The sequence below is a fragment of the Arvicanthis niloticus genome, chromosome 20 (genome assembly GCF_011762505.2).
Source record: "Arvicanthis niloticus isolate mArvNil1 chromosome 20, mArvNil1.pat.X, whole genome shotgun sequence".
In the NCBI taxonomy this organism is placed as follows: domain Eukaryota; kingdom Metazoa; phylum Chordata; class Mammalia; order Rodentia; family Muridae; genus Arvicanthis; species Arvicanthis niloticus.
The window spans coordinates 42,041,395-42,589,917 of NC_047677.1; the positions used below are offsets into that span (position 1 = coordinate 42,041,395).

At 49.9% G+C, this 548,523-nt stretch overlaps 21 protein-coding genes, 3 long non-coding RNA genes, 2 other non-coding genes and 2 pseudogenes across 66 annotated transcripts; 13 read left to right on the forward strand and 15 right to left on the reverse strand.

Annotated features, from left to right (window-relative positions):
- Positions 1–42,488: 42,488 nt before the first annotated feature.
- Slx9 (SLX9 ribosome biogenesis factor) lies at positions 42,489–69,519 on the reverse strand. Of its 2 annotated transcripts, none has more exons than XM_076917094.1 (6): positions 69,154–69,519; positions 67,673–67,781; positions 56,811–56,879; positions 50,868–51,018; positions 44,324–44,389; positions 42,489–42,782 (listed from the first exon to the last, which is right to left on the reverse strand). In XM_076917094.1, the coding sequence occupies exons 1-6, from the start codon at positions 69,289–69,291 to the stop codon at positions 42,659–42,661; spliced, it is 657 nt and encodes a 218-aa protein (XP_076773209.1). In that variant the 5' UTR covers positions 69,292–69,519; the 3' UTR covers positions 42,489–42,658. The 2 variants fall into 2 exon arrangements, with proteins under 2 accessions (XP_076773209.1, XP_034380860.1); XM_034524969.2 differs by having other exon boundaries at positions 44,324–44,392; positions 69,154–69,481.
- Positions 69,520–73,238: 3,719 nt separating this feature from the next.
- Itgb2 (integrin subunit beta 2) lies at positions 73,239–122,872 on the forward strand. Of its 3 annotated transcripts, none has more exons than XM_076917147.1 (16): positions 73,239–73,377; positions 98,296–98,356; positions 98,706–98,797; positions 101,768–101,948; positions 104,278–104,448; positions 105,503–105,744; positions 107,015–107,170; positions 108,011–108,106; positions 112,776–112,865; positions 114,611–114,751; positions 115,216–115,403; positions 116,474–116,718; positions 117,182–117,401; positions 118,020–118,225; positions 121,868–122,034; positions 122,375–122,575. In XM_076917147.1, exons 2-16 carry the CDS (start codon positions 98,299–98,301, stop codon positions 122,435–122,437), a joined length of 2,316 nt encoding a protein of 771 aa, XP_076773262.1. In that variant the 5' UTR covers positions 73,239–73,377; positions 98,296–98,298; the 3' UTR covers positions 122,438–122,575. The 3 variants fall into 3 exon arrangements, with proteins under 3 accessions (XP_076773262.1, XP_034380292.1, XP_076773263.1); XM_034524401.2 differs by lacking the exon at positions 73,239–73,377 and adding an exon at positions 87,949–88,050 and having other exon boundaries at positions 122,375–122,872; XM_076917148.1 differs by lacking the exon at positions 73,239–73,377 and adding an exon at positions 96,588–96,674.
- A 12,583-nt stretch (positions 122,873–135,455) lies between these two features.
- Positions 135,456–152,218, forward strand: Pttg1ip (PTTG1 interacting protein). The gene is made up of 6 exons (XM_034524467.2): positions 135,456–136,016; positions 140,738–140,790; positions 143,186–143,294; positions 146,550–146,721; positions 147,542–147,588; positions 150,543–152,218. The coding sequence occupies exons 1-6, from the start codon at positions 135,911–135,913 to the stop codon at positions 150,578–150,580; spliced, it is 525 nt and encodes a 174-aa protein (XP_034380358.1). The 5' UTR covers positions 135,456–135,910; the 3' UTR covers positions 150,581–152,218.
- A 10,161-nt stretch (positions 152,219–162,379) lies between these two features.
- Positions 162,380–173,407, forward strand: Sumo3 (small ubiquitin like modifier 3). Of its 2 annotated transcripts, none has more exons than XM_034524704.2 (4): positions 162,380–162,668; positions 166,376–166,504; positions 170,550–170,621; positions 172,123–173,407. In XM_034524704.2, exons 1-4 carry the CDS (start codon positions 162,648–162,650, stop codon positions 172,231–172,233), a joined length of 333 nt encoding a protein of 110 aa, XP_034380595.1. In that variant the 5' UTR covers positions 162,380–162,647; the 3' UTR covers positions 172,234–173,407. The 2 variants fall into 2 exon arrangements, with proteins under 2 accessions (XP_034380595.1, XP_076772629.1); XM_076916514.1 differs by lacking the exon at positions 162,380–162,668 and adding an exon at positions 163,069–163,306 and having other exon boundaries at positions 172,123–172,383.
- Positions 173,408–178,247: 4,840 nt separating this feature from the next.
- Ube2g2 (ubiquitin conjugating enzyme E2 G2) lies at positions 178,248–200,612 on the forward strand. 3 transcript variants are annotated; one of them, XM_034524702.2, is made up of 6 exons: positions 178,258–178,400; positions 186,306–186,341; positions 186,430–186,475; positions 196,394–196,512; positions 198,052–198,192; positions 199,086–200,612. In XM_034524702.2, exons 1-6 carry the CDS (start codon positions 178,358–178,360, stop codon positions 199,196–199,198), a joined length of 498 nt encoding a protein of 165 aa, XP_034380593.1. In that variant the 5' UTR covers positions 178,258–178,357; the 3' UTR covers positions 199,199–200,612. The 3 variants fall into 3 exon arrangements, with proteins under 3 accessions (XP_076772628.1, XP_034380593.1, XP_076772627.1); XM_076916512.1 differs by lacking the exon at positions 178,258–178,400 and adding an exon at positions 178,508–178,799; XM_076916513.1 differs by lacking the exons at positions 198,052–198,192; positions 199,086–200,612 and adding an exon at positions 197,078–197,369 and having other exon boundaries at positions 178,248–178,400.
- Positions 200,613–230,252: 29,640 nt separating this feature from the next.
- Positions 230,253–230,599, reverse strand: LOC117724252 (alpha-ketoglutarate dehydrogenase component 4 pseudogene; annotated as a pseudogene).
- A 4,413-nt stretch (positions 230,600–235,012) lies between these two features.
- On the forward strand, positions 235,013–385,003 carry Tspear (thrombospondin type laminin G domain and EAR repeats). Its single transcript, XM_034523791.2, has 12 exons — positions 235,013–235,097; positions 327,825–328,045; positions 367,781–368,019; positions 369,226–369,316; positions 370,849–371,005; positions 372,052–372,183; positions 372,812–373,038; positions 374,468–374,654; positions 376,238–376,467; positions 381,370–381,557; positions 382,717–382,818; positions 384,574–385,003. The coding sequence occupies exons 1-12, from the start codon at positions 235,013–235,015 to the stop codon at positions 384,725–384,727; spliced, it is 2,013 nt and encodes a 670-aa protein (XP_034379682.1). The 3' UTR covers positions 384,728–385,003.
- Positions 238,317–239,081, reverse strand: LOC117724654 (uncharacterized). Its single transcript, XM_034524581.1, has one exon. It carries the CDS (start codon positions 239,079–239,081, stop codon positions 238,317–238,319), a length of 765 nt encoding a protein of 254 aa, XP_034380472.1.
- LOC117724176 (uncharacterized) lies at positions 244,860–245,579 on the reverse strand. 2 transcript variants are annotated; one of them, XM_034523829.1, is made up of 2 exons: positions 245,489–245,579; positions 244,860–245,401 (listed from the first exon to the last, which is right to left on the reverse strand). In XM_034523829.1, the coding sequence occupies exons 1-2, from the start codon at positions 245,577–245,579 to the stop codon at positions 244,860–244,862; spliced, it is 633 nt and encodes a 210-aa protein (XP_034379720.1). The 2 variants fall into 2 exon arrangements, with proteins under 2 accessions (XP_034379720.1, XP_034379719.1); XM_034523828.1 differs by having other exon boundaries at positions 244,860–245,386; positions 245,459–245,579.
- On the forward strand, positions 258,676–259,008 carry LOC117724179 (uncharacterized). Of its 2 annotated transcripts, XM_034523835.1 has the most exons (2): positions 258,676–258,775; positions 258,818–259,008. In XM_034523835.1, the coding sequence occupies exons 1-2, from the start codon at positions 258,676–258,678 to the stop codon at positions 259,006–259,008; spliced, it is 291 nt and encodes a 96-aa protein (XP_034379726.1). The 2 variants fall into 2 exon arrangements, with proteins under 2 accessions (XP_034379726.1, XP_034379725.1); XM_034523834.1 differs by having other exon boundaries at positions 258,676–259,008.
- On the reverse strand, positions 267,415–269,163 carry LOC117724656 (very-long-chain enoyl-CoA reductase pseudogene; annotated as a pseudogene).
- LOC117724166 (uncharacterized) lies at positions 288,299–298,951 on the reverse strand. Of its 17 annotated transcripts, XM_076917154.1 has the most exons (3): positions 298,558–298,951; positions 293,765–293,821; positions 288,299–288,675 (listed from the first exon to the last, which is right to left on the reverse strand). In XM_076917154.1, the coding sequence occupies exons 1-3, from the start codon at positions 298,949–298,951 to the stop codon at positions 288,299–288,301; spliced, it is 828 nt and encodes a 275-aa protein (XP_076773269.1). The 17 variants fall into 17 exon arrangements, with proteins under 17 accessions (XP_076773269.1, XP_034379712.1, XP_034379713.1 ...); XM_034523821.1 differs by lacking the exons at positions 293,765–293,821; positions 298,558–298,951 and adding an exon at positions 288,932–289,060 and having other exon boundaries at positions 288,299–288,871; XM_034523822.1 differs by lacking the exons at positions 293,765–293,821; positions 298,558–298,951 and adding an exon at positions 288,925–289,060 and having other exon boundaries at positions 288,299–288,855.
- On the reverse strand, positions 304,479–305,339 carry LOC117724170 (uncharacterized). The gene is made up of 2 exons (XM_034523819.1): positions 304,989–305,339; positions 304,479–304,841 (listed from the first exon to the last, which is right to left on the reverse strand). The coding sequence occupies exons 1-2, from the start codon at positions 305,337–305,339 to the stop codon at positions 304,479–304,481; spliced, it is 714 nt and encodes a 237-aa protein (XP_034379710.1).
- On the reverse strand, positions 311,716–312,778 carry LOC117724657 (uncharacterized). 2 transcript variants are annotated; one of them, XM_076916475.1, is made up of 2 exons: positions 312,658–312,778; positions 311,716–312,570 (listed from the first exon to the last, which is right to left on the reverse strand). In XM_076916475.1, the coding sequence occupies exons 1-2, from the start codon at positions 312,776–312,778 to the stop codon at positions 312,062–312,064; spliced, it is 630 nt and encodes a 209-aa protein (XP_076772590.1). In that variant the 3' UTR covers positions 311,716–312,061. The 2 variants fall into 2 exon arrangements, with proteins under 2 accessions (XP_076772590.1, XP_076772589.1); XM_076916474.1 differs by having other exon boundaries at positions 311,716–312,778.
- LOC117724164 (uncharacterized) lies at positions 316,603–317,490 on the forward strand. Of its 3 annotated transcripts, none has more exons than XM_034523794.1 (2): positions 316,603–317,004; positions 317,095–317,490. In XM_034523794.1, the coding sequence occupies exons 1-2, from the start codon at positions 316,603–316,605 to the stop codon at positions 317,488–317,490; spliced, it is 798 nt and encodes a 265-aa protein (XP_034379685.1). The 3 variants fall into 3 exon arrangements, with proteins under 3 accessions (XP_034379685.1, XP_034379688.1, XP_034379687.1); XM_034523797.1 differs by having other exon boundaries at positions 316,603–316,920; positions 317,125–317,490; XM_034523796.1 differs by having other exon boundaries at positions 316,603–316,899.
- On the reverse strand, positions 323,300–325,513 carry LOC117724177 (uncharacterized). The gene is made up of 2 exons (XM_034523832.2): positions 325,423–325,513; positions 323,300–325,350 (listed from the first exon to the last, which is right to left on the reverse strand). Exons 1-2 carry the CDS (start codon positions 325,511–325,513, stop codon positions 324,821–324,823), a joined length of 621 nt encoding a protein of 206 aa, XP_034379723.1. The 3' UTR covers positions 323,300–324,820.
- On the forward strand, positions 333,877–334,659 carry LOC117724168 (uncharacterized). 4 transcript variants are annotated; one of them, XM_034523816.1, is made up of 3 exons: positions 333,877–333,982; positions 334,040–334,383; positions 334,462–334,659. In XM_034523816.1, the coding sequence occupies exons 1-3, from the start codon at positions 333,877–333,879 to the stop codon at positions 334,657–334,659; spliced, it is 648 nt and encodes a 215-aa protein (XP_034379707.1). The 4 variants fall into 4 exon arrangements, with proteins under 4 accessions (XP_034379707.1, XP_034379705.1, XP_034379706.1 ...); XM_034523814.1 differs by having other exon boundaries at positions 333,877–334,385; positions 334,467–334,659; XM_034523815.1 differs by having other exon boundaries at positions 333,877–334,385; positions 334,488–334,659.
- On the forward strand, positions 356,436–357,161 carry LOC117724174 (uncharacterized). 2 transcript variants are annotated; one of them, XM_034523827.1, is made up of 2 exons: positions 356,436–356,556; positions 356,644–357,161. In XM_034523827.1, the coding sequence occupies exons 1-2, from the start codon at positions 356,436–356,438 to the stop codon at positions 357,159–357,161; spliced, it is 639 nt and encodes a 212-aa protein (XP_034379718.1). The 2 variants fall into 2 exon arrangements, with proteins under 2 accessions (XP_034379718.1, XP_034379717.1); XM_034523826.1 differs by having other exon boundaries at positions 356,436–356,526; positions 356,584–357,161.
- Positions 364,556–365,308, forward strand: LOC117724173 (uncharacterized). 3 transcript variants are annotated; one of them, XM_034523823.1, is made up of 2 exons: positions 364,556–364,684; positions 364,772–365,308. In XM_034523823.1, the coding sequence occupies exons 1-2, from the start codon at positions 364,556–364,558 to the stop codon at positions 365,306–365,308; spliced, it is 666 nt and encodes a 221-aa protein (XP_034379714.1). The 3 variants fall into 3 exon arrangements, with proteins under 3 accessions (XP_034379714.1, XP_034379715.1, XP_034379716.1); XM_034523824.1 differs by having other exon boundaries at positions 364,556–364,671; positions 364,777–365,308; XM_034523825.1 differs by having other exon boundaries at positions 364,556–364,646; positions 364,776–365,308.
- A 5,484-nt stretch (positions 385,004–390,487) lies between the features above and the next one.
- On the reverse strand, positions 390,488–400,661 carry LOC117724107 (uncharacterized). Its single transcript, XR_004608786.2, has 5 exons — positions 395,583–400,661; positions 395,362–395,450; positions 395,056–395,250; positions 394,711–394,893; positions 390,488–391,421 (listed from the first exon to the last, which is right to left on the reverse strand). It is a non-coding gene; the product is annotated as an uncharacterized LOC117724107 (long non-coding RNA).
- A 21,823-nt stretch (positions 400,662–422,484) lies between these two features.
- LOC143435159 (uncharacterized) lies at positions 422,485–425,614 on the forward strand. The gene is made up of 4 exons (XR_013105209.1): positions 422,485–423,233; positions 423,415–423,750; positions 424,446–424,580; positions 425,315–425,614. It is a non-coding gene; the product is annotated as an uncharacterized LOC143435159 (long non-coding RNA).
- A 3,086-nt stretch (positions 425,615–428,700) lies between these two features.
- Lrrc3 (leucine rich repeat containing 3) lies at positions 428,701–431,292 on the reverse strand. 4 transcript variants are annotated; one of them, XM_076917190.1, is made up of 3 exons: positions 430,869–431,026; positions 430,462–430,588; positions 428,701–430,351 (listed from the first exon to the last, which is right to left on the reverse strand). In XM_076917190.1, the coding sequence occupies exons 1-3, from the start codon at positions 430,973–430,975 to the stop codon at positions 429,683–429,685; spliced, it is 903 nt and encodes a 300-aa protein (XP_076773305.1). In that variant the 5' UTR covers positions 430,976–431,026; the 3' UTR covers positions 428,701–429,682. The 4 variants fall into 4 exon arrangements, with proteins under 4 accessions (XP_076773305.1, XP_076773306.1, XP_034380497.1 ...); XM_076917191.1 differs by having other exon boundaries at positions 430,468–430,588; positions 430,869–431,025; XM_034524606.2 differs by lacking the exon at positions 430,869–431,026 and adding an exon at positions 431,248–431,292 and having other exon boundaries at positions 428,701–430,588.
- A 7,338-nt stretch (positions 431,293–438,630) lies between these two features.
- Positions 438,631–492,998, reverse strand: Trpm2 (transient receptor potential cation channel subfamily M member 2). 4 transcript variants are annotated; one of them, XM_076917057.1, is made up of 34 exons: positions 492,790–492,867; positions 492,214–492,296; positions 489,348–489,593; positions 488,397–488,485; positions 481,751–481,919; positions 478,460–478,640; positions 476,963–477,129; positions 475,807–475,987; positions 473,829–473,890; positions 472,899–473,099; positions 471,166–471,268; positions 468,249–468,370; positions 467,642–467,995; positions 466,117–466,254; positions 465,468–465,597; positions 465,115–465,260; positions 464,201–464,313; positions 462,932–463,145; positions 461,001–461,119; positions 460,293–460,425; positions 459,673–459,844; positions 456,238–456,421; positions 454,030–454,211; positions 453,662–453,794; positions 450,623–450,710; positions 449,889–449,976; positions 449,128–449,285; positions 447,969–448,045; positions 447,587–447,688; positions 444,372–444,458; positions 443,440–443,545; positions 442,172–442,273; positions 440,892–441,008; positions 438,631–439,603 (listed from the first exon to the last, which is right to left on the reverse strand). In XM_076917057.1, exons 3-34 carry the CDS (start codon positions 489,507–489,509, stop codon positions 439,457–439,459), a joined length of 4,527 nt encoding a protein of 1,508 aa, XP_076773172.1. In that variant the 5' UTR covers positions 489,510–489,593; positions 492,214–492,296; positions 492,790–492,867; the 3' UTR covers positions 438,631–439,456. The 4 variants fall into 4 exon arrangements, with proteins under 4 accessions (XP_076773172.1, XP_076773171.1, XP_076773173.1 ...); XM_076917056.1 differs by having other exon boundaries at positions 438,647–439,603; positions 492,863–492,998; XM_076917058.1 differs by lacking the exons at positions 453,662–453,794; positions 454,030–454,211; positions 456,238–456,421; ... (19 more) ...; positions 492,214–492,296; positions 492,790–492,867 and adding an exon at positions 453,193–453,646 and having other exon boundaries at positions 438,647–439,603.
- Positions 442,230–442,305, reverse strand: LOC117725009 (Z6 small nucleolar RNA). Its single transcript, XR_004608876.1, has one exon. It is a non-coding gene; the product is annotated as a Z6 small nucleolar RNA (small nucleolar RNA).
- On the reverse strand, positions 443,392–443,486 carry LOC117725008 (Z6 small nucleolar RNA). The gene has a single exon (XR_004608875.1). It is a non-coding gene; the product is annotated as a Z6 small nucleolar RNA (small nucleolar RNA).
- On the forward strand, positions 492,872–495,545 carry LOC143435290 (uncharacterized). The gene is made up of 2 exons (XR_013105441.1): positions 492,872–493,012; positions 493,650–495,545. It is a non-coding gene; the product is annotated as an uncharacterized LOC143435290 (long non-coding RNA).
- Positions 495,546–502,238: 6,693 nt separating this feature from the next.
- Positions 502,239–510,594, forward strand: Cfap410 (cilia and flagella associated protein 410). 2 transcript variants are annotated; one of them, XM_076916625.1, is made up of 7 exons: positions 502,239–502,400; positions 503,452–503,470; positions 504,131–504,177; positions 505,293–505,522; positions 506,568–506,736; positions 507,179–507,254; positions 510,505–510,594. In XM_076916625.1, exons 1-7 carry the CDS (start codon positions 502,324–502,326, stop codon positions 510,577–510,579), a joined length of 693 nt encoding a protein of 230 aa, XP_076772740.1. In that variant the 5' UTR covers positions 502,239–502,323; the 3' UTR covers positions 510,580–510,594. The 2 variants fall into 2 exon arrangements, with proteins under 2 accessions (XP_076772740.1, XP_034380716.1); XM_034524825.2 differs by lacking the exon at positions 510,505–510,594 and adding an exon at positions 508,144–509,212.
- Positions 510,595–511,482: 888 nt separating this feature from the next.
- Positions 511,483–534,671, reverse strand: Pfkl (phosphofructokinase, liver type). Its single transcript, XM_034524195.2, has 22 exons — positions 534,469–534,671; positions 529,871–529,944; positions 525,678–525,755; positions 524,992–525,181; positions 523,966–524,131; positions 523,440–523,484; positions 523,137–523,245; positions 520,942–521,037; positions 519,789–519,881; positions 518,812–518,937; positions 517,824–517,888; positions 517,050–517,113; positions 516,139–516,285; positions 515,753–515,823; positions 515,064–515,151; positions 514,432–514,584; positions 513,879–514,043; positions 513,631–513,692; positions 513,310–513,421; positions 512,453–512,552; positions 512,264–512,369; positions 511,483–511,953 (listed from the first exon to the last, which is right to left on the reverse strand). The coding sequence occupies exons 1-22, from the start codon at positions 534,551–534,553 to the stop codon at positions 511,806–511,808; spliced, it is 2,343 nt and encodes a 780-aa protein (XP_034380086.1). The 5' UTR covers positions 534,554–534,671; the 3' UTR covers positions 511,483–511,805.
- Between the last annotated feature and the right edge of the window lie 13,852 nt (positions 534,672–548,523).

The following is a 548,523-nucleotide window of genomic DNA, read 5'->3' on the forward strand; positions in this document are numbered from 1 at the left end:
TCCTGTCCCACGGGTTACTCACTACCCACAGGTCCCTCACCCCAGTGGCCCAGTATAGTCCACCAGCCTGCCGTAACTCACCTAGGTTCTGTGTGCCCTGTAAGTTTTGGCTGAGACTGAAGAAAATGTGACCCCCACTACAGTATCACACGGCATTTTAATTACACGATAAGTCTTCTAAACTCTGTCTCAGCACCCATCCCTTCCTCGTCGGGTCCTAGGGATTCTAAGATGCTTGGATCAAGCCATGTGCAGCCCTTCATTTAGACCGTTTCCTTCACTCTGTCATATGCACCTACATCTCCTCTGTGTCTTCTCACGGTGCTGTGGGATGAAGGTATCCCTCCAAACACAGATGTTCAAATCCGTATCCCAGGGTGCTGATGTTGGAAGGTTAGGTGGTGAGCATAGGGAACTGATGTGTCAAAAGGGTGGAGTCCAGGGGATGGAGGCAGGGATGATGTAAAGAGCCAAGCTGTGGGGTCCTATTGGGAAGAGCCTCCCACCTGATACAGAACCCTCAGGTGCTTTCCTTGGTCTTCAGCTACAGCCTCCAGTACAATAAAAAATAAAATGCTGTTGTTAACAAATTCCTCCACGTGTGCTGTTATATTGTGGAATTCAAAGACTGTTGATTTTTTTTTTCAAAAAAAAAAAAATTCTCATTGGAGAATGTAGGCAGGAGTCCAGTAGTGCATGGGGGCGGGGGTGGGGGAAGATGCTGGACATTGAGTGACATTGAGGCACAAACCTACATATAGTGCTGATTAACATGCCTTTGTATGGAGATACAAAGTGCCATAGATCTCGGTCACTTCCAGCTTTTTAGGTAATTATGGATGTTATAAACATGGTGGGGGGGGGGGAGGGAGGCTTGCGTGGACACAAATTTTTAGTCATTACCAAGGACCGTGAGTGCTGGGTTGTATGGTAAGCACATGTTTGGTTTCGGCAAAAGACAAAACAAGCAAACAAAACAACAACAAAAACGCCTACCGAGCTGCCTTCATTGGCGGGACCACTTTCATTCCCACCAGTCATAAAGAAGGGCATCCGCTCCACCATGTCTTGCCAGTGCCTAGCATTGGTTTGGACCATCCCGGCAGGAATACAGTGTTTGGCTTTAATTGCATTTTTTCGGAAGGTACACAGTGTTCAGCATCCCCTCCATGAACCACTGGATGCCAGTCTACATTCTCCGATGACATTTTTTTTTTTTAAACCAGACCATTTTCTGTTTTCTTTTTTGAGTTCTAAGAGTAGAGTCCTCTCCATATTTTGGATAATAATCTTTGATCAGATATTTTCCTTTGGAAACACCTTCTCTCAGTCTTGGCTCACCGTCCTCTCATTCTCCTGGCAAGCCCCACCCCCTGCCTATTTGTTTGTTTGTGTGTGTGTGTGTGTGTGTGTGTGTGTGTGTTTCATTGAAGAATAGCTCACCCAATGTCCTTACTGAGTGAGTAGCGCATTGGGAGGTGACCTCTGTGCTCCCTGTATCATCATCTGTATCATCATCGGTCTTTCTAACAGCCTTCACTGAGTGCAGAGCCATCCAGGCTTCTGCCTGTGTGATTTAGGAGTTTTATAGTTTTGCATTTAGCGTCTAAGTCCGTGATCCACTAGGAGACAGCGCGGGAAAGGGTTGGGAAAGGGTTTATCCTGTGTTTTTCCACACACTCCTCTCCTGTCCGGTTCTTCTGGTACCATTTGCTGAAGGGTGTTCTTCCCCGTGTGTGGCCGTCTCTCCTTCCTCCTCTTGTCAGCCCGCTCGCTCGCTTGCTCGCTCTCTCTGTGGAGATCTATTTCTGGGCTTGCTATTCTGTCCCAGAGTTCTATGTTTCTGTTCTCCCGACAACACCACACTGTCCTGATGAGTGTAGCTTCACAGGAAGCCATGAAGGTGGGAAGTACCCGTCCTCCGACTTTGTTCTCACAAGCTGCCATGAACAGACCTAGCCCTGTAAGTCACAAACTTGTCTCGGTGTAGAACAGCTCATCTTTCTGAAAGGACCTCTTGTGCTACTCCCAGGTAACCTCCAGTCTCAGAAAGAAGCCACTGTCTTGAGTTTTCGCCCATGCGCTGAGGTGTTCTGGCTGACTCCTTTTCTGGTACAGCCTGCACTCTATGACTGCCCACAGCGATATCCCCCTGAGTCACTGTTAAGTGGAACCCCAGCCTTCACAACACACATCCTTTCCTCACATGGTCGCAGTTGTTAGAGTCCACGGACAATGTAGGACCTTTGCCGGCAAACAAGCCATGTGACCATCCCTCCTATGCTAGCCGCATACATGAATCATGCCTGCATGTGTGGAAAGTGACACAATGCACTGCCAGAGCTTTCATTTTCAAGCTGCATAGAGTGGTACACGCCTTTAGTCCCAGGACACACTTGGAAGACAAAGGCAAGCAAAGCTCCACGAGTTCAAGGCCAGCCTGGTCTACATAGCAAGTTTCAGGCCAGATAGGGTTACATAGTGAGACCCTCTCTCAAAAAAATAGTATAATATAACACAAAACAAAAAGACTATTTTCAGATATTCCTGTCCCATAAAGTGAAATAGGAACTCATCTTTTTTGTGGCGTCTACTCTGTAGCCCATGGACTCTCCCTCCGTGCTAGAGACCCTCTCTCCTTCTGGAGGCTTTCCACAGATTCCCACCATGCAGGTTGACTATGGACAAGTCCCACTGACTGTGTCGGAAAGCAGCTACATTCCTCTCTGTTCTGGAAGGTCAGGGAGGTCACGGGAGGACAGGGGCTTCCTCTTTCTCAGCCTCTTCAGCATGCCAGCCTGCTGCCTCCAGGGCCCCAGTCTTGGTGGATTATCCCCCAGTCCCCAGGGAGCAGGGTTTGCCTGGCTGCTGAAACTTCACACCATTACTGAGGTCTGGAGCTTAGACTGTGCTTCGTGTTTATTCTTGGGGTTTTCTGAACTTAAATCCACCCAGACTGGGAACTTGCAGCTACCATTTCCCCGCCCCCTGCTCCCTAGTCTAGCTAAGTGTATGCTAGATTCTGTAATGTTTCTACAGCCCAGAGAAGCGTTGCACATTCTAGATCTTTCTCCATCCTGATCAGTGACACACAGAAGATTGGCAATAGCCGAGTAGCAGCGTCCAGATTCGGCTGCTCTCGCTGTGTGACTCAGGACCAATCCAGAGCTACCTTCTCCTCCCAAGTCCAGACAACCCATCCCAACCCAACCCAAGTGCAGACAACAGCCCTTGTCCGTGCCAGGAGGGCCTGGTGAGGATGGGGAACTACCAAGACCTAGATAAGAGACTGGGCGGGGCTGGAGAGATGGCTCATTTGGTTAAGAGCACTGGCTGCTCTTCCAGAGGTCCTGAGTTCAATTCCCAGCGACCACATGGTGGCCTCACAAGAGACTGGGCAAAGCCTGACTTTCCAACATACACTCACAGTGTCACAAGAAGGCTCTGGAGCTTGAAGGGGCGGGGCCTCTGGTGGTGACCTGCCGTCCACCTCTGATGGGGAATCTGCCTCACTAGGACAGAATGAAGCAGTCCTGTGGTTTTCCACTCTCCTGGCTTTCCCACTGCCGCTTGCCCCAGAGCCTTTGCCCCGTGGTTGACATTCCAGGTTTCTGCCTGGATACGGCATCTTTGTTAAGTCTTAGACTACAGCAAATCTAGTCACAGGCTTCATTGCCTTTGCTTCATCATTGTCCCTCTGCCTTGTGTAGACTTTGGGTTGTGGGGGAGACAGGGCCCCCAGAATCCGGGGGAAAGCCTCCATTGCAGGCCTAGTCAGTTCATCTCTTGGGCAGCAGTCCCTGTAAAGCCAGCCCCTGAGTTCTAAAGGTAGCATTGCTGTCCCCAACAGATGAATGTGACCATTAACTTCTTGAAACAGAGCAGCCAGCATGTGACCCCTCGAGATAGTATATATTAATATTCTCTTGTGAAAGGAAGGAGGGGAGCTCACCACTGGGACTCATATTCCTCAGCAGATCTTCACAGGGCCCTTCCTCTCCCCAGATCACAGTCACCCCTATAAGAGTAGACAACAGGATGGGGTAAGGCCATAGCCCTTGTGTAGCTAGCTACCGACTCCTCTGCTCCTGTAAATAACCCCAATACATTCTCTGGCTTGCCCCGCTGGACTCAGATGGAATCCTGTGGTTGGTGCATCAGTGCGGCCTCTCTATCTGGGTGAGCAGACAGATCTTTCCAACTTCCCTGGAGAGTCATGCCTCCAGCAAGAATTTCCCACATGTCACTCAGCAGTGCAAGTCCCACCCACAGAACAGCCCGCCCTCTGTCACATATACCACCCCATGCGCTAGCAGCACCCCACACCAGACGCCCACCTCAGCTGCTGTGGCATCCTGCACTATGTCTGGATGACGTGGTCCTGTGAGGACTCTTGGGACTGTGGGAACCAGGCTACAGCAGGCGAGTCCACAATCCCTGGAAGCCCGGCACTCGGGCTGTTCTCAGCTTTCTTTGAGTGTGTATTTGGGGCAGGCGTGTGAGCTAACAGCAGATCCTCACCCTGAAGCTGCAGCATTGCCAAAAGGAAGGTGGCCTCGTCACAGGGTAGGTCATGGCACGGAGCTCACAACATTTCTGAGATTCCAAACTGACTGTGGCCAGAGATTGCCCCATCTCCTGTGATTTTGTTATTTTTTTTTTCCCCTTTCTTCCAAAAAGGGACCAGAAGAGCAGAAGAAAAAAAAAAAAAAAACCCTAAAACAACTTTCAACTTTTATGTCTGAGCTGGTTTTGATTTGTCTGTGGGCAGAGTGGCGAAGCCCGGGGGAAACTGTTAAGGTGGCAAGTGCAGAATTTGTCGCCTCGCGTACATTTGAGCACTGGGGTAGCTCTGTTAAACTGTGAAACGTGAATCCCTCTCCAAGCTGGAAATAAACATCTGCAGGGCCAAAACCCAGTCCCCACGCCACCCCCAAACAGCCACACCCACATCTCAAAACAGAGGCCTTGTGATGCCTGGGCCAAGAGAGGACACACACAAGTGCACATCAGGACACTTTGCAGAAGCCCTGATTGGCCGGTAGGCTGGCTACACCTAGGCTTCCCTAGAACCCTAACAACTGTGCCCTTGAGGCTCAGGTGACCACCCCCTCCCCCACCGAAGCCCATGCCCACCTGCCCCAAGCTGCCAATCAATGGTGTCTTCCTCTGCACCATCCGCTACTTCCCTTCAGTGTATAGCTGCAGGGTTGCTTTCTCCCATTTTATATCAACCACGACTTCTATGGGACAGTGCCTCTGGCTGCTGCTGCAGACACCTCAGGTTAGGGTCCACAGGCTACCAAGACTAGCCAGGGACCATACTGGAACTGTCCCTGCCCAGTGACTCAGCCAGCTGGGGCAACAAGAAGATAGAAATCTCTCAGGCCTAAAGAACTTCTTTTTCTCACCATCAAAGTTGGCCTGTGCTCTGGGGTATCCTGGTGTCGAGTGGGCTGGCCTGAGCCGGCATCTTCCTGGGTCTGGGTAGTTTGCTTTCCTATCTCCAGGCCCTTTCCTACCCATCTCTCCCACCCTACACTGCTGACTGAGCCCAAGGCCCTACCACCGAGTTACTTCCTCAGGCCTCTCCTGTTTCCATTTTCATTCTGAGGCAGTCTCCCTGGCTTGACCAGAGCCATCAATCTGTATCAGGTGTGAGGAGTCTCTTAAGACCCACAATATTCTGTGTGTCCTGTGTACCTCTCCTGGGCTTTCTACACTGCAGGAAAGTGTCTGGCCCGCCCAATGGATCCTGCTGGTTTATGACACATTCTAGAACCTCTTTTAAGCCCCCATCAGTTGCTGCATGAACTTATTTCCCAGTGGGCTTTCCCCTTGTCCCCTTGTCCCCTTGTCCCCTTGCTCTAGAACAGAAGCCTTTGTTTGGCATCAGTTCAGTGCCTCAGTTTCCAGACAGTGAGGCCTGAGCATCTGCTTCCCCTTTGCTGTAGCTTTTGATCCTCGGCAAGGTGAGGGTAAGGGGGCCATCCTAGCCAGCCAAGTACGTAGAAACTCCAGACCTCAGTCTTGGGGTCCCATGAGGATGGCTTCACCCTCCATCTCCTACCCTCCCTGAGCCCCCTGGACCAGTGCTCTGGTCCTTGAATTCAGACGGCTCTGCTTTTCCCCCTCCTGCTCCCTGAAGTCCCTGTGTGAGAGGAGTTCTCCCTTCTCTCTCCTGTCCTCTCTTCCCCTCTCCTGCTGTCTGATCAGCCATCCTCCCAAAGCCCCTGAGCTGTGGGATTACTCCTGTACTTTAAGGATCAGCTAGTTACATTCTTTTCCTCCTCAAGCAGAACAGACCACAGGCTGGCTTGCTTCAGGTCTAGGCTGTGGGCAGTACTGGAGACCCAAGAATGGTGCCAAGTTCTGGGGCCAGGAGACGAAGTGCAACCTCCGTCTTGCGTAGGCTTCTGGCGTTTGAAGCCCGAGTGAGCTCAAGACCTGGACACTTTACGCAGTCGCTCCTGATGAGGTTGGGTCCTCAGGTTGAGGCAGACCAGACACACTGGCTGACCGCCACCCCCACCCCCTGAGACCCACGCATGCTGAATGTCGGGAGCAGAGGCCACTTCACACTCGGTGTGATCTTGCAGCATCTGCACCTACCCCATGCCTCTCCTGGAGGTTTTGTTTAGCTCACAGGACAAAAGCGTTATCTAACATCCGGTTTCTCCAATCGCTGCAAAAAATGGACGTGCAACCAAATGAGGAGGAGAAGCCAGGCCCAGGCTCCTTCTGTGGTGCAGACTGCGGCCTTCCTTCCCTTGACCAGAGACTTATCTAGGGCAGGGTTCTCCTCCTTCTGGGTATGTAGAACCTCCTGAGAAAGGGAATGCATTCTTCACTGACGGCAGCGCCTAATACTGCTTAGATGGTCCACCTCTTTTAATTATTTACTTGTTGAGACTAGAACAGAATTACATCATTCCCCGTTGATATATATTTCTCACAACCCACTTTAATAAGGGATCAACCTCCCCTCTAGCCCCGCCGGTCACCAGAGGTAGTGGAAAAGAAGGGTTATTACGATACAAGGAAGTGAACCTGCTTAGAAATAGTTCTTTGGGGGCAATTCCGGTCTTTACTGTCCTCAGTCCAGTCTACCAGCAAACACCAAAGACAAACCAGAAGCTGCAGTCCGGTCTACTAGCAAACACCGAAGACGAACCAGCAAGGGCAGTGCAATCCAGAAGAAACCACAAAGCTCGCCAAGCTGACCAAGTCTGCAGAAGCAGCAAGAAGCCACAGGAAGCTCACCAGAAGGTCTTTGGTGAGTTTCTTTCTATAATGTTCCCACAAGCAAAGCCCAGCAATGCAATGCAAGGCGAATCAACACATGCATGTCAAAGACTATGGAGGTGGAGCAAGGCAGACCAATGCCTGAGCTCCCACTGGCTGTGGGGTCATATTTATATCCCTTCTAAACATCATGTGTCCTTTCACGTGTTTGCTATAGCAAAACATCCTCTCACCTGTGTCTGCTTCAGCAAAACATCCTTTCACCTGTGTGCCCAGGCAAACCATCATTATAACCCAAGTCTCCAAAGAAACCAGTAATTTCCATTTTATTTCCTCTCTTTAAATCCTCTCATGTACCCTCCTTGCTCTCTTTTAAATTCATGTCCTCTTTCTGCATTGTTATTGCATGCATGTATATGTATGCACATACTTATATTTCTTTCCTTCTTTTTACAGATTTATTTATGTATTTGAGCACACCATTTGCATGTGTGCCTGCATGACAGATGAGCACATCAGACAGAAGAGGGCATCGGATCCTATTACAGATGGTTGTGAGCCACCATGTGGTTGCTGGGAATTGAACCCAGGTCCTCTGGAAGAGCAGCCAGTGCTCTTAACCGCTGAGTCATCTCTCCAGCCCCACATATATATTTCTAAACACATCCTGCTCAGTTTGAATAATGTTACTCACATGCATGTTTTCAGGGGCTACGAAGCATTAGATATCTAATTAGAGTGGTCTTCTCTGGGAAAGACTGTTTCTCCCGCTTTCAGCTTCCCTTGGTTAACTGTGTTCGTGTGCGTGTGCGTGAGCATGTGTATGCATGCGTGTGTGTGTGTGTGTGTGTGTGTGTGTGTATCTGGTTATGGACACATGGTCTTTCCGTTGTCAAATTTGGTGCACACATGTGATGCTGTTGTCCTAGCTCGGCTTACTCTTAGGCAGTTTTGTTGGTGAGATTTTATGGGATGGCTGTAGATTCCCAGATCACTCAGATTCTCAGAGCAAACTCCCTGATACTCTGGCTCTTAAATCTTCCTGCCCCGCCCCCCTCTTCTACAATGTTCCCTGAGCCCGAGGTGCGGAAGTCTTTTTATAGATGTGTCTATCTGTTGGGGATGTCCTGCCTCTTAACACGATGACAATGGAAACAGCAAACGTTCAGGTCATAAGAGTGGGGCCTACAGTAATTGATTTGGGGGCCTTCTATTATATCAAATGCAGAAAACAATGAGATTTGTTGTGACATCTCTGTCACGCATATCACCCGCCCATCAATATTCACCCCTGTCTTGCCTGGCTTCTCCCAGCAGCCCCTTCTTCTTGAATAGCCCTAGTCCACTTCCATGGGTTTTTTTTTTTTTTTCCAGTCTAGGTTCCACTTGTGACAGAAGAGATGACATGTTTGCCTTCCCAGGTCTGGATCATTTCACTTCACAGGACGACCTCCAGTTTTGTCTGTTTTCCTGCAAGTGCTATGACTTCATTCTTCATGGCTAATACTCCACTCTGTGTGCATACATTTTTCCTGGCCATTCTTCTCTGGTGGGTGTTCACCTTGGTTCCACAGCTTGGATATTGGGATTGGTGCTATGATAAACATCTTGGCTGAATGCTGACTTTGATTTTCTGAGGAAGGGCCCCAGGAGTGGTATGGTGCATGGTGGTTCTGTTTTCAGGGATTTTTGTAGTGGCTGAAGCAGTGTGCAGAGCTCGCTCTGTCTCTGTCTTTGTCTCTGTCTCTGTCTTTGTCTCTGTCTCTCTGTGTGTGTGTGTCTATCTCTGTCTGTCTCTCTCAATCTCTCTCTCTCTGTGTCTCTGTCTCTATCTCCATGTGTCTCTATCTCTCTCTAGTCTCTCTCAATCTGTCTCTGTGTGTCTGTCTCTGCCTCTCTCTCTCTCTCTCTCTCTCTCTCTCCCTCCCTCCCTCCCTCCCTCCCTCTAATCATTGTTGTCCTTAGCCTTTCTGAACAGCAGCCATTCCCACAGGCGAGATCTACTTGCTGAGTGGTTTTGATTTGCATTTCCCTGGTGGCCAAGGATAAAAGCTTTCAGTGTATTTATTAGTTATTTACTTTTTTTTTTTAAGGCATGGTCAGTTCAATTCATTTGCCCATTTATTGATTATATTATTTGATCACTTGGCATTTAATATATATATTTTTAGCTTCTTACTTACTTTTGGTTCAGCTCTTACAAACCTGCTTCTGTGGTGGGTGTCAGGTCAAGAAATGCTGAGCTTCTAGAACTGAAGGACTGAGAGGAACTGTCAAGCAACGCGGGAGACAGATGTACGACAGATGGGCAGTGTAAGGTCGGGAGCTGGGGCACCACAAATAAAATATGCCAGAGTCAAGGGCTGAGGGTCCCCTGAGGGGAGACCCATGAGATGACTGGAGTTTCAATGTCATTGGGGGAGCCCTCAGATAGGCCAGCTGTCCTGCAAACCTTCAGAAGTCCTTTCTGTCACACGGTTACAGATTCCTCAAACATCTGAAGATGTCCCTGGCTGCCTCGCTCCATGCTGTCCTCCTTACCTTCCAGGGCACAATCAGAAGTTACCAGACTGTAGGCATGCAGCCGCAGCTCCCCAGGGTGCAGAGATAGGACCTTCTCATGGACAAGTCACAGAAGCAGCCTGGAGCATTGCTTGTTGGGACTCAGCCGGATCCATATCTCCTGGCTAGAGATATGGGGTTCCCACACTGCTTCTTGTCAGGGACAGATCGGGATTGCTTGCATTTCCCAGTGGGGGAGGGGGGCACTGCCACTCTTGCCTCTAGTCATGAATGCTCCAGGGCTGGCATGGGGTCAAGGGACACAAGTCTATCTTAAAGTTGGCCCCTCTTAAAAACCCAAATGCTATCAAACGTCACATTCCTGAAGCTAAAAATAAGCATAAAACCCGACATTTCCTAAGATGTGAAGGTCCCAGCCAAGAACTCTGTGGCTGCAACTCCCTCTGCAGAAGGGGCTGTCAGATGGCCATGCAGGAAGGGGCAGTGGCTGCAAGGCTCTTGTAGACTGCCTTGTCTCTGTCTTAGCATCTCCATGGACCAGTGATGTCCCCAGATACAGGTAGCACTGGCTTGGGCTTGTACCAAGACATCCAATGTCCCCCATCCCTTGACCTGTCCAGTCTCTCTGGGTGAGAGGACTTGCAAACCTCTCATGGCCTGAAAACAGAACAGGAGCTTCCGTTCCTCTGGCAAAGCTGAACAACCCAGACACTGAGAAACCTACAGCCTCCTTGCTGTTCTCAGGAGGTGGCTCAGCCTGCAGTGATGTGCCCTGGCCTTCATGGGGTCCATGTGTGGGAACGGAAAGGGGAGCTTAGGCATGCCCTCTTGGGTTGGAGGTCAATAACAGAAGCCTACACCTTCATCCTGGGGTGGGGTGTTTTTCCCTGAGCACAGCTGGTTAGAGCCTGAGGTTGGGAGAATTGAGCTTTTAGCCCCAACAGCCCTCAGGCTCCAAGACGCTGGGACTATTGGCTTACCCTGCCCATATCTGACACCTGGGGACCATCAGTGCTTCTCCAGCTGCTCCCTCTGCCTATGGGGTCCCAGATGGACAATTGGAGGAAGAGGGGTGCCTCATAGGGTTACTCTAAAGCTGAGGAACAGCTTTACAGACAAGCACTTCTGTGACCTTGCCCGTTGCCTTCCCGTCTCCCATCAGAAGCAGGACCCTCACAAGGGGAACGAACACAGAATGAATGTCCCAGATATCTGTTCCTGGGACACCCAGGGAGAGACCAGCCTTGTCAACACAAGGCAGGCGACATGGTCTTCAGACCCTCTCTGTCCTGAGGACAGACAGGGGCCTATGTTGGGAAGGACTGGCTTGCAGGCAGAGGGACAATGGGCAGGTACTCAGAAAGGTGGTATCCTGCTGCCCACGTGGGACAGTCAGTCAAGGCTCCTGGGCTGTCCCTCTGTGGCCCAAGTGACCCCATTTCCAAGTCCCCCCTCTGTCCCTTTGGGCAGGCATCTTCTCAGCACAGCAGGGAAAGGACAGCGCTGTCTGATGCTCCTGCAGAGCTACCGCCACAGAGGAGAGTGCGTCCTTGGAGCGGCTGCCTGCTATAAATATACTTCTGAGTCAGAAAATCAAAGGCCTCCAGCCAGGCAGCCAGTCTGCCCAGCAGCTCCATAGAGTGGGGTCCAAGCCCTCCCCAGCCAGCCCAGAGCGGCCTACTTTCCAAGCTAGAGACATTTAACAAAGGCAGGTTTGATGGTCTAGATGGAGACCAGCACCCCAAAAGTTGCTGTCGCCTCAGTGGAGGACTTTTGGTGTGGACACCCCCCTCTCTTCCATTGACTGCGAAGGGCTGGTTCCAGGAACCCTACGACTAGAAACAATCTCTCTCTATTCTTCCAGTTTTAACAGAGGTCCTGATGTCTGCCCTCTAACTTCTGGGGTGACCATTCAATATACTTTCAGGGTTTTAGGAGACAGGAGAACAATATCTCCTAGACTTGTGGCAAATTTTCTTGAGGTCTGGGGACAACCGGTAGAGAACATGTACCAAGGCCTCATGGGAGGCTGATTCTTGTCCACTTTGCTGACCCTGCCTGATGTCCCTGTGGGGTTGGCTGGTGCCTGCTGAGGCTGTCCCTTTGGTCTCTGGTGACAGCCACTGTCCTAGCCCAAGTCTTTTTCTTTACAGTAGCTTCCTCCCCATGGGTCAGGGGAGCCGGCTTCAGGGAGTAGATCACATGGGTATCAGAATAGGATTACAGTGGATTTGACCCTACTCAGTATCTTAGTTAGGGTTTCCATTTCTGAGAAGAGACATCATGACCAAGGCAACGCTCATAAAGGACATTTAACTGTGGCTGGCTTACAGTTTCAGAGGTTCAGTCTATTATCATCACGGCAGGAAGCAAGGCAGCATCCAGTCAGACATGATGCTAGAAAAGGAGCCAAGATTTCTACATCTTGATCTGAAGGCAGCCAGGAGAAGACCCAGCATCCTCAGGCAGCTAGGAGGAAGGTCTCAAAGCCTACCCCTACAGTGACACACTTCCTCTAACAGAGCCACACTTCTTAATAGTGCCACTCTGAGCAAAGCATATTCAAACCACCACGTTGGTAACTCACATTCAGCTCATAGGTCGGCTCTGAGAACATAACCTTGGAAGGTCAAAGAAAGGAACACAGGGGTGGAAGAGAGCCCTGTGATATGGGACATGCTTTGTAACTGGGAAGTCATCCTGAGTACTGTGAGCTACGAGACCCTGACATTTGTGCCCTGCCTATGACATCACCTGTTTGGGTGGCTTCGTGTTCAGCGATGCTGTTTCCAATGGAGCCCTTAGGGTCTAACACTGCCTGATTTGGAGAGAAGACAAGACCATGGAGCAGCCTGGCCAAGTTGGCAGTGCCAAGGGAGGCTGATGGGGCCAGGGGACAAGTGGCCAGACAGTGAGCTGAGCTTGCCAGCATGCTTCTGTGAAATCAAGGTCCTGTTATGGTAAGCTGATGCAGGGCTACGTGGGCACACAGGGGCAATGATTTGCTCAGGTCTGAGAAATGCAGGGTTCACCCTTGTGACACTGCTGCTGCAGGGTGTCAGCATGAGCCATTACAGTGCGGACATTACTGAAGACTCCTTTGTCCTTTGTCGTCAGCACCCCTTGTCCTATTAGTTTCAGCTCTTGAGCTCTCAAGTGCCTCATTTAGCCCCACACAGAGCTTCCTGGAGGGGAGGAGCCAGGGCAGGCTCTCAGGAGAGGAGCAGGGGCTGAAGATGCACTCTGATGAGAACCAGACAGACCCCCCCCCCCGCCAGGCCTCCAAGGGTCACCGTAGCACTCGTCCCTGTCTTGCCAACCTGCCTTCCCCCATCACCTCCTAAGCCCCCTAGGCAGGGCATGTCCTGATGTCCCCAAGAGATGGGCTCACATCCCAACCCTGGAACTTACTGTCACTTCATGAGGAAATAAGTTTTCAGGATTCTTGGGGTCAGGATACCCTAATCCAGCTACTGGTCCTAAGGAACTAAGGGATAAAAGGCCAGGCCAGGCCAGGCAGGAGTTGGGATTGCTACTGCTGAGGGCAGCTGACTGTAGGGCCTTAAGAACATATCAGTCACTCATACACACGTCCGTCTATCCCAGGTGTGTCCATTCTGAGCTTGGAGCGCTCAGTGTCAATAGAGAGATGGGCCCTACTGTGGGACACCCACAGAGAGGAGGTGCTCCTCAGTGTACCCACAGAGAGGAGGTGCTTCTTGGTGTATAAGCAGGCCAGGGTCAGGATTCAGAGATGGGGATGGAGCTACAAGCACTCAGCAACTTTGCCTGGCACAGATGAGGGTGTGTGTGTGTGTGTGTGTCAGGATTTCTTTTTCTTTCTTTTTAAAAAAGATTTTATTTATTTTATGTATATGATGGGTATGCTGTAACTGTCTTCAGACATACCAGAAGAGGGCATCGGATCCCATTACAGATGGTTGTGAGTCACCATGTGGTTGCTGGGAATTGAACTCAGGACCTCGGGAAGAGCAGTCAGTGCTCTTAACTGCTGAGCCATCTCTCCAACCCCTGGATTCTTTTTTCTTATGGAGTGGGCACGTGCGCGCACACACACACACACACACACACACCACATATGCACCCATGCACACACATGCATGCATGAATACACACACACATTCAGGCAGGCACATGTGCACACATGTGCACATGCATAGGCACACGCAGGCATGCCTATACACACACATGCACATGTAGGCACACATGCACATGCACGCATGTACTCTCACACACATGAACCCATGCACACATACATGCACATACACACATGCACATGCATGTGCACACATGCACATACACACATGCACACACGTGTGCTCATGTGGAGGCCAGAGGCCGGCATCTGACATCTGTCTCTCTCCACTGCTCTCCACCTGATTTTTTGAACAGGACCTGTCACTGAACCCATAACTCACTGATTGGTTAGATTTTCAGGCTAGCACGCTTACGGACCCTCCTGTCTCCACTTCCCCCAGAGCTGGGATTATAGACACATATCACTGTGCCTGGCTTTTTCCATGGGTGGCTGGGGATCTGAACTCAGGTCCTCATGCTGGAGCAGCAAGCACTTTACTGAGCTGTCTCTCAGCTCTACCAGATGCATTTCTTAATGGAAAAGTCATACCTGTTTCTAGAACAGGACCTCTCCTCTAACAGGGCCCTCGTCTCTATGTCCTGGGGGAACCATCTTTGAGACAGTAACCAGGGGAGCTTGGACCATCTACTTTGTGGTCCACCAGTCCTATGGTCCTGAGATAACCTACCCAGGAATCTTGTAGCCCCTCTGAATTCTGGGGTTCACATCAGCAGTGAGTGAATCTCCTACCCAGCTGTGTTTTGGGGGGGGCAGCACTCAGTGGGGGGATGCCACCAGCTCCTTGTCTAACCCAACTGTGGCTCACACTCCACCTGTCCAAGAGTCTGTGTATCTGGCTTCAGAGGAGCTCAGGGCTTTGGGTCTTCTCAAAATTACTTTCCCCAATTACTTGTCCCTCTGAACGTGGGTAAAGAGAGTACTGGTGCCTGTGGTCCCTTCTAGGATGCTGCTGTCTTGTCAGGGGAAAGGTAAGTATTCTCAACCCCTGGTTTCTGTATCATAACTGAAGAGTTTCCAGAGTGTTGATGTCCACTTTCCCAACCTGAAGAAGACATCATCCAAGCCGTCCCCAAGTCTCAGTGAGCTCAAAGATTTGCCTGTCGGGCCTCTTCTTGGCAGCTCTGGCCAGCTGGATAGTGGATTTCTCTATGGAAAGAAAGCCTTTGTTAATCTATTACTCAGCTCTATGCAGCACCAAGCCCGGGTTCTCCCTGCCCAGCACCACAGCTGGCTCCTCTCAGGACAAAGCCACCCTCGTGGGCTTATCTCCCCCTAAAGGTCATCCATGCTCTGGAAGGTTCTACCTGCTAGATAAAATGGTCATCCAGTCACGTGGGTGCTGGCATATTTGTATGCCCAGGCTTTGAGCTATAGGGTCAGGCTTCCCGGTGTCCTGAAGCTAAAAATAACTACATTGAACTATAGTTATTTTTAGGGATCAATGCATGGATGCAGCTCATCCAGCCATAGCTGCATGAGTCCCTCAACACTACCCCAGTGCCTGGAAGCCAGGGAGACAGAATCCAGTGCTGGCCTCCCACCTCCCTCCAAAGAGGCTGACACATGAGGCCAGAGAGTAGCAAAGAGTGGCCTGGCTCCTGGTGAGGAGAGAGGCCCTCAGATCACTTGAGTACAGGAGCCTGGGATGTCCCTATGTCTGAGGGACTAAGAGCCCCAGAACCTCCCATTCACCATTTCCGGTCTAGTCTCGTAGCCAACCAGAAGCAGGATGACACCCTGGTCTGACTGACCACTCTGGAAATAATGCTTTCTCTCTTCAGTTGGCTGGAATAAAGGGGTGATGGCTGGCAGGTAAGATGCCCCCTGGGACTATGAATTAGCATCCTATGAGGCTGACTGCAAACCAGGAGCACCAAGCACAGAGCCCCCATGTCCAGCCTAGGAGCACCTTGCTTAGAGAAATTAGCATTCTATCCATTTAAGCCATTTTTATTCTTTCACACACACACACACACACACACACACACACACACACACACACACACACACACAGATTTACTTCAAAACGCTCCTAGGACTTATATGGGGTTGACTAGAAAGGTGCGGAGCACCTAGCCTCAGGCATGGAAACAGGAGGCTTCCACAGGCTTGCCACACGATGTGCCGCCACAGAGAGGCAGCCAAGCGTGGTCTGTCTACTGTCATTTGCCCACATGCTAGGAATCGCTGTTCTTGGAGTCTGATTTTGTCTCAGCTGTCATCTGTTTCACAGCATGGCTCTCCTCATCCCAGCCTCTATGTGACCTCTTGGGCTGTCCTCACTGTCCATGAGGGCACCATGTTGCTACCACGACTCTTGCAGTTTTATCAGCGGTACCCCTAATGGTATATCTAACTCTGCCATCTCACTGTGTCTCCTTGGTAACCAGGGATGCTAAGCCATTTCCAGTGCCTATTGTTCATTTGACTCTTCCCAAGTTTTGAGTCCCGTCTCTTCTACTTCTTGGTACTATTGTTGTTTTGGTGGCTGTCCCCTAGGGTGGGCCCACAGACAGCAGCTCAGGGAAAAGGCAGCGCCACTCACCTGGGTGACACTGGCCAAAACCCTAAGAGGGTTCAGACAGCTTGCTTATGTGCTCAACTGCCACTCAATCTGTGAAAGGGACAATGGGGGCTCTGATGGACCAGGTGACACCTGCACCCTCCATGGGCATACAATGGGGGACAGTCCCAACATTAGGCAGAGAAAAGATATAAGACCACCATAATACTCACAATACATGCGTATACACACACACACACACACACACACACACACACACACACCACACTCACTCACTCACTACACACAAGCCACATAATACGGTTGTTTTCCATATCATTTCAGAATATAGAAGCCCCAACTTAACAAAAGAGCTGTGTTAAACAGACATGCCTATATGTATTAGAGAAAGCACTCAGGGCCCTTGAAGGACATACATGGCCTGTCAAGAGAGGACATACAGAGCCCAAAATAACCTCCCAGCAGGGCCACAGTGAAGAGGTGGATGGGTAGAATAGACCCTAGCAGGAAGGTATACAGGGAGTGTTGGGATATTGGTGAGCTTTTCTGTCTTTAACCAATCTTTATCTACTCACATTTCTGGAAAGGACACACTAAGTCCCTGATGGAGAAGAACCACACGTTGTTGATGAACAGATCAGAAGCGACCCAGACTCCTTGTCAGGACGAGATCTCTCCCCTGCCCTCAGTATCAGTTTGGGATCCACCCACTGCCCACATGGCCTTCACGCGGAAGCCCCAAATTTGTACCTTAACCTCTTATAGGGCATCACACACAGCCCAGAGCATCCCCTCATCACTAAAGGACCATGTCCCTTCAGCCCTGATTGTCCCTTTTCAAGCCTCTGGAGCTCCTTCCTCTCTGTCTCTCCACCACCCTCTTGGTTTCTTTTCCTCTTGCTGTGACAAAATACCCCAAGGAAAGCAACTTAGGAAGAAAAAGTTATTTCGGCTGACAAGTCCAGGTTATAATCCGCCACAGCGGGGATGTCATGGAAACTGGAACTGCCATGTTGAAAGCTAGACATGCTTTCTCCACTGATACAGTCCAGGAAGCCCACCCAGGAAATGGCCCCATCCATGATTAAGATGGGTCTTCCAACATCAATTAATGCGATCAAGATAACCACCCTCTAGGAATACCTAAAGGCCCATCGCCCAAGGAATTCTGGATTCCTGCAAGTTGGTGATGAAAGCTAGCCATCATAATCCATCATTATCCGCCTGACGTGTCAACCTGAAACCCAAACACATCACTCTGAGGCTGTAACTTTCTACTTGTTCTCACAAGCTCATGACCATGTCAGGATGCATTCAACAGTCTCTGTTGTTCATTGTCTCGAACAATCCCCACCCTTGAAAGAGCCAAAGTCTCCTGTGAGGTCCTATAAAACAAAATCAAGTCACCCATTCCCAACGTGAGGCGCCAAGTGAACAATACCATTCCCAGAGGGAAGAACGAAGACATAGAACAATTAGACCCTTTTATCCCATCATTGGAGAGAAGAAACAGGTAGACCTCTGTGTTCAAGTTTAGCCTGTTCTACATAGCAGCTTCAAGGCTAGCCAGGACTACCAAGTAAGAGACCCTGGAGGAATGAGGGAGGAAGAGAAGAAGGGAAGGAGGGAACAGATAGACCAAAACAAGACCAAACTACAGCAGGACAAGCATCAAATACTATAGCTCTGTGTCTGGCATCTGGGTGTTGTAATCATCTGGGCTCCTGGGGTATAAAAGGCTTAGACAGCTCCATCCTTTATCCCACTCAGCACACACTGGTTCTCCTGGACCAGCTCTATCCGGTTCCTGTAGTTCTGCTCAGTGCCTGTCCCATGGTCCTGGCATTTCCAATAGCCTAGGACCTCCACTGCAACCTAGGCCTTACCTTTACAGCTTCAGACAACAGCCTCTCCAGGCCTCTCTGCAAGGACTCCAACCCTATGGTGCCAGACCAGCATAGGAGATGTCTCTCTTTAATGGTGCCTGTCTCTTAACAGTCAGAACTGCTTCCTCAGCACTGGCTTGAACACTCTGCTATCCTGAAATTTCCTCCACTACACAAATCGGTCCACTGTCTTTAAATTCACCTTCACTCGGGTTCTCAAGACACAGGTGTTATGTTCCTCATAACACCGATATTGTAGTGGTTTGACTAGGTATGGCCCTATAGTATAGATTCATGTGTTTGAATGCCTGGCTGTAGGGAATAGCACTTGTTGGAGTGGGTGTGGCCTTGGTGGAATAGGTGTGGCCTTGTTGAAGGAAGTTTATCACTGTGGGGTAGATGATGGCTGTAGCAGTGTATCAGCTATCCACGGTGCTGCTCTATCTGTAACAGCCAGAGTCCAAGGATATAAACTGCTCTGTAGCAGACAAGATTAAGACAATAGAAAGAGTGATTAATGGGAATACACCCACGCCAGCCACACCTTGATGTTCCATAACCCAGGGGAGGGTGCTGGTGCCAGTGTTGGGAGCACTTGGCCTAGCACCCAGGAGGAAGGGGCCCTCAAACATTGTGCCCACAGGTTCTTGCAGAAGCCTGGCTCGGCACATCTCAGGGATACCCTTGAGCCAAGTGCCCCGGCATCCTGCCAGGGCAACACAGACTCTGGCTGGCTCCCAACAGCTCCCGAGCTCTCTGAGGCCCCATCTACCCCAGCTGCCATCGATTCTGGACAGTGTTTATGGTGTAGTGAGATGGATTCACCCTCTGGGGCGGCCTGCAGGGATTTAATGAGCAGACATCAGACTCAAGGAAGATGTGGGGAGTACTAGGGACAAGACGAACACAAGCCCTTCCTCTGGTGACATGGCTGGTTCAACCGCTATAATGGGGACCTCCAGCCTTGGCCAGCTGTGTCCCCTCAGCACACACGCTAGATGTCCTAACAAGCTTGGAGCCAAAGTCTAAAGTTTTCATACAGAGCAGTAGCTGGCCTGACCCTCAGCTCGGTATCTGCTGTTACTACTTAAAGTCTGGGTATCTGGTGGTAGAGACATCCTGTGGACCACCCACCTTCTCTGACCCTCACTATCAGGATATGGGGTTAATACACTGTCCAGTGAGGTCTATTCAGAACCTTGATGGGACCTGGGACAACACTGTTGGAATCCGGGAGAACCAGAATCCTAGTCCTAAGCTAGCCAAGAGCCAGCTTTTTCCTGGTAAGTGGGCCAAAAATGTGGCTATCAGATGGGATGGTCTTAGAGCCATCCTGTCAGTTCCCATCCCTTGGCTCCTGCTGTCAACTTATTCCCACCTACACAGGGGGCTGCACGGGGCTGCCCCACCCAGGTGGGGCTCAGATAAGTCACCAATGTCCAGGCTTCTCTGCCACCTTGCTCTCCAGCGGCTGACTGAATCTATACTTCCACAGGAGCCTCTCTCCACAGTGAGACTGCTCCTGGCCTGTCAGTCATCACCTCTTTACGTGAAACACCCAGGGCCATCCAGGAAATGAAGTGGACATCACGAGATTGGACATGGCAGTGGGGTCCCAGGTTTTCACCTTGGCCTCGGCTCCCACAGTGCTCTGGCAGTAGTCCAGCCAGATTGTCGGAGACAGTGGGATGGAGCCACCTTAAAGGATGGCACCTCTATCCTGGCCACTCATAGACCAGTCCTGCTGTGTCCAGAGGAGGTTCTGGGAGCTGTGTCAGTGTCACCGAAAAACCTGGGTCAGGAAAACTGTGTGACACTAGGTTTCAGTTCACACGAAAGCCGAAGCTGAGCAGTTCATGTCTGTCTGTGGACTGACGCCTCATTCAACATTATCATGTCGATAGAACTGTTTGTTTAGCCTGGGAAGCCTGACTTCTTCCACTCAGAAAGCCTGCCATCCCAGCTCATGAGGCTGAGGTAAAAGGATCGTGAGGTAAGAGTACAAGGCCAGCCTGGGCTACATACCAAGACAAAAGGAACAGAGGCTATGTAAGGAGACCTTGTATGTAGGCAGGAAGCACCTCCCACTCCTGGGAGGACTGCTCGGCTGTGCAGGGTACAGCCGACTTTGAAGCCTAGCAGTGAGATCATTCTGCTCCGTGCCAGTCCACACATGTCCCCAGCCAACCCTCTTGGCATTCAGGTGGGAGGTGATGTCTCCTTTAGCAAACAGTCATCGGTGATGCGACCACAGGCCTTTCTGGACCTGACTGATGGGTTTGGGCCTGGCTGTTGACTAATGTGAACTACCAGCTCTGGGTAGGTTTCTATACTGTCTTGAGAGCTTGCTTTTCTCTCTCTCTCTCTCTCTCTCTCTCTCTCTCTCTCTCTCTTTCTGTCTCTCTCTCATTCACTCTCTCTCTCTGTGTCTCTCTGTCTGTCTCTGTCTCTTTCTCTGTCTCTCTCTCACTTCCTCTCTCTCTCTGTCTCTCTCTCTCTCTCTCTCTCTCTCTCTCTGTCTCTCTGTCTCTGTCTCTCTCTCACTCTCTCTGTCTCTCTGTCTCTGTCTCTGTCATCTCTGTCTCTCTCTTTCTCTGTCTTTCTCTGTGTCTCTGTCTGCCTCTCTCTCTCTCTCTCTCTCTCTCTCTCTCTCTCTCTTCAGAATTAACAATCAGGGTAAGAAATCTGGCCAAGATATGGGCCAAGCGTTCTTATGTATAAACATGAACTCGGTTCCCACCAAGTCTCCACCAGGAGAGTATGAGGTAACCACAGAATAAACTGGTCTGAGTAATGCTGGGCCTCACAGGCCTGGGGGACAGCAGGGGAAAGGGCTGTGATTGCCGAGGGACACACTGACGTCCCACAGCATGGAGACGCCCCCACCCAGAGACTCCCTGCTGCTGGACCAGATTCTGTTTTCATAGGTATTGGTGCTCATCTGTCTACATCCAGGGCCTGGCTGGGCTTGCCTCTCCTCAGCAGATTCAGGGTAGACATAGGTCCCCAGGTACTTGCATGGAGCATGGGAGGTAGCTAACCCATCTCAGCTGTGCAGCCCACAGAACTGAGCCCCTAGGATACTGCATAGACAACAGTCATGCGCCGTAACCCTGGGATATTCTCTGGAAGAGAGGAACTTCCATGCCTGGCTCAGGCGTGGCCTGTGTGCAACCCCTCTGTGGGACATGTGGCTGACAGAATTGGAGTTTGCCATACACAGGGTAAATGAAGAATACATGGAAGAAGGCAGCAGCAAGGAAAGTCTTGCTGGAACATTTCATGGGCATCTAAGCCACCCTGACTTGCTCTTTCTGAATGATCCCACCTTGTAAGTTTGTGAGCATTGAACACCAATGTTCCTGCCTGTGGCTGGAGACTCACGGGTTAGTAGCATCCTCCTGCCTGGGCCTGGATCCTGTCTGCCCATCCTGGTCTGCCCAGTGGTACCTGAATCAGAAACTGAGCCAAGTACCTTATCTGACTTCCAGGAGCTGGGGTGAAGTGCTTCTAGGTACAGCCTGTCTGCCTATGTGTAGCTCCAGACAGGGCGCGCTCCTGGGCCCTGCTGAATCTCACAACAGCCCCCAACACACCACACCTGCCTGAACAGAGAGCTTCACCAGGATCTCTTTCCCACGGTGGTGCTCGCTGCCAACCCCCACTCAAGAGCACTCGAAGCTCACACTATGACCCCTTCCACCCGCCCTGTGGAACGGAAGCTCAGTGACCTCCGAGCAGGTGCATCCTCTGGGTACCTATGACCCTCATGGCCCCCAGGCCAACCCAGGCTCCTAGACCTTATTGGAAGAAGCTATATATATTCAGGGATGCAAGAGGCACCAGGGCCGCTCCCAGCCTCCTCCAAGGTGTGTTTAAAAATGGAACTGAAGCAGCACCTCACCCTCTGAGCACCAACAAAAGCTGACAATGCAGACTAAAAATAACGGGTGTTTTTTTCCTGGAGGCGACAGAGTCAGGCTTGCGCTGACACCCCTCACCCCTCCTGTACCGCAAGGGGGTAGGGGTGCAGACCTCATGGGCTTGTAGAGGCTGTGCAAAACCCTTTCTAGTGGCCAGAGGCTGCAGGTACTACACATCTGCACTCCTACTGTGTGTCACCGCTGCAATGGGCTAAGTGCGGGCAGCAAGGGGCCCCTTGTAGGGGTTCTTGTCTGCCTCAACCCAGAGCCACTGTGCAATCTTCTCCATGTATTCCTGGCTATCCTTGTCCTCTGATCCCAGTGAAGAGGACAGGGTGGCAGAAGGAGACATCATTCCTAAGTGTCCCTCCAAACACGCTGGACCTCAGAGGCGCTCTCTTTCTCCCAGTCCCATGGTCATATTAGGGTCTCCACATAGTCATGGCTTCTTGAGGCCTCTGGGGTGTGTAATCTGGCAAAAAAACCCAGGAGGACCAGAGCAGGGGTTGTGGGTTAAAGCTCAGGCCAGCCGGACAGTGGTAGTGCGCACACCTTTAATCCCAGCACTTGGGAGGCAGAGGCAGGTGGATTTCTGAGTTCGAGGCCAGCCTGGTCTACAGAATGAGTTCCAGGACATCCAGGGCTACACAGAGAAGCCCTGTCTCGAAAAACAAAACAAAACAAAACAAAACCAAAAACAGCTCAGGTCAGCTGAGGTCTGAGCCAGCACGGCTCCCATCTTTCGCCATGACAGCTGTCCAGCCAGGATGCTCCTTAGGGACATGCAGCTGAGGGGGGGGGGGGCACCATGGATAGGCATCCTCCCTTTTGACAGAACCTCCCCCAGGATCCTTACTCAGCCTCAAAAGGGGGACTTGCATCCACATGGCAGAGTTTGGACCCTTCACTATGAACTCTCCATGGGGATACCCTTCCACAGAGCAGGCAGGACTAGAACTTCAATTTCTGCTTGCCATCATTCCTTGCCTGCCAGGGGCTGCAAGCCTCAGCCGATATATAGATCAGGGACCAGAAGCAGCTTGTTGGGTCAGCTGGTCATGGGCATAGCAGAGGGAAAAAAAAAAAAAAAAAACAAACAAACTCAGAAGCACTGTGCATGGTGGGTTCCTCAAGTCTCTCTAGCCATATTGAAGTTCACAAGACAGTCAACCTTTCTGAAGGAAATCCTGAGACCCTTTCTGTGTGTCTGAGCTATTACCCTTCTCTGGGGTCTGCTAGCATGCTCCCAGTAAGGTGGGCCAGGAAGAAGGCCACAGAACATCTCTAGGGAAGGACCCCAGCCCCATGAGGGCCTAGCTTGGAGGAACAATGGAGACAGGTTTCCCTTGACTGCCTGTTTCTGGGGCGAGACCTGTGGTCCTAAAGCATTGCCCAGACCTCTCCTGGAACTTACCAGTCTCATGGTATTCCTCAAGACATTGGTAAATGCCCAGGCTGAAGCAGTAATTAAGGGTTAACCATTCCTGAGGCCATAACAGACTCCTGTTTGTCCTTTTCTCTGGGCCTTGGAAAATAGCCTGGCTTCTAGACCCTATTCTATGTGACCATAGCAAGGCCTGAGGCCCCTGTGTGCAGACAGCAGTGTGCTGGATGATGTTCCTGGGGTCTCTGCATGCAGAGCTGGATGCCCAACCAGGCTCCTTACCCAGCCAGGTCCCAGGTATGATCCCAGCGACATCTTGTTCTTCTCTTCTGTGAGATGGGCTGCTCACACTGAGTGTTTTCCAGAAAATGCATCGAGATTTAGCTTCTAGAATTGTGCTTGCCCCTCCCCTCCCCCATCCTCCAGTTCGGGTTCTGCTGGGCCAACCCCAGCCCCAGAGAGACTTACCCCTGAACAGATAGCAGGACTTTATCAGTCCCACACCCAGTCTAGAATCTGAGTAATTCTCTCATGGGGCAGATCACAGCAGAGCTTCAGCCCGCCTTAACCAGTTGCAGAACCTTAGGCTTCCCCTAAGCAAATAAACATGTGGCCCAGGAGGCCACGTTTAAGAAGACAGGCAAGCCAGGCATGATGGCACACACCTGTAATCCCAGCCCTTGGGAGGCTGAGGCAGGAGGATGAGCTGGAGCATCTATTGTGAGAACCTCGTCTCAAAGAACAAACCCATTTTATACACAGTCAGAGGCAAATCACACACTCACCCGCTTACCAGACATGCCCACAGTGTCTCTCATATGTGCACCCAAGGGCAGGCCCCCATCTCACACCATAGCACATGTATAGAAACACTGAACAGAAATGTCATTCTTGCTTGTAAGCCCACACAACCTTCTTGTTCCTGACGCTCTCATGCGTGACAACAGTCTACAAACATCTTTTCTCCTGCTGAGCTCTCCTCATTCCAAACGGTCCACGGCCACCAAAGAGCTGTGGCTGGTGACAAACAGGCAGGGTGGGTAGGAGGCAGGGTTATTATATACAAATGAATAAGGAGGTAGGTTTAACTGGTCTCAGTTGGAGCAGGCTCTACCGGGAGAGCAATCTCCAGGCTGTAAACATCTGTGGGGAGAAAGCTACAGAGGACATTTTCTGCACATGGACCAGAGGAAGGTTTCACCATGCCTCTGAGTGTCTCTCACTGAAGGCTTTGCCACTCCTCTGGGTATGTGGCATAAGGGGTCTGGGTGGTTTAAATGACGGTGGTCCACATAGGCTCATATTTGTGAATGGTTGGCTCCCAGTTAGTGGACTCTTTAGGATGATTTAGGTGTGGCCTTGTTGGAGGAGGTGTGTCCCTGTGGAGATGGACCTCAAGATTTCAAAAGCCCACACAAGGCTCAATGTCTGTCTCTGTGTCTCCCTCTCTCCCCCTCCCCCTTCCCCCTCCCCCTCCCCCCCCCTCTCTCTCTCTCACTGTGTATGTGTGTGTTTGTGTGTATCTGTATGTCTCTTTTTCTCTATCTCTGTGTATCTGTGTATCTGTCTGTCTGTCTGTCTGTCTGTCTCTGCCTCTCTCTGCCTTTTGTTTGTGGATCAGATGCAAGCTCTCAGCTACTGCCCCAGCATCATGCCTGCCTCCAGCCATGCTCCCTGCCGTGATGGTCATAAACCCAATGTTCTGAAACTGTAAGCCAACCCCCAGCTACATGCTTTTCATTATAAGTTGCCTTGGCCATGGTGTCTCTTCTCAGCAATAGAGTGGTAACTAAGACAGGGCCCCTGACATGGCCTCACTCATGTCAAAACCATACAGTCTTTCGGGACTCCACCCATTCCCTACGGCCTGGAACCAGCTAGAACCGTGGCACTTTAAATAAACTGCCCCCAAAGAGAATCCATCCAAACAGTGAGTTCTAAGGCCAGTGTGTTCAGCTCAGGTGTCTTGCCAAGCTGAGAACCCAATGGATTGGCAGGCTGCATGCAGGATGGCTCCCTCCCAAGGCTGGCAGGAGGCCTCACCCCATCACCTGCCCCCAGGGCTACCCTAGACTCCAGCCTGGAGTTTCACAACCTTGAAAGTGGCAGTTGCTTGTGCTTGTCACACACATTTGGCAAATGAAGGCCACTTAAGTGTTAACATGAGGGCAGGCGCCAATGGCATGAGGAGCCATCTCGGAGGACAGCTGCATCCAGCTTGGCCACCCCTGGGGTCCTAAGGTCTTGTTCCTGTAAACTAAAGAATGAAGCCTCGGCCTCTTTTCTCAGCCACTCAGAGTCCATGACCCCTCAGCAATGAGGCTGAAGAAGCACCTGTGTCCTCTTCCTGGGTCATTCCTTTGACCGTTAGGAAGGAGGGATGGAGAAGGCCTGTATCCCCTCGACAGAGCTACTCACCAAGGAGGAAGCCTTGGTAGCCTCAAGAGCCTTGGTAGCCTCCAGTAGGTGTGGGGTGCACAATGTCCTACAGAGCCAGAGGGAAGCACGGTGGTCAGCTGCATGCCAGCTAAGCACATGTGACCCCATGGCTCTGGGCAGGTAGGAAGAGTGACATTTTTTGGGGCCTCAGTTTCCCCATTTTTCAAAGCAGACAATACTGGCAACTGGCAGCAGTGCTTGGGGAAGAGGAAGACTATGAGGCCAGCCTGGCCACCTACAAGGGTACTGGCCTGTGCCTGTGGTGACTTCTCAGCACCGGCATTGTATCTGTGAACTATACAACCCACTGAGGACTTCCTCCCTTTGAGCTGGAGGCACTGCGCTGGCTCGGGACGCGGAGGCGCACCACCATCGGGAGCCAAGATGACGTGCGCATTTTTCTAGGTGTGTATAGTGGAAACAAAACCAAAATATTAGCACAAGGCTAAGTTTGTTTTACAGCAGCGATGATCTATAGCGGTGCTTGTTTGAATTTGTCTAAACAGCCTTTCCCGAGCTCACAGACACTGCCAGCTTCCTGCCCACTGTCCCCTGGGGCTCCAAGGATAACCTCTTCAGCTGACACCCAGAAGACAGACACCTCTCAACAAAAGATCACCCTAATAGTGTCCAGGACCCCCAAGCCCTGCTACCTCCTTGCATGGCTGGTTATGAAAAAAATCCAGGCTGGGTCTCTGGGTGTCCAGGAGTCCAAGGGTGCTCTGGCCTCTGAATTCTTGACGGCTATGGTCCCCTCTCTGGCTAGAGCAAGAGAGTACATCCCCAGTCTCCCTGAACACTGATAGCAGTGACTTTTATCCACAAGTCCCATGGCACCAACTCAGCCCCTCAGACACTTGAGTTGTGGGCTACAAGCTTCTTCCTAAACCCACAGGAAACCACCCAGCCAGGAGAAACCACTCTGCATACGGCAACAACAACATTCTACAGTGCCATCACCCTCCCAGGAGCTCAGCCTAGAAAGAGATGGGAAACAGGCAGCCATATGTGTGTGGGAGCTAAGTCACAGGGCCAGTGACTGACAGGTGCTGACAGAGACCCAGATCCACAAACAACTTTAAGCCTGTTTCCCAAGCTATCGTCATCCCCAGTCCCGCCTTGAGAGAAGCACCCGTCGCCACAGTAGAAACAGCAAAGTGTCAGATGGCTCAGGAAGAGCTCCAGGAGGAGGATGGGAGGGCCAGTGGGGTCTTCGGGGGTGTGCAGTGCTCAATGGACAGCTAAGGCTACTTAGTATGTTATACTCGGTGAACGCTACTACCCTGTCCTCAGTTATGATGACAGCTCAAACCCGTTACACTCAGACTTGGTGGGGCTGTCATAAGGCTCCCTGTGTCACATGCTCTGCTGACAGCTGCCTCCAGCAACCATCTTAGCATTTATTGTCTGCCTAAGGTTTGTTCCTCAGGAGCTCTCTGTCTTATTTTATGAGACAGTGTCTTTTCCTGATACCTGAGGCTCACCAATTAAGCCAGGCCATGTGGCCAGTGATCTGCTTGCCTCTGCTTCCCCAGCATGGAGATTACAAATGTACACCCAATTCTTAACTTTAAAAAAAAAAACAAAAAAACATTTATTTTTAATTAATTAATTTAATGTGAGTACACTGTCGCTATTTTCAGACACACCAGAAGAGGGCATCGGATCCCATTGCAGATGGTTGTGAGCCACCGTGTGAACTTTTGGTGATCTTAACCGCTGAGCCATCTCTCCAGCCCCAATTTTTTTTTTAATGTATTCTTGTCTCATATGTTACATCCTGATCACAGCTTCCCCTTTCTCCTCTCCTCCTAGTCCCTCCCCCACCCTCATCCACTCCTCCTCTACTTTCCTTCAGAAAAGGGCAAGCATATCAAGTTGTAATACGATTAGTCACCTCCCCTCTCATTAAGGGGAGACAAGGAAACTCATTAAGAGGTAAAGGGTCCCAAAACCAGGCAAAAGAGTCAGAGACAGCCCCTGCTCCCACTGTTAGGAGTCCCACAAGAAGGCCGACCATAACACATACACAGAGAGCCTAGGTCAGACCCACACAGGCTCTCTGGTTGTCTGTTTAGTCTCTGTGAGCCTCTATGAGCCCAGGCTAGTTGATTCTGTGGAGTGTGTGTGTGTTGTCCTTGACCCCTCTGGCTCCTACGATCTTTCCTCCCCTGCACACCTGGTTCTTTAAGTGGGTTCTGGGGATCAAACTCAGGTCCTTGTGCATGTGTGATAAGCGCTTCGGTGACTGAGGACTGTCCAGTCCAGAGTCCTCGTTTCCTTGAATGTGGCTACTGCAGACACCACAGCAGTAAGTTAGCACAGCTGCCGTCTTAGTTAGGGTTTCTACTGCTGTGACCAAAGGCAACTTGGGGAGGAAAGGGTTTATTTTAGCTTACAGTTCCACATCATGGTCCATCACTGAGGGAAGTCAGGGCAGGAACCTGGAGACAGGAGCTGATGCAGAGGTCATGGAGGGGTGCTGCTTACTGGCTTGCTCCTCGTGGCTTGCTCAGCCTGCTTTCTTATAGAACCCAGGACCACCAGCCTCAGGGTGGCAATGAAACTTTAATTTTTTTAAAAAAAAAACCTATTCTGAATGATAGTTCTCAAAAGCTTTAACCTCCCCTTTATTCCACCACCCACCAGAGGTAGTGGAAAAGAAAGGATACGGGGGAAGTGGACCTGTTTAGAAATGGTTCCTTGGAGTAACTCCTGTCTGTGTTGTCTGGAAACCGGCAGTTTGGTTCACAAGTTAGCAGCGGCAGCTCAATCCACTCGCAAACACTTCACGGATACACTAGCAGTCTAGTTCCGTAGAGTCCTGATAGCAAACAGGAATCAGCAGCAGTGGCACTACCTGGCAGAGACAGCCAGGCCTCGGCCTCTGCACAAGTCAGCAGGAGGGACCAACAGGAACACCAGAAGTTCTTGTCTGTGCCTCTCTCAGGAAGCGAAGATCATGGAAGACTCGAGACCCACAAGCATTACACAGTTAGCTCCATAAGCCTAGCACAGCCGCAGTCACTGATGGTTGAGTCCTGTTTACACTCCAAACATCACGTATCCTCCACGTGCCTTACCTCAGCACAGGTTTGTCTCAGCTGACATCACTCCGAAGATCAGCCCAAGTCCGCAGAAACGGCACTCCACCAGAAGTTCTTTGGTGCGTTTCTCTCTATGGAGTCCTGACAGACACAGCTCAACTACGCGGTTGACTAATAATACATGCATGTTGTTAGCGAACACTCACGTGTCCTTCCGCGTGCTTGCTCTAGCGGAACACCCTTTCTCCCGTGTCTGCTTCAGTGAGACAGTCCTTCACGAGTCTGCCTGAGTCTTTCACCTGTGTCCACTTCAGCTAAACACTCCTTCAGGTGTTTGCCCCGGCAAAGAACCCTCCAACACAACCGACCCTCCAAAGAACCCTTATGTCTCTACGACATGGCACTGTCTCCAGTGTGCCGTGCCCCTCCCCTTCATCAATCATTAATCCAGAGGCTGTACCTCAGGCTTGCCCACAAGCCAGTCTTATAGAGAGACATTTTCTCAATTGAGGTTTCCCCATCTCAGATGACTCTAGTGTGTATCAAGGTGACAGAAAACTAGCCAGCACATTTGCGTGGACGTCTCTTGTGTGTGCTGACTGGTCCTTTAAGTGCCCAGACGTGGCATAGCTGGACCTTATCGCTCTACTTTTATTTAGGGCTTTTTTTTTTGGTTTTCTTTGTTGGTTTGAGGAATTTGCAGCTAACTTCCATCGGGGCTAGATATCTTTGCCGGCATGTGTATTTGCTTGTAGTATGGACACTTGAACCCAGGGCCTCAGGCATGCTGGGTTGGTACTATGCCACTGGCCTATATCCCAGCCAGCATCTTCTGGCTCCTAGATGCCGTGATAGACAGAATGCTATGATAAACAGAAGGAGCCCTGCTCACTAAGGATGACAACATGCTTTGTGTATTTATCCATCACTGGCACCATTTTTTTCTGATTATTCTTGTTGATTATTCCCCAGTCGCTGGTTACAAGACTCGTCGATACTTTCAGTTTATATGCTCTGGGTCTGAATCCTCTGAGGGATGGATACATTTCCTCCCCTGGGCCCTGCTCTTCACTCTGGTGACCGCTCCCTCTGCAGTGCGTGCTTCTGAGTTTCATGTGCTCCCACCTCTGGGTTCTCACTGTCACTCCTGGGCTAGCACAACCCTCCTCTGAGCTGTTTCCTGCATTGCTGCCCTGAAGGCTTTTCTCTGCATTTCCACTGTTTGGGACCTTACCGTTTGAGGTCACTTTGGTACAGGGCATTGAAGTGAGGATCTAGTTTCTGTCTTCTGTCTGTGGACATCAGCTTTCCTGACACTCTTTGCTGAAGAGGCCGTCTTGTCTCCAGTAAGTTTTTGGAATTTTCACAGGAGAGTTAGGTGGTTGTAGCTACCCGGGTTCAGTCAATTGGTTTACGTGTCTGTATCTGAATCATACCATGTTGTTCATGTGTTATGACTCTGCAGTATGTATTACCCATTTGGAGTTGTTTTTATTTATTTAATGTGCATCGGGGTTTTGCCTGCATGTATATCTATGTGAAGGTGTACATGGACCTGGAGGACAGTTGGGACTTGCCATGGCCATGTGGGTGCTGGGAATTGAACCCAGGTCCTCTGGAAAAGCAGCCAGTGCTCTTACCCACTGAGCCATCTCTCCAGCCCCCGATACTGCTCTTTTTGCTCAGGATTCCTTTGGCTGTCTGGGGCCCTTTGGTATGAATGTCATTTTGAAAGGACTGCATTGGATCTATTGATTGATTTGAGTCATACAGCAATATTTACAATAAGAATTCTGCCAATCCATAAGCATGGGAGATCTTTTCATCGTCAAGTGGTTTTTATCAGTTTTAAAGTGTCTCGTGTTTAATATTTAATTAATATTTTAATTATTAATGGCTTTCACTCCTTTGTTTTTATGGATGGGTTTTGGTTTTTTTTTTTTTAAATATTAAGAAAATCAATTGTTAGCCTGGCGGTGGTGGCGCACACCTTTAATCCCAGCACTTGGGAGGCAGAGGCAGGCGGATTTCTGAGTTCGAGGCCAGCCTTGTCTACAGAGTGAGTTCCAGGACAGCCAGGGCTACACAGAGAAACCCTGTCTCGAAAAACCAGAAAAAGAAAAAAAAAAAAAGAAAGAAAGAAAATCAATCATCTGTATGTATGTGTCAGGAGGACTGTGTATGTATGGGTGTAGACGTTCATGAAACCAGTAGAAGGCATCAGGTCCCTTAGAGCTGGCGTTCCAGGCAGCTGTGAGCTGCCCAGTGTGGGTGCTGGGAACTGAGTCAGGTCCTCTGCAAGAGCAGACTGTGCTTTTAACCACCGAGCCACCTCAGTGCATACACTATACAGAGACTGTATTGTTTTCCTCGTGGTGAAGAGGGCTATCATGGGGCTATTTCTAGACCTACTTTCTTCCTGGTTTTTACCACGAAAGGATGTCAGCCAACTTTCTGTTGTCTCCGAGAAACAAAAGATATCCACGGGCTGAGAGTCAAAGAATAGAAAACAATCTGCCAAGTGACCAGAAACTGAAGACAAGCTGGCTTAGCTGATAAAGTAGATTTCAGGCCAAAATTAGTAAGAAGAGATAAAGAAGGCCACTGTGTTTTAATAAAGAAAACAACCCGTTGAATACATAACAATTGTGAACACATACACACCAAAAGCTGGGGTTCCCTATACCAGAAACCAAACACTAATAAACTCAAAAGGTAAAAGTGGTCCAAAGACAACACCCCGCTGTCATCTCTAGATACGGTATCCAAACTAAAAACCAACGAAGGACCCTCGGAGTTAAACTATATCATAGATGTAATGGGCTTTGCAGAGGTCTACAGAAGGTCATACCCAATAGAAACAGTGCACACTCTTTTTTTTTTTTTTTTTTTTTTTTTTTTTTTTTTTTTTTTTTTTTTTTTCGAGACAGGGTTTCTCTGTGTAGCCCTGGCTGTCCTGGAACTCACTCTGTAGACCAGGCTCACCTTGAACTCAGAAATCCGCCTGCCTCTGCCTCCCAGGTGCCGGGATTAAAGGCGTGCGCCACCACCACCCAGCTAACGGTACACACTCTTGTACTGCACTCAGCAGCCCATAAGATCATCTCTAAAGTAGACCAGGTTCCAGGCCACAGATTGATCCTTACCAAATACAAAAGAATTTAAACTATTGCTCACAGTACAATGAAATAGAAATCAACAAAGCAAGAAATGCAACAAGGAGGCACAGATACATGGAGACTGAACAATACAGCCTTGAGCAACTAATGAGTCACTGAAGAAAACCGGGCTTGGGGAGGGCAGGAGTTAAAAGTCCCTAGAGTCAAATGAAAACAAAAGCAAATTGATCATAACTTCTGGAGGGCAGTGAGGCGTTTGTAGCTGTGAGTAACTTTTTTTTTTTTTTAAATCAGAATGATCTCAAATAAGTAACCCAATGGTGCATTTCAAGGTTCCAGAAAAACAAGAACAGTCCCAACTCAAAAGCTGTTGACAAGAAAAAACAATAAAGACCTATGCAGAAACAAATGAACTGGGGCTGGAGAGATGGCTCAGAGGCTAAGAGCACCGGCTGTTCTTCCAGAGGTCCAGAGTTCAACTCCCAGCAACCCCATGGCGGCTCACAACCATCTGTAATGGAGTCTGATGCCCTCTTGTGGTGTGTCTGAAGACAGCTACAGTGCACTCATATACATAAAATAAATAAAATCTTAAAAAAAAAAAATAACTGATCTCCAACTATACGACAACCCCATAGTAATACACAAAGCCTGGCACTGGTCTCTGTTTCTATTCTTGTTGTGGTAAAAACACCCCAACAAAGCCAAACGTAATGGAGAATGGGCTTACTTTAGCTCACCCTTACAGACTGTGGTCCATCACGGTGGTGTTGTCTAGGCTGCAGACACTTAAAATAGCGGGTTTCACAATCAAGAAGCAGAATGTGGTGAGCACAGGCTGCTGTTCAGCTAGGCAGGAAAAAATGGGTATGAGGACGAGAACAGGAACAAAATATTCAGCTAAAAAATTGAGTATTAGGTAGGTGTAAAAAAAATAACAACATATAAAATATTTTTTGAACGTATAATAAAGTGAAAAGACTAAGAGACAGGTCATCGGGCTTGTATGAAATCCGGATCAGGATGGCGGTTGGGTATGGTGGCCCAGCATGAGCCATGTAAAGGTCTGGCAGGTACTGTTCTATTAGGTTAGTATGGCATGAATAAGAAGCTGGACTCTCAGAACCCAGGGGGTCTGGCATAGATGAAGTAGGTAGCTCACAGTGGGACTGGTTGTGATCCGGATGTGACCAGTTAGGACAGGGTTTGACCTTTCTGGGGTGAGAAGACAGTCATCATGGCCTCATGGCACCTGGCTAAAGCAGAATTCAACCTCAGGGAACCTCCAGCCTGGGGTTAGACAGAGCCTGGAATACGGGATGCCTTCCCTGCCAGCAAACCATGAGTTCATACATATTGCCTCTCCTCAAGCCCTGACCGGACACAAACCCCAGAGGAGCCTCTGCACCCTGGAAACATCCTGCAGGAACAAAAGGCTGCAGGTCAGGTCACACAGGAGTGGAGAGGATCCCGGGGACACTAGCAAAAGATGTGTGTGGAAGGAAATTCCCTGTGCTCGGCTGGAGACACTGGGAACTCAAGGCCCTGCAGCATAAGAAAAATTAATAACCTACTCACCCTGCCAACAGGAAAAATAATAATAGAACACACAGTTTTCTCAACAGGCCCCAGAGCAGAATTCAATGAAAGCCCACATCTCTGCATGATTAAAAAAAAAATGCTCTTCAATTAGGAATAACAGGTTTTGTCGCTCTTCGGATAGAGGACGCGTTTAAAAGCAAACACCTACAAGGTACCTGGGAGTCTGTGAGGGTTTGCCCTAAAAACACACACACTCATTTAAATGCACATGGTGGACACACCACATGACTCTGTCCTGAGGATGTTGTAGTGTGGGCACACACACACACACAGACACACACACACAGACACACACACACAGATACACACACACACAGACACACACACGCACACACACAGACACACACAGACACACACACAAACACACACGCACACACACAGACACACACAGACACACACACATGCACACACACGCACACACACAGACACACACACGCACACACACACAGACACACACGCACACACACACACATATAAACACACACACAGACACACACGCACACACACACACATATAAACACACACACAGACACACACACACACGCACACACGCACACACACAGACACACACATATAAACACACACACAGACACACATGCACACACACACACGCACACACACATGCACACATGCACACACACAGACACACACGCACACTCACACAGACACATACACACACGCACACAGACACACACGCACACAGACACACACGCACACACAGACACACACACACAGACACACACACGCACACACACATGCACACACACACACACATGCACATACACACGCACACACATACACGCACACACGCACACATGTCATTTCCTAAAGCACAGGTTACCTCAATTCAGCAATCCTAGCCAGCTATGCCCAGGCCACCCCTCTCCCCCTCAGGCTAGCCCTGGGTTCCAGGTTCAACTCTAGGTCAGAACCCCAAGATGGGAAAGAAGCAGGACCTGCAAGACAAGGGCCAGGGTAAGTCTTCCTCTTTTCCACTTCCGGTGTACGGGAGCCTTGGGGCTGCCTGACAGTCTTTGAGCACCTGGGAACAGAGACAGCATGAGAAAGGGGTTCCCTGCCCCTTTCCCTAGGGGTCTAGAAATCAGGCCTGGGTCAGCTCTGGCCCCCCATGATGGGCCACTTGTTCCTCCAGACTGGCAGACATTTCTCGGGGGGTTGATTTGGAACATCCACTAAGATGCTCATTCCAGGGACAAGTGCCCCACAGCACCAGGCCTCAAAGGCTTGGCAGGGTTAGAGTCCCTGTTCACCCTCTAGTTGTGTTTCCTGGGAGCTGGAATGTCTGCCTTGTGGCCCATGGCCTCGCCAAGAGTAACACTAGCCATCCTCAGCGAGCCTCTCTGGTCGCTAGAGTAACTTGCTTTTAGACTTCTACCCTTTAGTCTGGGCCATGAGGGGTGCACAGCTCCACAGACAGAATGGCATTCTCCCCATAGCTTCTAAGACAACCTAGTGATAGCCACTGTTCCTGTAGGACACTTCCTGCCCACTTACCCAGCCAGTCTGTGAGTGGCAGCAGATGTGAAACGACTTTTGGCTGGGGCTGGCTCCCTCCCTAGGGCTAGTCAGACCAGAGACTGGGGCTTGCAATCAGTGTAGTTCAGGGTATGGACAGCTCCTGAGGTGGCCTCATACTTAGATGGGCTGTGGCCACCAAGTGAGACTTGGGGCTCTAGTCCCCACAAGTTACCCTTCCTTGGACCTCCTGATCACCAGGAGGGTTGGGAAATACAGGATGTAGGCCTGGCTAGTCAAGGCCAGGGCCCCTGGGCCCCTAACTTCATGCCCTATCTAGAATCCTCTCAACTTTCCATTGCCTCCCAGCTGTGGTTTCTTCTTCTGCCTGACTCTACCACACCTGAGGCATCTTTCCATCCCACCACCACATTTCCCATGACGTCAGCAAGCACAGGGGTGAGGTCGGGTGTCCCTAAAGGCTGTTTAAAACCCCACAAGTCAGGAAATTAGGTTCCTGTGTGTCTTAGTCAGGGTTTGTATTCCTGCACAAAACATCACGACCAAGAAGCAAGCTGGGGAGGAAAGGGTTAATTCAGCGTACACTTCCATGTTGTCAAAGGAAGTCAGGACAGGAACTCACACAGGGCAGGAACCTGGAGACAGGAGCTGATGCAGAGGTCATGGCGGGATGTTACTTGCTTCCTCTGGCTTGCTCAGCTTGCTTTCTTATAGAACCCAGGACTACCAGCCCAGGGATGGCACCACCCACAATGGGCCCTCCCATTCTTGATCACTAATTGAGAAAATGCCTTACAGCTGGACCTCATGGAGGCATTTCCTCAAGGGAGGCTCCTTTCTCTGAAACAACTCCAGCTTGTGTCAAGTTGACACACAAAACCAGCCAGTATACTGTGATAGGAATGGACCTGGCCAGTTCCTTATTTATCTTCTGGGCTTTGGGGTGGTGACAGTTGGTGGCCTTGGCTCAAGCAAATAGTTCCTTCCTGGCATCTAAGATGGGACTCACCTGCAGGATGACTGGAGTCCTTTCAGAGTCCTGAGTCCACAGTCTCCTGGTTGTTTGTGCATAAGGACAAATCATATGGGAGGCTGGGTAGCTTCTCCCCAGAGTTGAGGGCAGGGTGGTCTCTGTGGACCGGACTTCCTTCCCCTATGCTCTCCCAGTTACCCAACCTCTGTCAGTCTGGGAAGCACATGTAACCCAGCCTTGGCTATCGAGGTGCAGGTCAACATTGCTGGTGGATCTGTGAAAGCCATTACAAGGGAACATCGTAACCTCCCGGTCTCTTACCGTTTCCCCTCTGCCCAGTTCATTCCTGCCTAGACTACGCGGATGTGATAGTTGGGGCTTTAGTGTGGGAAGAACGGGATGGCTATCCAGGCTGTGGGCAACTGTGGGCAACTCTGCAGATTTCTCATCAACAGGCCACGCTGTCAGATTTATGTGTGGTACGTAAGCAGCTTGTAGATGACCAATGGGATCTCTTGCTTCCTTGGAATTCCTGGATGGACTACACATCAGCCTGTTTGCACTGTAAACACCATGGGACAGTGCCCTGTCACTAGGAAGCAGAAGGGTACAGGGCCCAGGTTCTGGTCAACCACCTGCTCTCCTGACTGGGGTCTCAAGTGCAGCTAGCTGCTCCCCTCCCCCTCTGTAACTCACAGACTGCCCTGTGCTTTCTGCGTTGGAACTGAGCTTCGTTCACACCCAACTTTCCAGGTTCCAGAAAACCTGGGAAGTGCTGGCTGTCCACAGATGAAGCAGGGCAGCTAGTGGGATGATTTGGATAGAGTCAGAGAGGTTAGTTAGCGGGGAAGAGCAGGCCCTGAGGACAGACAAAAGGACAGGCAGAAGAGCTGGTGACCGAACTATAGGCCATGTGCAGAGACACACAGAAGGGAAGATGGAAGCTGCTCCTTTTTTTTTTTTTTTTTTTTTGGTTTTTCGAGACAGGGTTTCTCTGTGTAGTCCTGGCTGTCCTGGAACTCACTCTGTAGACCAGGCTAGCCTCCAACTCAGAAATCCGCCTGCCTCTGCCTCCCAAGTGCTGGGACTAAAGGCGTGCGCCACCACCGCCCGGCTGAAGCTGCTCCTTCTTACAGGTCCAGCCTGTGCCCGTTCCCGAGAACACAGGGCAGAAGCTGAGATGGGGAACCAGGCACTAAGAGAAGTACTGAGAACTGCCGGGAGTAGGAGGGGCTTTGTTAGCCAGAAGAGTCACCCAGGAACCTGAGATTTCGTTTCAATTAGTGCCCCCTTCAACTTACCCTGCTATCACATAGCACACAGCCACTCCATGGGGAAAGGGCAGGGTCCTCAAGGTCCCGACATGCAACTCCTTCTATCGGAGACTTGTGTAGTGAGGGAACCCGCTTACTCAACCTGAGGCCTCGAGGCTGAGTACCGCTTCAAACAATGAAGGGAGAACTTGGAGGGCCTGGGCACTATTACTCGTCCAGTCCTTCCTCGGGTACTGCAACTGGAGACAGGATCCACACCACCTCCAGGCAGTAGCCTGGCTACAGATTCAGAATAGAGAAGAACAGAGGCCCGATGCTCCCGGCTCACTAACCAACTTCCAAAGCACGCTCCTCCATCACTGTCCGAAGAGGAGAATGACTAGGAAGCTCGTCCCCAGTAGACGAGAGCAAGGCCGCCAGGACTGCCTCAGACACCGACACACGGTTTCCGCAGCCTGGATGCTTGCCCATGTGTATCCTGTCTATGGAGTCTGTGGGACTAGCAAGAAACTCCAGAAGAGTATTCAGTGCCCTTGACTTCCCAGCCATCTCTCCAGCCCCCTGTTGTAGCAGCCTCAATCTTGAGGCAGACTGAATCCTCACCACAATGATCCCGTAACTGTTCTAGCCTATATTATCTTAACAGATTTGGAAGAAAAAAAAAACATACTTGAACTGGGGCTCTGTTTAAGTAAGGTAGGTGTCGGGGCTGGAGGGATGGCTCGGTGATGAAGAGCACTGGCTATTTTTGCAGACGTCCTGGGTTCAACTCCCAGCACCCATATAGTGGCTCACAACATCAATAACCCTAGCTCCAGGGATTCTGACACATTCTTCTGAACTCCACAGGCACCACGCATCCACGTGATGCAGATAGGCACGCAGGCAAACACCCATCCACATAAAGTAAAAATAAATGCTTTTTTAAATAAATAAAGTAGGTGGTCTCGGGGCCAGGACTCAGCCCAGGCACCCACAAATGACTTCAAAGAGAATTCGGAGGCCTGCCTGCTATCGCCACAGCCAGCTGGCTGGGTAACATCCCGGAAGCACCGCTGACAGTGTTCTCTGGAAACGGGCCACGGGGGTGGCTGAGAACCAGAGCAGGGGCCCTCCCTGCCCATAGCTGCCAGGCCATGTTCAGGAGCTACATGTGGACGAGGCCTGGGCAATAGCCAGCACCTCCCAGTGTCTCATAATGATGATATTGCTGTTCGAGGAACATTCCAGAAGAAACGCGCCTGGTGTTTATTTAACACTTGGCTTCTAAGCAGCACAGAAGCCTGTGAGATGCCGGCCTGGGCTGCCCCCACAGCCTGGGAGCGGTGCGTGCGCCTGCGTCCCACACAACCCGGCTCCCTCCGTCCAGGTTGGGCATCCCGGAATCTCTTTCGCTTAGCATAACCAAATGTCTTGGGCGGTAGCGCTTGGGCTGATGGCCCTTTTGGGTACAATTGTCTGCTGAGGGCAGCCTGTGGTGGGTGGAGTCTGCAACCTGAGGAATGCCGCTGCAGCACGCTGCCCATAGCCTGTTCCTCTCCTTCCCAGCTCACGGGTAGCTCCTCTTGCTGGAAAACCCCAAGTCCCCTCCAAAGGTAGTCTAGGGTGCCCATGGCCCAGGCAGCAGGGAAAGGGGTGGGGGGTGTCTCTGAGCGGAGGGGGGCTGTGAGCAGTCCGAAAGGTGATCCATTTATTCCATCTATCATTCATTTATTCCATCATTCATTCATCCGATGACAGGGCACTGTCTGTGGCTTTCAGATGGTGGGAGAATGAATGGCTAGTATAGAACTAAGGGCACACTGCACAGTTGTGTATCCGGCACGCAGCTGCGCCGTCAGACTGTTGTGTCCCTCCCCCAGGTCCCTGGCTCTCCAGCATCACTGTCATCTCACCCAAGACCTCTCCATCTCGACCCAGTAGGGTTCTACAGACTACCCATCTCAGAGAGAGATGGGTAGTTAAAACCCCAGTTAAAAACTGTTAAAAACCCAGGTGCCAAGATGCCAAGACCAATTTCCCATTCTGAGAAACCCCACACTCTCAGAAGAATTGAGAGTCTGGGCAAACTAGGAATAGAGTCACTGCAGACTAGAGTCAGATGGGACACTCATGCAATCCTAACAGTTGCTAGGCCGAGACAGGTTTGCCACAAGTCTGAGGCCAACCTGGGCTACACAGTAAGAGCCCATCTCAACCAGAAATGTGCTCAGTACAGAGGGCCCTACGTCTAGCGTGACTGTTCTGAGCGTGTGCACTCCCGTTTTCCCCTCCGCTCCACACCCCCAAATCCTGAGACCAGAGCAGAGAGCCATGTGGGGGCAGGGCTGTGAGCATTTGGTCTCCAGACCGCTTCACTACGCCACCCAGTTGGGACTAGGCTCCCGTCACCCCACTGTTTGGTCACTCCAACGTGGTTTTAAACTCTCAGAGCAGCACCAAGTCCTGTGACACTCCTATTCCTCCAAGTGTCCAGGCCTGTCAGAGCACAGGAAACCCGGGCGGGGTGCTTCATGCATTCTGGTTTATGGTATTTTCATCTGACTCAAAGGCCAGCTATAATTTATCCCAGCAAGCAAGGGTAAGCTGTGTGGTCTGTGCAGGCTCGGGGTGTGTGTGTGTGTCATGCTTTAGCAGGCTGGCAGCTAGGAACCAGAGTGCAGATGTAAAGGGAGGCTTAGGTCACATGACTGTCAGCTGAGGTCCCTCAATGTCCCAATTCCCAGAACTCAGGATAGCCTCCCTCCTAACTACCCCAGTAAGAATGGGGCTGGCAGGCCCAGTCCTGCTTAGAACAGAAGAAACTCTCCAGGCTCAGGGTCTGGGTTCATCAGGAGCACTGCTTAGCTGGGAGTCCCATGCTCTGGGACCACTGACTGCCCTTCCTGTCCTGAGCATGTTTTGCTGACGAAACACCTGGGGAAAGGTTTGTGCCTGCTGGCTTGGCCCCATGGTGATGACATCACACCACGGGGTAATACTGTTTATGCAACTGAGAATCCTATACAAGGACGTGCCCCCAAAGACCTAACCTTGCTCCCAACAGAGTTACAGTCTTCGGGGACAGGTAAGCTCCAGCTACAGTAGGGTCCCCAGAGCTGCCCTTCCCCCTCCTCAGCACTCACTCACCATCAGGGAAGAGGCAAGGCTGTCTCCTTCAAGCTTCCTTGGTGACAGCCCAGTGCAGAGCAGGGTATGTCCTGAGCAGGGTGTGGCCAGAGAAGCCAGGCTCCACCTCCTGGAGGGAGGAACCAGGTACTACTATGCCTCGTGGTCATTTCATTTGCTATCTAAATCATTTTCATTTTCTTCAAATCATGAAAGCCAGGGGACTGTACGTTTTCACAGAAATGGATTACCATGTGATTCGTGTTTATTCTATGTAGATCAGGAAATACACAAATCCAGCAAACTCCCATCAACCAAGCAGAGGACCGCTTTCTTGGGATCTGTCTCCTGTGTCCGTCCACACGAGAACACATGCTTTGTCTGAGGTGAAAAGGGATGACCAGTCTCCAGAGCCCTGCCTGCCCAGTGTCCAGCCTCTGGCCAGCTGAGTGCTGCTCTGCCAAGCCTTAGACACAGAACTCACCTCAGACCACTTTTTGCAGTGATTCTGAGGTAATCCCAGTGATGTCTGCTTGGCTCCTCTCCTGCTCACTCCACATTAGTGTCCTTGGCCGAGTATGGGGCCCTGACCTGCTGTAACTGACCTGAACATGAGGCTGGCCTGTGGAATGCTCTCCCGAGTAGGACCCTGGTGGGTGGCCCTACGTTCCCCAGCAAGGGCATAATGACTAAGTACTTACCATGGCCAGGCCGGAGTCACTTGATGCCACATCACAGACATCTTAACACACACAACACAGGAAGATGGAAAGGTCCCAAGCTGTGCCAGGCACACTGGACAGTGCTTGAACCACAGGTGAGTTTAGGCACGCACGGCTTCTCTTCATGAGAACCTATTTCCCCCAGCAAGGCAGCGCAGTGTCTCAGCAGATGGCTGGAATGCCTCTGATGAAGGGAACTTGAGTCTGTGTCCAGATAATTCACTTTTTTTAAAAAAATTATTTATTTATTTATTTATTTATTTATTTATTTATTTATTTAATTTGAGACAAGGTTTCTCTTGGCTCAAGTAAGAAGTAGCCCTGGCTGTCCTGGAACTCACTGCAGACCAGGCTGACCTTGAACTCAAGGATCTGCCTGCTTCTGCATCACCAAGTTGAGGCCTATTTGGTCTTACCTACTTCCATTCACCAAGTGCCCTAGGTCCATTCCAGGCCTGTTCTGCCTGCTCCCCACTCACAGGGCTGGGGAGCACCAAGGGGGGAGGGGGGCTAGCAGCACCATAAGCATGCCCAGGTGTAGGATGGAACGTGGGTCCGTGTGAGCCAGGGGACATGTGGGTGCTGCCCTGAGAACCCACTGGTGCCTGACACAGGTCTATCTTGTCCCAGACAAGAGACCCCGGCCGGGCTGTTCTGCCTCCAGGCAGGACCATCTGTTTCTCTGGTCAGAGCAGGAAAAGGCAGTGAGACACTTGGGCTGAGAGAGGTCAGAGCCACAAGAAGCTGTGGCTGAAGGCAAACGGTGTGAGAAGCAAGGTGGCTGGCGGAGCACCCTGCCGGGACCAGGATCCCACACAGCAGGGAAGGAGCACCCTGCCGGGACCAGGATCCCACACAGCAGGGAAGGAGCACCGAGGCCTCAGGGATCCAGCGCCTTGACAGGGCTCTAGTTTCACACTGGTACGGCTCTTGCAGACCCCCACAGGAGCAACCACGCCAACTGTGACCTCTCGCTGGGGACCCTGGGCTTGTTCTGTAGAGACCTCAGACTTGTCCCCGGGTCAGCTTAGCCTTGGAAACACAGGAGTGGCTAGCTGTAAGAGGGAAGTGAAGCCACAGATGGGCTCTGGGCCATGGAAGGCACAGTCCATAGTCATTTTATTTGTCTCCACCGGCAGCTCTTGCTTGCCTCCCCTAGGTCTCATGGCTGACGAGGCGGCCATGCAGGTGCGGGACAGGATTCAAGAGCTGCTGGCACAGGCACCCACATGTGAGCCCTCTGGACCTCACAGCACACACTGTCAGGGTTGGTCAGAGATGTTCGCCACCCTCCAGCTGCATCTGGTGTGCCAGCTGCTGCCCGATGGCCAGCAGGGGACTGGCTCTGTAGGCTGGGCTGGCCAGCAGCTTCTGAAACCGGGTCCTTTCTTCCTCACTGCAAGAAAGGAAGGCAGAGGTCAGCATGGGGAGAACAAGAACCCCCAGGACCCCACACAACAACCCCAGACGCCTAAAACTGGAGCAGCAGAGGCCCAGAGCGACCATGAAGTACAGTACGGGGCACACAGGCACCGGTGAGGTCGCCCTACCAATAGGTTTGCTAGGGGCTGCTGCCAAGGCAGAAGCTGACGATCAGGGAGCAGAGGCAGCTGCTTTATGTAAGAGGTGCCTTCTTCTCAAATGAGCCCAAAATAGATGTGCCCTGGAGAGCTGTGAGCAATGGGGCAGCTACGGACACAGGCAGCTCTGGGGCCTCTCAGACACCAAAGAGCCTTGGATGTCAGGTCCTCTCATCCCGTTCTCTAACCCACTTGGTGACCTTCAGTAGAGCCTGAAGACACAGATGCAGGCTGCCTCAGGTTCAGTCAGCAGAAGGCTAATGTCTCATAGGCACATATGTCTGAATTCTTGGTCTCAGTTAGTGGAACTGTTTGGGAAGGATTAGGGGGTGTGGCCTTGTTGGAGGAGGTGTGTCCCTGAGGGTGGGCTTGAGGTTTCAAAACCCCACTCCTGGCCTATTCTCTCTTTTACTCTATACTTGCTGCCTGGCTCAGTCAGAGAGAGTTCAAGACTAGACTTAGTAAGAACCTATCTTAAAACAAAACCAAACCAAGAGCCAGGTGGTGGTGCACACCTTTAATCCCTGCACTCAGGAGGCAGAGGCAAGTGGATCTCTGTGAGATTGAGGCCAGCCTTGTCTGACAGCCAGGGCTACACTAAGAAATCCTGTCTCAGAAAACAAAAACAAAACAAAAACCTAAAACCAAACAAACACAGGAGACAGGCTATATCTCAGCAGTAGAACTCAGAATGTATGGGGGTCTGGGTACAATTCCCAGTAGTGGGAAGAGAGTTGAGGCTGTAAAGTTCTATACTGATTTCCAAAACCAAAAGTAATCATCAAAAAGACCTTACTGAATCTATACATTGAGGGGGCAAGAAGAGCTTCAGGAAAAACTGACACAGAACACTCACCACTAAAAATGAACAGAGGTTGTATACAGACAGAATGACCACCCTGTGTGGGTGACCCACGTGATATCCAGGCTGCCTCAGGCTCCCCCGAAGGCAGCCACCACTGGAGTCAAGTTGACAGAAGCTCAAGAGCAGAGGCAAGAATCTCATGCCCAAGCTCACATCTGAGAAGAGTGCCAGGCAGCCAAGAGGGCAATACTGCTGATGGACGTGGGGCAGGCTGTGTGTGTATCATGGTCATCACACACCCCAGCCACCACTCAGGAGGCTGGAGAAAGGAAGTTCCTACACTGAATGCTATCCTCTCCCTGGAGGAACTTCAGATAGGCGCCCAAGGCTTAAGTACAGGACAGGTAAGTTTTTGGTCCCCAAAACTGTCTCCCACGTATAGTCAGAAGCCAAGCCAGGACAGAGAAGAGGGCAGGAGGGGGCTGGAGATGAGGATGGAGGTGTGGATCAGGAAATCAGAGAAAAGGCCCTGTGGGGCAGGGCTGTACTCACAGAAGCTGCTGTCTCTGGGCTGCGCTCATTCGGCTAAGCTCCACTGGCCTGGGCTTGCTGGTCACCCTGCTGTGATACAGACAGTCCAAGTCAGTCTGACACATTTCACCAGAAAATGTATCTCCATGGCCCCCAGTGTCTACAGCACCAGCAGTTCAGGAGTCCACACTGTACATTAGCTGTGGAGACTGGATCTTGATGAGCTGTCACCTGGCTTCCATATCTAGAGTTAACAACCATAGGGTCCAGGGTCTTATCTCACTCCCTAAGGTTCCTGTGTGATAAAGAAAGGTCTACCACCCCAGAAAAACACATCACTTTGGTACCCTGAGTCTACCACCTGCCCAACCTGAGTGGAGAACAAGCCATGTAGGTGGCAGCCTACCCTGGGCCCTCAACTCCACTGCCAGGGCAGAGCCTACCTCTAAAAACCACATAGCACTTCCTGACAAGGCACGGGCAACTGACATCTGTCCTCTCACTTTTGATGAGAGAAGAGGGAGCTATGCTACTAGGTAAGTATGGTACCTGCCATTCCAGCGCAACCTCAGAGCCAAGCACCGACCCATGCTGCCTACAGATGCCAAAGTGCACTGAAGGACCTGCTAGGGCAAGGGGATGGTGCCTGCCAACCACGAGATGGGTGTATCATGCCGAGACTCTCAGGGCCTTCTAAGCCACCGCACTAGGTATGAGTTTGAGAGCCTGGGGCTCAGAGCCAGGGAGCACATCTCCTAAGGCCAATTCTGGTGGCCGCAGGTCATGCCAGGGGCAGTCCTACAACATCCCCAGGAGCCTGGTCCAATTATCTGAAAGGGAGAGACAGTTCCACCCAGCAGGAAGGGACCTGGGCAGTGGGGAAAAAACCAGAGCCCACTACCTGATGAGGTGATTTCAGAGATGTCATGCTGAAAGAGAAGCCCAGAATGGGAGACAGCCAGAGGAAGGGCCAAAAGCACCACTGTGTCCTGGGGCAACACCTAATTTAGACTCCTGATCTACTCATGTTCCTTTTCAAATATGAACAAGCAATGCTTTTGTGTCTTCTCTGTAATTTCTCACACCTTGGCCTCTGGTTCCCATCCTCCCCAAGGGGAAGGACTGTCAGGTTGCATACAACCCTTTCCCTGCCCCAGTCTGTTAGGATGGTAACCTTGTGCCTGTTTGCTCAGCCCTTCCAGAGGTCCCAGAATCTGCCACGGCACAAGAAGCAGCTCCTACACAGTTGCAGCCAGTGCCTCCAGCCAGCTCCTCCTGCAGAGGACCACTCCTCAGGTGACCTAGCTACTGAGCTCTCTCAGTCTCACTGGCTGTATGATGGGGAAAGTCTCCCTAAATGCGGTCCAGATCTGCTCTGAGTATGGTGGCTGCAGCCCAGGTCTTACAGGGCTCTGTGCATGGGCACAGAGAGCTCCCGAACTCAGACACTGGAAGCAAGAACACAGTGTAACCCTGTGAAGTTCTTCCACAAGCAGACGGCAGACTTCCTAGAGCACAGCCTCACGTGGTGTTTCATAACTGAAAAATTTAAAAATGGTAGATTTCCAAACGTACAGCAGCCAAAAATAAATTCTGAACCAAACGCAAAAGGAATCTAGGATGTGTTCAGCAGAGCTCGCCTGAGCTGCACCATGTACTTCCACTGCAGCCTCGGTCGGAATGTGCACAGCGTGCCATACCGGAGCCCAACACTGCCTAAGCCGGCTCAGCGGGGAGACGGCACAGGGAGGATCGGCAGCCTCCCCACTGCAGCCTCGGTCCTCAATGTGCACAGTGTGCAATACCGGAGCCCAGCACTGCCTACCTCGCTCAGCGGGGAGACGGCACAGGGAAAGCTTCTGGCTCTCAGAGAAGCACATGCTGTCACTGTGGAGACAAGCGCTTGTGAGGAGTTCTTATCGTTCTTACACCAGGATCAGGGTATCTTTGCACTGTGGTTTTAGAATCCTTGATTTAAAAATTGCTGTTTGAGTTGTTGACTTCAGTTTGTAAAAATGAATGAATGAAAGAAGGAGGGAGGGAGGGAGGGAGGGAGGGAGGGAGAAGAAAGGAAGCAAGCTGTGCTTGGAATTAGGTCCGGCTGTTTCAGAAACAGCCGGATCACACCTCTTACCCTCTATACTGTTTACCATGTGGAGCGCCATTCTCAGCCTTACGATTATAATAGAAAAATGCAGATTAACTGAAAAACAGTAAAGATGCTCTATGTCCTTAGTAACACACAGCCGGGGTTTATTATTTTCTAAGACTTGTTTTTTATTTTTACTTATGTGCACATGTGTGTCCGTGACTGAATGCCATGGTGCAGGTGCCCGTACAGGACAGCAGAGGGCAATGGATCCCCTGGAGCTGGAGTTACAAGGGGTTCTCAGTCACTGTGCTGGAAACTGGACCAGAGACCTCTGCAAAAACAGCAAGCCCTCTTAATCACTGCTCCATCTCTTCAGCCCAAGATTGAATTCTTCTATGTTAAACAAGCATATCATTTCATCAGTATGCAAATATGCTTTCATCTTTGATAAAGATAAAATTCTATGTATCCCACAGGATAGCTTTTTTTAAATTTATCTATGATTTTTTTTTTTCTGTCAATGTTTGATTTGCTCAGTTACCTTATGAACCTATGCACTTGGGGCCATATAAGACCTCCTTAGCAGCCAGACCTCTGTGAGTTTGAGACCAGCCTGGTCCACATAGTGAGTTCCATGCTAACCAGAACCATATAGTGAGACCCTGTCTTGAAAAACCAAAACCAAAAAAACAAACAACAACAACAACAACAAACCAAAACCACCTTCTCAGGTGCAAAGGGGCCATGAGTGGAAAAGCATAACCCTGCCCTGCCCTGGAGAATTTTTTTAATTTTGTTTTGTTTGTTTTAAAGAAATCTATTTTTATTTATTTACTCATTTTATGTATATGACTACACTGTAGCTGTCTTCAGACACACCAAAAGAGAGCATCAGATCCCATTACAGATGGTTGTGAGCCACCATGAGGTTGCTGGGAATTGAACTCAGGACCTCTGGAAGAGCAGTCAGTGCTCTTAACCGCTGAGCCATCTCTCCAGCCCTTGGTTTTGATTTGTAAGACAGGAGTTCTCTTTGTAGCCCTGGATGTCCTAAAACTTGCTCTGTAGACCATGTTGGCTTCGAACTCAGTTCTGCCTGTCTCTGCATCCCCGAGTGCTGGAATTAAAGGTGTGTGTCACTACTCCTGTCTTGTTCTAGAGAATTTTATCTCTCATAATTAAGTTAGATGGTGACAGACAACATGGTCTACTTCAGTCTACCTCAGGAATTCTGTAGACCACCCCCTAGTGAGAGGGCAGCCACTCCTGTGGGTACTGTGAATACCCTCAGGCCATTCTGTCATTCATCAATGCTAGGCCACACCATGGACTTGCAACAGATTAGCTAATGAGAGAGAGTCACAGGACTGTCCCACATCATGTCCCTCTAAGCCTAGGACATGAGCAGGGATGGGCAGAAACTAGCTGGACCCTAGTGCAGCCATTTAGATATAGTGCCTTCCTTCCCACTGTGAAAAGCAATGGCCCAGACAAGGCCAGTTTAACACAGTAAAGAAATACTTGGGGCCTGAACTCCAAGGGCCAATAGGGCATTAGGTGGCCAAGAGGCTGGCAAGGCGAAGGTGTGGAGAGAAGCAGCCAAACGCAGTCTCTGGCATGGTAAACATCCCCACTGCAGTCCTCAGTGCTGGGTGAGCCTCTCTCATCCTAACTCCAGCCTCTGAGACTCCCCATGCTCTGCCGTGTTCTCTTTCCTTTCCCATACAAACCATGACCATGATGTGACAGCTCTCTCTGAGACCACTGAAGCCTAGGATCACCAAAGTAGAGTGAGCTATCTCTGGTGTACGCACACAGCTGCCAGAGTGAGGACGGTTTTTAACTCCAAGTTCGCATGCTTGGGTTGGCACTTGGACTGGAGCATCTGCTCCAAGTAAGACTCTGGAGTCATCAGCACTCCAGCCTCAGATCTGCTGTCTGGCATTCTCTAAGGCAAGGAGCCAGGCTCCTTGGAGAAACGCCTGGTACCAGGACCAGGCAGAAAATGCCCAAGGTGAGCTCTCAGCATCTGCTGACATCAGAAAGTGAGGAAGTGTGGGGCTCGGACACACCCACCCCACAGATAGGCAGATCAGAGCCATCTGGAAGCTACTAAAAGAAATGACAGTGGCCACTGCTGGAACAATTTCAGCAACTTAATAAAGTAGCACTGGATGATAGCCCAATACATAAAGTAGACGCTCACGGGCTTACGGGAACCTACACCAAGGATGGTTTGTCACTAGACCACATGGCAAAGGTGTGTTTCCCAGGATTCTCACTGTGAGGGGCTGTGTCCCCGTCTACTCTGTGCCTCTGGGAAGGAAGTGGCCACTGCAGGCCCAGGATAGGGAGCTATGCTGCCTTTCCTCAAAGACAGGGTCTGTAGAGTCCTGGTTTCTGCTAAACAAGAGTTTTGACTCTTCCCCAGTTACTGACCCAGCCTATTTCAAAACAAAACAAAAACAACCCCACCCCACTTCCCCCCAAGAATGGCTGTCTCAGTCTGAAAAGCTCAAAGCCAGAAGGAGCCTAAGGAGATGGGAAAGTCACAAGTTTCTTCCTGTGAATTCATGATTTCATTTATGGTGTGTGCTTATATAGGTGTGCGTGCGTGCGTGCGTGCGTGCGTGCGTGCGTGCGTGCGTGCGTGCATGCATGCATGCATGCCTGCAGGCAACCTCAGGTGTCTTCCTCAATCCCTCTACATTGTTTTACTTGGAGCTCATCAATTTGGCTAGGCTGGCTGGCCAATGAGCACCAGAAATTTTGCGGCCTTCATCCACAAGGCACTGGGGTTACAGAGACCACACCCAGGTTTTTACAAGGGTGCTGAAGATCCAAACTCAGGTGAGGTGATCTGCACAGTGGGAACCTCATAGCCTGACATGTCTCCTCAGTCCCCTGACCACTGCTTTAGATGTGTGACTACATATGCTTCAATCCTGGCTCACAGCAACATACTATGACACTAATTTAGATGTTAACTATCTTTGACATCTGTCTGTAAATCTAAACTGCTATTGGTATTTCCTTCTTAATTTGAGACAGGGTCTCGCACTGTATTCCAGGCCTCACATCTGTAGCAACCTTCCTGCCTCAACCACTCAAGGGCTGAGATTACAGGCACTCGGCACCATGCTGAACTTCTGAGAGGCAAAGCACCAGGTCCGTGTGAGAAAGCAGTCAGGGCTGGGGCAAGATTGGAGCCTTCTCTTGGCACAGCTGAAACAATCCTGGGGAGGCTCCTGGCCCCAGCACACTCCTCTCTCGGCTGGGAGAGCTTGTGTAGTTCTCCCAGGTCTGGGAGCCCCAAGCACATTTCTCAGAAGAGAAGCTGTAAAGAGGAAGGGACCCTTGACCAGGGTCACATATTTTGCTTAAGAACAGGAATGGAATCTGCATGGCTTGCTCTGCTCGGCTGGTGAGTCTTGACCTGTGTTGGGGCAACGTCTGGCAGGCGCGGAATGGGTGCCCCATCTTGGGAACTCAGCCCTTGGCCATCTGGTTCTACAGCAAGGCAACCACCTGCCCCCTGACAAGGGCACGGAACCTCTGCTTTATCGTCAGATAAAAACTCACTGGAAGGGTTTTTTTTGTTTGTTTGTTTTGTTTTGTTTTAAGGCAAAATAAGAAGCAACAAGCCTCGTGTGGTGGCTCACACCTGCAGTCCCAACACTTGGGAGAAGCTGAGGCAGGAGGACTATATTAAGTTCAAGTTTAGTCTGAGGTACACAATGAATTACAGGCCAGTATGGATAGGGAGACCTTGTTAACCCTGACCACCACCACCCTCCAACAAACAAAAACAAAACCCCAGGAAACAGAAATGACAAATGCTGAAAGCCGAGTTGAGAGCAGAGTCCTGAAGCCCCTCCCTCCACCTGCCCCACAGTGCACCTCCGCACTGTTAAGCCCCAGGCCTGCACCCACTCCTCAACCTTTCACTGAACAAGAACAGGAAAGTTTAGGGCTGTGTAGGCTCCGGCCCCTCCCTGAGGTCTCCATGCAGTGTGCCCACATACAGAGGCTCACCCTCGGTGGGGATAGGGAGGGAGGAACACAGGCAGGTATCAGGTGAAGGTTCCCTGAGAAAGGGATGTCAGAGCTGTCTGCAAGGGGAACAGGAATGTCAGGTGGATACACAGCAAAGGCCACTAGGCCTTGTGCCGACTGCGTGCCTAGTATGGAAACTGAGGTAGCCAGAGGGAGGACAACATGAGGGAGCACACATGGTGGTCTGGCCAGACTTCTACAGGGGCAGGCACAGGTGCTCCTTCTACTGCACTGCATTCAGGGGCTCCAGGCGGGGGGGTGGGGGGTGGGGGGTCCTGGAGCCTCGTGTGGCTGAGAACTGACTCACCTTTCAGAGATGGGAGACTTCAGAGACCATTATCAATCCCCCCTCCCTGAATCCAGGGCTATGGAGACCCAGACCAGCTCTGTAAGAGATGGCAGGTGCCAGACACTCACCGTCTGGCTTGCTGCTGCTGGCGGCTGGCCTCCAGTTCCTGCAGCTCAGGTAGGGCGTCCCTCAGGGGGTGCAGGTCGCCGACCACCACCATGGCCTTGCGCTTTCGCTCCTCCCTGAGCTTCTGCTCTGCCAGCTTTATGGCTTCAATTTCTAAGGGAAGACAGGCGAACGTGGCAATTAAACCCCATTCCCCGCCACCCTCCAGAGGCCACCAATGCCAAGGCACCCACCAAGCTGTGTGTACCCTGAGGCCTGCTTGTTCCCACAGAACACAAGTGTTCTTTGTTACCCCGCTGTCACCTGCTCTGCGCCCCTAAAGAATTGGGGGGCGGGCCAGCTCTGAGTTATTTTTCTCTCCTTAATCACAGAGGCACACTTTAATTACAGGGCTGAGTATGAGCTTGGAGCTTCAGAACAGAGGCCTGCCTCCTCTATAAAGGGTGCAGTGCAGGGCCTGGGCACATAGACCCAGGGGGCTGGCATAGGGGCAGCGGGTGGACACAGGCCCTGGGCTTCACTGGTAACTTACTGAGAAGCCAGTGTCCTTTATCCTGGGCAATCTAGAACTGTGTGGCACCTCCCTGAGACTGAGAAAGGGGGACTGGTCTCATAGAGTGGAACTGTCAGCCAGGGAGCAGTAGGGAGTGGTAGGGAGCAGGGTGGGTGGCCAGGTCACATGCACAGCACTAATGGAAGAGAAAGTTCACTGTGGGGCAGTCTTGGGATTTAATGTTCTTCAAAAGATAGATTCAATTCCAAATTGCTCATGTTATGAGTACTTAAACTTGTTATTTGCCTGCGTGTAGCTGTGGGGTATATGCAGTTCTGGGATTAAACCCACTCTCTCTGGGTACCCAGACACATGAGGACCTCTATTCAGATCCTTCAAACATGGGGTGACCCTCGCGGGGGGGGGGGGGGAGGCAACCGGCAGCTTCCTGTCAGCAAGACACAGCCAACTCTGCCCCCTCTACAACTGGGAAGACGCCTCCCAGGGCAGGTCAGAAAGGCCACCCTAACCACCCCAGGCAGGGCCAATACGTCAGGGTCCATCACTTCACGCTGAGGCAGAGACAGCCCCCCAAGGCCTCTGCCCAGACTGTGGATTTATAAGGTGACAGTTTGGCGGGTTTTTTTAGTCTAGGTGGAACAGAGCAAACAATTCACTTAGCACTTCATCAAAACCAGCTGCTCTTCCCAAAGCGGGGCAGAGGGGAGAGGGGTGAACTTCCCTGGCAGATAGAAGGGCTAAGGGGCTACTCTCTCAGGCATACAGGCTGACAGACCCAGAGGAAGGAGAGCAAGGCTGAGGGAGCACATGGAAGCAAATCCAAATCAAAGATGCCCAAACAGGGCGGGCAATCCAGGGCGTGCAAGGATAGTTTGGTGTCTAGAGGTTGTTGTAACCCACCATCATTGGTGGCACTGCTGGCTAAAAGGGGAAAGACTTGGTCATCAGATGTACCAGAAGGGATGTGGTAAAACTCACTATCTACCCACGATAAAGTTACAGTGAAGCCGTAAACAGATCCAAGATAATAAATACCTCATTTCTACTGAGCTCAACAAGCTAGCCCAACCACACCCTGGCACTCCCATCTGGCAGCTCACTGCTGCCAGGGAGGCAAAGACAGTGGCAGAGGACAGCAGGGAGTGGACAGGGTCAGAAGATGTGCCCAGCCCCAATCCCTAACCCACAATGCAACACGACTTTTAACCAAGTTGGGAAATCTAAATCCTTCCTTAAGCAAACAAACTAGACAAAAACAAAACCCTCAGATATCAGGGACAGGCGTGTAAGAAACAAGGTCAGCCAGACAGTCTAGGGTACTGAAGACCCTGCCTCAAAACCATAAAAACCTCAATGTGAACGAAACACTATTTACACAGAATGAGCAAGAGAGCAGGTCTGACACTCAAACATCAAAGCCTGGGGCAGAGTCCTGGACAGAGACAAGAAGTGACCGCTCTTGTGGGAGGCTGCCCCTCGCTCCCTGCACCCGAGGATGAACTACTTGAGTTAGACACTCTAAATAAGTAGAGAACCACAAAAAGCCAAAACACAGTAAAGCCACACTGCACCACTGGAATCCAAGAAGAAAACCACAGCAGTGAAATGCAACTTCTGAGCTGCCTCCATCAGCCAGGCAGATCCAGGGTCAGAACAGCACTTTACGGGGGCTGAGCTACAGGCGCCGTACAGTGTCGTCCCGGAGAGCACCCGATCCTCGCACACTTGGGGCCCCCATGCTCAGAACACACTGCTCCAGGGAGGAGGAGCACTTCATGAGGAATCTGATCCTGGGGAGGCAAAACGGAGCAAGATGGAGAGGGGGCAGGGAAAGGCAAAGCTTGGACAGCTCCTCACAGTGATAGCAGGGAGAGTGTGGCTAACAATGGGCCGGTTCCACAACCTTGGAAGAGACAGACTGCTGACGGTCCTAGAGGATCCAGCATGGCTACCAGACCTGAGACATGTCCTGGGCCAGATCACAAGACAAAGGCTGTTACTAAAAAATAAGAAAATCATAATCACTTGTACTTTTTAAAAACTTTCAGAAGCAAATTGTCCAACACGCACGCACGCACACACACACACACACACACATACACACACACACACACACACGGGTGGGGGGCATCCCGGGGAGGTGCTCACCTACAACACTGATAACACTAATTAAGAAAACCTGACCAATGAGGCCTATCATGTCCCTCAGTGTTGGCAGCCCACCCTCCTGAAGCTGGTCTACAGACCTGGTGCCGCCCCAATCACAATCCCTCTGCTTCTGTTGTCGCTTTTAAGTAGAATAAAACAGTGAAATCGGATGAAGTGCTGAGACCCAAGAATGCCCAGAACAAGCTAGGATGAAGGAGCAGAGGAGGTCTTGTGTGCCTGTCCCACTTGCTGACACTGGAGTCATGGGCCACAGCACAGCACAAGCATGGATGGAGGGAAGCCATGTGACTTTCAAAAGGACAATCCAAAGAGAAAACAATCTGCATCAGACTGTGGCAGGACCACCCACCAACTTGCAGCCGACAGGCGCCAGCACAGGATGGACCACAGCCTAAGGACAAGCCAGGCTGTGACACTTTCAGAAGGAAACAGGAAAAACATCTTCATGACTTGGGATTCGGGGTGCTTTTTTATGGCTGGCTGTCTGTCTGTGACAGTCTATCCTATAGCTCTGGCTGTCTTGGAACTCACTATGTAGACCAGGCTGTCTCAGACTCACAGAGATCAACTATGTAGACCAGGTTGTCTCAGACTCACAGGGATCAACTTAAGCCACATCTTAAACAAGACACAAAGTAACCATATGAAAAAAATATGAATTAGATTTTTAATAATTAAACTCCTGTAGTTTAAAAAAAAAAGCTAAGAAAACAAATGGGCAATCTACAAGGAACACAGCACTCACAGCTGGCCAGGGCCGCAGGTCCCCAGTACACACAGAGAGTCCCCAAGCTCAGTAAAAAAAAACCCACAAAGCACCTCGAAGAATGACCCTCACTGAAGATGAGGTGCGCACACATGGCAGCGCTCTTTCACAGAACACAGACCAGCAGCCCGTGAGACAGCAGCCCAGGTCACCAGACACATGACTGAGGACCCACCATCACTCGTACACACCCGTACAGCTCTCATGATGCTGGAGGGGGGCACATGAAGCATGGCTTCAGAAGAATGTCTGGCAGTGCTTACAAAACTAAACATACACCTGCCCTATGACCCAGCATTCCATTCCTAAGTATTTACGTAAGAGGAATAAAAACATGTCCGCAGAGGCGCTAGAGCGAATGCTCGCCAGCCTTACTGACCACAGACAAGATGGAAGGGCAGACACATATCAACGGGAGACAGGGTAGCAAGGACGATCATGAACAGCGAGCGTGGCGCCTCTCAGCCGTGGGACTGGCCGCTGCTGTGTGCAGTGCAGCCTGGCAGGGAGGCACTCTCAGGACACAAAGAACTAATGCAACCACAGACCCCCTGGACACGGCACCTCACACTGGGCAAGCAGGCAGGTGGCACGTGCAGCTGTCAGAAGTCACTGCTGACGCCAGGTAAACATCCTCTTCACAAGAGAACAGAAAGGGGATCACAGACAGGCTCAGGGCTAGCCAGCCTACTTGCCAGCAGATAGACGAACACCCGCCCGCAACTTGTTTCGAAATGCACTAAGAAAGCGCTGATGGGTGGGCAGGAAGGAACCAAGCAATGGCTGTGACAGAGAAGTAACCTGTTTGCTGAAGACAACATGGACACAGTCTAGCCACTTAACCAAATCTAAAGGAAAGCCCAGCCAGGGGGTCAGTGGAAGCTAAGAATGCAGAGGAGGAGCAGGCAGGACTAGCAGTTAGTATCCAGGGTTTGTGCACTAGATCGATGAAGCTTCTTAACAAATCTAGTCAGAAATGGTAGAACACACATAAAAATGACGACACACTCAGCAGACAGCAGTCCTTCCCCAGGACTGGGGCTCAGTTCTCGGTACCCACATGGTAGCTCATAACTGGTTATAACTCCAGTTCCAGGAGATCTGACGCCTTCCTCTGACCTCTGCAGGTATGTGGGCCAAACCCTCATACACACAGAAAGAGCATGAATGAGAGAGCAGGGCTGGAGACAGAGCTTAGTGGTAGAGCGCTCGTCTAGCATTCCAGAGACCCTAGGTTCAATCCCAGGGGAGAGTGGAGGACAGAGGCAGGGAAGAGGCAACACACAGCCTTTCACTAATAAAGGCTGAGAGCTGATGAAATTAGAAGAAACCAGGAGGCATAAAAATCAACTAACATCAACCACTAGAAACAAAAACTTCCACACCAAAGAAGCATGGCCATGCCCGGAGTCTCAGCATCTCCTGCCCTATCGAGAGCACAATTTCTTCTGCTGGGAATTGTGAGAAAGTGACCAGAGCAGCCAATTTCTTTTTTAAAAACTAAAATAATAAATAAATAAATAAATAATCCAAAAAGTAACAAAATATAAAATTAGCAATCATTGAGGAAATTGACCAATTTTTATAAATACTGCTTCCAAAATATCCCTTTATTTAATGTTTTCAAGAAAAAATTTTCAAGAAAACTACCTTATTTTCAAGAAAAAAAAATAAGGTAAGCCATATTTAAACATGTAGGAACATAAAGATGAAAGTGAATGAAGATGAACTGACTCCCAGAGTCGGCAGAACACACTAAAAAGAAAGATAACAGCTAAGAGAAAAATTACAAAGCAATCTTCATAATTTTCAAGTAAACACAGAAAATGCTTGGGGAACATCGCACATAATCAGCTTTGTGGAGATGGCTGCCTACTACAGCAAGGGAGCGAGGGGAGAGCTGCCCCATCTGCTCCAGATGCTCCGCTGGAGACTGAGGCCAAACGCAGACATCAGACAGGCCAGCGAGCTGCCCTGCTCCTGCGATCCTCCAGCGGCAGGACAGAGGCCCAAAGATCAGGAGATCAGGGTCAGGCTTGGCTGCCCACAGAGTTAGGCTGGCCTGCACCATATGAACTCCATCATAAAATGACAGTCACAGACCTGGAAAGAACAGCAGACAGGCCTCATCTATGCACCAGGGCTCTACCCCACAGATGGGCATGTTATCTCTGCAGTTAGTTTTCATCATGAAACTCAGACAGACCACTGTTACCCAAGGACAGAGAACAACTTTTAGGGTGGTTTTGTGCAGAGGAGAAAGCAAGGAGGTTGCAAGAGGTGTGCACACAGGTCTACACCCACTCTAGGGACACGCCCCTCATGCTGCCCTGGTGACATATTGCTTCCCAGTGAGCACCTCCGGGATCCCATCAAGGTCTGAGAGAACAAGGACATGAGCAGCCTCCATGGGATGGAAGCCCATCCATGTGGCACAGGCATCTGGATGAGAAGGGGGCAGATGTACTGAGTCACAAGATAAGGATGTGAACTTACTCTGTAGCCATCGCTCACGGCGAAGCTTCAGTTTCTCCTTCTTAGGCAAAATGGCCTTTGGCTCTGCACCTGAGGAGAGAGAGCACAGGAGTGAGTGATGAGGCAGGTCAATGTCTGTTCAGCCGGGGGTGGGGGTGGAGGGTGGGGGTGTGTATGGTCTCCCCATCCCTGCTAAGGCCAATGGCAAGGCAGCCTGTGAGTATCCAGGTGACGAACAGCCTCAGGCTGCAGGCAGCAGTGGGTCCCTACACTGGTACAACACTGTCAGGTTCTCCAAGCTCAGCTGGCACCAGTGCATTTACGGATAGGAGGATGCCGCAAGTGCATCCTGGACAAGTCCTGGACATGACATAAATTCACCTTGCTGGCCAGCATTAGGACCAAAGCATGAAGACAAAGTGCCCGTGATGCCGCCTGTCCTCAAGATCCCATCCCTGGAACGCAAGCCTACAGCCTCTCCTCTCTAGCTCTCCAGCCTATCTTCGGGTGGCAGCCTTCCCTGCCTGGTTTTGTCCCCTCTTCCTTGTGCTCCTGGCCTCAAACAACCCGCTGTGGTGTACTGATTGGCATATCCCCACTGTAATGGCTGAACTGTGTTCCAGATTCAGTGCCGCAGCGCTAACTCTTGGTTCTTTAGAATGGATTGGCAGGCAGCCAGGCACGGAAGCTCAGGCCTTTTATAATCTTAGCACTCAGAAGGCTGAGGGAGGAGAACTGCCATAAGTTTGAGGCCAGCTTGAGCTACACAGTGAGTTTCAAAAGGAAAAGTAGTATGACTATCACTGGAGACAGGATGCAATGCTTAGTTCTGGTTGTTGACTTGACCTAATGGGTATGCTGATCACTCTCTTAAGTGGGTTGAGACTTACCCTGAATATGGACGGCACCACTGCAGGGGCTAAGCTCTGGGCTGGAGGGATGCAGAGGGCAAGCTCAGCACTAGGGTGCTGCATTACTCCATCCCTCTCTGCACTTGACTGTGGATGTAACGTGACCAGCTGCTGCGTGTTCTTGTTGCCTTGATGTCCCTGAACTGATGGGGCTGTAACCTGGAATTGTGAGACAAATGAACCCGTCCTCCCTCACGCTGCTTTGGCCAGGTTATTTATCACAGACACAGGTCTTGGGGCTGGAGAGGTGGCTCAGTGGTTAAGAGCACTTGATCTCGCACAGACCCCGGCTCAGTTCTCAGCTACTGCATGGCAGTTCACACCCATTGTGACTTCAGTTTTAGGGGGTCTAGTACCTTCCTCTGACGTCCATGGGCACTGCAGACACAGGGTGCACTTACAGATGTGAAGGTAAAACACTAATATAAATAAAATGAAAACGAACAAACCAAAATTTTGAAGGCACAAGTCCACACACAAAGCTGGTCTGAATACAGTGAGGTCCTTACAGAGGAAATGACACCATCAAGTGGCCCTGATCTGACTTTTCCTTAGATCAGAACCATGAGGCAAGTGCACTCAAAGAGAAGACCATAGAGAGAGAGGACACCACGTGACAGCCAAGGAAGACCAGGAGACTCACGCCCTCCCTAGCACAGCTGTGACACGGTTCTCCAAAACCACAGCAACAATCTGCGCTGAAGCCACTGGGTCTGTACTGCTATCTGAGTCAAGTCCATCCTCTTAGACACAATGAAGAGCAACCAGCCAGTCTCTGCTGGTCACCACTGCAGGCAGAGGGCCTCTTGGAGGCTGAGTACACACTTGTCTGGGGACATTTAAGAATACACGTGGAGCCGGGAGGTGGTGGCACATGCCTTTAATCCCAGCACTTGGGAGGCAGAGTGAGTTCCAAGACAGCCAGGGCTACACAGAGAAACCCTGTCTCAAAAAACCAAAAAAAAAAAAAAAAAACCAAAAAAAAAAAAAAAGAATACACGTGGAGATATATCTGCACCAGGGACCAGATGACATGGCCCCACTTTTCAAAGGCGAAAACCAAGGTTCACCAATGCATGCTCTGTGGTAACATCAGATGGACCTGTCCCAATTAACCAGAATTGACTGATTGTGGGACATAGACAACCGAGCTGTGTGAGCAGAAAGGACGGACAACACTGACCGGCTGGCTCTGAGGGGCCTGGACAATGCTAGCTGGGCTTCCTCCTTTTAAGGAGGGTCTCAGTCCAGTCTTAGGACAGCTGGAGCCTGCAAGGGACACTGCCCAGCCAGAGTAGCAGCCCTGCCCATGGTGAATAAGAAGGACTAAGTGTGGAACTGAGAACTACGAGGTAGAAAGAGGAACTCCTTACTGGTTACTGGGCCTTGGGCAACTGGGTGGCACAGAGTCGTGATGTGATGAAGGGTGGGGATCGGGTCACTGGACTCTCTCTGCTGGTAGGCTGCCCCAGAACAACACTAGGATGATCCATGCCCTTGGTCTTAATGGCCTTTCCCAGGGCTGACACGGTTTAGCCACAGAGAAGAGAAAACACGGTTTTATCCCCCAGGATGGTAGGAAACACGGTCTCCTGCCATCTCTGACACATAGACCTTCCTGGACTGTACAGTGGAGAACCTGTGTGTTTAAGGATAAACAAGGCAGAAGCAAGTCCTATCAGGAGAAGCTGGAGATCCTGGTAAGCTACTTCAGCCTTTGTTGAAGAAACAGGCACAAAGCCTCAGCAGTTTGGTGACTCAGTTCTTCCCCACAGTTAGGGTCATTTTCCCTAGAACAAAGGCTGGGGCTACACACCTTGGCTGGGGTGAGAGGGCCCAGGGCTGAGGAGATGCCCTCCGGCTGGTCTGACAGATGGAACATCCAATGCCCTCCACTGCACCATACCTAGGCAGGTGTCACATGACTAGAAGCAATGTCAAACCACAAGTGAGCTGACAACAGGCCTACATGTGGGCTGTCAGGCTGGGGTTGGACTTGGGGGGGTCTTCTGAGGTGCATGGAAACTTGTAAGAAAAATGGGCCTGGCACAGCCAAGACAGCACCAAGTTGGGGGGGGGGGGGGCGGGAGTTCACACAGAAGTGCACAATGGTAAGACTTCCCAGGGGACAGGAAGTCATTCTCTCTGGATGATCCTTTCAACTTTTTCTAATTCTGCAATTACTCCAAAGTAAAAATAACGCCAAGGTCAGTGGAGACTGGCCCTAGCAATAACACGCCAAGCACCACACAGAACGAGGGATGCTGGAGCAGGCTACTGAGAACGCTAGCTAGAATGTGACCTTTTTTCGCCCTCCGTCGCTCCAGAGAAACAGAACCGAACAGGCTGTTCTTGCAGATGCAAAGGGTTTGGAATGCTGAGGTCATGCAGAAGCTGAAGGCCTGACACAGCCCTAGGATCCTGCTGCACTCGGCTCGTTTCACTGGACTCTGCATAGGCTGACGGTTGCTCCCTGTGGGCAGAAAGACAGGCCCAGAAACAGGCAGCAACCGGACAAACATGGGTAGCTTCCTCGATGTGGACAGGGATGTCCGTGACGTCAGTAGGTCTGTGCTGGCTACAGTAAGCACACAGAAAGCTATGGCTGCTGCCCAAACAGGGGGCTTCACGGGAGCCACTGTGACCGAACAGCAGCTCAGCCCTAGCTGTGCTGGGACAACAGAGCTTTGAGGCGTTGCTGTTTCCAAGCCTCTCCTTGACTACCAATTGTCACAGTATCAGCTGCAGACCTCATCCTATGAGGGAAGGAAGGAGACAGCCCAGCGAGCATTTCTGAGGCATGACAGTAGCAACTGCTGTACTGGGGCAGGACATCTCAACCCCAGCTTCCTTACAGAGAACTGGAACTTGGAACAGGTGCCAGGATTACTGGGCCCGGGGCAGGCCAAGCCCAACTGCATAACCACTGACCCCCATCTACAGCTTAAAGAGGAGCAAAACGTTTAAAATAAAACCTGCAACAAAGTGAGACCTAAACCAACCGCCACTGACCAGGCTGAAAGCAAGACTACTGCACAGATAGGAAGGGCAAGAACAGCATAACCTCAGCCCTGCACCAAGATTTCCCAGCACAAGGGGGGCGGGGGGGGGGGCAGATGTCACCACCAGGTCCTCCCAGGGTGCTCAGTAGCCGCAGCACCAAGGGAGAGGGGCAAGCATTCTGTGTTGGTCAGGTCAGCTTTTCAGTACTGTGACAGAGGCCGAGGCAAGAAGACTGCGTGAGTTCCAGGTCAGCGTGCACCAGTGTGAAAACGTGTTTCGGGAAAGAGGCAGTGGAAAAGCTCGGGCAGTACCAGTGCCAGCAGTTCAAGCCTCCAGTGTTTGAACCCTGCACCAGCAGACGGCAACAGTCCACTCTCTCACGTGCTGTGTGACCTCGGAATACATGAGGAGGCTCATGTGCTTGCACGTGTGCACATACACACACTGCACACGCAGACTAGTGATGAGATGTGAAGTTAAACTGTAAAAAGGAGGAAGGGCTAGGTAGGGCGGCTATCTGCGAGGGATTGTCTAAATGAGGTGGGAGGAACTACTCTAAATACAGGCAGTGCCTTCCACGGGCCCTGGAGCCCTGGACTGCAGAAACGGAGAGACTGAGTTGAACACAGCAGCCATTGCTGCTTCCCGACTGGGGACAGAGACAGAGGTTCAGGAAGGCACCTGGGTACCAGTCGGCCAGCAAAATGCTGCCAAGTCCCTGGGGTTGCCAACGCCCTAAAACGATGGCATCCCCCTGTGGAGTTTGGGAAATACACAGGGCAAGGGTATCCAAAGGGAGGCAGTGGGGTCAAAGGTCAAGGTCACAGGAAAGAAGCTGCTAATCACACGGTGGTGTCTGCACACAGTACACACAAGCAGCCTTTCCTCTTCTTGTCCCCCCACCCCCCAACTGTACCTCAGAACCTCCAGCTGCCTGGCCCCAGCCCAGTTCTGACGGATGACGTGGTGAGGAGCGCAGCACCTCAGTGGGTACTGCCAGTCAAGCTCCACACAGCAGAAATATGCTGAGGACCCAAAATCGCCCACCCACTTGGTCCACAAGACCTGCTTAGAGACAGCAACCCACATGCTCAGATGACATCCACTCCTGCCTGTCCTCCTCAGGCCAGAAAGTGTCCAAACACCCCAAACAGGGAACAGATGCCCCTAGAGAGCTAAACAGCCTTCAGTGTCCTGGTGGTAGGCATGGGATTCCCCTGTCTTGGGAGGGTTTTGAAGCAGCTGGGGACAACCTGTAAGGACAGAAGAGCTCCTGAGTCTTCTGGTCCCAAACAAGAGCCACTGGGCCAGTCCACTAGACACCGGGAAGAAATGACGCCTCCTTAAAGTTACCTGTCATCAGGTGAGATACCCTGGGACAAAGCACAGTGACGATTCTCTGAGTATCCACAGGAAAACAAATGGGTGTGTGGCTCTGAACAGATCAGAGAGCATGCAGTAGGCCCCATGTGACACAGTAGGACCCATGTGAACACAGGTAGATGGTAAACGTGACATCACATACAGGACCCACACTGGACCAGGCGCAGCAGATCACCAAGGCAGGGTCAGGTGTCCCTGCAGATGCTTATCCCTTACTTTTTATACAACTCCAAGTCGAGGCCAGGTCCTAAAGTAGCCTCTGCTACAGAGCTGACTCCATATTATAGAGCCAAGGCCAGGCGTCTAACAAGACAGGGAGAAGGAGCCATATCCAACTATCCTCAAGACTGAGCACGCCAGGACCCCAAGAGCCCTATACAGCAGGTCCTGTTTCCTGCGGTCTAGGGATACAAGTCCCACACAGTCCTGGGCCCGGCCACATGCACAGATGGACAATCCGTACCGGGTAGAGGTGGGTACTCAACATGGTCCCCCTGTCGTGCTGTTTGGAACATGCTCCTGTCAATCACAGATGTGGCCTTACTTCATTACCAGATTAGGCCAGCCTCTATGCTCAAGTTCAGGAAGAGAATCTGATAGGTCCTGGCACCTTATAAACTAAGGCTGCAGGAAGGGAGTGGCAATGCGTACAGAACCTGGCCGAGCTGGCTCCCTGCTGGCACATACAAACACTTCTGCATCACACCCCACAACTAGGTAACCGGGGACCCAAGGAATGTCGTTGGAAGGGACACACAGAAACAGTTGCTGGACCGTGTCTGTCAACCATGATTTGGTGTCTCAACAAGATTTGTACACCAGTATGTCAGCCTAGCACCCCATGGTGAGTGAGCACCTCTTCCCGCTGCACTCTGACAAGCCAGCAGCCAGCACACACACAGCACTGCAGCCAAGGTCAACTCGTGCTGTGACTTGCTCCCAGAGCTTGTTCCTGTAACTCCCCGGTATGTGTGCAGGCTGAGCCTCGAGTCGAATGGAGACAGTGCCGGGCATGCCGTATGGGCTGCCATAGCCCTGACTTCACAGCAGTCTTTATAGCAAACTCCTAAAGAAACTCACCCTCCTAGGGTTCTAGCACAGGAGGAAGTGGCTTGCAGCAGGTCCCTGCCCCAGGACCCAAGAAGGAAGTGAGGCTCTGCTGCCCTCTGCTGATCAGAGTATGAGCTCACAGAGGCCTGCCGCTCCTAGGAGGGGGCCTGCAATCGCACATTCACACTCTGCTAAGCACAGGGAAGGTCAGGGTCTAAAAGATACAACCAACCAGGCCCAGGAGCCTATCATGATGCTTGAGGAGACCACGTGAGTGCATTCTAGGTTTCCTGGGGCCACATCACCCAGCCTAGGGCTCCTAATGACCTCTTCCCCCACGACTCCCAGTGGCCTTTGCACCATGACCAAGAGTGATCGCCAAGAGCGTGACCAAGTGACTGACGGAGCTGTATACAGTTCTCACAGCCTTCGTTCTAGGAGACCCTACCCAGCCCTGGCTCTTCTCTGCAGGACTTGCCTGATCCTGCCCACATCCAGATGTAATCTGGAAGTGGACTGGTTTGTTTTCTGCAGTCTTCTAGTGTGAGGGAACAGAGAACTGGAAATAAAATTTAAATGTGTGCTTATATACTTTCTCCTCTGAACAGCACACTGTCAAGTTGTAGCTTCATGCCCAAGGTCAATAAAGGTAGGGGCGCCAGACAGCACACTGTGACCATCTGCTAGGCAGCGCTATGCCCAGGCTCACTGCAGCGGCTCAAGCTGACTACACGCCAGGTCACACACCATGTGCAGGATGGGGTGGGACAAAGACTGCTCCATAGTGTCTGCAACTCCTTCAACACCCGCCCAAAGAGCAGGCAGGGGGGCCACAACAATCCACCTCACAGGATTCCACAGGGAAACCCTTTATCCCATAGACAAAGCTGAGTTTCCTGGCTGGGGGTAGGGATCTCTAGATCAGCCTCACCTTTTCCCAGGGCAAGAGGTGAAGACACATAAGTCAGGAGCCCCACAGCTCAGCTGCAGAGCCCAGCACCTCCCAAGCGGAAATCTTGCCTGGCACAGGAAGACAAGCTCAGGGGAGCAGGAAGGGGGCTGGCTCCCAAGGCACCAACAGAAAGATGAGAGCTGCCACCAGCAAAGCCCTCGCAGGGACACAGGCCATACCACCTCCTGGGGCTACAAGCCTGTACATGGTAGGACAGCCTGCTGCACACATGGCGGTCATGCCGATCTCTAGCCTCCTTGGAGCCATTCCACTTACAGCCACCTCAGTTCCTGGGCCAGAAGTGCGGAGTTCCTGGCAAGGAAGAGACAAGGGGCAAGGGGCCTTGGTGATCTGCTGCGCCTGGTCCAGTGTGGGTCCTGTATGTGATGTCACGTTTACCCTAACAGTGACATGCACAGTAAAGCACCCACAGGCTGAGCCTGTGCCTCTGAAACCAACAGGTCACTGAACAGACTATGCGGGCTGCATATGAAGTCCTTAGTAAATGTGTATTGTTGACACGGGCATGGCCATATCAAGGACCCCAAGGCCTCAGCAAAGTCTCCTCTGGTCCAAGTACAGTGTTTACCACTGATCAGTGAGTACAAAAACCACCAACTACATCTCTGGCCTCGCAGATGACTGCAAGGTGAGACTGCGGCCCTACAGAGAGCCCTTGGGCTAGCTATTTGGTGCCTGACACAGCTAGACTCATCGGAAGAGGGAGCCTCAAATAAGAAAGTGCCTCTATAAGATAAGGCTGTAGTCAACCCTGTATGGTGCTTTCTTAATTGGTGATCCGTGGGGGAGTGCCCAGGCCACTGTGGGTGGAGCCATCCCTGGGCTCGTGGTCCTAGGATCTATAAGAAAGGCTGAGCAAGCCATGGGGTGAGATAAACCAGTAAGCAGCACCCCTCCGTGGCTGCTACATCAGCTCCTGCTTCTGGGTTCTTGCCCTGTTTGAGTTCCTGCCTGGCTTCTCTCAATGGACTGCAATATGTAACCCTTTCCTCCCCACGACAGCTTGGTCATGATGCTTTGTCACATCAATGGAAACCCTAAGACACCCCTGAGTTCCCAGATTGCCTGAGTGTCCTCTATCAAAGCAAGCACAGCCCAGCAGAGGCCACCCAAGCCCAGCATTCCTGTACGTGTGTCTGTCCTGTCTTCATTCCTGCACTGCCCCAGTCAGGGCTGCACACCAAGTCATGCCCAATGCAGCAAGAGTTCAGCTCCTTTCGTGAACATTGTGACACAAGTCAGGTGTCCTTCCACCTGCCTGGCTCAGAGACTAAGCTGGCCAGGGACCGAAGTGGCCAGTACCAAGAGTACAAAAGGTACCAGGCAACCAGAAGAATCACGTGGAGAGGGGTCTGAGATGCAGACCTGGGGCCCTGGGAGATGTGGGCTTTGGACGACTCAGCCAGGTCAGAATATGATCAAGGACTGGGGTTTTCCAACCTCAAGTCCCTCCCTACACATGGGGCTGTCTCCAAAGGGTCTTGCAGGCAATGTTATGTCCAACAAGCTGCTGGTCTTTTGTGTTGCTGGGCAGAGGAAGAGTCGGGTCTACCCTACTTCCTCAGGTCATTCTGTGAGTTCTAACAGTCACCTGTGTCCAGCCTAAAGATAACTGAGGACAGATCTGTGGGACTCAAGGTTAATTAACAACTGGAGACACAGGCAGTCAGAGGGGCCCCCAAGGAGGTGAGGGCTGATGTCCGATCTGGACACAGACAGACAGACAGACAGATGCATGCACACATGTATGTGGTCAACCAGTTGTCCTGTTAAAGACTAAGTCGTAAAGGTGGACTGATGTTTTATTTTTAACTAGTTCTTTAACAGATATAAAAGGAGGCTGACCAGCAGATGTGGTTTTTTTTTTTTAAAGGAGGGTTCTCCAGCAGACTATATGTGTGTGTGTGTGTGTGTGTGTGTGTATATGTATATACATACATACACACACACACACACACACACACACACACTCACACACACACACGCATACATACATATACACATACATGAACTGAGGCATCACGGGCATGGAGAACCAGGTCTACTGTGTCCAGAGCTATACATAGGTCAAGCTAAGGGGCCCTCCCACATCCCCCAAACCCATTTCTGCCTCACACAAAAACTTCAGTTCCTATGACCCTCTCAAAGAGGCAGGCTATGGGAAATGCAGACAACTAAGGAGGCCAAAGGCCACTCTACAAAGGCTGTGAGAAATCAGATGTGATTTGTCGCTTATTTAAGGTTTTATGCACATATATGGATATACAAATTTTTTAAACATCATTTTCTAAAGGATTCAATCAGGTATAATCTTCAAGCTCTCTCTAGTTAACTGTTTCATTAACCCTTTAGAGGAAGCACTGCTATCAAGTGGGGGCAGGTCAGAGGGTGACAGGTGGCTCCAGGAACCATGCAAACAACAGGGCTTGACAGAGATTCTAACAGGAAAAGGACAAGACAGAGTTGAGGGAGGTATTGTCACAGTAAGACCAAGTTCTTCAGGTCCAGTTGGCAGTAAGAGGGCCCACAGCTCAGCTGAAACCTACGAACATCTTGCTGGCCCTAAGAAGGATATGTTAACTCTTCTGGAGTTGTCTAGCCTGGTCTTCTTGCTGAGCCAGCCTCAGGAATAAGGAGCAAGGAAACTCAGTGTTTGCTGAGTGCCTGGACCTTTCTGGATATGGTAACCTCTATGAGGTGGGTCTGTCACCATTTTATATACACGAGGACTGACCAGTTATATATACACCAGTTAAGAATGTCAGTGGTGGGCTGGGGAGATGGCTCAGCGGTTAAGAGCAGAGGTCCTGAGTGGCTCACAACCATCTGTAATGGGATCTGATGCCCTCTTCTGGTGTGTCTGAAGACAGTGTACTCACATACATAAAATAAATAAATAAATTTTTAAAAAAGCCAACGGTAGAGCTGGGTGTGGTGGCACATGCCTTTAATCCCAGCACTCCAGGCAGAAGCAGGGAGGAGCTCTGTGAGTTCAAGGCCAGCCTGGTCTAATCTACAGAGTGAGTTCCAAGACAGCTATAAAGAGACTCAATCTCAAAAAAAAGGAAGAACGGGAGGGAGGATCGAGCCATTGGTAGCCAGGCATGATAGTGCAAGCCTTTAATGCCAGCACTTGGGAGGCAGAGGCAGGCTAGCCTGGTCTACAGAGTACAGATGCTCAGGGATGCACACTGAAGAAGTTCTGAATGGAATGCCAGGCAGTCTGGTGGCGTCCACGTGTGAGTACCAGAGGCAGGCAGGCACTGGCACGTGGGACTCCTCGGCACCAATCTCTCTACTTCGGTATATTTTACTTTCTTTTTTTTTCTGTAAAAGTAACACCTCTTTTTGTTTTGCTTTGAGATGGGGTCTTTCCACATAGCCTTGTCTATCCTGGAACTAGGTGTGTACTCCAGGCTGGCCTTGAATGTAGGAATTAGCCTGCCTCAGCCTCCCAAGTGCTGGGATTTAAGGTATGCAACAGTGTCTTTTTTTTTTAAGCACAGGCTAGCCCACAGGAAACAGTCAGGCTGCCCCCTCGAGTCTCCAAAGCAGGAACTCACCTCTCTTTAGGGACACCACACTCTTCTGGTCCAGCTCCAGCCTCTGCACCAACGCACTAGGGTCTATCTGTGTTCTGGCAAAGATGTCATTGTGAACGAATGCCCAGTCCTGCAGTCCCAAGAAGAGAAGAGAGAGGACAACATCAAGTTGACCTTTGGTTTCAGAGTCACACAGCAAGAAGATGTCAAGGTTAGCCGGGCGGTGGTGGCGCACGCCTTTAATCCCAGCACTTGGGAGGCAGAGGCAGGCGGATTTCTGAGTTCGAGGCCAGCCTGGTCTACAGAGTTATCAGGACAGCCAGGACTACACAGAGAAACCCTGTCTCGAAAAACCAAAAAAAAAAAAAAAAAAAAAGAAAGAAAGAAAGAAGATGTCAAGGCAAAAACCCTCTACTTCTCAGGCAGGGAGGCCCTGGGAGAGTAGCTATGTCCCAGATCAGGCCTGTTCCTTCCTTCCTGCTCCCATCAGACTTGGCACAATCAGAGCAGCTTGGTCTCCCAGAAGTAGGGTAGAGCCCCATTAGCACAGGGAGCAAGCATGGCCTCCTTGCAAACATACACGGATCCAGGAGCAGCTATGAAGTAAGGCATGACTGCTGCTTACAACTGGATGCAAGAGCCCTCCTACGAGTGAGCAGAGAGAACCCTCTAAGTACCAGTTTCTGGGCATCTCTGAGGAACAATAACAGGAATACTAGCCACATAGCCTTCCAGTGGGGCAAAGACACAGCTCCAGTGGGGCTTACCAACAATCGCTGTCAACGCAAGGGTTAACCTTGAGCCAGATTAGCAAATTAAAAGAAAAATGAGGGAAATAAGACACCTGCAGCCTCACAGCAACGGGAGGGCGTGGGAGGAGACGGAAGGGACTCTCAGTTTAAGCCACTGATGACAAAGAAAAGCTGGGCACAGTGGGCTACAGCCTGGGCTGAGTGACAAGCTGGCTGGGCTACGGTGAAACCTTGTCTCCAAAGAATAAGAAAATAATGAGATGAGATAAAATAAAAATAAATAAGATTCCCAAACCCAAAGCATCAAGCAAGCACACAGGCACACGCCTTGAACCCCAGCATTTGGGAGGTGGAGGGAGGCCGATCTCTCATGAGTTCAAGGCTAGCCTGGTCTACAGAGTGAGTTCTAGAACAGTCAGGGCTACATAGAGAAAACCTGTCTCAAAAACACACCAGAGAGACAGACAGACAGACATGAGACCCCAGCCATGCAAATGTCCTGCTCTGCGGAGACCCCAGCCATGCAAGTGTCCTGCTCTGCGGAGACCCCAGACATGCAAGTGTCCTGCTCTGCGGAGACCCCAGACATGCAAGTGTCCTGCTCTGCGGAGACCCCAGACATGCAGGGCTCCTGCTCTGCTGACACTCCAGCTCTGAGGACAACCCAGTCCTGCGGGGCTCCTGCTCTATGGAGATCCCGCTCAGTGGAGACCTGGCTTCGCTTGACCCGACCCGCGGCCCACACCTCACCTTCGCCCCCGCTCCGCCGGCGGAGACTTGTGGGAGAGCGGGTTCCAAGGCACGGGGCACAGGGCCGGGTGCAGCCTCCCCGTCGGGCCTCACGGCCGCCCGGTGAACACGAGCCCGCAGCGCCCTCACTTTCCCCATCTTCGCCGGAGGTATCCGCCTGCTAGCAACGCCGCCCCACTAGAGGAAGCACCTCCCGGAAGTGCTCCCTGCAAGCCGGAAATAGAGCCGCGGCTGCGTGGATCCGATCCCGGAAATGTCTCCTGTAGCGCATGCGCGGTTGTGGTGCTTCCGCCGAGCGCTACCGCTAACTTGTTAGACTTGCGCCGATGTGGCTGCTGGAGGACCTTTGCTCTTGCAAAGAGCCTGGGAACTAAAAAGATAGGAGCCTCGGGTGCGTGCTACTCCATGTTTCTATGGAGCGAGTCTGGGGTAGAGTAGGGAGACAGGTTCACGCCGGTTTTACTCATGGGGATCTCTATGTGTGCATCATGGCGTTTCGCCCTCAAAACAGGCCCTGGAGTTGGACTTTGTAATTCCACTTTAATGGGAACCAGGAGGACTGAGCGGCCTCCGTCTCCCTTGCACAATCGGCTCCGTGCTCCAGCAGTCCCTGTGCACCCAGTGTGGTTTTGCTTAGGGAAAGCAGGGCAAGGACGAAGGGTGATTCCAACTGTTCACCCAAATGACACCTGTAAAAATAAAATACAAAGTGGGCTATGGTTGGGGCCACAAAAGAAAGCTGGGTCCAAACACTGACACTGATGTCCTGGATGCCAGGACATCTCTGCTCAGGATTCATAGTGAGATGGGATTTGGAGAAAGTGAGCCCAAAGCAAAGCAGGGTGCCCCACAGTGTCTGACGTAGAGCATGCCAGGGAGTGTTGCCAGTAAGCATCGGTCCTCTGTGGTTTCTCTTCAGTGGCTGGCTCCGGATTCCTGCTACTGAAAGAGTTAAAAATCTTTTAAACTTTTCATAGATGGAGTCAAGAGTGCAGATCAGCTTGTTCTGCGTTCTGGGTCCTAGGAAACTAGCTATCCACAAGACAAAACAGATTTAAATAGAGTTCAGAGCTGGGAGTTCAAGAAAGCGTGACCAAGCGCTATGGGTACCAGGAACTAAAAACTAACCATAAAATAGGTTGAATAGCGTTTGAACTGGGAGTTCAAGTTAGCATGCCCGTGCACCCTGGAGACCAGGAACAGATAGGGTCTCTGCCCATACACCCTGGAGACCAGGAACTTGGCTGACCACAAGATAGGTGACATATAGGCTCTTGGAGAATAGCCTGTTCCTTGTACCCTGTCACAAACTGAATAATGGACTGGGACTTTCCACAGGTGCTCTCCAATAGCCCTCCCTTACTCCCCCTGGGTTGTGGTCCCCCCCCCTCCTGAGTTGTGGTTTTGGGCTTTAAATTCTCTCTGTCTCCAAAGCCCCGGGGTCAGACCCCATTGTCCCTCCGTGGGCTACAGGTCTTGACCTCAGTATACTGATTAAAATATGCCTCTTGCTGATTACATCAAGTTTGGTGTCTTACAGTTATTGGGGTGGCCGCGAATTCCCAAGGCTTGGATGAGGTCCTCCATTCGTGGGGGCCTTAGACTACTACCCCGATGATGAACACCTTCCTCCCCACGTTGGCTTTGATAAATGTTTTATCACAGCAACAAAAAGTGAACTAGAGCAGTGAGTGGGTGGCTGGAGGCCAGCAGGATGCCTCATAGCTCCGTTTCTGCTTGGGTACTGGGATCAGAGTGCTACTTGGGGGTAAACAAATGTCTAGGAAGAGGCAAGTGGCCTCTCTGTGGCCTTCCTAATACCCTTTGAGTTCCCCTCCCTCCCCAAACCTGTGCAGAGGAATGTTAATCTAGCAACATGGCTGCTCTGGCAAGGGATCACATCCAAAGAACTTCTAGGTCTGTGTGATCTGGCTGGAATGCAGTTATGCCAATAATTGGAAGAGACACAGACAAGCAGATCTCTGAGTTCAAGGCCAGCCTGGTATAGGCAAGTTTCAGGTAAAGAAAAGCTCAAGTCCAGGCTTGATACACTCTTTTAATCCTAGCACTTAGGGGACAGAGGCATACGGATCTATAAGTTCTGTTCAGTCAGTTGAGTTCCGTTCTGTTCGGTTCCTGCGGCAGACGCAGTTGAGGCCAGAGAGTGAGAAGGAGCCAGGTTAACAGTTAGTTTGAGGCTAAGCAGACCAATTTACTGTGAAGCTGAGACAAACTAGATTGAATCAGTCGACTTGGAGCCAGAACAGCTGAATTGAATCAATCAGAGTTCAGAAAGAGCTAGAAAAAGAGAGCTTATTCGGCAGTGACCCTCCGAGACAATAAAGACATCAGGCGAATAAAAGTTACTTTCACAAGCCCGGTTGGAAATGACCTGGGAATAATGTCCATTGGACTCTTCACAACCTGGCTCATCTCCCCAGAGGACCTGGCAGCCAGAGCCACCCTGAAAGCTAGCTTTTACCTGCGGCAGATCCTCCCACTCACTAAGTATTTTCTCCTTCTCAGCCCTCAGCCGTGTTCTGGTCCTGTGCTCTGGACTTTCCACTGGGCCCCAGGTTCTTCCATGGAGAATGAGTTGCTTAAGGCCAGCTCCAGCTACAAGCTGGAGGGCATACCAGTTGCCACCTTTGTCCCAAGGGACTCACAAGTCGACCAGGAGGTGCTAGTTAATTCTTTAGAATTCGCTACTACTTTTCCTGCCGCCTGGGGGCGCTCGTGTCCCGTGCTTCCTAACTCCCGGCAAACTGGTTTCCAATTAGGATTGCACTGTTGTCTTTGGCTAGTCCAGCCCCTCGGGCTCTAGACTAAGACCCTGCTCCAGATCCACCAGAATGTGGGCGTGAACCACCACCCACAGACTCATCCACTGATACAGCTACTGGGGGGCGGGGGCGGACACTGTATCATCGAGCCCCGCCCGGGACACACAACTGCCAAACCCCGCAGGGTCCAGATCACCTCTCAGTTCATCCCCAGACCCACTGACTGATCCAAGACAGTTCTGCCTGGCTTTTCTTGGGGAGGAGGGTCCCCTTGAGCCTCCCAGGGAGGTGTAAGGCCCACTAGAAAAAGAACTCACGATCCGTAGAGAACTGCAAACGCACCCCAAATCACTCACGAGAAACACAACTTGATGCAAATTGCAAGAGGTTTACTGGCTAGCCAGGGCTGTCTTCCCTTCAAGCCCGAGCAGGGGCCGAGAGATTCTGCAGCCCCGAACAAAAGAAGTTTACAACTTTTAAGGGGGAATCTACAAACCAGGTGGGGGTGGAGTTAGGGAAGGGGGAAGGCTGAGAGTGGAGTTAGGGAAGGGAGAAGGAGGGGGAACAGGTCACTAGGTCATCGATACATTTGATCTCAAATTCTTAAGATGGATGGTGTGTCACTTTATAATTGGCTATTACGAACTAGTTTCACACTATATATCATGAGCTCCAGTTCAAGGGGGTCAGGCTTATCTCAAACTTTTAGCATCCTGGCACCAACTGTCTCAGGGCTGTTAGTTCAAAGCGCGGCCAGGCTAATCTTGGGCCCATAGCATCCTGACACCATGAATCTTAAGGTTTGTTTAGTTAGGGCCATCTGTTCAAATGGTCAGCTAATTTCCTGGGACTGAGGCAACCCAGTGTTTGACTTACAGGTTTTTATGTCTTTGCTTTTAAGAGTAGGGTTCAGGGGAATCAACTTATGATTTTTCTATCTTTCAGAGGTGGCCAGGTTTGCTGGGTAAAAGCATAGGTCCTCCTTTCCTCGGGTGGTTTAGCCAAGGCCTGAACTTTTTCAAGCCCATTTCCCTGGTTTCTACAGTGGGGGTGGGGCGTAGAATGGGCTGCCTGAGGACTGAGAACAAAATGAGAGTCAGGAAGTGACCGCTAGCAGCTTGCAGCTGGCGATCACAGATTCCCAGAAAAGAGGCCCATGGCCCAATAGGGTGTCGAAGTGTGAAGGGCAGGAGCCCAAGCACAGGGCTAGCACAGACACACGCAGCACCTCGGAGGCCCAGGACCTTGTGCTGACTGAACCTGCAGTACAGAGTGCTAATTTGACTCTGGTCAAGGCAGTGGGGCAGGGAATTGACCTCCTCTTCTTCACAGCCTTCGGTAGAGGGAGGGCTTGCTAAGCACCAAGGCCCAGGTCCTGCCACCCACCTCGGTCAACCTGCAAAGGGCACAGAGCCACTTCCCAGCAGTTCCCTGAAGGCTGGTGAGTAGAGCTGGGGAAGGGCAGGCTTGGGTGTCTTTGTGCTGTTACCTCCCAGACCTACTGGTGTGTATATTTTAGAGGCCAAATCTTTTAAATTCAGACTCCATTTTAGAGAACCTAAGTTTGAACTCAGGTAAACTAACAGGCTGGTACCTAGCATTAGTTTCCAAGTTGCCCCCCAACAAAACCTGAGCCTAGCTCCAGTCTTTAGGCTAATTCCCAACAAGACCGAGTTTCCAGGTTACATCCTCAATAAGACCAGTGTCTCCAGGTTATTCCCCCAACAAACCTGCACCTCCAGGTTACAAGCCCACCCTCTGCCTAACGACCACCAATGCAGAGGGAACAGAAGTTAAGTTTATGATATGATTCCCAGCACCAGCCAGTTATGTTAAAGGCCACAGCAGCTCTCCAATTAGATGCTTGCACATTTAACCTTCCCCTGCCCCCACTTGCTGCTTACTCTAAAGCCTTGCCCCGATAGATATTCAGGGTTTCTCCAACTACCAAAACGGTCCTATGAGATGGTGGTGCATTGGAGGGGCCCAAACTAGCTCTAATAGAATAAAGACCCTGCTCTGAGTTGCATCAGATTGGCTCCTGTTTGGGTTTTTTTTTTTTTTTGGGGGGGGGGGTGGGGATCACTAACACTTCCCTGGCACTGCGTTGATACCACTGATCCTGTGGGCCTAGGTTAATTAGGAAGGAGCCTGGTGCCTGTGGACAGAGAGATGACCTCTGCCCCCGTGACCTTTGACTTCTTTCTAGCTTTGTTGATGCCTGGGGCCAAAGCTGGATTTGAGTATCTTAGTGACACTTGTGGTCAGGTTATCTCCATAGCTGAGATTTTCCTGCAGCCTGGGTGTCTCCCCTCACCCTCAGCTCCTGAGACTGAGGCAGCCCCACACTCCTACACTCCAGGGGAGGAAGGGCCAGCAACCCGTCCAGGGTATTGTGTCCCTGCCTGTTCTGTGGGAAACCATACAGTGACACCCAGGGTGGTTCAGAGGAAGTGAACAAGAGGAAGACCCATGTCACAGTTCAATAAAGTGCCAAGAACTGGTGGGACTGGAGATATGAGAGGCCCCAGTAGACAGCCCAGATCGTGGCCCTGATGCCCTTGTCCTCAGGGGTCAATTACAAAACTGGTCACTCTTTTCCCATTGAATTGGCCTGCTGAGTAGGTAGGGCTGGTTTCCAGGGCCTGAGTGCTTCCGTGATGTTGATTTATAGTAACCTCCTGACTTATTATAAAATGAGTACATAGTTATCATTTAATAATTCAAAACACAGAAGAGTCAGCTAAGACATTAACATCTCTTGGATCCTATTGCCCAGAGCTACCTGGCTGGTTCCTCCCAGGTCTGAGTTCCCATCCAGAGTCCACTGACACCCACTTCTTGACCAGCAGTCAACACTACCACTGTCTTTACATTCAGTTTCTGAGCCCTAAGCTGGCCTAGCTAGAGAGACCGTTACCACCAGTTTGTTTATTTGTTATTTTGGTTTTTGAATCAGAGTCTCTCTATGTAGCCCTGGAACTCACTATATGGACCAGGCTGGCCTTGAACTCAGATTCTCCTGTCGCTACCTCCTGAGTGCTGGTATTAAAGGAAGGCATGGTCCCACACCCACCTAACCTATTGTTCTTTAAACTGTATTTGGGGGTTGGGAACTGTCAGCCAGTCTCAGAGCTGACCTCCTTGCCTAACATGAAAGCAGAGGTGGTATCTGGGTTGGTATCTCAGTGAAGAAAGGTGTGGGTGGGCAGGGGATGGGTTCAGAGACAAAACCGTGTGTTCAAAGACATGATGAGTGACTAGATTTGACAGAAGCCCAGAGTGGGGTGTGGTACAGTATGAGCTATGTTCTGTAGGCCTTTCTGGTGTCCAGGCCAGGGATGGTGTGAGAAATAGTCTCTCTATGATGTTCATTGCTCAGACTCTCAAGCTATCCCTTCTTTAATGGCAGGAAGGGGAGCTGCTTCCCTGATCTAGGCCTCCCTGTCTTCCCCCGTGTCACCCGCCCACATCACCCCCACCATGCCCTCTCACCCTCTTTCCTCGGGGAAGGCCAAGATCTGACCACCCCACATCCCTGGTGGTGAGAGGAGAGTAACTCGATTTCTTCCGTTACAGTTAAAGAGGCTCACACAGATTCAGAAATATCAGGAAGAAGTGTCTGTGTAGGCTCAGGTGAAACTTAGCGAACTACCCAGGGTGTGGGAGGTTAGGGACCGGAAGAGAGCCTACTATACCAACATAACTCCTTCCTGCATTCTAGAACATATCCCTAAGCTCACGTGTAAGAACAGCTCTCACCCCTCACCAAAGAATCTTCTTTATATATATATATATATATATATATATGCATGTGTGTATACATATGTGTGTGCATGTATGTATACATGTGTTTATATATATATATTTAATATGTGTGTGCATATGTGTATACATATATGTTTATGTGTGTGCATGTGTGTATACATATATGTTTATATGTGTGTATATATACATATATGTGTGTGTTTGTATATGTGTGCATGTGTGCATGTGTGTATACATATATATGTTTATATATGAGCATGTATATGTATATATGTGTTTATATATGTGTGTGCATGTATACATATATGCTTATATGTGTGTGTATATATACATATATATGTGTTTACATGTGTGCATGTATACATACATGTTTTTATGTGTGTATGTATACATATATGTGTGTTTATATATGTGTATATACATATATATGTGTTTTTATATATGTGTGCATGTGTGTATATGTATATATGTGTTTTATATATGTGTGTGCATGTGTGTGTATACATATATATGTTTACATATAAATGTATGTGTATACATATATGAATTTATGTGTGTGTATGTATATATGTGTTTATGTGTGTGCATGCATATATATGTGTGTTTATATATATGTATGTGTATACATATATATGTATCTGCATTTATATATGTGTATATATGTATAGATATGTGTGTATATGTGTATATATATCTGTGTATTTATATGTGTATACATGTATTATATATGTATCTGTATATATAAAAACAATAATAAGAGGCTATCAATTTCAGAGGAAAGATGGGGGATGGCATGGCCAGAATTGGAGGAAGAAAACAATGTAGCTATATTTTAATTTAAAATATATATCATAAAAATTATGATTTTTTTTAAGTTCAAATGAAGTCTTTTCACTACAGAAACAGAAATCAAAGGTAATTTCATTGGACACCACTCTCATGATCACTTGGGTTTAATCTCATCCGTACCTCTCTCCCATACACACATACAGTGTATGAGGGATGAAACCCAGGGCCTCGCACATCCCTAAACATACACTCTACCCTTGAGCTGCACCCCAGTGCCCCATTTCTGATTACTTCACATGTACTGGATGCCTGCTATGAGCCAGGCCTTTTGCAGGCCCCTGTCACATGTCCCAGTCAGGGAAACTGAGGCTTAGAGGAAGACACGGGGCATCTTAAGGATCTGAGTACTGCTTGTCATCTGTGCTGTGCCCTGTTGCTACCTCAGCCAGCACGACTCCCAGACAGACAGAGGAGAGCAGAGAAAACACCCAGAGTTCAGAACTCAGGGCTTGCGTTGGATGCTGCCCAGACCTTTGGCTGACGCTCTCCTCAGGATGTCAAGTCTCTGTTCTGACCCGAGTGGAAACCACACACTGAGCAGGAAGCAGCGGTTTGGTAAGAACTGGAAAGAGAAGTGACACAGGCTAAGGGCAAGCAGAGGTCTAACCCAGGTGGGGCCTGAGTTGAGGCTAGGAGCCTCCCTTAGGACCCAAGAACCTCCAACTGTCCCACAGGTCAGCATGGCTCTTGCGGTGGAGGGGTTTGGACTAGTGGGAAGGTTTTGGGGCCTTCATGTTTTGGTAATGAAAATGTTACTTCCTCCCCTTTCCCTCTTCCCACATAGTCCTGTACTAGCTTGATTTTTAATCAATTTTTTTTTTTACTTATTTATTTATCTATTTTTTTGGCAGGGGTTCTCTTTGTAGCCCTGGATAGTCTGGTATTTGCTTTGTAGACCAGGCTTGCCCCAACTCATGTATATCTGCCTGCCTCTGCATCCTGAGTGATGAGATTAAAAGGCAGGCAGTGCTGTGCCACCCACTGCCACCACCACCTCACCACCACCGCCACCAGGCTTTAATCAATTCTTAACCCTTTGTTGTTCTGACCACCCAAATGTTGTTTGGTGCTGAGCTAAATGGTAATTATGTTTTTGTGTACAACTTTCTGATTTTCCTCCAGAGTTGGTAGTTGCTTAATTTTTTTTTTCTCTCAACCTCTTCTGACTTAGAGCCATGTTTTCCCAACCTTCCGGGTAAGTGTATAAAATAATTCTTAGAATAAGGTTCACATAATCCAGTCTGTCAATAAGTCCCTCTGAGGAGAGCTGGGAATTTGGGGTTATGAACCCCTATGAGGGTTTATTCCTATGAGGACCAAAGTCCTGCAGCCCTTAACTACGGTTGTTAGGGTTGTTAGCAAACAGGTGGGGCTGGAGAGATGGCTCAGCCGCTCACAACCAAAAATATAAGAGCAAACAGGTGATCCCACAGGCCTCCGCCCAGGGACCTAGCAGCCACTGTCAGGACCTGCCACTGCCAGATGCACTGAGTGTGTGCTTCAGATAAAAGGCACCCCAGACACCCCAGATTCCCAGATCCCTCTCTCTGCCCTCGTGTGTGTGTGTGTGTGTGTGTGTGTGTGTGTCTGTCTGTCTGTCTGGTTGTGTGTATGTGTGTGTGTCCGAGTCCATCCTCTCTGCCTTCTCTCATATATCTCTCTTTCTCTGTCTGCCTGTCTGCATGTCTGCCTCTATCCATGTCTGCCTTTACCCCTGTGTCCCCTCTACTCTCTCCCCACCCACAATAAACCTCTTATACTAGATCTGTTGCACGAACCAACCAAAGGTACCCCACCCTTCGTTCGCATTCTTATCCTATTGACCGTGACATCTTTTGGTGACTCAAGGAAGCAAGAATTTGGCTTCTTCGGCTCCTTCCCACAGAGGAAAGAGACTTATCTTTGGGGAAGTGGTTGGGTGAGGAGCCATTGAGGTCAGGACTGGGAGGGCTGGGAACAGCCCAGCTTCTTTCCCTCCTTCCTGCTCTCACACCTGGCTGCCCTGCACCGCACCGGGAGGACTGGGATCCCCTTGCGCCTGTTTGTGTGGTCCAAAAGTACCAAGTAAGAGCCCGGCAACCCTGCACATTGCCCACAGTCTTCCGGTGCCGCATCTCCCACGGCAGCTCTTGGCCTGCCCCTCCTCTCACCTCCTCCGGTGCCAGAAACGCCTCCCGCCCCTGGCTCACCGCAGAGGGGGCCAACGCTAAATCTAAGCTGCAAAAGGAAGTCTCTCAGGGGAAGGAGTCGAAAAGGGAATAGGCAAAGATGGGGGCAGGGCACCAAAAGACCGGAGTTGGGCCAGGGGGGAAATTTGAACCGGTCGGATGGGAGGGGCAGGGAGGCCCAGGGTTGCAGACAGTCTGTGAGCAGTTTCAAGCGTATTAAAAAGGACAAAGTGCATCCTGCCTCAGTTCTTCCTCCTGACTCTCTCTACTGGCATCGAGCCCCAGCTGGGGCAGGCTGACCCTTGCTGGTGCTGACCTCTCCGATTGACCCTCTGACATCACGTCAGTATCAAGCGCAGCACCACTTCCCAGAATCCTAATTATCCCCAATAGCTGCTAGTTTCTTAGTGGTAAAGGTGGGGAGCATATGATAGTGCTTGGATGGGAAGAGAAAAGAATGACACGTGTTCAAGACACACACACACACACACACACACACACACACACACACACACACTGATGAGTCTCCCCAACCTCTTCTTTCTGTCTTTTTTAAAAGACAGATTCAATCTGACATAGCCAAGGATGGTCTTGAACTTCTGACCCTCCTGCCTTTTAAGTCCTGGGAGGCAAGCACCCTACCCAAGGACCTATGGCCCAGCACTCTTTTTCCTGTCTTGCTTCCGCTAACTTTGGCCCTCCAGGCCTGGATGATGCTCTGGGTTCCCATTCACTCTGAATCATGACTGGCTGCTGACCTGCTGGCCTCATAACACAACTCAGTATTCTGTAGGGCCAATTGCTTGGCCTCTGTACCAGGGAGAGCCTTCACCTATCCCTCAGGGTCTTAGGCTTCTACAGGCATGAGTGAAAGAGATGCAGATGACCCAGCTGGGTCTACAAAAGGGGAAGCCAGCTCCCAGAATCCAACTCCAGGTCTGCCCACTCCTCCAGCCTCAGGGCCTGGCTCCTGCTGTAGTTCAGGCTACCGGGGTAGCTCAGGAATAGAAAAGGCACAGTGCTATATCCCAGCACTTCTGGAGGAAGGAAGCACATTCTTGCTCTCTGGTACCACACGGCCCTCCCAACTTGGACCAAGTACAACCAAAAGCCCAGTGGCTTGCCCATTCTCAGCTGGCCATCTCTGGCCTCTGCTTGCTCACTGTGACGTAGCTCAACTCTTAGCTTCCTGCTCTTCCCATATCTCTTTCCTCTAGGTAGGGGCACGTCGGGCATTTTAGATGAATTGCTTTTCTGTGCTTGCCAGCATGTCACATAGAAAAGTGTAAATGGGCTTTGATTTCCAGCTTTGGGAGCAGGCTGCATTCCAGATATAAAGATGGGTGTTGTAGGGGGTCTCCAGAAGTCAGGTGACACGGGGTCTCCAGCACCTGCCGTAGTGTATCCCTGCACTGAAGCTCTGTGGGAAGACAGAGGGAAGACAGTGGGGGAAGGAAGATAGAGGTGAAAGTGTGCATTGACACACACACACACCACACACACACATACATACCACACAACACACACAACACACACATACACACCACACACACAACACATACACACCACACACACATATATATACCACACACATACATACCACACACACACTACATACACACACACCACATACACACACACACCACACACATATACACACCTCGCACACACACCTCACACATATGCAACCACACATACACCACACACATATATACACACCTCCTCACACACACACCACACACATATACATAATACACATATACATACCACACACAACACACACATATACGCACATACCTCACATACATAAACACACACATACCATACACATATACACTACACGCATACACATATCACACACACCACACACATAAACACAGACACCACATACACATCACACACACACCACACACACCACACACACCACACACACCACACACACCACACACAGTTACAGAATTTTAGCAGAACTGTTGCATCTGGCAGGAATCTGGAGTGATGGCACCTAATCTTGAAGTAGTCTTCTGTCAGTGATTGCCATCTGAGATCTTTATGGCCTTATTCCTTGAAGGTTTCTCAGAGCCTTTGCATATCTTAGTCCAGAGACGAGCCTGTCAAACCAGGAAGCCTTCCACTGGTGAAGATTGCTTAGGTTGATGGGTCTGGGTCAGGTGGAAACTGACATGCTAAGGATACATTTTTGTGAAACCATAAAAAGAGTTTCAAGGGGGCTGTCTGGGTTCAGTCCCTCAGAGGCTGTTCCCCCTGCTGCTAAGAAGCCTGAATTCACCCTGTAGTGGCTGTCCTTCTCCTCCTTCCATTGATTGTTCAAAGTAACCCACCAACACTCACAACGCACGTGTGTGCACATACACCACACATACATACACACCACACACACATTACATGCACACCATACACACACATTCATGTACACACATACACACCACACACATACATACACACTACACACATTACATACACACATACATACACACATACCCATACATACACACCACGCACACCACACATGCATACACACACCACACATGCATACACACACCACACACACACACACACCAACACAACTGACCATCGAGGCAGGGGTGTCTCCCCTGCTATGTCATTATAGCTGTGCTCCATGCATATCCTGTTCCCTGTGCTCCTGCAATCCATGCTAGGTTCTCGAAGTCAAGGTGAGCCTTATCCCCCATCCATCTGCTGCAGGTGCCCCAGCTTTGCCTCAGTGACCCCCGCCCCCACCCAGACCTGCCACGACAAGCTTCCCTTTCCTTTAAAGCCCCATTAGCTGTCAGAAACTTGGATTGTTCCAACTCCTTCCAATTCTCCACAGATACCAACCATCCCTGCCCTCAGCTCTGTGGGTTCAGCATCTGGGTCTCGTCTTCCCTGGTGAGCCCTTCCTGCCCTTCCTTTTCTTCTTCATCTACTGGGTTTAGGACTAGCTTCACTTTGGAAGTAGAGTCCGGCCATGTTTTGAAACCTCACCTGTCCATATAATGCTTGGAATTGGTGCCATGAGCCATTGGCGCTTTGTGAGACCTGAGATGGTTAGGCTGAGTTCTGTGGCTCAGAATTCTGTTTTCTGCTGTTTCCCATCTCCGCCCCCCCTTCCTCCTTTCTGCTGTGAATATTTATACTGCTCCATTATGATTCAAGCATTGTCTCTTGACAATTTTTTGTGTAGCTGCGATAGTTTTAGAATCACCTTGGAGATAGACTTGTGGATGTCAGTTTTGTTGCCATGACAAAACTCCTTGACCAAGGCAATCTGTAGAAGGAAAAGGTTATTTGGGCTTACGGTCTGTACTGGCTGGGTCAGTCAGTGTGTCAACTTGACACAAGCTAGAATCATCAGAGAGGAAGGCGCCTCAGTTGAGGAAATACCTCCCTGAGATCCAGCTGTAAGGCATTTTATTTTCTCAATTAGTGATCAATGGGAGGGCCCAGACCATTGTGGGTGGGGCCACTCCTGGGCCAGTGGTCCTGGGTTCTATAAGAAAGCAGACTGAGCAAGCCAGTCAGCAGCATCCCTCCATGTCCTCTGCATCAGCCTTTGCCTCCAGGTTGCAGCCCTGTGTGAGTTCCTGACCTGACTCCCTCCAATGATGAACTATGATCTGGAAGTATGTGTAGGCCACAGACCCGACTCAGCTGGTCAACCCCTCCCGAGTGGAATATGCTAATGAGGTACTGCAATCCTGACCAATCGCCCCCTCCCGAGCGGGGTATGCTAATGAAGCACTGCAATTCTGACCAATAGCGCACCTCCACGCGCTTCCCCCCCTCCCCCGCCCAGGGCTGAGGGTATATAAGCAGCTCACCCTGGGCACTCGAGGTTCCCTGCAAAATGAAGAAGCACTTCTACAATAAAGGCTGTTGAGAGGGATCCGGTTGTTTGCGCCTTCCTTGCTGGTCGAGTGGGGCGCAACAAGTATGAACCAAATAAACCCTTTCCTCCCAACTTGCTTTTTGTTCATGGTGTTTCATCACAGCAATAGTAACCCTAACTAAGACATTGTTCTGGAGAGAGAATTCATGATCCTGGGAGACATGGGAATATGGGCCTGGAATGAGAAGCCGAGAGGTCACATCTCTGATGGGTTATTTATCCATCGTGGGAAAACGAGACAATTCAAGTCAGATTAGATTATATTAAATGCAGGTTTATTATTCAGAAGTTGCTCTCCAGCGAGTTCATTGGCCCCAAGGACCTAGGCCAGGGAAGTCACCATGGGAAGAGAAAAGGTGGGGGTGGAGGTGGGGGTGGGGGTGGGGGTGGGAAGACAAAGAAAAAAAGGAATATGTGTGCAGAGAAAGAGAGAGAAGAGAGACAAAGAAGAGAGAGAAAGAGGGGAGACAGAGAGGGAGAGAGAGGGGACAAAAAAATGTCTAGATTATATAGGGAGGAACCTCAGGGGAAGGCCAGCCCAGTTCCTGGGCTGGAAAGTTCAGTATTGGGGGCAGGGTATGCCAGGTAAGAACTGAGGGATCCTGGAGGCCAGGTCTGATTTGATATGTAAAAGATACACCTCAGTCCCTTGTCCAGGGGGTCTGAACCCGAGCAGTGACAACTGCAAACCCAGAGCAGAGAGAGTGAACTGAAAAGGGAGCAAGGCTATAAACCCTCAAACTCCACCTCCAGTGATGCACTTAAAGCTTCCATCACCTTCCAGAACAGTGCCACTTAGAAGGACCAACTGTTCTCGTACAAGAGCCTGTGGGTGATGGGGCGGGGCCAGGAAGCACAGAAGGAAGGAAAGTTCATTCAAATCACCATAGCGTGTCTGTGGGAAATGAAAAGCCTGAAACTCTTTGTCTCTAAATCGTGTAAAGTTTTTCTACAAAATCATTTCGCTAATTTGCAAATTTTATCACTGTGCGCATGCGTGAGTGCATGAGAGTGTGCTTGCATTCGTGTGTGTATGTGTGTGTTTGATTTATTTCACTTAACAGAATGATCTCTACCCCCATCAATGTTCCTGTAAACAGCAGGATCCTATTCTTTTTTGTGGCCAAGTAATATTCCATCATGCATAAGTACCATATTTTTTTTTTACCTATTTATCCATCAATTGATTCCAAATTCCATAATGGCTTTGGCTCTTGTGATCAGATGTCTCTTCAGCGCACTAATCTCCCATTGTCGTGATAGATACCCAGTGATTAGTTCTATTTATAGGTTTCTGAGGAAGTCCTATTGCTTCTCCATAGTGGACATGCTAACTGGCATCCTTACGAGAAGTTCATGGTACTAGCATCAGATATCACCACCGCCTGCCCGGGGACCCAGTGACAGCAGGATGCGTCATCGCTAGCTGCCACTGTCATCAATAGTGTTGCACATTTCCCCTGCTCATGTGCCAGTTCCCTCTTCTCCTCACTCCCTTCCTCCCACCATCCTGGTCCAGACTCAGCCTCTGAACACCACTCCTCAATAAGCCTCCCACATGAGGTCTGTCATGTGGTGTGACTCTACAGCGTCCATGTTTAGCTCCCAACACACAAGCATCCCCCTGCTCCACACCCCCACACCCTCACTGTGGCTGCCTTTTCTTGTCCTGTAATGGCCATTCCATTCCTCCGAGGTGGCTTCGATTTGCATTCCTGTGGTTTTGATTTGCGTTTCCCCTAAGAACTAGGGATGTTTAATATATATATATTTGTTGGCTACTCCTACATCTCTTTCCAAGAAACGCAGGACCAGATCATTTCCAAAGAGTTAAAATGGGTTTATTTCTCCTTTTTGTCATGAAACTTGCCTGAGAAGAATCTCACCATTGCGCTTTTTTAAAAAGTTCGTTTTTCTAAATCTTGTGTATGCATATGCTTGAGGAGGCCAGAAAAGGGCTTTAGATTCCCTGAAGCTGGAGTTAGATGGTTGGGAGCTGCCTGATGTGGGTATTGAGAACCAAACTGCAGTCCTCTGCAAGAGCAGACATTGGTGGTGGTGGTGGTGGTGGTGCTGCTGCTGCTGCTGCTGCTGCTGCTGCTGCTGCTGCTGCTGCTGCTTCTTCTTCTTCTTCTTCTTCTTCTTCTTCTTCTTCTTCTTCTTCTTCTTCTTCTTCTTCTTCTTCCTCCTCCTCCTCCTCCTCCTCCTCTTCCTCCTCCTCCTCCTCCTCCTCCTCCTCTTCCTCCTCCTCCTCCTCCTCCTCCTCCTCCTCCTCTTCTGGTTTTTTTTGTTGTTGTTGTTAGTTTTTTGAAACAGGGTTTCCCTGTGTAGACTCACAGAGATCCACCTGCCCCTGCCTCCTAAGTGCTGGGATTAAAGATGTGCACCACCATGGCCTGCCAGACAGTGTGCCCCTCACCACTGAGCCCTCTCCCCAAGCACTCTCAGTCTTGAGATGCACCCTGTGGCCGGCATTCTCATCCAGTCCTTCATCCAGGTGTGGGATACTTCTCACTCTGTCCCGTTGGTCTCCAGCTTGGCAGGCCTCTTGGCTTCTCCTTTCATGGTCTGCTTAGTAGTTAGTTTCGATTTCCTTGAGATTTCTGTATCTTGGACTACATTGAGACTTGCTTTGTGCCCCCAGTGAGTGATCCCGACGTGTTTTTGACATCATGGTGTGCAAAGTTAGACTATTCCTTCAAACATATCACAGCAGGGCGTCCATTCTATTCGGTCTGTCTGCTTCTGCGTCACACTTGTGGTTAACTTTGATTGGATTAAGAAATGACCCTTAGAGAATTAGTGAGACACCCTTTCAGGGATTTCTATAAAGGTGTTTCTAGAGAGGATTAACAGAAAACCCGTGTTGAAGGTGGGCAGAACCATCCCATGGGCTGAGGTGGTGGGGTGGGGGATCCAACACCTTCTTCTGACCTCTAGGTTCACCCACACAGACATACACACAAACATATTTTTAAAAAAAGTTGGGCATGGTGGTACACACCTTTAATCCCAGCACTCAGGAGGCAGAGGGCAGAAAGATCTCTGTGAGTTTAAAGCTAGCCTGGTCTACATAGAGAGTTCCAGGACAGCCAGGGCTTCATAGAGAGGTCCTGTCTCAAAACAACAATGATAAATTTTAATTAATTAGTTAGTTAGTTCATTTTAAAATAAAATAAATTTTAAAATAAAATTAAATAAACCTTTTTTTTTTTTTTTAAAGAAAGGAAAACTTGAACCCCTACTAAGTCCCTTCACTGATCTGTCAAAACAAGAGCAAGCAGCTCTACCCTGATTCCCCAACCACGCACCACAGACTTCCCCACCAGGATGGCCCGTATCCCCTGTGAGGAATCCTCTCTCCCTTAAAGTTCTTGTCAGGTTTGGTTTCTGTGATAAGAACTCCCGCTGATACCACAGTACACGTGTCTGCGGGTCTGTGGCTCCATCGGTTTGCTCCCGTGTCAGCTTTCCTTTTGTGTATATTGAAAAGCGGTCACGATTGTGGTGTCTGTGTGTGTGCCATGGCGTATGCCCGTGTTTGTCTGTCTGTGAGGGAGCCAGCTTGCACATGTTTGCTCCCATGGAAGCCAGAGGTCTGCATCACGTGTCTTCCTCAATTGCCCTCCACCTCATTTTTTGAGACAGGATCTCTTTGCTGAGTTCGGAGCTCACCGATGAGCTAGGCTGACTGACCAGTGAGCCTCAAACACCCTATTGTCCATATCTCCAGCTCTTGAGTACCAGGCACACACAGCCACGCCTGGCTTTACAGATGCCCTCTGGGGCTCTGAGCTCAGGTCTTTGGGTTTGAGCAGCTAGCTAGCACTCTACCCTTTGAGCCTCTGAATTCTGCCTTTCTGATCTTTCTGGGTGGTGTTTGTTAGTATTTTCCACAGGTATGTGTAGGTCTTTTGTCCTTGACTTTTCGTCTTCCATCCTTTTTGAGCTAGGATCTTGCAGTTCTGCCGGGCTGGTCTTGCATTCATAGTGGTCCCCCTGCCTCAGCCTCCTAAATTCTGGTATTACACGTGTGAACTATGACACCTGCTTTCTAATGCTGTTCTTTCAACAGTTTATCCGATGGCATCTTTTGTACATTATTTTTTTCTACGGTGAGAAGGTATAGAAAATATACATAAAGGTTCAGGGCTATTAACTTCCTGTAACCCTCTCAACCATTATCACCAGGATGTCCTGTGAGGCTGAAAATGTCCCCACTCAACAACTTGATTCTCGTGTAAATATGTCTATAAAAATTCTACCAAGCCAGGCAGTGGTGGCACACGCCTTTAATCCCAGCACTTGGGAGGCAGAGGCAGGTGGATTTCTGAGTTCGAGGCCAGCCTGGTCTACAGAGTGAGTTCCAGGACAGCCAGGGCTACACAGAGAAACCCTGTCTTGAAAAACAAAACAAAACAAACCAAACAAACAAACAATCTACCAAAAATACCACACAAAGAAAGAGTAGCACACGAACATCCATTTCTCCAGCCCCCCCCCCCCCCCCACTAACCCTCCTCACTGTGGTCCAACTCAGGGCCCGCCCCTGTATCCAGATCCACCTCCAACCCCCATCCTGATTACAAGGAAGAAAATCTGCAACCTTGTCTCATACCATTTGCCAACATTTCAGCATGTAATGTAACTCTAAAGATGAAGGTAGTGCATGTGACCATGAAACATTGTTGCAGAAAGAATTAACCGTTTCTCAACATGGCTGACATCTCAAATCTTATGCTAAAGGTCTGAGCTCCGAATCTCCAATCTCACTCTGCCCCCTCTCGTCTTGCAACTCATCAGGTCGGGTTTTGTCCACCATGGACTTTGTGATTAAGTTCCTACAGTGTCACTTAATGCATCCCACCGTGCCCCTCTTTGCCCCCCCCCTTTTTTTTTTTTTTTTTTTTTTTTTTTTTGCCCAGGAACCTTCCCCAGCGTCTTTCCTTCCGATCACCTGCTTCCTCCAGTGGGCTACCGCCTCAGCCCATTCACTTGTGGCTGGGTCCCTCTCTTAGACTGAGAACCCACACAGTCAGCCTCCACCTGCTGGTCCATGAATCCCTACCTCTTCTCGGCATGCCCCTAAATGCCATCAATGGCTGCTGCTTCCAACAGCAGCCCCTCCACTCTTGCCACAAAAGCTTGCCATCGCTTCCGGGACCCACCCTCTCTCAGGGTCTCCTCTCTAACATCCCACATGTAAAGGGGCTGAGGTGAGACCCACATGTGGGCCAATGAGCTGTGTGTTACTCAACTTCCTTCTGAGCGCTGACTTAGAACAGGAAGTATCAGGCGGTTGCCTCAGTGGCTGTGTTCTTCAGACCCGGCCACAGAGCCAGCTGGCGAGAAGCAGGCAAAGGCGTCTCCAGTCAGCCAGAGTCACGGAGTGGAGGCTTCCAGGGGACAGAGAGGGGTAAGCGCAGGGCTCCTGTGTTCAGGTAGCTCTTACATGCAACACCTCAGAGGCGGGCTTTTCCCATGGAATTTCTCTTTATGACCCCAGCCCTAAGGACACTGGTGGCCTTTCCATGTCCCTCACCTGGCCTCACCTTTTTTTTTTTTTGTTTGTTTGTTTGTTTGTTTTTTTCGAGACAGGGTTTCTCTGTATAGCCTTGGCTGTCCTGGAACTCACTCTGTAGACCAGGCTGGCCTCGAATTTAGAAATCCTCCTGCCTCTGCCTCCCAAGTGCTGGGATTAAAGGCGTGTGCCACCACTGCCCGGCGTCTTGAGACCTTTTACATGTGGTTTCTGGTTACTCGGAGCCTCCTGACTGATGTCCATTGATGAGAGGCATGGTACCACAGTTGGGCAGAGTCGCAGGAGTTCTGGGAATTTCTGTAACTGGATGTGGGTCAGCAGGCAGAGAACTGTGTTGATTCATTCTCTCTCTCTCTCTCTCTCTCTCTCTCTCTCTCTCTTTCTCTCTCTCTCTCTCTCTGATAGTTTGTGGATGCCTGTGACTGAGGAAGGTCAGCTATGACGGGGGGGGGGTGGCTGAGACAAGCTGTGGGAGGGAAGGGGTCACATACTGTCACCCACCTATTATGAATGGAAGTAGATACTTATGGTCATGGAGGTGGGTGTCAGATTGGAGGTAATGATCAAGAAAAGGAGCTGCTGAGTTGGCCATTGTCCCCATCTACTTTATAATGGGGGACAGGAGGACTTCTCAGCCTGCCCTGCAAGTCTCTGGGACCTAGGCTACAAAATGCCCAGCCCAGCCCAGCCCAGCCCACAACATAACAAACAATAAGGAAGTCCTCTACCCAAGAATCCCACATACAGTAGTGGCCAGGCCTGGGGCCAGTGACCACAGGGCCACATCCCAGATAGGGGGAGGATGGATGCTTGTGGGGCCTGGCCCTTTGAGACCAGCCTACAGGGGTTATGTAGCTGCTGAGGGGCAGGCTGGCTGGCTCTGTGAGGTGGAGTCCATGAGGGCAGGTCTCAGGTAACAGACACTCTTTCCACATCCAGTCGTGAGGGAGCAGATAGGCGATTGTTGCTGTCTGCCGTATTGCCAAAACAGGAGTAAAATGAGCAAGTCCTGAGGGTTAGTTGGGGCTGGAGAGGCCCAAGTTTCCTATCTCCACCTTTCTCCAATAGTTCTGTTTTTTTTCTCTGTTGACAAATGTGGACACAATCTTGCCAAAGGCATGCATTCCGCTGGCGCGAGTTGTGTTCACTGCGATTGTGGGGGTGGAGAAACCATACAATCATTCTTTGCAGGAAGTTCTGCCCATGGGGCTATCTTTGATACACAGCTTGGGAGGAAGCATTCTGCTCTCTGTGGAGAAAGGGGGTGAGCCGGGGAGGCTGCCGAGCTCCGGGGAAATGAGAGGGTGGGCTGTCTGGCTTTGCAGACTCCAAATGTCTGCAGTCAACAATGACTCAAAACTCACTCCTGTGAGGACAGAGTGGTGGAGACAACCGAGGTTCCCGCTAGCTCCACTTCTGTAACTCAGGTACTTGTGACTCTCTACAGGCAGCAGGGCTTGGGGGGGGGGGTGTTGAACGTGTGTAGAGCTACACAGAGCCCCAGTGGGGTGGCTCTGTGGGGAAGAGCAGTTCTGAGTCAGCCCCTCTGTTCACATCTCTTCCCTTTTGGGCATGAGTCCTAGCCCTGCCTAAAGCTGTATCAGCTGAGGGCCCCAAATGCTTCCAAGTGTATTCTGTCACCCAGAGGTTGCATACAGTTCAAGCCTTGGGAAGAAAAAAAAACCAGTTCAGGGCATCCTCTACCTGACTGTTGGACAACCTTGGGGGATGTTCGAGAGATACCCCCAGGCAGCCAAGCCAGTACTGGCTGTGTCCAGTCTCCATTCTTTTCTGCATAAATGGAACCTCAAAGGGAAGTGTTAGTTTCCTCTCAGACCCCACATGTCTGAGTGAATCCCAGGCCCTGTGGAGGGGGTCTGTGTGACACTTCTATATTGGGAGATTGTAGCCCAGCAGAGACAGGTGGCCCAGGTACACCAAATGGCTAGAGCCCTTTGGCTGCCAAGTCCTGCTGTTTCCCTAAAGCAGATAGCTCTGCTACCTGAAGTCTAGGCAGGCCATCTGATCACACTGTGAACCCCAAGATTGCATTATTTACCAAAGGATGAAAAGGGGTTCTACTTGTGGTGTGGCCCCCTTAGCACGCACTGTTAATCCCTCTGGCTGGAATATAGACGTGCCCTTAGTCCACATTTTTAATCCCAAACAGTGAAGATAAAGTTAGCTTGTAGAAGGAAGCACCCATGTGTGAAAATGGTGTCTAATTGAATGACAGACAAAGTGACGAATCAGAGAAAGATTTGACAGAATAGGATCTGCCCAACTCGCACAAGAAGAGAGGGGAAAGAGAAGCTACTTTGGGGGGGGGGGAGAAGGAAGAGGAGGAAGACAAGGAGGAGGAGGAGGAAGAGGAGGAGGAGGAGGAGGAGGAAGAGGAGGAAGAATAAGAGGGGGACAAGGAGGAGGAAGAGGAGGACAAGGAGGAGGAGGAAGAGGAGGACAAGGAGGAGGAGGAAGAGGAGGAGGAAGAGGAGGACAAGGAGGAGGAAAAGGAAGAAGAATAAGAGGAAGAGGAGGAGGAAGAGGAGGAGGCAGTTTTTACCAGGAGAGTTGTACAAAGACAGGCTGCAGAGGGAGAACAAGCTAGGCACAAGTGAAGAAAGAATGAGCCAGAGAATGAGAAGGAGCCAGAAGATCAGACCAGATTGCTAGAGTTAGTTTGAGGCCAAACAGAGCAATTCAGAAGAAACGGGGAGCAGTCTGATTGAATCAGTCAGCCTGGAGAGGAGTTTGAGCCACAACAGCTGAGTTGAATCACCCAGCTAGAATTCAGAAAGAACTAGGAAGGGGTTGAACTTACTCAGCGGCAAGTCTCAAAGGCTGAAAACATCCTAGGCCTTGATAGATTATATGAAGGTTGGAAGCATCCAGGACTAGGCCTGGGTTAGCCGACTGAAGCAGTAAGCCTCTGAGATGACAATTACATCAGGCAAATAAAAGTTACATTTATACCAGGCTTTGCCTCTGCATATGGTTCCTGCACATGGTTGGTCTGATAGGATTTGCTTAAAACTTTAAGAGGGGTCTTATAGTCCTTTATTTAGGACCTTCTCCTATAGCAGAGCAAGCCTGTGGCACAGCCAGAGTCCTTATCATAAATCTGGGGTCAGGTCACCCCGTCATCACCCAGAAAGTGGCTCCTTGGTGAAGAGCTGGATGGTTTGTAGAGGTCCTGGACCATGCAGGACGTGTGCCCTGACAGCCTTCTCCCTCCTTGGAAAACACAGCATCTGGGCTATTCACCCCCCTGGCATCAAGGCAGCCAACATTGGAGTGAGAACCTGAAGGGCTGCCTTCTGCTGGGTCTCTCCTGAATCCCCGTGAACACTGATATCCCCATGCAGCCAGTCCTGAGATGGTCTGTGTGGGGTCTTAGAACATTGGGACCCACCGCGCCTTGGTGCTGATAGAGCAGAGACTGGCACTTTGGCTGCCTCAGAAACGAGCTAAGCAGGAAGCCATACCTCAGCCTCACAATGCTATTTTGCAGCATCATCCCAGCAGCTCCCTGAAAGCTGGGCCTTCGTTTAGGGTCTAAAGGATTCACGGTTCTCCACAGAAATGAACCAACATGAGGCAGGTCCTTCATCTGATAGGACAAGGCCCAGTGCACTATGGGAGGAAAAACCACTGTGTTGAGTCTACTGACACAGAGGTTAATCTTGGAAAACACCTGCCCAGCAGGTGATGCCCAGCCCCATGTTAGAACCAGTGTTGGGGCCCAGTAGATCAACCACGTAGACACACGAGGGCTACCTGTGCAGGATCCTCTGCCTCCATTGAGAAGAGAGCAAACAGAGTGGCCTGTCTGTGGCCTCCGTGCAGCTGGGCCTAGGTCTAGAAGTGTCAGCTCTAGGGCAGAGCCGATGTGCACATTATTTGCAGCTGTGCCTAGCCGTGTGGCCTAGGTGACAGGCTGGGCCTCTTGGGGTAAACCCACAGACTGAGGCCAGGCATCGGTTAATAGAGACACAGGCTAGCCCATCTGCCATTAGGAATACAGTGAGTGATGTGATCTCCATTACTGTTTCTGGAGGACAACTGTCCACTTCCGGAAGTTGGCCCTGACCCTAGTGGGCCTTCCATAACAGGGTCCCTATCAGTGATTCATTGCAACAGGTTATGGCCTGTCTGCAAGAGATATGGCTATGGGAATGCCAGGCCTCTGTGATGCTCAGATCTGGCCAGTGAGAGATGTAGGGACTTCAAGGCCCCAATGCTGCTGCTTTTGGAAGCTTCTGTGGACAGAAGCCTCTTATCTAAGCAGTCAGCAGGGATCTCCCTGAGCTCCAGGATCTAAGGATGCTCATGGCCAGCCCCAGGGGAAGCCATCAACTGTGCCCTGTGGTGCTGTTTGAAACGACAGGAGCTTTGGAACATTCAGAAATTCGGTGGAGATGATGGGGCGGGGGATGGGGAGGTAGCAAGACACAGGAAAATGAAGTCTGTGAATCTCCGAGAGTAGCCTGGATACCCCAGTCCATGTCCCAGAAGAGACCAGCAAGTGCTTACAGCTAGCAAGCAAAGGACGGATGAGCAGGTTCTCGTAGCACTGTGAGGTCACCATCATTCTTCCCTAGGTCGCGATGGAACTCTCCTCAGGATTGTTGGCAGTGGGGACAGAAACATCAATATCTTTGGGGACCTTGAGAAGCAATTTCCCATAGTGTGTCCACCAGAGCTTTTGAGACTGCTCTGTGAACAATTACGATACAAAGTTGGAAAATACAGACTATGGAGGAGCCTGAGGACACAGGGATGATGCTACCCAGAAGACCTGGTGCATTTTGATCCATAGCTTTTCCTTTTCCCCTTTTGCTTATTTTTCACAATGAGAATGAGTTGCTCCAGCAGCTGTCCATACCGTGCCTCTGCTGCCCCAGATCCCGCAGGGTGGGCATCGTGAATGTCAAAATGGCTACGCCACCTTCGTTTGAAAGCTACTCCAGCTATCCCCCTGTTCTGATGGATATCCCTCGTCCCTGGACCTCTGTGTTCTGCCTGTTGAATGGCCATGCTTCTCTGAGTTCACAGTCCACACTTCTCTGGGAGGCTCACCGTTTGCCGCTAGCTTCTCAGATTCTTTTAGAGAGGAAACTTACTGTTTGCTTTTTATACTCTCTTCCTTCCTTTCTGTTTTTCATTTTGTTTTTAAAACGACATGTGTTCTGGGGTTGAAATCTGGGTCCTTACACAAGTGTTTTACCAACATTCACTCTCCCAACCATTCTACCCATTCTTAGGTGACCACAGCAGCAGCAGTCCTGGAGTCCTGGCTGGGTCACATTAGAGCACCTTAGACAGCAGGATGCCTCCCGTGTACTGACATGTCTGTAAGGATGCTTTGAGTCCCTAAGACTTGAGACTTTTATTGCATTGTTTTCCTATTCATTTTAACACACATATGTGTATGTATGTATGTATGTATGTATGTATGTATGTATTATTTAAGAAAGGGTCTCACTTTCTAGTTATGACTATCCTGGAACTCACTATGTAGACCAGGCTGGCCTTGAACTCACAGAGATCCACTTGCTTCTGCCTCCCAAACACTGGCATTAAAATGCTTGTCCTGCGATGTCCACCTTATTGCAGTGTTTTTAAATTGCTTTAGGAAGTAGTCTCATTTAACTCCATTTGGCTAGTAGCAGCAGCCCCCAGTATCTCAGGACTCCACCAATCGTAAGCACCACTGTGACCATGTCTCTCCATCACTTGTGAAATTTCCATTGCAGGATCTGGGGGTTTCTGAGTGCCTAGATCAATATCCTCCCTAATCAGTGTTCCCTCTGACCCCTTTGGCTTTTTGTTCCAAGTCTGCCTGGAGCTCCTGGAACCCAGCTACTCCTTCTGTTCGTATAAGCCCTTAGTCTTAATTAGCTTTGTCAATTTTACACAGCGTTAAGTCAACTGAGGAACTTTCTGGATCAGACTGTCCTGTGGGTATGTCTGTAGGGAAATGTCTTGATGATTAATGGCTGTAGGCGGGCCCAGCCCACCGAGTGGAGCGCCAGTCTCTGGGCAGATGGTCACTGGCTATGTAGAAAGTCAGCTGAGTGTAAGCCTGTGGGAGGGTGAGCCATTAAGTGGGGCTCCTCCATCCTTTTAACTTCAAGTTCCTGCTTGACATCCTGCCCCGACTTCCCTCAGTGATGGCTGTGAGCTAGAAGCTGAAATAACCTTTCTTCCCCTAACTTGCTTTGTGGTCAAAGTATTTTATCACAGCAAAAAAAAAAGGGAACTGGAACAAACCTTGTCCCTGCGTCTGCCCAGAGCTCTGAATCCTAGACCTAGTGTTCTGAAGCCAGCTGCTCCTCTGTTCCTGGTCCCTTGTCCTCTGCCCGGAGCTACTTGACCTCCAAATAGGTCCAACACCCTAGAACCCATCTGCCTGCCTCCCCACCCCCGTTCTTTTGTGAATGTATAAAAGGCAGAAGTGACTCCATCTTGACACTGGGCTTTGGTGAAAAAGTTCAAGGCTAGACTGTGATCTCCTGCGATTACCACAGACCTTTATTTTTGTTTTCCTGAGACAAGGGCGGTCCTAGGACTCCATCTGGTCTCCCCCAAACTACCCTGGGGCTCGTCAATCTTCACCAATGCCATCTCGTGTTGTTCTTAGTCAGACGCCTTGTGTGCTCTGACTGGGGACAGGAAGCCACCCACCACCAGCCTTTTGTTACACTCACTCCGCCTCTGCTGACTTTCTTACATCACCACCTGCTTTGTGTGTGTGTGTGTGTGTGTGTGTGTGTGTGTGTGTGTGTGAGAGAGAGAGAGAGAGAGAGAGAGAGAGAGAGAGAGAGAGAGAGAGAGAAGGTTTCATGTACCTCCAGCTGGCTTTGAACTCCTGGTCCCAGTGCTAGGATCACGGTCACCACACCCTGCCCAAATCACCTTTTGACTCTTGTTTCCTCTTCTGCCACGAGCATTTCCTCCTTCCTGGGGACATGTTAGGATGAAGATACTTTCCCATCACAGGACCCAGATGCTTTATCCATCATGAAGTCCAGTCTTTATTCCCTCCTTTGTGGGATGCCATAGTCCCCAAGGGAATCCTCAGAGAAGGACAACTCAGGCCTCACAAGGGTAGGGGCCTGCGGATCTTCCCCACTTCCTGGGTTGCGAGAGCACTCGCCAAGCAGATGGTGGAGATCAAGGGTGGCCCTGGTGCACGGCCTCTGTATAAAGTCGCACCTCATGACTTGGTGAGGGTACTTGCCTGAAGATCCCAAAAGCCCCAGTGAAGTCCAGGAGATTGAGGGGACATGGCAGAGCTGCTGGGTAGCCAGGAGGACATCTTCCACCTCTGGGCATTTTTTTTTTTTTTTTTTTTTTTTTTTTTTTGAGACAGGGTTTCTCTGTGTAGCCCTGGCTGTCCTGGAACTCACTCTGTAGACCAGGCTGGCCTCGAACTCAGAAATCCGCCTGCCTCTGCCTCCCAAGTGCTGGGATTAAAAATGCTACCTCCGGGCATTTTTACTTACCTTTTGACCCCAACCAAGGAGCTGGGAGCTACTGTGACCAGACAGCCATTTTGCTGGTTGTCAGGTTAAGTGGAGAGAGCAGCCCTAAAAGTGTCACACACTGAAATTCAAACCTGTCCTTTGGAGCGCAGCCCTGGGCCAGCAGATTGTTCTTCAGTGATAGATCCTAAGGCAGGAGAGGTCGGGAGATAAGAAGATAAAGAAGGTAGAAAATCTGAGGTCAAGAGGTCACGCACAAGCTGATGATTGATGCCAAGCAAGTTCATTAAGAAATACAGCCAGCTGGGCGATGGTGGGCGGTGCCGGGCGGTGGTGGGCGGTGCCGGGCGGTGGTGGGCGGTGCCGGGCGGTGGTGGGCGGTGCTGGGCGATGGTGGCACACACCTTTGATCCCAGCACTCGGGAGGCAGAGGCAGGCGGATCTCTGAGTTCGAGGCCAGCCTGGTCTAAAAAAAAAAAGAAGAAGAAGAACATCTTATATACAGTTTTTAAGGGACAGTGTCTGAAAAGAAAAACGAAACAAAAATGAAAACCTACTGTATAATGGGACTGAGCCGTGAGAGGCTGACCAAGCGATGTTGTACCAGGGGACGATGGGACATCAGAAAGTGAGCACACAGCGGGATTGGCTACTGATACCCATAGCACCTTAGGGTGACAGAATTTGAATTCTTAGGATGAAGCCTGACCTCCCCAAGCCCCCAGACCATTGCCAGCCTTGATGATCATATTCCAGGTTTTAGACAGGAGACTGTGGTTTTCTCTTCCCCATACATCAGGGTTTTAGGGAAAGCCATGGATGGTCTATTTATCTATTTTATCTATTTTTATTTTATGTGCATTGGTGTTCTGCCTGCATGTATGTCTGTGTGAGGGTGTCAGATCCCCTGGAACTGGAGTTACAGACCTGACAACCTTGCCCCCCATCTCCACTCAGCATACTTGGTAGCTCAGCCTTGCCCTGCAGAGGAGCTGGTCATGGTGTGGGGAAGTAAGTTGATTTCGTTTCTGTCAACACGGCCCCTGGTGCTGGCATCTCTTCTGGCTTGCCTGCCACAGTTTCTCATGTCTTAGGAAGTCAGACCCAGGGGCCACCCCACCCAGAACATTCTAGGCCTCTGTGGGTTGAGTCCTGGCCACTCTGGCTATTCTGAGGAAGGAGGGTGGCATCAAGGCTCCGGGAGAATCCGTACTTGCCAATGCCCAGCTGTGAGGAAGGAGGTCACAACCCAGGCCTCTCAGCACGCTCAGCCCAAGCTAGCCCCCACCCCCCAACTTCCATTATTTCAAGGCTATGGATTGTAAGCAAGCAAGATGGGTCCCTTGGTTATGGAGACATGGCAGCAGGTGGCCAGCAGTAGGGTAATCCAGGCTTAGAGTGAGCTCTGTGAAGCCTATTGTTCCCTGGCTGGGACAGGAACTGTAGCTGTAGCTCCTCCAGGGTAAGAATAAAGTCAGTGCTTCAAAGAGTGCCTGAGACAACCAGAGACAGGCAGTCTCTGTGAGCCAGCTCAGTCCTGCCCCACAAGAACTCCAAGTTCATGCCTCTGCCTGGGCCCAGTTCTGCTGTCTGGGTCAACCAGGTCATGGTCCAAGCTCACTATGGACTTTGAATGTACAGGTGCCATAGCCCTGGACAATGTGGGCCGATGCACTTATGGGATGGAGATGGGCCTGCCTGTGTGGCATGCATATCTGTCTGTCTGCCCGTCTGTCCATCTGTCTGTCTGTCTGTCTGTCTATTTCTATATCTCAATCTAGCTAGCTAGCTCTATCTCTATACCTATAATATCTATATATCTCTATCTCCGTATCTATCATTTATCTATCTATTGTAGGAGGAGCTAAGGTGGGAGGAGTAAGGAGAGGAAGAGGAAAAGGAAGAGGAGGAGCTAGAGAGGGCAGAGATGTAGGAGGATGAAGAGCCACGCAGGTGGGGAGAGCTGTCCTGGGTAACAACTTATATCTAGGTTAGCTAATTGGGAAACACCTCTAATTGTATGGGCATATTGTTATTGAGCATTACCAAACATATAAGGCCTTTGATTAATCTTTAAGCATTAGAGTCTCATTTTCTACCAGGCCCGCGTGGTTGGCGGGATGGTCTGGGCACAGACCAGCTTTGTGAGGATAGAGTGGAAGACTGGCAGAGCCATCTCCCACGCTGGCGTCTCATGGGTGGCAGGGCGCTACCTGATATGCCTGAACAGATGGCATAAACTGAGCAGTGGTGATAAGCCACCGCTGCTCTAGGCCGCAGGCCTGGGCTAGTCAGGAACATGGCGGCTGATTAAGAAAAGCCAGATTGAATGAAGCTTTTTAAATATCTCTTGCAACTATCTATCTATCTATCTATCTATCTATCTATCTATCTATCTATCTATATTCCTCAGCCCCCCACCCCTGTATGTATGTATGTGTGCTGGCGGCCTGCTTTTCCAGGTACTTGACCACCTGAGCCAGTCAGTATTCAGGCCCCCACATCCCTCTCTGAGGTAGCTGGGTGACATCTGTGCTGGCCCTGCTTGATTCTCATACCCTGTGGCAGTAGGACAGCAAGGAGGAACTCCTCAGGTGATTAGCCTAGAGTCATCTGGCTCTTCTCTCCACAGGACATGCTGGGCCCACACACACTGCTGCTTGCCCTCCCTGGACTGCTCTTCCTAGGATCTGGTGAGTTCTGCGGAGCTGTCGCTACACATGACATTCCTTGCCAGCAAGCAGGCCCACCTCACATCTCTTTGGGCATAAGTTCCCAGATGGTTGGGGAAGGACCAGCCTCTGGGAGTAAAGTCTCAGGCATGGATGGTTTTGGTTGCCATGGGGCAGGAGGCGGGGTCTGACTTTCTCTAGAGCTTTGCTTTGAGTCCCATTGGCATGACTCAGAGCCCTTCCCCGACTCCGGTAAGGCTGTAGGCACTAGGCTGTACCCTCCCCAGAGTCTCGTCCTTTGTACTCTATTAACTCTTGAGGAGAATCATGGTAGATGCAGGGCCTTCATTCAGCCTGTCTGTCTCCCCAGCCGTCATGTCCCAGGAGTGCACCAAGTACAAAGTCAGCAGCTGCCGGGAATGTATTCAGTCGGGGCCTGACTGCTCGTGGTGCCAGAAGCTGGTAAGAGCTGTGTGGGTCACCTGATAGACGCTAAACTGCCTTTCCCACCTGCTTGGGTAGGAACCTTTGCTTCTCTGAGGCCAGGGGTACCAGAAGATTCTCCTTAGTACCCAGCAGAAATGCCTCAGGAGAGAAGCTTCCAGATGGGATATCAATATACCATGGTAACCCAAGTTGACCCCAGGTACATAGGAAGGGACAGTTCGGTGTCACAATATGAGTCGAGAGCAGAGGGAGACGAAGGCCCACAGTCCGGCATGGTGGAGACTTTTCATCTTTGAATCACAGTCTCTTGGTCCACCTGCCCTCCTCCCCTGGGACTAAATCTTTATCACACCAGGGTCCTCAGGCTGCTGACCACACAGGGAAACACACACATTACTCTTTCTCCTCAGTTACCTAATTCTTCCCGGTGGAAGCCCCAGACAGGCAGCCTCTGTGTTTCTTTCTCCATAGATCTTTGAGAATAAGGTATTAGCTTACAAAAACCAGGAAGTGCGTTTTGATAAAAATTGTACTGTCACCAGGCGGTGGTGGAGCACGCCTTTAATCCCAGCACTTGGGAGGCAGAGGCAGGCGGATTTCTGAGTTCGAGGCCAGCCTGGTCTACAGAGTGAGTTCCAGGACAGCCAGGGCTACACAGAGAAACCTTGTCTCAAAAAAAATAAAAAAGTACTGTCTTAGTTACTTTTCTGTTGCTATCGTAAAAATACCCTGCCAAGAGCAACTTAAGGAAGATAGGGTTCACTGTGGCTCATGGTCAGAGATTACAGTCTCTGTCATGGTGGGGAGTCCAGGGCGGCAGGGGTGTGTGGCAGCTAGCCACTTCTCATCCACAATCAGGAAGCAAAGTGCTGAATGTTCACGTTCGACTGCCTTTCTCAATGCTGTTCACTGGAGAACCCAAACCCACCCACGTGGGGGAGGTCTTCCCACTTCAATGAGTCTAATCAATGATATTCCTCACTAGTGGGCCCAGAGGCTGGGTGATTTCTGATCATGTCAGGTTGATAGTCAACCCTGGCCACCATCATTGTGTGTGTGTGTGTGTGTGTGTGTGTGTTCACATGGGCTGAGTTTGATTCTGTTATCAAGCTTGGAAGATTGAACAGGCTCAACCCAATGTGACAGATTTTCACATTTTTCCTTGCTGGTGTAGTCTCAGGTCACACAAGATGCCTCTTTACTCTCCTTAGTTCCAGAACATTCCCAGCTTTCTTCCTCTTCTCATCCTTGTCATTTTAGGGTGAGAGGAGCCACCAGTGTAGAACATCCCTCGGTGCCTCCAGCCCAATGTGTCCTCTGGTTCAACTCCAGTGTACACCAGGGACACCAGGCAGTGATGACATCTGCTGTGCACATGTGGTCCCTATGTCCCTGTGCTAGTGGTGTTTCCTGAGGTGCCATCTTCCAGGTTTCTCCTCACTTTCTGTGTCCCCTCATAGTGAGTGACAGGACCACCTGTGAGGTGCTATCAGGCTGGATACCTCCAGTAAACTACATCTGTGACCTTGCAGTCTGTCTACTGGAGACGCAGGCAGGCTCCATTTCTAATGTGGTTATTAAATAGTTCTCTCTCTCTCTCTCTCTCTCTCTCTCTCATTCTCCCTCTCCCTCTTGCTCTTACTCTCTCACCAGACCCTACTTCCATTGGTAAATCTGCAGGTCTTAATTCTGGTCAATAGTTTATGACTATTAATTTTCCCAATCTGATGTTCAACCTGTCCATATCTGGCCACCGGACCCCTCTAAGCTGCCCTGAGTACCACTTATATGAGCTTTCTTGTCATTTTGTTTTGTTCTGAGAATTTTCTTACTCTGGACTGACCAGCTGTGCTAACAGTACTCTGGCCTCCCTTCCCCTGACCCAAGAGTTAGAGTTAAAAAACACTCCTAAACCTTCATGATAAGTGGGCTCCCAGCATTCTCTGCGACTCTCCTCATCTTCTCCATCCCACAAGGCTTTTGGCTTTTGTCTCCAGCAAACACCACCCCCACCATAGGCAAAGCTCCAGAGCAGAGAGGCCTGATGTTGTAACCTCTATCCTGTGACTGAGGGCTGTGGTCCAAGCCTTGGACAAGCCACTCTCGAATGGGCTGGCGTTTCTCTCTTCCTCTTGAGACCTTTTGCTCATCGGAAATGAACAGCCAGACCACTAGTCCTATGTGGATTACCAGTTAACTTCTCTTCCCTCTATTCTTGCTTCTTGCTGATTGCTTGTGTTTCTTGAGAACTTAACATGGGGCTCTGAAAAGCCAATGCAGAGCGGAGGCACTCGGGAGGTAGTGTCTACTGCATTTCTGGGTTGCTCTTCTTCTGGGTTTACTTTCTGTGAGCAAACAGGCAGTCCCTGGTGCTTTCCAGTACCTTGAGGTTGAGCCAGACCTTCTTTGGATGCAACAGACCCCAGTTCAGGACCAAGAACAACCAAATACTTCCATGTCAGATCCATGGGGTCTTTGAAGGGACATGGTTACCAAGATGGAGGTGCTCTGGCCTCTCCAGTCTCCTCACCAACTTGTTTCCCTATGAACTGGGAAAGACTTGACCCCAAGCTCTGCCCAGCTGAGGCAAGGGCTGTCACATAAGCCTAAGGAGATTGATCACCTTTGGGAGACGGCATCTCCCTGAGACAAAGGTCCTGTTGAGAAAGGGCTAGAAAGTTCTGGCTGATGTTCAAGCTCAAGCATGATGACCAGCATTTTGGCTGGAGGTAGAGGACCCCCACATCTTTGCTGATGGAGTCAGTACTCAAATGATAGAGAAGGGTTTATATAGTCTATGCTTCTGGAAACCCAGAGCTCTCAGGGAGACCTAGGCTCTCTGGGAGTCCTGTCTTCCCTAGATGACTACCGCGTCCCACAGGGACATCTAACTGAAGTTCCGAGGGCAGGTAAGAAGGAAACAGGGCCGGGTCCCACTCTTCTTTAGCTCTGTGCCGTCTGCCTGACCTCAGACCCCTCCTCTAGAACTTCACTGGACCAGGAGAGCCGGACTCCTTGCGCTGTGACACACGGGCACAGCTGCTGCTGAAGGGTTGTCCAGCCGATGATATAATGGATCCCAGGAGCATTGCTGATCCCCTGTTGGACCAACGGGGGCAACGCCAGCAGCTATCTCCACAGAAAGTGAATCTTTATTTGAGACCAGGTAGGTATGGGACCCGGTTGGGTTGGACCAGGTCTACAATGCATCTGTGAGCTCAGCCTGTGCTACCATCAGGGCTAACAGATGGTGCGTGTCTCTGGGTTGGGCAGTGAAGCAGTCTGGGTGATGAAACCTCTCACCACCAAAATCTGAGCGCCCGAACCAATGAAAGGGCTTGGCGGGTAAAAGGGCTTGCCATCAAGCCTGGAGGCCTGAGTTCAATTCCCCAAGGACCCAAAAGATAAAAAAGAAGAAAAAAACAACTCTTTTTTTTTTTGTTTGTTTGTTTTGTTTTTTGTTTTTTTTGAGACAGGGTTTCTCTGTGTAGCCCTGGCTGTCCTGGAACTCACTCTGTAGACCAGGCTGGCCTCAAACTCAGAAATCCACCTGCCTCTGACTCCCAAGTGCTGGGATTAAAGGCGTGCACCACCACCGCCCGGCTCATGTACACATTGTAATGTGTACAAGCCACTCCTTCCTCATAAAGAAACAAATAACTGTAATTTTAAAAAAGCTACTTCAGAGTCTGAGCTTTTGCCCTTGATAGATTCCTTCAGTCCCACTGTCTGCACTGGGTGTTCAGTCTCTCTCTCTCTCTCTCTCTCTCTCTCTCTCTCTCTCTCTCTCTCTCTCTGTCTCTCTCTCTCTCTCTTTCTCTCTCTCTTTCTCTCTCTCTCTGTCTCTCTCTCTCTGTCTCTCTCCTGGGTTTTCAACACAAAATTTCTTCATTCTAATCTTGGCTATATTGAAACTCACCCTGTAGACTCGTCTGGCCTCCAACTCAGAGCTCCTCCTGCCTCTGCCTCCTGAGTGCTGGGATTAAAGACATGCACCACCACTGCCCTGACTAGACTTTCTCTTAGCGGCGTATTCTGTGCCTTTTTTTAAAGATGGGGGGGGGGGCAGGAACCAAGCCATTTAGAAGTCACAGTTCAGGGCTGGAGAGATGGCTCAGTGATTAAGAGCACTGGCTACTCTGGAAAAAGGACCTTGGTTCAATTCCAGCAACCATATGGTGGCTCACAACCGTCTATAGCTCCAGTTCCAGAGGATCTGACACCCTCACACAGACATACATGCAGGCAGAACACCAATGCACATAAAATAAAAATAGATAAATCTTTAGAAGTGACCATTCATTCTGACTCTTACAAGGCTCAGGCACTCGTGGCAAAGTCAAAGTCCTGTAGCCAAGGAACCGTATTAGCTGTTTAAATCAGGCTTGCCCCCGGCATGCTCTACTGGGCAGATGCAGTGGAGTGAGCCTGGGTGAGACAACAAGGGGGACCAGCAGATAACCCTGCGAGCAGCTGAGCGTGAAGGACAGAGGTGGTTCTCGAGGGAGTCAGGCATAGAATGAGAGAGAGCAGAAGATCCTGAAGAACCGTCCCGGTGTCCTCTCTGTTGCTGTGATAAAACACCCTGAGTCAAAGCAACTGAGTGGAAAGAAAGGTTTATTTTAGCTCACAAAGCAGCTGTGCATCACATCCACAGCCCAGAGCAAAAAACAGTGACGCTTCACTTCTGTTCACTTCCTTTTAACCAGACCAGGGCCCCGGACCTGGGAGTTTTACCACCAGCTTTCAGGCTGGGTCTTCTCACATAAATTAAGCAGTCCAGCAAAATCCCCCTCAGATCGATACGCCCCTTGACCACCCTCATCTGCACAGCCCTTCAGTGAGACTCTTGCCAAGTGATGCTAGTCTGTGCCCAAACTACCCAGCACAAGGATCTAAGGGGGAGGGTTGTTAGAAACAGAGAAGGGTAGAAGGAAGTACAGCAAGAAAGGAGGCGGGGGTGGGTCTGTCTGGGAGGTTGTCCTGGTGACAGCAGAGGACAGTGCTTGTTCCTTTGATGGCCTGGGAGCTGACACAAGCCCCTCTGTTCCGGAACTTCTGCCCCTGACCTCTGATTAAGGGCCTGCCCCTGCTGGCCCCTGGAGGGCTGTTCGGACAAGCTGGTTCACCTGAGCTAAGAAGCCCAGGCTGAGAGAGGTACAGCATCTCCCGGCAGGAAGAGAAGGGTGGCTCGCTGAGCCTTCTTTGTAAATATTTTAAGCCCTCGATTGGCCTGACTTCTAGCACCACAGTGGGATGGTTAGCCTTCCAACTCGTGAATCTGCATGGCACAGAAATCCTCCACCACCCAGGCATTCTTGTACCTAGGGTGAGCCCACTTATCAGAGTTCAAATCTGCCTGTCCTGTGTTCTGGTCACAGCCCCTTCCAGATCATAGGAGATGGGGGAAGGGGGGCTATAGGAATTTGGGGGCTGGGTGAGGTCTGGGACTGCAGCCAGGCTCAGAGTGTTTCTTGCTTTCCTCTCTGACACAGGGCAGGCTGCCGCCTTCAATGTGACTTTCCGGCGGGCCAAGGGCTACCCCATTGATCTGTACTACCTCATGGACCTCTCCTACTCCATGCTCGATGACCTCAACAATGTCAAGAAGCTGGGTGGTGACTTGCTGCAGGCCCTCAATGAGATCACCGAGTCCGGCCGCATCGGTGAGACCTGCAGTGCGCACACGCCTTTCAACCCTGGGAAGTCCCTGCCACCACACACCTCCATGCACTGAGTCTGCAGAGGCGGAAGCTGGGGAGGCTGCATATGCCGTGTTCATGGGGCCAGAGTTAATCCTGAATCTCTACCAGGGACCCTACCTGGTCACAGGCTGCTAAGATCTGTGGGCTCCTCCGACCCCTTTCTCTCTAGTTTATATTTTGATGTTTAAAAGGCAAACGTCCTACAACGCTAATTACTAAAAAGTATATCTAGCTCACAGTAACCACAGCATTAACAGAATAGTGGGAGTAAACTAGAAGGCAAGGGTCACAGGGCAGGGGTCATAAGGCAAGAGTCATAGGGCGAGGGTCACAGGGCAAGGGTCACAGGGCAGGGGTCACAGGGCGAGGGTTACAACACTGACCAACATCACCATGTTCACCAAGCATATGGGACAAGGGAACAGGGTACCCTACTCACTCCAGAACATTCCTCTGCCTCATCTTCTGCATTTAAGGATGTCCACATGAACACTTGAACACAGAATACAAGCTCATATATTCTTGTGTGTGCATACACCCGTGTGTACACTCATGCTCACACATGTCCAGGATCCCATACACAAACACATTTGCATGCCTGTGCACATGCCTAGTCATATGTGTGTCAATATGCCTGCATACACAAGCCCACAGGTACTCGTGTGCACACACTCATGGTCACACATGTACATGACCACATACATATGCATGTTCTGTCACACACACTCACGTTTGTACATGGCCTCACATACTCTCAGCTGCACATGGCTACACACATGCTTGCACCACACGCTCAGATATCATAGTCACACAACCATCATCTTGCTTTCTCCCTTGTTTGGGAAACTGAGGCTTGGTCCTTAGTCCACTGGAAGGCGCATTGTCTTGCCTAGAGCCCTACCTGCTGCCTCGTCCCTGTGCCTCCAGCCTCATGTTGTGTCTCCCTGGTCCTGCTTAGAGTCCTGGCTTCTGCTTCTGTCCCCTGTCCCCCTGCCTCATGCCATGTACCCCTCAGGCTTTGGGTCCTTCGTGGACAAGACGGTGCTGCCTTTTGTCAACACCCATCCTGAGAAGCTGAGGAACCCATGTCCCAACAAGGAGAAAGCCTGCCAGCCCCCGTTTGCCTTTCGGCATGTGCTCAAGCTAACCGACAACTCCAACCAGTTTCAGACAGAGGTCGGCAAGCAATTGATTTCCGGAAACTTGGACGCCCCTGAGGGCGGGCTGGATGCCATAATGCAAGTTGCTGCGTGTCCGGTGAGGCCATTGTCCCTGTTCAGATTTCCCAACTTCCTCAAACTCAGGGCCTTTGTCAATACTGTGGGGCCTTTTGCTCTGGTCAGTAAGCCTGTTCAGGCACTTGCCCCCTCTGGTCCCATTTTGTCACCCTGGGTCTCAGAAGGGCAGCCTCTATGGCCCACATCACTCCCAGCCAAAGTGAAGGAGGAGCAAGGACATAGTTCTGAAAACACCCACCCATTTCCATGCCAACTGACAACCCTCATAGCTCTCCTGTGAGCCAGGCTGCCCAGCAGTGAGCAGATCTTCCAGTTCTTAAAGCCCTTTCCCTCTCAGATCAAGAGTGTGAGGACTGTCATTAGCTCCCGTGTCACCTTATCCACATCCCTGCCTGTCAGTCCTAGACTGTGTTTATCTAGTGGTCATTGCAGCAGGCCAGTCCCACCCCAGCCTGGCTCTCACTCAGCTCTCTTGCTTTGCTGGGTTTGTGCAGTGGGTATACACATTCTGCATGTGTGTTGGACTATAGTAGGATACATGGGTGTTGCAAGTGTTTCAATTGTTCTGGGCACTCAGCTCCCCTGTAGACATCCCTTGGTCCCCCTTTTTTTTTTTGTAGCTGGGAGGTGTTTGCATTTTAACAGACAAAGCCATGCTCTTTTTCTTTCATGACTGTGTTGCTGGAATTTAGTTCCAGGTCTGAAGAGAGCTTCAAAGATATCCTCTTTAGACTCAGATAGACTGCCGGGCATGCTGGGAGCTGATGGCTTAGGCACTTCCTTGGCACTGGGTTGGGGCTCTCTCTATCTTCCTCTGTCTGTCTGTCTGTCTGTCTGCCTATCTGTCTGATCTATGTGTGTGTGTGTGTGTGTGTGTGTCTTTTTGTCTCCCTGTCTCTGTCTATCTGTGTCTCTCTCTGTATCTCTATCTGTTCTTACGTCTCATCTCTGTTTCTATGACTGTGTCTCTATCACTCTCTGTGTCTCTGTCTCTCTCTGTGTGTGTCTCTGTCTGTTTGTCTATTTCTCTATCTCTCTGTGTGTCTCTCTCTGTCTCTCTATCTCACTGTGTGTCTCTCTGTGTATTTCTGTCTCTCTGTCGTCTATATCTCTCTGTCTCTCTGTCTGTCTCTGTCTCTCTGTCTCTCTGTCTCTCTGTCTCTGTCTCTGTCTCTCTCTCTCTCTCTCTCTCTCTCTCTCTCTCTCTCTCTCTCTCCCTCTCACCTCTCCTCCCCTGAGGGCCCCACAGAGAAACCAAGGTAGATAACCCCTGGCTGCCTTCTTTCCAGAAGGAAATTGGCTGGCGCAATGTCACGAGGCTGCTGGTGTTTGCCACAGACGATGGCTTCCACTTTGCCGGTGATGGGAAACTGGGCGCCATCCTGACCCCCAACGATGGCCGCTGTCACCTGGAGGACAACATGTACAAGAGGAGCAATGAGTTTGTGAGTGTTCCGCCTGCCTTGGCACGCCCCAGTACCAAGGCTGGTCACATAAAGGCCACTGGAGTGACGAGGGGACGGGCTGAGAGCAGGGTCCCAAGCCCAGGTCACCCAAACAGAGCCCAGACTCCTCCTAACACAAATAACAAATCACAGAAGCAGTCCCGGAGACCCTGGTGATAACATGAGACTCCTGGTACCCACATCAGCCCGCAAGGCAGTCCTGGCCCTGGTCCTCACGGCTGAGGGCCTCACACAGCCTTCTCCATCCACCACAGGGTTCTATGCATGCCTGTTCTGCTTGCAATGACCTCCTTAGAGCCCTAGGTCATCCCTGAACACTCATTGCCTTCCCAACAGTACTATAAAGGATTTTTTTTTTTTTTTTTGAGCCCGCACACTGCAGGGACTACCTAGAACCCACTGATTTGCAGCTGGTGATAGATAGAATCTCCTGACCCTGCACAGGAGCAGGAGTATCTTATGCCCATTTGCCCCCCTAAAGTTGACTACCACATCCTTCCACTATACATCATGGAGATGAGGGCAGAGTCTAAAATCTAGTCCTAGTGGAAATGCCAAGTACTTCCTAGATGCCCATACGCTAGTTCCTCCAGATTCTGCTGTGCTCCGGCTGGCTTAGCACCTAGAGTGGTGACTCACGGTAGCTTTTTACCTGGCATTAACCATCACAATTATCAGTATTTTCTTTCTGACACATGCTTGTAGATCTACACTGAGTGAGGCCCGGCCTGAGCCAGGGCTGATGCTCTGTCAGCCTGCATGTTTGCTTCCCTAAAGTGTCCAGGAAGGTTTGTCTGACAAACTGTCCCCTCTCTCCAGGACTACCCATCAGTGGGCCAGCTGGCACACAAACTTTCCGAGAGCAACATCCAGCCCATCTTTGCAGTGACAAAGAAGATGGTGAAAACCTATGAGGTAAGCAGAGCCTCCTTGTGCAATGTGGCGACAGGCCATCTCAGCTGGGAGTGACAAGCCGGGCGGGCCCTGCCTGATACTGCCTCAGTTCTGCTTTTCATGCTGGCCTGTGGGTGGGGGGCCTGCCCAGTGGCCACAGTTCTCTGTGTGTGAGCATCCTGGTGAGAGAAGTTGAGGCTGCTGTTAGGTACTGCCTCTCTCTTTCTTTTTCTGTCTCTCTTTCTCTCTCCCTGCTTCCCTTCCTTCCTCCCTACCTCCTTCCTTCCCTCCCTCAAAAAGAAGCTCCTTCAAGTAACCAGCATTCAGATGGAGCCAAACTCATACGTTGCTACCACCTCAGGAGACCTCAGCTCTACCCACAGGGGGACACCTCCTTCCTATATGTGTTGGTTCGGGACAAGTCTCCCCAAAGCACCTCAATAAACAGAAGCCAAAACCAAAGCAAGCAGGACCTTGGATTTACCATTGGCTTTGAAACAGTCGTTCATCCTCCTGGAGAGGAAGCAGCCAGCCTTGTTCTTTGTAAATCAGTCAAGCCTGGTGATTTACAAAGACCCCAAAGTTCTGCATCGAGAGAGCTCACCCCTATGGTGGCCCCTAGAGGAAGGTGAAGTCCCACTTTTGTAGTCAGGAGACTCTTAGACCCTTCAGTTTGTATACAGCAGGAATCCCATTTCCATCTGATCATCTCTTATGATGACAGTAATTGGGTCATCACTGAGCAAGAAGCAGCTACAAAGTTAGAAAGATGGGTGAGGTGGCTCCCTACGGCCCCTCAAAATGCTACTCGAGGCTCATCCTGTGTTTCTGCTGATGATGCTATGTCATGTATCTATCTTGCCTGGAAAAGTCAGCCAGGGAGCTGAGGCCAAATCCTCGGAGGACAAGTTCACACAGGCAAGAGTCTCAGGGGTGGCCAGTCTCCCAAGCCTTCTCCCTGGCTTAGGGACTTGTTGGACAGGCCGGAAGAGTTAAGCAAAGCCACCAGACTGTCAGTCAATTTGCCACAGTGTAGGGGTAAAGTCAGCAGAGACTAGAAGGGCAAACAGCAAAGTCTAGGAGAGAGCTAGGGTTTCAGCTTCTGTGGCTCCTCCCCTTTCAGGGCTAATCTCATGGCTGACCAGAATCTCCAGCCCCATCTAAGAATAAGTGGATCCTTCATGGCCTGAGGGACACCCACACACATCTCCTAGGAGCTACTGCCCAGGGCCACCTCCTTTGGAATGTGTAGGCCGTAGGCAGCCCAACCTGCGGACTGATCTTTACTGGACAGTGGGGCATGAGGGATTCTTTTCCTAGAAGAATCTCTGCTCCCAGGGACTGCTCAGCATAGGACCCAGAGCCAGAATGAGATGCGTATATCTGTTAATGTGACCCGAAGCATGGAACACGCTGGCTGTAAAGTCTGATGGCTCATTCCTCAGGGTTAGAGAACCACAGATCTCAGCCATCCCAGACATATCTCAAAAGGGCGGCCATCTTCCTCTTCTAGGAGAGGTAACAATGCACACCTGGAAAGGCCATTGTGGGGACTCTCAGCTCATTTACCCAGTGACCTCAGACAGCACCCACCCTCAGCAGTCCCTGCTGTCACTGTGTCCTCATAGACAGCAGCATGTACGAAACCAAACCGACCTTCCTTGTATGACGGCTCTGTGCAACCATGCTACTTCCAAATGGACAGGGTACAGTGCTTGGATGTGAGCGAGAGTGTGGTGATTGGGGGAGGGGCGGGGAGTGCACAATACCTGAAAAGATGACTTTTGTAGGCTGTGCATTGCTCAATGAGAAGAGGGGAGGAATAGGGTCGCAGGTCCGAGGCAAACCATGATTACTGAGGTAACCACCATTGTTGCGGCCCAAGCTACCCTACGTTGGGGGCCAAAATGTTGTGGACCACTCTGTCAATGTTGGGACCTGCACTGCCAAAAGCCTTGGGGACTAACTTGTCAGAGCCCACACTGTACCAGGCTGCTCCGGTTCGCGGGTCGGGGTTCAGCAAGACAGAGAGTGAGGACGGACATGAGGAATGGAGACCAGACAGAGTGTGATTCAATCCCGTTTATTCTTCAGTCTCTCTTCCTAGTCTAAGTCCCAAGTCTTGAGTTCCTAGTCCCTAGTGCCTCCAAGTTCCAAGTTACTTCTTCCAAGTACTAAGTGCCTAATGTCTAATTCTAAGTTCTTCCTCCAAGTGCCAAGTGCCTAATACCTAATAATCATTTCTTCTGAGTTCTCTAGTCCAAGTGTCTTCTTCCTCAATGCCTAATTCCTACTCCAAGTTGTACTCAACTCTCCTGTCTGCCTCTCGCCTTTTATATGTCTCACTTCTAAGCCACGCCCTTAAATCATGCCCTTAGGCCTTGTCTCTAAATCTGATCTCTAAGTCATGCCCTTAAGTCTCGGCTCTAAATCACACCTTTAATCTCACACACCCAAGGAAAGATCCTGGGTATCTAAAGCAAGATGTTATCAGAGTGTGCTCAGCTGTTGTGGGCTATTGTAATCAAGTCTCTTATCCGGGTATATGGCTCAAGATGGCTGCAAGGATGATAGCCGCCTTCGGTCGGCTCCCCACACACCATGCTAACACTTCTACTGTCAGGCTCCAGAAAGTACACAATACATTAAAGAGACATTAGGGAGAAAGAGGGACAGGCTTGCGGATCCTCTGAGTGGGTGATGGGAGCAGCCATAGAAGGCAGTGACTTAGCTCAGCACAGGACAGCCAGGGTGACCAGTGGAAGCAAGGGACCACTCCATAGTCAGAACATTTACACACACACCACCCAATGCACCACCTTGTCTGCAACTGGGCTACGGATTGTCCTCTCCTCACAGAAGTTGTAGCAGGTCCCAACTCTTGGCTGATGGCGGCATGAGCTGTATCTCAGAAGACAGCAGGGCAGTGAGGGAGAAATCTGCAGACAGGAGACATGAGTCCCATACCCACCACTCGCTGCGCTTTGACAGTTGAATCAGGCAGGGCTCTCTAGAGGACCTGAATGGACAGAACTGCATATATATTGTACAAGGTTGCCACAAGAATGCCTGGCAACCTATAACAGCTGGAGTGCCCCACAGTAGTGGCTGGCTGCTTTCTCAAAAGGCTGAGAGCTCAGTGGTTGTCCAGTCAATAAAACTGGACTTATCCAGAGGCATGTCTTAGTTGGCTCCAGATTTAATCAAGTTGACAATCAAGACTGACCACAGCAGGGATCACAGGCCTTCCTGATCCTCTGTTCCTTGGGAGATGCCCAAGAACACAGGGAGCAAGTGGAGACTGTAGACACCAGATCCTCCTCGGCATGCACAAACTGGGCATAGAAGAGCCCGGCTCTCCTAGTCAGGACTGGTCCTGTGCCAGGGTGAGTGAAGTGGATAGTAGAACCCAGGGTTGGTTGCTAGCTAAGCTTTGATGGACTCACAAAGGGGACAGACTTTATCCCAGAGACTCAAGGGAGGATGCTGAACCCGAGTGGCCTGGTCACCAGTTATGTGGAGGGGTGTGGGATGATCATTCCCTGCTCATGAAATGCGGCGTGCCTGTGCATAACACCATGAAAGGTGTGAAGAAATGACAGACAGCAGGATGTCTGTCACTCAAGGGCTCTGTCTGGCCCATCTTCCCCGAGGAGCTGCCCTGTCCTGCGATAGCTGCTTGTCACAGGCTTATGTAACAGTTCTATTAAGTTAGAAATCTGAAAGCTATTGATATATGGTCAAGGCTTAGCCACTTCCTGTGAGTCTACTTACATTTTACTGTTATCTGTGTTTCACGCTGATGGGGTGGGCACACCATCATGTGTTCCCAAACTCAGAGATGCCATCGGATTGAAAATGTCCGCTGTGGTCGATCACACCCACAAGTGCGACTTCCATTCAGGACTTTGGAGCTGGGCTTCCTTCTGAGACAGGGTTTCTTCTGTGTAACTTGTGTAGTTCCTGTCCTGGATCTCTCTCTCTCTCTCTCTCTCTCTCTCTCTCTCTCTCTCTCTCTCTCTCTCTGTCTCTCTCTCTGTCTCTCTCTCTGTCTGTCTCTCTCTCTCTCTCTCTCTCTCTCTCTCTCTCTCTCTCTCTCTGTGTCTCTCTCTCTCTCTGTAGAACAGGCTATCCTGAAATTAACTCTCTCTTCCTCTCTTCCTCCCTCTCCTCCCTCCCTCTCGACCAGGTTGGCCTCAAACTCACAGATATCCACCTGCCTCTGCCTTCCGAGTGCTGGGATTAAAGGCATCTACCCCCATCGTCCAGCCCTCTCCCTTTCTTAATCAGAACAGGGGATAGCATCTATGCTAGGCAAGTATTCTGCCTCTGGCCCCAACCCTTAGCCCTCTACTCAGATTTTCTTCTGAGACAGTCTAGCTGAGTAACTCAAGCAGGCCTTGAACTCGTGAAGAGAGGCCTGGGACACTAGACCCAGCTTTTCAAGGCCTGATGCTTTCTAGGCTCAGCACCTAAGAGACTGATGGTCTTTAGCTAGGGTAAGAGGCTGTGACACGAGGCCTGGCTGCTTGGGTTTTGCTCCAAGAATCTGTTATGGGGATTCAGCAGTATATCACCAACTTGTTGAACGTCATATGAGCTAGCTCATGAGAAAGGGAGGCCCTGAACGTCCATCGCAAGCCTCGTGGCTGTGGAGGGGCCTGCACTAACTTGATCTTCTCATCAACAGAAACTCACAGAGATTATCCCCAAGTCAGCAGTGGGCGAACTGTCTGATGACTCCAGCAACGTAGTGCAGCTTATCAAGAATGCCTACTATGTGAGTCTCCAGCAAAGCTGGGGGGGCAGGGGGTAAGGGGGGCTGGCAATGATTCCCATGGGTCAGGGCATGAGTGGGGGTGGGGTACATTGTCTTTGAGGGGCTCCTGCTGAGATTCTCATAGCTTCTGGACAGGCAGGGCAGGAAGAAAGAAAAGCGGGTAAGGAGAGATACATACCGACCACTTCCCACAGCTTGTGTCCTTTCATGGATCTGGCTGGTCTGTCCCAGACCTTACCTGGTATTTCTTGAAACACCAATGGCAGGCTCTTCTTCCTGGCTTTTCCCTGCAGCTGCCATGGAATAGCAGGGAGTGGTTGGCTAGAGAAGGCAGAATGGTACCTCTCAGGGTGGGGTGACCCCAGAAATCATGACAGTGGCCTTGGACCTTGTGAAGACTCCCTTGTGCCTCTTGTATGCCAACCCCTAACGTTATTCTGAGTGAACCCTCCTTGACTCCTCTTCTGTCCTCCTTCTCAGGGACGGGCAATCTGTCCAAATGCATGCAGATTTGCTTGCTTCAGAGGCCCAGTATCCTGGTGAATACTAGCGTGCAACAAACACGGCTCAGGGCTTAGACAACATCCAGTCCCAAGCAATAACAGAAGTCTACTCTCAGTGACAGGTGTCCTCAAAGTTCTGGTCTGCATCCTTGTGCTGAACGTCTCGAAGGTCAGCAGCACACACAGTCTGGGATGTCTCTCAATATGACTGATTAGAATACAAGCCCAGGGCCAGGGTGGGGTATCCTGTTTTCTTCTCTGGCCCTGTGAGCCCCGGGTACCCCCAAGCAGGCTCCTCTCCTGTACCTGGCTGTTACTGGTAATATTTAAATCAGCGGCACCGATCTGGCTTGTAGTTAGAGAGCCACCATGTTCCAGACCAGGCTAGGCCTGAGGCCACGAGCCGCAGCAGTGTATTCTCGCTGCTGCTCAGCTCAGGCAGCCAGAGACACCAGCATGGGAGATGGCTCTGCCTATCTACCACGCTGTCTCCACAAGATTGGGCTGAGCCCAGACCATCCCGCCATCCACGCAGTACCCAGTAGAAATGAGACTGTAATGCTTAAAGATTATCCAAAGTTTTTATATGTTTGGTAATGTTCAAATTAACAAGATGCCCACACAATTGGAAGTGTTAATCAATTAACTAACCTAGATATAGGTTGTTACCCAGGACTGCTCTTGATACATGCGTGGTTCTCCATGGCTCCTACATCTCTGCCCCCAGCTCCTCCTCTTCCTTCTCATCTTCCTCTCCTCACTCCACCTACCTCTCATACAGCCCAATCACTGAGCTTTATACAAATGTAGTGGGATGGTATCTAGCTATACCTGGCCACTGCCCAAGCATGCCTAGCTCTATCTTCACAGGGATGACTTAAGTGACGCCATCTTTGCCTACTTGCTGGATGCCACCTGTACTCTTTCTCCTTCCAGCTGTACCTCAGCTCTCACATCACTTCAACAGTCTGTTGTTCCTCCTCTGCTAACCCTGGGGTTCAACAGTGAAGGGATAATCCTCACAGGGTCCATGGCCCATGTCTATGCTGGTCACCTGCTAGTATCCTGTCTCAGAGAGACCCCATGACATCAGCCAGGTGTCTCATACTGATGCAACCACTGAGCTCCCATTAGGTATCTGTGTCATCTGCTGGTGTGCAGGAGGGACTTGAGGAGTGAGATGGCCATAGGCAGGGACAGTCACACCTGTCACTCCTGAGCATAGCTGCTCTCTTCCCATAGAAACTCTCCTCTAGAGTCTTCCTGGACCACACCACCCTCCCAGACAACCTGAAAGTCACCTACGACTCCTTCTGCAGTAACGGAGCATCGAGTATAGACAAACCCCGAGGGGATTGTGACGGCGTGCAGATCAACAACCCGGTGAGCCTGGCCTGCCTATGGACCTGCGGTTCCTATACCAGGGTGTCAAAGGATCTTGTGGAGATCTTGGTGACCCGCTCCCAAAGACAGCTAGGAAGAAAAGGAGAATTACAGAAATAAGAAAGAGAGGAAAACATTAGTGACCAGGGCCCAGCCTCTTCTTCCTTTAAACAGCTGTGAGGAGGCCAGATGGAACATTAGGGGAGGGTACCAGACATGGTCTCAACCACAGCTTCACGCCTATCAACACAATGAATACCTGCACATTTCTATCTACAAAGGTCCTGGGTGGAAAGATGGGCATGGGGATAACAGCACCCTCTAGGGGCAACTTCTGGACATGCACCGCCGGACAAGTATTGGTTGGGGTACCTGAGAGGCTGGGCAAGGGATAAAAAACAAAAAGCAAGGCTATTACCCTGGTCACCCACAGTCCCGAACTGAACACCACCATTCTCCTACAGGTCACCTTCCAGGTGAAGGTCACGGCTTCGGAGTGTGTCCAGGAGCAGTCCTTTGTCATCCGGGCACTGGGTTTCACCGACACAGTGACCGTGAAGGTCCTTCCCTTGTGTGAGTGCCAGTGCCAGGACCAGAGTCGGTACCAGAGTCTCTGTGGAGGCAAGGGAGTCATGGAGTGTGGTATCTGCAGGTGAGGAGGGTTCGCATGGCCTGTGGGACACCAGTCTGTGGAAAAGGCATCTGTAGATGAGGCTAGCCCATAGCATGGCATGAAGTAGGCATGAACAACCCATGGCACTTAGGCAAGTGTCTTCAAGTGAAGTACGTATGGCCAGCTCACCCAGGAAATAGATGCCTCTGCAGGGACTCTCATATCCTAGCTCTCTCTGACCTCAGAGACTCTGAGCAGTCAGAGGTCCTTTGGGACAAGTGATCACTCCTGGCAGCCTGGGCCCTTAAGCCATCCTGCGGACATGTATACACAGGCCTCATTTCAGGATGCTCCTACCTCGAGGAGGAGGAAGGATGCAGTTTGCCCAGCAGAGAGTCTGTACTTGCTAGTCTGGGTACCAGCCATCTCCTTCCAACTGCTGTCCCAGTTTCTGATCTTTGAGATGCTCTATCCCACCCTTCAGACCTGCACTGGCTATATACCTCCTCCCAGAAACTCTAACAGTGGTGGTTTCTGCGGCTGCCCACCCCACCTCCTGCCCCTGGCTGGTAGCACCTTGCCCTGGTCCTAAGTGTACAGCCCTAGGAAGCCTCTCTACAAGGTTGAGCTAACTTGCCTGGAGGATTGGGCCATTGGTCAGTGAATTCTGCTGCTTCCTCTTGCAGGAGGACAGTGCAGGATATGTCGGGGTTGGCCACTGCCATTCTTCTCTTACTAAGCTCTGTATGGTACCCATATATTCTTCTGTCTACCTAGTTCAGTGATAAGGCAGTGATCTCAGATCCCCCACCAGACCCCCTTCCAAGTCTAGGTCATGGGGGACAGATACCGGCTTCTTGGGACAATCTATTAACGCAAGTCTCAGGCAGCTTGCAGGTCAGCCTGCCAGAGGTGACATACTCATAGGACAGTCACCGTATGACCCTGGAGACATCTTGCCTAGTACATGGCACATGCTCAAGAGACCTTTGAAGAGCGGGCGTGCTATGCCATACTTTACAGGTGTTTGGGTGACTGCAGGGACTGGAAGGACAGATGTCCCCATCCCAAGGGCACACCTAAGTGCAACCCCTCCCTTATCACACCAGGTGTGAGTCTGGCTACATCGGGAAAAACTGTGAGTGCCAGACGCAGGGCCGGAGCAGCCAGGAGCTGGAGGGAAACTGTCGGAAGGACAATAGTTCCATCGTGTGCTCCGGGTTGGGGGACTGCATCTGCGGGCAGTGCGTGTGCCACACCAGTGACATCCCCAACAAATTGATCTATGGGCAATACTGTGAGTGTGACAATGTCAACTGTGAGAGATATGATGGCCAAGTCTGCGGTGGCTCAAGTAAGTGTTGGGGGCTTTCTTATCTATTTGTACCAGGAAATATTAAGTGGGACACTGGGGACAAACAGGCTAGCAAGCCTTCCTTGCATGACCTGTGTCTGTGTCTGTGTCTGTGTCTGTGTCTGTGTGTCTGTATCTGTCAGCATTGTCCTGAGAAGGCGGTGGTGGGTAATAGTTATGTCCTGATCTAAGAGCTTTTTAGATATGACCTGTAGTTCCCATCTGACTGGATGGTGCTGGCGATACAGGGCAGGAAAGTATCCCTGGTCTCTGTGGTTTTGCCAGGCTCTCCTTCCATGGTGCTCTGGGGTCATGTGAGGAGAAAGAGGTAGAAGCAGGAAGTGGAGGAGGCTTAAATACAGTCCTCCTTGATCAGGCTGGGAAGCACAGTGGAGGGAGGATGAGTCCCTGTTCCTAGTAACCTGCAGGGAAGTGAGCCATGGTAACCTTGGTTGTTTTCCAGGAAGGGGCACCTGCTCCTGTGGCCAATGCAATTGCCAGAAGGAATACGAGGGCTCAGCCTGTCAGTGCCAGAGGTCCACCATAGGCTGTCTGAATGCACAGCTGGTAGAATGTAGCGGCCGTGGCCGGTGCCAGTGCAACAGGTGCATATGTGATATAGGCTACCAGCCACCGCTGTGTGAGAAATGTCCCAGCTGCTCCGTGAACTGCAGCAATTACATGTGAGTATTCCACTGTCCACATTGACCTCACTGCTGGACAACCTGGGAGCCCCCAGGGGACACCACTTCTCCATAGTTCTTAGCGGGATTTAACAGGTCCAGTGTCCCTGTCACCACCTACCTTCCTGCATGCCTGCAGGACTCCTGGCTTCACAGGGGGCTGCTAGACCTACGCCCCTTCAGCCTTTGAATGAAGTTTCCATTAACACCGGCTCTGCCTTCCACACCCTCTTAGGAACACAATTTGTGTCTCTCGTCACTCACTTGATTACCCTGAGACCTGAAAGCTCCCACACCCTCCCCCTGGGACCGCCTGGTTTGCAAATGACCACCCTCTTCTTCATTCCGCATTTTTCCTGAATCACCCATGTCACCCTGCATAGCCCTGCAACCCGGTCCATCCATGCACCCTCAAATACCACTGTACCCACATACACTGGGACATCCTGGCACACACAAACTTTGCCACACTAGCGCGCCCTTCCACAACCACGCATCTCCACATACTTGTGCACCCTCACATAGCTAATGCACCCTTGAACACCGATCGACATGTCAGTTCACACCTCACACCCTTAACTGTTCTCTCAACACCCACTCCACCCATCTCTTCTGCAGCTTTTGTGCCGAGTGCCTGAAATTTAATAAGGGCCCCTTTGAGAAGAACTGTAGTGTTCAGTGTGCCAGTTTGACGCTGCAGACTACCCCTTTGAAGAAGAAAAGTGTCTGCAAGGAGAGGGACTCAGAGGGCTGCTGGATAAAGTATACTTTGCAGGAGAAGGACGGAAGGGGCATTTACAACATCCATGTGGAGGACGATCAAGGTGAGACTGAGTGGTACCTGGGGATGTGATCTCATGATCCAGCCTCAGTGGAGCATAGGAACAAAAACTCTGGCCACGAGGCCTTTGCACACAGTGAGGGAGCTGCAGAGGAAAATATCTCTCTTCTGCAGGGCAAGGCAGGCTGAGCAGCAGGAGGGGGAGCCATCCAGGGCACCTGGGCAGGGCAGCTGCCAGCTGTTCGCTTACCCTGCCCCACGGCCCTCTCACTCCTGCTCCTCACCTGGCTCTGTAAGAAGAGAGGAACAGCAGATGAGGTCTCCTGGTGGTAGCTCCAATACACATCGGATATTATCTTAGTTTGGGTTTTATTGCTGTGAAGAGACACCATGACCAAGGCGACCAAGGCAAACATTTAATTGGGGCTGGCTTACAGGTTCAGAAGTTTAGTCCATTATCATCAAGGCAGGAAGCGTGGCCGTGGGCAGGCAGACATGGCGCTGGATGAGCCAAGAGTTCTACGTCTACACACAGCAGAAGGGGACTGGTTCCACAGTGGGCGGAGCTCAAGTATAGGAGACCACACCCACTCCAGCAAGGCCACACCTCCTATTAGTGCCATCCCCCACCCCCGTGGGCCAAGCATTGAAACACATAGGTCTATGGGACTCAAGCCACCACAAGTAGGATGCCATTGCAGTGGCACACTGTCTAGCCAGAACATCTCCCTGAGGGATGGTGTCTGTTGCTTCTTCAGAATGGCCCATGGAAGGCTTCAGAGACAGAATTCCCTAAATATTGTTTGCTGGCCCTCCACCTGGTCATTACCAGACCCAGTAAGACCAATGAACTTAGAGATCATGACCTGGTCTCTAGTGTCACACCCTAAAGGAAGAAGGGTTCTTGGGGTCAGTTCTCCTAGACAGGAAGATGAAGCTATGGGACAAGGGGAAGCAGAGGATGTATGGTTGGTGCAGTCAACACCTCATGATGCCCCACAAGTCCTGGAAGAGCCCAGGCCTTCTGGGAAATCATTCGAAATTTACAGAAAGCGGCCATACTTCTGCTGTATTTATTTAAAGTCTTTATTTTTCCTGTAATTTCTAGTTCTTTGCTGTGATTAGTGTGTGCATACATGTGTGCCCATCAGAGCTCACCTTTCTAAACATGGGATCAAATTCAGGTCACCCTGTGTGACCACACCTTTACTGGCTGATCCATTTCACTGGCTCCCACGTGGTTTTTTTTTTTTTTTTTTTTTTTTTTTTTTTTTTATAAAATTTGTTTATATATTTATTTATTTATTTATTTATTTATTTATTTGGTTTTTTGAGACAGGGTTTTTCTGTGTAGTCCTGGCTGTCCTGGAACTCACTCTGTAGACCAGGCTGGCCTCGAACTCAGAAATCCGCCTGCCTCTGCCCCCCAAGTTCTGGGATCAAAGGCGTGCGCCACCACCGCCCGGCTTGTTTATTTTATATATATAAGTACACTGTTGTTGTCTTCAGACACACACCAGAAGAGGGCATCAGATCCCACTACAGATGGTTGTGAGCCACCATGTGGTTGCTGGGAATTGAACTCAGGACCTCAGGAAGAACAGTCAGTGCTCTTAACCACTAAGCCATCTTGCCAGCCCCAAAGTTATGTTTTTAAAAATCCCTTTAGCAGCTCCTTTGCCAGGGTATCAGGTGGGTCTTGCCCTGCTGGAGGGTAGCGTGGATGCGATCCCATCGGGAACCAAGTAGGCACAGTCCTGTCAGGGAACGAAGCGCATGGTTTTGTGAGGGGCCAGGTAAACACAGTCCCTTTAGGAAGCAGTGAAGGTGATCTTGTCAGGAGCTGGTAAACTTAGCTCTCTTATAAACAGGGCAGATATAGTCTTGTTATTGTATAACTAATATCCCATCATTAACCAAGTGGACGAATTATGTCTGCAAGCAGTAGATGCAGGTAAAACTGCTGTTTAACAGAAAAGAGACCAGAGATCCCAGGGTCTAAACCACTAGCCTGGGAGCACATAAGGAGGGACCCATGGCCCCAGCCTTATACGTAGGGGAGGATAACATTATCAGGCATAAGTGGGTGAGGAAGTCCTTGGTCCAGTGAAGGATGGAAGTCCCAGTGTGGGGGAGATCGTGGGTGGGGAGGTGGGAGTGGAAGCGTGGGGGCATATTCTCATAAAAGCAGGAAGAGGAGGGATGGGATAGGGGGTTCCTGGCTGGCGGGGAGGGGGAAATGGGGAAAGGGGATAGCATCTGAAATGTAAATAAAATATGCAATAACAAAAATTAAAATAGATTAAAAAAAAAAAAGAAGAGATGAGCGGGCAGGGTTGGCTGGCAGGTGGTATATAGCCTTCCTTTGAATGGAACAGAGAGAAGTGCACTGAGATAAACAGGTGACAGGTCCTGGGGTCCCCAACAGATGAAGTAAGAAGTCAGATGCTAGGCCGGGCGGTGGTGGTGCATGCCTTTAATCCCAGAACTTGGGAGGCAGAGGCAGGAGGATTTCTGAGTTCAAGGCCAGCCTGGTCTACAGAGTGAGTTCCAGGACAACCAGGGCTACACAGAGAAACCCTGTCTCGAAAAAAAAAAAAAAAAAAAAAAAAAAAAAAAAAAAAAAGTCAGATGCTGAACATCTTGGAAGTATGTTGAGTGGCAATGACCAAAGAGGGTGGGGTACAATGTCTTTGGGCAAAAGATAGAACAGAATGCCTTATAGACTTAGGCAAGCAGCCTTGGGATGTTAGCTATCCACCGCATTCAGACTCAGAGAGCTGAGGGGAACTGTTTACAGAGGCCACTCAGGTGACCACCGGAAGCTCAGGTCAACAGCATACCAGGCTCCCACAGGACCAAGTCCTGCAGCGCCCTGAGCCTGTCTTCAAGTCAGGAGCCCCTAAAAGGCAGATAGGATGCAGACTCTGCCCTTGGCATTAAGGACCGCTGGCTGGCTCCAGCCTGCCAGCGCAAGGGTTCCTCCTCACCAATGTGAGGAACATGTTGGAGAATACATCTGGTTTTGTGCCACCTTGGCCAAATTATTTAACCTCTGTGAAGGCAACGGCCTTCCCTGAAAAGACCACGATGATATAAGAGATTCTATGACAATGTTGTTGGGGACCCACCCTGCAGGGAGAAGTCCACACTGATGGTTAGTAACCCTGTCCCACAGTCAGGGTCTGCTGCATAGCCTACTGCATTCCAGGACCCACACCCTGGAGAGGCCAGCTCAGCCCTGGACTTTGGGACAATGTTCTGCTTATCACATGGCTATCTCAGTTACCTGACCACAGGCCTCTGGTTCCTGGCATCAGTTATCATAGAATCCCTTTGCCTGGCTGTGCTAGCTCAGCCATTACTGCCAGTTCTCAAACTGCACAATGAGTCAGGAGTGCCTCAAGCACAGCCCTCCTTTGGGAACACCAGTAGGTGGTGACCAGGGACGCTGTCATTTCAACCAAGCTTTCCTCAGGTGGACCACTGACATGATCAAACAGCCTTTATGTTTCATATGGAAGCACAGGGCCTGATCTTATTTCTGGTAGTGGTGTGGCTAGATTCTCTCATCTCTCCTTGTGAGATGTGACAAAGGGTGATCCCCTTGTGGCAGAAATAGCATTCAGGTACACTGGCTGAATAGGGAAGGGCTGACACTTTTGGTTCTATGCTTCTCCCTTAGAGTGTGTGAAAGGCCCCAACGTGGCTGCCATCGCAGGGGGCACTGTGGTAAGCGTGGTACTGATTGGTGTCCTCTTCCTGGTCACCTGGAAGGCCCTGACCCACCTGACTGACCTCAGGGAGTATAGACGCTTTGAGAAAGAGAAACTCAAGTCCCAGTGGAACAATGTGAGTGGCTGGGACCCCCGTGGTGCGTGGGTGCTTCCCTTTCTCCTTGACCTCTCATGGGCAGCTATGGGTACACTCTGTATCCTAGTGGTGCTTGGGAGACCCACATAGAGTGCCTTCCCCAACTCTGGCACATGCCTCACCTCACCCGGGCTTAGGCTCCAGTCTCCCTGAGTGTACTGTGGTGTGCAGGCTTAGCCCCAAGGCTCAGGCTCTGGGAAGGTTTTCTGTCTTGTGACTCCTCAGAGTGACTTCTACTGATCTGGTGGCTTCTTAGAGTCCTGACCCTCCCCCAACCCCCCACCCCGCACTGACAAGAGCATGTTTGGTTCTTCTTTAGGATAACCCCCTCTTCAAGAGTGCTACGACAACGGTCATGAACCCCAAGTTTGCCGAAAGCTAGAGCACGAAGTATCAAAATCAAACAGATGAGACTCCCCCCCCCCCCAGGACCATGTCTCCTCCGCTCTACAAACACAGCGTAGCTTACAACTCACCCCAGTGCTGCCAATGATCCGAAAGTCTACTCTGTTTCTTTCTGCTGTTATATCAAGTCTTGCCAGGGTTTCCACGGACTCATATTCGACCTGCACCATCTCTCCAAGGAGCCTTAAGAATTGTCCCAAGAGGCTCCACCCACGTTTTCTTGCATAAACGAAGACAGCAGTCTCAGTGAAGGTGGTCCCAACTTATTTATATTTAAACTTGTCAGGGTATAAAACTACTATTATATTGTTAACATCCCATCTGTTGTATTATATATGAATATAAAACTATATTTCACATATTATATCATAATCATGTATGTAAAAATAATAAAGCTTCCATCCATACTGTTCATGGAAGGCAGGCTTTGCGAGGTCCTCTAGGACAAGGCAGCTGAGGTCGTGTGCTTTGTCCCACCTGCTGATTGTCCATCCACATTCTGAGGGGTCAGGTGGGATCTGGGCCGTGGAATGGGAGATTTAATTCTCTTCTTCCCTGCCCGTGGGCCTGTATGCATGGAGCCCTGTGAGACCCAGTGCTAAATCCAGTGTGGCTGCCCAGCAAGGGTATCAGATGACAGAAATGACACCCTCCTCTCTCCTGCTCCCAATATCAGTCAGGTTCAGCTAGAAAGATGAGGTAGTAACGCAAAAGAGAAGTTGGGTAGGAAGTTCCTTTCTCATAGGTTGTGTTTGGGGGGGGGGGGTAACCTAGAAATCACTGCTGATTCAAGTTCTAAACGAGTGAATGAACCCCAAGTTGTGTTCAGTAATTATGGTGTTCCTGGGTCTCTGAGAATTATAACCCAACATACCAGGTAGGGTTTTTGTTTTTGTTTTTGTTTTTGTTTTTCTGGCAATGTTGGTTTTGCCTCATGGTCTTGAATGATTCAGTTGCTTGGCCCCACCTGCTTAGCAGAGCATCCTGTCCGTGGGAGCATGCTCTCCAAACTGTTTACCTCTTGACTGTCAGGAAGCAGAGACAGACAGGATTCGACCATCGAGAAGCTAGCCCAAGGACCGACCGATCCTCAAGGACCTATTTCTTCCAGTTAAGATCTACCTCCTAAAGTTCAACTTCCCGAAATAGTACCACTAGCTAAGCACCAAGGCTCCAGTCTAGGAGCTTCTGTAGAGGGACACCCTACAGCTACCATAGCACCCAGCCATGTAAACGGCTACCCAGCTCATATGCCCAAACCTGAGAGTAGGAAAGAACTAGGTGTAGCCAGAGAACCCCCAAGGGTTCTCACCTTTAGACAGTGGCACGCCCACTCTTGTTCAAATCTGTGTATATACACATGAGCGAAGTGTGTTGGACTGAGTGCTAGGTGTGTGTCCGAGCACGTTCCTTGTGTAAAACGTATTTTCAAATGATACTTTGCCCTTTTTCTGACGACTATAAATGTTCAAAGTCCAGAGAAAACTGTTGATGAAAAACATTCCATTCGGTCAAAAAGCAAATGATGCATTTCAGGTAAAGTTGAATCTCCTCTGACCTCAAGGAGATCCCCAGGACTCAGCCCACTGGGGAAGCCTGCGAGGTAGTTCATTTAGAGCCAGGACCAAGGCACAGCTGCAGGGCCCCTTGTCTGGCGCCACCTGCTGGCGGATCGTGCTGTTGTCTACTGTCTGGTGGAAGCGATTCCTGCCATGGCCAAAGGAAGGTCCTTGAAAGTCCCACGGGGAGCTGCGCCGACAGCAGCCTGGAGGCTTTGGGACATTTCCTGAACAATACTCACTCCTACTGGGGGAGCTCTACCTCAGCCAAGGCAACGGTCCTCCTCTGATGGGCTTAACAACTCTCTTGCCATCATTGTGAATGTGGCTGGCTGGGTGGCTGGCCCGTCTTGGCTCTACCTGGAGGTCCTCCCCGCGCTGGCTACCCTTGAGTACTTATCACCTCTTGCCTGAGAACTCACCCTGTGGTGCTGTGCGAATGTTGATGTCTCTCTCCACGCCATGTGGTGGAACTCATTCCAAAGTGCAATGGTGGTAGGGAGTGGGGCCTTCGGGAAGTAGAAGGATCAAAATCTTATTGGTAGAACTAGACACCAGGAAGCTTGTGAGAGCTGTCTTGCAATAGTCCACAGCAGTTACCAGATCTGCTAGTGCCTTGATGCTAGACCTGTGGGTAATGGGTTTGTGCCACACATAAATGGTCCAGCCTCAGGTATTTTGTCGGAGCAGAAGGAACAATAAATTGAGACAAGCTTCACTTCCAAATAAGTGTACTTGAAATTGTCACCAAAGATTAATTTTTTTTATCCTTGCTAACGGAGCCATGTTGTTCTACATTCAGGAAAAGAATCTGACTTTGTCTTATTAATCTGAAACATTAAAAGAAAATTAGGCAGGAGCTGGAGAGATGGTTCAGTGGTTAAGAGTGCTTGACGCGCCAGGCAGTGGTGGTGCGCGCCTTTAATCCCAGCACTTGGGAGGCAGAGGCAGGCGGATTTCTGAGTTCGAGGCCAGCCTGGTCTACAGAGTGAGTTCCAGGACAGCCAGGGCTACACAGAGAAACCTTGTCTCAAAGGAGTGCTTGACGCTCTTATGCTCTTGCAGAAGACCCGGGCTTGCTTCTTGGCATCTACATGGTACAGTGGCAGTAGGTCGAGCCACGGGAAGGAAGTCGTAAGCAAGGGCACAATGAAACCACTGAACTGGACCACTCCATGGGAAGAAATAAAGGTTTATTGGGGATCAAATTTTTGCAAAGGGTGCCTGGGGCAGGGGTGACAGAGAGAATCGAAATGGCAGAAAAGCAAGCATATTTCACATGTTAACAGGGTGGGGGAATCTATGAGCTGATACAGGCTGTAGGACTGACCAGGAATTTGATAACCTTGCCCAAGGGTTGGATTAAGGGAGGTTCCTGGTAAACAGAAACCCACATTTAGGCTTCTGTTTACCCAGCCAAAGTCCTTCTGTTTAGGAGATTGTCATCAGCACTGCCTTTTGTGTTGTGTTTTATAAAAAGATAAGGAGAAGTAGGGGAGTGTTAGATAGAGGAGTTATGGTAAGGTGAGGGGGAGGAGAGAGAGAGAGAGAGAGAGAGAGAGAGAGAGAGAGAGAAAGAGAGAGAGAAGTAGAGGCTGGCCTTGAGCATGTGGAGAGAGGGAGGGGGGAAGGGGAGTGAGAAGAGGGTAAGAAAGCAGGAGATGAAGAGAGCAAGGGGGGGGGGCAAGCAGCCCCCTTTTATAGTGAGTCAGGCATACCTGGCTATTGCCAGGTAACTGTGGGGCAGAGCCTAGGGGGCCACTTTGGATTTAACAGAAGTGAAACTCTAAGCCTGGGTCCATATCCAGCACTGAGTCTTTACTATGTCAACTTGAACAAATGGCATCTTCCATCTTGTTGAAAGTATAGGTACAGAGATGTTTCAGTGGCTGAGAGCACCCATTACCCTACCAGAGGACCAGCACATTAGGAGGCTTCCAACTCCAGCTGAAGTGGGGGAGAGGGGGGTGGGGGGTTCTGTCTCCCTCTTCTGACTCCTAGCGTGACCTCCACACTCTTTGCATACACTCACAAAGCACACACACCTATAAATAATAAAATAAAAATAAATAGTTCAAAATACACATAGGTGCAGGACTCCTCGAATACCTGGCTTCCGGGGAAGGAACGGAAGGACTGGGGTGGGAAACTAGCTTTCTAAGTTCCTGGGCATAAACCAGGTCCCAAACCAGTGAAGCAAACCCTCGAAGCAAGGCCATCCCGAATTCTGGAGAAACAGGTTCTTCATCCTTGCTTAATCCAGCCATAGAAAATTGGGCTTTGTCCCCAGGCACAGCCCCTCCTTTGCCCCAGAGCTCTGCTGACCTCCCATAGACCCTAGCCCCACTCCTTGCTAGCTCCCCTCCAGGTGTTCAAAGTCCCTACCCGACAAGCAAGCTGATTTGTCCTGTCCATGTAGAGAAGCACCTGGTGACAATTTGTGCTCGTCTCAATTTCCACTTTTCATGCTTCGGTGGGAATGGAATTCTGTGGCTAATTAAGGAATGTCCTCACACTGATGAGAGACCAGTCACACAGATACTACCAAATAAAATGGAAAATCCCCAGCAGATGACTCAGGTATCAGAAACTCTGACATGTGGGCCTAGAATTCCCCACCTGCTGGGCTGTGGCACCCATACCATGTGGCTGGGCCAGGCTGTGAGAGGCTTTTCTGAGGCACTCGGGTGCAACCACCACACTACCCGGGCTGACATCATTCCGTGTCTGGCCTCAAACTCAAAGATCCACCTGCCTCTGCCTTCCGAGGACTGGGATTAAAGGTGTGTGCCATCACCAGTGTCTGCTGAGTTCTTTAACCATCCATCTCCGTGGGAAAGCAAGCACCCTCTGACTTCCAGGACCACTGTTTCTCTTGTCATCCTTATTGCTTGTGCTTTCTGGATCACAGGCTGTGTTGGGAGTCATTCCTGGGGTGGAAGCTGTTGAAGAGGTACCTGTGAATGTCAGCTGTGTGGTCACATCGGGTGTCCTTCTCCCTCTTCACTGCCATGCACCTAAAGCAGAGATGTGGGCCTCTCTCTCTCTCTCTCTCTCTCTCTCTCTCTCTCTCTCTCTCTCTTTCCCTTTCTCTCTCTGTCTCTCTCTCTCTCCCTCTCTCTCTCTCTCTCTCTTTCTCTGTCTCTCTCTTTCTCTGTCTCTTTCTCTGTCTCTCTTTCTCTCTCTCCCTCTCTCTCTGTCTCTCTTTCTCTCTGTCTCTCTCTCTGCGTCTCTGTGTCTCTCTCTCTCCCTCTCTCTCTTTCTCTCTCTCTTTCTCTCTCTCTTTCTCTCTCTCTCTCTCTCTCTCTCTCTCTCTCTCTCTCTCTCTCTCTCTCTCTCTCTATGTTAGCTGGATGTGGTTGTGCACATTTTTGATGCCAGCAGTCAGGAGGCAGAGGCAGGCAGATCTCTGAGTTTGAGGCTAGCCTGATCTTCAGAGTGAGTTTTAGAATAGCCAGGGCTATACAGAGCAGCCCTGTCTTTAAAAAACCACACACACTGTTCTAGTAAAAATTAATGAGGGGTTTCTACCCCACCTTCAATCATTCAGTTCCCAAATAAAAGACACAAAACATTTATATTTATAATAAGCCTTAACAGCACAAGAGCTGAGCAGGTATCTACCCTCTATGCTATCTGTCTACTGCCCTGTCAATAACCCCGAGATATGATGAGATACCGTGTTCTGCCTGGGCTACTCTTACTCCAGCTGGCCAGCCCTCATGGCCATATTCTCACGATTCACCTACCCCATGACATCTTGACCTCTCTTCACCTCTCTGTTCTCCTCCCCGTGGTCTCTGCCTCAGACCTCACCCAGCAACGGAAGCCCCACCTACCTCTCTTCTGCCCAGCTGAAGGCTGTCAGCATCTTTACTTAACCAATCATTTTAAATTAAGGAGCAAGGTTACATAGCATCACTTGGGTACATGAGGAACTCCTCATCCCTGAGGCAACTGGGGTCAGAATTTAGCACTACAATACATAGTAACAGACCAAACCTCAACACACACACACACACACACACACACACACACACGTATGGAAGTTTTGCCTGCATGTGTGTGCATCATGAATCTGCCTGTGGAAGCCAGAGAAGGGCATTAGATCCCCTGGAACTAGAGTTACAGAAGGCTGTGAGCTGCCATGTAGGTGTTGGCAGCCAAACCTTCGTCCCCTGGAAGAACAAACATCACTCTTAACTATAAGAGATGGCAAAGAGAACTACTGAACTAGATAGCTCTGTGGACAGAGAGGAAGCTTTCCTTCCTTTGTGGGAGTCAAACTGCCATCTTGGGGACATGGGCAGAGAAAAGCAAGATGGTGGAAAAGCAAGCAAATTTTATAAGACAGCAGGGGGAGGGTCTGAGCTGATGTGGCTCTCCAGACGGATCAGGAACTAGGTCCTCTGGCTAGAGGGTAGCTGACCTTTGCAGGAAGTTTCTGGAGCATTGAGGGTGGTTTCTGGTCAACAGAAACTGCCTTGAGAGATCTGTTTTTCTAGTAAACAGAAACCTTTAAGCTTGTTCACTTGATAACAATCTTCTTGTTTACCTAGCCAGAGTCCTGCAGTTTAGGACAATGTCACCTGCACTGCCATTTGGGGACAGGGAACCATCTTTCCGGCTTCTGCCTTGGTGAATTGACCCGAGACTCAGCTGTATCTTGTAAGGCTGCTACCAGTAGCATTTCTTGCATATGGAGTAATATAAGTGTCCTCCAACCCCCATTACCCTCATTAAATTAGTACGGTGGGACCAGTGGGATGGCCCAGTGGGTAAAGGCCCTTGCCATAAAGTTTGATGATTTGGGTTGGACCTCACAATGAAAGGAGAAAAACCAACTTCTGAAAGCTGTCCTCAGACCTCTGCATGTGTGTGCATGCACACAGATGGTTTACATTAAAACAAAATACTGTGTGATCTGATGCTCGGACAAGAGCATGCTTCTCTAGTCTCACGACTACTGTTTTGTTGTTTTGTTTTCTTCTGCAAGTGGGTTTCCAGGGCTCTGTTTGTACAATAGAAGATTCCATGAGGGCTGCTTGCCCAGGACGGGAGCATGGCAGGCATTTATTCCCCATTCAGCAGCTGCACACAGAGGGGAACTTTATGCTGCACCAGAAGGAAGTAAGACCTGCCTGTTAAAAAACATCCCCAGGCACACCGACACACCAATGACTTTTTTGTCCTTGTGCAAGGGTGTCAAGCTTAGACTTCCTGTGAAAGCAGTACCAGGCACTGAGTTAACCCAGGTTTGGGACACTGGCCCCGGGCTCTAATCTATGTCCCAGCACCTTATCTTGTGCTGGTGTTTGCTGTGACCACTGACGCTCACTGGGGCTCTGAAACTATGGAAGAGGTCTTGGCATTGGGAATGGGAGAAACTTGGACTGAGAATGGGAGGGGCTTGGGCTGGGAATGGGAGGGGCTTGGGCTTCAACTCATGGCTTCATGTTGACTCGAAATGCAATAAATGAGACAGTTTATTCCTGAGCCCAAGAGGAATGACCATAGCTTAGGAACATGGACTTGGTTTGTCCTGAGTAACATGCTCCAAACGTGCAGTTTAATAAAGTTCTCATAGTTGCAGAGCAAAACAAAGTTATAAACCAAGGAACTTCTCAAATATATTAAACATCGTCTAGGTACATTACAACCAAGCAGGCAAATCTGTGCTCTAGATCTCAGATATTATCTGATGGCATTCTTAGATTTGAGTTTGGCAGAAGATACTGGTCTGCTAAGAATGACTCCCAGAGGGGCTGGAGAAGATGGCTCACTGGTTAAGAGCACTGACTCCTCTTCTAGAGGTCCTGAGTTCAATTCCCAGCAACCAGATGGTGGCTCACAACCATTTGTAATGGAATATGATCCCCTCTTCTGATAGGTCTGAAGACTGTGACAATGTACTCATAAATAAAATAAATCTTCGCGGGCGGTAGTGGTGCACGCCTTTAATCCCAGCACTTGGGAGGCAGAGGCAGGCGGATTTCTGAGTTCGAGGCCAGCCTGGTCTACAGAGTGAGTTCCAGGACAGCCAGAGCTATACAGAGAAACCCTGTCTCGAAAAACCAAAATAAATAAATAAATAAATAAAATAAATAAAAATAAAATAAATCTTAAAAAAAAAACTTTAAAAAAACAACAAAAATAATGTCTTCCAGAGGTTGTACCTGAGAGTAAGAAAGGTATTAGGTCAGAGGCGGGTAACTGTCGGCTATTAGGAAAACTAAAGGTGATGAAGGTGATTCAGCTCTGGATCTGAAACATTCAGTTCTCCAAGATTATGAGTTCTTATCAACCATGTGGCCTTGTAGAATCTTCAGCGTAGATATGTTTCTTTTCTAGGAACATTTTTTAGTTCATACCAGTCCCTTGTGAGCCCTTCTGGACTTATGACCATGAACAATCCCTAACCCTTGAGTCTGATTTTTCCATTACTGCTCTGATAGAGCTGTTATTGGACCCAGGGGTTCGGTAGGTTCTGGCTCCAATGAAGAATTCACTAACAGATGCAGATGGACCACAGAAAGTCAGATTTATTTAAAGTGACATAGATGAATAGTTAGTATACTTCAAAGATGGCAGGAACTGGCTAACTTAAGAAATGGTAGCAGTAAGGGAGGTTGGGTTTGTTATTTTGTATGTTAGTGTATATTCATAAGGTGGATGAGGCTTTTTTTCTCTGTCAAATGCAGGCAGACCAACTCTTCCTTTTAGAGTATTTTCCCCATGACCCTTGTGTAAAAAAACCCACAAAATGGGGAAAGGTAGTCAAAAGTACAATGCCAGTGCCATTGTAACCAAACCAGGGTCTCCTGAGGATTGACTCATTTCCACAGGATACCTGACTAGGACAACCCCACTAGGGCCTGAGTTTCTGATGTAGTAGAAAGAACAGCACTTAACTGTAATGGGGTGTTTAAAGACAGCTGCGCTTCCTTGGTGTATGAATTAGCTTCTCTGTTGTTATGATAAAGCCAACTGACCAAACCAACCGGGCAAGGAAAGAGCTTACTTGCCTTACACTTTGTTGGGGGCCGACTTTTAGCAGAAAGCGGCTATCAGCTTTGCAGCCATCTTGAGCCATATACCCTGACATGAGACTTGGATTACAATAGCCTACAACAGCCAAGCACACTCTGATAATCTTGGTTTAGATACCTTGGGTGCGTGAGATTAAAGGTGTGTGAGATTAAAGGTGTGTAATTTAAGAGTGTGACTTAGAAGTGTAGAGATCAGATTTAGAGACAAGACCTAAGGGCATGATTAAAGGCGTGACCAAAAGGCATGGCTTAGAAGTGAGACATATAAAGGCGAGAGGCAGACAGAGATCAGAGAATCAGAATCAGACAGAGGAGACAGAGAAGGAGACACTTAGAGGAAGAGAGACTGAAGAATAAACAGGATTGAAACACACTCTGTCTGGTCTCCATTCTTCGAGTCCGCTCTCACCCTCTCTCTTGCTGAACCCCGACCCGTGAACCGGGATACAGTGGCCGCCAAATGCGGGGCAGCCTGGGCCTCAACATTTTGCTCAGGCCCCAACGTTTTTGGCGCCCGAACAGGGACACGAGCTCGGGCCTCGACATTTTTTGGCCGCCTGAACGTGGGACTAGTGCGGTTCTCAACAACACTTCCACACCACAACCCATCATTGAGGGAAGCAGGAACTGAGGCAGAATCTCAGAGGAACACTTCTGTGCTTGCTCCCCATCCTGGCTCAGCTTGTGTTCCTCTATAACCCAGCTCTACCTGCCCAGGGATGACGCTCTCCCATGAATCATTAATCAGTAAAATGCTCCACAAACAGGTGTAACATGAAATAGTTCATGTGCCTAGTCCTTTAAAGGACCCCCTTGCTCTTCAGTGATAGTTGTCTCTTGGACTTCTGGGAGCAAATGAAGATATACAAGCCAGCGGAGGCTGAGAGTTAGCTGGGAGAGTGTATGGAATTGGTGAAAGGAGGGAGGAAGAGGAAGGGGAGGGAGAGGAGGAGGGGAGGAGGAGGAAGAAGAGGAGGGAGAGGGGGGGATGAGGAGGATTGGGGAGTAGGCAGAAGTAGGTTCCAGGAGATGGAAGAGTAGGGTCAGAGAAGAGAGTTGATTCAGGAAGAAAGGAGATTGAGAAGTGCTAAAGGAGAGAAGCGATTTTGAAGAGAGAAAATAAGACACAGTTGAAAGTGAAGTGGGCTCGCAGCCGACTGAGAAGTGACCGTTGAGCCAGGAGAAGCTGAGGTAAGCCACAGAAGATAAAAGAAGAAACAAACAAAGTAGAGATAAGAATATAAAGAAAAAAAATTAACAACAAAAAGAAACATTAACAAAAGCTACAGTCAGGCTCACCGACCCTTCTGATGGTGGAAATTCTTTATTTGACTTTCTTCCTAGATGACTCTAGTTCTTGGTGGAGGGGGGGGGCTCCCAGGGGTTTGGAGACCTGGGGGCAGCAGCTGGTGCTCCAAGGTTCCAAGGTGAGATGGTCACTCACCAAGTCCAAAGTTGATCATATCAGGCGGAGAAAAAGATGTGGGAGAAGGAGTGGTCCCCCATGTAGCTGGGGACTCAACTCTCCCGAGCTCCAGCACCAGATGATCAGTTATTCTCCGCTGACAAAGTGAGCCAATTCAAGCCAAATTAAAGTATATTAAGGCAGGTTTATCAGAAACTGGGTTCCCTGGTCGCAAGGAACTAGGTCAGAGAAGTCACTATGGGGAGGAAGACAGAGGGAGAGGAAGAGAAAGGAAAGCATGCATGTGGAGAGAGAGAGAGAGAGAGAGAGAGAGAGAGAGAGAGAGAGAGAGAGAGAGAGAATATATGTCTGGATTATATAGGGTAGAGCTTCTGGGGGAGGGGAAGCCTAGCCCTTGGGCTGGAAAGTTTAGGCCAGAGGGCAGGGTATGCCAGCCACGCCCTGTAACAGGTAGGGACTGAGGGATGCTGAGAGAACCTGGAGGCCAGGTCCACTTTGGTATGTTAAATTCACACCTTAGCCTCGTGTCCCAGGTCTGAAACCCAACACTTACCAGTACGCTTAGTTGTCTCATGTCCAACCCCTTGCCTAAACAATCTCAATGCAGGTAAATGCCACTGCTTTGAAAATGGAGCATACAGTGACATACATTCCTGTTATGGGTGGTGGTTTGAATAGGCTTGGCCCAGAGAATGACAGTATCAGGAGTGTCACAGCCTTGTTGGAGGAAGTGTATCACTGTGGGGGTGGGCTTTGAGACCCTCCTCCTAGCTGCCTGGAAAGCAGTAGTCTGCTCTTGGCTTCCTTTGGATAAAGATGTAGAACTCTCAGCTCCTCCTGCACCATGCCTGCCTGGATGCTGCCATGCTCCTGCCTTGATGATAAAGGACTAAACCTCTGAACCCGTAAGCCAGCCCCGATTAAATGCTGTCCTTTATAAGACTTGCCTTGGTCATGGTGTCTCTTTACAGCAATGGAAACCCTAAGACAATATGTAATATTGTAATATGGCCAAATTGCCTACTTCCTTTTTGAGATTCTTTTCTGTCCATGGGAACTTCAGACTGTGGCCATAAGGTATGCCATACAGGGCTGCAGAGATGGCTCAGTGGATAAGAGCGTTTCTCTAATTACTTCATTTGACGAGACCAGTGCTGGCAAAAGAAAGATCACAAGTATAAAGAGATTCATGATTCCCAAGTCCATCTTTGGGTTAGCTTTGGTTTACTGGAGAGGGAATTTGAGCAGAGCAAGGGAATGCATAATTAAACAGTCATGGCTACATGACTGGTCTGGTCTGGTCATTAAGAAAATGCCCTACAGTCCTGTCTCCTAAAGACCACTCTTAGGGAGGCATTTTCACAGTAGGAAAAAAGGGTGAAGAAAACCCATCAATCCCTGAATGTGGAACCATAATGGCCCAGGGCTTCAGAGGAAGGGTCACGAGAGCTTCAACCTCAGGTACCTCAAACATAAGGATGGCAGGAGTTGGCTACCTCCCCACTCTCAACCTGGCGCCATAAAGCCAGCTCCCTGACCATCAACCCTAGTGAGAATTTGTTACCCTTACAGATATCAGGCTTCGCACCTTGTTTGACCTTATAAGGTTCCCCTCACGCCCACAGCCTTTGAATATGCAGATGAAGCATCTTCCAACACCCCTGCCTTGGCCAATGGTACACAGCCACAAACCCTTGCCTTAGAGACCCTGGCCACTCCCCCCGGGGGGCGTGTTCTTTGTCCCACTCATCTCTCATCCAGATCCTGCACTGCACTTATCCAGGCCCTACTAAGCTTCCAGTGCTACAAAGACCCTGAGTCCTCCCAAGCTCAGGAATTGAAATCCCACCAATCCTCATCCTGGAAAGCTCCATTTGGAAGCCACGCCCCCCAAGAAATCCTATATAAGCCCTTCCTTTGGCTTAGTTCTCTGCCGCTTCTCACGGTAACAAAGGCAACAGCCCTCCTGTGTCTGTGTGTGGTTTTTCCTCCCGATACATCTCTTGTGTGGTTTGTTGTGTCATGTGACTTTGTGGTATTCTTGGCTCCCAATTGCTGGGAAGCCTCTCGGAGCAGGGCTGTGTAACGTAACATTTTCCATGGAACAGAACTTGGCTGGAGAAAACCTGCCGGGCTGGAGTAAAGCTGTAACACTTTCACTGGGGAAAAACCTCCCTCTGCCAGAGCAGAATTGTTACACTTTCTCTGGGGAAGCCTTCCTCTGAGGAACAGACCTGTAACCCTTTCCATGGGAATCCCCTCCTGGAGAACTGTTGTACTTGCTTTGGGGAGACATTCCCCTGCCACACCAGCAGCCGAGCTAGAACAGTTCAAGCCTTTCCCTTTCAGAGCCTAAACACGTACAGTCATGACTAGCTTGTATCAAGTTGATATAAAGCTACTGGGCTCAAGCTTGTATCCTATTTTGCAGGAGTAATCCTGCTGGAGTCTGGGTCTTTAATGCATCAACAAACTTGGGAGCCACTGTCTCGCATTGATCTTTTTGGTGTCTGGCTACTTAGGTTCCTGGTTCATGTACAACCAGGCAGGAAAGGTACCCTCTTACTCAAAGTTCCTGTGCCTCCAAGTTTGCGTTCTCCAGTCATTATCGATCAGGATTTGTTTTTTGTTGTTGCTGTTGTTGTTGTTGTTGTTTTGTTGTTTTTGTTTTTCGAGACAGGGTTTCTCTGTGTAGCCCTGGCTGTCCTGAAACTCACTCTGTAGAACAGGCTGGCCTCGAACTCAGAAATCCACCTGCTTCTGCCTCCCAAGTGCTGGGATTAAAGGCGTGCTGTTTTGTTTTTTTTGAGCCAGGGTCTCATTGGTTAATGAAGACCTTGAACTTCTGATCTTCCAGTGCTCCACTCCCAAGTGCTGGGATGACAGGTGTGTGCCATCACGACTCATTTGTGAGGTTCTGGGGCTGGAACTCGGGGGGGGGGGGGGGGGGGGGGGAGTTGTGTATGCATCGGTTGCTAGGCGAGCAATTCTACCATCTAAGCTACAGCCTCCGCACTCCTTCAGAGATTTAAACGCCTTTCAGTAACAAGTTCAAGACAGTTTGGATGCTGTAATCCGCCTCAGAGTCCAGCAGCTCCATTCCAGAGCAAGCGCCTACCTGGCAAAGCTTCGCTGTCTAGTGCCCAGCCTAGTAGTCTACTACGCACGCGCATGCGCCCTGCCCTTATGCTCCCGTTATAGCTCCCTCCCCGCAGTTCCAACAACGCGCAGGCGTACTAAACCTCCCCGGCGCCGGGAGGCGGGCATAGGACGGGGGCGGAGCCTGCGGCTGCGCACTCGCAAGCTCCGCCCCTCCGGTTCGCTTACGGAGGCGGAGCGCTTACAGTGGAAACAACCTAGGTCGGCGTCGAAGTTGAGTCGCCTGAGACGAGGTCCCCGCCGCCGACCCACCCACCATGGCGCCTGCTATCCTCGGGCTGACGCCGCGCTGGGTGATGCTCCTCGGTGCCGTGCTGCTGTTGCTTCTGCCTCGAACCTCCGCGCAGGAGCCTCCGGGAATGAGTAAGGCCTGGGGGCCTAGGGGCCGGAGGAGGAGGGTGGCTGGGTCGGATCCAGGGCGGAGCCCAGCCCGCGGGCTTGGTGTCTCCTGCGCTCACGCCCTCCCTTGGAGCTGGGCACGGCAGCCACTCCTGAGAGTCAACGTCGTGCCCTGAGGCATGAAAGACAAGCCCAGTCGGAACCGATGCCTAGGCACCAGTTTAGCAGCTGGCTGCTTCGGGTTCCACTCGGGGAGCATCTGCATTCCTGCCTGTGTCAGGTGCTGGGGCCCGCCACCTTGAGGATCGGGGTCTTACTTATAAAGTGCCTGACACTAGCCCAGCACTGTTTCTGTTTGGGGGCAATCAGGGAGCTGGCAAGTTGTGTCCGGGTCTGAGGCTGAAGAGGGTCGGCTTGGTCAGCTTTCTGACCTTTGAACGCTAGGGTTGACGGGGCTCTGTTAGAGGGAGAGTATTTTTCTCAACCATGTTAGCTCAGGTTCATCCGAGGTGTCTTTACACTCTAGCCTGTCACGGAGTGTTTTCTCTTTGTGACCTTTTGCGAGTTGTCGCAGCTCTGTGTTTAAATTTCTTATCTGCTCCCAGGTGTGCCTAGGGTGTGCGATGCCTCACTCCTGCTACCTTGGTGAGAATGACTAAAAGGAGCCGACCCTGGCCGCTCAAGGGACTTGAGGCTAGATTCTCCTGTGAGGACTTTATGGCAGGCAGAATGCTGGGGAGCCTGTGGAGACCCAGGACCCTTTCCCAGTGCCTCAGGGGTGTCTGCTGTGTTACTAGGATGCTGGGGGGGGGGGGGGGCGCACCAGTCTCTACCTCTTGCCATAGAACGCGTGTCAGGTGTAAGGATTCTACTCCTTGACATTCTATAGGGAGATGACTAAAGTTTAAAACAACTTGTGTTTACAAAGAATCTTCATAAATTTCCATTACAGTATTCCCAAACTCACCTTTTTGTTATGTGAGGCAGGGTTTAGGCTGGCCTTGAATTTACAGGTGTGTCTTGTCTGCCTCCCGCCTCTCAAGTGCTGAGAATAAAGGTGTGTACCCATCCAGCCTGGCAAAACTCAACCTTTTAAATATTTTTTTTATAGGTGCTTGACCGAACCTATAATAGATTATAGATCTGTAGAGTGAAATTCATGACATTGAGGACACTTTGACAGGGCTTTTGGACTCTTAACTAAAGGTGTGTGGAGTCACTGTCTCTGAGCTTCATCTTGGGAAAAACAGTCCTTAAAAGTGTAGTTGTGTTCCTCCATGGGAATACTAAGGCACAGTGGTGGCTCCTGCAGGTCACTGGGTGGTGCCTCAGTTTGTAGAGGAATCTACAGTTGCCCTCCCTCTGTCCCCTAGAAACCTGCCTTAGTGAACTGTATTATTCAATATTGCATGCATGCCTTTTGGGGTGCCCTGCTCTTCCTTTTCTCAAACCGGGAGGTGTCAGTTTGTCAAGCAAGTATACCCCCCTGACAGGACAGTAGAGATTGTCTCTGAGTTCTGAGTTCTGTCATCAGAGCGGGCCCTCTTCAGCCCTTCCAAGTTTATTTTGCTCAGGGGCACAGAAGATGGCAGCGGGTTTCATAGGTTCACGAAGAGTAACACGGTCACTTCCTTAGTTTTCGAACTTACCCCCTTCCCACATGTAGGTGTGTCTTTCTGTCCTGAGTACCTGGGTTGACTCACCTGAAACATCAGGGACCCACTCAGAAATGAGTCAGTATTTATTGCCTCTCCCTTTAATTATTAAAGGAGTCTGAAAGTTCTTTAAAAATGAGTAAATAGCATCTAAACTTTAAGCCACAGCGCCTCCGAGTCAGGACTTTCATGATCAGCGCCGAGGAACTGCAAGGACATTGTTCCTATTTCCAGTGTGTGCTTGGCTGTGTCCCGTGATGGGGTAAGAGATGCTGTGTGTGGCCTCCCAGAAATGTGAGCCGTGGAACAGCAAGTCGTCAGTGTTTCCTTCCTTGCCTCATGAGTCTGGGAGTTACTTCAGCCGGGATGCCGGCCACTGATGCTCTCTGGTACACAAGATCCCCCCTGTAGCTGGTCTGTGGGGGAGGAGGAGTAGGAGGGCTGGCTCCTGGGGATTCAGACTGCCTAGTAATGGGCAGGCCCATCGTGGCCAGAACTCAGGAGCTCAGGATGTGTTTCTTGGAACTTAGTTCGTTTCAGTTCTCAAAGGCGCAGTTAACCAAAACATCCTGTAACAGATCCGGACCTCGTCATTCCTGGGGCCCCCAGTGTGGGCTGATAGTAAGCAAAGCCGTACTTTCTCATGGATGACTTTGGAAAAGCCGGAGAGTGGGTGTGTTCAGCACACCCTCAGCTGTCAGCATAATGAGAAAGATCTCAGCCAGCTAATGCCGCAGTTATCCTGAATGATCACATCCTGCTCGGCTCCCTCTCTGTGCTTGCTAGAGAGCTTACCATAAAGCGGCCTTTCCTAGCTTACCATAAAAGCTGCTCAGTTAATTTTTTGTTGTTGTTGTTTTGTTGTTTTGTTTTTCCGAGACAGGGTTTCTCTGTGTAGCCCTGGTTGTCCTGGAACTCACTCTGTAGACCAGGCTGGCCTCAAACTCAGAAATCCGCCTGCCTCTGCCTCCCAAGTGCTGGGATTAAAGGCGTGCGCCACCACTGCCCGGCTTAAAATTTTTTTTTATTGCAAATGGACAAATTATAATCTCACAGCTTGTTACTAATTTGATCAAACCATGGGAGTGAGTCTTTGAGGTGGTCTGTGCCCCTTAATTCTTCAGAGGTCACTCCTTCTAAGAGTAAGGATAGTCTCTGCCCAGCTTAAACATAGTTGCCAGAGCTGGGTGTCAGAGTGGAACCGGAATGCTTGTCTTACTGCAGAGCCCACACTCCTTCCTCTACCAAGTTCCTCAGTGAGCTCTTTCTGTTCTCTGCCTCTGAAGCCTAGGGCCATTTTAAGTCACTTCAACTTTTACGTGATTTCCAATCTCCCCTTTTCCTCTGAGCTCCTGGGTCCATCTGTGTTCTCTGGAGATCCCCAGTTGGGTGTTGCCCTTTCTGGATTTTTTTTTTTTTTTTTTTTAAATCCTCTTAAAAGACATAGGCTCACTGTTTAGCTCTGGTTGCCTTGGAACTCACTATGTAAATTAGGCAGGCCTCAAACTCCCAGAGATCCACCTGCCTCGGCCTCCTGAGTGCTGGGACTAAAGGCATGTGCCACTACACGTCTAGATGTTGTAGATAGACAGAGCTGGGAGGGGTCAAGTGTGTAGTGGCACCTGCCTGTCCCTTTTGGTGATAGAACTGTGCTGTTAGCCAGGCGCAGCCTTTCCTGAGTGCCCCTCCAGATCAGTGGCAGAGCACCAGAACCCGAGTATTGTCTTGCTTTGCTTCTGTCTTTTTGAGGCAGGATCTCTGTGTAGCCCAGACTAACCTGGAATTCTGATCCCTAGGCCTCAACCTTCAAGTGCTGGGCTTGCAGGTGTGCTCCACACCAGTTTTTTTCTCTTGAGAGAAGTCTTTCCTCCTGTGAAGTCAGAAAGCTTAATATACCCCTGGCTAAGTTTCTCCGTGCAACCCAGCTACTCTAGATGCAGAGACAGCAGCCCAGTGAGCCGGAGCATCTTCCCCCAGCATGCTTGCTCTCCCCCTAGGCGATGAGTGTACATTGTGTAGAACCTCGTGGACTTTGATAGGTGGCTTCTTTCAGCCCAGTTGGTCAATTTCACTTATCTGACTTCTCTTTGTGGCTTGGAAGTTGCTCCACTGTGTAGATAATCCAGTCTAGCTGTCCCTCCTTCTAGACGTGAACATCTGGGCTGGTTCCAGTTGGGTCATTGTGGATAGAGATACGGTGAGCATGCTTGCCCAGGGCTTTCTGTGGATATGTCTTCTGATGTCTTGAATAAGATATGTCTAGTGGGCTTGCTAGCCACAGGAGTGGCCGTTTCTCAAAATGGCTGAGCCAACTCTGAGTGTGCTTTCTTGTTGCTATGTGTCCCTGGTCATCTCTCAGGTTTAGCCTTTCTCATGCATGCATCTCTGTGAAGGCTTAATTTGCGTTTCCCTGGCAACCAATGACTTGAGTGCAGTGCTCCTTTCAAAGTGTGCTTGTTCTAAGGGATGGTGGAAGGAGCAGTGGCCCCAGTTGGACAGCATGAGAAATCCTTGATGTATATGCTACTTATATACATTTGGTTTGCTTGCATTCCAAGGCTGATAGCTATATAGACTTTGACCCTTTCCTGAAAATAATGCTTTGGGTTGCTGGCCGTGTCCCAAGGTGCTCTGCATGACTGGAGCAGGCTGGTACCACCTGGCTTCTTGGGTTTGGGAGCATAGTGCTGGCTGGGGAAGCTTGCCCCAGGATCTTGAGATCTAGAGGTAAGTTTGTGAGCTTGGCTTTGCCTCTAGGCTGTGGCTGTGGCCTCCTGCTCACAGGAGCATGCCAGTAGCAGCGGGTGTCAGCAGGTTAGTGGCTGCACAGTTTCAGGGCTCACCTATAAAGGAGCGCTGTAAAACACGGCTGTCCTGTGTTTAGAATCTTCCTTCCCAGGAGATTCCTTGCAGGAGTGGCTCTTCCTTCCGGTGACTTGCTTGCAGCAGGAATAAGTTGGGTGCCTTGAAGCAGGCCAGTACCACCAGAATCTTGATGTTCTGGGCAGAGGTTCACAGGACCCGTTTATTTTTTTGTTTGTTTTGTTTTTTATTCTTTCCCTTCAGTGATACCTTTGTCTCTCCCGGCAGGTTGCTCTGCGTACACAAACAGATCCTGTGAGGAGTGCCTCAGAAATGTCTCTGTAAGTTCCGCAGCTGGGGCCCTTGCCCTCAAGTCCAAGGAGGTGTGTGTGTGTGTGTGTGTGTGTGTGTGTGTGTGTGTGTGTAAGAGAGAGAGAGAGAGTGAGTGTGTGTAAAGCGAGCTGTCATCGGAGAATTACTGGAAGCTTTTCATGGTCGTGGTTAAATATCATCCCAGCTTCTCTCGGACACCTGAAGCCTTCCCACGAAAGGCTCAGGCTCCGTCCAGCACAGCCAGTATCCATGACCTGGTTAGGCAGTGTGGGGATACACCCTTCCTGGAGCTGCCTGTGATGAGGCGTGTGTTGGCCTTGGCTGACTAGGACTGCTTGCCTGGGTCACCTTGGGATGAAGTGGCCCTAGGACCCTTCTGAGGGGTCACCTTGGGTTTCAGTGAAACAGACATTCGTCTGCCCTTCTGGGAGAAATGGGCCAGCAGTGGGAAATAGCTCTCCACAGTGGAGATCTTCAGATGTCCTGAGAGGACTCTTAGTTTCTGCAGGGTGGGAGCCTGCTCTTTGGCCAGCTTGGGTGGCTCGTCTGTGCTGTTCCTTGAGGCTGAGTTGTTGACCTTGTTTAGCTCAGTCCTGTGCAGCTTCCATTGGGAACTCTGAGGGAGGAACAGAAGCAGAGCAGCAGGTGATCAGAGAACAGTCTTCAGAGGCTGCTCCCAGAGACTGCAGGGAGGCTTTGTAGCATCCCACCCTGTGGGTAGGTTAAGGACCACACAGGTCAGGGCAGTGTTTCCTCTTGGCTTCTACAACAGGACATTAGGAACATCTTAGAAAGCAGCAGAAGATTTTTAAAGGAGCAGTGCAGATCTGAATCGTGTCTTCTTACTTTGTGAGACTCCAGTGGACAGCAGGATCTGCTGCCTGAAAGTCACCAGCGGCTCCTGCCTCAGTATTGACACTGCTAGTGCTGAGTCTGCTACCCCATGGGTGGGTTTTCTTGACTCTCGAGGTTCTAGTTCCCCCACCCCCACCCCATGGAGGCCATTTTAGTAGTTAAAAAATAAATAGCTCACTGCTGTACTAGCCTTGTGACCTCATTAGCCTGGGTTGTGCCTGTTGAGGACGGAGTCCACAGAGGGACCTGCCCAGGTCACAGTGGCTTAGTCTAGTTGGGTAGAGTCTGAGGCCTGACCCTGCTCTGAACCCAGACAGCAAGGCTTCAGAAAGGCAAGGTGGAGAAGGCTAGCCCAGGCTAGGTGACAAGGTGCTGGGAAGAGGTGGGCGCCTGTAGGTCTTCTGAGGACCAGCAGGATAGACAAGGCTGTGCCAATTCCTTGATGCTGCTGAGTTCAGGGGCCTCTTCAGTTAAGGACAGAACAACGCCCATTGAGAGTGCTGTGTTCTCTTTGGAGCTCCTAGTCACATGAAAATGGAAGATTAGCTTGAGCCTTGTTTAGTAGCCAAAAATAATGCAGGAGGGAAGATGTTCCTAGCAGCAGGATCTGTCCGGAGGATCTGGTGGGACTCACTGCTGTTTGCCATGCACACTGTCAGGAGCCACTGTTGAATGCACAGTGGACACTAACCTTGGTCATACTTTAATGGTCTTGTGATAAATGCTATTCCAAACTGAGACCCACACCTAGTTTTTAATTGTTGAAGATGTGGTGACTTGCTTCCTCAGCAGATGTGTGTGCTCTTGAGAGCAGAATTTTTTTGCCCTGTGATGTGTGTAGTCTTCCCAAGGACACCTACCTAGATCAGCTGTGCTGTGTGCTGATCACCTTTAGCCCAGTTCAGCACTGTGGTATGGTGGACCCTGCTCTGAGTTCTGACATGTGTTGGTACAACAGCACTGTTCGCTGATCGTTTCCCATCTCAACTCTTGAGGGTTCAGGTCCCTTGAAGGTTCTGTCCTATTCTGATCCTTCAGTGATCCCTGTATCACCCTTCAAAACCGGACACTTTAGTGCAGCATAAGATGGGGCACCTCTGTACCCCATTGTCTGTTCAGCAAACACCGCAGGATGCTCCTGTCCTGTGTCTCTGGGTGCTAGGTGAAGGCCCCAGTTCTCTGACTTCCTGCACAGTGGGGAAGTGCTCTGTAGGGTGTGAGGAGGCAGGGTTGTTGGTCAAGGAATAAGGGCAGGCGAAGCTTCCTTGAGGAGATGAAGGAATCATTGTCAGGCTTGAGGAAGAGGGCTCTAGAGAAAGAAGGCCGCAAAGGCCCTGGGAACACAACAGCTTTCAGGACCGTATGGCTCTGTAAGGTGGACAGGGCTGCCAGCCACTGTGTTGGCCATTGACCGAAGGGCAACAAGGAAGAGCAGGGGTACGTGGGAGATGGATGTCCGAGATTCATCCATCCTGGAGAGATGGCGGCATGGGTAGCATTGGAGGCAGGGATTCTGTGGAAGGGTCTCCTGATGCAGGTCTCTTTCAGTGTCTGTGGTGCAACGAGAACAAGGCCTGCATGGACTACCCAGTGAGGAAAATCTTGCCCCCTGCTTCTCTTTGTAAATTGAGTTCCGCTCGCTGGGGCGTATGCTGGGGTAAGTTGTTTTCATTTACTTCTTGCAAAATCAGTGGGGTTTGACGATTCTGGAGCTTCTGCGCGATCAGCATGTGCTATTAGGAAGTTACTCGGAATGCTGCTGTACTGCGACTCTCGGAAGAAGGAAGCAGGGAGCCTCTGGTGGTCTGCTCCTTGGCAAGCAGCCAGGGTCCTGGAGGGCTTCTATAGCATCAGTGGCCATGGCACTGCATAACCCACAGGGGTGGGAAAGAGCATGTGGAAAGCCTGTTCGGATGTCCCATGTGTGTGATGTGCTACCCAGGAGCCTTTGTGGATTCCCACTGGCCAGTGGTCCCCAGCTGAGGACCCAGTTAGCCCAGATGCCTGCCTGTGTGTTTGTCTGTGGTGGTCATTTTCCTCCATGAAGGAAGTTAGCGCTGTGGGTCCAGCTTTCCCTTTAAGTGCATTTGTGCTGTGTGTTGCTGCCTGGAAACTCCTTTTCCTGGAGTGAGCTGTTTACCTTTGGTGGTTAGGTTTGGGGTCGCACAGGCCTCCTCCATGCCTGTGGAGGAGCTGGTGTTTCTTGACGCACTGGGATGAGGTTTTGTTGATGGTTCTTTGTGTTTGCATCATGGAACATCTCTGCCCCTTAAATCTTGCTTAGCTGTCTTTTTACAAAAGACATCAGGGTCAGAGTTCTATTGGCCTTTAGGTAAAACAGCTTGGCTGTTGTAAAAGCCCAGGGAATCCAGAAAGCAAGGAGGGCGGATACTGGGTGGCTGTGGTGTGTTTCTGGTGTCCAAGCACCACTGTGTCTGTTCTGTCCTGGTACAGAGAAGCATCTGAGGTCTTGGCCATGGGGTAGGGGGGAGCAGGGGGTTCTCATCCTTGGAGCACTGCTTGCCACTCAGATATCTCCCATCGTTGATGTGTGAATTCCAGATTACCTTATTGTCTGGGTTATCACACTCAGGAGCAAGGAAGACAATTCTAGAGCTGCTGGAAGTGTCCCCCACTCCCGGGTCCTGAGGCCTTCACTGAAGGACGGTCTGCTTTGTGCTGCTTTCTCCCCCTCCCCACTAAGGCTGCTTCTCCTGAGCTGTCCTGCACTGTGCACAGCGGTGTCCCCTCACCTATCTGCAAGCAATAGCAGAGAGAAGGGTGAGCGGGCGCTGGCTGCTCTTGATAATTGTCTGGTGCCATGCAGTTGCCACCCAGGTTACGGGATGTCGAAACAATGTAGTTTCTACTCACTGCCAGCAGAGTAGGCTAGTGCCTGTGGGAGGCAGCCTTGTACTGGCGGAGAGCAGGTCTGCGGCTGGTCCCCGGGAGCACATCATGTGACTGCTGAGGGTCCGAGGATTGACACCCACTGCACGTGAGTGCAGGCAGCTCGCCGGGCCTTGTGGTAGAGGCTGTTGGGCAGGGTCCATACTCCTCTGTGTAGGAGGTCACTTGAGGTCAGGCCACTAAGCCTTCTGATTTCACCGTAAGTCCGAGTGGCTTGTCATACTGATGGTCAGCCTGCACCGTGACAGTCAGTTCTTATGAAAAACCTGTGGAGTCATTTTTTTCCTCCTCTGGGAAAACTGTTATAATTTTTCCCCAGGGTTTTAATTGTAATGACTTGAAGTGTTATTGTTAGTTCATTTGGAGGAAAATGACGACTTTCTCCGTTGACCTTTTGTGCTGAGCAAGGTGTCACTCCCTCCTGTGAGGCCGTGTTTGCACGTGGGGAGAAGCCCATCCATGGTTAACGGAGGAGCCCCCACACTCCTTTCCCATCATGACGAGATTGCTGTTTTTATCTGGAACTGACTTTAGCTTCTGTCAGAGAAGCTGTGGGAGTAGACTAGTTTTAGTTAGATCCAGCTGTCTAAATGTTCCCGTTTGTAGCTTGAGCTTTACAGAATTCTGCAGTTAAGAACTGTACACCCACTGATGCCTATGAAGGTCTCCTTTCGAACCACACAAGTTGCTACTTTCTGCACGCTTTCGGACTGGCACCGGTAGACAGAACACGGGATCAGAGCTCAAGGGCGTCTGTCTGAGCAGCTGCAATGCCTGCTTCTGAGTTTAACGTGCTTAGAAGCTGAAAGGGGTCTGGTAGAGGCCAGTGATACAGGCCACTGGGCTGGGGCTGGCAGAGGAAGCCCAGCAGCCGGCCTTCAGCTTCCCTTGTCCCTGGCCCAGCAGCCCAGCAGCTAGGGGGTTTGCTTGTGAAGTGCCTTGGTGCCTGGGACACGTTGGCAGAAGCACTGCTGGGCTCTTGAACTGCCTCTAGTTTGAGCACACTAGTAGAGAAGCCTTGGCTGGGTTTATTTTTATTTTTTGTTTTTGAGACAAGGTTTTCCTATGTAGTCCTGGCTCTGAACTTGCTCTATAGACCAGGCCTTGAACTCAGAGATCTGCTTGCCTTTGTCTTGAGTGCTAGGATTAAAACCATGGACTAGCATGCGCCACGTGACTTCTTTGACTGTTGTGTTGTTTGTTTGTTTGTTTGTTTGTTTTTGGAGACAGGGTTTCTCTGTGAGGCCCTGGTTGTCTTGGGACTCAGTTTGTAGACCAGGATGGCCTTGAACTCAGAGATCCATAAGCCTCTGCCTCCTGAGTGCTGGGATTAAAAGTGTGGCCTACTACCATCTGGCTGGTTTTAATATAAAGACCTTTAAGACAAATTTAGAAGAACCTTAAAATTTAGTTTCAGTTTGTGTCATTTCCTGAAGGTTGGCTCTTTGAGTATTTCACACCATTGAGTGACACTGGCTAGCCATTTCTTTTTAAAGATTTATTTATTTTATATATGTGAGCACACTGTTTCTGTGTTCAGACACACCAGAAGAAGGCATCAGGCCCCATTACAGATGGTTGTGAGCCACCATGTGGGTGCTGGGAATTGAACTCAGGACCTCTGGAAGAGCAGTCAGTGCTTGACCACTGTGCCATCTCTCCAGCCCTGGTTAGCCATTTTTAAATATACTGGGACATCTGCAATGCTTGGATGCGCACATGTTGGTGGTCAGGGCACTTCCCCGTCTCTAGGCAGCACTAAGGAGTCAGGAGGTCGTGGAACAGACACACGTGACATCTTTTCTTCCTTTGCTCTTAAGTGAGGAAAAGGGTGTCTTGGTTTGGTTGGTTAATCTAGAAAACTTACATTGTAGACATTGGCTGAAACGAGCCGCGTGCCCAGGCCTGGGCTTGGGACTGCTTCAGTGACAAGAAGTGTCACTCCTGAGGGTGGAGGCGGGCCATGCTTGCTGACGTTTCAGCTTTGTGCTTGGGCTTGCAGTGAACTTCGAGGCCTTGATCATCACCATGTCGGTGCTTGGGGGCTCTGTGCTCCTGGGCATCACTGTGTGCTGCTGCTACTGCTGCCGCCGGAAGAGGAGCCGGAAGCCAGACAAGAGCGATGAGCGGGCCATGAGAGAGCAGGAGGAGAGGAGAGTGCGGCAGGAGGAGAGGTGAGGTTGGACCCCTCACTCAGGAGCTTCCCTCTGACTACAGGAAGGTGGCTGTGAGAGGCAAGGGTTGTGAGTCACACGCTGTCTCCATTTCCAAAAATGTAGCGTGCTTGCTGTCCACCATTTTCTGAGCTGTGCTTAGGTGAGAAGCTGGCCGTGTCTCAGACCGAAGGTGGCCTGCCTACTCTTCCATTGGTGGAGGAGGCTGGCAGAGTCTGTGCCGCAGCGCTCCTGCAGGCTGCGGCAGCCATAGGACTGCCGTTCCAGACTGAGCACTGAGTTCTCTGGGCCTCAGGCAGCCTTGGAGGCCGGTGGTGAGCAGGTTCAGCTTTAGAGCAGGTAACACGAGCAAATGTTGACAGTTGCCTTTCCCTGGTCTCCTGATACAAGGCTTGCATTTTCTCTAGGAGAACTTTTTAAAAGATCACGGTATTAGACATTTGAATTCTTGTTTGTTTGTTTGTTGCTTCTTTGAGAGGGCCTGACCTTGAGCTCTGTCTGAGTCTTCCTGCCTCAGTCTCTTGAGTGCTAGGGTACCAGGTAGTCACTACTGTGTCCAGTCAGAATTAGTTTGTGGAAAAATAGTAGAGTGGCCATCAGAGCAGCCTCTGCAGACTGACTCTGTGCTCACCCTGCTGGTCAAGGGCTAGGTGAGCCCTGGTGGACACAGTCATCCCCATGTTTTTGTAGGGAGCTCAAGAGTGCTGACGGAGCCTTTGGCCTCTGCTAGAGGAAGTGAATGGGCTGGGGGTTGGAGACGACCTTGCTTGTCGGTCATACTTGATGTGACCCGGTATTTCTGTGTTCTTTTCTTCTTTAGGAGAGCAGAAATGAAGTCAAGACACGACGAAATCAGGAAGAAATACGGTAAGAATGAGCTGGGCTTCTCGACCAGTCAGGAGCTGGGCAGCTGCTGCTTTTCCAGAGAATGTCCTCCACTGGAGACGGCAGCTGTGCGGTTGCCAGGGCAGCAGCAGAGACTGACCGCACTGTGTGCCTTGGGGCTCGGCCACGTGCTTTCTTTGGTACTTGTGAAGTGTGGCAGTTCAGGAAGATTGTTCATAGCTGCATGTGTCCACTTGCCTTAAAATGGCGCGTGCCTGTGGAGCTAGCCTTGGGTCTGAGGCTCCTTCCCTAGGGTGTGTCTCTTATTGTCTTCCGATGGGCTCAAACCACCAATCAGAGGATTGGCTGAGACCAGGGCATGCCACCCCTCCCTCTATGCTTTCTGGCTACACCATCTTGTTTGGAGAAACAAAGGAGTGGCTGGAGGAACCAGTCTGGTGATGAGCGCCAAGTGTACGCTGCTTATGTTATGTTGGACTGAGGTAGAAGCCCAGCATGGTGGATACTCTGTCTCCAGGGTCACACAGGACTCTGTCTCTGCTCCTGGTTTCTGTCTGCTGCTCCTGGTTCCGAGCTGGTTTTAAAGCTCAGAAAGGGCACTGGAGCTTTCTGCCTGGACTTTGTGGCTGCAGAGGTTGCTGTGGCAACTGACCCCTCGTTCACTGAGCTACGTGGCAGTGGGCTGCGGGGAGGCTCCAGCTGTGAGCCTACATTTTGGCCTTGAATTACTATCCTGTAATTTTTTTAAAGATTTATTTATTTATTTTATGTATGTGCATACATGTAGTTGTCTTCACACACCAGAAGAAGGCATCAGATCCCATTACAGATGGTTGTGAGCCACCATGTGGTGGCTGGGAATTGAACTCAGGTCCTCTGGAAGAGCAGTCAGTGCTCTTTATTAACTGTGTGTGTGTGCACTTACATATGCAAACATGCTAGCATGCACAGACGGAGATCAGAGCATGGCTTCTGGGAGCCAACTCTTCTGGCATATGGGTCCTGGGGTCTCAGGCTTGGTGACAAGGATTTTACCTGCTGAGCCCCACCTCACCAATTACACACACACACACACGCACACACGTACGTACGTATGTACGTATATATATATATGGATTCATCCTGTTGGTGATGCTGAAGGACCTTACCCACCAGGAGCTCAGTTACAGCGCTGTGTGTGTTAGCTTCTCAGTGCTGAGAGCAAAGGCCTGACTTAAACATCCTCAGGAAGAAGGAAGGATTCCTCTGTCCCAGGGTGACAGTTTTCCGTCCAGGGTGCAGTGCTGTGGGCTGTGGTGAGGCAGACCGTGGTGAGGGAAAGCTGCTCACTTTATGACAGCCGTGAAGGAGTTTGGGGGAGACAGCAGCTGGAACAAGGTGGGCCTTTAAGGGCCTACTTCCTTCAGCTAGGTCCCATCTCCTGATACTGCCATCGGTTTTAAGATTCCATGAATGGAAGTCAGGCATGGTGGCACGGTGACACCTTTGATCCCAGCACTGGAAGCAGAAGCAAGTAGATCTGTAAAAGTTGGCAGCCAGTCTCATCTACATAGAAAGTTCCAGGCAAGCCAAAGCTGTGTAGTGGGACCCTGACTCAAAACAGACAGACAGACAGACAGACAGACAGACAGACAGACAGACAGAATTCGTAAATGGGTGAATCTGTAGATGACCTCAGGGCATTTATGACCCTGTTGTAGAGCTCACATCTGACCATTTGCTTCACTGACTAAAAATGACCCTGAGTCCATGCCATGACACTGGTTCGTTTCTCTTGTTTAGGGAGATGCTATAGCCAAGCCCAGTTGTCCCAGGACATGCAGCATGGCTCATCTTGTTGGACATTAAATGTGCAAGTCTTTGGTTCCCTGCAGGGCTGTAGCCATCTCTGCGCATGTCAGGACTGTGCATCTCTTCTCACCTGGCCCATCATGCACTGGGACTGAGCAAGTGCTGTCGCTGTGGACCATTTTCCCCAGTGCTCCTGCTGCAGGCTCTGCGTGCTGCAGCCTCTGCGCGCTGCAGCCTGCGCTGGGATCTGGGCTTCTCTGACATTGGCAGCTGCCTCTGATCCTGGCTAGCCCTTGTCTCCTCCTGTTGGTCTCTGTCCTTGCTTCATCTTTATGTGTCTGGGGCTTCTGGGTGGACAGAACATAGAGACCCTGGTGTCTCTGCCCTAACAATCCTAGTCGGTAGATTAGAAGTCGTATACGTGTGAGTTGGGGGCTGGGACAGGGTGGGTGGTGAGACTGGATGAGAGACTGGGGTAATGCAAGGGAGATGCAAATAGATGGGGAAGGTGGAAGGAAGAGAAAAGCAGAGGTGCCACGGACTTCTGGGTGTGTTCTCTCTATAGTCTTGATTCTCCAGGCACAGTCACAGCTCTTAGGAGGTTTGAGACGAAGTGGCTTGCTTGGTTTTTCTGTATGATTCTCATCACTGCAGAAAGAAACACATGCAGAAACTTTCCTGGTTTCTTGTGATCTCAGCTGTGGCATGTTTCTCAGGAACGATTGGGATTTCTGTTCCTGGTGGATTTTATTTCAGTTTTAAAGTCACCTATAGCTCAGCCTCAGCAAAGGTCAGGAATAGCATGGACGCCTGCTTGGAACTGTAGTTAAATTGTCACGTAAAACTTTGCTGAGGTGTATTGAGTTTTGCAGGAGTAGGGTAGGCAGTTTTGTTTCATTTTGTCTTTGTTTGGTTTGGAGTTGGTTGTTGAGACAAGGTGTCATTATGTACTCTGGTTGGCCTAGAACTCTACTGGTAGACCAGAATGGCCTTGAACTCACATAGAGCCACTGGTCTCTGCCTCCTGAGTGCTAGGATTAAAGGTGTGCTAGCCGTGTTCCCTAGTGCTAGGATAATAGGCATAAGCCAGAATGCCCAAGGCTATACATTGCTTTTGTGAGTTTATTTCCAGTTGAGTGAGTGAATTTATAAAACAGTTTTTTTTTTTTTTTCTTTTCCCTCAGGTCTGTTTAAAGAACAAAACCCGTATGAGAAGTTCTAAGGTGGCTGGCACACACTTGCGGTGGATCATGCAGTTCCAGAGTTTCCTGGGAGTGCACTCCTCAGCAGAGCCTACGGAGACCTCGCCACCTCAGCCACCCTTGACCTGGGTGATCCCTCAGCCTCAGCACTGGCACCGGCGTGGCCTTGAGAGGACAATCCTGCTCTTGTTCCCTCTGTGTCTGTATGTAATCACCTGAGACCTTAATCTCGTTGATGTCCTTTTTGGGGGGAGGAAATGTACTTGGTCCCCACACTCTGCAAGCCGATTACGAAGCTGGCAGCCTGAGGTGCTGACTGGCTGCTGAGTGGCCTTGCTGGAAGATTCACATTGCAACAAACGAGTCATGTTCACTGTGTGATGGCAGGAACTGACCACCGCCTCTGCAGGCCCACTGTTGTCACATGCTGTTGGTTTAATTCTAGTGGCCTCCTGGAAAGCACTGTCCCCATGTCTGGTAAGGGTTGACTTCCCAACCCAGCTCTATTCAATAGTACAAGTCTTACAAAGTCACCGGAAGTCTTCAGTCCCTAAGGAAACGCTCCTACCAACCCTTCACGAGAAGCCCGGGCCTCTTGGATGGCATTTTTCATTTTCAGTCCTCACTAGGTTGAGAGTCTTCCCTCCATGGAAAACCTGAGCTGTGAATTCAGTTTGATCCTCCTGTGAGGGCTGCATGTCCGCCTCAGGCCTCTCCAGCTATGTCCTCAGAAGGGCTTTTGTGTAGGACAGAGTCAGGCAGCTGTTCAGTTGGTCCTGTACATATTCACGGAGGATGAACAGCTTGTGCTCCCATTGTCCTGCTGTGGGAGCAGAGTGTGTAGAGTTCGGAGGACCCCACACCATCCTGCCTACCAGGAAAACTGCCTGAACTGACACATATACCCACCTCACTTCTACCCTGCTTCCAGCCATGCCTCAGGTCACTGTGTCTAACACATCAGCATGGACCCTGGGAAGGTTGTCAGGGGACACTCGGGTCCGCGTGATTCCGTCCATAGTGTACATTTCTTTAAAATCCAGATGTGTTCTTAGTAAGCAGATCACAGCCCTGACGGCAGGGTAAGGAGGAAAGATATCCCCCTGGGAAAGCAGCCCTCAGCAGATGAAGGGGTCTTACTGTAGGCTCCCTCATACCTGAGACCTCACCACCTCACCTAGCAGCTCAATAACCTTTTCACTGTCAGTCTGCCTGTCCAGGGATTAACATTTTCCTCTCTTCTGATTTCCACAAACTAAGGGAATAACCTTTACCACAATCTGGAGTCTTACCATTTTTCTGCCTTGTTAGGCATTTGATGGAATTTAAAGCCTTGTCAAATATTTAAGTATTATAGCAGCCATTGAGAGTTATCTTTCTCCTGTTGAAAGGGAACCTTCCTCACAGGCCCTGATGAACTTTGTATTAATATGTAGCTCGCGTAAATTGTACCAGTTAGGTTGCTGAGCTGATGTTAGAGTGACCAGCTGCTAAAAGCAGAGCATTAAATTCTCCAGCGTAGAAATGCAGCAGGTGCTCGGAGGAGTGGTCTGTGCCTGCCTCTGCACAGCATGAAAAACAGCCACAGAACCAAGCCCGAGACCATCACACCCAGTGCCTTCGTTTTTAACCACTATCCAATAAAATGGTTGAATATGGCTTTGATTTCTTTGTGCTTTGTCCCACTGCGGCTATAACTTTCCAGGTAAGCCGAGCACCTGAGTTTGCCCTGTGAACTGTGTACCATGTCCCACAGGGACTGACTAGGCCAGTCCTGGAGTGGTCACCACTCCCTGCCTTCCATATAGAGAGGTCCTCGTTGTCACCTGCCCTGTCCAGTCCCATCCCTCCAAGACATTCCATTTTTGTACTGGTACAAAGACAGCTGAGGAAGTGGCTCTGCATGGCTGCCAGCTGACACTGGCCCCTGAGTGCCCTCCATCAGCTCTGGAGTCTAAAGTGGAGAGGCTGGTGGGCATAGCATAGGTAAAGGTGTGGGTGTCACCTGTAACCAGCTGTTGGTTCCCAGGGTCCTTTGTCTCAGAGCTCAGCCTGGCTGCTTGAACCTGTTGTCCATTGTAGAGATGTGGGGCCTGGGCATGGAACTGACTCTGTTGCTTTCAGGTTAACACTAGAATGAGGGCCTGGCCTGCAAGCCCAGGAACCAGAATGTAATGATTCTGAAGTAGTCAGCAAAAGGGGGCCTGTCAGCAGCCCTCTGATATAAAAGTCTGTCCTCCTGAGGCATGTCCCTGGACAGACCTGTTTCTAGGAAACAAGCCCTGAGACAGGTCATCCAAAGTGTCAGACCTGCAAGCAGACCACAAAAAGTGAGGACAAGTCCCAGAGCAGGTGGGGCCCCACTCTCCCAGCCTCGTCCTGGTACCACAGCTCTTTGCAGGTTACCCTGGACAAATGAGGTTAGCAATTGTCACCCTAGATGACAACAGGCTGGGAAATTCTGCATGGATGTGGGAAGGCCAAGGGAAGCTCTGGGGACCCAGTTGCCCAGGTATTAGATGTTTTGAATCTTTAAGTATTCCAGAGAGCTACCTTGGAACTGCCCTAAACCCAAGGGCATCCTCAACCTGGGCTTTCACATTCACTCCTGCAGAAAGATAGTGTAGTTGGGTTGAGGAGGGGCTCACTCAGCAATTTCCTGTGTCTATAGACAGAGGGGAGGGATTGTGCTGGGGTGGGGGTTGGGAGGTACATCAACCCTTCTCAACACTTTGGTTTTAAGGATGAGATGTCATGCTTCACCAAAAGCAGCCATGGGTGCTGTCAGCTGGCTGTGTGTTGGGACTTTACCTGTAACTACCCCTCAATCCCATAAGTGGTATTCACAGGGCAAGCAGTCTTCCACTTTGTAGGGGTCAGCCTCAGCTTTGAGTTCTGGTCCTGCCTTTGGAGCTCGAGCAGAGGGGAGTAGGGGAGGCTCACAGCCTGGGGTCAGACAGGCTTGACCCTTGACCCAGGGCTGCCACTGTCTTCTGCTCCACCTCAGTGTTCTGGGAAAGGTGTCCCAGTGCCACCCACAGCCAGAGGGAACGTGATGAAAGTGGGGAGATATGGGGAACCATGCAGCCAGAGGGGAGAGAGAATCAGCACTGAGCTGATTTTGATTTGTGTAAATTTGTTGTTAATAAGAACTCACAGGGGTTGGTATTGGTCAGCCGTGCACCCTGGGTAGGACCCACAGCCACAATGACCAACCATGCCAGTACAACCCGCCCAGCACTCTGTCCTGGCTTCCCCAGGAGAAGCTGTTGGCTGCCTGAGCATGCTAGCCCAGGCTCTTAGCCTTTCCTGGCTCTTCTTCCTGCTCTGTCTCCCCTCCCTGCTCCACACACTGCCACCTGGAGAGCCTCCATCCCAGAGTCTACCTCCGAGGCCTTGTCCCACCATCTGATTGCTTTGAACTCCATCAAAGTTGTCACCTGACCCAGGCGTCTGACCCAGGGAATGTGACTTTGGCACACTGCAGGAAGGTGGGGCTTGTCGTGGTTGGCTTTTATGCAGCATCTCGGCTGGGTAAGGGATGGCCCTGCATCTGTCCGCCAGTGCAGAACAGAATAGTGCTTGCTCCAAGGTGTTGATGTAACTTTTTTTTTTTTTTTCTCGAGACAGGGTTTCTCTGTATAGCCTTGGCTGTCCTGGAACTCACTCTGTAGACCAGGCTAGCCTCGAACTCAGAAATCTGACTGCCTCTGCCTCCCAAGTGCTGGGATTAAAGGCGTGCGCCACCACCGCCCGGCTTGATGTAACTTTTAAGCTGTTTTATTATTGTACTCTTCCTCTACCTCCCTTCCGATCCTTATTCCACCCTGATCCCTTCCAAGCCCCCAACACAAGGTAGGAGAGAAAAGGTTAGAGGGGAAGAGGGGTGTAGACCTCCCTCAGGGTTGTGGGGTTCCTTGGGGCAAGTCCAATCATCGTTAGACTATCTAGTAAACTAGCAACAGCAAACATAGCAGCAGCAGCAGCAGCAGCAGCGGGGAGCAGCCGCCACCACAGGCCCTCTTGGGGTGCCGTCTCTAGAGTTCCCAGAATTAAACGATGCTGCTGGTAAAAATCATGCCCCCTCCCCACCCCCACCCCCACCCCCAGAGTATGAGACAATCATTTAAAAGCTATGGACAGAGTGAAGCACCCCCCCACCCCCCACATCTGGGATCAAAACAAAAACATAACAGAGCCGGGTTTTAAACCAAGCCCCACTACACCAAAGAGAACATGGATTGTGTTTGCTCTGAAGGGCATGTCCCCCCTTGGAAGCGGAGCCACAGTCTCTCCGATACTATCAGTGACATCCTTCAGCCTTCGCTAGAAGCCACAGCTATGATAAGTCAACCCTTGGAAAAGTTTCCCATGATAGCTGGAGAGGTGTTGGGTCAGATTCAGAGAGCGCTAAAGATAAGGTCAGGACAGTTTGGGTTCTCTTTCTAGCCACCATCGGGACCTTCAGTGTAGATCTAGCTTCCTTGGAACATCAGATAACCAGTAAGCTTCCCTTCAGGATGAGGCTGGCCTCTGGATTGGAGCACTGAGCGGAGCAAATTACCCCCACCCCCTGTGTGGGCGGAGGCTCCCTGAGAGGGATGTCAGTGTGTCACAACGCCGCTGAGTTAGCACTGTTAGTTTTAAGAGTTGTGTGCTGTGGTCATGAGAGTGGGGTATATTGTGCTGGGCTCATGGGTTTGGGTGTTGGGGTCACACTACGGTAGAGTTGGAGCCTAGGTCTTTTGGCATTCCAGTTGTCCAGAGAACCATGAGGGATCTGAGCTCTGTCCCTCCTCCCTTGGTCAAGGGCCTCCTGACCAGCCATGGTCTTCCCTGACACTGCCCTGCCCAGCTTTTTCATTGAGTGCCTCACAGTGTTACATGTAGGGGTACAACATGGATGGTGTCTGCATGGCTGTCCAGTTTCCCACCAAGGGCTCCATGTGGACCCCAATCTGTATCTGCCCAATGATACGCCAAAAATTTACCTCAAGTCTTCTAGACTGCTTTTTATGGAAAACACCTCTGTTTTGGTTTTTTTTTTTTTTTGTTTGTTTCTTTTTGTTTTTTTCAAGATGGGTTTTCTCTGTGTAGCCCTGGCTATCCTGGAACTCACTCTGTAGACCAGGCTGGCCTCGAACTCAGAAATCCACCTGTCTCTGCCTCCCAAGTGCTGGGATTAAAGGCGTGTGCCACCATTGCGGGACTGAAAACTCTTCTTTGTGTGTGTTTTCTTTTGTTTTCTGTGCTCTAAGTCCTGTGCTTGGGTTCTGCTCGCCCACCACCCTGCTGATCCAGCTCTGTGATGGGTTTGACAGCCCTGGCTCTGCCAATCATCAGCTTTTCCTGCTTTTCCTCTTTGTCGGAGGCCAGTGCTGGCTTTGTACAGTCTGGGCAGGACCATCCAGTGTTTTCATTGCCCTGTCCATGCATGTAAACAGCGTGGATGGTAACCACTTCACACCGTGAACACAGATAAAAGCTGGCGAGCTGCAGCTCACCGCGACGCTGTGGAAACACCATATACTGTGCTTTCCAGAACTCTCTTACATCATGTCTACAAACCAGTTAAATGGGTCAGGTTTGTTTTTATTGTTGTATCCCTAGTGGTCTGAGAGCTATTTCTGATTTTCTTGAGCTGATCCTATGTTTTTTTTCCTTTGCCAAACTGTTTTTCATCGAAACTGAGTAGCGACACCGCAGAGCACATTCAAAACGCGAACATGCTTATGTATTTAAACCCCCATCATTCTGTTGGCGCCTGCGTAGTACCTAGATCTGTGTTTACCTCTTGAGCCAGGCAAGGGGTGTGGCTTGCCTTTCTCTAGGCCCCTCCCACTTCCCCATTCTTCTGCCTGCTGCAATCGATTGGGATATCAATCCCAGTGATTGCTTTTTTTCTTTTTACAGTGCATATAGATGTTAAGCATTAAGTATCCCTTATACCGGTTTCATTGCTATTTTATTTATGGCAGGAAATACATCACAAAAACTTGTCCTTCCAGGTAAGCAGAGACTTTTTTTTTTTTTTTCCAGTGTGTAGCCTGCTCAGCAAACACACAGTTCCTGCCTGATTTTCTCTGTCATGGGGTTCCATTTGTGCTTTTTGCTCTGTGTGTGTGTGTGTGTGTGTGTGTGTGTGTGTCTGCGAGCGCTTGGGTGCATACGACATGGTGATCGGAAGACAACTTTTAGAAAGTCAGTCCTCTCTTCCCCTCATGGATTTCAGGGATCAAACCCAGGCGGTCAGGTTTGTGGGGCAAACCCCTTTGCTTGCTAGGCCATCTCCTGATTCTTTTGCTGAACATCTGTGGTTATGTGTGCTCTGGGAGGACCTGGATAGCTGTAAATGATCAGGAACTTACCTGCCCTGCCCTTCACCACTGCCCGCACAGCATCGGATCATGGTAACCCCTGCTCCAGGTAGGTATCGCACTGGTAGCAACTCCACTCTTATTCGGGACTCCTGGTGGCATGGCCATTGTCACTTCAAATGTACCCTCTGTGACCCTGGCTCCTTCCTGTCCTTCTAGGCTGGCTTCCCTTGCTGAAGAAATCCTGTCATCAAATTTCCTTTCATCCTTGCACCCTTTTGCAAGCAGCTCTGCCCACAGCTGTGTGCAGCGCTCTTCTTGCTAGAAGCTTCTACTGGGCAGTTACTCTCAGGCGCTCTGAGATTGTCCTCTCGCTTGTGTTGGAAACTCAGATGGAGTCCTTCGCTTCCTCTAGATGCACAGGCTTGCCTTGCTTTGTGAGCAGTGGACACCTAAGCCAAATGACAAGTGAAATGCCCTTGGCTTGACTCTTCTAACAGGAGCTGTGGGTTTAGGGGTTTTCCTGTTGGATAGGCGCTCTCTCTGCTATCTGTGTTTTCTCTTTGGTCAGTTTTGAAAATTCTCTTTTATGGCACCTTCAAATATTCTTCAAATATCCTCCCTGGGGGGCTTATTTCACAAAAGTTAGACCTGTGTGCTGGCGTTTTTGTATGGCTATTGTATTAGGTTCTTATGTCTACCACTCTTCCAACCATTATTTCATCTTAATCCTTTCCAACCCCTAACACTAGGTAGGAGACAAAAAAGGTCAGAGAGGAAATGGGGCATAGACCTCTTTCAGCCAACAAAATACATTACTTCCTGCAACCAGTTGGCAAACCACAACAATAGCAGCCAGGAGCAGCAGCTGCTCTCCCATTTAAACCCTCTCCAGAGTGAACCCCAAATTAAACTGTCTGCAGTTGGCAAAAACACACCCCAAATAGTGCACGAGACAAATCATAATCACCTGCTGTGAAGCACCTCTTATCCCACACCTGGGATTTAAAAAAAAAAAAACTATTTACATACTTCCTTTTCAATTATTTTATGTTCTGAGTGCAGCCCCCTTCCCAGTCCCACCCCAACAATCTCTCCCCTCCCTATACCCCTCCCCTTTTCTTCAGAGGCAGGGAAGCCCCTCCTTTGGTACCACCAAACCTTGGGACATTTAGTTCCAGGAGGACTAAGTACATCCTCTCCCACCGAGGCCCAACCAGGCAGTCCAGGTAGGGGAAGGGGATCCAAAGGCAGGCAACAGAGTCAGAGACAGCCTTTGCTTCAATTGTTAAGGAATCCATATGAAGACCAAGCTGCACATCTGCTACAAGTGTGTGTTGGGGGTCTAGCCCATGCATGCTCTTTGGTTGCTGGGCCCATAACTCGGTTTTTAAAGAAACCAAAATTCCCACTGTACCCGTGCCGTGGGCCCACATCACAGGACTCTCACCGTATGCTCTACAGTCTTCCTGACGCTGTCCGAGGATTTCCTTCTGCCCTATCTTCCAGTTCACTAATCGTCTCTTCCACTGGATCTAATCTGCATTCACGCTCATCCAGTGGGTTCGAATTTCATTGACTCCTGTTTTTGGAGTTTCGGTTGGATTCTGAAACATGTCCTACTTCTCCGTGCAAAGTTTCTTGCATTCAAACCCACTTCCTGGGCATATTAAGTCACAGCTGCTTTCCAGTCCATCTGGTTAAGTCCACACTCGCTCCTGTGGGCTTATTTCTCCTGGATATGTTTCCTGGACTCTGGGTCATGTGGTTCTCTTTGTAAACATTAGTTCTGGACACTGTGAAAGAGAACACGTTAACATCTTCACACAGTCTCTTTGCCTAGATCTCTCTGCTCCGGGTTGCTGGTGGGAAGCAGGACAGACGAGCTTTGCTCACACTGTAACTGGACAGGATGGTCCTGAGACTGGGAGGGCTGAGCATACAGCTACCCAGCCTCTTTCCTAGTTTCATGCTGCTGTGGCAAAATACCCGGATGAAACCAATTTAGGGAAGGAATGGGTTCTGTTCTCAGTTCCAGGTCCATCCTTGACTTTTCTTCTCTCAGAGAAAGTCTCCTTGTTGGTTAGCTACCTGGAATCTTCATGAAAAAAAAAAAAAAAAAAAAAGTTTTTTTTTAAAAAATAGTTAGAGATAAGGAGTCTCCTCCAAACTCATGATCCTCCTGCCTCTGCCCCAAGTGCTAGGATTGCTGGTGTACAGTACTGTTGTTATAATTATTTAAAATTGGCCTCCGGTCAAGCCAACTATCTAAGTTGCGGAGGCTCTGCCTAGCTCAGCCACTGTGTTCTGTGGCCAGAGGCCACATGTGCGCTGCAGCTAGAAACTGCCAGCCAGAAACACCAGCCCTGCCACCCACGAGATGCCAGTGTGGGAGATGGCTCTGCCAATCTTCCATGCTGTCTCTGCAAGGATGAGCAATGCCCAGACCATCCCGCCATCCGTGCGGGCCATGAAAGAAAATGAGACTCTAATGCTTAAATATTAACCAAAGGCTTTATATGTTTGGTAATACTCAATAACAATATGCCCATACAAAGAGAGGTGTTTCCTAATTAGCTAACCTAAACAAAAGCTGTTACCCACGACAGCTCTCCATACCTGCATGGCTCTTCATCCTCCTACATCTCTGCTCTCCCTAGCTCCTCCTCTTCCTTTTCCTCTTCCTCTCCTTACTCCTCCCACCTTAGCTCCTCCTACATACAGTACTGTGTCCAGCAGCTATCTGAGGCAACAGGACCAGGACGGCCTTCACAGCAAGGGACCTTTATGATCCATCCTTACTGGGAGTCCCTCAGTGTCAGCCTTCTCTGGCTGTTTGCTACTTGAAGGCATGTTCCGTTTGTAGAGACATTTATTTAAGTCTGTTAGAAACCCGAACATATTTCTTTAGGGAAATGTCTTCAGTTGTTTGTCTCCTTGTTCCATTTTCTTTCTCTGAGACTCAGTTAGATGGATACATTATTTCCACTGCTCTCCAGGGTTTCTGTTTCCTCAAGTCCTTCTTTTCCCCTGAGATCCAAGAGTCCTATGATTTCCCTTGGGAAGTTCCTCAGCCACAGCCCTCTCTTCTTCTTCTCTGGATACTGTTCTTGACCCTCAGCTGTCTCCTTGGAGGGGTATGTGTCCAGGTGTGCATAGAACCTCAGCTTATTACGGGGTATCTGGGTCTGCTGTATGAAGGCAGGCTGGGATGCCCCATGCAAGGGAAGCCATTCTTCTCAGCTAACCAAAGTCATGCTAAGGCCCTGTCCATGCCTAAGGGACCTTTTTACAACAATGTTGTTCGCTGGGCGGTGGTGGCGCACACCTTTAATCCCAGCACTTGGGAGGCAGAGGCAGGCAGATTTCTAAGTTCGAGGCCAGCCTGGTCTACAGAGTGAGTTCCAGGACAGCCAGGGCTACACAGAGAAACCCTGTCTCGAAAAAAGCAAAAAGAAACAAACAAACAAACAAAAAAAAAAACAATGTTGTTGTTGTTTTTAAATGTTTTTAAAACACAATGTAAATGTGTTTTAAATGTTGTGTTTAAATGTTGTTTTTAAATGGTCTGAACACTGCCTACCTGGAGTCACTCATAGCTATCAGTGGATGGAAGGTGTGTTCTGATCTTCAACAAATGCTTCAGCCAGGCTGGTTCCTGGAGTCTCTGTCTCCCAGTGTATATGTGTATATGTGTGTTTTTATCTGTGTGTGGATAGGTGTGTGTGAGTGCAGTACCTATAGAGGCCATAAGAGGGTGCCAGATCTCCTGGAGAAGGGGTGCTGAGATCCAAACTCAGGTCCTTTGGAAAAACAATGTGTTCTGTTAACATACATATACACATACACATACACATTTTAAGAACAGGTTTGGAAAACACAAGAGTAAGTGTCTTCCTGTTACTAGTTCACTTTGTATGACGGTAGGTTTTCAGCATGTGAATGGATCACCGTGTGGTGTGACTGGATTGGAGTGTGGTTGTTCCTTGCTGCAGCCCACGGAGGTGCTGAGTTCATCCGTGCTCTCAGCCACACACCCTGACGGTTCAATTCCTGTATCCTATAAACATTAATGCAACACTTTATAACGCTTGGTATCTTAGAGCTGATGGAACACTGTGGTCTGAACACTGCCTACCTGGAGTCACTCATAGCTATCAGTGGATGGAAGGTGTGTTCTGATCTTCAACAAATGCTTCAGCCAGGCTGGTTCCTGGAGTCTCTGTCTCCCAGGTACATAGTCTGAGCTGGACATTGCTGAGGTATGTTCAGCTAAGACTGACCATGGTCTATATTTGAGGAAAATCCACACCTCAGTCTGGTTGGGGTGAGGGATGAGCTCCAAATAGGTCTTTGTGGAAAGACCTTGACAAACTTCCTGAGGAAGGGTCAATTCGTACAGGGGAAAGAGGCTAAAAAAGATTGGGCTCACAGACACTTGGCTTAGTGGCTTTGCAGTGTTACCAGGAAGAGGAGATACTTGTCTGCTGGCCCTGCCTTGGAACAGAAACATACTTCTGTCAAACTGAGAGTGCCAATTCTCTGGAGGCTGCTATGTGGTTCTGGAACATGGCCACCAACACCATCTTGGGACTACTGTGGGTGACTGTGCCAGTCCTTACTGGTCTGTTTTGTCGGTGTTAGCATATAGACACAGAGGGCCTGTGGACTGCATTCTGAAAACTCATACCAAGATGCAAGGAAAGGACACTCTTGACCCCCTAGCCAGGGCTCCCCATGAATGTACCAGCGTGCTGCTTAAACTTTCCTTGTTCTGCTTACCAAGTTGACTCCTTGGGCACGTTATTAAACTTCTAGGTATCTTAGTATCCTGTGTAAAATGGCTTATCAGTGTCCACAACAGCATTCCAGAAACTGAGCAAATAGTAGGTCAAAAGGAAGGCTTTCTGTGCCTGCCACTATCACCTACCCCAGCCACCTAGTGGCTACTTAAGGACTACGTAAGGAGGGAGAAGGTTAGATACTGAGAATGAAGGGGAAGAGGCTTGTCTCTCCTGGAACCATCTTGGGAATGCCCTTGTGGAGGCTGGTCCACCCAACCCAGGTAGACAAATGGAAAAAGGTGTATGCCCTAGCTTTGTGGGCCAACAGAAGCCATCCTCTATGTCCTTAAGGATGCCTTTTCCAGATGTGAGCCCTCCTGTGACATTCAAATCCAAGGCCAGAGGTCTGTTCCAGGAGTGTGGTCTATAAACCATGCCTTCTTACTGGTCTTCCAGACCACCTATAAAGGTTAGCCCGACTGGCCTGAGTTTCTTCGTCCTCTCTTCCCCAAATGCAGCATGCATATAAGAAGAATCCCTAAACGTGGATGGCGAAGTGACTGCCGGTTGGGCCAAAGCGTTCCTCTGGTTCCTGACCTAGCACAAGCGCCCCCAGTCCTCCAGTGCGTCCCTGCTCCCTGCGTGGCCGCGCAGCCTTGCACCCACATCCGGGGTCTCTGGTCCCAGGCCCTTGAGTCGCGCGTCCCCGGGTCTCTGCGCGCACCCGGGCGCCTGACCCGCCCCGTGACGCATTCGCAACCGTCCGGAGTCGCGGCTGGCCAGCGCGCACCCGCGGCGCGGGGCACGCGCCTCGTGCACGCGCCCGGCCACGTGACTCCGCGCGGCCAACCGGCGCGCCGGGATTTAGGGATAAAGCGCGGCCCCGCGACAGTTGCGGCGGGAGAGCGGCGGGGCAGAGAGCGTGACTCGCCCGCTCCAGTGCCACCGGTTCCCGCTGCGCTTGCCGCCACCGTCGCCGCGCAACCATGTCGGAAGAGAAGCCCAAGGTAAGCCCCGGACGCAAGCCCGCAGCAGAGTCCGCGGGACGCAGGCTGGGCCGCGCGCAAACAGGGCCCGCGGGACCGCGCCCGAGCCTCCGCGCCCCTCCCCCACCGGCCCGCGCCCCTCCCCCACCAGCATCGCACTCCGCCCCGGGCTCCGCTCTAGCCCCGCCCCCGGCTGTGCCTCCCGCCACGCCAAGGCTCCGCCCCCGGGCTAGCCCCGCCTCGGGTGTAGCCACGCCCACGGCCCGAGAACCCGGAACTTGGGTGCTGGTGCTTGGTTAGCCAGGCTCTCTGTCTGTCCTCACGGCCAGACGCGGCCATCCTTCGCGTGCCGTGCGCACAGGTGCACGCGTGGTGCGGCGCGCGGGAGGCTCAGGGCGCTCTGAGAGCTGCACGGGTGTCGGAGCAAGGCTGGCCGCTCCGAGCTTTCCAGTGTTCCCCCGGCCGCAAGCCCTCCCACTCCACCGCTGTGGTCTCGGCAGTTGGTGCGTGGAAAGGCCAGGGTTGCCCATTCCAAATCGAACACTTTTCCCACCCTCACCTCCCCTGCTGGGGACAGTTTTATCCAACGGGAGATAAATCCTGGAGCCTGGCATTCTGTGCTGTTGACCGGCCTGGAGATGACCACTCTCTTGGTTCAGGTGAGAGACCCCAGGAGTCGGGCAAGCATCTGGAGTACCATGGTACCATGCTCAGCAGCCGAGCCCAGAAATATCATGCCTGCGTGGCCCTTACCTTGAATTTCAGCTCAGCCTTGGGTCCTGCCTGCACCATCCCGGATATTGAATGATCACCTGATCGCCCTGTGCCAAGAGTAGACAACTTACTTTATATTTTCTAGCTGGTAACTACAACAAAGAATTGTAACCTTTTGATGAGGTTAGGCATGAAGTGAATGCCTGGTGTGGTACTGTAATGACTATACCTTCTGCCTCTCCCGGTTAGTGGAGGCAGAGCGTTATGTTCTTATTTATATTGTGCTGTACAAAAAGCCAGTAGGCAGATGCTCTACCAGTGAGTCACTTCCCTCCCCAGCGCCCCCTCGCCCCCTTCTTTTAGACAAGGTTTCTTTGTAGTCCAGACTGTCCTGGAACTCTAGACCAGGCTGGCTTCAAACTCAAAGAGATCCTCCTGCTTCTGCCTTCTGAATGTTGCGATTAAAGGCGTGTGTCACCAAGCCTGGCCTGCCTTCCTTTGGTTTTGTGGTGTTTTGAGACAGGTTTCCCTGTGTAGCCAAGGCTAGCCTCCACCTATACCCAGGAGTGCTGGGGTATCACGTGATGGCAGCCACAGTGCTAAGCCCTCCTTCTTCTGAATTTACTTGTTAATTAGAGAACTCCAGGCCAGAGCCAGGCTTCCTGCTGTTGGAGGAAAGTGTGCCTGAGGCCTTTTCACCTCTGCCTCTGTTTTTGAACAGACAACATCCTTTTGGGAACGGGGTTAGAGGTCAGTGCGAGTGGTTCATGCTTCTCACTTACGTACTTAATTTTTTGTTTTTTGTTTTTTTTAGATTGATTTATTTATTTTATATAAGTACACTGTCACTGTCCTCAGACACACCCAGGAGAGGGTATAGCTCCCATTACAGATGGTTGTGAGCCACCATGTGGTTGCTGGGATTTGAATTCATGACCTCCGGAAGAGCAGTCAGTGTTTTTAACCTCTGCGCCATCTCTCCAGCCCGTGGACTTCTTTTTCTCATATTGAACCCCACCCTTTGGAGCAGGTGCCAAGCTCTCCAAGCAGTGCCACTGAGTCACTGGTGTCCTGAGAGTTAGTGGGGGTGGGGGGAAGTCTCAAACGGGAGGGGATGGGACAATGATGTCCAAAGGTGTTCCTTCAGGTCCCTGTTGGGGCCTCTCTCCTGCGAACCATTTTTCAGACTACAAAGAGCTATGCTCCTACTCAAGGCTGTTAGGACCCAGCGCAGGGCAGGTTGCTTTCTTCAAACTCAAAGAGATCCTCCTGCTTCTGCCTCCTGAATGTTGAGATTAAAGGCGTGTGTCACCAAGCCTGGCCTGCCTTCGTTTGGTTTTGCAGTGTTTTGAGACAGGTTTCCCTGTGTAGCTAAGGCTAGCCTCCACCTATACCCAGGAGTGCTGGGGTATCAGCCCCATACCTGAGCTTCCTGACACTATTCTACCCCTTACTTCAGGAATAAAAAAAGTTGCCGAGGACATCCCAGGGAAGCAGGGTGCATCAATGGAGCATGTTCCGTGGAACCGTGGGAAAAAAGCTGGCGTGAGGACAGGGAGAGAGCTTGGTCTGCAAGCGAGGGATCCGTGTCCTTAGAAATAAATGGTTCTCGGGAGCTAGAGAGGTGGCTCAGCGGTTAAGAGCACTGACTTCTCTCCAGAGGACCAGGGTTCAGTTCCCGGCACCCACATGTTTGCTCACAACTGTCTGTAACTTCACAATCTGACGCCCTCACACAGATGTACATGCAGGCAAAACACCAATGCATGTAAAATATTAATTAATTAATGAATGAATGAATTAATGGTCCCCAAGGCTGATGAGACTGCTCAGCAGTAGGATCACTGGCGGCCCTGGATTTCAGAGGTCCTGGTTCGAGTCCCAGCACTCACGTTACTGCTGACAAACATCTCTAACTTTACACTTAGAGGCTCTGGAACCTTCTTCTGACCTCCTTGGGCACTGCTTCCCTGGGATTCACAGACACACATGCAGGCAAAATACTGGTACACATTAAAAAGATAATAAATTGGCCGGGCGGTGGTGGTGCATGCCTTTAATCCCAGCACTTGGGAGGCAGAGGCAGGTGGATTTCTGAGTTCGAGGCCAGCCTGGTCTACAGAGTGAGTTCCAGGACAGCCAGGGATACACAGAGAAACCCTGTCTTGAACCCCCCACCCCCCCAAAAAAAAAAGATAATAAATTAAAAAGTGCCCATGAACTCTTTCATCCACTGTGGCTGAAATGGCTCACCCCATGGGTCACACGCATGCTCTGAACAACCCAGAGTAAGCTCTGTGGCCCATAACAAACTTTTTGTTTAAAATGTGTGTTCAAGCAACAAGAAGCGCTGACTTTGCTTTTGTCCAGCAGCTTGCGCGTATCATGATTATATAAAAATTACTGCTGCACAATAGGATTTATCCTCCAGTATGGAGGATGGAACCCAGGGCCTTGAGCTCACAGTATTCTTTAAGGCTATACAGAGCCCCAGAAGAAAGAGCAGAGTCTGAGACCAGAGGGCCTGGGGGAACCACAGCTTTTACCCTGCCGACCCCAGGAGGACCACAGCCTTGACCGACTCCACTGGGTTCCCTCAGGGTCCCCTAGTGCCTTCTGGTCCTTCACTCTTAGCTTTGTGTTGGCTTTTCTTACCAGTCACATAGAGCCAAGTGTAGCCGCAAATGTGTGTTTTTACTCGCCTCATAAGTAATTTTAAAACAAAGCTGGATTTTGGCCCTCTAGATTTAATGAGCAGAGCTTTATCTTTGAGTTGGTAGTCTGTAAGGACTGGCTCTGCACTGCAGTTTCTATCACTGTGCTTTAACAAATGTAGGTTAAAAATAAATTCTGCGTAAAAATAAGACAGTCACACGAGCAACTCTGTGCTGCTGCGGGAATTTTGAGAATTAGGTTGGTTTTAATGACTCAACAACAACCTTACCCAAGGACTTGCACTTTAAACCCTGGTGATTCTGAGCTGGCTTTCGAGACCGTTTTCCCGTGTCTTGCAGGAGGGTGTGAAGACAGAGAACGACCACATCAACTTGAAGGTGGCTGGGCAGGATGGCTCAGTGGTGCAGTTCAAGATCAAGAGGCACACCCCACTGAGCAAGCTGATGAAGGCCTACTGCGAGAGGCAGGTGTGTGCTGGCCAGAGGAAGGAGCCCTGTGGGGTGGGGAGGGGGTGCTTGTGTTGCAGGCTTACCCTTGCTGCCCTGGATCTTGGTATCTGCATGTCCTGATAGTGTGTCTTTCCCTGGGCTCCTCCACATGGATAGGTGAATCTTGGGTTTCTGCAGACTCCAGTGGGATTTGCTTCCTGATAGACAGTCGTAGTGGCACACTCCTATAGGGCCGGCACATGGCTCTCTGGTGAAGCCCTGTGGTGTGCTCAGATGTGGGATCTGTGCTGATTGGAATTCCTCTTTCTGGTATCCACCCAGTTATGCTGGTGTATGCTGCCCTCATTGACAATTTGATGTTTTTATGTTATTTAGGAAAGTGAAGAAACGTGTGCCCCTGTCCCTTCCTTACCGTTTCAAAAATAGCAAGCTGACTGACTTTGTTCCCAACAGTGACCAGCTGGGTTGTCAGTGTCACTGAACTCATGGCCCTTGTACACACTATGCTTGGGTCTGTCCATCTATTCATTCTTACTAAGGAGCTTTTGGCAGGCGGGCATGCTCCAGCTTGCCTGGAAGTCCCTGGATTTCTGGTCTCGCTTGCTCCTCCGTTGTCTGCCTCAGCGGCTGCCTGGCTTGCCATACATACACCTAGGTGCCAGTTCCTGTCTGAGCCCTGCCATCTGGTGGCTCTTGTAGGGGCCTGCCCTTTGGTGAGGGTAGCAGCATCTCATTGCGGTGGTACAGCGTTGCCCTGAGGCTTGCTCACACTGCTGCGTGCTGTCCTTTGACTTTGTTGTAAACACTCTGAAAGGCAGTGCGTGCCTTCTGTTTTCCCACCTCATGAGCCCTGCAGATGGTACCCTTGGCCTCCTCTCTCCTGGGGTTTGACCTCAGACACTTCTCACCTGTGAAAGGTGGGACAGGGCTTTCTGATGACACCATGTCCCCCTGTGCCCTCCCAGCTGAGTCAGCTGTGTGTGCTGTGTGCCACCACTTGGACTGCAGGTGTATAGGCGTGTTCCTTGCCGGTGCTGTGTGCTTAGTCCGCTTGTGTTTGCATGGGCTTCTGGTGCTCCCGGGTCTTCTGCTGAGAAGGCAGCCCTGTGTTGGAGGGCACATACTAGGTCAGCTACCTCAACGCTTCAGGAGGTACAGCACAGCTGCCATCCCACAGTCTTGGGGGAGTCATTCTGGAGACTTCCTTTGTTTCCTCTTGCATCTTTTTCTGTGTTAACTCCCTGTTTTTGCCATGGAGCAGCATCTCCCACATCTGGCAGGGACTTGCACATCTGGCTGCATGTAATAGTGTAGGCTGAGGTGAGGCAACTTCTACTCGGGAAGTTGCCATACTTCTCTGTCAGCATCCTGTGTTTTGGAACACGAGTGACATCCTGAGTCTCTGATGTGAGATCTCAGACGGGCCTCAGGAGGATCCTTCCCACTCTGTCAGGGTGCTCTCCAGGCCCGGCCCGTCTGTAGACTTGCCTCTACCTGTCCTTGCTCCTGTGTGGGCAAATGTGTGCCTGTGCTGCCTCACGCTGGGAGTACCCAGTTCTCCTGCAGGCAGCCAGTCGGTGTGCTGGCCTGGGACCATCTTCCTCCTTTCAAAGATTGATTTATTTATTGTGTATACAATATTCTGCCTGCCTGCATATCAGAAGAGAGCACCAGATCTCATTATGGGTGATTATGAACCACCATGTGGTTGCTGGGAATTGAACTCAGGACCTCTGGAAGAACAGTCAGTGCACTTAACCTTTCAGCCATCTCTCCAGCTCTTCAGAAGTGCTCTGTCTGCTTCTTCTTTTTTTTTTTTTCCCCCTAGTATTCTTGAGCGCGAGCGCACACACGTGTATCTTTAACCTTCCTAAAAGCTTTAAATGGACATGTGTTTTAACTGCTCCATCTCCTTCCTTTTTTTCTGCCTCCTGATGTTAAAGAAACTGGAAATAATAGAATTGATGATATGCAGGATTTGCTAATAGATTTGCTTAGGAGACATGGAGTCATACAAAGTGGAATTTGGCTAAAGGAGCAAAACACCCCAAGGATAAATGGGGTGCCAACCAGGCCTGTTAGAGAGAGGAGAAACTCAGGATGTGATCATTCTCAAGGACTACTAGCTCTAGTCTCAGAACAAAGGAGACAACGCTGATGTACAAGCAGCTCTGAGACCCATACCCCTATCATGTGACATGCATCTAACAAGGCAGCACAGTGGCACTGCGCAGGGTCACAGCCAGTGTTAAGTCTTGGCCTGGTATAATGTCCCCCGTTCTCTTACTGATAAATGCATAATGCGGCTAGGCAGCAAGGTTACCCAGGTAAGAACTATCTGAAAGAGAACAGCACTTAAAATAATACTGGCAATATGCCATATCTTTGCTGTATAAACCTCCCATCTGCCTAAGTGGCCAGACTTGCAGTCTCCTGTCTCTGTTTAAATTGTTCAAAATGTAACCTGGGCCTGGGACCTGAAAGAGACGTAAGATGCCGTTGTGTGTGGAATTCACAAGCCTATGGTGGATGTAAGTCAGCAAATCTTCTGTTGAAGGCCACCTCCTCTTTACTCAGGCCATTGTGTCAAAGAGCTGTTGCCTTCTCTCTGAGTGTGTGGAGTGGCTTCTCACTGGGAAGGCAGGTCGTTTCTGTAATGTGCATGGTTCACTCTTCTTCCTCTGGTCTGTTCTCACATATCTGAGTCTTTCCTTGAGTGCCCCAGTTCCTGCTTGTATTTAAGAGTCAGGCAGCGAACCCCAGAGGGAAGGAGAAGTCCTGTGTGTTTTGATGGATGTGGCAGAGGCTGTACATCCACAGGGTGGTATGTTAGAACTGGGGGCTCTGAGGGCCCAGGTGCTGCTCGAGAGGCTCTGTTTCCTGAGGAAGATTGTCTCCAGACTACTCCCAGCATCTGGGCTACAGCTGGAAGACTAGGGGGTCTTAGTCTTAACATTGGAGATGCTGGCTTTTATTAGCCTACCCTGGACGCCCATTGGTCAGATCTGTCTTGACAGAGCGCTGAGTCCACATCTCAAGGAAGCCCTGCTTATTGCTGTGAGAAAGAAACTTCCTTGGCCTCAGAGGGTTGTGGGGGACTTTGAACCCTTGGAGATTTATGTGCAAATTTTTTTTTCTTTTTTGTGTGCATGGGTATTTTTGCTTGCATGTATGTCTGTGAACTGTACACATGTCTGGTTTTGCTTGCTTGCATGTATGTCTGTGCACTGTACATGTCTGGTTTTCACAGAGGCCAAAAGAGGACACAGATCCCCTGGAGCTGGAGTTACAGGTAGTTGTGAGCTGCCATATAGGGGCTAGGAACTGAACCTGAGTCCTCTGCAAGAGCAAGTACTCTTAACCTCTGAGCTAGCTCTTCAGCCCCTGCCTGTGGACTCTCATAAGGTGCCTCAGGGGTTCCTAGTCTCACCATCCTTGGAGCCCTGAGATTTGTGGCTCCAGCACACATGAGATTCCAGTGTCTTTAGGCTTGTGGCTTGAGACTCCAGCCAGCAGAGAACAATCATCCCTGGGTTCCTTCCTGGAGGCTGTGCCTTTCCTTCAGTAAGCAGTCACAGTTTATCCCATCAGTCCTGTTTCCAGGACAGCAGAGCTGCCAAGGTAGAGGGCATTTCTGTCTGGTGTTGACCTTCTTCCTCTGACAGGCTACGGCCCACTGCCCTCCTTTCAGGATGGAAAATGCCTTTCTTTCCTGCTCTGCTCCTCACAGCCTTCCTGATTATGGCCCTCGTGGTCACCTGACCTGTTTCTCTCTGGGAACTTTCCAGAGGAGGAAACGGTTCTAAAGTACAGAAGGGAGGACCTTGGCTCAGCTTTCCTTCTAGAGGAAGTGAGAGGTAGAGTTAGGACGGGCCTAGTGTTGGAATGAACTGGGGACTTGGGAGCGGGTTAGTCTGTGGCAGCATGTGCTGTAGGTTGTGGGCCACCAGGGCGCTTTCTGCTCCGCTGGATCATGTGTGCATATGCAGGATGTTCATATTGTTCTCTCCAGGTTAAGCTGTGTTAGCTGGGAATCTCTAATGCTTTTCCTTCCTTTCCCCAGGGCTTGTCAATGAGGCAGATTCGATTCCGGTTTGATGGACAACCGATCAATGAAACAGACACTCCAGCCCAGGTATGAAGTGTCTATTTCCAGGTTATACGTCATTTCTAGTATCTAAACGGAGTCCATTTGGAACACTGTTATTTGAGAAATGGCTTGTTTCCGCAATGATTTTTTTTAATTATTTTTATGGGCATTGGTGTTTTGCCTCTGTGTATGTGTGTCAGTCAGATCTCAGAGTTCCAGACAGTTGTGAGGTGCCATGTGGGTGCTGGGATTTGAACCTCTAGAAGAACAGTCAGTGCTCCTAACTGCTGAGCCATCTCTCTGGCCCCTCTGCAATGATTTTGATTATTAGATTATTTTGATATTTTGAGATTGAGTTTCTCAGACGAGTGGTAGTCAGACATACCTTTGCTGTTTTGTGACAGAGTCTAAGTGTAAGACCCGTATTCTCAGGACGGTTGCCCAGGGACCCACTGTGCGGGCTGCTGTACAGCTCCTGTGCTCCCGACGGCTTCGTGCCAACCATTTGCTCTTTATTGGAGTTATTTGTCTTTCTTTTAAAAATTTTAATAAAAATATTTTTGTGAGGGCTGGATAGTCAGCTCAGTAGTTAAACGCACTTGTTCTCACAAAGGACCTGGGTTCGATTCCTGATACCTACATGGCAGCTTACAACTGTCTTTAACTGTAGTCCCAGGAAATTTGATGTCCTCTGTGCCCTAGGCATTAGACACACATGTGATGCACATAAAAATTAATTAAAAACATTTTTGGGGGCTGGGTGGTTGTGGTGCATGTTTTTGATCCTAGGATTCAGGAATTATAGGTAGGCTGATCTCTTTGAGTTTGAGGCTAGCCTGGGCTACAGAGTGAGTTCTAGGATAGCCATGGCTACACAGAGAAATCCTGTCTCAATTTTTTTTTCTTGTGGAGTTGGAGAGATAGCTTAGGGGTGAAAAGCCCTGGCTGTTTTTCCAAAGGACCTGGGTTCAATTCCTAGTACCTACATGGCACCTCAACACTGTCTATAACTCCAGTGTTAGGGGTTCCAAGAATTCTCCATGCATTTGGGGCATAACTACATAACATAACTACATATACAGACACATAAAAGCAAAAGATAAATGAATGATAATTTTTCTGTGAACGTAAAATGTTTATCTAAAAATGCTGGAGCTGGCAGGATGGCTTACTAGGTGAGGTGCTTGTCACCAAGCCTTGTGACCTGAGTTCATGACCTGAGTGCCCCCCCATTAAAAATGTATTAAAGTATCTTAAAATGCTGCCATTGCAATATATAAATTCGATGTAAGTGCACAGTGTATTTTGGGCTGCTGAGTCTGTTTGTAATTTCTCTCTCAGTTCTTAGCTCTGACTATTCTTCTGTGAATCTTGTCAGGTAGTTACTGTGACTCCACAGTAACCTTTTTTCTCAAACGCTGCCCTCCAGCCAAGGTGACTGGGCTGTGTCTAGTGTGGGGAAGCTGTTTGGGAGTGTGGTATCGGTGTGAACTCACTTCTGACATTTCCTGTCTCCTCTCCCGGGCCGCCATGGCAACTTGACTAGCTGGAGATGGAGGATGAGGACACCATCGACGTATTCCAGCAGCAGACAGGAGGAACAGCCTCCCGAGGGAGCGTCCCCACACCCAACCATTGTCCTGACATGCGCTATTGAACGGTGACCATGCAGCCACACCAATCACACAAGAGTCAGCAGAAGCCAGAGTCACCGAACGATTCTCCTTTTCCGCCGCGCTGGGAGTGAACTACATACAGACCACACTGCAGGGCGAGAGCATTGCATAATATGCCAGTTGGGAGGGTTTGCTTTGGGGGAATGAGGCGTGAGGTTTTGGGGTTTGTTTTTGTTTTCATTTCTGTTTCCTCCCATCCCTAAAATTTTTCCCCCCAAACTTGGGTCTGGATGTAGACTCTCACCCTATGGCCTGAGTCTAATTCCCTAGAACTGTGGTTTCCTCTGGTGTGACTTGTCCTGGTCAGGTAGTGAGAGCTTGTGGTCACGTTACCCGAAGGGCATGTCTGTGGGATGTGGGAAGGGGCAGAGAGGCAGAATTCCATCTGTTTGTTGTAGGCATAGAATACTAAAATACGAAATACTGTAAGTTTGAGCTTTGTCAAACATACGGTAAAGTTAAAGGAAAAAGACTAATGCTTTTTAAGAAACATGAAGAGTCTTCCTCCTGTGGCCCAGGCGCTCCTGCACATGCCCACTTCCTTCTCAGTATCTGGTAATGGGTACATGGGTAAGGGTGGTACAATGAAACCCACTCTCTTCCCTTTTTATAATGTAGAAGAAAGTAATTGTCATGTCTCATTTGGAAATTGAATGCGGCCTCAGATTTCTTTTAGCACTTGCTTTCAATACATAATTATGGTTTCTGTATAAAAAGGTAATTGGTTAAGTATCAAGTTTTCAGCGATGTTGTGTAGAGTCTGCTTTCAAGTGTGATTGCAAAAGCAAGCCTGGGAAAGGTGACCTCATTCTCACAGATTGTGCTGTGCGGCTTTCCAAGTGTGTATTAAAGTGACACATCAGCGGGTGACTTCAGTTCTGCATTGTGGGGTCAGTTAAATGTCCATAGTTCCTGCCTGTCATCCTTCCGTAAGGATCCATTGCTGCTTGATGGCCATCTCTGCCTTTTATAGTCACCCGACACTGACCTACCATCTCTCGCTTGCTTAAAGTCCTGAGGAAAATGTTCCTGTTCCTGTTTGCTGCGTGGGCCTGGGTGGGATGTCTGTCGGCTCTGTTGTGTTTATTCACCAGTTTGTACATTATCTGTTGTCCTTTACTACTGTAAACAGTAAATATAGTTTGGTATTCTGTCTCTTGGCCTATGTTAAACACTGTATTTGGAGACTGGTCATATGTCGCAGTTCACTGCTGACAGTCTGTCTAGTGAGGTCACTCAGACAAGACAGACAAGACAGTTGCTTAACTCACTCTGCAGCATGTGCCCTGTGCTGGTCCAGCTGCCTGACTGCTGGTCCTCAATCTGCACATACCCCTGGACTCTCCTCCCCTAGGTGTGTGAAGATAAGGTGGGCTTTAGGGGCAGGGTGTAGTGTGGGGTATCAGTTCCTGACCTACTAATCTGCTTTGACATGAACTGATGCTAATTTGGCTGTGAGGGGTTTTCAGTACTTAGGTGAGACAAAACCAGGGTTGTCATTGCCCGAGCTATGTTAGTCTATCAGTTGAGCACAAACATCAAGCACTTAATTCACCCAGCAGGAATATGTGCCTTCAAATGTAGTACAGAGTCAGAGCCATTTTCTAGGTCTCCCAGACAGATTAGTTCCTTTCTCAGTGCTGTCCCAGAATATGTGGCAAGCTGCCTCGAGGAGCAAGGGTTTATTTTGGCTTATGGTTTGGGGGTGCTTCATCATGACAGGGGAAAACTAAGGTAACTGGAGCATCAGGCTGCTTGTTGAGGGAGATCAGGAAGCAGTTAATCCTGCCAGAAAAAGGCCCGTAGGGTAGGCTCAAAAGGGAACTTCATCAACACTCTAGGCATTTCTTAACTGAATCAAGTTGCTGGTCAGCCAGACCCCCAAATACATCACTGTAGAGTCTACTTGGCTCTTAAAATCATATGTTGCATAACACAAATGACATTTAGTCGGTCTCAGTGCCCACCTCCAAAGTTCAAAGTCTGCTCTGAGATGCAAGACAGTTTTTGAATCATGAGCCCATGTAAAATAAACAGGTTACTTCTAACATGCAACAGCACAGAGTGATAAACATGCCTATTTCAAACGGGAGGGATTGGAGCATAGCAAAGATTACTGAAAGCCAGCAGGACACAAACCAAAGCCGGCTGCTCCGTATCTAGCGTCAGGTTCTTGGGATCATTTGGGCTCTGGTAGCCGTGGGTAGTCCCATCCCACAGTTCTGTTGCCTGAGGTGCTTGTGGTCTCTGTTGGGCCAATACTTGGTGCCTTAAGGCATTCATCAGTGAACATCCCATCCTGCTGGCATCTCTAACATCCAGGGATCCCTTACCAGATAACCTCTACCTTCTCAACTCCACACAGTGGCTTCTCAGAGCCTCTGTACAGGAAATCTGATATTCCCATCCATTCATTGCCTTGTTTCAGTGGCTCTTTGGACTCTTGGCACAAATTTCCATTCTTTCTTCCCTCCTACATCTTGCAAATGTGGACACCACCACCAAACTTGGCTGTCAGTTCCAGATGAAGCCTGGCATCCTTAGGCCACAGTTGCAGCCACCTCTGTGTGCTCTTGGGGCTGGGAAAACATCTCTCTGCCTGCTGGTTTTTTTCAGCAGGGAACCCTGAAGGGTGTCTCAGATGGATTTGCACTTTTATACCCTGGGGCCCTCATATCAATAGGCACTGTACCTACTGTCCCAGTGCAGGGTCTCAGACAGCTCTTAAGTGGCACTAAATTCCTTTAACCACTGCAGCTTGTTCCAAATCTGCCCTGCCCTCAACTTAGTGAGAGCTCTACTCACCAAAACACTTCTCACATTTCTCTGGGCCACTTTCTACCTGTTGTCACTGTAAATCTGGATGAACGTGGTGAACAAGAACCATGCCACCGCCTGGATGTTAGGTAGGCTGCCCTGAAATCCCCTGCCAAACAGCTTATTAGTCTGTTCCTTTTTAAGTTTGGCCTCACTCGAGTTTTTAGGATGCAGGGAAATGATGGCTAGAATTGTTATGGGGAGTCGACCAGAGAAGACCACTCAGATACAGTCTATAGCCGATTGGGAATCTTTATTCTAGCCAGCTGGGACCACACTTAGGTATTTGGGACTCAAGGTAAAGAGCACGGGCTGGAGAGATGGCTTAGAGGTTAAGAGCACTGACTGTTCTTCCAGAGGTCCTGAGTTCAATTCCCAGCAACCACATGGTGGCTCACAACCACCTGTAATGGGATCCGATGCCCTCTTCTGGTGCAACGGTGTACTCACATACATAAAATAATTCTTAAAAAAAAAAAAAAAAGTAAAGCGCACTGGTTTGCAGGGGTTAAAACAGTAGCAAAATTACTTATGAAGTAGCAGCAAAGATAATCTTACGGTTGGGGGCGGGGCACCACAGCATCAGGAACTGCGTTAAAGTGTCACAGCATTAGGAAGGTGAGAACCACTGCTTTAGAGTATACAGTAAGGTGGGGTTTTTAAAACTTTTTATAATTTTTTTTTTAAAGAATATGTATATGAGAACACTGTAGCTGTCTTCAGACACACCAGAAGAGGGCATCAGATCCCATCACAGATGGTTGTGAGCCACCATGTGGTGGCTGGGAATTGAACTCAGGGCCTCTGGAAGAGCAGTCAGTGCTCTTAACCGCTGTGCTGCTGAGCCATCTCTCTAGTCCTGAGTAAGGGTTTTTAAAGAAAAAAAAAAAAAAAAAACCACATCCTGCTAACTCAGTCAGCAGTTTGCAGGGAGAAGTTTTGTGCAAGCAAGCAGTTTAAAAGCAGTTAGCTGGAGGAGGATCTGCACAAGCTTTAACAGAAGCTAAGTTAGCAGGGTCATCTTGACCTCGGGTTCCTAGAATAGAGCTGAACAACTGTCCATGGCGCTTCCCATCAAGGAGATCAGATTCTAGTTAAACCTAAAATGGCCTCAGCAAGAATCCAAGATGGAGGAAACTGCACTGTGTTGTCCTGCCACGGGATGTGACCTGAAATGGTTGCCAGCCGAGTTTCTGATAATGTTCCTTGTTCACCTCTGGGATAAAGCTTCGTGACCAGTCTTGACTACCTGCATTTCTTGGCGTTCTGGTCGTGCGGATTCCCATCGGAATGATCCTCTTAGCCGTGCTCACAGCCTTTCAGGACTAGTCTAGCTCACAGCTCTGAACCTGCCTTCCACTATTCTTCTTAAAACCAGCTCTGGGACTGGAGCACCAATTGCTCCTCTAAGAGGTCCTGAGTTCAAGTTCTACCAACCACATGGTGACTCACAACCATCTGTAATGGAATCTGATTCCCTCTTCTGGTGTGTCTGAAGAGAGCTACAGTGTACTCGTAAATAAATATATAAATCTTAAAAAAAAAAAAAAAGAAAAAGAAAAAGAACTAAGCTCTGAAGAGCTGCATCTCATGGTCAGGCTTATCACAGCATGGTACCACTTTACTATTTTGTTTTCTTACTGCTGAGATCAATACCTGACAAGAAACAACTTACCAGAAGTTAATTTTGTCTCAGGGTTTGAGGGGATACAGTCTGTGATGGTGGCAGGTGGCTCCAAGGCAGCAGCAGCGTGTGACAGCTACTTGCTCACACCTCAACTGACTAGGAACCAGAGTGAAATAGAATTCAAGCCGATTCTGATCTCAAAATTCACCCCCATCCCCAAGGGACCCACTCGCTCCAGCGAGGCCGCCTCTGTTAAAGGTTCCACCCTGGCTAGGGTTCAAACATATGGGCACGCCTCACATTCAAATTGTCCCAGGGAATCGGAGCTGCCGCATCATTTGCATATGTTAGAATAGCTTGTGCTTCTACAGGCAACAGCAGGAGGAACCGTGTTCCCTGGAGGCCGGCTTTTGTTTCGTGGGTGGGGCTTGGGGAGGGTTATGCTTGCGTGAGTTTTCACCCTACATGTAATTGGAGTAGCATCCTAATATTCTTTTTAAAAATGACAAATGCCACGAATCTAATGCCTCAAATCTTCTGAGTCCAGTGGATGCTTGAGGAGATAACAGCTGCTTAATCTGTGCTCAGGCTCCCAGCAGAAACTTTCTTTGTCCCAAAGTACCTAGTCCTGGGAGCCTCTTTGTTCGGAGAGCTGAGTCCGAGCTGGAGCTGTATCCCTCATGTCCACTCAGGGAAAACAGTTGCGCACCCAAGAAGACACCAAGCGAGCTGGAGAGATGGCTCAGTGGTTAAAAGCGCTGACCGCTCTTCCAGAGGTCCTGAGTTCAGCTCCCGGCAACCACATGGTGGCTCACCACCATCTGTAATGGGATCCGATGCTCTCTTCGGGTGTGTCTGAAGATACCTAAAGTGTACTCATATAACCTTAAAAAAAATCAAATATATAAAAAAGGATACACTATTTTTTAAAAAATCATATACCAAGTATCTATCTGGTGGCTCCGTCCCACTTTTTTGGTCAGAGAGAGGACAGGATATGGTCCGGGAACTTTATCCTTCCTTGAACCAAGGTACTCTTTCTCTTGCTAAAAGTGTCATCGTCTCAAATCACCTGGGTCTCAAAAACCGGGTGTAGTGACATACGTCTTTAATCCCAGCACATGGGTGACAGAGGTAGGCGGGTGGAATCTCTGTGAGTTCGAGGCCGGCCTGAGGCTAAGATAATGAGTTCTAGGACACCCATGCCTACACAGTGGGGAAAAAAGTTTCACGGTCTGGACAGCCACCCACGAGGAGCGTGCCAAGCGCAAGGAAATGAGTCTCACTGGGGAACAATCCACGATGGGCCATGAGCTCTCGTAAGATTTTTCAAGACTAAAGGGCCACAGGGCGAGCTACGCGCAGCTTCACGGTGGCGTAGGAAGGTTCCAAAGCCAGGGGTGAGGCTGGCCGAGAAGGTTCTAGAACCCGAGCTCCGTCAGCGCGGGGGCGCCGTGACCGTGACCGTGACCGCGCGAGCGCGAGGCGAACCCCAGCGAGCCTCTGTCTGACGCACCCCGGCGCGCCACGTCACCCGCGCGCGCGCCCCGGATGCATTTGCGGCCGGGAGCCCCCGCGACCCGGAAGCAGCCGTGGGCGTCGGAGCGGACGGGCGGGACCGGCGCGGATGTGGCGAGGCTGCTGAACGCAGGTTCCGCGGTATGGCGGGGACGGCGTTGAAGAGGCTGATGGCCGAATATAAGCGTGAGTCAGGCGGCGCCCGCGTTCCCGTCCTCTTCTCCATAGCCGCCCGCGGCGTGGCCCGGCGTGGCTCGGCGCGGGGCGGGGCGGGCGTACTGGGCCCGGGCTGCGGGAGCCCGCGTGCGGGAAGAAGGCCGGGCGGTCGCGGTCACCTGCGCGCCCCGGCCGGCTGCCGCGGGACAGGCCCTGGGCGCAGAAGGTGGCCGGGCCAGCGCCGCCATGGCCTGTGACCCGGGTCTGATCCCTGAGCCCCTGTGCGCTGCGCAGTCTGCCCTCCCGACAGTTGATGTTGCGGGGCGAGTAGCGGGCGATCCCCGGAAGGTGGTCGTGAGGTCGAGGAGAGTTTGGGAAGAAAGTTAAAAGTAAACGAAATAAGGACTCAGACCTCCGGCCACGCTGCAGGTGCGAGTTACTGGGGCAAAACAAAGTTTCTCGGACACGGGCTCGGATCCAGATCTGTATTTCTCTCTGTTTTACTTTTTCAGCCCTGTTTCTAGATTGAGAAACATCACCTCCTTTATCTTTAAGAGAGAGACAGAGACAGAGACAGAGACAGAGACAGAGACAGAGACAGAGACAGAGACAGAGACAGAGACCACACAGCAGTTAGGCTCCGGGACAGGGGTTTAAGTTCTGGCTGTTTCTACCCAAGGGTATTCACGTTAGAGAAAAACAAAAAGCCTCAACTCTGATGTCAGACAAAACGTATTGTCACTTAGTTTGAAGTTAGGTCGTGAATCATTTCAGTGTGTGAGAGAGAAAGAATTTGGTTAAAGAGGGAACCCTAAAATAGGAAGGCTGGCGAGGAGCTCAGGGGGTTCACCAGAGGAGAGGGCTCCACCTGCTGTGGCTTCTTGGAAGAGGAAAAGAGGAGCAGGGAGGTAAGGGTGGCCTCAGGCTGACAGCTAGTCTGGGACCAGTGTTACAGCCATATGGAACTGAGTCGTGCCAGTGACTTGAATGGACTTGGGTTGCAGCCCTGAAATGCCCAGCTGTCCCCAGCTGGACCCAGGCCTATAGACACATGGAAGCCATGAGGTCATCAATGGATATTGTTTAAGCCTGTGGCAACAGTGACTGGAAAATGCATCCAGCAGTGCCAAAAACACGAGGAGCAAGGACAGTTTTTTTCATGTCCCTGTAAATCCATTAAAAGTCCCACTGAATGTTGTTCTTTTATGGCGTAAAAGGTTTGTCCTCAGTGTTTAAGACTAGGTAGAATCAACAGGACTAGATCGTAGGCAGAGATTTGGGTAGGTGTTCTTCCACACTGATAATACTGTAGATTTAGAGGTGATATGACCTTGGGTGTGGTTCATTGTCTAACTCAACAACTTTTATTACTTTATGTATTTGAGGGTTTTGATTACAGGTAGCTAAGTGTGCCCTGTGTGCGCCTGGGGCCAGTGGAAGTCAGTAGATGACATCAGATCCCCTGGGACTGGAGTTGCGGCTGGTTGTGAGTCTCTGCGTGGGTGCTGGACTAGAACCTGGACCTTCTGCCAGAGCAACACATCTCTGAGTCATCTCTTCAGCCCTGATGGTTTTCAGACTCCTTGTTTTTATAGGCTGTTGAATAACAGACACAAAATGATGAGACTGTTCTCAAATCACAAAAAGAGCCAAGCCAAGACCTGAGACATTTCCCAAGCTCACTCTCTTGTACAAGTGCAGCGTCCTGAGTGTGCAGAGACAGATAGTGGATGTCCCCGCCTCTGTCACTCACTCTCTACCTTCTTCCCTTGAGACCTGGCCTGTCACTGAACCTGGGGCTCATCATTTCAGCTAGAATGGCCAGCCAGTTAGCTCCAGACATCTTCCTGTTTCCACCCTTGCCTCCATCTCTGGGGCTACAGGCACCCTTGGTAAATAAAGCCTGTGGGTGCCGATACGCGAACTCGGTCCCTCTGCAAGAGCAGTGTGTACTCTTGTATTCTCATCACATGTTCCCACAGCTTTTCTTCTGACTGTGACAGACAAAGGAACAGTGGCCCAGGGCTGCTATAACATCGTCACCTCCCGGACAGCTTACCATAACAGACACCATCTTGTGGTTTGGAGGCCTGGGCTGTGACCCTAGGCTCGGTGGGCTCTTGAGGAAGGGCCTTCCTGCCTCTCAGCTCTAGAGTCCTGGCTACCGTAGGTTACTTAGCTGTGTTAGTGTAACTCATACCTCTCCTGTACCGTCGTCCTGTGGCCATCTTAGCCTGGTGTGTTGGTATTCAGATTTTCCACTTGAAACGTCAACAGTCACTGGCTTAGGGCCCAGCCTAGACAGAATGTTCTGTATTTAATTCTGGTGCATCTGCTGAGACTCTGTTTCCAGAGTCACAGTTCCCAATTTGGGGTAGACTTGAGATTGTTTTAAAATTACATTTGTTTCTGTGTATTTTTGTGGGGGCAGGCAAGTGCCGCTGTGCATGTGCAGAAGTCAGGACAACTGACAGGAGTCAGTTCTCCCTTTCCTCTGTGTGGATCTGGGACTCTCGGGCTCAGCGTGTCAGACTTGGCAGGAAGTGTCTCTGCCCACTGTGACAGCACATCAGAGTGGTGGCATGAGCCAGAGCTAAGCTGTTTGCCTAAGGCCAGACACAGGCACAGAAGTGGAAAGGCTGGGGCTGTGTGTTCCTGTTAAAGATCTGCTCTCAGTGCCTCCTCTTGGTTTCCTGGCCATGCTGGCGCTCCTTGCTGTGATGTACTGCTTTTTCTTTTCTTTCTTTCTTTTTTTTTTTAATTTTTTTATTAGGTATTTTATTTATACTTCAGATGCCATCCCCTTTCCCCAATGTACTGCTTTTTCATAAGCAGGCATTCATTCAGGAATTCCCAGAGCTGGAGCCAAAACTTTTCCTCAGGCACTTCGTTACAGTAATGACCCGCTGAGTAACTCAGTGTCCATGATGCAGATCAGAGCATGACAGTGACCTAGAGTCTTCATCTTCTTCCCAGGACCACCAGGAGTTACCAGCACACCGAGTTGTCTTTCTTTTCCTTTCTTCATATTGCCTCTTCTATCTCTGGACAGTGTGTGGTTTTCTTTTGTTTGTCTTAATGGAAATTATACAGTATATGTTCTTTGTTTGCTTTGCCCTGGAACCTCTTGCCCAGCCTCGTGTCTCAGCTTACTTTCTCTGGAAGCTTGTGACTGCAGCTCCCTTCCTTGCTCAGTGGATTTCTTTTCATGAACAAACCAGAATCCCTCTGTTCTGCTGCTGGTAGACACTGAAGTTACTTGCAGTTTGATTCTTGCAAGTCCTGTGGCTGCGAGCAGTTTTGAAAATCTCTTGGTGGACATGTGCAGGTTTGCACTGGGAGCATAGTGAGGCCCATGCAGCCTGTGAGTGACCGGCCAGCGTTACCAGATATGCTAACTGCTTTTCACCGTGGCTTTCTTGGCGTGTGTCATGGCCCACCTCAGCTGAGTATCCGCTGCTCAGGCTTCTCACTTGTGTGTTAGCTTTGGGTCTTAGCTTTGTCTGGTAGATGTCAGCGATTCTGAGTGAGGCAGTAGCATCCTTTCTTGTACACAAAAGGCCATCTCTGTCTTTTTTTTGCCAAATGTCTGTCTCTGGCAGACTTTACACAGGGCTGACTTTTTCTTGCTGGACTGCAGGATCCTGTATGTTAGAATGTGCCACATCCATGCTGTAAATAATGCCCTGCCCTGGGACCACTCTATCTCTCCTCCCTGCCCCTCCTAGGTAGTACAGATCTGCTTTCCCTCACTGGAGTCTTCGTGCTCCCTTCCTTGGGCCTCTGCACTCAGCACCGTTGCGCTGGACTTGTCTGTGTGTGCTGCAGGTTCCCCTTCCCCTTACAGCAGCAAGTGATGAGATAGAACAGACAGTTACAACTGTTGTATAAAAGTCCTGGCAGGGCTTGGCAGGGTGGAGTGACACTTCACTGTAGTTCTCTGAGTTGCCATTTAAACGGTATCAGTTGTTTACTTCTGGGAATTTCTACTGATACTTTGATATTTTCAGACCTGTTGACCCTGAATATTTACAGATAAGGGAGCAGTGTTTCGTTTCTTTTTAAAGGTTTTAGTTTTAGTCTATGCATATGGTCTTTTGCCTGTGCATATGTCATGTACCAAGCGCATGCCTGGTGTCTGCAGAAGCCAGAGGAGGGAGTTGGATCTCCTGGAACTGGAGTTGTGAGCTGCTGTGTGGGTGCTGGGAACTGAACCAGGGACCTCTGGAAGAGAAGCCAGTGCTCTTAACTGCTGAGCCGTCTCCCCGCCCGCCCAGCAGTGTCCTTTCTACTGTAGAGTCATAGCCCATTGCCTGGCCAGGCTGCACTGTTTAAACACTTGCTTCCTGATGATCAGTGGGATGTTGCCAGCGTGTGGCTGTGACAACAAGACCTGCTGTGAACATCATGTACTTGTCTCTGTGGAATCACACTTTGGCTTCTCCTGCACAAACACTTGGTCACTGTAAAAAAGAGGAGCCACCCAGTTGTGAGTATAAAAGGAGCCACCCAGTCTGACCTCATGGTGCTTCACCACTCTGCCCCTTCTTGTGTTTGTTTTTCAACTCAGGGTTTCTCTGTGTAGTCCTGGCTGACTTGGGACTTACCCTGTAGACCCTGCTTACCTGAGGTCTCAGTGAGGACATGGGAGGTTGGACTAGGACCTGGCCTGGTGACCTTACTTGACATGTAGTTTCTTCTCCACCTGGTTCCTTCCTCAGTATATCCAGGAGCTTCCTGTGCAGTGTGTAGAACATGCTGATGTGACCCTTCCTCCCCCTGATTTTCTTGTTCTCCCATTGTAGACCTTGGGGCTTTCATATTTTCTCAGCTTCTTGAAGGAGTAACCTCTGCAGCCATCTTTCTTGTTTTTACCAGTCAAGGCTTCTAAAAATGGAATTACCACGTTGGAGAACAATTTATATTTTGTTTGTACAGTGGCTATTTAAGCTACTTTTAAGAAAAATAGTTTTTTTATTTTTTAAAATCACCACTTTCAGGGAATGGTCTTTGAAAGTTTCTGATATGGGTAGTAATTATTTCTCTTCTGGAACTTGTGTTTATCACTGAGTGTGGCACTGCGGAGATTGTGTTAGCCTGTGCACATTGTCCTGAAGCCCGCCTGCTGTTGACTGCAGTTCGTCCCTGACCAGCAGGGGTCACTGCTGGATAGCAAAGTGGGTGGGATGGCACAGGCTGCCCACAACCTCCATTGCCGGTCTCCAGATGCAGACTTGAGGGAGCAGTGTCCCAGGGTCAGTCCAAAGGGGACTTTTACAAAGCATACAGCCTGGCTACATTTTGCCCTAGGTGCCTTTTGTTCACAGCATCGGGCCTCTGCCCCAGCCCCACATCTCAGCAGCTCAGAGTCTCTCTGCCTCTTTTGTTAAATGTTAATCACATAGTAGTCTGTTCCTTCGGGAGCTCCAGAGGGACACTGGAGGGCTAGCTGTGTTGCCAGTGTGTCCGCACAGCCTTCATGGTACCTGGTGTCCACCGCCTCGCCTCCTGGAAGTGTGCACGCATCTGACTGCCAGTGCCTGTGTCCTCCTCTGTCTGGCCTTCTTCATCTCCCTGTCGCTCTCATTCACTTAAACAATCTCACTATTATCTTATGAGTGTTTGCCTGCGTGTATTAAAGTACACACTCGAATACAGCGCCCACAGAGGCTAGAAGAGGGTGTTGAATCCCCTGAAACTGGAGTTACACATAGTTGTGAGCTGCCATGTTGGTGCTAGGAGCCAATCCTGGGCCCCTCCCTGTAAGAGCAGTGAATTCTCTTAATCACTGAGCCGTCTCTCCAGCCCCTCGTCCACTTTCCCTCACCAATATTTTTATTGACATTAATTATCATCGTGTGTGCTGGGGGTGTGGATATACACACACCTTGCCACTCATGTGGGAGGGAACCAGTTCTCTCTTCCACCGTGTGTGCACTGGGCATCAGACTCAGACTGTCAGACTTCGCAGCTAGAGCTGTCCCCTGCTGGACCTCTGTTGTGTGTCTTTCAGCTTACCCCTCTTTTCCTTTTTGAGTTCCCAAAAGCCCCTAAGATGATCTGGTGGTGTTTTACCTTTGCAGGTTTTCCCACAGTATAGCTGTCCCAGCCTGTGGTAATGGGTTGCTTACCTTACCTTTCTGTGAACAAAGTTGAGTGCACACTAGAGTCTGCACAGATGTACGTACAGGTTCATGCTGTAGTCCTTCCAGGGCCTGCTGTAGTCCCTGTGCTGATGTGTCCACGACAGAATGTGCTGTCGATATTGGGCGTTCCTTTCCACCCCCACCCCCTTTTTTCTTCCACTTCGCCTTTCCACAGCTTCTTAGGTATAATTTACTGCTAGGGGCATGGGGGGCAGTGGGAAGGACTCCCTGCCCTGATCGTTTACTGCTAGGGGCATGGGGAGCAGTGGGAAGGACTCCCTGCCCTAATCGCTCTGTGAAATCCGAGGCAGCCTCACTCATCTCATATGTTCTGTTAGAACATGTGTGTCCGCACGCTCTCTCTTAAGAGTTTACACTGTGCGAGACTCATGCCCCGACTGCATGTGTGTGGAAGCTAGTTCAGGGGTGGGTGGATGTTGACCTCAGCTTTGACCACCTCACTATTTCTTACTGGCTTTCGATTTCTTTGGATGATCTGTTTCAGATCTTCGTGGCTGGTCCCTTTGCCTTAATCGTACTTGGCGGAGGCTTATTCATGTTTTGGTTTTTCTGAGACAGTCATTTGGCTCTGTAGGTCTTTTGTGTCCATGGCAGAGCGCATTCTGCCCTGGTTTTCTTACTGTGTTCCGACTTGTCCTAATGTGCCTGCTCCTTCTCCTTCCCTTCGCCATTTTTCCAAATGTGTCCACAAGCTACACTCTTCTGTTGGTCATTTACCACCACAGTATTCAATATGGGTAATGTTATTAAACAGAAATGCTCACTTGAGCACAGTGGTGTGCACAGACAGTTCTCGTTTGGGAGGCAGAGGCCAGAGGATAGCTGCAAGTTTGAGGCCAGCCTGGGACATAATGAATCCCAGGCCAGTCCAGGTTTCACATAGTGATACTCAGTTGTTGTTGTCTTTTAACTCCTATTTTGGGGTTTTAGAGTACAAGAGCAGGGTCTGTGGGAAGGCAGCTGGAGGGCCACACTGTGGTAACTGGTGGTTTGAATGAGGGAGTGTACATGAGGGTGCGGTCACACCCGGAGCAGGAAAACGGAGTAGCTACCCGCTTCTGTAATGACTCTGGTGTCACATACCCAGTGTCACACACCACCTCACGCCCCCACCTCTTATAAAGGCCGTATTCTTCCCTAGCCCACTTCTGCTACCCTACTTTCAACCCTTGACTCTTAGGGACACACCCCAAACCAGAACATGACATAGGTAAAAATCATGATGCCAAGAATTGACAGGCCACCTGGTAGCAGAGCTGGACACCGGTCTTGAGCAGGTGCTGGCCTTAAGTAGCAGTGACGCTGTAGTGGGCTTGCCTGCCATTGTTTGGGCTTCTGCAGGGTAGTGGCACAATCAGTCGCTGACCTAGAGAGTGGTCATGATTATGTCAGTCTCCCTGCAGTCTGAGCTTGGCCTCATCTTCCTGCTCTGTCACATTCAGAGAGGTTTGTGCCAACTCTTAAAATGCTAGGAAATGCCGTTTAATTAGAAAACATCCCATTTTAGATCTGTGAGCATTTGTCAGGAGCTGGCAGGAACACTTTGGGGAGGCAGTCCGCCCTCTTTCTTTCCACCTCTTACTGCTGTCAAGAGCTGCTAGGAGCCTTGTTGGTTTCAGGCCTGGGCACTCATTTGGGGACCAAGAGGCACCCTCTTGGACGAAGTGACCCCTGTAATCTGTAGTTTATATGATTCACAGAAGTGCTTTGCTAAGTGACAGTGTAACACACGTTCTGTTGGTAATGTCTGTGTTCTTTACCTTTACAGAATTAACCCTGAATCCTCCAGAAGGAATTGTGGCAGGTAAGGGGCTTGGGTAATTTCATTATGGTTTTCTTCCAATTGCAAAAACTGTCTTCGAATTAAGATGTATTTTTTTCTTTCCCTGCAGGCCCCATGAATGAAGAGAATTTTTTTGAATGGGAGGCATTGATCATGTAAGTTAATTATGTGAATTACGTTTCCCCCCCTGTGCTTTACTGGAAACTAGACATAAGAATCTCTAAATGTTGAACTCTGAACTGTTGACTGAACTCAAGTGGGCCTTGTAGCTTTCAGGTATTCCTGGGCAGAAGCCAGGTGAACATGGATGCAAAGGAGATGTTAGCATTTTCTTAGAACCAATAGAATTTATTTTAATATTAGCTTTATATAGTTTTAAAATGGGATTCTTAAAATTTTTTTTATTTAGTTTTTTTTTTTTAAGACAGTGTTTCTCTGTGTAGCCTTGGCTGTCCTGGAACTCACTCTGTAGACCAGGCTGGCTTTGAACCTGCTTCTGTCTCCCAAGTGCTGGGATTTAAGGTGTGCACCGCCAGCACCCGGCCCAGATGGTGATTTTAGTCTGTGGTGCTCTTAGGAAGAAGCAGTGCCTCACTCACCCCTTTGCTTTCACCTCATGGATGGCACAATGAGCACTTCTGTGTCCCAGGCTGTGGGGTCTCTCCCTACCAGGGCAGCTGCCAGTGTGCTTTGATCCAGTGCAGTCATGGCACTGGATACCTGGAGAGTGGCACGTCCCAGAGGTTTCTGTCCCCATGACAGCCTCTCTTCAGGCTTAAGTCTGGATGTCTGGAACTTCTGATTAGCTAGAAGCTGGAGTTCGTATGTCTGGAACTTCTCATTAGCTAGAAGTTGGGGTTTGTATGACTCTGTCATTGAAGCAGCTCCCTGAGACACTGTACTCACATCTACAGTTCCTCATAGAGAGCCTGAGCTTTAGTCTTTTGAAGTATCTATATGAGTATGTGTGTTTGTCTATATGAGTATGTGTGTTTGTCTATATGAGTATGTGTGTTTATCTATATGAGTATGTGTGTTTTGCCTATATGTGTGTCCATGTCCCAGATGTGTGCCTGTTGCCTGTGAAGGTTGGAAGGGAGTGTCAGTGTCTCTGGAACTCCAGTTAGAGACAGCTGTGAGCCTGATGTGGGTGCTGGGAATTGAACCTGGGTCTTCTACAAGAGCAGCAAGTGCTCTTAACTACTGAGCCATCTCTGTAGCTCCTTAGAAAGCCTTTTGAAGCACACAAATATGCAGTGAAGGGATCCTGGGCAGAGGTGTGAAGGGTCTGGAGCACAGCTTTGTCCCTGTGGTACTCTGTAGTACATGGTGGATTCCCGTTCATCTTTCCATGAGCTGCCAACCTCACCCTCTAATGCCGCTGTCTCCTTTCTCTGATGCCTTTCACAGCATGTGTGACTCTGATAGCCTTCGTGGAAGCTCAGCTGGCCTGTCTGCTTGACTTTCTTAGCCTCTCTTTGTACATTATTTAATCAAGGTCATGAGCCCAGACCCTTCTGGAAGGAGGATGGTCTTAGCACCTATCATGGAGAAAGTTAAGTCAGAGAATTTCTTTATGACCCAACTTGGGTGGTCTGTCTAAATGTTGAAGGCCTGACCCAGAGGAAGGGCTTAGAAACCAGGAAGCTAAGCAAGACAATATTTGTATGTTTATCAGTATATGTCTGTGTCCTGTAATACGCAGTGCTCATGACGGATGAGCCTCAGATAGTATGGGTGGCTTCTCTAGTAGGGAAAGGCCCTCAGAGCAGCAGGTTAGCACATGGACCTGCAGGACAGCACTGCACATGAAGAGCCGGGCCTTTTGTTTCTTCCCCTTCTCTCCCCCCAACCCTCCTCTGCTTCTCATTTCCAGTTTGCCTTCCCTGGCTCTCAGGCCTTGCCTGAGAGCCAGGTCCTGAGTGAGCGTGTGGCTCCTAGCCCCAGTCTAGATTTTGTGATATTTAACTTATCATCATGTTGCTTGGAAATAGAAACAGCGGGACTCCGAGTCTAGAGTGTTCTCCGGTCCAGACTCAGCCTGTTTAACTTCCTTCTTTCTACCTTAGATGTAAGAAAATGAAGTTAGGTTAGCCTGAGGAAACGGCACTCTGGAATCGGTTTCTTCTTAGTGAATGCAAATTTCAATTAGCTGTAGTGTTTCAGGTTGGATTTTGTTGATCTGGAGGGCAGGGTAGGGAGAGAGGTTTGGCTCCAGGACCATGAGCTCTGAGCAAGGCAGGGTTTGTTTGTGTCTGTGCTGTAAGCACATTGCTGCCGTCCCGCCCCAACCCCTGCATACCCAGAACCTTGTACATGCTCTCAGAGCACTGCCACACCTATGCCCAAGCTCTTTTTAGACAGGCTTTTGCTAAGTTCACCAGGCTGGTCTTGAACTCACCACTGTGGCCCAGGAATGCCTTGAACTATTGATCCATTTTTCTCAGCTTACTGACTTGCTGGTATTATAGGCCTGGCACTTTGTTCCTAAAGATCTACAGGTTGGCCTAGGAAAAGTACTGGTAATTGTGCCTATGAGTGTTAGATCACACATGAAAGCTGAGTGGAAGTAAGGAGTTAGGTTGTTTTTAAAGTCGTCTATCCGGAACCGAGAGCAAGCACAGCAGGTCTTATTTATGTCTCTCAGACCTTACTGCCTGCCGGGTCACATTTCTTCTTAGTTTTCTGGAGTCTGTGTACAATGTGGTACAGTTACCTTGTGTCCTTGAGGGATATGTCCCAAGTTTCTGGTGGATGCTGGAAACCTTGGGCTGTAACAGTAGTCACAAGAGCTAGTAAAATAGAAAAATTGGCTGGGTGTAATGGTACACACCTTTAATGCCAGCACTTGAGAGGCAATGGATGCCAGAGTGTGAGGCCAGCCTGGTCTTCCTAGTGAATTTCAGGACAGCCAGAGCTGTATGAGAGACCCTGTATCAAAAAATCCAACCAACTAACAAAAAGAACTTACCCCAGAAAATTTGATAATACTCTATAATAAAATTTAAATTTAGGACTCATTTCTGGAACTTGCTGATAATTAAATCACACTGGTGAAGCCAGACAAGAGGGATGATTCAGGCCTGTAGCCAGGGCTGCCCCAGGCCCGGTCATTGCTGTGGGCCTGACAGGTGGAGCTCCGTTTACTTTTCTTTCACTTACTTTTCAGTGCTGGGGATCAAACTCTGGGCCTCCGGCCATGCCCCCTGGGCCTTGTTTGCTTTTAAAGAAGCAGATGATCATGTGTGTGAACTGAAGCATGTGATCATGTGATCATGTGTGTGAGCTGATGTGTGGCCTGTCTGTTTCATCTGCCATGTCCTGTGTCAACACAGGCACACCTGCACTTGCTCACAAGCCGTCAGAGTGGCACGCCTGCCGTAAGGCAGCGGTTGTTAGGCCTGCAGAGGTCAGGGCACTAAGGAGTCTGTAATATTTAAAAGGTGTTGCCTCATGTGTATCCACAGTAGACAGGTTTAGAAGCTTATTAAAGAATAGCTGAGCTCTCTAGGATGGATTTTAAAAAGTGCATTGCTAAAAGTCTGTTGAGTTAACTATTACTAATTTATATAAACAGTATAAAGTTAAACAAATATTTTGAAAACCTGTCTTAAAAAGTAATTAGAACTGATTTTTGAGAGAGCACGTTTGTGTTTGAATAGGGCTTTTGCGTTAGTATGGAATTCCCCTGCTTCAAAATCTAGTGACTTTGTGGGTTTTGGTCCTGTTCCAGACCCTTCACAAACAAGAGGCCGTTTACAAATGTTCTTAGAACATCTATCAAGGAATTAACTGTCCTCCTGTGGGTTTGTCTCACCCTGCTGTTTTGGCAGAGAGCTGGCTGGGCTTTTGTTCTTTGGTGAGTGGGGGCCTCTCCTCCCTTAGATTCTTGATGGTTTCTAGGGCCTCCTGTGTCCCTTGTGTTTTGGACACTGGAAGTCTGATTCTTACTGCTAGCTTTGCTGTTACCCTCCTGGATGGCCTGTCACTGTGGGTCTGTGCAGGCCGAGCACAAGGGCGGGCTTTGATGCCTGGGTCCTCATATGTGCATAGATGCCTGTCACTGGTTGTGTGGTCATGTTTTCATCATGGTGACAAATGTCAGAGACAACAACTTACTGTTTGTGAGAGCCCGTGCGGGGTGAAGCTGCTTCCTCATGGTGGCCAGGAAGCAGGAAGGGAGGAGAGGGCTAGTCAGGGACAAGAACCATCCTTCAGAGGCACCCCGACACCCCTGAGACCCATTTTCTCCAGCCTTCTAACAGCCTGCTCAGTGTGGCTCAGATTCACTTCACCCAGTGATGAAGCCAGAGCCCTGGACACCCCGCCAGCTAGAAACACATTTTCAATACAGGAGCTTTGGGGGACACATCAGGTTCCCTGGAGCTGATATTACAGATGGTTGTGGGCTCACAGAATTGAACTCAGTCCTCTGCAAGAACAGCAAGTGCTTTTTATCACCAGGCCATCTTTCAGCTGCTTTAGTGTTTCCTTCAGTGGACTGTGCTTTAGAATGCTATATAACCAAAAGTTTTAGAGGCTTTCTTTCATACTTTCTTTATAACCTTAATAACTTTATTAGTTACTTTCCCATTGTTCTGATAAAATACCCTGACAAAAGCAATTTAGGAGAGAAAGGCTCGCAGGGCCATGGCTGCACACGCCTTTGCCTTCAATCCCAGCCCTCGGGAGGCAGAGGCCAGCCTGTCTACAGAGCATGTTCCAGGACAGCAGAGAGGGAGAGGGCAATTATTTTCAGCTCACAGTTTGAGGGCATAGTCCATTATGGTGACAAGTCACAGCAGCAGGAACGTGAGACGGTGTCATACAGCATCACAGAGGGGTGAGGGCTCCATGTGTGTGTGTGGACTACATGGGATGCAGTGTAGGCCAGGGGAAGTAGTTTTCTTGGAACTGGAGTTAGGATGGCAGTGAGCCACCATATGGATGCTGGGAATTAACCCTGGGTCCTGGAAGAGCAGCTCATGCTCTAAACACTGAGCATCTCTCGTGCCCTTGACACTTTATTTGTGTGGGTCTTCCCTTCTCAGTTAACCTGAGCCAGATCAACCCTCCCAAGCAGACGCAGAGGCTTACCTTCTAGGTAGTCACAGGTGTTGTCAGGTTGACAGTGAGTGCTAACTACCCCAGTAGCTTGTAGCTCTCCACACTTCTGTCCTGGATCCTTTTCAGTTTTGTGTGGAGTGAAAGCATAGGAGCGGGGTCAGCCTTCACTCTTTGCCTGTGGCTGTCCACATGCCTCAGAGCCTTCTGTTGAATTTCCTCATTGAGTAAGTAATCTTGGTGTCTTTGTCAGAAGTCAGTATAGATCGTGATGCTGGGCCTTAGATTTGGACGTCCTAGGTCAGTGCTCTGTGCTTGTCCTTACGCCACGCACCTCACCGTCTGGTTGTTGTAGCTCCAGCCTTGTTCTTTCTGTTGGACTTGAGGCTGTTTGAGGCCCTGTTTGCAGGGGCCATGAATTTCCATACCCAGGACCTTTTCTGCAGTGTTCCTGTTGGGTTTTGTGAGGCATCAGATGAGGTTGTAGGTTGTTGCTGCTTGAGTAACATTGTGATGTGGGTGTTCGCTTATTTGGGTTTTCCAGAATCTCAGCCTTGAGAGCTTCATTCCCATCACTCATGCATGCAGGAAAGCCTGCAGAACCTCGGTGCTCAGTCTTCTGGGAAGGACTTAGGATGAAGGATGCACTCACGCAGAAATTCCTGCGTGAGTGAGGTTAGCATTTATATTAGACAAGCTATTCTGTTAGGACTCACTATGAAGTTCTTAGAATTGACAGACTTGGTGACTTTCAAATACTGCAGGTGTGTTTAAGATTTTTTTTTAGCAGTGTCTGTATCGCACAAACACTAGGATGTGGCTGGGACTCCTTTAGGTAGAGTTGACCTGACATCCCAATGGAGCAAACCCTATTTGTTACTATCCTGGTTCTAGCCGTGAAGGAAACTTTTGAATACCACAGAAGCAGGGCGTCCCTGTCTATCCAAGTTGCTGGGACAGCAAAGGTGTATGTGGCCCCTTTTTCTAGTCACAGCTTCCTGCGGTGATGTCCATCCTGGGAACAGACAAGTCTCTGATGACCTCTGCTGCCTAGCCAGCCAGTCCCATCAGCCTGGCATATGGTCAGATGTGTAGTGCATGCACCCCCTTGTCACATGTTCTGGGCCCTGGTGACCTAGGAACAGCTGCCTGGGGTTCAGAGGTGGAAGGTGTCAAACAGCTTGCAGCATCAGGAGGCTGCTTTGAGCCTCTGCCTTCCAGGCACAGGGTTCACCTTGCAGCATCTACAAGCGAAAGGCAAGCTCTGGCTGGAGTTCTTTGTTTACACGTGTGTTGCTGGTGTGATCCGAGGCAGCTCTGGAGGACAGGCTGAGTTAGGCAGTGAAGTGGGGCAGGGGTAACATGACCATAGGGACATTGTCTTCCACGGGTGTTTCTCTCACAGACAAAGAAGCCAATGAAGCCCTTAAGGAGGCACCCATGGGCAGCAGGTTATAGATAGCACAGTTATCTGTTGCTGTGCGGGGAGATAGTAAGGTAGCTGGCGTTTGCAGTCAGGGATGGAAGCTGTTTATAGGCACCAGAGATTGGCGTGTGCTTCAGGTGATTGATTTCCCTTCTTGTTCTTTGAGATGAGGATCCTCACTTCCAGAAGTGGGAGTGAAACTTGTCCAGAAGCTCTCTTGGGCTATTTGTCTGTCCTGGGGCAGGAAGCCTCAGTGTGGCATTTCCTCCCTCTGGCAGGCATGTCCCTGCAATAGTTTGCCACCTGCATACCTGTTGAAGTGGCAGGCGTGCAGGAAAAGAGAAAGAAACCCCAGTTTAAACCAGTAGTAAGCCTGAGTGTGGGCAAACAGCTTTGCTGTTTAAGCTGTGGGTGCCCTTGAGGAAGTGTTGGGTCATGCTTCTGATGCTGTGAACAACCCGGGAGACTTTTTTTTTTTTTTTAAATTTTAAAGAAAGCCCTATTATGAGAAACAAAGACCTGTTATCAAAGCATTGCACAGATGCCATTGAGCTCATTCCAAGGACACTACCCATTGTTTTTTCTTACTCTAGACTCAGAGGTGCCAGGCATAGCGAGGCCCTACAGGGTGTCTTCTCTGTCTCAGTACGTCACTTTGTGTCTGTGTCTGTCTCTCTCCTTTTGAGACAGAATTTCTCTATTATGTACTCCTGGCTGGCCTAGAATTTTCCGTATAGACCAGGCTGGACTCGAAGTCACACAGGTCTGCTTGCCTCTGCCTTCCAAGTGCTGGGGCCTAATAGTGTGCACCACCATGCCTGGCTAGCTGGGTTACTTCCGAGATGGTATCTTTGTTAACCTGCTGATTGCAGTTTTAAGGACTCCATTGTGCACCCCCCTGCCTCAATGGCAAAATAGCAGCAGGCCCCTTAACCAACTTTTTTTTTTGAAGTATCATAAAAGTTTATTTAGCAAAAAGTTTCATATGAAACTTTTTCATATCAATCAGAAAGGCCTTTGGGGAGGAGTGTGGACCCCGCTGCTGAGCAGCCATTGTTTAGATGCTTCCTTCCTAAGGCTTCTGGCATGATGAAGCCGTTTCCTATGTTCTGAAGTCACTCTGCTGCCCGCCAGTTACCGTCTCCACACGCTCACCAGTCACAGATTCCTTAAAGGGATCAAAACCCCAGAGTCTTCCTTGTATATGTCTGCCACATTTAAATTCAGTGATAGCTCCTTGTTCATAAACTTCTTCAGTTTGGGGGTGGGTTTTGCTGATGGTGACTTGGCACAATGGTGAGAGCGAGCCCCCTTGACCCCCTTAATGCAGAAGGATGGGGAGTACTCATAGGTGACAGTCACCCAGCCTTAGTGCTCAACCGACCAAGAGGACACAGCTCAGGGTCCATCCAGGCTGCTGCAGCAGAGGAAAACTCAGCTGGACCACACCCTGGGAAGGTGGCCATGCCGCTTCCCAGGGGATCCTCTGCCCTGGCCTGGTGCCAGAACCCCAGGGGACTGTCAGGCTGCTTGTCATCCCTCCAAGCAGGAGAGCTAGTCACTGTTGTTTTTGAAGTAGCATAGGATCGCTTTCCAGAGTCAAGGCTTGTCACTGAGAAGAACCTGGCTAACAAGACACTGCATTGTTCTTTTGAAGCTCTGGGTGTGACTGAAAACAAAATTAAAGCTTTTTAAAATTTTGTCTTTCTCTCTTAATCATGGCAATACGTAGTGCAGCTAGTATTTTACAGATCTGTATGTCACTGTTGTAAAGGAACTTATCGAAACTTTAAGCAGGTTTGTACTGCTGGTTTTTTTATGGAGGTGTCTTATCTGTGTGTACATGAACATGTATGTGTGTGCAAATGCATATCTATGCCACATGCTTATATATGGAGGCATCAGCCTCAGGACAGCTGTCTAGCTTGATTTTGGGGATGGAGTCTCTCACTGGCTTGGGTTTGCTGACTTGGTGAGGCTGGCTGACCAGTGAGCCAAGGGGATTCCCCGCCCCGGGCTCCACCTCTCCAGTGTCTGGGTCAAAATTGAGTACGGCCACCCTGCCTGTGTACACGTGATCCTCGGGTTGAGTCCTGGTTCTCGTGCCTGTACAACAAGCACTTTGCAGACTCATCTGTTACCTAACTGGGATTGCTTTTCCCCCAGAGTTGTTTTTTATTATTTAAGTGTACATGTGCTTCTGTATAGGCGTGTGTACATGTGTGTCACAGTGCAAATGCCCACACATGCCAGCAGAGTTGCATCCTCCTGTAGCTGGAGTTAATGTGATTACAAGCTCCCCAGTGTTGTGCTCAGAATCAGACTCCAGTCCCCTGCAGAGTGGTGTGTTCTTAACAGCTGAGCCACCCCTCCCATCCTACCTCACCTTGGTTTTTGGTTTGGTTTTGTTTTAAGAACAGGATCTTGTGTAGACCAGGTCGCTCTAGACGTTAAGCTCTACTACATCCAGATAAGTTTGTACGTTGAAAAAGTCTTTTCTAATAAGATGGCTTTTGAATCAATTACCTCCATGTAGTATCTTCAATTCTCTGTGGTCTAACATAGATCCTGTCTGTGGAAATCCTGTGGGGAGGTCTTTTTGTCTTAGACCCGCTTAGACAGGGAAACAGAGCTCTGTATTTTTTTAGACATATATTTTAATTTTTAAATATTTTTTTCTATGCTGTTTATGCTGGTCTTCAACTTTAAATACTCCTGTGTCTGCCTGGAGAGTGTGGATGTTAAGTCAGGTGTGCCACCCTGCCTGCTTCACTGTTGATGCAGGGCCTGGTTCTCTCAGACAGTATGAGTCGTGCAAGGCTTGGTTTTACTGCTGTGCTGGCTGTTCCAAGATGATCTCACCCATGCTAATGCAGGAAGCTTAGAGCCAGCATTTCTGCCTTACCGACTTTATGTAGTGGACAGTGTCCACGGTCTTCTGAATTGCTGCCGTGGGTTACATTAGTAAGGTTTGGAAGGGAGGGGGTGGGTCTCAGGCAGCATGCCGGTCTCTAGGACTTGAGCTGGGCTTCTGTAATGGCTTGGACGTGTCTTTATTTACATACTAGGAGATGGCTAGTGCAGCTCGGAGTCTTAGGGCTGGTGGGCTTGCGGTGGCCTTAGGCTGCGTGTGCATAGAACATGAGTTGAGGATCACATGTGCCCTGTCTGTTCTAACACTCACATCTTAGACATAATTGAAAATTCAAAATATCCTTTGAAATGTATTCCTTAGCACCTCGTCTGTATGTATAGACTCTTCTTGATTACAGTCTGCCAGAGTTCACACCTTGAATCCTCCTAGGAGCTGGGCCTCATGCCCACAGTCACCTCCCCAGGACCCAGGCATGCTTGCATTTCTCTCTGGTGCAGTTGCTGTGCGAAGCTGTACGGCTGGGCTTCAGACTGTGTCTGTGCCTCAGGCTGAAATGGACCGAGATGGACTCTCCAGGGGGAGAAAGCACAGTTCTTTAGATTTTCCATGCACCATTTAGAGAGCATATGGGAGAGGCCATGATAGTATCCCTCTCCCACGTCTGAGTTGGGGCTGGCATTGTAAATGTGTCTCTTTCCTGATTTGCAGGGGCCCTGAAGATACTTGCTTTGAGTTTGGTGTGTTTCCCGCCATTCTGAGTTTCCCACTTGACTACCCCCTGAGCCCTCCGAAGATGAGGTTCACCTGTGAGATGTTCCATCCCAACAGTAAGTGTGTCTGACTTCGGTCGGTCGGCAGGACGGTGGCGCCACACTGTTAGGAAGGGCAGGGCGCTGCAGGCGCATGGCTGCAGCACATCTCTGCAGTGGCTCTTAGCTCTACACCGTGACGAGTGAGCTACACTGTGAGCACCAGGAGTGCTGCACTGAAGGTCAGCTTGATGTAGAAGGGGGAATGCATGAACCTAACACTGGCTGTTGGCCCAGCCATCATGTGTTAATGGGTTTTCTAGAACTTTCAGGCCTGAGTGCTTTGTGTCCTACTTGGCCTTTGTCACAGTGTTGTTTTTAGTGGTGGGAAATTGGCATTGGGCCGGAGATGGCTCAGGGGGTTAGAGCACTCTCTGCTCTTGCAGAGGACTCAGGTTTGGTTCCCAGCATCCATCCACGTCAGTGCTCACAGCTGAGGCTCCAGGGAATCTGACCCTTCTGCGGGCCTCTCTGGAAGCAGGCTGTCACAGACCCGCACACGACAAAACACCGTGTCGGAGGCCCCTGATACTGTCAGTGAGTGTGCCTGACTGGGGTTAGCCGTTTCTTTTCCTTTTTCAAGTAGGTATTATCCATAAGCAAAGTTCGATGGAGGCGTTGTATTCCTCAGGATGCCTTGAACTCCTGATCTCCTGTCTCCGTCTCCCAAGCCTGACGTCCACGCACGCGTGCCCATGCCAGATTCACAGACGAGAAATGGACAGTGTGCTGTATTTTGAATGATGGCATTTAGGATAATATTCCTTCTTGTAAATATTTTTTATTGCCACAAATAATTCTGATCTTTCTGCCTGTGGAGCTGAAATTCAAGTAGGATATTCTGTTTTACAGGAATAAAACATTTACTTATTTGACACCAGGGTTTTTTTATTTCAATTTTATTTTATATGTATGAGTGTTTTGCCTGTATGTATGTCTGTGTAGCAGACAGAGGCCAGGAGACTGAGTCAGAACCCCTGGAATTGAAGTTAAGGACAATTCTGAGCTATCATATGGGTCCTGGGAATCAAACTCTGGCCCAGCTGCCTCTCCAGCTCAAATGTATTTTGTAAAATATTTTGTATTTCGTAAAAATAATTTTGAGCTGGGTTTGGTGCTAAATGCCCCCCTTTCTTGGCACTTAAGAAGTTCAGTTGCCTTGCCTCTGCTCTAGCTACACAGACATGGACTCCAGGGGTGGAGTTAGGGATGTCTAAACACTTGCTCTGCAGGGCCCCGTGAAGGACCTTGATCTTTGGGAATTTGAGTTCAGAATATTTGTCCACACATCTTTCACTTTCTCCTTTTGGTGATAATGCTGAGAGAAATATGTAACAAGGTAGAATCCAGTTGTGACTGGTCAGTGCTAGACAGGCCTGGTTCCAGCCCCCCTTGCTAGTGACCACAGGACCTGATCAGTCCACGACAGGTCTGGCCTGTTGCTGGCAGGCCTCTCTGGGATCTGTGCCAACGGGAAACTCCTGTTTCAGCTGTGCCAACAGCTGGCCTCTGTCTGGAGCTTCCACACAGTGACCCGTCTCTGACTGACTTTTGCAGTCTACCCTGACGGCAGAGTCTGCATCTCCATCCTGCATGCCCCAGGTGATGACCCCATGGGCTATGAGAGCAGTGCCGAGCGGTGGAGCCCAGTGCAGAGTGTGGAGAAGATCCTGCTTTCGGTGGTGAGCATGCTGGCAGGTGAGGCTGCGGTCTCTTTTCTCTTGTTGTACCAGGTCTGTACTTTCCCAAGTGTGAGCAGATGTCCGGGATTATAGACTGTGTAACACATGCTAGTATATCCTCAGGTTGCTGGCTGCCGTTTCCTAGTCTTTCATCTTTGGCATTTTGATTTATTGGGGCCTCACTGTGTGTCACAGTACAGGGTATAGTGCTCGGTGCAGCAGATACCCCAGTGTGAGGTACCCTCGAGAGCTTACAGAGCCAGCCACAGTAACGGGCCGTGTGCTAACCCTGACCCGCAGAAGCACCGCTCTTGGCTACTTTGGAATGAGTTGGGACACTAAGAGTTGACAGGGAGGGGGAGGCATTTGGGGCCAAGGATCAACTGACCAGGAGCGGGAGCCCTGGCACTAAGCCTTGTGGGTGGCCCGGGAGCTGCACTGGATGCCACTCCTCAGTTGTGCCTTAGAAGGACCATTGGGTGAAGCTGGTGGGTCAGCGCTGGCATTGGGATAGGAGCGAAGCATTGATGCTGGCTGCCTGGCGTTCGGACACTTGGACACTCCGGCCGAGAGAATGGTGACTTTAGAGGACTGAAGGCGGCAGGCCCTCAGAGCCCTCAACTGGATTGCCGCGATTGCCGCCCGAGTGTGGCTGCATGTCTGGGGAGGCTCAGAAGGAGAAGTTTGGGGGTGTGGGAAAAAGGGATTCCTGTTGCCTAAAGGGCTGCCCCAGGTTGCTGGTGTGGAGGGGCTGCCGCAGCCTCCCTTCCTCAGGCAGAAAGCCCTGGTTTGTGTTGGGAGTCCACATTCCTACCCACAGTGACCCTTGAGAGATCCGTGCATGGTGTCTTGAGATGAAGTGGGGGCCAGGCTGCTCACCCTGTTACTCACAGCTCCCTTTCTTCTCAGAGCCCAATGATGAGAGTGGAGCAAACGTAGATGCTTCCAAGATGTGGAGGGACGACCGTGAACAGTTCTACAAGATCGCCAAGCAGATCGTCCAGAAGTCTCTGGGGCTCTGAGGCTACACCGTGTGCACACTGTACAGTCCAGCGCTGTCCTCAAGAACACGTGGCGACAGTGCTGCCATGCCAACACCAACAGGCAGCGCAGGGCCACAGCCCCCATTGTTTCTTCCTTTACCCCAGACAGGCAGCTCCCCTGAGATCATGACTGGAATAATGACAGTGTGCTGCAATAGACTCCTCCTGCCGCGCCTCGGGAGGGTCCGGCTGTCCTCACTACCTCTCCAGCCATGGGCTCCTCAGCTCTGCTCCTTCCTGCAGTGCTGACGACCTGTCCTGTCGTCTGCCAGGGACTGGGCACCAGTGCCGCTCCTTCTGAGGACATGGGCCTTGGAAAAGCAGTGCAGGCCTGTCCCTGCCTCTCAGTCCCTGGTGTCCCGGAAGCTTCTGAGCTTCTGTTGACACTTTGCACTTAGAAGCCTACTTTGCCTTTGGCATGGTGACAGAGGCTTGCTGTGTGCGTCACAGATGTCACCGTAGCCCCTTCCAGGGGATGCTTTGTAAATGAGTTCATGAGAAGAGGGGACGTGGGTCAGCAGCACGGCTGCTTTTTCTGGTTGCATCCATGTCTGAGTTAGTGTGCACACTAGAACAGGCGGGGCTGCCGGAGCTTCAGGGCGGGGCTCCCCTGGCGGCTCTGCATACACATCATGGCCGCACCAGGCTTAGCTCTTGGATCAAATTGTTCTTCGCTGTCAGGGTTGGAAGGGGATCGGCCACTGGGTGCTCAGCAGAGGTGCGCCTTGTGAGCTGGACGGGCTGGGGCGCTGCTGTGGTGCAGGCCAGGGTGGAGGGGGACAGCAGGACCTGCTGAGCGACAGTGCCCGAGCAGGCCCCACAAGCAATAACAGATCCGTGGTAGAAGTGGATGCTTGGCCTTTTCTAAACAGGTTACAGTTAAACACGAGTTTTTATCTCTAAGCTGCAGCGTGTCTGGGGGTGTGCAGCAGATCTTACTGCACATTGTCTGCTCTTGTCCCGTGCCCACGTCAGTGGCCAGCACTGCGTGCTTCATGGTGTTAATAGTTGCCAGCTCTGGGGCTCCACCTTGTGCTTTCCTTCTCCCAGGGGACTTCGGTCTATTTGAAATGCAACAGAGTCTGCTGTTGGGAGGTACAGGAGAAGGGAATTGTACCGAAATAGTATTTGTAGGCCATTGAGATGAAGCCCTCTCTGTAAGGAAGTGTGTCTGTGTGGGGAGATGTCCACACAGATGGTCACAGGGCATGTTGTCAACCTCAGGTCTCCCTGGCGTAGGGGGTGGGGGAAGGAAGAGAGGCAGTCTCTTTACAAAACAAAGTATTTTTATTCATTTGTATTTATTAAATGAAAAAAAAAAAAGAATTCTCTGGTGTCCCTCTTCTGAGGTGGACTTTAATTGCTGTTAAATAAAATTGTGTACCTGTCCTCACGGTGTTGTGTGGTGCTCGATTGCAGTCTCTGGGAACCCGAGCCTTGGTCATCTTCCTGGGCTGGTTGGAGGTTGCCAGTGCTCTCTTTTTATCTTTCCTTCCCTCTCTTACGTTCTTTCCCGTTTTTCTCTGCTCCCTCCAGGACTGCAAGTCCTTCCCTCGGGCCAGTGGCAGGACTCAGGAGCGTGAGACTTGGATATGAGGCATTTGTGTGTTTGCTATCAACCCCTTAACTGTGTGGAGTGGTTTTGTGAGCAGGGTGGTCCAAGGTGGTCACCAGCAGGCATCTGATGATACTTTGCTTCAGGTTCACATAGCTTCCCATATCAGCACCACAGGCTCTCACTGTGTAGACCAGGCTGGATTCGAACCAGATCTGCCTGCCTCCTGAATACTGGTGTCAAAGGCGCGTGCGCTGCCGCACGGCATCATACCTTATCCCTGAAGCACTGCCTCAAAGCTGCAGGCACTGTTGAACCTGCCTGGGAATCAAGGTATTGGATTAGCCCTGGTTCTCCAGCAGACCGTGCTGTTCTGAGGTAGCTCCCAACCACTGATGGAGCCTGGGTTCAGCTCCAGGTGGTGCCACCATTCCTTCCCTAGGTAGTTGGGGTGTCCCCAGTCCCTTACACAACCCTACCCCCCCCCCCCAACGCCTAGTGATTTTAGTTTTCTCTACTCAGTCACAGGCACCAGCAGCAGCCATGACTTAACTCTGATTGATGTCTGTGGAGGGGTGATTGCATATTGGTGACTTGGTTAGAACCTGTCACATAACAGCCTACTCACATGCAGTGCATGGCTGACCTGTGGATGCTCACATCCACGAATCAGAGGCCTGGAAGCCCCCCCAGAAGGGCTGAGATAGTACTGTCCTGGAAACCTTGTCTGAAGGGACAATGGGGGTGGTGTGGGGTAACATGAGTTAGCTTGGTTGGGGTGAGGTAGTCTGGTGGCCTGGACTTTTCTTAGGTCAGCCCTTTGTGCTGGCAGGATGGCCGCCCCTGTCTGATGGTGTGGTATTAGGTTTGGTTCTGGCTGAGTGATGTAGGGCCAGAGGTACCTGCGGACTGTGACCCACACTGGGGAGGGTTCACACAGTGAGGCAGGAGCCTAGGCAGCCATCCACCCAGATCTCTGCAGCCACTGTTTTCTGGTGGTGTCAGGAAGGGCTAGCCTACGTTAAGAGGAAGGAAACACTGAATGTTCACCCTATTTGACAGAAGCTATAGCCCCTGGCTCTGTATTGAGCACCAAGGAAATGTGTCCTCTTTTGAAAGCTGTGTCTTAGAAAGAAAAAAGAAAAGAAAAGAAAAGAAAGAAAAGAAAAAAAAAAAGCTGTGTCTTACTCCTTTGCTTATTTTCCATATGTTTGACACTTATGCTGCTATCCAGGGCTGCTGCTCCCCAGGGCAGATCCTACCCAGGGTTGCTGCTACCCAGGGATGCTCCTACCCAGGGTTGCTGCTACCCAGGGATGCTCCTACCCAGGGTTGCTGCTACCCAGGGATGCTGTTACCCAGGGTTGCTGCTACCCAGGGATGCTGTTACCCAGGGTTGCTGCTACCCAGGGATGCTGTTACCCAGGGATGCTGCTACCCAGGGATGCTGCTACCCAGGGATGCTGTTACCCAGGGTTGCTGCTACCCAGGGCAGATCCTACCCAGGGCTGCTGCTCCCCAGGGCAGATCCTACCCAGGGTTGCTGCTACCCAGGGATGCTCCTACCCAGGGTTGCTGCTACCCAGGGATGCTGTTACCCAGGGTTGCTGCTACCCAGGGCAGATCCTACCCAGGGTTGCTGCTACCCAGGGATGCTGTTACCCAGGGTTGCTGCTACCCAGGGATGCTCCTACCCAGGGTTGCTGCTACCCAGGGATGCTCCTACCCAGGGATGCTGCTACCCAGGGATGCTGCTACCCAGGGTTGCTGCTACCCAGGGATGCTCCTACCCAGGGTTGCTGCTACCCAGGGATGCTCCTACCCAGGGATGCTCCTACCCAGGGATGCTGCTACCCAGGGATGCTCCTACCCAGGGTTGCTCCTACCCAGGGATGCTCCTACCCAGGGATGCTGCTACCCAGGGATGCTCCTACCCAGGGATGCTCCTACCCAGGGATGCTGCTACCCAGGGATGCTGCTACCCAGGGATGCTGCTACCCAAGGATGCTGTCACCCAGGGTGGTTGCTTTTGTGTTATTCTAATCCACACTACATGATTCTTCCCTTGTGCCCCCATGCAGTATAGCCTTCGCTGCCCCTACTAGGCCCCCGACCCCAGCCTCAGCACCTTCTGACACCAGCTGCTGTTGGCAAAGGCTGGCCTCCCATGTTTCCGTGATGGAGGGCACTAGCTTCTGCTAACCTCCCTTCTGTTCTGGGAGTTCGAGGCTGCTAGCTTTCTTGAGGAAGGGCATTCTGTGGAGGGTCTGATGCTTGATTCTGGGACTTTTCTCTTCCCGTCAGGCCCTGTCTTCCCAGCTACCTCTGTCACTGGATAGAAAGGGGCCTGCTCACCTGTTCCCTCTCATTGCTGTTTCTTCACTGGGTGACCATGATGCCTCTGTTGTGGACAATCAGGATTCTAGGCTGAATTGTAGGGATAGCGGCTTGTGGGTGGTAGTGACTGGTGACCATTCCCTGGGAAATGAGGGCCACAAGGGTAAAGAACCAGCTATGTGAATTCCTAGTGTCACGTGACCTTCAGTGGATGGGTGTGGCAGGTGGGTCACTGATTACTGATTCAGACCTGCCATGGCATCATCCTTTGTCCTGGAACAGAAGGACCACAGGGGCCTGCTGTGGGTACCCTTCCCTGTCTTTCCTTAGCTTACAAAAGTGAATGCCTCTAGCCAGGAACTCTGTGCTGCATGGATAGCGACCAAGCAATGGCTGATAGGTCTGGCTGGAGAAGAGGTATTCAGAGTGGCCAGGGCCCAATCCTCATCTCTGCTCAGGCTCCAGTCTGTGTAGTTCCCTCCTCCTCTCCCCAGGGCTCCATGATACTGGGAGGTAGAGGGGCGTCATCACCACCTGAGGGCCAGGGTACCTGGAAAGGGAGCATCCTTGTCAGAGGGTAGGAGGGATGATGGCTGCAACCAGACGGGTGGGGTGATGGCCCTCCTGTGCCTGACTGCTGACATGCCTGACAAGCTGGCACACTCTAAGCAAAGGCTGGTACAGACATGGTATTGGGTGATCCTAACCTTTGCTGCTCAGTTTGCACTGGGGTCAGGCAAGGCAGGCTGTAGAGAGAGCATGCCTGAAGGTGGAAGCCCCACTAAGGTGCTAAGAAAGGACATTGGTTTGGAGCCTGTGTCCCTGTTGCGGGATGCTACAGATTTGGACACTTTCAGACGGGTCCCACAACCACTTGCCCAGGTGGGAGAGCACACGGGACCTGCTTATGGTCATGAAGAGGGCTTCAGGGAAGAGAAGAACACCTTGTGATCCACCTCTGATGGGCACAGGCCAAGGGGTGGGACTGTTGAGGTCCCCTGCTTTTCAGTGACTGCCCTATGCCACTGGGCCAGTGCAAGGTGGTTGGGGTAGCCAATAGCACTTGGCCTGGTGCTCTAGCTAGTGGATGGCTGAGGCTAGCTCAGCAGCCTCTCTGGGCCTTTGTTTTTCCAGCCTGGAAGTGAGTGTGAAGACTGCCATCCAGCACTCGGGGGCCACTCTGGTCATCTGGGAAGGAACTAGCAGCTGGCTTTCTCTAAAGAAGCTGTTCTTGCTCTGTCTGCCCATCTCCTCTCATCAAGAACCATCTCCTGGCTCAAGACCTTCTGGGCCCATTCTGGGCCTGAGTCTTCCACTCTCTTATTCTCCAATCACCCTGAGTGGCAGTTGGATTGTGTGTGTCTCCTGGGTAGTAAGCGGATGTCCATCCCCAGGACACCTGAAGCTTGTTGGAAACAGTCAACATCGAGGTTTCTGTGTATCCCTCCCCCCCCACAGCCTCACGGGTGGGGCCCATGGAGCTTCTATCCTGGAATAACCTGGACAACCCACAATGGGCACAGCCTAGTTGTGCCTAGGTATAGAACAGCATTCTCTGTGGCTCCAGGACTCCTGTCTTGCTCAGGGCTGGTGGAAAAGCTGGGTCGTGGCAGCTCCTTTCAAGTTGTGCGTGTGTGCATGTGCCTTTAGCTTTCTGGCAGAGGACCTGACACAAGCTGGCTCGGGTGGAGGCAGAGACATGCAGGACCATCCTTTGGTACCATACCTTTGAAATCCTGGATCGCCCTAGCGAGTTGGAACCACATGAAAAGCTGCGGCTCTGATGGAGCCGACTCGGGGTTCTCGAGGCTTCTCCCTCTTGGATTGGTTCCCAGTTGGTAGAACAGCTGGCAGAAATGAGGCTGCTGCACCATCCCGGATGCCCCACTGGCCCTTCCTGGTCCAGCCCAGGCTCCCTTTCCTTGCCGTGCATCAACATGGGTCCTCTGAGCACTGAGTATCCAAGTGTGGTGTGCGAGCGCGTGTGTAAGCAAGCTCTGTGTATGTAAACTGCGTATGTAGGGATGCTGTAGAATGTCCCAGAAAGAACTTGCTCCTCCTTCTGTGTCTCCCGCGTAGGCCTGGGGTTACTCAGCTGTATCTCCTGAGTACTGTGGAAATGAGTCAGAGAAGCAGCAGGCTCATCCTCACCCTCAGTCTGGGACCCTGGGGCCTGGTCCCCAAGGGTAGATGACAGAGATATGGTTGATCAGAGCCAACAGGTCCTCCGGCTGGTGCACCTTCCCTTTATCCTGTTCTCCATGGCACATGCTCAGCCCACTGTGGGGGAGCATGTGGCCCCTTCTTCCCACAAGGGCTGTTGGGATGCAGTTCTGTCACAGCCCCAACCCCAGTCAACAGTGTGGATTAGGGCAAGACAGATATAGCCTTTGTAGCTCAGTCCTGAGCTTGTCTACAATGCCCCCCCCCCCGGGCCTGGTAGGGTGTCTGTCTTCTCTGGGTCTTGGAACTAGGCCCCCAGTGCCCTACAGACTGGTGTTTAGAGACTCTGCCTTTGCAACTAACTGTAGGTGTTCCTCCCGGACCCCTGGCCTCTGTGTGGCCCCTCTGTGACAGTCCATGTGAGTGGACCTTTTGCTAAGATCTTCTGAAGCTTGACCAGAGAAGGGAACCTAAAACCGGTGCTTGACAGCTGAAGGTGGCTGGTGAGGCCTGGTTAAGGGGGAGACTGGAATTCTAGTCAGAAGTCTAAAGTCAGCTTGGCCTGTCCCTGTCTTAGACTTCCTGATCCCCAACTCCATCCCCAGTTCTGTATGTATCTCAACTAACCTCATCCCAAGGCTGCCCTGCCCCATGCTGGGTGGTGTCTGTTGCCACAGGGTGCTGCTGATTTCTGGGCAGGGGCCAGGTGCCGCCGAGTCACCTCCTGGGCATACAGCCTCCCTCCGTACCAGGCCTCATCTGTGCTAGCCCAGGGTCGCCTGTTCCATTGCTTCAGTAAGAGCCACTGTTAGGAGACTCAAGTGCTTTGGGGACAGGGAGGCCTTGAGGGGTCTAGGTACTCCTGTGACGTGGCTTTCCACGCCCCACCCCCGGCCCCTTTTCATACTAGTTTGATTTCCACACTTGCAAATGCTCACTGTGGTGGTTTAAATAGGTTTGGCCCCGTCAGTCACAGATTTCCATTCATTTTCATGACCATCCAGCCATCTCTCCTGTCCTTTCCCACACCTGATTGCATCCCCCATCCCCCTTCCCACCTCCCCTCCCTCCCAGATTCCTCCCTCCATGTGCCTCTTATGACTGTTTTATTCCCCCTTCTAAGTGAGATTCAAGCTTCCTCGCTTAGGTGAGTCTGAACCACCAACCAAAGAACATGCATAGGCTGGACCTAGGCCTCCCACACATATGTAGCAGATATGCAGCTTGCCCTTCTTGTGGGTCCTGAACAATTGGAAGAGGGGGCTGTCCCAAAAGCTAATGCCTGTCTGTGGGATATGTTCTATTAGCTGGGCTGCCTTGTCTGGCTTCAGTGGGAGAGGAAGCGCCTAGCCTCGCAGAGACATGAAGTGTCAGGGTCAGGCGGATTGGGGGGGGGGGAACTCCACCCTCTCAAAAGAGAAGGGGAGGGGAATGGGGGGAAGGATTGAGGGAGGGGTGACTGTGAGTGGGCAGTGAGTGGGATATAAAGTGAGTAAGTTAAAAAGAGGTAAATTTTTAAAAAATAGGTTTGGCTCCTGTAGGCTTCCGAGTTTGAACGCTCCGCCCACAGGGAGTGGCACTGTTAGGAGGTGTGGCCTTGTTGGAGGAAGTGTGTCACTGTGGGGGCGGGCTTTGCGGTCTCCTATGCCTAAACTCTGCCCAGTGTGGAATCAGAGCCTCCTCCTGATTGCCTACAGGAGACCTTCGGATCAAGATGTAGAACTCTCAGCTCCTTCTCCAGCGCCATGTCTGCCTAGATGCTGCCATGCTTCCCGCCATGATGACAACGGACTGAACCTGTGAACCTGTAAGCCAGCCCCAATTAAATGTTGTCCTTCTAAGAGATGCCTTGGTCATGGTGTCTCTTCACAGCAGTGAAACCCCAAGATAGCCACATTCCACACATTAGAATGCTTAATATAATTTCATGTTCACACAACAGCCCAAACACACATGCACGCTCATGTACCTGCATGTGGTCGCACCTTCCCCTGACCATATGGTGGCACTTGTATTCCGCATGTTCATCCTCGTTCTCTGTAGTGTGGCATACACACCAAGCCCACGTGTAGACTGCCACACGTACACAGATAGCCACACGTCCGCATACCTCATACCCGCATGTACAAACACACTGGCACACACCAGCACACACTGGCGCACACCAGCACACACTGGCGCACACCTGCACACACCAGCAAACACCTGCACACACTGGTACATACCAGAACACACCTGCACACATTGGCATACACTTGCACACACCAGCACACACTGGCACACACGTGCACACACTGGCACACACCTGCACAGACTAGCACACACCTACACACACTGGCATACACTTGCACACACCAGCACACACTGGCGCACACGTGCACACACTGGCACACACCTGCACACACCGGCAAACACCTGCACACACTGGTACATACCAGAACACACCTGCACACACCTGCACACATTGGCACACACCTGCACACATTGGCACACACTGGAACACACCTGCACACACCTGCACACATTGGCATACACTGGCACACACTGGCACATCAGCACACCCCTGCACACACTGGCACACACTTGCACATATTGGCCCACACTGGAACACACCTGCACACACCAGCACACATTGGCATACACTGGCACACACTGGCACACACCTGTACATACTGGTCCACACTGGAACACACCTGCACACATTAGCACGCAAACGAATGTGCAGGCCAGTCGCTGCAGGGTGCTTGTTGCCCTGGGTTTCAGTTCCTCTTCTCTGAACCTCTTGCTCTTTCTGCTGGTGGTTGATGCTGAGGAAAACCCGGCTACCTCGGAGACTAAGGAGACCGACCCTTAGTGTGTCAGGCCTGCTGTCCCTAGGGAGTCATGAGGAGGATCAATAAAAAACGGTTAGCCAGGAAAACGGCCCCAGATTCTGTTTTAAGCACAATTCTGTTGCTGCTCTGACATGAGGCCCCTGCTACCCTGTGCTGCCCTTCTGAGGCCCGAGTGCCCTGACATCTTCATGCAGGGCCCAGAGACCCATAGGGAACTATGCTGAGACCTGACCCCCTCCACTCCTGGCCACAGTGACTTCTGATTTCCTACAGGGACCCATAGTGTCCCCCGAAAAGGCTCATTTTCCTGTTGTCGGGTCATATGGCTTTTCTCTGTCCCTGAGAGTGATGGATTGAATATGCTTGGCTCAGGGAGTGGCACTATTAGGAGGTGTAGCCTTGTTGGAGAAGGTGGGTCACTGTGGGTCTTCACCAATCTTTGGCTGCCTGCAGACGCAAGCCTGTGTATATCCAGATGTTGGGTTCCAGGTCCAGCGTAACCCAAGAGTGACCAACATTTGGGACGGATCCCCTTGTGAAACCTGTGGGGAACGGGTGTGGCAGCCCGCTAAAATGGTGCCTAAGCTTATGAATGGCACCCGCCTAAGTTTATGAATGGCACCTGCCGGGTTTTGTGAATGGCGCCTGACTTCCTCACACACTCCGGTTAGAGCCACGTCTGCAGAACTACTGTGCAGACTCGCTGCCTCGCAGAATCAGGCCATTTGACGTGTGCCAATGGTGTGTGCCCACGTGGCAGGCTCTGAGTGACCAGGCATGGGGATAAAAGCAAAAGTGGAACTGGGATCTGGGGCTTTCAGAGAGATATTGTAAAAAGGTTCCTGAGTAAACTGCATTGGGAAGAATCCTGTGTTGTGTCACTCCTTTCTGCGGGTCAGAACGGGTATCGACAAACCAACATATGCCATGTTTTATGTTGTGAAAACAGAGCAGAAGTCAAACCTCGGCCTTTGCAGATATGACCTTGCAGACATTGCTTGGGGGTGTTGAGCTGAGGTCCCTCCCTTCGTCTGTCAGGTGGGAAGCACTCTTCCTGCCTGCATCCTTGTGATGGCAAGATGGAGCTGTCTGAAGGAGATGGGTAAACAAATCCTGCCCTATCTGACTTTGGGTCTTCGCCTTTGCAGATAGCATGGTACCCAGACCAGCTGTGCTGTCTTCTCTGGAGCTCTGCTATGGGTGCCGTACCAGGTTCGGAGTCCTTGTATATAGAGACTTACACCACTCACTCTCCATCTGGAGAATACGAGATCCGTGCCTGATCAGAAGCTGAAGATGTCTTTTGGGTGTGACAAGCCCATCAGGAGCTACAGTCCCTTCGAGCATGCTGGGGGTTTTCAGTGAACACTCACATAAGGGGAGGGGGAGGTCCCGGGGCAGGAGGGCTGATGTAGCAACAGGAACACCCAGAAGGAGGGTCTGCCTGCCTTAGCCAGGTACCCTGCCAGCAATATGGCAGCCAAATTAATAAGGTATCTTGGACGAGGGACACCAGGCTAGATAACACAGAAGAGTCTGGATCTTAACAGAGGAGCAGGTGGGCTTCTGGTGTCGGGAGGAGATACTTCTGGAAGAAGAACAGAGTTTCAAGGAAAGGGCTGGGGAGTTCCCTGCCACCCAGAATTCCAGTTTTACCTTCTGGAAAGTTCATTGTATTGTTATGGGGGAAAGAACAGGGCATGTGGGGAGATTTAGAAGGAGTTACCATGTGGCCCAACTTGAGTGACCAGCACGGGACAGCAGGCCATACAACAAGGTGGCCCTTAGTTATCAGACTATGGACTTGTGATAAGTGAGACCCTCTTGCTGGGTCCCTACAGCAAGCTTACAACATCCAGCCCCTAAGCCGCCCTTCCCCAAGCCTCTCCCAGAAGGGTTGGCAGCTGGTTGATCAGATAGTGTTTCGCTTACCCAGCAGCTCCATGTTTGTGGGCTAGCTTCAAGTATTTTCATGTACCCTCGAGACAATGATTAAAAAGTAATTAACTTAAATTTAGCCTGATTGTCATAAATAAATTAGCCTTATGAGTCACCTGTGATCTGCCAGCCTATACATGTCTGGCTACCAGGTGAATGTCCCTCAGGGGAGCCATGGGGTCCCTGCGCTGCACACCAGGGGACAGTGTCATCCCCATGGGCTTGCATGGTCTGGTCCAGTGCACATGATATGGAAGGTTACTCTGTCTAAAGGCAGCTTCAGCCAGCTGCCCTTCATGTCTGAAGCTGTGGTCAGCACACCTGAAGTTGCCAGCCAGCCAGCCAGAGAGCAGAGCCCTGATGGTTCGTCTCTGTGACCAGCTGTGTATTCTGCCAACCCTGGTGACTGCATACATTGTGTTTGAGTGCTACCTGTCAGACCACAGCGATCACTTGAGGGCTGCCTGAGGCTATCTCGGCTACCTGCAGATGGAGGACCTGAGAGAGGTGGGTGACTCTTGCTCTTGCTTGGTGGGACAGGGATTTCCAGGGCACCAGAAGTTGGTGGATCTTTTAACTGGGAGCAAAAGAGCACTTGTGGCTGTACTGGGCTCCTGGGACTCCCAAGGGCTATAGCCGCTGTCTTCCCTGCTGAAGTGTCTCCCTTCACGGAGGTCCTGTGGTCGGCCATGTGTTTCTGTCGATCTCAGCTTGTCCTTGTGGGTCTTGAACTTGCATCACGATACTTCCGGACAGTTTGAGGACAGACTCAGGAGATAGGTCCTCTCCTATGCTTCTCTGTCTCCCTCCCTCTGGGACTCCCTTGATGTGCCCTCTGGGGTCACCTCCCTTTTTCATGTATTTCTCATTCCTTTGTCACCCCTGAACCTTTCTGGATATGTTTGTTCAGTTCTCCTCTCCTCTCCACGGGAACGACTTCATTTTGTTGGTCTTGACTTAGATCTGTTAAATCCATCCAGCCACAGTGGTTATATAGAACATGGAACAGTGGTCCCCAGAGATGTCCACACCCTGACCTGGGCTCTATGATCAGGCCATGCTGGTGTGATCAGGGTGCTGAGATGGGAGGCTTGCCTTTAGTAGGAGAGCCAGAGACATGCAGGAGAGCAAGGAGCACGGGCAGAATCGGGGACCTGCTTAGGGATCGGTTCTTCCTCAAGACATAGAATACACCGGCAAAGCCTACACTGGGCAGCTGTGGAGCCGAGATTCTCAACCCGTGGAAACACAGAGACCGTTTCTGGAAAATGTCTTTGCCTCCAATTCCCCTCTGTAGGGATAACACAGAGAGATGTGTTCTGTCCTGAGAAGGTATCTGGGGAGTCGCTAGGGGTCGTGCAGGTCCTGGACCTGGAACATTACTGTCTTCCCTTTTACATGCTGGATAGTGGAACTCAAGAGGCAAGGTAGTACTGGGTTGGAGCCCAGAGCCAGCAAAAGGTCACGTGCTCTGTCTGCTTCCTGATTACAGGAAGTGCAGAGCCATACTGTCTACTAGAGCTATGGTTCTCAACCTATGGGCCACGACCCCTTTGGGGGGCTCAAAAGACCCTTACACAGGGGGTCATATATCAGACATTCTGCGAATCATATGTTTATATTACTATTCATAACAGTGGCAAAATTACAGTTAGGAAGTAGCAACAAAAATAATTTTACGGCTGGGAGTGGGGTGCCACCACAACATGAGGAACTGTATTAAAGGGTCACAGCATTAGGAAGGTTGGGAACCACTGCTGTAGACAAACACTCCATCTCCTGTCTCTGAGTCTGCGGCTGTGTCAGTAGCACCAAGCAAACCGCACGGCTGTGATTTTAATCACACCATTCTGATGTCGTATTTGAAGTGCGTGGACACTTCTCGATTTCTTAACTCCTGCCTCAGAGTTTTACACTGCTACCCAGACCCTCCACAGCCAAGCCTTACAGGTCCTGTTTTCCCGAGCTGGTTCAGCTCCTATTTGGGTGGTTTTGTGTCCTTGTGTTCTTGGCGAACTTTGAACTTGCCAAATATTTTCTGAAGAATTAGTCATAAAAATAGCAACACTTAGATAACGTTATTTCTCCCAGATAGGATTATTTTTTTAAAAAAAATTACTTCTAGCTTTATGTGGGTAGCTCATACCTATATTTCCAGTCTGCAGGAGACTGAGGCAGGAGGATTGCTATCAAGTTGAGGCTAGCCTGGGCCCAGAATGAGAACCCGTCTCAATAAAACCACCACCACCACCACCACCACCACCACCACCACCACCACCATCACCATCACCATCATCACCATCATCATCATCACCACAACAATAATAAATGAAATAATAAAAGTAAATATCCCTGGCTTCTGCTAGGTGTCTGCATGCCCTAGCATTTGGAGATACTTTCTGGTCTTGTTAAATCCCAGGCTACCTGGCTCTTGGATTGCAGGTGCGTAGGGCTTGCTGGCTCTTCCCACCCTGCCCTGAGCCTCATCCTTCCCAGGTCTGCTGTCAAGCAGAGGTCCTGTTCAGGAAGTCTACCCCACAGGGTAGACTCTAGCTCCTGCTAGCCAGGTCTGGGGAGATGAAGCTCAGACAGTGCTCCCGGTCAGACCTGCAGGTGCTCCGCATCGGTGGCTTTGATGCTGCTTGGGTCTTTACGTACAGTTTTGTGTCATACGTACAGCTCGTTTGGATGGCACTAACGAATTTCAAAAGTGTCCTCTACCTGTGGACAACCGTCGTGTGCTCAGGAGAGGTTCTCTGATTCGGCTCACTGTGGGCATGCAGGGGCTGCGTCTTCTCCCAGGGCTGCAGGCGTTGGGCCTCCGTGTGCATTTCTTCCCTGAGAACTCGCTGCACAGTGACAGCGGGGACGGACGCATAAGTAAATGCTGACCCTTGCAGAGGCCGGCATTCCTCATTCTCACAGCCTGGCAGGGTAGCTGCGGGGGGTGGGGGGGGGTGGGGGGGGGTGGGGGGGTGGGAAGGGAAGGGAGGAGAGGGGGATGGTAAGCACGTGGGATCTGGGGTCAGGTAGAACTGGCTGTGATCTGTATTAGCCATGTGGGCGGCGCTCGGAGTCCTGTCCTGCAGGAGGCCTGAGGTCTGCGTGCACGAGGCTTGTCCTGGGTGACGGGGACCGAGAGCCCACAGGCCTCAAAAGCAGCCCACGGGACAGGACGGGACGGGACGGGACACAGGGCTCAGGGTGCAGGGTGCGGGGTGCGGGGCACGACGCCTCCCAGAATCTCTGCTTTCATCTTTTATGGGCAGAGATGCAGGTTGAGACCGGTCGCCAGCCGCCTCATTAGCAACCACACCACTGGCGTCACCTCGCAAAGCCGGGAGTCACACTCGGAACGTGTCCAGCTTCCTCCCCTTCAGCCACCTGGAGATGCAATCAGTCACTCGTCTGGTGAGATCCCATCTCCTCGTCTGGGGGGCTCCCCGAATTAATTACCTGTGGGGAGGTGACTCACAAGGCCTGGGGTCTAATGAGGCCACGGCCCTGCTGCTTAAACGGCCCACATACCACACACATGCAGACACGCACAGCCCCACACTCATGTCTATGTGGACGTGTATGAGTGAGCACACATGCAACACACGTGTATTCATACACAGGCTTATAGTCAACAAACATGCAGGCATGTATACATACACATGCTCACAGTCACATAATAGATATGTACGTAAGTATACACACCTATATACGTGTATATACACTGCACACTCAAAAACATTTAGACATGTACACACACCCACACACATGGAGCCACGATGCACACACGCGCACACACACTCTTACACACACATATGTACACTCACACATATAGATAAGTACATGCATGTAACACAACACACATAGTCATGCACAGACATACACGCAATACATATAGACACATATAGACACATGCCACATATAGTCCTGTGTCTGTTCTCAGGCACACACATACCTCCACACATACAGGCTTGTACACACACATGCACACTCATATATGCCTATACATCATGCGTGCCCATTTACAGAGATACAGGCACTCACCCACACACGCAGACTTGCACATACCAAGCACACTCATGCACTGACAGACATGTGCATGCACACACTGTACATACGTGTAGACGTACACAGTTACCCACATGTACGTGGGCACACACGCTTTGCAGCCCCTGCATGGTGGTGCCACATGGAATGCCTGTCTCCTTCTTTACATCTTCATGCGACAATTAAGTGGGACAGTTGAAGACTTCTCATTTTTTTCTTAGTCTCTTATCTCAGCACTTGCCAGGCACCAGGCCCTGCGCTTGGTGCCACGAGAGTGATAAACACCCTTGGGGTTGGGAGGGGACATAAACCAGGGAAGAAGATGAAGGACCATGCAAGGAAAGAGTCTGAGGGGTCAACAGGCAGAGGATAGAAGGGCTTGGGTGTGTAGGGAGGTATGGGGTGTAGGGGTGTGTGTGTGTGGAAGGGTATGGGGTATAGGGGTGTGGGGGGAGTATATGGGGTGTAGGGGTGTGGGGGGAGGGTATGGGGTGTAGGGGTGTGTGGGGGAAGGTATGGGGTGTAGGGGTGTGTTTGGGGAAGGGTATGGGGTGTAGGTATGTGGGGGTATGGGGTATAGGGGTGTGTAGGGGTATGGGGTATAGGGGTATTGTAGGGGGTATGGGGTGTAGGGGTGTGTGTGGGAAGGTATGGGGTGTAGGGGTGTGTTTGGGGAAGGGTATGGGGTATAGGGGTGTGTAGGGGTATGGGGTATAGGGGTATTGTAGGGGGTATGGGGTGTAGGGGTGTGTAGGGGTATGGGGTATAGGGGTATTGTAGGGGGTATGGGGTATAGGGGTATTGTAGGAGGTATGGGATATAGGGATGGGTGGGGCAGCATAGTGTTGGAGCCAGAGGGCTGAACAGGGCAGGTGGATAAAGACTACCCTAAGCGGTCGGGGAAGAGGCCTCCGGCAGGGGAGCTCCCAGGGAAAGCTGCAGGCCAGGGCTGGATGAATGTCCTACAGAGTCACGTGGAGAGTTTGGACATCACTCTGTGGACCGCAGACACTCTCATTTGGACTTGTTGAAGCTGGGTGGTTGAGCTGGTGAGTGGAGGTCAGAGGCTGGTAGCCGGGGTGCTGGGAATGTGGTGAGGTCGGAAGGGTTCAGTGCAACTGGCAGGCTGCTGGCTGGGGTCGGAGGAGGTGGTCCTGTCACCTGGGAGATACTTGCTTGTTAGGGACCCAACACCTATTTCTCCTAATCTGTTCTCTGCAGCTGAAGGGCCTGAGCCTGTGTCTCTACACATCACACCGAGAGCATAGAACATGTATGTGTAGGATCCTGAGGTGCGGGGCAACTGCAGGGTGCAGGGCAGATTCCAGGCAGAACGTTTGCGTGGGTGAGTTTGCCTTGCAGAGGACCTGGCACACACGGGGGGGGGGGCATTCCTGGGTTTGATGCTCACTGTAATTGGCACCAAAAGTTTCCGGTGAATTCCAGGTAGGCTCCCTGCCAGGCTCTACCCCCGCTGTGCTGTATTCTGTGCCTGGGCCAGTGTGAGCCAGAAGGAACAGCACAGGTTGGTTTGACTCCAGCGATTTGGTCATCTCTCTGGTCTCGACAGTCATTTCAGTCCGTGCCCCTTTGCAACCAGCTGTTCCGTGTGTGCTTGGCTCAGCTGTCTGTATACACACCTGGAGTGTGAGTCTACTGTTTACAAAACCCACACAGCCACAGCGGATGGAGGGATCAATTTGCTTTAGTGGAATCCTCCGGTATTGGGGCAAGTAGTCAGAGAGCAGTGTGTGCCACTTTATGAACAATAGTGTGTGTGTGTGTGTGTAGATGTAGGTGAAGCATCGAGTGTGAGCCTAAACCAATGCCAAGCTGTCTCAGTTGTGTCCCCCAAGTTGCAAACAACTAGACCTGTAACGGGCCAGGGTTAAAAGCATCTGGGCTGGCCCTCGAAGCTGGCCTGGTTCCTCACAGGCTGTTGGGTGATTGAGAAGTCTGACTTCCCACTGCTAGGTCCCCTTAGAATCAGTAGAACTGGGGCTTGTCCCCTATACTCTGTCAGGAATCCTGAGGATGCAGGGACTCAGCAAGGCTGCTTGAAAGCTTTGAGTGGGTCTGAGATCTGGGGAGGTCCCCCTCTCCTGGTACCTATGGCTTCTCAGCAGCAAAGGGGACATCCATCCATCCATCCATCCATCCATCCACCTTATATGTTCACTCTGTTCAACCTCCCTGTGGGTCAAAGTGAGACCAAGGCACATGACTTGGAAGAGCTCTGCTAAAATTCTTCTGACCACAGGCAGAGAAGAACTCTCTGTCTTCTCGGCACAGCCTCGGAGGACTCCGCTGACAGCCTAAGGGGTAGTTTTGCTCCTCCTGTGGTGATCCATGTGGTCTGAGGACGTTGAGGGTACATTCCCTCAGGCTGTGGAGGCGGCTCACGGTGACTGATGGGTTGGGTGCAGACATCAAGGGAGGCTGGCCCAGTGTTGGCCGCAGGACCAGCGTGGGTTGACTGTGGGGTCAGGGCCAGTGTCTGTTGGTTTTAGAGACTGAAGAAGATGATGCCTGGCAAAAGAACCAGGGATAGCCATCCTTCCTGGGGTACCTTGCCTCAAATGTGGCAGTTATCTGAGCCAGCTGGGTGAGGGTGGCTCGGGAGGAGGTCTGGGCCTTCTTCCAGGTTCAGGAGCTCGGGCTGCATGAATGGCTGCAGGGCTCAGCTTTGGAGCCCCACCCAGAGATCTCAGTTCATCCAACTCCGTGCAAATTTATGAACAACCGGCAGGTCTTCTCCCGGCCGCCCAACACATAGATGAGAGAAGCTCACGATGTCAGCATCACCAAGCAACCAGGTCAACGGGACCATGAGAGGCTACTGGGTCGAAACAAGGGTCTGCAAGTCTCTGTGAGAAATTGCTACTCCAGTCTGACTGAGATCAGGTTTTGAGAGACTCCGTGTTATGTAAAACTGCATTTTTATCAGGTTGTGCCTTGCCCCGAGAGACTTCATTTTACAGGTAGCTTTTGAATTATTTTGGGGCAGAGGATGAATGTGCACCTGGGTGCATGTGTGCATGGCAGCATCCATCCAACCACTCAAGATGTTAGGACACTCTCTCTACCTTGCTCTTTGTATCTGTGCCTGAAAACTAAGAGTGTCACCCTATACATTTGTCAAAGAAAACCAGGACTACAGCAACACATGGGTACACTAAGATCACACCAGAAAATACAGGTCCAAGAACATGTCCACATCAGACAAAAGGGTATCATCTACCAAGAGGAGGGTATCTAATATGTGATGGCCACAGACTCGGCTATCTGTCACCTGACTGCTGATGCTATGCATCAAGGGACAGACAGGCAGAAAACTCCTTTTTTTTTTTTTTTTTTTTTTTTTTGGTTTTTCGAGACCTCGAACTCAGAAATCCACCTGCCTCTGCCTCCCGAGTGCTGGGATTAAAGGCATGCGCCACCACTGCCCGGCTAGGCAGAGAACTCCTAACTGTCCCATGGCTTGCGGCTCAACTCAGTTCTCTCTGTTGCCGTGGCCTACTTGAATTTCTGTCTTGGCCTTCCATCTCTTTGTCGGTCTGGACCTACCGTCTGTCTGTCCATCTAGACCCAGTCTTGCCCATCACCTCTACAGCCTCTGTTCTGTACCCTTTTTGTCTGCAGCTCTGCTCTGCTTGCAGCAGGCTTCTAAAAAGGCTGAATATCTGACCCTTGAAGAGACTCTTTCCCAGCCAGGCAGCCTCCCACTTCCCCTCCTTTAGGCTTCCTTGGGTTCTGCTATGATCTCTTTCTCCTTTATAGTCATATCTGCCTATAACAACAGATAACAGAGATATAGAATAGAGAGATAAATACAGAGAAAAAAGTAGAGATACTGGTCCTAGCTAGCTTTCACTTTCAACTTGACAAAGCCTCGGGCCACAACAGAAGGGAATCTCAGTGGAGGGGCCGTCCGATCAGGTTAGTTTGCAGGCATGTCCGTAGGGGATGTTGTCTTGGTTGTTAATTGTTATGGGGAGCACAGTCCACTGTGGGCGGCACAATTCCCTGGGCAAGTGATTCTAGGTTGTATAAAAAATGCTAGTTGAGTATCAGCCTGAGGCTGAGCCCACAAACAGTGTTCCTTAAGGCTTCTGCCTTTAAGCCTTGGCTTGGCTTCCTTCAGTAATGGACCATAACCTAGAAATGTAAGCAAAAAAGACAAAAACAAAACCAACAACAACAACAACAAACCACTTTTCCTCCCTAAAGGTTTATTGTTTGTTTGTTTTAAAATATTTATTTATTTTATGTGAGTATATCATAGCTGAATTCAGACATACCAGACAAGGTCATCGGATCCCATTACAGATGGTTGTGAGCCACCAATTGGTTGCTGGGAATTGAACTCAGGACCTCTAGAAGAGCAGTCAGTGCCCTTAACTACTGAGCCATCTCTCCAGTCTATTTGTTTAATTTTTTAAAGATAGGATTCCTCTGTGTTAGCCCTGGCTGTCCTGGAGCTCTCTTTGTAGACCAAGCTGGCCTTGAACAGAGATCCACCTGCCTCTGCTTCTCAAGTGTTGGGATTAAATGCCTGGCTTGGTCAGGTTTTAAAAAATGTTTTATTGGGGCTTGATATCTATATATATCAAAAACAAATCTATCTATCTATCTATCTATCTATTCCTCTATCTATCTATCTATCTATCTATCTATCTATCTATCTATCTAGATCGTTGTGTGCACCTGCCATGCATGGTGCATGTGTGTAGAAATCACAGAACAACTTTGTGGAATCTGTTTCTCTCCCTCCACAGTTCCATGGGTTTCGGGGATTCAAACTCAGGTTATTAGGATTGTGCAGCAAGCACCTCTAACCCACGGAGCCACCCCTCCAGCCTGTTAGTCAAGAGTATTTTATTACCGTGTGATGTTTAATGTGTAAGCTGAGGGTTAATATTAGTAATTAAGATCTAAATCAAAGAACCCGTGTTTGCTTACTTGCGACTACTTGGCAAATTGCTGCCAGGGAAACCTCTGTACCTGGTAGATTTATCATCGTTAATACATTCTGACATCTTGGAAAGACACGTGTGCTTGTCTGTGGTTCTGACAGAGCCGGCCTAGGACAAGCTCGCTCCAGAGCGATGGTCCCAAACTCTGACTTTGGGCTCACATTCACAGGTCTTGTGGAAGCTGCCCTTCTTTGAGTCTCTGTGGGGGCAGAGCACTTTGGACTTAATCACCTTCTATTATCACAAAATACCCGAGAAAACAAAGGCAGGTCATGTGCAGTTCTAGCTTTAAACGGGTGGATGTTTAGTGTCTCTGTTTAGGATTCCCGGAGACAGGACACAGTGTTGTTGAGGTGTCCCTGTATCTCCAACTGGATTTCACAGTACTTTTTCTTCACCGTGATCAGGATGCTGGGTGGGTTGTATGGACAACCTCAGGAGTCCAGGTATAATGTCAGGGGAATCTTGGGCTGGGGAGGGGTCTCTTACCTTACCCTGTCCCAGACACCTTCTGTTATTAGTAGATCTGTGACTACTGGCCCTCACTTCCTTGTGCTCAAGGGTCAAGGCTACACAATCAAGATTATAGTTTTCTTTCTGTGGCAGTTTCTGACTTTCTCAGCAGCCTTGGGAGCCAGAGCCTTCCTTATCCAGGTTTCCTAATGTGCCCAGCTCAGCAGGGATGACCTCTTAGAGACCCAGCTCCAGCTCTGGCATGGCTTCCTCAGCTGGGTGCATCAGCTGGCTTGTTGCATCAAAGATGCCAAGTCACTCTGGTCCCAGGGCTGGGTGGGGCCCGGGCATCTGCATTTCTGATGAGCTTCCAGGTGCTGCCCCTGGGGCTGGCCCAAAGCCTTGGGAGGCTCTGCCCCAGCAGTTTCCAGTCTTGGCACCAGGCAGAAGCACCTGCTGGCGCTTAGAAGAATTGTCTGGGGCTGGAGTCTGACTCAGGTGTGACTGGCATGCCGGAGACTAGCCAGCCCCCATTATACCAGACGTCTGTGTTTCTGCTGCCTGGACAGACAGCCTTTAGGCTGGAACCCTTAGGGCTCTGCAGAGTCTGAGTTTTACTCTGCAAAGTCCTCTTAAAAATTGAATTAATTAATTAATTTAAAAGTGTATGTGAATGGTTTTGTCTTTATATATGTATGTGTACCACATGCTTGTCTGATGCCCAGGGAGGTCAGACGGTGGCACTGGATCCCCTGGGACTGGGGTTATGGACGGTTCGGCATCATCATGTGGGTGCTGGGAACTGCAGCCAGGGTCCTCTGCAAGAACAGCAAGTGTTCTTAACCACTGAACCATCTCTCCAGCTCGGGGAAAGTTTTGCCACTTGTCATAATCTCTGCAACTAAGGTAGATGACCAAGCCAGCTAAGTCAGTCAACAGGGTCTCAAGGGAGGGAGTGAGGACTGAAAAGAAAAAGACAGTTAGACAACATTATAACATGACTCCAGCCAGTACTGAGGCTGAAGCACCTTTAATTTTTCCTAGTCTGCTTTTATATCTTTTATATTCTAGGTATATCCAAAAAACCATGGTCAGTTCTTAGATCAAAGACAAAGTAATCAAGCAGGGCAGTAAATAAAGCCCCATGGTCACTGTTTCTAATATTCTTACCTGAGCCTTCTTCCTTGTCTGAGCCCAGTAACAGATGCCAAATTCCTAGAAGCTCTCTGTAAAACCAAAAGCTCTCTGTAGGTAGAGATGTATGAGTTGAATGGTTGGAGAGGTGGCTCAGTGGTTAAGAGCACTTGCTGCTCTTCCAGAAGCCTGGGGTTCGATTCCCAGCACCCACATGGCAGCTCACGGGTGTCTGTAATTCCATTCTGAGTGAGGGGTGGGTGTGGGGTTGGAATCTTCCGCCCTCTTCTGGCCTCCTCAGGTACTATATACACGTAGTGCATATACATATGGACAAAACACACATACTCATATATTTTTTTCTAAAGTCTTAATTTAAAAAATTAGTACACACACACACATATGCTTTCTGTGTTAAATAAGTTATTAGTGTTTGTGTGTGCAGATGTGTGGGAATGTGCATGTGGTGGCCAGATGTTTTTAGGCTCTGTCCACCTTTTATTTGAGACTGGAAGTGACATTGTGTTTGGCTGCATGAGGAGTTTGGTCAAGAGGACAGCATTGAGTAGACCCAACCACCGGACACTCAGGGACAGTAAGGCTTGCTCCCAAGTGGAGTGTGTGAACCTGGATCTGTTGTTTCTGAACAAGCTGTTCCAAACCAGGTATCTTGAATCAGACACCAGGTGCTGTCCTGTTTGCACGGGGACCCCGGAGTACCTTCAAGGGTGGTTCTGGCTCAAGGTATCCCACGAAGCTGCAGTTATAGGTGAGAGGGACTGTGTGCTTGGAGTCCAGATAGATACCCAGGGGCCCCTTGGGGTAGTAAATGTCTCTGCCTTTTGTAGCTGGCTCCTGAGAGGATCCCTGGGTCCTTTCCAAGCAGTGGTCCTCAGCCTATAAATCACAACCCCCAAGAGCCCATTGGAAAACACAGATATTTACATGCTTTACATGTTAAGATTCGTAACAGTAGCAAACTTACAGTTATGAGGCAGCAACAAAAATAATTTTATGACTGAGTGGGTCACCGCAACGTGAGGAACTGTATTAAAAGTCTGCAGCATTAGCAAGGTCGAGAACCACACTGATTTGGGGGCTGACGATCCATGAGAAGGAAACCCAGGCTTCTGCCTCATCCCAGAACTGCGGACAGGGTGTAATAGCACAGCTGACAGAGGTGAGGGTCCTGGAGGAGAACAGCCCTCTCATGGCCAGAGAAGCAGAGGGGCTCTCAGCAGTGCGCTGTTTGTACCCTGTTGAGACCCACACTAGTCCCTGTTCGGGTGCCAAAAATGTTGGGGCCTAGGCTGGCCCACTTTGGGCGGCCCGAGCAAAATGTTGTGGCCCTCTCCACTCCGTGCTTGGTGGCCACTGTATCCCAGCCCAAGCTGCTGCTCGGGTCCGCGGGTCGGGGTTCAGCAAGAGAGAGAGTGAGGACAGAAGAATGGAGGGAGACCAGACAGAGTGTGATTCAATCCCGTTTATTCTTCAGTCTCTCTTCTTCTCTCCAAGTCCCAAGTCCTAAATTCCTAGTCCCTAGTGCCTCCAAGTTCAAAGTTACTTCTTCCAAGTTCTCTTCCTGTGGTGGATAGCCCTAGCCTCTTGTTGTCATGGTGATTCCACTCCTTGGAGGGGCTGCGAAGGAGGAGTGAATCTTGTGAACCTTCTGTCCAATCAAATTTGTTAAATAAAGGCTAGAGCCAGTGATTGGGTAGTAGAAGAGGAGTGGGAGGAGCCAGAGGCAGGAAAAGAGGTTTAGAAGGAAAAGAGCTGTTGGAGAGGGGGGCGGTTGGTGGAAGGAGAGAGGATGAAGAAGACCTTGACCTAGGAAACTGCAAGTTGTTAAGAGCTCTCATAGCTGGGGAATAGTGTAGTTTAATGGTAAATCTGCCCTATCTAGGCATGCAGCATTCATTTGATATTTATTGACTTGTGTCTTTTCTTCTATGGACTCCCTATGGGCAAGAGATTTACCGCAACATCTTCCAAGTGCCTGCTTCTCTGTCTTCTCTCTGCTGTATCTGATTCTCTCATCCATAGTCTGATTCTCTACAGTCTGCCTCTGCCTTTTATATGTCTCACTTCTAAGCCATGCCTTTTGGTCACACCTTTAATCATGCCCTTAGGTCTTGCCTCTAAATCTGATCTCTACGCTTCTAAGTCACTCTCTTAAATTACACACCTTTAATCTCACACACCTTTAATCTCACACACCCAAGGTATCTAAACCAAGATTATCAGAGTGTGCTCAGCTGTTGTAGGCTATTGTAATCCAAGTCTCATGTCAGGGTATATGGCTCAAGATGGCTGCAAAGCTGATAGCCGCTTTCTGCTAAAAGTTAGCCCCCCAACAGGGCTCTGGGATACTCTCCTTAGAGACAGGTACACAACTGAATGGCTGGCCAGTGCATGGACAGGGAGGGTTACAGACACTAGTGTGATCTCCAACAGGGGATTCAGTGTTCTGCTGTCAGGGACAGGGACAGAGCTGGAGAGGAGGAGCAGGTGACGAGGAAAGCCATCAACAGCACCTTGCCACAGAGCACACCTCCCTTTAAGTTCCCTTTCTCCTCAGCTTGAAGACAAATTGCATTATTCAAAGCTCCTCTGGCTCACAGATGCAGGACCCTGGGCTGGGCTGGGGACTCCGGAGGATAATTTCTTTCCCTCGTTATTCATAAATATCTTTTTTCTTTTCTTTTCTTTTCTTTTCTTTTCTTTTCTTTTCTTTTCTTTCTTTTCTTTTCTTTTCTTTTTTTTTTTTGTTTTGTTTTTCGAGACAGGGTTTCTCTGTGTAGCCCTGGCTGTCCTAGAACTCACTCTGTAGACCAGGCTGGCCTCGAACTCAGAAATCTGCCTGCCTCTGCCTCCCAAGTGCTGGGATTAAAGATGTGCATCACCACTGCTGCCGGGCCGTAAATATCTTCCTTTATTCTTTAACGTGCATTGTGTGGTGTTTGATTCCTTTTAACCCCCTCCCCCACCAAAATCTGAATCCACATAGCAAGTTTTGACCCATGGGGTCCTGCCCTAGAATCTGTCCCTGGCCTTGATCATGCCTGCAGTGGGAGTATGTGGGGGGCTGCCTGCCTTCCACTTGGACATCTGTATTACTTCTTCTGCCTGGAAAAGGTGTCTATTTAGTACCCAGTTCTCATGCGGGCTCCCGAGGGCTCAGCTCACAGTACCCTGATCCAGCATTCCTGGCTCCTGCTGTTCCCAAGTAAGATGCTGAGTCCCTTTCCTGGCTGTCCCCTGTGGACACAATCTCAGGGAACTGGGCTCTGAATCTATGGTGACTGTGCTGACTCCTGGTATGGAGTCAGAGCTAAGGTCAAAAGTCTGTTCTCTCAGCTACCCAGACAGTCTATACCCATATGCATGGGACTAGGAGGTTGGTCTGTCTGGAGATACAATTCCACTGTTTTAAAGTGGAGGTGAAGAACTGTGTCTGCTCAGGGGAAAGCAGAGCCGGAAAGAAACCCCACATCTGTGTTCCTGCTTGCGCACAACACCAGCTGTGGTCGCAGCTCTTGACTCCCAGACTCCGGCCAGGTCCCCCTGCCATAGCTGCTGGTCCCCACAGCCTTGCCACCTCTCTCTATAATGTCTGACAGCCTGTGGCCTGAAGTCTCACACTGGTCTCCACCTCCCCCAAGCTGATGGCATCGATGGGACGGCCCACCTTATGTCTGTCCTATCTCTGTTTTGAGAGTTCAGAATGTGCCTGATTTCACAGGTGCAGAGCCAGAGGAAGTACTTTTTTTTTTTTTTTTTTAGATGAGGCTTTGACTTTAGAGTTGATGCTGGACCTTGGGGTTCAGGATATGTTCTACATCTGGGGACACGGATTTTCAGGGACTACGGGATATAATGTTATAGACTGAATGTTTGTGTGAACATAGTTGCAAACTAGTCCCGAATGTAGGTGAGACTTTTGGAGGCAGCTAGCTGATGAGGGCGGGGTCCCGGGGGTGGTGTTAGTGCCCTATTAGAGACCACAGGGTGTTTGCTCTTATGTCCCCTGCTCTCTTCTACGGGGGTGTCCAGAGACCATAACTCCCTGGAACCCAAGAGAGGCCTCTCCAGAGACTGATGCTGAAGGATCTAGCCTCAGACTAAGGGTATGAGCAGTATACCTAGTGTCCAAGTCCCTGGTGAGTGGTACTTTGTATAGCTATTCCAACCGAGTTGAAGATACCGGAAAGCCAATGTGTAAGCCAATGATTGCTTAGTGTTCAGGAAACTGGCCAGACAAGATTGAAGTGTCCTATGGTAGGATAAGCCAGATACCCATGGGGCTACAGAGGTATCAAAGGACTCAGTCTCTGTGAACACAACCCGGTTCCTTAGTTGTCTGTCCCCTCCTGTCCCGTGGCTATCCTGCTGTTTGGCCATGCTCCTTGCACTGTCCAGAAAGTTCAGCTCTCTCCCTTGTTGCTCTGCATGTGTGAATCATGCCTGTATGCACCTGGAATTGGCCAAGGTGTTCTCTTGGAAAAGTGGGCTCTCCTGAGGCGGGTGTAGGCTTGGGTGGTGCTCCCGGGGAAAGCAGGTGAGCAGGTGGAGTCTGCTCTTTCAGACTCAGGCTAGGTAGGTCTGGTAGAGACAGCACCTGCTTGTGCCTGCTGTCTTGGTAATCTGTGCATTTCCACTGGGGCAGAGCAGTGACCTGGGACTCTCTGACCTCAGTGAAAGACTGGAACAAGAGACAGCAGGGGCTAGGACAAGTCAGTCTTGGTAAATTAGCATCTCTTAAGCTGTGGGTCTTGACCCCTTCAGGGATCAAATGACCTCTTCACAAGGGTTGCCTAAGACTATCAGAAAACACAGATTTATGTTACGATTCATAATAGTGGCAAAATTACAATTATGAAGTAGCAACAAAAATAATCTTAGGGTTGGGGTCACCACAACATAAAGAACTATATTAAAAAGGTCCCAGCGTTAGGAAGGGTAGCCATTATGGTAAGCTCACTCAGACCCACTGTCCTGCCTCTGGGCCTTTCCCTCTCCCTCTCTCTTTAGGAAAAGGGCTGGGCAGCATGTTCTGTGCAGTAGCCAGAAAAAATGCTGCTTGGTGCTTGCATGCCTACATTGTCAGCTCTGTTGGTGACTAGCAAGAGGTCATAGGAGCACAAGTGTCTGCCTATATGTTATGCATAGACCCACACCCATGTTTTATGAAATGTGTGTGTAACTACACATTTGGCTGCAGTGTGCCAGGACACCAAATGACCTCTGAAAGAGCTTAGGTTGACTTCTGTTTCCTTCTCAGTGTGAGATGGAGCGTCGACAATGGGGCCATTATTGTATAATAAGAAAAATAAGATTATATTTAAAAGCCCGTGTCTGTCTAAGTGATGCAATATATTTGCTGAGAATGACAGCTGGGGAACTGTCACAGATCACTGGGAAAGCTTCCTGGCTGACAGTGGGCCTCCAATCCATCAGCAGGGATGAGATGCAAGCAGTTTGTGGGCTGTCATCTTCGTTTTAACAAATTGCATGGATCACACAGGCCCTCGTTGTCAACCAGCAACATGGGCATGGGTCATGGTTACGGTTTCACAGCTCTGCCTAAGAAAAGAACACTCACTGGAATTGCAGTGTGACCAGTGTCATGGGTTTGTGGGTGATCGGCATTCCTAGGTGTGATGAGATGCAGTCAACTCAGGGTCCCCATTCTCACTGACCTACCTTCCCAGGTCTCCCCACTTATGGCTGGTGAAACCTGCTGTTTTCAAGTTGCTGATTTGATTCCTGATGCTGCATGTATAAGGATGGCAGTTGCCACCGTCTCTCCCTCCTACCTCTATCCTAAATGGCTTCTTTGTATCTCTTTGCTGTGGTTATGGTTTTTAACCACTATACATCCCTAAATTCTTAAGCTGAAGTTGTGAACCCATAGACCTGTGGATGTGACCACACTAGACGCATTTATAGGGATGATGGGGTTAACACTGGCTTATTGCCATGGCCCTGATCCACTGTGACTAGTATATTAGATCTTTTGTGGTTGTTGCTGTTTTTTTTTTAAATTACTGTAACAAACAACTGGATACATGCAGCCAAAAAGGTTTATCTTGGCTACAGTTTAGAATATAGTCTGTGATGTCACAGAGCTATGTCGGCAGGAACACAAGGTCATTCACCTTGGCAGTCAGGAAGCAGAATGTGATGAATGCTGGGGTTGCTCTCATTCTCTCTCTCTCTCTCTCTCTCTCTCTCTCTCTCTCTCTCTCTCTCTCTCTCCTCTCTCTCTGTTTTTCAAGACAGGGTTTCTCTATATGGCCCTGGCTGTCCTAAAACCCCCTCTGTAGAGCAGGCTGACCTTGAATTCAGAGATCCTCCTGCCTCTGCCTCCGGAGTGCTGGGATTAAAGGTGCACCCCACATCTACCTGGCCACTTTCTGTTTTTTTTTTAATGCAGTACAGGACCCCAGACTATGGAATAGTGCTTCCCACAGTAAGAGTGGGTCTCCTACCCTCACAGACAGGCCCAGAGATTTGTCTGTCAGGGTGGGTGATCCATCAAGGTTACAATGAATGTTAACCATCACAGTAAAGAAGTTTTTGTTGCTGTTGTTTTAAAGAGTAGAGAAAACATAGGAAAAGTAGCTTGTACCCACAAATAAATTCTTTCTTCTATCTAGAAGAAAACAATGAGCCAGCTGAAGGATGGTACCACGGAAGAGTATCCACCCTCCCTGGACCTTCTAGGGATCCCTCCCAGAAGAACACTACACACTCACCCTCCGCCCTGGGGCACTGGCTGCCAGGGACACATATACCCAGAGTTCTGAGAAAGTCGCAGTGAAAACCTTGTCAGGCAATACCCAGCAGGGGCCCAGTGCCCAGTTCCAGCGGAGGTCAGCTGCAGCCCCTTCCTGCTCTTGGCTAAGTCCTTCTGGAAGCTCCCACCAAGTGGTTCCAGCTCTCTATTCTTCCCTCTGGTAGCCAAGACAACCTTTCTCTTCCATCCTCTTTCCGTGCAGATGTCTGGTCGCTCAACCCGATCTCAACGACCCTAAGCCAACGTGGGGATACTTGGACCTGGCCGGAAGCTCCCCCAGCCCAGGCATCTTCTCCTCCTTGCAGACCCGCTGACCCTGGAGTGAGGGCATGGGCGCATGGGCGCATGGGCTTGCAGGATGGAGGTCTCTGGCAAGAGCGCTCCCCGGCCCCAGGCCTCTCTTCGCCGGGGTGACTCAGGCAACCGTAGCCCTTTGTTGGGGTGCAGGCCGGGGCCGCCGCCCGCGGTGCCGCTAATTACAGCCTGCCGGAGCCTTTGAAGTGCTGCGCCCGCGCCCTAATTGCGCTTCCCGCCAGCTGCGCCGCCCTCCGCGGCCGCCTGCCGGGGAAAGCACCGCGAGCCGCCAGGCGCTTTTATGGGGCTCACAGTAATGCGGGTTAATCTGCAAAGAATTTTAAGAACATGCTTCGTGCAGCGGACTTTGCTGGAGGGAACTCAGGGGGCCTCGCAAGCCGGAAATGAACGTGGGACCCAGGGCAGGGTGGCCTCTGGCACTGGTCCTGCCTTGCCATCTGTCCTCCCTACTTCAGATGTGTGGACGGGGGAAACTCTGTTTATCCAGCCCCCAAAGTGGCGACTTTAGTGTCAGCTAAGCAGTTAGGCTCCTACGGATGTGTCACCTTTCAGGGACACAGGCACATTTGAGTCTAAGTGCTATGCTAAAGCCAGTGACTGGGTGCATCGGGAACTGGAGCTGCTCTCTCCGGGCTGCCTTTGGATGCTGTCCCAGAAAAGAGTCCCAGCCTTTGAGCCATGGTGGCTCCAGCAGGCAGCCAACTTCTAGAAATTACTCCCGGAGTTGGGACAGGGGCATTTCTCCTGGCAAGACAGAGAGAGGAACCTTCCTTCAGATAACAACACATCTGCTTCCCAAAGTACCCCCACGCTGGAAGCCGTCCAATGATCACAGGAAACTCCTGCCTGCTTCTTAGCACCACTTCCCCGAGCCTTGGGAAGGGTTGCCTGGATAGGATTGTTTATACTGAAGAACCTCACAGCCATTGGTGAGGTGCCATAGCGCTAAATGTGGCAACAGAAGCAAGAACCTAATTGCCAGTCACCCTTACTTAGAGAGCAGAAGGACACCCCCCCCCCAAAAAAAAAAAATCAGGCCTTGTTTACTGTCACCATCTGCCCAGAGAGACTCCAGAATTGCTGCTTTCTTTTTAAGAGGCAGAGTTGGGATTTAAGAAAGAGTTTTATGTAGATGTAAGTGTGGCTGTTGAGAGGGATGGGGTGGGGGTGGGCATGAATAGACACCCTGAATCTCGTGCATGCTTTCCAGGAGTTACTCAGAGTACAGTTCTAGGCTTCAATTAACCACTGTAGGAAAGTCCTCTTCCCCTAGTACCACCGCAAAGCTCCAGCTCAGAAGAAAATCAGAGAGTCTGCTTGGCCTCCTCTCCCAGGGCCACACCTCTCTCCGCATCCTTTGAAGGTGTGCCTTAGATCAGAGCTAAGGAGCACCCTTCCTGCAAGCTGTGATCCTCAGGGCTCTCTAGGGACGAAGAGCTGACAGGTGTGTGTGTCGTGTGCAGATGCAGACACATGCACATACATGGACGGGTGCTCCTCTAGACAGGAGAGGTGTTTATTTTAGGAATTGACTCATGTGACTGACGGGGGGGGGGGGGGGGGGGGGGGGGAAGTGGCAAGTCCAGACTGCTGCTGGAGACCAGGTGTGGGGGGGGGGTGGAGGGGTTAGGGGGAAGAGTTGGTGGTACAGCCGGAGTCTGGAAGCCAGCTTCTGGAAGAAGTCCCTCTTTTTGGGGGAGCTCGAATTTTGCCTTGGGATCTTTAGTAGATTGGATGAGGTCCGCCCGCATAGCTAACAAATCCCTTCACTGCATTATCTGGGCAGCCTGGACCAAGTCTGAATGCTATGTCAACACCACCTAATGTGAAACTCACCATCACGATAGCAAGCTTCAGAACACATCCTTTTTCTTGATCTACAAGCCTCTTCCCAAGGCTCTTTCTCACGGGCTCTTAGTAACAGGATCCTGGATCCTGGAAGCTGGGATGTCACTCCCGAGTATGGAGCTTTCCCTCTCTTCTGCTGGAGTCGGGACAATATTGTGTGGTACCTCCCCTTCTGATCCAGTGATGAAGAGACAAGAGATGAAGATGAGTTTAGGGTAGGAAATTGGGGGGGGGGGTGCATTCTTGTGTTCAGGGACCACTACAGTCTCATTTTACACGTGGTTCACTGTTGAACCTCTAGGGCCTCACCGTGGGTGAGTGTATGCACCCTGTTGGACTATTTCATGGTGATGTCAAATGTCTCCCAACTTCCCAAACCGCAGCCCTTGTATAGGCTTTTTTTTTTCTTCCCATTTAAAAATGTCAACTTTCACAATTGTGCAAGTCAGCTTGTGGGGAAGCTGACCAAGGTACATAAAGTAAGAGATACAAGTGACCACCTAGGGTTTCTACACTTCATTCTGCTCACAGAATATTTTTTAAAGTTGTTTAATATATGATTTCTCATTCGACCTTTTGGAAGTCCTTTATTGTAAAGATAACCCTTCTGTCTGGTGACAAACAGCCGCAAGGATGATCACTCTGGACCTCCAGGCTGGGTGAATTCTATTTCTTCTTGAGACATCAGTTTCCTTCTGTATTTCCTAGGTAACGTTTTTATTATATCTGCAGTGTCTGGTGGCCCCTGATGCATCAGAAAATCTGGGGACATGGTTCCTTTCGAATGTTGTGAAATTACAGAGGAGTGAGAGGGTATCACAGCAGATCCCAAAGCTTCTGAGGCACTGAGTTTAGCATTGTCTCTTCTGTTAGGGAACCTTGTTGATGAAGCAGTGGCTTCACTACCCGAACGACCCTGATGGCAGAAGCCATCTTTCCCTTGTATAGGTTTTTGTGGTCATGTTGTGAGGTGGGAATCTGCATGTTGGTGTCTGGTATATGAAGCACAGACAAGTGACAGGGACATCAGATGCCTTGGGAGGGAGAGCTGATTGGCCAGGGGAGCTTCATTGAGAAAAAGGACTGGGAGAGCAATGGGTTCCAAGGAAAGCGGATTTGCAGCATATAACAACCAAAAACACATACGCACCTAACAACAGGTCATTAAAACACATACGGCCGGAGTTCCAAGGAGAAATGAAACTGAAGTCTGCACTCAACAGACAGCAGTAGAATAGAGAGACTGCTGTGTAGGTAGTACTGGTAACAGCATGTACTCTGTGGAGGGGGGGGGAGCAAGACTGAGCTTATACACTCAAAATATGCATCAATGTATTAGTCAAAACCCAGAAAGAAAAAGCTACATAACAGCAAAGTGTCAAGTCTAGGGAGAAAACGTAAGCGTTCTGTAAAACCTCGTTTCCATAAGACATCTTAATAGACATTTAGGGAGAAACTTGGATAGTAAGAAAACACAATAAATTAGATGATCTTCTGACAAACTCTAAGTAGCATGACCAGAAAACAAGAATGTAAAATATTAAATATGTGCAAGAGTATAATTTCACATGCAAAGCACACATATGCACACACACAAATATGCACAAACACACACACACCATACATGCCACACATACATACACACACACACACACAGACACAGACACCACATACACACACACAAAGAAATTATGTTTACAACAATGATAACATTATCCCTGAATGAGTTCACTTATTGGCAAACTATCTGGCCACATGCTCCCAAAATCCTCCTGTCTCCATGTCCCCAGGGCTGGGACCTCATGCGTGCAGACACATGTTGATACTAAGGACCTGAATGCAGAGCTTCATGCTTACACAGCAAGATATTATCTGCTGGGCCACCTCCCCAGCCCGATTCCTGTAATACTTTGCTACTTTGCTTACTATTTAATGTTGGTTTGGAAGGGTTGGGTTTTTATTTTATTTTATTTTATTTTATTTTATTTTATTTTCGAGACAGGGTTTCTCTGTGTTGCCCTGGCTGTCCTGGAACTCACTCTGTAGACCAGGCTGGCCTTGAACTCAGAAATCCGCCTGCCTCTGCCTCCCAAGTGCTGGGATTAAAGGCGTGTGCCACCACTGCCCGGCCAGGTTTGGAAGTTTTAAATAAGATTTTTTTTTTTAATTTTATTTTTATTTTGTGACGGAGTCTGGCCATGCTGTGCTAAAACTCCTGGTCTCAAGTGATCCTCCTGCCTCAGTTTCCCAAGTAGCTGTACTACAGGTACGTGCTATTACACCCAGCTATGGGGACAATGGTTTTTAAAGTTTGTATGAGGAAGAATATAAGTGAGAGCTGTCAATATTTGTCTTTATCTTTTGAGACAGGGTCTCACTGTATTTGAGGCTAGCAACTCATTCTGTAGTACATGCTAGTCTTGAATTTAGAATTCTCCTGCCTTATCTTTCTGCATGCTGGGATTACAGACATGCACCATCACATCTGGCTGTGGATACATCTATGTGTATGTGTATGCACACACACACACACACACACACACACACACACACACTCACACACAGTGTGTACCCTGTGGGTACATTTTTGGAAAGGAGAGCTAGTGCGTATATATTTTGTCAAGCGGTGCCAACATGATGCTGGCAGAGGAAACGGGCCTCCTAGAACGGACAGCGGTAGAGCACACGGGAGGATAACACAGTGTACGCGATGTTTGGTTAAAGATGGGGAGTGGTACAGAGTGCTCCACAACATCTGGATTACAGGAGTGCTTCATTACATTTATGGGGTGCCGGGATTGAACTAGGGGGCTAGGCAATCACTCGATCAATCGAGCTATATCTTCACCTCTTGGGAGGTTTTCTTTTCCTCCGGATTGGGCTGGGTTGTTCCTGCCTGTGAGATCTATTAACAGGCAGGGGGCTCAGGTGTGGGTGAACTGTGTGAGGTTCAAGCCAATCACAGACACCCCTGACATAGACCCCGCCCCCTCCCATGTTGCTCTTGGCCGACATCTGTGAATCTTTCCTGCATGTAACATAGGAGAAGCGATTTCTGTTGCAAAATCAACTTGGGGAAAAAAAGAAGTTGGGGAAGAAACGTGAACATTTTTCTTTCTTACCAGTGTCTCCAACTGCACACAGACGCTTGGTCTCTCCCGTCACTGAGGGCTCTGGAGCTGGTAGGCCTGAGACCTGCTGCTTCATCCAGGTCACGTCTGTGATCACTCGATTTCCAGATGTGGAAGGGAGCATAATTTTAATTCCTTAAATCAGGCTGTTATCAAAAAAAAAAAAAAAAAAAAAAAAAAAAAGACACTGTCTCATTTAAGGAGTGGAGTCAGAGGGCAGCTGGCTGCACGGCGGAGCTCACCAGACCTGCAACCCTGTGACCCTGCTCAGGTGCCGGCTGCCCATCCTGCGGAAGTCACCTCTGTACCCCACCCAGGGTGTGCCTCTGGTGGCTACCACTGCTACCTGCAGCTGGGCTGGGAGGGGCCCTAGTCCAGGACGAAGTGTTCCTCAGATAGGAAAGAGACCACATGACATTACCCCTCCCCTTCAGACCAGGCTGCCCCCCTCACCCACCCTGCCTCCCACCCTCAGATCAGGGTTCTCCCTTCACCCACCCTGCCTCCTGCCCTTAGACTAGGCTGCTCCCCCATCCCCCGCACTCCCAGGCTGCTCCTCTCCCCCACCCCCCCCCTCAGATCAGGCTGCTGCTCACATCTTTCCTTTGATGGTTAGGGTCACAATGAACTGGGCTCCATATAAACTCACACAGAAGCTCTGATCCACAAGGGGTAGGGATCTCAGGCAACCCCACCACTGCAATATATGTCCTGTGTCCCACCAGGAAGGATCGGCATTGAGCCCCATAGTGAAGGAACTTACCCCAAGAGTTCCCCTGGGCCAGGTAGAGGGTAGCCATGTGTAGCAAGTGCCTCTTCATGGCTTTCTATAGATACCCTAGTCGACACAAGCCCACACACCTCCTCACTGGGACATAAGGGCACATCAGGGTCTCCAGGGAGAAGGGAAGGCCAGAATACACGTCCCCTGTTACACAGAGACCCTTCAGCGCTCTGCAGATCACCCCTTCTTCCTCCTCTGTCCCTGCGCTGCCCACTCCCATTTCTCTCTCCCCTCCCCCATCTCATCCTTCCAGGTCTCTAACTATTCTTGTCTATTCCCTCTCTTATGGTCTCTTGTCTCCCTGTCTCTCTAATCACAGGGTCTTGAGCTCCCAAACACCCACTGAGCCCCACACTGCCAGGCCTTTTCCCCTACTTCTTTCTTTTCCATCCGTCTTTGTCCTCTCCCCACCTCTGTTTTGTGGTACCCACCCTCTTGCCAATACCCCCCCCCCAACGTGGCCTTTCCCTCCCTCCCCCCACAAAGGTTTGCCATTTGCAAACAAACAGGCCCTGCCTGAGTTCTGAGCTGGGACATTCTGGGGGGAAAACCATGTGTCTTAGGGGCTTGTGAAAGGGGGTCCTGCTGAGCCAGAAGCATCCCTCAGGGAGCAAAGCACCCTCCACATGGCCACTCGGAAGCCTTCTCTCTGGAGCAGCTCTCTGTAAGGATGGCTCCCCCCACAGGGGAATTCCTGAAGCCAACAGTTGACAAAACCACACACCCTCCGAGGGCTGGGCACCAGATAAAAAGCCCTCCTCAAAGCCGGCCCTCCTGGGGACGGTGTGGGACCCGGCAGGGCAGGAGACTTGCCACTGTCACCACCTCCTCTAAGACTGATCCTGATCTCAGCACAGAACAGAGGACCTGACCTTCTGCAGGACCTAAGGCTGACCCCTACTGAATGTTGGGACTTCTGGGGACACTCGTCCCAGCTGAGAGCAAGGGATCTGTCTGGGAACCCCTTCGAGAGCACAAAGTGGACCAGCAGAGCAGCTGTCCCTATCACTAGCTGCAGGTCTGCCAAGGTCACCTGCACCGAGTCCTACACAGCAGCACGCCGCTGTCATCTGCTCCCAGGAAAAACTGGTTTTCTAAGTTTTTCTGGTTTGTTCTCAGTGCTCCGCTCAAGGGATCTATTTCTGTCTCTCCTTCAGGAGGGTGAGCTTTGCCAATGACTAATCCCAGTCCTGAAGATTGATACCGTTGTCACCTGCACACGGGACCCAAGCCCAGCAGGGAAGCAGAGAGATAAGCCCTTGCCTGCAGCTGAAGCTCCAGCCTGCCAGGGCCGCCCGCTACCGCAGAAGAGCTAAGGGCTGTCATCGCTGCCAGGACCACCTCTGTCCTCCTGCAGATACAAACATGGGCTCATCACAGTGACCACCTGGGGTCCAGACTGCCCCTCGAAGAGAATTAGGAGTGGCTGCCTCTCTGCAGGCGTGTGGAGCCCCTGGATGGATCTTGGGACCCGAGCCCCTCATGTCTGTGCTGCTGACGTTGTGTGTGGCACTCTTGCTTCTGGGTACCCCCAGCTGTGGCGCCCAGCCCTGGGAGCCCTGCACAGGTATGGTGACCACATGGGGACATGGGTAGGGCATCTTTTGTGGAGTTGGAAGGAAATGGGGTTCGACATGCCACTTCCTGACACCAGGTCACTTGTGTGTGGTAAGATGCTGGCCTCCTAGTAACCTGGACAGTTATGAGAGACAGGAGAGATGCAATAGAGGGGGCTTCACAGGCAGTCACAATAAAAGGTTTCTGTAAGCAGTTAGAGGTGGGGGGAGGTTCAAGTTTCAAAGAGTTAACAGCAGCCATCGAGGCTTCACAAGTACTTACCTGCTTGGCTGCTGGGGAAGGCCAAGCACCTGCTTCAGGAATGAAGTCCCCGGCCCTCAGGCTCCTGGCATAGAGATGAGCTCTCCAACCTGCACTTAGCAAAGCTCTGGGCCGCCACGGGCCTGGCTCTGTCCCCAGTTGAAGGAGAAAACACAGGCCCAGCCCCAGACACACCCACAACCCACACCTGGGTTCAGCCTGGAGCTCCCCAAGGTGGGCCGACTGCAGGCCTCCTTCTCTTAGAGAAGCCACTGGGAACACCAGTGACAATGACATCCTGCCTGTCCTAGGGTTCTCTGCAAGAGATTATAATGATCAAGTCACAATGAATGGGATAAAGACACAGGACAGTTGGATCTGGTAGCCGGACCGTGGGGGATTGCAGGTTCCTGGCGGGGAAACCCAGGGACAAGAGACGCCGGTGTTTACAGGTGGCTGTGTTCTCATGTGCATACCTTCTTCTGGGTTGCTATGAAGTGTGAGGCTCCTTCACACACTTCCTGTTGCTCTCTGTGACGTGGCAGGGGGTGACCCTGCAATGGAGGTTTGGAACACTGACTTGTGTGAACTGGTGCACTGCAGTTTATAACCTAACTACCTAGAAGCGCTACTGGCTGTAAGTTCCGGCAACCACTAGGTCATGGGCTGTGGGTGAGAAGGCCCTGGGGCCTGATATGGTGCCACCTGTGAGGTAGAAGAGAAGCCCCTGCCCCTCCTCCCGTGTTCTCCAGCCACACCTGTAGTGATGGCTTTGAATGTGGAACTTCTAAGTCACTTGTCACCACACAAATCCCCTGGCTCCAATTGATGGCATCTGGGTGTCCCCCCTTTCTCCTCCTATGCATGGCCACCTTGCGTGTGAGGTAAGCATATAAATAAGCCCCAGAAGGACCCTGTGCAGGCCTGGCCGAGAATTGTACGGACGGCCATGCTTCCGGCGGTTGGGGGGGTGGGCGGGATGAGTCACCAACATGTGTTTTCCTGTTCCATGAGCCCGGGAGCACAGCCGACCTGAAAAGTGATAATAAAGGTTATTTATAAAGCCCGCCCCCTCTCCCCTGAAGGTGTGTTTCGAATAGTTAAAAGATGACCTAGTTATGAATACGGTGAACCAGGGAGGAAACATAAAAGCCAGGCCAATATTATGAAATTAGGTGGTAAGAGGCTTGGGAGGCCACTGAGGGTTGGCTCAGTTTTAAGTCCCTCTGGTTTTACTCTGTGTTGAGCATTGACCAGCCCTGAACTTTGATGTGGGACACAGGTGCGCTTCTCCATTCTGCCTTCCCCTGGCCTAGGCTGCCCTGCCCAGCAGATGGGAAATCGGAAGGTCTGAATTGCCTGAAGCCACATCAGTGGCCACGGGGGAAGCACCATGGAGCTGGGACTGGTGGTCAATGTGCAGGTCACAGCAGGCGGGAAGCCTAAAGGAAAGCAAGCTTCCATGAGCGTGAGCATTCACACCTGTTACAGTTGGCTTTAGACGTGACCCTGTCATTGCCTTTGTCAGGTGCTTTCTGGTGCTTAACTTGCAAATGAGGTAACAAGGTGGGGGGTCTGGTAGGAAATATCTCCTGTCACTATCCACATCCCTGTCCCCATGGGGTCTAGTAGTCTGTGTTCTGGGGACATTCTAAGAAGGGCCCATGGCTTCACTCTCTAGCAAGTAGCCAGCAGCGTGGAGGGAGCTCAGGACTCCCAGGTCACTGCTGGTCTGTAGAATATAGTCTGCGGTAGAGGTTCTGTCACCGACAAGGGACATTGCAGATACCTGGCGAGTGAAGTCCCAGGAGTGTTCTGACTCCTAGTGGTGGGAACTGACTTCTCTGCCTTCTCTTTAATAGGAGGGTCCCCTGGAGAGTGGGAGGCAGGGGTGGGGGTGCCATCTTTCTTCACAGCCTTAGAAGACAGGGGGCTTGGTGTGTGGGTAGGAGCACAGTTCCCAAAGCCCTCTCCCCACTGGGCATGGTCCAAGCCTGTTGGAGATCCCTGGGCCCTTCTAGAGCGTTACCCTTCTCAGCTTCCTGGGTTTACAGCTTGCTTGCTCTCACCCCGCCCCCCGCCTCCCGCTGTCTCTTGCATGGACAGAATAGGTCTGGGGCTGAGAGGACCCTGGTGTGAGGGTGGAGAGGGACAGCAGGCCAGAATGCAGCTGTGGCCCAGAAAGTATGGAATGCTTGGGGCTCTGGAGATTCGGGGACAGGGACATCCAAATTGACCCAGGGAGAGAGAACCAGTTGAACAGGTTCAGGCCCCAGACCCCAGTGGCTTCTTAAGCCACCCTTTGGCTTCTTTCTCCTTGATACCCTCTTCCCATCTCCAGACTGTGTTCTTCATGAGGTCATAGATCTACAGGTTGGGGGACATCTGAATAAAGCAGTACAGAGGCAGTTCAGGAGGCATTGTGCTTTGTATGTGTCAAACCCCTGCTGGTGCTCCTGTACCCGAACAATCCCATTCAACCAGAGACGGTGAGACTTGAGGAAGTGGGGATTCTTTCTTGTCAGGGACTAATCCATCCGCCAGCTACCAGCCACAATCCACTGGGGAAGCTGCGGGTGGGGGAGGGGTGGGCACCAGCTGTGGGGTGTGACATCGTGGGGGCTGTCGAGTTATGCTACACTCCCAAGTCCTGGGGCTCACCTGGAGCTCCCAGGACATCCCTGACCCTTGAGTGAGGCAAGAAGAGGAAGACACTCAAAGGCCAGGAAGAGAGGTTTATTAATGGCAGGGCCAGATGTGCCTTGTGGAAAGCAGAGATGTGTTGGAAAGGTGGGAGCTACTGGGCATTACAGGAAGCTGCAGGTGTGGGGTGGGGTGGGCACCAGCCGTTGGGGTGTGACATTGGGGAGCTGTCATGTTATGCTGGTGCCAAAGCAGACACATCCCTTGTAGGTCACTGCGAGGCAAGAAAGGAGCTAAGCTCCAGGACCACAACAGGACAGGCCCATCAGAAGCTGGACTTTTGGCCTGAGGAGAGGCCACAGGAGACCTGTCTGGAGCAGGAAGGGTGGCACAGCAGGGACACACTGGAGGATGGGCGACAACAGCTGGGCTGGCAGGAGGAGGCACAGCAGGAGGAGCTGGGCACACAGCAGGCAGGTCTGCACACAGGCCGGCACAGCAGGGACACACTAGAGCAGGGCTTGCAGCACACAGGAGCACAGCAGGAGGGCTGGCAGCAGGAGGAGGAGCCAGAGCAGATGGGTGTGCAGCACACAGGCTTGCAGCAGACAGGCACACAGCAGGAGGGCTGGCAGCATGAGGACTGGCAGCTAGACTGCTGGCAGCATGATCCAGAGCAGATGGGTGTGCAGCACACAGGCTTGCAGCAAAGGGTCACACAGCAGGGGGAGCAGGTGCAGCAAGCTGTCTGGCAGCTAGACTGCTGGCAGCATGAGGGTGTGCAGCAGGAAGATTGGCAGCAGGGGCTGGACACACAGCTCACTGGGGTGCAGACAAGGGTCAGGCAGGGGGCTGGGGCACAGCAGCTGGGGACACAGCAGCTGGACTGGCAGCAGCTGGGGGCACAGCAAGGAACACAGCAGCTGGGCTGGCAGCAGCTGGGGGCACAGCAGGAGGGCTCACAGCAGCTCTCTGGGCAGTCATCCACCTGCCAGGAGGAGTCAGTACAAGAATCACAGGAACCGGGCAGGCAGACCCGGCTGTCGTAGCTCAGGTCACTGGAGCAGACGGACATGGTGGAGGTGGCCATGGCAGGCAGGTCTAATAGGAGCTGAGAGTGTTTGTGTGAGTGTGTGTGTGAGTGTGTGTGTGTGTGAGTGGCTGGCTCTTGGCTTTTATACTCTGCACACAGTGTGTTGTTGGCATAGGCTGCCCTTCCTGGCAGCTCTTTCCTTGTTAGTGTTTGGTGCTAGTTCCTGGAGAGTGGAGGAAGATGCTACCCCCGCTTGTAAAAGTCCTGGCTGTGTGTTGTGTTGAGCCAGGGACCTTGGCTAGCTCTCCTCATGGAGAGGGGATCCCGGTGGGAGGAAGCACTGGCCAGGGGTGGGTCTGGGCTCCCCTTGGCAGGGTAGTTAGATCTTTGCTTGATTGAAATGCCCAATCGTCTTTAGGTGCTCTGAGTTAGGTGCGTCTGCCCCTTTCTCTTTTAAGTTTGCTATCAAGTCCTTGAATAGGGCAGAGCTGATTCCAGTGACGATGGCGGGCTCTCCTTCTCTCAGCTTGGCCTGGTTGGAGATCCTCATGCTGGGGACTCAGTGGCATGGAAGTGGTTGTTCCTCTCCTCACTGCTATCCCTGCTTTGGGCAGTGAAGGGGGAAGAAAGGCTGGGCCAGGCCCCTGCCTAAGAAGCAGCTGTTTCATTGAGGCACGCCTCTTCTGACACCGACTCCTGTCAGCATGTTTGAGGTGGTTGTGGCTATGCTGAGCTTTGACACGGTACAAGGTTAAGGCCGGAGGTCAGTGTGCCTGGCTGGCCTTGAACTTGTGGATCGTGCGCCTGTCCACATCCTCGAGGACTCCTTGTAACCATCGCATGGCCCCTCAGTGTTGGCGTCAGAGCTCTGTCCAAGGGGACCCATGAGGAGCTATGGGTGGAGCCCACCTCATTGGCCACGGTCATTGTTCAGGGTTTCTCTCAAGGACCTTCTCCACAGAGATGTTGGAATCCTAGACAGGCCTTGCAGTAGGGAATGCAAGTCACCGGGGACCATGTGACCCGCCATGCATTGTCCGTGGGGGAGGTGGAGGGAACCAGCCAAGTAGGGCAAAACCCGATTGGAATGGGCAGACGCTAGACGGACAGTTCCAACTGTGGTGTTCTGTGTGAGGTGTGTGTGGATACGAAGTGTCCCTCCAAAGAAGCGAAGTTCCCGGCAGATGGTGCTGGTGAAGGGTGTCAGCTGTGGGACCCAAGGCGGCCACTGAAGGGTGTGTAGATAGATTCTGTCTGTCTCTTTCTTTCCATCTCTGCCTACCCCCTTCCTGGCCACCATGAGGTAAGAAGCAGGAGGTAAGAAACCTGTGTCACTGCCTGCTTCTCACCTCAGGCCCCAAAACAGAGCTGGCAGGAGATTGAATTTAGGAACTGGTGATGCCCCTAAGACCACAGGGCCAGCTCAGCCACCAGCCTCTGCATAGTTGCCTTCTATTTTAGACATTCCCAGTTGAGTCAAGCCTGATTCTTTACAGCAGCACAGAAAAGCACTTCAGGATGAGTCACAGTGAAGTGTTTATGGATCATGTAGACATTTGGGCATTGGGCATGGTGGCCCCAGAAGGTCTCCTCTGGTGTCTACATAATGGCTATATATATGATCCTGTGGCTTTCTTGTGTGTCCGTGTGTGTATGTGTGTGTGTGTGTGTCCGTGTGTATATGTGTCCATGTGTGTCCGTGTGTGTATATGTGTGTCCATGTGTGTGTGTGTGCCTCTTCAAACCTCAGTCCAGAAACTCTCTATCACTTTTCCTGTTGTGTACAGGGTTTACGGACGGAGCAAAGCCTAACACTTAAGCAAATGTTAAAAAATTAAGAAAAATGCACAAGGTAGTTTATTTTTTCTTCTCTTCTGTCTGTTAATGAAGTTTTGGAGTAGTTCTGGAGGTGCACTGCATAGATTTAGGGACAAACAGGCAAACTAATGCAGAGAAACTGGAGGTCACAAGTATCCTGACCCTAAACAGCTTGTTTCTTGTTTTTTTTTCTTATTGGATATTTTACTTATTTACAATACAGATGTCATCCCCTTTCCCCATTTTCCTAGAGCCCCCTATCCTATACCCCCTCTTCCTTTATGCTTTTATACTATTTTGATTACATGCATGTGTTAAGGTCAGTTCTAGGTTGAAGGTCTAGTAATACAATAGATGCAAATAGTCGTGGAAAAAGCAAGACAATAAACACAAATAGTCAAAGAAAAAGCAAGGCATTAAACCCAGTTACGTGAACACTCTCGTGATCACTGTTTCTTGTTTATAACATCCGTGTCTCACCTGTCTGCAGAAAAACACACATTATCTCTCGACAATTAGGATTTATTAGTTGTTTTGAAGTTGTACACATGATGTGCACACACACGTGTTTGTGTGTGTGTGTATGTTTTGTGTGCCTGTGTATGTGTGTGTATGTGTTTGTGTTTGTATATGTATATATGTGTGTGTATGTGCATGTGTATGTGTGTGTATGTGAGTGTCTATGTGTGTGTGCTAGTGTGTGTGAATGTGTGTGTTTGCGTGTATGTATTTGTATGTGCGTGTGAATGTGTGTTTGTATATATATGTTTGTGTGTGTATGTGCATGTGTGTATGGGTGTGTATGTGTGTGTGAATGTGTATGTGTGTGTGCATGTGTGTGTATATATGTGTGTGTGCTTGTGTGTGTGAATGTATTTGTGTGCATATGTGTGTGTGTGTGAATGTGTGTGTTTGTATATATGTGTGTGTGTATGTGTGCTCATGTGTGAATGTGTTTGTGTGTGTATGAGTGTGTATATATGTGTGTTCATGTGTGTTTGTGTGTGCACATGTGTGTGTATGTGTGTATATATGTGTGTATGTGTGCTCATGTGTGAATGTGTTTGTGTGTGTGTGAGTGTGTATATGTGTGTGTTCATGTGTGTTTGTGTGTGTATATGTGTGTATATATGTAAAAACAAAAACATATACATATATGTGTGTGTGTGTGTGTGTGTGTGTGTTTACCAGAGGACAACCTCTGCTGTCATTACCAGGGTCTCTCACCAGCCTGGAGCTTGCTAAGCAGGCAAGGCTGGCCGCTCAGCTAGCTCCAGGGATTCTTCCGTTTCTAACTGTCCTGTGCCTGGTTGTTTTATGTGGGTTGTGGGATTAAAACTCGGGTCTTCACGCTCACAAGGGAAGCACTTGGCCAATGAGCGCTCTTCCCAGGCCATTCTGAAGTTTCTTGAAGGAAGGAGAAATAGATCACTGGTCTGGGTGGACTTCTTTCCCATATCAGGCCCCCAAGTTTCTTCTTTCTGTCTGAGGTACCCCATCCCTGAAGATGCTTCCATAGTACTTCATCCCAGCAATGGAGTCCAACTAAATCGACAACCTGCAGTCTGACGTGTTTGTTTATGACTGGGGTTTGATAGGGTAATGATATCCTACTGTGACAACTCTCAGCTTACTCAGACTGACTGACAGAGGAGGAGAGGAGAAAGTCATACCCAGAGGTCAGGTCTACACTAGATTAGTGAGGTCCTCCCTGGGGCAGTGAGGTCCTCCCTGGGGCACTAAGGTCCTCCCTGGGGTAGTGTCCTCTGGTGTCGGCTGCCTAGCTCTCTCGGTGGTGTTGGTGGCATCATGGGCCATTGTTAGCTCATATGGAGAAGCAGGACAGCCCAGATGTGGAGTCAGGGCTGTTGTGGGCCTTGAAATGTGAGCATAGGTCTTCCAGAGGCAGGAGGCCTCCGACCCTGGGGAGGGCGGGACTGATAGCATTGTTTTTGTTTGTGAATGACATCTCAGAGATGCCTTCTGACAGCCGGGAGGTATGGAGGTAAAGAACTGCAAAGCTGCCCATGGCTGGCTGGCTGTGTGTTCGCTTCTCATGTACCTTGACACACATCAGAACGTAAAGCAAGTGTGCACTCAGCCTCCAGGAATCTGTGGGAGGACAGCAGCCACTTAGCTGAGAGGACTGTGTGGGCTGTGCTCCACACAGGGCCACACTCCAGGTGGCTCTGCCTGTCTATCTCCTAGCTAGGTGTTCTGCCGTTCAGGTGCCCACATCGCTCCCTTTCAAGGACCAACGTGTGGACAAGTGATGTTCTCAGCCCATCTGGGTAGTCCCCACCTCAGGATTCTTACGGCACCCTCACAGTACCCTGTAGCATCTCTCTCTCCTCTGAGGCTACTTTCTCTACTTTCAGAGGTCAGTTGGCATGTGGACTTCTTCTGAGAGCTAGTCTGATTGCCTTCTGTCCTCAGACTCCCATCGCTGCACCCTGCCTGCACTGTGTGTCCAAATCCTGCCCCACAGACCTCTGCCTCTTTTTTTAAAAGGGAGGGATTATGCTACATGCCCCCCTTTGTATAGATGAGACATGCCAAGTGCTTCTCAGCATCTGCCAGGGTCACTGTTTTGTGTTAACCACATGACAGTTATGGATCAAATCAGAATCTGAAGTGCGCCTCGGGCTCCTGGTTTGAAGACTTGGTTCTTGGTTGGTGGTGCTATTTTTGGGGTGTGATGGAGACTTTGGAAGGAATCATGTCGATGACAGAAGTATAGGTCATAAGGGGGCCATTGGTTGTGGCTGGTCTGACCTTCCTGGTCATGATATGGACAGCCTCTGCCACGTGTCACATGTTCTTACTGCTGTGAACTGAGCTACCCACTCGCCTTCCCTGCCATGGTAGGCTAAGCCTTCTGACACAAGCCCTTTCTCCCTTCAGTTGTCTCTGTCAGGCCTTTCAGTCAGAGTGACAGCAAGATGAACTCTAAAGGTCTTAATAAAAATGCTAACCACCAGCCATTACACAATGCACAGTAACACACACACAAACACATGCACATTCAGGTATATGCGCACACACACACACACACACACACACACACACACACACACACACACACATTACAGAATGGCTCCATAGGGTTGAAGAAGCTTCAGCTGACCTTGAGGAGTTCAAACCATCCCAGAAGGCAGTGGCAGAGCAGCTGAGGTGTTTTGATAACCTGGAGAGAGCTGCTGGAAGCATTCTGAGCCATGAGATACCACATGAGACACCATGACCACAGCAACTCTTATAAAGGCAAACAATTCACTGGGGCTGGCTTACAGTTTCAGAGGGCTAGTCCATTACCATCATGAGGGGAAGCATGTTGGCATGCAGGCAGACACAGTGCTGGAGTAAGGCAAGATTTGAGGGCCCTTGGGCTCTGACTCTGGCATGGCACGGGCTGCCTGCTTTCCCTTGTGAGGAACCATGTTCCTAGCAGCTGCATCCGATGGTCCTTCCAGGGAATGCCCAGCAGGCATTAGACCTTTGACATCAAACACATGGTCACCCACCCTGTGTGTCTGCTGTTTGTCCTTGCCAAGTGGTTCCTGGGGAAAAGGCTGGCCTGGAGGGGTGGGCAGGGGCTGCCTGTGATTGGAACCCTCTATCACAGGTATGTGACGGGTGGGCCAGGACAAGCTGGGGAAGGTAGACAGCCCAGGATGCACTGCTTCCTGGCCTCCCATCAGGACCTGATGCTGGTTCCATTAGAATTCAGAGAGGAAGACTGAGGCATGGCTGAAGTCAAAGTGTTTATTATTAATGTTCTGAGGAGGCTTCTGGCTAGAGAGTACCTGGCAGTTTCCCACCAAGAAGCCCACTGACACCAGGACTGTGGAGTATGGTTCCCAGGCTTATGACCAGGACCTCTACCAGGCTGGGTAATGGCAGAGAGCAAGACAGGATACTCTGTTGTCTGATGGAAGACTCAAGTTAAGACAGGGCTGGCACCTGAGGTAGCTCAGGGACTAGAGAGATGAGAGGGATTCCCCAGGGGTAGATCCATCAGCAGCTGGACTTCTGGCCACAGCAGGCCTGTCTGGAGCAGGCAGGGCGGCACAGCAGGGACACACTGGAGGATGAGCGACAGCAGCTGGGCTGGCAGGAGGAGGCACAGCAGGAGGAGCTGGGCACACAGCAGGCAGGTCTGCACACAGGGCGGCACAGCAGGGACACACTGGAGCAGGGCTTGCAGCACACAGGAGCACAGCAGGAGGGCTGGCAGCAGGAGGAGGAGCCAGAGCAGATGGGTGTGCAGCACACAGGCTTGCAGCAGACAGGCACACAGCAGGAGGGCTGGCAGCAGGAGGATTGGCAGCTAGACTGCTGGCAGCATGATCCAGAGCAGATGGGTGTGCAGCACACAGGTTTGCAGCAAAGGGTCACACAGCAGGGCTGCTGGCAGGGGGAGCAGGTGCAGCAAGTTGGCTGGCAGCTAGACTGCTGGCAGCATGAGGGTGTGCAGCATGAAGATTGGCAGCAGGGGCTGGACACACAGCTCACTGGGGTGCAGACAAGGGTCAGGCAGGGGGCTGGGGCACAGCAGCTGGGGGCACAGCAGCTGGACTGGCAGCAGCTGGGGGCACAGCAAGGAACACAGCAGCTGGGCTGGCAGCAGCTGGGGGCACAGCAGGAGGGCTCACAGCAGCTCTCTGGGCAGTCATCCACCTGCCAGGAGGAATTGGTGCAAGTGTCAGAGCAGACAGACATGGTGGAGGCGGCCATGGCTTATTGGAGGGCAGAAGGTAAAATGAGAACGAGAGAGTGAGGAAGCAGGGGAATGAGGGAGTGAGGTGCCCGGTGCCACTTATATATCTCTCAAGGGTGTGTATGTTTGTGGTGTCCCAACTACAGTTCCCTGTTGGTGTTGATGTAGTTTTAAGACACCTATCAATCAAGTGGGTGTGGCCTATAGCTCCACCCACCCATAGAACTCTGCACACTTAGAGCTGATAGGTCTGGCAGGGCTACATGGGGCAAGGCAGGGGTGTGTCATTTCCTCTCCAGGAAGGGTCAGCCTTCTCTTGAGGCCCCTAGCTCTGACTCCCTGCTTCAGTCCTTAATTGAGTCATCAGCATATTTTAACTTTATCTTGTATCCTGTTTATTTGGGGATGATGGTCAGAGAGCTGTGTTTGTTTTCTGTATCAACAATGCCAGTCATAATAGTTCTCGCTTGGTCTAGGAATTGTTCTAAGTGAGTCTGCAGGTACTAAGTCAACTAACCCCTGTGACCTCGGAAGGGAGATGATTTCATTATTCCCACATGGGGAAACTGAGGCACAAACCAAAGCTTACAGCCGAGCCTGTGTCAGGCAGCTCAGGGCGTGGATACTCATGTCTTGTGTTCCTGTGATTATGCCCTCAAGAGATAACAGACTAGAAAGGCAGTCCTGAAAATATGATAGAGGCTTAATTTAAATGCATTTGACTAATTGTTTGGCAGAGGTAATTAATTTCAAGACACCCAACATTCAGGCTGTGGCTGTTGACTTTAGCCTGGTTTCCAGGAACACTAAAAATGTGACCTTTGGACAGGAAGGAATGTAGGTGTTGTTAAGGTTTTAGATGGGGCTGGGCATGGAAGGTAGACACAGGTCAGCTTTAACTGTCAAAGAGATGAGTGCCGTGAAAGAAAAGCCAAGCACTTTTCACTGGGATAATAAGAAAGGGGCTTTGGAAATATGACCTCAATGTCATCACCAAGGTGTAAAAGTGCAACCTTGGGCTGGAGAGATGGCTTAGTGGTTAAGTGCACTGGCTGCTCTTGCAGAGAACCTGGGCTTGATTCCCAGCACACACAGGGCAGTTCACAACCATCTCTAAACCCAGTCCTGGTTATCTAACATTCTCTTCTAGCCACCGCAGGCACCAGGCATGCACACAGTATACAGACACACATGTAAGCAGAACACCCATAAACCTAAGAGTAAATAAATAAAATATGTAAAAATATGAAAAATTTCAAAAAAACAAATTTATTTGAAAAGCTTTCATCTGAAAAGAGGGGGTTTGTACAGAGTCTGGTTTTGGAGGGATTGCAAGGTGCAGGGGGATGAGATCATCAAAGCTGGCACCCAGGTTCTAGAGAAAAGCCCGTGAGGCCAGGAAGTGTGTAGCAGGGTTGCTCTAAGCATTCTGTGTGTGAAGCTGCAGAGCTGGAACCTTAGTTCCAGTGGAGACCCTAGGATGGTAGAGAAGCCAGGAACATGGAATGTCGGCTGAGGAGAGCTGAAGGCATGTGATGGACTGACCCGAGGGAGGCTGTGTGTGCTGCAGGCATCAGAGCTGTACCAACCTTGCTGGCAGGAAGTTGAACGGTCCTCTGAGGGGGTGAACAAGGATTAATGATAGGAAAGGCAGAAAGAAGATGCAAGAGACAGATATGGGAGGGCTTCAGGTCAATACCAGGCCAGCCTCGAGTTTAATTTTCTTAGCCTTTTTATAGTACACAGTACCGTGGGAAGTAAAGCTACAAACAGAAACAGTTGCTGAAATATACACATAAGACATCTGGTCCCACCCAAAAGCCTCCCTGTTTCTTCCATCAAAGTCAATAGAATCTTCAGCCCCTTGCCCTGAGCCTCAAGTGCACCTCCTCTTCCGGTTCCGTCCCTCAGCAGGCAGGAAATCTGCCAACAAACCTGACTCTGCCTGGCAGGCAGAATTTTCTTTTCTTCTCTCTGTCTTTCTCTCTGTTTGTCTCTCTGTCTCTCTGCCTCCCTGCTCTCTCTCTCTCCCCAGAGAAACAGGCAAATGGCTCCCGACACAGAGCGATGGGGTCGGGTTGCCAACCTTGTTGGAGTCCAGATGATGTCATCCCGAGCCCCAGATGCCCGACATGGAATGTTTAATGTGTACTCTGCTTTGTTTCTCTTTGTCTTACTTTGGTGTGATCCCTCTTTGTCACCCTCTCTTTTTGCAACACGAACGCTGACTTGTGTCTGGGTATACTGGAAGCATGTAATTAATTATTTATTTACATTTATTTATTTATTTTTGCAGTGCTTCACAGCTAAGAGTTACCTTGCGCCTCAGAGGAGGCCAAAATCATACCTCTGAACAATGTTAGAACTGTTAAGACCATGGACCCGAATGCATGTTGAGATGCGATTTATGAGAAGCCCATGAATATGGGGGGTATAGCGTGATGATTTGAATGGAAAATATTTCTACAGCTTTACGTGTTTGAACACTGGGTCTCAACTGAGGCTTGGATGCTCAGACACTCTTGAGCGGTGAGGACATGGGTCAAATATCCTTCTGAAAGGAGGTCTGTGGGGCCAGGTGATACCTCCAAAGACCAAGGCAGACCCTGTGTCTGCGCTACAGAAGATAGCAAGGCTTTAGGGTGTCCTTCATTTCCCAGGGGTATGGTTCTTCATTCATAAATGAACCCCGTGTCTCTTTTGAGGAACCCACATAGTGTGACCCGTGGTGTCTGCACTACCCTCCATCCCTGCAGGAATGCAGACAGGCACACTCCCCACACCTGCTAGTGTTTGCCTTCCTTTGCAAATATTCCTAGCAGCTCGGTTGGGATGAAATGGCGCTCACCATGATAGCTTCTCCTTAATGAACACTGGCCATTTGTGTGTCTTCCCTGGGTAAATGAGTGTTCAGTCTTCCACCTCTTGGTGCTGGTGTGTCCTTTGGTCGTAGGAATTCTTTCCATATTCTAGATACCAACCCTTTATCAGGTATATGTACCTTGCCTCTTCTGTCTGGTGGACCTTCGGATAATGCCTTCTGCATCTCTCTCATGCAGTCTCTCTGTCTCTTTGTTTCCCTCACTGTCTCTATCCTTCCTTCCCTCTCTCGGTCCATGCTTCTGAGGATCCCACACAGTGCGGTGTCCACGTTAGTCACAGGTTCTTCCTCTGGCCTTGCTCCCCAGCCCCTTAATAATTAATGTCCTTTGATTCACAAAGGTTTTTTTTGACTGATGAACCCCCTATTTACTTATTTATGCTTTCTGCATAGCATTCCAGAGCCCATTGCAAAACCCCAGGTTGTATGGATTTCGTCTACATTTGCTAAGATGTATATGGTCTTAGCCACGGAAGCTAAGTTATCACTATATTTTTAGCTAGTTTTTGGTACAGGATGAGTAGAGAACACACCCTCAGTCTTTTGTTGAGGGCACAGTTCTTCCCATTAAATGGCCTTGACCACCTTGTCAGGATATTGATACATTGACCAGTATATGTGCTCACTCCTGGACTCTTGCTGCCGGCCTGTCCTTCTGTACGGGACACGGCAGCACCCCAGTGTTTCCATGCTGGGACCCGTCATCAGTGTTGAAAGTAGGAAGTCCAACCTTCCCAACCCTGCTCTTTCTTAAGATGGCTCTGGCCATCCTGGACCCTCTCCGGCCATATGAATTTGATGAGTAGTGCTTTCGTTTTTGAGAACAAGGCTGCTGGAGGGCTGAGAAGGGAAATCCTGGATCCATGGCTTACTGTGGGTGGTAAGATCATCTCGATAGTGCTGTCTCTGAATCCATGAACCAGGGACATCTTCCCATCGTTGATGCAGGTCTTAGCTTTCTTCTGCAGTGCTACAGTTACCAGTGGGCAAGGCTTACCCATTGGTTACATTATTTACTCTTTTGGATGCCTTTATAAATATATTGTTTTCTTCCTTCATTTCTTTGTTTCTTTGTTTCTTTCTTTCTTTCCTTCCTTTTTTCTCTTTTTCGTCTCCCCTACTCTTCCCCTCTCCTTTCTTTCTATTCTCCTCCCCCTTCCTTCTCTTCCCTCTCCTTCCTGTCTTCCTCCCTTTCTCTGTTTCTGTTTCTTTCCTTCTCTTTCTTTCTTTCTTTCTTTCTTTCTTTCTTTCTTTCTTTCATTTCTTTTTTTGTTCCATCCTTCCCTCCTTTCTTTCTTTCTCTCTTCCTTCCTTCCTTTCTTTTTTTCATTTTCATTTTTTTTTCCTTTTTGAGACAAAGGTCTCACTTTGTAGCTCTGGTTGTCCTGGAAGTTACTCTGTAGTTGAGGCAGGGTTTGAACTCAGAGATCTGCCTCTCTCTGCCTCCTGAATGCTAGGATTAAAGGGGTATCCCACCATGGACATCTTAAAAAATTGTTTTCTTAATTTTCTTTTCATGTTGTCCATTGTTGTTACGTAGAAACACATCTGATTTTTTTTTCTTTATAGGATTTCTCTCTTTCTCCTTCTCTCCTCCTACCCAAGTATATGGGTGTTTTGCTTGTCTGTCTGTCTGTCTGTCTGTCTGTGTGCCAGTGTCTGATGTCAGTAGAAGCTGGAAAAGGGTGCCAGATTCCCTGATACTGGAGTTATAAGTAAGTAGTTGTGAGCTGCCATGAGAGTGCTGGGACTTGAATCCAGGTCCTTTGGAAGAGCAAGAAGCCATCTTTCCAGTCCCTTGCTGTTTTTTCCCCCATGCCACAAACCTTCCCCATGTATGTATGGGTAAAGGTGGGGTGACCTTGGCTGTTGGGGCTCCTCTTTTCCAGGATGTGACATCTGTGTCCCTTAGAGCTGAGGGAAGCTGACTGAGATTCTGGGGTTGAGATGGAGGTATGTCCACACTGGTCAGCTTTACTCTGGAGTAAAAGCAGCAGCAGGAGGAAGCCAGGATAGGGTGAAGTCTAGGTGCTCCTGCTTTCCAGAAGCCTTTGCATCTCCTGCCTCAAGTGCTAACACGCCATGATTATCAGTGAGTGTGGGATGCCACATATTCAGCCTCTGGCAATCTGGTCAGGTGATGGCCTCCCTTGCAGCTATCCCATCCTTTCAGCTGAACTTCCTAACTGAGCCCCACCCTCTGAGGTCCAATCCCTCCTGACTACCCTTTGTCAGCTCATTGGGCACTGTGCTCTTCTTTTCTGAAAGCCTTTATCTTGACTTTATCTTGACCCTGCCTCAGTGGGAGAAAGGTGTTGCTCTTCCACAATCATGGTGCTCTTCTGGACTGTTGGGTCCCTCATAGCCATCTGATGTTCTTTGGAAGGGCTAAGAAGACATTGTGACCAAGTACAACTTAGGGAAGACAGATTTTATTTCATCCTACACTTCCAGGGTCACACTCCATCACTGAGGGAAGTCAGGACAAGGACTGAAGCACAGGCCACATAGGAATGCTGCTTTCTGGCCTGCTCCTCATGGCTTGCTCAGCCTGCTTTCTTATTCAACTCAGGACCACCAGCCCAGGGATGGCCCCACCCACAGTGAGCTGGGCCCTCTCACACCAATTATCAATTGAGAAAATGTATCACAGGCTATCCCACAGGCTAGTCTGGTGGGAGCGTTTTCTCAGTTGAGAGTTCCTCTTCCCAAATAATTTTAGCTTGTGTCAAGTTGGCTAGTTAACCTAGCCAGCACAATTTTACATTTTAAAAAAATATTTAATTTTACTCTTATGTGTCTATGTCTGTTTGAGTGTAGGTACATGTGAGTGTAGTACCCACAGAGGCCAAAAGAGGGTGTTGGAACTGGAGTTACAGGTGATATAAGCTGCTCACTATGGTTGGGGCAAACAATCTTTGGTCTGCTGCAAGAGCAACAAGTACTCTTAACAATGGAACCATCTCTCCATCCCCAAATTTAATGTGTGTGGTATATGGTGTCTGTGTGATGTGGTATATGGTGTGTACATGGTGTGTGTGTGTGGGTGTGTGTGTGTGTGTGTGTGCCTGTGCACATGCATGTGGTGTGTATGGGTGTGTATGGTGTGTGTGGCATGTATACATGTGGTGTGTGAATGTGTGTGTATGTAGTGTGTGCATGTAGTATGTAGTGTGTGTGGTGTGTGTGTATGTTTATGGTGTATGTTGTGTGTGTGTATGTGTGTATGTGGTGTGTGTATGGTATATGTACATATGGTTTGTGTGTATGATGTGTGTGTGTGTGAATGTGGTGTGTGTGTATGTGTATAGTGTGTGTGCATATGCATATGGTGTGTGGGGCATGTGTGTGTGGTATGTGTGGTGGTGTGTAGTGTGTGTATGTGTATGGTATATGTGTGTGTAGGTGAGAGGATAACTTGCCACATCTCTCCTCTCCACCGTGTGAGTTCTAATTGAACTCACAGGGCTGGGTACATGTGCCTATACTTACTGCCATCTCACCATGTTAAATTCAGTCTCTCTCTCTCTCTCTCTCTCTCTCTCTCTCTCTCTCTCTCTCAATCCATATCTGATGGAATGATTTCTGTGGGTGTTTTGGGTCCACTGATGTTTCTTTGTTCTTGCACCTGTCCTCAGGTTTGTCTGGTGTGTATTTAAACTTCAGCTATTGTATGTTTCAGTTTTAGAATCCCCTTTTATTGGATTAATTGCATTTCTCACCTGGGAAGCTCTACCTATTCACTCATGAAGATAATACTTTTCTTTGATCTTTGGACAAATAATAGCTGCTCATGGTCACTGACTGCCCATCTCTGTAATGAGATTATCCCAGATTCTTTTTTTGCTGGTTGCTTTTTACTTATGAAGGTAATTTACATCACAAAATCTTTTGTGCCTGGTTATTTTGATCATATGCTTTAACTTATGAAAATACATTTGGAGATTTTGGGTTCTATTATTTTCTTGTATCTATGGGTTTTTGTTCAGGCAGATGGCCAACTATTAAACAATTATGTTGAGCTTGTGTAGATCTGGCTTTACACTCTATGGGTGTACAGATGTGGTGTACACACACACCACACACACTACATACTACATGCACACACTACATACACACACATTCACACACCACATGTATACATGCCACACACACCATACATACCCATACACACCAGGGTATATGGCTCAAGATGGCTGCAAAGCTGATAGCCGCTTTCTGCTAAGAGTCGGCTCCCAACAAATCTCTACTGGCTTCACCTGCTTTTCTAGGATGTGGCTGGTCCAACCTGTCTTTCCTCAAGGTCCTGATGAATGGGGGCATGCACTTTGTTCAACCTCCTTTGTGTTGCAGAGCCTTCCAGACCACAGGAAAAGAACAGTATCTGTGGTTGTGGGAGGACTGTCATCCTGCAGGGAGGATAGCTAGACTCTTGGATATCTGGGAACTCATGTAAAACAAAATCTAGAATTCATGGGGCATGGTGATGTGTTTATAAAGAGACAAAAAGAAAGAGAATATGTTCTTTGGGTGTGTGTGGTAAGGTATGGTGGGAGTGTCTCAGTGGGCCCATGCTGAGGCATCTCTTCCTCCTGAGGGACCAGCCACATGACGGTATAGTATAGAATAGAGTTTATTCAGGGCATGGGGAGGGGAGTTAAGAGGGTAGTAGAGGCAGAGAAAGGCAGAGAGAGGGAGAGAGTAGAGACGTAGAGGCCAGCTATGAGCATGTGGAAAGAGGGGGAAGGGAAGGGAGAAGGGGCAAGGGGACAGAGGGATCAAGAGATCAAGAGAGAGCAAGACAGCAAGAGAGAGAAGAGGGGGCAAGCAGCCCCTTTTATAGTGGGCCAGGCCTACCTGACTATTTCCAGGTAACTGTGGGGAGGAGAAACCTGGCTGTTGCCATGTAACTGTGGGGGTGGAGTTTAGACAGAATGGTAACATGGAATCCACATAACACCAAGAGAAGATGCCTTGGGAGCCTAGATATAGCAGCAGCTAGAAAGCCTCATCAATCATGGGCAAACAAAACCAGCACAAAAACACTAGCAACACTAGCCTGGGAGGACAGAGAAAGCAAACAGGGAAGACCGGCTGCATTCTGGGTAGTTGGAACACTGAGCTTGGTATAAAAGCCACCCTGGGAAGGAGCTCCAGACATTTTCACCTTCCCCCAAACCAGCCAGCCTCCACCATGTATCACACCAGCTGCTCTTCAGGCTGCCAGCCATCCTGCTGTATGTCCAGCCCTTGCCAGCCATCCTGCTGTGTGTCCAGCCCTTGCCAGCCATCCTGCTGTGTGTCCAGCCCCTGCCAGTCAGTATGCTGCAGGCCTGCTGTGTGCATTCCTGTTAGATACCAGGTAGCCTTCTGTGTGCCTGTGAGCTGCAGGCCCACTGTGTGCATGACCCCCCCCCCCTCTTGTCAATCCTTTGTGTGTGTGCCTGTGAGTTGAGGGTCAATCTGTGTGACGTCCTCCTGCCAGTCATCTGGATGCTGTCAGCCTTCCTGCCCCACCCTGCCTGTCGCCTGTAGCAACCCCTCCTGCTACTGACCAGGGTCTCCAAGCCAGCTGCTGCCAGTGCAAACATGACACATCTATCCCCTCCTTCTGTGGCTGTGCTTTTTGCACTTGAAACAGATTGGAAGCACACCTAGCTCACCCTGGAACTTGGGAGAGAACACAGCCAAATAATACAGACACCTCTTCCCTTGCCTTTCTTTAAGGATGTCCTGGCTCCAGGGCTGTCCTCTTATTCCCTGTGCTAAATAAAGTGGCTTCTCTAGTCAGCTATGCATGTCTGCCCTGGTTCCCGTCTGTCTTTCCTGGCAGCTTTGGCATCAGGAAGCATAGTCGATCAGTAGTTTCAATGATTCAGATTCAATGATGCAGAATCACCATGGTTCCTTAGAAGGTGGCATGCAGGGAGGAGGGCCTGGTTTGATGAGTGGGTGTGTTTATGCTCCTGGCATCCCTGTGGCCCCTGGGATGGACTTGCTGTATCTCTTTTCAGCATCTGCTCCTGCTTGCCTTTCCTGAAGGGGGTGCTCATGCATAGCGAATCCTAGAGTGTTTTGTAAAAGGTTTTCTCTTTCCTCTGCGGATGCCCTTTTTTTCCCAAGTCACAGTGACTTTCTTCTTACTGGGCAGCTTTGAAACGTTTGAATTTCAGTCACACAAACTGACCGGCTCCGAGTCACCCCGGTACTGGGGAAATGCATGCTCCCTTTCTTATTGTTGACCAATTACAGTATGACGGACACACATCTAGTCACTTGCCCGTAAAGCGGCTAGAACACACATGTCTCGCCTACTTCTTGAGGTGACCCCTGCTGTAGCCACATGTGCGTTGTTCTGGATCTTTTCATGGCATGGTGTGGGTCACCTCTGTTTCTATTTCAGATCATTTCAATGATCGATTTAGTTTCTTTGTCCCTCTTGCTGGGACAAAATCTCCAGTGAATGGAGCCTGAAGGAAGGACCTATTTTGGCTTACAGTTTGAGAGTACAGCTGTTCGGGATGGGACGGTCATGGTGGAAAGCGGGTGAGGTGGTAGCTCACATCGTATCTGCAGTCAGGAAGCAAAGCAAGCAGTGCACACAGGTACTCAGTTGGCCTTTTTCTCTTTAGTCCGTCTGGAATCCCGGCCCGTGGAACAGTGCTTGTGCTGACCATGGTTAGGGTGGGTCTTTTCTCTCCTCAGTCAAACCTTTCTGCAAACACAATCATTAGTATGCCCAGATGCCCATTTCCATGGTGATTTGAAATCCCATTAACAGTGGAGATAGAACTTCAAGGCTGTGTCTAACTTTGGGAACGGTTTTCCTCTGGGAAGTGTTGGTGACAGTCTGTCTCCAGTAGCTGGCTCAGTCCTCAATCTTTTCAGTCTGTTGTGACTGTTCCCTGTGAAGTTCCTGAGAGAGACAGACATGGGGGGGGGGGGGAGTCTCAATCTCTGCTGCACCCCATGACATCATCCTGGACCTATTACTCTAGAGTTCTCACTCTTGGCTGCCTGAGCGCCAAACTTTTCCTTTATCCCCCACAAGCTGGCCATGAGGCATGAGCTGTAAAAGTTGTTCTATCCCTTAGCGGCCAGGAAGGTCAGGGTTCCACTGTTTGAATAAGACTGGCTCACTGCCCTGAACATGCAATCTATGTCATATGCCTATGGTGTGTTTACACACCTGTTACACACATACACATATACCCACATATACTCCTGTTCTCACACCCTCATGCACATAAAAGGACATGGAAAAAGCTCACATAACACATGTGTGTACACACACTCATACCCATATATTCAGGTGCTCATACTTACACATTCCCACATCTGTGTGTTTTAGCATGCTCATATGTGCAAGTGCGCACACACACACACACACACACACTTTTATTTCAAGACAGGGTTTCTCTGTGTAGCACTGGCTGTCCTGAAACTCACTCTGTAGACCAGACTGGCTCAAATTCAGAAATCCGCCTGCCTCTGCCTCCCAAGTGCTGGGATTAAAGGCGTACGCCACCACTGCCCGGCACACACACTTCTTCAGATGTATGCATGCTTCTGCAGACACACAGCCATGCTTCCTTCTGCACACCTTCTTCACTCAAGATCATCCTGGTCTCTTATCTGAGAGTCTCCTATTTGTCTCTCTGCTGCTCAGGGGCATGGGCAAGGTCAGGGTCAGGGGCATAGGCAGGGTCAGGGTCAGGGACATGGGCAGAGGCAGGGGCATGGGCAGGGTTAGGGGGAGGGTCAGGGTCAGGATCAGGGTCAGGGTCAAGGGCAGGGTCAGGGTCAGGGTCAGGGGCAAAGGCAGAGGTCCTGTCAATCTTGCAGCGTTAGCTTCTCTCATCCCTGTGACATAATAAAGGATGAAACACTTAAAGGAACAGGATTCATCTTGGCTCATGTTCTCATTCTGGAACCTGTGATGGGAAAGGTCTGGCCAGTTTCCTATTGTTCCAGGATGTAGCGGTTGGCTTCTCTATAATCGCATTGATATCTTTGACAGCTACACCCTCTACAGGCCATGGCTTTCTGATTGCCTCCCCTTCTGGCCAGGCTGCACGGCTTTCTAACCACTCAGCTCTGCTTTTAGTCCTTGATTCTCACTGTGAATCTGTCTAAAAGCTCCCAGCAATGACCAGGCCACTGCAGGCAGGTCTCTGCTGGCTTGAAATCTCTTCCACCTGGTTAATTTAGCCACCACTATAAACTCAGCCTCACATAGCATTCCTGGATGCAGAGGAAATTCTTGTGCCAAATATCACATGGATGGCCTCTGGTCCAGTGCCCAACAGCATCCTAAGGATGATGAGCGCATCCTTCTGTGGAATTTCTGTTGGCGTTCTAGTCTTCCGAGTGTCTCATTAGCTCTTTATACAGAATTTGATGGTCATAAAAGCCTATACGTCAAAACTCTTACACAATGTATCCAAACCAACCAAAGGCCTAGGGAACACATAGTCAGTCGCAACAATGTCCCAACATCTCTGACCAATTTTTCTGTATTAGTTACTTTTGCTTGACTATGCTGAATTACCCAGTAAAGCAATTTAAGGGATGAAGGAGGTTTTTTTTAGCTTTTGGATTCAGAGACTTCAGTTCACTGTGGGGGAGCAGAGCAGTCACAATGGGCCACAGAAGAGAGATGAGAACACTTGTAACTGGTTAGTTTTCTTCTTTTCTCTGTTAATCCTGGAGGGAGCCACTCCATTCAAAGAGAATCTAGACTCACAGTTTATCTGCCCTGGAAACATTTCACAGACCTGTTAGAGATGTGCCTCCATCTCTTGCTGATTCTAAATCCATTCAAGTTGATAGTGAACATGAATCCTCTTATGGTCCCTCTATAGCACCAGCCATCGGGTCTTTCCTAGCCTCCATTTAGTTTCTAGGATCTCACTCAGGAGACAGGATGGTCCCTAGGAAGAGGGTTTGAAACAAGAGATCACAGAAAAAGGATGAAAGCCTTAATGCTTTGATCACTCAGGGGGAGGTCTGATTTTCTTCAAAGCTCTGAGGATAGAGAAGGAGACTAGAAAACGAAAGTTTGGGTGGTGCTGCAACACCACCCTGAGAGGTCTGGGGACAGGAGACCCTTCCTAAACCAGGATAATCATGATGGAGTATTGGCCAGAATGACAGGTCTCATCCAGGCAGGGCCAGTGTTTGAGGACCTGCAGAGGAGTCACAACCAAGGGGCCAGCAGGAAGGGCATAGCAGAAGGGGCTGAAAGTATCCCGGGGACTGGTGGCTTTCAGGGTCACCACAGGCCAGCTGGCAGGGGGAGACCTGGGGTACAGGGTCCTTCCCAAGAGAACCACTTGGGGGTCTGCAGCATTAGCAACATCACATCATCACTACCATCACCATCATCATCACCACCACCACCACCACCACCATCATCATCACCATCATCATCAGCCAGAAGCAAGCAATTCTCCCAGCCTTAGGAGGTCAGCAGGCAGTGATGGAGTAACACAGAGGCATAGGACAAGCCTCTGTGGTGGCCAAAGGAGCAGTCCACGTGGCAAGGTAGCAGGGACTGGGGAAGGTTTGGGTAGAGAAGAGAACAGGCCTTTAGTGGCATATGGTCACACATGAACATACAGTCATAGATACACATGTATGGTTATACAGACATTTACACTCACAAACACATGCACAGACTTGGAGCCTCATGTGCACATTTGCATGTGTACACACCACACACACACACACACACACACACACTGAAAGAGAGGTGTCCTCCATATCTTTGCTTCTGTCTGTTATCTGTGCACCAGAAGAAGACACTCCCTGTGTTCAGCCTTCAAATCCTTTCCTAACCCCATGAGAAGTGGGATCTTTGTGGGTGTGTAAGGATTCTCATGCAGGAAGAACTTCTGGACCCTCGGAACTTTGGGATTTCATTTGCGGAAACAGGAAGTGATGGAGCTTAGTAAAATCCAGAAGGCCCCAGGGAAGATGGGAGCCCAGACTCATCAGGAGTTGGAGCAGGTATAATTAGCCATGAGACTGAGGGCAAACAAATCAGGAACAGAGCAAAGCTAACCTGGGAGGTCAGAGGAAGCAAACAAGGAAGGCCAGATGCATTCTGGGTAGTTGGAACACTGAGCTGGGTATAAAAGCCACCCTGGGAAGGAGCTCCAGACATTCTCACCTTCTTCCAGACCAGCCTCAGACATTCTCACCCTCCTTCAGACCAGCCAGCCTCCACCATGTGTCACACCAGCTGCTCTTCAGGCTGCCAGCCATCATGCTGTGTGTCCAGCCTCTGCCAGCCATCCTGCTATGTGTCCAGCCCCTGCCAGTCAGCATGTTGTAGGCCTGCTGTATGCATTCCTGTAAGATACCAGGTAGCCTGCTGTGTGCCTGTGAGCTGCAGGCCCACTGTGTGTGCTGTCCCCTCCTGCCAGTCCTCTGTGTGTGTGCCTGTGAGCTGCCGTCCTGTCTGTGTGACATCCTCCTGCCAGTCATCTGGATGCTGCCAGCCCTCCTGCCCCACCCTGGTCTGCAGGCCTGTCACCTGTAGCACGCCCTCCTGCTGCTGACCAGTATCTCTAAGCCAGAGATTGCCATCATAGACAGGGCATGACTATTTCCACACATCTCTGTCCTCTGTGACTGAGGCATGAGGCAAGTTGGCAAGCATGCCCAGCCCACCATGGAACTGGGAAGAGAATGCAGAAGAATAACAGATTCTCCTGCCCTGCCCTTCTCTAAGGATGTCCTGCCTCCAGCATCCTCTTACCCCTGTGCCAAATAAAGTGGCTTCTCTAATCAGCTCTGCACATCTGTCCTGGTTCCTGTCTGCTCAGTTGCTTTAGTATCCGATAGCGTGTATTATCAGTACTGTGATCCAGCTTCTTGATGCTTCTTTATTAACTGAAATGCAGGACAGAGAACATGGCCTGAAAAGTAGATATGTGTGGTTATGTCCCTGTCCTGACTGTCTGTCTTATGGCCCCAGCCATGGCCCCACTGTCTCTTGTGAGTCTCCATCTTGCCTTCCTGGCTCTTTTCCCAATGCTCCTGCAGCAGGGGATGCATAGATAGGAGTTAGTTGGCTAGATTGTCCAGGGCTATATTTTCCTCTTCTCTTGTGATATCCTTTCCCATGTACCCTGGTGACTTTCTTCCTGCCCAGAAGCTTTCACAAGCTGGATATTGATTCTGTGACCTGAGCCTGTCACACCCACCACCTCTGTGGCATGCCTGCCCATTTGTTCTTGAATGATGATCAGATGTAATAATTACTTCATGTTACTTCCGACATGGACACTGAACACATCCTCCAAGTTTGACCTGCGACTTGATGTAGCTGCTTCTAGAGTCACACGTATCCTGCTCTGTGTTTTCAGTGAATCAAGTAAGCTGTGTCCTATGCCTCAGACTGGTACATTTTCAATGTTCAAAGTCGTGATGCTGATGTCCTGGGGTTTACACTTTCCTTGTGTACTATTGGTCACAGTCCCCCATCTCCCCAGTCTCCTGTAGTCTGTTGAGCCCATTCCTCATAGAACAGCAGGTATGCAGTTCCTACGCTCTGCTGAAGCCCTGCACACTGTCCCATACCAGTCTCTGTGTGGAATGCTCACTGCTGCCCACCTTGCTGATGCATGGGTTGTAAGAGCCATTTTATAACCCAGATGCTCACGTAGTCAAGGACACGCTGTGTTGTTTAAATGAGAGATCCGTATGAAACTAAATCAGAGATAGAAACAGTCACCATGGGCTAACAGTCTTGAACATACACATCCTGTTTCATGTGCATACATGGGCCAGTGCATACACAATCGTGCACACATATACTCTTATACCCACTCTAATGCACTGAGAATCACACAGTGAGATGCATCACACAGAAGACTGTTTGTGTGTGTGTGTGTGTGTGTGTGTGTGTGTATATATATATATATATATATATATATATATATATGCACCCACAATCTTGCACATATCTTTGCCTTCTTCACACTAAGCATGAACACACACATATGCACATATGTACACACACACACACACACACACACACACACACACACATGCTCCCTAATACATATCCACATTTTATAAAACTTCTGTGTATTTCCACATACCCTGTGTGTTCTACACGCACACATGTGTATATTCTGGTGTCTCATTGTAAGGTGAAACTAGATCCAAAGCCTGAGATATGGATTCTCTGATAGTAAATAGTGTATGTCAACTTGACTAGATCTATAATCTATAAGAGACACCTGTAGGCATGCCTGCAAGTGATTATATACGGTAATAGAACTGGGGAGACCCACCCTTAGTGTGGGTGGCACCACCTCATGGACTGGGGTCCTGAAGGAGAGTGCTGCGCAAGGCGCTTTTCCCTCTCTCTGCTTGATTGACAGTGCAATGTGACCAGCTGCCATGACTTCCTCCCCATGACGGACTTCATCTCCTTGAACCCTAAGATGAAATAAAGCCTTCTTCCCTTAAGTTGATTCCTGTTGACCATCTTGTCAAATGACAAGAAAGCAACCACGAAAATATCTGGAGCCTTTTGCTGCCACATACACTAGTGCAGGCCTGTCCAGCCCTTGTGTGTTTATTTTTATTACCACTGCAACAAACACAGGAAAGAACAACTTAGCTCTTGTTCTCGTGCTGAGCCTTTGAAGGGTGGGGCCTGGCTCATTTCTTATAGCTGCAATGCCAAGTGGTTTCCCTTTAACCATCACACTCTTCTCAGCCAAAGAAGTCTACCTGCTCCTGCTCTGGCCAGGCTGCTTTTCTTTTCTAAACCTTAGTTCTCATTATTTATCTGTCTAAAAGCAGCCAACAATAACCAGATCCTAAGAGGCAGGTTCAGAACATGAGAAAGGGGAAAGTGGACGAGGACTGGATGTATTTATTCCTTTGCTCGGAGGTCTGTATCTGTTCGATGTCAGGAGAAAAGAATGACAAGAGGAATAGGAAAGAGGAATTCAGTGTGCTCCTGCCCCACCAGGAAGGGAGTTAGGGGACAACTGACTTCCCTTCTGGCCTGGTCATGATGGACAGTTCTCACCTAGGCTTATGATGGTGACAGTCCTGGTATTTGAGGGACTAGAGAGCTTGGCAGCAGGTGAAGGTGCCATAGGGGAGGAGCCCCTATGCAGCATGAGGCAGGAGGAATGGAAATTCATAGCCCCATTCTGTTTGCAGGAGCTAGTGACAGGGCACAAGAACTTCCAAGCAGTAGTCATTCCCACAGTCTTGGTGTAGGTAGTAGTCAGTTGGGGAGAGGCAGAGAAACAGCCTGGGGAACCAATCATGTGGCACCTGGGGGTGGGGCTGGAGTGCCGGCTGGGAAGAGGAAGGAACCGGTCTACAGGGAGCTTTTCTGGGTAGTGAGTGACCACACATGGAAATACAGTCTTGTATACACATGTATGGCTATATACGTTTATACTCAGATACTCACGTATACACAAACTCTAAACCATATGTGCATTTAAGTGTAGCCAGACTTTGGGTACTTTATGGATTCCCTTTATTTACCTCCCTACTACACCCTTATCCCTTCTGACTCCCAAACATTAGTTAGGACAGAAAGAATGTTAGGAGGGAAAGGGGTTGTTGATATTGTTAGACTACTTCCTGCTGATTAGGGGTATTGAATTCCTTGGTGCCGTTTTGATCTTCGTCATCAGGACATCTCCAACCAGTAACATCAGCAGTAGCCGTAGCCCCACTTGGAGCTCTCACATTAATATATCCTCTGAAGAATGTATTTCTTCAGAGGATATATTAATGTGAGGATATATTAATGTTTCCAGAATTTCAAATGCCACACATTTGCAGAAACTGTCTGCTGCTGGCAAAATTACTCCCATGCTAGAGCACGAGGCAAATCATAGTCAGCGGCTGTGGACAATCTGAAGCATCTTCATATCCTATACCTTGGATTAAAACAAAAACATATTCCTATAACACTTGTGTGTTTGTAAAGAAACCAAACTTCACACTACATTTAAGCACTTGTGCATGTTCACAGTTCCTCAGATGTTCTCTGTCTCTCTGTGTCTGTCTCTCTGTGTCTGTCTGTCTGTGTCTGTCTGTCTGTCTGTCTGTCTGTCTGTCTCTCTCTCTCTCTCTCTCTCTCTCTCTCTCTCACACACACACACACACACACACACACACACACAAAACACACCAGCCCCACACGGATTCACAGCTGTTCTCCATGCCCTTCCTGTCTGCTGTCTGACTTTATCTCTGAGTCATGCTCTATCATGAGGAGTTCCCTGTATTCAGTCTTCCACTTTCTGCAAACCCTTGCCAACCCTAGAAGTCTCTCTGTATGAGGACCATCATGCCATAGGGAGGGACATCTGGTCTCTTTGATCTTTGGGGTATCACAAGAAGAGCTCAAGAAGGGCAACAGAACAAGTCTGACTTGGGATGATGCTGGGAAAGTCTAGGAGTAGAAGGATCTTGGAGAAGGTATAATTAGCCAGGAAGCCAAGGGCAAAACAAAAATAGAAACACAGACACAGCAAAGCCAGCCTGGGAGGTCAGAGGAAGCAAACAAGGAAGGGCAGATGCATTCTGGGTAGTTGGAACACTGAGCTGGGTATAAAAGCCACCCTGGGAAGGAACGCCAGACATTCTCACCTTCTTCCAGACCAGCCTCAGACATCCTCACCCTCCTTCAGACCAGCCAGCCTCCACCATGTGTCACACCAGCTGCTCTTCAGGCTGCCAGCCATCATACTGTGTATCTAGCCTCTGCCAGCCATCCTGCTATGTGTCCAGCCCCTGCCAGTCAGCATGCTGCAGGCCTGCTATATGCATTCCTGTAAGATACCAGGTAGCCTGCTGTGTGCCTGTGAGCTGCAGGCCCACTGTGTGTGCTGTCCCCTCCTGCCAGTCCTCTGTGTGTGTGCCTGTGAGCTGCCGTCCTGTCTGTGTGACGTCCTCCTGCCAGTCATCTGGATGCTGCCAGCCCTCTTGCCCCACCCTGGTCTGCAGGCCTGTCACCTGTAGCACCCCCTCCTGCTGCTGACCAGTGTCTCAGCTGTGGCTGTCCCAGTGTAGATGGGACTCAGCTGTCCCCTTGTAGCTCTTGTCCACTGGCTACTGGTTCAGTATGAGGTAGTTAGGAAGCCCATGTGCCTAACCTGGGAGTCTGTGGGGAGAACATGGAAGAGTTATCTGGTTTCCCCTCTCTTTGCCCTCTGGAAGGGTACCCTGGCTCTAGAGATGTCTCTTGACTTTTAGTGCCAAATAAACCAGTTTCTCCAGTTCATCTCCATATGTCTGTCCTGTTTCATGTTTGTCTTTCTTGGTTACTCTCATACCAGAAAAGGTCAAAGCGTCTTGTGATCCAGTGTCACAGTATTCCTCGAGGTGTAGGGCACAGAAGGAGGGTGTGGTCCAATGAATTGCATGTGGCCAGATCATTACGTGGCCCTGGAGCATGTCTCTTACATGGATTCATCTTCTCCCATGCTCCCTCCTCCTGTTCGGAATGTCTCTATCCCAAGAACTTCCTGGCTGGAGAACACTCATGGGCCTCAGCCAGCTTTTCATGTCTGGTGATGTTTTGTGTTGTGGGTCATGGTGATCTTTCTCACCACAGGGATGAATGCCAGAATCTGAGATGTGGATTTCATTTCCACTCTTCCACCCTCTCATCACTGGTTCCCGAGTCTCTGTTCTCTCGTGACTGATTATCCGTTATATGTAATTAACACACAGTCAACACAAGTGAACTGAGCCCATCATCCTGTGAGACCAGTGCTCAGGGCAGCAGCTTCTACAGTTGTGTGCACAGAGATCTGTGCTTTGAATGAACAATGAACACATCTCTGGGTTCCTTAGGTGGGAAATTTCAAGGTCAGGTCCCTTTTGGGTCTTCTGCACAGTGTTAGGGATTGTCCTTACATTTCTAGTGGGTTGCCTCATCTCTGGCATCTTACCATGACATGTGATTATTCCCTGTAGTAGTTCCTGGGCTGGGCAGGCCTGCAGGGCTCTGGTTTTGCCTTAGTGCCTGCTGCTGGCCACCGTGTGCTCTAGGCTTTCCCTTGACATCCATAGATGAGATGACATGGGAGTTGTTAAGGATTTTTATACCCAGCAGCCAAAGTGGGCTGTGACTCGCTCTGTACTCAAAATGGGGGATATGGATGGATCTGAGCCAGAAAGGGACTAGTTAGCGTGAATGGACCGTCCTGAATATGCACACTCTCAGCACACACAGGCTTAAACACACACACACACACACACACACACACACACACACACACACACACACGTTCTTGAATATCCATGCACACTCATATCTCTGATCTCTCAAGCAGGAGGTGAAACTGGGTTCAGAGCCAGAGGTGAGAGGGGTTTGTATGTTATCACCCTTTCCACTGGAAGGCACAGACTGCAGACTGCCTCTCTACCCCTTTGGTGTTAATTGCTTTTTGCATTGATAAAAACAAAACAACTTAAAAGTTGAAAGAGCTTTTTTGGCTCACAGGTTCAGAGAGCTCAGTCTGTTGGGACTAAGGGCAGAGTGGAGAAGCTCATACCGTGGTGGTTAGGGATCAGTGCGGCAGAAGTGTAAGTCCTCTGTCTTCTCTTTCTTCCTTTTATTTACTTCAGCCCCCAGCCTATGGGATGGCATCACCCACCTTCAGGGAGGCTATTTCCTACCTCAATGATTCCTGTCTAGAAAAGCCTTCACAGACACGTCCAGCGGCTTGCCTCAGTCTCCCACAAGATCCTAAAGCCAATCAAGTTGTCAATGACCAAAGTCAACTTGACATCCAAATGCCTCACTTTAAACCAGAGCTTTGTGTCCCAGGCTTCCCAGAGATCATGTCCATCTCACGGGGAAAACGCCCATCTGTTCCGTCTGTGGTTCCCCGTGCACGGCCTTAGCAGTTTCAACCCAACTCAAAAGTTAAGTTTCTTTACTGGTTTAAGGAAATCTATCTTTTAAAAATAATTCCCACATATTCTTTAACAATTTTATGTATGCATTTTGCTCATTTTACCCCTGTTTCTCTCTCACAACCACTCCACATCGTCTCTGTTCCATTCTTCCTAATATGTGTCCCTCCTACTCTCTTTAATGACTCCCTGTGTTTATTCAGGCTTGCTTTAGCATGTGCAGGGTTATAGAACGATTTACTGACTTGAGGAACTTACCTGAGTGGCTGCCTCCCTGAAGAAAATAACTCTTCCTCCCCCAGCAGCCAATGACAGCCAATAGTCCTCTCCCCACCCCCGGTGCCCCTCACACTCTTCCCCAACCAAGCTAGAGTAGTGACACATCTTTGGTCTTGTCTGGGTAATCACTCAGCGGCTGTGAGGCTGTGAGTGTAGCAGCTATGGTATGTCTGGAAGACTCTTCCCCATCTTCCAGCTCTTATATTCGTTCCTCTCCATCTTCTCTCCCGTGTTGTTCCCTGAGCCTTTGAGAAGAGAGTATATAGATGTCCCGTCTGGGGCTGAGCAATCACCAGTCCCTTATTCTTAACACTTTGACCAGTCATGGGTCTTTGTATTGCTTGACCACTGAGAAAAGCATCCATCTGCGGGTGTAAACATAGCCATTTGGAAGGCACTCTGATAGCATGTCTGTTTATAAAAGCAACACTGGTAGGTTTCCTCGATGTAAACTTAGCTTTGAGTCCCTAACACATCAAAGTCAAGTTACACGGCTTACAACATTTAATGCCAGAGTACCCAACTCTATGCCAGAAGGACAAACAAGGCACAGAAAGGAGAAAAGCAACCAGAGCTCCACAGGGCTGATGTCAGACCTACAGCCCAATGCTGGACATCCATGGTAGGCAATGTCCTGATGTGACTTCACATGGCCTTGGGCTGCTTCATCCACATGTTCTGGCTAGTTGGAGCCCCTACTGACTCTCTCTTGAGATGACCCTCCCCTTTTTATGCATATGAATGTTGTGCCTGCATGCCAAAAGGAGGCATCAGATCCCATTTCAGATGGTTGTGAACCACCACATGGGTGCTAAGAATTGAATGCAGGACCTCTGGAAGAGAGGTCAGTGCTTCTAACTGCTGAGCCATCTCTCCCTCTTCCTCTCCCTCTCCCTCCATCCTTCTATCCTCTCTCTCTCTCTCTCTCTCTCTCTCTCTCTCTCTCTCTCTCTCTTCCCCACCCCTCTAGTTTTTAAAGACAGGGTTTCTCTGTATAGCCCTGGCTGTCCTAGAACTCATTTTGTAGACCAGGCTGACCTTGAACTCAGAGATCTGCCTGCCTCTGCCCCTCAAGTTCTGACATTAAAGGCATGCACCACCAGTGCCCATTGAGACAACTCCCTCATCTGTGTGTAGCTTTTCTTGGCAGATGTCCCATGTACTTGATGCCTCTAATGCTGTTGGGTCTCCATTATAGCCTAGAGTTCATCACACAACACCACGCAGTCCCCTCTCAGGGACTCCTCACAGATATTCTAAACCTACTCTACATTTCCTGGATCTCCAAGCTTTTCTTAAAAATGTAGATACAGGCCTCCATGACCAGAGACCTCTTGCATACAACATGCTTACAAAACTAGCATCATATGGATGACATTGTGATGTGATGACAGGTTGGACATTAGCCAGTCCCTATAAATCATAGCTGCAGTGGCATATGAGGGCTTAGTATATGAAAAATGCTTCCATGGTAATCTCAATATGGAGAGTGTATCCCTGAGGCTCCCTCTTCTCAGCGGAACATCTTCCAAGTGAGCTTTCAAAATTTCACCCTGGTACTCATGACTGGAGAGAATGTCAGTTGGTCATCACCTCAGTGGAAGATGTTAGCGTTTTTGTTTCCATTTAGATAGCAAGTTTTATCATGGGAGCTTGAGAGCCATGGCTATACCAGGATGACAGGGCAGTGGGTGGAGAGTACCACTTGGCTGAGCCCATGGGAAGCTACTCAGAGCAGGAAAGGAAGAGTGGACACATACAGGACATATTCAGGCAGCTGAGTGCTTTCCTTTGGTCCAAATGGTTATCTGAGTTAAGACCACCAAGGAAAAGAGGACCACTGAGAGGTACTGCATCATGATTGCAAGGCCAGTCCAGAATCCCACCAGTCAGCCACAGGACCCAAAGAGCCATGTGGATGGAGAATTTGCTACCTGGCAGATCATAAAGATGGCCAGTGCTAACCTAATCTGCTGAGCTCCATAGGTGTGTGTGTGGGCCATGTAGAGGGACTTGTTGACATAATAGTCTGCCCATATAGCAAGCCCTAGAAGTAGGTGCAGTTCTTGAAGAAGCTTTATAAGAGCATAGTTCTGTGAGAGAAGAGATATATAAAAGGCATCTCCAGCAGGTACCTGATATAGTGGGATGAGTGACAGATGGAAGACAGGTGCACCTCTGTGTGATCTCTGAATGTGAAGTCATAGTGTGGCCATAGATAGTAGGTACCCAGAAGTATAAGAGCAGGTGTGTGACATTAGCTTTTCTTTAATGGCATTAGTCTCTTTCACAACCACATTCTGTTTGTCTACACTGTCAGTTTGCTCTCTTTCTAACTAGACTGAATGCTTACAAAATCCTCCTTTCTGCTCTATTCTTTGTTTCCAATACTCACTGTAAATCTGGCTAAACCAGCCAGTGACAACCATGCAACTGCATGAATGGTTTGCTGTCATGAATTTTCTTCACCCCCAAATTTAAGACTTGTACAATGTTTCACACACAAAAAATATGTATAATCTTTCCCCCAGACTATTGTATGAAGAATCTATAGTCCCGCTTCCATTATGGCCCCTGCTCCTTCAGGAAACCTCCTGAGCACAAACTTCACTCTGCGTTTCTATTGGCATTCCAGTCTGAGTTCTAAGAAAGTCGAAAGTTGTGGCCAAGGAGAATGTTTTGTTCAGGCTACACCTTGCTTAGAGCATTTTAGGGCTTTAATACTCCGTGGCTCCGAACCCTGGCAAATTCTTTCCATAGACCAGCTCCAAACAACTAGGAGTCAAAGGGTCAGGGTTACTCACGGCAATGTCCTGACTTCTCCGGCATCAGTTTTTCTCTATCATGTGTTTTTACATTGCAGTGACTGCTTATTTTTAAAGTGAACTTACGAGGAGGGCTCTCAGTTACAGAATTCAGGACATGACTGCAGAGCAGAGCTCTTCACATCTTGATGGATCAGGAAAAAGAGCCAGGAATTCTAGCGCTTGCCTGGCTTTCTCCTTTTCCCATGGTTACTCTGCCCTGACCCCTAGCCAATGGGATGATGCGACACATTTAATCCAGGTCTACTGTCTAGCTAACCCTCCCCAGAAACGCTCTGACAGACATGGCCTGGGAGGTGCCTGAGTAGTTCTGTACTGTTAGATCTTCCTTCCCCAGCACGGGCCTCAGGACTCCCTGTTCTCTTTCTACTGTTCCAGTATTTTCTAAGGGGATGAGGCAGGCTCAGAATATGATAGAGAAGGAAGGGAAGATAGATAAAGTCCATCCAGGATCTACAGGATCACACTGAAGTGACTTTTAGGAGAGACAGTTCTCACCCGGGCTCATGAACACAGAGGCAAAGCCAGTGTCTGAGGGTCTTCAGGGGAGGGATCATTAGTAGGCCAAAGGGGCTACAAGAGAAGGCAGCAGGAATGGGCAGGGCAGGAGAATGGGCAGCACCCTGGGGATTGGCAGCTTACTGGCTCACCAGAGACCAGCTGGCAGGGACAGACATAGGACACAGGGTCCATTTCAACAGAACCACACGGGGGTCCGCAGCAGCAGTTCTCACAGTGTTGGGAAGGCAGCAGGCAGGGATGAGGCATCACAGAGGCATGGGACAGGCAGCAGGTGGCACATGCGTAACAGGTGGCACAGGGCATTGGTGGCACAGGTGGCACAGGTGTAACAGGTGGCACATGTGTAACAGGTGGCACATATGTAACAGGTGGCACATGTGTAACAGGTGGCACATGTGTAACAGTTGGCACAGGGGCATAGGTGGCACAGGTGGTACAGGTGGTACAGGGGCATAGGTGGCACAAGGGGCACAGAGGGCACTGGTGGCTGGGACTGGGGAAGGCCTGGGTGGGGAAGAGAACAGACCTTCAATGGCATATTGTCACACATGGACATGTTACAGTCTTGGGCACACATGTATAGTTGTACACACATTTACACTCACACATGCACAAATTTTGAACCCCATATGCACACATGCACGTTTACACGATATATACATGTGCTGAAAGAAAGTCCTCTATGCCTTTGTTCTGTCTGTTGACTCCATCTGTGAATCATGAGAAGACACTCCCCGTGTTCAGCCTCCCTTCAGACTCTTTCCTAGCCCTATGAGAAGTGTAATCTTTGTGGGTGTACAAGGATTCTCAAGCAGGAAGAACTTCTAGACTCTTGACACTTTGGGATCTCATGTGTGGAAACAGGAAGTGGTGGCTCTGGGTAGCCTCCAGATGGCCCCAGGGGAGATGGAAATCCAGGCTCATCAGGAGTTGGAGCAGGTATAATTAGCTATGAGGCTGAGGGCAAACAAATCAGAAACACAGACAACAGCAAAGCTAACCTGGGAGGTCAGAGGAAGCAAACAAGGAAGGGTAGATGCATTCTGGGTAGTTGGAACACTGAGCTGGGTATAAAAGCCACCCTGGAAAGGAGCTCCAGACATTCTCACCTTCCTCCAGACCAGCTCCAGACATCCTCACCTTCCTTCAGACCAGCCAGCCTCCACCATGTGTCACACCAGCTGCTCTTCAGGGTGCCAGTCATCCTGCTGTGTGTCCAGCCTCTGCCAGCCATCCTGCTATGTGTCCAGCCCCTGCCAGTCAGCATGCTGCAGGCCTGCTATATGCATTCCTGTGAGATACCAGGTAGCCTGCTGTGTGCCTGTGAGCTGCAGGCCCACTGTGTGTGCTGTCCCCTCCTGCCAGTCCTCTGTGTGTGTGCCCGTGAGCTGTGGTCCTGTCTGTGTGACATCCTCTTGCCAGTCATCTGGATGCTGCCAGCCTTCCTGCCCCACCCTTGTCTGCAGACCTGTCACCTGTAGCAACCCCTCTTGCTGTTGACCAAGGTCTCCAAACCAGCTGCTGCCAGATGGGACACACCTGTAGTCTCACAACCTGTTCAACCTGACCTCAGGTTTAGAGTTTGCAGCAGGTGGAAATCCTACCTGTCCCACCCCAAACCTTGGAGGAGAATGTGGACTTCAGTAGCAGGATCTGTATCTGCTGACCTCTTATGGATGCAGCATCCTTCTCTAATCCTGTGTACCAAATAAACCAGTTTTTAAAATTCAGCTGCACTTGTCTGTCCTGTTTCATGCCTACCTTCCTGGCTTCTCTTGTATCAGGAAGGATGTAAAGTTAATCAGTGGTCTCTATGATCCTAGGGAGATGAGGTTGGGTGGAGGACATGGCCTGATTAATTGGGGGTCTTCAGGTCCTGGCATTCTTGTGCCTGGGGGCCCGTAGCAATGTCGTGGATTTACTCTTTCATAGGTGCATCCTCTCCCCTCACGCCCCCACTCAGCTCTTCTTTTCCAGTACAATGGTCACGTCCACTGCAGACATTCCGATTATCCCTGGTTAGTTTTTCTCTCTGATGCCATCTTTTAATGGTGGGTCCTGGTGACATTTCCCTATGGGGCACTTTTCAAATGTTTGAATCTTAGTTATATAATGTGATTGATCCTGTCACACCTTCCCTCCAGAAGTTCACAGGTGCCCATCTTTAATTGACAGACACTCAACTATAACATATCAAACATGCCTCATTTGCAATTTAGAAGCGAGAGAGCATCGTTATGTTCCGCTGACTTCCTGGGGGCAGTGGCTGCTGCGGTCACGTGACCATTGCTCATCTGCCCATGAGAAGAGTTGAGTCTGTGTTCCATGTGCCTCAGGCATGTATTTTTGAGGTGACGTCTTCATCAATGGTGTCTAAACTGGGGGTTATTTCCTCTGTGTAGCATTGGTGATGACAGGTCTCCCATTTCTTTCTTTCTTTTTTTTTTTAATGTAAGAAACATTTGATTATATTTGCTTATTTGTTTGTGAAACATGTATCCCAGGCTGGCTTCACTTTTTTGCTGACTCTTCCCACAGTGCTGACTCTAGGTATTCTACTAGAGTCTTAAAAGCAAGTGCACTAGCGTCCTGACAGCAGTGAGATACAGCACCAAGCGCTGATTCCCACCACCCAATGCCGGCACACCTCTTCCAAAAGCCTGCTGAGGGTCCCATTATCACAAATCAGAAATCCCCGGTCTGCGGCGGGAAATGTTCTCGAAAAGACTGGCAGGAGGAGGGTGGAGGCAGCTTTGTTTCGAGGGACAGGACAGGACAGGATTTTCTTCTTCTTTTTTTGTTTTTTTGTTTGTTTGTTTTTCAAGACAGGGTTTCTCTGTGTAGCCCTGGCTGTCCTGGAACTCACTCTGTAGACCAGGCTAGCCTCGAACTCAGAAATCCGCCTGCCTCTGCCTCCCAAGTGCTGGGATTAAAGGCGTGTACCACCACTGCCCGGCTTTTCTTCCTCTTTATTTTTAAATTATAAGAAATCAAGAAAGGCAAAAAGCCAGAGTGAGAGGTTTCCATGAGCACTTTCTCCCTTCAGGTCTGTGAGATCAAATATGTGCTTGGTTTTGCTTCTCCAGTGAAAACAGACAGAAAATGTGCTGCCTCTCCAGTGATCTTTCTGATTGTCGGAAACTGGAAAACAGCGTAATTCCCGTGAAATGCCAGTATCAGCATGACCTCTTAGTACCATGCGGTGCCATTCTGCTGTGGTTCCGGGGCCTCTCGCTCACTTGCTCCTTTCCAAAGACCTTCGGGTGCTTCTGGTGCCTTGATGCTTTGAGATGATGAACAGTCTCCTAAGTGCCTGTATGGAGCTAGACATAAGTTGTTACCCAGGACTGCTCTTAATACATGCGTGGTCCTCCATGGCTCCTACGTCTCTCGGGTCTCCCATTTCTTGATGTGCATCTTCATCTCTGGCCTCCTGCAGACTGTTGTAAGCAATACACACGGAGGCACCCAGGGATGGACAAGGACACACCCGGTGCGTGCTGTGCCTGTGGCTCCTTCTGCCCTGTCCCTCCCAGAGCTCTCACTGCTGCCTGTTTGTGGTATACCTGTTTTCTTTATGCTGCAGGGTGATGAAGGGAAGCAAGCAAGCAAGCAAAAAAACAAACAAACAAACAAACAAACAAACAAACAAAAAAAACGGTTTATAATTCAGCAGCCAAGATGGTCTGTGACCAGTGTGTGGTATAAATATGAGCTTTAAATAAAACTAGGTCAGACATAGAACCAACCCCCTTTGTTCTCCATATCACTGAGGTTCTAGACACAGAAAAAAATATCTACACTATTCTCTGGATTATACATACATATAACCTTGAGTCTAGTTCCGGGAGGAATCCCTGTTCCCATCTGAAATCTCACGGGCTCAGGCTTCCTGTCTGAATTTCCACTGGCATCCTTATCTTCTGAGAACCCGCTAGGGCTCTCCTTAAAGCGCTGCTTACAGCTTTCTAGAGATTCTATAACCAACCTCTCTGAACTCTGACAAATCCTGTCCACAACCCTCTGACAAAGGCCTAGAAATCCCACAGACAAGATGAGTCACAGCGACTTCCCACCTTCTCTTAACACTTTCTTTGTAGCCGCCTGCGGCCATGGACCAACCAGGTTCACCTGAAAGTGGGGCTGGAAATGAAGAAAGGGATGGAAGGGCAAGAGAAACATGAAGCCAAGACAAAGTTCTCTGATCAAGGCTCGAAGATTAATATTCAGCTCTTCTAATTTAAAGGGAAAACCCCATGGAACCCCTTCTTGTTTCAGTTGGAGATGGGTGGGGGAATCCATTTTTAGTCACTGCTGGAGATGGGTGGGGGAACCCATCCTTTGTCGCAGCCAGAGATGTCTCAAGGAAAGCTCAGAGGGCAGTTTATTCTTCTAAGTTCCTGTAGCAGGTTGTACGTGCAGCTGAGGTGGGTAACACCACCTAGGTCCTATTATTTGGTCTATTGTGGTAAACAAGGTCTTTCAGGCCTGCTCAAGGCTGTGTGGAGGGCACATTTCTGCATTAGTTTTGCGTTGCTGTGGCAACTAACCCAACATGACAACATCAAAGGAGGAAGGACTTACCTGACTCATGGTTTCAGGGTGTCTAGTCCTTCCCAGTGGAAGCACAGCTGGAAATTAATCAGAAATGGGAATGCTAACCCTCAGCTGACTTCCTCTCAGCCTGGGATGGGCGTTGCTTCATTCAGGTAGGTTGTACCTTCTTGGTTCATCCTCCGTGAGACCCCCTCACAGACGTGCCTTGAGAGATGCCTCAGTCTCTGATGTGATTCTAAACTCAATCAAGTTGACATTGGGGATGAGCTTCCAAACCTTCCCTCCCTGGCATGGGCCCCTGAGGCTTGTTCCAGGCTCCTTCAACGGCTTCCGTGTACCCCAAGGAGTAAATCCTAGGAAGCAAGGTCAGAGCGTGAGAAAACTGGGATGGGGGTGTGTTGTAGTAAAAATTTAATCTCAGTTGGGGGTTTCTGCCCTGCCTTGATCATTCAGTTCCCAGATGGAAGACAAGTAACTTTTATATTTTTAATAAGCCTTTAATGTGCTAGAGCTGAGCAGGTATCTACCCTCTAAGCTATTATAATCTACTTCCCCATCAGTAACCCAGAATTATAACTTGCTATATTCCACCTGGGCTGCTCTTAACTCCGATTGGCCAGCCCTCATGACTGTGCTTTCATGACTCACCTACCCCATGGCGTCTTCTCCTCTCTCCATCTTCTCTCCACTCATGGTCTCCTCATTAGATCCCCCATCTACCTCTCTTCTTCATCCAACCCATAGTTTTAAATTAAGGCAAGGTCACATAGCATCACTTTGTGCACATAAACATTCTCTCGTTCCTGAGGCAGCCAGAGCCAGTATTTAACATTACAGAACAGAATTCCAATAAAAGGCAGACACTAAAGTCTGCTCATGTGGCTTCAGAGCAGAATATGGATCCATCAGGAACTGTGCTACAGAGTCTGGCAAGAAAAATAAAGTCTGTTTCTCTGCCCACGTCCAAAAAACTCTAATAAAGAGGAATTTAAACACCATGGATTAATGCATTTGGAAGGAGAAAACCAGAACTGGAGATGTACCAAAAGGCTTCCCTGCTCCAGCATCACCTAGGGAATTTACACCCAGGTTCTCCCACCAAGGCACACAGACATCTTGGCAGCTATGGCAGAATGGGACTACACTACATTGTGTGCACATGGCAAATTGTCACATGTCACATAGGCTTGCAAAGACACAAGAGTTGTAGGGTTTACAGTTTACAAAGGTTTGCCCCAATGTCCCAGTCTTGCAGCTCATTGAACGGGGATCGGAGGACCTGGAAGAGAGAACTGGGAGCTAAAGGCACACAGAGAATGAACAGCAAGTCAAGGAATCTGATCAAGCTGTCAAATTTTATTTTATTTTTTTCCACACGGGAAAAAATATACATATACACATATGAGTTTCACACTCATTTTTCATATACACATAGAAGCAGGATATGGGGAGGAGGGTGACGTAGGGCCTTCTTTGTTTCTGGGGAGTGCAGATGTTCTCCAGAACAGGATGTTGGCTGGGTGAAAAGTTCACAGAAGAAGCAAAGCAGAACAGGTCGCTATGTACCTGTCCATAAGATCTACGGTCATTTGTTCTGATCTAAGCTAGTACTGTCCCACCAAAGGATACCTGTCTATAAGATCTATTGATCATTTATTCTTATCTAGGCTATTACTTTCCCACCGAGGCTACCTGTCCACAAGATCGATGATTATTCGTTCTTAACTGAATTAGTGCTTTCCCACCGAGGCCAAGCTTTGTGTCAGTAGGGACCTACGTCTGACTAGGCCGTTAATGTTTAAGCAGGGTTGCTCCCAACATCCCAAGGTTCCAGAAAGCCTCTAAGGTTGCAGGGTCCTAAAACAATTGCTCTGTGAGGTTGTCAAGGTGAAACCTAAATTTCAGTAGAGACCCCAGGATGTTGAAGATGTACGGACTCTGGGTTATCCACCAACAAGAGCTCCAGGCACCGAGCGGAACCTGCCCAAAGAGGGAGGCTCCATGCTGTGCAAAACGCAGAGGCTGAGGGGTAGGAGTAGCCGAAGTTGTTGGAGCCCTGATGCCCAATATTGAGCTTCAGGATTTCGTGTTTGCCCTTCAGGAACTTGGAGGACATGTAATTAGCCATAGAGCCGAGGGCAAACAAAAACAGAAAGGTATACAACAGCAAAACTAGCACCGAAGACAGAACAGGAAGCAAACAGGAAGGCCAGCTGCATGCTGGGGTGGGTGAGTCAATGTGCTAGGTATAAAGGCTGCTCCAGGAAGGAGTCCCAGACATCTTCACCTTCCTCCTGACTGCCAGACTCCACCATGTGTCACACCAGCTGCTCCTCGGGCTGCCAGCCATCATGCTGTGTGTCCAGCTCCTGCCAGCCAGCATGCTACAGGCCTGCTGTGTGCATTCCTGTGAGATACCAGGTGACCTGCTGTGTGCCTGTGAGCTGCAGGCCCACTGTGTGCGCTGCCCCCTCCTGCCAGTCCTCTGTGTGTGTGCCCGTGAGCTGCCGTCCTGTCTGTGTGACGTCCTCCTGCCAGTCATCTGGATGCTGCCAGCCCTCCTGCCCCACCCTGGTCTGCAGGCCCGTCACCTGCAGTAGCAACCCCTCCTGCTGCTGACCAGTGTCTCCAAACCAGCTGCCTCCACTGAAGATGGATACTTTGTCCTATCCAGTCCCATTCTTGAGCATGGATTGAGCACGAGGCAGATGCAAAACATGTCCGCTGCTCCCTGGAAATGGGGAGAGAATGCAAAAGAATGAGCCAGATCCGGTACCCTGGCCTTCTTTGAAGGATGTGCTGGATGCACAGCTCTTCTCTAAACAACCCGTGTGCCAAATAAAGCAGCTTTTCTAGTTCACCGCGTATGTCTATCCTGCTTCCCGACTCTCTCGGTGATCAGAAGGGACTTAGGGCCAGTGCTTTCTGTGATCCAGCCTCACATGGCTGAGGAGATGGAGCTGGGTGGAGGACATGGTCTGGCAAAGTAGACAGGTCCCTGCTGTGGCCCTGGAGGATGCGACCCCTGCCAGAGACTCATTGTCTCTTGTGGTTCCGGCCTCCTCTCTCAGTCTGCCTTCAGTAGTGGGTGCTCAGTTCATTTCTGGTCTCTCAGTTTTCTCTCTGGTGCCATCTTGTAATGCTGGTGCCGTTTTTTTTTTTTTTTTTTCCTCTACAGGGTACTACTCAATGTTTGCGTCTTAGTTACGCAATGTGATTGGCCCTGTAACACCTTCCGTCCAGAGGTTCACAAGTGCCCATCTTTAATTGACAGGCAATTAAATATAATGTAGCAAACATACCACACTTGCAACTTAGAAGCTAGAGAACAGCTTTCCTTTCGGCTGACATCCTGGGGCAGTGGCTGCTGTGGTCACGTGACCATCGCTCATCTGCCAATGAAGAGAGTTGAGTCTGTGCTCCGTATGCCTCAGACATGTACTTCGGAGGCCAAGGCTTTGTCAATGGAGTCTAAGCTGGGGGTTATTTGCTCTGTGCAGTGTTGGTGACAGCCACCCATTTCTCACGTGCACCTTTAACAATGTTCTCATCCAGAGTGTGGTGGGAAGTTCACGGGCAGGCTCCCAGGGATGAGCATGTCTTTGGCCGGCAGGGTCTGCTGTGCTTGTGGCTGCTGCCTGCCCTGGATTATGTAGCCGTTTCCATTATGTTGTAGGCTGGTGATGAGAAGCAAGCAGAAAAAAAAAAGTTTATGAATCAGCAGCCAAGATAGACTGTGGCCAGTGTGTGGTTTAAATTGGGGCTTTATAAAATGGAGCCAGAACTGAGCCAGATGTTAGGGGCTCACTGTCCCGAAGGTGCACACACAGTTACATGTACCATCATCCCTCCAACACACATGTGGATCCATGTGAACTGAATACCCATAGCCCCATGTACACAAACATGTGCACAGGGGCAGCTGTACTTACACCCACTCAGAACCTCTCTTGTATACACATGCACTCCTATAACTCCAGACACACATGTGCACTCACAGATTGTCCTCATAATTGAGGACAGTGTCCCTGTATTTTCAAACTGTCCATATACACTCACACACATTGGCATCTGTAGTAAGCGTTTTGTTTTCTTTCTTTTTCTTTAAGATTTATTTATTTGTTATTTATATGAGTACACTGACACACACACCAGAAGAGGGCATCACGATCACATTACAGATGGTTGTGAGCCACCATGTGGTTGCTAGGAATTGAACTCGGGACCTCTGGAAGAGCAGTCAGTGCTCTTAACCGCTGAGCCATCTCTCCAGCGAGTTTTGGTTTCTTTGAAAACACAGTGTTATATGACCATGCTTGCGTTTTGATTCCCAGGTGTGGGCCAGGCAGCTGCTTCTCTTTGTCCACCACAGCTGTTAACTATGATTGCCTCTTGCTCTGGTGGGGGTGGGGGTGGGGCATGATTTTTGCCAGCTGCAGACAGTTTAAGGAGAGGGCATTAATTGTGATAACCCGAGGGGACCTGTGACGGCTGCTGCTCCCCCACTGTTGTTGCGTTTGCTATTGCTGGATTGCTGGATATTCTGACAGTGAAGATTAGACTTGCCCTAAGGAACCAGAAAACCCTAATCAGCAGGAAGTAGTCTATAGAGGTCTACGCCCCCTTTCTTCTGTAACCTTCTTTCTCTCCTACCAAGTGTTGCGGGGCTGGAAGGGATTAGGGTGACATAAGGCCCAGAAAAGAAGTAGAGGTATAAGAACCCAATAAAATAATATATACACCAAGAAGCATCTGCTCTCCCCACCCCACCCCCAGCAGGTGAACCTGATTCAGACATGAGAGGTTCATGGGCTCCTGGAACCCTCTACCCTGCTCAGAGTACAGGATAGAGACCTCATTCATTGGCCTCTTCTTCCCCAGCATGGACCCATAGGCCTCTTCCATGCTGTGCTGAGAGACAGAAGTACTCCTCAAAGGACAGCTTCCAGGGAACAGAATAAAGCAGGCAGGGTTTGAGATCCAGACACATGTATGTCTTGAAGGAAAGGTCCAGAAAGCTAGTGTCGTTTTTTCAGAGCGAGGAAAGGGAAGACAAAGGAACAGCCAGTGTGGCCCGGAAGGGTCTGAGCAGTGAATGTGGCACTTGAGAGACTGGATGGTGAGGAGCCAGTGGGGGCGCTACGGCAGATGGACTGCCATAGCGGTTGCTTCATGGCGGGGTTGGCTACAGGTGTGGGAGGCAGCCCTGGGTTGAGGCTGTCAGGCTAGGTGGATGAACACCCCTCTGTCTCCGACTTCACTTCTAAACACCTTACTGTCCCAGTAGGATGGGGTCTGAGAATGTCACTAACTTAGTGGCCTTCGGTGGTCTGTGCAGCGACCCTGGTTCTGTGCACATCTCTCCTGTGCCTTATCTTCCCAGTAGTGCCAACCCTGTCCTGGGGTTTCTTGAGCCCTGTCCTAGCAACGTGGAGGTTGTGACTTGTATATTGTCCCTCCGAGGCTGTTGGTGCTGAGTCCCTTCTCCCACCCAGCCTTCATCCAGAGGGTTTTATTTTCCCCAGTGTACCTAGCTCTTCAGACAGCTCACACTCTGCCCTCAGATAGACACAGCACTGAGGCGCACGTGTGCAGATGACCCAGGGGCTCTCCTGGATGTTGTCAGGGTTCCTAGCTGACCAGAGCAATTGGTGTGAAGCTCTATAAAGACGAGGATATTAGCACAGGGATGACCAGCCAAGCCAGCCAGTGACATATCACCAGCGGGGGAGTGGGGCAGGGAAAGCAGTTTAATGAAAGGGAAAGAAAGGTTCATTTATTTAACCAGATCGTCCTTAACTGGCCAGCTGCCCAAGTAATGACACCGAGACTTATCTTTACTTATGTAGCTCAGGCCTTTGCTTGGACTATTTCCCAGCTAGCTCATATAATCTAATTAACCCATTTGTTCTCATCTGCATCCGGATACATGGCTGTTCCTCCATATCTGGCTGGCAAATCTCCCAGCTCTGACTCTTTCCCAGAGTTCCTGTCTCTACCTAGATGTTTCGGCTTTCCTCTCCTGCTTCGGTATAGGATGTTCAGCTCTGTATTAAACCAATCAGAAGGTGATGGAGAAGATAACTACAAAACTCTAAGACAGGTGACGCTTCATAAAAATAACAATACCAAAGTTCAGCCTGGACTCAGATCTCTGCCGGTTCAGAAACACAGCCTTTACACAATGCACAAGAGATTTCCCCAACACAAAATGTCCATTAAATAAATACATTAAGGTCCTGTGTTCGGTCTGGGCTCTGTCACAAGTACTCACTCAGCTCTGCTACTGGAGTGCCAGGCAGTGCAAGCCAATCTGTGGACAAGAAGCCAATGAAAGTTTATTACAAAACAGACAAAGGCCCAAATTACCCTGATGATAGCATAAAGAATTTGAAGCAAGCAAGCAAACAAACAAAATCTCTGTCTTTAACCTGGAGAGTCTAATCTCTTTATGTTTATTGTAATTGCTGATATATTTGAGTTTACTTCGGATTTCCTTTGCTCTGTCTTTCGACTCTTCCTTCAAAAAACTACATTTTAGTGTGTGTGTGTGTGTGTGTGTGTGCTCATGCATGTGTGTGCTTGTGTCTGTACCTATGCCCATGTATGTGTATGTGCTGGGTGTGTGCACATGTGTGTATGTACACATGCTACATGGGTGTAGGTCAGAGGACAACTTAAAGGAGTTGGTTCTCTTCTACCATGTGAGTCCTAGGGATTGAACTCAGGTCATCAGGCTTGGTGGCAAGCTCTTTTCTTCAATAAGCCATCTTGCCTGCCCCCTACACACTCTGAAAAATCCTTTCCATTTGCATTAACATTGATGCCATTTTTTTTCTAATTTCTATTTCTTCCTTGGGTCAGAATTCTCATGAGCAGTCATTCCTTCTGATGAGCTATAAGGTTTCAGCTGGAGCCTTCGTGAGATCTGGGCTGATGACCTGTTCTCCTTGTAGAGAAGATCAGGTAGCTTTCACTGACCTGTAGTATCCGTCTAGGGTTCTAACTTGACCCATCTGGTGCCAACTTCTGAAGCCCTGTTCCTTTGGCTCCTGAAATCTTCCTCTCAACATCTCCACAGATGTCTGTTGAGTTTCTTTTGGGAGATCTGTCACTGGCAGAGGCCCCTTCTCTTTGCTTAAGGAAGTGGGAGTTGTTGGGAACACAGACTGAGTTCTGGTAGCTGTGCGTGATTCTAGAAGTCCTACCCACTCTGCTTACTCCTGCTGCTGCCCACTCTATCCACGTCCTCTTGGGGACAAGCATGCCCCCTGACTGCTGTGAGCACCCTCCTCTCCAGAGTGTTCTTAACTTTCACAGAGCCCTTTCTGCAGCTCCCTCATGTGTCTCTGTTTTTCTCTTTGTAGCATCCTTGGCCTGAAGCCGTTTCTGATGGTGTATGTTGGCTGACAGTGACGTGTCAGGCTCTCTATCATTTCATTTTTGAAGGACACCTTCAGTTTCACTGGTTTCTCCTTGGGCAGTCAGAGGGCGTGTTTCTCATCCTATGTCTGATGTGATCCTTGTCTTTCTTCCTGTGTTCGTGGCATGCGGTTTCATCTGTGAGCCCATGGCTTCCTCGTCACTTTTGGTTGACAGTCACATATTGAACAAGGTGTGTCTATCTGTGTGTCCACTGTCACTTTTTGTTTTTGACAGTCACATATTGAACAAGGTATCCCTAGCTGTGTTTTGTTTTGGTTTGGTTTGAGGAAGATGCAGCCTATTTGGGGGTGTTGTGGCGTGCTAAGGATGTTGCTATCTTGGGACCAGAGCAGCTGTAATTACCTGCATGAGACCTTAACAAGATTGGGACACTGGAGGACTCACACACAGGATGGCACATGAGATTTCCCTCCTCTCTGAGGCTGTGTAAGCCCCAACTACTGCTAAGAGGAAGACTCTTTCGTAGTGTAGCTACCCATCGGTTGCTCATACTCCCGAAGGTAACTTCGGGAAACTCACTGCTTCACCAAGCTGGCCTGGGCAAGATAATTTCTTTGGTTTGTCATCAGGGTTCTGCCGAAGGACAGGTAGCCACATCTCCCAAGGAAAAGTCACACTAAAGGGGTTCTCTGTGTTTTATGTATTTTTATTTTTGTGGAACCTTTTTTAGACGTTACTTCTTTGTCTGTTTCTTCTGTCCAGTTCCTCGTCTCTTTTTTGGTCTTCTCTGCCCAGCTTCTCTCCTCTTCTCCCTTGCCCCTTCCCCTCCTGTGTCTCCTTCCTCCTCCCCACCATCTCCTCTCTTCTTCTACCTCCCCTCCCTTCTTCTCCCCTCCTTTTTCTTCCTTTTCTCTTTTCCTCCTCTCCTTTCCGTGACACTACTTGTTATCAGGGTTATTAAAGGTCAGAGCCTAAGCCCTGGTAGCCCCAATAACTCAGATGTGGCTGCCCAACCTCATAAGCCCATGAAACAAACAAGTAATAATAAAAACCAGAAAAAGGAGATTGACTCAATGTGGCCACACTGGAAAGAAGGACAGAGAGATCCAGTGACTGCTCCCTCCTTCCAGTCCATCCTCCGGGTCCCGACATGAGGGTAAGGTTTAGAAAGAAGACAAGTGGTATACATAATTAAGCAGTCCTGATCAAAGTGTGGTCCTGCCTCTAGTGGCACACTATCATTATCTCAGCTTCAGCCTGTCTTAGAAGATGCTATGATAGGTTGTTCCTATGAGCTCCCTTCTTGGGAGACAAGTTCACATCTGTCTGGCCCTAGGCTTTAGCCATTTATTTTCTAGCAAGAGATTCCCAGGGGATTCCAGTTTCCTTGGGCATCTTGTTTCCACAGGCCAGATAGCTAGAGTGAGACATGGGCGTCTCTTAGAATGTTCTCACTCCTTCCAGGCATGCTAATCACACACTTCCATCCACAGATGATGATCCAGTTTCCCAGAGTGCCTTGAAGTTTTGTCTTTGTCTCCGCCTGCCCTGACTGTGTTTCTCTTTGTATTTACATTTTGACTGCTTCCCTCCGACCCGTCTTCCCATCCAGTGACCCCACCTTTGGCTACATCAAGTGTATCCTTGAGCACATGAAGAAGCTCATCTTTCATTGCATTATCTTGGCCTTGTTTGTATTCATTTGACTCTTAGTTTCAAGTCCTCATCTGTTCGTGCACAAGTAACATTTTAACACTAATGAGAGATATCTTAGGGTTACACACCCATGTCGTTTTTTTTTTTTAATTATTTATGTATACGAGTGTACATTGTAGCTGTCTTCAGACACACCAAGAGAGGGCATCAGATCCCATTACAAATGGCTGTGAGCCACCAAGTGGTTGCTGGGAATTGAACTCAGGACCTCTGGAAGAGCAGTCAGTGCTCTTAACTGCTGAGCCATCTCTTCATCCTTCCCCCCCCCCCCCCGCCCCATGTAATTTTTGAATCTGATTTTTCGTTTGCTCTGTTTTTGTTTGTTTGTTTGTTTGTTTTGTTTTTGACAATGGATTTGGATGATTGGGTTTTCCTTGCTTTCTTCTCACACTCTGATTGGATGGAACTGTGGTGAAAACATCATAGTGAATGTCATTTCTCTCAGCAGCTTTCGTCAGTCCTCCCTGTGCAGGTGGCTGTTACAGTGTTTACTTTCCTTATAACAAAAAATCAGATCTCTGTGATCCTGCCCTAGTGGCTTGGGCTTGGCTGCTGGGGAGCTCAGTGGTGTTGCCCTACACTAGTTCCCAGGTGTTCTGCACCAGATACCTGGTCACTGATTTTGTTCCTGATTCTCATCTTCCTGGGGAGCCTGACTTGCTCAATGGGATTCCAGTGAGGCCCTCTGGGTTTCATGACTAATGGACCTTTTCACGCTTTCTGCTCATGCTGGGCCAGCAAAGTCTCCTGATTCTCTGGTGCTGTTGTGAGTTGGAGGGAATTTCTACCTCAAACTACTAAGGTAGTTCATGGGGTTTGGGGTCCAGACTGTTTTCCAACCCATCCCACAAGATGACTCAATTTTCTTCTGGTTCCCACCCCCCACCCCCCCATGGGAATCTCAGGAAGTTGGGCAGCTGCTTCAGCTCACTCCTCAAACCAAGGCCATGCCTCCTCAGGGCAGCAGAGAAAAGGGCTCTCTGAGAGTGACTGCTGCCCCAAATACAGTTACAAATTTTCAAGGAAAGAATGTCAAAAGTCTATGGAGGGACTAGAAAGATGGTTCAGTAGTTAAGAAAACTAGCTGCTCTTGCAGAGGACCCAGGCTGGATTCCAGCGCCCATAAGGTAGCTTACAACCTTCATAACTCCAATTCCAAGGTATCAGGTACCCTCTACTGGGTTTATGTGGTACACAGACATACATGTAAGCAGAATATTTATACACATAAAATAAAAGTTAATCTATTATTTAAAAAAAAAAAATATATGTAGGCACTTGGGAGACAGAGGCAGGCAGATCTTTGTGAGTTCAAGGTCAGCCTGGTATACATAGTGAACTCTAGTCCAGCCAAGGCTGCACAGTGAGACTTGTCTCAGTCTCCACCTTGAAGATTATATGAGGATAAAAGAGAGCACAAGCTATATAGAAAGCAATTTATTTGGCTCAAAGGACACAGAGAGATAATAAGAGTTAGGACATCCCTGGGGGTTGGACAGGGGCAGGGAGAAACTGGATTATTCTTCTACACTATCTGTCCATTGTTCCAGAGTGGGTGGGACATGCTTCCCACCTTCTTCACAGAGGACAGGTGTTGGGAGGGGACAGATATGTCTCATCTGGCAGCAGCTGGTTTGGAGACACTGGTCAGCAGCAGGAAGGGGTGCTACAGGTGACGGGCCTGCAGACCAAGGTAGAGCAGGAAGGCTGGCAGCACCCAGATGACTGGCAGGATGATGTCACACAGACAGGACAGCAGCTTACTGGCACACACACAGAGGACTGGCAGGAGGGGGCCACGCACACAGTAGGCCTGCAGCTCACAGGTACACAGCAGGTCACCTGGCATCTCACAGGAACACATATGGCAGGCCTGTAGTTCAAGGGCACACAGGCAGGCTGGCAGGGGCTGGACACACAGCAGGCTGGCTGGCAGCCTGAAGAACAACTAGTGTGGCACATGGTGGCAGATCCTGGCTGGTCTAGAGGAGGGTGGGGATGTCTGGCATTCCTTTCTAATGTGGCTTTTATACCCAGCCCTATGTTCCAACTACCCAGAATGCAGCTGGTCTTCCCTGTGGTATTTCTATCACTTGTTCCTCAGTGACTTGTTATTCTGGGATGCGTCTTCCTGAGTTATGTTCTCCATAAACAACTTTGGCTTGAGGCCAACTTAACATAAACAGGATATACTGGTTTGACTTACATGTATTTTATGCTACTGTTTCTCAGGCCATCATTGAACCCATAGAGACACTGGCTGGATTGAGTGTAGGATCCTGTTCTTTCTCATCTCATTCTATCAATGAAGGCCTTGACGTGATACTGTATTTCATCATTATTGTTTATTTTGACTCTCCATTGTAAAATGTGAAACTTTAACACAGAGACTGGGAAACTAGGACCCATGGCCTAAGTTTGTCATACTTTCTATCTTTGTAAATAAAGTTTTATCAGCAACAACATGCCTGTGTGCCTATGTGTTGCTAGCTGTTGAGTTCAAAACATTTGCTGTCACCCCTTAACATAAAATTAGCTAGCTATTATAGTTTCTCTTCTGTTGTGAAACAGAAGGATTTATTTTTGACTTACATTTTAAGGTACAATCCACAATGGTGGGAAAGTCAAGTGAGCAGAAGCTTAAAGCAGTCAATTTGAGAAAGCAGAGAGATGAATGCTGTTGCCGCCCAGCTACTTTCTCCACTTAAACTGCCTAGGGAATAGCACCTCCTACTGTGGACTGCTCTTCCCTCCTTAATTAATGCAATTGAGACAACACCTCCCAGACATGTCCAGAGGCTTGTTACAACTCTAGATTTTGTCTACTGACTATTCTAACCACTACAGTAACAATGTATAGGATAACAAAATAACAAGTCTATTGTGTAATGACTGATGCAGGGATTCAGTTTGTTCCTTCAGTAAATACAACTGTGTGGTTGCAGAAAGCCCAGAAAGCTTTACAACAGTGTAAATGAGTGACTTCCTGCCTGGTTCTTTGTTTTGTGTCAATCCCAGGGCTGTGGAAGCTGTTGCTGCCTCCTGGGCCCTGCGTGGTCCTGCTACACAGGCTTACACACAGTATGCTCCCTTCTTTCAAGATTCTGTATTCCTGGCCCCTGTGTGCTGGCTGATCTTATGTCAACTTGACGTTGATATAAATAAACTAGAGTCACAAACTAGAGTCGTCTGAAAGGAGGGAACCTCAATTGAGAAGATGCCGCCATAAAGAGTCAGCTGTCGGGCATTTTCTTAATTAGTGATTGATGGGAGGAAGGACCAGCCCTTTGTGGGTGGGGCCACCCCTGGGCTCGTGGTCCTGGATTTTATAAGAAAGCAGGCTGAGCAAGCCATGAAGAGCAAGCCAGCAAGCAGCATCCCTCCATGGCCTCCGCATCAGCTCCCGCCTCTAGGAAGGATCCTGCCCTGTGTGAGTTCCTAGTCTGACTTCCTTGGATGACGAGCAGCAATTTAGAAGTCTAAACCAAATAAACCCTTTCCAGCCCCAGTTTGCTTTTTTGGTCATGGTGGTTTCAGCAATAGAAGCCCTTAAGTTACCCCATCAGTAACTTAAGTACCCTTAACTAGCCTGCTGTATGCCTGTGAGCTGCAGGCCCACTGTGTGTTCCTGTGGCCTGACATACCTCAGGTGCCTCCAGCCTCCCTGCCCATTCTGCTCCTTACGTGCTTTCCTGTAGCCCTTTAGCCTGCTTCTGAGCCTGCAACCTCTGTAGCCATCCCGGATGAGAGATGGGAACAGGTGCATGACTGCCTTCCCACCAGGCTACCCCTTATGGCTCTGTGTAGGCCTCCCAAACCTCAGGGCACTTACTGCTTCCTTTGTAACAAAGCCACTAGGCTACTAGAGCAGCAGGTGAGGCCGATGCCTGGCCCAGCATCCTTCTGTCTTTGACTGCTAGCAGCATATGCGTAATAAGCATCAATGTGTTGTCATTTCCTTGGGGGAGCTCCTGCCCAGTAGAGCCCAGCAATGAAACTTTATGTCACCTCCTTGCCCTACAGACACCTACTTACCTGACACCCCAGGGACACTCTGCTGGCCACAGAGAATTACTTTGTAAGTGGTGAATGTCCCCAGTCCAGTAAACGATGACAGCAGGCTCCCAGGGTCTCCCTCTCTGCTAAGGTTTGGACTGTAGCCTTGTGACCGTCCAATGTAAAGTGGCTCGCTCTTCCCAGTCCGCCTTTCTTCTTCCATGAATGCTGACAGAATCAACTTCATGGAGAAAAGATTTATTTTAGGTCATGGTTGCAAAGGTTTGGTTCATATTCTTTGGCTCAGCTGATTTGGGACCAGTGGTTGGGAGAGTATCACGGTAGAGGACATTTACCTCCCAACAGACAGTAATCAGAGAGAAAGAGAGGGGTGGGGGTGAGGAGGGACCAGGGATGGAGCTAACCTATGGACCCTGTCTCCTTCCTCTTTCACTTGCCAGACATTCTCGTGTGCCTTGCCACACACTCTGAGACAGTGACAGATCATAGAAGAAACCATGTGCTCAAGCCAAACACGTCTCTCACTACACTGATTCTCTCAGGTGCTTTGTGGTGTACCAGGAAGCTGAGCAGCACAACTGGGAGACCTTCCCTGTCCCCAGGGTATGGCCATTCCAGTGACGGATGCAGGACGTGACTAATCCCAGCAAGTGGGAACAGTGAGGCTTCAAATGTTCCTACTGTGTTCAAGGATCCTTCGCTTGGGGTCCTGCTCAACTCTTCCCATGGGGCGTTCAGTTGGGGTAGGATGGACCTTGTCTATCCTTCTCTATGGAGGGGTCTCTGTTCCCATCTGTCTATGTGTCCTGCTCCTCTGTGTTCTGCCTCTACCTCATTCAGTCAGTCTCAGCCGAGGGCTAAGAACACCAGCTTTCCTGGTTGGTCTAATGGCACTAGTTTGCCTCCCTAGTGGACTGGTGGTCCACTGGGAACCCAGTCTTGTCCTTTACATCACCTTTGGGGGGGGGTCTACTTACAATGTGTCTTTTCCCCTTGTTCCTTCTCAGCCAGGCCTTAAACACCAAAGGCCAGTGGCATCACAGCAGGGGGTAACCCTCACACTCTGGTGATCTGAGGCAGGCTAGGGCTGGGTGGAAACCTTTTTCACCAGGCCTCCTGACCTGGAAGCCCCGGCACCTCCCCTAACCCACCCCAGCTTGTGTTCTCTGGATTCTCAGTCTGCAAGCATGTTGAGAGACTCTCAGACAGACATGGCTGCCTTAGGTTTGGTCCCAGTGTCCTGACTTGGCATCGGAGAAATCTTTCTGTGTCTGACTTTACTGGGCAAGGCACCTAGGGCTGTGGCAGACAGGGTGTGAAGACCCAGAAGGCTCCAGAAAAATGCACACAGCTCACAGCTCCTGATGTGAACACTTTATTGAACACAGCACTGGAACGGTCACATCTGGTGTGGATGCATGGTCACAAGAAGGGAGCTGCTATCTGTGTCACCGATGAATTTGTAGGGGAAGGGGCTGGGTAGCACCTTCAAACTCCATCAGGCAGTAGCTTGTAGCCCCCACTCCATAGTTAGACTCTGGTGGTCCCAGGCATCTTCCAGGGGCTCCTTAGACTGGAGAATTGCTTAGGAACAACGATGTAGCCTGCAGAGGCTGAGAGATCCAGCTGGTCAGCAGCTGGAGTTCTGGCCACAGCAGGCCTGTCTGGAGCAGACAGGACGGCACAGCAGGGACACACTGGAGGATGGGCCACAGCAGCTAGGCTGGCAGGAGGAGGCACAGCAGGAGGAGCTGGGCACACAGCAGGCAGGTCTGCACACAGGGCGGCACAGCAGGGACACACTGGAGCAGGGCTTGCAGCACACAGGAGCACAGCAGGAGGGCTGGCAGCAGGAGGAGGAGCCAGAGCAGATGGGTGTGCAGCACACAGGCTTGCAGCAGACAGGCACACAGCAGGAGGGCTGGCAGCAGGAGGATTGGCAGCTAGACTGCTGGCAGCATGATCCAGAGCAGATGGGTGTGCAGCACACAGGCTTGCAGCAAAGGGTCACACAGCAGGGTTGTTGGCAGGGGGAGCAGGTGCAGCAAGCTGGCTGGCAGCTAGACTGCTGGCAGCATGAGGGTGTGCAGCAGGAAGATTGGCAGCAGGGACTGGACACATGGCTCACTGGGGTGCAGACAAGGGTCAAGCAGGGGGCTGGGGCACAGCAGCTGGGGGCACAGCAAGGAACACAGCAGGTAGACTGGCAGCAGCTGGGGGCACAGCAACTTGTCTGGCAGCAGCTGGGGGCACAACAAGGAACACAGCAGCTGGGCTGGCAGCAGCTGGGGGCACAGCAGGAGGGCTCACAGCAGCTCTCTGGGCAGTCATCCACCTGCCAGGAGGAATTGGTGCAAGCATCAGAGCAGACAGACATGGTGGAGGCGGCCATGGCAGGGTTGGCTGAGAGTTGGGTGTGTGTTGAGTGACTGTGTGAGTGTTGGGGGAGTGTGTGTGTGTGTGAGGTGCTCCGGGCTCCAGGCTTTTATCCTCCAGGCGTGTTTTGCTGCAAGAGGCTCTGGACAGTTTCCTTTCCTTGTTATTCAGTCTGGAGGGTGCTCTGTTTGCTCAGACATAACTCCTGTTTGGCTGGATGCTGTAGCAGTAAACACATCTGGAGGGAAAGCCCAGACTTCCTGGGCTGACCCTGTGCCCTCTGCCTTGTGGTCCCTGCCAGGGGACCTGGTGGTGATATTGAGATTCACATATTGTGTCCTTCATCCCTGTCCTCAGAGGATGGTGCAGCCTGTCTGTGGATGGGAGAAATGTGATGGCCCCATCACAGACTTCTCTCCCCTGCATCCAGGACCAATACTGTGGTGGTTGTGTTGTTGTTGGTGTTGTTGTTGTTTTTGGTGGTGGTGGTGGTGGTGTGTGTGTATGTGTGTGTACCTGGTTTGTAAACATGTGTGCATCAAAGTATGCATGTAGAGTTTAGACAACAATTCTTAGGAGTTAGTTCTCTCCTGCCACTGGGATCTGGGGCTCAAACTCAGTCTGCCAGAGCCTCACCCAAGCCCCTCTACCCACTGAGCCATCCCATCAGCCAGAGCATGTTCTTTTGACAGCCTGTGTTCACTGATGCTCTATTCACAATAGGAATGAAATGGACTCATTCCAATGCCCATCCCCTAATAGATAATCAAGTGTAAATATTCACGGTAAAATTGTCCTAAGCTATAAAGAAATGGGACATGAAATAAGAAGGAACTGGAAAAATATATTGAGTGAGGCCACACCTCATATGTGATTGTAACTTCTTATGTTCATACGTGTACACTTTTATGGGACTGAGCGTGTATGGAGCTTGGGAAACTAGGAAGGGGTCCTGGAGTAGGAAAGCATTCAGACAGAGTGGAGGGGTAGCTGAACATGTTATATTCAAGTAGATGGAGAATCTGGCTATGGAATGGTTTAAGCCAGCAAGGGGCTGTGCGGGCTGGGGGTGGGAGTTATGGGGTGGGACCCTCACCAAAGCTAAGTATATATGAAGGTACCATAAGGGAGCTTGGAACTCTGTGAATCATCAAACTAAAACATTCTGCCCAGTCTCTGGGCATTTTGTAATTCTTAAGTTTCACCTGCTGTGGCTTCCAGATGCACACTGTGATCAGAAAAAAAACAAAAAAAAAAACAAAAAAAAAAACCAGGGTGTGATTTTGGCGGTCTGTAGTTTGTTAGGACTTGTTTTGTAGCCTCTAATCTGGTTGATCCTAGGTAGGGAAAGCTCCGTGTGCCCAAGGAAAGAATGTGTGTGCTGCAGCTGTTGGAATGTTCTGGAAATGTCTGTCAAGTCCTGGAATGTTCTGGAGATATCTGTCAGATCTTAGACTATTCTGGAGATGTCTGTCAAGTCCTGGAATGTTCTGGAGATATCTGTCAGATCTTAGAATGTTCTGGAGATGTCTGTCATGTCCTGGAATGTTCTGGAGATGTCTGTCATGTCCTGGAATGTTCTGGAGATATCTGTCAGATCTTAGAATATTCTAGCGATGTCTGTCATGTCCTGGAATGCTCTGGAGATGTCTGTCAGATCCTTTGATCTGCTGTTCCATTAGCTCAGGCTTCTGTGGATTTTTGCTTGTACTACCCACTGCCAGGGTGGCTGCTGCAGAGTACAGTAGCTGAGTATCAGGTTCTCTCTCTTATATTTTGGTTGTGAGCCTAGCCTTTAACAGCTGAGCCATCTCTCCAGACCCAGGTTCTCTGTCACTCTTGGTCGAAGGATGCTTGCTTTGTGAGTTGGACAACCACCATTGGGTGGGTATGAGTTAATTGTCATGTGTCTTCATGATGAACTGTCCCCTTGGTCATTATGTCATTACACGTTTGTCTCTTCTCTCTGCTTGTCTTCATTCTGTTTTGTCAGATGTAAGCATAGGCATTCCTGCAGGTCTTCAAGTTCCATTTGCCCACAAACCCATGTTTATCCCTTTCTTTGAGGCTCTTGGCCTGGGCATTGCTCAGATGCTGTGAATTTCTCGTGGTATGTGGTTGGGTCTTGGTTTTTTTTTTTTTTTTTTTTTTTTTTTTTTTTTTTTTTTTTTTTTTTTTTTTTTTTTTTCCAATCCCACTCAGCTGATCAGTCTTTTAACTGACAGAGTTAAGACTGCTCACATTCAGAGTCACTGATGAAGGTGCAGACTCATGCCTGTCTTCTTCCTGCTTTTCTTCTAGTTGTTTTGTGGTCTTTGTTTCTTTCCTTCCTCTCTGTTTCCTCTGTGCAGTAAATGATTTTAAAATTGTTAAAATTTTGTCTTGGTTAGGGTTTTACTACTGTGAACCAACACTATGACCAAGGCAACTCTTATAAGGACAACATTTATTTGAGGCTGGCTTACAGGTTCAGAGGTTCAGTCTGTTATCATCAAGGCAGCAAAATGGCAGCATCCAGGCAGGCATGGTGCAGGAGGAGCTGAGAGTTCTACATCTTCATCTGAAGGCTGCTAGCAGAATACTGGCTTCCAGACAGCTAGGATGAGGGTTTTAAGCGCACACCCACAGTGACACACCTACTCCAACAAGGCAATGCTCACTATAAGAAGGCCATACTTCCTAATAGTGCCATTCCTTGGGCCAAGCATATACAAAGCATCACGTATTTGCTTCATTTCTGTTTCTCTCTGGTATTCTTATACTGTTATATGCAAACCCCAGTGGTCCCTGCCTTCCTGCCATTTCTGGGTTATAAGATCCTCTTCATCCCCTTTTGTAAGGTTGATGTCATGGCCATAGCTCACTTTTGTTCATTGGGAAGGTCTATGTTTCTTCTTGGATTCTGAAGCCCTGCTGGGCTTAGTAATCATGCCTGGGGGTTATTTTCTTCCAGGACTTCAGTGCTTCATTCCACATGCACTGGCCTGCAGAGTTCTGCTCAGGAGTCTGCAGTTGATCTTGGGGGTTTGCTATCAAATGGGACTTAATGCTTCTCTCTTATGCAGACACTATGCAATGGTGAGGGGTTTGTTGTGTCCATTTAAGGTTCTTTAGGGCTGGGCTTCTACCCTGGGTTTCCATATCTGTCCTAAGGAATTTTCTGGAATATCACTGTATAGACTTTCTGTGCTCTGAACTCTTCTCTCTACCATTTAAGGGGTACCAGTGGTGGCGACACCAATCCTTGACAGTGTCCCAAAGATCTTCCAGACTCTTTCCAATCTTCCCCGTTTATTTTTGTCTTAAGGTGATGTTTGAAAAGACCTGTCCCACAGGACTGGTACATGTGAAAGCTGTCATTACTCTTTACCATTGTTGGGAGGTTGTCACTGAAGAAGGGCCCTTGTACTGTTGAGAAATGGCAGCATGTGACTGTGAGCTGTGGGCTGTGGCTAGAGGGGCTGATATCCCTTCAGATGAGCTGCCTGCAGTTGCTAGAATGTTCCTAGCCTGTGCACCTTACAGCAGTCTGGGGTCAGCCTGTAGGTATGATCATGGAATCTCAAGTCTCTGTCTTGTGGTCCTTGTTGGTGACAGAAACTGGGATGGCACCTAGATGAGGAGGGAGGAGTGGCACAGCTGGTGCCCTCAGTCCTGGAATTCTTGTAAAGCTATGACCCTGAGTTTCTCTCAGGGTCTCAGGACAAGGACACAACCTCCTGTATCTTTCCCTCTATGATATGCCTCTTCCACAATGAAACCCTTTCTATGGATTTATCTGAGTCTCTCCATGAGTCCCAAGACAGGAAAGCACAGACCCAGGCCCAGAGGAGGTTGAACCTGGATCCCAGAATCAGAGCATGGAACAAGAGGACAGGAGCTGTGGGTCTTTGCAATGACCCCAAGCCTCACAGCTGAAGATACAGAGATGGTGGAAGAGAATGACAGTCACTATGGAAACAGAGTAGGTCAGAGGACGTTTTATTGATGTGCAGAGGTCTCAAGTGGTACAGCTGACCACACAAGCAGGGTCATCTAGTCAGGGAGTGAAGGGAAGGGGAAGCCAGCACTCCTGGGACATGGTGATGTAGGAGGAACAAGCTGGGCCCTCTAAGAGGTCCATTTACACTCAGGTTTCTCTGCAGATGGCATGCACCTTTCTTCTGAGCTGCGCCTCCGTGAGTAGCACCTACAGCTGGTGGAGGTGAAGTCCTGTGCCCTGCTGCTTTAGTGGGTCCATGCACTCAGCAGCTGGACTTCTGGCCTGAGGAGAGGCCACAGCAGGCCTGTCTGGAGCAGACAGGGCTGCACAGCAGGGACACACTGGAGGTTGGGCAACAGCAGCTGGGCTGGCAGGAGGAGGCACAGCAGGAGGAACTGGGCACACAGCAGGCAGGTCTGCACACAGGGCGGCACAGCAGGGACACACTGGAGCAGGGCTTGCAGCACACAGGAGCACAGCAGGAGGGCTGGCAGCAGGAGGAGGAGCCAGAGCAGATGGGTGTGCAGCACACAGGCTTGCAGCAGACAGGCACACAGCAGGAGGGCTGGCAGCAGGAGGACTGGCAGCTAGACTGCTGGCAGCATGATCCAGAACAGATGGGTGTGCAGCACACAGGCTTGTAGCAGACAGGCACACAGCAGGAGGGCTGGCAACATGAGGACTGGCAGCTAGACTGCTGGCAGCATGATCCAGAGCAGATGGGTGTGCAGCACACAGGCTTGCAGCAGAGGGTCACACAGCAGGGCTGCTGGCAGGGGGAGCAGGTGCAGCAAGCTGGCTGGCAGCTAGACTGCAGGCAGCATGAGGGTGTGCAGCAGGAAGATTGGCAGCAGGGGCTGGACACACAGCTCACTGGGGTGCAGACAAGGGTCAGGCAGGGGGCTGGGGCACAGCAGCTGGACTGGCAGCAGCTGGGGGCACAGCAAGGAACACAGCAGCTGGGGGCACAGCAGGAGGGCTCACAGCAGCTCTCTGGGCAGTCATCCACCTGCCAGGAGGAATTGGTGCAAGCATCAGAGCAGACAGACATGGTGGAGGCGGCCATGGCAGGGTTGGCTGAGAGTTGGGTGTGTGTTGAGTGACTGTGTGAGTGTTGGGGGAATGTATGTGTGTGAGGTGCTCCGGGCTCCAGGCTTTTATCCTCCAGGCGTGTTTTGCTGCAAGAGGCTCTGTTCACTTTCCTTTCCTTGTTATTCCATTTGAAGGGGGCTCTGCTGACTCAGACATAACTCCTGTTTGGCTGGATGCTGTAGCAGTAAACACATCTGAAGGGAAAGTCCAGACTTCCTGGGCTGACCCTGTGCCCTCTGCCTTGTGGTCCCTGTCAGGGGACCTGGTGGTGACATTGAGCATTCACATAGTGTGTCCTTCATCCCTGTCCTCAGAGGATGGTGCAGCCTGTCTGTGGATGGGAGAAATGTGATGGCCCCATCACAGACTTCTCTCTCCTGCATCCAGGACCAATACTGTGGTGGTTGTGTTGTTGTTGTTGTTGTTGGGGGTGGTGGTGGTGGTGGTGTGTGTGTGTACCTGCTTTGTAAACATGTGTGCATCAAGGTATGCATGTAGAGTTTAGAAAACAATGCTTAGGAGTTAGTTCTCTCCTGCCACTGGGATCTGGGGCTCAAACTCAGTCTGCCAGAGCCTCACCCAAACCCCTCTACCCACCGAGCCATCCCACCAGCCAGAACATGTTCTTTTGACAGCCTGTGTTCACTGATGCTCTATTCACAATAGGAAGGACATGGACTCATTCCAATGCCCATCCCCTAATAGATAATCAAGTGTAAATATTCAGGGTAAAATTGTCCTAAGCTATAAAGAAATGGGACATAAAATAAGAAGGAACTGGAAAAATATATTGAGTGAGGCCACACCTCATATTCGAACTCTAACTTCTTATGTTCATATGTGCACACTTCTATGGGACTGAGTGTGTATGGAGCTTGGGTAACTAGGAAGGCGTCCTGGGGTAGGAAATCATTCAGACAGAGTGGAGGGGTAGCTGAACATGTTATATTCAAGTAGAATGAGAATCTGGCTATGGAATGGTTTAAGCAGGCAAGGGGCAGTGAGGGCAGGGGATGGGGTGGTGGTAGGGGTCTCAACAAATTTAAGTATACATGAAGGTACCATAAGAGAGCTTGCAACTCTGTGAATCATCAAACTAAAACATCCTGGTCAGTCTCTGGGCATTTTGTAATTCTTAAATTTCACTTGCTGTGGCTTCCAGATGCACACTGTGATCAGAAAAAACACAGGGTGTGATTTTGGCGGTCTGTAGTTTGTTAGGACTTGTTTTGTAGCCTCTAATCTGGTTGATCCTAGGTAGGGAAAGCTCCGTGTGCCCAAGGAAAGAATGTGTGTGCTGCAGCTGTTGGAATGTTCTGGAAATGTCTGTCAAGTCCTGGAATGTTCTGGAGATATCTGTCAGATCTTAGACTATTCTGGAGATGTCTGTCAAGTCCTGGAATGTTCTGGAGATATCTGTCAGATCTTAGAATGTTCTGGAGATGTCTGTCATGTCCTGGAATGCTCTGGAGATGTCTGTCAGATCCTTTGATCTGCTGTTCCATTAGCTCAGGCTTCTGTGGATTTTTGCTTGTACTACCCACTGCCAGGGTGGCTGCTGCAGAGTACAGTAGCTGAGTATCAGGTTCTCTCTCTTATATTTTGGTTGTGAGCCTAGCCTTTAACAGCTGAGCCATCTCTCCAGACCCAGGTTCTCTGTCACTCTTGGTCGAAGGGTGCTTGCTTTGTGAGTTGGACAACCACCATTGGGTGGGTATGAGTTAATTGTCATGTGTCTTCATGATGAACTGTCCCCTTGGTCATTATGTCATTACACGTTTGTCTCTTCTCTCTGCTTGTCTTCATTCTGTTTTGTCAGATATAAGCATAGGCATTCCTGCAGGTCTTCAAGTTCCATTTGCCCACAAACCCATGTTTATCCCTTTCTTTGAGGCTCTTGGCCTGGGCATTGCTCAGATGCTGTGAATTTCTTGAGGGTGGTATGTGGTTGGGTCTTGTTTTTTTTTCAATCCCACTCAGCTGATCAGTCTTTTAACTGACAGAGTTAAGACTGCTCACATTCAGAGTCACTGATGAAGGTGCAGACTCATGCCTGTCTTCTTCCTGCTTTTCTTCTAGTTGTTTTGTAGTCTTTGTTTCTTTCCTTCCTCTCTCTTTCCTCTGTGCAGTAAATGATTTATAAAATTGTTAAAATTTTGTCTTGGTTAGGGTTTTACTACTGAGAACCAACACTATGACCAAGGCAACTCTTATAAGAACAACATTTATTTGAAGCTGGCTTACAGGTTCAGAGATTCAGTCTGTTATCATCAAGGCGGGAGCATGGCAGCATCCAGGCAGACATGGTGCAGGAGGAGCTGAGAGTTCTACATCTTCATCTGAAGGCTGCTAGCAGAAGACTGACTTCCAGGCAGCTAGGATGAGGGTCTTAAGCGCACACCCACAGTGACACACCTACTCCAACAAGGCAATGCTCACTATAAGAAGGCCACAGTTCCTAATAGTGCCATTCCTTGGGCCAAGCATATACAAAGCATCACGTATTTGCTTCACTTCTGTTTCTCTCTGGTATTCTTATACTGTTATATGCAAACCCCAGTGGTCCCTGCCTTCCTGCCATTTCTGGGTTATAAGATCCTCTTCATCCCCTTTTGTAAGGTTGATGTCATGGCCATAGCTCACTTTTGTTCATTGGGAAGGTCTATGTTTCTTCTTGGATTCTGAAGCCCTGCTGGGCTTAGTAATCATGGCTGGGGGTTATTTTCTTCCAGGACTTCAGTGCTTCATTCCACATGCACTGGCCTGCAGAGTTCTGCTCAGGAGTCTGCAGTTGATCTTGGGGGTTTGCTATCAAATGGGACTTAATGCTTCTCTCTTATGCAGACACTATGCAATGGTGAGGGGTTTGTTGTGTCCATTTAAGGTTCTTTAGGGCTGGGCTTCTACCCTGGGTTTCCATATCTGTCCTAAGGAATTTTCTGGAATATCACTGTATAGACTTTCTGTGCTCTGAACTCTTCTCTCTACCATTTAAGGGGTACCAGTGGTGGCGACACCAATCCTTGACAGTGTCCCAAAGATCTTCCAGACTCTTTCCAATCTTCCCCGTTTATTTTTGTCTTAAGGTGATGTTTGAAAAGACCTGTCCCACAGGACTGGTACATGTGAAAGCTGTCATTACTCTTTACCATTGTTGGGAGGTTGTCACTGAAGAAGGGCCCTTGTACTGTTGAGAAATGGCAGCATGTGACTGTGAGCTGTGGGCTGTGGCTAGAGGGGCTGATATCCCTTCAGATGAGCTGCCTGCAGTTGCTAGAATGTTCCTAGCCTGTGCACCTTACAGCAGTCTGGGGTCAGCCTGTAGGTATGATCATGGAATCTCAAGTCTCTGTCTTGTGGTCCTTGTTGGTGACAGAAACTGGGATGGCACCTAGATGAGGAGGGAGGAGTGGCACAGCTGGTGCCCTCAGTCCTGGAATTCTTGTAAAGCTATGACCCTGAGTTTCTCTCAGGGTCTCAGGACAAGGACACAACCTCCTGTATCTTTCCCTCTATGATATGCCTCTTCCACAATGAAACCCTTTCTATGGATTTATCTGAGTCTCTCCATGAGTCCCAAGACAGGAAAGCACAGACCCAGGCCCAGAGGAGGTTGAACCTGGATCCCAGAATCAGAGCATGGAACAAGAGGACAGGAGCTGTGGGTCTTTGCAATGACCCCAAGCCTCACAGCTGAAGATACAGAGATGGTGGAAGAGAATGACAGTCACTATGGAAACAGAGTAGGTCAGAGGACGTTTTATTGATGTGCAGAGGTCTCAAGTGGTACAGCTGACCACACAAGCAGGGTCATCTAGTCAGGGAGTGAAGGGAAGGGGAAGCCAGCACTCCTGGGACATGGTGATGTAGGAGGAACAAGCTGGGCCCTCTAAGAGGTCCATTTACACTCAGGTTTCTCTGCAGATGGCATGCACCTTTCTTCTGAGCTGCGCCTCCGTGAGTAGCACCTACAGCTGGTGGAGGTGAAGTCCTGTGCCCTGCTGCTTTAGTGGGTCCATGCACTCAGCAGCTGGACTTCTGGCCTGAGGAGAGGCCACAGCAGGCCTGTCTGGAGCAGACAGGGCTGCACAGCAGGGACACACTGGAGGTTGGGCAACAGCAGCTGGGCTGGCAGGAGGAGGCACAGCAGGAGGAACTGGGCACACAGCAGGCAGGTCTGCACACAGGGCGGCACAGCAGGGACACACTGGAGCAGGGCTTGCAGCACACAGGAGCACAGCAGGAGGGCTGGCAGCAGGAGGAGGAGGAGCCAGAGCAGATGGGTGTGCAGCACACAGGCTTGCAGCAGACAGGCACACAGCAGGAAGGCTGGCAGCAGGAGGACTGGCAGCTAGACTGCTGGCAGCATGATCCAGAACAGATGGGTGTGCAGCACACAGGCTTGCAGCAGACAGGCACACAGCAGGAGGGCTGGCAACATGAGGACTGGCAGCTAGACTGCTGGCAGCATGATCCAGAGCAGATGGGTGTGCAGCACACAGGCTTGCAGCAAAGGGTCACACAGCAGGGCTGCTGGCAGGGAGAGTAGGTGCAGCAAGCTGGCTGGCAGCTAGACTGCTGGCAGCATGAGGGTGCGCAGCAGGAAGATTGGCAGCAGGGGCTGGACACACAGCTCACTGGGGTGCAGACAAGGGTCAGGCAGGGGGCTGGGGCACAGCAGCTGGGGGCACAGCAGTTGGACTGGCAGCAGCTGGGCTGGCAGCAGCTGGGGGCACAGCAGGAGGGCTCACAGCAGCTCTCTGGGCAGTCATCCACCTGCCAGGAGGCATTAGTGCAAGCATCAGAGCAGACGGACATGGTGGAGGCGGCCATGGCAGAGCTGGGTTGGAAGTTTAGAGTGTGTGAGTGTGTGAGTGTGTGATGGAGTTTTGAGGGGCTGGGCTATTGGCCTTTTATTCTCCCCCAGCCAGTGTTTTCCCAGAGGGAGAAGCACCTCTCTTCCTGTTGTGAGGCTGGTGTGTTGTGGGAAGTTCCTTTTTCTGACCACACAGCCTTGGAACTAGGTGGTCTGGGCTTCCTGGTAGCTCCAGGGTAACAAGGAAGAACTCAGCTCATAGCGTGACAAGTTGGCAGCATGCTTGGTTGTGGCGCCTGTCCAGGTAGAGAGACTGTGGGAAGCTGAAGCCTGGCTTCTGGGAGAGAGAATGGTAGAAACCCTGGTATATCAAAGATCCCTGTCTGCCAGTATGCAAGATGTCAGCCACTGGTGGAGTCTGGTGGACACATCCTTCCAGGGCAGCTGAAGGTACCATCCTGTGCCAATGGTTATTAGGAAGCTGGAAAAGGAGGAGGAAGAGGTGAATCATTATAAGGTCTCCTCAGAAGTCAATGTGGTGTGAGAACCATCAAGGCTGTGGCCAGTCTAAGCTATTTTGTGAGATCTTGTCTCAAAAACTTTAAAGCAAAACTTCTCTGTAGACCAGTGAGTCTGTGAGCAGCAGCTTTCCATAGTGTTTATTTCCTGATGTTCAGCTGGGTTTTGAAACCTCAAGTCAGAGAGTTCTGAGTGTCTGTGCAGAGCACATAGCTAGGCCTGTTGCCACAGGGCCGGGTTAGCTGAGGAGACACACTGCCTGCTTCTCTCTGATGATACCTGTGCTAACTGTAGTTTACACCACTGGGGCATGGCCTGGGACATGGCTCTTGGTATGTGTATGGCAGTGTGCTCTGGAGGAGGCTCTGTCCATGACCCTCTTGACTGAGACAGTCACCCTGTGTCACGAAGGGTGTTCATAATAAAAACTTTTGTGGCCTGGGCTTAGAAGAGAATGGGTGGGGACAGGACTGTGCCTACACACCCACACACCCAGAGCCATGTCCCAGGCTATGTCCCCAGGAGTCCAACCTGCTCAGTCACCACATAAAACTGTCAGGTATCAGGAGAGAGAGAGAGAGAGAGAGAGAGAGAGAGAGAGAGAGAGAGAGAGAGAATATCAGATTCTGTTCCCAGGAGGGAGATTTCTTGGGTAGTTAGAATGCAAGTCTGTTGTTCAGTGACATTGTCCTTATAGGACATTGGCATCCTCAGGTGACAGGTAGCCCTGAGTATCCATGGAGGAATGAGATCCTACAAGATCGCAGTATTTTGTTCTACATGGTTTCACATACTAGAATGGGGGTATGGGTTGGGGGTTGGTCATGAGCCATGGCCAGAGGTCTCTGGGTTGAAGGCAGGTTGAGGGCCTCTTGCCATTTGTCCTTAACTTTTCTGAGGTAGAAAACCATACCAGGGAGGCAGTGTGGGGCTATAAAACTTTTTCGTTTAATTTATGATTTCCAACTACGCTGGGGGTGGGGGGGGGGGGTGGGGATGGGGTTGGGCTTCCAGGGTGTCATTAATTTCACAAGAAAGCTTAGGAAAATTCCCCAACTATTTCCCTGGGAAATTCACTAAGAGGTGACATTATCCATGTGCCCTCACAAATTACTAATGTGTATGTCCCCAGACGAGACATATGGCTTCGCACCCCTGCCTCCATTTCAAGAATATAGGTGTTTAGCCCTGGGTTCTGTCTTTGACACGCAACTGTGGTGGCTCCTACAGGTGACACAGGCTATGAGTGTGTGTCCCAGGCAGGTGTGGATCCTTCTCGTCTCTTTCTGTAGCACAGCTTCTCTGCAGTCACTGGGTTGTAGGGAAAGAAACTCTGAGGTAACAAAGTACCCGTGTGTCCCAAGGCCATGACCCTAAGACTGTGTCATTCAAGTCTTCCTCCTAAGGCCAGGCTCCCAATTCCTGCACCTTCATAATGAGTTTACACTCAGGTGGTTGGGTTTATCGGCATCTTACTCTGGCCTGTATAATGGGCTTGGCAAGTGTCATGGTTTGTATACATTTAGCCCAGGGACTGGCACTATTAGAAGGTGTGGCCTTGTTGGAGTGGGTGTGGCCTTGTTGGAGTGGGTGTGGCCTTGTTGGAGTGGGTGTGGCCTTGTTGGAGTGGGTGTGGCCTTGTTGGAGTGGGTGTGTTGCTGTGGGTGTGGCTTTAAGACCCTCATCCTAGCTGCCTGGAAGCCAGTCTTCTGCTAGCAGCCTTCAGATGAAGATGTAGAACTCTCAGCTCCTCCTGCACCATGCCTGCCTGGATGCTGCCATGTTGCTGCCTTGATGATAATGGACTGAACCTCTGAACCTGCAAGCCAGCCCAAACTAAAGGTTGTTTTTATAAGAGTTGCATTGGTCATGGTGTCTGATCACAGCAGTAAGACCCCTAACTAAAGACAGCAATTTTGTGACTTATCCGCTTGTCCCCAATGCCCAGTGAATGGTGCTTAGGTCCGTGTTCACATGTGTCCGTGTTCACGTGGTCACCCACATGACCACAGGAAAAGAGCCATCTAGACCTCTCCTGCCAGATTTGACAGCTTTCTATATCTATGGGCTCACAGCCAAGACTCTCTCAGTCTGTTCTGAGCCTCGCAGCCCTGAAAACTCAGTCTGTGCTACTGGCCTTCTTGTACCAAGTACTGGTGAACAGGAAAGAAAGATTTTTTTTTTTCTGTGCAGCCATTATGGGGGAAGAGGAGGAAGAGAGGTTCAGTAAAACCATCACCCAAGTCCACCTCCAGAGGTTCTGGCACCAGAGTAAAGTTTAAATAGACTTTTAGAAGTATGCACAGTTGCCAGTCCTGGTCAAGGTATGGTCCCATTCATCATCATCTGGGCTCTAGAGGTTCCTGCAAGGCATTCTGGGAGACAAACTCCCCTCCTCTGGCTGGAACCAGGCTCAGCTTTTTCTTTCTCCCAATCAGGAAACTTCCAGGAAAAATTCCAGTTTCTTGGAGTCTATTGTCTTAAGACACTGAGGAGTGCAAATGTCCCCTGCCAAGTGGCTACACGCTCTTCCATCTTCTCACAAGCGTTACCTGTCACAAAGAAAACACATTCTAGTGTTTCTGTTAACAGCCGTGTTACTGCTCCAAGTTCATGAGGTCAGTTGACCATGAACACCGGGGTAAGAGTCCACAGCCTTCTCTCTGTCTACCAGATAATATTGTCCGTGGGCAGAGGGGCTGAGGGACTAACAGGCGCTAAGGCCCGGGCTGGGAGTGTCTACAACGGAAGTGAGTCTGAAGCTGTGCCTGACAGTTGCTTGCATCTGCCTGGCTCAGGAGAGTCACCCGCACCTTTAGCCTGCTCAGTTCTCCCAGAATGGCTCTCCTAGGTCTGTCCTAGCACTTGGGCACAGAAATACAATACAGTGTCAGGGAGGGGAATCCCTGTACCAGAAGAGAGCAGAGAGACAGGGTGGGTGGCCTGGCTGTGCAGGGACATCGGATGAGGCCCCAGGGCCATATTAACCAGATTATGCCACTGTGCCAATATCTAACAAAAGTGACTTAAAGGGGGAAGGAGTAACTTTGCCCATGGTTTCAGAGGGTTCTGTCCACCATGGCAGGGAGGGTTTAGGAAGCAAAGCCACTCACACCGTGGAGGCCAAGAAGCAGAGAGAGTGCCTGCCCTAGCTTGCTTGCTCCTCCCCTCTCCTTTCATCTTGTCTCCAGCCTCACTGGGTACATCTTTCCCCTCAGTAAAATGTCTCTGGAAACACCCTTACATGCATGCTCAGAGCTGCCTCTCAGCATTTCCTGGCCACCTCTTGGCACAGTTGAAGTGACTCCAGAACTAATTATGACAGGTAATAGACCCTGACACAGTGTTATTCTGCTGTGGAGCTGCTAGAGACAGTGTCTGTGCCCCAGAGCTGGGGACAGACAGGAGACAGGGCACTCTTCCTGAGTCTGTGCTTGATGCTGCACCATTGTCAGAGGGCAGACCTGCTCCAAGGACCAGGAAAGCAGGCTTGTCCCAGCGGGAGTCTTATCCAGACAGATAGCATAGTACAGTTCCAGATTGGGTCATATCTGTAGTCACCAGCCCCAGGGGGTCCTGGACATGTGGAATTTTGGTTGAGCCTGTCGGGGAAGAGACCCTGAGCTTCAAGAGAGAGGCTATAGGTCTTTGTGACCTCTGAACAGGGTCACTCAGTTCCAGATATGTCTGTGGTTAAAGGAGACTGTAGACCATAGAAGTTAAGCCCTCACAGGATGAGGGAGGCAATGGCTGCAGCCTACCTGACTGGAAGACTGTGTGTTCTAAGAAGACATGTTTGAGACTAGGTTGTCTGAGGGTGTGATGGTTTGTATATGCTCGCCCCAAGGAGTGGCCCTGTTGGAGTAGGTGTGGCTTTGTTGGAGTAGGTGTGACTTTGTTGGTGTGGGCGTGGCCTTGTTGGAGTGAGTGTGGCCATGTTGGAGTAGGTGTGTCACTGTGGATGTGGGCCTAAGACCCTCATCCTAGCTGCCTGGAAGCCAATATTCTAGCAGCCTTCAGATGAAGATGTAGAACTCTCAGCTCCTCCTGCACCATGCCTCCCTGGATGCTGCCATGTTCCCACCTTGGTGATAATGAACTGAACCTCTGAACCTGTAAGCCAGCCCCAATTAAATGTTGTCCTTATAAGAGTTGCCTTGGCCATGGTGTCTGTTCACAGCAGTTAAAACCCTAAGACAGAGGGAGACCTGGCGCATGTGGGCAATGCCTGATAAAAGCACAGCAAAGGGGTACCTTCGGTGGCCCACGCCAAGGTATCGCCCTGAGAATTCACATCACTCAACAGATCTGATGTAAGAGGTTTATTGGGGGAGGGAAGAGCAAACTCAGGGTCGGGGGAAACAGAAGCAGACAAAAACAGGCAGGGAGACTGAGGGGGGCGCAGAGAGAGAAACAAGGGAGGTGAGGGGAAGGAGAGGGAAGGGAAGGAAGAGGGGGAAGGGGGAAGGAGGGCAGAGATCCGTGGTGGCTGGGAGCTTTTATCCCATAACACACTGCAGGTGAGGCTGTCAGCAGCTGCTAGGTTCCAGAGAGCAGGCCAGTAGGATGGAGAGCAGGCCTGTGGTATTGCCTGTATACTAACAACCTCCATCCCATGGGATGGAGCAGGGAGGACAGAGGGAAAACAGAGAGAATGGACAAGAATGTCCCTCTGTTTCCTGAAACCAGGAAGAGAGCTCTTCCGTTCCCACGTCCCTTGTGAGATGTGCTGAATTCAGTCCCCGTTGTCTGTGTTAGGTATTTCATCACAGGCGTGAACAACGATAGTACAGAAGTGTGTTTTGTGGCTGTGGATTTGTTGGTGTTGGGAACTGCTGACAGCAAGGCCCACAACAGCATCGGAACAGGGGACACATCCTGGGAGTTAGAAGGGGAGGCCAGTCAGCACAGGAGACACATGGTGTTCCTCTCCTGGGGGAGCATCTATTTCAGGTCAGGGGCAGACTGGAAAGGCTGAGGGGCCACTGGGAGGGACCTGAGCCAACTGATACCAGAAACAGGCCATCAGCAGCTGGACTTCTGGCCACAGCAGGCCTGTCTGGAGCAGACAGGACGGCACAGCAGGGACACACAGGAGGCTGGGCGACAACAGCTGGGCTGGCAGGAGGAGGCACAGCAGGAGGAACTGGGCACACAGCAGGCAGGTCTGCACACAGGGCGGCACAGCAGGGACACACTGGAGCAGGGCTTGCAGCACACAGGAGCACAGCAGGAGGGCTGGCAGCAGGAGGAGGAGCCAGAGCAGATGGGTGTGCAGCACACAGGCTTGCAGCAGACAGGCACACAGCAGGAGGGCTGGCAGCAGGAGGATTGGCAGCTAGACTGCTGGCAGCATGATCCAGAGCAGATGGGTGTGCAGCACACAGGCTTGCAGCAAAGGGTCACACAGCAGGGGGAGCAGGTGCAGCAAGCTGGCTGGCAGCTAGACTGCTGGCAGCATGAGGGCTGGCAGCATGAGGACTGGCAGCTAGACTGCTGGCAGCATGATCCAGAGCAGATGGGTGTGCAGCACACAGGCTTGCAGCAGAGGGTCACACAGCAGGGCTGCTGGCAGGGGGAGCAGGTGCAGCAAGTTGGCTGGCAGTTAGACTGCTGGCAGCATGAGGGTGTGCAGCAGGAAGATTGGCAGCAGGGGCTGGACACACAGCTCACTGGGGTGCAGAGGAGGCAAGGGGTTGAGGCACAGCAGCTGGGGGCACAGCATGGGGGCTCACAGTAGCTCTCTTGGCAATTGTCTGACTGACAGGAGGCACCTAGGCACGTGCTGGGCGAGCAGATCCGGCTGCCACAGCTCAAATTACTGGAGCAGACTGAAGTGGTGGACGCAGCGATCACGCAGGTCCGTGTGCAGCAGGTGTCAGTCATGATGGGGATTGGACCAGAGGGGTGTCTGTGTGAGTGTGAGTGTGTGTTGTGTGTGAGCTGCCCCGTCCTGGGGTTTTTATACGTCTCCCATGTATACTTCCTCATGAGGGGGGCATCTTTCCTTTCCTTGTTGATCGGCTTGCTCCCAGACAGCACAGCCAGTTTACGACTGGGCGCGTGGGTCATGGCAGGGCCAAGGCACATTGTTATCCAGAGACTGATCATGTGACACTGCTGGCTCTCACATTGTCCTCTGGAAGAGAAGCTCCACCAGACAGGGTTTCCACTGGTCCAGTGTCATGCCCTCCTGTGCTGCTACAGGACCCTCTGTTCCTGCAGACAATGGCCACCCTTATCTTCAGCCCACAGTGGGTCCGTCCCCTCTGTCCCACAGGCTCAGAGGGTCCCTCCCTTCATCCCCCAGGGGGTCCTTCTCCTCCACCCCACAGACTTTTCATTGCACAACAACTTATTATGATAACATGGTATTCTATGGTTGTTATTTCTGGTGATTTTTTTTTGCTTGTTTTGTTTTTGTTTGTTTTGTTTTTTGCTTGTTTTGTTTTTTGTTTGTTTTGTTTTTTGTTGTTGTTTTTATTGTTAGATACGACCCAGTTCCCTGCTGCAGACAAAAACATTCTGCTCTGTCACCCTCTGCCCTTCCTCCCATTCTGGAGGCAGTACTGCCTCAGTTTCTCTTAAATCAGGATATCGCTAGAATTTCCAACCCTAATAAACCCGTATAAAAAACACACAATCCAGACATTATAATTATCAGCCATATGCCTAGTTTGGGCAGATCTAACACTGTAATAACTTCTTCCCCAGCTGTAAGACTACTTGCTACTTGTGGTCTCTCCTGGCCATGCAGTTCTGGCCCATCGTGGCTTCTCCTCCTCTTCCTCATCTCTCCCCTCCTGCAGGTTCTTCTTCTTCTTCTACCTCCCCCCGACTAGAGCCTCCCACCCCACCTTTTCCCTCCACTGCCCAATCACACGCTCTAGCCTTTTATTGACCAGTTAAATGGGGAGAAGGTTCCCATGACATCACCTGAGTGCATGATGGTCTGCTTGTCATGGGATCCCCTCTTGAGGAACCAGTATTAACATCAGAATACAGACAGCATCAGGCCAACCCACTACATCAGGGCACCAGCCATTTATTGTTTAGTGATACTTTATACCATATCCATTTCAGTGTTATCGTTCCTGAGTGTTTCAGTGTAGGGTGGACGGGTTTAACCTCTGTATTCATATGCATTTCAGTTTGGTTTTTCCCCCTTGGAGTTGATCACTTCTTCTGTTTGTGTTTGTTTTCCTATACTGCAGTTATTACCCCTTCCCAGACTGTCCCCTAAGTGTCCCCAAGCTCAGAGGACAAACACCTCCAGTCACTGATTATGTTACTTCTTGTAAATGTCACTTCTACTACTCTGAATTCACAGGCCAGTCTGGTTGATCATCCCTCAGCTCTGACCCTCCCTCCACCCTGACTGACCCTCAGGCCTGGTAGCTTCAGTCCTGGCATCTCTCAACCTTGGCCCTCTTGTCTTAGTGTTTTCAAACAGGATCTCTCACAGAAGCTGAAGCTTATCAATTCAGCTAGACTGGCTGGCCAGTGAGCTCCAGAGATCCTCCTGCCTCCACCTCCCCAGTGCTGAGGGTGAAGACGCTTGCTGTGGTAACCATATTTTACCTGGATGCTGAGACTTTACCCACCGAGCCATCTCTCTAGCCTGCTGGTGCCTCTCTTGGCTATAACTGGGTCTTTTATTTAACTTGTCTACATGGCTACTTCTGTGCTGGCACTACGCTGCTTTTGTCACTTTTAACTGTCGGGAAGGTTGAGGTGAAGCATGGTGACACCTCCAGCACTGATCTTTGTGTTCAGGATGACTTAAAGAATTCAAGGTCTCTTAAACTGGGGGTAGTGCAACTCCTTTAAATCCCAGCTCTTGGGAGGCAGAGGCAGGTAGGTCTGTGAGTTTGAGGACAGCTTGGTCTGCAGAATTCCAAGACAGCCAGGGCTACACAGGTTCTTCTCCAGGCCATAGGACTACACCCCAGGCCATAGGGGAAGAACAACATCTCAGGATCTATCCTACCCATCCGAGTGGATTTCTCTGTGTCCTAGAAGATGTGGCCACCACACTGGTCTTAGATCTTGAGGAGACAGATACTCGGTGTATTTGCCTTTGCCTTGGCCAGTTTGCAGAAGAGGCCTGTACCCTGCAGAGCCACGTCATTACAGTCAAAATAGTCAGCTAGAGAGAAAAGTGGGTGTAGGAGGGACCCTTGTGCAAATTGATCAAGTGGTTGAGGATAGCTTCTGCATTAGTGGAATAATTCTGATGAGTCTGGGAGGTTCTGGCTAGAGAGAAAAGTGGGTGTAGGAGGGACCCTTGTGCAAATTGATCAGGTGGTTGAGGACAGCCTCTGCGTCAGTGGAATAATTCTGATGAGTCTGGGAGGTTCTGGCTGATGGGTAATAGGGTGATAACCACAAAAAGACAGGGTTGGCTGGTCCTGGGGTTGGCTGGTCCTGGGGTTGGCCATTCCTGGAAGCCAGGGCCAGAGGGAAGATTGTCCAGAAGCTGCAATTTCAGAAATTGGAAGGTTAAATCGAAAGTTAAAATGTCATCCCTAGGTCACCCCTGTCCAAGCATTGTAGAAATAAGGCAGAGATTCATGGGATGTCATGGGAAGTACACTACCGCTTTCTTTTAGATCTATGGATTTTATCTTATGTGCACATGTGTTTTACCCACATGTATGTGTGTATCACATGCATGCCTGGTACCTGAGGAGCTCACAAGAGGATATGCCATGGAACCGGAGTTATAGACTGTTGTGAACTGCTGTATAGGTGCTAGGTCCCCCAGCAAGGATGTCAAATGCTCTTAAACATTGAGCTACCCCTCTAGCCCCTCCTCTTTGGGGATTTAATGTGGGCACCCACAGCTGTCCACGTCCCTCTCAGAACCACCTTGGCTATACCCTGAAGGTGCTGATAAATTGTATTTTCACTTTTATCTGTTTATAAGAACTTTGAAGTTTCCTCTCCGGTGTCTTTAGTGACCCACTGGTCATTAAAAAGTGCATAGAGAAATGGTTTTTCTTGGTATTGGTTCCTACTTTTATTGTATTATGGTCTGGAAGAAGTGGTTTGGACTTTTTGGTATTTGTTAAGTCTTGGTTTATGATCTAAAGTGTGATCTATTTTGTAAGAAAGTTCTATGGGGTTATGTGAAGAATGAACATTTCATGACTGTCACCATTCTGCAGGTGTCTGTTAAGGCCATTTGCTCTGTGATGCATTTTAACTGTGAGTTATTCTTTTTTTTTCTCAAGGATCGTCTGTTAGGGAGAACTGAGCAATGAGCACATCCATGTGTCTGGACACGTATGAGCCTTCATGTACAGTAATGTTTGCTTTTTTTAAAAAAACTGAGTTGCACTGGTTAGTTTTAAGTATTAACTTGACACAAGCTAGGATCACCAGGGAAGAGATTCTTATTGAGGAATTATCTCCATCAGATTGGCCTGTGAACTTGTCTGTGAGAGTTGTATTGATTGTTAGTTGAAGTATGAAGAGCCAGCCCATTGTGGGCAGCACCATTCCTTATGCAGGAATGTATGAAGAACCAGCCCATTGTGGGCAGCACCATTCCTTACGCAGGGGGTCTTGACTTACATTGAAAGAGAAGAAAGCAAGCAAGGACTCACATATTTATATTCTCTCTTCCTCCCTCTGTGCGTGCATGTGTGCGTGTGCGTGTGCGTGTGTGTGTGTGTGTGTGTGTGTGTGTGTGTGTGTAGATCAGAAGACAGTTTGTAGAAATTTGTTCTCTTTCCACCAAGTGGTTCCCAGATATCAAACTCAGGCTGTCAGGCTTAGTGGCAAGCTCCTTTACCCACTGAGTCAGCTCATTGGCCCTAAAGATGTTTCTGGATGACAACAATCAGTTTGAGCATCTGATGCAGCCGACTGGTCTGAGTCTTTATTTTAACCAGAGGCAATTTACATTCAGGGTCACTGGTAAGTGGCATTTACTGAGTCCTGTGATTTCTGTCTGGTGTTTCCTATCTGGTTTAAATACTGTTGGGACTTTTATCTCCCTCTTCCCAGAGGGGTTTGCTGGTCACTGAGTTGAACATTTGATTTTTGCCCTTGTTCTCCCTAATTCGTTCCCTCCTGTCACTCATGGACACGTGGAGGCGGTGCTTCCACCGCCTCTCCCTGGAAGTCAGTATATTATAATATCATTCAGATATTTACATCAAATACTCTTATTATTTATTTTATCATGATTAATTATTATCATCACTTTTCTGGTCTGGATTCACCAGTATTTTAACTTTTGTTGTCTGTTAATAAACAACTGTTGGTTTTATTTACATCTAGAATTCCTTCTTTAGTTATTGGTCTGTTTATTTTGTGTGTGTGTGTGTGTGTGTGTGTGTGTGTGTGTGTGTGTGTGTAGAAGCCAGAGATTGGCATCAGTGTTCGGCTTTATCATTTCCACCTGACTTTTCTTGAAATAGGCTCTTCCCTAGAATCTGGAGCTCACTGATTCAGAGAGACTGGATGGCCAGGGATCCCCAGGGACCCTCCCGCCTCTGCTGTCCCAACACAGGGGATTACAGTGCATGTCGCAACACTTACCTATTTTTAAAAATACAAGCTCCAGGGGAGCAAACGCAATACTTTATTAATTTTTGGGTCTCCACAGTTGTCTTGTAAAATTTAAAGTTTCCCTTTGTAAAAAATTCACCTTGGAAGCTCTTGTGATTTCATGGGTTGAACTTCTAGATACTTTCAATCTTGTTCATTTATATTACCTAAGGATTTGATTTGATTCAGAGTCCTGCCCCTCTCTCCCGCGTTAATGGTGTTCCGAGAAACAGCACATCCATTTTTTGAGTTTGCTAGAGAGAATGCCTTTATATTTCCCAAAGGTGACTTCCTTTTTTATGGTTATGGGTTTCTTTTATTAACTGTGGTTCAGGAGAGTGGTGTTTCAATGTCTTTCTTTTTAGTACTTTATTATCAATTATCAGCAGCAGGTGGTACAGAACATCATGAACCCAGCTGCCCGGATGACGCATCTCAGCACTTGCTGATCTGCCCGGTTTCCTAAGAACCATAGTCTGCACACTCCCGAGGGAGCAACTATGTAGGACAGCACCCTTTTGCTCATTCCTGAGTGTTCTCACAGACACATTGCAGATTTTAGAACTGCAATGGCCGTTTTCCTCCCTGCAGGTGTCAGTGGAGGGGGTGTCTCTCTATCATTCTGTGTGTTTGGACCCACGGTAACTGGCCTCTGTGGCTTTGATGACAGCTGGCTGCTTGCCATCCTGAGAGTGCAATCTGTCTCTTCTTCATTTATGTCTTCTTGTTATGGGTGGGAATGGCCAACTTGTATGACTTTTGGCCACAGGGCATCTCTATGAGTGCTTACTGCTGCCTTGGTTAATGAAATTTTGTTTCACTGTAAACTCAGCATTTGGGTCCTTTGTCAGTTACACACTCTTTGTGAAGGTAACTGCCACAACAGGGCCCAGGATGGATGTCTCAGGGGCTTTAAAATGTGAGACCCTTTCTGGGCCCAGAGTCCCTTTCTAGGGCATGTTTTTCTCCTCCACACCCAGGCCTCTATGGTGGTATAGCAAAGAACAGAAAGGATCTGAGGAGCTGTGGTCTGGAGGTGGCAAGTTACTGCCATCAATTTAGTGTCAAGATACTACTGTGTGGTTCTAACTGCAACAAGCTGGACCAGGCCACAGATGCAGGCCAGAGATGGTGAACTGGGGTTCTCCAGGGGATGTGCCCCACCCTTAAACAAGGATAGATGACCCAAGCACACCTATCATGGTGTGCTTTTAGACTTGTGACCAGAGTTTCTATGGCCTGGTCATCAAACACCACTAACATCCACCAAAATCCCATAATCCCTCAGGAGAGCAGGTATCCAGCCACGCTATTTTAATAAAGACCATAGGCCAGGGAGGCAGGATGGCAGGGAACTCCAAGACCCAAGTTTTCTACAGAGAACATCTCCCAGGATGTCACCTGCCAAGGTGGAGAAGTTTAAGGGGAATGAGGGTAGCCAAAGCCACTCCCAGGATAGGTGCCAAAGTCAGAACCACACCCTTGTGTCCCTGAACACAATTATATCCCTGGGACATAACTACAGACAAGGAATGCGGGCTCCTGACACCATGGAAGGGGACAGGCACAGTTCCCTTGTGAGCAGCCAGAGGTGGGAACTCACGTATCGCTAAGTAAGCCCCGAAACAAGCTTGGTCAGGTTTGTCAAGAGTTTATTGTGGTTTGATGGGTGCAGCTGAGTGGGGAAGGGGTGAGAGGCTAAGAACCCAGAAGAGCCAGGGTTGGCCAATGCACAGCCGAGCCCTGTCCTAGACCCAGGAAGGTGGCTGAGTCCAGCTTTGTGACACACAGGGCTGGATGATAGAGAACTGTGATCTCCACAGTGGCAGAGCCAGTAGAAACCCTGACTAGGATATTTATAAGGTAAAAGCTGGGGCTTCTTCCAAAGTGAGAACCGGGGTGAGCATGTGACAGCCAAGGCCCCTGAAAAAGCAAGGTAGACAGTTGGTGGCTATTAGCAGAGAAGCCAGGGGTCAGGTGAGAGGGAACTTGCAAACTCCAGGATGACAACAGAGTCCACTCAGCAGCTGGATTTCCAAGGAGAGGCCTCAGCAAGTCGTACGGGAGCAGGCAGGGCGGCACAGCAGGGACACACAGGAGGCTGGGCGACAACAGCTGGGCTGGCAGGAGGAGGCACAGCAGGAGGAGCTGGGCACACAGCAGGCAGGTCTGCACACAGGGCGGCACAGCAGGGACACACTGGAGCAGGGCTTGCAGCACACAGGAGCACAGCAGGAGGGCTGGCAGCAGGAGGGCTGGCAGCAGGAGGAGGAGCCAGAGCAGATGGGTGTGCAGCACACAGGCTTGTAGCAGACAGGCACACAGCAGGAGGGCTGGCAGCAGGAGGACTGGCAGCTAGACTGCTGGCAGCATGATCCAGAGCAGATGGGTGTGCAGCACACAGGCTTGCAGCAAAGGGTCACAGAGCAGGGGGAGCAGGTGCAGCAAGCTGGCTGGCAGCTAGACTGCTGGCAGCATGAGGGTGTGCAGCAGGAAGATTGGCAGCAGGGGCTGGACACACAGCTCACTGGGGTGCAGACAAGGGTCAGGCAGGGGGCTGGGGCACAGCAGCTGGGGGCACAGCAGCTGGACTGGCAGCAGCTGGGGGCACAGCAAGGAACACAGCAACTGGACTGGCAGCAGCTGGGCTGGCAGCAGCTGGGGGCACAGCAGGAGGGCTCACAGCAGCTCTCTGGGCAGTCATCCACCTGCCAGGAGGCGTTGGTGCAAGCGTCAGAGCAGACAGACATGGTGGAGGCGGCCATGGCAGAGCTAGGTTGGAGTCGAGTGTGTGAGCGTGTGAGTGGGTGAGTGTGTGTGTGTGAGAGGCTGAGCCGCCTGCTTTTATCCCCCTGTGCTGTTGTTGGCTTGCCCTCCCTTCCTTGTTAGAGCCTGTGACCATCATCCGGGTGTTTGTTTGTCTGGGATGTTGTTGTCAGGTCTGTTTCCTGTCTGCGTGTGGTGCTGGGATTGGTGATGGAGCATCAGTGTTAGGTGAGGCTCCGTGAGCAGTGAGGTTGGGGTGTCATAGGTGGGACTTGTCCCAGCCATCCTATGGCTGCAGGGATGTCATCCAACCATGGTGGGCTGCCAGGACTCTGCAAGAACTAGTGCCAGGGGAGGGATGTCTTTAGCCTAGTATCCTGCCCAGATCCCAGCTCTGCATGAAGACAGTTATCATCACTTTGTGACAGTGTCCAGAGCCCAGAGGCATTCAATGACCCATCCAAGGCCATTGAGTTAAGGGTGTAGACACTGGTCCGTAACTACAACCCCTATAGTGTCTCCTCAGCTCCGACACCTCTGTGTATTGTGCTGCGGCTCCGTCCGCTCTGCTCTGTGCCTGCCATCCACTCACTCTGTCCTTAGCGCTACAGGATGGTGAGCTTGGCCCCTCCCTGCTCAAGAAGGCTATTGGTTTCTAGCCTCTTGGGTTCTAACCCCAAGGAGCATAAAGTGCATGTTCTGTGGAAACCACAGGAGCACAGCATGTGCCAGGCACCCACGAGGTCTCTCTCGCTCTTCAGTGCTCTCCAGTCACCAGTCACCCAGCCCTGCCTCTCAGGCACCGGGATGAGTGTCTATAGCACTAATTTAAAGTTGAGTCTCATATGTACGCAGAGCCCAGTGCAGATAATACATCTGGAAGTTAGGCTTCATCTGAAGCCAGTGCTGGCCAGTGTCCCCCTACATGTATGCATACGTATGCGGAATGCACACGCATGCGCAATGCACATATTCAGAACCCGTTTTCCTCATCCTAGGACTTGTGACCTGAGAGCCATGGGCAATGATTTAGCTGACCAGTTGCTGCTGGGGTTCACACCGAGTCCATTTCCCATGAGCCTCTCTGGTCATTACATGTGCCACACAGGAGCTTGTCTGATGTGCTTCTTCTGTCCAATGGTCCTTGAGCCATCCACATGGCGGACTCATTACCACTGGCCTCGCACCAGCAGCAGAGCTAGGCCTGAACTTGTAGACTGTCTGTGAGGTGCCCTGCAGCACGAGCGACACAGCACATGGGGCTTCAGCACCTGTCAGGGGCATTCCCTGGCAAGATGACAGGACAGACCCTGAAAGCACGGTGCCAAGGAGACCCTGAAGAGGCTTGTTTTCAGGATGAGTCAAACCAGATGGCAGAGCCTTATTACCTTCTCCCGCCCAGCTGGGAACATGTGACTCAAGGTTCCCTGCTCAGTGCGTATCCATGGCTGGCCACAGAAAGACCACAAGTAGATTTGGGGGTGCAGGTAAATGTGAGAAAGTGAAAATCAGAATCCACAAATGGGGTGGACTGACTTTTTGCCTGTCATCCATCCAACCACCCACTTATCCACACACCTATCTGCTCATCCACCCGTCCATCCACCTATCTATCCATCTGTCCATCCATCCATCCTTCTTTCCTCCCATCCATCCATCCATCCATCCATCCATCCACGATGTGTTTATAAAAAGATAAAGAGGTAAAGAGAATATGTTCTGTGGGTGTGTGGAGAGGTATGGGGAAGGGGATGTCTCAGCGGGCCCATGCAGAGGAATCTCTTCCCCCTGAGGGACCAGTCACACACCAGGTATAGTATAGAATAGAGTTTATTCAGGGCATGGGGAGGGAGGCCAGGAGGGTAGTAGAGCGAGAGCGAGAGAGAGAGAGAGAGAGAGAGAGAGAGAGAGAGAGAGAGAGAGAGAATGAGAATATAGAAGTAGAGGCAGGCCATGACCACGTGGAGAGAGTGGGGAGGGAAGGGGGAGGGGGAAGGGGACAGAGAGAAGCTAGAGGCAAGAGATCAAGAGAGAGAAGAGGGGGCAAGCAGCCCCTTTTATAGTGGGCCAGGCCTACCTGGCTGTTGCCAGGTAACTGTGGAGGTGGAGTTTAGACAGAATACTAACAATCCATCCATCCTTTCCTCTCTTCTATTCATCCATCCACCTATCTATCCAGCTGACCATCCATCCATCATCCACCTACCTACCTATCTACCCATATATACACATCTATTCATCTATCCATCCATCCTTCCACCCATCCATTTATCCATCATTCATCCATCTATCCATTGATCCATCCATCCACCCATCCATCCTTCTTTCCTTCTTTCCATCCATCCACCCATCCATCCATCCATCCATCCATCCTTTCATCCTTCCTTCCATCTACCCTATGTACCCATCCATCCTTCTTTCTTTTCATCTGCACATCCATCCTTCCTTCCATCCATCTATGTATCCATCCATTCATCCTTCTTTCTGTCTGTCCATCCATTTATCCATCCCTCCCTCCCCAGCCTCCCACTCATTCATTTACTCATGTATCCATCCAGCTACCTACCCATTCATCCATCCACTTACCCCCTCACCCATCATTCATCCATCCATCCATCCATCCATCCATCCATCCATCCATCTATCCACTCACCCATGTATTGCCATATATATCCATTCATCTGCTTGCTCATTCTTCTATCTACCCATTCACCCACCCATGCGTTTATCTACCCATTCAACTATCTACTTAGCCATTGCTTATGCATCCACCCATCCATCACTTATTATCTATCTGTCCTCTATATATGCATATAATATATAGGTGTGTACATAAACACGTCTCTACACTTACAAAGTTTAACAACACAAACTATCATATCTGACCCACCGCATTTTTTTGAGCTTAATTCAAGAAGTTCCTTTTATGTAACCCTATAAAGATTTGTCTCTTTTAACAGTCAATAGAGTTCTAGATGGGTCCATGTGTGCATGCCCTGTTGCTGTGTGACTCAGTATAACACACATTTGCTGCATAGCCTGAGCATTGGAGATCCCTTATAGCAAACCTGGCTCTGCAGAGCTGTACCAAACCCTGATGGTTCCTTTGGGCAGATCCTCTTCTCGCCCATGTGGCCATTGAGACATTAAGACCGAGTGCCTCAGTTTCTATTTGGCTGTGGAGCCCCATCTTCCTTGGGCGGTCCTATCTAGGGACAGCTTGTGTGGTGCAACTTCTACAGCAGGGGAATCGCTCTCAAGATCCCTGGGGCAGCCGCTGCGAGGGTGACCCTTGCTATGGGGCATGGCCCCACCACACTATAAGGCTGCGTAAGAGCCCAGGGATGGGGTCTGTGACAATCTGTTACAGTCCTTGGCAAAATCACTTGTGCCTTTGCACACACTGTGTGCTGAGCCTCAGAGACAGTCTGCACTGAGAACTGATTCTAGAAACGGGACCCATAGGGCCCCTATGGCAGGACAACTTATGGCTATCTCTTGGTGTTGTCTGAGGGACTGGAGGTGTGGGACATTTGACACAGCCCCTAAGGTACCTGTTTGCAAAGATGCATCCTGTCCAGCTCAGTGTGGGGCCACCCAGAGGTGAGGAAGACCAACAGATGTGCGTATATTCAGGATGTTTACAAGGTGAGAGGCAATTGTCAGCTAAACAGGGGCAGTGTTGATGAGACTGAGGAGTCAGCAAACAAGGAAGGACCCGGCCACTGAGGAGGATAAAAGCTGAGGGCTCAGCACCTCACATACACACATACTCACACACATTCACTCAACACACACTCTCCCTCCTCCAGCCAACCCTGCCATGGCCGCCTCCACCATGTCTGTCTGCTCTGATGCTTGCACCAACGCCTCCTGGCAGGTGGATGACTGCCCAGAGAGCTGCTGTGAGCCATCCTGCTGTGCCCCCAGCTGCTGCCAGCCCAGCTGCTGTGCCCCCAGCTGCTGTGCACCAACCCCCTGCCTGACCCTTGTCTGCACCCCAGTGAGCTGTGTGCCCAGCCCCTGCTGCCAATCTTCCTGCTGCACACCCTCATGCTGCCAGCAGTCTAGCTGCCAGCCAGCTTGCTGCACCTGCTCCCCCTGCCAGCAGCCCTGCTGTGTGACCCTTTGCTGCAAGCCTGTGTGCTGCACACCCTCATGCTGCCAGCAGTCTAGCTGCCAGCCAGCTTGCTGCACCTGCTCCCCCTGCCAGCAGCCCTGCTGTGTGACCCTTTGCTGCAAGCCTGTGTGCTGCACACCCATCTGCTCTGGATCATGCTGCCAGCAGTCTAGCTGCCAGTCCTCCTGCTGCCAGCCCTCCTGCTGTGTGCCTATCTGCTGCAAGCCTGTGTGCTGCACACCCATCTGCTCTGGATCATGCTGCCAGCAGTCTAGCTGCCAGTCCTCCTGCTGCCAGCCCTCCTGTTGTGTGCCTGTCTGCTGCAAGCCTGTGTGCTGCACACCCATCTGCTCTGGCTCCTCCTCCTCCTGCTGCCAGCCCTCCTGCTGTGCTCCTGTGTGTTGCAAGCCCTGCTCCAGTGTGTCCCTGCTGTGCCGCCCTGTGTGCAGACCTGCCTGCTGTGTGCCCAGCTCCTCCTGCTGTGCCTCCTCCTGCCAGCCCAGCTGCTGTCGCCCAGCCTCCTGTGTGTCCTTGCTGTGCCGTCCTGCTTGCTCCAGGCAGACCTGCTGTGGCCAGAAGTCCAGCTGCTGATCCTGTCCCCAGATGAGCGCTGGGGAGGCAGAGATCACAGAAGAACGTACGCCACACAGCAGACCGTGGCAGTGCCCTCTTCTCTCTGCCCCTGCCCTCAGGTCAAAGGAGCTCACCTCCTGACTGTTCCTCCTTTGAGTACATTTGAGCCTTCTGAGCAATAAAAACCCAGACTGAACCTGTATAGACTCCTACAGTCCTTACTAGCATCTCCTAATTCTCTCTGTGCACAGCAATTCACTGTCCTTTTGAGCCTATTTGTTCTGGTTCAGGGAACAGCTCCCCCTGTCACCGTGCTCGGTAACTATGCCTTCTGTATTATAATGCCAATCAAACCTGAGCAGGCTCTTTCATGCTCCAGGCTTCCAACAGCAGCTCAGATGACAGATACCCCTTTAGGTGCCTTCCAAGTGCTGCCTCAGAAGGCCTGTGGTCTGCCACTGTTCCCTGTTTAGCGGTACAAGTGTGTGCTAGCAACTGGAATCAGGTCTGGGCCATGCATTTGTGAGCAGACCTCTCCCTGCCTGTGGACTCCACTAGGGTCTAAATGCAGAGACCTTCAATGTGTGGGAGGGTTTGGGCTGTAACTGGAGGGCAAGCACACTGTAATGGGGCACACTGGGAAGTCTGTGATGCCTTTAGAAACCTAGAATCTTGTTTTGGATGAGACTGTGGTGGCATGCCGGGATGGTCCTGACTCTCTTCCAGGGACCCTCAGGTGATCTCAGCTTGCAGAGGGTGAAGACGGGAGGTGATGCCCCCATTTTCAAGTTCTTGTTCTAGAATAGGCAGGTGTCTAGGCAGCAGGCGTCCATGTGCCTGGCACCAGTCACAAGTTCAGTATGTGGCTCATAGTGCCTGGGACCAGAATTAAAACAGTTTCTGAACCCCATTTTTTGGGAAATGCCTTGGCCTGCCCTGATGGTGGGAATAGGACACCAGCCCAGTCCAGGTGCTAATACATTTGTTGAAGTCTATATAAGCAGGAAGAAGTTGGTGTAGACATGAGAGACCCTGACCCATCCTGACATGCCACATCCTTTTGTAGCCATTGGTGGGCTGCCTGAGGCCCGAGAGCATGGGGACTTGTTCACACTGAGGAAAACTTTCTCTTCAGTGCCTCATTCAATGGAAGCTACTGTCTTGATTCCCAGCCAGTCGGTGGCAACACAGGGTTCGGTGCCTGATGTGGGCGGGGGTCCCTAGAGGCCTGTGTTCTGCATACCCTCTGGGAGATGGCAGAGTCTGTAGAGACAGTTTACGTAGAGATGTGTAACCATTCAAGGTCTTTAAGATAGTGTAGCTGGATAGCAGCGATTCCATCTCTTTCCTTCCAAACATGAGGTTAATGGCTTGCCCCATTTAATGCTCTTATCATGACAAGCCTCCCGTCCACAGGCCCAAAGCCACCCGCTAGCCCACCATGGACTGACACCTCCACAACCACGAACCTAAAGAAACCAGAGATCTCGAGTATTTTTTATATTGTCAGAAAGCCGCCTCATACCTTGAGGCTATCTCCCCTTGCACCCTGCCATGTCCTGAGGTCATATCTCATTTCCCCCCACCCCCATATAACTGTGATGATTACCAGACATAGGCTGGGGGCAGAGGCACTGGCCTGGGGACTCCCCATCGTTGTACCACCAGATGAGGGAAGTCACACTGCCCTGTCCCCACTGTGTCTCACCCAGGCCCAACTCTGACCTGGAGGTCAGTCATCATGTCAAACACGTACCTGGCTCTTATTTTATTCAACAGAACTGGCTAACAGATGAGACAATACACCTTATTTTCTCGGTGACAGTCACTTGCTGGACAGAGCTCAGCAGCAGGACTGGAGTCCCAGTCAGGATAGCATCACATCTGATAATCCAAAGAGCTCCACCAAGGGACTCTGATCAGGATTCAAATAAACTTGAAGGTCTGTGTGGACAGAGCTTCCTTCCTTCTCTAGTGCGCAGAATTAAAATTTTCAAGGGCTAAAATGTTGCTTTTTTGGTAATACTTATCTTTCTTAATCTTCACTATTCTGAGGCTGAATTATTTCTGGATAAATGCCTAAGTCATAAGCTAGGGCTTGCTCCCTGACTAGCTTATAACTTAGTTAACCTCACTCGTAACCTTGTTAACCAGTTTATTCTATTATATCAGTGCCACATAGCTGGCTACCTCTTCACAGTTTCATGCGTCTGTCTCTTTCAGCATTCGGGGTGAATCTCTTCTCATGCCTGACTTCATCCCAGAATCCTCTTTCCCTGCCAGAACTCCCACCTCCTATTTCCTGCCTAAGCTAATAGGCCAACGGCTTTTTTTTTTTTTTTTTTTTATTGACACGTGATGCTTCCATACAATACACAAGAGATTCTCTCTACAAGAGTCAACACCAATCAGTGGGAAAAGCAAACCAAGCCAAACCCATGGGACAGAACAGTATGTTCAGACCAGGGTGGGAAAGTTATTCACACAATAAGCCAGCGCAGTCTAGGATGGAAGCAATGAATAGAAAGAAATCCAGAATGGCAGAGGCAGTGAAATTAGCAGACAGTAAAGTCATAGCATTAATTCAGCAGGAGCATGATTGGGGGGCGAGGGGGAAGCTAAGGACGAAACACATCAAGAGCTGAAAGCAGAAGACCAAGAAAACCCCGAAATTATCGAAGATGAGGCGACAAGGAAGAGAAGAACCTGCCGGTGAAGTCTCTCAAAGAGAGGGACAGCGAGGACCAGAATCACAGGCAGAGCTGGAGTCACAGGGTGGAGCCGGAGTCATGGGGCGGAGCCGGAGTCATGGGGCGGAGCCGGAGTCGTAGGCACAGCAAAGTCATGGGCGGAGCTCAAGTACTGCAGAGCCCGAGTCACAGGTAGAGCCAAAGTGACCAGAAGAGCAGGAGTCTCTCGAGCACATTACGCAGTCTGATACCTGTACGGCTAAAGTATGAGGGTAAAGGCCTGCCCAGAAAGACTAGTAAAGAGAAAATGCCAAACAGTTTTCCAAATCTGAAATAAAATCGCCGAGCACGCAGGAACCTTGAAGCATTTCCAGACATACACTAAATCACCTCTTCAGCTCTGGAGCCCCCGCCCATCTCTAGAACTAAAACCCAGACTGTATCTAGGTCTTGGCAGAATAAGGAGTCACCTATAGGAGAGCTGAAGACTGCAAGCGTGTGGGAATTAAAGAGAAGGTATAAAAGTACCCCACGAGCCAAAGATAAAATCGCCACGGGGATTAGGATATATTTTGAGCAAAACAAAAAATGAAAGCACACGCCGCACTCTGTGAGACGGAGCTAGCACAAGAATCTGCGATTCCTCTTGGTCAACAAGGGAGGCCCAGAGTCTGTGCTCTGACTCAAAGCTAAGGATCAAGTACAAGCTAAGCCCCAATAACCACCCGAATGAAGGCCCGGTGCAGTGAGGCGGGCAGCCCCGAGAAGAAGCAGCCAAGGGTCTTGCACTTTGAGATGATACAATGAGTGTTTCTAGCTAGCTATACTCGTTAAGAAAAAGAAAGAAGAAATAAAGTGACCCATGTTGGGAACTGAAAGGTCACCACTCCCGCATCTGTGGACACCAAAGGGGCAAGGCAGAAGGCAGTGGCGTCCTGCAGACACCCTCAGCGGTGTAAAAGAAACAAACAAGCCATTGGAGAGGCAGACTGTAAAACTAACAGAAGGGAAAGCGAAAGATCAGAGCAACCTCGTGAAGAGATGAAAGTCTTAACTAAAAACACATTACAAAGTGTCATGGTTTGTATTCGCTCAGCCCAGGGAGTGGCACTTTGGGAAGTGTGGCCTTGTTGGAGTGGGTGTGGTCCTGTTGGAGTAGGTGTGTTACTGTGGGCGTGGGCTTTAAGACCCTTCCTAGCTGCCTGAAAGCCAGTCTTCTGCTAGCAGCCTTCAGATGGAGATGTAGAACTCTCAGTTCCTCCTGCACCATGCCTGCCTGGATGCTGCCATGCTCCTGCCTTGATGATAATGGACTGAACCTCTGAATCTGTAAGCCATCCCCAATTAAATGTTGTCCTTATAAGTGTTGCCTTGGTCGTGGTGTCTGTTTGCAGCAGTAAAACCCCGACTAAGACACAAAGAAACCACTGATTCCACATGGTCTCACAATCAGATTCTCGGCCTTTATGGGAGAAATAATGCCAATTTCATGGTGCCTGAGACCATAAGAGGACAATACACACCTCACCCCCACCTCACATCCTGTATTTCTATACAGGAACTGTATTTCTATACAATTGCAATTATATGTAGGAGATGGCAGGGTGCCATGGCGCATGCATGCCTTTAATCTCATCATCAGGACATAGAAGCAGAAGGATCTCTATGAATTCAAGGCCAGCCTAGTCTTCATAGCTAGCTCCAGGACAGCCAGGATATATATATCTCCATATCTATCTCCCTGGCTGTCTCAATGAATAGACAAACATAAAAATAAATAAAAATTTGAGAGTTGGAGAGATAAACAAGCAAGCAACTAAAACATTTTTAAAAGGAAATAACAGATATACTAAAATTATGTGTAAGATATAAAGTATTTCTGGAGGAGGTTAAAGAAATCCCAGATGATTGACTGGAGAGGCGTACCATGTTCATGGACCCAAAGACACAGAGTTAAACATCTGATTCTTCCTAACGAGTCTATGGGTTTAATGAAATCTCAGTTCAAATCCTAGCAGGATTTTGCTGTCAAATTTGATGAGCTGGTTCTAAAATCTTTGAGATGCATCAAAGACCCAGAGTGGCCAACGAAACCTGAGAAAGGCAAACAGGACCAGAGAACTCCCATTATTTGACTCTAAGACCTGTGTGTATGAGGAGTTAACAGTAAGCCGCAAAAAAACCTGGCATGGACTAGAATTCAGAATTATCCCACCCACGCGCAGACTGCAGGGTGTGGGTTGAGGAGGCTCAAAGGCAAAGGGACCTGTCTACAAGGAGCTGGGATGACTCCGGCCATCAAAAGTTGGCTCAAGATGCTACCGGATAAAAATGGAGACTTCCAGTCCTCTGCTGCTCCCCACTGTGAGGAAACACAGACATTCCACAACCTCCCAAGACAGGACTACCAGCCAGGCACCCAATGTTCAAACACACAAGCCCTGGGGGGGGGGACACTTCACACTCAGACCTCAACAGGAGCCTAGGAATAGTCTGAAGACAAAGGATAACGTGGGCTTTGCTGAAATAAAGGATTCGGCTCAGTATTTCCTCAGTACTGAGGAAAATGACAAGCTGAGCCACCCGTGGGAAGGTTTGAAGTATTTATATGTTAGTAATATGTATGGCATCCGGGAATCACAACGAGCGTGCACTTTAATAATATAAATACAAACAACCCGATTTAAGAAAAATAAGCACATGATTTGCGAGCTGACACATCACCAAACCCACATAAGACGCCCACACTGTCAGTCACGAGTGCAATGCCACGAGTGCAATGCAGGTGACATGGCTCCTGCAGGAGCTCACTGCAGAAAGGCAACATAGGCACGGGCTGGCTTTGTGGAGAGGTGACTTTAAGCCACCGCGAGGGTCGTGGCTTAGATGAGCGATGTCTCCACGGGCTCTAGTGTCTGAGGTGGTAGAACCTTTGGGAGCCAGAAATTGACTGGGGGAAGTAGCTCCCTAGGGGGCGGGACTTGAGAATGTAGAACCTTTGGGAGATAGAAATTGACTGGAGGAAGTAGCTTCCGGGAGGTGGGTGGGGGGCGGGACTTGACAGTCATAACCTGACCTCACTTCCTGTCTTCTCTCTGCATCCACTAAGATGGGATCAGGCGTCTCAGGTCCCTGCTGCTGCAGAGCTCTGCTCTTCCCCCAGCATGAAAGACTACACCCTCAAACCCTGAAAAGAGATAAACCCTGCCTCCCTTCTTGTCAGATAAGGGTCACAGCATGGAGCAAAGCAGCAAAGGTAGTGGGTAGAGACAGACAACAGTGTGGCTATGAGGGAGTCCTGGGCAGCTGCCCCTCAGGAGAGCAACAGGACTCAGCCCTCACAGGGAGAAGCAGAGACATTTATTCAACAGAAACGGAGCACAGTGATCCGTACAGTCTGACTTGCTGTCAGGACATGTGTCCTCAGGGGTTGAGGGTGAGGTACCCAGTGTGGGAGATTGAGGGGTGCTGAAGGAATTGGTGAAAACAGTTGTTCAGAGGAGGGAGGACAGGAGGACTCAGTCAAATCGGCTAGGAAGGAAATGGGCTGGAAGAAGGTTGAGACCCTGATAAACAGCCTGGCCCCGGGGGCTCTGGGTATATAGATAGATGCAGGCCGGGAGATGGGGGTGGGTCAAGAAGGGCTCAGAGAGGGAAGGCATGGCCCAGTCAGTGATGTTTGGCATGGGACGGGGACGAGGACATTGGCATCCTTGCTTTATTGGGGATGATGGTCAGCTGATCATAGTATCTCTGGCCTTTGCTACAGCTCCTCGGAATGGAAGTTTCCAGACTTTGACACGTTTCTCACTCACCGGTGCACCAGGTGTAGGCCATGGCTTCTCCACATCAGAGATGGCCTGATATCTACGGCCCTTTGTGAGTGGAGACCTAATGCAGCCTGTGGAGACATGTCCCTGTGTCCCTATATTCCTATGTCCCAATGTCCTTGTGGAGGGTGCTGGGCAGAGCCTGCTGGGTCTTATGTCCCTTCAGTCCTACAATGATTTTATTTCCAGATGAATCTCTCATGTACCTCTCTGTATAACCTGTGGAGAGTCATCAGGTAGGCAGGGGCCACAGCGCCTGGAGCCATGGTGTGTGGCTTCACTTGTGTGACTCTAGAGAGATGAAAAGGTACAGTTGGCGGGGTGGCTTACAGGGGACTGCTGAACCCTCTACCCACATCTGGGGTAACCAGCCACCTATAGGGTCACAGAAGGCTGAACTTTTGGGAGCGGAGCCCTAAGTTATACAGTGACACATAACCCTCCCCAAGGGAGGTGGCGAATGTCCCTTGTCAATGGCTGAGTCCAGTCCTTCCTCCTAGGAACATTCCTGGCTAAGGGGATGGACATTTACTTGAACCACATGTTCCAGAGCATGAGAGGAGATCCAGGTCATTAAAAGAGTTTATTGAAGCCGTGGGCTGCTGACAGGCTGGTGTTGGGGGCAAGCAACCAGGGCAAAGGGACAGGACAGACAGAGCCCCAGAGGACCAGCAGGCCTCCTGGGAAGCAGGAGGAGAGGTCAAGTCACAAGGGACAAGATGGAGGGATCCATCTTGGGGGGAGTCTATCCCAGATCAGGATCAGACTGGAAAAGCTGAGAGGGGCCCCAGAAAGGGACCTGAGCCAGCTGGCATTAAGAACAGGCCATCAGCAGCTGGACTTCTGGCCACAGCAGGCCTGTCTGGAGCAGACAGGGCGGCACAGCAGGGACACACAGGAGGCTGGGCGACAGCAGCTGGGCTGGCAGGAGGAGGCACAGCAGGAGGAGCTGGGCACACAGCAGGCAGGTCTGCACACAGGCCGGCACAGCAGGGACACACTGGAGCAGGGCTTGCAGCACACAGGAGCACAGCAGGAGGGCTGGCAGCAGGAGGAGGAGCCAGAGCAGATGGGTGTGCAGCACACAGGCTTGCAGCACACAGGCACACAGCAGGAGGGCTGGCAGCAGGAAGACTGGCAGCTAGACTGCTGGCAGCATGATCCAGAGCAGATGGGTGTGCAGCACACAGGCTTGCAGCAAAGGGTCACACAGCAGGGGGAGCAGGTGCAGCAAGCTGTCTGGCAGCTAGACTGCTGGCAGCATGAGGGTGTGCAGCAGGAAGATTGGCAGCAGGGGCTGGACACACAGCTCACTGGGGTGCAGACGAGGGTCAGGCAGGGGGCTGGGGCACAGCAGCTGGGGGCACAGCAAGGAACACAGCAGCTAGGCTGGCAGCAGCTGGGCTGGCAGCAGCTGGGGGCACAGCAGGAGGGCTCACAGCAGCTCTCTGGACAGTCATCCACCTGCCAGGAGGCGTTGGTGCAAGCATCAGAGCAGATGGACATGGTGGAGGCGGCCATGGCTGGGTTGGCTGGAGGAGGGTGAGTGTGTGTTGAGTGAATGTGTGAGTTCATGTGTCAGGGGTAGGACAGGCTGCCTTTATACTCCTCCCTGGCCCAGTTCGTGAGCACTCCTTCCTGGTTGCTGTTGGCCCTGTTCTTGTTTTCATTTCCCCGCGTTGCTGCACGTGTTGCCGGGGCCCTGCCTGGTGTTTACTCTCATACAGACAAGTTGTGTTCCTATTGATCACATGGGCTTTCTTCCTGGCTTGTCTGCCGGTAAGACAGGACTGGTCTGAGGTACTGATGGTGATGGAGGAACATGTGACCATGGAGATCTCTCTCTCTCTCTCTCTCTCTCTCTCTCTCTCTCTCTCTCTCTCTCTCTGCTTTCTCTCCGTGAGTTGAGTCCAAATCATTTCTTTTTATAAGGACACCCCCATAATGTAGCCCACCTAGTTAGTGGCCCACCATACTCTGGTCATCTACGAAGACTCTGTTCTCAGATACAGTCACACGTGCAGGTCCAAGAATTCATACCCAGCATCTCGGGAGGGTTCCCACTTGAGGCCATCTGGAACTGCTTGGGAGCAGGCCAGCACACTACCAAGCCTGTCACCAAATCCAGATATTCCTGCTGGCCCTTGCTTTCCCTCAGGCTGGCTTCACCACAGACAGCAGTTGGCACCGGTGTCACCGGTCTTGGGAAAGGCCCCCAGACCATCAGCCCTTCCTTCCCGTGACCTTGGTTCTTGAGAAGAGGCTTTACTTGACTTGTACAGGAGAAAGACGGGTCACCTGTCTTTCTCCCCGTCAAATGGGGGCTCATGTGGGGCCACAGTCTGGTGCACAGCGTGGCCTATAGGAACCATACCCATAAGCCTCTGCTGGCTGAGCTGCCATTCTCCCTCTGTTGCTAATGTGTGCCAGGGGCTTCTGGGAAATTTCAAATAGCCAGTATCTATGGAACCATCTGCCCATCATCTCTGCCCCCTCCCCGAGCCCTATCCTCTGTCGGGGTATCATGGTTCTGTGGGGTCTGCCTCCAGCCCATCTGCCTGACCACTGTACACTGTGTGCTGAACTATGAACGATGTCTAAGAGTAAACCCGCTCCTCTCCCGTTCCTTCACTGGTCCCTTGTTTATTTTGCCTCACGTGGCCACTGGCTTGCTCTGAGCAATTCCTACCTTGTCTACGGCTGACCAGCCTCTGCTTGTCGATCTCATATCATTCTCTGCTTCACTCCCAGATCTGCTCTTCCACGGGTGGTGGTTAGAAACCAAGGCCCCCATTCTCCGTGTGCTCTACGGCGGGAGCCATGTTTCCTGAGCCTCCCAGGAAGCAGGCCAGGTTCTGTGTGGTGTGACCGCAGCAGGCAGGGGCACTTAGCCCTTCCTTTGTGAATTGGCTTCTCACCAGTGCTGTGGTGAAATTCCCAAGGTCATTAGCTGAGAGAAAGGAAAGGATTGATTTAGCTCATGGTTTTAGAAGAGTCAGTTCATGGGGGGCTAGCCCCGGCACTTTGGGCCTGTGGCGAGATATACATCCTTGTCTCGGCACAGTTTCAGATATTGACTGAACCCGGCTAACATGTGGTCCATGCCCTGCCATGGTCCTTCTCGCTCATGTACGTGAAGGGGAGACAGAATCACCAATGGTGTTAGATGCCTCCATTTCTGCACTGGTAAAAGAGGGATAGCCATGCTCACCACTCCCAGGGCTAAGTGAAGCATACATTGACAGTCCGAGTGACAGATAGAGTGTCTCCCCAAAGGGCAGTGACAGAATGTAATGGGAACACACAGTGGTAAACTGTGGGCAAGTTCAAGAAGGCTGAGGCAAGGGGACTTCTTAAAGGCAAAGTGGGGCTTACATGGGGTCTCCCTCTCCCTCTCCCTCTCCCTCTCCCTCTCCCTCTCCCTCTCCCCCTCCCCCTCCCCCTCCCCCTCCCCCTCCCCCTCCCCCTCCCCCTCCCCCTCCCCCTCCCCCCTCCCCCTCCCCCTCCCCCTCTCTCTCTCTCTCTCTCTCTCTCTCTCTCTCTGTGTGAAGTAGTGTGTAAAGTGCCTCTGCGCCAAGCTACAGCCCCAGCACTACCTGTTGTGACTGCTTCTTGCCGTGGGTCAGCCACGCAGGAGGTCCGCTCCTGTGCACCATCCCAGATTTCCTGTTTGTTTACTTGGGTTGGGCTTCACAACCTGCCACCATGGTTCTAGCATGGCTCTGACAGCTTTCATGAGGTAAAATCCGAAAATACTCACAGTCCATCAATGAGCCATCATGGCCGTCGCGTTGCTTGGCTAACCCCTGCCCCCATCATGTCTTTCCTGCAGACCTTCGTCCCCTGGACATTCTGGCAGAGGTGGTCCCTTCGAATGGAGCTACAAGTGGGATCCGGATGGTGCAGGCGGAGGGTGTGCGGGGCCTCCAGTTCTCGGCCACCAAGCCCGGTACCACGAGCTTCCCTGCCTCTAGAATCTTCTCCAGCTGCGATCTCTTCCCTGAAGAATTCTCCATCATTGTCACCTTGAGAGCCCCCAACCTTCCACCCAAGGTCAGTGGCAGTTTTTCTTCTGGTAAGGGCAGCCTGATTTTCTTTCTTAACGTTCAAAGCACTGGGCTGAGCCAGCACACAGAAAGACCCTTGGTTGCAGGAACTTTGGGTCAGGAGGGGCTTCCTTGGGCCTGACGATTGTTGGTACCATCACAGGTTTGCACTGCCCAGTGGTTGTTGGTGTATGAACAGGTTTGCATGGCCTGACAGTTGTGGATATAATCGTGGATTTGCATGGCTCCATGGCTGTTGATAGAGTCATAGGTTTTTCAAAGCCTGTGTTCGTGGTGGTAGAGTCGAGAGTTTGCACCACCCAGCGGCTGTTGGTATAGCCAAGGAATGGCGTGTTCTGACAGTTGTAGTATAGTCCTGAATGTGTATAGCTCAGTGGTTGCTAGCGTAACCATTGGTTTGCACGCGCAGTGGTTGCTGTTGTAGTAACAGTTGTACAGATCAGTTGTTGGCATGGTGTCTGGTTTGGGTGGCCTAGTGGTTATTGCTCTAGCCAAGATTCTGCATAGCTCACTGGTTTCTGATGCAGTCAGGAACACTCCTGCCCCATGGTTACTGGCACAAACCCATCTATCTATCTATCTATCTATCTATCTATCTATCTATCTATCTATCTATCTATCGATCCATCCATCTATGTATCTATCTATGTATCTATCTATGTATGTATCTATGTATCTATGTATCTATCTATGTATCTATCTATGTATCTATCTATCTATCTATCTATCTATCTATCTATCTATGTATGTATCTATCTATGTATCTATCTATGTATCTATCTATCTATCTATCTATCTATCTATCTGGAGCTTGATAGATATACATGGTCACAGGCTGGTACAGCTCCATGGTGGCCAGTAAAGTCACGAGTATACACATCTCCATGGTTGCTAGGATAGTCTCTGAGATTCCCAGCTTGGTGATTATCTCTGTGGTCACAGGCTTCCACAGTTCAGTGCCTGCTGGCACGGTTAGAGGTGTGGCTGGAGATGTGTCACCCTCTTCTGGTTTTCAGGAGAGGTGCTAAGGGTGGGTGTGGGTTCTTCTTGGTCTGTTCCCACTGGGGTGTATATTTTCCTTCCGTGTGCTTCAGCTGTGCCTGGGTACCTGACCCGAGGCCTTTCTCGGCACAGGTGTCCACAGCCATGAGTCTTTCCCACTGCAGAGCTTGTGTGTCAACTCGCTGTGATGGTTGAGGGTTAGTGTCACCTGACAGGATTTGGCATCACCCAGGGAATGCACTCTGGACATGTCAGTGAGGGTGTTTCCAGGGAGGACTGACTGGGGAGAGAAGAGCCACCATGAATGTGGGTGGCTCCATTCCATGGGCTGGAATCTTGGAATGAGTCAAAACAAGAGAGGGTGAGCTGAGCACTGGTGAGCAGCTCTCTGCTTCCTCACTGAGAACATGGCGTGGCAGCTGCTCCAGGCTCACCATACCTCCCCTGGCATGAAGGACGGTGGCCTCTTGTTCTGTTGTGGATATCTCCTGATGACTTCTGGGACGTTGACTTCTCCTGTGGATTCCATCACCCTCCGGCGGATAGAATAAGTTAAAATAAATACAAACAAACCTGAATTGGGGAAAACAAACAAATGAAAAGAATGCCCCCCAAAAATCCTGTAAGAAACACATACAGATGCAGAAACACACACATTTACACATAGAGAAAAACACAGAGTTGGAAACCATAATATATAAGCAAAAGACCTGTAAGGTAAAAAATAATTTACACACACACACACACACACACACACACACACACACATATGTATATGCATATGCATGTATATAAAGAAACAGACAGAAAAATGCCCAGACAAAGCATTGGTACTTTCACGTGTGTTCACATGTTTGTACATGGATTGACCAACTATTGCTAGGCACAGGGCCTACCCATTAAGTGTGGTTTGTATACCCAGTGAGACTCTATTGAATAAAACTAATTTTTTTCTTTTTAAGTGGTTATCAATTGGAGTTAGGGGTGGGGGTCCATGTCTACTTTCCCTGTCAGCCCTGGGACCCCATGTAGCTTGGACCCACGCAGGCTCTGTGGATGCTGCCAGCGTCTCTGTGAGTTCATATGTGCATCTTTCCTGCTGTGTCTAGAAGGCCTTGCTTCCTTAGTGTCGTCCATCCCCTCTGCTCTTACACTCTTTCTCCTTCCCTGAGCCCTAAGGGGAGGGATGAGATGCACAGCCGAGTGTTCCAAGGTCTCTCACTCTCTGCACATTGCCCAGTTGTGGGCCTCTGGATTTGTTCCCATCTGCTTCAGGAGATGCTTCTCTGATGATGGCTGGACAAGGCACTGATCTATAATTGCAGCAGAATGTCACTAGGAGTCGTTTCATCGATATGTTCCTTTAGCAGAAGAGTAGCATTTGGTTTTCCTCGAGGTCCGTGGCCTGTCTAGACTCAGGTTCTTGGCCACCCCCAAGCATCGCCATCTCATGGAGCAGACCTTAAATCCAGTCAGACAGTGGTTGGTCCCTCCCATAGCTTTTGGGCCACTATTACACCAGCAAATCTTATGGGCAGGTCACCATGGTAGACTGAAGGGTTTGTAGCTGGGTTGGTGTTTACTTTCTCCTCTGGTATCGTGCAGAGTGCCTTCCGGTACCATGATCCCAGTGGGATGAAAGCTCTAGGCAGGCTCAACTTCTCCACAAGATGTTCAATGAATTATCTAAGCGTTGTCTTCAGTGACAGAGCCTTACCGTCAGTAGCTGGTGAGCAGCCAATAGCTTGGGTTATTTGGTGATTCCCATGGGGCCACTTTGGCCAACAGCTCAATTAGATATAAGCCATTCCCAGCGGGTTTCATTGGTGGGAAGAGATGCCTAGGTGTGCGTGGCTTTGTCTCTCCTGTTATTTGGTGATTCTATTTACATTTCTTGCATTATGTATATATTTTAAGAAGGTTCAACTGTAGTAGGTTCCCAGATGATCCCCCAAATGGTCCTGAGTTTTAGCTGTCCCTCCTTGTGCCCCCTGCCTTACTGCGTCTCCGTCCCCTGCTTATGAATTCTCCCATTCCAGCCCCATCCTGTCCATCCATAACTATAGATTCTATTTCCCCTTCTGTGGGGGTACCCTTCCCTCCAATTCTTTTCCCTATACATAAACTCTGTGGTGATGTGGGTTTTGTCCTGCAGATTGAAGACTTAACAGCTTACATCCACACATAAGTGGATGCATAACATAGCATACTTGTTTTGGATCTGGGTTACCTCCAACCCCTAGCTCCATCAATTTGCTTGCAATTTTGTGGTTTCGTTTTTTTTTTTTTTTTTTTTTTTTTTAAGATTTATTTATTTATTTTATGTATATGAGTACACCATTGCTCTCTTCAGACACACCAGAAGAGGGCATCAGATCCCATTACAGATGGTTATGAGACACCATGTGGTTGCAGGGAATTGAACTCAGGACCTCAGGAAGAGCAGTCAGTGCTCTTAAGAGAGAGCCATCTCTCCAGCCCGTGGTTTCATTTTTTTTTAAGAGCCGAGTAATATTCCATTGTGTAGGTGTATCACATTTTTAAAAAAAAAAATCTATTCATCCACTGGTAGACATCTAGCTGTTTCCAGTTTGGGGCTGTAATGAACAGAGCAACAGCGAACCTGCATGAGCAAGTGTCTGTGTTGTAGGATGAAGCATCCTCTGGGTAGATGCCCAAGAGTGGTCTAGCTGGACCTTGAGGTAGATCTATTCCCAGCTCCCTGAGGAACTGTCACACCGATTTCCATAGTGGCCATACAAGTTTGCACATATACTAGCAATGAATAAGTGTTTCCCCTCCCCCCACATCCTCACCAGCCTGAGCTGTCACCTGTTTTATTGATCTTGGCCATTCTGACAGATGTAAGATGGACTCTCAAAGCTGTTTTGATTTGCATTTCCCTGGTGACTCAGGGTATTGAACTTTTCTAAATGTTTTTCGGCCATTTGTGTTTCATCTCCTAGGACTTCTGTTTAGATCTATACTCGTTATATGTTTAGATATTAGCCCTCTATTGGATGCAGAGCTGGTAAAAATCTCTTCCCGTCCTGTACCCTGACACTTTTCCCAAAGGATGCACCTGCTAACAGTGGAGTCTTTTTGGTTTTGGTTATTGGGATGTCTCTATTTTGCCTTAGCCTCTGAAATGGATTTACTGTGTCTGCAATTCTTGCCCACTGCCTCTGGCCTCCAGGTGTCAGGCTAAGGCTGGCCATTGCTTTTCCCAGAGTGCCCTTGGCAGTTTTCAGGATCTTCCCTTGGGTTTGAGCTCAGCTTTCGCATTGTAATCCCTTGCTTGCGGATCTACCATGTGGGCTCCATCTCATCGGCTGAGTTCCCAGGGTGTGAAGATCGGCGTCTTTCAATAAACCTGACAATCTCCAGCCTTTGTTTGAAATAGAACTTCATCTGACTGCATGGTGTAGAAATTAGCCCTGGTTCTGCCTCCCAGCCCTAGACTCCCAGAAATAAGACTCAGACTCAAACTATATTCACAGATACCTTGGTCATATAGCTAGGCTCTACTCTGGTAAGATCATAACTAAAGACAACACATTTGTTTTAACTTACATTCTGCCATGTGGCTGGTTACCTGACCTCAGGTACAACGTGCCTGTCTCCTCACATCTTCCAAGGTTGATCTCTCGCCCTGGCTCTATTCCAGAATCCTTTCTCTCTCCCAGATGCCCCACCTCTGTTTTCCTGCCTACACCACTGGCCATAGGCTTTGTAATTGACAGGTGACGCACCCATACAATACACGATATATTCTCTCTACAGCATGGAGGGCCCTAGCAAGCATCTCACTCCCCCACCATCAGAACCACGGAGGCTCCAAGCCCTGCCACCCACCTGTCCCAGCTAGCACCTGACAGAGTCAGAAGCCATTTGGAGACTGCAGCCCAGAGTATCCCCAGGGATGTGCCTTGACCCTCAGAAATGTGGTAGAGTATAGAGACAATGGGATGATAAGTAACCAGATCTCTGGGGGTCCACCAGGCTTGGAGCTGAGCTGAGCATGAGTAGAAGTTCTCAGGACAAGGCTCTGGTGAATAAACTGTCCTGGCACCGTGTCTGGGTCCTTTAGCGGAGTTGTGTTGAGTGAGGCAACTCACAGTACCCAGGGGGCAACAGGAGCTTTGAGGACTGGAGTACAGGGGAGGTGAGGGATGCATACATATTATGGGCACTGCCAGGGGCTTCCAAGAAGCTCAACATGGAATGTGCTAGAAGGGCATCCACCACATGGTTGCTGCTGCAATCCCAGACCTGTATCTTTCTGACACCCTCTGTGAGCCAATCTCAGCTCCAGGAAGACTCCCAGGGGCCTGTCACAGGCATGAAGGCTTCCTCGAGTTCCCGCTGACAATAGGAGGCATCAAGCCTCGACGGCAAGTCCTACAGAACAGTTTAGAAGCACATGCCGCCACCCTCAAAGCCCACAGCCTGGGTACCCCGGCTCCGCCTCTGCTCTGCCAGAGAAGCTGCCTCAAGGACTAAGACTTCTGAGAAAAGGATGGTGGCAGCCACCTCTAGAATGTCACCTGGCTGCTGCCATCCCTGCCTCCAATGTAATCTGAGCATCTCAGTGAAATCTCCCCCGGGGATAAAAACAGCTCCAGAGCCTCACCAGACAACAGTATTTGTTGACAGCCACAGGGTGACTCCAAACACAACCAGGAAAAGGAAGCCAGGAGCTGAGGCACAACACAACACAAGCATCCCAGAAGTATAAAGACGGCCACCAGAGCTCCTCACATACTCACACACAGTCACTCAACACACACTCACCCTCCTCCAGCCAACCCCGCCATGGCCGCCTCCACCATGTCCGTCTGCTCTGATGCTTGCACCAACGCCTCCTGGCAGGTGGATGACTGCCCAGAGAGCTGCTGTGAGCCTTCCTGCTGTGCCCCCAGCTGCTGCCAACCCAGATGCTGCCAGCCCAGCTGCTGTGTTCCTTGCTGTGCCCCAGCCCCCTGCCTGACCCTTGTCTGCACCCCAGTGAGCTGTGTGTCCAGCCCCTGCTGCCAATCTTCCTGCTGCACACCCTCATGCTGCCAGCAGTCTAGCTGCCAGCCAACTTGCTGCACCTGCTCCCCCTGCTCTGTGACCCTTTGCTGCAAGCCTGTGTGCTGCACACCCATCTGCTCTGGATCATGCTGCCAGCAGTCTAGCTGCCAATCCTCCTGCTGCCAGCCCTCCTGCTGTGTGCCTGTCTGCTGCAAGCCTGTGTGCTGCACACCCATCTGCTCTGGCTCCTCCTCCTGCTGCCAGCCCTCCTGCTGTGCTCCTGTGTGCTGCAAGCCCTGCTCCAGTGTGTCCCTGCTGTGCCGCCCTGTGTGCAGACCTGCCTGCTGTGTGCCCAGCTCCTCCTGCTGTGCCTCCTCCTGCCAGCCCAGCTGCTGTGGCCCATCCTCCAGTGTGTCCCTGCTGTGCCGCCCTGTGTGCAGACCTGCTTGCTGTGTGCCCAGCTCCTCCTGCTGTGCCTCATCCTGCCAGCCCAGCTGCTGTGGCCCATCCTCCAGTGTGTCCCTGCTGTGCCGCCCTGCCTGCTCCAGACAGGCCTGCTCTGGCCAGAAGTCCAGCTGCTGATGGCCTGTCCCATAGAGTCCCCCAGGTATAGGTCTGATACCCTCAGAGTCTTGAGCGTAGCGGGCCTGCTCCCACAACTGGGCTCAGCCTGGTACCCATGTCTTCTGTTCAGCTCCCAGTATCTTCTGGTTTGACTGTCCCATATTCCTTTTCATCTGGCCTGATGATGGCTGCTATCCTGTGACCATCTAAGTAGCTGTGAGTCCTGCAAACGCTGATGTTCTGAGGCCTCCCCAGAATGTCTGGACACTTATGGGAACAGGCTTCATGCCATGAGTCACTCTCTCTGGGACCCTGGCCTTGAGCTGCATCCAATGCTGCCTTTCCACCGGCTTTTTGGGTGTCCTCTCTGTGTGTGCCCAGCTCTTCTGAAGTTGTTTCTACCCAGCAGACCCTTTGTGGGCTACTAGACAACCTAGCCTCTGCTGAGCCCGACACCTGCTCTGTGCTCCTGTCTCCCTCTGCAGGCCTCAGAGCTAAGTTGACCTTTGGTCTTCTCCTCTGTGGCTTCCCTCATCCACTGTGTCCCTCCCTGTCCTCGCTGCCCTCACTGTTCACTCTTTTGTGAAATAAAACTGAGACTCTCAGAAGAGCTCATGACACCAGTCTGGTTCTGTAAGCTGCTGCATCTATTCGCTTTCCAATTTGATTGGTCACTTCTACGTTGGTCATTTCTGGGACTCACTTCTGTTTCCAGAAGTTTCTACCCGTTCTCATTCCTGGTGGCTTGTCTCCTTGTGCGCCTCGTCCTTTTTGGGTGAATCATGACGCTGATGCGACACCGATGAAGGCCTTGAAGTGCTGGAAGCACCAGGGGCCATGGCCAGCTTTGTGAGATTTGACACTCGCTCCCACGCATCACTCAGAACACAGGAGGTTGGGGGCCTAGTAACACAGGAGTTTGGGGGGCTAGTGAAATGGTCAGTGGGCTAGTGAGATCGTCACGGGGCTGAGGCACTCAGGAAGAGGCTGTGCCGACCTGAGATTGATTCCCAGATCCTACAAGGTAGCAAGAGAGAATTGACTTCAGCCAGTCGTCTTCTGACATCCACAGGCACACAACACACACACACACACACACACACACACACACACACTTACCCACATACAAATGCCCACATTCACACTCACACACAACAACTATGCACACTCACAGACACTCATACACACACTCACACACTCATATAAACACACAGAAACACACAGATTCACACACACAATCATCCACACACTCACACATAGACATACACATACCACACACATAATCATACAGCCACACATACTCAGACACAGACACAAACATTCACATGCCCACACTCACACACACAACAAATATACACACATGCACATTCACACATAGAGCCATACACACAAACACACATTCACACACATATTCACATAAACAATCATACACACACACTCACACGCATACAAACACAACTCACACAGACATTCACACACTCGCATATACAAACACATACACACATGATCATATGCATACTCACACATAGACTCACATAGACATAAACACACACTCACAGACACATTCACATACACTCACATATATATATATACGCACACACATACAATCACTCACATGCACATTCACACACAAACACACACAAATATTCACATACCCACACTCATACACACAAGCACCCACACTCATACACATACACACACAAATACACAAACACACTTACACTCACACATACATCTACATAAACGCGCATATAAACACATACACAAAGACACCCTCACATACACAAACACATACACAAAGACACACACACACAAATAAGTAAAATCATTTTTTAAGACAGCAGATTAGGAGTTATAGGAATTAATAGGCAGATGGCTCAGTGTTCCAGCGTCCCCTGACCCCACTGGCTGCTGGGTATATCTCTCTGGTCCTTACCTGAATTGACAACCCCTTGCAGCCTTTCAATAAACACGGGGCTAGTCAAGTTCCTTCCAAGTTCCAAGGCCTACTTGGAGGCGAGAGGGGCAGGCAGTGGGTCCCACCTGAGTCCTTTCTTTGTCCAGTGCCTGTTCTGTTCTGAGGGTTGAACCTGCCACCCTGAGAGTGGTCAACTATGTGTTCAGATTCCATGTAAGCCTTCATTTGCCACATGGGGCTGGGCAGGGCAGTTTTCTGGTCCTTGACACTATGACTCATCTTTGTGGGCCTCCCACTGACGGTGGCCAGCTTGGAATTGAAAGGTGGCCATTCCCTCCTTGGAGAGTTCTGGAAATGAAGCTCGTATCCCCATCAGGGAGAACTGCAGTCAGTCAAGACATTGCCCTTCCACAATGTGAGTCAGAACAGTTAGGGAACATGGGGTGCAAGAACCCCATTTCTAGATGGATGAAGCAGCTGCGGCCAGGGAGGCCCTGTGCCATGTAGCATCCTGGAAGCCGTCACTTACTCTGACTGTGTGACTGTGTGGGACATGGTCTCTTTGCTGCAGGCTTTGCTCTGAGCTACGAGTTCATATTGACTTTTCGGCCACCGAAGTTGAAGAATTTGGGAAGTTTTTGAGTGGGGCAGGCTGGCGTGGCTCTGCCACCTGCTCGCCTGGGTACCTGACATGCTCTCACAGGACTATCCAGCAGATCCAGCCCACACACGGGCAAACCCCACTGTGCCAGGTTGAAAATGAAAACACAAACAGGTGAAATTGATTTAGTTATTAGGTTTTCCACCTAGTGCTGTTTGAACACGGCTGGACGGTGTCCCCAGAGTCTGTCTTTGGAGCCTGGTCCTCACTGGAGTGGTACCTAGAGATGGGACATGGTGAAGGTCAGGACTAACTCCTTCTCACCTCAGGGGTTCCCCTCCCTTCCCGTGACCTCCTTCCAGGCCACCATCCAGCATGGTATCACACAGTTGGTAGGAGACCACGACAGAACTGGGACTGTACTGCTGGACTCTCAGCCTCCTGAGCCATGAACTGTATAAACCTCTTTTCTTCATAAGCACCTGGCCTTGGGCATTTCATTATAGGAACAGAAAATATGCTGACACACTATATCTAAGATGCAATCACTGGGTTGAATGAGGTGGGTTGCTGTCACATTAGCAGCGGGCATACTGTTAGAGTCCACCATTGTCAACAGCCAGGACAGTTCACACCACACCGCGTAATCAGTTTGAACGTCACACTTATAGCCAGTGTCACTGCTAATTGAGACTTGGGTCATGTCTCCATGCCCCACTAACCCCACACCCTAGTTTTCCTGCTGGCTTTTCCTCTGTCTTTTTAGGCTAGCCACAAGACAAACTGGTGCCAGCTGGGACTTTAGATCACAAACATGGATTCTTCCCAGCCCTAAGGGCTGGAAGTCAGCTCAGGGACAGTCAGATGCTTGGGGTGTGTTCAGAGTTCACAGTTACAGACTGCATTCTAACCCATGGAAGGGTGCAGCAGGAGGTGTTAGAAAAAGCGGCGCAGCCATGTTAGCTCTTGGCCTACCGCCATGTCCTTGCTCTAAGTTCCCACACTAACGGCATACTCACTGGCCAGGGGCACTGGCCTGGGACTCACTAGACGATGGTGTGGCTGCTGCCTCCACCAATCAGCTCTGTGACATGCAGCCCCCCAAACCCAGGAAATATCCGCCACCTCCATAGTTCTTGGCTCAACCCCAGACAATAACCGCCATCTTTGTGGTACCCAGTAGAAAGAAGACTCTAAATGCTTAACGATTACCCAGTGGATTTATATATTAGCAAATACTCGAAACAAGATGTCCACACAATTAGAATTGTTAACCCAATTGCCTAACCTTGAATGAATAACTAACTACCTTAGACTGCTAGAATCAGGCAGGACATCCACGGCCATCTTTTCTCCTCTCTCCTCCTTCCTCATTCCTTCCTCCTCCCAACTCTTAGCTCCGCCTACCTCTTCTACTGCCCAATCACCGGCTCTAGCCTTTATTTTACAAATTATGATGGGCAGAAGGTTTACAAAGTCACCTGTACCCTGATTCATTCCTCATCTGCAGCCCCCCTCCAGGGAAAGTGGAGTTAGCATCAAGATATAAGATCAAGGCTATCCACAACAGAAGGGGGCTGTCCCTACAGTGTGACCAGAGTCACTGACCCCATCATGAGGTTCCACCTTGGTCACCCATCACACCCACACCCTGGTGTTGGGGAAGGGGTGCTGACAGTGAGGACTCAGTCCAGAGTGCATAGCTCCTGAACACAGGGTTCTTCTGGCTTCTGATTGAAAACCTCCAGACGCCTGTCCAGAGTGGACACTCAGAGCCAGCCTTTAACGTTTGTGTCTTACACAAGCATATTGTACATACAGTATATCCTTTCCCACCATCCCCCACCTCACTCTCCTTCCAATTGATCCCCTTCGTTCCCCAGATAGCTCATTCCTGTTTGCTTTTAGTCTACACGGACATAATTTTCCATAACCATATAAAACCTAGGAACCTCACATGGAATACAATTTTACAATATTTAGCTCTCTGAGAATTGTCTGTGTTCCCTTTATGTGACTGTCCTTGTGACATCCATTTCCTTGAAAACAACATGACTTTCTTTGCTTTTTGGATGGAAGCTCAGCCGTGCACACTTGCACACTTTCTCTATCCATGCGTATTGATGGGCACATGGGCTGTCAGGGATGCTGTAGCACACACGGATGTACAGCTGCCTCTGTGATCTGGAGTCCTTCAGAGACCAATGTTCTTATTCACAAGTATTCAGCTCCTAGGCACTCAGCTAAGACAGTGTCCCCAATAACTTTTTTTTTCCTTTTTAAAAGAAGATTTTTAAAAGTGTGTGTGTGTGTATGCATGCATGTGCACGTGTGTGCATGCGTGTGTATTTATGCACATGAATATAGTCTGGGAACAGAATGTTGGATCCACTGGAGATGGAGTTTTAGGCCAGTGTAAGCATCTGATGGAAGTGCTGGGAACTAAACTCAGGTCCTTTAGAAGAGCAGCCAGTGCTCTTAACCACTGAGCCATCTTCCCAGCTCTGTAACCATTATTTCTTGTCTTAGTTACTATTCTATTGCCATGACAAAACATCATGACCAAGACACTTAGAAAAGGAAGCATTTAATTTGGGGGCTCACAGTTCCAGAGGACTAGAGTCCATAACTGCCGTGGAAGGGACCATGCCAACAGGCAGGCAGGCAGGCAGGCAGGCAGGCAGGCAGGCAGGCAGGCAGGCAGGCAAGCAAGCAAGCATGGTGCTGGAGCAGTAACTGAGAGCTTATGCCTCAATGTACAAGCATGGGACAGAGAGAGCTAACCGGGAGTAATATGAGCTTTGGAAGTCCCAAAGCTCATCCCGGTAGCACTCAGTGGCCTGCAGCAAGACCACGCCTCCCAATCCTTCCCAAACATTCCGATCAACTGAGGACCAAACATTCAGATACATGAGTCTGGGGGGGGTGGGGTGTCATTCTCTTTTAAGCCACCTCATCTCTTGGCGATTATTTTTGTGCTTTCTCTCTCTCTCCCTTGTGACTGAATTGGCGTGCTTGGTCACGGTGAGGCGCCTACTCTGTTTATTATCTTTTTCCCTTCTGTGTCTGGAGGATCCTGTTGTGTTTGTCCTTGAAGCCATCCTGTGGAGGCTCCCAGGTGCTAATTTGTTTTTCCCTGGCTCCAAGGAGAATGTTAAACCCAGCTGCTGAGGGTCACATTTCCTCAAGGTATTTCCTTCCTTCTATGTTGGAATGCAGTGAATCACAGAGTGTCTTACTGGGCAGCCAGGGGCAGGCTGCTAAACCTCTCTGCACCAGGTTCTCTTTATCTGTCTAGATATAACTTAATCTAGAAGGTGATATGACTGAACAGATATTGAGTCGATTACTTTAGCTGCAACAACTTAAGGGTGTGTGTGTGTGTGTGTGTGTGTGTGTGTTCTCATTGGAAAGGGCTTCAGTCCATTATAGTAGATGAAACATAGTGGTGCAAGCCTGGAGTTGCTCACAGCAGCAGAAGTGTGTTGCACAGGCTCCTCACACTTCCTCACTAGGAAGCACAGCACTCAGGACCAAAGCAGAGTCCATCTATAACCCTCAAGCCCCACCCCGATCCCTATCTCTGCCTGCTAGATCTGGTATCCAGTAGGTTTTACAACATTCCCCCCACAAAAAAAAACCCCAAAAAACAAAAAAACAAAACAAAACAAAAAAAAAAAACGATGCTGCCAGCTGGGCAGGAGCCTAAGAAGGCCATTCCAGTCAGGGCCATTCCACCCCTGGTCCCCACAGGCTCATGGCCAACCTTCAAAGCATGATACATGGACTACAAATTCAAATCCCCCCTCCCCCCCCGCCATAGTGTCTCAACATTCTCAAGACTGTTAAAAGTCCAAAGTCCCTTTTGAAATTCAAGACAATCACTTATCGATGTGTCCCCTTGAAATCAAACCCTGCTCACATACTCACACACAGAAATATTCCTTTTTTTTTAAGATTTATTTATTTTATGTATATGAGTACACTGTAGCTGTCTTTAGACACACCAGAAGAGGGCATAGGATCTGATTGCAGATGATTGTGAACCACCATGTGGTTGCTGGGAATTAAACTCAGGACCTCTAGAAGAACAACCAGTGCTCTTAACCGCTGAGCCATCTCTCCAGCCCCCACAGAAATTTTCCTAATCCAACCAGGAGGAATGGAGACAAGCAGACACAGAAAGGCTTCACCAAAGCAAAAACAAAAACTGAGCAGGGCAAACTCCCTCAGCTGTGAGTCCAGGATCTCACTCTCACAGTGTCCTTGCCTGGGCTCCAGTGCTCCGAGTAGCCGTGCCCACCACTCTATTGCCTGCAGCCTGCCTCTCTTTCTTTGGCAAGCTCCACCCTATGCCTGCAGCTTTCCTCAACAGAGTTCTGACATTCCTGGCATCTCCAACTTGCTAGGGTCCCCACTACAGTATTCTAGGACCTCTCTTATCCCCATTACTACTTGGGATTCAGCTTTGCAGCTTCCTGCATGGTCTATACAAGCTCACGTGGGGACAGTGCCTGGCCTCAGAGGCTTGCTTGAACCTTGGCACATGCTCCATGACTTTGCAGTTCTTGTACTCTGTATGTCTAAAATCATAGGACTATACAGGCAACGACAACAGGTTGTGTTCTCAGCTCAAGACCTGGCTTGGACTGCAAGAATCCAAAATTCACTGAAGGAAGACCCCAGACTCAGATAGTATGCAAAAACAAAGAGTGTTTATTCTGCAGAAACAACCAGCATGCTAGGGTCACCATTGCTCAGAATGGCAGAATAGACAAAGACATTTGAGTTCCTCTTATAACAGAACTGCTTAATTGCTTCTGAGATAACAACAGACTTCTAAAACCTAGGGCATATTCCAAGGGGTTACAAAAACCATTAACCAAAGGTGATAAAGAAGATATACACCACAGGACCATAGGTGCAAAAACAGGAGATAAGATATTGACTGGTCTTATCTATACAAAACTTCAAGGGTGGCTTAGTTATAGTCTTAAACTTTCCATGAACCTGTAAACTAGTAACAAATGATGAATGTTTAGCCAGATAATTGCTCCTAGTGGATATGCATGTAGAGATTCTTTGTTAAGAACCTCTTATTCGATTTATGACCTGAATTTATGAGCAAACTCATAGTGAGCTTTGTGCCATGTGAATACATGCTCTGATAGTTGAACAAGTATTGAGAACAAAGGGCAAAGACAGGCCTCTCTCCCCTTCTTGTCTGGAGAGTTAGAAAAGTGCAATTACCTGTCAACACTTTACCTAGCCTTACTATGAGGCACTAAACCAGAGACTTCAGCTTCTTGCCTCAGAGCAACTCAGACAGGCTGATCAGCTGCGGAAGCAAGGTACCTTACACATAGGACATATAGCAAATGGTTTATGGCCTAGATTCTGTGTGGGGACAAAATAGAATAAAAAGGACTCTTCAGGACCTCCTTCCCCACAGCCACAGTGGCCTCTGTGAACCTGTATGGAGGGAATATAGATGGTCTTGTTGTGGAGCAAGTTGCCCTGGAGTGGGCATGTTCTTCTCAAGGCCTCATCTCTACTTCCCAGTTTATAGTATATGATTCTTCCTCATGTGTGCTGATCTCCTCTTCAGTTAGGACTGCTTCTCTTGGCATCTGCTATACCTACACTTTGTTGGAGACTTTAAATGCTTGGCTGCACTTTTTCTCACGCAGTCACAACCTGTCTCGCTCAGCTGCAGATTCTCCACATCTTTCCGCTATGCTTTCTGCTCAGGGGCTGGAGAGCTGGCTCAGGAGTTAAGTGCACTGAAGTGCTCTTTTAGAGGTCCTGAGTTCAATTCTCAGCAACCACACACATGGTGGCTCACAACCATCTGTAATGGGATCAGATGTCTTCTTCTGGTATGTCTGAAGACAGCTACAGTGTATTTGTATAAAGAAAATAAATAAATCTCTTTTTTTAAAAAGTGTGTGCTTTCTGCTCAGAATCCTCACTGTAAACCTGGACAAAGGCAGCGAGCATCAACCATGCCACAGCCCGATGCTAGGCTGTCTTTAAAATTCCCTTCATCAAACAAACTAGTCCACTAATTTTTAACTTAGTCCCATTCAATATTCTGGAACATGGCCAGACTCTAATCCTGAATGGCCTTGAGCCCAAGTCCCAGAAGAGCCCTAGTCTTTGAAATCTCTTGAGTCATGTCTTCACTGTCTGTGAGGACCTCTGATCATGTGACTTACCACCAGAGTTGCCCATTAAGGTAATTTTACAATATTTCAGGACTTTTCCAGCCCCAGACTCTTTCACATTCCTCCCACACACCAGTTTCAAGGCCTGACCACGTGGTCAGATGCACTGCAACAACAGTGCCACCCCTGTCTGATTTTCAGTAGGGTTCTTTTTCTTGTCATCATTAGAGAATACCCATCGTAGGTAGGTTGGGCTTGTTGGGGCTCCTGGTTTGAGATGGTACACTAGTCCTGGTGGGAAGGTATTGGCAGAAGGAGCATGTGACTGGGTATTTTACATCTTAGGGATCAAGAGGCAGAGCTTCAGCCAGGAGAGTGAGCATGTGACTCCACCCCTGAGCCCCTGCCCACTGACAGCAACCTACTGTGGGTCAGTCAAGTGTTCAAACAATGGTGAGCCTCATGGAGAGATTTCATGTTGTGGTTAATATTTATATAGGCGGCACCAAATCTGGCTTGTAGTTACAGAGACACCATCTTCCCTACTAGGCCAGGCCTGAGGCCACAAGTGGTGGCATGTTTTTGCCACTGCTGCAGCTCAGGCTGGCCAGAATATGGGCCCTGGCACCCAGGAGACAACAGCATGGGAGATGGCTCTATCAGTCTCTCATGCTGTGTCCACAAGGCTGGGCTGAGCCCAGACCATCCCGCCATCCACGTGGTACCTGGTAGAAATGAGACTCTAAAGCTTAAAGATTACCAAAAGGCTTTATATGCTTCGCAATGTTCAATAACAAGATGTTCACACAATTAGAGCTGTGTCCCAATATCTAACCTTAAGGTATAAGTTGTTACTCAGGACTGCTCTCAATATATGCGTGGTTCTCCATGGCTCCTACATCTTCTCTGCCCCTCGCTCCTCCTCTTCCTTTTCCTCTTATTCTCCTCACTCCTCCTACCTCTCATTTAGCCCAATTGCTGAGCTTTATACAAATGTAGTGGGATGGTATCCCGCTCAGTTTTACACTTAAACCTTAAACTGCAGTGGACAGGAAGTGCTGAGACTACTGCTGGGCATACAGCAGCTCCTCAGGGCATTCCGAGCACCATCCCTGTTTCGTGAGCTCGCTGAGCTGTCAGTCAAGGCTGTACACTGTGATTTGCTATTCCCAGGCCATGCCAACAGGCTTGCCGTGTCCCACTGGGAACTTCCTGCGACTGCTGTCCCCTTGCTCACACTCCTGAGGGCTCCACTAGACAAGTCTCATAATAAACTGAGTCTGCAGTGTCACATGTTGGTGGGTGGGTGTGTGCTCGGGGGGGGGGGGGCACAGATGGTTATGTCCGACAGTTATGGAACATGGAGTGCTCTTTGTGCAGAAAAACCACTTGGGTGTAGGCGGAACTTTGGTTACAACTGGATGGTCTGAGCCTAATGAAAATCTGTAGAAGCTCTAAGCCCCAGGACATCGTGTCCTAAATTTTCTGGACATTCCCTGGTGAGGGTTTAGAGCTCAGAGCACCTCTGATACCGACTCACAGTCCCGTGGCTGTTTTAACCTCTTCATTCTCACCCTGACCCAGCAGTCGCCCAGAAGCTACTGGGAGCTGAAAAACTCTGCCTCCTTGTGAACATGGGCAGAACATTTCCTTAGAGAGGCAACTCAATCATTAGTAGAGCGTTCTCTCACCCACAAACACCAGGCATGCTTGTTATGGTGTTGGGTCGGTCACTCTGCTTCAGCCTGCAGCTGGGGACACCTGGAACATAGCCTCCCTGGAGTGTCTGTCCTCTCTAGCTGCTGTCTACCTGTCATGGTTTTGGAGATGGCCCTTGGCTCTAAGGATGCATTCTGTGTGCATCCTTTGATTACTGGTTTGTCCCAGGACAGCATGGGAGATTCTGGCGACAGTGGCCGTGCACACACACACACACACACACCCCCCACGACCCCCGCATCAGCTGAGAACTCTAAGGCCCTCCATGCTGTGAGAGACTCAGATGTGTGAGATTCCCAACATTGTCTCTCTGCCCACAGTGCTACTCTGCACATCTCAAGAGAGGGGCAAGAGGATGCTGGGATGCAGGAGAGGCATGCCTGCGGTGAGCATCCTAGATTAGGGCCAGCTCTCCCCTGCTCAGCTCTCTAGTACAGGCTAGCAAGGCCACCCCACTGAAGTCAGAGGCTGGGGACACAGAATGTATCCTGAGATCCAGGGATCATCTCCAAAACCATGACAGGTGGCCACAAGACAGAGGGGGCAGATGGCCCAGGGGAACCACGTCACATGTGTCCCCAAGCCACAGGCCCAAGCCGAGTGGCAAGGAAAACACAAGTTAATGACTGAGCCCCGCAGAGCACTCTCCAGAGTGAACAAGGAAATGGAGGTACGCAGAACCTCCTGCAACAAAACACTCCTGGAGGATAAAAGCCTGGAGCCTGGAGCACCTCACACACACACACACACACACACACACACACACACACACACTCCCTCAACACTCACACAGTCACTCAACACACACACTCCCAACTCCCAGCCAACCCTGCCATGGCCGCCTCCACCATGTCCCTCTGCTCTGATGCTTGCACTAATGCCTCCTGGCAGGTGGATGACTGCCCAGAGAGCTGCTGTGAGCCCTCCTGCTGTGCCCCCAGCTGCTGCCAGCCCAGCTGCTGCCAGCCTAGCTGCTGTGTTCCTTGCTGTGCCCCCAGCTGCTGTGCCCCAGCCTCCTGCCTGACCCTTGTCTGCACCCCAGTGAGCTGTGTGTCCAGCCCCTGCTGCCAGTCTTCCTGCTGCACACCCTCATGCTGCCAGCAGTCTAGCTGCCAGCCAGCTTGCTGCACTTCCTCCCCCTGCCAGCCATCCTGCTGTGTACCTGTGTGCTGCACACCTGTGTGCTGCAAGCCAGTGTGCTGTGTCTCCATCTGCTCTGGCTGCCAGCCATCTTGCTGCACCTGCTCCCCCTGCCAGGTGTCCTGCTGTGTACCCATGTGTTGCAAGCCTGTCTGCTGTGAGGCAGTCTGCTGATGCGGGGCTTCCTCCTCACGCTGTTGAATGTCTAGCTGGGAGCCTGATTTCCATCTGTCTTCCCTGATCCATGGCTGTGCTGGGTGTTCTGGGTCCCACTCACCCTCATTCTTTCTTCACCAGCCCCTGCAAGGTCAAGAGCTGGGGTGTCCCCCAGCTACTCTCCTGCCTCAGCTCCTGGAAGTGCTGGCTGTTACACTTTACCTGGCTGTTACACCTCACCTCCATCTGGCTGGCTTGGTCCTTTGATCAGCTGTGTGACTCTTGGCCTCTGAGCACCAATAAAACCTCTTCTGTCCCATACCATCTCTGTCGTAAATGTCATACAGCAAACTGGCTCTTGGCCTGTATCTGGCTCTGGGCTATTCACCTGGCTCTGGGGTCTGCACTTGGCACTGGGCTCTTGCACCTGGCTTCTGGGCCTGCAGCTGGCTCCTGGGCCTGCACCTGGCTTCTGGGCCTGCAGCTGGCTCCTGGGCATGCACCTGGCTCTGGACTCTTGCACCTGTCTCCTGGGTCTATGCTTGACTCCTGGGGTCTTGCACCTGGGTCTGGGCTCTTGCACCTGACTCTGGGGCCTGCACTTGGGTCTGACCTCTATACCTGGGTCTGGGGCCTGCACTTGGGTCTGGGCTCTTGTACCTGGGTCTGGGGCCTGCACCTAGCTCTGGACTCTTGCACCTGGTTCTAGGGCCTGGCCCTGCCTCCTGGACCTAAATCTGCTTCTGGGTTCTGTGCCTGGTTTGGTCCTGAACCTACTTCTGGGCTCTGCACCAGGCTCTGTGAGGCCTGCAGCTGGCTCTGGAACTGTATGAGCAGCTGTGAGGTGCAAATTTGACCTGGGGTCACCTGTCCCCTGTTCCCTGTCCCCTGTCCCCTCATTCTGTGCTCTGCCACTGGTCCTGTAGGTGGCAGAAACTCTGCATACTAGTTCCCATCCTGAACAGCACCTAGGCTCTGAATAAAGCATGCCCCTCTTGCTGCCTATGCCTGCCATTGTATGGGGGCTAAAGAACAGGGGACTCTGGCCTCGGATCCAGCACCCACAGGGTCCACTGTGAGGAAATGTGGCATCCTGTCTTCCTGGCCATCCATGTAAGAAACAGAGACCTGGCCACAGGCAGATGGAGGATGAGTTATGGTGTACAATGGTTAGGGACGGCCAGAAGCCTGGAGTGGCCACAGCAACCCAGAGTGCTGAGGGAATGTGCCAGTGGGAGACAGGAGGACATGACATCCAAATGTGGGCAAATGTGACCTCACCTTTACTGAGGGACTTTGAGAACTGTCTCCTGAAACTACATGGCAGAGCACATAGAGCTAACTGGTCAAGGAGATGATGATGGTGTCTCTACAGGGATCCCTGAGTCCACTTGGCAGCAGGGACAGTGGAGGCCACCTCCATGTGGAGGACACATTACCTTGCTGCTGTGTGACAAAGAATACAGCCTCCCATGGTGGCCTTTGCCAAGGTGCCAGATGTCTCCATGTTGGCATTTTATGCTGGGTCTGTGGGATGCCAGATGGTAGTACTTGAAGTCACAACAGCACCACTGATGGCCCATGCTATGGATCACCGACTAGGTACCAGATGGCACTTGATATCTTTGAGCTTGGCTGTTGTGGTAACTGCCAGTTATTACAGATCGCTGTTAATAACAGATGGATCTTATTACAGATCGCTAAGTCAGCAGTTCCCAAGCTGTGGGTTGTGAGGATCAAACGACCTTTTCACGGGGGTCACCTAAGACCACTGGAAAACAGATGTTTATCTTATGGTTATGTAACAGTAGCAAAATCACAGTTATGAAGTAGGAACACAATAGTCTTATGGTTGGTGGGGGGGGGTGTCACCAAAACATGAGGAACTGTACTAAAGGGTCGCAGCGTTAGGGAGATTGAGAACTGCTGTTCTAAGTGGTGGCACCTGGTGTCTTTTGGTATGCTATGACAGTGGCTGCTGATGCAACCTTATCGCAGATCACAGGCACCAGAAGAGTTCTTCACAGTGTCGAAATTCCTCCACTCACTTTCCAGGGTAGGTGCTTTTGTGAGGAGTCAAGGATGGACTCTAAAGGAGGGACCTAAATGTGCAGTGTCTAAGATGGTGAGAGGAAGATGAAGGGATGGGGCCGCCATAGACTCTTAGAACTGCACTTATCTGTGGGCAGAAGGATAAATATTTGGAATGTAGTTAGGAACTATGCTGGTTTAGATTTCACTAGCCCTGGGTAGTTGGCTAGGTTTCTAGTACCAGGTATGACTTGCCTCTTGATGAGTGGGTAGCTTTCTTATACGGCCAGAACTGCCAGCCTAGGGAATGGCGCCACCTAGAGTGGGCTCTATAGGACTCTTAGAATAGGCAGTATGGTGTCCATCTGAGCTCAGGAAATATTCACAGGACACTAATGCATGGAAACACCGGGCACAGCCAGGAGAGCTCTGTCACCTATACCTTTCAACCCTGCCCTACAAGACCCAGTCCCGAGCAGCAGGTGCAGACCCATATGGGACTTGTACCTGGGAACAAAGTGGACATGTTTCTGAGGAAGCTTGACACAATTTAGAACCCTCTGAGAAGCAGGTCTTAAATGAGGGTTCTTAAATGAGGGGTTCCCCAGATCATATCAGCTTGCAGATGTGTCTGTGGGAGATAAGCTTGATTGTTAACTGATGGAAGAGGGCCCACTCCAAGCAGAGCCATTTCCTAGGCTGGTAGTTCTTGCTGTATAAGGAAGCTAGTTACCCATTCATCAAGAAGCAACTTGGCCAACTACCCAGGGCTAGTGAAATCTAAATCAGCATAGTCCCTAACTACATTCTAACTATTTATCCTTCTGCCCACAGATAGTGTAGTTCTCACCCTTCATCAAGAAAACATTTTTGCAACAGACAAAGACAATAACAGAAAACAGATAAAAATGCAGAGTTGCAGAGCCCAGTCCCTACTGATGCCTCTATAACACTCTCCTCCACCTAAGGCTCAGGGTTGATTTCAGAAGAGCGGATGAAAAGACTGTACGGGGAATAGGAAATTTGCTATAAGATTGTATCTATTAGAAATGTCAGGGAAACTGCACCCATGAGGTCTCACCAACACTGCTGCCTAAACACGGGCTGAACAAGAACGAAACCAATGGGCATGCTAAAATGGGCTCGACCCTACACAAAGAAATACAGGCAAATAAGAAATACCAGGAGGGAGAGAAATAGTCTACCCCAGGGAAGAGCACAGCAATTGGTTATGCAGTAGCAAGTGGTCAGCCCTGCAGACGTACACGAACAAGTAGCATCATATAAAGTGTTTACATGTTTAGGAATCAATGGATGGATGGATGGACGGATGGATGGATGGACGGATGGATGGAAAGACAGATGTATGGACGGACAGATGTATGGACAGACAGACAGATGGACAGATGGATGGATGGATGGATGGATGGATGGATGGATGGGTGAATGGATGGATGACAAACGTGTGTGTGTGTGTGTGTGTGTGTGTGTGTGTGTGTGTGTGTGTGTGTATGTGTGTATGTGTGTGTTTGTGTAAAACAATTAGAGACTATGAATTTCAATGAAAGCAAGAAGGCATATGATGTATGGGAGGGACCAGAGCAAGGAAGGGGAAGGGGAAATGATGTAGCTATATTATAATCTGAAAAATAAATAAATAAAGCTAGCTAAGCATGAGCCCATGGGCAAGCCAGCAGGCCATGTCCCTCCATGCTACCCACATCAAGTCCCTGCTTGAGTTCACTTCCCTCAGTGACGGAGTGGGACCTCCCCTAAGCTGGCCTTGGCTAGAGTGTTTTATCAGAGCAACAGAAACCAGGACTTGTAGGCATTGGTCTTCATCTGTCTGAGGCTCCCTGATGAGGCCGTGTCGGTTCCTCAGGTTCAGACCCTGCTGGATATGGAGATGACGTCTGTTAGGACACCTGAGTGGAGAAGAACACCGGGTCAGAGTCGGAAGAAAGCTGGGAACCAAATGAGAAGCAGTCCTGGGAGTCTAGAAGGTTCCAAACAGGACCTCAGAGGCACTTGCTGAGAGAGTCACTCTTCAGCTTTGAGTCCTGAGCAAACAGGAAGTGAAGGAGTAAAAGGAAGTGAAGGGGGAGAAGGGTGGAAACAGCCAGCTGGGAGCTGAGGGGAAGTCTTGGGTAAATACACAACGGCTACTAAGCTTAGGGAGAAATATTTTTTGTCGCTGTGATAAAATACCTGAGGTAAACTGCATATAAGGAAGAAAGGTTTGTTTTGGCTCACAGTCCCATGGTGGGGATGTGTAACCTGGGTGATGCTCACTTTACTGACATGGGGAAGAAATGGCTGAGGGTCAAGGTCCCTTCACAGTCGAACTCAGTGGTCTAAGGTCCTTCTACCAAGTCCATCCCCCTAGGTTCCTGCTCACCCCTGGTATTGCTGCAATCTGGGTAACAAGTCTTAGCTTTTAAGTCTTTGGGAGTCCTTTAAAATCCAAACTACGACACCAGGCATTCATTTAAGGGACTCTGGCAAATCGGTGCCCAGCCATGAGCTTAATGAGTAGTTCTTACACAGAGCATATGATGAGGCGACCTCAGAAAAATTAGAAGGCAAAATTAACAGGTTTATGGTAGAAATGTCAACAACAGACTTCAGGGGGGTGGGGGAGAGACACCAGGATCTAGAAGCAGCCATCAGAGCTCACTGCCCAGTGTCAGCAAGTTCTGCATCTATCAGAGAAGTAAGCAGGAGGAAACACCTAGAAGATGTTCCCAGGCTAACCCAGACACTGCGCTCACTGGAGGAGTCCTTCAGATCAGCTCTGCTGGACAAACTCAGAAAGCTTTGACCAGACCACAGTCGGCTGAGGTGAACCGGGCAAATGTTGGCCCACCTAACAGAGGCTACTATGAGAGGAAAATGGAAGGAACTGAGTAGAAATTCTTGACTTGGAAAGTAAGATTAGCTGAAGTGGAGATCTCCCTGTATGGCGGCGGGCAGCCAAAGAGAGAGGGAGGAGAGCCAAGGGATAGCATGGCAGACCCCAGAAAGAGCCAGTCTGAGGAACAGGTTTTTTGTTTGTTTTAAATCTTTCATCTTTTTTTTTTTATTACAGTCCAGTCATCATCCCCATTCCAGTCCACCCTCCGACAGTTCCTCATCCCATTCCTCCTCACCCCCCCCCATCTCCAAGAGGATGTCTCATCCCACACCGTCAGGCCTCCTTACTCCCTGGGGCCTCATGTCTCTCAAGGGTTAGTTAGGTGTGTCTTCTCTCACTGAGGCCAGACCAGGCAGTCCTCTGCTGTGTATGTGTCTGGGGGCCTAGGACCAGCTGGTATATGCTGCCTGGTTGGTGGCTCAGTGTCTAAGAGATCTCGGGGGTCCAGATTAGTTGAGACTGCTGGTCTTCCTATGGAGTTGCTGTCCTCCTCAGCTTCTTCCAGCCTTTCCCGAATTCAGCCATAGGGGTCCCCAACTTCAGTCCATTGGTTGGGTGTATCTGCGTCTGTCTCAGTCAACTGCTTATGGGGCCTCTCAGAGGGCAGCCATGCTGGGCTCCTGTCTGTAAGCACATCATAGCATCGGTAACAATGTCAGAGCCCCAGCATTTCCTTTGAGCTGGATCCCAAGTCGGGCCAGTCACTGGACCTCCTTTCTCTCAGTCTCTTCACCATTTTTGTCCCTGCAGGTCTTTTTAACAAGAACAATTCTGGGTCAGAGTCTTTGACTGTGGGATGGAAACCCCATCCCTCCACTTGGTGGCCTGTCTTTCTACTGGAGATGGACTCTACAAGTTTCCTCTCCCCACTCTTGGTCATTTTATCTAAGGTCCCTCCCTTTGAGTCCTGACGGTCTCTTACCTCCCAGGTCTCTGGTACTTTCTAGAAGGGTCCCCCCACCCCCTGCCTCCCAAGATTGCCTGTTTCCATTCATTCTGCTGGCGGCTCAGCTTTTAAAGGCTAGGCTCACAACCAAGAATATAAGAGGAACAGGCTTCTTAAATGAAGAGGAGTGTATAGATCTTGAGAGACCAGGAGACATCCTAAGGCACGTCGACACGTGTGGTGGGAATCCGAGAGGGACAGTGTAAGAAAGAAATATTTAAAGAAGCATCACGGCCTAAACATTCCGAATTTTAATGAAACACACAACCTCCTCGGCAGGAGACTCAGCGGACACCATGGGCAACGGCTCCTGCATGGAGGAATCGGATGGCTAAGAGCCAAAGACAGAGTGAACCTTGACACGGTGAGAGAGGACTGGCAGCCGAGCCTTTGTAAGAACCCATGGGAGCAGGAGGAGGGTGGTACGGAGTGCTAGCTGCGCTGAGGGGGAGATGGCCCAAAACTGAAGCAAAAGTAACCTCCCCGCAAGGGCTGGTGCCACCAGAAAGAGTTCATCCACAGCAGACCCGTCTTATAAAAAGTCCCCATTGGGGCTGGAGAGATGGCTCAGTGGTTAAGAGCATTGACTGCTCTTCCAGAGGTCCTGAGTTCAATTCCCAGCAACCACATGGTGGCTCACAACCATCTGCAATTAGATCTGACGCCCTCTTCTGGCTTGCCTGAAGACAACTACAGTGTATTCATATATGTAAAATAAATAAATAAAATCTTTAAAAAAAAAAAAAAGTCCCCATTGTGTCTGAATCAACAAGACGCCAGCTCCTTGGGTCATAGCAAAGGGACGAAGCAACAGTAAAAATGTCAGTTAATATCTGTCACCCTGTCCATCTCTCCCAGTGCCGCTCTGCAGATGGTCACAGTGTGCTCCGACACTGGGCAGGGCCAGCTAAGGCTGCCGCGACGAATACTTGTTCTTTCTAGGGCCCTCTGAGTTCATGTCCTGCTTGAATGATTTGACTCTCTGGCTGAATGTCTGTTCTGTTGCTCCAGGGTTTTGTCGGTCATTGCTTTCCCATTTTCCATTTTATTTCTTGGCCCTCTCATCGTGATTTTCTACTTAACCTTGGACATCTTTTCTCTTCATCTTGTGGTTTCTTTGCTCTGTGAAGACAGACAGATGTGAGATTCTTCTCACCTAGGCATCCCCAGCTGCCCGCTCCCCTCTGGGGACAGGTCTGGCTGTGTCTCACCGGCTTTGGCAGCTGCCCCTTCTTCCAGCGCATCGTTTTGTCAATCCCTTCCATCATCTTCAGCATCCAGGTTGTGCAGGATGCTAGACTGACGTCACCCGTGGACCACACTTGCCTCTGGCTTTGCTGTCTACTTTCTTGCTATGTGGTCAGGTCAGGGAAGATACTTGTATGGTTTCAATCGTTTTAAATTGTTGCCCTGGTTTCATGGTCTCTCTCCCTCTCTGTTGAGAGACCGGTCCATGTGCACCTGGGAGGAATTTGATCTGCTGTTGCTTGGTGTTGGTTTGTTCCCGTTCATGGAGCCTGATTGGCCTACTATTCTTCCACCCCCATTTCCTTGTTGAACTTGGATCTAGGTCTAGCATTCCGCTTTTACTAGAGACAGGGAGACTTCCCGAAGTTCCCACTGCGATCCTGGAACTGGAATTACCCAGCTCGGCAGTTCCGTTCATTTTTGATTCCTGTGCTTTGGGGGTCAGGTACAAGGAATAACATCTAGTGACATCTAGGGCTATTGAACTTTCATGAGAGCCTGTCATTGTCATTGTGGGCCACCCCAGCTTGCTCACTGACTGGTTCCTCTCCACTGTCCGCTGTCCACTTTCTGGCTGTGGTAAACAGGTCTTGTCTTCAGAATGCTTGGTAATACTTTACTAATGGCAAGAAATCACTATGTAGAATTTTAAAAAGCTAAGATCCCTTGAGTCTCTGGTGCTTCTGTCTGGCTCAGAAGGGATGGCTGTGTCTCTGGCAACCTGTCTGTGGGCATCTTACCACATTTGGTTGAGCTGATTTACAGGCAGGGCCATATGACTTCTGTTTTGCTTTTCCCCAGGGAGGGTCCTGCACTGACAGTCAGTGTTTGCTTCTGAACGCCCAGCGCTTTCCAGACTCCTCCACCTCAGCCAGCCCTGGACTCTTGTGTTTTTCTCCTCCAGTTCTGAGAGCATGAGAGGCTCTGGTCAGCTTCCTGGCCTCTTTCCAGTGAGCTGTGACTCAGCCAATGCCTCGGGAGGAAAATCAACAGTAACGCAGACCCTGTCCAGGGCTTTCCGGTGACAGGGATTCAGTCCCCACAGTCTCAGCTGTCTCTGGGCCCCCTAGTATCTGCAAACAGAGATTCCTTTGTCAAGCCAGCTTCTGTAACTTCTGTTCCACCAGCTGATAAGGGTCCACTCCCCACAATCAAGCATGGTCAGCAGAGGTCTCAGACAGAATCAGAATGAGTTGTCACCTGCGGACAATGTAGCCCTCCAGTAACAATTTCTCTGGAAAGGAAAGGTTTCCATGAGACCTTCTACAGAGAAGCAACTGTGCCAGGTCTTTGGAGTCTGAACAGCAAATGAGACAAACATCAGGGCTGTGGGCATCCAGTGTGCTCTGGAAGGAGAGGGTAGAGTGTACCAGACAGGACAGGAAGCTGGGCAGGAGTGGAGTTGGTTATCAAACCACTCACAAAGCTCTGCTCTCAAACATGGAGTTGCAATCCATAGTCCCAAACAGCAGCACACAATTTTCCATCCACCCTCTACCCACAATGCACTTGCCACTTCCATCCCCAGCCTCTGCCATATGCTCACTTAGCTCTGGGGAGGGTGTGGAGGTTGTAGCCTCCAGCCTGCACTAGTCTCCCACTCTCTGGGGCAGGAGCTTCTCTGGGGCCACACGAGATACACTACATGAGGCTGACTGGACACCCTGACACCACGGGTTACCTCTTTCAACACGGGATGTGCTGGGTGTAGGGTGGCAGCTGGCCACACAGGTCAGCCTCTGTGCTACTTTAGAAACAGCATAAGGAAGGACTGGCCCCAGACACAGGCGTTATTACGAGGAGAAGCCTTTGCTTTCAGCTGCACACAATTCAGAAAGCCCGAATGGTCATTCTACCTAAGAGCGGGGATATGTGTCTAATAAGGAAGCAGACAGTAAAAAGTTTTATGTAAATACATGTAAAACAGGGGGCTGGAGAGATGGCTCAGAGGTTAAGAGCACTGACTGTTCTTCCAGAGGTCCTGAGTTCAATTCCCAGCAACCACACGGTGGCTCACAACCATCTGTAATGGGATCTGATGCCCTCTTCTGGTGTGTCTGAAGACAGCGACAGTGTACTCACATACATTGAAATAAAGAAATAATTCTTTAAAAAAAATACATGTAAAACAAATCTACATAATTATGGCAGTGTGAGACGGATCTATAGGAAGGGTAAGAAAGGCTGGCCAGGAGAAGCTGGGCAGAGGAGTGAGAAAACTGGGTAAGAGGCAGGCAAGACACACGGGTGCCATCCCACATGGAGCCCCTCATGGCTTAGAACTTGCAAACCCAACCAGGAGTTGCCAACCTGTCTATGTGGCAAGGAGATGAGGCCAGCTTCCTGCAGCATAACGCACAAGGACAGGGTGGACAGTGTTGCAGGGCACCGCAGAGAGGTGTAGGAGCTGAGGAGATACTGTAGAGGGATGCAGGCAGGGGCATTAGCCTGCCGCTGCACCCTCATACCCAGTAGCCCTGGACAGGTCACCGCACACATGTGGCCTCTGGGCACTTGTCACCAAAATGACAACTGTCATTCAGAGCTGGGTGCTGAGAGGGGTACTGAGGACATCGCTCGCCTGGCACTAATTCTTGCAGAGGAAGCGAGAGTCCTGGCAGCCCGTCATGGCTGGATGACATCCCTGCAGCCATAGGATGGCTGGGACAAGTCCCACCTATGACACCCCAACCTCACTGCTCACGGAGCCTCACCTAACACTGATGCTCCATCACCAATCCCAGCACCACAGGGGCACAGGCAGGAAACAGACCTGACAACAACATCCCAGAAAAACAAACACCCGGATGATGGTCACAGGGCTCTAACAAGGAAGGGAGGGCAAACCAACAACAGCACAGGGGGATAAAAGCAGGCGGCTCAGCCCCTCACACACACACACACTCACTCACCCACTCACACGCTCACACACTCAACTCCAACCCAGCTCTGCCATGGCCGCCTCCACCATGTCCGTCTGCTCTGACGCTTGCACCAATGCCTCCTGGCAGGTGGATGACTGCCCAGAGAGCTGCTGTGAGCCCTCCTGCTGTGCCCCCAGCTGCTGCCAGCCCAGCTGCTGTGTTCCTTGCTGTGCCCCCAGCTGCTGTGTTCCCAGCTGCTGCCAGCCCAGCTGCTGTGCCCCCAGCTGCTGTGCCCCAGCCCCCTGCCTGACCCTTGTCTGCACCCCAGTGAGCTGTGTGTCCAGCCCCTGCTGCCAATCTTCATGCTGCACACCCTCATGCTGCCAGCAGTCTAGCTGCCAGACAGCTTGCTGCACCTGCTCCCCCTGCTCTGTGACCCTTTGCTGCAAGCCTGTGTGTTGCACACCCATCTGCTCTGGATCATGCTGCCAGCAGTCTAGCTGCCAGTCCTCCTGCTGCCAGCCCTCCTGCTGTGTGCCTGTCTGCTGCAAGCCTGTGTGCTGCACACCCATCTGCTCTGGCTCCTCCTCCTCCTGCTGCCAGCCCTCCTGCTGTGCTCCTGTGTGCTGCAAGCCCTGCTCCAGTGTGTCCCTGCTGTGCCGGCCTGTGTGCAGACCTGCCTGCTGTGTGCCCAGCTCCTCCTGCTGTGCCTCGTGCTGCCAACCCAGCTGCTGTCACCCATCCTCCAGTGTGTCCCTGCTGTGCCACCCTGCCTGCTCCAGACAGGCCTGCTGTGGCCAGAAGTCCAGCTGCTGATGGCCTGTCTACTGTAGGCTTGCATCCTTTCTGATCCCTCTCAGCCCCTCTTTGCTCCTGATGTAGGATCGTCTCAGGACAAAGCCCGCATACGTTCTATACACTGGCTTGAGCTATCCCCCCCTGACTCCCAGGTGCCCCACCTGCACCCCGGGTCACTGTCCCATCGTTCTGCTCATGTATCTTTGGCATCAGCCATCTGGCAGGTTCACAGCATCAATAAACTCTTCTAACCTCCTCCATCTCCTCTCAGACTCTGAGAAATGCAACTTAGGTAGATGTCCGTCTCCACAAGCCGTGATTATTTGCAGGAGGGGGGGACTTGGTCCTGCAATGGACAGAGATGCTGACCACCTGCCCTGGGGCTGACCAGTGGAGCTCGGTGTCACGTCCTGTACAAAGAGTGAGATGCTACAACGATGCTCCCCCAGATCTGGAAAGGGTCCCCATCATCCACAGAGGGCCCCCACTGTCCGGTGGGTGATTGTCTCAGACACAGGCAAGGAGGGATCCCCGCGAATAGACAGTGGAACTCAGTCTAGGGAGCCTCTCAAGCACAAAGCCTATCTTTACCTCCTGGAGTAGTGCCCTGGGGGAATTCCTCTGAAGGGAGTCAGAGAGAAATTACCTGACTTCATTTACCATCAGAATACCTAAGCGGAGTCCCAGTGGCCAGTCTGCTTCCTCCCAGCTCTGGAGCGCTCACAGAATGACAGCATCCATCCATAGAGCCATTCAGTTTAGTAGGTGCCCAAGGCAAGAAAGCGTAGCCCAGTAGATGATCAATAAGTTGGTGGGAACCTTTGCCATCGGCTCCACTCCTGGGGTCAGACATGCCGAGGACTTTGTCAAACGGGCGGCACACGACTCCCCATCACTGCCTCGTCTTACAGAATGCGTGGCTGTCCTGGGCGTCTCCCTGAACACCAAGTCCGAGTGCTCCCGATGTCTTTGCAGTCTGCTCCTCTTACTCTGAATCATGCTTAGAAGGTCTTTGTGCCCCTCCAGGTTCTACTGCACTCCCCCACATCCTTGACACACCTCATGCCTCTCCGGGTCCCCCTACACTCCCCCACATCCTCCACACCCCTCCATGCTCCTCCAGGTGCCCCATCCTCCACAGTCATTTTCCTCTGGTGCTGAACATCATTCCCTTCTCTGCCTTGACAGGCTCTCTCCCTTCCTCTCAGGGTGTCTCCCTTCTTAGCAGGGTCTCTCCCTTCCTCTCAGGGTGTCTCCTTCTTAGCAGGGTCTCTCCCTTCCTCTCAGGGTGTCTCCCTTCTTAGCAGGGTCTCTCCCTTCTTAGCAGGGTCTCTCTGGTCCCCTCAGGGTGTCTCCCTCCCAGCTGAGGCTCAGCATGGCTCTGTGGAGCTTTTTCCACTGTGACTGAAGCACATCCATCTATTCATAGATCTCTGTGAAGACATGGCTTTTCAGCTCCTTTTAATAAATACCACAGAGTATGAGTCCTGGATGGCTGGAGGCGTGTTTGATTCATTTTGTTAAGAGCCCACCAAGTTCTTCCACAAACCCCGAGCCATTCTGCAGTTTCAGAAACGCTGGGACTTCCTTCCTCCTCAACATCTGTCCCATCCATCTGTTCTTTCTCTCTCTGTCTCTGTCTCTCTTGCGCGCTCTCCCTCTCCCCCTCTCTCCCTCTCTTGCTCTCTCTCTTACTCTGTCTTGCTCTCCCACTCTCTCTCGATCTCTCCCTCCAGGGTTTTCCTACGGAGCACAAACCTTCTTTAAACTCATGATCCTTCTCCTGCCTTAGCTGAGATCACAGACATGCTCCACGCTGCTGAGGACCTCACAGTTTTCCGAGTCTATATTGTGGCCATCACTTACCTTCTGGGTATCTTCGTTGGCAAGAGTCTGTCTGTCCAGTTCTCTTGGCCATTTTTTTTTTTTTTTAGTTAGGTTGATGTGCTGTTGATTGTAAGGGTCCTTTGCAGCATGCACGGGGACCTGTGTCAGCTATGGGGAGCAGATTCCACAACCCCATCCAACCCCCACACCCGTCGAGTCAAGCCCTTGGTGTCCCTCCTGTGGGTTGCTTTTCGGATTGTGAAAATGCCCCAAACAGAACAACTTAAGGAAGGAAGGATTCTTTCAGCTCGTGGTTGGAGGACGCATTCTGCCCCAGCCTGCGGGGGATTGGACAAGACCCTAGGGAAGGGGGTGAAAGAAGATGGGACAAGAGACACAAAGGAGGAGCATAGGTCTGAATATCTGATCGAGTGCTTAAAAGGATGGAGTCACCACGTTCATGGTGGCTCTTCCCTGCCCAGTCAGTCCTCCCTGGAAACACCCTCACTAACTCGTTCAGAAGCATGTTCCCTGGGTGATGCCGAAATCTGTCAGGTGACACTAACCCTCAACCATCACAGCAAGGAGATGCACAAGCTCTGCAGAGGGAGAGACTCACGGCTGTGGACACCTGTGGACACCCCAGTGGGTACAGACCAAGAACCCACACCCACCCTCAGGACCTCCCCTGAAAACCAGAAGAGGGGGTGACACATCTCAAGCCACTCTGAGGCACAAGTTACTCTTGAGCCAACCTCAGAAACAAGCATGTGGTCAATGCCTTAGGTGAGGGGTCTGTCCAGTTCTCTTGCCCATTTTAAAGTCAAGTCCATTCATCCTTTTTTGGGGTCCTTTGCATATTTTGAGTGGAAACCTTTGTCATCTAGGCCCTCAGCAAACCCCATCAATGGAATCCAGCATCACCGAAACAGAGTCATGGGCACCAGTTCAGTGTGCCGCAGAACCCGGGTGCTGAAGGCTTGGTCCCCATCCTGTGGCAGTGTTGGGAGACTGTGATGTCTGTAAGAGGTGGGGCCTAATGGAAGGAAGTGAGGTTGTCGGATATGCTGAGTAGACTTTTGTCAACTTGACACAGCTTGCTACAGGTATCTGAGAAGGGGAACCTTATTTAAGACAGTGCCTCCATTGGATTCCCACTGGCAAGTCTACGGAACATTTTCTTAATTAATGATTGATGTAAGCCTACTGGACATGGTGCCAACCCTGGGCAGGGGATCCAAGGGTATTTAAAAAAGCAGGCTGAGCAAGCTATGGGGCACAAGCCAGTAAGTAGTGTTCCTCCATGACCTCTGCATCAGTCTCTTCCTTGAATGACAGACTGTGATGTGGAACTGTAAGATGAAAGAAACCCTTTCCTCCCCAAATTGCTATTGGTCATAGCCTGTATCACAGCAACAGAAAGCACACTGAGACATTGGAGCATGCATTTGAAGGGGTCGCTGGGACCTTGGCCTCCTCCTCCTCCTTCTCCTAACCACCACAAATAAGCAGATTCCTGTCACATCCCCACCACAACATGGCTCCTGACAGGCCCGAAGGCCTCAGAGCCAAACAGTCATGTAGTGTGTAACAATCTGAATGTGGCATCTCCCATAGGCTCCGGTATTTGAACATGTGGTCCCCAGTTGGTGGTACTGTTTGGGGAGGGTTAGGAGGTGTGGCCTTGAGGGAGGAAGAGTCTCAGTGGAGGCAGGCTTTGAGAGTTTAAGGACTCATGCCTTTTGCATTCACTCTCTCTGCTTCATACCGGTGGTTCAAGAGGTGAGTTCCCAGCTTGCTACTCCAGCTGCCATGACTGTCTCTTCATCTGTCACTACCAGCCCATGATGGACGCCTCCCTGTGGAACCACAATCCCACAGCATCTCTTTCTTCTTTAAATTGTGTTGGCCAGGCTGTTTTACCATAGCAACAGAAAAGGACCAATACATAGTGAAACTTCCAAAACAGGAGTCAAGCGACCTTTTCTCTTTATAGGTCCGCCACCTCTGGCATCCTGTCACCGTAACACAGCGTTGCTTAGTGCTGTGGCTAGGTGGGCTCTATCTCTGGAATAAAAGATTGGATTAATCTCTGACAAATCTACTAATGTAATATGTTGCGTCGATACACTAAAGGCAAACATCCCATGATCCTATTAGTACATGCGGAAAATGAACTAGGACATCCCAACCCTGTTTTACAATAAAAGCACCCCACCATCCCTGCTGAGGAGACTTCCTTACTCTGGTGGGGTATCTATTAGGAACCCGCAGCTGACATTACCATGTGTAATGCCTCCTCCCTAACCTCCAGCAAGACACAGGCATCCGGATACTCAGCCGATCAATCCCAGACATCACTGGGGGACGGACGTTCTCATATCCAAGCTAAGCCCATGAGTTGCAGAACTCATGGAAAGACCTAGAAACTAAGAAATTCATGCAAAAATCTTCTGAATACTTCAGGAAGGGGTCTGTCCCTGCACATCCGCAGACCTTTCCGGTTCCTAGCAAACATCTTTGCAGAGATTTAGAGGGTTGGTTTGAAAATGACTTTGTGATTGCCGTAGATCAGATCCAGAATCACCACGAGAAAAGAAAATGAACAAAGGTGGCCAATTCACATCCCCCAATAAAATTCTCCCATAAAGCAACAGTGAGCCCTCCCATTGGTCCTGATCCCTGAGGAACAAAGAGAGCAGATCTCTTGTCATTGCCCAGACCACTGCCCAAGCTATGTGCTCAGTAAACCTATGGGGGGGGGGGCGGAGAGGAAGGATAGGGAAAGAAGAGAGGAAATGGGGGGAGAGAGCAAGTGAGTGAGCATGTTCTACCTTCACTACACACATACAGAGTGTCTACATGCCCTAATGTGAGGCAGATTTCTAGGATCAATACCAGAAACAGAATGTATAAGAGACTGACTGGTGAGCTGGGCTTTGTGGGTACTAAACTCTTATATTTAAACCACATTGGCATGAGCCAGGTATGGTTGGTGATATGCTCCTTTAACCCTAGTACTTAGGAGGTGGAGGCAGGAGGATCAGGAGTTCCAAATCACCCTCAGCTAAACAGTGATTTCCAGGGGTAGCCTGGGCTACATGAGACCTTGTGTGTCTTAGGGTTTCTTTCTATTCCTGCACAAAACACCATGACCAAGAAGCAAGTTGGGGAGGAAAGGGTTTATTCAGCTTACACTTCCACATTGCTGTTCATCACCAAAGGAGGTCAGGACTGGAACTCAAGCAGGCCAGGAAGCAGGGGCTGATGCAGAGGCCATGGAGGGATGTTACTTACTGGCTTGCTTCCCCTGGCTTGCTCAGCTTGCTTTCTTATAGAACCCAGGACCACCAGCCCAGGGATGGCACCACCAACCATGGGCTGGACCCTCCCACCCTTGATCACTAATTGAGAAAATGCCTTACAGCTGGATCTCATGGAGGCATTTCCTCAAGGGAGGCTCCTTTTTCTGTGATAACTCCAGTTTGTGTCAAGTTGACACATAAAACCAGCCACTACATTGTGTCTAAAGAAAAAAAAGTTTAAAGAGAGACATATATATAAGAAAGATTTTTATTATATTATATATTATATATGAATTATAATGTATTATGTATTATACATTATATAATATATTATGTATTATATATTATATAATATATAATAAATATATAATATATAGGCAAACATCACATGATCCTATTAGTACATGTAGAAAATGAACTAGGACATATATTATAATATATAATATATAATATATAATATATAATATATAATATATAATATAATATATAATATATAATAAATATACAATATATAATATATAATAGTTATATATAATAATTATATAATATAATTATATAAAATAATTATATATTATATATAATTGTATAATATATAATAGTTATATATTATATATTATATATTATATTATATATTATATATTATATATTATATATTAATTATATTATACATATGTATACACACATACACACACACACACACACACACACACACACACACACACATATGATACAATTAGGATGCCTGGGCAGAAGAGAAGCAGGTGAGACCTCAGCAGGAAATGCCAAGCACTCAGTACAGGAGCCCCACAGCCTGTTAGAGGCACTGAGATTAAGCAGCTCAGTGTGGAGAGTACATCCTCTCACACTGTAGGATGCTCTGTGGACACAAGGCAGCTCGGCAGATGAGCCCGTTAAAGACACTCAACCCAGCACCAGCCATCAGAGAGGGCATCCCACCACAAGTGCAAAGAGCAAAGAGTGCTACCTATCACACTACTGTGGAACGCAGATGGCCTGCCCCTCAGGGAGAGTGCATCCTGAATACAAACATTCATCCACCACCACCTGACCTACGAAAGCTACACAGAGTCTTTACGCTGTAGAAAAGAAAACTCATTGTCACATGAAACACCAAACACAAACATTGGTCACAGCAGCTTTATTCACGTCTGTAGTAAACAGGAGACAATCAAAATATCCACCAGTCACTGGATGGACACACTGTGGTACGTCAATACAGTGGAATATTATAGAGCCGTAAAAAAGAGATAAACTGTGTTCCATAGTTGGTTGAATCTTGAGATCATAAACAACAAAAATGGATTAATGGGGGTGGGGGGAGGGAAGACGAATGGGTCTGGTGGGTGGTGGCTCCAGGTGGGCAGGCTAACTTGCCCCTGCAGGCTAGGAGGGTCACTTGGTTTCTACTGTCACTGGCTTTAGCTCTTTTTTCCCAGACGGGACCTCTTAGAGCCTCTTGCTAAAGCTGAGACCACTTCCCTCCACTGTCCTGGTATTATCCACCCTCAGTCATCCCACAGCCTCAGCTCAGGTTAGCATCCATCCTACTAGGCTCAGGTTGCCTGCTGGGCCGTCTAAATGCCCCCAAGGTGTCCATGTACATATGAGGCACAGGTTCCTAGCCTATGCCAGCACATGGCACACTGTTTCAGGTGCAGAGGGCCACAGTCCCCACAATGGAGGGACTTTCTCCATGGCTTCCCTTCTCTGATGCTGCTCTGGGAAGGCTGTGTTCTGGAAGAATCTATCTCCTTCTAGTTTCCCTTACTGTCTCATTCACCGCAGACCTGTGCCACCTGACACTCAGGCCGGTCTCTGCAGTGTTCAGGGTCATTTTTCCTGCCAGGTGCGTCTACAGGCAGCAGGTGTCACTACTTTACCCGCCCACACCCGGGCTGGAACTCCTGCCTGCCCACTGCCCAGAGGAGCAGCCTGAACAGCAAGAGACGTGGTATAGTTACAAAGCCAGACTCAGCATGGGCCAGGCTCCCCGGAGAGGACCAGGCACCTCAGCACCCTAAGGTGCTAAGTCAGCAAGCACTTGGAACTCAAGAGTGACTCTTGTGTAAATAAACAGATTAACAAAGGCTTTCAGGACGCGGCTCAAAATATCCACCAGGAAGGTAGGTTCTAGAGGCTTCCTGCTGAAAACATAGCCTGTCTGGTATAAAAGCCAACAGCCTAGCACATAAAACACACACAGTCTCACACACAGTTACACACACACTCACAGGCTCTTACCTCCCAGCCAACCCCGCCATGGCCGCCTCCACCATGTCCGTCTGCTCTGATGCTTGCACCAACGCCTCCTGGCAGGTGGATGACTGCCCAGAGAGCTGCTGTGAGCCCTCCTGCTGTGCCCCCAGCTGCTGCCAGTCCAGCTGCTGTGTTCCTTGCTGTGCCCCCAGCTGCTGCCAGTCCAGCTGCTGTGTTCCTTGCTGTGCCCCCAGTTGCTGTGTTCCCAGCTGCTGCCAGTCCAGCTGCTGTGCCCCAGCCCCCTGCCTGACCCTCGTCTGCACCCCAGTGAGCTGTGTGTCCAGCCCCTGCTGCCAATCTTCATGCTGCACACCCTCATGCTGCCAGCAGTCTAGCTGCCAGCCAGCTTGCTGCACCTGCTCCCCCTGCTGTGTGACCCTTTGCTGCAAGCCTGTGTGCTGCACACCCATCTGCTCTGGATCATGCTGCCAGCAGTCTAGCTGCCAGTCCTCATGCTGCCAGCCCTCCTGCTGTGTGCCTGTCTGCTGCAAGCCTGTGTGCTGCACACCCATCTGCTCTGGCTCCTCCTCCTCCTGCTGCCAGCCCTCCTGCTGTGCTCCTGTGTGCTGCAAGCCCTGCTCCAGTGTGTCCCTGCTGTGCCGCCCTGTGTGCAGACCTGCCTGCTGTGTGCCCAGCTCCTCCTGCTGTGCCTCCTCCTGCCAGCCCAGCTGCTGTCGCCCAGCCTCCTGTGTGTCCCTGCTGTGCCGCCCTGTCTGCTCCAGACAGGCCTGCTGTGGCCAGAAGTCCAGCTGCTGATGGCCTGTTCTTAATGCCAGCTGGCTCAGGTCCCTTTCTGGGGCCCCTCTCAGCTTTTCCAGTCTGATCCTGATCTGGGATAGACTCCCCCCAAGATGGATCCCTCCATCTTGTCCCTTGTGACTTGACCTCTCCTCCTGCTTCCCAGGAGGCCTGCTGGTCCTCTGGGGCTCTGTCTGTCCTGTCCCTTTGCCCTGGTTGCTTGCCCCCAACACCAGCCTGTCAGCAGCCCACGGCTTCAATAAACTCTTTTAATGACCTGGGTCTCCTCTCATGCTCTGGAACATGTGGTTCAAGTAAATGTCCATCCCCTTAGCCAGGAATGTTCCTAGGAGGAAGGACTGGACTCAGCCATTGACAAGGGACAGTAGCCACCTCCCCTGGGGATCATTGGTTGTTTGGATGAAAGATGTCTCAAGTAGGCTCAAGCATTTGAACACTTGGTCTCAGGTGGACGGTTCTGTCTGGGGGGTTGTGGAAGTTTTGGAGGGTTGTTTGGGATGAAAGTTACTGCGGGCAGGTTTCTGGAGCTGATGATACCTTTGGCCCAGTCTGAGTTCTCTCTGTTTTCTGCTTGTGGTTAGAGACATGATCTCTGGCTTAGGACCCTCTCCTCATTGCCTGCCATTATTCTCCTACTTCTGTGAACTCTAAGCTAAAATAAACTCTTTCATCTATAAGCCGTGGTGGTTATTCACAGCAACAAAAACTGATCCAAACTGAGGCTGAGGGCCCTGGACAGGGAGAACACTCGACAACTCAAACCAGTGTGAACCTGCTGTGTGTGTTTAGGGAGTCACTGGGGGCCTCAATCCCTACACCTATCCGCTTCCCCTCTTCATCCCTCGCTCCCTCTCAGCCTGCTGTGACTCCTGATACCTTGGGCGTCACTGGGAGGGTTCTGTTCCCTGTCACCTGCCAGCTTCTAAGCTACACACCATTACCTGGAAGTCACCAGGGAACAAACTCACCCTCTTACCATTGTGAGAACTTCAGGAGCAGAAAGGCCCCCTCTGTTCCCAAAGCGGACTGAACAAGAGAGTCAGTCAGTCCCACATTGTGACCTGTGGGGAGCCGACAGAAGGCGGCTATCATCCTTGCAGCCATCTTGAGCCATATACCCGGATAAGAGACTTGATTACAATAGCCTACAACAGCTGAGCACACTCCGATAACATCTTGCTTTAGATACCCAGGATCTTCCCTTGGGTGTGTGAGACTTAAAGGTGTGATTTAGAGCCAAGACTTAAGGGCGTGAATTAGAGACAAGACCTAAGAGCATGACTTAAGGGTGTGGCTTAAAGATGTGGCTTAGAAGTGAGACATATAAAAGGTGAGAGGCAGACAGAAGAAAGAGTAGGAATTAGGCATTGAGGAAGAAGAATTATTAAGTATTAGGCACTTGAGATTCGAGACAGGCAACTAGGATTAGACACTTGTACTTGGAAGAGCACTTAAGACTTGAGACTTGAGGCAGTAGGAACTAGAGACTTGGAACTTGGGACTTGGAGAGAAGAAGAGAGACTGAAGAATGAATGGGATTGAATTACATTCTGTCTGGTCTCCATTCTTCCAGTCTGTCCTCAATCTCTTGCTGAACCCCGACCCGTGGACGGGAGTAGCTTGGGGCAGTACGAGCCGGAACAATTTAGCCCCCAAGGCTTTTGGCAGTGCGGGTTCAAACACTGACAGAGCGGTCCGCGACATTTTGGCCCCCAAGCGTGGGGCAGCTCGGGCCACAACAGTGACCAAGGTGCAGACTGCCTATGTTAGGCTAAGAGCAGCTTGGTGAGATGTGTTAAATAAATAGCCCACAGTAGAAAGGACACTGTTGCCTTTGAGAGCACAGAACCTACCAGGCATGCTGCTTTGTTGACTGTCATAAAACACACATAGCATAGACTTTACTGTGTTTGTCTTTGCGAGTGTAGCTCGGCCAGCATGGAATTCATTCACATTCTTCCTAGCAAACCCCAGCTATGCTGTGAACTTCTGGCTGCTTGCTCCGCCCCAGCCCCAGCCCCTAGTACCCTGTTGTGTCTGTGTGGATCTGAGCCTCTGAGGAGCTGCGCAGAGTGACTCAGCCCTATCCTTCTGACCTGGTTTGTTTTACTCGGTGTGAGGTCCTCCAGACTCCTTCAAGATGGAGCAGGTCAGAACTTATTTGAAAGCATTTCGTTGCGCACGTAAGCTTCTTGTACTGAGGGGGCAGAGGATTGGTGTAAGGAAGTTCATGGAGTTCCCACCCAGAAGTGCTACTGGATAGGGCACCATTAGCTCCACCCACCCTCTGGTTAGCCCCACCCTCCTCCTCTCAGCCCCACCCCTTCTTCTAGCCCCACCCTTTCCCCACCCCCTTAGCTCCGCCCACCTTCCCATCTGTCTCACCCCATTGGCCTTGCCCGTCCTTCCTGGTCCTCCCCTCTTCCCTTTCCTTCAGCTCTGCTCCACCTCTGGCCCTGCTCTCCACAGAAGAATGAATACCTGCTCTCCCTGATGGCGGAGGAGAGGGACGAGCTACTGCTTGGTCTGAGATACTCACCCACACAGCTGCACTTCCTGTTTCTCAGCGAGGACCTGGCTGGTGCCTGGCAGACCCGTGTGTCCTTCCAGAGCCCTGGCCTCATGGACAGCCGGTGGCATACTCTGATCTTGGCTGTGTCCCAAGGATCCTTTTCCCTCACCATGGACTGTGGCCTCCCACTGGACATGTAGGTACCAGGGTTTGACCATGTTGTGTGTCATTTGTGAATTGGGTCCTGAGTAAGTCTCCCCCCTGCCCCTGCCCTGCCAAATCTTTTACCTGAGGCTGACTATGGAGAACGCCTTAGGTGCTAGCTCCAAAGGCAGGTCCCTGATAGAGCCTTGTGGAGACAGGCTTCTACTATCAAGTCTGGGGCCATGGAGCAGCTACATAGTTCTGTGAAATGGATCGGCCCAGTCGGGGGTCAGAAACGTACTTGGAGCAACTGTGGCCAAGGACGATCTGAAACCCTTGTGTTGAGAATATAGGCCAGCAGTATGGGTGTGGGTTGGGCTCTGGAACTAGGATACCTAGCACAGAGTGGAAGTAGGCTATGGGTGGGGGGCTGGCTCCCTGGTACCCCTGGCCAGGAGCATTGTAGATTGCAACAGACAGGGTGGGAGGAAGCAGGAGCTACCAGAGAGAGCAGTCAGTCATGACACACTGCCCCAAATGCAGAAGCTCTGGCCACATGTCCCCTCCGTTGGCCCACTCTGTCATGCCCTCCTCGGTGTGCTCAACCTGTATAGCAATCACAACCATTACTTTCCAGAGCCTTCTGGGTCTCCAGCAAGGTGCCTTCCTCCTACCAGGAGCCACTATCCTGCCCTTCTCCTGGGCTGTGTGAAAACACATGGGTCTTGGGCCCTGATAGAGGAAAAGGACCTTGAGGTTCCACAGGAAGTAGAAAAAGGGACCCATATGTGTATCTTCATCACGCATTCCTGCGGGAGCTCCTGTCCTGGGGTAATGTGCCCCAGCTCGTGTCCACTGGGGACTCTGAATATGCCATTACCTCCCAACTGGGTCTTAAGCCAAGTCAAGATGATGTTAGCTGGGTGAGACAGGTCCTGATGGGGGAAGCAGAGACCACAGATGGGGCGGGGAGCTGCAGGCATGCTCAGATGCAATAGGAAAGGTGATGGAGGTAGAAAGATGTAGAAAAAGGGGTTGTGGAAAGGAGACCCTGGGGCCACTAGATCTGGCGGAGCTGAGGAGTCCTCCCCTGCCTGAGGGAGGGCACTGCTCGGCATGCTCTGAACCTCCAATTGCTATGGAGCTTGTGGTCCCAGCTGCCCGGGATGCTCACATGTTTCCATGTGAGACCCATCCCAGACCTTCATAAACAAACGAGGTTCTTCTTTGACACTAGTACTGTCCACTTGTGTTTCAGAATGGCTGACGTTCCCTTCCCACCTGCCCTATCAGTAAGAGGAGCCCGGTTCTTCATTGGCAGCCGGAAGAGAACCAAAGGCCTATTCACAGTGAGTGTAGAGGGGCTGCCAGGAGCACCTCTCCCCCCGGGGTATTGGGGACAGCCTGTTACACGCTTTCCATGATAGGTTGCCATCTATGCTAAGGAAGAATCAGGAAGACAAAGGTGTCATGGAGTCTACCACAGGGCTCTCACACTGGCTGTCCTGTTTTCTAGCACGTTCTTTTCTAAAGTTCTTGGGTCCCTGCTCACATGTCCTCCTACCATGGAAGCCTGTCCCCAACACTCTGACAAACTGATGCCTGAACCCAGACTTCCCATCCATCCATTCATCCACATAGAGATTCATCCTCTATCCACCCATCCATCCATCTACTCATTCATTAATTCATTCACCCATTCACCCACCCATCCATCCACTCATTCATTAATTCATTCACCCATTCATCCACTCATCCATCCATTCACCCACCCATCTATCTACTCATCCATCCATTCACCTACCCATCTGTCTACTCATCCGTCCATTCACCCACCCATCCATTCACTCATCTATCCATTTACCTACCCATCCATCCATTCACCTACCCATTCATCTGCTCATCCACCCATTCACCCACCCATCCATCCACTCATCCATTAATTCATTCACCCATTCAACCACTCATCCATCCATTCACCTACCCATCTATCCACTTATCCATCTATTTATCCATCTATCTATCTACTCATCTATTCATCCATTCACCCACCCATCTATTCACTCATTCATCTTATCGGCTACCCACCCATCCACCAGTCCATCCACTCATACATCTACTCACACACACATCCACCTATCTATCCATCCATTCACTCACACTTCTACACCTGTGTTGTACTCACTGCTAGGATGGTATCTGGAATCTACACCATAGCTGGGATCTACAGTTCTCAGTGGTGTCCTTAGTAACCACTCTGTGGAAATGTACTTGTGTTATGCTTGAGTGGGCAAATGAACAGACAGGTAGATGGATAGATGCATGCGTGGATGGGTGCTTGCGTGCATGCACACACGCATGGGTGAATGGATGGATAAGTGGATAGATGCATGGGGTGATGACTGGGTGGGTGGTTAGGTGGATGGAGGGTGGGTAGGTGGATGGATGGTTGGGTGGTTAGGTGGATGGATGGATAGATGGATGAATAGGTGGATAGATTGATAGATTTTGAATGAATGGAAATTGGTAGCTAGGGAGATGGACAAGTGAGTAAGTGGATGGGTGCATGTATACATGAATGGATGGATAGATAGGTAGGCAGGTAGATAGATAGATAGACAGACAGACAGACAGACAGACAGACAGACAGACAGACAGATCAGTGGATGGATCAATGGTGGAATAGCTGGGTCAGGTGGAAGGAAATGTGGCCTGGTCACTCTAGTTTCATGTAGAAGTCCCTCCCTCACTAAGAGAGGTAAGCAGTTCACCCATTGTCGTCCCAGTAAACCCACAGTCAGACCCCTCTCACTCTGCAGGCTAGCCAGCAAGTCCCCAGCAACTACAGGTACCAGTGGTCCCTCCCTTTCTTTCTCTACAGGGTGTGATAAGGCAACTGGTTCTGCTGCCTGGCTCAGATGCCACCCCACAGCTGTGTCCCAGCAGGAACCCCAGGCTGGCTGAGCTGTCCATCCCCCAGGTGCTGAAGAGGCTCATAGAGATTCCTGACGATAACGAGGTGCTGAAATATCCCTACGGTTAGTAGGCGGGGCTTGCTTCTCACCCCGGCAACACCTGAGCACACGGACTCCTTTCTCAGCCTCTCCAGTGTGCACCTATCAGTGGCAGAAGGACAGTTGTCACAGTGGCCAGGAGGATACTCAGGGCCATCAGAAAAGCCAGAACCTCCAACCTGACCCTTGAAGAATTCTTCTTAGACAGCCTACAGGCAGACCAAACACCATTTTTGGCCCCCTGGGCAGCTGGAAGACATGCTTCACATCAAGAAGGCTCCTTCCTCTGGACCCCGTCTAGATATTGCTCATATCTCCCAGCCACTCCCTCCAGGTCATTCTAACCTCAGCCCAGCCCATGCCAAGACCTATCTGTTTCTTGCTAGCCCTTGCAGCCCACAGCATCTCCTGGATGTGCTTTTTCTGCCCCACATGTTCTCTGTTCTAGTGTTAAGTTGCAATGTTGAGCCATTAATAAAAATCACAGCCCCTGCCTTACAGACTCTGAGAAGCCCTCCACAGCTACACATATACCCCTTCTCTGGGCAAAGAGGATGAGGTGAGGGACAGCCAGGACCCCAAAACTTGTGGTTCTCACATCATAAATAAAGGAAGTCCCCATCTGTGTGTCCCCATCTGGGCATTTAGCTTTTTACTGTGTTACATGGCTGTCCGATGCTGATGGAGCTGTCCCTATAAAGCCAGGACATGAAACCAATGTTGGTACTAGAAGTGGTGAGATCAAAACATACCCAAGAATATTGTCCATGGCTTAGCACTTACTGCTGAGAAGAGAACTAACCCTAGGGTGGTGTGGGGCTGTTGAGGGTCCATGGGGTGACAGCAAAAGAACAGAGAGATGTGCCCTCCGGGCTAAAGTTTGGTGGATAGCCAGCCACACAAGAAACACCATGGTTGGGGCCACCCACCCTATCTCCAATGACCTGTACTCTCAGGGGCTTCCTTCAGCCACGTACAAGGTGGAGGACCACTGGGCTTAGACACCTTGCATAAACCCTTGTCTAAGGAGTCCTGGTATGCCAGACACTTTCACTTGATCTTCCCCATAGAAGCTGACATGAAAGTAACCCTGGGATCCCGGCCACCGTGCACCAAGGCAGAGGGCGCCCAGTTCTGGTTCGATGCTGCCCAGAAGGGGCTGTACCTGTGTGCTGGCAGCGAATGGGTCTCCGTGTTGGCAGGTGAGGCTGGACCGAGAATTCGGAGCCCATGGCATCCTAAGTGCGTAGAGCATCTGGCTGCATGCCCTCTGGGAAAAGGATATCCTGAAGGGCTGAAGTCCCATTCATCCGTCAGAGCCACTGAATGGAAAGTCACCTCAGTAGCAGGTGGCCACCAGAACAACCCAGACAAGCCGAGATGTTTTTCTCCCTAGAATAGGCTTGTCCAGCCCCAGAGATGTCCTCAGAACTCCAGGAGTGTTAAACCTGTGTGTTCAATCTAGAAATAGGCACATCTAGGCTGTGACATGAGCGACACGTGGCTGGCTTCTCTCAGCATCTCTTCCCTGATAGCTAGCTAATGTCTGGAAGAGGGTACAACACAGACACTCAGACCTTTCCTTTATCTTGTTTGAACCTGGGGCTACACAGACCCCAAAGCGCCCTCTAGTGGACAGGCACAGCCTCCCTTTAATGAGCCTTTCCCTCAAAGATAAAATGGGGCTCCAAAGAAAATCTTTACAAATCCCAAGGCCCTGGGCGTAGGCCTAGGAGCTAAGTCATGCAGGGCTCCTGAAATCGCTCCTAAGAGAACGCCCAGCTCCGTTCCTATGCACACCTGACTAGGTCCCCATCCTCCCATTCCAAGCCAAGACCAAGCTGGACTACGTTGAAGAACACCAGAGTCTGCACACCAACTCAGAGACACTGGGCATCGAGGTGTTCAGTATCCCCGGCGTGGGGCTCTTCGCAGCCGCAGCCAATCGGAAGGCTAGATCAGCCATCTATAAGTGGGCAGATGGGAAATTTGTCTCCTATCAGAACATCGCCACGTACCAGGCACAGTCATGGCGACATTTCACCATTGGGAAAAAGGCAAGTCTGTACAGGTGACTTCCCCTTCCTTGTTGATAGCCTCTGTGGGATCCACAGGCAGGAACGCCTGTGCATTCTGCAGGCCAGAGTATCTCTTGGGCTTCCAAGCCCTCACTAAGAGGGATGATGGCTCAAAGTTGCAGGTTGTAGTCTACAGGGGTGTGCCTATAAGGAGTCAGCTCAACTCCACACAGGGCAGAAGTGGCATCAGCTTAAAAGTCTGTCTAGTCCTGTGTAACTCACTACAAATCAAAACTGTTCAGACTGGAGGTGGGAAAGTGGCTTGGTTGGAAGAGTGTTTGCCCAGCATGCAGAGATCCCTGAGTTTGGTCCCCAGCATGGCATAAAGTGGTAATAATGGCTTATCTTCATTTTATAATCCTAGAATGCAGGAAATGGAGACAGGAGGATCAGACATTCAAAATCATCCCCCCAGCTACACAGAGAGTTTGAGGCCAGCCTGGGCTACATTAGACCATTTCAAAAAACCACTAACTGTTGGAGTAACGTCACTGGGTCAATCACAGTGCAGGGAGCATCTCACCTACTACACTGGCTACCCAGGATGTGAAAATGGATGTTAGTACCAGCTCTCCAGAGATCAAGGCCTGAGAGTTGGCCTTGGGTAGTAGTTCTCTCCCACCTGGGCTGGAGTGAGCAGAGGACCTGGACAGAGAGAGGGCATTCACACCAGGAGGGGCATTCACACCTGGAGAGGGCATTCACACCTGGAGAGAGCATTCACACCAGGAGAGAGCATTCACACCAGGAGAGAGCATTCACACCAGGAGGGGGCGGCATTCCTGCCTGGAGAGGGTATTCACACCAAGTGGAGGTATTCACACCACGGCAGGAGAAGGGAATTTTTTTTTTTCCAAACTCCCGCAGCCTGCATGGCAGGATGCTATCCTGAAGACAGCATTGTGTGGCTGTCTCCAAGGGCTCTAGCTCAGCAGAAGGCCCACCCCAGACACTAGGGATGAACCAGGTAAAACCTGCTACCACCCAGTAGGGCTACAGTATATCCAGTAATAGTGTTGCCAGTAGGTTTTTCCTAATGACATCTGAAATTTTTTTCATTTTCTTTGTAATTTAAAAGATAATAATTTTGCCTTCAAGAAATACCGGGAAACAGAAAAACAAGGGAAGGAGACATTTTCATCCCTGAATGAATGCATGCTGTCTTTCATTTGCATGCGGGCAATGTACACAGTGTCACATGGGAACCGAAAACCATGCTTTCTGTCCCTGGGAGAGCCACACAACCGTGCAACATTGAGCCCTGAGCATGTCCTAGCACCGGGACTCTGGTATTCCCTCAGCCTGTCCTGTACCCTTCCCTGTAGATCTGGGAGAGATGCCGAGGTTCAGACTCCTGCAGATTGGGCTCCAGGTCTGGTACCAACGTAAGATAATGCTTCTCTTTCAGATCTTCCTGGCTGTGGCTAACTTTGGGCCAAATGAAAGGGGTCAAGAGTTCTCAGTCATCTACAAATGGAGCCCCAGAAAGCTGAAATTCACCCTTTACCAGAGGATCGCCACCCACAGCGCCCGTGACTGGGAGGCCTTTGAGGTAGACGGAGAGCACTTCCTGGTGGTAGCCAACCACCGAGAAGGTAAGACAAGTGTGGCCTTTGACCTGAAAGGAAACCATTGCATTCTTTGTTAGCGAGGGTGAATTTTTCATCGTCTTTAAAAAAAAAAGATATTAAGTTGGGACTGGGAAATGGCTCTGTCTGTAAAGTGCTTGTCTTACAAACCTAAGAGCCTGCATTTGACAACTACCACCTACGAAAAATAGCTAAGCACAGTGTCACGCCTTTATAATCTCAGCACCAGGGTAGAGGATCCCCAGGAGTCACCACAGCCAGAGTAACCTGATTGGTGACCCCCAGGCCATTGAAAGACCTTACCTCAGAAAGACAAGATGGACAGTGTCCCTGAGGAATAACACTGGAGATTGGCCTGTAGCCTCCACATGGACATGCCACATGTACATATGCACCCCTCAACACATACACACATGTGCACACACACACAAACACTAAGTCATGCTTGACCTATTTCCTGCAGCTTACCCCTGAAATACGTGGTCAGAGGTAAGCCACATGAACCCCATCACAGCTGTGGATCACCTAGGTTAGAAAAACAGGGAAGCCTCGTGGTTCCGGCCCACCAGAGATGCCACTGAGCTCTGGTGTGGACTGTCTCCAGCCACTTGCCTCCTAACTGTGAGGAGGAGCCAGGTCAACACAGCTAGCCGGCAGCATAGTGACCATAAACAGGGGCAGTCGAAGCAGCATCCACATCAGTGGGTATGTGGCCCTAGAGGGAGCCAGTTAGGAGGCCTCCATTGCTGCTTCCTTGAGAGCAGTCTGCGTGGTGAAGCCTCAGCCATTGCCCTCAAGGAAGGCCAAGGCCCCAACAACAGGGTACCCCAAAGGCTGAGTGCTCCTGCAGAGCAGGCATTGGAGAGGAGGGCCATAAGGGAAGACCTTCCAGAAAGGGCCATGGGAAAGCAGCACCAGAGGGTCTCCTCTAGGAAACCCCATGAAGGGAGGATCACAGGGGAGGACCTCCAGGGAGCACCACAAGAGGGGTGTCCAGGGAGCACCATAGAAGACGCATCCAAGAAATATCATGAGGGAGGACCTCTCCAAAGGGCACCATGGGGGGAGGGGAGGACTTCCATAGAGCATTATGAGAGAGAGATATCTGGGGAGCACTATTCACGGAAGACTTCCAGGGAGCATCATGGAGGAGATGTTCCAAACAAAGAGAGGGTAGTATGAGCAAGTCTAACCTGCTTCCCTGAGAGTAGGCAGCCTGCATGGTGAAGCCTCAGCCATTGCACTCAGGGAAGACCAAGGCCTCAACAACGGGGTACCCCAAGACTGAGTGCTCCTGCAGAGCAGGCATTGGAGAGGAGGACCTATTAGGGCAGGAGAGGGCCAAGGTGGTGAGGCTGGAGATGCACAGGACTCAGATCAGGGAAGGTCCCGATGGCCTGCAGGCCTTTTTTAAAATTTTGCGCGGGCAGGCTCAGAGGCTGGAGGTCTGAGGGGTGCAGTCAGGGAGGGACTTGGGTATACAGGGAACATGCATAGTAGCTGTCTGTGCCCTGGCCAAGCTGTGTCCTGCAAGCAGCCGTGGACCCCAGGGAATGGCTCCCCTCCCCCAGCACTGACCTTGGTTCCAGGGGACAACCACAACATCGACAGCGTGGTCTACAGGTGGAACCCCAGCAGCCAGCTCTTTGAAGCCAATCAGTCCATTGCCACGTCTGGTGCCTACGACTGGGAGTTCTTCACCGTGGGGCCTTACTCCTTCCTGGTGGTGGCCAACACCTTCAATGGCACCTCCACCCAGGTGCATTCCCACCTGTACATATGGCTTGTTGGCGCCTTCCAACTCTTCCAGTCATTCCTGGTAAGGAGCCTGGGTTCTCAAGTGCACAGGGCCATGGACCCCATGTACAGTGTGTGCCTGCTGCATGGGATGACCAAGGGGCAGGGCTCTGTGATAGTGTGGCTCTGACCCAGTACCCAAGTGCCTGTCCCTTCTGAGTGCTACAAAGCCTGGTGTCTTCCCAGGTGGTCTGAGTCCTCACCTCTTCTATGGCTTCATGTGCTTTTGAGGAAAGCCTGGGTGTGTTGAGTCTGGGTTACTAAGAAGGGTGCTCACAGCTGGCCTCCCCATGGGCCACAACCCCCCCCCCCCCCGTTCTGATCAGTCAGTGTCTGCGGCTCTCTAGGTCTACAGGATGTAACAAGGCATCTTGCACTAACCAGGGTCAGAGGGGATCAGGTTGAGGCTTGAAACCCTCGAGGGTGTGCCTAAGGAATGCACTTCAAAGAGTCTCTTACTGCACCACTCCACTGTCCCTGCCCCCACCCTTGGGAGCCGGTCTCTGCTCACCTGGCCCGAGGCTATAAGACTCTCGATGCCTGGAGTCTCCCTTTGAACCACTGTGCATTTACCCATGGTGCCCTGGGAGTGCCTTCCCTATGGATGGGAGCGTGTGGCAAAGAACCCTCCAGAAAGGCCCGCCCCGCAGAGGTAGGTGTGTGTCCCCACAGCTTGCAGGTGTGTTCAGGATATGCAGTTTTAGTTTGCTTCAAAGCTCATATTCCGTGACATTGCAAAAGGCAGACGGTGAGCGGATTAATGCGTCTCCAGGACGAAAAGGATTTAAACTAAGGAAGAGAGACTTTGGCAAAGCATGAAAGTGGACTTCTGTGGGATCTGAGGAGTTAGCGGGGTGGGGCGGGGTGGGGGGAGCTGCTCCTAAGGGCAGCCTGCAGTTCCAGTGGGGCCGAGCCAATCCCGCCTCTCTGTGTCTTCTCGGGTGATTCCAGTGGCTAGTGGCTTGCAGCTGCATCTGCCTCTGCACCCTGCCCTCTGCTGCTCTGTTCTAGCTGTGTCCCTTCCTCCTCCTTCAGCAGAGTCACTCTTGGGCCCGCCCTCCTCTGGAGCAGGGAACCCCACCTCCTAAGGCTCAGGGTTCTGCTTTGACTCTGTGCTAAATTCTAGGGGCTGCTGCCCTCTGGCTGTGCCTGCGCCCTCCACTTAGGTCACTGCTGGGAGCTCCGCTAAGTCTCAGCAAAGCTATTGTAATTCGGTGCAGCGCACGGATAGACTGTGAGTCATAAAACTGTGTTGTGCCACATGCTAAATACTCAGACGACTTGCCAGCAGGGGTGGAGGACCAGCCAGTGACTAGTCCGCTGTGAGCCAGCCACCTGGCCAGCCAAGGGTTCAGAGATTGAGTCAGCTGGGTCCCTGCAGGTCTCCACCAGTCCCTGTCAGACACTACCAAGGAACTGTGGACAAACTGAATCTTAGATTTAAAAAAAAAATTAATAATAATAATAATAAATAATGTTTTTGTAGGATTATATCCTAACTGTTGTGTGGGGTACAGGGAGAATAGAATATTGCTTCTCAAGTACTTGATATTTAGGTGGAGTGGGTGGGTGGGGTACCCACATTTTCTAAGTCAGCACCCTGGCCCTGGCACACTGGGCTCAAAGAGAGGACAGGAACTTGAGCTGCCTCATTGAGCCCCACCTGCCTGGGCACACAGCAGGCTTTGTAACTCTCCTAGAAACACAGCACGTTCTCCAAGAGGTGACTGAAGCCTCTGTCTCAGCACCTGCCCAGTGGAGTGAGCCTCACACACCCCATGAGGACCCCTGACATACATTAGCTCCTGCCCTTTCCGTGCCCCAAAGGTGTCTCTGTTTCCCCAGGCCCCTCCCGAATGGCTTCCTCCTGCCCTGCTCCCCACATGCCCCGGGTGTCCTGCTAGTTTTACCTCCTGGAGACCCTTTCCTCTCTTCTCCCCTTTCCCTACACATCAGTCACTCTTCTGTATGCCCGAAGTCCTGGGCAGCCCCTAAGTGAGGCTCCACCCCATCTCTGGGCTTCTGAGTGGCAGGAAAGACACTTAGCTGCTCCCTGAGGCTGGCCTGGCCCCAGCAGGAAGTTGACACCTCTTACACAGATCCAGGAGAGTGTGCTCTTAGGCCTCTATCTACCCTGGAGTGGCACAGAGCAGTCTGGTAGTGACCAGGGCTTCTTATGCAAATCCCTTCAGGCTCCATTAGCCCAGGTGAACAGACTGCAAGCAACTCTGAGGAAGATGCATACTGTGTGGGTGTGTATATGCATTCCCACAGACACCTGCCTGTACATATGTGTGCGCATGTTCAGACACGCGCTTGCAGTCGAGTGTGCATCCGACAAGTAATGCGGATACAGCTATACACACACGTTTATACATATGTGTGCATATGTTCACACGTGTCCACTGACGTTGTAAATATGTGTCACACACGCATGTGGACATGTTCCTGTGTACATGCACACGCAGATTCATGTGCATATGCATGTACACATGTGCTGTGGGTATGAGAGTGCACCGGTGTGTATGCCTGCAGGTAGGTAACGGCCGGGGATTATTTTCTCAGCACTTACTTGACAAGAAGCAATGACATGTCAGGGCACTGCCTGTGCCATACCCTTCTTAGGTGGGGGTCTGGCAATCTGAAGGTTCTGCAGGTCAACTGGGATGGACCTGGACTAGTCCCAGCAGCCCTGTGAGGAGAAGATAGGCTGATCCAGAAAGTCTCCGCCCTGCCCCCAGACTCCTGGACCTCTTGTCTTCCAGAGTCTCACTCCTCTGATGACTCTTCTCATGCCTCTCAGGCTTTCTCAAGTTCGTTCTGGATCATTCTTCCAGCAGCCTCCTCTTTGGATCCCCAGCTGGTTCCTACCCCGCTCCCTGGGTGGCTGAGCTCAGCGGCTATTGGCGCCCTCTGTTGTTCATGGAGAGAATGCTGTAACATTCCGCCGGCCAGCCAGCGCCAGACCACGGATCGCGGGGGAACAGGGGCTCTTGGGTAGTGCGCAGAGGAGTTAACTGATCTATCCTGAGGGCAGGTTAAAAAACCTCCAGAGGAGGGCTGTCCAGATGATTCAGTGGGTAAAGTGCTTACCTACCATTTAGTCCCTAGAACCCTCGTAAACAAGATAGCAGTGAGCCGGGCGGTGGTAGCGCACGCCTTTAATCCCAGCACTGGGAGGCAGAGGCAGGTGGTTCTCTGAGTTCGAGGCCAGCCTGGTCTACAGAGTGAGTTCCAGGACATCCAGGACTACACAGAAAAATCATGCCTTGAACAACAACAACAACAAAAAAAAAAAAAACCAAAAAAACCCCCAAAAAACAAAAATAACAACAACAAAAAACTAACAAAAGTTAGGTGTGCAGTAAGTAAACACATGCTTGTAATCTTAAATTCTAGAGAGACAGAGATGAGTGATCCCTGGGGCTCACTGACAGCTTAATCAATGAACCCCAGGTCCTACAGAGTAGACCCTGTCTCAAAAAATAACAAAGTAAGTGGTTACTGGGTAATAATACTTAAGGTTGACCTCTGGCCTCCACGTACATGTGCTTACCTATGTATGTATACCTGCACATATGAACACACACATGGAAATTCCAGAGCCATCTCCCACACTGGATGTGCAAGACGTCTTTCAAGCAGGAGGCGCCCTGGCATCAGCTGAAGCAAAGGCGTGCAACTGACCTGTCTATAATCTATAGCATGGGTCACTCTGTCTCCAGCTAGGACAACCTGGGTCAACCCCAGGATAGCCTGCCTTGTTCAGAGAAGCAGCCTGCTGGAGAGCTATGGGTTCCTACTGGTTCCTACTGGCTGTGTGGCTTGAACATCCCAGTCCTGGATTCAGGTCCCCATTGTTGAATGACAATCCCAACAGATGCTGGCCCAATAGGGGAATCCAGCAGGAGTCAACTGTACCCAAATGCGGGATTCAACTCTGTCCCCATAGGGCTTATGTTGCTGGATAGTAGACATGGTGATTACTTACAGCAGTTGCATGTACTGTTTTCTCCCTCTGAGGAGAGTCGAGTTTCTAACAATTAGCCGTTGGACCCATTGGCCTCCAGAAGTTAGGTTCTAGCCTTTGCTTTGCTGTGTCTAAGTTCTGCTTTTAGTTCCAACCCTTAGTTCTGTGCCCTAGGCCTTCCTTGCTCCTGGGAAGCCTTTCTGTTGAGGCCCTGAGACCCCACCATGGCAGCCTTAGCCCTCTGATGGACTGTGGCTCCTGATCCTAGCTCCTCCTCTTGCCATAGGCTCCGCCTCCTGATTGACTGCATTCCAGAGCTCCACCCGTCACCACCACAAGGAGGCTCCCTCCACTCCCGCGGCTCCTCTCTTTGTGTAGGTCAGGGCCAGGGCCAGGGCCAAAGATACAGACTTGAGCAGGAGCTAAGACTGTAGAGCCCCTGGCTGTGGCTTGGGTTCCAGAACATGGGTAGAGCACGGTCCTCGGCCTTAGATCCCCATACGGGCTAGCACCGTCCTCCCCATGCCCTGGCCTCCTGTCCTGCTGTCTTCATAGGCAGTCACACATCTACTAGGGCTTTTCTGGTGACATTCCCTCTTGCTCAGAGCCTCCTCCTAGACCAGGATTGTGAATGTCTCTAGCCCACTCCTTCCATGTATACCACCATCGGTGCATTTCCTTTGTGTAGGCCCCTCATACAAAAGGATCTGCACGGGTCTGTGGTAAGGAAGGGCTCCGTTTTCCCCACCACCTCACACCTCATGGGGCTGTGTGACCTCTGGAGCAAGCAGGCAGAGGAACTCTGCTTTGGAGTCTTGGTAAAAGAATGGCAGCCAGGTGGCCTCAGTGGAAGAGCTGGCTTTAGGTCACCGGGCACGGTGGTGATGCTATTGGTGGCATGGCAGCGGGAGCCATCCTCACCGGGCCTCCTCCGCTGTTCTTCATTCACTCCAGACGTTCGGCGCTGCAGACTGGGAGGTCTTCCACATTGGCGAGAGGATCTTCCTCGCCGTGGCAAACAGTCACAGCTACGATGTGCAGATGCAGGCACAAAATGACACCTACGTCCTCAGTTCCGTCATCTACGAGCTGAATGTCACGGCTCAGACCTTTGTCAAGTTCCAGGATATCCCCACCTGCAGGTACCAACCAGGTTGTAAGGGCAGAGTGAGTCTACGGGTGGGCGGCACAGGAAAGGCCTCTCAGGGCCATCCCCAACTTCCTCCCAGGACACGTGGCCAGAGCAGGTAGCCATGATAATGAGGACCATCCCCATGGCTGGCTCTATATCTGTGGCTGCTTTCTTACAAGAAAAGATGTGAGTTCACCAAGAGAAGGCCCAACACCTCCGCAAGGAGAAATGGTTTGTCTGTCATGACACAGGGGTGAGCATCAGGTTGATCCAGGGGCTCAAGCAGGTGTCCCCTCCCACCGTCCCCTACTAGATCCTGACCCATCTGCTCTGCAGGGCCGCCACATCAGCACTGAGAAGGCAGAGCTGTCCCCATTCACATGGAGTTCCTCTGGGAGGACTCTCACTACCTCCAAGTAAGCCTCAGCTGCAGATACACTGTCCCTACAGCCAAGTCACAGGGCTGAGCTTCAGGCTAGGCCCAGTGTGGTGACCTACCCAGAATGCAGCAGGCATTCCCACAGGGTTCTTGGAATTCAGTTTCCAGGTCCTACACGGGGGTTAGATCTCAACTCTCTGTAACTCCTGCTCCAGGTAGAATCTGATGCCTCTACTGACCACTGTAGGAATTGCCCTTACGAAAACACTGGCACACGCACACATGGACACTTAAAAATGAAGATAAACCTTTTTGTTATTTTGTCTTTTTTTCTGCCCCCGAAGCTGAGGACCAAACCCAGGGCTTTGTGCTTGCAAAGCAAGCGCTCTACCACTGAGCTAAATCCCCAACCCCTTAAAAAAAAATTTTTTTTTTGCTTTGTTCCATTCTTCAGTTTTGTTTTTAAATGTACATTGGTGTTTTGCCTGCACGTATGCTGTGTGAAGATGCCAGATCCCCTGGAACTAGACAGTTGTGTGCTGCCACATGGGTGCCGGGAATTGAACCCAGGTCCTCAGGGAGAGTAGACAGTGCTCTTTACCGCTGAGCCACCCCCCCCCCCCAGCTCCAAGATAAATCTTAAAAACAAAAGGAAGGGAGACGTTGCATAGCTGGAGAGCCAGCTATGAGATGTAACTCAGGAGACAAGACCTGCCCAGCGTCCAACATGGGCCCGGGCGGCAGCTCTGCCAAGGTATTAATGTCTTCACCCCGCCCCCTGTCTCCTCAGTGCGCTGGACTGGGAGTTCTTCTCTGTGGGAGAAGACCACTTCCTGGTGGTTGCAAACTCCTTTGACGGAAATACCTTCTCAGTGAACAGTATTATTTACAGGTAAGGCCAGGGTATCCTAACACCTCAGGTTCATAGTGTGGGGGCGGGAGGGGGGGGACTTCCATTCTGTCACAGGTGACCCCTGGCTCAGAACAAGTCAAGACCATCAGCCTAAGGGTGCGTTTTCCTAGGTCTGGCCAGGGCAGGGAATCTGATACCAGGCTGTATCTGCTAAATTCTGAGGGCCTCACTCCTCTCAGGGCCCTCGCCACCCTGGCTGTCTCTGCCATAAAGGTAGTGGCACCCTTACCTGCCAAGGCTTCTGTGGCATAGTTAGTTGCCAAACCAGCTTGAAGTTCCAGAGCTATCTCAGTCAGCAGCAGTGGCAGCCAAGAGTTCTGCTTGTGGCTTTAAATGTCACAGCTGAGGAGATTTTGAGAGGCTCGTGATTTCCTTAGGCGTTCATAGCACTTGGGGTGGGAGACGTTGATCTGCAGGTGTAATGTTGGACACCAGACAAGGAGAGATTTCTTCTGAGCTGAGCCATGGAGGACTTTCCCTATCCCAGATTCCAATCGCTGAATCTGGAGTTTTTTACATCCTTCCAGATTCCAACTGGAGCTCAGACTCCGGTTTCTGAGAGGAAATGAAGTTTGTGACATCTTGTAATCTATAACTTTATAAGGATATGGTGCAGCTTCCCTCTGTATCTGGCACCAGGATAGTTTCTGGAACCTCTTTGTGAGCCCCCTCTCCCTCATGCATACCTGCTTCTTCAGGACTCCATTCTCCTGAAATGCTTCTGTCACCCATAGTTTATTAGAAAGTTATGACTTTGCTTAGACTTTCAGATTCATTGCTGTAGTCTTTGGAACATGACAAAGAAAATTCTAATGGGTTTGTTAAAGGAGAGATGGCTTGGTGGTTAAGAGCACTAGCTGCTCTTTCAGAAGACCCCTGATTCGGTTCTCGGCACACACATGGTGACTCACAACCATCCATAACTCCAATTCCTGCACACAATCTGGAAAGGTCACAGGACTATTCAAAAATCACAGGACACACGCCACACACACATACAAGCAAAACACTCATACACATAAAATAAAAAAAATACATTTAAAAGAAAAAATGAATTTATGTTGAAGAATAATGGTGGCCAAGAAACTTTGAAAAGACTTAGATTTCTCAGTAAAGTGCTTACTGAAAAGGGCCCGAGTTCAATCCCCAGCATCCCCACAAAAGCCAGCCCGTGTGTGTAATCCCAGCACAGGGGCAATGGAGATAAACCCATAAACCCATCTCTGGACCTCTTTGTTCAGCTGGCCCAGCCAATTCAGTGAGCTGTGACAGAGCCTGCCCTCACCTGCTGGGTTTGAGGATCGGCACCTTTTGACAAAATAATGTTGGAAAATATTAACATTGGAGCCACTGCAGCCCTTTGACCTAGGAGTCAGCCACTGGGGACCCCGTCCTGTGACCATGGAGCCAACTATGGGGAACATGTCCTTTTGCAAGGCAACCTATGGGAACCCGCTGGCCTTGGATTGGGAGCAGAGACGGTAGCTGTCAAGGCTGGTGGCAGAGGACACTGTGCTTGGAGTGAGCTGGTTCTGAGGGCTGAGACAAGAGCAGCCAGGCCTCCTGAGTTCACTCTCCCAAATACTTAGGGTGCCTGCAACAGGGTCCTGGCTAGATGTGAGGGTGCTTCTAGATCTGGGATGGGGGCAGTTTCTCTCCTGGGCCTCAGTTTCCCACTTGACGCTGGGAGCACCAGTGCCCAGGAGGGGACCAGGCTGATTATCTCTCCCACAGGTGGCAAGGCTATGAGGGCTTCGTGGCCGTACACAAACTCCCCACCTTCGGCTGTCGGGACTGGGAGGCCTTTAACACCACTGCTGGCTCATACCTCATCTATTCCAGCGCCAAAGAGCCCCTCTCCAGGGTCCTGAAGCTGAGGACTGGCTGAAGTCACCCTGGACCCTGCTGCCTCCTACCTCCCCCAAACTCCACCAGCTAGGCATGTGCAGCAGGCCGGATCCACCCAGCCTTCTCTGGTCCTGGGGCAGGTGGAGATGCCTGGACACCTCTCTGCATTCCTCTAAGCTGGCTCTTCTCTGTCCCCCCAGCTGGGGGCTATACCAGAACCACAGTCCTGGTGACTGGTGGCCATAGTTCAGGTGGCCCTGGGGTCCTTCAGGCTGAGGCCCAGGGCTGCCACCCCATCTTGGTGCTCCCAGCCTGTTTCTGCAGGAATTCTGTCTTAAAGGGACAGTTGCTATCACATTTTACCTCAAATACATTGGCCCTAGCAGTCTCTAGGGCTCCGGTTCTCCCAGCTACGCCTGCTGTGCCGCCCTGATGCACATGTCATAACAGACACCTATTTATTGTATTTTATCTATATGAAAATATATTTATATTGCTCTTTTAAAAAACATGCATGGCAGTTTTTTTCTTTTAGGGGCTCAGTAGTAGACACATGTGAGAAACATATCCCTTTTAATAGGGATATTCTTCCTCTGATGTCAGCAGTGGACACATGTGAGAAAAGCATCCTTCTGTAGGGGGGATTCTTCTCCTGATGTCAGTTTATTCTTAAAAGCACAAGCGGCAAAGTTAGATCAGAAATCCCAAGGTCCAATGTAGTGTGCCCCTTCCCTTCCTCAGGAGCCCCATCATGGGGACACAGATGGCTTCTCTAGATGCACTCCAATCCCAACAGTGCAGTGAGCGAAATACATATACACAGACCCAAGTTCTTCCAGAAACGGTCAGCTTGCTCCTTCCCATGGCCAGGCCAAGCGTGGCCTGGGAGTGCTTCTTTGGATAGTTCCAGAAGTGGCCTAGATGCATGTCAATCCTTGAAGGACAGCACAGAGGGCAGGGATCCTGAGCAGCGCCCAGGGGAAGCAGGAAGGAAAAAGGCCTTGAGGGACATCCCTGTAGGAGATGCAAGGGCACAGGCCTTCCACTTAAGGTCCTGGAGTCCAGCAACCATTGGCAGACGGGGAGGGGTGGGTTGTACAGAGGAGCCCAGCCAGCCTGTTTCCAGACCTTTCCCCAGCTGCCAGAGTTGGAACCAGGAGGCATGGCCAGGACCAAGGCTGCTGTGGGCACACTCAGGGGCCTTGCCAGGTTTAATGGCACTTTTAAGTGCCAGGAGGACTTTGAGCAAGGGGACAGACCATCTGTTTTATATGTTAGGTGTCAGCATCTGCATGGTCACCAGACTATCACTCAATATTACTGTGAAGCTGGTCTCCAGAGTATCGCTCAATATTACTGTGAAGCTGAGACTCTCTCTTGCACACACACAGGCAGTTCACAGAGGCCAACGAAAGAGAACAGTACAGAAAGATAGAGCGGTCACACACCCCAGGTAGCTTTTTTGTTGTTGTTGTTTGGGGTTTATTTTAATTTTTGTAACACAGTCTCATATGGCCCCTGCTGGCCTAAGATTTGCTATGTAGCTCAAACTTGAGCTCCTGATCCTCCTGCCTCAGCCTCCTAAGTGCTATATTTTATTTTATCTTTTTTTTTTTTTTTTTTAAAGAGAAAGTGCAAGTCTTTATTCCAAGGTGAGAGCATGGCGGCTCATGTGTGCGATCCCAGTACTTCTGGGGCTGAGGTCGGAAGAGCATCATGAATTTGAGACAAGACTTGTCTATCATAGTTCCAGTCTGGTCTGGGATGTGGTAAGCCACTGTCTCAAAAGAATAAAAGCAGAACCAGACAAACACAATTGGTGAACGAGAGTAACAGCAAGTTGGAATGAGAGTGTGTTTAGGGCAAGAGATCTGGTATTAGTTATGGGCTTCTACAATTAGCAACTGCCACAGTTCAAAACATTATGTTCAGAGAGAAAAGTGGCCTTGAATTACCAACTAAACAGTTTCACTGGAGCGCTTGAGTGGGCTGCCTCTTTACTGCAGTGCATAAATAAGTATTGCCTTTATATTAGAAGGAAAGAAAGAAAGGAAAGGAAAGGAAGGAAGGAAGGAAGGAAGGAAGGAAGGAAGGAAGGAAGGAAGGGGATGAAGGGACCAGTTTTTGTTTAGAGGGGACATAAGAGGAAGTTAAAGATATAGGATACATTTGAAAAAGGATAAAATTGAAAATACTTTGCTTTCAATTAATAGATTACGAATTATGCAAAAATAAAAGAACACCCAAACCAATGTTTTCTATGTCAATGTGGAATAGAAAACCTACTGGTACCAGAACTAAAAGTAATTAAAGATTTCATGTAGTTTATAGCTGGTGCTACAGGACTGCTCCCTGGTGCCTGGGTCTCCATCCCAGCTCTGCAGTTTCCTTGCTACAGAAGCTTTTGCAGGTAAGTTATCTATTAACTGGAGTCCTAACTTACTGCTAAGAAGAATGAAGTGAAGAGGAGAGGGGAGTGACAGGCCTAAAAGGGCTGGTAAAGAGTAGCATGTTCTGCCATGTCAGCTACAGACAAGCATTAGACACTTCCTGAGAGCACGGGACCACCAGGAGCTGTGAACGTGTACTCAGTCTCATGTACTACCAGGGGCTTGCCTCAAACAGCTACATAGCTAAAGATAACCTTGAACTCCTGATACATATCATTACGGAGAATGTAATGCTAAATTTCTTTCTTTCTACTTGATGTATTTAGGAAATTTAACTCTCTCCTGCACATATACTGTTCATAACAAACTTCATTCAGATTCTCAACAGATTTCATCCTGCTGGTCATGATGGTACATGATCATCTCTGGATGTAGGGGTGTGAGGATCAGGAACTGAAGACTACCCGTGACTACATAGTGTGTCTGAGGGACTGGAAAGATCGCTGGGTAGGTAAAGAGAGTGTGCTGCAACTCTAGAGGACCAGAATTAGGTTCCACGCATCCATTTTGGGCAGTTCACAGCTGCCCATAGCTCCAGGGGACCTGATACCCTCTGTTAGTCTCCATGGGCACCTTACACATATGACATTCACATAAACAAAAGCACACATAGACACACATAAAGTAAAAGATAAATTTTTAGTGATTAGGAGAAATCCCTGGGTTGTACGAGATCTCATTTTCAAAAAGAGAGAAGGAAAGAAATAAAGAACGGATTAGGAATTAAAAGATTTTGAATTCATGCTCTCACTTGGGTTTGTCTATTTTAAAATTTGTGAGTTTGGTTTTTTGTTTGGGGGGGGTTGTTTTGTTTTGTTTTGTTTTGTTTTGTTTTTTCCAGGGCTGTCCTGGAACTCACTCTGTAGACCAGGCTGGCCTCAAACTCAGAAATCCACCTGCCTCTGCCTCCTAAGTGCTGGGATTAAAGGCGTGTGCACCACTGCCCTACGAGATATTTTTTTAATTTATTTTTATTGTATATTTTCTTTGTAAGATTTCTAAAATGATTTATTTTGTATATATGAGTCCTTTGCTTACATATATGCATGGGTCCCACACGTGTGCCTGGTGCCTGCAGAGCTCAGAAACAGATGTTAGATTCCCTGGGACTGGAGTTACAGACAGTTGAGAGCTTCCATGTGGGTGCTAGGAATTCAACATGGGTCCTCTAGAAGAACAAACAGTGCTTTTGACAGCTGAGCCATCTCTCCAGGACCTTTAGTTGATTTTAAAAGGATGTTAAGCCTCACTCTGTTTTCTGTTCAGATCCCTGTACTTTTTCTATTAGTCATGCTGATCATGATTGTCAAGAAGCAAACCTAAGGGCGTCGTATAGAGAGTGGTGAAAGTCCACCTCCACAAAAGAATTTCTCTTTCCTTGCCAACCCTTCCCTGTCTCATCTCCAGAACCCGTCTCCTCAGATCTTCCCACAGTATTCCCAGAATTGTGCTCTACCAGCCTTGCAGGGAATTGCAAAGTTATTTCCCCTAAAGGCTCAATCCCACCACGCATCCATCCACTGGAAGGCCACTATGTGTCCTACTCTTGTGATTTGCTAGAACTATTTGCTACCATCTTATCCTGTTAAGCCATATTTGGGAGCACCTCATATACTTGTTCCTGTTGAGGATGGACTTCAGTAATCTCTATGAATATCAAAGTCCCCAGGTGATCAATTCTTTGGGGGGCAGGTCATCTTGAGGATGAGACTGAGACCTGGGATAGAAGAGGCACCCAAGAATCAATAGGAGTGACCTTAACTGTGACTCAAGCATTGGGATTATGGAACCTGAAGAGGCCACCTCTTTTAACTAAGCAGGAGCCCCAGTGGACCTATAGTCACACCAACATATCCACAAAACTTTTGACCAAAAATTTATGTCTACCAGAAATGCATGGATGAGGATGGAGCAGAGATACTAAGGCAATGGCAAACTAATAATTGCCCCAACTAAACACCCATCCCGTGGGCAACCACCAATCCCTGAAACTATTAATGATACTATGTTAGGCTTGCAGACAGAAGCATGTTATCCTCTAGGAGGCTCTACCCAGCAGCTGACTCAGACAGACACAGACACCCACAACCAAACATTGAATGGAGCTTGAGGAATCTTCTGGAAGAGTAGGAAAAAGAATTGGGGGCCCCAAAGTGGATAAGAACTCCAAAGGAAGGCCAACAAAACCAACTAACTTGATTTTGAGGCTCTCAGATGCTGAACTACCCACCAAGCAGCATACACAGGCTGGACCTGGGACACCCACACAGATGTAGCAGAGTGCAGCTCGGACATCAGGATAGATTCCACGGTGTTTCCTGCAAGCTATATCAGTGATATCATCCTAGATTCAGAGGGCAGAAGAGATCATGCACATAAACCTGTTCTCCAGTGGCAAGTGGATCATTGACATCAAGAGCAAATCTGGTGTCAAAAAGGATATTTTACTTAATATGGTCTACATTCAGAGCTACATGCATTTATCAGGGAAACCATCAGAGTTACTTGCAGTAGGCAAGGTCCCAGTAATATCTATAAACACCATCTTGTTAGCTAGTGACAGCAGGCAGTATTGATTATATGTATGTATATATGTATATTTTATATTTATATATTTATATATATATTTATATCTATCTATCTTTATCTCTATCTCTATATCTATGTATATAGCTTCTGGTTGCAAGTAGGATCACACACATCTCTCAGGTGGCACTCAGACCACTTAACATGAAGTAGGCATCAGTATTGTCCATGAACTTCACGATAGACTCTTCTGGCAATAGGGCTCACAGACATCACCACACTCTTGAAAGTAAACACTGAATAGGTATATCAACATGGTTATCAGCAGGGTTAAGTGACATCAAGATATTTTTCTTTGCAATTGAGATTGATGATCTGATCAATATGGTCCAAGGTGGCAGCTGGACTCCGTAATATACTGGTGGCTAGTGGCAGCAATCATCTGGGATAAACTGTGTGTTTGCTACCAGGAGGTGTTATTGACATGTACACAGTTTCAGGGGACACATCAGACCATGCACAGAAATGTCTACTCTAGTGATAGTATAGACCTTTGACATCAAATTGGTTACAGCCAGCAGCATACATCACATACCTAACATGGTGTCAGAGGGCAGAAGTGTGGATGGCTGACATTAGTACAGATTCTGATGGCAATTGGATTAACTCATATTAGTGTGGTTCCAAGTGGCATCAGAGAAAACTGACATCCTGGCTGCTCCTGAGACCAGAGACCACGGACAAATCGGGTTCACTTGAAATGGGGGGCTGGAAATGTAAAGGATGGGGGGGGGCAAGGAAAAAAATGAAGCCAAGACAAGTCTCTGATCAAGGTTCAAGGTTTAATATTCAGCACTGGGTTTATATAGAGGAAGCCTACCTAACCCATCCTTTGTTTCAGCTGGATAATGTTGCAAAGCAGGCTAAATAGGCAGAGCAGTCTGTTCTAAGTTCTTGTAGGAAGTTGCAAGTGTAAAAACAAAGTTGCCGACTTCACCTAGGTGTTAAGGTCCTGTAGGAAGTTGTAAGTGTAAACAAAGCAGATGACTTCACTTAGGTGTTAAGGTCCTGTGTGGAAAGCAAGGTCCATTCAGTCTGCTCAAGGCTGGCAAAGGCACAATTCCCCCTTTTTGTTTTTTAAAGATGAGCAGTACCAGTAGCTGGAATGGGGGGGGGGATATGATTTACTTGATTTTCATAATCCTACCTAGGGTAAAGACTAGCCAGGAGACCATGTCTGTCTTAGGTCCATGTCTATATTGCTTCTCATTACCCATCAAGGAGTGCAAACAATGCACTGATGTATTCCTCTGTCTTAGGTCTATAGGAGCTCAAGAACATTCTTACCCATCTTTGACTACCTGCATTCTATAGCACACTCTTTCCCATTCAGACTAAAGCCACAAAGGACATGTGAATATGCACCTAATGCATTTCTTCATAGTGATGAATAACTGTCATGGTAAATTGCTCAGCTTGCTGGAAGTGATCCTGTTTGAAGGCAACCAATCTGTATAAGATCCAAGGTCCAAAAGTTAAAAGCAACAAGATTATAATTAATGGTCCAAGCAGTGTAGAAAATAAAGTTGTAAGCCATGAGAAAGTGGAGAATCAGGACTCAAACCATCCCTGATTCTGTCCTTCTTGTCTTTTCTTTTTGGCTAGTCCATCTTGAACTTAAGCCATAGAATTCTTTATTATTCCTGAATGATTGATGTAAAAGTAACATTCTTCATCAAGGGCTGTACATAGTCCTCCCTGTTGAAGGAATAAAAGATCAAATCATCTCCTGTTTTGAATGACTACCTTAGATATGGAGTTAGAGATTCTTGCAAATGGGAAATAGAGGTTTCTATCATTTCTATGTCTAAGCTGTTCTAAGCAGCTCATAATTTTTCTTTGCAAAACAAGGGCAGAAGCACCAGTAGCTGCTTTTTCCACACTCAGAGAGTTACTTAACATCCAACTTTTAAATTTTTAAAATAAATGTAATGATCTAAATAATTTTTTGGTGTACGGGGATATATATATTTTTATGTATATTTATTTTTTGGTGTATGGGGATATATTTTGTTTTATGAAGATATTATTTTAAAGTTTCACAATACCTGCTTCACAATACCTTGTCCTTGAGGATTATAAGGAATACCAGAAATATGGGTAATATTAAATTGTCAACAGAAAGTATCAAATTCATGCCTGCAATACCAGTTCCATAATCTGTTTTAATCTGATTTGGAATGACCACCATAGAGAAACAATGTAGGCAATGACTAATTATACTTTTAGTTGCTTCTCCTGTTAAAGCAGTTGCAACTAGAAAGCCTAGAAAGTTGTCAAGTCACATGTACATATTTTAATTTTCCAAAATCAGGAATGAGTAATATCCATTTGCCATAATTGATTAGGTATAAGTCCTCAAGGATTAACATCATCATGAAGAAATTGAGGACACTGAGAACAAGTTTTTACAACTGACATGCACATTCTCTAGAAATACCAAATTGCTGTCTCAAGCTATTACTATTTTGATGATAAAAGAATGACATTGTATGGCCAATTGTTCCTGGAAGGCCTATAATCTGCCTGGTATACAAATCTGCTGTGGCATTGCCCTCACTAAAGGGTCCAGACAATCCAGTGTGAGCTCTTAAATGCCCTATAAAGTAAAGAAAAGTATATGTTTCTTAAATTAAGCTGCATTTGTATAAATAACTGTAAATGTTGTTAATTAGCAGTATCTAAAAAGGGGACAATATCAAGCAGATTTTAAACCATGAGCTATATATTGGCTATCAGTATACAAATTAAAAGTTTGAGTTTTCAACATTTCAAAAAACAGTGGCTAAAGCACGCAATTCAATTATCTGTGCTGAAGCAGGGAGAAGTCAAGAGAATAAACATGTGATCCAATTACAAATACTGCCTTCCCATTAGACGAGCCATCTGTAAATACAGTAAACACATTGTCTATGGGTTACATATGTAAATTTACAGGAAATATAAAAGCATGCATAGAGCAAAACTGTAACAACTTGTGTTTTAGGTAATGATTGTCAAATGTGCCTAAAATGTTTGCACATGCAATAGGCCAAATATCAGTATTCTGCAATAACCAATATAGTTGCTGTTTGAAAAGGGAAATAAACATTTCAACAGATTCTTAAGACATACTTTCCAAAATACTTTCATGATTCTATCCTACAATTTTGTATCAACACAGCAACAGCTTCAGAAGAGGGTGTTAAAACTTTCTTTGGAAATGAAGAAAGATGAATCCACATTAATGGTCCCTTTGGTCAAAGGACTGCTGTGGGTGCAAGCAGCCAACAGATGATCATAGTTTATGTAATGTATTTGTTGTAACTAACAGCTTCCTCTACTTTCTGCAAAAGCTATTGTCCATCATCAGTTAATTGTCCAGGGGAATTAGGATTTGCATCCCCCTTAAAAACATCAGAGGCTTAAGTTCTCCTGTGGTGTGCTTAAGGTGAGGTCTTAGCCAATTAACTAACCTATCTTAGGAGCTTTTGAAAATGATTTTTAAGTAAACTATCTTTTATTATTTGAAGCTTCTGTGCCACAATTTGTTTAGGAATATAACTGACGTTCCAAATATTGAAAAAGATATTGTCTTTGAATTCTTTTTTTGGAGCAACAACTATTCCCTGAAATTTTAAAGTTTGTTTATAAGGGCAAAGGTTTATAATACAAGTCTTTCAGAGGGATCAGCTAATAAAATATCCATATAATGAATAATATATACACTGAAGGATTCAAAGTGTTAACTTCTTGTATTGAAGCAGCAACAAAATTTTTATATAATGAAGGGATACTACCCATTCCCTGTGGCAAAAGTTTCCAGTGATATCCCTTCATGGGTTATGAGCAGGCAGTCAGTTATTCTAAGTTCTTGTAGGAAGTCCCAAGTGTAAACAAAACTGCTGACTTCACCTAGGTGTTAAGGTCCAGTAGGAAGTTGCAAGTATAAACAAAGCAGATGACTTCACCTAGGTGTCAAGCTCCTGTGTGGCAAGCAAGGTCCCTTCAGTCTGCTCAAGGCTGGGAAACACACACTGACATCAAGGATTGTGGACATACAAATGGTGACTCATCTCACAAGATATCAATGACCTCAACATAACATATCTCAGAACACTTCAAAAACATGACCTCGGGCAGCAGTATTGACCATAAACTTCAGAATAGACTCTGGTGGCCACAGGGCTCCTTGATATTAACAATTCCTTCCAAAGCAACATCAGTTATTTGTATTAACATGGATACTGTTGGCAGCGTGGATGATGGACATCAACATAGTTTCTGACGGCAGGTTGGATTGTGTGATATTAGTATGATTTCCAGTGGCAGGAGGGAACACTAACAACAAGGATGCCTGTGGCAGCAAGAATCTTGGGTTATACCATCATATATATTGCCAAGTATGTCAGTGACATCAGCATATACCGAGAGTGGCAGGTTATGGTCATACATCTCTTCTTGAGTCACAGGATGGATCACTACAATAAATACCACCTCAGGTGGTAGTGTACATGATATTATACATGATGTTGTCTATAACAATGGATGTAAGCATGCGTCAGGGACCTCACCATAGTTTCCTGTGGCAGGTAGAATCTCAATGGCAATGAAAGACTTCATCTTATTTGCTGGTGAAACAAGTAGTGCTGACATCAACTTTGCTTCCACTGGTTGGTGGGATCACTAATATAATCATCCTGGTCCAAAGTGGGACCAGGGATAATTAACATCCTGTAGCTTGTGGCAGCATGGATTGGGAATATACCATAATGTTTGTTACCATGGAGTTATCATTGATATCATAGTTTCCATATATGATATCATATGGAAGTTCAGATCATGGACTGAAACCTCTTCTCTAGTAGCAGGATGGATCCTCAACATCAAAATAGTTACAGCTGGCAGGTATCTGTAAGATTGTATCAATAACTATTCTGGTGGAAGTTATGATCTTATCCATGGCGTGGTCTACAGAGGGGCTACATTCATACATCACGGACATCACCTTAGTTTCCTGTGGCAGGTAGGACCTCAGGTAGGAATGATGGACACCATGATGGTTGCTGGTGGGTCCAAGGCAGCCGTGATCTTGGATACACTTTGCTTCCAGGAGGTATCAGTGACATTGATGCAGTTTCAGAGGACAGGTCCGTGGACAGAAACCTCTTCTCTTACAGCAGGATGGAACCTGTTAACAGAAATCAGCAAGATCTTCGGAGTCCGCGCTATCTGTAGATATCAACAAAGTTACAGGCAGCAACGTGAATGACGAATGACCACCATCGCTATGTTTCTGTTGGCAGTTAGGATCATTGATAGCATCATCCTGGTCCAAAGTGGCAGCACAAACCTCTACTATGGTGGTTGCTATTGGCAGCGGGGATTCTAGATGTAGTATGGTGTCTGCTGACAAGTGTACCCCTGACATCAGAGTAGACTCGGAGAGCAGAAGTAATTGTGGACATAAATCACTTCTCTGTGGCAGGAGGGATGGATTACATCAAACCTCTTCTTGCAGCAGCAAGGGTATTATTTATAACCAGGTCTACAAAAAGAAAATACATGCATGTATCAGAGACGTGAGCACGGTTCCCAGTGTGGGCAGGTAGAATCTTAGACATCAATCTGAACCCCAGTGCCAGCTCAGAACACTCACCTCAATATAACCTTGCACATCAATATGCACCTTAATATTCAGCCTGTTCTCATGGAGAAACGCAGGTCATTGCCATCAACAGGGTCTTCCTAGGAAATAGAAACTACGGATACCATCATGTTTCCTGGGTTCAGCATACAGCACTGACAGCAACATAGCTTCAGGTTGTAGGTCACATCAGAGGCTTGAAACTAGTAGCAGTAGCAGCACACACTACTAACCTCGTTATGACCTTGGGCAGCAGTTCTGACCGTGAGCTTTTCAGCTGACACTTCTAGGCAGAGTCATCGTACACATCAGCAAGCTCTTCAGAGACAACACTGACTACAGATCTCGATGTGGTTACAAACGGTACAATGTATGAGTAAAATCAATATATTTCTCTTAGCAAATAAGACAATTAATATCACATTCTGGTCCAAAGTTTCAATAGGGATCACTAAAATCCTGGTTGCCTGTGGCATAGGGGATCTTGGATAAGCCATGGTATATCTATTGCCAGGAAATAGCAGGAACATCATGATAGTTTCAGAGGTCAGAAAGGACCATGAACAAAAATCACATATATAGTGTCAGGATGGATCGTGGACTTCAAAATTATTACAGCTAAGAGTATACTTCTCATAAAGAACATTCTCACAGGTGACATGTATGCATCACTAACATCAGTATAGGTTCCAATGAGAGTTACAATCACTCATGTCCCAAGTCGGAGAAAGGACCACTGAGAACATTGCCGCATGTAGCATCGGAGGGTATAAACAAACAATGGTGTTCCTTCTCAGGATCTATCAGTGAACTCATGGTCCAAAGCAGGGGCTACATGCATGCATCAGGGACATCAACGGAATTTCTAGTGGCAGGTGGGATCTCATATATCAATGTGATCTCCAGTGACAACTCAGAACACGTACCTCAATATGGTTTCTACTGTCAATATGGACCTATAAATTCAGCGTGTCCTCAAGTATCAGCAGAGATCATAGCCATGACCGGGGTCTCCATCCGCAATAGAAAACAGTGGAATCCATCCTGATCACTGGTCAAATCACGCAGCACTGATCAGCATAGAAAGTTTCAGCTATGATCACATGTGCCAAAGGTATCTCCAGTAACAGCCTACAGCACTTACCTCCTTATGACCATAGGAGCAGTACTGACCATGGACTTCACAATAGACCCTTCTGGCTACAGGATCACAGACAGCACGGAACTCTTCAAAGACCAAACTATCTAGGGATCTCAACATGGTTACTAGTTGCATTGTGGATAAGTGATGTCAATACATTTAACTTGGCAGTTGGGATCTCTGATGTCATCAACTGGTCCAAAGTAGCAGTATGGCTCACTCAGGACCTGGTTGACTATGGCAGCATGGATCTGAGATACACCATCTTGTCTGCTGCCAGGAAGTATCAGGGCCACCAGGATATTCCAGAGGGCAGGAATGACCATGTTCAGAAATCTCAACTCTAGTGTCTAGATGGATCCTGGACATCAAAAGTTTTACAGCTGACAACACACTTCTCATAAAGAGTAAGGTCTCATTGAGCAGAACAATGATGGATAACTGATATCAGTATAGATGCCACTGGCAGTTGGAGACACTCTTTTATGTTGCCTCATAAGGCAGCGGGGACCACTGAAATCATAGCTGTTTGGAGGCCTGAAGTACCATGGACATACAATGGTGCATTTTGCCACCATATATGTGACCTCTATAAGACATAGAACATGGAACTCAACATGAGCTGGAGGACCAGTATGACCTGAAGCTTCACCTTATGTTCTGCTGGCCCCAGGGATCCTGGACATTAAAAATCTCATCAGAAGCATCATGGACTCTGGGTTTAAACAGGACTACTGGAGACAGCATGGTTAATGGATATCAGTTTCTGCAGGCACTTTGAAGTAGTGACATTAACATACTGAGTAGTATCAGGGACCACTGACAACAAGGGGGTCAATGACAGCATGTACCTTGGGCAACACAATGGTGTTTATTGCCACCTATATATCAATGGCGTCAGCATAGATTAAAGGGGCAGAATAAATTTTGGTCATTAACCTCTTTTCCAGTGGCAGGATTGATCCTTGACAGGACAGTTCTTGGAGCAGTAACAACCCTGTACATCACATGGTTGAGAGCAGGTGTGAAATGCATGCATCAGGGACATCAACAGAATTTTCTATAGCATATAGACTCTCAAACATCAATCCAATCAATCTACTGTGTCAGCTCAGAACACTGACCTCAACATGACCTCCAGCATCAGTATAAACCTTGATTTCAACAGCTTCTCAAGCCGTAACAGAGATCATAGCCATCACCACGATCTCCATCAGCAACAGGGGCAATGAGTCCATCACGATTGCTGGTCACAGCATACAGCACTGACATCAACATATATTCAGGTTGCAGCTGGGATCACAGGCATCAAAGCCATCTCCAGTAGCAGCAAACAACACTTACCTCATTATGTTCTTAGGAAGCAATACTTACCACAGACTTCACAATAGTTTCCTCTGGTTGTTTATCAAAGACATCGGGTAGCTTTTCGATGACCACACAGACCATGAATGTCAACATGGGTACCAGTGACAGCATGGATCAGCAATGTCAATACATTTCCCTCGGACGTTGGGATCACAGATGTCATCGATCTGATCCAAAGCAGGAGTAGGGATAACTCCTGATCTGTTTGTCTGTGGCATCAGGGGTCTGTGATATAACATGGTTTCCATTCCCAGGAAGTACAAGGGACATCAAACTCCTTTCAGAGGGCAGGTATGACCATGTAGAAAAGACTCTTTTCTGGTTGCAGGATGCATCCTTACATTAAACTGCTTATGAATGCAATAAGCTTCTTAGAAACAGAGATAACAGACATCAGTAGAGAGTCCATTGTCAGTGAATGAGAGTCATATTAATGTGGCCACAAGAGTCAGCAGGGATCACTGACATTGGCTACCAGACGCCTCAAATATGGACATACAGTGGTATCTGATGCCACTCTATATATGACTTTCAGCATATCTCAGAACATGTAACTCAGCGCGACCCAAGACAGCACTATGGCCTGAACTTCATTGTAGATTCTGATGGTCTCAGGAATTCTTAACATGCACAAGTGTCTCCAGGAGCAACACTGACTATGGATTATAACACGGCTACTACAGGCAGCATGTAGGATTCACATCATGCACGTTTCTGCAGTCCCTGTGCATCAGTGACATTAACATGGTTCCCAGTGGCAGATGGGATCACTGACAATAAGGTTGCCATTGGAAACAATGATCATGGGCATTACCATGATGTCAACTGCAAGATATATATAATGTGTGTGTGTATGTATGTATGTATGTATGTATGTATGAATATATATGTATGTATGTATATGTAAGTGTATGTGTAAGTGTAAGTGTATGTGTATATGTATATATGTATATGTATATGTATGTGTGTGTGTGTGTGTGTGTGTGTGTGTGTGTGTGTGTGTAAGTGTATGTGCATGTGCAGGTGCATGTGCATGTGCATGTGCATATGCATATGCATATGTATATGTATAGGCAGAACAAATTATGGTCATAAACCTCTTCTCCAGTGACAAGATCACCATCACTAGCTATTCTGGTGGTAGTGGTGGTAGTAAGAATATTGTACAGTTTATGGATGGCAGTGGATGCAACATGCATGCACCAGGGACATCAACAGAATTTCCTGTGGCAGGTAGGATCTCAGACATCAATCTGATCTCCAGTGCCACATAAGAGCACTTACCTCAATATGACCTCAAGTATCAATATGGACCTTGGAATCCAGCATGACCTCTGGAAGCTGCATAGATCATAGACATCACCAGGGTCTCCATCAGCAATAGGAACAATAGACTCCATCATGATCTCTGATTACATATGTCAACATAGCTTCTCTGAGCACAGATGTCAACATAGCTTCAGGTTGCAGATATGATCACTGGCACCAAACATGTCTCCAGTAACAGCACACAGCCCTTACTTCATTGTGACCTTAGGCACCAGTACTGACAATGAACTTCACAACAGAGTATTCTGGTTGAGTTATCACAGACATCAAGGCCTCTTCAAAGACACTGACTGTGGATCTCAACATGGTTACCAGAGGCAGCATGGATGAGTGACAATATATTTTCCTTGTCAGTTGGGATCACTGCTATCATCAGCTTGTTCCAAAGTGGTAGTAGCAATCACTCACTGCCTGGTTGCCTGTGGGAGTAGAAATCTGAAACATACCATGGGATCTGTTGCCAGGGATATGAAGATGGTTCTGGAGAGCAGGTATGACCATATAAAGAAACTTCTCTAGTGGCAGTTTGAATCATGGTATCAAAATGATAAAAACTAACAGGGTACTTAACATAAATTGGGCAGAAGTATGGATAGCTGACATTGGTAATGATTCCTTTGGCAATTGGAGACAGTGATAGGAATGTGGTCCCAACAGACAGCAGGGATCACTGTCATGGCTGCTGGAGGCCTGAAGTACATATGACAAACGATGGTGTCTGATGTCTCACTATGTGTGACCTCAACAGAATATATCTCAGAACAGGTAACTAAACATGACCTGAGTCAGAAGTATGGGTCTTAAACTTCACCTAAGACTCTGCTAGCCTCAGAGATCCTTAAAGATAAAAATATCTCAAGAAGCATCATGGACTATGGGTTTAAATGTGGCTACTGGAGGCTGCATGGATGATTGACATCATCATAGTTTCTGCAGGCATTTGGGAATAATGACATTAACATGGTAACCAGGAGCAGCTGGGATCACTGACAACCAGGTTGCCAATAGCAGCATGGACCCTGAGCAATACCATGGTGTGTGTTCCCAGGTATATATCAGTGACATCATCATCAACTCACAGGGAAGAGTAAATTATGGTCATAATTGTCTTCTCTAGTGGCAGGATAGATCACTGACATCATGGCCACTGCAGCTGGGAGCAAGGATCTTGGACATTACATGTTCAACATCAGGGACTGCGTTCAAGTATCAGTGACATCAACAGAGTTTCTAGTGTCAGTTAAGATCTCAGATATCTATCTCACCTCCATTGCTAAGAACACTTACCTCAATATGAGCTAACACTTCATTATGGACCTTGGAATTCATTAGGTTCACAAGAAACAACAAAGATCACACCCATCACCACGGTCTTCATTAATAATAGGAATAATGACTCCATCACGATTGCTGGTCCCAGCTTCACAAATGACATCAAAATAGCTTCATGTTTCCCACAGGATCACAGGCATCCATATTTATTCCATATTCGATATTGGTGGCTAGACTCATGTATGAGGAACACCAACTGATTTTCTGGTTGCAGGTAGGTTTCCAAATACCAATCAGATCTCCAATACCAGCTAAGAATATTTACCTCAAAACGAACTTGGGCATGCGTATGGATCTTGGGGTTCATCATATTCTCAAGCAGTAATACAGATCATAACCATCACCAGGGTTTCCATTAGCAACAGGAATAATGGACTCTATCATGATTGCTGGTCAGCATCACTGGTATCAACTTATTACAGGTAAGATCACAGGCATCAAAATACAATGCATGGGTCTCTATAAATTGGCTAAGTTTTAGAAGCTATGCTTAGTGCTTCCCATAACTTCAGTTAACTCAGTCATTCTGGATTTCTGACGGGGTTAAAGACCCATAGTCTCATAGCCAATCCTGGCTATTTACTTTGAGAGAAAAGATCTGAGTAGATAGTTTTCAGCTGACATTCATTATAAAGCCAAAAAAAAAAAAAAAAAAAAAAAAAAAAAAAAAAAAAAAAAAGCCAGGATCAAAAGTAAGTGTTTTAGTTAGAAGGGATGACAGAGGTTCTGGTTAGTCAACAAAATAATGGACTGGGTATTAGAACTATCTTATACCTCACTGGTACAATTAGGAATAAGTATGCTCTAACTGTATTTTGAGAGAAAAGTTTTACTTTAACAGGAAGAGTGATATGTAGGAGGAGCTAAGTGGGAAGGAGTACTGAGAGGAAGAGATGGAGTAAGGAGAGAAGATGAAGGAGAGGAGAAGCTAGGTGATGAGAGAGAGAAAGACAGAGGGGGCATGGAGGCAGATGTTCACAGGTCTCCACCAGTCAAAGATAGTCTTTATATCTAGGTTGGGTATTGGGTTACGCTTCTGATTGAGCATTACCAAACTTATAAATCCTTTGATTAACATTTAAAAAAAATTGTATAAAAGCAAAAAGGAAAGGGGGGCATGGGACAGGGGTTTTCTAGGGAGGGGAAATGGGGAAAGGGGATGGCATCTTAAATGTAAATAAAATAATTTTTTTTAAAAAATACAATGCATGTTTCTCATTAGGAGCTACATCCATACATCAGGGACACAAACAGAGCTTCCTGTGGCAGGCAGGATCTCAGACATCCATTTTTATCTCCAGTGCCATCTAGAAACACTTACCACAATATGACCTTGGGGATCAGCATGTACCTTGAGATTCAGCAGTTTCTCCAGAAGCCACACAGTTCATAGCCACCACAAGGATGCCCATCAGTAACAGGAACAATGGATTCCATCATGCTTGCTGACCACAGCACACAGCAATGATATCAGCATACCTTTAGCATGCAGATATGATCACTGACATCAAAGGTGACTCCAGTCACACTACACAGCCCTTTCATCATTATAAACTTAGGCAGCAGTACTGACAATGACCTTCACAAGAGTCTCTCTGGCTGGGGAATCTCAGGTGCCATGGAGCTCTTCAAAGGCAACATTTGTTGCTATGCCATTGTTCCTACAAACACTGATGAAGGATCTCAACATGGTTACCAGTGACATCATGGATGAGTGACATCAGTATATTTTCCTTCGTAGTTGGGATCGCTGATGTCATTCATTGGTCCAAAATGGGATTAAGATTCACCCTCAAACTGCTTGCCTATGGCACAAGGGACCTGGGATCTAAAATGGCACCTGTTGCCAGGAAGAATCAGGGACATCAAGATAATTTCAGAGGACAGGTAAGACCATGAACAGAAACCTCTTCTCTAGCGGCAGGATGCATCGTGACATCATCATTGTTATAGATGGCAGGAATCTTCCCACAAATTGAGCAGAGGCACGGATAACAGACACCAGTAAAAAAAATTCCATTGGCAGATGGAGAAACTCCTATCAATGTGGTCCCAAATGGCAACAGGGATCCTTGGCTGCTGGGGGCCTGGAGTATCATGGACATACACCGGTGTCTGGTGCCACAATTTATATCTTCTCAACATAGCATGTGTCAGAAAATGTAATTTCAGCATGACCAGAGGCAGTGCTATTACCTTCCACTTGATCTTAGCCTCTCATGGTCTCAGGGGGCCTAAACATGAACAATATCTTCAGAAGCAACATACACTATGGGCTCTAACAAAGCTTCTGATGCAGGATGGATGATTTACATCATCCACGTTTCTGCAGGCACTTTGGATTAGTGACATGAACATGCTTGCCACTGGCATCATGGATGACTGACACCAACATTGCCAAAGGCTATGAAGGATGGGCAATACTTCCCATGAAGAATGGTGACTGTTGCCAGGTATATATCAGTGACATCAGTATCCATTCAGAGAACAGAAGAAATTATGGTGATAAACCTCGTCTCCAGTGGCAGGATTGATAGTAGACATCACTACCACATCTGGGGGGCAGTGGCAATTTTAGATACTACATGATTGACAGCAGGGATGACGTGTGTGTATCTGGAACATCAGCTGGAGTTTCTTTGACAGATAGGATCTCAGACATAAATCTGATCTCCAGTGCCAGCTAAGAACACTTAGCTCACTATGCCTCCAGCATCAGCAAGGACCTTGGAATTTATCAGATTCTCAAACAGCAACACATACTGTAGCCATCTCCACCAGCAAATGGAATAATGGACTTCTGCATTGTTGCTGGTCACAGAATGCACCGCTGACATCAACATAGCTTCTTGTTACAGGTAGGATCACAGGCATCCCAAATACATTGCATGTTCGACATGGGAGCTACATGCATGCATCAGGAATATCAGCAGGATTCCCTCTGACACGCTGGATCTCAGCCATCAATCTGTTCTCCAGTGCTAGCTCAGAATACTTACCCCAGTGACCTCGGTGGTCAGTATGGATCTTGGAATCCAGGCGGTTTTGCTCCAGAAACAAAACAGATCATAGCCATCATCAGTGTCTCAATCAGTATGAGGGATGATGGACTCCATCACGATTGCTGGCCACAGCCGCAGCTCTGACATCAGAATAGCTGCGTGTTTCAGATCGGATCACAGGCCTGTCTTGTGTCTCCAGTAGCAGCACACAGGACTTACATCATTATGACCTCAGGCAACACTTCTGATCATGAACTTCATAAAAGAATCTTCTGGCTCAGGGATCTCACACATCAGGGAGCTCTTCCAGGACAACTTTGATTCTCAGCGTGGTGACCAGTATCCTCAGTGATGAATTGCATCAATATAGTCCCCTTGGCAGCTGGGATCACAGATATCATCAATGGGGTCAAAGGGGACACTAAGTCGTCACTCCTGACCTTGCTGCCTATGGCAGCATTGATCTGGAATATACCATCTTGTCTTTTGCCAGGAAGTATCATGCATATCCACACATTTTCAGATGGCCAGTAGGACCTTGTACATAAACCTCTAGTGATAAGATGCAGCATGACGTCAAAATGGTGAAGCCAGCAGGACAAATCTCCTTAACTGGACAGAGCATGGATAATAGACAGAAGCAAATTTCCATTGGTATCTGGAGACACTCATATTGTCATGTGCTCCCACATGGCAGCAGGGATAAGTGACATCCTATCTGCTGGAAGCCCGAAGTCTAATGGACATACAATGGTGTCGGTTTCCACTATATATGTGACCTCGACATAACATATCTCAGAACCTGTAACTCAAAATGACCTGAGGAAACAGTATTGACCACAAAAATTCCTATGTGGTCTCTGCCGGACTCAGGGATCCTTGATATTAACAATCTCCTTGGAAGCGCCATCTCCTGTGGGTTTAAACAGGGCTTCCGGGGGAAGCGTGGATGACTGACACATTCGTCATTTCTGCAGGCACTTTGGATTATTGTTTCTAACGTGGATCCCAGTAGCAGCAGAGATCACTGACAACAAGATTGTCAATGACAGCATGAATCTTGGGCAATAGTACGAGGTCTGTTGCCAGGTTTACAGCACTAACTTCATGATAGATTCAGAGGGCAGAAGCTTTTATGGTCACAGACCTCTTCTCTAGTGGGAGTACATATTTTGGCATCTCTAACTCTTTCAGTGGTGTAAGGATCTTATATGTTACATAGTTGATTTTGGGCACTGCATGCATGCATCAGGAAACACCAACAGAATTTTCTGTGATGAGTAAGATCTCAGACATCAATCTGATCTCCAGTGCCAGCTAAGAACATTTACCTCAGTATGAATTCAGGCATCCGTAAGGACCTTAGAAATTATCATATTCTCAAGCAGCAACAGAGATCATAGCCATCACCAGGGTCTCCATCACCAATAGAAATAACGGACTCCATCATGATTGCTGATCACGGAATGAATCACTGACATCAGCATCGCTTCTCGTTACAGGTAAGAACACAGGCATCAAAATACACTGCATGATTGACATCAGGGGCTACATGCATGCATCAGGAACATCCACTGAATTTCCTGTAAGGGGTAAGATCTCAACCATCCATCTGATCTCCAGTGCCAGCTCAGAATACTTACCTCAACATGACCTTGGGTATCCGTATGGACCTTGGAATTCAGCAGGTTCTCCTGAAGCAATACGGATCATAGCCATCACCAGGGTCTCCATCAGCAATATTAACAATGGACTCCATCTTGTTGCTGGTCACTGCATGCAGCACTGACCTCAACATAGCTTTCAGGATGCAGGTAGGATCACTGGCACCAACGGTGTCTTCAGTAGCATTGCACAGCACTGACCTCGTTACAGCTGTAGGTGGCAGTACTGATAATGATCATGATTGATAGACTCTCCTAGCCATGGGATCTCAGACATCAGGGACCTCTTCCTATGGGTCTCAATATGGTTACCAGTGGCCTCATTTATAAGTAATGTCAATATGCTTTCCTTGGCCCTTGTTATTTCTGATGTTATCAACTGATCCAAAGTGGCAGGAGGGTCCACTCGTAGCCTGATTGCCTGTGGCATCAGGGATCTGGGATGTACCATGCTGTCTGTTGCCAGGAATGTCAGGGACATCAAGATAGCTTCACACAGCAAGTATGAATATGGACAGAAATCACTTGTATAGTAACGGGATACAACATGACATCAAAATGGTTACATCTGGCAGTCCACTTCTCATGAACTGGGCAGAATCACGGATAACTGACGTCAGGAATGATGATTTTACTGGCAGCTGGAGACACTCCTATGAGTGTGCCTCCACAAGGCAGCAGGGTTATGGGTATCATGGGCATACACGCTTGCCTGTTGCCACGTGACCTCAACGAAACATCTCTCAGCGTGCGTAACTCAGCATGACCTGAGGTAGCAGTACTGACTGTGAACTTCACTGCCGATTCGGCTGGCCTGAGGGGTCCTTGACATTAGCAGAATTTTCAGAAGCAACAAGGACTGTGGGTTTCAATATGGCCACTGGTGGCAGCATGGATGATTGTCATCATCATATTTTTCTGGAGACACTTTGGAGAGTCAGGTTCTAATGAGGGAGAAAAATGAATGTAGAAGGAGGGAAGAGGGTTAGATAAACTAAAGATATCTACAAAAGTCGTAAGAAATCACAGTACTGAGTAGCTACATAAATACCTATACTCCATAGAAGCTGTAAGTAAATGAACATGCACAGTTTTATTAAAGCTTTACCCTTTCAATTTAGATATTAAAACCAATGTATGCACTTTAATTTATGTCTCTTTTATTTCATATTATATGACATTTTCTAAATATGTCTATTTTGCTTCAAATGATAGAATTTGATTTCTATCACTGTTAAATATTACCCAAATACCTATGATGATTTTTCATGTCGGTGTTGATCGATACTATATTCTTCTAACTAAAGATAAGAGTTGTAGGTTCTCTTGTATGTCCTGTGACCTCCTGAGCTATGTGATTTTGTTCAAATTTGCATTATGGAAAACGGGTCCTCTCCTGTGTATTGGGCCTTGAATCTGATTACAAGCCTAACCTTTTCAGACTAAAGTTACCTAGTTTCATTATTCTCAACTGATGTGTGTTTATGTGAAAAAAATACACTCCCCGTTTTCTCCCTTCTATTCCTTCTCTACCCTGCAACAGTAACTATCCCCTTCATACTTTATGTGTTCTTCCTCTTAAACCCATTAAGTCCCTTGTATTATTTGCTATGATAAAATCCCTTGATCAAGGCACCTTATAGAGGGAATAGGGTTTTTTTTTGGGGGGGGGTGGGTTTTTTGTTTGGTTTTTTTTTGCCATATGCTTTCAGATGGAAAAGGATCCGTGATGGTAGGGTTGTATGACAACAAATGTCAAGAATAGGAGAATGAGAAGGAAGCTGTGAGGTCTCTTCTTTCACAAGCACAAGGCGGGGCCTAAATGGGACACCCAGCAAGACTGTGTATTCTCAAAGGTTGCCTCCAGTAACATACGTCTTCTGGCATCACCTTAAACTCCTTCACCTTCCCCAAAACCAGCACCAAAGGAGGAAAAAGTGTTCAAAGCCCTGAGCCTATAGGAGGCATTTCTCATTTAACCCTCCATATTCAGGTTCTGCAGTCATTAGGTGCATGGTCCATATCCCTAAAAAATGTAACTTTCAGTCTCCCAGTAGTGACCAAAAGGAAGTGGTTAAAGTTCCTTAGCTGGCAGTGGGATTTTCTAAAAATCTCACCCCTCTATGCTAAGATTTGTCTGGCTTGATTTTGTACTGGTCTTTTATATAGTTTTAGTCAATATCACTTCACATGTACAAATGCCTTATTATGTCTGGAAAACAGACTTTCTCTGTAGTCATTCACTATTTTTGGTTCTTGCAGTCTTTCAACTATCTCCTCCATGGCAACCTCTGAACCTTGAGAGGAAGGGCCACTGTTGTGATTTAAGTAAGAAATGCTTCCCATCATCTTTAGAATTTGAACACTTGATCCCAAATGGTTAGCGTTGCTTGCAGGGCTGGGGTAGGAGTTAGGAAGAAGTATATCATCACAGGCAGAAACTCAGGGCAATTCTCATCTCACTACCACCAGTTTATTTTCTCTGCTTCCTGCTTTCAATTCAAGATGTGAGCACTTAGCATCCTGATCTAACCTGTACAAGCAAATGGGCCTGAGAAGCAACGTGGTTTATCCATTCTAATGCCCAACAAAAGATATTTCAAACCAAAATAAACTAATGGAGACACAAAAAGTCAATTCATATTCATCAAAGAAAGGATTCACCAAGGTGATCTTTTGATTCTCAGCATTTATGCCCCAAATGCAAGGGCACTGACATCTGTAAAGGAAATAAATAATACTAAAGCTTAAATTATACAGATTTTTGCCAGACTGTTAAAGCAGTTATAATGCCAATATTACTGAAATCAATTCACAAAATAGAAACAGATAGGGAGGGTGTTTCCAAATGCATTTTATGAGGTCACAGTTACCTTGACACCTAAACCACAAAGAAGATTCAACAGAGTATTACAGACCAATTTCTCTCATGAACATAAATGCAAAAATAATCATAGGAAAATACTCTAAAACCAAAAAAAAAAAAAAAAAAAAAACCATCAACATCAATGCATCGTGATCAAATATGTCTCCTCTCAAAGAAGCAGAGGTAGTTCTACATACAAAAATCAGAAATGTAATCCCATCATATAAACAAACTGAAAGAAAAAAAAAAAACATGATCATCACATTAGATTCTGAAATGGCCTTTCAAAAACATCCAAATCCCTTCATGATAAATGTCTGAAAAACATTGGGATACAGGGCCTTACATAAACGTAATAAAGACAATTTACAGAAAGCCAGTAACCAAAATCAAATTAAGTGGAAAGAATTTCAAAGTAATTCACTACAATAAGGAACGAGAAAGGCTGTTCCATCTCTCGTACTCATTCAATGGAGTAAATTCAAGATGTAGGAGGAGCAGTAAGAAAGCTGAAAGAGATCAAAGGGATACAAATTGGAAAAACGGGCTAAGAAAGAAATCAGAGACTCGATACCCCTCACAATAGGCTCGTATAATACAAAATATGTTGGCTAACCGTGTAAGCAAACAAATGAAGGTCTTGTATGGCAAAAACTTCCAGTCTTTGAAGAAAGAAATTGAAGGCGATATCACAAGTTAGAAGGATCTCCTATGTTCATGGATCGGTCAGATTAACATAGAAAAATATTGTCATCCTACAAAATGCAATCTACAGATTCAAAACAATTGCTATCAAAATTTTAAGACAAATCTTCACAGATCTTAAAATGGCACCACTCAGCTTTATATGAAAACAAAAAAAAAAAAAGAAAAGCAAACAACACAAATCAAAGCAAAACAACACAGGATAGCTAAAACAATGGAAGAACATTCCTGTACAATGGAAGAACATCTGGAATATGTTTTTCCTGACTTCAAGCTCTACCAAAGAGCTATAGGATTAAAAACGGCATGGTAGTGGCATAAAAACAGACCAGTCGATCGATGGAATGGAATTGAAGGCTAGACATAAATCAATACACTTATGGAACCTGATGCGTAGTACATAAACCAGAAATACACATTGGAAAAAAGAAAGCATCTTCAACAAAGGGTGCTGGTCTAACTGGATGTCAGCATACAGAAGAATGCCAATTGATCCATCCCTGGCACCCTGGACAAAACTCAAGTCCAAGTAGATTAAATGTATCAACATAAACCAAATACACTTAGCCTAATCAAAGAGAAAGTAAGGATTAATCTTGGACCCACTGGCACAGGGGACAACTTCCTGCACAGAACACTGATAGCAAAGGCATGGAGGACAGCATTCAATACATGGGACCTTGTGAAACCAAGAACACCACCAAAATGGCAATAACAGTACCCCACAGAATGGGAAAAGATCTTCATCAACCCCAAATCTGACTGATGGCTAATGTCCAATATATATAAAGAACTCAAGAAACCAGACATCAACAAGCCTAGTGATACCATTAAAAATGGGTTACATTATCTAAATAGAGAATACTCAAGATGGTTTAAAATTGCCTAGAAATGCTTTTTTAAAAAATGCTAAGCATCTCTAGCCATCAGGAGAATGCAACTTAGAACTATTCTGTGATTCCATCTTATACATATCAGAGTGCCTAAGTTTAAGCCCCAAGGGACAGTACATGGTGGCAAGGATTTGAAGCAAGGGGAACACTTCTCCATTGTTAGTGGAAGAGCAAACTAGTACAGTCAGTATGAAAATCAACATGATGGTTCCACAGATACTGGAAATTGTTCTGCTCCCAGGCACAGCTACAGGACTCTTAAGCATGCACCCAAAAGACTCTTCAAGTTACCACAAGGACACTTGCTCAACCATCTTCATTGAAGCTTTATCCATAATGGCCAGAAACTGTAAACAACCTAGATGTCCCTCAACTGAAGAATGGATAAAGAAAAAGTGGCACATTTGCACAATGGAATATTACTCAGTGGTTAAAAACAACATCATCCTTAAATTTGCAGACAAATGGATGGAACTAGAGAAGACTAGACTGAGACAGAAAGAAAGATAGACAGGTAACCAGAAAGACAAACATTGTATGTACTCATATTTAAAAATTAGCTGTTAAGTAAAGGAAAATCATGCTATAATCCTCAGACCCAGGGAGCCTAAACAAAACAAGGAGGGCTCAGGGAGGGGGAGGGGAACTTACAGATCTCCTTGGGAAGAGGAAATAGAATAGATTTTATAGAAGGATTTGAGTCAAGTGGGGATGAAAACAGGAGGAATAAGAGTCAGTGGGTGGTAAAGATGGAGAAGCAGAATACTGGGAATACTGGGAGAGATGGCTTTAAAAAATACAAGAAAAAAAAACACCATTGAAATCATTTGACAGTAATGGAAAATGGAATGTCATTAAGGTATTAAGAAAAACAAAGGACACTTAATGCTACTTTTACTCTAATAAGCACTGATGGAAAAACCATTGACAAAACATTTATCTAAATTTAATTTTTAATCAAGACATGTATCTTAAAGCACCTGGCTCCACAAATAAATAATAAAAGCTTATCTTAATAAAAAACAAAACACTACAACATATTATAATCAACATGTACATTAACAAAATTGCAAAGAACTTCATTGGTAAATAAATTATATTTGTAAATTTCTAGAAAAAAATCTGAGAGAATACAGTAGTTTTCAGTGAGAAGGCATCAAAGTGCTACAAATATTAATTCAATAAAAGAGGAATCTAAGTTTATGGATATAATAACTTAATTTACAGGTAATCTTTTCTCATCAATTTATAAGTTCCATTTAAATATTGCCACTCCACAGTCAAAAACACTGACCCAGAATTGTTTCTGTCTAGAAGAACTGCAGGGACAAAAATAGAGAAGACACTGAGGGAAAGGCTGCCCAGTGACTGTCCCAACTTGGGATCCATCTCAAGGAGAGGCCCCAAGACCTATTACTGAGGCTATGGTGTGCTCACAGACAGGATTCTAACATGGCTGCCCTTTGAGGGACCTAACAAGCAGCTGACTGAAACAGATGCAGATACCCAACCAATGGACTGAAGTCTGGGACCCCTGCTGTTGAATTAGGGGAAGGCTGGAAGAAACTGTGGAGGAGGCTGACCCCATAGAAAGACCAGCAGTCTCAACCTACTCGGACCCCTGAGATCTGTCAGACACTGAGCCACCAACCAGGCAGCATACAAGAGCTGTTCCAAGACCCCCAACACAGCCAAGAATTTGAAAAAAAATGGAAATGTACATGTGACAAACATAACACAATACCATTCTAGACTATTGCCTACAATTGGTTGACATTTTCTTATCTGGGGCTTTGCATATTGATAGACGTAAATTATTTCTTTACCTAATTTTAAATATTTATAAAAGCTGGCCCTTAAGCAACCATTTGTATGTTGTCATAGATATATATTCTAATGTAACTTCTACCAACATTTTTCTTCATGATCATAAGAACAAGAGGGACAGGAACCAAATTTGAGATATTAGCCTAGTCTTTCCTTTTAAGATTACCTTATAACTGACTATAAAATATTCTACGTAGTTCTGCACAACCTGTATAAAACAACACTTTACCATGAGTGATTGATATAAAATTTTAAAATGACAATTATGAAGAAACAACAAAAATGATTATTTTCGTTGGGGGTCACCACAACATAAGGAACTGTATTAGAGGGCTGTAGCATTGGGAAGGTTGAGAACCACTGCTATAAAGGGTACATATAACCTACCAGATGCAAGGTAATACCGGATGAGTTTATAAAAGTCCTCTGAAAATAGCACAGGCCTTAAAACAATGGTCACTATAAGATTACATATTTTCTAATAAATAGACTCTTTTTACCTAGTAGATGCTAGACTCCACACACTCTGACATTTTCAGTGACCCCTATACTATTTTTATAGATACTTCTTTCCCCATAACGAGGATATGTAGGCCAAAGTAGAAAGTGTGAAACTTATTAAACAATAGGCTTATCTAAGTTGGGACCTGCCCCAAGGTCACCACTCCTTTAATTCCATTTGATATTCTTTTTTATTTGTTTGTTTCAACAAGTGTTTTTTGTTTTTTTTTTTACTGGATATTTTATTTACATTTCAGATGTCATCCCCTTTTCCCATTCCCCCCAACCCAGAAACCCCCATCCCATCCCCCCTCCTCCTGCTTCTATGAGGATGTGCCCCCACCCACCCACCCACCCACTCCCACCTCCCTGCTCTCAAATTCTCCCACACTGCGGCATCCAGCTTTCATGGGACCAAGGACCTCCTCTCCCATCCATGCCCAACAAGGCCATCCTCCCCGACATATACAGCTGGAGCTGGGTCCATCCCTATGTGCTCCCAGGCTGGTATTTAGACCCTAGGAGTTCTGGTTGGTTGGTAGTGTTGCTCTCCCCATAGGGCCACAAACCTTTTCAGTTCCTTCAGTCTTCTCTCTAACTCCTCCATTGGGAGCCCCATGAGCCTGTCTTTTGGTTATCTTGCTCGTGTCAGAACTCCTCAGAGTCCAGCTGTCTCTGTGATCCTGTGATCCTGAGCTCCTGGATGGAAGAGTTCCTGGGATTCAGACTACCTCTGGGATCCTGAATCCCTGCTGCTGAGTGCAGTGGTTCCTCTAGGATGGGTCAGGATATGGTGTTTTCACTGAAGCAGACCAGCTAGTACTCTGCCCTGGCCCTCCACTTAATATTCTTAAACACTGGATTTAGCCCCCATTTCAATTTCTGGTGTCCCATTTATCTTTGAGCCATACATTTTGGATTATTCTTTCTCAGTTTACTACACTTGTTCAAAAATGCTCCCCCTAAGAGGGAACCACAGAACAAAGTCTAAACTAGAATGCTCTGAGCCTGCCTTTGTTAAAGCTTCTAATCTAGCCGGGCGGTGGTGGCTCACGCCTTTAATCCCAGCACTTGGGAGGCGGAGGCAAGCGGATTTCTGAGTTCGAGGCCAACCTGGTCTACAGAGTGAGTTCCAGGACAGCCAGGGCTACACAGAAAAACCTTGTCTCGAAAAAACCAAAAAAAAAAAAAAGCTTCTAATCTAAATTTCTTTCCCTTAGTGTCAGGCAGACTCTTTGGACAAGGGAAAAAGCAGCCACGTGCTTCACCAAAATCCCTAAAGAATGTTTTCTAAATTACATACTACAATTCTTCTCCTCTGAAGCATCTTGAGCCAGGCCCCCACAGTTGACATCACTACAGCACCACTGTCATCCATGCTTCTAATACTATGGACCATCAAGCACCATTTAAAGCATCCCACTGTCCTTCAGAAGAAACCATGGTCAGACCTATCCTAGCAATACCAGAGTCCCTGGTAATAACTTTTGTCTTATGTATAGCTCCATTGCAGTGAAGACTCCACGACTAAGGCAACTCTTCTAAGTGAAGACCTATAATCAGAGCTGGCTTATAGGTTTAGAGCTTCCTTCTATTACCATTGTGTCAGGAAGTGTGGCAGCGAGCAGGAAGACAGGGTTCCAGAGGCGTCAAGGGTCCTACATCTTGACTCAAAGGCAGGCAGGAGACCCTTCTTCCACAGCCAGCCAGGAGGATGGTCTGGATGACACTGCCCAGACTTGAGAAGTTCCTGAAAACTTAAAGCCACACCTCCATTGTGACACGTGGTGACATACTTCCTGTAGCAAAGCTACACCTTCCCAAATAAGGCCACATGTCCAATTATTGCAAACTTCCCATGGGCTAAGCCTATTCAACCAGTCACATCCCAGTCCCTGGCACTCATAGGCTTGCTCAGACACATGAGTGGGTGGGGCTATAACTAGTCCTAGCATCACATTATACAGAATACATGAACTCCAACTCCAAAAGTCCTGATAGTCGAACATAGCCACAACAATGTTTAAAAGTTCAAAGTCTCTTCTGAGAATCATTCAATCCCTTAAAAATCCCTAGAAAATCAAAGTTAAATGGCACAGAACACAGGACATACTTCTACAATCGCAGGATATGCATTAACATTATAAAACATCATAGTGCGGTACTACTTGAACAAAAGAAGACCTGAAACCCGCTGGGCAAACTCCAAACTCTACCACTACATGTGTGACATCCAACTCCATTCAGCTTTATAACACACTTTTCTCTTGGAGTGTTTCCACTCCAAGTTAGCAGGTTTACTCAGCGGTTATCCTGTGGGCTTCATACATGGTCTTCTTGGTAATTCCAAAGGTCACTCCTCCAACTCTGTTGCTCCCAGTATCACTCTAGGCTCTGGCTAACTCCACTCTACTGTGGCTGCTGTTCTTGGTGCTCATCCCATGATCCTGACATCTCCAGTACACTGGGTTCTACTGCTTCAACTAGGCGGCACTTTCACCATTACCTCTCATAGTCTGTCTTCAAGGTGCCCATCCTCAACTTCATTGTATAACTCCTTCAGTCCAGGGACTTCAACAGCCACTGAGACTACACCTTCTCCAGTGGCCTTCCCTAGCCTCTCACAGTGCCAAGCCTCAACTGTTCTTCAAGATCCCTTCATTCCTTCAAAACCAGCACCACATGGGAGATTCTTACCCATCACCTGGCTGCCAGCAGGAGATCTATATCTGGAACACTGTAGGAGGAACTAAGGTGGGAGGAGTAAGGAGGGGAAGAAGAAAAGGAAGAGGAGCTAGAGGGAGACAGATGTAGGAGGATGAAGAGCCACACAGGTATGGAGAGCAGTCCTGGGTAACAGCTTATATTTAGGTTAGCTAATTGGGAAACACCTCTAATTGTATGGGCATACTGTTATTGAGCATTACCAAACATAAATAAAGCCTTTGATTAATATTTAAGCATTAAAGTCTCATTTCCTACCAGGCCTGCATAGATGGTGGGATGGTCTGGGCACAACCCAGCCTTGTAGATTGGCAGAGCCATCTCCCACACTAGCATCTTATGGGTGGCAGGGCTGGAGTTTCTGGCTGGCTGTTTCTAGCTGCGGTGCACACGTGGCCTCCCACCGCTGAACGTGGCTGCTGAGCTAGGCAGAGCCGCCATAGCTTAGATAGTCAGCTTGACCAGCAGCTGTTTTAAATAATTACTTCAACAGAACACAACTTCTTTGTGCTCTCATAAAACACTTCCAAAAAGATTTCATCTCAGTGATGCTACTAGTCTCTTCTTAATCACTGGCAATTTCTTAGCTCCAGCTAACCAGCATCAGTTGTCCCAGTAACCTGTTCTATTCTTGATTCTAAAGTCATAGCAACCTGCCCAAAGCTGCCGAGTTCTATCAGTTGCTGGGGCTGGAACATGGCCCTCCTGGTTCAATTACATTTATACCAGCTTCCTGTTCTCAATGGTTTCCTCACTACCTGAGTTTGGCTGTCATGAAACTTGCTCTGTAGGCTCACCTTGAACTCAGAGATCTGCTTGCCTCTCACACTTTAGTTGTGTACCACCATGCCTGGACCTAAACGTTTCTTTACCTAGAGATTTCTTTGTACCAGGTTGACCTGGAACTCAGAAATTACCTTGCCTCTGTCTCCTGGGATTAAAGATGTATCCCACCATGCCTGAACCTAATCTTTTCACAGCCAGTGTTCTCAAGATCTGGATCCAAAGTTTCTGTCATCCCATGTCATGATTTGGATCAAAACCCTCTGTTTTCTAGCCTCAAGATCTGGATCACTGGTGTTTCCTCCATTTCTGGATTGTAGTTCGTTACAGATATAGTCAAGTTGACCACTGACAGTAGCGATCACAATCCATCTCTTGGCCATTTGATCCGAATCCCATCTCCTTATGTCTAAATGAAAACAATAACCTGCCTAAATAATATAACCATTTCTTGTTCAGCTGTAAGGATGAACTGTAAGGAGGAGTGGGGTGGAAAAGACAAAGCAGAACTATGACATGGCATACCAGCATGCTCCCATGACCTAAAGGAAAGAAAGGAGGGAAGGAAGGAAGGAAGGAAGGAAGGAAGGAAGGAAGGAAGGAAGGAAAGAAAGAAAGAAAGAAAGAAAGAAAGAAAGAAAGAAAGAAAGAAAGAAAGAAAGAAACCCAATACTTGCTTTGCCCATGACCCATACAAGCCTGGCAGGCCTCATCTTCCCAGCTAAATAAGGTTCCAAGCCTCCATGTGAGTTTGTGGGAACATGACAAATTCAGGCTACAACAGTCTAGAGACAATGGCTTCCTACTAGGGCAGAAGTGCCCTAGCCAATGAAGCTGACAGACACCCAAGAAGTGGCATGGCAGATACTGCTAGTGGGGGCTGAAGCAGACACCAAAAGAGGGAACTCAGGTTTCCTGAGTCTAGAAGAGGCAGACGTTAAGCAGGAGAGAAACCTTGACCCAGGAGTGGTGAAGAGACAGGGCCAGAGACACAGTCCAAGGAGCTAATAGAGCAGAGATGGGATGTGACATGAAGCCTAGGCCTGTTGGTAATAAGAACAGCAAGGTCCACAAAGATGTAGGACCCAGAAAGGATAAAACATGTCCCATCTTCTGCCCAGGCCTCAGAAAGGGCAGGAGACAACCCACACACACAAATATACTTGCACATGCATGTTCACACGCATGCATTACTGACCCTGGATCATGTGAACACTGTTGAGACCTGTGCCTGTACTGTTGTTTCTACACATTTTCCTTCACATGAACCCCTTCTTCCCTCCCTCCCTCCATCCATCATCACTCCCAGGAGCTTACAGCCATCAATACTGCCTTTTTGTACCAAGGATCCTAAAGAGAAAAGAGGAGACCCTCCCCATCATCAGGTGTTCACACTGGGCATCAGAGCTCCAACCAATGATAGTGTCAGGCTTTTTGCCCAAGATTGCCGGTCCCAAGGTGGGGACTGATGTTTACAAAAAGAGAAAGAGAAAGAGAATATGTTCTATAGGTGTGTGGTAAGGTATGCTGTAGTCTTTTGAATATTACAAAGAAAATTCTAAAGGGTTTGTTAAGGGAGAGATGGCTTGGTGGCTAAGAGCACTGGATGCTCTTTCAGAAGACCTCTGATTCGGTTCTCAGCACACATGGTGACTTCCTACCATCCATAACTCTAATTCCACACACGCAGTCTGGGAAGGTCACAGGACTATTCAAGATCACAGGACACATGCCACACACACATACAAGCAAGACACTCATACACATAAAAGAAATACATTTAAAAGAAAAAAAATGAATTTATGTTAAAGAATAATGGTGGCCAAGAAACTTTGTAAAGACTTGGGAGATTTCTCAGTAAAGTGCTTACTGAAAAGGGCCCAAGTTCAATCCCCAGCACCCCCACAAAAGCCAGCCTGTGTGTGTAATCCCAGCACGGGGGCAGTGGAGAGACACCTGTCTTTGGAGCTCTTTGATCAGCTGCCCCAGCCAATTCAATGAGCTGTAGGTTCAGTGAGTGATCCTGAAAAAATAGGGGTGATTGAGAAAGATACCCCAAATCTATGTCTGACCTCCACGCACATGTGCATGCAAACCAGCATGCACACGCACACATACACACACATACATACATACACATAGACACACATAAATAGATAATACATACAGGCCACATATATTCACACACCATACATACACACATACACATACATACCACATACCCACCACATATGCACACACACTGCACACACACATACACACCACAGACACATAAACGCACACACACACACATACCACATACACACCACACATACACACACAGAGACAATACATACATACCACATATATACACACATACCACACATAACACACACATAACACATATGCACCACATCTGCACACACACCACACATACATACACATATCATATACACAAACATACACACCACACACACATACCACATACACAGACACACATACACACACACATAAACACACACATGCACACACACAAACACACAGAGCAACCCTACTGATCAACAGCAAGCATAAAGTCATGTGCAGAGCAGTCCATTGGTTAGCTCAGGAATCCAGGCCCACTGGGAAATGAGCAAAGCAGCCCAGGGATCCAGCACAGATTTTGCCCCCACTTCACCCTTCACAATGGGGCACTGGCTGGCCATGAGGGTCATCCCCATGAGGATGTGGGCATTCTAGGAAAAAAAAAAAAAAGTCTGAAGCCAGTCCCACTGAGGAGAGGAGGTGCTGCCCTGCAGTCCCGAGATAAGCACCTTCCACCATCCTCACAGCATCTCTCCACGGCACTGGCTGAGGCAGAAGTGTGACAGATGCTGGACACCAGAGCAAGGTGAGTGGCAGTCACTTCTGACAACATCCAGTGGACTCTGCCTCCAGGATCAGTGGAACCAAGCTCTTGGTGAGTTCAGGATGTGTCTCTGAAGACCCTCAGCCTCCCTCCTGCTTCTGGGCTGTGGTGGGAAGATCCCCATGTAGCTCCTGGGCCAAGAAGGACCTGTCTTTTCCATCTGAGCTGCTCCCAACTTCCCCGATACCACACCCACACCTAAGAATGATGCTTAGGTCCATGGGTCAGCCCAAATTCTGTTAAGGGTGGGACTTGAGATCTGGGCAGGCCTGGGTTTGGTAACCTTTTATATTGATGGGTAAAGTTGAATAAACCCCCTCTTTAGTGGCTCCCATGAAAACCTGGGTCTCATTAGCTCCTGCCTCCCCCTGTGCACTTAGGCACAGACATTCCACTGCCATGGACACATATAGGAGGGCACCATCTATCCTGAACTGAAGGGGTCCTAGGTATCCTATTGTGGTTCCCCATCCCAATGAGGGTCTCTCTCAGCCATCACTGTTTTGCCACTGGTCACCAAACTAGAGAAGCCCAGATATCACCAAGCAGGTCCCAGTGGCAGCATCTATCTACCCTTAGGGCTCCCTAGCAGGTCCCCAAGTCCCTCCAAACCAATAGGGTACTCTCCAAAGGACCATCCTGCCACCCTTGTGCTCCGATCCTCTTAGCTCGGAACTTGATGAAGGCACATACCTGTCACCAGAGCCATTGGCATCAGAGCTAAAGCCCTGATGGTCTCGGCAACTCAAATTCTAGCATTTGTCTTCAACAGACCTATTAGACAGTGAGGATGAATGAGGAAAAGTCTCTGTCTGGCCACACTGGGAGGAGGAACAAAGAGACACAGTGACTCCATAAGGGTCCTCAGGTTTAAATAGAGAGCAGGGGGTTTTTGTAACTAAGCAATCCTGGCCAAGGCGAGGTCCAGTCCATCACTGTCTGGGCTCCAGTCTCTCCTGCAAGGTGATCTTACAAGTCGTCAGAACTGTGGGAAAATCTCTTCCTGGGAGACAAGCTCCCCTTGGCTGACATGTTGAGAACTAGTCTTTTTTCTTTCTTTTCTCACGAGATGCCTGGGGAAATCCCAGTTCCTTGGGGTCAACTGCCTCAATGTCTGATGGCCAACGGGAGGGACATATGGTCTCTGTAGCATCTCTTCACTCCTGTCAGGATGTTACACACTTGCCTTCACTTCTGTGTCTCAGACTGAGAGGGATTCGGACCACCTCTGTGAAGGAACAGCATGGTCGGCCCGCTCCTCTCCCATCTAGACCCTAGCTTGGATTTTTTTTTTTTCAGAGTAACTAGAGCCCTCTGTTTCCAAACACTGGGCTCCCTCTAGAACTCATGGCTGGTAGATCCAGTGTGCTCCAGGAGGGTGGGGTGGCCAAGCCAATGGGACTTGGCTGACCTGGGTGAGCCTGGGTAGGAGGACTTCTGCCATGAGACAGGTTACAACTCAGGACAAGGAGATGGAAGAGTTCTGCCATGTGCACACACATCCCTGCAGGTGCTGCTTTGATGCTGAGCCTGGCTGTCTTTGGTCACTTGGTCCTGGGTAGCCAGGGGCCTTGTGTGTCCAGGTCTGGGCACAGCCCTGGATTTCCTGACTCCAGAAGAGTAGACCAAGAGTGTCTGGTAAAAACACAGAATGCTCAATGAAAGATGGACTTTGCCAGGCGGTGGTAGCGCACGCCTTTAATCCCAGCACTTGGGAGGCAGAGACAGGCGGATTTCTGAGTTCGAGGCCAGCCTGGTCTACAGAGTGAGTTCCAGGACAGCCAGGACTGCACAGAGAAACCCTGTCTCGAAAAAAACAACAACAACAAAAAACAAACAAACAAACAAACAAAAAAACAAAAAACAAAAAAAAGAAAGATGGACTTGGAACAAAAGAGGAATACGTTTAGGAGTGCAACTGTAACCCATACATAATATTATGGCAGAGCCAGCAGCCTGCAGTCAGTCATTCTACAAGGGGGCTCCCTAGCACACAGGTAGGAGACTGGTCCCACACAATAGGAGAGACTGATTCGCACTCTGGATAGCAGAGAGCCCAGCTTCCATCCTGTGGTCATTTGAGTGTCAGTTTGGAGGGCTCTCGTAAGATGAGTTATTTTTTTCCATCTCTTTTTTTCTTCCTTCTCTCACACAATACATCCTGAAGGCATCCTCTCCTTCCTCCTCTCCCCTTAGATGTTCTTCCCCCACCTCCCCTCCCACCCAGATCCACTGTTCCTCCATTTCCCTTCAGAAAAGAGCAGACCTCCCAGTGACATAAACCAAACCCAGCATAACAAGATGCAGTAAGACCAGCCACAAAACCCTCACATCAAGGCTGGATGAGGCAACCCGGTGGGAGAAAAAGGGTCCCAAGATCAGGCAAAAGAGTCAGAGACACGCCCTCCCCCACTGTCAGGAGTCATCTCACAAGAACATCCAGCTATGTAACCATAACCTCTACGCAGAGAACCTAACTCAGGCCCAGGCAGGCTCTGAGGTTGCCGCGTCAGTCTCTGCAAGCCCCTATGAGCTCATGTCCGATACTGCCTGGAGATTATTTTTTGACCTGACCTCGAGGTCAGGCAGACAATTAGGCCTCACGCAATCCATTGAAAGCTGGAATAGATCAGAGGCCTGCAGGTCCATAGGTTGGACTTCTTGGCTTGCAGCATCCCTAGGTCCCCAGTCGGTTGGCCGTTGCTATGCTGGACTGGGCATGATGGTGAGCCTCACAGTCACTGGGTCAATCCCAAGACACCTGTTCGTTTTACCATTCTCTTGCTCGTGTGCACCCACACTCCAGTTCCTCCCTCTCAGTGTTTATTGATGATGATGGTGGTGGTGGTGATGATGGTGAAGAAGAAGGAGGAGGAGGAGGAAGAGGAGGAGGAGGAGGAGGACACACCCATGTCACCTGCTCCCCAAACTAAGCATTGTCTATACTGTCCTGCTGTGACGTTTTGTTTGCTCTGAGGTCATTGTTCCTCATGTTGAGATTGCTAGGGTTTGCCCTTTGTAACAAACATGAACCTCTGTCTACTGCCCAAGATAACACCCCCACACACATACATGTACACCTTTCCTTGGGCCCCTGGCATGTGAACACAAATGCCTATCCTCCTGAAGGTACAACAGTGCAAACGCGTGTACGCACGCGTCCACACACCTCCAGCCCATCCTAGCCGTGGACTCTGTCACGAGCCACTGCTCATGCCCCGAGACCCCTCCCACATGTCTGGCTCAATTATGAAGCACAGCACTCTCTCGTGGTTGAGTCCTGATGGTCCCTTTCCTATACTGACTGTCACCATCTGCAAGAGCAGATGCTACACGGTTTGGATGCTAACAAGTCTGCTGTTCAGTGGGACCCATTCAGGTCATGCGCCTTTGTCACCTACTCTACCTGGGCCGGCCTGCCTAGCCCACGACCTCGGCAGGCCCAGGCTCCCCTACAGCTGTGCCTCCCTTCCTTAATTTCCTCAAGCAGCTCCAGACCCTAGCTCCTCAATGAGCAGACTTGCCTGTTCTCTGTGTTCCTTTGGCCTGCCTGCAGTTATTCCCAGGAGCCTGTAAGAAAGGTGGTGGAGGAAGGTATCCTGTGGCTGGGGCGGGGGGGTGAGGTGGGGGGGCATTCACAGGATTGCTGGGCCACGCACGGTACAGGTTAATGACCAACTACAGAACCACCTCCCAGAAGATCCATTTCAGAGCACAAGCAAAGTCTCCCAAGCAAAGCTCACAGCTCTCAGATGAGCAGCAGGTACATGCCTGGTGCCACCACCGGAATGGTGCCCTGCGATGCGGAGCTCACAGACGCCATAGGGAGGGAGGCAGCCCGAGGAAGGAGAATAGGAAGACTCGTGGACGGTCTGGAGGGCGGACAGGAAGCTGCAGAAGCAGAAAGGGAAGAACTGGTCCTCTTGGCTAAGAACGGCTTCCAAGAGCTGAGCCTGGTTCCTTCTGCCTCGTGTCATAGAAGGACAGACAGCAAGCTGGTGATGAGCAAACACCCATGTCATGTCTGCAATGCCACGTGGGCAGGGTGGGGATTAGGTAGAGCACTGTGTTGTCACAGTCAGTGGCCAAAACCAGCTCAGCTTCTTCAGCTCTGTCCCTCAGGGCTGAAGGCCCTCACGGGCTCCTGACTGAAGTGCTAACAGAGATGGCTCCTTCCTAAAGGAGCCAGTCTCCGCATACTTCTAGCTCCTAAAACCACTGGCAGCCTCTGGCTTGTGGTCTCACTCTTCGATCCAAGCCCAGCTACTGTGACTGTATCTCTGTTTTCCTCCAGAGCCTCTGAGTTTCTCTTCCCTACCTGCTCCACATAGCGATAGCCACTACAGTTATCCATGGCGACCTCAGGTCCTTTTGTTGACAGTGGCCACGGGACCAGAGTCTGTAAGGACCGCAGGATCACAGTCGGCGATGAGCACAGGACCGTAGTCACTAACGACCGCAGGACCACAGTCGGCCAAGAACACAAGAACACAGTCACTAACGACCGCAGGACCTCGCTCGGCCAAGAACACAAGAACATAGTCACTAACGACCACAGGAACTCGTATGGCAATGACCACGTAACCACAGTCAGCGAAGACCACAGGATCTCAGAAGGCAATGGCTACAGGACCATAGTGGACAAAGATCACAGCACCTTCATCAGCAATGACAACTGTTAGCAATGACCACAGGACCACAGTCTGCAATGGCCATGGGACCAGGCCAACATGACCACAGGACCACAGTCAGCAAAGGCCACAGGACCATTGTCAGTAATGGCCACAGGTCTGTGGTCAGCAATGGCAACCTGAAGTCTTTTTCTGCTGTGTAAAGAAACAAGCATGGCTTCTGAGATTGAGGTAGGACACCTGTAGTGGCCACTGTTCTGGTGAATGTCCCCTGGGTTCTCTTTTTCCTTCCCTCTCTCCTCTTTTTTCCCTTTCCCTCCTTCCTCTTATCTTTGTTCTTCATCTCTCCTCCCTCTCTGCCCACTTTTACCCTCTCTTTTCTCTCTTCTCCTCCTCCCCTTCCCCACCTCAGAAGGATCAGCATCAAGACAGAATGAGAAGTTGGCCACGGAGAGAGGTTCAAGAAAGCCCTTGCCCCACAACTCGGCCTCTGGCCTCAGACTTGTCACCTCCAGGAGCCTAACAGGGGACAGAAGGCTAGGCTAGGCTGTGTCATTATCTTTCCTGACATTCTTTTGCAAGATGGAGCTGTGTGCAAAGCTCACCTGTTCCCCTGGATGTACCCAGCAAAAGCTGCTCACATTCTCAAGATGTAAACTAAGGAAGCCACAAAGTCAGACAGCGGGACACGAAATACATAGACAAATCTTCCCATCCTGGTCCTCACCTGGCCACGGTGACCCAATAGGTATGTCATTTTTAGGCAGTTCTCATCCAAACCCAAGAGCCACCCTTCCTAGGAAGGCACCAGAGCATCTCAAAAAAAGAACTGAACAAAGGTCCTGGGACAGGAGGGAAGTAACCTCAGCTCCTAGCCTGCCCTTGGCAGACACACAGCTGTGGCTGGTATTATTATCTGGAAAGCTCCAAGTTACAGGGCTGGAGCTGCAGCTTGGTGGTGCAGCGCCTGCCTGCTTGCTAAGCTTGTGTCAGGGCCTAGGTTCAATCCCGAGTACCAAGAGAAGTAGGAAGGGTGAGAGGGAGAGAAGGAAGGGAGGGAGGGAGGGAAGGGAGGGAGGGAGGGAGGGAGGGGAGGAAGGAGGGAGGGAGGGAGGGAAGGAGGGGAGAGGAGGGGAGGAAGGAAGGGAGGGAGGGAGGGAGGGAGGGAGGGAGGGAGGGAGGGAGGGAGGACAGCACGAAGGCAGGCAGGCAGGTTGGTTCAAGTTCCTAGTATGGGACATGAATGTTTCTAGAACTTCCCTGCCCCTCTGAGGGTGAGGGGTAACTTTCCGAAGGTATAAGCAATGACCAGGGGCCATGAAAGACAGACAGTGTGTGAAGGGACTGCTGAGGGTGTGTAACTCTGCATGTTTTAAACTGTGGGTTAGTGGAGATGGAACACACCAGCCCGAATCGCTGACACCATCTTGCTCCACCTCAAAGCTTGACACAAACAGAGAGACCACATGGGGGCATTTGCCCAAGAAGGTGGGGCCAGACACCTCTGGGACAGACTGAAATCCTGAGAAATGAGCCCTATGTCCACCAAGGGGATGTCAACACCAGCGGGCAACAGAGGTAAAGTAACCCCTTCCTAGGTCCTTGTCCATAGCACTAATACTGACAACAGAATGAGCCAACCAGCACCCCTAAACCCATGCACCCCGTCTTGCTCTTTCTTGGAACGTGAACTCTGAGGGGCACTCTGGGCAGTTTCCCACTAACTCGTACCTTGCCAAGCCTAGGAGAGTGGAGACACCGAGGGCTCTTGCTCTTGGTCACCATGGAGGGGACCTGGCAAAGCCTAGGTCAAACCGTCCATTGCTCACACCGACTCTGAACATTAGAGCCCCTGAGGGAGGACCAGGGGGCATGTGTCAAACCGTCCCAGGAACCACTGTGTTCGGGGAAGTGGGGTGAACCATAGCAACCTCTGAGTCTCCCCTCCCTAAGGCCTGGTTGCTACTGTGGCTTCAGGTCCCTTAGGTGGTGGATTTGCTTCAGTATGTACAGAATGTGAGGGAGGGGGTTAGATGGCCTCCACTGGTCTCAACGGCTGCACATGGCTCCTGATGGCTAATGTCACCCAGGGATGCTTGGGTGTCCACTCCCTTCCTGGGCAGTGTTGTTGCCATGGTTACAAGTGCGGAGCCAGTTTAAGCTTGAAGCATCCTGCGACCTGGCTATGGCGGCCACGCAGACAGGATACGGGAACATGAACTGGTCTGCTTTGCCTCACTCACTGGCGGCTAGCCTTTCTTCCATCTGTAGTCAACCAAGCTCTGGTCTTTTGTTTTGACAACGCCCCCAAGGCCCAGCTCCCAAGTGACAGTGTCCAGGCCAGCCATCAGAAATGCAGATTCCAGCCCAAGCTGCCAGGATCCAGCCACCACTGAGCAAGCACATCGCTCCTTCTGAACTTCAACTCCTTCTCTGAAGCAGATCAGGACCCACCATGCCAGCCACAGTAATAACCAACTAAAGCACCCTTGAAAGCAAGCTGGCCCTGTGATGTGGAGGCTGTGGTCCTCTCCACATGTGGAGGCTATGTCCTGAGTAAAGATGGTGTCCTGGGGGCTGCTGCCCAATGCCAGACCCCCACAGAATCATGGGATTTTGCTGCAGTAGGGCCTAGGCCCGCCTTGCTGGGGCTTCCTGAATACAACTGACCCTCACATCTTCTTCCCACCCACCACCCAGAGGCCCTTTCAAAAGCAGACCCTCTCTTCTGAACCCCACTTTCTTGTGGGCCCCACTCTGCCTACACTGAGGGTTCCCTAGAAGAGACAAGCCAGTCCACAGGGAAGGGAGACAGGCTGACCGGTGATGTGAACACTCTTTGGGTCTTCCAGCCATATTAACTGAAAACTGACCTGGAGTATAGAGACGGGTGAGGGTGCGCCATGGCAGGAAAGCGTTCTGCAGAGGGAAAGAGATCTCATCCATTGTTCAGCCCAGAATCCAGATAGGAAGTAGGAAGGGATAACCCAGGCTGGTAGGTGGGTACCAGGCCATCCCCAGGGACACAAGTCCTGAGCAGGGATACAAAGCTGTCAGAAGGCAACAAGCATCAGTAGAAGGTGAATCCCAAGGGTCATGGCCCTTTAAGAAATCAAGTCCTAAATATTCAGAAAAGTTATCTCTGGCATGACAGTGTTGCCTAGAAACCTAAAGAACGTCACTTTGTAGACGCACCCGCACTGCGGCTATCCAGGTGCTGTTGGCCCAGCCTGGAGGCCACACTGAATTGTTAGTTTCCTCGCCGAGTGCTGTCAAATGATGACTGCTTCCTAGGATGTGAGGGTGGGATTCTGACATGTGATGTTTACCGATTTCCTTGGTGTAGAGCCTCTGCGTGGTCAGATTCAAGGGACTGTGGTACAAGCTCACTCCCAGAATCCCTGAAAAGTTAATGACAACCATTATGACCTAACTATTGTCTAGCTAGTTGGAGATGCTCTCCCAGCTGTGAGGACCTACAGACAGATGTTGGCAGGGTCGTGAGGGACAGGTGTTGGCTAGAATTGAAGACAACAGAATCCCAGTCAGCAGCTTTCAGCACAAAAAGCTTTATTGAGGGCTCACAGAAAGGCTGAGAGGGGACAGGATGAGGTTCAGGACTGAGCTTCCAAGAAAGGCAACTTAGAAGCCATTCTAGGAGCCTAATGCCCTGAGAGCTGCCACAGGCCAGAACACTCCATCTCAGCCTATGACTTATGACCCCTCAACCTCTGACCCCATCCAAGGAATTCAATTTAGAACCATGTCTTAGGCAATCACATGTGACTAGTGAGAGGGAAAGTGCCCAATGGAACCTGTGGGTGGGACCCGGGATGATAGGTTTATACTGATGGGGGAGGGGAGGGCACGACACTGAGCCATACGGCAGAAAAACCACCCACTGTGCCTGAGGAACATTTAGGTACCTCTCTTTTCTGTGTGGCAAGATCCCATCTACCTTCAAGAGACAGGGGTGGATGGGGGTGGGGATGCACAGAGTAGGGGAAACTGACCCAGAGTCCTAGAGATCTAGAGGGTCTGTGTAGAGTCGGGGAAGGAGAACATCTCATTCAAGGAGAGGAGGAGGGTGAAGCTGGCGGAAGCAGGTTTGTATCCAGGGAGAAAGACAGTCTCAACGCAACCACTCCCATCCGCAAGTCTTCACCAGAGACTCCAGCCTCATACAGCCTCATACACTTACCCTGTGGGCTGGTCATGGGAAGGAAGAATTATATATATATATATATATATATATATATATATATATATATATATATATTTTTTTTTTTTTTTTTTTTTTTTTTAATGGAATGGCAGCAGGGTTGGAACCTTGGATGAGCAGGAGAGTGGAGAGGCCTCTGGGGTTCTCCTTACAGGAAGACAGGGCATGCTTTCTCCAGGGTCCATACAAGGAGACTCTCCTTGTCTCCTCTTCCCAGCAAGGGCTAAGTGGGGGGGGGGGGGGAGCATATAAATACGCAACCAGGTAGGGTCAAGCCCTAGGCTAATAGCAGCAAGTCTGGCAGTGAGTTGAATAGCCCGGGAAGGAGTCCTACCCCTGTGTATCTAAAGGGCCCAGTAGGGTGTTTCTGAGACAAGAACAGCTCAAGGCTTCACCACCAGGCCTCCACCCATGTTCTTTTCAAACCTGCTTGTGTCAATGGGACAGTGGCAAGTTTCTAAATACTAAGAAGGAGGGTAGAAAGGCTGCAGGGGCCAGCTACCTCCCAACCTGTGCCCCCTGCCTGGAAACAGCTGCCATCCCTGCACCGGATCACAACATACAGTAAGAGGAATGCAAGCCATACTCTCTGCACTGGCACCTCCCAGAGTAGGTGCCAGGCTAGATGTGTCCCTGTCCATGGAATAGGCATCACTACTTCAGGACAGCCACAGTATCAGGATGGCACCTGGTCCTTAATTCAAGCCCTCATCTCTGGCTTTTTAGCCTCTTTTCCTAGGCACAGAACCCTTCAGGGTCCAGATCATCCCTCAGCATCTGCCTCCTCTGAACACTTAACTGGATACTGTGTGTTGAGCATGTCTGTGCCATGGGGGTCAGGCAGCTGTCACACCAGTGACTGATGTCCCTAAGGAGGCTGTCTGGAGGTTCCAATTCTCATGGGAATGGTCCTACTAGCTCTGGCAGGGTCTGACCCTGAAGACAGTGTAGCTTGGCCCAGTGCTGTGGAGGGATAGTGGGCAGTTTGGGAGCTCACCCAGGGCTCCAGATTCGTATCCTATTCACACTGCAGATGCCGGACATGGAAGCCCCATGGCCACCACCATGGAGCTGTGGGCATTCGGCAGTGGGGAAAAGTCTGGAGTTAGCGAGTGTTTTTTCTTTTTCATATACTTCTGCAGCCGACAGTTGTGTGGCCTCTGGCAACCGTGTCACATGGTGACAGAACTGTGGGCCACAGGGATGGTAAGACCAAGTCAGGCCAGGCCCCTCCCCCCCCGACCCCCAGCACAATCTCACCTTGCCCCTGCAGATCACAAGAGAATTTCCAGCAGATACAAAAGCCGCATTCAATTTCTGCCCGGAGAGGCATCTAGACCTGACACTCAGCACTCACAACATACACACACACACACACACACACACACACACACACACCACCTACACTCATTTGCTTCTCCCAGATCCTCGACAACGTAGCTTAGGATATAAACACTTATACAAAAAGACGGTAAATAACAAAACTGGAAGTCAGTCGAGTTAGGTGGCTAGAACATCTACCCCTGAACATGAAGTAATTACAGGTAAGAAAGTTGATCAGTGAGCTCTGGGATTTCAGCGAGGTGAAGAGAAGGTTCTTGTTGCTAGAGAAAAGCAGCGTTCCTATTGACTGGCATGGGGACCTCAAACTCCAGTCCCTCCTCCTCCTGAAGAAAGCTGCTTTAGATATTGGCAGTAGAAAGCAAGGCACAGGAGTCCCCGTGATTCACAGGCTTGCACCGTCCAGGCACGGATGGAAGGGGCAGAAGCTGGGGTGGCCCATAAGTGGTCTGGCAGGTGACATGGCCATGATGAACCCATGCTGGACCTTTCCCACATTTCTCCATTTTTTCCCTCTCGATGGGCTGAAATTTGGCACAAGGGCAACAAAAAAAAAAAAAAAAAAAAAAAAAAAAAAAAAAAAAAAAAAAATCTCAGGACAAAGGTCAGCGTAGGCTGGTACAGGACGTGCTTTGCCCTGACCTCTGGAAAGGTCTAGATTGCCGGTACTTTGCTCTGGGAAAGGGCAAACATCTCTGGGTTCAGATGTACTGGGAGGGCAAGGGTAAACAGAATGAGCCATTCCTCGGTGGCAAATGGCTGGTGCCATCCTCGCCATCAGGGCCCCGACCTTGTATGCACAAGCGTTCACTTCCCACAGCGCGGTGTGAGAAAGATTGGCAGATTGGGCAGCTCACAAACCTGTACCACAAGCAGCCTTGGTTTAAGTGCCAGCCAAATCCAGCCCCTGGCAAGGCTTTCTATTTACCTACCCATTACGATGGGCAACCCCACTACAGTGTTAGGCAGCGGCTGCAGGGACCAAATGCCAACTATGAAAGTGCTTTTTGGGCTGTACAGCTGGAATGCACCTCCCTGGGGACATAAGAGCACCATCACCTCCACCTGCTGCAGAAAACCAGGGCAGCCAGGCTCAGTGGCCCACCGGAGGCGGGTGCTAAGGCCCAGGGCTGAGGGGCTCCTTGGAGACTGGAGCACTGGGCAGGGACTTCAGGTACTCCAGGTGTCGTCTGGCATCCTCCTGGTTATGGCGTACATAGTACACTACGTAGGCAATCACCATGGTAAACCAGCCGAACATGGTGACCAGCATGGCGACATCAGTGGTCTTCCGGTGGGTACTGCAGAAGCTGGCACCTGAGTCCAAGACCTGGATCAGCGGCTTGCCCACAAACTGCTCCTGGGCCGAGGTATGACAGGCAATTTCATCCACAGAGTCAGGGTCCAGCTTCAGCTCCCACAGGGCCTCCTGGAGGGCACACTCACAGTGCAGTGGATTGTGGGACAGGCGGATCTTGGCACTCAACTTGCCCAGTGCATCCTTTGGAATTCTTCGGATGCGATTGTGGGATAAGTCCAGGAGCCGCAGGCCCCCAGCCAGACCTGAGAAGGCTGCTGGCCCAATGGCCTCAATGGCATTATGGGACAGGTCCAGCTCCCTCAGTTGGGGCAGGTGCTGGAAGGCTCCATTGGGGACTCTGGAGATTCTGTTGGCATCTAGTTTTAGAAGCACCGTGTCAGCTGGGATGTCCCTGGGGATCTCCTGCAGACCTCTTGAGCTGCAATGGACAGCCACAGCCCCGGCATGGTCAGGACACTGGCAGGCCTGTGGGCAGGAGGCACCTAACCGTAAGCAGAAGAGGATGAAGAAGCAAGACCCTTGGGAGGGGGCCAGTGGGGATGAGGGGCTCTGCCTGCCCCTGGGGCCCATCTTGCCTCCACCTGACCCAGGTAGCTCTTCTCTTCTGGGATCTGCAAACGAGTGTCCTTCCTTACGTTGCAAGCAGTCATCCAACACAAACTCTTGTGTCTTCGCCTGCTGAAGAGCCTAGTGGTCTCAGTTCTACAAGAAAACAACGAAAGGGGGCTGAGGGTGACCAACACTGCCCGTTTCAATCTATTTTGGGAGGACAAGGCCAGGGAGGAAAGGAATCATAGACACACCAGGTTTGAGGCAGGGTTCCAGGCTATCACACATACCTGCTTTGTAACTTACTCTGGAAGATTCCCAAGGCCACCCAGAGAGGCATCTCCCAGCTAAGACATCTAGGGCTGACCGATAGCTAGAAACTGGCCCTAGCGAGGTAGTTACAGAACCCTGCCCTAGCCTTCTGGTCACCCACCCATAGCTGGGGACACAAGTCTGGGCGGAGGCCCAGGGATCCATCTCTCTCTCTCCCCTCCCCCAGCTCCAGGCGCGTGCTGGCGGAGGGCTTCCCTCCAGATCCATGCGAGCCAGGTCGGGCGGGGCAGGTGGCCGCGTTCGCCAGTGTGTCCCCAGGCACTCGGCTACCTGTGACAGCTTAAAGATCGCGGTCATCAATAGAGCTCGCCGCGCGCCGCAGCAGCTCCACGCCCGCCGCGCTGGAGACATCGGAGAGGAAAAGCAGAGACCCCTGCGTGCGGCCCGGCTGAGCGGGGAGCGGCGGCAGAGAGCAGGGCGGCAGGGCAGGGACACTGGAGCCCAGCGGGTGGGAGGCCACGCGGGAATAGGGGCTTTACCTGAGTGGCCGCGGCTGCTCTACGCCTTCCGATCTTCCCGGAGCCTGACCAGAGCCCTCCCGGCTCCGCGGTGACCCGCCCCGTGCCCACCCAGCGGCCAGTAAAGGAGGGAGGCTGGCAAGCCAGGGCGGGAGGGGCGGGGGCCTTTGAGATAGGGGAGGGGCCGGCAAGAGGAGGAGCAGGGTGGGGCTTGGGACAGAGGGGCGGGGTTTATGTGTTGGGGCGGGGCCTTGAGGGAAGGGGTGGGAGTGGAGGGATGGGTGGAGTGGGGCCTTGCGATAGGGGAGGCGCCGGTGAGAAGGGGTCTCAATAGAGGCCTTGGTGTTCTGTGCGTTGGGGGACGGGGCGTAGTATGTTCTGGGTGGGAGGGGCCAGGTAAGGGCGTGGTCTGCGTGTTGAGGGGCGGTGTCTCTAAAAGGCTGTCCTGTGCGAGAGGAGGGGCTTATAGGAAGAGGGGCAGGGGAGGGGAGGGTCCTATTTGAGGAAGGCCAAGGCCTTAAAGGGAAGGGCGGGGTAGGTGAGGGTCTGGGTAGGGCCTGGGGCTTGCGTAAGGAAGAGCTGAACAAAGTTCATAAAATCCTACGGGGCCAGCACACCGAGCAGGGAGCCTAACGAGGGGTGCGCAGGGTTGTGGGCGAGGTTTGTGTGGGGGCGGGACCTGGTATGTAAATTGCACTGACTGGGGTGGGAATGTGGGCGGGGTCTGGAGGGGCGTAGGCGGGTTTAGGTACCGGCTTTCTAGGGCATTGGTAAGGGAATTGTCCGTGGGCGTGCCACGTGGCCAAACCCCGCCCTGAGCAGCCCCACTGCATGACTGACGCCCCTCACCCCAAGTCTCCCGTCTAGGGTCGGAGCAGCCTAGAAAGGCAAATGGGGGCGTCGATGCGGGACCTGATCCTCAGCCCGGAACCTGTCACCACCGTCCTCAGGAGGACCCCAGTCTCCCTTTGTCACCTGCCTTCCTCGCGCCGTGGAGTCTGCGTTTCCCACGACTTCCATAAATGGCCTCCTATCACTTAGGTTCTCTTTCCGCCTCCTTATTTCTCGGTTCACCACGCCGAGTGGCTCCCTAGGTCCACTCAGTGTCAGTTTCTATATCTGTAACCTGTTCGGCTCCGGCTGGGTTTTGATCTGGAATTCTAACAGATGGGCCATTGGGAGCATTATGCCTTGAGTGTGTACCCTGAAGGCCAGTGGTTGGAGGATGTTTGGTTCCGTGCTACACCCCACTGACAACACAGTTCCTGCTGAGCCAGTGGCTCTGACTGAGGACTCTGGGTGTGGAGCCGTAGCTTGAGCTGTGGTATGGGTCTGTGTCACCCCAAAGGCTCATCATGGTGTGGTCTTGTTTGTTTCCTGTCTGCTCCATTTCTCTGCTTTTAGATGAGCCGTTTGTTTTCCTTAATTTTGTGAGAATTCTCTGGAAACATCCTCCTTATCAGGCACATAATTTGTAAATATTGTTTCTCAGGCTGTCTTTCTATTCTTCTGACAGTTTTTCCCACAGTTTTTTTTTTTGTTTTGTTTTTTGTTTTTGTTTTTTTTTTTTTTTTTGATAGAGTCTAACTCATCGGTCTTCTTTCTCTGGTGGAAAATGATCTGGGGGTATCTTATGTAAGATGTCTTTGTCTTAGGTTTAAAAAAAAAAAGCCACAGGGTCTTGTGGGTATACAGATCTGCATTTGAGTCTGGGTTTGGAGGTGTGTGAGACATAGTGAACAGCTCATTTTGTCTGTTGTTGAGAGGAACATCTTTTCTTCGGTTGCTGAGAATTTTTTTTTTTTAAGTCAGGAGTGGATATTGGAGTGTGTGTGTGTGTGTGTGTGTGTGTGTGTTATTTAATGTATATGAAGAGTACACTGTAGCTGTCCTCAGACACACCAGAAGAGGGCATCAGATCCCATTACAGATGGTTGTGAGCCACCATGTGGTTGCTGGGAATTGAACTCAGGACCTCTGGAAGAGCAGTCGGTGCTCTTAACAGCTGCGCCGTCTCTCCAGCCCTGGATTTTTTTTTTTTTTAAGTCCGTTAAAATTGGCTTATAGCAATTGTTCTTCAAGTGTTAAATTGGCCTGTGTTTACAAGTGCCGAATTTTTCCCCTTAGCCTTATGTTTTGTGTAAATCAAAGTTTCTGTCTCACTCAAGCTGCGGCAGTCGTCAGCATAAAGGAGTTCATAAGACACCCCTGAAAGACCTTCAATGTCCGTGAATGTGAGTGATTGCCACTGTTCTTACGAATGACTCCTCTTGTGACCTATGCTTTCTCTCTGATAATCTGGGAGAGACATGTATTGATTTTGTTGATCAACTCAGAACAACAATTTTTGTTTTAAATAGCTTCCCCACTGTTTTACTTTCCTGCCTTGACTTCCTCTCTGAACATTGTTCTGTCTCTTGCTTGCATGCATTTAACTTCCTCTTCCCTTCCTAGTTTCCTCAGCTAGAGGCCAGGCTCCTGGACAGTGTTTCCTTTCCCAGCATAGGTACTTCCTATTGTCCTGTTTCTGCTGCATACTAGAACCTTAATATTTATGGGTTTTTTTTTCTTATCAAGTTTAAAATTCTCTATAACCTCTCATTCTAGTTTTTTATAAATACTTATTTATCTGTTTGTGTGGTCAGGCGAATGGCCCCCGAGACCATGGAGGTCAGAAGACAACTTGCTGTAGTGAGAATTTGGGTTTCTTTAAAACAAAAAACAAAAAACAAAAAAAAAACAGTTATGTTATGTTATGTGAATATACGTTTTTGTTTTAATCTCAAGTGTAGGATAAGAGGCTGCTTCACAGCAGGTGATTATGATTTGCCTCATGCACTGGCAGGGGCGTGATTTTTGCCAGCTGTGGATAGTTTAATTCCGTGGATTCTGGAGAGTATAAATGAAAGAACCCCGAAGAGCGCTGTGGCAGCTGCCTCTCCCCCTGCCCACTTCTCATGATGCTCCTGATTGCTGTTATTGAGGTTTAACAGTCCTGTTAAAGACTGCACTCACCCCCAAGAACCCAATGCCCCTAACCAACAGGAAGTAGCCTATTTTGTTGTCTGAAAGAGGTCTATGCCCCTTTTCCTTCTAGTGTTCCCTCCTTTCTCTCCTACCTAGTGTTGGGGGTGGAGGATTGGAAAAGATCAGGAGGGATAAAGGTGGAATGGGTGGTAGATGTAAGAACCCAATAAAATATCTTAAAAACAAATATGTAAACAACTTGTAGAAGTGGGGTCTCCCGTTCCACCATATGGGACCTAGGGATCAAACTCAGGTCCTCAGGATTGGCAGCAAGCACCTATTTCCTGCTGAACCTTCTCACCAGCCTCTCCAGTTCTCATCTGGTCCATGAGTTTAATAGTATGTCATTCGATTTCCAGATGTTTGGAAATTTTCCAGCAATCTGTTTTTACTAATTTTCATTGTCAGAAGATATAGTCTATATTGCAGGTTCTCTTAATTAATAATAAAATCATTTTGTTCCTATTTCATAACTATCATTTTGCTACTGCTATAAATCATGATGTAAATAAATATCCGCTATGCAATATCGCTATGCTGCGACCCACTGGTTGAGAACTGCTGCCGTAGGGTTTACTAGACCCATTTATGGTCCAGAATACAAGGAAGGTTTGTGTGCACTCAGAAGATGTGTTCTGCTGCTCAGTGGGGTGTCCTGTGATATGGAGGTTGCTGGCTACATCTCAGAGAAGCTTCTGGAATTGCCAACTTGCCTAGTTGCTCTAGTGATTACTGAGATGTGGGGATAGAGATCCATAATTATAATTGTAGATTAGGTCCATCAAGATGGCTCAGCTAGTAAAGGCACTTGCTAAAGCCTGAGTTCGATTCCCAGAATCCCCAAGTGGGTAACAAGAGAGACTGGCTCTACAAAGAAATCCTCTGACCTCCACATGTGCTCTGTGGTATGAGTGTACACACACACACACATATACACACACATATACACACATACACACATACACACACACATACACACACACATACACACACACATACACACACACATACACACACACACATACACACACATACACACACACATATACACACATACACACACATACACACATACACATACACACACACACACACACATACACACACACATACACAAATAAATCCCGCACAATAGTAAATATAATGGCTTAGGGTGGTTTGTTTGTTTCAAGGTGGGGTTTCTCTGTATACTCCTGTCTGTGCTGAAGCTCACTCTGTAGACCAGGCTGGCCTCAAACTCAGAGATCCACTTGTGTCTGCCTCCCAAGAGTTGGGATGAAAGTCATGCACCACTACCACCACCCAGCTAAAATAAAATGGTAAAAAAAAAAATTTTTTTTGAATTGTAGATTACATGTGTGCGTGCCTATGTTTGTATATGTGGGTGTATGTATGTTTACATGAATGTGTGTGTGTGTGTGAACACTCGTGTGTATATGTATAGACTGGAAGCTGATGTTGAGTGTCTTCTTCAGTCTCTACCTTAGTGTTGAGACAGTATCTCTCAATTCAGAGCTCACCAATTTGGCTAGTCCAGCTGGCCAACAAGTCCCAGGAATTCTCCTGTCTCCACCTCCCCAGCACTGAGATTACAGACACATTTTTTAAACACAGGTGCTGGGGACCTGAACTCGGTTTCTTGTGCTTGTGCAGTCAACATGTTACCAACTGAACTTCAGACCCCATCAAGACTTCATTTTGCTCATTTTGAACCTGTTCTGATGGCATGTGCTCTTGACTGTTGTCACTGTGAACTGGTCATGTGTATCCCCAGAAACCCACCTTGTGTGATGCTAACACAGCCACAGCCAGCTTCCTTTTGGTCGAGTTAGAGCAGGATGTCCCAAGCTGTCCTTTCTTGTCACATAGTGGGGCTCTCTCAAAAACCAATCAACTCCAAAGGGAAAAACAAAGACTCTAAGAAAGTTCCCTCCATGGAGCCAAGTGTGCTGGCTGCTCCTCTCCCTGGTGAGCAATAATCTTACAAGGAGGATTTTTTATGGTTCATAGTTTGAGACTGCCATCCTGGTGGAGAAGGCGGGGTAGCAGGTGCCTGTACATAGTCTGGAAGGCAGGATTTACTCAAGACTTACTTACTCTATCTTGGAGGACTGGGAAGCAAAGTGACATTCAAATGACTTTTTTCTTTTTCTTGTTTTATGGTACCCAAGTCCCCAGCCCACAGGGTGGTGTCACCCACACCCAGAGTGGGTATTCCTGCCTCAGTGTGATGTTTGGCCCAGGGAATAGCACAATTAGGAGGTAAAACCTTGTTGGAGTAGGTGTGTCACTGTGGGTATGGGCTTTAATACACTTGTCCTAGCTGCCTGGAAGCCAGTCTTCTGCTAGCAGCCTTTAGATGAAAATGTAGAACTCTTAGCTCTTCCTGCACCATGCCTGCCTGGATGCTGCCATACTTCCACCTTTATGATAATGGACTGAACCTCTAAACCTGTAAGCCAGTCCCAATTAAATGTTATCCTTATAAGAGTTGCCTTGGTCATGGTGTCTGTTCACAGCAGTAAAACTCTAACTGAGACACTCAGTTAAACTCTTTGAGAAACACCCTCATAGACATGCCCAGGAATGTTCTTCAGTCTTCTAGATGATCCTAAGTCCAGTCAAGTTTACAGTGACTGGTCATCACAGAGGGTTTATGTGATCAGACAGACAGTAGCTATCCAGTGAGAAGGGTACAGCCTTGCTCTGGTGATGTCCTGTAGGCATAACATTATTGTGCACAACATAAAGATTATCCTTGTATTATTCAAGTGTTTGTTTCTGTGCTGCCATATCTGGTTGCAATCCTTATTCTAAGAATCTCTTGTCTCAATGTTGTAGAAACATTGTTCCCCATGTATTCCCTGATTAGTCAGTAAAGCTAAGCTAGATGATCAGCTAGTGACTGGGCATTGGAGAGAATAGGGCTGGGTTTCCACGAAGGGGAGGTAGAGGAAGAGGAGGGAAGAGAGAAAGCGGGGGGGGGGAAGTAGAGATTACCCATGGGGAGAGAGTCCAAGATAAACCATAAGAAAACACCTGGAACAGAGAAAGCCATAAAATGCAAGTAGCACAAGAATTTGGGGGGGGGGTGCTTAGCAGATTAGCATAGATTAAAATAGAGTAGTAACTGCTCAGTTATTGTGCCCTTACAGCTGTAAAAATAAATACAATAGCCTAGTCTCAATTATTTGGGAGCCAGCGGGGTAAGGGGAAAACTGTAACACATCTTTTAAAATGCCACTAAAAATGTCCTGTCCACTGAGTCCATGCAGCTGCGAGAAGACAGTGGACTCACTCAAACTGAATACACTGTCCAGAGGGACAGGTTGCTCACCAATGAAAAGGTCACTACAGACAGCAGACGTCTGAGTCACTGCTGCAAGTGGGAAAAGCTAAAAAGTCAGTATCAACCAGCCTGCATCAGTGTAATGAGATCCTAAGACAAATGGCAGCCACGATAAATCCAGTCAGCATGACGGCCAGACTGTAGCTTTTAGGCCTGTGGTGTCTCCTGGCTTTACTGGCTTGGTTTAAAGGATGACGGAGAAGGAGAAGAGCTCTAAGCAATGTCTCAACATGTCTTTGTTTCCTCGTCCGCCTTCTTGAACGAGGCATAGGCCTGTGATTTGGGTTCATAACTTGAATGTTGGAGCCTTCATCCCTGGCATGGTGCTTCTGGAAGGTAGTGGGACCTTCCGGAGGTGGGACTGAATGAGGAGAGGGGTGTCTCAAGTCATTGCAGAGATACCCTTGGAGGAAACCATGACCTGCATCTTTCAGTCTCTCAGCTGGTGGACATGAGATTGGTTTGTTTTGGCTCCTACATGCTCACCCATCCCCCATCCCTCCACCATCATGGTATTAACACATGCAGTGTCTTGATCACATGACATAGGGTGGCCAAGGCACTGCCAGGCCAGCCAGAGCGGAGCCAATTGCCTTTTAGACCCCTTTTCTCAACAGTTTGGCCCAGACGGCCTCCTCTGTACCACTGGACTCTTTGTTTCTTCCAGAAATCCTACATTTCTCAGGATTCTTGGGTCTCCAGGGTTTCCTGGATCACCTAGAATTCCCGGCTCTCTGCATTGTTTTGAAGCCTGAACTGGAAAAAAAAAGCAGCCTAGGACTGTGCCCTCCAGTTTCCATAGAGCCATACAGTAGCCCTCACTGGGCTTCCTGTCACTTCCCAGAGACCCTTTTGTTGTTTGGCAGGAGATGCCAATCAGACCACCTCCCTCTGGGCATCTAGGGCTTCTTTCTGGGAACTAGGGACACCACGTGTCTGGGAAACCAGGTGACCTCGGGCAGCTCAGGACAGACCTTTGTTCCTGGTGATCCCAGTTGAGTCCTAAACTTTTACAAGATTCATTTTTAGATAAATTGATCATACAAGTTCTTTATTGTTCTATACCATTAAACCCCAGCATTGCCCCCCCCAACCCCCAGCTACAGAGTTGATCTCCTAGCCAGTACCAATCCCTGAGTCACCTACCCTGTCAGAGAAAGCCTATCATTCTCGATTGTACATTCCTCTAGAAGCCATGACAGGGTACTCCTTTGTCTTCTTCCAGTACTTTCTGTGAGCAGCAGGTCAGCTGGAGCTGAGGGAGGGTGTGCCCCTGCCTGCGTGTCTTCAGAAGAACACTTCTAAAGTCTAGGGATGACAGTGATCCCAGCTCAAAGCCCTCACTGCCTTCCTCTCAATGCCTGTGACTCAGCACTGACCGGAAGTTATAAGGACAGTGTCTCTTCCCGAAGGAGGTCTAGCCTCTATCTACCTTATACCTAGGACAGAAGGCTCCCACAAGGAGGACAGAGGTCCCTCAGGGGTGGGGGAAGGAAGCTTCTGCCCCAGAGGTAGCACTTCCAGCCAGGCTTATGGGTAGTGGCAGCACCTTGCTGGTCAGGGCCCCATAAACCCTAATCAAAGCATGGCACTTGAGAACATAGGAGCAGGAGCCACTGAATACACTTCTGTCCCTATGCTGTGACCTTCCCGTTATGGCAGAAGTAGCTTTCAGGACAGCACCTCTGGGGACTTATTAAGATCCCTGTGGTCACCCAACCTAACCCTAAAACTTACCACACCTCAACTCAGTACCCCAACCTGCCACCCAGCCCAAGACAAAGCAGTCCAAGTCTTGGGGGGTCATCGGTGGATGATCACCCCTGCCCCTGGAGCTTCCACCAAAACCCACAGTCAGAAGTGAGCCCCAAACAGTGAGGCCACTTTCTGGAGGATGGTCTTGTGGTTCGCATACAGAGGGATCCGCTGGTCTACCACCTGCCATTCAGTAGACAACTCCAGGCCGCTGGATGACTCCTTTGGATCATGAGTGCGCAGGTTCTGCAAGGACAAACAAGCCTGTATCTACCCAGTGCCCTGAATTCCCAGGCTGCAGGAGCCAAGGCAGCCTGCAATACTGTGTCCCACTCATGGCTAGCTCAATGTATTGTTGGTATCAGGAACCGGCTTGGCAGATTGCCTCCGAACCCAGTGCCGTCACCCATAGGCGATGACAGGGACCCATGCATCTGTTGCCATGGCAATCGCATACGTCCCCAGAGTCCAATTCCCACCCTTACCTGCGAGTGGTTATATCACGGCCTAAATAAAAGGCAGACCTTTCCTGATCTTTGCCCCCTTTTGTGCCTCTCTTTCTGTTCCCCTTTGTCTCCTACCCCCCAGTACCCTCCCCCCAATAAACCTCTGCCACATGGAACTGAATTGGCTTGGTGTGGTCCATCCAGATGCAAGCCACGATTCCAATACAACATGTATGACACAGGGTTGCCCGCTCTGGGTGCCTGAGCTAGCCCTATACACCCAAGCAAATGGAGAGGTGTGACCTTACTTGGAGGCCTTTATTCTGCCAGGACAACCTGGATTTTACAGAGTGTTACTTTCCCACCCTAGTTTTATATCAGCACTGTGAAGCGCTGCTCTGAGCGCCCGTGGACATATGTCTCGTAGAGAGGACACAGGGGATAGAGAAGGCCATGCCAGCCTCTCTCTGGACATGATCCTCGAGTCCTTTCGTGGTGGTTAAGATTAACCATAGACTCGTCAGGATCTAGAATCACCTTTAAGACAAATCTCCAGGCAAGCCCATGAGAGGATATCTAGACTGGATTCAGTAAGATAGGAAGACCCACTTCTGAATGTGGGCACCATGGTTCCCTGAAACAAGACTTCGGGATACATACAGAGAAGCTGAGCCAAGCTCCAGCATTCATGCCTACTTCCTGACTGCAGACGCGATGTGACCAGATGCTTCAAGTTCCTGCTGGAGTGACTGTCCAGTCGGGATCGACTATGAACCAAGATAGACTCTCCCCTAAGTTTCTTTTTCTCAAGCATTTGCTCATAGCAATATAACTAATACACAGAAAAATAACTAACATACCTTCCTCACTGAACCACCCCGGTCCAGGCCCACTCTTCAGCCTTTACTGTGGTTCTCTGGCCTCTCCCTGGTGCCCTTTGGTCTCTTCAGGATGAGAATCTACCTGCTAGCCTCCCCAGCCGTGGGCAGCTCTGTCTCAAGACCCTAGGCAGACCTCTACTGAGACATCCCTGAAATGTGTCCAGCGTACTTCACCATGCATCCTGCTCTGGAGGCTGGGACTCATACCTCTTCCAACCTCTTCAGCTCCACATTGCTCTGGTCCTGGAAATGGATGCTGACAGCCACCGTCTCGATCCAGGCATTGTCTGTGTTCCTTGGGTCATCCACGTACCCTTTGTACACCTGAAGGCCATGGCAGGGGTGAGCTAGCTGGTTCAGTGATGGGTCCCCGATTCCCCAAGCTCACCATAGAGGAGCTCAGATCCACATGGAGGGAGGGCCTCCTGGGGCAGGATTTGAACATGGCTGTCCTGTTCAGTCCCTGACATGTCCCTGCTTGAGGCTGCCCAATAGAGGTTTTCTCTCTGACCAGCCTCAGGCCCCGCAGCTTCCTGACCCCACTCCTGGCCTCTGGCACAAGTCAAGCTTAGGACTGGGTATCCAGAGGCTCTCCTCTCAGGGAGAACCCAGACAGCAGAGGCCACTGTTATATAACCCCATTCAAAATGAGAGTTCAGAACAAACAATTCCAGAGATAAAGACAAATGTCTTTGGGTGGGGGATGACACATGTTGGAACTAGATATGGACAGTGGTCACAGAGTGTGAGAAGACGATAAATGTAAGGAAATTGCTCATTCGAGACAAAGTCTCTGTCAGCCCCCAGTCAGGCTAAGGAATGAGCCCTGGAAACTTAGCCTCTGGGAGAAGAGGAGATGGCCTGGACTTTCTCAAAGAGGGTGAGGTGCAGGCATTCCAGCTTTGTTTCTGGGTGTGTCTGTGTTTAGTCACAGGGCACTCCAAACTCACATTATGTGAATTTTACACCAGTAAGAACAGAAATTATTTTTTTAATTGTCAGAGAGGAGGCAGCGGTGTCCACTGAGGCACTGTGCCAAGGATACCCTCTAAAATCGTGGGGCTGCCAGGTGACAACAGGAGTCACCAGCCACCACTCTTGTTTCCGTCTAAGATGCAGAACAGCGGACTGCCCTCCCCAGAGAACTGTTGAAACTGGTTACATTATATCCACAGCTAGTCCCAACAAACAGAGATGAATCTGTACATCTGGACTTGAATACAGTGTTTCAGATGCTGGGAAAAAGCACATCATACACTGCTCTTCAGGAACACCCATGTCTGTGTACAGAGAGCTGCCTAGTCTGGCTAGTGGATAGTCCTATAAAGAAGTAAGAAGCAGACCCCTGCCTAAGGATCCAGGATGTCATCGCTTAGCATACAGGGATTCTGCACGGGGCTCAACATACCAGGCTCACTGCACAGGGAGCAGACCCTCAGCACAGGGGCCCAACACACAGGGCTTATTGAATAAGGAACAGACCCTACCTCTGTACCTTGCATCAGCAAGGTCTCAAAGGCCACCCAGAACTCCTGCCGGAGGAGCCGTTTCAGCTTCCGTGGTAGCATCTCCCCTGGGTCCCGAGAGCCCTGAGAAGAGAGGAAGTGAAAGCCAGTCAGCAAGGCATGCAAGCTGGATCCTGGACAACCCAGGAGCCCATCACCTCTGGCCACCTGCCTAGTGTAGGCAGCCAGCCAGTCCCGCGGAAGGCTGAAGGCGGCAGTGTCTGTCAGTCCAGAGTCAGCTTGCTAGCTGAGTGACACTGTCCAGATCACCATCCGCCTTAGCAGTCCACAGCCTGAGCAAGGTACAGGACTAACGTGGAGCAAGGGTAGCCACGGTGACTCCATGAAGACAAATGAACCCTGTCACCACCTCCCACCATCCTGGCACCAGAGAGAGAGACAGGCGCTATGCCCTCACTGGTTGTTGTCCCCAGTCCCCATGGCCTGGTTCCTGCCACTAGGCTTTGAGCATCAGAAGACCTGGATGCTGCCCTGCAACCTCTCTAACCTGACACCACTGTCCGTGCCATTACAGGAACGTGTGTCCCCACCAAAGCAGCCACTGAGCAATGGCCATAGGCAGAGGTCTTCAAAGGAGGACAGCTTGTTGAGTTTGGGAAGACCACAGGCTCAGGGAATAGGGACAGAGGAGGGACATCCCAGGCTGCATTTGATCCTTACTAACAGGACAAGCTCTGATCCCTGCCCTGTGCTGGGCCTGTTGGGGGAGGGGAGGGGCAGGCAGGATAAACCTGATCTGGGAGAAAATGAGCAATGTGGATTCACACGGGGTGGGGGGGGGGAGGCGGAGGGGGGGGCACCCGGATAGCCTGGGCCTCTGCATCCGATTCTGTCGTTACCAAATGGCCTCTGTGGTGCCCTCTCAAGTTCAGCCCTACAGCCAGCAGCTGTTCCCCAGCCCAAGGCCCTTGCAACACTCTACCCTTAACCTTTAAACAACACCCTTCTGCCTTCAGGGCTCAACTCAGAGTCTGGAGCAGGATAAGCCACCCGGGTCTGAGCCACTGTGAATTAGCCACGCACTAAGCTCCAACATCCCAGCAAGCCTGGCTTAGGATACACCAGAGCGTGAGCTTATGGGGAAGTCAGGGAGGGCTCTCCAAAGAGGTACTGGTTCACATTAACTCATCCAGGACCATAGGAGGCTGGGACTGTCACTATCTCTGCTGGTGACTTCAGGCTGCTGTATTCAGGCATAGTGGGACAGACAGCTATGGCCCCTGGCTTACCCCAGGCAAGGCCCAGTGCTCAGAGTGAGGCAGTTTCATCACCAGCACCTCCAGCATCTTCCTGACGCTCTTCCGGCAGATGGCTCCACCCTGGTTCCTCTTCCACCTACGCAGGGGGCCCACTTACACCTGCACTGCCACAGGTGCCCTTGTGCAGAGCACCTGGCAGGGACTGGCTGGGCCTGGAAGCAGCATCAAACCCTCTGCCGCCTCCCCCACACCCTCCACCTCCAACCACCTCCCATGTTCCCCACTCTACCCCACCCACCCCAACCCTGTCTTCTTTCCTAAACACTCAGTCCCCAGCCAGAATGGAGACAGAAGCCACAGAGGTACCATCCATCCCCAGCTTTTGACCCAGATGTCCAAGGCAGCTCACTGGCACAGCCTGGAGAACCCAGTGCCTTGTTGGGCTCCATACAGCCTGGGCTAGGACTGGGGGGATCCCCCAAGTGCAGCCGGTCAACATTCGCCCAGAAGGTAGGCTAGACCCAGGGTTAGAAACACCATGAGGTTTGAGGGGTGCGTGCAAGGCTGTGTGAGAGTGTGGATATGCACTTATTCCCTTGGTATGGAAACCTTCCAAATTTTAACATTCCAGTGGGATTGTGGGTAGGCTTTGCTCCTTTTTTTTTTTTTTTTTTTTTTTAATTTCTATAACTTCTCTTCAGTAGAGGCTCGAGGCTCTAAACACAGTTTTTATCAGCCCCTAGTAGGGCTAAGGAACTAACCCCCAAAAACTTAGGCAGCCTCCAGGGGAAAGGGGACAGTCTGGGCTTTCTCAGAGAGAGTGGGGTGCTGCGTATGTGTCTGTGTTTTCCCACAGGCTTCACAAGGTATCAAATACAAAGGCCATCCTCTAGGCTCTCAGAACTCATGGGGAGTGGGAACACTTTTGGAGTCTAGGTGCAGATGGCGGACATGGTGCTTACCGTGTAACAACTGGCTGCAGAATGTGGTTGGGACCAAACCAGCTGAGGCTCCCACGACCACGCAAGCCCGTGCGGCCCATAGGGTTCCTAGGTTAGAAAGGGTTGGCTTAGCCACTGCAGACGAGGGGGAGATTAAGAACAAGGACGTCAGATGGGTGCAGCTAAGTCACAACGGCGGGCATAGCAGAGATCGTGTGTGCCCGCTCCTGGCCACCTGTCCTGGCCCTTTAAGGCTCTCCACAGGGCAAAGCCAGGGCTTCTAGTCTGTGTGCAACCACCATGGGCAGCCCTCCTTCACAAGTAAGGTCAACACCTAGAAGCCTATGTTGGCTGGTTGGGGTCACAAATGACAGGTAACTACACTTGAAGCCAGGCTGTAGCTACATGGACTCACCGTGCTCCTGGCACACGGAGGGTTAACCACAGGCAACACGAGTACATGGGTGCCTCTCATTGGGCCAGGACTCCTCTCTCATCACCAGACCCCATTCTAAGTCAGGACTAAGAACTGGTGGTTCTCATGACATCGATGCAAAACAGAGAGAGACGCACCCTGATGCCACCACAGGACTAGTCTCCTCTCTATATGACTCTCCCTGCCCACCGCTCCACATCTGCCAGCTGACAAGACCCACCCTGTGGGCAGGCTCTGCTTCCTTTCAGCATTCCTAGTGCCCTCTGTGACCCTCCCTCCCTTCTCATTCCCCACTGCTCAGCTGAGGTAGGTCCTAATGTCCCCATACCACCTGATTGATGGGTTGGCCCTGGCATGGAGCCATTGAGAGGTAGAGCCCTTTAGAAGCGTGGAGAGGCCTGATGGGAAACTTAGGTCATCAGGATGTCCTTTGAGGAACCCCAGATTCCTCTTCCTCCTTTGCTTCCCAGCCATGAGGTGAGTGAGCAGCTCTCTCCACTCCACACACCCTGCCATGATGGGGTTTCCTCCCCGCAGAGCCACACCAGGGCCTCACCTTGAGTCTGAACTAAAAGCTTTCAAACTGAGGCCACAATGAGAATTCTGTTTCTCGGTTGGCTGTCCTGGGTGTTTCATAACGATAGGAAGCTGACTGGCCCAGCTCCTCCTCTGCCTTGCATACCCCCCACTACCTCCAGCTGTGTGGTCAACTAGAAACAGTTACTTCAAACACTAGAAAAGAGGACAGTGTTTCCTTAAGATCCCAGTTTCTCCCCACCAAAGCTCCCGTGGAATCCACCCCACCATGAGATCTGTGGAGCGTTGGGGTCAGGTGGGGGTTCTTCAGGAGGTGACTGCCCTCGCAGACTATCCTAGCCATGTGACATCCTGCACGTCCCCTGCCTCCATCAGCAAGAAGGCATCCCTGACCTTGAGCCAGAATCACGAGCCAAAATCAACATTCTTTTTTTTTTCTTTCATAACCTACTTAGTCTTTGGTATTCTATTATGAGCAACATAAAACAGACTTAGACAATCATTTCACAGATGGAAGCTATATCTAGGAAATACAATTAAAAAAAAAAGTCTGCGAGTCCTAACTACATAAGTGTTTTATTATGTAAAAGAATTATTGGGGCTGACTCGGTAGGAAAAGTGTTGGCCATGCAAGCATAAGGACTGAGTCCAAATCCTCAGAATTCATGTTTTTTTTTTTTTTTTTTTAAAAAAAAAAAAAAAAGTGAACATAAAAGCACACACCTGTAATCCCAGGGGTGGCAGAGACAGGAAAATGACGGACAACCAGGCTAGCCAATTCTTGAGCTCCAGTCTCATGGAGAGACCCTGCCTCAAATGGGGAGTGGTCCAGGGAGACCAAAGTCCTCTCTGGTCCTTCCTGGTCATGTTTCCACACTGCTGTCATGACCACCTGGGCATTGCTCCTCCTCCCTGTCACTCACCCCGCAACTGACATTGCTTCCTAAGTGGTCTTCGCCCCATCCATCATAGCCCCATCATGCAGACACGCAGGCTAGAGCCCTGGTCTATTTCAGACCATCCCTTCACTGCTGCCACCGTATACAACCTCTGACTCTAGGGACAGTAGCCCACTCACTGTTCCAAAGTATTTTCCAAAATGCACGCCTCCCCCTTCCCTTCCCTCAAACCCCTCGGCATCCTCTGCTCCACTGCTCCCCCTGCTGGCCACACCCGGTCTGGAAGCACAGTGGCATTTATGGGTATTTATGCATACTTATGCTGTTGGCTCATCATAATTGCTGGGCAAGGTTACCATCCCTAATGTGGGCCCACCAGCCACACACCAGCTCTTGTAGTGGGTTGGCCTAACGCGGCTTGTATTCTAATGCTAATTTGCATCCCCAAAAATTGTTTGCCCCAAAGACCAGAGAGTCCACCCCCAGTTAATTCTGATTGGTAAATATAGATGCCAGCGGCCAATAGCTGGGGAGAAGAGACATAGGCAGGGTTTTAGGTTTCCCCAGGGCTGGCTACCAATGAGGAGGAGGAAGCAGGGCTGCGAGAGACAGAGTGGCCAAGGGATAGAGAAGCCAGAAGAGTCGTCATGGCTCTGGACCAAGAAAATGTGACCCAGAGGGCTGCCCAATTGAGTTAAGATCATCCAAGAGGGAACACAGAAAGCAATAATGGGGTTATGAGTTTGGAGGTAGATTCTAACAGCACAGAGGATAGGCAGTTGCCCAGCTACAGTGCTACATAAGGCATATTTAAAACATAAAGGCTCTGCGTGTCTTTCATCCAGGAACATGAATAGTCAAAGGTGGGAAGGAACCCCATAGCAGGATTTTTTGTTGTTGTTGTTGTTTTTTGGGTTTTTTTGAGACAGGGTTTCTCTGTGTAGCCCTGGCTGTCCTGGAACTCACTTTGTAGACCAGGCTGGCCTCAAATTCAGAAATCCACCTGCCTCTGCCTCCCAAGTGCTGGGATTAAAAGCGTGCGCCACCACCGCCCGGCCGTGGCAGGATTTTTAAAATATTTTTTTATAACACACTCTAGCTAGCAGCAGAGTGCTCTCCTAAGACCAGACTCTGGTCCTCGAGTTTCTGATCATAAATTGAAGCCCCCAGGTTCCAATAGTCTACTTGGGACACTGCTGGGGTGGATCTAGGGACCTTCCAGGGAAAGATTCTGAGCAGACTCTGAGGAAACCACACACATCGAGTTTCCTTTTCTCGTTTGCTTTTGCCAGAAAGAAATTCTCAGAGAGAAATTCACCCCAAAGGCCAACTTACTGATGCCAGCCAAGGCACAGCATACTCACAAAGGGAATCCACACTGGACCACATAGACTCCATGGAAGCTGCGACGGTCTGTTGGTCCATCCACAACGTTGTAACTGATCTTAGACAGAGGTTCTGCCGTGCTGGGAGCAAGCAAAAGGAGATGTCCCTGTCAGAGGGAGGTTATGGCAGAGTAGAGACACAGAGGGACAGGGGCTCAGCCTCCACTGATGGCCCAACTTCAGTCACCCAGGCCTTTCCTTTGAGAGGGACATCTGGCCACAGCTCATGCCCCATTGTCAGAATGAATTGTATCTGGGACAGGAAGAGCTGCCCTGGGATCTCTGGGCCGGATGAGGCAGAGCCCGCCCAGACCTGTCCCATGTGAATTCTGTGGTCCGTATGGAGGAAGGGGCCACTCACTCTCCCGCAGGGTCTGTGAGAGTCACATCCTTCTTCTCAGCTGTGTAAAATGGAGGGTCGTAGATCAGAAACTCCGCCTGTAAGACAGCAAATAAGCTTCCTCAGGGTCCCATCCCACTCCTGGGAGAGCTAGGTCTGAGTATTACAAATAGGCCCAAGAACATCTTCAGCCAAGGCCACTACCCTCCCAGGACCAAATCCCCTCCCCCAGTGTGGATGGGTATCTCCCAGCCCCAGTAGAGTTGAGGAGGAGACTCCAGATGAACACTCCCATGGGACCAGCCCAAGCATTACCATGGATGGTGTGAACCTTTTCCAGGATGGTTTGGGGGCTACATGGGAATGGCAAGCCCCCAAGCAGGTAAACTCCCAGGTGCCAGTATCCCTGTCTCTGTATAGAGGTCTCTATTTTGTGCCTGGCACTTCAAAGGAAGTGGTAGTTGCTTACTGGGTACTGAAGTGTCAAGAACAAGGAGGGGTGGATGGGATGGCAGGGCCAGGACAGCTGATATTAGCATTCTGTCTAAGCTCCGCCCCACAGTTATCTGGCAACAGTCAGGTAGGCCTGACCCACTATAAAAGGAGCTGCTTGCCCCCTCCTCTCTCTCTTGATTCCTTGCTTTCTTGCTCCTGCTCTGTCCCCTCTCTCCACATGTTCATGGCCAGCCTCTTCTCTCTCTCTCTCTCTCTCTCTCTCTCTCTCTCTCTCTCTCTCTCTGCCTCTACTACCCTCTTAACTCCCCTCCCCATGCCCTGAATAAACTCTATTTTATACTATACCATCGTGTGGCTGGTCCCTCAGGGAGAAGTGATGCCTCGGCATGGGCCCACTGACATCCCCTTCTCCCATACCGCACCACACCTCCGCAGAACACATCCTGTATCTCTTTATCTTTTTATAATCAGCTGGAGCACGTGAGAAGCTGCAGGAGCATCCCTGCGCCGTGACTCTGTAAGGTCACCATACCTCACGGGCCCCTTCCACAGTTTGGCCGTACAGCCCATGCCTTGTTTTGTTACTTCGTCTGCCAAATGCTCAGATGACGAGGGAGGATGTCCAGGTGGTGGGGGGAGGCTACCACGAACATAAGAGGACCTCTTCTCCTCCCCCAGAGCCTAACACCTCCTGACATGGCATACATAAGAGAGATATACTCACCTCCCAGGGCACCTTCTCATTAGGCACAGGGAAGCGCGTGATGCGGGCATTGGGGTAGAGGAGGTGCCGGGCGCTCACGTGGTAACCATCTCCTTGTTCCTCTACCTTCTTCCTGATACTCAGTTCAGCATCTGGCTCATCGAAGGCCCTTTGGGGTGCTAGAAAGAGTCACAAGTTTGAATGACAACCCCAACAACCCCGCTTCCCACCCCAGGGATCCCAGCCATGGAAGGACAAAGGTCATCATCCCTTACCAGATACCTGCCACTAAAGTCACACTTGGATATCTCAATAGTGGGTTAACATCACCGGCTGCTACAGGGCCTGTCCAATTAACGGGAGGCAGGCAAGGTTTTTTCCCTAGGGGCTAGCCTCACCTAAGGAAGACCATGACCATTCATGTCCATTTCTTTGCTGGCTGAACATTTAGGGAAATGGGCTTTCATTTCTATGCCTTGATTGACATGGTAGCTTCAGTCACCCAAAACTGTTCCCTGCTCCCAACTTTGCAGCAGGATATAAAAAGGTCAGGGAAGCATGACATGCTGCCTCCAGGACTCCAGTAACCTGCTCAAGCCAGGAGAGACCTGCTCAGCTCACAGGAGGAGGTGAGGGCTGTCCCCCTCCTGGGGCATGGGGACAGCTCCAGCCAAAGTCCTCCTTCAGCAAAACCTCTGTAGCTGCCTCTCCTCCAAGCCCATCCCCCAGACTCAAAACCACACAGATTGTTGGAGACAGCTCCTGAGAGATCATATACTCACCCAGGGTCAGCGCACCTGCCCCGGAGCCAAAGCCACTGTCCTTCAGGGTTGTCACCATCCAATGCAAAGCCCTGGTCATCTGAGTCACCTGGATGGCATGACCCAGGAAAGACTAAGTTGGCCTCCTGTGATCCACGTTGCATGTGGCTTATGGCCTAGGGGTCTGGCCTCAATCCCCAAGGGACCCAGGAATCCTGATGAGCCATGCAGCTTCAGAGAACTTGGGGATTGATCCTCTGGCCCCAGTAAAAGTTTAGATATAGTCCCAAGACATCAGTGTCTCAGGGGTGGTCGCAAGTGGAGAAGGAGCCATGGATACTCTGGGACCACCAGGGACGTGTACTGAATATGGATGTCTCACAATTCAAATCTGAGGCTCGTTAGAAGGATTGGGTAAAAAAAAATTTTAGGGAATAAATAAAGTCTTTTAACAGATAATGATCTTTCTCTGTGTGTCTGTCTCTGTCTGCTCTGTCTCTCTGTCTCTGTCTCTCTCCTTCTCTCTCTTTCTCTCTTCCACCTCTCTTCTCTCTTTTTCCCATACCCCTCTCTCTTCTCTTCTCTCTTCTCTCTTTCTCTCTATCTTTCTCTTTCTCTCTCCCTCCCTCCCCTACCCTTTTGCTACTCCCTCTTACAAATATCCGTTCCTGCATCTTTTCCCAAAGTGCTCAGTCTCAGTGTCACCATACCACAACACAAAGTACCCCACAAGGCCCGACTTTTAACCTACCTACCTGTTCCTCCAGGGAGGCCAGCCTCTGCTCTGTGGAGCCTGACCTCTTCACACGGTCCATGTCCAGCAGATCCACCATGGTGTCCACTCTGAAAGAGGACAAATGGACAAATGAGACCCCAATTCCGGACAACCCCACCAAACCCAGCAGCCCGGGTGTGGCATCCCATCGGTTCTCACTTCAATACTGTCTCTTGTCATTTGAAAGTATCTACAACATACATCGGTATCATAAAAATCAAACTATCCCAGCACTCGGAAAACCCAGGCTCATGTGGCCTAGCCCAATAGGCCATCAGAGGTGTCGCTGGGTGATGGCAGTCACAACAGCCCACTTGTCTAGGTTTGCCTGATGGTGCTGAGCTCTGAAAACCACCTCAGATGACAGGGCTTTTGGAGACAGATGAGCTGGTGCGTGTGAGGCAGGGCTGTTGGAGAATGTTTAGTTTGAACCAGAAGACCCACTCCCCTCCATGACCAGCTGTGTTTATAGTGAAGCCAACGGCAGGTCAATGCCTGCCTGCCTGCCTGCATGCACGCATTCCTGCCTGCCTGCCTCCTTAGTTTTGCCTAGGGATTCCTTCACTTCCTCCCACTTACAGTGCCAACTGCTAGCAATATTCTTCTGTAATAAAGTGAACCTCACGGTGATATCTGTTCAGTGTTTCTGGGACATGACCCAATTTAAACAGCCACTCAGGGAAGGGAAACAAAAGACCACACTGTGTGTGCTGGTGTCTGCTTTCCCATGCATTGTGTTGTTTCTGTCCACAAAAGACACTCTGTTACACTTGCCTTCTCCCCCCAAGACAACCTTACGAACATAAAGGGTGATGCTTACAGCATGTTTGGAACCCCACGATTCAGTCACATGACACATGGAAACCACTGAGATTGGCAGCAACCCCAAAACTTCCAGGCAACCTCTGAAGGTGAGGGGCTGGGAATCAACTTAGCTCAGCAGGGTGTCTCCCTGGATCTCAGATCCCTCACGGTGCCCCACCCCCACCCCCACCCCCAGAGAGAAAGTGACCAGGCCTAGGTCCTCACCAGGTCTCACTGCTTGTTCATCATGTCCCGTCTCTCTCTGCTTCAGAACTTGCCTACTGGGTGCATAGATTGCTTGACAACAAGCCAGAGATTCTAAGATGTTACACCTCAGCAGGCTAGATATTATTGCCACTCCAGGCCCCAGGCTAGAAACTGGATATCAGATCTATTCTGAGCCTTCAACAAGGAGGGAAGTCTGGGATAAAGGCTGAGCAGGCACATGTGGTTGACTTCTTCAGGGACAGCCTAGTTCCCTGAGTCAGGAGAGCACAAAATCAGGACAGGCCCCCAAATTCAGGGTATACTGTCCACCAGTAGCAAAACTGGCCTGATCTTCTGTCCCTTTCTGAGTCTTTGTCGCCTCAATGGCCATGATGAAGCAACACCTCCTTGTAAGAAGGGCTGGGTAGGGGAGGGGTGCAGGTCACATTCTCAGTCAACAGCAAGCCTTTGACACTGTGCCTGTCAGAACCTTCATGCTGACTCTACTGGCCCAGCTTCAAGATGATCCTGCTGAGGGAGTGTTCAAACATAATCCCCATTTCAGAAGCTCCCCGGATGCCACACATCCCAGTATCTGGGCAGTGGGCACAACTACTGTTCAAAATCAAATGCAGGTAACAGCAGGTGCTGAGAGGCCCCGTGGACCTGGGCACCTGCCCTTTAAAGACAATGAAAATGTAGTGTCAGCAAAGAATACAACAGCCCAGCTTGCTGCCGGCCAGCCAGGGCAGGATCCGTGACTCAAGGACCACACAGCATTCACTAACTTTCTGCCATGCTCTGGGCTTTGGATGGGGGGCCAATTACTGTGGGGACCCTGTAGGATTCTGTCCCAGCTCTCGGGAAGCTCATGGTGGGGGGGGGGGACTGTTGGATATTGTACTGTGATGGTTCAAATAAAAAATGTCCTCCCCAAGTCTTGGGCATTTGAAAATTTGGTCCCTAGTAGATGATCCTGTTTGAGAAGGGTTAGGTGGTCCATTCTTGCTAGAGGAAGCGTGTCACAGGTAGATTTTGAGATCTGCTCTCTCTGCTTGGTGCTGGAAGTTCAAGACATGAGCTCTCCGCTTTGTGTTCCTGCTGAGACACCTGCCACCCGCTGCCACGCTGTCTCCGTTATTCTGGACTCTAACCTTCTGGACCCATAAGTCAAAATAAACTCTTTCTTCTATAAGTTGCCTGGGTCGTGGTGTTTTATCACAGCTACTGGAAAGTAACCAGTGCCACTCCCAAGCAGTCAACTGATACATTCTCCAACCAGTGAGCTTACCTCCAATTCTACCAATAAACCACAAGTGAAACTAAGACCAACTCGCCAAACAATTCAGTCACAAAACCATCAGCCAACACACCAGGCAACCTGCCCGTCAGCCTTCAGAATTACAGGTAAGGACAGAGAATACAGAAGCGGGGCTGACTCTTTAATGCAATGGCAGGGAGGGCTGTTCTCTGCAGAGGGCATTCCAAGGACTAACACCCAAGGATGTCATTGTACCCAAACTCAAGCAATCGGCACACCTTTGTCTACCTCCCTCACCATAGTAGGTAGAAGGAGCTGTAGTCGTCAGCTGGCTCATTGAGATTCCTCAGTGTTACTGTCATTGTCCCCATAGCTACCAGCACTATCTGGAACAGAACCATTAATCTCAACACCATCATCTCCAACATCATCACCATCACCAGCACTACAGTCGCCATGGCCACCAGCACTAATACCATTGTCGCTATGTCACATCAACACTGTCACCATTACCACCCCTACCGTCATCAGTACCATCATCATCATCACCATCACCACCATCATCACCACCTTCATCATCACAATCAAGTGCCCTGTTTGCTTGTCTGGGCACAAGGACATCCAGTTTTCTCTCCCACAAGTTGAGCATGGGCCCTCCCCCATGGGACCACGCTTAGGATGGCTTTGGAACTATGGGGCATGGCCTTAAGGGTGGCCCTCCTGGAGGGTCGCTCTCGGCCTCTGTACTTCTCACTGATGTCCTGGATCTTCTGCTCTGGCCGCTGTTTATGCTGGTACTGCTGGTTCTGCAGGTAGTTCTCCTTCAGGTAGAGCTCCCAGGACAGGAGGGCTGCCTCCTCATTCTTCTCCAGCTTGTTCTCTGGAGACAGGATAGGGTTAACAAGGACCCGACAACTCACCCAGAGCCCCCATGGAAAGGGTCTATCACCGCATCTCCAGGCCCAGGGAACTGCTGACTCATGTCAGGTACAGGGATAGCCCACCAGCATGAGAACTTAGCATGCCTACTGACGGTCCAGGGCTCTGGAGGAAACCTCACACTCACGCCTGCACCCAGGATAGTGGGACTGCGGTTTGGGGACAAGGGGACTCACTGAGCTGCTTGTGCCTCTTGGCGGGAATCTTCAGGACAATCCTCTTGATCAAGAGCTGCAGGTGGCTGAAGAGGATGAATGGGGGAGGGGCTGGGGGCCGGCCGTGGTACTCCTCAATCAGGTCGTGCCGCTGGAACTTCCAGATCTGGTCTGTGTGTTCCTGCACCTCCTGGAAGGTGTAGCTGGTGGGAGGCAGAGGTAGGTATGTATGTATCAGAATGTTTGTGGGACCCAGCAGTCCAGCCTGGAATAGCAGCAGCAGGTGAGCAGAAGGCACGCCGGGAGGCAGCCAGCTTCTGGGAGCAGGTAAGGGACAGGAAATCATCTGGATTTTAGATCTGTATTCAGGAATAAGCGATGATGGCAGCATCTGGGAGGGGCTAGACAGAGCTAATGTATGTACCTAGTGATTTGGATAAGCATAAGATGGTGTCATGGGTACTTCAGATACCCAAGTCTGACATGGAGACCCAGGAGCAGGGGAAGGGACGTGTACCGCTTTGTCAGATGGCTTTTCCTTGTCTAAGGGACAGAGTCCTTACTACTCCCTACCCATATCTCTTACCCTGACCTCAGATATAGTTAACACGTGTGGTTCTAAATGTTTAGAATACTCTAAAATGAAAGGGGCAGCCCCCAAATTCAGCTGGTAAGAAAAGAATGCAGGTGCACACCACAACAGGACTTCCGAAGGTCTCAGCCACCCAGAACCTGTCTGCTAAGACAGGAGAGCCAAGGGCTCAAGGGTTTTACTGTGGGCAGGTTAGACCTTCCATGGCTGAGCTGGTCCCTAGCAGAGTAAGAGAAGGTCTTGGGGTCCAGAGTCAGTGAACCAATGTAGCTGCTTATAGTCTAATGCTAATTGGGTCCCCAAAACTGTTAACATGAGAGCATCTGCTCGTAGCTTCTGGGAACCTGCCCCCAGTTAATTCTGGTTGATAAATAAAGATGCCAGCAGCCAATGGCTGTGGAGGAGAAACAGAGGCAAGATTTACGGTTCCTGGGGCTTGGGACTTTGAGGAGGAAGTGAGAAAGGAGAGATGCTATGCCTGAGGAGTGTGCAGGAGAGAGAAGCAGAGACCCCTTGTAAAGGGACCAAAAGAACGCAACCCAGAGGACTGTTCAACTGGGTCTAGAGCAGCCCAGGTGGAACAGAATATGGAAGTAGTAACTGGGAAATATTGGAGGGAGGTAGATTCTAACATCACAGAGGGTAGGCAGTGGCCCAGCAATTGTGCTGTCTAAGGCATATTAACTATAAAGGCCGTGTGTGTGTGTGTGTGTGTGTGTGTGTGTGTGTGTGTGTGTGTGTGTGTGGTGTGTGTGTGTGTGTGTGGTGTGTGGTGTGTGTATGTGTGTGTGGTGTGTGTGTGTGTATGTGTGTGTGTATGTGTGGTGTGTGTGTGTGTGTGGTGTGTGGTGTGTGTGTGTGGTGTGTGGTGTGTGTGTGTATGTGTGGTGTGTGGTGTGTGTGTGTGTATGTGTGGTGTGTGTGTGTGTGTATGTGTGGTGTGTGTGTGGTGTGTGTGTGTGTGTGTGTGTGTATCTTTCATTCAGGAACACAAACCATTGAGGTGGGTGTATTTTCCTCACAAGTTGGGAGGAGCTGAGGTAGGAGGAGTAAGGTGAGGAAGAGGTGGAAGGAAGAGGAGGAGCTAGGGAGGCTGAGATGTAGGCGCCATGGATGACCACACATGTACCGAGAGCAGTCCTGGGTAACAACTTATATCTAGGTTAGTTAACTGGTTAACACTTCTAATTGTGTGGGCATCATGTTATTTGAGCATTACCAAACATATAAAGCCTTTGGTTAATCTTTAAACATTAGAGTCTCATTTCTACCAGGTACCGCATGGATGGCGGGAGGGTCTGGGCTGAGCCCAGCCTTATGGAGACAGCATGGAAGATTGGCAGAGCCATCTCTCATGCTGGCATCTCATGGGTGACAGGATGGTGTCTCTGGCTGCCTGAGCTGAGCAGCTGTGACGTATTCTCAGGCCTAGGCTAGTCAGGAAGATGGGGGCTGATTAAGAACAAATCAGATTGGGTGCCGCCATTATAAAACAGACAAGGGCTTCTGGGCCCCTAGGAACGGTGACACAAACAGGATGACTTGCTGGCCCCACACACTCCATCAGGGTGTCACGTGACTGCCTGTGCATGCGCCAGCCCAGGAGAGCCCTGCCCTGCACAGGAGCCCACACTCACTTGAACATGGCAATGAGTAAGTTAAGGAGCAGGATGTTGGCAAAGAGCAGGTAGAGGCAGAGCAGGGTGACCGTCAGCCACTCGGGGAAGGCGGGTGCCTGCCCTGTCCAGTCGCTCTCAGGACACTTGGGCTTGTAGGGGTCCGTGCCATTGGGGCTGCACTGGTCCATGCTGAAATTCACACCTTTGGGTGAATGGGAGGGGGCAACCAAAAAAACATGCAGTCAGTTACCAAGACAACAACAACAAAAATCCACATGCCGTCAGTTCCCAGGAATTGGGTGCCGGGGACCTTGGCCATTAGGTCACTGAAGGTCCCCACAGGCTTGAACACCTGCATCCCAGGAGTTAGGGGCTGGGTGTCTGACTAGATCCAAAGCCAGAAAAGAGGACCATCTATACTGGGATATCCTCAAGCAGGAAGTGGGTTGTTTAGGGGAGTCTGGAGCCAGAGCTGTCTCCCAGGTTGGCACCCTGCACTCCAGGATCCACCTCTCTCTCTCCCCCAGGGCACTTCTCATGGCTACAGTCATCAGTGCATGGGTCTTGATCCTGAGAAGTTTAATTAGAAGGAAAGGATTTTAAGAGAAATAATTGGGGGCTAGAGAGGCAGCTCAGCAGATAAGAGGACTGCCCTTCCAGGGGACCCAAGCGCAGTTCCCAGTACGCACTCCAGGTGGCGCTCAATGGCTATAACTCCAGCTCCTGGGGAATTAGACACTGGGGCACTACTATCCTACACACACACACACACACACACACACACACACACACACACATTAAAAATAAACTAAATCTAAAAAAAAAAAGGAATAAAAAATAAAAAGAAAAGAAAAAATAACAGCAACACGCACTAAAAAAGAAGACCATACCCCAGAATGAACTCAACAGCTCCAGACTTTCACAGGGAGCCAGGACAACTCAGTGAGAGATGCTTGTCAACAAATGCTGCTGGGACAAGGGACAGCCACTTTGGAAAGAATGACTGTTGCCAAGCCCGGTGATGCATAAAGTGACAGTACTGGGGAAGCAGAGGCAGGGGATTCACTGACAGTTTTGGGGGCTATGCAGTGAGACCTGCCTACCCACAGGGGCTGAAGACACAGCACTGGATCTTCTTTGAGAGGATGTGGGTTCAATTCCCAACAATCACATGGCAGCCACAACCATCTGTAACTCCATTTCTGGGGAATCTGGTGCCTTCCTCTGGCCTCCCTGGGCACTAAGCACACATCATGCACAGACATACATGCAAACAAAACACCAATACATATAGAATCTTTTTTATATAATTTATTTATTTTTTTGTTTTTCGAGACAGGGTTTCTCTGTGTAGTCCTGGCTGTCCTGGAACTCACTCTGTAGACCAGGCTGGCCTCGAACTCAGAAATCTGCCTGCCTCTGCCTCCCAAGTGCTGGGATTAAAGATGTGCGCCACCACCGCCCAGCCACCAACACATACAAAATAACAACCCTTATCTCACACACAGACGTGTGTAGATAAAGCAGACCCGTGGCTGCAGAGGGGGCCAGGACAGTGTCACCAATGGGGTGGGGCTAGATGCTAGTCTTTTGCAAATGGGTCAGAGGCCAAAGGAATGATCAAAAGCTATAAACCCTCACAAGACGAACACACTCGTAAACCTTTCAAGTCTTGGGTTCGGCAGTGACTTCTCCACTGTGATACAGTGGAGATTTTCTAAATCAAGCTGCACCTCATTAAAATTCTATGCTTCAGAGAAAGCTCTGTCATAACAGAAAATGATGCAAACTAGCCCTACGATAAAAGTCTTAAAAGCTCAATAATAAAAAAATATAATGGAAGAGGGGAAAATGAGCAACGGATAGAAATAGATATTTCTCCTAAGAAGCTGCACAAATGGTCCAGTAAGTAAGCACGTGGAAATACGTCCACAGAAGCCATTAGAGAAATATCAATCAAATCCACAAGGAAGACACGGCTACACCCACCCGACAGTCACAAGTGTGAGTGTGAAGAAACTGAAGCACGTACCCTCCGTGGAAACAACTTGGCATGTTCACAGAGTTAACCGCACCCACACAGGAGCACAGACACACGTGTTCACGCCAGTAGCAGCCACAGTAGCCAAAACCCAGATCGAATGCAAGTGGTCCCAGCTTATGGATAACCCGTCCATGCTGAGAAATACAACTTACTGATAAAATTGAATAAAGTGCTTGTTGATAGCTGCTACACCCCTGGGGAACCCTGAACGTGACACTGGGTGATGAAGCCAGATGCAGCCATTAACCGGAGGGTAAATGTATGAGCAGCAGCAGAGGGGGGCTTTGTGGGACTGAGGGAGGAGGGCAGCAGCTGTTGATGGGATGGGGTCTGAAGCTAGCTTCTGTACGACACTGTTCATGTGTCACGTGTGGACCTTCTGTGGGTAGCTGTGATGTGGGACATCCACCTGAAGGGTGCTGGTTAAAACCAACGGCAACAACAAAACAAAAATGCATATGGACTGGGGAATAGTAAAATACTTCCCTCACAGCATGAGGACTTGTGTTCAATCCCAAAAACACATGTCAAAAGCCAGATGTTATCTCTCACATTTTCAAGACCAGAGCCAAGGTGGATCCCTGGGACTCTGCTCAAATGGTTTAGTCTACAAGGCAAGTTCCAGAACGCTGGGAGATCCTGTCTCAAAAAAAAAAAAAAAAAAAAAAAAAAAAAAAAAAAGAGTGACTGGAAAGATGGCTCAATTAATTAAGAGTCCCTCCAGAGGACCTGGGTTCGATTCCCAACACCCACATAGATGCTCACAGCCATGTGAACACTCAAACACTCATATGGGTAGAAAAGAAATTAAGGAAAATGTAAAAAACAAACAAGGTGGGTGGCTCCTGCAAAATGACACCCGAAGTTGCCCTCTGACACCACATGCCCTCACACACGTGTGCACCTACACACATACACACGCTCACATTCATACATGTACACGCACACTCGGGCTCACATACGAGCACAGATACACAGGCATACACACACACACATGGACAAAACACACATATGCACACACAAATGCACACACACACATACACACAAAAGTCATCTTTCTGTCAGAGAGTAAGAAGTAAATTCTGACTATAGGGGTGAGGGAAAGGGGGATCGGGTGACTGTCAGCTGTGCCCCGTACATCTCTGGCTTAGCTTAAGTTCCTGCTCACGTGCTTCTCATCGGTGGGGAATTGCAGGATAGCCTTTACTCTCTCCTGAGGACTATCAGCATCTAAGGCAAGCTGACCCAATGGAGCCCCAGACTTTCCCGGTCCTTAGAAAGCCACACAGCCTGGCTGGAAATGAACCCCATCTCCTCCTGCAACCTTGGACTCTTCGGGAGTCCTAGGGCACTCCTCTTCTTCATCTCCATTCCTTTTGCCCCTTAGATACCCACAACCTGGCTCCTACCGTCAATATAGGTTGGGATCTGCCCAAAGATGGTGAGGTAAGAGTGATAGACAACCCCACGGAAGATCCAGTCCACGCGGCTCTCGTTGTGGATGAGGATGGCCTGCTTGGCCACTCCAAAGGACACCACCCACACCGCCAGGAGAAAGAGGAAGAAGAAGACATCCTTCATCTGTGGAGAGAGAAACAACGGGCTGCACCCTGGATGCCCTCTCCCCACTATCACCTGGATACGGATGCAGGATGCTGGATGCTGGGGAGGTCTCCCAGGGCCTCCACGCAACCCCACAGAGCACACTGACATCTTCATAGGGGGGTACCCCAAGACATGGAGTGGGATCAATGTTGACCCGGAGAATAAAGGGTTTGCATTCTGAACGACAATGGCTTCCATGCTGGGGCTGTGAAATGAGAGACATGGAAGGCAGCCAGGAGGAAGCGGCATCCAGACAACAGTATGAGGGATGTTCATAGATTCTGGGGATGAGGCAGAGGCAAGACCTAATACAAACGGTAAGCTCTGCCCCTTTCTACATTCCTCATGATGCGCACAGCTCTCAGCTTCCCTCACAGTGGCCATGGGTTCCAGACCCTCCCAGGTCAGCCCCTTGTGCCCTCACCATCCGCTTCACGATGATTATCTTGGGCCCCAATGTCTTGCTGATAGTGAAGATATGCATGAGGCGGAGGCAGAACATGATGAAGTCCAAAGACAGGATGATGCGCCCAGGATACAGCGTCGCTGGGATGAGCCTGTAGGCAGGGTACCACCTCAGGCTCTGCACGCCAGGAGGCAGAGGTTTCCAAAACCTCTCCCTAGCTTGGGGTCCTTAGAGGTACAGGGCTCTGGAGGTGAGGGCGATGTCAAGGGCAGACTATCTACAGAGAACTGAGCTGACTTCAGTAGAGTCTAAAAACTCAGGTACAAGGACATCCAAGAAATAATTGAGGAGCCTTGGCCATACCTGTCCCACTTCAAGAAGGGAGCGGGCCACCACGTCTCAGATACACAACTGTCATGAGTGGAGTGTAACCCAGCAGCAAGGGACAAAGGGGAGACCCTGTGTCTGAAAAGCTCAGATAAACAATATAACTGGTGGCCCCTGCGTATGAGAGCAACCCAAGACCAATAAAGAGCAGTCACACACTCCAACGCCATCTCTCCATCAGTGCCAAGGGCAGGCATGGTCTGGGCCATCCACAGACAGGCAAGAGTTGGGGGGTTCAGAGATCACCTGTCGGGGATCAAGCCAGCTCCCCACCTTCTCTTAAACTGGCTGGGTTCAGGTGCTATGCAGGGAAAAGGCAGGGGCACCCTGGCTACTCACCGGCAGGTCAGCCCTACTATGAAGAGCAGAATGGCCCCAACGTCCAGTTTGTTCCAGAAGTCACTGAAGTACAAGGACGCCATCTTCATCAGCCCGCAGCCGTCGGGATCGTAGAATAGCTACTGAGGAGACCACAGTTAAGGGAAGCCCAGCATCTCCATCGGTGCCACATAAGAGAAGCCCTTCGTGGAGAGATCTTGACTATGGTGGGGGCCACTGGGACACAGGGTGGATCTTGGGACTCAACAAGTCCAATGAATGGAAAAAACAGCGGTAAGTTCCTACCAGACTTCATTGCTAGTCTCTTATAGACCAGGGATGCTATTAAGCCTGCGTGTACATGTGTGTACATGAACATGTGTGAATGAGCGTGTGTGTGTGTGTGTGTGTGTGTGTGTGTGTGTGTGTGCACACACGCACAAGTGCATGCTTATGCATGCAAGAGAACCTCCCTCGTCCCTACCAGCACTTCCCACAAGGACCTTTGCTCTGTCCAGAATGGTGCCTACTTCCTGAGACAGCCCAGAAACGGGGAGCCTGGAAGAGACCCCAGGATCCTCACACAGTCTGCCTGGCAGTAATCCTCACCCTTTTCTGGTACCACATCCCCAACAAAGGCATGTCCTTTCCCTAGGCCTGAGGGACAGATTCTAAGACACACAGCCCTCTATCTTGGGGCTGCCGTGTGAAGTGAGTTCAGGGGACATAGAAGCTCTGATCCTAGCCAGGCGGTGGTGGCGCACGCCTTTAATCCCAGCACTTGGGAGGCAGAGGCAGGTGGATTTCTGAGTTTGAGGGCAGCCTGGTCTACAAAGTGAGTTCCAGGACAGCCAGGACTACACAGAGAAACCCTGTCTCGAAAAACAAGAAGAAGAAGAAGAAGAAGAAGAAGAAGAAGAAGAAGAAGAAGAAGAAGAAGAAGAAGAAGAAGAAGAAGAAGAAGAAGAAGAAGAAGGAGAATCAGCTATGATTCTCATGGAGGGTCTGGCTACAGAGGTACAGAGGCTGAGGAGGCCCAAACTTTCAGAGCCTCAACATTGCTCTAGCCTCATCCAGCTCCAGCCCCACAGTCCCTTCTTGGGGTTTCCTCTTTCTTCTTTGAGTCTCCCAATAGGATGTTGTTCCCCCAATATCACCTGGTACCACAAGGATACAGTGGGACCCTAACTGAGTGAAAGGTTAGTCTGTTCAATGGCCATTTATCCTGGAAGGTGATCTCAAGTCCCTGGAACATCCAGCCTCACAGTAGCATTCTATCTATCAGGAGTGGGAGCCTATCCAGGTTGTCATATAGTCTACTCAGGACTGGTTTGACTCTAAGGGGGCTAGAGACAGATCAGCCGTGAGGACAGTCATGTCTGTGGCCCCCAGTACAAACCCTGGACCCTGTAGCTTGCAGAAGATGCATGAATGGCACTGGCCCTGAATGTCATTACACATCCTTGCAGGGAGCATCAAGTTTGCCCCTGCCTCTGGATACTCGGAGTCAGCAGTCCTTGGGTGGACCGGTACCTCTGTGTTTGGCACGTTTTACTCTAAGCCTTTTGTGTAGAATGAACCACAACCACATCTATGGCTCTCCATCAGCCCAGATCTTTTGTGAGTGATCACACAGAGCCCCACAGTTGGCACTGAGGGGAGACACGCTCACTCATAGGTGGCCATGGAATGTGGTTACGCAGGTGGGAGACCTTGGGCCACCCAGAACCAGCTCAACCTCTGGCAGCACTGGAAACGGAGGTGAGTCATGTGTGGTTTGCCTTGGAAAGGTCCAGAAGCCCAGCCTCAGACAAGGCAGCCATGGAGGCAAAGCTCCCAAGTGCAGGGGTAGGTACCTGCCTCCTGGGGTTCTGCCCAGCAACCTGGGGCTGGGTGGGGGGCTGAGTAAGGCTCAGTTGTTAACAGACACTTGATGGGGGAGCAATGAGCACCTGCCGCGTCTCTTCGCACACCAGGGAGAAGAGCCATAGGTAGATGAGACACTCGCACCAGGATGGTGACGGCTGGAAGTCCACCATGAGCACGTAGGCAAACAGGCAGAGAAAGGCAAAGTAGGAGATGATATTCAGATGGAAGATGACCACAGGCGCATTGAAGAAGGCACGGACCCGGGCTGGGCGACACAGGGCCTGCAGCCTCTTTTCCCTGCAGGAGAAGACATATCAGGTGACTGTGACACCCCCACAGACTTTGGTCCTGGGATCCCCACTCACCCTGGCTCGAGGGGCAAATATACTAAGAAAGGATCATCTCTCCTGATACCCAAGGTCACTTAGCAGTTATAGACAGGCCAGCAGGACAGCCTTGACAGTAAAGACCCTAAACCTCCAATAGGCCCAAAAAGTTTCTCTATACATCAAATCTCGGTACATCCTGTGGACATCACAGCTCCTATCCAGGGCCATGCTTGGTCATGAGCCTGACCTGGGCTAGGTTTTCCCTGTGCAGTGCTCTTAGCTTTAGAGGATCTCTCAGGCCTCAGGTGCCCCCACAAATGAGAACCAGCTACCATTACTGTCTTAAGGGTCAGTCTAACAGGGTGACCAAGACCTAAGACCTGTGCTCTGATGTGCTGCCTCTTGCCACAGCTGCTATTGGAAACACAGGCTCAGCTCTGTTCCTCTCAGGAAAGGGGAAGACACTACAAAGGTCATGACCCCAGGCAGGATGAGATTGACTTCTGGTCCTCCTAGGTTTGTGCAGGGTGGGAATCCAGAAGGCAGGGCAGACTGAGGCTGCTCCTCAGTGCCTCAGTTTCCCCTAGGACACATTTCCAACAGTCAGGCTGTGAGAAGGTAATGGACCATGTAACCTATGTCTATAAGAGAGCTTCCCACTGGCCACCTGGGCTGGGGCTTGGTATCTGGCCCTGAATTCCCAGGGAACCCAGCGGCACTGTCTGTCAAAACAAAGATGACATCTTAACAAGAGCCCATGTGTTCCAAGGTAACAAGTGAAGAATAGTCAGGCCTGGTCTTTAGTCTTCCATCCAGTCCAGCTGCAAGACCAAGGCTACGCTCATCCACTCCAGGCTTCCTGTTGCCATGGAGCTGAGGCCAAGCGACAGACTCATCAGCACTGCCATCATCCAGTAATCCAGCAGAAAACTCGGTGCATGGAAATTTTGACCTAATGTGGTACCAAGCACTGGTTGTATTCCTTCTATTTCCTGTACATTCTAAGGGGTTTCTCCCCCTCACCTGAAAGAGATGAGGCCGGTGAAGAGCAGCGGGAAGGCCAGCATGCACAGGATAATCCTCCAAAGACCGTTGTCCACACAGAGCTGGCCCCACCACACCTTGGTTAAGAAAGCCTGGAGACAAGGTGGGGTCTCAGAACAGTGGGCACCCAGAGGCCTGACCCCAACCCACCCAAGACCCCAACCACCCAAGGATAAGCAATGGTCACATCCTTATAACCACAGTGCTCTGAACCCCTGACCGCAGGTGGCCAGCATGACAGGTACCCCGTTGTCAGACAGCAGAGGAATGGGGGTTTGGGTGATTGGAGCCAGGCCATTGTGCATGGTGGAGAAGCAGAACTTATTACATGGGCTCTGACTCCCCTCCTGCCTGCCATCTCTCCTCCAGCTGCAGGATTCCCAATCTCTGCAAGGTCCCGAGGCTATACAATCCCAGGCAGTCATAAGTAGACCCTTTTCAGTGCCATGGGCCAGGTTGGATTCCCCCCTGGTTATCCCCAGTTCTGCACAGCCAGGGACACATGGAGCTCCATGATCATGATAACAGCATGGGGCTGTGCTCTAAGAATAGCCAATCAATAAAGGGCTATGTTCCCTGGTCCTTAAGGTTCCATGAAGGCTACACTGTCCCTCTGTTCTTCCTGAGACCCCTTAGGTGGCATGGGCTCTTAGAAACTACACAGAGGGCCACCTGACATTTGAACTGCTGCTTCCAGGGCCACCAAACACTTACTTTGCTGTGTGCCAGCTTGCCTATCCCCAAACCAGGAGACAAGTACCCGTCCATCCGCCTATGGCTAAGTACCAGGTACTCTCCCAGTCTTCAAAGAGTTGCATTGCTGGGAACAGCCATGTCATTGGAGCTATGCCCACCGAAGCACCTGGCTTAGGAGCAGGCCCTCAGGGAATCACCTGGATGCCTCCGTGAGACACGAATTTCATGTCCTTGGCCTCTAGGGCCAGCTGCAGGCAGGTGGTCTTCCCCCAGGCCTCGGACACACGGACAAGCAGCTTCTGGGCTCTTTCCTCATCCTTCCTGTAACACTCAGTGAAGACACCTGAGGAGAAGAGGAAGACATACTCAGCACCTGGGGACAATCAGAGAGACGGCCCTTCAAGTGATACCCGAAGCAAAGGCAAGGCTAATATATCGGAAGTGTCCTGAAACATCTAGATCATGGACAAAGGCTGTAATCAACAACATCAGAGCTGACATGCTGAGATAAAGATGCTGGTGACAGTGCAGGTGGCCCCAGGAGGCTTACCTATAGCTCTGTGCTCAAACTCATCTGCCAGTGCCAGCATCTCCTCAGAGCTGTCTGTATCCTCCTCCTCCTTGGACAGCTCCTTCAGGACCTTGCTACAGGCCAGTGCTGCGGCGATACAGTCCTGGCTCTGGGACAGAAGGACACTGTGAGGACCCAGGGGACTAGCTAGGTTTACCCGCCCTGCTTCCAGAAACCTGTGCTAGTGAACGGAGCTACTTAGGATCCCAAGTTTGTGTGGGTCCTGTTCATATAAACAACTTGAGTCACGCCACTTTAACACGTAACTCTTCTGATGGCAGCCTCTTGGACAGACCCATGGGTATCATGTGCTTGTCTCCCTAATGGGTATGACTAATAGAAAGGAGCCTGGGAAAGTCATAGAGAACAACGCTGCCTACATCATAAGCCCTGAAACTAACCACAACAGATTGCTTATAGGGCCCTTATCTCTCCTTCATTTTCTTTCTGTATTTAAGAATTATTTTTCCACCAAAGTTTCTTGTTCCTCACTTCTAGGCACTCCAGTCCTCTCTGGCTTAGAGATCTTAACTGTGCCATGACAGCCATGAGCTATTGTTTGTCATGGGAAGTGAGTCTCTGACTCAGACCACCAGTCGAGATATTGCAACTAAGCCGGGCCTGGTACCTGAGCCCAGATGATGCCCGCCAGCTCCCTGTGGTTCTGGATGATGGCCCAAATGAGAAGGTCGCGGACTGGGTCAATGGTGAAGGTAACATGGCCTGTTGATCGCTTATAGAGAGACCGGAGGCTCACTCCCTGCACCTGATAGGCAGAGAACAATCCATGTCTCATAGACGTCCCCAGCATCAGACCCCCAAGGTGGTGGGCAGTGTGTGTCTTGTCTTATGATGCCACAGAGAGAAGACACACATCACTCTTGGGAATGTAATTAAATGATTCACTGGGGGGCTGAGGAGATGGATCAGTGGTTAAAAAGCTTCCCGTATAAACTCGAGGAGCTTAGTTCAGATCCCCACCGCCCACGTGGAAAAAAAGTGAGTAAGCATGGTGGTTGAGCAGCAGAGACAGGAGGACTCCCAGAGTTGGCCAGTCAGGCTAGCTGAAACAGAAAACTACAGAATCAGTAAGAGACCCTATCTTCAAAATTAGGTGGTAACAATCGGTAAAGCTACCCAACATCAACTTCATGTACAGACACACACAGGTCCAAATGCATATACAGCACACAGGCATGCATGCATGCACACACATGTACACCAATTCACCAGACTCCAGACATAAACAGAAGCGAAGCATGAAGTCCTCCTGATGCCGACCCCAGCTAAAGTGCATGTGTAAATGCCACACCTCCCTTAGCAAGGCACACGGTGCTTCCTGTCAGTCCAGGCACATAGTGAGACTTGGGGGCTCGGCATAGAGAGGAGGTGCTCTCCCTGAGAAACCTCTGTCTTCCCAGCTTTAGAAAGGGGGTGTTACAAGCAAACTGAGCCCCTCTGAAAGTGCTATGTTAAAGCCTAAACCTGCAGTGTGGAACTTCAAAGACAAGACACCTTGGCGATTTATCCTGGCTGATGAGATGAGGGAGTGCCTTTGGGGTTTAAGTGAGGATGGTATTTCCAACCATTTTCCCATATAAAGATTCAGCAAGAGTCTCCTCCTGCAGGACAGGGAGAGAGGTCTGTCTCTGCAGGAACCAGTTCTGTCGCTGTCCTCAGACCTCAGCCTCCATTACTGTGTGAAAATAAATTGCTACTGTTTAAGTCCTATATTTCAAATAGCCCATACCTTCCAGGACAGAGTGCAGAGTCCATTGTTTTGGGCTTGTTTGCATGGCTAACTGGTTCTGCTTTTCTCTTTTCTCTCTCCCTTTCTTTCTTTGAGACTACCTCAGTGGACTACCTCATCATGTAGCCCAGGCTAGCCTCGAACTCTTCATCTTCCTACCCCAGCCTCCTGAGAACTGAAATTATAGGCATCCCCCACCCCACCCCCACTGCTCCCCTGCACCCCCTACACATTTAGCAATTCATTTTTCTAATGACTTTGTAAGAGCTCACAACCCAGCTGAGGTCACAATGCCCGTCCGCCAGGAAGCCAGACATTGCACGTGACCAGCATGTCCCTGCACCACTGACACCACTGACACCAGCATCCAGCCATCACTAGCGCCCACGCTCCCAGCACTCACGTTCAGCTTGATGTGCGGCATGGGCAGCGAGAGCCGTGGCCGGTCAGTGTACCGGGGCCGGGGGTACAGCAGCTGCGTGGAGTCCCCCAGGAGTTCTCGCAGCACCTGGGCCACGTGATGCATGTGCAGCCGGGGTTTCGCAGGTACGTAGGTTAAGCGCTCATGTTCTTCTGCCAGCACCTTCTGCAGCTTGCTGTGGAAGAGGCAGGACGGCTCCAGGTTCTCGTACAGGCAGAGAAGAGTATCCCAAGTGACAAACTCCTTCAGCCTCACCCCATTCTCCAGGAAGAGCCTCACGAACTCAGGCTTGTTGGAGATGAGAGCAGCCGTCATCATGGGATGCAGATCTGCGGGCTGAGAGGGAGCACTGCTCAGTGATGCTCACACTAAGTCAGCACCTCCTGGAACTCTGAGCTCAGGCCCCTAGGAGAGGCTGGTGGGATATCTGTCCTGAAGGCTGGAGCCTGCCTGGTCAAAGTCCCAAGGCAGAGCTGGAACCCTGCAGAAATGCACACACGCCTCACTTGCACGCACACACACACACACATTTGCACATGACGCACCCCACTTGCACACAACACACCCCCATTTGCACACAACACCCCACCTTCCACTGCCATTCGTCGGTGAAGATCTCGCTGCGAGCGATGTCCACGCGGTTCCAGGCCACAGCCAGCTTCAGCTGATGGTCCCAGTTCTCATGGCCAAAGTGGTCTTGGCTTCGAGAGGCTGTGGGTGACAGTGTGTGTCAGGTACCTCTGCCTGAGGCTTGTTTGGTGCCAGGCTCAGGAGTTGTCTAGGAATTCTAGTTCCCATAAAGATTTCAAGGCGAACTCAGAGCTCAGTACTGACACCCACCTTGGGAAGTACATTTAATCACTGTTAGGCTCAGAGAATCTCAGGGTGAACTTTAGTTTGCCCATCTCCCCACTTTGGGTTACCTTCCGGGCATGTCAAGTCCCTCTGTGACAGGTGGACCACAGCATAAGTCACGATAAAAGAATATATAGGAATCTAAAAAGCATTCATCTACATTAACATGCAAAGCAGAATTTCAAAAGCCAACACACACACATATATATACATATACACATACATACACACACAGAGAGACACACAATACACACATACATGCACACACAGATACACACAAACACATACATGCACACACACAGAGACACACAAACACACACAGACATACACATAGACATGCACACAGGTGTGCACACACACAAACACACACAGACACATACACACACAAACATGCACACAGACACACACACTTACACACAGACATGCACACACATACAAACACACACATACACACACACACACACACCACCTTTGTCTCCATTCTGCAGCAGCCATACCATCCAAATTCTCAGGAACGCATATCAGCCAAGCTTTTCTGCCTTACTCAGGTCCACAAGCCTGTGCATTTATTTCTATTTGGAGAAAAACTAAAACAGCTTTGGTCTCCTCCCTCACACCACACAATAGGGTGCTGAGACAGGCTGGGTGTGTAAAGCGACATCAGTGACTATCAGCACCCTTGAGGCAGGCAGAGTTCTGAGCCAGGACACAGAGAACATAAACTACAGAGGGAAAGCTTACAAACCATGAAAGCTAATCCCTCTATTCTTCAAAGCCACTGGAAGAAAATGTGGCTGCAATCCACAAACCAAGGAACGACTTTCCACTTCAAACCACTGACAGAGGATTCATATCAGTCTCCAAGGAGGAGAGAAAATGACAACAGAGGCCATGAAGCATGCTCCACACCACAGGAAGTACTCCAGGAAAAACCATATTGAAACCACACTGAAACTCTGCGTCTGTCCAGGCTGGTCCCCAGCCCCCTGTTATGTAGTACTTTTCTCCAGCTGAAACCTCCTTCTTGGAAGGAAACTCATTAAGACTCAGGAAGTCCCTGAAACTCACCAAACTCACAAGGATTACTTCCCAGGATTATATAAACTGTAGAGGAATGCTGAGACAAGGAGATGCTTCCACCCATGCAGCTGCCTGCAAGTGGTACAGAGAGACCCAGAGACACAGTTTCCTGAGTCGTCACCCATACTTGAGTGGCCTTTCAGTGATGACGCCCCTGCCTCTGAGTCATCCATGCTCCTATGAGTAAATTCTCACCCACACTCCTCTAAGTAACCTCAATAAACTCACTGGTTTACCAAATTGGAGTTTGGTAGTAGTGTTACTTTGATCTTTCCTCGGTTCCCTATCTGAGGTGAGCAGATGGTTCATTGATGTCTCCCCAGGAATGTGTTCCTGGCCCTTCCTCACCCACACCCTGTGGCTCCACCTCTTTCTCTATGCATATCTACTCTAAGTCCCTCTTATAAATGGAGTTTGCCATAGTGATGTTTCGTAAACTCTCTTGCAGACTCCCCAGGTTAATCTTCAAAGTATTAAATAGCCAAGCCTGACCTTGAACTTGGCAGTGAATCTCTTGCTTCAGGCTCTGAAGTTCTGGGATTGCAAGCATGAGCCCTGAGACCTGATTTGGAATTACTAACCTTTCGACTAGTAACTGTTACCGTCTTAACCTCTTATGTGATGAAGAAAACAAATGTTGCAATTCTTTGTTTTGTTTGTTTGTTTTGTTTTGTTTTGTTTTGTTTTGGTTTTCGAGACAGGGTTTCTCTGTATAGCCCGGGCTGTCCTGGAACTCACTCTGTAGACCAGGCTTGCCTCGAACTCAGAAATCTGCCTGCCTCTGCCTCCCAAGTGCTGGGATTAAAGGCATGCGCCACCACCGCCCAGCAAATGTTGCAATTCTAAGTGTTACACCGACTCGAACGTTTTTTTAACTGCCTGTGAATTTGCCAGTTTGGGATCTTTACTTCTTCCTATGGCTATGAATCGCTCTCTGTGGAATAGATAATAACTTTTAGTTCTCCCTGCTGGCCCCCTGAGCATTTCTTGTAATTCTGGTCTAGTGGTTACAAATTCCCTTGTTTATCTCCTTTACTTTGCAGCCCTCTGCCTTCCACTTTCTAAAGTCTCTAATCAGAAATCTGCCCATTATCTTTTTTTAATATTTATTTATTTATTTATTTTATGCATACGAGTACATTGTTGCCCTCTTCAAACACACCAGAAGAGGGCATCGGATCCCATTACAGATGGTTGTGAGCCACCATGTGGTTGCTGGGACTTGAACTCAGGACCTCTGGAAGAGCAAGTCAGTGCTCTTAACCACTGAGCCATCTCTCCAGCCCCGGCATAGTATCTTATCGAGACTCCCTTGTATGGGGTAACAGTCACCTCACCTTGTTGTTCTCAAGATTTGTCTCCTCTGAAAAGTTTAAGTGTAATGGAATAGGTGTGGGTGACTGATTTCAACTCACTGGGTGTTAGCTGTGTTTCTTGGGTGACAGGGGTGTGCAGGGCATGGCAGGGCAGCTGCCACACCTGACTGAGATGCTGACGTTCATCCTGAACCCATGTGTTCTGGTCTCTCCCCTTCCCTTCCCCTCCCCCACCCACCCTGACCCTAGTCTCACCTTTCAGTAATGCCTGCAGAATGGCCACATCCACATCCTGCTGACCATCCTTGCCTTCCCGGAAGATCGTCAGCAGCTGCCGCCTCCGGACAATATCTTGGATCTGCAGTGAATGGATTTCAGTGAGATACTCTGCCTCCTTGAAGATCAAAAGGGATTAAGAGCCATATGCCCCAGTCTGGGCAGGTGCAGGCACGGTAGGAGCACTTGCCACCAAGCCTGATGATGACCTGACTTCAATCTCCTAGAACCCATACAGTAGAAGAAAGACCTGATTCATACAAAGTGTCCTCTAATATCCATAATGTGTGCATTGTGGCACCAGCGTGTGAGCATGCACACACGTACACACACACACACACACACAACTAAATGTAACAAAAATACTTTTGGATAAAGAGAGAGATTAAATTCAGTTCTCTGAATTGCCTGAATAATTTATTATATTACTGAGAAAAGGCTCCTGGCCTGCCCAACAGCTCATAGCACACCCAACAGGGAAGCAAAGGTCTTCCAGACTGGGGAGGCTGGGGTGAGGGGGGATAAGGGAAGGAGATGAGGAGCTCACAGAACTCACATTGTTTCCTTACTGGATAATCCTCAGAGTATCTGTCTTAGGGTTTTACTGCTGTGAGCAGACACCATGACCAAGGCAACTCTTAAAAGGACAACATTTCATTGCAGCTGGCTTATAGGTGCAGAGGTTCAGTCCATTATCATCAAGGTGGGAGTATGGCAGCATCCAGGCATGCATGGTGCAGGAGAAGCTGAGAGTTCTACATCTTCATCTGAAGGCTGCTAGCAGAATACTGACTTCCAGGCAGCTAGGATGAGGGTCTTAACCCCACACCCACGATGACACACTCACTCCAACAGGGCCACACCTCCTAATAGTGCCACTCCCTGGGCCAAGCATATACAAACTATCACAGCATCCACACCAAACAAGGCCACTTGAGTCCTTGATAAATTTAAAATGAGGTCTCCGTGCTTCCCTAAGCTACCCAGTCAGAGAGCTCCTGTTCAGGAGCCCAAGCCTCTCCATGACTCCGGTGTAGCTAGCTCTAGGTGTCCCTGTGGCCTATGGCTGGTGGGACCTAAACTTGGCTTGACTGGAGCCTAGCACTGCTCACACTCACCCCAAGAATCTCACTTAGTAAGTAGAACTCTGAGTGTGAGCTCAGAGCTCTGAGACTCAGCCTGCCTTGCAGAGGATATAACAAAAGTGTAGACACTTGCTACACATTCGGCATTTGTTTGGTGCCTCCGCAGGTCTCATCAGGGCACCACCCCAAATCCCAGCATCTGGGATGCTGGGTACCTTTGAGGTCACTCCTTATGATGAAACAAGGCTGGACCACTCACTACTGTGGCCAGTAAGCTCCTCAGGTATCTCAGGCAAGGTTCATCCTGTGCTTCCTGGCCCTCTTCAAGTACCACACCCTTCTATTCCAACAGTCTCTGGGTCCCAGAACAGCACTTTCAAGCTGAAGTGTCCCAGAAGGGTCTCAGCATTCTACAAGTAGAGTTCAAAATCCAGTTCTCCTGTGGCATGTTGTCCGTCACATGCTTCAAACTCGCAGTGCCCAACCAGGTTACCTCTTCTCTTCTAGGGCTCAGAGCCTCCCACCATCTGCAAATCCAATCATGCACCCACTCTGACCCATTTTGGGTCTCTGGAGTCCTGGTGTGTCTGGGAGTCAGCCTGGTGATCACATGCATATGACCCTCACCTTTTTGGTCCATTCCACGATCTGGTTTTCTGTGAAAGTCTCAAACATCTCCTGGAAGAAGATGCTGAGTTTCTGCTGGATTAAGGAGATGGTGATCTCAGAGACAGGCAGAGCGGCCACCTGAGCGATGACGTCGGCCACTCGGCCGGAGCCTTCCACTATCACACAGGGCGTGCCATTGGTGATGGCATTGTAGATGGTCTGTAAAACCAGAACCAAGTGTGAGCTGGCTAGAGTTCTCACCCAGGTCTCACAAATTTAGAATAGAACGTTATTCAATAGCAGCTTGCATCCCACTTGCTACTAAACTTGAGTGAGCCTATGAAGCTGGAACTTTCTGGAAGCTTCCAATGGTTTGGTGCACACCACAGAGCTGCTGCTATCACACAAGGACAAGGTGTACCACTGATACACCTGATTCAGGCTTGTCACTCAACACCTAATACTAATTAGTACAAAGGGTGTGTGGCATAGCCATCGGCCAGACGCATTCACAGGGATGCTGTGTGGATCCAGAATGACCAAAACCTGAGGGATACAAGAACCATGAGGAAAACCCCAGATCTCAACTCCAGGAGCTGGACTGGGGCTGGGGCCTGTACTTGGGGAGTAGTGCTTGGGATACTGGGTGGAAGCCTAGAGAGGTCATGGGAAAGAGAGCCAGTAGACCCACAATGACCTGAGCTAAAGCCAAGCCACCTCTCCCACAGGAGGGTCTACCCATCACATGCCTCCTCTTCTACCTAGAAACATCCCTGTCCTGTGGTGGATTCCTTCTCCTCCATATCCTGAGGACAGCATGCTTTGTGTGTTCTCAGTGATGGCTTCAGATTCTAGCCAAAGCACCTACCAGTCCTCCCTCAAAGCACCTACCAGTCCTCCCTGCACAGCAGCATCCAAGCCCCACACTGCACAGCAGCAAGTACTCACATGCAGAGTGCCAGGGCCACCCTCCAACACCACGCAGACAATGGGGATCTTGATGGCCACACCTAGACAGACGCAGAGCCCATGTGAAGGTAAGCTGGGGGAAGCACAGACCTACCGTTTGAATCCTCTTCCTCCACCCACCCAACTCCACCGTAGTCACATGGGGAAGAACCAGCTGGACCCAGTGGCAGACAATGGTAGCAGCTAAAGGTGAACAATGACGGCTTGTGGAGAAGTTGCTCAGTCACCATACAAAAGCAAACCCAGCCAGCTCATGGTAGCACACGAGCTTTAATCCCAGCTCTTAGAAGGCAGAAGCAGGTGGATCTCTGTGAGTTCAAGGCCAGCCTGATCCACAGAGTGAGTTCTAGGACAGCCAGGACTACACAGAGAAACCCTGTCTAGGGGTTGGGGGAATGAAGCAAACCCAAGACCACCTGACCATTTGCTCCATCCCTACCCCCCAGACCATTCTCCCTGCCCCTGCCCCTGCCCCTGCCCCTGCCCCTGCCCCTGCCCCTGCCCCTGCCCCTGCCCCTGCCCCTGCCCCTGCCCCTGCCCCTTCCCCTGCACACTCACTCCACCCCTGCACCTACCCCTGCATCTACCGCAGTAGTGACTCCTGTACCTGACTAACCAGGCCAGCCTTCCACCTGTATCCTATTCCATCCTGATTGAATTGTACAGAAGGGGCAAGAGCAGACCTCCATCTCCTCTACCCAGTGGACCCGCTCTAGCCAGCCTGCCTTTCTCTACTGCTCTTTTCATGGTGCCTCAAAATCCAGGCTGGCTCAAGGAGCCTCTAGGAGGGGCCGGACCCATCCCTTGTGGGCTGGAGGGGTATGGGGGTACACAACATGAGTCTTCTCCCCTTCTATTCGATCCCACCCAGAAGGCAGGAATATGGAGGTGATATATGGGGTTCCCTCCCCAACCCGGTGCTAACAAGGGTCCCTGCCTTGACACACCTCCTACACCAAGCAGTGCTCCTCCAAGCAGTGCGCCCCCATTGTGGAGCCTAAACAGATTACAGATGCCCTGGGAACTTAGTGGACATGTCATGGGACCTGGGGGAGGTGATTAGAGGGCTGGGTGCCCAACCCCAGTGGGGATCCTGCGGTAGGAAGCACAAGGAAGCTTGATATCTGCTGCCCAGTGTCACTCCAAACAATCCATGTACTGAGCTGGACCCCCCCCATGCTCTGTGTGTTCTCCCCTCATCTCACACACTGGGCGCTCCCATCCCTCTCCCCAAAGGCAAGTAAGGTCAAGCTGTGAGGTCTGTCTGTCACCTGTTCCCATTTCACAGCCTATACTGGCTGGTTTTGTGTGTCAACTTGACACAAGCTGCAGTTATCACAGAGAAAGGAGCCTCCCTTGAGGAAATGCCTCCATGAGATCCAGCTGTAAGGCATTTTCTCAATTAGTGATCAAGGGTGGGAGGGCCCACTGTGGGTGGTGCCATCCCTGGGCTGGTGGTCTTGGGTTCTATAAGAAAGCAAGCTGAGCAAGCCAGGGGAAGCAAGCCAGTAAGTAACATCCCTCCATGGCCTCTGCATCAGCTCCTGCTTCCTGCCCTGTGTGAGTTCCTGTCCTGAATTGCTTTGGTGATGAACAGCAATGTGGAAGTGTAAGCTGAATTAACCCTTTCCTCCCCAGCTTGCTTCTTGGTCATGGTGTTTGTGTAGGAATACAAATCCTGACTAAGACACAGCCTGAAACCATCTCTAGTTGAAAATGTAGAAGGTTCTATTAACTGACAGCCTAACAGCCAAGCCTACACTAACACCCTTCCACTGATGATAGAAGCAGCAAGAGAAGACCTGTACCCATGAAGAAGCATTCAGGGACCCGGGAAATGAAATGAATACAGTCGTGTTGTGATCTCACGTCCACTATGCAGGTCATGGCCAGCTGTGGCTCTGAGCCAGCCTCTCTTCTCTCTGCCCCAGGTTCCCTCAGGAGCATGTACACTTACCCCCCCTCTCCTTCGTTTGCTCTGAGATGAACTTCTCCAGCTTAGTCCTCAGAGGAATCTCTACGCCATACTGCCCATGGGTCCCATCATCCACCAGGATGAAGTGGGAGTGGTTGCTGTCCAGGCAAGTCAGGTTCCCTTGGCCTTCCTCATCCAACACGTACTCAGCGGGGAAGCCTTCCTGTGGATGACCAGGGGAGTCTCACACACACATTGGTTTAAAAAAAAAAAAGAAAAAGCCATACCTGTATTCCGGAAACAGGGAGGCGTCTAATAACTTGGATAATGACGCCCCCCCAAGTATACCAATCTCTAAAACCAAAAGTCTGCTGGTGTTCCCTTATTTAGAGAAAGGGCCTTTGCAGCTATGGTGTTAAGGGTCTAAACATGAGAAGATTAGATAGGTTTGTCTGGATGGAGCCTCGGGAACTCCCAGAAGCACCAGCAGTTACAGGAACAGGAAGGGTACTCTCAGAGCCCCGGAATAATATAACTTCATTCTTGTCGGGGTCAAGTGATAATGTGTCTGTGCTGTGTGGGAGAGTAACTTTTTTTTTTTTTTAATTATTTATTTATTTAAATGAGTACACTGTAGCTGTCTTCAGACACACCAGAAGAGGCCATCGGATCCCATTACAGATGGTTGTGAGCCACCATGTGGTTGCTGGGAATTGAACTCAGGACCTCTGGAAGAGCAGTTGGTGCTCTTAACCGCTGAGCTGCTAAGCCAAGCTTGGAGGGTAGTGTTAAAAGACAGCCCAACCTGCTGCTGACTGCCAGAAACTGCTGCCCTGTGGAACTCCAGGCTGGAGGCCTCTGAGCATAAAGGTTCAAAGCTAAAAGCTCAGGCTTTGTGGTCAGATAGCCTGGCTCAGTCCAACCCCAGTGTTTGCTGGCTGTGTGGTCCTGCTCAGTCACTCCCTTCCTTGAAGCCCATTTCTCATCAAAGCAACTCTCAGGATGTACCCCCATGTAGTAATAACCAGCACATAGATGCCTCCTGGACACTCAGTCTGTGTTAGCTGCCCACCCTGCTCACTGTGCCCTCCCCCCTCCCCAACACTCATGCTGGCACCCAACGTGATCCCTGCACTCCTCTCCCTCTCCCCCCAGTCTTCCTCCTCTGACCCAGATTCACTCTGGAATGGCTACTCACTGCACGATTGGTCAGCCCCTCGCGGTTGTGGATGGTGCCCCATGTGGCTATGCCAATAGTGATGACTTCGCCTTCTTTGCAGCTGCTGCTCAGGCTGAAGTCGCGTACTGCCTCGCCCACCTGCTTCATCACGCCCGTGTGGGACCCTCCAGTGATGATCCAGGCCCCTGGGGAAGGAAAGACGGGCCATGCCTCTAGGTTAGACCCTGCCATGCTAATCCTGATACCCAGAGTCCCACTGAACTCCTGACATGGAACCTCAATCCTTAGACTCTCAAGTACATCGACAGCTATGTCTCTAAAGCAGGACTGAGGAGACACTATCCTATGATAGTATCTTCCTGCTGCCTTTCTGGGACCCGAGCGCCCCACATTACAAGACGACAATGGGAAAGAATGAGAAACAAAGACTTGCATCTTCTCTCTCCGAGTCTCTCCTGCCCCGCTGTCTTCTCTGTCCCAGGCTGAGGAGCATACAGGGTCTGAGTCTCCTATTCTGAAGCTTTCTACCTTCCTTGTAGAGTTTGCTACCCAGAAAGTGGTGGATGATGCTCACGCTTCCCATCCCTCGGCCCTACTCCCTACAGATGACAATCTGCCTCCAGAAGTACAGGAGCCAAGCACATACACGCTACACAGGTCAAGACCCTTCAGCTATTGGCTGGGTGCTTAGCTCACTACACAGTGCTGCCAGGCTTCTGAAATCAGTGCCTTGAAGCCACATATGATGTGGACATTAAATAAAATCTAGGGTCTGGAGAGATAGCTCCAGTAAAGAATACTGGCTTCTCTTCCAGAGAACCTAAGTTCTGTTCCTAACACTCACATTGAGAGGCTCACAACCACCTATGACTTCAGCTCCAAGGGGATCCAATGTCCTCTTCTGCCATCCACAGGCATATGAACACACACACACACACACACACACATGCACACACACACACACATGCACACACACATGCACACACACATGCACACACACACATGCACACACACACACACACATGCACACACACACATGCACACACACACACACATGCACACACACACATGCACACACACACACATGCACACACACACATGCACACACACACACACATGCACACACACACACATGCACACACACACATGCACACACACATGCACACACACACAAGCACACATGCATACATACACACACACCACACACATGCACACATGCACCCATATGCACTTAAGTGCACATGCATGTGCACACATAAGCACTAAGTAAAAATAAGCTTGTTTGTTTGTTTTTTAATCTAGCACATCTAACACATGGCAGTGGCTCTAGGGCATCAGGGCAATAAACAGCATGAAGGAAGGGTTGCCTATAGTTGAGGGACCCAAGGAATTTAGCCCAGGCTGGGGAGTGCACTCAGCTATCCCCAAAAGTTTTCCAGACCCCATAATCCTGGTCCCCAGAGATCCCCTTCATCCTACCTTGCACTCATGGCCTGGGCAGGCCTCGGCACTCACCTGTGGTTTGGGCCACCTTGACCAGGCCTCTCCGGAAGATGCTCTTCAGTCTCAACTTCATGTTGAAGTTCTTGGCCCCACCAGTCACGGAGATGAGGAGGTTGGGGACATCCAGGCCCCAGTACTGAGTCATGAGCTTGTAGATGACACTGGAGGGCGTATCCTGGGAGACCCGGACATACTGCAGGGGAATTGTGAGCTGGTGAGGGCACTTTGCAGGAGACATAGCAAGAGAACCTTACAAGGCACAAGGACACCCTACAGAGTTACAGTGAGCGCATCGTGTGAGGGACTGAGCAGGGGACAGAAAGGGAACCCTGCACGGGCTGGAGAGGAGTCCCTGAAAAACTGGTTGCACCCTTCATCCTCAACACAGAGTGTGGCCACCTGCACCTTGCCTGCTCAGCCTGGGGCTGGACACCTTGAGTTCACACTTAGGAAGAAAAGTACCCACAGTGTCTAGTCAAGACCTGAGTTGTAAGAAGAAAGGGAAGATGGGGCCCAGAGGAGCCTCCCTAGGTAAAGTCAGACCATTCTTTACAAAGCCCCTAGGCCCAGCTCCTCCCACCCTGACACACTTTCTCTTTTCTCATCTTTTCTGCTTAGGGAGCACCTCAGCCCTTCCTCCCTCCCTTATTTCACCCCAGCACGGGCTCCTCCATGTGGTCTGGCTTCCACCTCATTTATTTCCTGCTCCCAGGACTGGCCAAATTCTGCTGTCACCTGAACTGTCACTGGGGTTTGAGTTTGGACCCTGCTCTGTGTACATATCTTCTGCCCTCTAAGGTAGGGTGGGACTGGGAAGAAGCAATTCCCTTGCTTCACACTCCAGAACGTCCTGTCCCGGCTGTAGTGAGCTCTCCCCTCCCTCTCCCCCACCCCCTCCCTTTCCTCTCTATTCTCTCCTCCTGTTCCCTTCCCCTCTGTTCTCTCCCCTCCCCTCTCCGCTTCCATCCTTCTCCTCCCTTCCCTCTTTCCTTTCCCTCCTCCTTCTCTTTCCTCCTCCTTCTCCCTTCTCCTCCTTCTCCCTCCTTCCCTCCCTTCTCCTCCTTCCCCCTCCCCCTCCTTATCCCTTCTATTCTCTCCCCCCTCCTTTCCCTCTCCCCTGTCCCCTGTGTGTAGGTGTGTTCATGTGTTTAAGTATGCACTGGTGATGGAATCCCACACCGTATGCCATGCTAGCCCTGCAGCCCACATCCCATGGTGCACTTTTCCATTCCGGCTAAATCAACTGTCTGAGGAGATCCAGCTTGACTAGGATCCATCTGAAGGACCCGTGATGGGCAGGATGATGGAGAACATAAAATCCAAAGAGACATTAGGCGTCCCAGAGCAAACAGGACACAGCATGACAACAAAGAATGCTAACGCAGACCACCCTCAAAGGGCTGAGCGGATGTCCAGGACCAGCCTTCCATGGCCTTGCCCTTGGAATGTAAACCATGTGATGCCCAGAGGGAAGGGGGCTGTGGATCCACATGGAAGGCACTAAAGTTTAAACATGAAATGCTCTCCCACTCATGCCTTTGAACATCTGGTCTCCTGTTGGAGACACTGTGGGAACCTTTGCGTGGTGACATCTAGCTGGAGTGAGTGAGTTGCTGGATGTTGGGGAGTAGGTCCTAGGGGCTGTAGTGGTTTGAACAGGAATGGCCCCCATAGTCTCATCATGTGTTTGAATGCTTGGCCATAGGGAGTGGCATTATTAGGAGGTGTGGCCTTGTTGGAGGACGTGTGTCACTGTAGGGGTGGGCTTTGAGGTCTCCTATGTCTAAGCTCTGCCCAGTGTGAAATCAGAGCCTCCTCCTCACTGCCTACAGGAGACAGTCTCCTCCTGGCTACCTTTGGATCAAGATGTAGGACTCTCAGCTCCTTCTCCAGCACCATGTCTGCCTGGACACTGCCATGCTTCCCACCATGATGATCATGGACTGAATCTCTGAAACTATAAACCAACCCCAGTTAAATGTTTTCCCTTATGAGAGTTGTCTTGGTCATGGTATCCCATCACAGCAATGGAAACCCCAACTAAGACAAAGGTGAGACCTAACTTACATCTTCTTCTCTCCTATGTATCTCTCTACCTATCTTGGCCTACCAAGTTGCAACCAGCAACCTTACATCCACAGCTTGGAGTTCCGTGAACCCCATCAGGTCTTCTCCACCATGCTGGACAGTAAGCCGGAATAAACCCTTTCTCTAGAAACAGGACAAGCAAGATCACTGGTGGGTTCACACACACTCAGATGGTGCTTCACTGAGGTCAGGACATACCTTATGGTTCTCAACAGGTGTCCCAGTCACTGGTGGAACATGAATACAATCCCCACCACTAACTGTCCCTGGGCTTACGACTGTCTCTGTCACTATCCTTAAGGAAAGGTTAGGAACCTTGCCCAGGGTTCAGTTGGCTGCAAACCCAGTCTTGCTCTGCCTGTTATGGCTTTGAGCAAGAAGTGAGACCTCTCCATCCTCTCTTCCTTACCTGAGGCCAGGTGACAGGACCTTCTTGTTAAAATATTATATTCGTTTTTCCTTCCCAGTCCTGCTCCTGAAATGACGACTCTAAGACTAAATATTAATTAATAAATGCCTAGGGCACAAGTTTTGACTCATTCCCCTATGAGCTTGTAACTTACTTAACCCATTTAAACTATTCAATGTCTGCCATGTTCTTAGTTACCTCTCCTTCAGTCTCAGTCTTCACATCTCCTCAGTGTCTCCCTGCTGGTTTATCTCCGTCTTCTCGGTCTGTCTCCCATAGCATCTCTCTTTTATCTCCTACTATTTCCCAGAATCCTCTCTCTTCCTGCCCGTGTCCTACCTCAGCTCGCTGGCCATCGGCTCATTCATTGACAGGTGATGTTTATAAGAGATTCTCTCTATACCTTTTCCTGCACCTACCTGTCCTGGGTAGCTTTGCTCAGCCAGTTGCAGTGGCTCCTGCCTCTGTATCCCACACCGGGCTTTTCCATCTCCCCCTCCCTTCCAGAGACCTCACCCCGACCACACTTGTACCAGGTCCTGGGTTCCTCTCTGCATTCCCACTGCCCTAGACCCAAACAGACAGTGGACCCTTCGGTACTAGGTCATACCTCCCTTAGGAAGCTTTACACTGTTTGCCTGAGCAGTAACCATCACCCCATGCCATTCTTCTGTGTATAGTGGACTCTGTACACCTAGACTCCTACCAGCTTCTCATTCTCCCCCCTGCTCTGTCCCCACCACCAAGAAACCTGCTACAGTGTCCCAGAGGTCAACACAGTGAAGGGTGAAAGCGACCAAACCCACCTTCCCCACTTTCTGGCTCAGGCCTGTGAAAACGATGTCACCAAAGGCATCCGTGGGCATCTCTTGGACGTGCTTCTTTGGGTCCCACTCCTTGCCCTGGAAGGTATGGGGCCTGATGGCCACCTCCAAGTGCTGCTCCTGGGTGTAGCCACATGCACACACTACCTTCCTGTGAAGAGACCAAGGGTATCATGGGAATGAAATGGCTCTGGTGCTCTCTACAGGGACATCAGGGGGACCAGAGGAGAGCCAGTCGGACATTCATCTCACCCAGCAGTGACAAGGCACCACCTCTTGGGTGTCAAGGGGGGCCGTGTGAGCAATGGGCATGAGGCACACCTTGCCCTCCCTGCCGGGCGGCATCAACAAAAAACCAAATAGGGATAGCCAGTGAGGTCAAAGGGGACATTATGCTAGGACTTTGAACTTTTCCTGCACGGCCATGATGAGGTTCTGTCCCTCCCTCCCTCAGACAAGGTTCAGAATCAGCAAAACTCAAAGGCTAGAAAAATCATCATTAGTCAGGGTTTCTATTCCTGCACAAAGCACCATGACCAAGAAGCAAGCTGGGGAGGAAAGGGTTAATTCAGCTTACACTTCCACATTGCTGTTCATTACCAAAGCAAGTCAGGACTGGAACTCACACAGGGCAGGAAGCAGGAGCTGATGCAGAGGCCATGGAGGGATGTTACTTACTGGCTTGCTTCCCCTGGCTTGCTCAGCTTGCTTTCTTATAGAACCCAAGACCACCAGCCCAGGGATGGTACCACCCACAATGGGCCCTCCCACCCTTGATCACTAGTTGAGAAAGTGCCTTACAGCTGGATCTCATGGAGCCATTTCCTCAAGGGAGGCTCCTTTCTCTGTGATAACTGCAGCTTGTGTCAAGTTGACACACAAAACCAGCCAGTATAGGCTGTGAAATGGGAACAGGTGACAGACAGACCTCACAGCTTGACCTTACTTGCCTTTGGTTGTCCTAGCCTAGTTGCTAGAGGGTGAGAAGTGGCGGACACAGGGTGTGGGAGTCATCTGGTAAGGATTTTAAAGCATCCAGGTTAAAAATGCTTCTACGAGCGACTAAAACCACCCTGAACACAAACGGAAGCTTCCAGAAAGACAGAGAGAAGAGCACCCAGAACTCTGAGCTCTGTCAAGGGTAATAATTGAGAGAAAGAAAAGAAAAGAAACCAGAATATAAATGCATAGACACAGAGCCGCTGAGACCTGCGGGGTCATAAGAGTCCCAAAGGGAACAGATAAGACAGATAAGATAATCCTATAAAGCCGTGTCAAGAAAGAATGCCTTAAACTTCCTGTTAAGCCAGGCTCGGCTAGCCGGCTAAGTCTCCACGGATGGAAAGAAATGCCAAAGATCTGCCTGGAGTAACCAAGGAACTCAAGGTGTTTGAGCAAAAAGGTGGAGAAAGCAAAGCATTTCTTGTCATTGTTGTTAAAGCAAATAAAACAGAAGGTGATGTTTACAGTCAGCTTAAGTGACAATAAGTACTGAGAGGGGGTGACACCTGGTATTCTGTCTTATCATCTTTGGTCATGTGGGAAAAAAAAAAAAACAAGAATATGAATATTCCTCCCAAATATTCTTTTGCCTTTCTCTCAGATATGATGCGGACATGCTAAGAGCATTCGCTTCCTGTCCTTGCTTTCCAGCTTCTTCCCTTATCATGGTTTATGCACTTCTCTCTAGAAGGCCACCTTGTGGAAAGAACATCCGGCACACTGCCCCATCCAGAGTAAGTTCACAGCCTTCTTACATGGTCTCTCACAATTTGCTTAGTGAAAAAACAAACCTACAGATTCAAGAGTCTGAATGAGCAACAAACTATGTAAGCCCGGAGGGCCACGTGCTTAAAAATGACACAGTCAAACTTCCAAAACCAAAGAAGAAAAACACACTGTCGCTCTCTTCAGACACACCAGAAGAGGGCATCGGACCCCATTACAGATGGTTGTGAGCCACCATGTGGTTGCTGGGAATTGAACTCAGGACCTCCGGAAGAGCAGTCGGTACTCCCTGGCAAGCCTCCTGATTTTGTTGTTTTTGCGTGCATGTGTGCCTGGTATAGGCCAGAAGAAGGCATCTGAGTCCCTGGAACTGGAACTAGAAACAGAGATGAGCCACCATGTGGGTCCTAGGAATTGAGCCCTGATACTTTGTTTTTGTGGGATTTTTAAAATTTGTTTATTTATGTATTTGAGGACTCTAGTTACATGTATGCCTTCATGACAAAAAAGCATCAGACAGAAGAGGAAACCAGATTTCATTATAGATGGTTGCGAGCCAGCATGTAGTTGCTGGAAATTAAACTCAGGACCTCTGGGTGAGCAGCCAGTGCTCTTAACCACTGAGCCATCTCCTCAGCCCAAATCCTGGTACTTTGGAAGAGCAACTAGTACTCAAAACTGCTAAGCCATTTCTGCAGCCTAATAGAGAGCCACTTGCTTCTGCCTCCCAAGTGCTGGAATTAAAGGTGTGTACAACCACCACCCAGCTTAAAAACAACATACTTCTTATCAGAAGCCAGGAAAACCATTAGGAGATCCAGTGCTAAAAGATTAAAAATCACAACCCTTTAATCACACACGCCTTTAATCCCAGCACTTGGGAGGCAGAAGCAGAAGAATTTCTGAGTTCGAAGCCAGCCTGGTCTATAAAGTGAGTTCAAGGACAACCAGGACTACACAGAAACCCTGTCTCAAAAACAAAACAAAACAAAACAAAACACACAAACAAAAACCCTACAACCTGGAATTCTATAGCCAGCAAAACTATCCTTCAAGAATGAAGAAGTGGCTGGACAGTGGTGGCACAAGCCTTTAATCCCAGCACATGGGAGGCAGAGGCAGGCGGATTTCTGAGTTCAAGGTCAGCCTGGTCTACAGAGTGAGTTCCAGGACAGCCAGGGCTACACAGAGAAACCCTGTCTTGAAAAAATATTAAGAAGTGAAGGAATGCTTTTAGCTGAACTACCACTAAGGAGATGCATCAACAGATGAACAACTCCAAAGACTGGTTAAAGTGGGTGAAGTGGGTGGGTATGTAGCTCAGTTGGCAGAGTGCTTCCTAGCATGCTCAAAGGCCTGGGTCCAGTCTCCAGCACTGCATGAACCAGGCATGGTGGTGCCCCCTCCCCCTCCCCGCCCTGTGACCCAAGTATTCAGGGTCTAGAGGCAGAGGGATCTTAAATTCAAGGTCACCCTTAGCTACATAGGGAGTTCAAGGGCAACCCGGGCTACATGAGACCCTGTTTTGTGTTTGTTTGTTTGTTTGTTTGTTTGTTTTTTAAATGTCTAATCAAAAGTGAAAGCACAAATGAAGACACTGTGAACACCAGGAGGAGGAACCACTAGAAAGAGTAACCTGAGTCAGTACAATTCAGTTCTCTTGAGTTTTTAAAACTGTGTTTGATGGTTGAACTGGATCAAGCATGGTCTTCTCAACAGTTGTAAGTGTGGAGCGGTGGAAGGAGGTATTTCTATGTGCTACTACAACTCTCAGCGTGTCAACACTCCTGGATGATGACACACGTTGTTATGTAACCTTAATAACCACAGCAGCCCCAGAGAAGGTGAACTGAAACAGAAAGAAAACAAAAAACAGAAACAAAATGGCAGACCTAAGCCCGAATGCAACAACAATTTATATTAAATGTGAATGATCTAAATTTACCCATTAAAAAGTAGAGACTACACTGGGCATATGCCTTTAGTCCCAGTGCTGGGAAGGCAGAGGCAGGAAGATCTGAGTCTGAGGGAGAGAGAGAGAGAGAGAGAGAGAGAGAGAGAGAGAGAGAGAGAGAGAGAAGAGAGAAGAGAGAAGAGAGAAGAGAGAAGAGAGAAGAGAGAAGAGAGAAGAGAGAAGAGAGAAGAGAGAAGAGAGAAGAGAGAAGAGAGAAGAGAGAAGAGAGAAGAGAGAAGAGAGAAGAGAGAAGAGAGAAGAGAGCAAAGAGACTGACAGATGGGATTTTAAAACAAAGCAAGAGCTGGAGAGGTTAAGAGCACTGACTGCTCTTCCAGAGGTCCTGAGTTCAATTCCCAGCAACCACATGATGGCTCACAATCATCTGTAATGGGATCCAATGCCCACTTCTGGTGTGTCTGAAGACAGCCACAGTGTGTTCACATACATGAAATAATAAATAAATAAATAAATAAAGCAAACAAACAAAAACAAGGACCTAGTTATTATTTACAAAGTATCACCTCAAATATATACAATTAGAAAATTGCTTAACAGTAAAAAGAGTCAATCTCAAGTGGATCTCAAGGGCTACCTGTCAAAGGGCACAGGCCTCCACTGTGTGTGATGCAGACCCAGAGGCAAATGACTCCATTCATATGGCATTCTCCACAGGACAAATTTATAGACGTTTTATGTGAAGATTGGATTACTAGTTGCTAGAGGGTGAGAAATGGTGGAGGTGTGTGTGTGTGTGTGTGTGTGTGTGTGTGTGTGTGTGTGTAACCAGACCACAATGGGGAAGTAAGTACAACGCTATCTCTGTGGGAATGGAGCTGTGTGCATCCTGTGTGAGCGGTTGCACATGCTCCGTGGGTGTTGAAAGGACACAAGTGCACTCTGACCGAGACTGAACTCTCACTGTCGATACAGCACCACAGTTATAGAGAGCAGAGCTTCCTGTTCTGGGCCAGGGTGGAGAACATCATGGAGATGTGAAAGTTAATTTTACCAAAGACAAGAGAGAAGGGAGACAGCTTAGCATTACCTGGTGGGATCCTTGGTATCATTCGGCCAAGATACAACACCCAGGGGTAACTCAGGGGTATGTATGTCCCTGCCTACAACTAACGCTAGCCACAAAGTGAGACCACACAGTGTTCCTTAAGACTTCTGCAAGCCAAGCCGGTGGTGGTGGTGGTGGCGTGCACCTTTGGGCCTGGTGTATCTTTCCTTTAAATCTGTAATTATTTTCAAATTAAAAGTTGAACTCAACTTGGGAGGCAGAGGCAGGCGGATTTCTGAGTTCAAGGCCAGCCTGGTCTACAGAGTGAGTTCCAGGACAGACAGGGCTATACAGAGAAACCCTGTCTGGAAAAAAAGGAAAAAAAAGTTGAACACATACACTAGGAGTCCAGTACCAAAAGAGAAGAGGCAAGCCCAAAAGATGAGCCTTACAAATGATGGGGTACAGCTGAGGCAAAAAGCAAAAAAACAAAAACCAAAACACCAAAAAAAACAAAAAACAGATGGAGTCTGGAACCCAGACAAGCAGGAGAAGATGGAGAGGCAAGCACATCTTCTTGCCACAGCTGAGTTTGGGAGTTTCTGTCTCAGTTTCTCCATCACTACCATAAGGGGGTTACATTCCCTGCCCCCACTCTAAAAAAATTATATAGACCCCTAGAAACTCTGGGGACTTTTGGCTTACAGGAATCTTTTTTGGGTTTTGTTTTGTTTTGTTTTGTTTCTGTGTGTGTGTGTATGTGTGTTTGAGATAGGGTTTCTCTATATAGCCTTGGCTATCCTGGAACTTGCTCTGTAGACCAGGCTGGCCTCGAACTAAGAGATCCACCTTTCTCCATCCGTCTCCTGACCACAAGGATTAAAGGCATATGCCACCAACCACTGGCTTACAGAGATCTTAAGGAACACTGTGTGGTCTCACTTTGTGGTTCGCATTAGATGAAGGCAGGGACATACATACCCCTGAGTTACCCCTGGATGTTGTACCTTGACCGAATGATACCAAGGATCCCACCATGCAATGCCAAGTTGTGTCCCTTCTCAATTGTGTTTGGTAAAATGAGCTTCATACTCCCGTGGTCTTCTCCATCCTGGCCTAGAACAGAAAGCTGTGCCATGACGGATAACCCAGAAATTAAAGAATCAGACAGTCTTGGCCCATGAAGGCATAAGAAGAATAACATACTGAGAGGAAGGGGGAGCTTTTGGGAAATACCCACTGCTTCAGAGTGCCCAGTTCGGTCTCAGGGCTCCCCATGTTGGAGAGCACTGTCTAAGGGTACTGCATTCCTAGGAACAGGGATGGAACCTCCGTTTGGTCCATAGTACCTCTGACTGACCAACAAGCAGTGCCACCCAGGGAACACAATAACCAACTGCTTAGAGTGACCATGAATGCCTCCGGTCTGGTCTTAGAGACCATATTATCGCTGTGGGCTAAGTGAAGGGAGAAAGGACTGCCCAGAGACCTTGCAGCAGCAGGATGTGGCTTTTAAGGACATTGGCCTGGGGACTACCCCAAGGTCCTTATAGTTCCTGGTTCCCTGATTCTTTGGAAATCGAGAAGTTCTAAAGACAGGTAATAGAGCCCTGACCCACCAGGCTTGGTCTGAATGTTACTACTACCCAGTCACAGCAAGACTCTGGACAGCTCCCTGGACAGGTCCTCTGGCCCTCTGCCCTAGGCTGACCTATCTGCAAAGCACACCCCACGCCCCAGGCATGAAAGAGATGGCCTGGACATGTCCCGCAAGTGTCTCCTGAGATGAGATGAGTAGAGTTGGGTATTCTCAGCCTGGCATGGACACTGGATGCTCTTTCCCTGGCCCTGACTGAGGCAGGATGAGCGGGTCCCCTCAACCAGTCACACTGTGCCAGGAGAGATGCAACAGAGACCTTAATCGAAGCCATGCCGCTTACCCTGCATCTGAGAGTTTGGAACTTTCCACGAAGTACACACATGCCTTCTTCTTGATGTTCTTGGGAATCCATGAGCTAAGGTTTTCCTGCTGGGAGTTAAAAAGAACATGTTGACATGAACCCATCTACCCCAGGCCTCCCTTAGACACCTCTCTGCTCCCCAACCAGCTGTTATTGAGGCACCCGAAGCTACCTCAAAGCTTAAAAGCACCCTGGCTGGGGGCTCATACTGAGGTGTGTGCCCAGAACACAAGGACGAGCCTGTGCGATCATTTTCTCTTGGGGATACTTCGTGCTCAGTGTGTACGTCCACACTACTTTCCTTGGGGGATGGTATAGTATAAAAGGCACATCTGAGGTGAAAATCTGATACCTGGCTTTGAACACACCCTCCAGCCTTCCTGGCCACACACTCAAACATGCTTTCCATATGATCACTCTGAAGGGGTCTATTTATCCCATTTTGTCTCCACCCAGAAACTAGACCATAAACCATCTGCTATGGTTTATGGCAGACCCCGATGTCTAGGAACAAGATAAAAAAAAAAAAAATCCCCCACCCGAGGAACAGCCTGAAGATAGCCACACGAATGGGAGATATCTCAGGATAGGCCATCTGTGCTGGGCAGCCCGTCCTGTGGTTAATCATTCATAGTACAGGAATGCAGCCTATCCGGGACATCCCAACACCCATCAATGAGGTTTTAGAGTACCTAACCCCAACAATATAATAATAAAATGTTTACCTATCTTAAGTCTAAGTCACTTTGCCTCTGTAGCTGACCTGCCTGTCTGAGCTGTTCTGAGGTCAGAGGCTGCAGTCTTCTCCGACATCTGATGTTCCTTTCCTGACACTGGCTGAGGTAGCATGAATGGATCACTTAACCAATAGTGACCACTGGGCTGCCTCTGTGGCCCCAGAGTGTAGCAGGCTAGCCATCAGAAGCCTACCTTCTCACTGCTGAAGGGGCACAGAGGCCTCCTGCTCTTGCAAACACTGCTATTGCTTCGTCGGAGATTGGAGACCATGCCCAGGTCAGTGGCCCTCCTGGACTGTACCCCAAAACCCTCCTCTTGCTCAGGGCCTGTTCTTCTCAGGTCCAAGGACTCCATCCTCCACGATTCCAGATTCACCCGAGGAGAGAGACCTCTAGATGTCTTTGGGGAAGTCTCTTCTCATTTGTGAAGCTGGGGGTTCTGAAAAAAAAAAAAAAAACACCCCAAGAGAGAGGTCCTGAAATATATCTGAAACAGGAAGATGAGGCTGTGGTTCTGCGTGGACACGCCCACCTGTTTCCTCTCTGGAGTCTTCATCTATTTTCCCTTTGCCTGGACATCTCTCCAAGCTTCCAGAGCTCTGTCACGTGGCAGAGCCCTTGAACAGTCTACAAGCACGCATGCGTCTGAGGACCAGCAGAGCCCATTCCAAACGGGGGCAATCCCAGTTATCTCTGAAACTCCACCACTGAATAAGAACCCAGACCAGTGAGGGGGAGACCAATTCCTGTGGCCACCACATGCGTTGCAGCTCTGCATCTCGTGATTACAGAACTCAGTGGACCTCTTTCATTTTCCAAAAGGAAAGCAAAAGTCCCTGCCGGCCCACAAAATAGGTTTCGGGGAGTCTCACAACGCTCCATCCTCAGAAGCCCACCGCTAATGACAGCCAGTCTGTTGGTGCAAACCCTTCCTCCCCTGGCTCTGCTTTTGAGGAGGCCACAAAAGGCTACCTGTTTTCTTCCGCTAACAATTAAGGAAAATGAGCAGGGCGTGGTAAACTAGCTGAAAGAGAAATCCAGGCAAAACCAAAGAAACTCCAGATGCTTGAATTGCCATCAGATCCTGAGGTCCTCCTGTTAGGAGTGTCAGAAAGCGCAGTTGCAAAGCCAAGGCCTCCAGTATCCAGCATTAGGGCTGCTGTCCATGGTTACTAAAATAACAGAGTTCACCCCTGTCCTCTGTTCACTGATGGATGAATTAAAACACTATGATGAAGACGGGTGGGGACTCGAGCCTTTAATCCCAGCACTGGGGAGGTAGAGGCAAGCTAATGTCTGAGTCTAAGGCCAGCCTGGTCTACAATGAGAGTTCCAGGGCAGCCAGGGCTACAAACCCTGTCTTGAGAAACCCAAACAAACAATCAAACAAAAATCAAGGAAACCCAAGGTATTCATTTCTACAGGGCTTCCCTGGGCCTGAGATGTACCCCCTAACACTGTCCTCTGATGATAGTGACCTCTCACCCCACTGCTCCAACAGGCAAACAGGAAGGGTTCCCAAGGGGCAAAAACCAACCACACACCTCAATCCTTCCCTGTGCTCAACATCACTTCTCTGGCACCAGCTCCAAAAGCTGTTCCTCTGCCCGGTTGCTGGTCTCCTCCCTGGTTTCTCCAGGGCACTTGGAGCTAAACTGTGGCTACAGATTTTTGGCTTCAGAGAGATGCTCTGGCCCCTCGATCTGCCATTCCCTCCCCAAGCCTAACCCCAGGGCTGTGAGAATAAACACTGGGCTAGCCTCTTGCACAGCTGCAAGAGTCCAGGAGATGGCTTGTCCCTGTGTAACTTTTCAGACCCTTGTCTTATACACTCAGTAGCCTCCCATCTATGGAGAAACCAAGAAGCCCACTTGACAACAGAAGAAAGGGAGCTAATACGGCAGCCAGTGTGGAGAGACCTAGACTAAAGGCAGCTACTGAGATAGCCTGCCCTCCAGATGCAAGGAGGGCAGTAGGCGTGAGTACACAGTACCAGTGTCTGATGGCTTTGCCTGTCCTAAGGACTCCGAGGTATTTGAATCCAGATTCACATTCAGATAGCTCTTGTCTCAGCACCGCCACTGGGTCTCTGCAGATGCCCTCGAAACCCAGCTGCAAACAGCCCTAGATGTCCACCCCGCTGAATCCACCACTTCCCTTAGGCCACCCTGTGACCTTGGCTCAGCCTCTTTCTCTCCCAATTCTCTTCCCAAAAGGAGTAAAAGTCTAAATATAGATGGGGTCAGGAAGACTGACAATGCCCTCAGTGGGGTTCCCCAGCCACTGGCACCTACATGAAGCTTTGCCCACACTAGCTGACAGCTAAAAATCTCCACGAGCAGTTGGCATAGAGGTGTGTGTGTGTGTGTGTGTATGTGTGTGTGTGTGTGTGTGTTCCGTGTATGTGTGTGAGTGTGTGGTCCATGTGTGTGTGTGTGTGGTTCATGTGTGTGTGTATGAGTGTGTGTGTGTGTGTTCCATGTATGTGTGTGAGTGTGTGGTCCATGTGTGTGTGGTCCGTGTGTGTGTGTGTGTGTGTGTGTGTGTGTGTGTCCAGAGTACTCCAAGGGGAAAAAAATGAATGGACAGAAAGACAGAGAGGACTTGTCAGAGCCTACACCCTGGATACAACATGGCATCTATAAATGTTTTATCTGGGTCATCAGATCTACCTGAGGAAGACAGCAGGCTCGAACAGAGTAAGACCCCCATGTGGGATGAACTTCCAAATCTGAGCTCTGTACACACACACTGGCAGAGACAAGAAAGGGCTCAGATGTGGGGGAGGGGGTGGCACACCTTCCACTATAGCCTCAGACAACTAAGTCCAGCCCCTGCTGAGGTAACCCCATTAAGAATGGATGGATACCCAAATCTGATTGGGCTCTGGGGCACATCTTCCAAGTAACCATTCATGCTCAAGACCCCTGGACCCAGCGAGTTTCTGGCCACCACTCCCACCCCAGCACACAAAAGTACCAGAAAACATAAGGGACTTTATTAGGAAGGAGGGCTTATGAGCCCTGGCTGGTGACTGGGACATGTGGTACCTTCTTTACCTCACTCACTGAAAACTCTGCAGCTCTCGGGCTTCCCAGTAGTGCTCGCTCTGCTTGCTCCCAAGCCTCCTGGACATACCGGCCTGGAAAGCGGGTCAGATGCTATAAACAGCTAAACACAGGAGAGAGCACAGAAGCTAATGCCCCCCGACCCCGGTTCCCTGTCAGGGTCCAGAGCAAGAGCGGGGAGCAAGGATCTAAAGTGCGTGGGCACAGACCACACTGGCTGACATTGAGCCTGTGCAGGTACTAGCTCCAGAGACTTTCCCTGGATGCAGCTCAAACCCTGCAGCCTCTCAGCACCCCAATTTATGCCTCTATACACACCCTCCCCCGACTCAGGCTGAAATCTCTGCACCAGAGAGCATTCCTGCCTCATGCCTGCACCCAGGTCAGAGACTTCATCTTTACACTTCTGTCACACTCAAAGGACACTTTAACCCGCACCCCTGCACCTCGCTCTTCGCACTCCCTCCCCGCCTGAGCCCCTGCAACCAGCATTCCCTTCCCCCAACTGAACCCCCGTTTCCTCTCCAGATACTGGGTCAGCGCCCCTTTACCAGCGCCGCCGGGTACCTGCTCAGAGGCCGCGCACCCCAGCGTCACACGCGCAGCTGCGCAGGACAGCCTGCCCTCACCCGCATCTCACCGCTGGGCGCAGCCTGAATGACCCGCCCCGCACTCTGCGTCACTCAGCCTGATTGCGTGGCAGCCGCAACTAAGAACGTGGAGCCAAGCATGTGCTGGACCTCTTGAGATGCTCCACCCGCGCGTCAGCCTCTTCAAGACACCTAGAAAGGTACTTGCGGTCCCGGGGATCAGATCCTCCACAGCGTGTAAGAGATTTGTATATGCCTTTTCTTCAAGCTCTGAACCACGAAGGAGGCAGCCTGGGATAGAGAGGCGGGGAGCCCCTGTTGGACCTGAGCTGACTTAAGTACCGGACACACTCCTGCCTCGGTACCCTCCTGTTAAATGTCCCTTACAGCTACCCTCACACTAGGAGCACCCAAAACCAAAGACAATTCCCTGGGGCAGCCTCAGGGTCCCTCCAAATATGTCACACAACAGAGGGGCCAGAAAGAACCAGAAGGATCGATCCTAAATTGAGCCTGCGACAGGGTTAGTTCTAAAGATGCCCACCCTACCCACCCGACCCCTAGTTACCCTGAATGTGTTGTGCCTGGTTCCTGAGCGTGATAAAGGTTGTACTGACTCCTGGGAAGATGGTTGAGACTTCCTTCATCCCCAAATCAAACTCTTTCCTCTCATTCCCAGCACCAGTAAGGCAATGCCCAGCAGAATCCCTGAGCCATGGCTTCAGTGCCAGGAACGTGGAGAGGACTGGTCTACGAATGACCTCTGATGTAGGTAGTTGGAGATCTGCCCAGGAAGTCATGCCTAAGCAACAGCTTCCTTCCTCATTCCCTCCCCAGGATACTGGTCCTCTGTGCAGCCCCTGATTCAGCATGTGCTATTGACGGTCCTTCTACAGCTGCTTTGTGGCTTCCCAGCCCCAGATGAGGCAACCAGCCTGCTGATGCTCACCATACCGACTGACATCTCCCCATGCAGCCACCCCCAGTCTGGATGGAGCCATGGCAAAGATTCACTGTTTGCAGGGACAGCACTCATGAAATGTTGTTAGGAATAATGCCATAGGTCGAGGGGGCTGTCTCTCCTCTAGAACTGTGGTAAGGCGGGTCATAGGCTGGACAAATGTGTGTGTGGTCACCAGTGCAGTGACTCTGCTCTATTAGGCTACATGCTGCACGGGTACCTGGATGGCTTCCCTATCCACTGCTACGTTCCCAGAGAATGACAACTAGGCTCACAGAGTGGTAGATTAGAGACCCAGCTGCCACTCCCAGGAGAGATACCCAGACTGGTAACAGGCAAGGAAGTGGTTACCCCGCCCCCATGCTGCCTGCGCATGCTCCTTCCCCAAGACATCTCATTAACTGAAATCACCATGGACAGTTAATATTTCATAAGACAGCAATTGCAGGATGGCCACCTGATAAGCGGACTGGCCTCTGGTTCCAAGTAGCCCAGACCCCCGTGGGAACATCATCTAAGGTGAACCAGCCAGTGAACTGTGCATGCCCATGAAGTGTCTGGGCTGTGTGGCCCCAAGTGGCTCCTTCTCTTCTAGAGAAGAACCAGAGGTTACAGGAAGGCCACATTGCATCATCCAAGAAACATTACAATGGCATTTATGAAATATCCATCCATAAAAAAATGATGGGCACCATCCATAAAACTCAGATGCAGCCTGTGCTGATCTCGCCAGAAAAAAAGTCGCCTCAATTCTGACGAAGGAAATATTCAGCACAAGAAGTTTTAGTTTTTTATTTTTAATTTTTTTTTCAAAAGGACATTATGCCCAAGATTTTAAAAAGTCCCTGCTTTGGGAGCAAAAAGAAAACCACAGAAATGTGGATCTGATGGCTCTCCGCATGGGAGTCATGAGTGAGAAACTCGACAAAGGAAGTTGCAGAAGAAGTCTTAGCGCCAAGCACCTGCACTGGCTCTACAGAACACAGTAATTGCTCTGTGTCCCGGTGCTGACTCTGCCTTTGTATTAGGAAGAGCTGACTAGAGGGTCTGTTAATGGACCTGCATGGCTGTGTGGAAACACACACACACACACACACACACACACACACAACTTTATCTACAAAAACAGGCAGAGGGTCAGATTTGGAGCTGAGGCTCAGGCTTGAGAGTGCCAGAAACATTGTAACAAAACTCGGTGGTGAAAAGACACTGTAGGAAGTTGTAAGAAAAGCAGCTGGCATCACCCTGAGAACTGCCCACTCACTTCATCCCGTGGAATGCAGTACTGCAGGTACAACGTCATCCTGAGAGCTAAGTTGACCCCAGGGCCCAAAAGCTCCCTCGACATTTTGAATGAAAATCAACAGCATATACCCACACATAGGCACACAGATATACACATAATTAAAAAAACAGAAACAGAATCTAACCCCCCCCCAAAAATCTGTCTTTTAAAAAGATTTTTTAAAAAAAACTTGTAAAGACCTGTGGATATGAACACACAACCTATAATGGGATGAGATTATTCTTTGCTGTGTTGTGAGACTCACAAACTGCACACACATGTGTGCCAGGGAACACACATGCTCGCATCCACTGTACCTGCCTCCCTTCTGAGACGGCTGCCCCACAGTGGGGCAGGGAGAGGCCAGGAAGGTAAACCTTCACAGCAAGTTCTGAACTGGTTCTTTGGTTTGGTTTTTGGTTTTTGGTTTTTGGTTTTTTCTTTCTTTCTTTCTTTCTTTCTTTCTTTCTTTCTTTCTTTCTTTCTTTTCGAGACAGGGTTTCTCTGTGTAGCCCTGGCTGTCCTGGAACTCCTTCTGTAGACCAGGCTGGCCTCGAACTCAGAAATCCACCTGCCTCTGCCTCCCAAGTGCTGGGATTAAAGGCGTGCGCCAGAACTGGTTCTTTGGAGAAGAGAAAAACAGCCAAGGCAGCTGAACACCACCAAATGTCCCCTGTGGGGACCTGTCCTGTAGAGCCCCAGTAAGGACTCTAGAGCAAGAGCCAGCACAGGTGACTGTGTTCCTCATCATGCTGGCTATAAGTGCCCAAAAGTCCTCCTCCAGTGGGTGAAAACCGTAAGAGGTACTTGGCCTGTGTAACCAATTAGACTGAAAATAGCCTGTGATTCGGAAAAGAGCCGCAGTGTGGCGCTGGAGAGCCGGCTCAGGCTGCTCTTTCAGAGGACCCTAGTTCAGTTCCCAGGATTTACTGGGCAGTTCACAACCACTTGTAACTCCGGTTCTGGGAGATCTGATGCCCTCTTCTGGCCTCTGTTGGCAACTTCCCAGGACCTGGCTCTGAGTTTCATTTTTGGGAGGAATATCAAAGTGGCGCAGAGAGGCGGCTTCAGATAGAGGAGTAAGGGACAGGGCTGGACAGAATGATCCATACTGTTGACCTAGGTGTGACCAAGAGCCTGAGGCCACAACCTTCACAATTTTGTAACCTTGAGGCCTGAGACCTGTCTGGGTGCCCATCCAATCTTCATCCAGTGACTGGAAGCGAGGAGAGCTTGGCCTGGGGCAGCAGCTGCCATGGTCAGAAGGCAAATCAGGGAGGGTTCCAGCTGTGAGCCACCAAGAAGTGGCCAGCAAATGAAAACCTGCCCTGGTGTCCATTTCCTCACAGACATCATAGCTCTTGCCAGGGTCTGGCTCTGTATTCTGCTGCAGCTGGAGCTGTCTCAGCCACCGTTTCTGCCCCTAGCCCTGGGGTCTACCCGCTCTGCTACTGCAAGCCCAGGTGGAGAGAATTCCTAATTCCTTCCCTGGGGAGATGTAAGCAATGACACACACACACACACACACACACACACACACACCCCTCCTCCTATGGTCCTAAGCACAAACCAAAGTGAGATTTCACCAAAGTTCACCCTGGAGAACCAATGACTTTACTGGGCTTGTTTACAGAAAATTACTGGTGGGATCTTTTGGGGGGGGGTGAGGGACACCAAAGAAGCTACACTGGAAAGTCTTCACACAGCGTGGATGGTAGCTTCCCCAACAGCCTCATAGATGCAGCCCTCTTCCATTAACCTCCCATTTATTTACTCTCTCACATCCCAAGACCACAGGCAACCAAGACCTCATGAAATGAGGGCAAAGTTGGATACAAATGGCTTGGGGGACAGGAACTCTCGGGTGAGGGTCCTGACCCTCCCCCGATGACCCCTTGTTCTATCAGAGAACATCAATAGTCAGCCAGGTGGAAGGCAGAGACAGGCAGGGAGGCAGAGGCAGGCGGATTTCTGAGTTTGAGGCCAGCCTGGTCTACAGAGTGAGTTCCAGGACAGCCAGGGCTACACAGAGAAACCCTGTCTTGAAAAACAAAAAAAAAACAAAACAAAAAAAAAAAACAAAAAACAAACAAACAAACAAAAAAGTCAGCCAGGCTACTCCGAATGGCCTCTTGAAAATTAGCACAGTTAATCTGATGGAGATGGCATTTTACAACTGCTACATTTCTCTTCTGCAGGGGCAGAAGAAGAAAGAGGTAGGCTTCAAGGGTTAGGTAGCTGTTTCCTCTGAACTGAAATTTTTGCTTATCAAGGGAGAATGGAGGACTCATAAGATTGAAAAAAAGTAAAGGAAACTCACAAGGCTCAGGAAGCTCAGAAAGTTACAAGACGCACAAGGCCCTGCCCCAAGGTTAGATAAACAGCTACAGTCGTTAAGGAGACTCTTTGAGCACCCACTGTCTGCAAGTTGTTCAGGGAGCTTGATGGATACAGCTTTGGTGAATGGTCACCCATGTTCCTGTAATGAACCCCAATAAACTCATCGATTCATCAAGCTGAACGGAGAATTGTTTCTCTGGTCTGTTGTCATTGCCCTACAGATGTTTGTGTCTTTATAGGAAAAAACCACACAACACTAGAGAATGAGCTTAAGCCCCACAGAGAGAGAACCAGCAAGAAGTGTTGGTACAGGCTGGAGAGATGGCTCAGCAGTTAAGAGCACTGATTGCTCTTCCAGAGGTCCTGAGTTCAATTCCCAGCAACCACATGGTGGCTCACAACCATCTGTAACAGGATCTGATGCCCTCTTCCGGTGTGTCTGAAGAGAGCAACGGTGTACTCATATACATAAAACAAATAAATCTTTTTAAAAAAATGAAGTGTGAGTTCTAAGGAAACCAAGAAGTAGCACAATTCCAGGCTTGCAGCAGCCTGGTCCCTCAGTGTCCCACCATTATAACACTTCTGAAGGACTACAGACTATGGCTGAGGTAATGCACAACCAGTTCCTGGTCAGCAAGTGACTCAAACAGGGCCAGTTCCCATGGGCCGGCTTGAGGAACTTCGTGAAGTCCTCTTCCTGAAAGATATGAAACTGCAAACTTCATAGAAAGGAAGTAGAAGTCTGAAAGCAGAAATTGCAGAGTTTAGGGAAGCCCCTTGGCAGGTCTCTTGAAGTGGGCAGGTCTCTTGAAGTGGGACAAGAGCATTTGTGGGATACCGGGAGCCAAGTGCCCCTCCCAACCCCTCCCAACCCCCACTGTAGATACAGGGCCAGACAGACAGAGCTGGGAGAACCTCTAGGCTTGCACCTAGTAATGTCAGCGTGCTTCTGGGACCGTGTGCAAGACGGCCGTGAGGATAGAGAGACTATTGGCTGCAGCGTGAGAAGGAGGCACTCTTGCCAGGCACTTTCGCCTTTAATCCCAACTTTGGAGGTAGAGGCAGGTGGATTTCTGAGTTCGAGGCCAGCCTGATCTACAAAGTGAGTTCCAGGACAGCCAGGGCTACACAGAGGAACCCTGTCTCGAAAAACCAGAAGAGAAAGAGACAGAGACAGAGAGAAGGAGACTCTCTGTCATCTCTCACCGCAGTGACCTTCCCATGTGGCCTCAGCTGCTGCTCCTCCACCTTCCAGATCACATATGTTTGCTGGTCGTTTCTCTTTTGGGTCAAACCTAGGGAACACAGCTGAGCCCTGGCGGTCCATTCCGATACCATGTGCTTGGCATTCCTTTGTTTAAAAAATCTCAGCTATAGATAGCCTTCAGGTCCTTCCACGAAACGGCAGGCCATCCTGCAGCCACCAAATACAGTCTGCAGGAGCTCTCCGATGCTATGTGACACGGCCACCTCCTGTCTTTCTAAACCAGAGATGCCTGAGAAACCCGGAGAGCAGCAGTTTCCAAGTAGATGGTATACTGCTGCGGGAACGCAAGGGGGCGCTGTTCTAGCTCAGCTGCCTACGACTCCTCACTGCAGGAAAAGCCACTAGCCCTGAAGGTCAAGACTCCCACTGCCGCGTAGGGGGCCCGGAGGGCGGGGTGTCTTCCCGGTGGCAGCGAGACCTTCCCGGTGACAAGGGGACCTTCTCGGGCTGATGGTCTTAGAGTCGTTGATGACAGGACAGCCCTCAGAAGAGATAATGTGTTTGCTTTGGAGGAGACCGACTTTAGATTCTTCACATTGGAGTTACGGGGAATATGACGTATTCTGTTTGTATTTTCTAATTGTAACTGAACTTGTAACCCTGGACATGGAATAATAACCCAAACACAGATTCTGAGCAAGGGGAGGGGAGTCAGGCGATGATTAGGGGAATTTAGCAGATAGGCTACCTCATCGGGCTGCTCCAGGTGCTCCTGGCTCACTAGCAGGCCGGGTCCACCTTTATTTATTTATACAGGTTTCACAGAACAAAGTCAGACTAATGATTATCCAAGTGGTACAGAATCTGTGTTTGGGTTATTATTCCATGTCCAGGGTTACAAGTTCAGTTACAATTAGAAAATACAAACAGAATACGTCATATTCCCCGTAACTCAACGTGAAGAATCTAAAGTCGGTCTCCTCCAAAGCAAACACATTTAATATAGGACGGCCTGCTTTTAGGCTGGCAGTGTTTGCAGTTTGAAAACACCCCAGACAAACAGAAGACATCTGGACCGGTCTTTTTATGAAGAGCAAATACTAATATCTAACTTCTATATGTTTCATCATCTAGGCTACAAAGTAGGAAAAGTTGAATTTAGTCAGTCTATCTCATTGAGTTCTATTCCTCCAGGGTGTACCCTGTATGACCCCCCTGTCTTTAAACTATATTTTCAGAGAGCTCTAAGCCTAAAAAAGAGACCTTGAATCTAACATATTCTCCTGGGCAGTCAGAGTTTGTCAAAAGCCTCTGTTTACCCTACATAAATTATGCTGCTTGAGTTAGCTCAGGGGCAGATACTCCAAGCAGACTCCTGGAGTAATGTCCTCATCTGTGCTTAATGATCCCCAGGGCATAAGGAAGACTTCCAAATAGTGCCAGATACCGTTAATTTTAGGATTTTTCTTTAAAAAAGACTCAGACATAATTTTTCTCAGGAGAAGACATTAAAATGAATCATAATGCAGAAAGTCCCCAAGAATGCAACACACGGAGACCAAAACCCCAAAGTTTAGAGACAGGAGGACAGCGACTGCAGCAATCTGCTCCGCTTCGATGGAACTGTGTCGAGCAGCTGTCCCGGCTCCGTGACTCTGTTTCCATTAGATATGGCTGTCCACTGCTTCTGTCAAACCTAGAGGGTACCACGATTCTGCAGGAAAACCTCTTTCTTCAGGCCCCGTCCCCTAACAAAAATCTCCAGGAATAGCCTTTTACAGGGAAGTCTCCATGGAGATATCAGTGAGCAAGGGCCAGATACAAAGACTGGAAGAGCTACAGAACCAGGGCCCGCCCCACAGCCTGATCTGGCCCACTCTACCAGTACCGCCCCTGCACCTCCTTGGCCATTCCTGTCTAGGTAGGAGAGGAGAGAGGTAGGGAAGACAAACCCAAAGTTGAACCCGGTAGCAACTCCACACTTCCCCGTCTCCCTTCAGTTCACCACCTGCACTTGATAGAATGTGATACAATGTGATACAATTCCACCAAAGGTCTCTCCAGGACAAAAGGCGGACTAGGAGATGCCCACTTCCTGTCAGACACTCCTCAAAGTCTTAGCCCCTTTTCCATCATCCATGTCCTTCGGACATGGTGTCCATTGGCGTGGCCAGAGGACCTCTTTAAGCTCAACGGAACTGAGCCTATAAAAGTCTTCCCACCACACTGGTTAGGCTGAGCTGTCCCTTGTGTCAGCTCAGGCCTTATTGTTCCCAGTGGTAATGAATGGTGAGCACGAGGAGGCCAGATGATAAATCTTCAGTCTGCTCTCTCTTTCCACTGTGGGTCCCCGGAAGCAAACCTAGGTTTTTAGGCGTGTGCGGCCAGTACCTTTACTGACTGAACCATTTCACTAGTTTTTGGTAAAGGCAGACCAGAAAGGGTAATCAGATGGGGAAAAAAAAAAAAAAAAAAAAAAAAAAAACCTCAGAGGGGAACCCTAAAATATTTCATCAAGGACAGTTTTATTACCTAAAGGGCCTGAATAGGCGTTTATTACCCAACGCCTGTCCCGGTGTGATCTGTAGGCTAGGAAAAGATACGAAGTTTTCAACCTAAGAATAAACACAGAGCTAGGCTCTCCAGAAGAAAACCAAACAAAAATTCATTTGTCATTACTTACGATGCACACTGACAACCACAGCCATAGAATTAGGAGACTTTCAAAAACATAAAGTCTATTTTCTATTTTTTGTTGTTGTTGTTGTTGTTGTGTGTGTGTGTGTGTGTGTGTGTGTGTTTAAGGTTTTTGTTTTGTTCGTTTTGTGTTGTGCTCTGAATGTACGTATGCAACGCAAGTGACCTGTCTGGTGCGCAAGGAAGCCAGAAGAGGGCATTAGATCCCCTGGAACTAGAGTTTACAGAAGGTTGTGAGCCGGCCATAAGAACCTCCTGGAAGAGAAGCCAGCGCTCTTAACTGTTTATTCAGCCTCTCCCCCCAAGCCCCCACGACTCCGCTTTGTGCTTTGAGATAATGTCTCTCTCTGTAACCCAGTCTTGCGGCAACCGTTTCGCTCAGGCAATCCTCCTGCCTCAACCTCTAAGTGCAGCAACTACAAGTGCGAGCCATCCCTTGGTGGTGGATTGGCTGTTTTGTAACACAAATCCCCGGTTTGGGCTCAAACAGAAATGGGCGAGGGCGCAGTGGTGACCACGGCCATGGCAGGGATGACGATCCGGAGCCAGCGGCCCAGGAGGGGTTTCTGCAAACATTCCACACGAGGACTCTGTCGCCCTTCCCGGGCTGATCTGTCTTTCTCGATGTTCCCGAGACCTGCCAGGATCCCGTGCATTTCTCACCCCAGCCAGACCATCTCAGACTCTTGCACCCTGGAATCCTAAGGGCCGCCCTTCCCGCGCACGCGCATACAGGATGCTGCGGACAGCAGTCCCCAGGCAGCAAAAAAACCCGGAGCCTCGCGCACGCGCAGGGCAGGCAGGCCGCCAAAAGGGTGAGGCGGAGCCTCGTGTCCCGGAAGTCGGGCCGTGCCGCTGCGCCCGCGCGCTTCCGCCCTCTCTCCTGGCTGCCAATGGGACCTCAGGCCCCGCCCCTAGAGACGCGGGCTCCGCCCCTGGAGACGCGCCGCGGGGCAGGTCTCTCGGGCTAGCGGAGTGTACAGCGGAGTGCGGCGGGGCCCGCGGCCCTGCGGCCACCATGAAGCTGACACGAAAGATGGTCCTGTCCCGAGCCAAGGCTTCGGAGCTGCACAACGTGCGGAAGCTCAACTGCTGGTGAGGCCAGCCAGGCGCAGGAGGAAGCAGAAGCAGAGGCCGCGCTGAGCGCCGGCTGCCCCAGGCTAGCTAGGTTGCAGGCTCACTCAGTGCCTCAGAGGGGTGCGGCCCTCGCAGGATAACTAGACTGTCCCTCTAGTCTCACTGAGGGGTTTTCACTAACCCTCTGTGACTGTGTCTGGTATCTGAAGACAAAGGTGCTTAGTGGCATGTCTACAGAGAGAGAGACTGAGGTTGTAAAGTCATGATTCCATGAATAGTTACTTAGATGCTGGAGAGGGTGACCTGGTGCGGGTGACAGCCTAAAATTTAGATACTATTATATGAATGCGCTCAAAGTTGCATGGCTGGGCGACACAAATACTGAAAGCCCTGGGCTTCTGGAGGAGTTTGTATTAATGAGGTGTGAAAGAGCTACAGGTGTAGACCCTTGCTTCTCGTTGGGTCAGCAGGCTACTGGAAGAAGTGAGCTTTGTTAATTAAAAGCCTTTCTCTGCCCTGGCACATCTGGTGTCGGGGACCACAGTCCTCTCTGTCCTGGGTTTTCGATAATGCCTTTCTTTGTTGAGCCAGCAGACACATCAGGGCTCCCTCTGTGCAGGCAGAAAACAACAACGGCCACATTGCCGGCCTGAGGAGTTTGCTTCATAAGTTGCATAATCAGCCTTTGAGCTTGGACTCTTATGAAGACTCCTTTGTTTATGTGTTTGACTGGAAACAGCTTTTCTGCTCTGGGAGCCTGAGAGAAGTAAACCGTGTAACCCCATGCATCGAGCACATGGTATTGGCAGAAACCAACCTAACCATTTGTGATACCTTTCCCCGTTATCTGGACAACCAGCCTTCCTTACTGTGCCGTTCCGAATGTAGAAACTTTAGATTTATAGACAATCGTCATTTCTCTGGAGGATTGTGTATATTTGTATCATATATTATATACATATAATATATAATACATATATAATATAATATATATGTATTATATATATAATATATATACACACACACATATTCATTCAACAAGTTAAAGTATATTTCTTCTCTTCCTCAGGGGCAGCCAGCTCACAGATGTAAGTTCTTCCTTGATTGGATCATCTCCCAGATGCCCCTTCCCCCAGAACAATAGCTAAAGTTACAGAACAGTGGTCATCAGCGCAGTGCCATGTCACAGAGGAGAACAGAGTCAACGCTCTGCACTGAGAGGAGTCCCGGGTGGTGATTTTCCTCAACGACATCGACAGAGGCAGTCTGCATGGCCCCCCTCAGCTTCAGCAGGCTACACCCCAACCCTACCCTAGATGGCAGGCAGTTGGGATGTGGAGCCCATAGCCCAGGTCTGATCCACAGATCCACAGTTTTGTGTTTCAGCCAAAACTTAGCTGCAGTTCTGTCTGCCTTAAGGCCCAGCTCCATTGGCAAGGAGAATGTCTGTCCTTTCTTTGTGCCTCGGGAGAAGCAAGAGAAAAGGTTGTGCATCTCACTAAAACCACAAGATCCCTGGCCAGGTGTCCTCAGGCTGTAATGATGTTCTGTGTCTGGAACTGTCTTAAACTGTCAGGGCCAGGCTGGGCCACGGAGACCAGCATACGGCTGACTTCTTCTGAGAGCCCTGGTTGTGTGCCCTCAGCCCTTTTAGTGCAGGTGACAGGACCCGTGACATGTGTGTCCCCTGACCTGAGAAGTGACGACACTGTTGCTAACACTGTCACCGGCGCCTCTTCCCTCCCTAGATTTCCATATGCCGGGAGATGCCCAGCCTGGAGGTGATCACACTCAGGTACGTGACTGCTGTGTCACCGTAGTCCTGGGGCATGGAAGCACTGGGGAGCCTCATAGCTTTCCTGTGGGATATGGGAAAAACAGGAAATCCAGAGACTCCCAGCGCCATCGAAGAGGGCAGCATCTGCTAACAGTCTAGGAAATGGGACTAGCCTTCCTGCAGCTCCTACCTGCCTTCTCAGGAACTTACCTGGGCCTCTTAAAATCTCTCTGCTCACCCACTCACGTTCACCCCCAGGAAGTAATCTGTGTGCTTATAGCGGATCCCCTAATAATGAGCAGTGGTCCGACTAGGTCAGTCCTCCCTGTGGCCACATCTGTCCCCAAACCCCCCCCCCAGTACCCTATCTCCCCTGCCTTCTTGATTCTACCACCTCTGGGAGCTCCTGCATCCCTAAATTCTCTCCTACACATCCTGGGGTCCAGGATAGGGCTGACACAGCCCCTACTGCCTGCCTGCCAGGTGCTGGCATGGGTGTGATCTCTGTCAGCGTGGTGCTGGTGGCTTGTCCCGGAGCATGTCACCCACCAGGGCACCTGTGCAGGAGGGAGCGTGGGGAGGGCTGGCTCAGCAGGCAAGGCCTTGGCTTTGGGAGGTAGAGTCTTCAGCTGCTGTTGAGAAGAACCCCGTGTGTAAAGACTTGGTGTGTTGGTGGGGACTTTGGGGGTTAGCAGATGCTGCTTTCCCTCCCATGTCTCCACACTTTCCCATGGGGTGGAAATCACCCTAAATTCCTGTTTCTCTCTAGCCTGGGATTCTGGCAATCAGATTTGGTTTCAGCAGATTTCATTTCTGCTGAGTTTTAGCCAGTGCCTGCTGTGGGGCTAAGTGTGCCCCCTGGGGACGCAGTGTCATCTCTGAAGGAGGGTGAAGCATCCTGTCTGCCACCACAGTTCCATGTGAATGCAGAGCTGCAGACCAGGGAGCTGCCCATGTGGTGTGTCTCAGGTTGAGGGGTTCCTGCTGATGCTGCTTCTTGTCCAACCCAAGATATTTGGTTCTGACCTGTTTGTAAGGGGTAGACCTTCTCTTGGTCTCATGGGTGAGGACGCTGGCCCATGGAGATCCAGACCGTATGGGTCCCTGACAGTGTGCTGACCCCCGCCCCCCAGCGTCAACAGTGTCTCCTCCCTGGAACCCGTGCGCGGCTGCCACCGCCTGAGTGAGCTGTACCTGAGGAAGAACCGCATCCCCAGTCTGAATGAGTTATTCTACCTAAAGGACCTGCCGCACCTCAGGGTGCTCTGGCTGGCCGAGAACCCGTGCTGTGGCACCAGCCCGCACCGTTACCGCATGACTGTGCTGCGTAACCTGCCCCACCTGCAGAAGCTGGACAACCAAGGTAGGCTCTGGCATGTTCACCCACTGCCAGCTGAGGCGGGGCCCACTGAGGGGTTTCCCAGGCACCCCTCTCCCCGCCTTCTGCATCCCCCAGTATGCCTGTTGTTCATTCCCTGTGAGAGTGTTCCCTTTCAGAGGTGCCACTGCAGGGTTTAGTACCTCAGGGCTGTTAACCCCACCTGGGCTTGTGTGCCTCACAGGCTCCTCCCTTTGCCTTCCTCCATGAGGAAAATCCCTGTGCCATGGTGAGGATACACAGTGACCAGGCAGCATGTGGTGGTCTCAGCTGGCAACCAGGCCTCAAGCCATACTGTTCCCACACCATGCCCACCTACGCTGTGTCTACATACCCCTCTGTCACGTGGAGAGCCCTGCCATGGGCTCCTTGCAGGGTCTATCTCACTGACTTCCATAATGATTTGGGTTTTTTTTTTTTTTTTTAAGATTTATTTGTTTTATTTAATGTATGCGAGTTCACTGTCACTGTCTTCAGACACACCAGAAGAGGGCATCAGATCCTAATATGGGTGTGAGCCACCAAGTGGTTGCTGGGACTTGAACTCAGGACCTCTGGGAGAGCAGTCAGTGGTCTTAACCACTGAGCCAGCTAACCAGCGGAGGTGATGCTCTTAACGGTCTCTGGTCCTCCTCAGTTACGTGCAGTTGTCTTCTCCCAGACACTTACTAAACAAGAAGTGAAGTGGGGTAAATATGCGAATTCCATTCCTTTTAAAATTTCCGGTCTGATGGCAGAGAGCCCACTAGCGTGTGCAAGGCCCTGGGCCCAGCCCCGGCACCACACAGGTTTATCTGGATTGGAGGTTTTGCTCTCAGAAGATCCCCTGACCTTCTGCCAGGTGTCACACACCTTCTGGGACTGGGGACCGGAAGGAGCAGGACTGAGTGTCCTCAGGGACAGCGTCTCCACCCTCCCCAGCACACGGCACACACAGTAGGCATGCTGAAGCCCTGAGGAGAAGGAGGCAGTGCATGGAGCCTGTATTGCACAGGCCTGACATCCGTGTCTTCCTGTCCTTCTCCACAAGCTGTGACCGAGGAAGAGCTGACCCGCGCGCTGATGGAGGGAGACGAGATCACTGCCGCCCCAGGCAGAGAAGGCGCAGGCAATGGCTGTCCCAATCCCCCCTACACCCTCAGCTCTGTCAGCTCTGCAACTGAGACCAGCCAGCGCCTGCTATACACAGAGGAGACAGAGTGAGCCTGCAGGGGAGCAAGACCCATTGTCCCAAGGGCATCCTCAGGCCATGAGAGGGAAGCTTCCTGTCTCCTTCTGGGAGGTGAACTTAGGAACCTGTCTGTGCACACCAGGCTGTGGGTCCTTTAGAGGGCCACAGCTGATGCACTGGAGATGAACTCTGTGGGAGTGGCCACAGCCCACCTGCCAGGGTCACTTCTGTGCCTTCCCTGAGGCCCTGGGTGAAAGCATTGCTGGTAGGAGCCCTGAGTATAGAGAAGTTGCTCTGGATGGCTCTGGGCCCCTGTTCTGCATGCTAGGCTCCTGTGTCTAGATTGAGGGTGCCTATTGTCTGTCTCCCTCTCTGGGCTGGGACCCCCTGCCAGTGTGCCTTGACATGCAGATAGCGGTGCTTGAAGCCCTGTGACTGTCATACCCTCAGTGTCTCCCTCTCACCAACAGAGTCCAGGGCCAGACTGCCGCAGACCAGTCTCCTTCCTTCTCACCAAGGGACACTATGAGGAGTCACAAGAATAGGGTGAGTGACCACTGCCCCCTCTATCCAGACAGCAGAAGGCAGGCTCTCGTGGGTGAGGCAAGAGTATCCGCCACAGACCCAAGCTCACCTCTGCTTCTCACTCCAGCATGCCGGGGCTCTACCTCACTAGGTGGCTGTCCCCTCAGGATCCCTTCCCTCTGCACTTGCTGCTGCCCCCTACCCCAGTGCCACGCCACACACACATATCACACATGTCACACATGCACGCACAAGCACACATGCACGCACAAGCACACATGCATGCTCATTCCACACACACGTATGCACGCACACACGTGCACATACACGCACGCGCATGCACAAGCACACACACACACATCACACACACGCTCAATTCCAAGAGCAGAGCTGTGTTCACAGGCTCCCGTCCCTCACCAGGTCCTCAGTGCTCAACAGTTTCCAGAAGGCACTTGTCTACCCACGCCTGCCAGGCACCCTCCTCCCTGCAGCTAGAATAGGACTCCTGTCCCAGAATGCAGTCCACTTTGCAGCTGGTTGCCCTTGGGCCTGCATATGTAGAACAAAGACACACATAGGGGTTTGCAGAGGCTTTCATGTGCCGCAGAGGTCAGGGGTCAGAAGCTAAAGTAAGTTATTCACTTCTGACCTGTTCCTCCCAGTGAGCCACAGGTGCTGCCCCTCAGCCATCCATGTCTCTCATCTTTGGGTTGGAAACACCCTTTTCCACCACTTTGTATGAGAGAATACCACTCTGAGGGGTGTAGGACCCTCAGACCCATGCCTGGCTGCAACTGGATAGGGAGACAGTGTACCAGCGTCTGAGCCGTGTCTGCCTGGACGGCCTGAGACTGTTTACCCTGTAAAGGATGCCACCAGCCAGGTTCCAGGTCATTCTTTCTGTCCCCAGAACATCCTGACCGCCATATTGCTTCTGCTGCGGGAGCTGGATACAGAGGGGCTGGAGGCTGTCCAGCAGACTGTGGGCAGCCGGCTACAGGCACTGCACAGGCTGGAGCCCCAGGAGGACATGGAGTGACTCATACGCCCCCGCATCTGGACCCTATTATATCCTGAGGAAATACATCTCTACCTGGAAAGCCCTCCTCTGGGTTCTGACACCAAGCCAGTGCAGTTGTACTGGCTGCCAGCTAGGCAGGCCCCTCTCCTGTGCTTAGGGCTGGCAGGGATGCTGCCTACCAGCATGGTCCCTGGGACTTACCTGCTGAAGCCTAGACGCTCTGGGCACTGTCTGACCCTTCCTCAAGGGAGGACTAAAGGAGCCATACCCTCCAATAAAGCACTTTCTGTTTGGGCTGGAAGGTCTGGGACAGGAAGCATCTCAGGGCCTTGACGTCGAGGGTCATGTTGTTTTTCAGCCACTAGGGGGAGCCCTAGTATCCCTGAATCAAACCTACCCTCAGAGATGCCTGGAATATCTTACAGGGCACTGTCCCAGGTGTCCTTAGAGAACAGTTTGGTTTTTTTTTTGTTTTGTTTTTTTTTTTCTTCTTCTTCAGGACAAGGCTGGGCAGAGGACACTGTCCTTTTCTCTGTTCTTCAGGAGAGGGATGTCACCTAGGTAGAGTGACTGTTGGGGACATCCAGGGTCGCTCATCATTCTGAAGTGCCAGATGCCATCAATAAAGTTGCCTTTGTTAGAGCGATTGGGGGAGACCCTGTAGCTTACCCAAGCAGGGCCACCTTAGTGCCCTGGGGTGACCTTACACCTGCCACAGGAGAATGAACCAAGAAAGGCATCAAGATTAGCATATGTAAGACAACCTGAGCAAAAAAGGTCTAGAAGGGCCAAGGGGCGGGCAGGGCATGTCCAGGAAGTCTGCTGCACACAAGAGCTGGCTCTGTAGGTAACCTTAATGCCGAAGGTTCAGGGCAGCTGGGCCCTTGGCGCTGCTCCACCACTGACCCACTTCCAAACTTGGGAGCACTTTTTCTCTTAATAAACTGTTTCTACCGGCGTCTGTGTCCCCATGCAGTTCCTTGTTCCAGGACGTAAGATTCAGGAAGTGCCAGCATGTTCCCTCAGGACCACACCCCATGCCTGTAAGGTCCTAGCTTTCCACCCTCCTGTGGCACACTCATGTGTACCTCAGAGATGGGCAAACTGCCAGCTGTGCCGACCCCCCCGCCCTCAATCCCTGATCCCCAGCCCAGACTGAGGACAAGTTAAAGCACAGCATGTGTCCCTACCTGGAGCCGAGCACGGGACATCCATCCCTATTCTGAATCTTCCAGATCTAGCCCCTTGAGCAGAACAGGAGTTGACCACACAAGGGTTTGGTGTCCTCCTGTCCAACTCAGAGCAGGGACAGCTATAAGGCTGGAGGTGTCACCTCCTGGGAGGATGGATATGGCACAAGAGAGGTAAGAGACAGCTGCTCTCTACCTGAACCATTGCTATTACCAGGGCCCAAAGCCCCCTTGCAGCCAAGCAGGTAGACACTGAATCTCACAGAGATTCTATCCTGAGAACTGAGGCCACACTGATGGACAGAGGCACAGGACAATGACCTGACCGTGAACCAAATGAGCCACACAGGTCCTGTGTCGGATCTCCCACCCCTCATCTCTCCCCATTGCAGAACCCCCTGTGTAGCAGACACCCAGACTGAGCAAGGGGCCTGGTAGGTGTTGTTCTAATCTTCAGATGTCCAACTACAGCCTGCCATTGTCCCCAGAGCTGCTTTGGAGGGAGGAAGAACACAGTTGTGGACATTGATGGTGACTCTGGAACAAGCACAGGTCTCACACACACACACACACACACACACACACACACACACACACACACACACACACACACGGCAGTCCTGAGCCTGCCAATTAACCTGAAGAATTAGTAAGAGGCCTTACATTGGCCTGTGAGGCTACTTCCAGGAAGGCTTAGTGAGGGGGAGGGCCCTCTCCAGAGTGGCAGCACCTCCTAGCAGGAAGCCCAGATATTAGGCGGTCCAAGAAAAAGCAATGCTTTCTGCCAGCCCTGCTTGCTGCTGCCACCACCCTCTGCTGACTGTCAGAAGCCAACTCTGACTTTCCAGTGTGGACTGAAGATCCTCCAGGCCCTCAGCCTACCCAGCAAGCAGATGGTCATTATTGATGTGGTCTGGGTAAAAATGGCCCCCAATAGGTCCATAAGGAGTGACACTATTACGAGGCGGGGCCTTATTGGAGGAAGTGTGCTACTGTGGGGTGGGCTTTGAGGTTTCAGCTCAAGCCAGGCCTAGTGGCTATCACTTCCTTCTGCCTGCAGACTCAGATGGTGAATTCTCAGCTACCTCTCCAGCACCATGTCTGCCTGCATGCCGCCATGCTGGTAATGGACTAAACCTCTGAACTGTAAGTCAGCCCCAATTAACTGTTTTCCTTTATAAGAACTGCTGTGGTCATGGCGTCTATTCACAGCAGAAAAACAAATTAGACTACCAAGCCCATTTGTGTAAGCCAGTCTGGCAAACCCACTTTTACAGAATACGTATGTTCTACCGGTTCTGTTTCTACAGAGCCCTAATATACAGGCCTTGTTGCCATGTGTGCTAAAGATCAAACCCTCCAGGGTAATGTGATGACAACCTATCTTTCCAGGACTCCCCTCCCAGCAAGCAGCTTTGGGTGCACCAGCCAGATGAAGCAGCTGGGTACATGGCCTGGGATAACCCCACAGAAGCCTTACTTACAGTGACCCAAGGGGAGACCCTTACCCAGGGAAACCACTGCCCCAATGTGGCCTGCAGGCCTACAAAGCCAAAGGCAAAGCCTTTGACCTCTACCCATTGTAAATATTGTAAAACTCCAGCACTGTGGAGGATGGACCCAGCGGGGGCTCAGGTAACAAACCCTGATAAGTGGATTAGAGAGGGACCTGAGGTGGGGTTGGCCAGGGCTCAGCTGAGCTCTTCACAGACTTCTCTATGGAGACAGCCCGGCCTCAAGAACCTCTTGGGGGAGTCAGCAACCAGCCAAGACCACACTAGACTGACAATGACAGTCCCCTCTCCAGACCCAGGTCCATTGCCCACAGGCTGATACATCAGCCATTCAGGGGCAGGTATGAGGCCCACACAAGGGTCTGTAACTCTCTTCAGCCCTTCAGGCAGAGCTGAGGACTCAGGTCTTCCTAGTTCCTTCCTGGAGGGTTCCCTAAAATCCGGTCTTGTAGAATGGATGGGTAAGGTTTGCACCTGAGTCCTGAGGACCCTCTCCCTGGACTCGTCAGATCATGTCATCCTGGTGACCATGCTCTAGACAGGTGACTTTATTTCTAAAAAAGGTGAGGCTCTTTTCAGCTGTGTGGTGAGGCAGCCAGCCAACCAGTGAGGGAGAGGCAATGTGGGTCTGCCCAGCCAGGACTAGAAGGTACGGGCCCCACGGGTGCTCTGTCCTGGGGTGGGGGTGGGGGGCTGAAGGAGGAGCCCCAGAGCAGCACAGTAGATCCCCACATCCCTCAGCCAGCCGTGGGCTCCGAGTTCCACGTGAGCTCCCCTCGGTGCCGGGATCTGTGGCTAGCACTAGGAGGGAGAGTCCGGGAAAGCAGGAACGGTGGCGGTGGTAAGCTCAGAATCCCTTGTCTATGCTCAAGGTGCGGCGTGTGACATGCTCCAGCTCCCCGGACACGTAGTCTGCCATGCTGATGCGGTAGTGTGCCAGCATCTTCAGCATCAGCCGCAGGTTCAGCCACCACTGCTCACGGGGCATACGGTGCCTGAGAGGGTCACGGTCGGTTAGTTACAGAACCCCACAATCCCTTAAACCCTGCATATCATCTAGTCATCTTCGTGACCAGGGTACACGGGGTACGTCTGGGTGCCCCATCCCTCTGCCTGGGGCTGAGGGGAAATGCTTCTGAGGTAGACTCAGATGCACCAGTCACAAACCTTCCCCAGACTGCCCTGGGCTGGCCATTGAACACATGAACTCCTGCTCTTCAAAGCCTGGTCAGGACCCTGTGCAGGAAACTTCTGGGCCTCCCTCCCAGGACCCTCCCTTCTCCACTCAGCTCCAAAAGGACTTACTCAAAATCAGTATCTTTCTTGAGTTCTGTGACTGGACTGAAGGCCACCACCTTCTTCCGCAGGCCGATCACACAGGCCGAGTCCGGAGCATTGGCAAACACCCGCCCTGTGGAAGCAGGTACATGGTACACAAGTCCAAACCTCCAGAGACCCTCAGAGAGCCAGGTCGGGCCAGTCCACCCCACCCACCTTTGCGGTAGACATCACGCAGCTTCTCTGACATCCACAACATGGCCTTCACGCCCAGTTTGGTCCCATAGTTCCGGTCGAAGGGGGTTGGAGCACCACCCTGGAAACAGACAAAACCACGTCCCTGGAGCTGACCAACGCCCAGAGGAGGACACTTGACCCGAAGGTGGTCCTAGGCCACATGAGGCATGACTATCTCCATGTATCCTTGCAATGAGCACAACCACCTGAGGGCCTCAAAGCACCACCTAGAAGCCATCCCAGAGGCCAGAAATGACACCTGGGCCACAGGATCTATAGGGACTGGCCCTACCCCAGGCCTCCTGAGAGCCACCATGAGACAATAGGGCCGACTTAGTAGGTGAACAGTAGGCAGGGAGGAGATAGTCACAGAATGACGGGGGGCTCGGGCCACCTCCCAGAAGAGGTCTCAGTCCAGAGCTCAAGTGCTGGGTTTGGGTCTCAGCCCCACCCTCCTAAGGTGAGAACTAAAAGATGGGCCTCAGTCCTCTCTCCATGGAAGAGTAATGGGAACAGTCAGCCAGTTCCCAAGAGTGCTGGAGAATTGAATGAATGAAAGAAAGAAAGAGAAAGAAAGAAAGAAAAGAAAGAAAGGAAAAAAGGAGAAGAGAAGAGAAGAGAAGAGAAGAGAAGAGAAGAGAAGAGAAGAGAAGAGAAGAGAAGAGAAGAGAAGAGAAGAGAAGAGAAGCAGCTCGGCAAGTACCTTCTTGGGACCATGCACGAAGCCTCTCCCTCAAGGGTCCTCCCAGGCTCCCCAGGGAAGAAAATGGGGATGGACATGGGATCCCCGGCAGATGAGTACCACAGGGGCCAGGGAACGGCCCTCGGAGCTGTACCTGCTGCAGGTGGCCCAGCACGTTGGTCCTGCAGTCGAACACACCCCTACCTTCCGAGGAGTACAGGTTGTATAGGAACTCAGTGGTGTAGTGTTCGTGACACTTCTCGTTCCTGTGGAGAAGTACAAGGCTGTCGGGGCTGTCCCAAGTCTGGCCCCACCCCTCGCCCCGCCCCCAGGCCAGACACAGGCAGTGTGGGATAGGTGATGAGGTCTGGCCCCGCCCCCATCCTACCCCAAGGCCAGACAGAGTGAGATAGTTGATGAGACTGCAACTCCCAGTCCCCGTGCCCGCTCTGCCCATCACCCACAGCAGCCTCACCGGAGCACCAGGCCCCTCTGGATGTCTGTCTTCATCTTCTCTGTCATATGCTCCACATTGGCCTGGGAAGGAAAGGAGGTAAACTAAGAGGTGGGTAGGCGCGGGACTCAGCAGCCTCAGGGCGAGGGCGAGGCCAGGATGCTAAAACACCCTACTTAAAAATGGAACCTGCTGACACCCATTAAGTGATTGGAGGGCTAGTCAGACCCACGGGTGGCTGCAGAGCACAGGAGCAGGGCTGGGCTCACCTTTAAGTCATGAATGTTGAAAGGGTCCTCAAAGACGTAGGCGGCATCAGCACCCACGGCAATGCCTGTCACAGTGGCCAGGTAGCCACAGTAGCCCCCCATGGTCTCTACAATGAACACACGGCGCTTTGTCCCGGAGGCCGACTGCTTGATTCGGTCACAACTCTGGAGGGATCAAAGGGCCAGTCAGAGCCCAGCATGGCAGCTCACTACAATAATCCCAGTTAAGTCAGGATGTTGAGGCAAGTTCAAGGCCAGCCTGAGCTATGTAGTGAGTTCTAATCTAGCCTGGGCTACAGAATTAGGGAAGGACAGAATCTTCTGTGCCCATCCTTCTTAGTCCCCACGGGTCATAGGACACTGCTACAAAGGACCCACGACAGGATCTCAAGGCAACAGCAATTGCACTACGTACCAAGGGCTCCTACAATATGCATGGCAGCTGGACAGGGCAGAGCCTGGGCTACCTCCGCTTCATCTGCACAGACCCATGGGCTAGGAGACCCCTAAGCAACCTGCATGTGGCCTGACTATACTCTCCAGGACTCCTCACCTCCATTGCAGCGTTGACAGCCGTGTCTGAGCCCAGGCTGAAGTCGGTGCCAGGCACATTGTTGCTGATGGTGGCTGGGATGACACACATGACAATGCAGAGTTCCTCATAGCGCCCCCTCGCCTCCACCAGCTGCAGCACACCCTCGTAGGCCTGCAGGGCGGAAGGGAAAGGAGGTGGGGTTGGGGGCGGGGTTTGTGAGGCAGGGTTCCACCAGGCTAGGGAGCCATCTTGCCCTGCCCTGTGATGGAGCTGTCTTAAAGACACCTGTTCTTCCAGAAAAGCAGGGTCCTAATGAGGACCAGAGGGCTGCAGCCAAGCTCCTGCATTCAGACCCACCCATGTTCATGTGTATCATGTGGCAAGGACTCACCAAGCATCAGGGCATGCCACCTGCGAGCCCCCTAGGCCTTGCTTCCAGTCCCTTTGAGGGCCTTCTATTTCCCCTGATCTCCTAGAGCTAGGCTAGGCATACTCTGTAAGGCTTCCAGAAGGTAAAATCCTAGCCTAGCCCCCAACCCTACACTCACTGCTCTGACGCTTTGGCTGCCTTAGCCCAAGGTCCATGTTTGAGGCCACACCCATGGCCCCTAGAGCACAGCAGCAAGTGAGCCAGGATGAGAAAGCCTCACCTCAAAGCCACCAATAACCAGCAGGGCATGGATGTTGTAGGTACGGAGATTCTCCACAATGGCTTCCAGGTGGGGTTTGGGCAGTGTCCTGTGGTTAGAGATACATCAGCCTGGATAGGAGGCATACGACTCAAAGCCAGTGTGCACCTCATCTCAGGAAGATGTGTGGCTCAGCCTTTCCCAAAGCCAGAGATCAGTCACCGGGGGGCCTCTCAGTGACTCCATGTGGAACAGAGATACGGATGCCGGCATGTGAGAGGCCTGGGCACATATTCAACAACCTCACTGGGCACTGTCTGGCAATGGCCAGGCCTCTGGGTGTCCCTTCTGGCTGAGGTGGTGACAGGAAGGGACACCTTCTCCAACCTTTGCAGCCCCACAGATTTGGACAGGACAACTTCCCACTGTCACACAACGTGACCAGCCATAACCACCCCAGGCCAAGTCTGTAGAAGATCTTGAACCTAAAACCACCAGGCCCTGGGATAAAAACCACAGCCCACGGGCAGAAGGAATAGCCTGTCTCTCATGAGGGACACCTCTGACACCAGGGCAGACATGAGACACTGGCAGCTCATGAGACCTCTGCCCATCTGAGCTGGGAGGTACAATGCCTACAGCCTGGACCTCAGGACTAGAGGTCTACTTGTCCCATCAGCTAGACTGTGCACCATCCAGTAGCCACTCACCTCTTAGTCCCCAGCATCGAGCCACCACGTCCCAGCCAGCCCGCCACATCATGCCAGCTCACTTCTTGCACCTGCAGGGAGACCATGGCTTCAGGAAGGTGGCCCGAGGTCTGTCTTACCAGTGACTCCTCAGGCAGGTAACACAGACCCTATCAGAGTGGCCATCACCTCAAAGGAAAGGCCTGGATCTCAGGGCTGATTAAGAGGACAGAGCCCCACAGTTTCCACACCGAGAGCAGCCAGGTCTTCCCCATGGGCTATCATGTTTCTTCCTTCACGTGCCTGAACTGGACTGTTCTGTTTAAGCATTCCACACCCTCAGATCTTCAAACATAAGTGACTGAGCCCACAGCCCCAAACACCACCTGCATCACCACAACACCTACCTGACCCTTGGCCAGGCCCTCGAAGCCATCATGCACAACGTACACTGTGTGTCCCTCGGAGATGCCAGTGCGCACTGCAGAGCGCACAGCTGCATTCATGCCGGCAGCTGGAGCTCCCACGTTGAGGATGGCCAGGGAGAAGTTGGACTTCAGAAAGAGAAAGGACGGAAATGTAAGCCCCCGGGCCAGATGGATCCCCGGCCAGCCCGAATGCGATCCACCATGTCAACTCCCTTATATAGAGAGTGATATAGCTGTCCCGCTCATTCCAGAAAGTTCTGGGAAAGACTAAATGAGAAAGTGCAAGTCCTGCATACATTGCCAGGTCTCCTGGCATGATGAATGGACACCTCGTGACAGCCAGGCTCAGGCACAGACTGATAGGTTGGGTCAACAGCAATTTCCAAGCCCTTGGGCATCAGCCATCCTCAGACAGACATGGTACAGCCACACAGTACCAAGAATGGTACTGTGGTGGTACACTGGCTACGGTGCTGAGTTGATATGAAGTGATATATCCATAAGCTGTATGAGTCAGTGTGCCAGCCCCGAGTGAGACCCTGGTCCCTGGAGTGGCAGGAAACAGCCCTTCCTCTGGAGATATCTTTCCCCAGGATCTCAGCTATACCGGAACAGCTCAACACACCAGCCCCTACCCCTACGTCATATATCGGGCAATTCATTGGAGAGTCCTTGAGAAGCACTAGACTGTGTTGTAGCTGAGCCCTGTAGCTGCATGCAGAGCTGAGTGCAGACCTCAGTCCAAGGCTAAGACCTTAGGCAAGAGGATGGAGCTCCTGATGCGCACTCCCCAGCCCCAAACTTGGAACTCAGCACCCCGTGAGGCACGAGGAAGCAGGAAGACGGCGGAACCACTGCACTTCACCCAGGGGCTCTGCCCTCTTCCTTACCTTTTCCTTAGACACCTTCTGGTGGGCGAGGAGCTTGTAAATTTTCCAGTTGTTCTCGAAGCTCCTGGAAAGGAAGAAGACCAACCATGCAGCTCACTACCCTGTGCCATCCATCCCTCCAGCCACACAGCCACAAACTCAGTGAGCTGCAAGGCCGGCCGCTCAACAGTCAGAACGGCACACAGGCATCACGTATGTGACTCTGGGAGCTCGGTGACTTCTCAACACAGGGCCAGAGATCAAAACCAGCCAGGTCCTGTGCAGTCAACTTGTCTTATTGCTATATCTCAACCTAGGCATGTGCAATAGCCACGTGAGATCCACAGGACACAAGGGTGTGTTTTCCCAGGTGACAAAGCCTTGTGGCCTGAGCATCCAGCCAGAATATACACTCTGGCCTCAGGGCCAGGTAGGTATCTGTAGGAGGTGGCACCCCATGCCACCAAGGACTAGCGTCCACACACCTGCTGGCCCTCCCTGTCCTCCAGTAAGGCACACCCACAGCATCCAAAGCTGGTCATGACTTCTGTCCATCCTGCAGTACTACTACCCACCCCCATACGCTCCCTGTAGGTCCCTCCCTGGCACAGCAGTCCCTCCTACACCTCACAGTTAGCACTGTCGGCAGGAAAGCTCCCTCCCCTCGGCTCCTACAACAGTGGGTACTAGTACAGAGCGCAGAGGGGAGTGCCGCCCAGTGCCTCCAGAGCACTGTCTACAATCCATGCTCACCCCCACCTCCCCACTGTCAGAAATGATGGCTACCCTCCTCACCTGCCACGGAGCTGGATAGCCTCGTCAAACCTCTTCTCATCCATGGCCTTCTGCACATCCTTTGTCTTAAGAGAAAAGACAGCCAAGTTGTCAAGGAGGCCAGACTGCACATGCTGACACAGCCTGCTGGGCTCAAGGAGGGACTCTTAGCCGACACCTTCGTGCCATAAACCCGGTTTTCCGGAGGTCCAAGAGGCCCATCTGACCCCACACATGCAACAAACCACTCCTGTACTTCACCCGGCCCCAAACCCCTTAGAGTCTTGGGAATGAGAGGACCCCCAACCCCACCTCCCAGGCCCACAACCAATACCCAACATGGCATGAAGCAGGGCTAAGCATGATAGATGTCCTAAGAGGATCAGGACCAAGCCCCCCTCCTGCCTCACAGCCCAGCTTTCCAGTCACCCCCGTTTATCCCCAGCCACAGAGACCCCCAAACCTGAGCCAAAGCCAGCACCTCCCTGCTTTGGCTCAGCTGTACCCCATCCTAAAGTCCCTGCTGTGGCCACTCCTACCTGCCAGAGCCTTACCCAATACACCATCCTTCCCTCCCTTGCAGATCCCAAACACCTAGTTCCCTACCCAATGCCACTGTCCCCCAGGAAGCTGAGATCTCCCTCCCCAGCCCCCTGATAACACTTATCCACCCGTCTAACCAGCTTCTCCTGGTTTTCTTTTCTTTCTTTTCTTTTTTTTTTTTTTTTGGTTTTTCGAGACAGGGTTTCTCTGTGTGGTCCTGGCTGTCCTGGAACTCACTCTGTAGACCAGGCTGGCCTCGAACTCAGAAATCCACCTGCCTCTGCCTCCCAAGTGCTGGGATTAAAGGCGTGCGCCACCGCCCGGCTTCTCCTGGTTTTCTAAAGCCCGGAAACCCCTTCCTCTCCCACTGCAATCCTTGCCCCTCAACCCTATCATCTACACAAGTGGGACTTGGAGAAGGGTCCCTGAAAGGGCAAAGGCTCTGCTGAAAGGAGGCAGCACTCACCACTTGCACACACTCCATGAGAGGCAGCCGCACGGACTGATTCCCGGAGAGGCTGACCACACAGGCCGGCGTGTCGGGCGTGGCCTCCAGCAGCGCCATCACGGCCTCCATACCCATCTTGCTACTCTGCACCGGAGAGAGGGCAGCGTGGCTTAGGGCTGGCACAGCCCGCCCCGCCACACACGGGTGCACCGAGTCGTCCACTTGCTCTGCAAACCAACACTGGCCCGCCTCCTCTACACAGGCCCAGATCATAACATGGCATGATTGACAGTCACAACAACCAACCAGGCTCCATTTCCCACCAGTCCCCACAGCCTGGCTAACGGGCCTGGCGAGAGGACGTGCCCAACGTCTCTCAGACTAAAAGTGTCAGCTAGGACTCCAGGGTTTTTTCTACAACATGTCTCACTGGGAGTCTCATATATCCCACTCCTGATGAACATGGTCTGACAGGCTGGGACAACTAAAATGCCAAGAACTGTGTCACAGGGGACAGACCACAGCGGCAGCCTCTGGGACAGCAGAGAGAACAGGCAGGCAGACAGAGATGAAGGGCTTGTGGAAGACCAACTCCTTGAGCAGGTATCCCCTGGCTCACCCTGTAGACATCTGGGCTCAGAACTGGCAATCGGGCGATAGCCAAACTGTAATGAGCTGTCCGATGTCCCTCACCTCTGCCCAGGCAGCTTGCACTGCCACCAACATCCAGGACGTTGGTCGAGCATAGTGATCTCAGGACATTTTAGATCCTGGTGGGGTGGTGTCGGCCTCTTAGAGACTAGAGTTTCATGTAGGATGCAGAAAGGCCTGGATGAATCAGTGAGTCCCCTTCCCATGGGTGTGTGTCCAATTCTTCAGTAGGGACAAGGAGATGGCACAGCAGTCCAGTCCCTCAGTACATGCACATTTACACACACACACACACGCACATTTACACACACACACACAGTCCCTGCAGAGACTTATAAACATACCAGGACTCTGTCAAAGGCCGAGGGCGTCCCTCCTCGCTGTACATGGCCCAGCACGGTCACTCGTGTATCGAAGCCCAGCCTCTGAACCACCAGCTATTTGTCAAAGAAGCAGAGGGGTCAGTAGGTTACCTGCAGTCCAGTTGTCCAGGGGCCCAGTCAGTCCCCATGGTCCACCCACATAGCCTTAAGTTTACAAACAGCTCTGAGGTTCCCCCAAACCAGCCTGAGAAATATGCCACATTACCCAAGCGTGGGGTTCGTGTGCTTGTGTGTAACTATGTACGGATCATGTGATGGTGTGAGTGTGCACGGAGGGCCCACGTGCTTGTGCATAGAGAGGGGTATCTGTGCATGCAGGACCGGCTGTGTTTCATGGCCCGCAGCCCTGGCTATTCAAAGCTGAATGTAGTAGTCTCTGGCCCCTCTGCTCAGTGTTCGCTGGACCTCTGTGGTTCTGGGGGCCTAGTTACAGAGAGAACAGCAAATAAGATAAGAGACCTGGCAGAGCATCAGAAGACATGGGAACACAATCACTGGCTGAGGGGGTGGAGGGAAAAGGTAGGGGCACCAGGTAAGGACTGTGCTTCCCTGAGGGATGCCCACTGCCGCCGCCATCAACACCACCGCCACCACCATCCCCAGAGGCTAGAGAAAAGCTCTTCACAGTCCTAACCACTACTTATGTCTCAGTTCCTTTCCTTTTGTTTTGCGATAAAATTTCATTGTGCAGCCAGGGCTGGACTAGAATCTGTACGGATGCCAGGCTGGCACAGAACTCACATTCCTTCTGCCTCAGCCTCCCTAGTCTGGGATTACAGGTGTGCAGCATATCTGGCAGCTCGACGCTGTTGAGTGCCGAGTCTGGAGTGGAGTGGAGGGGGGGACATTCTATCACTTAGAGAGCTGACAGAGAGCTAAGACCTGGGGTGCTGAGGGGCCCCGCCAGACACACAGACTGAATAAAGTCAGGACCCAAAGAATCCTCAACTTCTCTGGAGATCCCCGCCAGCCACCACACAACTGGCAACATCCCAGTGTCTGACTTTTGCCCAGGGAGGAGTCAACCCAGGAAACCCAGGGCCAGCACCTATTTTCAGGAGATGCCTCTGAAGTCAGGGGCCCCCGACCTGCCCCGGGAAGCTGCCACACTCACATCCTTCACGTAGCTGGACGAGATAGGCTTCCCGTGCCGGTCGATGGCGCCCTCCGCGATGATGATAATATTCAGTCGAGATCCCCGGCTCCGAGTCTGTCAGAGAAGAGATGCTGGGCTCAGTCTCCAGCCGTGGACCACTCATACGCAGGGCCACTAGGGACAGCAAGCCTCGCTAGCATCTAGGACACTGTATCTACAACCCACTCGAGCAAGGTGAGCTTTCTCACCTACCTCTGAAAGAGGAAAAGAGACCTGGAGTACATGGTAGAGCTGAGGCCAGCCAGCTAGGACCCTACTGTCCCCATTGGGGTTGGGGGGAGGGGGAGCAACAAGCAGTAGGCTAGGTAGTGGGGGCAGGGGGTGAGCAGGTACTGGATAGGGTGTCTGCAGGGGACATACTTGATATAGCCATTCCTATAGTTAGCTAACCAAGGCCCCTCAGGTCTCATCTCAAACTATTTCTGTATCCTTCAATGCCCACCACGCCCCACCCCCACCCCCCCAGCTCACCAATGGCAACCATCAGCCAGGGGTTCTGGGACATCCTCTACCCAGGAACCAGTGGGAGGCCAACAGGTAGCATAGGGGACCCATAAGGCCCAACCCCATCTCTCAGTAAGTATGACAGTCCCACAGGCTAATCCAACCGTCATAGAGCACTCTCACACCTACGCTGCCTCCCTCAGAGATCAGACAGACAGACAGACAGACGGACAGAATTTCCTGAGAATTGCTATGCTGCACAAGCTTACAAGGCAGCAATGACCCCACCCCCACCCCCAAGTGCCTCCATCCATAGGGACAGGATGGAAGCAGCTAGCGAGAGTCTCATTACACTGCCAAGGCTGGCCTAGAATTTGCATGGCGCCCAGGCTGGCTTAGAACTCATCTTCCTCCTGCGTCAGGAAGCTCAAAGCAGCTTATGAAAGGCCCAGGTGGAGTAGAGAGAAAGAGAGGGCTCCGTGGAAGGGGAGCGGGCACTGGCAAGGAGCCTGACCTCCAGGCCAAGGTTGCAGGCAGAGTGTAAGAGCCAAGGCTCCTCCCCTCCCTCAATGGTGCTTGAGCAACAGACAAGGCAGGAGACACCTGCATCTTCAGGAAAAGAACTGAAGCTCACAGAGGCCAATCGCCTTAAACAGACAGAAGAGAGCCAGGTACGCAGACCCCAGGTGCCCAGGCCCCACTTGGCATTGCAGCCTGTATCCAGTGGCAACTAGGCCTTGCCCCGCCTCCATCCTGCCTGTAGTTTCACTTGGGAAGGTTCTAGAAACAGGTCATGACCCCAGGAAGCTCTACTGCCTGGATGGGATGCACAGCGGCCAAGAGGAGGTAGGACATTCCCTGGGGACGGGGGATCTCTGGTGTGCCCTGGGGCTGGTCACATGGTTCTACTTCTCCTTCAGAACATAGGCTTCCCAGAATATAGAAATAAAAGAACCCGAGTCACTGGGCAGACAGGTTGAGTGGATGAGTGGTCTCTGGGGCCTCTGCAGGGCAGGGTATACCTACTTTTGTCAGAATCACCTCAGTTTCATCCCAAGAGCTGTGTCCCAAGCCTGCTGTAGACCAAGGGACCAGCTACTTCCCCCAGCTGTCTTAGAGGCATCTTCCCTACCAGATACAGCATTTTTCTTGTTTCCAGGGCCCCCCCAATTAGGGCCTGGTATACACCACTGGCTGACACGTCTGACAGTTATATGCTGGATTAGAACCCACCACCCTCACAGGAGCACAGAACCAATAGACAAGTAGCCCCCAGACCCTTCACCTACCCTTCGGGCCTTTACATGGTTACCTCTCTTACAGGGTCCTTGCTCTGGGCCCCAGCTTATGAGGCCACCTCTCAGAGGCTAAGAGCTAAAGCCAGCACTCCAAGAACAAATTCGCCATGCTCCCTGCATTGGCCACAGAGATGAACCCAGACAGTGGTCTGAACGTCTCCACTAGCTCTGCCCACAGTGGGTGGGACCACAGGAATATCTAGTCACCAGCCCTGTAAACCCCACCTAGGGCATGCAGCAGTCAGCACCATGACCCTCACACAGGCAAGAACAGCCAAGAGCCAGCACTGTGACCATCCTAGTTCCCCAGAAGGAGTGGACGGATGCTGCGAACCAGTAAGGGAAGAACAGGTCCCAGGGACACCTGCCTCTGAGATTCTCTAGTGGCTGAAATCCCTGGTAGCCACTCACCTCGCCCAGCCTCTCACACATGAAGTTCTCCCAACCATCCTCAGGGGGCGCTTCAGGGATGAAGAGCCAGTCAGCCCCGGAAGCCAACGCGGACACCAGCGCCAGGTACCTGGAGGAGCAGAGGAGCCAGCCTGCTTAGGGTCTCCTCCCTGTCTCTCTCCCTGCTGCCTACCGGGAATCCCTCATAGTCATAGCATTAAATGATCACCTAGTACATGCCGGACACTATGTGCCCGCCCCCACTGTCCCCAACAGCCCCCAAGTGCCACACCTCTCCCTGCCGACCAGGATAGACCTCCTCACCCGCAGTGCCGTCCCATCACCTCCAACACAAAGGTCCTCTGGTGACTGTGGAGAAGAAAACGGACATCCATGCCAGGACTTGGGAGCCGCACATTTTAACCCACCACACTAGTCCAAGAAGACAGAGGTGCTGAAAGAGGACAATGCCCATCTCTTCATGTCCAGGGCACACCCTCCAGTCTTCCAGACAGCTCTCTACCATCTTGAGAGCCTGGTACTGACCCAGACTTGGCGATCCCCGGCTGAAGCCCAAGAACCCCTTTTTAGGCACACCACTACCCTGGAACGTGGTAGCCTCTGGCAGCTGGGGTGCACTGCTAATATCCCACTGATACCCGGGGGGATGGGAGCTGACCCCCAGCATCTCCTCTAGCAGGAGGTACAGGCCTAGAAGCCACCAGCTGAGCATACAGTTGCAGGCCCGTTGGCTACCAGCATCCACGGCCCCTGCAGTGGCAGTCTCCCAGGAGGCCAGCTTCACTACCATGGCCCCAAGTCAGCCTAGTGTGCGTGGGTCCTCACTTACCTTTGGGCAGTGGTGGTGATGGCGTCGATGACCTCCATGATGCGATGCAGGGCTGAGTCTGTGCCGATGGTCATGTCGGTGCCGCAGAAGTCGTTATCGATGGAGCCCACCAGACCCGCAATGCTCAAATGTGCGTAGTTCTGAGCCGTGGACTCCGAGATCTTGCCTGTGTCAGAGAAGCAAAGGCCAGATGAGGACCACAACCTGGCCAGCCGCTTCAACCGCTACACCTTTTCCTGCCTCGTCCACCATCTGTAAGAAGGGGCCCAGCAAGGAGCCTCCATTGGACTGTGGGGGCGCTGTGCTCCAGGTTCCCCACAGGAGGCACCTTCCACACAGCCACCTTGGGACTTCGAACCTAACATCATCCAACCCATAGGTACACCTCTGCAAACAGATGTCTATGCCTCAGACTCTCTGCGGAATCAGTTACAAGCGTGTAGCGGGATATCTTCCCGCTACATTTGCAATAAGGCTCAGTGATTGCGCTGTTTGAAAGGTGGGCGGAGTGAAGAGTGGGAGGAGAGAAGGCGAGGAAGGGGAGGAGACAGAGAAGGGGGCGGGCAGATGGAGAACCACGGATGGTTCCGGAGCAGTCTTGAATAGCAACTTCTATCAAAAGGTTAGATTTTGGGTAACAATTCTAATTGTGTGGGCATCTTGTTATTTGAGCATTTCTAAATATATAAATTCTTTGGTTAATCATTAAGCTTTAAGAGTCTCATTTCTACCAGGTACTGCGAGGATCATCTGGGGTTCAGCCAGCCTTTGTGGAGACAGCGTGGTAGCTGCCCGGGAATGAGCCGTTCCAGGCGGCATATTCAAAATATTACCCATTACACAAGCAAGATCATCACACAGCTAGGAGCATCCTGTGTCAGAACACTGGGTACCACTGGGCTTCTCGAGGCCAGGAGCTTTGACCTCATGTTGACCTCACCACCGCATCAGGAGCTGCTCTGGAGCGGACTTAACTTCAAACCACCTCCAGAGAGCCAGGTAAGAGCCAGCTCTGCACAGACCCACCTTCCTTCACCAGCTCCTCCAGCAAGCTGCGCCACTCGTTCCGGAAGATGTTGGCCCCCGTGAGGCTGCCATCACCACCGATAACACACAGGTTGGTGATGCCATGTTGGAGCAGGTTGTAGGCTGCTGCCAGACGCCCTTCCCTCGTAGTGAAGGCCTTACAGCGAGCACTGCCGATGATGGTGCCACCCTGTGTGGAAGAAACAAGAGGCTTCGGGTAGGATGGCAAAGGCCCCTGGAGGCATCAGAGAGATGCCATTGCTGGATGAGGTGGACCCCACAGAATTAGATAGGGGAGAAGTCTCTAGAATCTTGTATAGCTCCTCCCACACCCTAGCCTTTCTTCTTGAGTCCAAGGCCCTGGGGAGTCTGCACAAGTCTTAGAACTAGAAAGTACATCCCCCTCACACACATACAACACAGACCCCCCCCCACACACACACACCCATACACATCCCACACACACACACCGCCCACCAGGCAGAACAGAACCTTTCCTGTCTCCACCCACAGCCTCCCTAGTCTAGACTAGTCTTGGTGTGTGTGCCTATCTGTCATTTCTACCTGTCTCTGTGTCTGTGTGACCATGAGATCTCTGCACCGGAATGCCTCTGTGCATGAGTGCACACCCACACATGCTCACACACTCTCAGGGTGGGAAGGAGCCACCTGGCTTTGAGCCTCACCAGCTGGATGATGTTGGAAACACTGAGCCAGTTGGCTGGCTTGATGTTCTCGCCTCCTTCCACAAGGCCCTCGTAGCCCTGCAAGCAAAGGAGGACATTTGGGAGAGCAGCCCCACTGTGGCCAGAAGCACTGTGCTCACCAGCAGTGAGCAGGTCCAAGGAGCCTAGCGGCAAGCCCTGCCACTCACAGGCCCAGCATCCTCTGTGGGGCTCAAAGCATGCTCTGCATGCCCACGAGTCTGCTTATTACAGAGAAAAACACACAGCATGTGCTTGTGGCGCAAGCAGACACCCAAAGACTGTCCCCAAGCTGAGCTCATGTCATTGTACCAGAGTCAGAGCCTCAAGGCCAGGACACAGAAGCCACAAGGGAAGGCTGATTGTCCTTCAAAGGAGATCTACCCAGTGAGAGTGGTGGAAATGACCTGGTTGTGGCCTGAGGAGACTATGAGTGTGCCTTGCTACAGGACAGCATAGCATGACACCCTCCCTACCCACACACATATGTAATGCCCAGTTTCAAAGGCAGAAGTCAAGCTGTCAGGAACACACACCACATACATCTCCTCACGGGAGCATGCATGTGTTTTGGAAGGAAAGGTCCATACCCAAGGGAAAACTCACAAGTCCTGTGGATTCATGAGCAACCACAGAAAACAATGTCCTGTGTGTCCCCCGGTGCTTGTGGCCAATTCTTCACCCCAGGGCAAAGCAATGGAAGTTTAGGGTGCTGCCCTCTCCCGTCCCCCACTCCCCACCCCACCTCTTAGTACCAGATGGCACCTATCTTTCATCCTGGAGGTTCTGGACTAGATCCTAATGGGGATTCAACCTGGCTTCTTTGCAAACCTCTGCTGTTGTTCACCAGACAGCAAGGTGCCAGCCATGTACCTCCACCACACTGAGGGGTCTGCCTGTGGGTTTTATACAAGATGGACATAGGATATGGGTATTTCACAGAGGCAACGACAAGATGGACAGCCTCCACCAGGAAGCTCCGAAGCCCTGGGGGGGGGGGTTTAGGGGGGAGGACCAGAGAGAAAGGACATTCATGCTTAGCCTGGGCTATCCAACTCAGCTCTTCTCCATGCTCCTTCCTAGCTAAGTGGTAGGGCCCCAGAGGGTGGGCAGTGAAGGGTCAGCTCAGGCTACAGCAGTCACACAAGTAGCTCTGCCCTTCAGCCCTGGAATCTAACCAGGTTCTAAGGAGCCACAGGTGGACAAGGTACCCCAGTCTGGGGACTAGCTAGCTCTCATAGCTCTCATAGACCCGTAGCCATGACAGGGAAAAATAAGACCACTAACTAACGTGCAAACTGGAAGACTTCAGACGCCACTGCTAAAAAGCAAAATCACTCGGGAGTCAAAAGTAATTCCTGAAATAAGCCATATCTGCGGAGATGCGGAAAGGTTGAACTGTGGCAAGCCCGGAGGCTAATCACTGCATCTGGTCTAGCTCTAGCTCCTGGAATAGCCATTCCTTGCCCATCCCAGAGTCAGAACTAACATCCCATGTTTAATAGATAGCAGACCTATTAACTTAGCAAACCACTAGTTTCCACTGACCCAAAAGCTAAGGGTGTGGTCAGATTGCATCTGGGCCCTATAGAAACGCATCCTCGTGTGCTGTGACCACCTCTCTGATATAGCCAGCAACATAATTTAAACTTGCCTTGGTTTACGACTTCGTTCTGTTAAGCAAGCGATAAAGCTTCATAAAACTGCTTCTGCATTGGAACATGAAATTTGGGGTAACTTAAATCTGTGTTTCTGGGCCATGGCCCCTCAAACTTGTCTCCAGAATAAGCTTTTTTTTTTTTTTTTTTTTTTTTTTAAGATTTATTTGCCGTGCAGTGGTGGCGCACACCTTTAATCACTTGGGAGGCAGAGGCAAACGGATTTCTGAGTTCGAGGCCAGCCTGGGCTACAGAGTGAGTTCCAGGACAGCCAGGGCTACACAGAGAAACCCTGTCTCGGGAAAAAAAAAAAAAAAACACCAAAACAAAACAAAAAAAGATTTATTTATTTTATGAATATAAGTACACTGTTGCTATACTCAGACACACCAGAAGAGGGCAACGGATCCCATTACAGATGGTTGTTGAGCCACCACCATGGGGTTGCTAAGAATTGAACTCAGGACCTCTGGAAGAGCAGGCAATGCTCTTAACCACTGAGCCATCTCTCCAGGTCCAGAATAAGCTTTAAAATGAAAGCCTGTTTATTTATTTGTTTGTTTTTGCATTAACATGACTCAAAACACGTCTATCACCTATCAGTGTCTCAAAGACATCAAGGAAAGCCGATAGCTGCACTCACTTCCGGCCAGGATGCTCTGTTCTATAGCTGTATGCTCCCAACTCTCCCCATTCCCATGCTTAATCCTAAACACTACCCCTCATAAACCTCACTATTCCACCTTTAAACTTGTGTACTTCACTCTCAGCCATTGGACTTGGGAAGCCACGAGGCCCCACACGCCCACTGTTTAAAAAAAAAAAAATCCCTTGAGAAGCCCACGCCCAAGCTCTCCCAAGCTTCAGAGTACACTGTCCTGTTTTAAATGTCTTTAGAACCCCACCTGCTTCTCACAGGCTGTCTCTGAAATCCCTCCCAACTTGGAAGTAAGGAAATCTTGGTGCAGTGGAGGTCCCTGTGGAGGAAGGGCGTGGAGGCCAAGCGGCAGAGGAAGGCGTAATCTCCCTTCTTCCCTTACCATATTTGACACCCTCAAAGCCCAGGCACCTCTCCTCCTCTGGATCACTGAACTCAAAGGTGCAACCTCATTTACTTACATAGTCATTAAAAGATCTCCCACTAGGAGATAAGAGAGGACTTGTTCCCCATTTAATTTTAATAAATTTAATTAATTAATTAATTTTTAAAAATTTTTGAGACAGAGTTTCAGGCTAGTTTCTTTCTTTCTTCTTTCTTTCTTTTTTTTTTTTTTTTTTTTTTTTTGGTTTTTCGAGACAGGGTTTCTCTGTATAGCCTTGGCTGTCCTGGAACTCACTCAGTAGACCAGGCTGGCCTCGAACTCAAAAATCCACCTGCCTCTGCCTCCCAAGTGCTGCAGGCTAGTTTCTTAACTCACAGATATCCTCCTGCCTCTACAGCTGGAGTGCTGGGATTAGAGGCACTCACCACCCATACCTGGCTCTCAATATTCCCACTGAACCGAAGAGGCTAGGATCCTGAGGAGCGTGGCCTTGTTTATAGCTAGGACCCAGCTCTCCCCATTTGGAACCCCCAAATCCTCAGGTCACCAGCCACATCTGCCAGGCTCCTTTGCCTCAGGTCTCTGAGACTCCATGGCGGGGTTTGCAGGGTTCTCCCCACCACCCCCATCCAAGCTTGAAGCCTGCATTGTACTCAGAGAGGGAGAAGCCAGTATCCTTTATATTAGCACCCACCCACACATAACACTATCTTTCCCTCCCCTACATCTATAGAGCAGAAGGCTGGGTATGGTCCTGCCATAACTTGGGGCCAGGGCAAAGGGACAAGGGCACACCCAGCAGCAAGAGGGAGAGGCAGAGGCCCTCGGGGAGGCTAAGCTGTGGTTGGATACATTAGGTATAAAAGGTGAATACAATATAACCTCAAGATAATACAAGGGAATTCAGGAGCCTGTGAGGGAAGAAGACACCCAGGGTGTGGGTGGGGAGAGAAAAAAGAAAATAGCTCACAGACTACAGTGTCTGCCTGAATCAACATCAGGGAGCCCCTCGATCCCCACTTTGCTTCTTATAGGCCACAGTGTGGGAACAAGCCAGAACAGACAGTGTGGGCACAGAAAGGGAGTGGAGGAGGGCAGTCCTATGTCCCTAAGGCTCTAGGCAGACAAAGACCTGGGGGTGAGGTGAGAGGTGGGATTGTGCTATTGGCTGGCATAGGTAGGGTCCCTCCTATTGGTCCCTCCCTGTTGGTCTTATTGTCCTGGCTGGTCTTCTAAGTGACTGTGGGACAGTATCAGTGGGCACAAAACCCATAATATGTTTCCATTCTGCAGATGTCTCGGCTCAATCCCCTTCCCCCCAGACAACATCCAGGCCCAGACACCTGAAAGCTTCCAAGGTGACCAGAACACAACAGACTATCCCGCATCCTGCGCCACAGAACAATGTGTTCCCTGCAGGAACACACACAGGTTACCTCACCATAGGCCACACCCCCACCGCACACGGCCTTACCTCGTAGATGAGGAAGACTTTGGCCCCCACATATATGCCCATACGGGTCACGGCCCTGACAGCAGCATTCATACCTGTGAGGGAGTCAGGACACGCCATCAGTCCAGGCAGGGAGAACTGGATCCTCCCATAGCACCCCCATCCCAGTGGGCTCAGGGCCAGGAAATCGGAGCCTGGAGGAACGTGGCAGCTGCTCTCAAGTGGGCCTGTGTTGCCCTACCCATGGCAATAGGAAGGCCCCGGTCTCAGTCAGCAGAGAACCCCCACTCTCGCAGGCTCACACAGTCAAATGCAAACCATTGAGCCTAGGCATGATATGTGGGGACAGTAGAACCCAGGGCATAGTGCCTAGGTCTCTGCCGTTGGCTAGCGTACAGGGCAGGAAGGACATGGGCCTTAAAGATCATGCTGCCAGCGAACCGGCGGTGGCACAGCAGCTAAGGCGTCTGCTGCGGGGGGGCGGGGGGGGGGGCGGGGGGGCGGGGGGGCCCTCTGCCGTCTTTCTCTCTCTATCCGGTCTTTCTCTCTCTATCCGCCCGTTCGAATCCCGCTCCGTCCCGTTTGTCTCCGCCCGAGTCTCTTTTTTAATCCCAGCACTTGGGAGGCAGAGGCAGGCGGATTTCTGAGTTCGAGGCCAGCCTGGCCTACATAGTGAGTTCCAGGACAAGCCAGGGCTACACAGAAAGATCACGCTGCTTTGCTGGCCATACACCTCCCCACCCCCACGCCCCACCCCCCACCCCCACACCTCAGCAATCAGTTGAGCAGAGCGCCAAGGGTCACTGGCTATACCTAGCTGAAGGGTGGCCTCCCACCCCAGACTGGAAATTCTACTTCTGCTCTGCCTCACACGTCCCCAGGACCCACAGCAGGAAAGGTCATTGTTCCAGAATCAGCCCATGCCTCCTGTTCCCTAAGCAGATGGGAAGCAGTATTACTGCTGAGGCTGAGGTTGGAGGGACCAGGGGAACACCCCACCCATCCAGAATGCTGAGTCCCAATCCCTAGAAAAAAAGAGTCTACAACCAAGGCCGGGGCATGGGCTGCTGGCTCCCTGTGCTCTCACCTAGGACAGGAGAGATGAGCTTAGTCAGTCTGCAGCAACACCAGGCTTCCTTCCTCCCCTTAGCCCATACAAGAGGAGGGATCCTGGGTCCTGGTAGGTGAGATAGGTGGCCTAGCAGCCGAGATAGAGTTTGGAGATGCCAAAGACCAGGGACGCACCGTCCCACCCCTGGTCACCTCTGGCTCCAGGGGGAAGCCACATACTCCTGGAAAGGCCAGTCTTAGCTATCAAGGGTATCTAACCAGGCAGCCTGGAAGGTTGCGATGGCAGAGGTGAAGGTGGGGGATAGCACAGGGCTATATACTGTGTATCCCTCTCTTACACCCTAAAACAAAGCCTACACTGAACCCTAGAAACAGCACAGGTTGTCAACCCAAGCAGTGTAGTCAGCACTCCAGAGAACAAGATAGCAACTCTCATGGAGACTGCCCTTCTTGTCAGAACAGGGCCTTGTGAGAAGACCTGGGAGAGCAGATGTGTCTCTGAGAGGACCTCAAGAAAGCTGCTTTGGGCTGGGCAGTGGTGGCACACGCCTTTAATCCCAGCACTTGGGAGGCAGAGGCAGGCAAATTTCTGAGTTCGAGGCCAGCCTGGTCTACAGAGTGAGTTCCAGGACAGCCAAGGCTATACAGAGAAACCCTGTCTCGAAAAACCAGAGTGGGGGGGAAAAAAAAAGCTGCTTAAGCAAAACATTGCTGTTATTCTTGAACCATTCTGTAGAGTGCCAATCACTGGGCTGACAGCCTAAGAGTCCGGGGTTGGAGGACAGGGACACCCCTCAGCTTGGTGCACCCAGTGATCTTTTATGCTCTGCCCTGAGGTCAGGGGGCAGGGGATAGCCAGAGGGGGCAGCATGGTCTTCAGTGCTAAATGTCACGTTTCTGCTGTGCATGCTTGACTATGGCAGAGGTCTGGGCCACACCCTCTGTGTGCCGCTGTCCCCACAATTCATTTTATAGCCCAGAACTCATGGCAATCCTCCTGCTGCAGCCTCCCAATTACTGGGATTACAGGCCTGAGCCACCACACCCAGCTAAAAGCCTTTTCAACTGCACTTTAATTTGCTTTTCCTTGTCAGAAAGGAACAGGGCAAAGACCAGGCCCGATCAAAGAGCCACCAGCTGAGAGCAGGTATTGTCTGTTGGTCTGTCAGCTGATACTCATAGCCACCCTGTGAAGAGTCAAAGGCTGGTTATGCATTTGCCACAAGAATTACCTCAGAGACATGAGCTCTGGGAAAACAAGGTGTTAGACAGACACCAAGGGATGATCCTGGGCCTACCAGAAAGTTACTCATCAGCTAAAAGGCCTGTGTCTAATCCCAGACCCCCACAGCGTAGGCAGCTCCCAACACAAACAGGAAATCAGTGTCTCCCCTGACCACAGGGAAGACAGAACTGCAGAGCACTTTGGGTACTGGAAAAAAGCAGGAAAGAACAGCCAGAGTTGGCCCATGCCTAGGCTGAGATGTGACTGGGGTCAGCCAGGCTCATTTGCTTGGCTAACTGTTTTTTTGTTTTGCTTTGTTTTTTTTTTTTTTTTTTCTTTTCTACCTGTAGTTATTTAAAAACAAAGTCCTCCAGTCAAAGAGACATTGGTGAACAGCAGCTCTCCTCAGCTTGCTAACACGCCTCTTGGCCAACAGGAAGGGAGAGACTTGGGTCTGAAAAGGACAGGTCTTCCTGCCTGGCTCAAAGGAAAAAAGAAACCTTCTCATAGGCCAGAGGCAGTGCTTAGGTCAGGCCAAGGAGCTGGTCATCTCTAGCCAGGACAGGACTGGGTCTAGGCCCACGTGGCCTTCTCAAACGAGGACTGTTGTTCACATGTGCAAGGCATGCAGATGAGTCTCTGTGAGCACACAGAAGGCATAAGGAAGCCAGCAGCTGACTGGGCACAGAAGCAGTGCAGGCCTGGGGAACACACACCCACAGGCAGCTTCCAGAATTTAGGCAACAGAAGGCTCCACTCTGCTCCATGCCAGCTGCTGCCCGTTGCCCACTGATACTGGCCCCTACCCAAAGAAGATTCTGAGGAAACCTGTGGAGATCTTGCCCTGAAGCCAGAATGAAAATATAAGCAGGTTTTGCTAACCCTCACCTCACCAGGAAGGGCCTCCTGTCTCTGGTTCCTCCACCAGCCTCCAAAACAAAATGTCTGTTACCCTTGGTGGCCCTGGCCTGGCAGCTGCCTCTCACAGAAGACCTCCTCACACAGAGACCACTCAATACTACCATCCCTCAGACACTGCGGCTTCCTTTGCTCAGACAGGAGCCTGAGGTGGATCGCCTGTGCCTGCCAGAGCCAGGAGCCCTGCAAATGGGATTCAGGACTCTGCTGGCCTCACTGAAATGCCTATCTAATGGGTGAGGTGAGCCCAGCCAGGGCCTCTCTTGTGATCCACTACCATAGGTGAGTCTTCCACAGGTCCCTGGCCCAGTCTCAGTCCCAGCAAGGGGCTGTTCTCTAGGGTACAAGGTATAGGCACAACCCTGAAAAAGGATATACTGATTGCCAGCCAAGACCAGGCCCAGGGGACCCAACAGAGATTTGAGGTCTCTAACATGCCGGGAGTCAGCATGACATTTTTTTTTTCTGCCTTCCAGAGCTTGCAACCATGCTTCTAAGATGTATCCACCCTGTGTGGCTCTCACTTAGGTAAGGGCTGGGCACCTCAGGAGCCCGCGCTGGGGAGCACGTGTTATTTCCTGAAATGTTTGGAAGGAAATGGTGAAGCCCGACTGCAGGGCTCAGGGAAGCTAAACCCCTTGACGCCCCACGTGTCTTCCTCAGCCCTCAGCTGGGTAGGATTTCTCTTCTGCTGGACCCAACTAGAGCCAGCCTTCCCACATCCGCGGTCAGCACACAGAACCAGGCCACTAAGAATGGGGCTGAAGGGAGGGCAGATCCTCCCAAGCCCAGGCTTTCCCCCAGCCTTACCAGGCCGAGGAGAGGCTGTGCACCCTGAACTATTAACCATGTGGTGCTTGCCCTGTTACAGCGGTGAGAAATACCCCAAAGTCCCCTACTCCCAACCCCGGCTCCATGCACTCTGTTCTCCATCCAAGGGACAGGAAGCAGCCCAGGCGAAGGCGTGAAGGCAAGCCTGCCTCACCCTCAACCCCCATCCCAGTACAGACAAGGTGGGACGGGAAGGGTACAGGGTCCCTAATCCTTTCAAACTCCTGGGCTGTGAAACTTGGTCGACTGCACTCTCAGAGGTCCTGACACGTGTGGCCTAGAAAGGAACAACCCTGCGCCCTAAGTCTGCGTGCTGCCCGGACACACCCCCAAGCCGGGCGGACCTAGGCAGCGCGAGGGCGGGGCATGCCAAGGCCCGTGGCCTGCAGCACGTACGCCAGCGACCCGGGGCGGAGTCTGGGGACAGGGACCTGGAGCCGCGGTGCCTTGCAGGAGGTTGGCTGGCCACCTATACCCAGGTCCCTAGGCGAGGGGCAGTGGACAAGCCCAAAGGGTCCCGAGGATAAGCAGAAACCCCAGATCCACCAGTAAACATGCATTCGCGCCCCATCACCTTGCGCATCACCACCGCTGGTCAGCACTCCGATGGCCTTGCCAGCCCCCGACATCCGCAACTTCTCCAGGTCCACGGTAGCCATGGCGGCAAGGGAGACTAAGAGCCCGAGCTCCTCTCCCGCCGCTCTGCGTTCCGCGCCGCTGTCGCCTGTCCCCGCCCCGTGCCGTTGCCAGTGCGCCCGGTTCGTCCCGCCCCGCCCTGGCTCCGCCCCCAGTACAACGTTTGACTGACAGGCTTGGGGACCTGGTCGATCGCCCCTCTAGTGGCTGCAGGAGAAGGTAGCCTGCTACTGCGCTTAGAAGGGCGGAGCGCACTCCAGCCCACAAATGCCTGCGAAGCGGTTCCGGAACCCTGGGTCCCCGGGCACGCCACCGGACTCCCCAGGAATCCAGCAGCTAGGATCAACATCCTCTCCAAAGGGAATTCACAACCTGAGCCTGACTGAAGTTTCTGAGCAAGTGGAGTTCACGCTACAGAAAGCTGATTTTACATCTGTCCAGCCGCTGTTAAAGGAAACCTATAGCCAAGTCTCACGGGCATTTTAAATCCCACTTGGCCAGGATGGGGGGGGGGGTGCGGGTGTGGCTTAGGTGAGCATTCCTCAGCCGCACCTTGAGTTGAGTGGCTTGCAACAGTCTCCTTCGAGATGAACTTAAAAAAAAAAAGAAAAAGAAAGAAAAGGAAGGGAGAAAGAAAGGGAAAAAACCAACAAACAACAAAAAGCCAAACAAACAAACAACAACAAAAACATACAAAAGCTGTAGTTGTATCTGGGACCATAGCAACGACTCGTCCCATTGCGATTGCTGGATGTAGTTGCAGATTTGGAAGGAGAACCACGTGGCCGTGGCGTCGGCTCATCCTTACTTCAGGGGGATTTGCTAAACCGGTCGCTTCCCTCAACCCTCACAGTCAGTAGAGAGCTCCTGGTTTGGGGGAGTGGCCTTTGCCTGGGGCACAAAGTGGAGAACCAGCCCCTCAGGATTGGTTAGAGGGATTCGAAGCTGGTGAAACAATGGCCAGATCCAGAACTCTCAAGAAATGCTACCCACAGTCCAGAGTGCTGGATCTGGGGTGCCATGGTAGAGCTGTCCTATGGAGATGAGGGCACCCCATCTGATCGTGATGGTTTGTGTTTTGCTAAAATTTTTAGGAGTTATTTTTATTGCCTGGTGGTGGTGGCACAGGCCTTTAATCCCAGCTTTCAGGAAGCAGAAGCAGACAGATCTCTGAAGGTTAGCCTGGTCTACAGAACTAATTCCAGGACAGCCAAGGCTATACAAAGAAACCAAGAACGGGACGAAAGGAATAAAGGAAATAAGGACGGAGCGGGCCGTTTAACTCAAATTCTAAGAACATAGCAGGGCTTTTGTTGAAAAAAAAAAAAAGTTTTACTGGGTTTTGTGGGGATTATAACTACTGCATAAAAGTCATACAAGGTTAGGGGAGAGAAAGGGGGTTTAATTCCTTGTTGTAAACCCACCCAAGTTTCACAGTATTTGATAGAAAATACTAATGTCGGATGTGTTTTACAATGGACTAGGAACACAGAAAAAGGAGCATAAAAGTTATATGCACACTCTAGAGCCTTTACAAGTAGCCCCTGGACTAACATTTTTTGGTCATTATTTTCTTGTAATCTTAGCACCTATGTGTGTATACATGTGTGCCCTCTTGGTTTTTTGTTTGTTCTTGAGACAGGGTCACTATGTAGCCTTAGCTGGCCTGGAACTCACTATGTATACCAGGCTGCCTCTGGGAACTCACAGAGATCCCCCTGTCTCTGCAAAAGCATGTGCCACCACTCCTAGTTCCTATTCATATTCTTAAAAAATACAGTGAGAGTCCACCTCACTCCTTAGAACAACCACTTGGTCACTATCCGTCTGTAAGTGCTGATCAGGATGGTCTGGTTTGGCACCCTTAGGCACTGAGGAGAGAAAGCGAACTGCCGGATGGGTCCTCAAATCTTTTTTTTTTTTTTTTTTTCTTCGAGACAGGGTTTCTCTGTGTAGCCCTGACTATCCTGGAACTCACTCTGTAGACCAGGCTGGCCTCGAACTCAGAAATCCGCCTGCCTCTGCTTCCCAAGTGATGGGATTAAAGGCGTGGGCCACCACCGTCCAGCTGGGTCCTCAAATCTTAAACATAGGCTTACCATCTGAAGTAGGTCTACACTGCCAGCACTTGGTCCCAGGTTCTCCATGCTAGTGGGGACTCTGTTGTTAGGCTCTGAGGCCTTTGAGGCATGGCAGGAGCCCCTGCTGCCCACATGGCGGCCAGACTATGCTTGATTTTACTTGTGGCGTGAGTATTCTATCTCACGGACTTGGGAATCAGTAAAACTGGTAGCCCAAAGTTCAGGGGACTGGAAATCGGGCCTCCTGTGTTACGGTTGGCACAGTGATGGAAGCCTATGCTATCCAAAAGGCAGTGGGCCGCTCCTGGGAGTTAGCAATCAGCCAACTTTCCAGTAGTTAGGAAACTCCCGAGGGAAAAGGGATAAACTCCGCCTCTGGGGGAGTCCAGAGTGGAATCAGTGTGGCCCTGTTTCAAAACCACCAGCAGACCCTTCTGGAGCAGGCGTGCCGGGGCTGCTTGGGTCCTGGCACACAGGCCAAGGTCAAAGGACTTAGGTAGGTCTTTGATATGTCCTGGACCGGGCTTCAGGGAGGGAGGGGCCAGGGGTGAAGATGGGGTGTGGTCAAGATGAGGGCGGGGTCGAAGTGTGGGCGGGGAGAGTTCTGAATCCCTAGGGTTGGGTTTGATTGTGGTCTGGGAATTGAGTCATTCATCAGCTTTTTCTACGCAAGAAGGACCATCCAACTGTCAGAGGTCAAAGCCCCTGGCTCTGAGTAACACCCACATCCTCACCCACAAGGGCCAGGGAAGAGGAAGTTCCTCAGCCCATTTTAGTCAGGACAAGTCAGGGACAGATTATTTTCTCCAGTTGACCTGTCCTGAAGGTGAAAGGGGCCTGAGGACAAGCTCAACCCGTTAAGAACACTGGCTGTTCTTGCAGAGGATGAGGCTTGGTTCTCCGCATTCACACGGAAGAAAGCGCATGACCGTTTGTAACTCCAATTCCAGAGGATCCAACGCCACCTTCTGATCTCTGAGGGCAGCAGACAAACATGCTGTGCACAGACATACGAGAAGCAGACACTCTTACACCTAAAATTAAATTAAATTCCTAAAGAAGGAGGAGGAGGTGGTGGTGGAACAACGACTTGTCACAAGTCGCCCTCAGTGAGAGAACCGTGGTAGAACCGCTGGACCAGAACCTGAAGTTGTAAGCCAAATAACCCCTAAATGCTAAGTGCTTCTGGTCAAAATCCTTTATTTTTTTATTATTATTATTATTATTATTATTATTATTATTTTGGGTTTTTTTTTTTTTCCGAGACAGAGTTTCTCTGTGTAGCCCTGGCTGTCCTGGAACTCACTCTGTAGACCAGGCTGGCCTCAAACTCAGAAATCCGCCTGCCTCTGCCTCCCAAGTGCTGGGATTAAAGGCGGCGTGCGCCACCACCGCCCGGCTTATTATTATTATTATTATTATTATTATTATTATTTTCATAAGCCAGTCATTGTGGTGCACGCTTCTAATCCCAGCACTCAAGAGGCAGAGGCAGGAGGATTTCTAAGTTCCAGGCCAGCCTGGTCTACAGAGCAAGTTCCAGGACGGTCAGGGTTACACCAAGAAACCCTATCATGAACAGTAAAACATAAATAAATTAAAATGTTAGACAATTTATTTTGATCATGTTTTTTTTCTCCAAGTCCTTCTAGATGCTCCCCCAACTCCCTAGTCATCGGACTATATGTTCTCCTTCAAAAAAGAAACATCAGGGCTGGAGAGATGGCTCAGTGGTTAAGAGCCCCGACTGCTCTTCCAGAGGTCCTGAGTTCAATTCCCAGCAACCACATGGTGGCTCACAACCATCTGTAATGGGATCTGATGCCCTCTTCTGGTGTGTCTGAAGAGAGCAATGGTGTACTCACACACATAAAAACTAATTATAAATCTTTAAAAGAAAGAAAGAAAGAACCACAGAAAAAACACACAGCCACACAAAGTCAAAACAGTCCAATAAAACAAAAAAAGACAAAAAAATTGCCAAGAGAAAGCTTCTCTGATGAGGGCTGGGTGAGGCACTGATCTATGGGTATAGCAATATGTCCTTATCAGTTCTTCTATTGCTAGGTTCCTTTAGCATTCTATAGAATAATAGTATTAGGTTTTCCCCAGGCCTACGACCTGTTTAGCAGTGCCGGATGTGAATTCCATCTCAATAAACCCAATCAAAACGTGGTTGGGGAAAGGAGGCTATGTATTTCGAGAAGAGTGGGGAAAGGGTATTTGGAAAGGTTGGTGGGGGGGGGGGAGAAAAATTAAGGGAGACAAGTTGTGATAAATCAATCTCAAGAAAATTGTTTAAGTGCTTGGTTCCGCCAATAACATTTCTATCACTACTGCAAGCAACATATTGTGCCAGCAGGTTAATGTTGCAGACCACGGGTTTGTAGCTAGTCTTGTGCAGAGTACCTTCCAGTACCATGAATGCTAGGCAGTAGGGGTGAAGCTTCTAGCTAAACGTGATCGAACTTTAATCCAATTTTTCCCATGGATCCCTCTCTCTTTCCTGCCTGATTTTGGATTCCGTGCTCCCTCGGCAACGTGCCCGCCGAGGTAAGGTGTTCTTCTCCCGAGACCCATTAAACTGTCTACTGGGTGCGTCACAGAAATGCCCTACACAGATCTGAACGAAAATTGTTTACCCGTCAAGTTGAGAAGGCTTATTCAAAACTCTCTTATTCTCAGTATTGCAGGGAAGGAGTCAGTCAGTCCTTCTGACCCTGTACTTTTGGCAAATGACCTAAGACCCGCTTTCTAGAAGCTGTAGGGTGTCTTCTCCCAGATGCTGTAAATCACTCCGGAAGAGGCTGGCAGAGTAGGTGTGCTTCCCACACTTTCACCGAGCACACAGGCCTCCCAGGTCTCCTTCCTTCTTGAGTGCTCCCTTCCCCCTTCTGTGTACCCCTGACCCCTTCTGGATGCCCAGAGTTTCCACCTTGGATTTCCTTGGTCAAGAGTTGGCATTTCTTAACATTCTTGCGTATTTCCTAATTCCCCGTTGCTCTGCTTTCAGGTAATGTTCCTTACGAGATGTTCTAACCTTGCATAATAGTCTCCCTGTCTACCATCATGCCTTTGTTGGCCAGAGCTATTTCTGTTAGTCTATGAATGTTCCTTTCTATCTGGGAAGGAGGAGCTATGTAGCCCAGACTAACACTGAATTCAGTTTGACTCCCAAGCTGGCCTTGACCTTGTATCCTCCTGCCTCCGTCTTCCCATTGCTAGGATCAGGTCACAGACAGCACCTGGATCTGGTTCCATTACTGACCCTCCAGGTCCCTAGAGTCTGGCTGGGTCAGGGAAGACCAGTCTCCTTCACTAACTCAGGGCTACATCATGCTTAGTGAAAGCCTTTATTTATGTCTGTAATCCTGGAACCGGAGTTAACTGGAGTTACAGGTAGTTGTGACTGTAACTTAACAGTCTGGAAGTCTGAAGAGGGCAGATTGGCTTGTTCGAGTGTAGGGAGACGTTTCTGGTCTGCTTTTTCCCAATTTAGCCACCTGCCTGACTGCAGAAACACCCCAGATTCCCATCTATCACCCACATATTGCCCACAATGACCCTCACACCCACTCCCACCAGACACATGTCTCTATGCTTCTGGCTCAAGATATAGTTAAGGGTCACCCTGAAACACAGACTTTGTGATATCAGTGCAGAGCCCAGTCGGGGCGAGGCAAGGCTCAGAGGTAGGCAGGCAGGGTGACTGAGGAGGGCTCTGTCTGCAGACAACAGAAACTGTGCCTGCCTCTAGCCTCGATACTTTGACCTTGCCCTGCCATGTGGACAACCTTTGAGATCTGCTAGGCTTGGTTTTGGTCTCACCCATTTGGTCTTCCATTTTGCTCTGAGAAATAAGCATGGTTATCAGAGGCAGTGGTAAAATGGCTTGTGCCCCTCCAGAATCAACTCTGTGAGGAAGGAGAGGATCAGGGATGGGCGGGGGCTAGAGGCAGAGGAACTAGAGAAAAATGGCTGGAGATTGAGAGGTGCCACAGGAGCCCTGGTTATTCCAGGGAAGTGGCAATGGTTACAGATGTCCAGGGACCAGAGATGCTTAAGGGCAGGGAGGGATAGGGACTGATGCAGTGGGTTTGGCCTAACGTGGCTTGTATTCTAATGTTAATTTGGGTTCCCCTGAAACTGTCAGCATGAGAGAGACCCTGCCCCCAGTTAATTTTGATTGGTAAACAAAGATGCCAGCAGCCAATAGCTAGGGAGAAGAGACATAGGTGGGGTTTAGTTTTCCCGGGCTTGGGACCACCATGAGGAAGAAGAGGAAGAGAGATGGCCACGCCTTAGAAGAGTGTGCAGGAGAGGAGAGAGGAGCCTCCAGGGGTTAGCTGAGCCATAAAATGTGGCCATGTGGTCTGGCCATTGGAGCTAGTTGTAGCCCAGATGAAACATAGTAACTAATAACTTGGGTTATGGATAGAAAGTAGATTCTAGCAACGTGGAGGGTAGGCAGTTGCCCAGCTATTGTGCTGTTTAAGGCATATTAAAATATAAAGGCTTTGTGTGTGTGTGTGTGTAAATGATCAAAGGCGTATTTTTTTAAAGAGCACTACCTGCTCATGTAGGTAACTTGGTCTTAGTCCCAGCACCCACATGGTGTGGCTCACAGCTACCTGTAACTCCAGTTCCAGGAGATCAGATACATTCTTCTGAATTCCCAGGGCACCAGGTATGAATGTGGTATATACAGATGTACGTGCAGGCAAAATACTCATACACACAAAGTAATAATGATCTTTAAAGACTCGAGACCATTTTGGGGACTTTCTGTTTGTTTGGTTTTGGCAGGGTTTCTTTGTGTACCCCTGGCCGTCCTGGGACTCCTGTAGACCAGGCTGGCCTGAGGGCTGGGATTAAGGAATCTGCCAACACTGCCCAGCATACACACACATTTTTTTTTTTTTTTTTTATGAACGTACTTTTCACACCTTAGGGTTTCTATTGCTGAGATAAAACACCATGACTAAAAGCAAATTGGGGAGGAAAGGGTTTGTTTCATCTCACAAATTACAGTCAACAAATTCCTACAACCTTGAACTACCTGCCCTGCCGGGGTTGGCATTACCCACATTAATCATTACAGGCCAGTCTAGTAGGGGCATTTTCCTCAACTGAGATTCCCATTTTCCAAATGACTCTAGCTTTTGTCAAGTTGATGTAAAACTAACCAGCACACAGAGGAAACGTATATACACGTAACATAAAAATAAATAAAATATTTTTTAAAAAAATCAACAAAACCCAGTTCCTCTCCATTTCCCCCTACCAAGCTCCGGCTTACTTTGATTTTAAGATCTGAATATCACAGCCGGTAGTTAATCTGAGTACCGCCTGTCGCCACCAGGGGGCGCTGCGCACTCACCGCTAGAGCTGCAGCCTACAGAGTGAGCCGACCTTGAACGCTGTTTTAGCCCCACCCTACTCCCCCCCCCCCCCCCCCCCCCCCCCCCGGGAAAGATAAGGCGCTTATTCCGTGACTTTCCCCTGTAGTTGCCTCTTTGGTAGCGAGGCCAAGGGTGGCCCTCGGCTGGGCTGAATTACACACTCGGGGAAGCGCCGATTGTGCCACCATGGAAGGCTGGGCAGGTGTAGCTAAGCAACAGGTGGGGAATCAGCAGTCTGAGGACCTGTGGCCTGGACCCAGCTCCCCTGTTAGCCTAGGGGATCCTTCAAATCCCCATGTCACTGACAATTTACAAGAATTGAGATCCCTGGCCGGGCGGTGGTGGCGCACGCCTTTAATCCCAGCACTTGGGAGGCAGAGGCAGGCGGATTTCTGAGTTCGAGGCCAGCCTGGTCTACCGAGTGAGTTCCAGGACAGCCAAGGCTACACAGAGAAACCTTGTCTCGAAAAACCAAAAAAAAAAAAAAAAAAAAAAAAAGAATTGAGATCCCTTTCAAACTGCCTAAGACGGGATGGGAGCACTGCAGTCACAAGACGGGGCCTCTGGCCAGTTGTGCTTTTCACCCAGGGATAATTCGATAATTTGATAATTCAGGGTCAGGCTCACACACACACACACACACACCTCACCCCCACCTCTGCTGTCCAGCCTGTTAGGGGAATGGCTTCCAGAAGCGCTGGCTTCACCAATGCCAGGCCAGCTCAACATCCTGTATATTCTTTCGTCTGCTTCTCCAGTGACCCTCATCAGAACTTGAGGACCCACACAGGTACCTCAGAGGGAAGAAGAATTGTTCAGAGCTATTAATTCCAAATCCTGGATAGCCCAGCACAAAGCCTAGCATGGCCAGGCAGAGATGCTGTGCTGGAGAGACAACCTACTCAGCTACATACACACACACACAGAGAGAGAGAGAGAGAGAGAGAGAGAGAGAGAGAGAGAGAGAGAGAGAGAGAGAGAGAGATCGAGATCAGACTCTATCAGAGAATCGAATCGAGGCAGGAACAGTTTAAGCTGACTTAGTAGAATTTTTGTCAGGCAGAGGTGGTGGTCAGAGGCAGGTGGATCGACGTGAGTTCAAGACCAGCCTGGTCTACAGAGTGTGTTCCAGGATCACCAGGGCTCCCCAGAGAAACCCTGTACTGAAAAACCAAAATAAAGGTCTGGAGAGATGGTTCAGCCGTTAAGAGCACTCTCTGCTCTTCTAGAGATCCTGAGTTCAATTCCCAGCAACCACCTGGTAGCTTACAGCCATCTGTAATGGGATCTAATGCCCTCTTCTGGGACTCAGGTGTAGCTACAGCACTTAGAATAAAATAATCTTTTTTTTTTTTTTTTTTGGTTTTTTCGAGACAGGGTTTCTCTGTATAGCCCTGGCTGTCCTGGAACTCACTCTGTAGACCAGGCTGGCCTCGAACTCAGAAATCTGCCTGCCTCTGCCTCCCAAGTGCTGGGATTAAAGGCGTGCGCCACCATCACCCGGCAGAATAAAATAATCTTAAAAGAAAAGAAAAATTAAAACAATAATAATAAATAAAAATTAGGTGAGAGTCAGGGACGGAGGCCAGACCTGAGGCAAAATCTCGAGCCAGAGCCTGACTAGAGTTGGGGGAAATCTACACCCTAAACAAAATGTGTGCAGGTCCTAATCTCAACATTGTTGCGCAACATTGTTGCACCCAGAGGCAAGAGAAAGCAAAGTCTTTGCTACTTTTTCATTTGGAAACATTGTTTCCTGTAGTCAAAGCTCCCTGAACACCTGGTCCTCCTCCACCTCCATCGTGATGGATTGCACACATGCTCCTTCACCCAGCTTAGAGATCTATGAAGGCCTGTTAAATAGTTTACAGCTTCATAGGTGAACAGAAAGTCTGTAAGCATTGTCATTTAACTGATCTTTCAAAAAAAAAAATGTCTTGAGTGAAGTGGAAACTTAAGGGTTCTTTGGGAAGTCGGCTGGATGGTATTTGGCTGGGGCAAACACGTGAAAGTGGACACAGGTGTGAAAGGCTCCGGCAGACTCGTGAAGGAATGTTTGGCTGAAGCAGACACAGGAAAGAGAATGTTCTGCTAAAGCAAGCATGTGAAAGGACAGGTGATGAAGGATTCTTTGCTCACGACACACATGTATTGGTCTGCCTTACAATGCATAGCTGAGCTGCACTTGTGGGGACTCCATGGAGAGGAACGCACTGCAGTTTGTTGCAGCTTTCATGGACTCTTGGGCTGATTGGATGCACGTGCTGGGGCAAGTCACGAGGAGGATGTTTGGTGTCTGGAGGGTATAAATAGGACTCCACAGAGTGACGAGGTCACAGCTTGGCTTGCTGGTACAGCTAGCTGTGCAACGCTTGTGGGTCTAGTGTCTTCACTGATCTCCGCTTCCCTGGGAGAGTCACAGCTGAGAACGTCTCCTGCTGTTCCTGTTGGTCCCTCCTGTTGACTCGAGGTGAGCCTGAAGCCTGCCTGTCTCTGATAGATCCTGTCACCACTGTTGCTATCCTGACTCTACCCAACTGGACTGCTCGTGTATCCGTGAGGTGTTTGTGAATGGATCGAGCTGCCGCTGCCTGCTGACCTGTGAACAGAACAGCCGATTTCCAGACAACATAGACGAGAGTTGCTCCAAAGAACCCTTCTAAACAGGTCCACTTCTCCCATATCCTTTCTTTCCCACTACCTCTGGTGGGTGATAGGTTACAAGAAAGGTTAAAACATTGAAAAATCATCACTAAAAGTAAGGTTTAAAAAAAATTAAAGTTAAACTTGAGGCCCTCAGCCACCTCAGCTCTTAGAACTCTACATGCAAAGAACTTGCTGTACACTGACAGTATAAAACACATTGACATAATGGCTCTGTTAACTCTTTTTACTTTTTTTTTTTTTTTTTTTTTGGTTTGGTTTTTTGAGACAGGGTTTCTCTGTGTAGCCCTGGCTGTCCTGGAACTCACTCTGTAGACCATGCTGGCTTTGAACCCAGAAATCCACCTGCCTTTGCCTCCCAAGTGATGGGATTAAAGGTGTGTGCCACCACTGCCTGGCTTTTTACATTTTTTTAAAAATTTATTTATTTTATGTATGTAAGTACACGGTCTCTGTCTTCAGACACACCAGAGGAGGACATCAGATCCCATTACAGATGGTTGTGAGCCACCATGTGGTTGCTGGGAATTGAACTCAGGACCTCTGGAAGAGCAGTCAGTGCTCTTAACCACTGAGCCATCACTCCAGCCCCTCTTTTTACATTTTTAAAATTATCTTAAAAATATTACTAGATTTTATTTATATGAGTGCTCTGTATGCATGTATGACAGAAGATGGCATCTGACAAAAGAGAGCATCAAATACCATTACAGATGGTTGTGAGCCACCATATAGTTGCTAGGAATTGAACTCAGGACCTCTGGAGAGCAGCCAGTGCTCTTAACCACTGGGTCATCTCTCCAGCCCATCTGTTGACTCTTAATTCAGAGCTTTGTATAAGAAAACAAAATTCTGACATACCGATGAAGAGGATAGAAATCAAGTCTCTATGAACTGCAGGAGCTACGTGACCAAGAATTCTTTGAAATAATCTTTAAAGAAAGCTAACTCGGAGCTGGAGAGAGGGCCCAGCAGTTAAGAGCACCCACTGCTCTGGCACAGGACCCAAGTTAGGTTCCCAACATCCACATGGTGGCTTACAACCATCTGTAATTCCAGGTCCACGGGGATCTGATGCCTTCTTCTGACCTCTTTGAGTACCAAACATGCATGTGGTACAGGGACATCCATCCATACATGCAGACACAACTCATACACATAAATTAAGTTAAATATGTCTAAAGACACTTTTGAAAAGAAATCTGACCCTAGGTTACTCCCATGCGCACAGGGTTAAACCCATATCAAGCCAGTGAAAGAAGTGGCATCTGGAAGCCTCAGATTCTTGTGGAAGTCTGGCTGAAGAGCACCTGTAGTCAGTCTTGGAGGGCACCAAGCAATTACACAGTGAAGGGTTATAGGTGATGCGGTTCAGTCTCCCTTCAGATGAACTCCGTTTACAAGTTAGCACATGCAAAACACACTCTGCATATAATTAAGGTAAGTCTTAATAGGTAAACCTGCCTAGCCCAGCAGAGGCAGCTGTTTCCTCATATGGCCACTAGGTGGCACTGAAGGCCTGATCAAGAAGGCTACTCAGTTACGTTCAGAACTGGTGGGCAGTCTTCGTTCGGATGCTGATGAAGGAGAAAAACCACCCACAGACAGACAGGGACAAGAGATGCCTTGACAATCCCGTGGGCTGCCTGTGAGAGGAGACAGAAAGTAGAGTGAGTGACAGCTCCAGGGACTGGGACCTGCCCCACCTAAAGGCAAAAGGGCATGTTTCATTCCTTTCAAAAGACCAGCCAGACTCAATGACAACGCGAATGGCAACGTGGGTGATGGAGGACCGATGACATCCAGGAAGTCCAAGAGTGTGGAAGGAAAGGGTGGCTGGGACTGTCCTGGGCACCTTCCTCCCCAACACAAATCAAAACAAAAAAACCCTCTGTGTCTTCTCAAAGAGCCTGTCTGTGGGTGGCCAGGATCTGGGCTCAGGTCCCAGGTAGAAAGCTGGAATAAAGACAGAGAAAGGGCTCAATTTCATGGAGGTTCATGGTCCCTGTGAAAGGGGGTTGGACCTTGACTGGGGTCCTCCTTGGACCTGTCTGGAGAAGCATTCTGATGACAATGGCCTCTTTATTATCCTCCAGGATTCCCAAGCCGAGACGCAGGACACCAGTACTGCCCTGCCCGAGAGGCCAGTCCGTGGCTGGAAAGGGCTGGAGTTGGTCCCTCTCTCCATTTTGGGGGAGGGGTGGTCTGGGGAGAACAACGTGGAACCCACATCAGTGTGTCCATGATGGTATCTGGGATCACCTAAGCAGCTCATTGGCCAATCCCAGCCTCACCATTGCCAACCACCAGCACCAAGAATGGTAGACTCTAGGGACTGTAGCTCTCCATCTTGTCAGTGACTTCCCCCACCAGAGCATCTCATAAGGACAGTCGCTGTGTGCTTCCATCACTCCCTCTGGGAACCCCCCTCCCCTGATAAACAAGGACCAAGTGCTCACATACAGGCCCACAGATGCCCCCGACCGATCAGGCAGAGCCCTGTTCTGTGTGTTCAGGTTTTACAGTGTGCGGTTTGGAACCCACGCTTCCAGCCCTTCCTCCCTCAGCACCCCCACCTTCCACACTGGGAAGTCAAGCGTGTCTGTGGCACTCAATCTCCAAGAAGGATTCTCAACTACCCCTGTGATGCCGGTTCCACACCAAGACATTCAAATGCAGCTGGGTGCAGAGGCATGTGCCTTTTTTGTTTTGTTTTTCCGAGACAGGGTTTCTCTGTATAGCCTTGGCTGTCCTGGAACTCACTTTGTAGACCAGGCTGGCCTCAAACTCAGAAATCTGCCTGCCTCTGCCTCCCAAGTGCTGGGATTAAAGGCATGCGCCACCACTGCCTGGCAAGGCATGTGCCTTTAAGGCCAACATTTGAGAGGCAGAGGCAGGTGAGACTCTGTGAGTTTGAGGCTAGCCTGGTCTACATAGTGAAAACGTCAAGTGTGTCTATGGCATTGAGATCTCCTTGCTCTCCCCTGCCTCTGGCCATACATAGCCAGACAGTTGTTCATTCGTGCAGTGTAAGACAATGGTCAGATGCCAGCTCTCCTAGGGCCTGCCACGGTGCTTGCCTGTAGCCTTCAGAGGTGTCAACCTCCAGCACAGCACGGTACCCAGAACTAGGTACGTGGGTCATCAGCTCTAGTTCCCTGCTAGATTATCTCAGGACTCATATAGGGACACCCACACATCTTAATTAAGGACCTGATGAAGAACAGCTACTACCTGGCACCCAGGACCTTTCAGTATGCCACAGAGTTCCTGTGACACCCTTCTGAGACCTCTGTCTGGAGATAAGGATAGAAAATGGCTGAAGGCCGGGCAGTGGTGGCGCACGACTTTGATCCCAGCACTTGGGAGGCAGAGGCAGGCGGATTTCTGAGTTCGAGGCCAGCCTGGTCTACAGAGTGAGTTCCAGGACAGCCAGGGCTACACAGAGAAGCCCTGTCTCCAAAAACCAAAAAAAAAAAAAAAAAAAAAAGGCTGAAGACTGGCCCTTGGCTGCACACTTGGTGAGAGGCTGACAGCTTAGAGCTGTCAGAGAACCTATCTTTCTGAGAGCAACCCATAGCCCATCCCTCATCATGCCCAAGAGTCTGTGCTTTGCCTCTGCCCACCGGCTCCAGGGCTCCTCCAGGGTCCCAAGCCATGGCCCAGTACACCCTCGGCCCGATCCCTGCAGTTTCTGGCTACACAGCCTTTACGTTGTCTAAGGTCAGAGCAGTGTTTGCAGGTTCTGTACTTCTGATGAGGATACCCCTCTGGAACCTGCCTGGAAAAACTGCTCGGTCATAGATGTGCAGTGGAGATTGGACTTTTTTTTTTTTTTTTTAAATA

Excerpts from the sequence above, each read along its gene's own strand:
- Slx9 (XM_034524969.2), bottom strand. The coding sequence starts at position 69,291 with ATGGGGAAAGTGAGGGCGCTGCGGGCTCGTGTTCACCGGGCGGCCGTG. Across the intron at positions 56,880-67,672 it reads TGTGGTGTCCCTAAAGAGAG|GTGCAGAGCCAAAGGCCATT; the intron begins GTGAGTTCCTGC and ends CTCTCTCCTCAG. Across the intron at positions 51,019-56,810 it reads CCGTGAGCGATGGCTACAGA|AAATTGAAGCCATAAAGCTG; the intron begins GTAAGTTCACAT and ends GTCTTCCCTTAG.
- Itgb2 (XM_076917147.1), top strand. The coding sequence starts at position 98,299 with ATGCTGGGCCCACACACACTGCTGCTTGCCCTCCCTGGACTGCTCTTC. Across the intron at positions 98,798-101,767 it reads GCTCGTGGTGCCAGAAGCTG|AACTTCACTGGACCAGGAGA; the intron begins GTAAGAGCTGTG and ends CCCCTCCTCTAG. Across the intron at positions 112,866-114,610 it reads TTATCAAGAATGCCTACTAT|AAACTCTCCTCTAGAGTCTT; the intron begins GTGAGTCTCCAG and ends CTCTTCCCATAG.
- Pttg1ip (XM_034524467.2), top strand. The coding sequence starts at position 135,911 with ATGGCGCCTGCTATCCTCGGGCTGACGCCGCGCTGGGTGATGCTCCTC. Across the intron at positions 140,791-143,185 it reads AGTGCCTCAGAAATGTCTCT|TGTCTGTGGTGCAACGAGAA; the intron begins GTAAGTTCCGCA and ends GGTCTCTTTCAG. Across the intron at positions 143,295-146,549 it reads TCGCTGGGGCGTATGCTGGG|TGAACTTCGAGGCCTTGATC; the intron begins GTAAGTTGTTTT and ends TTGGGCTTGCAG.
- Sumo3 (XM_034524704.2), top strand. The coding sequence starts at position 162,648 with ATGTCGGAAGAGAAGCCCAAG. Across the intron at positions 166,505-170,549 it reads AGGCCTACTGCGAGAGGCAG|GGCTTGTCAATGAGGCAGAT; the intron begins GTGTGTGCTGGC and ends TCCTTTCCCCAG. Across the intron at positions 170,622-172,122 it reads AAACAGACACTCCAGCCCAG|CTGGAGATGGAGGATGAGGA; the intron begins GTATGAAGTGTC and ends CAACTTGACTAG.
- Ube2g2 (XM_034524702.2), top strand. The coding sequence starts at position 178,358 with ATGGCGGGGACGGCGTTGAAGAGGCTGATGGCCGAATATAAGC. Across the intron at positions 186,476-196,393 it reads GAATGGGAGGCATTGATCAT|GGGCCCTGAAGATACTTGCT; the intron begins GTAAGTTAATTA and ends CCTGATTTGCAG. Across the intron at positions 196,513-198,051 it reads TGAGATGTTCCATCCCAACA|TCTACCCTGACGGCAGAGTC; the intron begins GTAAGTGTGTCT and ends TGACTTTTGCAG.
- Tspear (XM_034523791.2), top strand. The coding sequence starts at position 235,013 with ATGTCTGTGCTGCTGACGTTGTGTGTGGCACTCTTGCTTCTGGGTACC. Across the intron at positions 372,184-372,811 it reads ATGGGTCTCCGTGTTGGCAG|CCAAGACCAAGCTGGACTAC; the intron begins GTGAGGCTGGAC and ends TCCCATTCCAAG. Across the intron at positions 376,468-381,369 it reads AACTCTTCCAGTCATTCCTG|ACGTTCGGCGCTGCAGACTG; the intron begins GTAAGGAGCCTG and ends CATTCACTCCAG.
- LOC117724654 (XM_034524581.1), bottom strand. The coding sequence starts at position 239,081 with ATGGCCACCTCCACCATGTCCGTCTGCTCCAGTGACCTGAGCTACGAC.
- LOC117724176 (XM_034523828.1), bottom strand. The coding sequence starts at position 245,579 with ATGGCCGCCTCCACCATGTCTGTCTGCTCTGACACTTGCACCAATTCC. Across the intron at positions 245,387-245,458 it reads CCCCAGCTGCTGCCAGCCCA|CCCCCTGCCTGACCCTTGTC; the intron begins GCTGCTGTGTTC and ends GCTGTGCCCCAG.
- LOC117724179 (XM_034523834.1), top strand. The coding sequence starts at position 258,676 with ATGTGTCACACCAGCTGCTCTTCAGGCTGCCAGCCATCATGCTGTGTG.
- LOC117724166 (XM_076917154.1), bottom strand. The coding sequence starts at position 298,951 with ATGGCCGCCTCCACCATGTCCGTCTGCTCTGATGCTTGCACTAATGCC. Across the intron at positions 293,822-298,557 it reads GTCTAGCTGCCAGTCCTCAT|CTTGCTGCACCTGCTCCCCC; the intron begins GTTGCCAGCCCT and ends GCTGCCAGCCAG. Across the intron at positions 288,676-293,764 it reads TGTGACCCTCTGCTGCAAGC|CCCTTTGCTGCAAGCCTGTG; the intron begins CTGTGTGCTGCA and ends CCTGCTGTGTGA.
- LOC117724170 (XM_034523819.1), bottom strand. The coding sequence starts at position 305,339 with ATGACTGACACCTGCTGCACACGGACCTGCGTGATCGCTGCGTCCACC. Across the intron at positions 304,842-304,988 it reads TGACCCTCTGCTGCAAGCCT|CCTGTGTGCTGCACACCCAT; the intron begins GTGTGCTGCACA and ends CTTTGCTGCAAG.
- LOC117724657 (XM_076916474.1), bottom strand. The coding sequence starts at position 312,778 with ATGGCCGCCTCCACCATGTCTGTCTGCTCTGACGCTTGCACCAACGCC.
- LOC117724164 (XM_034523794.1), top strand. The coding sequence starts at position 316,603 with ATGGCCGCCTCCACCATGTCTGTCTGCTCTGATGCTTGCACCAACGCC. Across the intron at positions 317,005-317,094 it reads CCTGCCAGCAGCCCTGCTGT|CCCTCCTGCTGTGTGCCTAT; the intron begins GTGACCCTTTGC and ends TCCTGCTGCCAG.
- LOC117724177 (XM_034523832.2), bottom strand. The coding sequence starts at position 325,513 with ATGGCCGCCTCCACCATGTCCATCTGCTCTGATGCTTGCACCAACGCC. Across the intron at positions 325,351-325,422 it reads AGAGAGCTGCTGTGAGCCCT|GCTGCTGTGCCCCAGCCCCC; the intron begins CCTGCTGTGCCC and ends GCTGTGCCCCCA.
- LOC117724168 (XM_034523813.1), top strand. The coding sequence starts at position 333,877 with ATGGCCGCCTCCACCATGTCCGTCTGCTCTGATGCTTGCACCAACGCC. Across the intron at positions 334,384-334,461 it reads GCTGCAAGCCCTGCTCCAGT|CCCAGCTGCTGTGGCCCATC; the intron begins GTGTCCCTGCTG and ends TCCTCCTGCCAG.
- LOC117724174 (XM_034523826.1), top strand. The coding sequence starts at position 356,436 with ATGGCCGCCTCCACCATGTCCGTCTGCTCTGACGCTTGCACCAATGCC. Across the intron at positions 356,527-356,583 it reads AGAGAGCTGCTGTGAGCCCT|GCTGCTGTGTTCCCAGCTGC; the intron begins CCTGCTGTGCCC and ends GCTGTGCCCCCA.
- LOC117724173 (XM_034523823.1), top strand. The coding sequence starts at position 364,556 with ATGGCCGCCTCCACCATGTCCGTCTGCTCTGATGCTTGCACCAACGCC. Across the intron at positions 364,685-364,771 it reads GCTGCCAGTCCAGCTGCTGT|TCCAGCTGCTGTGCCCCAGC; the intron begins GTTCCTTGCTGT and ends AGCTGCTGCCAG.
- Lrrc3 (XM_076917190.1), bottom strand. The coding sequence starts at position 430,975 with ATGGATCTGGAGGGAAGCCCTCCGCCAGCACGCGCCTGGAGCTGGGGG. Across the intron at positions 430,589-430,868 it reads ACTTGTGTCCCCAGCTATGG|AACTGAGACCACTAGGCTCT; the intron begins GTGGGTGACCAG and ends GTTTTCTTGTAG. Across the intron at positions 430,352-430,461 it reads GCTACCTGGGTCAGGTGGAG|GCCTGCCAGTGTCCTGACCA; the intron begins GCAAGATGGGCC and ends TCCTGCCCACAG.
- Trpm2 (XM_076917057.1), bottom strand. The coding sequence starts at position 489,509 with ATGGAGTCCTTGGACCTGAGAAGAACAGGCCCTGAGCAAGAGGAGGGT. Across the intron at positions 488,486-489,347 it reads GCCCCTTCAGCAGTGAGAAG|CAGGAAAACCTTAGCTCATG; the intron begins GTAGGCTTCTGA and ends TTTAACTCCCAG. Across the intron at positions 461,120-462,931 it reads TGTGCGAAGAGACGCGGCAG|CTATTCTACGATCCCGACGG; the intron begins GTGCTCATTGCT and ends TCTCCTCAGTAG.
- Cfap410 (XM_034524825.2), top strand. The coding sequence starts at position 502,324 with ATGAAGCTGACACGAAAGATGGTCCTGTCCCGAGCCAAGGCTTCGGAG. Across the intron at positions 504,178-505,292 it reads CTGGAGGTGATCACACTCAG|CGTCAACAGTGTCTCCTCCC; the intron begins GTACGTGACTGC and ends CCCGCCCCCCAG. Across the intron at positions 505,523-506,567 it reads GCAGAAGCTGGACAACCAAG|CTGTGACCGAGGAAGAGCTG; the intron begins GTAGGCTCTGGC and ends CTTCTCCACAAG.
- Pfkl (XM_034524195.2), bottom strand. The coding sequence starts at position 534,553 with ATGGCTACCGTGGACCTGGAGAAGTTGCGGATGTCGGGGGCTGGCAAG. Across the intron at positions 518,938-519,788 it reads CGGCCTTTGACAGAGTCCTG|AGTAGCAAGATGGGTATGGA; the intron begins GTATGTTTATAA and ends TCTCCGGTGCAG. Across the intron at positions 514,044-514,431 it reads CTGTCAACGCTGCAATGGAG|AGTTGTGACCGAATCAAGCA; the intron begins GTGAGGAGTCCT and ends TGATCCCTCCAG.